The sequence below is a fragment of the Perna viridis genome, chromosome 8, assembly GCF_037379345.1.
Source record: "Perna viridis isolate PV_CMFRI_1.1 ecotype Kerala chromosome 8, ASM3737934v1, whole genome shotgun sequence".
NCBI lineage: Eukaryota > Metazoa > Mollusca > Bivalvia > Mytilida > Mytilidae > Perna > Perna viridis.
Window position 1 is genome coordinate 2,552,262 of NC_142452.1, and position 552,019 is coordinate 3,104,280.

The 552,019-nt window shown below is 32.9% G+C and overlaps 24 protein-coding genes and 4 long non-coding RNA genes across 72 annotated transcripts in view; 14 read left to right on the forward strand and 14 right to left on the reverse strand.

Moving 5' to 3' along the window:
• The window catches only part of LOC148608931 (cholecystokinin receptor type A-like), an 8,044-nt gene extending 6,421 nt beyond the window's left edge, over positions 1–1,623 (reverse strand). The window contains exon 1 of one of the 3 annotated variants that reach the window (XM_088541306.1): positions 1,529–1,623. The gene's annotated coding sequence lies outside the window, so the exon portion shown is untranslated. Of the gene's footprint in view, positions 64–867; positions 1,136–1,528 lie in introns of those variants that run through there. The other 2 variants (XM_088541308.1, XM_088541309.1) reach the window with 2 other exon arrangements.
• A 25,710-nt stretch (positions 1,624–27,333) lies between these two features.
• On the forward strand, positions 27,334–48,888 carry LOC148608932 (gamma-aminobutyric acid type B receptor subunit 2-like). Of its 2 annotated transcripts, none has more exons than XM_088541335.1 (21): positions 27,334–28,244; positions 30,453–30,590; positions 30,984–31,166; positions 34,704–34,805; positions 35,026–35,091; positions 35,520–35,711; positions 36,239–36,451; positions 36,649–36,709; positions 38,336–38,413; positions 39,597–39,747; positions 40,462–40,588; positions 41,132–41,239; positions 42,360–42,482; positions 44,498–44,599; positions 45,207–45,431; positions 45,922–46,080; positions 46,752–46,896; positions 47,102–47,267; positions 47,551–47,676; positions 48,166–48,275; positions 48,771–48,888. In XM_088541335.1, exons 1-21 carry the CDS (start codon positions 28,011–28,013, stop codon positions 48,791–48,793), a joined length of 2,832 nt encoding a protein of 943 aa, XP_088397461.1. In that variant the 5' UTR covers positions 27,334–28,010; the 3' UTR covers positions 48,794–48,888. The 2 variants fall into 2 exon arrangements, with proteins under 2 accessions (XP_088397461.1, XP_088397462.1); XM_088541336.1 differs by having other exon boundaries at positions 27,336–28,244; positions 46,755–46,896.
• A 9,363-nt stretch (positions 48,889–58,251) lies between these two features.
• Positions 58,252–67,499, reverse strand: LOC148608933 (uncharacterized). The gene is made up of 7 exons (XM_088540595.1): positions 67,251–67,499; positions 66,396–66,648; positions 65,819–65,968; positions 63,903–64,292; positions 63,282–63,551; positions 62,084–62,209; positions 58,252–60,009 (listed from the first exon to the last, which is right to left on the reverse strand). The coding sequence occupies exons 1-7, from the start codon at positions 67,329–67,331 to the stop codon at positions 59,846–59,848; spliced, it is 1,434 nt and encodes a 477-aa protein (XP_088396721.1). The 5' UTR covers positions 67,332–67,499; the 3' UTR covers positions 58,252–59,845.
• Positions 67,500–72,271: 4,772 nt separating this feature from the next.
• LOC148608934 (thymocyte nuclear protein 1-like) lies at positions 72,272–86,924 on the reverse strand. Its single transcript, XM_088540773.1, has 7 exons — positions 86,821–86,924; positions 80,789–80,928; positions 79,818–79,886; positions 79,454–79,549; positions 78,252–78,313; positions 77,682–77,866; positions 72,272–76,573 (listed from the first exon to the last, which is right to left on the reverse strand). The coding sequence occupies exons 1-7, from the start codon at positions 86,846–86,848 to the stop codon at positions 76,530–76,532; spliced, it is 624 nt and encodes a 207-aa protein (XP_088396899.1). The 5' UTR covers positions 86,849–86,924; the 3' UTR covers positions 72,272–76,529.
• A 1,419-nt stretch (positions 86,925–88,343) lies between these two features.
• LOC148608935 (uncharacterized) lies at positions 88,344–112,201 on the forward strand. Its single transcript, XM_088596477.1, has 13 exons — positions 88,344–88,469; positions 92,631–92,718; positions 94,880–95,042; positions 95,532–95,680; positions 96,214–96,393; positions 98,966–99,080; positions 100,979–101,168; positions 101,490–101,675; positions 103,454–103,593; positions 104,448–104,551; positions 106,645–106,793; positions 107,920–108,232; positions 108,670–112,201. The coding sequence occupies exons 2-13, from the start codon at positions 92,687–92,689 to the stop codon at positions 108,872–108,874; spliced, it is 1,926 nt and encodes a 641-aa protein (XP_088452603.1). The 5' UTR covers positions 88,344–88,469; positions 92,631–92,686; the 3' UTR covers positions 108,875–112,201.
• A 657-nt stretch (positions 112,202–112,858) lies between these two features.
• LOC148608936 (uncharacterized) lies at positions 112,859–123,824 on the reverse strand. The gene is made up of 10 exons (XM_088596476.1): positions 123,536–123,824; positions 122,663–122,830; positions 119,795–119,959; positions 119,420–119,565; positions 117,823–118,004; positions 117,312–117,465; positions 116,105–116,161; positions 114,275–115,820; positions 113,671–113,762; positions 112,859–113,199 (listed from the first exon to the last, which is right to left on the reverse strand). The coding sequence occupies exons 1-10, from the start codon at positions 123,733–123,735 to the stop codon at positions 113,087–113,089; spliced, it is 2,823 nt and encodes a 940-aa protein (XP_088452602.1). The 5' UTR covers positions 123,736–123,824; the 3' UTR covers positions 112,859–113,086.
• A 3,857-nt stretch (positions 123,825–127,681) lies between these two features.
• On the reverse strand, positions 127,682–145,832 carry LOC148608937 (uncharacterized). Its single transcript, XM_088541845.1, has 10 exons — positions 145,597–145,832; positions 139,039–139,206; positions 137,859–138,023; positions 134,536–134,672; positions 134,111–134,292; positions 133,538–133,691; positions 132,783–132,839; positions 130,298–131,849; positions 129,428–129,519; positions 127,682–128,395 (listed from the first exon to the last, which is right to left on the reverse strand). The coding sequence occupies exons 1-10, from the start codon at positions 145,761–145,763 to the stop codon at positions 128,262–128,264; spliced, it is 2,808 nt and encodes a 935-aa protein (XP_088397971.1). The 5' UTR covers positions 145,764–145,832; the 3' UTR covers positions 127,682–128,261.
• An 11,583-nt stretch (positions 145,833–157,415) lies between these two features.
• LOC148608938 (uncharacterized) lies at positions 157,416–161,833 on the reverse strand. Of its 5 annotated transcripts, none has more exons than XR_015914672.1 (4): positions 160,944–161,833; positions 160,037–160,160; positions 159,411–159,486; positions 157,416–157,625 (listed from the first exon to the last, which is right to left on the reverse strand). It is a non-coding gene; the product is annotated as an uncharacterized LOC148608938 (long non-coding RNA). The 5 variants fall into 5 exon arrangements; XR_015914673.1 differs by having other exon boundaries at positions 157,416–157,630; XR_015914674.1 differs by having other exon boundaries at positions 159,952–160,160.
• Positions 161,834–168,962: 7,129 nt separating this feature from the next.
• LOC148608939 (ras-related and estrogen-regulated growth inhibitor-like) lies at positions 168,963–177,663 on the forward strand. Its single transcript, XM_088541054.1, has 4 exons — positions 168,963–169,261; positions 174,364–174,420; positions 176,224–176,297; positions 176,868–177,663. The coding sequence occupies exons 1-4, from the start codon at positions 169,153–169,155 to the stop codon at positions 177,285–177,287; spliced, it is 660 nt and encodes a 219-aa protein (XP_088397180.1). The 5' UTR covers positions 168,963–169,152; the 3' UTR covers positions 177,288–177,663.
• Positions 170,117–171,740, reverse strand: LOC148608940 (uncharacterized). The gene is made up of 3 exons (XR_015914525.1): positions 171,686–171,740; positions 170,655–170,689; positions 170,117–170,242 (listed from the first exon to the last, which is right to left on the reverse strand). It is a non-coding gene; the product is annotated as an uncharacterized LOC148608940 (long non-coding RNA).
• A 9,938-nt stretch (positions 177,664–187,601) lies between the features above and the next one.
• LOC148608941 (uncharacterized) lies at positions 187,602–189,739 on the reverse strand. Its single transcript, XM_088541450.1, has one exon. The coding sequence runs from the start codon at positions 189,649–189,651 to the stop codon at positions 188,017–188,019; it is 1,635 nt and encodes a 544-aa protein (XP_088397576.1). The 5' UTR covers positions 189,652–189,739; the 3' UTR covers positions 187,602–188,016.
• Positions 189,740–195,723: 5,984 nt separating this feature from the next.
• Positions 195,724–200,734, forward strand: LOC148608942 (uncharacterized). Its single transcript, XM_088540878.1, has one exon. It carries the CDS (start codon positions 196,245–196,247, stop codon positions 197,508–197,510), a length of 1,266 nt encoding a protein of 421 aa, XP_088397004.1. The 5' UTR covers positions 195,724–196,244; the 3' UTR covers positions 197,511–200,734.
• A 1,655-nt stretch (positions 200,735–202,389) lies between these two features.
• Positions 202,390–205,557, reverse strand: LOC148608943 (uncharacterized). Its single transcript, XR_015914502.1, has 2 exons — positions 205,078–205,557; positions 202,390–203,474 (listed from the first exon to the last, which is right to left on the reverse strand). It is a non-coding gene; the product is annotated as an uncharacterized LOC148608943 (long non-coding RNA).
• Positions 205,558–206,812: 1,255 nt separating this feature from the next.
• Positions 206,813–304,878, forward strand: LOC148608944 (twitchin-like). Its single transcript, XM_088596119.1, has 86 exons — positions 206,813–206,909; positions 215,252–215,577; positions 216,924–216,939; positions 219,323–219,471; positions 220,050–220,205; positions 223,969–224,280; positions 225,477–225,492; positions 225,811–226,024; positions 232,321–232,411; positions 232,999–233,061; positions 234,647–234,912; positions 235,490–235,587; positions 236,088–236,304; positions 236,923–237,010; positions 237,522–237,592; positions 237,788–238,031; positions 239,943–240,016; positions 240,486–240,573; positions 242,785–242,862; positions 243,818–243,835; positions 244,852–244,923; positions 245,879–246,010; positions 247,280–247,522; positions 252,075–252,120; positions 252,930–252,988; positions 253,493–253,519; positions 254,893–254,963; positions 257,917–257,931; positions 259,003–259,188; positions 260,132–260,399; positions 260,558–260,697; positions 268,067–268,205; positions 268,463–268,584; positions 273,053–273,197; positions 273,856–273,997; positions 274,435–274,565; positions 275,014–275,301; positions 275,493–275,792; positions 276,752–276,903; positions 277,403–277,553; positions 277,732–277,859; positions 279,289–279,569; positions 279,934–280,130; positions 280,384–280,556; positions 280,790–280,919; positions 281,309–281,457; positions 282,261–282,396; positions 282,777–282,884; positions 283,405–283,599; positions 283,889–283,993; positions 284,179–284,373; positions 284,769–285,068; positions 285,395–285,552; positions 286,571–286,694; positions 286,979–287,281; positions 287,827–287,977; positions 288,362–288,513; positions 288,789–288,907; positions 289,399–289,564; positions 289,846–289,928; positions 290,222–290,441; positions 290,701–290,889; positions 291,784–291,897; positions 292,200–292,304; positions 293,422–293,619; positions 293,848–293,962; positions 294,489–294,661; positions 295,346–295,534; positions 295,895–295,984; positions 296,407–296,579; positions 296,828–296,957; positions 297,205–297,507; positions 297,639–297,923; positions 298,254–298,538; positions 298,755–298,920; positions 299,163–299,320; positions 299,689–299,748; positions 300,335–300,428; positions 301,002–301,205; positions 301,565–301,706; positions 302,059–302,258; positions 302,782–302,934; positions 303,459–303,504; positions 304,015–304,092; positions 304,406–304,508; positions 304,757–304,878. The coding sequence occupies exons 2-86, from the start codon at positions 215,265–215,267 to the stop codon at positions 304,876–304,878; spliced, it is 12,849 nt and encodes a 4,282-aa protein (XP_088452245.1). The 5' UTR covers positions 206,813–206,909; positions 215,252–215,264.
• Positions 256,315–268,157, reverse strand: LOC148608945 (polyubiquitin-like). 9 transcript variants are annotated; one of them, XM_088596120.1, is made up of 9 exons: positions 268,049–268,157; positions 267,079–267,190; positions 266,493–266,548; positions 265,188–265,808; positions 264,651–264,786; positions 261,805–264,189; positions 257,841–257,964; positions 257,086–257,305; positions 256,315–256,558 (listed from the first exon to the last, which is right to left on the reverse strand). In XM_088596120.1, the coding sequence occupies exons 5-7, from the start codon at positions 264,714–264,716 to the stop codon at positions 257,941–257,943; spliced, it is 2,475 nt and encodes an 824-aa protein (XP_088452246.1). In that variant the 5' UTR covers positions 264,717–264,786; positions 265,188–265,808; positions 266,493–266,548; positions 267,079–267,190; positions 268,049–268,157; the 3' UTR covers positions 256,315–256,558; positions 257,086–257,305; positions 257,841–257,940. The 9 variants fall into 9 exon arrangements, with proteins under 9 accessions (XP_088452246.1, XP_088452248.1, XP_088452251.1 ...); XM_088596122.1 differs by lacking the exons at positions 267,079–267,190; positions 268,049–268,157 and having other exon boundaries at positions 266,493–266,565; XM_088596125.1 differs by lacking the exons at positions 266,493–266,548; positions 267,079–267,190; positions 268,049–268,157 and having other exon boundaries at positions 264,651–264,735; positions 265,283–266,175.
• A 573-nt stretch (positions 304,879–305,451) lies between the features above and the next one.
• LOC148608946 (twitchin-like) lies at positions 305,452–316,793 on the forward strand. Its single transcript, XM_088596130.1, has 13 exons — positions 305,452–305,468; positions 305,822–305,994; positions 306,186–306,240; positions 306,800–306,947; positions 308,940–309,120; positions 309,659–309,883; positions 310,123–310,268; positions 310,659–310,815; positions 311,543–311,644; positions 312,434–312,625; positions 313,047–313,157; positions 313,407–313,642; positions 315,269–316,793. The coding sequence occupies exons 2-13, from the start codon at positions 305,862–305,864 to the stop codon at positions 315,269–315,271; spliced, it is 1,689 nt and encodes a 562-aa protein (XP_088452256.1). The 5' UTR covers positions 305,452–305,468; positions 305,822–305,861; the 3' UTR covers positions 315,272–316,793.
• LOC148608947 (protein FAM199X-like) lies at positions 316,408–337,356 on the reverse strand. The gene is made up of 7 exons (XM_088596131.1): positions 337,191–337,356; positions 336,384–336,500; positions 335,907–336,088; positions 331,281–331,569; positions 325,670–325,821; positions 321,711–321,829; positions 316,408–321,283 (listed from the first exon to the last, which is right to left on the reverse strand). The coding sequence occupies exons 1-7, from the start codon at positions 337,220–337,222 to the stop codon at positions 321,107–321,109; spliced, it is 1,068 nt and encodes a 355-aa protein (XP_088452257.1). The 5' UTR covers positions 337,223–337,356; the 3' UTR covers positions 316,408–321,106.
• Positions 337,357–337,854: 498 nt separating this feature from the next.
• LOC148608948 (protein Hikeshi-like) lies at positions 337,855–346,799 on the forward strand. Its single transcript, XM_088596319.1, has 4 exons — positions 337,855–338,003; positions 343,176–343,305; positions 343,617–343,721; positions 344,681–346,799. Exons 1-4 carry the CDS (start codon positions 337,974–337,976, stop codon positions 344,998–345,000), a joined length of 585 nt encoding a protein of 194 aa, XP_088452445.1. The 5' UTR covers positions 337,855–337,973; the 3' UTR covers positions 345,001–346,799.
• A 1,194-nt stretch (positions 346,800–347,993) lies between these two features.
• LOC148608949 (tetraspanin-18-like) lies at positions 347,994–369,926 on the forward strand. The gene is made up of 9 exons (XM_088596318.1): positions 347,994–349,236; positions 357,533–357,613; positions 358,205–358,423; positions 360,944–361,018; positions 362,441–362,533; positions 365,090–365,164; positions 366,087–366,221; positions 367,567–367,650; positions 368,022–369,926. Exons 2-9 carry the CDS (start codon positions 357,548–357,550, stop codon positions 368,085–368,087), a joined length of 813 nt encoding a protein of 270 aa, XP_088452444.1. The 5' UTR covers positions 347,994–349,236; positions 357,533–357,547; the 3' UTR covers positions 368,088–369,926.
• A 1,032-nt stretch (positions 369,927–370,958) lies between these two features.
• On the forward strand, positions 370,959–372,213 carry LOC148608950 (C-type mannose receptor 2-like). Its single transcript, XM_088541172.1, has one exon. The coding sequence runs from the start codon at positions 370,959–370,961 to the stop codon at positions 372,207–372,209; it is 1,251 nt and encodes a 416-aa protein (XP_088397298.1). The 3' UTR covers positions 372,210–372,213.
• A 2,603-nt stretch (positions 372,214–374,816) lies between these two features.
• LOC148608951 (uncharacterized) lies at positions 374,817–377,197 on the forward strand. Its single transcript, XM_088540592.1, has 4 exons — positions 374,817–374,934; positions 375,724–375,906; positions 376,471–376,550; positions 376,963–377,197. The coding sequence occupies exons 1-4, from the start codon at positions 374,865–374,867 to the stop codon at positions 376,999–377,001; spliced, it is 372 nt and encodes a 123-aa protein (XP_088396718.1). The 5' UTR covers positions 374,817–374,864; the 3' UTR covers positions 377,002–377,197.
• A 1,851-nt stretch (positions 377,198–379,048) lies between these two features.
• On the forward strand, positions 379,049–380,500 carry LOC148608952 (C-type mannose receptor 2-like). Its single transcript, XM_088540591.1, has one exon. It carries the CDS (start codon positions 379,114–379,116, stop codon positions 380,305–380,307), a length of 1,194 nt encoding a protein of 397 aa, XP_088396717.1. The 5' UTR covers positions 379,049–379,113; the 3' UTR covers positions 380,308–380,500.
• Positions 380,446–400,224, reverse strand: LOC148608953 (aldehyde dehydrogenase family 3 member B1-like). Its single transcript, XM_088540590.1, has 14 exons — positions 400,080–400,224; positions 398,519–398,662; positions 397,465–397,560; positions 397,052–397,187; positions 392,351–392,436; positions 391,784–391,947; positions 391,125–391,251; positions 390,841–390,944; positions 387,909–388,041; positions 386,978–387,048; positions 385,339–385,454; positions 384,397–384,526; positions 382,247–382,382; positions 380,446–381,943 (listed from the first exon to the last, which is right to left on the reverse strand). The coding sequence occupies exons 1-14, from the start codon at positions 400,095–400,097 to the stop codon at positions 381,926–381,928; spliced, it is 1,479 nt and encodes a 492-aa protein (XP_088396716.1). The 5' UTR covers positions 400,098–400,224; the 3' UTR covers positions 380,446–381,925.
• Positions 400,225–404,019: 3,795 nt separating this feature from the next.
• On the reverse strand, positions 404,020–429,417 carry LOC148608954 (aldehyde dehydrogenase family 3 member B1-like). 7 transcript variants are annotated; one of them, XM_088541801.1, is made up of 14 exons: positions 429,253–429,417; positions 428,390–428,533; positions 424,686–424,781; positions 423,366–423,501; positions 421,245–421,330; positions 419,516–419,679; positions 416,261–416,387; positions 415,775–415,878; positions 415,193–415,325; positions 413,976–414,046; positions 410,760–410,875; positions 407,807–407,936; positions 406,670–406,775; positions 404,020–405,576 (listed from the first exon to the last, which is right to left on the reverse strand). In XM_088541801.1, exons 1-13 carry the CDS (start codon positions 429,268–429,270, stop codon positions 406,673–406,675), a joined length of 1,428 nt encoding a protein of 475 aa, XP_088397927.1. In that variant the 5' UTR covers positions 429,271–429,417; the 3' UTR covers positions 404,020–405,576; positions 406,670–406,672. The 7 variants fall into 7 exon arrangements, with proteins under 7 accessions (XP_088397927.1, XP_088397925.1, XP_088397926.1 ...); XM_088541799.1 differs by lacking the exon at positions 406,670–406,775 and adding an exon at positions 406,508–406,643 and having other exon boundaries at positions 429,253–429,411; XM_088541800.1 differs by lacking the exons at positions 406,670–406,775; positions 410,760–410,875 and adding exons at positions 406,508–406,643; positions 413,178–413,293 and having other exon boundaries at positions 429,253–429,411.
• Positions 429,418–429,445: 28 nt separating this feature from the next.
• On the forward strand, positions 429,446–435,149 carry LOC148608955 (uncharacterized). Its single transcript, XR_015914671.1, has 3 exons — positions 429,446–429,521; positions 431,805–431,846; positions 434,685–435,149. It is a non-coding gene; the product is annotated as an uncharacterized LOC148608955 (long non-coding RNA).
• Positions 435,150–435,568: 419 nt separating this feature from the next.
• Positions 435,569–448,539, reverse strand: LOC148608956 (uncharacterized). The gene is made up of 6 exons (XM_088541798.1): positions 448,420–448,539; positions 443,359–443,501; positions 441,830–442,887; positions 440,993–441,282; positions 439,251–439,403; positions 435,569–438,552 (listed from the first exon to the last, which is right to left on the reverse strand). The coding sequence occupies exons 2-6, from the start codon at positions 443,485–443,487 to the stop codon at positions 437,657–437,659; spliced, it is 2,526 nt and encodes an 841-aa protein (XP_088397924.1). The 5' UTR covers positions 443,488–443,501; positions 448,420–448,539; the 3' UTR covers positions 435,569–437,656.
• Positions 448,540–451,545: 3,006 nt separating this feature from the next.
• On the forward strand, positions 451,546–460,890 carry LOC148608957 (protein ILRUN-like). The gene is made up of 5 exons (XM_088540444.1): positions 451,546–451,816; positions 453,976–454,139; positions 454,912–455,109; positions 456,828–457,102; positions 458,270–460,890. The coding sequence occupies exons 1-5, from the start codon at positions 451,659–451,661 to the stop codon at positions 458,318–458,320; spliced, it is 846 nt and encodes a 281-aa protein (XP_088396570.1). The 5' UTR covers positions 451,546–451,658; the 3' UTR covers positions 458,321–460,890.
• Positions 460,891–475,208: 14,318 nt separating this feature from the next.
• On the forward strand, positions 475,209–544,351 carry LOC148608958 (uncharacterized). 24 transcript variants are annotated; one of them, XM_088541862.1, is made up of 7 exons: positions 475,209–475,326; positions 477,040–477,181; positions 478,329–479,569; positions 480,332–480,630; positions 513,792–513,835; positions 514,147–514,369; positions 514,768–515,147. In XM_088541862.1, the coding sequence occupies exons 2-7, from the start codon at positions 477,056–477,058 to the stop codon at positions 514,887–514,889; spliced, it is 2,055 nt and encodes a 684-aa protein (XP_088397988.1). In that variant the 5' UTR covers positions 475,209–475,326; positions 477,040–477,055; the 3' UTR covers positions 514,890–515,147. The 24 variants fall into 24 exon arrangements, with proteins under 24 accessions (XP_088397988.1, XP_088397991.1, XP_088397987.1 ...); XM_088541865.1 differs by lacking the exons at positions 513,792–513,835; positions 514,147–514,369; positions 514,768–515,147 and adding exons at positions 541,344–541,739; positions 543,527–544,351; XM_088541861.1 differs by lacking the exons at positions 513,792–513,835; positions 514,147–514,369; positions 514,768–515,147 and adding exons at positions 508,274–508,393; positions 508,826–509,251.
• Positions 544,352–552,019: the final 7,668 nt, after the last annotated feature.

The window sequence follows — 552,019 nt, forward strand, 5'->3', positions numbered from 1 at the left end:
CCATTGAGCATTTGTATCATTGTTGATTCGTAAAGATGGTTAAATTAACTAATTGCCAAAGGTGAGATATTAAAACAACTGACCAAGTTTAAATGTCGTATATTTATCTCGAACCCTTCAGCTACGATATATGTGAAGTTCTACGCATTCGTTTTAAATCAAATCATACATGTAAATGGATACATGTAGTTATCAAGGCCATCTTAATTTACTTCTTTGTTTAGTCTGAATAGATGACATTTTACATTTAGGAACAACTTTTTACTACTAATTTATGATCTACACGAAGTAAAACGTAATTATTATTAAGTACTAAGATATGTTATATATTGATAAGTATGCCGCCAGACGAAATCAAATTGAAATATTTCAAACTTGCACTTTTCGTATTATTTTCAAAATTGCCTCCGGCAGTACAAGGTGGAGTCAAGGGGCCCTGGTTAACCCTGACCCTCAAATGAAATTGAATTTAGTTCTAAAAAGGGTGACAACAAAATTACCGAACACTGTTCCGATCCAAAATCAAGTAAAGTCCAAAATAAATCTGGTAAAATAGATATTACACCACCGGAGCAGCTGGTTATATTATATAAATATTATATTCTTTATGTAAAAAAATGAAAAGTACTCAGAAAGCAATATAGTTCATAATATTATCAAGCAAACTTGTTATTTAACATTGTATTATTTACACAAGTTGTTATGTATTTAAAATGCTTATTTTTCAATTTTCTGAACTAGAACTATGAGGCTCCGGGTTGGCCTCCTCCAACCATTGTAAATATCTGGATCCGTTACTAGTTGGTTTTTTTTTTTGAATAGATCAGCTTGTAGGGAAACTAGAAAAACTGTAATATCGCCACTTACCATTCAATTTCATAGGTAATTACATTCACATGTCCTTGTAACCCTAATTCAAATCCATTGCATTTCACACTTATCCATTGTAATGTGTCGATTTAACAACATCAATACAATTTATATCTCATCTTATCATACAGGACTAAATATACATGATTATAACGTTTCGATTTATACTATATATTGTAATATCCGAATCCTTTACTTTTCGGAAATCTTCCGGACAGTAGCAATATAACGCACACAACCATCGACATAATACTTCGGAAAATTAATGACTAGTACTTCCAATTTCTTGAACCTTAACTTACTGTGATAACTTAATAGAATCTACCAAACGAAAGTGCTAAATTAACAGGAATGTACATTATTAATGTGATAATAGTAGAACCCCATGTGTTTACAGATCTTTATACATTGTTCATATTAATAAGGCTTCATTGATAATTATACAAAGCGAAAGTATTTGTTTAAATGACATTTCCGTATTTGTGTTGTACTATTTGAAAACAAAATCGTGAAGAAGTGTGACCAAGTACTTATTTTTATTGTAAAAATGTTCTCAAAACAACTAACAAATATTTCAAATCACATGCCCTAGTGAGTTGTCTACGTATAAATAAAACGAAAAAAATCCATTTCAAATATAAATCAGTGTCAAACTTACCGACTACTCTGACGTTATTTCTTTCCTTCCTATATGTACAAACAACAATATATGAATAATCAAAGTAACCGCTTTAACTGTTAAATGTCCTTGATAGGAAATGACCCATTATAATTAACATAGCTATTCCTACTACAAGTTACCCTGACACATGGCTGTGAAATGTATTTTTTAACCTTAAGATACGTGTAGAATGTGGCAAAAAACATATCACCGATTATTCTGTACATTATACATAAGAAAGGCTATAACTGTACAATGGTATTATTGTACTACATATAATGTAGTAGTAAAACCGTTGAATGAATGAACTGTTGGAACAAATACTAAAAACGACAACGGTGATCCAAAAATTATACAAAGAATCTCGAAATACGCTTGTAATACGTTTAATTTGTAATTAAAAATTCAGATGTCTCTGACAAAGAAGCGCTTCATTTGTAAAATGTGGGACCGGTCAACGCTTTTACACGTCCTTGAAAAATCAAAAAGGGAAATTCAAATCTTATTATTACAATTCATATGTCTGCCTTATTTTATTTCTATAATATTTAGGTTGTACATAGTAAAAAGGCGATACACAGTGATCAATAAAATGAGTCCACTTAATTGTAAGCGTGGCCTATACATAGATAGTTCGAAGATGTATTTCATCGACTCATAGACCATCACTTATATAGCAGATTTTCGTACTTAAATGATATGTACAGTAAATGTAATTATGAAGGAATGATTTTAGTCACGTTCCATTATTCTGTAATGAGATATATTACAGGTTTTTTTTTCAATTAAAATGCACTATGAGTCATGAAGGTATATTTTTCTTTGCATATTTAGGAAGAGCATGTTGAAATTGACTTCGATCACCACGAATTTTCAGAAAAAAAAATCAATTGTTAATTTTGTCTGTATCGTATCCCCTATAATTCTCCATCTAAGAATCAAGCAAAGTGTGTATAACATGGGGCCTACGAAGAACAAAAACGCAGAGATGTTATTGCATTATCATTCATAGCTCACAACCTACAGAAAATACTATCAAAGTGTTTGTAAGGTTTGTCTTTTTTTAAGAAAGCGACAAAACGCAGGTCAACTTTAAATGTTTTTTTTCTCATGATTATAGTTTCACTTGGCGGGTGATTCTAGAAAATTATAGGACGCTTACCCTACCAGTGCACTTGGTCCCTGCTCCTAAATGTTAGTAAAGTCCGGGATGCTGGTTTACTTATGTTTCTTTGTATATGTTATTTTGGTTATTTCACGTTCTTTGTTGTGTGTGTCTATTTTCCAGTCTTTATCCATGAATTATATTCTTTTGATTACTGTTAAAATCCTGGTTTCTATAATTTACCTTTCAAACCAACGTTACAAACACCCACAACTATTTCTTCCTGTATTTTATGTGTGTTTATCTGTGGAATTAAGAGTAGTTAAAGAAGTTAAGATTTATTAACAGTAAAGCAAATCTTTATTGTTAAGGTATAATGCCTCTTGAAACTGTAAACATATGTTACAAAGTGTACATCTGAAACATCTTAAATTGAAAATAATTGATAGGAAAAATTGCTGATAATTTAAAAAAAAAAAAAGTTCTTGAAGTGAAATATTTCCTCTTGGTAATTAGTGTCAATTATTATTAAAACGTGTTTCTCAATTGTAAATGTAGATAATTTTGTTGGTTTTAGTTTTTTCTGGTATTATTACAGATGGCAATATTTAACAGATGAATAGATTGATTATTTTTATCACGTTTTTTTTTATATAAGGGGTATATATTGTAAGTTAACAAAGCAATATTTTGCTTTTACACAGAAAGAAAATAGGCAAAGACAAATGGAACTTAAATAGTAAGCCAGTTAATTTCAGTAGACTGTAAACTTTTTACAGCTTTGTCCACTTCGATGAAGTCATTCTCGCATCTTTGTGACCTTGCACAAGTTCTGGTATGCTAATGCCTGCGGGCAGTTTCATTTAAGGCATTATAAATCGTTGTGCGTAGCGTTTCAAAACAGACCAATGGGTGGCCTTGAGCTGACATTTTTCATCCCGATGTGTTTGATATCTTTTTTGACATACGCATAATATCCATTCTCCTTATATTTGAACAAGATTCAGTATAGCTAGAAATTGATTATGTAAAATAAAAGAAAAGGATGGTTTTGTGACTTTCACAAATCATAGCAAGTGAGCCAAATAGAACAATTCTACTTCAGCATCATTTAAAATTTAGGTCTTCATCAATAACTAGGTAGAATTATTGTTACTTCAGTATAACTGTCCCAATTTTATCTTCTTTATCTGAAATCACAGGTTCCTCCTTATAATTGATTTTAACTGTTCATTATTATAAATTTTTGTTATTTTATCAACTTGCCCCATTTGTTGTGATATGATACTTTAGTCATGAAACTGATGAGAAGGCAGATAAGTTTGAAATAAATTGTATGCTGATGAAGGAAGTACGACTTGGAACTATCTCAGAATCAGACGTCAGTTAGATATTATCACAAGGAAAGAAATTATATCGAAGACAGCTTACTTGACTGAAACATGACGCTGATACGGCAGATCATCGGAGCTTTTGTGTGCAAGCTAATGACAGGTGATCGCCAAACAAATATGTAGTATTAAAGGTTTTACACCAACATTTCAGGTTGGTGAGACAGAAAAAAATAGCATTTAACCTTAAAAAAAAACAGAGATATTGTTAAACGAGCCTGCAAGTAAATAGACAACCAGTTATCCGTCATTTATTGGTTGAAAACCAGAGGATTAGAAAGCGCACTGACTTGTAAACATAGGAAATGATAAAACCAGAGGATTAGAAAGCGCACTGACTTATAAACATAGGAAATGATAAAACCAGAGGATTAGAAAGCGCGCTGACTTATAAACGTAGGATATATAAAAAAAACCATTTTTTTTAAAGAGTCTTTAACATTGTTTAACTAAAACTTGCAAACGGGTTTTTATAGATAATCTATTTAAGAATAATCCACAATCAGAAAATAAAACAGTCGGATTGGACCTTTTCTTAACATCACTCTTTAAAAAAAGAGCTCCATACAGCGTCACTTAGATATACCGCTTCATATATTTTTTAAGATAGCTGCAAAAAGGCAAATAATCTTCATTTTCGATCCTTCAAAAGTAATAACTTTACACTCCTTCACAAAAGTTTTGGACCACAAATCTTAAGTAGGAGTTTTCAAAACATTTTAGAACCTAGTATTCTATCCCTGAACACATCGGATAAACTTCGAGTTTTACAAAATTTCCTCAAATCCTATACATTCCATGTGTTTGAACTGACCGAGGTTGTAATTATTAAACCCTATCCAGCACCACTCATCAAAATTGTATATATATGATACATTGACGATGCTCATTACGATCCACTTATGTATATGAAGCATCACTTATAATAACACTTGAAAAAAAAATTAAAATATTGTACAAATTTCATTATTGATGCTGTAATGTATGTCAATGACACTTTATGTATTGTTATGTCATGTGCATACTCCCACGTTCTTATCATTTTATTAATCATCTATGTATCATAAACGAATATGTAAATTAGATGCTGTACATCTATAGTTAGACCGTTCAAGCCTTTATTCGTGAGGACAAGAAACTCTTACTTTTCTTTTTCAATACTGACACGTTGATACTTTTTTAATAAAACACAATTTCAACAAGTTTTAGTTAATGAATATAATTTGAATCAACTTTGGGTTTTATCTTCGTATTCTTTGTAGCATTCTTTACTGAACTCAGTTTATAATCCTAAAAAGAGAGGTGAAAAGGTACCTTACCAAATGTATTTTTCATAATTTGGTTAAATGTAGCTGTAACCAATTTTAGTTGGTGATGCACACAAAAACTTTAACCGAACCACAAAATAAAACAATTGAAGCGACCAATGAAAATTATACTGAAAATCTTCTAAAACATTCCAATAAAAATAATGATATAATGAAAAATATCACTTTATTGCAGAGCGTTACAACGACTTGCCACAAATCTCTCTGTAATGTATATGTTATTTGATTAAATATTCATTGACTATCAAGCTGCAGTTTTCATAGGAACAGATATGGTGAAACACAAATTAAGACACGTCCACATTAGTCCATTACATATTCTGACATGAACCATATATTACGAATTGTCCTGTATAGCTCGATATCATTCAGAACTACAATTCAAATTAACGAATATAAAATACAGGTACAGAATTATTTTAGTATTTATCATGATGTTTTACAAGATATATCAACGGAACCAAGATTTGAACAGTAATGAAATCATATAAACCAATGTTAAACACTAGACTGGGAAAATAGACATACACAACAAAGAACATATTCGAAACTAGATCGGTTGTCATGGTACAGGCAGAAACGGCATAACGATCCAAAGTACTTTTGTAGTGATGACTTCAATGTTGTAACTACATGACACACGAATCAAAAAGTCCGCGTAGTTTTGCAGTAACGGATCCAGGAGGCCCAGGGTGCCCTGGAAAATTGCAATTTTTAAAAATTGTTAAAAATTGTTTGAGATGCATTGTACCCTCAGAATGCAGGATTTCAGGTTTAATATTTCAAAATTTTCTTGGGGAACATGCCCCTAAACCCCTAGCAAATTCGGATCCTCGTGATTCGTGATCCCCACTGGTAATCCTGTCAAGAAATGTTTTTGGGCCATTACCTAAAACTCTGGATTCACCACTGTTTTTGGCAAGCTCTGGCAAAAAGTTGTGAAATGATAACATCAAACGCAGATCCTGATGGAATGTTGCCACAGATGAAAGGTAAAGAAACGATACGGAATAAAAAGTAATCGCGATTGTCGTAAAATAGGAGTGACGACTGTCTGTTTACCAACACACCTGCCTCATGGGACAAATGTGTAGTCGATCATAATTCCAGCATTTTAATATTATTTTTTTCAGTGTAATTAGAAGATGATTTGGAATCGTTTTTTAAACAAAGTATTGAGAATCACTATCAAGTACTACGTATTTGTATATAGGTGTTTCTTCTTTTCTAGAGTAACAACGGTGTATAACACTTTTGAAACGTGATTTTAATTGAGCATTGGGAATAGTATTATAAAGATTTGAAAAATTGTAGGTTTTGAAGCTATTACATTAAGAAAAAATCTAGTATTGAGGGGTCCAAGACGATTTTTCGAATTTTGTGTTGAAAAACATCGTTGGAAAATTAAACATTGACAAAAAATACACCGAAGCGTCAGAATAGACAGACAATCCAGAGACTTCAAGTGCATTGCTACAACATGAAAACAGAAAACAGAGACGATCTACATATTTGATATAGCAAACAGAATTTAACAGAATTTCATTTAAAAAAAACTGACGAAAGGCGAAAAAAGTCAGGAAACAAAACACCACAGTACTTACAATATAAACTTTTAGAAAAGAAAACATCACACATAAATACACAACTGTTTTTAAGAGGACATAAACTCCGGTCTTGTTTCTAAAAGAACTTAGTAGATTTTCGATGAAGAAGTAGTTTCTCCCTACCATAATACGTATAAACGATCAACAACTCTTTTTATGAAGCTTTCTTGTGTGTAAAAATAAACAGAGGTCATGTGATTAAATACCGGTTCTCTATACTCTTCTGTCAGCAAAGTCAAACGTAAAACAGCAGTTGAACTGTCGTTTTTGGTTCGCAGTCGAACAGATCGTGATGAAATAAATGATAAAATGGTCGAAAGCAATGCCCGAGCTTAACCAGAGCACCGTGGAACACAGTGACTATCATTCCTTATGATCTATACAGCTATTATTGATAATTTTAATCAAAAACCCCTTACTTACTTCGAATTTACAATGAACGGCCAAATTTCAATTTAACCATAACGTTAACGTCCATGTTTACTTTAAAGCTGAATCATCCTAAAGTTCTGTTCTAAAGTTATAATAAATCATTAAATTCTTCAAAAATCAGTCTAGGGTGGCATCAATTGGAATCGTTTTAAGGTAGAATCGTAAACATTTGTTTTGGGTAAGAATACTCAGGAATTGCTCTGTAGTTCAATGAATCAGTAGTTTGTGACATAGATATCCATTCTATATTTGTTTAACGAACTACATTTGTAGGGGGTGTCACTACTTACCACAATAAAATTATATTTTATTCTCTCAATGTAAATATTAAACGTCAAGGAGTTTTCTGAAATTTTCAAAATGTCAGCTACAAATATAATTTTCATTAATCATTATATTATCCCACTTCTCACTTGTTAGAATAGTCATCACTAGAGGGAAAAAAAGCATTAATATTTCCTTTTTATTGTTAACTTGTATTGATTTTAAACCTGATGCACAACTTAAAGGAAGGAAACATTATTTTTATACATATGCATTGTAAGACTTTTAAACCGAAAACAATACAAGAGTAATAACAAAACCTTTATTAAGAACAATACATAAATGATTTCCCCATCTTTATCAACTAGCTCAAAACTACTTTACATTACATGTTTGAAAGAGTAATCATGGGAACTAAGATTCTAGCGAAAAACAAAAGAATGTAATCAAGGAAAAAAGACCAGACATGGAAAACAAACACACAACAAAGACCAAAACAAAACCAAAATAATACATACAAAGTAACATAAAAGTAAATGAGCAACTCAGTCTCCACTTAAAATTGGAACTGTACCAGATTCACCGGTTGGGTAAGCGTCCTCTGCTTTTCTAGAAACAACCGCTAAACTTCCATTTTGACTTCTCAAAATCTCACAACAAGTTTGAATTACTCCGCTTTATACCACAATAGTAAACATTTTTGTGTTAGGAAAAAAACACGGGAAAGGGTTTGTTTTTTTTTTCACATAACGAGCAGTTATGTATATGTTTTTTTTTCGTTTTGTTTCATTAGCATTTAGTCCATGGACTGGGAGGGTCCACCATGCACCCCTACTCATCAACTTCATGGTGATTTTCAGGTACCTTTATACCTTCCATTACCGAATCAATTTGTCACCAGAGAATATTCTTGGATTCTTTTTCAGTATAAGCCTTTATTTGTTCCCCCTCTGGGTAAAAAAGCCAAGATTTGTGACTCAATTGTTTGAGCGTATAAGCCTCTATGGGACGGCATGTGTGAACAAACTAAACTTATTTAGAAATCATTATATACCCCAATTACACTGCTTTACAATGTCACCGGGAAAGTTGCGGTAACACTTAGACTTTTAGGGTAAAATGAATAATATTAACCCCTACCCCACAGAAAAATCGTTTAAATTGACATTTTTTACATACCAAAAACCCCTAGAGTATTTATACTTCAGTATAAGTGGCTTATTTGGCATTTTCTGTTAAGTATTATCACAATTAATACTTCTGGGGTTCTTTTGATGGATTTTGGCGATTTTCGTAGTCAGAATTTATCCCCTCAAAAAAAATGATAGAAACGGGTGATATAGAAGAAATTCCCATTTTTTCGATTTTATATTATTTGTCAGAAGGAAAATCTTGGAACCTGAATTGATCAGATATGTTGGTTACATCATTATCTTAATTATGAATGGATAAAATATGAGTTTTACGGTGTCGGTGTGCATTGGATGAGGATTTTGTTTGATACTGAGACCAGTTTTCTAGGGGTAGGAGTAGTATTTTAAATATTTTTTGAAAATTCTTTCTTGAAAATGAGTTTTTCGTTGGTTTATTTATGTGGAAAATTGAATTATCTATCGAATTAGACGTTTTAGTTGAACAATAAATTGTAGAGTTGAATTTATGTGACTTTTTACGGAAAAATCGAAAATCCAATGTTTTGCTTTTTAAGAAAAATTCTGAGTACACAAATTGCCAAAATTTATCAAAAGAACTCCAGAAGTATAAATTGTGATCATACTTAACAGAAAATACCAAATAAGCCATTTTTACTGAAACATAAATATCTTCTGATATGGTACAGACATCTTGAAAAGAAATAAAAATACCACTAAATCTCTCTCTCAGCACTTGTCACTGCAAAAATCAGTGATTTAGAACTTTGTTTTTATGTTCTTTTATGTGTATGGATTTTATATTAATTTATTACATTAAAAACAAATGTTTTGGTAAGTGAATATATGCAGCAGCTGTTGCTTATCTACAAGTGTTTAAATGGCAATGAAACAACCTTTGCCCACAATTCGATATATAATCCAATAAAAAAATAAGTAAAACACTTACTCTTACAATTTTTCATACAGCCACTACCATAATCGACACATATGGAATAAAACAGCTCACCACAACATATCTGTACCGAAACCTTGTATTATAATCTATTTCAATTTCAGTAATTGTTTATAATTTCTTCCAATTTAATTCTATTAGAAGTAATTTGACGAGTTTTACCTTGTGGTAACTATCATAACTTTTTTTAATAATATATATCTATTTATAGAAAATCTCCTGTAACATACAGTATTGCTATCGATTTCAGAATAAATTATTTACGAACTTGACATCACTCACTTAGTAGCTAGACGTATCTGCTCATTAGACAGAAATTAGGTGACAAGAAAAATAATGAGTTGTCAAGAAAACAATATATTGTTCTTGGAAATTACTTTTACGACGATCAGAATATATTAGCATGGTACTGGTGTTACATAGAAATTTCTGTGATAAATAGGTAAATGAAAATACAAAATTTATTTTCTAATCTGAAAAAAAACTTTAAACTATGAAGGCTCTAAATAAAATCGTACACGTGTTTAGCTGGACCACGAGTAGAAAATATATAGTAAGTGCAACTCCTCTGCCGCTTTTATCATTATTTTTGTTACTTTTATTTTCAATATTATCAGTACGTACAGTAGAAATATAGCTTAGTTTGTTTGATATGTATTAAGCTCTTTCAACCTGATGGATAAGTTTGAGTCGTAGTATTGTGGACATTTATGTATTTCAATTTGTTTATTTGGTTCTGGTAATACTAACTCAATTATCACTTTAAAATTTTACAGCAAGTATCTAGAATTGCTCCTTGTATTTAATGCTTATTTGTTATATAATGTAACCTTCAAATCAGTGAAGGCGCCTTTGTTATACGACTATCAGTTCTACGTACCACTGTCTCACAAGATTTCGTCAGCTTAAACTTTGTCACTCTTGATAGTGATGGTTTTACATTCCTTTCAAATTCAAGATACTCAAGACTTGTGTGCATCTTCAACGTGATACCAGTAAATTGTATCATGTCCAAGGCTTTGCGTCTATATTGTTTCCAAGTGCATCGGGTGGTGGGTTATCCGTGTCCTGTGGACAAACTTATCTAAGAGTAATCAAGGGAACCAAGGTATATGTTCTATTTATTTTTTAGTATTGCACATGGTTTAAATGGGACACCTTAAATCCCCATTATAAAATGCATATCATAGATTTGTTTTGTTTTTATATTTTATCAATAATATTGTATACGCATTGTTAGGGAAAAAATATATTCTTCATCGGTAATGACATAAAACATTAACATATTTCCTATGTTAAAAACGGAGTTAACTGAACTGTAAGGAAAATATTGCATAAACTTTCTGCTTTGGGCAATAACGTATTTGGAAGCTGGGAAAAATTTGTTATATTATATTATGTTCGTTGCTCTACTATAACACAATCCTGAAAATAATGGCTTCTCTTAAATCTGATTTCCATGTTGTGGCATTTGAAGTATGATGCAAAATTGATTCAATAAATGTTTCAAGGAAGAAGCAGAAAATACGATTAAGTTCTAATCCATGCATTGGCATTCATTCTTTGTAATGTACAATAATTGTGTTAAATTCTATTTTGTAAGGACCAATGATGATGTTGTGAGGTAAACATGTAGTACGATTTGTAGAAAATCGACCTATATATGATCATTTCAAGTTTCAGGTGTTAATATAATAATTCTATTTTCCTATGGACAAAGAAACAATACCCCTATTCAAATTATCATATATTTATATCGATATCATTAAGTGAATCATAATGAAGTTCACAGCAAGATCTTTAACCAGTTCTAACGAAAGGTGAAATTGATTATTTTCGTCTACCTGTACCCTTCCATGCTTTCACTATATGATAAACTATTTATTTTTGTTCTAGATAATGAACTGATAATATTGGAATGTTTGTTGTACATCAACCTGGAAGTTTTTACAGCCCCTACCACCACCACCACCTTTTATTGGCACTCTGCATCAATGAAACACAATTAACATTTTTCCTTTCATACAAAAACCCCTTGGACTTCGAACTAAACTCTATTCTATACACCCCCTTTACAAAGCAAGTCTTGACACTCCTGTTTCTGAACCTACCATCATTATACAGACTTGTTGCCATCATTTTGGATACTGGTTTCCACAGACTCTTTAAACTAGTTTGTGTAAAAGGTCAAGATGAAGAAAAACGATGATTTCTTCCACAACCTTTATCAAAAAAGGTATAGATGCAATTAATTTGGCTAACATCCTCCATTACAAAAACGAACCCAACAAATTCCCCTATATTTAAAGGACAAATCAATACCGATTATTTCATATTCCTATACTTCACCTATTGCATCCAAAATTTTCAATTATAAAAGGCTATTGCAGAACCTCGAGATTTAGGACTTCAAGGCTAAACCACCTAAATGTTCTTGCAAAAAATCTTCATTCAAATATAATCCGTCCGGTCACGTCATTACGGGAGATTTATTATTAGCATTATCGCAAACGAATCTCTGCTTAAGGTTCTTTCTAAAGGCCCCTTGTACTGTCAACAACGCTCCATGAATTGAAATTTTAACTAAGAAATTTTTATTGATTCCGTGGAGGACTACGCCAGAAAATTGGATAAAACGAGAATTTGAAGACATTGATTCTTTGTCAAAGTGGGTAAAAACATTGAGGTCTTCAATTTTGAAACGTATGAAAGAAGGTCAATGAGTGTCAATGCTGCATCAGTTTTCAAAGACCCCGATGTAGAATAAACATTGTCTACTATACCTGACATGACATTTTCAAAGTGCTAGAATTTTTTTACCGTGTTGGGAAAGATGCCACGTTCCTCGCACGTTAAAGAACCCTGCTGTGGTATTCGATAGGAGTAGGAACCTTTGCGCTCCGCCACAGGAGGCTAAATTGCCCGATCTTACCCATCCCCCCTTTTTCCAGTGGCAATCAAAATTTGTCGACCCTATTATCCCTGTGACCCATCCTTTTTTTTTTCATTTCATGTTCATTATATCCATTTCATGTTCATTGTCTGAATATAGCTGAAATATTGCTGCTCGGACGTTAAACCCCAACAAACAAACAAACAAACAAACAAACAAACAATCGACAACATATTTGTACAGTGTGGTGTACGCGTTTTTCAACAAACAGTCGGCATTCCATTGGGGACAAATTGTGCTCCTCTACTTACTGATCTGATCCGAAAAAAAGAATATCGTTTAGCTAGATCCTTTAATCTCAGTTTCCGCTATATAGATAATGTATTATCGTTAAACAATCCTGGTTTAGGGGATTTGATACATCGCATCTACTCCAATGAACTTGAGATAAAGAATACTACAGACACTGTGAAGTAAGCCTCATACCTTAGAGATCGATGGTAAAGGAAAACTATGGAACAAAATTTACGACAAACTAGGTGACTTTCATTCATCCCTTTAGCGCCTGGAGTGTTCATATCACAACTCATACGTTATGATAGAGCATGCCATACCTACGCAGACTTTATGTATCCGATAGGCTTCTTACAATTAGGCTTCTGGAACAGGGTTATGTTGCTACACTATTGAAGTCATCACTACAGAAGTTTTATGGTCGTCACCATGAACTCGTGGATCGTTACGGTATGTCCATCTGCACCATGTCAACGTATTTGTTCAACGTGTCATAGCATTCCTTTCCTCTTTTGTCTACCCCGGACTTGACTTTTATGAACAACTCGGCGGGTGTTTCTAGAAAAGCAGAGGATACTTACCCTACCGGTGCACCTGGTCCATGTTCCCAGGTTTTAGTGGAGTCGTTTGTATTACTTTTTATGTATTATTTTAGTTATTTTGTGTTCCTTGCCGTGTTTGTGTGTTTCCCATGTCTGGTCTGTGTCTATGGATTACATTCTGTTGATTTCCGCTAGATTTTGGTTTTCTTGATTACTCTTGGGACACACATCGCATGAGATTTTTTTGTGGTTGTGTCATCTATCTTAAATGTGATAAAATGGGTTAACTGACAAACCTTTTCTGGACACATTTGTGTCAGTCATATTAATTATGGCTTAACTAATGAATGAAAAGATATTTTTTTTCAAAAATTGCGTTTTATCCTTTTTACAGCACACAAACAATGCATATATTCCTTGCATAAAATTTAATTTTGCACGAAATGGTAAATAATTGACAGAATTTAATCTGTTTTTGAATCATTTATTATAATTTTCCACTGTCCATTTCTGTTGAAATATAACGGAAATAATAAACCGTAATGAAAGGAGGTTTAAGCGCGCTCTAAATCCTGGTATAACCCTCCTTTCATTTCAAAAATGCCTGTACCTTGGTAGGCTTTACCAGTGGTTCCGATTTTTACAAACAAACAAACAACGTTTCATAGCTGGATCTGCAAAATGTACCACCTTTCAAAACTTTTATCTTCTATACTCACAACTGTCAAAGAGGGTCTACAGTTCTACCACAACACTTGTTACTCCCGTAGTGGTATTAATTCAATGTGGATCCTGAAAAATTCGAAATATCTTTTTGAAACAATCAGTTCAAGACTATTATCTGAATATAATAGCATTGAAACCTATGATTTTTCAACACTGTATACTTCTATTCCCCATACTCAGTTAAAATCCCGACTTAAAAACATTATACATCGTTGTTTGTTCCAAAAAAGATGGTACATCTAGATACAAATATATAGTTCTTGGTAGAGATTCCTAATACTTTGTAAGAAATAATTCCAAATCATCTTCCAAATATACAGAGGAAGATGTTTACAAAATGCTGGAATTTTTAATCGATAACATATTTGTCCAGTGTGTTAGACGTGTTTTTCAACAAACGGTCGGCATTCCAATGGGAACAAATTGTGCTCCTTTACTTGCTGACCTATTCTTTCACTCTTATGAGGCTGACTTTATAGCTGATCTGATCAGAAAGAAAGACTATCGTTTGGCTAGATCCTTCAATCTCAGTTTCCGCTATATAGATGACGTATTATCTTTAAACAATTATAATTTGGGGGATTTGATACATCGCATCTACCCAAAAGAACTTGAGATAAAGGATATTACAGACACTGTGAAGTAAGCCTCATATCTAGACCTACGCTTAGAAATCGATGGTAAAGGAAAACTATTGACCAAACTTTACGACAAACGTGATGACTTACCATTCAGAATTGTCAAATTTCCTTTCATCTGTGGCAACATCCCTTCGGCTCCTGCATATGAACCGTTCATATCACAACTCATACGTTATGCCAGAGCTTGCCGAAACTACGCAGACTTTTTGTATCGCGCTAGAACTCTAACAAATAGGCTTCTGGAACAGGGTTATGTTGCTACAAGATTGAAGTCATCACTACAGAAGTTTTATGGTCGTCATCTAGAATTCGTGGATCGTTATGGTGTATCCATCTGCACCATGAAAACTGATGTATTCAACGGGTCATGGTTTTCCTTTCCTCGTTTGTCTACCTCGGACTTGACTTTTTATGAGCAACTCGGCGGGTGTTTCTAGAGAAGCAGAGGACGCTTACCCTACCAGTGCATCTGGTCCATGCTCCCAGTTTTTAGTGGAGTCCGAGTTGCTCATTTGCTTTTGTTACTTTGTATGTATGATTTTAGTTACTTTATGTTCTTTGTTGTGTATGTCTGTTTTCCATGTCTGGTCTTTGTCCCCGGATTACATTCTTTTGATTACCGCTATAACCTTGGTTCCCTTGATTTACAATGATATTGCCTTTTGTCAATTCCTTTTGACTTTCCCTTTTGACTGTTGCATAGATTTTATCAATTCGTTATTTAAATTATTACCTTTCATTTGTAAGTTACAAGCAGTTATACTTTTATAATGTTTCGTCTAAAGCTAGTCTCGCACTGATATAAATGCGTTGTCGCTAAGATGATTTTTTTTTTTATTTTTTAAATTTACTACTATATATTATTTATTTTGTGAGCATACAACCAAAGGTATCACATAGTTTAAGGTACGTGTTATGTTGATTGTTATTCAGGGATAAACACTTCAGTATTTGATGCTGAAAAACGTCGGCTGAATGTAATAAACATAATGGGCAGTTCCCGGTTCTCTTGGGTAAAGTCCATAATTTAGAAATTCTTTTTGCAATGCGTAGGTCTCTTGCCGAGGGTAGTCCATATTTCCATACATTCGCTGGTCTTTCAATTTCTATAAGTCCATTGAATCTGCTGAAGTCCGGAATCACCTTGCATTCTTGAAATTTTGTCGGAGTTTTCGGTGTTGTCTACACTTTGTGATACAATGTTTTTCCAACTAAACCTTCATGGGGAATCACTAGAATATACATATATAAATGATCAAGGAACGTTGTAGTCCATATCTGTTTAAGATTTTGACAATATCAGGAATAAAGCCGAATTGCATCCTTTGAGGATTGTAGAGGTATTGGAGAAGTATGTGAATGAGCACTTGTTTAGTTAGAATATAAGGGATTGAATTGACAAAGGTTCTGTAAGGACATAAGTTTACGTTTATCAGCGGCAGAAAGAAGAAGTTACAAGTTTAGCATGCTTTCGCGTATTTCAGATCGCGTTCTTTTTGAGAATTCTTGTATGTGTTTCACAACGTAGTGTCGGAAAATGTTTAGTCTACATATGCCCTTCTGAGTTTAATCATTCCATTACTCGCTGCCATAAAGAACTTTTGGTATAACTATTTTATTATTTAGACTGCAAACTATTAGTGAATTTATCAGTTGAGACACAATCCCAACAATACAAAAGTATGAGTTGCCAGCTTTTCTACTGGATATGTTAATATCGTTTGCACAACTTAAGTCAGTAGATCTTGTTATGCCTAAATGTTTCACAGAATTACTTGGTTTGATTTCATAATCGCCTAGTCTGAATTCAAACTTTAGATGTTCTTGCCCTTTCTGGAATAAAAACTAGATCTGTGGACTTACTAGGGTTGGAACTGAATCTCCATTTTCGGGAATATTTTAAGGTAGTGTTTAATATTTTCTGAAGTCCAGTAGGAGTCATGTTAATACAACATATGTCATCTGCTAGAGATGGGGTGCAGCTTTTCAGATTTCCTATTTTTGCAATTTGCAACTGTATTCGCTGTTTTTCCGGTTTATTAATCAGATCATTAACGTAAACCAAGTATAGCAAGCCAAAAAGCACACCGCCTTGACCAACGCCTTGTTTGATTTCGAATTTGTCGGAGTAAAACCCATTAATTTGGACCGAACTTGTAATATTGTTGTGACAATCATGAACTATTTACTTAACTGAGGAATTTGTATGCTAATCAGTTGTGTCATACAGTGTCGAAAGTCCGTGAACTGTCCAAAAACACATCGTAAAATTTACTGTTTAATTCAAGGTGATAGTAAATGTTTTTTGTCAGTTAAATGATTCAGTAATACTGCTCATGCTAGACTGGAATCCTTGTTGTTGAGTGTTTTGGAAACGCGCAGTGCTTGGATCTACACTGTTCTTTCCACCTTTATAGATGGGCACAAGAATTCCATGTCTCCAACAAGAATGATTCTTTACCAAAACGTAGACAATGACTGAACAGTTAAGAATTTCAAGTTTAAACTTGTTCACACAGTGACTATCACTAACTTTACTATTATATGACACGTTTTTTCGAGGTTTGCGTTGTGAAATTAGTCTCCAAAAAAAATTAAAAAATACGCACGTTACATTCCACTGCATTGTCGATTTTCTAAGGTTTTGTCATGTTATTTTCACATGCTAAGCGCTGGCATGTTAGATTTTTTTTTGCGAGGTTTATATTCAACATAAGTTGGGAAATCTTTACCTCGAGGTTTACCCTCTAGTGTCCACTTTTCACGATGTGCACATTCTAATTTGTTGGCCTGTATTACATCGTCATTCCAATACGGCTTAGTCATGCGGTTGGAGCGTCTGCATGGTATACTATTTTCTGCAGCAGACAATAATGATGAGGTGATTAATTCGGCATATGTGTCAAGATCGCGATCGCCTGGTGCTTTGATCGGAGTCAATGAGGTGATTGCCGGTATATGATATATATATTGATTTATATTTGTCTCGATCTTCCATGACAGCGACTGAATGTCAGGTGTAGGTTTATTCACTTGGGTTACAGGAATATCTAGTTTCATTATAATAGGTAAGTGAACTGATGTAAGAGAAAGCGTTACCTTTTGTTTATGTTCTTACAGTGCCAAACGAAGGGATGTTAACTTTCAACGACTAGTATGTAATCCAAAAGAGTTCTACAAGGAATGCACATAAACTCCAAACCAATACAGGATTTGTCTGTATTTACAGTAACCAAGCTGTTCTTTGAGATCAAATTGGAGAAATCGACAGACTTATAGACATTAGTTCGTTGTAAGTCTTTCTCTATTACACTAGTATTGAAGTCACCACCGATTACTATATAGCCATATCTTGAATAGAAAATAATATAGTCATTTAGGATATCGATTTCGTACTTATATCCATGTTGTTATTGGCTGACAAATACACTTGTTAGATAAACTTGTTTGTGTTTGTTTTGAGCTCTATACCAATTATTTTCTCTGAATGGTAGCAGTCAGGTTGATCACAATGAAATTTCAAGTTGTTGCGGTAAATGATGGCGACACCTCCCTTGTCACATCTACATGTTTCTAATTTTATCGATGTGTCGGCGGAAGCAAATGGTGTATAATTGCAGTCAATAATATTGAGTGATTGTTGAAACAGTTTATGTTCACAAATTTCAGCTATGTCACAGTGGCTGTTGCGTTCTGATAAACATGCAACAGACGATATAATTCTCCTTGTATTCCATACAACGACTGATAACATGGAATAAATTGTGAGTATTCTAGACAATAAGACCATGATGATTGACTGATAATGTGTGTATTCTTGACACTAAGACCATGATGGTGATCGTATGCTTTGCTCCCTTAGCCAGTCATTCCATTGAGGATTATTGTATCACAGTTTGCATATAATTTCTGGGGGCCAAAATCCTTTAGTTTGAACAATCTCTCGTAATTCTGAACTTTAAATCGAGCTGACGGTGTACCTTTCTTTGGACGAAAGAAAATGATGTTCGACGCTGGAACCCCTTTGCGCAAAAGAAAATCAGACATAGTTTGCTTCGTGGACTTCTTGCCAATATTCGTTACATAAAATCTTGAAGTTCGATTCCGAGCTACGGCTATGAATTATCAGCGTAAGCGGTTGTCGGATCATCTATGAATCGGTTCATGCAAACGGGTATTTTATATGACATCTTATTTGTCGGCACGCCCGGTCTCTGAAAAAGAGTGCTGTTGAGAAGCGGAGAGCAATCCACGATTTTACGCTCAAAAAAGTCTATTGGAGGTTGCTTCATTGTTTGTGCAAGGGTCAGTATTGACTTGAGAAATGATTTTGTCGAGTAACATATTGTGTACAGTGGTTTCCGCACTAACGTGTAACAGGCGACCACTGTTATGGATACGGATCAAATGATTCGGCGGATTGCTTCACGGTTGATTGCTGGACGGGTGATCTGACTTTTGAATAGACGAAATACAGTTACTGTTTTCATTTACTTAAGTTATTGAAATAAAAGTCCCCTATACTGTCGAGAGCAGAATGAAATGTTTTCATTGTTGCCTCTCATTTTCTAAGCTTCCAAAGATCCACATCCCATGAAATGAATCAAGACAAAATTGAAAAAAAGCTAAGGAATGTACGTTTAAATATTGTGTAAGTAGAGAAATGAAAACGTAAAAAAAAGAAACATGAGACGAATATAAGTTAGTGGAAACTTTTAATATTAATAACATAGATTCATCGTGTAACGGGAGTTGTTTGTATGTGCAGTTTTCTCAGTGAAAAGTTGCCAATAAACATTTTGAAACCAGATTCAAAACAACAATACCAATCCGGTTATATAAATAGTTTGTTATCCTGTCAATAAATGGTGTAAGTGTTTAAACATTCGATAATGTATTTGCTTTTCTCGATTTTACATGTCAAAACCAACTACCTATCACCAAACCTCATACAGTACACCCCGCATGGATTGTTCGTGCTCTGGGCTCTGTCATTAAAAACTGTACATAAGAATTACATGTGGAAACACACAGTTTATTTAACCAAGTACAAAGTCACATGACGCTTATAAAGGCATAACGCCTAATATTAAATAAAACCGGTCTAAAGTACTTAAAGCGTAATCAAGGGAACCAAGATTCTAGAAGAAATCAAAAGAATGTAATCCAGGGACAAAGACCAGACATGGAAAACAGACAAACACAACAAAGAACATAAAGGAACTAAAATAATACATACAAAGTAACATATGTAAATGAGCAACTCGGACTCCAATAAAAATGAGAGCATAGATTAGGTGCACCGGTTGTGTAAGCGTCCTCTGCTTTTCTAGAAACACCCGCCGAGTTCTTCATAAAAAGTCAAGTTAGGGGTAGATGAAAGAGGAAAGGAAAACTATGATACGTTGAACAAATCAGTTCTCATGGTGCAGATGGATACACCATAACGATCCACGAATTCATGCTGACGACCATAAAACTTCTGTAGTGATGACTTCAATCTTGTAGCAACATAACCCTGTTCAAGAAGCCTAACTGTAAGAAAGAGTAATCAAGGGATCCAAGGTTATAGCGGTAATCGAAATCCAGGGACAAAGACTAGACATGGAAAACAGACATACACAACAAAGAACATAAAGTAACTAAAATCATACATACAAAGTAACAAAAGCAAATGAGCAACTCGGACTCAAATAAAAACCGGGTGCATGGATCAGGTGCACCGGTATGGTAAACGTCCTCTGCTTTTCTAGAAACACCCGCCGAGTTGCTCATAAACAGTCAAGTCCGGGGTAGACAAACGAGGAAAAGAAAAACTATTACCCGTTGAATAAATCAGTTTTCATGGTGCAGATGGATACACCATAAAGATCCACGAGTTCAAGATCACGACCATAAAATTTCTGTAGTGATGACGTCGATCTTGTAGCAACATAACCCTGTCCCAGAAGCCTATTTGTTAGAGTTCTAGCGCCATACAAAAGGTCTGCGTAGTTTCGACAAGCTCTGGCATAACGAATGAGTTGTGAAATGAACACTCCATACCCATGTGTAGAAGGGATGTTGCCACAGATGAAAGGAAAGTTGACAATTCTGAATGAAAAGTCACCACGTTTGTCGTAAAATGTGGTCAATAGTTTTCCTTTACCATCGATTTCTAAGTGTAGGTCAAGATATGAAGCTGAACTGACAGTGTCTGTAGTATCCTTTCTCTCAAGTCCTTTGGGGTAGATGCGATGTATCAAGTCATTGTTCACAGAGAAGCGCGGGATTTTATATCCTAAGTGTTGACCAACTTTAACTATTAATTTACAGTTCAACACGGCCCGACGGTCGACATAAAATCAATAACTATAAAAAATTTAGTTTATAAAGTAGCCTTAATATCCAAAATCATTCTCTAAACCAGTTAGCTAAAATTTCCACAAGTACTCTCCGGAATGCTACATTCCTTTGAGAAGAACGGCACAACCGTAGATAGGGTTAGAAGGAAAGAACGTACAGACTGTAACTGTCTTAAAGTATACAATCAGTGCACTACACACCTGAACTGGCTGTCTGTGAAGCAATACGCCGTGTCGCGCACTCGCTTAAATACTGAGTTCAGAACGAATCAACCAATCGGACCAAGGATATCAAATCAAATATTATGAACTCAAATTAGGAAAAAATCGTTTTAAAATTAACTGAAATTATGTAAAATAAGGAGACTCGAACATTTAAGTACAAGTCCACATAAAATTCAGACACTGCCAATGGTAAAGTGATTCATGGTTTAAAAAAAACACACGGAACAAATGATGCTTTTTCAGTCTTCATATGCTATACTTTCACATAACAACAATCTTTTCGCATTCAGATCTGCACTGTTTAGAAAATCATACATTAATTTCCGACTAAAATCAACCAATGAAGCTAAATCAAGAAGATAACACTTCCAAAGTGCAAATTTCATGTACAATCTATATAATTTTTTATCTCAAAAGCGCAACAACCAAATGAAAAAGTAAGACTTGTTATGTGATCAGTAACTAATTCAGAACTAGAAATGAAATTGAATTTGTTGGGTTTTTGACATGCATGAATCACCTTCAGTCTGATTTTTAGAAAGACTGCTACTTAATGTAAAACACGGAGGCAATCGCAAAATGAACGTTACAACTGTTTACATCGGTAACATGACCAAAGCCAAATCACGTGAACTCTTAGATAAGTAAAAAGTACTATTAAAATATCAACTAGCTACAGTCACCTTCGTTACACTCTTAACAAACGTGGAAATAATTATTTAAACGTTATCTTACAAAAGTTATAAAAGACTTGGGCATTTGCTCTCATATAAAGTTGGCCAGTCGAAAGAGTAGAAGAAGGTTGAACTAGATGGTATGATGCAACCTGTGTACGCGAACAGGACAAACTCATTACACACAAAAATAAATTTACATAATCAATACATAGATACGTTTGTAGTAATGACTGACCAGTTTAGGTAATAAAGTAAAAGCTAGTCAATCAGGTGGAAACACCCAGATAAAAGAAAAGTTATTGCTTTCAGCAGTAAGGATAGTTACGGAAAGACTGATATTTTTGTTCTATTAAGAAATAGCCTCAATCACGTATTGCACACTCAACAACGTATTTCACGGCAGGTTATTTTCAAGTGTCCACCAGGGCCATTGAGGTTATTTCAAATAGACGAAAAAGTATAACAGTCATTCCTTATAATTTGATTTTAGTATTTTATCCAAACAGAAGGCAAATTACTTCTGAAATTAAATTATTATGTGCTGTAACCAAATTGTTTTCTTTTTTTTTTAAATTGGCAACCCCCACTTATTGTTTCAGACCAGACGGGAGATAATTCAACTCAAATATGAAACCTTTATCCGAGATATTGTAATTTTACTGTATGGGTCTACACACTTATATAAGGCTCTTACAATTATGTTTCAAGGTTATTATTGCTCGCGTTATAATGCAATATTAAACTTATGTATGCAATTTAAAATGGCAAATTGCATTGCGACTATTGGTATACAAGCATAGACCAACTTGAAATTAAAATGCCAAAATAATCCCAGTTTTTCAGAAGTGTTCCAAACAAAGGTCTTCAGCACGACTGTTGCTGTTGATTAAAAATTTTAACGAATTAATCAGTGATCTAGCACCCTGCTATTTATTGAAAAACTCAATCTTGCTATTTGGAATTGCATTTCGATACAGGAATCAGTAAAATTAATTTCGTCTGTAAAGAAACAGATTACGCTTGATGGATTCAATTGTCGACAGAAGCAAAGCTTAATTTATTTCCACTCGGGAAGGCTGACCCATTCAATAACGAGAAACGAACGAGTAATTGCTAAAATTGATCAGATCCTACAATGACAGAAAGTGATGACTCGTAAAGCATTGACATCGATTCTAAGTACCTTTTCTCTGACATCCAGGACACCTGCGTTGTTCATTAAATGGGAAAAAGTGATGTCTTGTTGAAAAAAATGTTTTTAAATACGACGTAATTGTTAATTTTTAAACATTGGAATAGATGTACATACAACTTTTTTACAATTTTCTAAGACTTTGAAAATTAACCTTACATTAAAAGAAAAAAAATTCCCTCTAGGGATTCAAAATAAAGCTGAGAGCTATTGATGGATAATTTGATCGAGACAATAATTTCATATGATAAAACGAAACGTGAGCAATACAGAAAAAGTGTAAGCGAAATATATGTCAAAATGATAGTTTCTATGAAATAATACCTTCCGAAAACACAACAAGTATTGGCAACAAATACTAAATCTAAATCAACTTCGTATGAAGCTCTGACCAAAAACTCGTAAGACATTTTCGTCATCTCCTATTTAAGAACTAATTTCAGTAGCATTATTTAAACCGATGAGAACAGATCGATCTTTAAATGTTTACATGAGGTCTGGGATCAACAGGGCTTTATCGTTACACAGAAATCGTGTTAAGATTGCTCTTAATGTCAGTGTTTTGATTCAAGCTAATTGTGAAATCAAATCAGCTCAACAGATCCGAACAGATTCCTTTGAAATGCATTTCCAAGAGTGTTGGGTTAATTAGTTGAGAAATTGATTTTCCCATTTCAAACCAAAGTTTTTTTTCTCTACAAGCAACCAAAGTTTATCCGTTTGGTAAAACAGAATTCTAATACTCAAGCATTGGGGATTTACAGTTTATGCAACATTAACTTTAGCTTGTATAACCTACTACATACTAGTATTTATACAGATGGGCTTTGCTTCATGCATCTACGTATTGTACTCAAACTAAAAGGAATCCAGAGTTGACATTACGGTTAATATTATTCGGGGTTCGACACAAGGATAAATATGATTAATAAATTAAATAAATTACAACCTAGATTTTTCACCCCGTCATACTGCTATAATTGTGACAAATCGCTAAGACTGTCAAAAATCACAGCTTGATCGTGAAGGAGGATGTTAAGGATCGCATGAACAACATTTTTGGGACCAAGAACATGGTTAACGGAAGTGGTGTAGATACTTAACCAAGGGAACAAAGGTTCTAGCGGATATCAACAGAATGTGACCACTAATGGAAAACAGACAAACACAACAAGAAAATAAAATGATTAAAATAATACATAAAAAGTGATAAAAGCAAATGAGCAATTCGGACTCAACTAAAAACTGGGAGCATGGACCAGGTGCACCGGTAGGGCAAGCGTTCTCTGCTTTTCTAGAAATACCAGCCGAATTGTTCATAAAAAGTCAAGTCAAGTCCGGGGTAGACAACGAGGAAAGAAAAACACGTTGAATAAATCAGTTTTCATGGTGCAGATGGATACACCATAACTTTTTTGTTGCAGCGTCATCACAAGATGTATTACAAATTGGTTCCCCAGTTTTCAAAATAATAACAGTTCAGAGAATGAGACCTATTTACATTATCAATTACGGTGAGTGTGACATGTAAAGTTGTTAATTTTTTTTCAATTAAAAACATTTGTATTGATCGTAAACGTGCTTGTTGTAGAATTATTGAATGTGTTAGAAGTTCTTTAGTTTCCATGTTACTATTGTGATAAGTACAGACAAATCATTAGTGCTGGCAACTTTGATAATTCTTGTATTTGAAATAATATACATTACCCCAAGAAAACAAGTTATATGAACCAGAGCAATTTGTAAAGATGTAAAATGAGCTGATGTCCCAGTGGCGTTGTTGTGCCTTTGCCAATTTCACCATGTCCATTTTCATTAAATAAGAGGTATTTATTTCACCATTATGTTGTGCAATATATGTTAATTTAACGAACAAATCTCCTTAGAAAATAATGACATGACAGTGGAAGAGAAATCAAAGGAATCTGCTTTAATGATGACCTTATTTTTTTAGTAATATTACCCTGTTCAAGAAGCCTTATTGTAAGTAAGAAGTCTAGCACGTTATAAAAAATTACCATGGTTTCGATAGTTCCGGCAAGCACTGGCATAATGTTTGAGTCGTGAAATGAAAACTCCAAATGCAGGTGCTAAAACGGTGTAACCACAGATGAAATGAAAGTTGAAGATACTGAGCGACAAGTCATTGTGTTTTTCGTGTTCTAATTTGGCCAAAGGGAGTGTCAAGATATGAGGCTGAACACATGGTGTCTGTAGTGTCTTTATCTCAAGTTCTTTTGGGTAGATGCGCTATATGAAATCCCCGAAATTAAAATTGAATAAGGAAACTGAGATAAAAGAGTGTTGCGAACGAAAATAGTGTTTGTGATCTATGAAGCGTTGTTTCAATTGATTCTTGTGAATTTTGGATCCAATACATGGACATAAGATCACAATCATCGTCTGTTAACGATTTTTCTTTCTTTAACGATAAGATAAGCCATAAATCTTACGGTTAAAGGAAAAGGTCAATGAGTAGCGATACAGGATTTGATCAAAGACCTCTCAACGTCCACCTACACTCACAGCAATTCAGTGTCTACTTGTTCTCGTTTTATTCATTTTCTGGCATAGTCCTTCACATCAGCTATTAGGAGACTAAGACAAGAACAACTAACATTTTATAACAACTGACTTCATGAAAACAAAATGAAACTTATTTGCGTTTGCTGTTTATAGGTAGACTGTCATCGTTCAAAGCAGGATTAAATAAAACTGAAGCACTGCCATTATTCTCAATATTGTGCATTAATTAAGATGAAAACGTTTTACATGTAAAATACATATCCTTCCGAAAATCATCAACATCCCCTATGAAGACATATATGTATCTGAAAATGCATGAATCGTACGGTTTATTTCGTCACAAACATATCACCTCGACTTAAAAATGTGCATTAATACCATAAATTGTTCATGAAAATATTCTATGAAGTGTCTTTTCAAGCATAGAGTATTGTCAATAATACCAATAAGACATTTACCGTTGATTTTTTGTTCAAGATTACATTATTAGATCTAACATCATACTATATATTAGTATGTGATGTGGGACTCTGTCGAGTAGAAATGATACATTTTGTACAGAACAATGTACACATCTAAGGTAAACGAACAGGACAATAGTTGCATGATTTAAGTATGCGAGTGTGCCCATTACAGTAAGAAACTAAAATGGAGTCAGTGTTTATACCCTTTTCCGTATAGGAGTCATTGAACCATGTACAGTACAGTGTACTGCACCATATACCTTGCTCTTAAAATGTTAATACCATTACAATCAGAAGAGTGTCTTAATAACAAAACAAATTTCCTGAAAAGAAACAATTACTTCAGAGGCGGCCGAGTTATATTTTTATTCACAGATTAGTTTCACTATTGGATAAAATGTTCCCTATTTATACGTTACGTTGATGGCTTGTGATATATTGTCAGAACGTTAATCAGGTTTGCTGTATCGTTCTATTGATGTATATTCAGGGAGATGATTGCCCTGTCGTACGACAGAAGCCTAGCGTCAACTTGGATCATAACATAAAGGAGTTTTTTGCTTTTCGTGTAAGTTATTTCATAACAAAAAGTTAATACAAAAATATAAATTATGAAACACTTCTGCAACACATTTTCGTCGTTTGCTGTTATGGCTATTTTGTAGTTTTATTGTCTCTACCCTCAGAGTACGATATCATTATGGTTGAGTTTAAGGATCGATGTTTGCTACATGTTTATAGTATTCATAGTGTTTCTAGTAATTCTAGGATACAGAGACGATTTTTTTTTTTTAGTATTGTGCTTTAAATTTCCTTGTGCCCTTTTTGAACAGCTAGAGCTAACAATGGTAACTTATCATCAGTAACATACAAACATTTCTACAACCCCACTGTTCCTTATTTTCTCTATTATGAAATCTACAAACGATATCCGGAAATAGTTACATGAGAAACATTTACACTGCACATATGGCATTTGTTGATTTAGTAAATCAATTATTTGTTCCCAAAGTAATTTTCGATATACTGGCTCAAAGTGCCATTCCATGGAAAGACATTCCATTGCTTATTGCAAATTATTTTCTAGAGTAGTCGGTTACAATATTTATCAAGTGATTATCATGGTATCACGACAGATTACAAAGACATCATTTTCTCTATGCCAGACGTCTGGATCATTTTTATTGCTTTTTACTATCAATAACCTCAAATGTTCAGATTTGTATGAGGAGTTAATCCGATCTGATAGGAAGCACTACATGAGTTTATAATTGAGAGTCTCTGGGAAATATGTTTCTGTCACTATGATCATGTATCAGATTTATTGAATATTCCGTGGAGAGTTATCGTTTTTATATCCACGACTAATTCTTAAATGAAATACATTACGTGTTTTGTGAATTTTTTACTCTCATTAGTGTCCGATTCGATTTTCGTTAAGAAACTTGATTCCATTTGTAACTTTATTAAGACAGATTATTCTGAGAACAATAAAGTTGGATCATGGAAAGCAGACATGTCTCTGCCACGAACTCAGCTGTCTCAACTATGAACAAAAGAACCAATCGAAGGAATGATTAACAACAGCAAATGCCAAATAATGTCAACCGGGATATCACATTTGTGAAGAACTTAAATGATTGTCTTACAGTAAATAGTTATTTCAATTGTGTGACTTTTTCAGGAATTGTACAAGGTAACAGAAATTAAAATAAATAAGTGATGCGGAATTCAACTCACTTTGTTTTTTGGAAAATTGTGTGCCTTTATTTCGGTTGGATTAACGCTGAAACTGAAATAGTCATAGCTGGATTGTTTCCATCGTCTCACGATATCGATGCAGGTAAAATCGGCAGAGGAGTCCGGCCGGCTGTCCAACTCTCCATTGACATGGTAAATAACGATACAGCGCTTCTGCCCGGATACAAGTTACGAATGAAGTGGAACGATTCGCAGGTAAGAGAATAACGTCAAAACAAAGGTATCGGCTTTTTGTATAAAAAATAAAATAAAGGTATTGATCATATGCTAAAAATAAATTTAAATTAAGAAAAGCCCTGAATAGTATTCCTCATTCAAAAATGATATTCTTACTCGGGATGTCAGGATAGTATTCTCACTACAGAAGTTTTAAAATCGTCTCCACATTTAAATTCACCGATATGAAGTGTCTCAATGATGAGACATAATTTGTTAGATTTAAAGTCTCACCAGGTTGACAACCAACTGATCTTGATACTTAATAGATACAGTGGTGAAGCGCCTTTTCCATACCTGTCGGGGAGCAAATGACTATGATGTATGACTTACAACGGGCAAATATATTTTATGTTGCAATATTTTCCATCATTCAACCACCGGGGATGTTAAAGTTAGATAAAGATACATTTCATTCCTTTTAAAAGAATAACTTCTTAATATCTGATAATAAAGTTTAACAAAAACCACTCAATTGTCGATGGTAAAGCAGTATTTAATATAAAGATGATTATCATGGGCGGATACAGGAAATTAGGAACAAGAGGGCACGTTAACTGACCAAAGAGGGGCCGCACACCATCACACTTTATTGATTTTCTTTCATTTCAACCATTTCTATCTCCGTCAGGCTATTAACCGCCTTTGAACTTTGATCTGTCACATTTAGTATTTTGGATTTATGCTCCACCTTTTCTATATTACGTACATCATGAAAGAGTAATCAAGGGAACCAAGGTTATAGCGGTAATCAAAAGAATGTAATCCAGGGACAAAGACCAGAGATGGAAAACAGACATACACAACAAAGAACATAAAGTAACTAAAATCATACATACAAAGTAACAAAAGTAAATGAGCAACATGGACTCCACTAAAAACTGGGAGCATGGACCAGGTGCATAAAATATCGTTTCATTAAATGAAATTGTCCAGTTACTTATGGAGTTGCTCAATTGTTATTATAGGACCTCTTTGTAACTCCGTCTTGTTGTCGGAGAGCTACATTATCGTTATTACACTCTTACCGCATTTTTCACACTTGCAACATGACGGTTGCCGCGAGGGGAGAGAAATATGCTTCATCTTCCAACTTTTGTGGCAGTTCATATTTTAGTGCTTTAATTCTCTTTTATTTTGCTGTCTTGATTTCCTTATCTTAAGTATTTTTATATTTTATATTCAATTATATACTAGTGTGTTTGCTATATTGTGTATGTAGATCCTCTCTGTTTTCTGTTTTCATGTTAATCCATATAATTGAATTTTGATATATTGACGCATTGGTATTTTTTTTGGTTTTTTTTTGCCGACATCAGTTAAATTTTTCATCAGTTTTTAATGGACAGTTAAAGGTGCAGTACCCGTTGTACTGTCACAACTCTCTTTATTAACGTATAAGAAATGAAAACAAATGTTGAAACGAACTACAAAACAGTGTTAAATTTTGGAATTTTGACATTTCCATATCTGTTTGACGTGTCTGCAGTTAAAATTCATATGGCATTTGAGGCCTTTTATAAAAGTTCCACATGGAAACTATCAACTACGTTTTAATTCGCTTAAAAGTCTCAGTCGCGTGCCTACGCGAAGATCAGAAACGGATTATTCGTAGAAGGAAACCATAATTGGAATTGACGAGGAGAATTTTATGCAATCAACATGTCTTAAAAACACGACAGGTGTGAATTAAAATTGATTTTTAGTATTACTTGCGGTAATTTGGTAAATTATACATGCAGTTCGTTTAGGAATCTAATATATCTTCAAGACTTTTTAGAAAGTTTGTTATACATTTTGCTCATGAAAATAATTGACATAGTTCATTAAATCATTGACATAGTTCATTAAATAAATTTGTTTGTGTTGCTTATTAAGGTTTCAGTACAAAAGGATATATTGACACAAAAAATATGCATAATAATTGTTTCATCATTTTGTATACCGTCCACATTACGTAATAGATAGGTTAGAACCAACGCCAAATCCCCGAACGGATTTTTCTAATATGCTTACTGTTGACTGACTGCTTTCTGTTTTTAAAACAACAGATTTTCCTTCAAAGCAGACACTTAATAAAAAAAACTATACTGTTGTTATACTTCCATTACATAATAAGAAAATCATATGCATATTGTTATACTGTATACAATATAAAAACTGTATCATGATCTATGTTTGTTACAGTGTGACATGGCAAAAGCAACGAAGATATTCTTCGACATGATGCATGAAAACACGACAACAGTCATGTTGTTTGGCGATGTTTGTCCAAATGTTACTGGTCCACTGGCGCAGATATCTAAATGGTGGAATATGTCACAGGTAAAATACTTATGTGTAAAAAATGTTTGAAGGGTTGTTTAAGTAAATGGAATATTTAAACGACACCTATTTACATATTCTAGATTGTGTGATATGAAAAAAAAAACGGAATATCAATAACAAATAGCAAACATAACCACATGCAATAGAACAAACCAGAATTTACTGAAAAATATTATCACAAGAAATCTTAATATCGCCAATAATGATCAGGGTTGTTTTGAAAGCCTCTTTATACGTTACAGAAAAATTTATTTGCATTACTTTGATTTAAGAGAAAACAACTATGCATTAGAATAATGACTTACACATGAAATGATATCAGGATATTTTGGGTTTTTTTTAAAATAAACGAGTTAAAAATGTTCACTGGACATATTATTTCCATTGCAGTTGTCCTATGCTGACACTCATCCAAAGCTTTCTGACAAATCAACATACTCTAACTTCTACCGTACAGTGCCCAGTGACAAAGACTTCAACCCAGCAAAGGTTGCCTTTCTAAAACAGTACAATTGGACTCGGGTAGCCACGCTGTTTCAAGATGCTTCTATTGGATCTGACCGCTATGGAATGGTAAGTTTAAATGTACCCTATCCAATTCAGCAAAGTTTGCATTCATAATACATTAAAATAGGACTCTGGTAGCAACATTGTTCCAAGACGCCTCTTTTGGATCTGACCGCTATGGAGTGGTAAGTGTGAAAATGTATCCTATCCAATTAAGCAGATTTTGCCTTCATAAAACAGTATGATTGGACTCGGGTAGCCATGTTGTTCCAAAATACTTCTATTGGATTTGACTGTAAGTGTATGGTATATCCTATTCAATTTCAGTTTTCAAAAATTCAGATAACTTATCAAATATACAATAACAATCACATTATTGCACAAAAGGGTGAAAGTCTTTTAAGAAAAAATACTCATTACCGTATAAATTACCAAAATACCCGTTGTCAAGAAATACCTTGTTAGTGCCCTGTATTGTCTTTGTTTCTTGCTTTAGTTGTGTAGTTGATTTATGGTGTTTCCATTTTACCTAAGAATTGGCTATGATAAAAATTGTGTCCATTGAAAAATAACAAATTTTCCATGTGCGTATTATTTATTGCGCGAAGTGCAATAAACAAAATATGCACATGGAAAATTTATGCTATTTTTCAACAGACAATTTTTTTTTTCATAGCCAAGTCTTATAAATTAATTTTAAAATATATAATTTATCATTAAACATGAAAAAAGTTGCCCTGAATTTAACTGAATAGGGGCGTGTCAGTATTTTTTTATTCATTGAGATATAACAAAATTATTTTAACCAATCAGATTACAGTATTTATCACAAATTAATTTTTTTCTTTTGATTCCCATAGTTTTGCTCAAGTGTGTTTGATCACATTCAGACAAAATGGATCATAATGCAATCACAAGTAAAATATTCAATTACAGCTCCATGATCTACAAATAAGTAAGGAGTAAACTGTTTAGTGTGTTTTTCTCTTCATAATTAAATTAATTAATTTCAGTTGACATTGTACTCTTACCGTTTAGAAGTTCAAATTTATAACGGTGTATATCTCAACGTATCTCATTTGATGCTAACCAATTCTAAATTGCTCTACAAACCTGTTCTCACTTTTGTACTGCAATATGTACCTTAAGTCATATGCAGTTAATATGCCGGAAAACTAATTAAGAATCTCGATGAACTTTACTTGTTTGTTTTATACAATTCTCTCCTAACTTAAAGTGATCTTATTTGTTTTCCAAATATCAGTTGTAAAAAACAAAAAAAAACTATCAGGTATATTATTGTCACCGTGACGGCAAATATATTTAAACAGGAGATTACCACTGTAATACAAAATCGGCATAATAGACTCCTTGTGCCGGAATCATGCCAGATGGGATTAGTTGATAGATCGGAAAATCACATGGAGAGGCCTCCTCATTGTTATTTGTGCAGTATCTGTCATTAATTATTCTACTGAATAATATACTATTAGGAAAATGTCTCCGAATTCTCTTTGGGATTACTTTCATTACAGGATCTGATTACGTAATTCCATTAATTGCATTCCTTTGAATTTATAATGGAGTCAATCAATCACGGAACCTTTATAAAATGAACGGAATGTAGAAAAAAACTAAACGTGTACAATATTTTACACACTGAATCAGGTCTTATTATACAAAAGTCTTAATATGCACAAAATGCGCTTGTTGATTTAGTAGATTAGTTCTCTACCAACAAGAAATATCAAGGAGCTAACCTACGATTGGAGCACAAGCATTTAATTGGTGCAAGAGTATGATAGACGTTTGGACACTGACCAGGTACATCAGCTGGATGCGCATATGGGCATTGACAAGTGTTGTGTAACTTACAATAATCAAATAAGTCCACAGTCAAGTTCAATCATTTAATATACAAGATATAGTTAACGGCGACGTCACTGGCGTTAGCGTCGCCAACAGTTTCATGTTCTTCGATATCTTCTATTTCCGAATTACAGCATGATGATGTAATTTTCTTGAATTCCATTATTTTTCTCGAATTGGTAACCATGCCGGTCTTGTGAACCTCAGTTTATTTTGCATAAACTCTTTAGCCAATATACCCCAAGTTTGTAAGTCTGCAGGATTATCGGTGGTTGGGCAATATCTTATTCATCTAGATTTGTGTGTTGATCCCGTCGATTCTCTTTTTAACGTTTTTTTGTTTTTGTTTTTGTTTTTTTTTTTTTATTTATTTATCTGTTATGTTTAGCCACTGCAAAACGATATGGCTATCACTCCAATATGTAATCCGTTTCAACAAAACGTGCTCCAATCTACGCTGTCATCAGCTCTAATTGAGGTAAAGTCTCAGGTGTTTTCTCAGGTACTACACAATTCTTTTGCCTTACCAATATTTGACTCCTTCTCGTTGCATATGAAGCTTACTGCTCCGTATGCTGTCATGCTAGCATCTACAAATTCATGTACTTCATAGTCATTCTTTTCATTTGTTGAATCGGAAATGTAATATCTCTCAAATTCCATTGTATTGGCTGTATTCAAGTAATTCTCTAATTTTGTCCATAACAAAAGTAATTTCGGTTGGAGTAGGTTCATTCCAATCTAGTTTATTCTCCATAGTTTCTGGATAAGTTCTCACTGTAACTAGTCCAAGAGGGTCGTAGATTCAGGAAAGAGTAATCAAGGGAACCAAGATTATAACGGTAATCAAAAGAATGTAATCCAGGGACAAAGACCAGACATGTAAAACAGACATACACAACAGAGAACATAAAGTAACTAAAATCATACATACAAAATAACAAAGGCAAATGAGCAACTCGGACTCTACTAAAAACTGGGAGCATGGACCAGGTGCACCGGTGGGGGTACGCGTCCTCTGCTTTTCTAGAAACACCACCGAGTTGCTCATAAAAAGTCAAGTCCGTGGTAGACAAACGAGGAAAGGAAAAGTGACACGCTGAATAAATCAGTTTTCGTGGCGCAAATTGATACACCATAACGATCTACGATTTCATGATGACGATCATAAAACTTCTGTAGTGATGAATTCAATCTTGTAGCAGCATAACCCTGTTCCAGGAGCCTATTTGTTAGAATTCTAACGCGATACAAAAAGTCTGCATAGTTTCGACAAGCTCTACCATAACGTATGGGTTGTAATATGAACACTCTGTACGCAGTTGCTGAAGGGATATTGCAACAGAAGAAGGGAAAGTCGACAATTCAGAATGAAACGTCATCACATTTGTCGTAAAATTTGGTCAATAGTTTTCCTTTACCATCGATTTCTAAGTGTAGGTCAAGATATGAGGCTGACTTTAGTGTCTGTAGTATCCTTTATCTCAAGTTCATTTTGGGTAGATACGATGTACCAAAGACCGAAATTGTTTAAAGATAATACGTCATCTATATAGCGGAAACTGAGATTAAAGGATCTAGCCAAACAATATTCTTTCTTTCGGATCAAATCAGCTATAAAGTCAACCTCATAAGAGTGAAGGAATAGGTCAGCAAGTAAAGGAGCACAATTTGTTCCCAATTACACAATTAATGCACAAAGTACTTCTAAATATATACATTTACATATTTCAGGCTCATAACAATTTCATACACTTACTGGACCATGCTAACATAGAGGTTTCTAAAGTGGAAAGTTTCCTGGATGACCCAAGTGTAGCCGTTAATAATCTAAAGGTAATAATAGACAATTCAGTCTTTATAAACTTGCGGAAGAAAAGTTTACAAAATGTTCAATGAAAAAGAAAATATTAAAACATATCTTGTCATTAAGAATACTTACCCATAACCTATCGTCAATGTATATTTAAAATAATAACTTTGCCTTAGTATCGTGTTCGGCATTTAAGTAAATTACTTTGTTATTATGTACTTTACCTGTATTTATTTAAAACAGGAAATAGACGCAAGGATTATTGTTGGTTTTTTCAATGAAACAATGGCCAGAAAAATATTTTGCAGCGTAAGTAAACATACCAATTGCACTTTATCCATTTCTACATAAAATGTTACAGGTAGTACTAAAACAAATGTTTTCCTTGTCCAAAACATTTTTTCTAAGGTGCCGATGCTCAACAACCAGTTTTTGATAATTAAGATATATTCAGTATGTATAATTGTTATATGGACTTTCCTTTTGAATTATTTATTTTGACAACTGCTTAGATTTGATTAGTTCGGTAATCTTGTTATTACCCTTCATATTCTTAACATGCATGTTTTTTTCTCATTGGTGTGAAACTCTATTAGATTTAGTTTGGTGAAAGTATTGGTTCATTTAAAACGTTCTTTCAACGTATTGGAACACAATTGGAAGTAAATACTTTATTCCACTCTATTCTAAGTTGATTAATAATCTGATTGGAAGTATACTTTGAACATCTCTAATAGGCTTACCATCGTGGTATGTACGGCAAGAAGTTCCAGTGGATACTGACTGGTTACTACTCCAAAGGATGGTTTATGGTGGATGATAATTCTATCAAGTGTACTAGACATGAAGTGTCAATTGCTGCTAATGGATATGTGTCTATGGAGGCTCTTAGTCTTACTAATAACAACAAGAAAACCGTCTCAGGTTTGGTATGTTATGCCCCAGTTTGTCTATCTAGATACTGGATTGTAATATAATCTCAAGTATTAAAGATACTACTACCACGTACATTGTGAGGTGTCTGGTTACCTAGACAATAATCCATTTATCATTTAGGACAGCTTTACTAATTGCTTTAACAAAGACTCCTAAAGCAGTTATAAATTATTGCTACGCTATAACCTTCTTGTAGTTTTGTTTTCGTACATTACGGAATCTTAAGGATTATTTTTGTGTTTAGTTAAATCATTTTGTACCTTGAACAACACCGGAATAAATCAGTTACGAGGTTTATTAAGCAGAAGGTATTTTCGTTTTAAATAATATACACAAATAGTACCCACGAACAATAATAATGTATAGTAAGTAAATAAGGAATGTACAAGTGGGTTTGTTACCTTAAATATATTTTGTATGATTGTCTTGTCTAAACTTTTCATGTTTTCTTAGTCCCCAGAATTTTAAGGAACTGTTTACTCTTTTAAAACATTTTTACACAAAGTAAAAATTTTTGTAGAGACCAAATGAATACAAGAACCTATACGATAGAGTCCGAGGTGGTAACTTTAGTATGTTCCATGGATATGCCTTTGATGGTATATGGGTTATTGCAAGAGCCATACACACTATACTTAAGAAAAAGGGATACCCAACGACATTAGATGATAATTTATTTAGAGGAGATGAAATGACTTCGGCGCTAAATGAAACTGATTTCATTGGTGTCACTGTAAGTATATAATTCTATGTAAATATACAATTAGCTCTAGAGTATTGAAAATCAAATTCGTTTTTTATGAGTCGGAATGTTTCCTCATTGTTTATCCCAAAGGTACGATTTATATCATACGAACTGAGTACCTCCACACCTCACTTTCATGGGTATGATTTCGATAACCCCTCTGTATATTATTTATTCAATTTCAGGGTCGCGTACGGTTTGATGGACCAGACAGGATTGGTTTGGTATCTGTAAAACAACTACAGGGTGAGTACACTATACAAACATAATGTATATTTTATTTCTCATACTTTGTAAGAAATAATTCCAAATCATCTTCCAAATATACAGAGGAAGATGTTTACAAAATGTTGGATTTTTAATCGACAACATCTTTGTCCAGTGTGTTGGACGTGTTTTTCAACAAACGGTCGGCATTCCAATAGGAACAAATTGTGCTCCTTTACTTGCTGACCTATTCCTTCACTCTTATGAGGTTGACTTTATAACAGATCTAATCCGAAAGAAAGAATATTGCTTGGCTAGATCCTTTGATCTCAGTCTCCGCTATAAAGATTACGTATTATCTTTAAACAATCCTAATTTCGGGGATTTGATACATCGCATCTACCCCAAAGACCTTGAGAAAAAGGATACTACAGACACTGTTAAGTCGGCCTCATATCTTGACCTACACTTAGAATCGATGGTAAAGGAAAACTATTGACCAAACTTTACGACAAACGTGATGACTTTTCATTCAGAATTTTCCGTTCATCTGTGGCAACATCCCTTCAGCACCTGCGTATGAAGTGTTCATATTACAACTCAAACGTTATGCCAGAGCTTGCCGAAACTACGCAGACTTTTTATAACGCGCTAGAACTCTAACAAATAGGCTTCTGGAACAGGGTTATATTGCTACAAAATTGAAGTCATCACTACAGTAATTTTTATAGTCGTCATCATGAATTCCTGGATCGTTATAGTGTATCCATCTGCACAATGAAAACCGATTTATTCAACGGGTCATAGTTTTCCTTTCCTCGTTTGTCTACCCCGGACTTGACTTTTAATGAGCAACTTGGCGGGTGTTTCTAGAAAAGCAGGTCCATGCTCCCAGTTTTTAGTGGAGTCCGAGTTGCTCATTTGTTTTTGTTACTTTGTATGTATGAATTTCGTCACTTTATGTTCTTTGTTGTGTATGTCCTTTTTCTATGTCTGGTCTTTGTACCTGGATTACATTCTTTTGATTACCGCTATAACCTTGGTTCCCTTGATTACTCTTTCAAATAGTTTATTTTTTTTCAAATGATTTGTTTTTAAAGATATGGAATAATTTCGTGCAAATGTTTGTGATTATTTTGAAACAATGGGAAACTAGGTATATTTATTTCCAAGAAATAGAATGATATCAAAGGAATGTTGGATAAAGGACACTACTGATTGTAGACAAATCAGTAATTCATTTACGTTATCAGCAATAAATGGACCTTTCACAGACATTAATCTTGAATTGTCCAATAATGCTAAATGCATTTGGCAGTAACTTAATGACTCGTAGGAATTCTCTAATCATCGGAATGGGAACAGTTTCCGCTTTAACACGATCTCAAATCAGGCAAAGGCTAAGTGGTCTGAAAATAAGGTGTGTGTAATTGTCATGACATTAACCCAGCAATATAATGGCACATTAGAATCTAAGCAATAAAATCGGATATTCCATACTAATGAGTTATGTCAAGGGGTTTTATTCGGTCTCCATTATAAGATTGATTAGATGATATTGTTTCCTTTATTTTTCAATAAACTGCCTGAGTATTTTGTTCAACACGTTTGAAACCATTTGAAAGTTATATTTACATAGTAATAATAGATCATGCCAATATTTAGATCGGAAGCTGGAACAAGTTGGTATATTCAATGGTGCCTCAGATAAATTATCAAAGACCGACAGACTTCATTGGCCAGGTAAATATATATTTTTCATGAAACCAAGATCTTGTTGCGAAAACCAATGACACTAATGACATGTTTTGAGAAGTAAATTGTGTTATAAAGAATGAAAAAAATAATTTGCGTTTCATTCATATATATGTTTCCGGGTGATACTTTTGAGGTATGAGGATGGTGCAATAAGAGTTTAATGACGATGAGAAAGAAGATAGAGCTATAATACATGTAACAAATAGCAAAACACAACTGATATATACAAAACAAAAGATAATATTAACATCCTTTAAAATAGTACTATACACCACGCATGTATCCACCCGTTTTGATGGTTTCGTTATGTGTTTGACCGAGTCACACCAAAGACAATAAAATGGGTACTAACTGCTTCTCTGGTAAATAGAGTGACGACAGATTGGCCACAATAAAATGGGTACTAACTGTTTCTCTGGTTAATATAGTGACGACAGGTTGGCCGCAATAAAATGGGTACTAACTGTTTCTCTGGTAAATATAGTGATGACATGTTGGCCGCAATAAAATGGGTACTAACTGCTTTTCAGGTAAATAGAGTGACGACAGGTTGGCCACAATAAAATGGGTACTAACTGTTTCTCTGGTAAATAGAGTGACGACAAGTTGGCCATAATACAGCTTAACACAAATCTTAATGTGTTCGATTGACCAAAGATAAGAACGGAAACAAAAAAAAATATGATATAAGGATAAAAACCTGACAGGAAAAACAGATATACACAAAAAACATGAAATAACCAAAATAACACGTGAAAAAAAGAAAGCAGCTCCGACTACACAATTAAATGAAGCATTGACTATGTGCATCGTTAGGTAGGATAAGTGTCCTCTTCTTTTCTAAAGACACCCGCCGAGTTGCTCATAAAAAGTCCGGGTTAGACGAAACAAGAAAAGGCGTTATCGACATGAAATGCATGAAATATCAATGTCATTGGACGTAAATTAACAATCAGTCAATCTAATATAATAAAATATCATGACATTACGTTCAACAATATGAAAGGGAACAAATATCATTTACATTTATTGAGACGAGGTTAGATATTGAGAAATATTTGTTTCTTATAATGCTGCATTTATCAAATTCATGTTAAAAAAATGATACTCGCGTTTTGCCTTCAACAAAATAAAGTTCTATCATGGATGTTAAATATTTATGCTATAGGTGATGGACCCCCGATGGACCGAAACCTTATACGTACAGAGTTACTAAGAGTATCAGCAGTTATATACTCAGGGATCAGTGTTTTAGCTAGCATGGGGATAATCATGGCTGTAGTATTTTTGGTGATAAACATTATTTTTCGTCACCACAGGTATGTGTAGCTATTATTTATTATATCCCGAAAACAAAGTTTGGGGGTATATAGGAATCACCCTTTCTGTCCCTCTGTCCGTCCGTCTGTTCTCAATTCTTGTAAGCGCAGCTTCTCATAATTGTAGTTCTCATAGTTGTGTCTGTAGATACTGCTTTTTATCAATTTTTCTTGGTACTAATAGACAATATTGAAATGATCGTCCTGTAAAACTTTACTATATGCTAAGGAATCGTTTTCTTTAAATACAGTTAAGCTGAAATATATATACTTAATGAATACAACCGAGCATGAATTATATCAAAGGGTAATAAAAAAACCGAACTGACATAATCTAGTCAGTAGTCAATAGGAATAGCCTAAAAGGAAAGTCCGTGGAACAAATGGCAATATCAGGGTAAAACTCGCACAGTTGATCAAGTATTGTATCTGTATTGATACTTTATGAGACTTTTAACTCCAAATATTAAAGCAACAATACATTATTTTTGGACAGTTACATGTATTTAATTGTGACTGAAGGTCAAGAAGATTTATATAACCAATTTTGATATACTTATTAAATCATGTGTACCGATTACCCATATTTGCTTTTTAGACCCAAACACTATTCATCTTGATGGAATAAAGTAAGAGGAGTTGCTACCTGTCCAATTTGAACATTTATAATGAAAAGACGTTTTTTAATCTTTGAAATTCCCAATTTTATGACAGGTATATCAAAATGTCAAGTCCTAATATGAACAACATAATAATAGTAGGATGTATGGTGTCATATGGCAGTGTCTATCTTCTTGGTTCTGAGGGAGGTCAACAACCTCTGTCCTCTTCTATTTGTGTTGTAAGTGTTGCCAGTTAGATACATTAAGCTTATTTAGTCTATTTTGAAAGAATCGCAAGGATTTAAAAAATATATATATAATTTTAATATATACATTAGACACTTTACGGCTAAATTCATTGCACGAATTCTAAATAATTATTTTTAACATTTGGATACCAAGAAAAAGACCAGATACGGTGAAACACAACAAATACACCAGCGTATATCCTAAATCCAAAAAAAAGTTGTTATTTTCAGAGATCACCAAAAGATCTTCAAACTTGTGAGAAAACTCTGAAAGGCCCGATAACAAATCATGTGCGATAAATTTCAAGATTAGCATTATTTAATTTCTCAGAAAATTGGATGCGTAAAAGATATGATGATTTCTGTTTTTCTGTTAATGCATTCAATATTCAAAAAATGGCTGTTCCTTTCAATATTTTCGTGTGTTTTTGTTTTTCAGAAAAGATACAAAGAGATATGATGTATTCTGAAAAAAGATTTTGCTATATTTATGCACTTTAATTGTCTGAAAAAGAACAGATTTTTCTCTTTTAGATCCGGTCTTGGTTTCTTGCAGTTGGATTTTCGTTGTCGTTTGGTGCAATGTTTACAAAAACTTGGCGTGTTCATGCCATTTTTACTAATATTAAACTAAACAAAAAGGTATATTTAATTTGTTCATTATATTTGTTAGATATGTATTGTAACTGTTACACTAGTATACAGTATACACAACTTGTAACAAAACTGCGTTATTTCGTCCTTTGTTATTTAAAGTATTCTGAGTAGAGCGTACATTGAACAAAATTTAAAAAAAGGACAAGCAAATGAAAGCTATTTTGATATTTCGTGAATTGTCACCTGCCTTTGTTGTAAACGGTGAAAATATTTACGGCGGTGTATTTTCTCTATATTTCCGTTAAGAGCTGTAGCGAGGAAATAAAACTGTAGTGAATATTTTCGAAGAACATTATACTATAGTTCGGGGGAAAATCGAGAAATCGAGTTGCTCATTTGCTTTTGTTACTTTCTATGTATGATTTTAGTTACTTTAAATTCTTTGTTCCCCATGTCTGGTCTGTGTCCCTGGATTACATTCTTTTGATTGCCGCTATAACCTTGGTTTCCTTGATTGCTCTTAAAACTGCGTAAAAGTAGATTGTTCACAGAAATCGCCAAAAACACGACTGAGAATTTCCTGGTTTACAGTATTTCTGTCTAAATTCCTTTCGTAAAGCACAAGCTAAAATAAACGCCATTTTTTGATATTTCGTTAATTGTCATTTTCCTTCAATGGTATTTCTTTTAAATTATTTTTCATGTGACATCTATGGCAACACCGTCTGCACTATCACTGCACTTAACTTAGTACACGATGTATGGTAGTACGGGACAGTTCATCTAGGCGTTATTATGTAGGATAGAGGATCAAATTAATGATGCGTGTCACAACACCTAGATGACCTGTCCCGTACTACCATACATCGTGTACTAAGTTAAGAGCCCTAGATTAATCCTACGAGGAAGAATGACCCGGCCAGCGAAAACTATATTTTTATATAGCCTAGCTGGTCGAGTGGTCTAGGGCGCAGGACTTAGTGCAGGCGTTGTTTCCATAGATGTCACAGCGGTACGAGTTCAAGTCCCGCGGAGAGAACTACCTATGTCATTTCTTTTTTTTTTTTTTTACTCAAGCTTTAACTCATATGCTGTGTGATATTTTGTAGATCATACATATATGTTTGTTGTTACTCATTTTTCCACATTGTGTGATATTTTGTAGATCATACACGACTATAAATTGTTCTTTATGGTGTTTACATTAGTGTTACTAGATGCCATTATACTCAGTACGTGGCAGATTATTGATCCGTTGTATAAAGATAATCGGAATCTTAGCTCATATGTAAGTACGTAAAGTAAAGTTAGTAATGATTTCAAATAACCATGAATGTGTCTAAATGCAAAAATACAAATTAAATAGACAGCGCTACCAGAGTATGCGATGGAGCTACCTCATTGCAGCCCGATGTTTAATACAACGAATGAAGTCTCAGGTAATAAATATGAAGAAGAAAGTGTGTTATATAACAATTACTTGAGCAAAAAATGATTACCTGCTCATTCAGGCGACTAAGTGCGCGATTACTTGAATGATGTATTTCCTTTATAACATGAATGATGTGTCAATACTAGCATTCAACACGAACAGAGAGATAATTATTAAAAGCCCTTTTACCTGTATCATACTTGCAATATTCATGAAATATATGTAATAGCTGACGTTTGTTTTTGCTGAAAGATACAAAGTTACATTCCGTCCTCATACTGTGTGCAACCAAGTTCACTTCCGGTTTTCAGTAAGGTTCTTTCTTTTGTTTTCTGTGTATTTTTAGTTCTTTTTTGTTATTTTATTTTTTCTTCGTCGTAAAATTTCCCAGTCGTGTCGTAGTCCCGTCAAAGGGTGTCCCTCTCGTTTGTGCATCTGGTATTGCCTCGTCCAATGATTTCCCCTCTTTTGTTCCTCCGGTATTGTCTCTTCCAATGATTGCTCTCTCGGTTGTTACTCCTATATTGTTTCGTCCAGGGATTTCCCCTCGTTTGTACCTCCAGTATTGTTTCGTCCAAGGATTTCAACCTCGTTTGTTCCTCCGGTATTGTCTCGTCCAAGAATTTCCTCCTCGTTTGTATCTCCGGTACTGTTTCATCCAAGGATTTCAAACTCGTTTGTTCTTCCGGCATTGTTTCGTCAAAGACTTTGCCCCTCGTTTGTCCTTGTGGTATTCCAGGCTTGGTCTCGTACAAGAATTTCCCTCCCGTTTGTCCTTTTGGTGTTCTTGTCTTTGTCTGGTCCACGGATGTCCCTCTTGTTTAAACCTCCAATATTGTTTCGTCCAATGATTTCTTCCTCGTTTGGCCAGGTGCAGGTTCTGGTGTTAAAAGAATAGGCCTGCAGTAGCGCAAAGCTTGTCGTAAAAGGCGACTAAATAGTGCTCAGAACCTTAGCCGGGTGTTAGGGCGCTCTGCCAACAGAGCAACTGGAATGTGTGCCTTTGGTGGTTGAATGGGGCATCCCTGGGGTGTTACATGCTGGGGTTGTCAGGCTATAATACGGAAAACCTGACCGCAAACCATAGTGGTGCACCGTGTTGGGAAAGATGCCACGTTCCTCGCACGTTAAACAACCCTACTGTGGTATTCTCCCGGAGTAGGAACCATAGGGCTCCGCCACAGAAGGCTAAATTGCCCGGCCCTACCCACCTCAAAATTTGTCGACCCCATTGTCCTTGTGTCCCATCCCTTTTTCATTTCATCATTCCATGTTCATTTTATCATCCATTTAATGTTCATCGGCTGAATATAGCTGAAATATTGCTGCTCGGGCGTTAAATCCCAACAAACAAACAAACAAATCTTTCTCGTTTGTACCTCCGTTACTGTTTCGACCAAGGATTTTATCCGTGTTTGTTCCTCCGGTATTGTCTCGTCCAAGAATTTCCCACCTCGTTTCCTTTTTGGTATCCCTGGCTTTGTCTCATTCAAATATGTTCCTCTCGATTATTCCTCCAGTATTGTCTCGTCCAACGATTTCCCCTAGTTTGTACCTCCGGTATTGTCTCGTGCAAGGACGTCCCTCTGGTTTGCAAATCCGATATTGGTTTTTTGAACTAAGAAATAAAAAATCCTGTTTAGTGTTTACATATTTGGCATAGATTTGCATATGTAGTTTTCTGTTTACAAACTGCAATAATTGATTAAATACTTCATTTCAATGAAATATCTACTTCATGAATGATTTTTTCCCGCTTAAGGTTTATATTAATAATGTATTATGTCAGAGACAAAAACTATTATATATATATTTTCCGTTTATAATTTACACTTTTTTCATTTTTTATCCTTTGCTTAATACATATACAGATCATGGGTGATTTTGAGGTTATTCCAGTTATAGAGTACTGCACCAGCAGCTACATACCAATATGGATGGGAATTATATACGCTTATAAAGGCATTCTGTTGGTAAGATATAAAATGATAGCTATAATAGATGTAACAAGGAATACAATTGCTTGTTATGTTTAATATTATTGTAATTAACGATGCTCTCAAGGAATACTCGTGACATAAATAACAAGTTATCGTATAATAAAAATACTTGCAATATTTCTAAATGATAAAAGAAACGTGATACAAACAGTATGGAAATAAATTTGCTGAAGGTTATGCAAATGTTTGGTTTGTAGAAACAGCTCAAGTCATACCTACTTCTACAATAACTAAAAATATAGGACTTTTAGCATAAATGAAATATCAGAAAATGGTAACTTTTTAATTACAAGATGATATAAATCTTGATATTAAGGTGTGCTTTATATATAATGAAGGGGAAATCAAGGGACCCAGGATTCAAACGTTAATAAAGAACTTAATCCAGGTATAACCACTATACAAAGAAAATAGACAACACAAAGAACAAACAAAGAAACACACTCATAGAAAAAAATCAATGTGCAACATGGACACCACTTAAAAGCTGGGAGGAGCATAGATTCTTCTGCTTTACTAGAGATACCAACAGATGTAAATCTGTCGTGCTGTTATATAAAATAAACATTTTTCTATCCAGGTATTTGGATGCTTTTTAGCTTGGGATACACGACACGTGACAATTTCAGCTCTGAATGATTCTAAATACATCGGAATGAGTGTATACAACGTAGTCATAATGTGTTTATCGGGAGCTGCTATCTCATTTGTGGTTAACGACAAACCTAATCCAGAATTCATTATCATCAGTTTGTTGATTATCTTCTGTACAACAATAACTCTTTGTTTGGTATTCGTTCCTAAGGTAGGGGGTCATGATAGACCTATGAAGTGTCTGACAACAATAATTGTTTTTTGGTATTCGTTCCTAAGGTAAATAGACATATGAAGTGTCTGATAACAACAACTCTTTGTTTGTTATTCGTTCCTAAGGTAGGGGTCATAATAGACCTATGAAGTGTCTGATAAATATACGGATGAAATGATCATTGCGTCAAGTGAACGAGTATTTGCTTCTGTTGAGAAAAAAAATCACATTACCAGTCAGATTTCTGTGTACAAATTCATATTCTTTGTTGAATAGAAAGATGGTTTCCTATCAGTGAATTAACATAAAAAACGAACTTATTATCTCTACCAAATGAATAAATATCTTCGTAGACTTTTACATGTCAGGCAGGGCAAGATACAACTTGAGCTATGTAACATCTAGGGAACATGCTCCTAATACCAATTTAACACTTAAAAACCCAGTCTTATCGTTTGTAATGTCTATTGCACTCTCTTTTCATTAGATAGTTGAACTTAAAGTTGATCCAAAGGGTGAAGATAGACGAATGAGAGCGACGTTAAAAAGGAAAGGAAAGAAAAAAGATGAAAATGGTCCACTTAACAAACAAGAAATGAAAGATGTGGAACAATTAAACAAACAATACAAAGAAATGATAAAACAGGTTTTCCCTATTTCAAAAACATTTTGATACATGTAAAAAAATATCCGAAGATATATGTGTGTTACTGCATTTAAATATATGTCTGTCTCCCTGTTTCGTAAGATTAAGGTAAACGAACGTTATTAAAAGTGACTTTTGGTATAATTTAAAAAAGTAGTAACAAAACATGTTGTTATATACACATTTAAATTATTTTTTCTTGTGTATTTGAAGAAATGTTTTATTTACACACGCGCGCGCGGGCATGTAAACACATATTACATTTTGATCATTAATAATGTGAAAATTGAAAATAATGGTCAAATTATACCTAAACGATGATTAAGATAATGCTTGTCTTTACAGTAATTCCCATGTGAATAGCGTATTTCACCGAGTACAGTTATTTTAATGACGATGTACATGCACATAACGGTTCCAAATAAGTTTTAAAAAACGGAGGTCATTGCATATAATTTGATTTGCTTTCCGGGAAGCATCATATGAATAGATCATAAGTAATCGATTTTTTTCTCGAAACAAATACACAATGGATCAGCCTCATAAGTTGCAAATATTTTAGCCATACGATCGATTAACACTGAAATAATGTTTTGATTGACATATTATTTCAACCTGTCGTTTTATTGTTTTATGTATAAGACGTATGATTTAGATTTTGTATCTTTAAGAAGCAAGAGGAACTTAGAAATTTACTCATTCAACTTGGAGAAGATCCAGATGCTTACAGCTTTCTGGGGAAAAAGAGTCTAGAAAATAGTCCAAAGAAACGCTTTACTGGTCTGAGAACAGATTCACCGACAAGAGTATCTAGAAGTATGATTTAAAAGCAATTATAATACAAAATTCAAATCATTATTCATCCTTATATGTTCTTCATTTTTGTTTCCTGATAATACAAATATGATTATAATATTTTCGTATTTAGCTCATTTAGCTGAGTACGATATGTAGACTCTGTCACATAGCAGAAAAAATGACTGTTGTGAAAACATGCAATTGTCTTCATTATCTTTTCCAGTATCATCAACTTATGATGGAGAAGATCTGTCAACGTGTTCAGAATATACAAACACGTGGTCTGTTGATACGTCACAAGTACGTAGAAGATTGTTACTGATGTCACCAAAGTCAGTGACCAGCTCTGATACAAACTGTACAGATAGCATCGAATTGACTGACCTTAGGTTTGCAGCAATAGAAATTTTACATGTCGGCTTTCAAAATATTAATATTTTTAAAGGGAGCAGGTTATCTTGCAATAACATTATGACATAAATAATCATAGCTTCATTTAATTGAAAATGGATTATTGATGAGTGATATTCCAATTGGGTTGGGTGTTAATACCAGCGTTTGTAAATTATTGGTTTCAAAAATATGAACAAAAACTACCAAGAAAACCTTTCAGCAGTAAACATGGATTTTCTTTTCATTTCAATAAAAACTTCATCTAATTTATTTAAACAGAAAAGGCCAGAACTCACGAGTCTCTCATATACGTCAGTCCTCTTATGATGAACAAGAGTTCGGAGGCGTCTACGTTGGACCCCCTGATAATGCTTACGTGTCAAAGCCAACACATAATTTAGAAAGGTAATATTCAATTTTTTTCAATGTTTCATTGAATGAATTTGATTATACGCCTATTTTGATTGCAGTATTTAATAAAATATATTAAGATTTTAATGTTAAGAGCTTTTGCATGCATTGTCGCCATAGTGTGTGAATTAAATATAACACCTATGATGTATACGATAGGCAAAGTTAATAAATCATTACTTGCAAACCCAAATTCAAAGTTTTAGGAAAAGTGGACAACAAATTTAAACAACGTGTAGTACTTTTTTGACCGAAACATTGAAACAAAGAAAATAAATTATACACATTATCAGATAGAGTTTAAATGTTTCGGGCAAACCACGTATTAAAAATTTCCATGAACATTAAAACCATCATATGAAAGTACCCTCACAGTATAAACAACATTCTTTATTTGTTTTGTTTTAAAGGGAAATGTATATCTTATATTCGGAACAATGACAAAAAACATTCCAACGAATAACATCTATAAGTCAATTTTAGAAACCATGTGGTGCAAAACAAACAAACAGAAGATGCCAAGCTAAATAATCGGGGTTTAACTGTCAAATACAACGCTATTTCAGATGTCGACAGTTTGTCTAGTATTCCAGGTATAGTATTAAACAAATAAAATCTATTTATGATGGTTATCTGTTTTTCAAGAATTTAATCACTATGCAAAGTGTAATGTTAAGTATTTGACGCTAATCAGATTATCATATATTTACTTTCTAATGGTTTTTACATAACTTAACTCTGTTCGTAATGCAATATATCAGGTTTGAGCTTATTACCAAAAGACAATTAGAATTAAGTTCTGATTTATACAGTAGAAATTATGATTCCAATTCATATTTCAGTAGTATTATACACATTTAATATAAAACCTTTAAAAGAAAAATTACATGTCATCATCCTTTTTCAATAATATAATTCGCACTAAACCTGTCTGTCTTGTAATAGTTAAATCTCTCCTGTATCCGTAATTATCACCGGGGATGATTTAAAATTAATTTGGGCTGTTATTACTGGATCATAAATAATAAATATCCAAAACATGTCTAGTCTATTTTAAATACAACATATATATATTCATTATATTTCAGACGAAGAACTAACATACTTGTGAAGACAGTTTACACTAAAATTTACCTTTTGGTTGGTTTGTTTTGTTCTTGTTGTTTCGTTATATACGATTTCATCAATAAAACATTTTTTCTGTTATTGACGTCCATTAAATATGTAAACTTCCCATCGTATATCTATAGAAAATATCTTTCTTATAATATTTTAAAGTATAAATTAACAGAACAAACTGTAAAATGGTTAGGATATATATAGCTGTATATAGCCTCTCTTACAAGTTAAGTCTATAAACGAACCGTTCAACTGAAAGGGACTTGTAAGTACATAACAAAAAAGCAGCACAAATACAAATAAAACCTAGAGGTAAACACAGATGGTCCGAAAGGATGAGCAAATCCTGCTTCTAGGGAGATTCTCACATGTAGTAAAACATTAGCAAAAAAAAGAGGCTTCATATTTTTTGGAATGGGCATCAGCAGTACAATTTACTAAGATGTCTGGAATATTGCAGTACGCAATAACGGTCATTTGAATAGTAATACATAAGCATAAAGAGATAAAGACATACTAAGAGTAACCAACGGAACCAAGGCTATAGCGATAATTAAAAGAATGCAATCCAGGGACAAAGACCAGACATGGAAAACAGACACACACAACAAAGTACACAAAGCAACTAAAATCATACACACAAAGCAACAAAAGCAAATGAGCAACCGGGACTCCACTACAATAGGGAGCATGAACCAGGTGCACTGGTAGGGTAAGCGTCCTCTGCTTTTCTACAAACACCCGCCGAGTTGCTCACAAAAAGTCAAGTCCGGGGTAGACGAAAGAGGAAAGAAAAACTATGACACATTGAACAAATCAGTTTTCATAGTGTTGACGGACATACGCCATTTTACTGACGTAAATAAGTGCACATTTCAATATCATTACTAGAAATGTAACCAATAAGCATCTATCTGTCTGCCAAGTTTTGTTTTGGAAGCTTAGCTCATTTGATATTTATTTTAATTAACAGCAGTGGTATTTAATTCATTTGCATCAAAGGTAACTAGTGGTTGAAGTTACTAATGTAGGTATATGAATATATACTTAATTATTTGATCATCGACAAAAAATTGCAATGAGAGACATTCACTACTATGTCAACAGCTAAATAATGATATGAACTTTAATTCATCTGTATGCACTATACTTTAATTTTCACTCTTGGAAAGAATTGTTTAATTTGACAAATATTATTTGAAATCATTTTCAGAACCTTAGGAATCTCTATAGCAAATCTACTCAGTAGATTTTATTGGTTTCAACTAACCTATCTTAATTGATTGGCTTTTGTAAAGAGTAAACCACTGCAAGAAAGCCTTTGAGATTCTAACCCGTGTGACAATTTCCTGAAAGCATTTCAATAAAACTATACTTTAAATAGAATAAATGTTACCGCTACTGTTCGCTAAATAGAACTATGCAATTTAACTTTTAAATTTTAAATTGATAACGGTGGTTCGTCTTTTCAGTATAGCGTAATTGAATGTCACCCTTAATTAAGACCCATTAGACTAATATACATGCTTCTAAACTTTCATCTTTAATTTGGCCATTTGATTGATTGCTAAGAAATCCTTTTAGAGACAGAGAGCGAACCTTACAGTTTAATTTTGTCTAACTGGGATTGATGGATGATCCATTAGGTATCTTTTCTGGAATCAATTGTCGCTTTATGTAACGGTTTTACCAAGAAAGGTCTCAGAACTTTTACTGCCTGTCGATTTCATTAGAAAAGATGAAGGAGGGATCTATTCTATCTTTAGTTTCTCTATTTACTCTTTTGGGACATTTTTCCTAAATCTGTAATTGTTTTGAGTACTGTATTGATATAAAAGATATAGTTAATCACTGGATTATGAGATATAAACTTTTCCAGTGAATTCTTTTCAATTTTGTATGTCATTGTATTTTATTCTGTTCTGTATATTTATAAAGTTCGTCAAAGCCCTGCACATGGATTTCGCTTCGGTAGTTTGTGCCGATATTAAATCGCGTGTATTACTACAGTATTAGTCGACCATCGATATTTTTTTACAATACTTATTTCAAAATAAGAAAGTATCACCAAAAGCGGCTAACAACTGAAACAGCATCACATTTAATAAAGAGTGTATTCGAGTAACACACCATTCTATTCTCCGCTATACGTCGTACAATTAAGATCTTAAATAATTGTTATGTTATAGCTTTTATGGTTCTATGCTTGCAATCCTGTATTTGTTACAAAATGGTGTGTACATCTGACGAATAAAAAGAACAATATACTAAGGTCGTTGCTTCCTGAATTTGATCGGTGCTGACGAAATTATTCCATTCCTTCAATGAAGAGATATTTTGTCCTATACATGAACTGTATCCAAGCTACCGATGATATTTATTTGTTTCATTATTTTGTCTGCTTGACCTGTTATTTTTAGCATATTTCTTGTTTTCAATTTATTTTTGGAAATTGAAAGAAGGATAACGTATAACAATTGTCTTATGATGTTATTTGAAATTTTTTGATATCTTCATGTAAGTGAAAAATATTTATCACACCAAAAATGTACTAAAAATACTTCGGACATTCCTGGAAAAATAAAATTTTTCACAATATTTATGATATACCAGAAGGTTAATGAAATAGCGTTCATGCTTAGAACATGATAAAAAAAATCTCAAATGTTTCTGAAAGTAATACCAATTTTGTGATGTAGGAATCAAGCAGTATAATGCAGCTGTTCTGTTCCAGATATGGATGTCATCAAAAGGCAATCAGTCTTTGTCAAGCTGCTGGGATATCGATATTCCTATAATAGTCGTCAGTAGGAAGTCCTTCAAATGAGGAATGATATGGAAACTTGGGGCTTCTTTAAATAATGATTACTAAATTCTAGTGTTTTGACATACTAAAGATGAGTTTTCAAATCAACACAAGTAATAAATGTTTTATTATTGGAAATTGTTGGTGTTTAAATCGAAACCAATGAATAACAATTGAACTTTGTTTAAATAAGAAGTACCAAAAGATATGAAGGACGAAGTTCCTCGTGGTAAGGTTCGCATAGGAAACACAGCATACCATAACCACATTATGGCAGTTCTGAATAAGAATACGATTATTTCAAATGATTGTGTATAATTGTTCATGTTTTACGCATAACTATTAACCGATCAACACAGTTTTTCCTAGATGTTTGATCTCATCCATAACGCCATAGCCGACTTTAAAGTAAGTAAACAAAAGGAATTTGAAGGTTAAGTTTCGGAGTCGGGACCTTGTTATCAAGTAGGCAATGTTTTTATTTTTCAAAATCTGTCGATTTTTGGTTCCGAGTGGACAACCTTTCTTTGCTTTTCTGTTCCCGGTTCCATCTTTTACACTGAACTCATCATGATATTTTATTAACGTTAAAAACAAGGTATCTGTCCTTTCCTCTTTTGATATCAGAACTTTTCCTTCTCCAGCCCTTGATCTTTCAGCTGACGAAAGTAAGCAAATACAATTCTAATTATCCCTTCAAGACGACAAAAAATATCTTCTTTTTTAAAAACGAATTTCTAGAAAAAATGGATTACTCGGCTTTATCTACAGTTTTCTGAACAATTGTTTTTTTTAACATTAGTATTGCCTCTCTTCTGTAAGCGTCCCACTATTCTTAAGACATGAAGCGTTCTCTAAGAAATATGAAAGGTGCTTATCATATATAAGTGTCCTTGTGCTTCAAGGGTTTTTTTTTTTTTTTTTGATAGATGTGGTGCTTATCTCTTAATTGATGTATAAATATAGACGTTCCTTAATGCTTGACGTAAGTTAAACTTTTCATATTATAACGAGAATAGGTATGGTGAATATGTCAAAGAGACAACAACCCCACCGGGATGAAAATATCAGCCTAAGGCCATCCATTGGTCTTCAATGGACGACGAGGAAAGACTCAGACAACAGGGCAGGCTGCAGATGGCCCCAAAATAACATTATACATAGGTACAGAGAAATAGTGGCCAAACATAAAATAAATTAAAGGTGAAAACGAAACAAGACATACAGAGGCCAGAAATTCCGGATTTGGGACAGGCGCAAAAGATACTTTGGCGTCATCACAACTCTCTCCCATTAAAATATGGCCAACGTGGAAAACTATTACATACTTAAAAATCAGTTCAAAAAGGTCTTAGTCCTTGTTACAGTGGAAATAAAGAAACTGAATATAAATTATACAAATGTACAAACTAAGGACAACTAGCAGTTCACTGACATGCCAGTTCAAGACCCGTTAAAACCTACAAAAATCCCCGTCATATTTAAAATGCATCCCAATTCTTCCCATGCGGGATTGAGAACCACGGTACATCATAAGTTATACATTAAAGACACAACCCATGTCATGCCAAAAACTGCTCTTAAATATAGTGTTTTAATTTCTATGTAAAGACCCTATGAGCGAATCAATGTTAATACAAATAAATTCTATTCTTAACGATTTGACAACAAAATCATAACTATATCATTTACGAATGAGCCTATTCAACGCTTTAGTTAACTTAATGCTAATGAGTTTCGATCTTTCCGAATTTAATGTAGAGTATTACCTTAAAACAAAGGGCAAGAGAAACCCGTATGTATTAATCCTTTTCAAGTACATCTGTATTTGCGAATGAGTTTCTTGTATCGGTTGAAAATTTTGTGAATGTAATTACGAGCGTGTGATATCGAAAACCTTGATGTAGTAATTTCTCGATTGTATAACGATTTATTTGGTTAAAAGCCGAAACACTGTTACAAATACGAGCAAATCAAACCAATTGTGACATGTAAACACCATATGATAGTGACTAGGGGACGTCACCATCTAAAAACGGATAGTTGACAATAGGGAATGAAAAACCATCCCTTTTATGGTAAATTTTAGTATTAAGTTCACCATTATAGATATGAATACTAATATCAAGAAACGGGCATTCTTTATTATCAATATTAGCGTTTTTGACAGACAGTTCTACAAGATACATTTCGTGAGTATAAATATTGAAGTCGTCGTTTTCTACAGCCAAAATTTCTACTAAAGGTGTTATTATTTTTTCTACCAAATGTTGTTTGGAAGGGTATTTATCCTATCCATAAATTGTGATTCGTAACAGTACAGAAAGAGGTCCGCAATAAGAGATACACAATTTGTCCCCATGAGAATTCCAATTACTTGACGATAAACTATATCGCCTAAACGTACGAAAATATTGACAGAAATCCCAGTGCTGTAAGCATATCGAATTTTTTAAGTTTTCCTCACGATTTATTAAATGACCATTTGATAAGATATTTTGTTTATTTTATGAGATTATTTGGAAGTGTATTGTAAGTAGTTGAAAAAGCAAAACTTTGATCAGATTCGAAAGATCCCACATAGGGAATTAGATTTTTATGTTTTAGTAAGTAAAATAGAAAGTCTAGTTATAGAGCAATGAATTGAAGAGGAAATAAATCTATATTTATAAGGTGGTTTGTGAAGTATATAGTAGGAACTTCCATGCTACTAGTACTTATTTTACTTAAATTCACTTTGTCCCGACTAAGCCCGATCTATTTTGTGCTACTCTAATCCAAAATGTAAGGAAGTGTTTTCAAGACAAATAAATTATTCCAAATATAAATGCCAATAAATATGTCGATCAATGTATTCTGACTACCTCTAACTGCATTTAAATCGAGTCAAGTAAGCTGCTACGTGATTAAAAAAGCGGAATCGGATTTCTTAACTGAAATGTAATTACAAACGACCTTTTCAGATCTTCTGGGATTGAAACATGTGGCACTTGAAAGGTCCCACTGAGACAATATCAGGCAGATTATATCAAATTAACGAAAAAGAAAGGCGGATGCGTTCTTATACTCAGATATTTGTTGAACAAAAGAGTAATCAAAGGAACCAAGATTGGAGCGGAAACCAAAATCCAAAGACAAAAACCAGACAGAAAAAAAATACACATAACAAAAAACATGAAACAACCAAAATCACATGTATAAAGAAATTAAAGTAAATGAGCAACTCGGATTCCACTAAAAACTGGGAGAAATAAGGTTAGGACTGCTGTTTATCTAGTAACGCCCACCGAGTTGCTCATGAAAAGTCGAAAAAGGCGAAATAGGAAAAATCTTGACACGGTGAACAAATTGGTTCTCATGGTGCACACATGGATATACTGTAACGACCCACGAGTTCATGATGACGTCCATAAAACTTCTGTAGTGCTGACTTATATATAGTAACAATATACCCTTGTTCCAGAAGTCCAGCACGGTACAGAAAAGTTCCAACAATCTCTGGTACATGTATAAAGTATGAATTGTGATATGAAAACTTTATACGCAGGTGCTGAAGGGATATTGCCACAGATGAAAGGAAAATTGACAATACGGAATGAGAAGTTATCGCGCTTTCCGTTTAGTTTTGTCAACAGTTTTCCTTTACTATAAATCTCTGGTTAAGTCAAGATATAAGGTTGATTTCATAGTGTCTGTAGTCTCCTATAACTCAAATTCTTCGGGGTAGATGCGATGTATAAAATCACCGAAACTAAAATTGTTTAAATATAATACGTCATCTTTATATTGTATCTTGGTAGTCTATATAGCGGAAACTGAGATCAAAGGATCTTGCTGTAAAAAATCCAAAGCATCAAAACAAGAGACATCAACATCTACGTACTTGGACAAATCAGAGACGGTCCACGTAAACAATGTAAACAACAGAAAAAATGTGGTATCATCAAAAACTTTAACCACTTGTAATATAAAGAAGCCAATCATTTCCTTGTCATTTCACGGCTGCTATTTACAAACACAAAGTTGCATATCCAAATAAGGTTTTGACAAAAAAAATGAAAATAAATTTCTACATTTCTACATCTAGTTTATATTGCTATAATTACTAAAACATAAACCAATCTAATCATTTAGATTAATTTTGCATACAAAATTAAAAGTTATCAACAGCAATAAAGTTGTACAACAGATGAAAAGTGTACACTGGTGTATTTTATTATAAAAAAATATATATTCAAGAGTAATCAAGGGAACAAAGACTAAAGGGAAAAGAACGCAATCCAGGGACAAAACCAGACAGAAATCAAAACAGATACACACAACAAAGAACATAAAACAACCAAAATAAAACGTACAAAGAAACAAAAGTAAATGAGCACTTCGGACTCCACTCAAGATATAATAAGAAAATGAAACATGAATTTTCATCAAGAACAAAGGAATTTGGTAATGAACTCCTAGATAAACTTGAAGTAAAATCAAATGCTCCTGAATAGTAAGAATGTCCTGCTCTACTAGCAGCACCAGAAAAAAGACTTGATTCTATTAATTATTGGCAATATCCTATTCCATATCCAAGAATCAAGAATAAATCGATCTCTCCTAGTTTTTCTTCCTTTATTTCTTCTATTGCATCATAAACGTTAACCATAAACGCGTATTCTCGATCTTAACATTGATGGGTACCATTCCAAACCTCTTGAATGCTCCTGTCACAATTGTTCGCTTCAATGGTCACGTTATACCGGATCATTTGACTATCGTCAAAAATACTGGTCTGATAACCATTTAATTGAAATTTTGATTATTTAAATTCTAATGGATGAAAAAGGATGAAAAATGATACTACGCAACAAAATAGACCAACCAAGAAAATGAGCAACTCGACTTTCTTTTGGAGTTGCAAAAAGGAGTCTAATCCATGATTGCAAAATGAAACACACTCCATCATAAATGAAAAAAAAAATATTATGTTTCCTTTGCAGATAAGGCACCAAGTTAAATAGACTTCATACTGTAAGTCGTTACATAAATAGTAAGAGGACCTACAAGGAAATCCAATTTAAATATCTGCGGCTACTATCCGTCCGAAATCATTAGTATCTTTTAACGGAAAACGCAGTTGTGTTGTCCTTAAGTTTCTTTGATTAGGACACTTTATTAGTGTCTAAATAAAGAGCACTAGTCAGTCAAGTAAGGGTAAAACTAAATAAAGAGCACTAGTCAGCCAAGTAAGGGTAAAACTAAATAAAGAGCACTAGTCAGCCAAGTAAGGTTAAAACTAAATAAAGAGCACTAGTCAACCAAGTAAGGGTAAAACTAAATAAAGAGCACTAGTCAGCCAAGTAAGGGTAAAATACTTAGTAGCTGCTCTCAGGTTACTTCCATTTTAACAACCGTAAAAGTGAAATTTATTGTGATACTTCGATCAACACCATGACAGCTACACGTGATAATATTTAAGCAGGCTCCAGTATATGCCTCACAACTTTACACTTTACTAGATATTACTACTGGTTTTCTTTATAAGGCTCAGCAGCTTACGGAAAAGCTGCCAGACCAAGGATTTGTTTCATAAGGATGTAGGCGGCGGTCACACAAAAAAGTTAACACGTGGTCATTACTATGAACTGGTTGAATTTCATGTAGGTTCTGTTTCCTTCTATCATACGTGTTCTTCCTCTTTCACTGGGCTTTTAACCAGCAGCACTTTTAACAGTCCGACGACGTCTTTGAATAGAGTTTCCGTTTTGCTTGTATCCAAGTATTGCTACTTTACTTTATCAGTCGTCAGGGATAATGTTCATTCTTTAATGTGTTAAAATTGTTTTATTTTCTCCGTCTTACGTACTTCCATGACTTGAAATCGATAGAATTTTTTTGTTTTTCTATTTATATCTGCTTATTAGCTTATTTCATATTATGTTTGTAAACAAAAGATGAAAATTATAACAGCTGACAAAAAGATATCCACTTGTTACAGATCCCGAGAAAAAAATAATAGCCGGCATATTCATGATGGCGGTGTAGAAGTTCGGAATTTAAGATACTGAAATGAAAAAAAGATCAGACCCAATAAAATCATGAGTGTAAAACTTTCAGCTGGTTACAAATACGGGTAATTTCCATACATTCGATACACGAAAACGAAAAAAAATATCCCCTAGATAAATGGTATGGTGTGACAGGTTTCTGACAGACATCGATACAAAGAAGAAAGGCGAATCAAACATACCGAAGTACTAATGAATATTGGGGAAATATAAAAGGACAAACACGGTCGAGAAAATATAAATTTACAAAGACGTGGAGACATGGAAAATGAAAATAAATACAGAGACAAGCAGCGCAAACTCCACAAAACAGAAATGGGAGATAGACGCCAAACCACAAAACTGGGATTAAAAGAGTGGACTAACCAAATAAATATTTAGGCTCCATCTTATAAGGTATCTTTTTGATTTTGATTTTTATTGATTACTATGTTTTAGTCACAAAATGAAATATAAACTTCACTACTTTTTATCGATATCGTAATTGTTGGTTGGTTCCACATTTTGATGTCTTGCCATTCATAACGAAGGTGGCTCGACTACTGACTTTTCAGTTAACATACGCATATATCCTTACTATCAAACCCCACTCCCATCCAGGAAGTTAGACTACTGTCCCGACTTTTTACCATATTTTTATTATCGAATGCCACCAATGTCCGGGTGGCTAGACTACTGTCTTAGCATTTTACCATATTCACATAACCGAATGCAACAAAAGTTCAGATGGTTAGATTACAATTCTGACATTTTACCATATTCTTATTACCGAATGCTATCCACGTCCAGGTGACTAGATTACCATCCTGACACTTTAAGTAACAGTCCATACAAAATTCAGACACTGCTTATGGTGATGATTCATGGTGTAGAAAAACCCATGAAAAAATGATGAACCTTTGGTCTACATATGCTATATTTTTATGTGACAGTAGTCCTTCCTGTATTAAGATTTGTACGTTTGATGAAAACCAAACTTTAACCTCCCGCAATTAAAATCAACTGAATCTAAACAATAAGGGTACCAACATGAGGTATGTTACTGATTCTAAATAAGGAATAAAAGTAAATTTAGTGGGTTTTTGACATGCATGAATCACCTCCTCTCTGATTTTTTTAAAGACTGCTACTTAATAACATAGTTGATGCGAACGAATTGGACGTTAAACTATAGACTTTCAATGTTATTGTCCACTCTTTCTATTAGATGGTTCAATAACTGTTACCACTATTACTAAGCAGTTTTCTCTTGTACTATGACTTTTCAAATCTTCCTATTACGTTTTTGTTCTGTCTTTGTGTTATACATCTGACGTTCCCCTTAGGTAGCATAACTTATACAACAGTCTAATTGTGTCTCCAAAAACCTGTTACTCGACTATCTTGACCAAAATTTAAGTATCTGTCTTTGTAAGAATCATGCAAAATCTGAAAAATGTGATACATCCCCAAAAAGGCTACATATTTTTATTTTTGTAATTAAGTTGTTTTATGGATCTATACTATGAAATGTGTAATTATTCATTCAAATCTGCCTGCTCATAGGAGATAATCGACAATGAAATTACAGTAGATTCTATTGTATTTGAGCGCCATTTACAGAGTTATCTCCCTTAATTTTGAACTCTATAGTGCATTCTATATAATTTTTATCTCCTAAGAGCATGGGTTATATGAAAACCACATGTTTATTTCTGTTTACTATGACATATCAAACAAAATATCAAAAATAAAAATATGTAGGCTTTCTACCCATGAATCACATTTTGCATGATCCTTAGCTGGAGTGCTACGTAATCTTTGTACGTGTATGTTGTTTAACACAATCTTTAATTGTCGATACCTAACATTGGACATTCAGAATTTAAAAAAGCGACAAAAAAAGATAATATAAATTATAACATATTTAACGAAAAACGAATAAATTCCAGTATGAAACATCAGCCTATTTTTACCTTATAAGCGTTTCAAATCTTATATTTAAGTGAAGTTTCAGTTTATTTTGCAATACTTATTATTTATTAAAGATAATATAGATAACCGGTTTTTAATTCCTAATGAGTGCAAAACCTTTTATTAACTACTCATTCGTGTAAAAAATAAACGTTTTTTTTTATCTTAGTTTGCTTTTTTTTTTCTTTTGAAGAAACAATAATCCTGACTTCCTTTTCTGACAGATTGGCATCTAAACTTCCCCTCTGGGTCGACGAAGTTCAGGGTCTTTGAACGACACTATAAAACATCTAATACAAACACCAAACAGTCCGGATACCATTATTAAAGCTCCACCAAGTATAAATACGGCTTTGAATTTTTCGGTTGGATCTACCACAAAATTTTCAGCGCTTTCTGTAAAAGAAAGAAAAGACTGTAGAACATTGTAAGAAAGATAACTGTAAATTAATGGTGCGTTCGTAAAGACTGTAGAACATTGTAAGAAAGATAACTGTAAATTAATGGTGCGTTCGTAAAGACTGTAGAACATTGTAAGAAAGATAACTGTAAATTAATGGTGCGTTCGTAAAGACTGTAGAACATTGTAAGAAAGATAACTGTAAATTAATGGTGCGTTCGTAAAGACTGTAGAATATTGTAAGAAAGATAACTGTAAATTAATGGTGCGTTCGTAAAGACTGTAGAACATTGTAAGAAAGATAACTGTAAATTAATGGTGCGTTCGTAAAGACTGTAGAACATTGTAAGAAAGATAACTGTAAATTAATGGTGCGTTCGTAAAGACTGTAGAACATTGTAAGAAAGATAACTGTAAATTAATGGTGCGTTCGTAGCCAAATAGAAGTATCAGTAATACATTTCAAAATTTAGTCAAAACGCGCTTGAATATTTCATTAGGACATAGATTTTCCAAAATTTCCAGATTGCTGTATTCAAAATACTAATTCTATTAGTATCCTATTGAGTAAAAAACTTTGATTTTATAATTTATAACATAAAAGAGACAAGTAGATTTATTCCATTCCTATAATTGTCTTAATTCCAAGAAAGCCCTACTTTGAGGTAATTGCACTTTAAAAGAGATTGTCGTTATCTGATTAATGTAAGAATTAAACATAGCACAGTAAATAATAAAATATAAATAAACTTTACATCTAGTATAGATTTAAAAAACTTCGTAAACTCTTGCAATGCCATTTAGGCTGAACCAACTTCAAAGACTCTCGCAATAAGTTTTACCTCCAACATAGGCTGAACTAACATCGAAGACTCTCACGATGAGCTTTACCTCCAACATAGGCTGAACCAACCACATAGACTCCCGGGATGAGCTTTACCTCCAACATAGGCTGAACTAACATCATAGACTCTCGCAATGAGCTTTACCTCTAACATAGGCTGAACCAACCACATAGACTCTCGGGATGAGCTTTACCTCCAACATAGGCTGAACTAACATCAAAGACTATCACGATGTGCTTTACCTCCAACATAGGCTGAACTAACATCAAAGACTCTCACGATGAGCTTTACCTCAAAAATAGGCTGAACTAACATCATAGACTCTCGCAATGAGCTTTACCTCTAACATAGGCTGAACCAACCTCAAAGACTCTCGGGATGAGCTTTACCTCCAAATAGGCTGAAGTAACCTCAAAGATTTTCGCGATGAACCTAACCCATAGCATAGGCTGATCTAACCTCAAATCTCCAGCAATGAACTTTATTATTAACATATTAGGTTGAGCAAACCTCAAATACACTAGCAATGAACTTATTTCTAACACAGGCTAAGCCAAGTACTCATACTCTAGCAATAAAGTTTACTTGAAGTATAGGCAGACCCAATCTTAAATACTCTATCAATGAACTTTACTTTTAGCATACGCTGAGCCAACCTCAAATACTTTAACAATGAATTTACCTCCAGTTTAGGCTACAATACATAAGCTGAGCCAACACAGAGTTACGAACTATAAATATTTCCTTTTAGGACTGGCTGAGTCAACACACACGGGTGCCAGCTATTAACCTTGCCAGAAAGATATGCTGAGCCGGTCGATTTTACATGCTTAAAGATTTATTTGAAATTCTGACAAAGACTGAGCAAACAACATCACAGGTGCCAACAATAAATGATGCCTCTAACCTAGGTTTGGCCAATTTCTTAGGCGCTAGCAAACAAACTTGCCTCTCTCCTGGACTTGTTCAACTTTACAATCTCCAACATTTAATCTTTCTTTTTGCATAGGCTGAGCTAGCTTTACATGCTTAGACAATCATCCTACATCAAGCAAAAATTGTGCCAAATTTATAAGTGCTAGCAATATAAAGCTTCCTTGAGAACAGGACGAGCCAAATTCAAATGCGTTAATTGTAAACCTCGCATCTAGTAAAGACTTAGTCAAGTTCACATGTGCCAACAATATAAACATCGCTTCTACAATTTACAGGCAATAAACCTTACCTCTAGCATAAGCTGAGCCAACTTCACATGCTCCGGCAATAAAACACACAATACCAAGACATATTCTTGTGTTGTTTCTACCAAACTCATCAGGTATCACATCCAATAACATCCACAAAATACAATCTAAACAAGTCAATTTGACACATTAATAAGAATTATCATCCGGCTTATAAACTTTATATCAGTTTATCCTAGTTCATCATCAGAGATATAAGGTATTTGTTACATAGTGTTTTCGTGTCTGTGATCTGTTCATGTAGTTCATGTAGGTAAGGTGTAATGTTATATTTTACTTAATCGAAAGATTCATTTAATTGAATCCTAAAACTAAAGTATGAAACAGTATCTTCTCCATGGGACAAGAAATGTCATTACTCTAAATAGTTAAAGAAATATGAAACGTCAAAACATTTTGCGGTTTGCAATTTATCGAATTGTTCAAAATATATATGGGGTAACACTGATTCATTAGTGATTCTGATAATTGATTGTTAAGGTAAAAACTCAACCTCCGTCAGTGCAACATCGCCGAAAGTTAGTTTTTACTCTAAACACGATAAAAACGTAGTGAATGTGCTCTAATAAAACATTTCTACTTCTTGTAGTTACTAGACTGTTTCAATTTATTTAAATGAGATTTTATTTTTCTTTGCCTCCGGATGTGAAACGAAAGTCACATTAAGAGCGTTTAATATATGTGTAACTTTCTTCCTCGGCCGATCTTTAGTCGTATGAGTTTTGAATTCGAACACAGTTACCCTTAATAAAATCAGTATCAAAATGAATTTCATTTTTTTTTCTTTCTAAATAAAAAAAATCTATACTGTATGTATGATTGTACCTATAAAAATAATTCAGAATGTAACATTTTGTAAACGGGCAAGATTTTACGATGTCTCCATGTTTGTCATTTTGCTTTTCGATTAGATTTCCTCTTAAAACAATTTATAAATGTCAAGAAATGCATTTCTTTGAAGTAATTTAAAAATATAAAAGATAACACACATTATAAAAAATACCAATAGCTTTACATTTTAGAGTTTTGATTTAAAATAATGAGCACATCAAATAAACTTAGAAAGGCATTATCAAGTTTCAGCCTTACAGTATCTAAATATAATACAATTCTAATGGCATGATGTGAAGTCCTTATTTAAAATCAAAACAAAGCAGATGGTATCAAACAAGTACTTACATTTAGCTAATGTGAAAATAATGCCATAAAATATTATAAGGTCAAAGTCTGTATAGGGGAGAATCACACAAGTAGCTAATCCTGCTATAAAATTGATAGGTCCAAGAACAGCTAGAATGTTAGCAAATGTCTGTGACTTCCATAGGCACATAAGGAGACAGGAGCAGGCGAGTCCCATATAAGGCACGAACTTAGCTGATAAAAGCTCATCAGAACTAAAGGCCCATTTTTGGCTATCTGTTATCTGTTTTATTTCGGGAATGTGTTCACCTTAAAAAAGGAAAATGTTAACAAGAATTATTATTGTCAGCGATGTATTATTAATGTCGTTTATTTTACTTTTGTATCATTGCAATTCTGAAATACGAGCATGAACTAAATACAATGAAGCCAAAATTACGTTTTTGCTCAGGACAGAACACAGGAAAAGGAATACACCTCACTCATGCTGACAGTTTTCTGTAAAGGTAAAAGCTATAGGAAAATTATTTTTATTTAATGTCGGAGATTGTGCATGCGTGTACAAATTAAAAATTAACATAAGCTTTGTAGATCCTTTTTAAATATTACTGCGTTATACAAGGCATTTTTACCAAGTGTCAAATTTAATTGTCTACTTACCAAAATCATATAAAAGGAAGAGTATAGCATATAAATAAAATGTTAGATCTTTCGTGAGTCCATTCCAATCACGTGGTGAAAAGTCTGAGTAATGCATGTGATGGTGCCTGTAAACTTTCTTCACTTCCGGTTCTGGCTCTAGATCGAGTGTACGTATAAAACCGCTTGCAATGACTGCACCAGCCATTCCAATAGCTTGGTATCGAAAGGTCAAACTCCATGGCAACACAACTTGAGGAAAATATGCCTTAACCTCAAGTAGGATGGTAAAGATGACATTTGCCACGGCCGCCGCTATATTAATGATTATTAGGACTTTTACTCTCTTTGTGGAGAAGTATTCTAATGAAACTATCAATATGGCGTACTCCATGAAACCACAACCAATACCTGTCAATGTTAAGCACACTTTGGTTCTTTTATTTTTTTCAGATTAAAAACACCCCTTATTACTTCATTCTATACAAGATGTGAACATTTACATATAAAATAAATACCACAATGATATATAAAATAAATGAACGTTGATAGAAATTTAACAAAACTAAAAACAAACAAAAAATTATTGTACACAATATTTCTTAGGGACGAGCACATCTTTTGCTGTGTGTGTGTGTTTTTTTTTCTTTCTTTCGTTTTTTTGTTTTTGTTTTTTGTTTTTGTTTGTTAGTCCGTATTGGATGTATTTCATGTGCCTTATATTTCATGTATATACTATTAAATAGGTTGGAGGTGGGATGGGAGGTTGACACAGAATATTTTGCTTCCCCTCCCATGTCATTTCCCATATAAACTTGCGTGACATATAGAACAATTCCAATATGGAAGAAACACGCGACATCGTACATAATTATTCATATGCTATGAATGATCAGTTTTTTTACTAAGGATCATTAACTTTATTATATCGGCGGGATTCCTGAATAATAATTTCTTCCGGTTTAGTGGAAATACATGAAGGAAATATGGGCAAATTAAGGTTTAATGAAGTACTGTGCTAGCTCACTTCAATTTTCAGGAGATTCGATTTGAAATTTAAACAATTGAAAGAGAAAAATATTGTTACATTTAACATAATCATAACCTGCAGGATCGGAATTAATTTGCTTTCTTATTATTCGTTTGTTTGTTGATTTTATTTTTAATTAACGGGATGAGTTAATCGTTGTTATAAGTAGAAAAAATGGAATCCCAAAACCCTATTGTCTATTGAGCCACCTTTCTGAGAAACTGTAACATATTAAAGACATTTGTCTGAGTTGACTAATACATACATGTATGTTATTGACTGATGACATAATAGTGAAACAATTACATAGGAAAATGGACTGTTTTTTATATTTTCTCTTTTAAACGATTTTGACTTCGGAATTATTTTCGTATGCATAGAAATGGTTTCCATCGCCTTAAACTATCGAAGCTGTACCATTAAGATAATCACGTATGCTTATTTCCGTCTAACTTTGAATCACAAACATGCAGGAAATATTAACTAAGATGTGAAGGAATTACGTGGGCTAATTCATATAGTCCCTGCAGTTTTTACTGAATACAAAACATCTGCAATGGTCTGGACAGAACACAATAAAAAAAATGTATTTTATATGCTGATGTATCCATATGTAAGAATGACATCAGCCATCTTCAAAGTTGGCTGTTTTTCATATGATATCTCGTCATTAATTGTCAAAAAAATATAGTTATGAAAAAGCACAGTAGTTAATGTTCATTTCTTTTTATATGACAGATAAAAAGGTTTGATTTTCTATCACTTCAATTCATGCCATATTTGAGATGTTAAAACTCAATTTATGTCATACCTTGAACATTATGAATTGTGCATTAAAATCTGCAACTACATGCTGTTATCTTGAAAACCATGATTAAAAGTAAATATGATATTCTATCAAAATTACCAGATATGCAACTAACGACGATTGCTATTAAATCTTTGAGTGATGGCGTCATGAGCGATGCCATCAACAATCCAGAGGCCGCCATTACACTTCCCACAATTCCTACTAAGCCATACCCGTATTTCAATGTTACCAATGCAGCAAACACACCTTAAAACACAAACAGGCAATATATACTACCAGTGTTTGTTTGTTTATTGCTTGTTTTCTTGTTTTTGTTTTTGTTTTTGTTTTTTTGATTTTTTTTTTTTTTTTTTTTTTGGGGGGGGGGGGGGGGGGTATCAAATTTTTTTTTGTAAATACTCCTGGATCTTATGGTATTCCGTATTGTTCAATTGTCTTCATCTTTGTATTTTGTATTTCAAACTTCCGAGTAGGTATTTTACCTCAGCCGTTTTTTTTTTATAATTTTATATTTTTTTATTTTTTTTTATTTTGCATTTTTTTTATTGTTTCTTGTAAATCGACTTCATTTACTAATATGATACATGGAATATGATCATATTGGCCCGACTTTGATCGGAAAAATATTTTTTTGTATCAAAAGCGAAATGTAATACGTGCAAAGGAAACAAACCTCCAAACTTTGAAAATCCATTGAACAAAATACAGATATTCTTAGCGAGTTCTTTTCCTATGTCATCATCTAAACCGTCTGAATATTCGACAAGATTCCGTAACATCTCCTTGCAAAAAGTCAATGTAAAACAAATGCCAACCATTTTCCATGCAAATTTACCGCCATCTGGTGGATGTAATACGGTATTCTTTTTCGGTTTACCTTTAGGTTTTTCAGGTGTTTCCGATCTCGAGCCAATAGTCTGTACTTCCTATAGAAATATACAAATCGTTTCAAGTCAGCGTTTTATTGTGCAATTCAAAGTACAGACGAACAGACCAAACATCCGTACATGTATTCCAAAACTTGGATGTATTCTTTTTCGGTGTACCTTTAGGTTTTTCAGGTGTTTCCGATCTCGAGCCAATAGTCTGTATTTCCTATAGAAATATACAAATCCTTTCAAGGCAGCGTTTTATTGTGCAATTCAAAGTACAGACGAACAGACCAAACACCCGTACATGTATTCCAAAACTTATATTAGCGCATAAAATCACTATTTACTCAAAGTCGAAGAATTTATGAAACAGAAGCATTTAAAAATGAAGGTCAAAGGGTCATGTGTATCTTTTCACTATTGTGATGCAACCAGAATGGGAAGGATTCCAAAAAAGAAGGCAAGTGTATGATATAATGAGATGTGTTTTAATTCACCATCTATCTATGAGCAAAAATAAACACATATACCTATCATTTGCAATGTTGAAGAGATTTGTAGATCACTGATTTCGAATAGAATGGCTTTTTGTGAAACATGTTACCAAACTTTATTTAATTTCCCGCCATTTTTTCTTGGAAGAAAGTTCATCTTACCTCATCGTTGTGTATATCAGAACCAGAGTTTCCAAAATTTGAGGTATTTCCAATACTAGAAACAAGTTTTAATGGATCCATTCGCTTCACTAGACACAATGATATGGAATATTGGGAATATTATAACAACAATGATACATCAATAAAAACTTGTCTCATCTCATGATGATGCATACCTCGAATTTACTAATGGACAAATGTCACTAAAAACTCACAACCATTGAATTATTAATAAATTTCATTGTATTGATAGGTGTTTGTAAAGTGCAAAGAAAATGTCACGTGAATTTTAGCATTCAATATTGAAATCGGACTTTAGGTTGACACTATTGAAATACAATGTCAATTGTTGTCTAATATAGCAATGGTTCGTATTATAAGAACAATTTATGACATGAGATGCATGTGTATAATTCATTACGTTTATTAATATCATTACATAGAAAGTTTTTCTGTTTCTCTGTGGAATTTTGTCATTATGTTCTCTGTCACCAATGATATCAAATCAATACTGTGTCAATTCATTTTCTGATAATCGTATCAAGTTCATATCAACCAACATAGGCAACAGGCATTTGATGTAGATTTAGACATCAATTAAACTAACAGTGTTATTATGGGAATGCAGTATGGTACAGGGTATACGATCCTTATTTACTACACTATAAACACACAGCCTCTCTTAGCCTTCTTGGTTATGAAATGTTTTATTTAAAAAAAAAAGGATTTATTTATCCCCGGAGTAATCTCATAATAGCATTTGACAAACAAAAAGGCACTTTAATATTTACTTTATTTCACAGTCACTACAGTAATGACCATTAAAATATTTACTTTATTTCACAGTCACTACAGTAATGACCATTAAAATATTTATTTTACTGTGACGACATATATATATTTTTTTTTTTCAGACAGCACAATTTGATTTTTTTTTTCATTTTGTTACATCATAGAAATATTTTAAATAAAAGACAACCATATTATATAGTATACTACGATGATATACAGGTTTTCTTTTTCAGCTTATGAACATAATTTACTCGATGTTGTACCTTTTTTATTTTCTTGGTTTTTTGTAAAACTGAATGCAGTGTTATGCAAGCTTTCCCACACTTTGGACGAAATCTAGACGTCGTTACATAATCTTGGGATACATATAACATATTGGTTTGTCGGTGTTGAGTTGTTGACTGTAGGTTTTATGTTAATTAAGGGAGACATCATGGTTTCTGACGTAATTGTCGGACCTCCAATTCATTATAGTTAACACGAATTACAAGTGACAGTAGAAAGGTCACGACAGTAAGTAGTATATAGGGTGACCAAGACCTAGGGCACAACAATTATGATGTTCATGAATGTTCCTCAGTTGTGAGTTTTCCAGTGAAAACACCTTTGTGAGCTCAATCACATACAGATGAGATTAGTTCTGACTTCTCAGTCAAATTGACATGAACCGGCTCTATGACAGTTCTATAAATGTCCTAGAACAGTTAATTTTAGAGCCAGTTCTCCTGAGGGTTCTAGCAGAGTCGACTCTAATTCTATCGCGCTCTGCTGGATTTGTCAGAAGAGCCGGCTCTGCTGAACTGTAAAAAGATTGATCGGGTCTCGTAAATCTATACACTTAAATTTGCTTATTTACTTGATTTTAAAATTATATTAAAAAATTTTCGATTTTCTCGGAACCTTTCCCAATAGTTAGCTATTTGCACATTGTCTTGGTTGTACACACATAGTTGATATTGTACGACCGTACACGTACTTTATCATGTTTGTTTTGAATGTTTTCTTTGTTAAACAACTCGCTACCGACAACTTTAGTTCTTCAATAACAACTATTCAACCTAAAATAATTAAATGAAACACTGACATGTACTATAAACTTAAACATGCATGTCCATTGCAGTTTAGCCTATAAATCTTAAGATATGAAATCCACAAAGAAAAGGAAAAAGCATTTCTTGTGTTACTATACCAATAAGTTGTCTTCGAAAACATCAAAATCGGATAAAATGAGTGCGAGCATTTGAGTTTCCTGCGAAAACCTCATAATTGGATGAAAAGCTATAAGAGAATGCTTTTAGACCTATTTTTTTAACTTTTTGCTAGGCAGATAACTAACAGCATTTGAAAACCTCAAATATGGGAACAAAAAGTTAACATTCACATTTTAATGTTTGTGTATCAGTTTGTTAGCAATCTTTTGACATGAAAAGTTAAGGGCTTAATATATGCTACTAGAAAAAGACAATTATCACTGGTTTTCTTTTGTTTTATTGTATGTGTATCAGTTTGTTAGCATACCTTTGACCTATAAAGGAATAATAAGTGCTAAAAACTGTGAAACATCTTTAAATTTTGCTAGTAGAAGATTTAGATATTCAGAAACAAAACATCAAATGTTTTTTTAAAAGAAAACATATAGCAGAAAATGGAATTATAGCAATTGTGAATATCATTGATGATTGCCAGCATTTAACTTTTCTGAGAAATAAAAGCATTTAGACCCATTTTGTTACTATTTGCTGGTGCTAAAATTTTTACCTTGTTTGAAAACCTCACATTTTTGTGTATCAGTTTGTTAGAATACTTTTAACATATAAAGGAATATTAAGTGCTGGAAACTGCAAGATCTTGAAATATCTTGTTAGATTTAAATTTTTAAAATAACCCATAAAATGTTCAAAAACTATCAGATACAGAGAAAGAGTAATAAAGGAAACCAAGATTCCAGCGGAAATCGAAATAAAGTATTTCAGGGACAAAGACCAGACATGGAAAAGAAGATACTCACAACAAAGAACATAAAATAAACAAATTATAATACATACAAAGTAACAAAACCAAATGAGTAACTCGGACTGTTGAAACTAGAAGCATGGACCAGGCGCACCGGTAGGATAAGCGTCCTCTGCTTTTCTAGAAACACTCACCGAGTTGCTCATAAAAAGTCAAGTCCAGGGTAGAAAAAAGAAGAAACGAAAATTATGATACGTTGAACAAATCAGTTCTTATATTTTGCAAATGCATACACCGTAACGATCCACAAGTTCATGATGACAACCATGAAACTTTTGTAGTGATGACATCAATCTTGTAGCAACATAACCCTTTTCCTAAAGCCTAATTGTAAGAAGTCAAACGCGATACAAGTCTGTGTAGATATGGCAAGCTCTGGCATAACGCATGAGTTGTGATTTGAAAACTTCATACGCAGGTGCTGGAGGGATGCTGCCACAGGTGAAAGGAAAATTGAAAATACGGAATGAAAAGTCATCGCGTTTGTCGTATAGTTTGGTCAACAGTTTTCTTTTACCATCAATATTTGTTTACGTCGAGATACAAATTTTGGATCAGATCAGCTATAAAGCCAGTCCATACGAGTTAATAAATAGGTCAGCAAGTTGAGGAGCACAATTTGTTCCCATTGGAATGCCGACCATTTGTTGAAAAAAACCGCTTCTACCCCACAAATATTTTGCCGAAAAAAAATTCCAGCATTTTGACACATCTACTTCGGTATATTTGGAAGATGATTTGGAATTATATTTTAGAAAGAGGAATATCTACCAAGAACTACGTATTTGCATCTAGGTGTACTGTTACTTTTGGATTAACAACGATAATGTTTTGGAGTCTGGATTTTAACTGAGTATGGGGAACAGAAGTATAAAAAGTTAAAAATCACAGGTTTTAATGATGTTGTATTCTGATAATAATCTTGAATTGAGAGTTTCCAGATCTTTCGAATTTCTCAGGATCCACATTGAATTAATACCACTACGGTCGTGCTAGGACTGGAGACCCACTCTTTGACAGCTGTTATTGTACAAGTTTAAAGTTTTGAAAGAGGTTTGGTTGTACATTTTGCAGATCTAGCTATATAGCGTTGCTTGTATGGATTCTTGGGGACTTTAGGAACAGTAAATCACAATCATAGTCTTTGGCAAAAGAGGATAGCACAGATTTATGGTTTAAATTATCTCTTCTTTGGAGAGTGTGGTAGTAGTATATGTTTCATTACTACTATTATTTTCTAAGTCAACCTCTGATATTGAACTTTGCAATTCTTACTGGGAGAACTGTGAAACCCTCAAAATCGGATGAAATGCTCTAGATTAAATGCATTTTTTTGTACTACTTTCTAGTGTGATGCATTACTTGTTATTTGAAAACCTCAAATATTAGAATAAAAAGGAAATATCTACTGTTTTTTCGTTCGTTTGTGTATCAGTTTGTTGAAATATTTTCTTACATGAAAAGCCAAAATAAGTCCTACAAAAACTGTGACACATCTTTATAATTTTTTCAAAAACAGAAGACATGAATATGTATATGTTAAGTATAAAATACGCTCAGATTAAATTTGAATAATTATATTCCACTTTCTAAAAAGAATTTGAGATTGATACATAGTTGGTTAGGAAGAGTAATCAAGAGGACCAAAATTCTAGCGGAAATCAAAAGAATGTAATCAAGGGACAAAGACCAGACATGGAAAACAGACAAACACTAGAAAACGCTAAGTATTGGAGGTATTTCCGAATGAAGTCTGTATTTCTCTTATTATTATTATTTTCATTCAGAAAGCCTTGTGCAGAAAACTGATCATTTCAATCACTCAGGGCAAAATAAATGTACTGAATAATTCTTAATTTTGCTGGTATCATCACGATCAAATTAAAACTAAATTGTTAAAACCCAGCACCCTTAATATAATATTTAATGTAATGATATCATTTCAGCTACATATTTAAAGATGATTTAAAGTTAAGAAAATACTGATTAATACAGTAACTCCAACAATTAGAAGCTTGTCTCCCTAGACTTGGGTTACATCTATAGAAATACCATGCAATACCACATGATTTCCTGATGCACACACACACACGATCCAAACATACCACACACAGTGAACACAATACCAGGTATTGATAATTACAGTCATGCTTGACTATCTACTAAACAACATGGTAACAAATATAGTCATTTTGATTATGAAACAGAAACAAATGCTGTTTTAATAAAGTTTATTCAATCAAAGTGCTGTTAGCACTTGAGATTTTTTTATTCTAGTGAAAATAGTACAACACAATCGATCTCAAAGATAATATGATGTAAAAAAAAATAATCATAAGTTTGCATTTTCCATATTATTTACTACCTTTTTTGGTTTGCTCCCATTTCGCCTTAGCTGTCAAATTCGGTACATAAAATTATTCCCATTTCGCCTTAGTAAAATGGAAATGGAACCTGTGTAAACATGTAATTTTAAGTGCAAGTTTTGTTTTTATAGCATTGAAACCTAATAAACACATTTATATATAAAATCATATCTCATTTTCGAACTTAATTTTTTTTTAATAGTCCCTGAATTGTATGTGTACTAAAATACGAAACAAATTACATATATTTCATTGGTATCTTTTTTAAATGAATTTTTATCAAGACCAATCATGACAATCCATTTGAAAAAGTATTCAGATACTTTGAATTAGTGGCTTAAAAAGAAAAAATCCTATAAAAATTGATTTCATAATTATTTTGCTTTAATCATTGTAACAACACCACGTTAGTTTAGTGTTTTGTTTTTAAAACATAAAAAAAAAATCCCATTTCGCCTTAGTACTTTTTTACCTATTTTTACCTGTAATTCACAGCTAAGGCGAAATGAGAACACACCCCTTTTTTAATGCTTAAACTGAATGTTAATCTTTAAAACTTATTTCAGATGTATGCAAACCTGTAAACCTTTCGAACAGTTCATGTGGGAAATTTTTACGTTTATGTAAAATTTAATAATCTCATATTTATTACAGAAAATATAGTAAAAACCAACCGTAAATCTTTTTTTCTTTTAATTTTTTTTTTTTCAAATGTCTAACAGACATATTACAATTACAATCAATATACAAATGGTACATATAAATCACTATCGCATAATTGTAAATACATTGCAGTTGGGTTTTTAATACAATTATATAGAATAAATTTGCAGAAAGAGAGGAAAATAAGGTGAATAAAAAATTGAAAAAATTGAAAAGAAATAAAAAAATATCAAATCATGGTTTTATTATTTACACTTTTAAATCCTGCTAAAATAAATAATTATATATTCAAGTGAATAACAATTCAGCTGTATACACAATTCCTTATTGTATTTATATAAACTATGATCACGTCAGTAATGTTTTATATGGATTCCATATCAAATATTTATTGTTGTTTTTATCTAACAACAGTGACCCTTTCAAGGTCATACCACAATTTCTCAATAAAATCTATAGCGGTCTTCAGAAAAACATCTGCTGTTGTAAATATATTGTTTTATATGAAGAAAAATCAAATTAACTAGATCTCTCTTTTGAAGTTTAGAGACATCTCTAAAAATTAAAGTACATTTACTTAAAGGCAAACTTAAACACCAGGCAAAATCCAGTTGCCACTCTCTTGTAACAAGTTTTGAGTATGTACACAACTTCATAATATAGTGTATGTTCTATTGTTTCATCTTTTTCTTCTTTATACAATAACACACAAACAGCTATCAACAATCTTGGTTTTATATAAAAATATGTTTGTTGCTAAAATATGATGGTTTATTCTATATTGTAACCATTGCAACTTAGTATTTCTAGTAACTACAAAGGGTAGCCTATAGACATTATCCCATGAACTATCTTCTAAATTTAAGAGTTCACACAACTTATTTTGTCCTGTAGGACACAAATCTTAATTTTGATGGGAGTTTCCCCCTAATATAGAAGGATTGGCAGTTATGGGTATGATCTGTAGATTAATAGTTTAACAGTATACATTTACAAATTTTGTTTCAATTTCACCTTTTGCACAATTTTTTGTATCACGCTAATAATTAGGCTTCTGTTGCTACAAGATTGAAGTCATCACTACAGAAGTTTTATGGTCGTCATCATGAACTCGTGGATTGTTATGGTGTATCCATCTGTGCCATGAAAACTGATTTGTTCAACATGTCCTAGTTTTCCTTTCCTATTTCAACTAACCCGGACTTGACTTTTTATGAGCAACTCAATGGGTGTTTCTAGAAAAGCACAGCACTATTATCCTACCGGTGCATCTGGTCCATGCTCCCAGTTTTTAGTGGAGTCCGAGTTGCTCATTTGCTTTTGTTACTTTGTATGTATGATTTTAGTTACTTTATATTCTTTGTCGTGTATGTCTGTTTTCCATGTCTGGTCTTTGTCCCTGGATTACATTCTTTTGATTACTGCTAGAACCATGGTTCCCTTGATTACTCTTTTAAACCTGTCCAAAAGTTTATTCGCAATTACATGAAAAATTCTGCAAAGAAAACAAGTGGCTCAAACAATTTTGACTTCAGGAAAACTTTGGTAGGACTGTTATAAGGATCATTTCATCAATTGAAAATTTCATTCTATCTATTTTTAGTTTTCAAGGTATTGACTGAAAACTGCTAAAAACGTATTTTTTTGCCTTTCAAGGGCAATAACTCTAACATGGAGACTTTTGCAGGCCTTGAGGATCATTTCCGCAATTGAAAGATATTGGTTAAACCTAACATGTTTTGGAGATACATGTATATGCAAAAAACTACTGTCTGACCCATACATTCTATTTTTAGTAACGGCGGCCATGTTTTTTAAACCAATCATAAATCCAAATGGTCATTTTATGAAGGATACTCTAAAAAACAAAAATACCAACTTCCATTGAATTCTGTGAAGTGGTTTCTGAGGAGAAAATTTTTGAAAGTAATAACATCAAAAACAGCAAAAAAAAAACATCCAAAAAAGGCAATAACTCCAACATGGATTAACAGATTTTCACCAAATTTTGGCCACAGATAAATCTCATCATGCTGAATACTTTTATCAATGTCAGAACTTGGTTAAACCTAACAGTTTTGGAGATATATGCAAAAATCTGCTGTCTGCCCCCATGTTCTCTTTTTAGTAATGGCGTCCATGTTTTATAACCAATTGAAAATCCAAAATGTCGTATTGTGCAGGATACCCTAAAAAACAATTATACCAACTTTCATTGAATTCTGTACGGTAATATCTGAGGAGAAGATTTTTGAAAGTAATTACACTGTACATCAAAAACCGTCCAAGAAGGGCAACAACTCCAACATCGGTCAACAGATTTTCACCAAAATTTGACCATAGATAGGTCTTATAATGCTGAATACTTTTAAACACATCAGAATTCGGTTAAATCTAACAGTTTTTGAGTTATTTGCAAAAATCTGCTGTCAGACCTTTATGTTCTATTTTGGTAATGACTGCCATGTTTTTACCGATCAAAAATCCAGACAGTCATTCTGTGCAGGATACTCTAAGGAACAATCATCTTAAGTTTAATCCAAATCCATTCATTAGTTTCAGAGGAGAAAATGTTTTAAGAAATTGTTAACGAGGATGACGGACACCAAGTGAAGGCAAAAAAGCTCACATGGCCTACGGGCAGGTGAGCTTATAATGCCTAGATGTACGTAAGATGTTTTTTCTATCAATTAGAATTTTCCTGCCAATTTTACTCAGTCAAAATTAAAGCTCTTCACTTCCTGTTTATCAATTATAAAATATAAATGAAAAAATGAAGATTTTGACTGATACATGTAAATGTGTTAAAATGAACATGCTGATCACATTTAATGCTTCTTTACACAGTATGCAAAAATTAAATTTCCTCACAGCAAATTTATTAATGACCCTTAAATCTTCCTTTGATTAAAAGTCTATACCTTCATATTATATTTTTAGCAATGATAGAATATTATCAAGCTGAATAATTGCCTGAAACATATTTACTGATTTTGAAAATAATTTTATTTGATGTAAAAGGAATTATATATAGACTATATTTCTGTGTATTGTTCATAAACAATTTGGAAGTTCCTGATATTAATTGGTGACATAAGGTATTTCAATTCAAGAATAAACCCCTCAAAAATAATGACAAAAATATATCCAAAACTCCTTCATGTCCTCACTTTATGCAATTTACATAATAACACAAATGTAATTGATCTGTACATAATTTTCAGATGCACCTAACCAATTTACAATGTATGCTGAACAGGACTGCTGCAAGTTCCAGGAGACTTCATTTTTACTTTTAAATTATTCGTCTGTAATATTCAACAAGACACTTATCAATGATATAGTGAGAAACAATTGTAATCAATGTTCAGTTCACCATACTGACACCATCTCTTCATCTGACACAGTATATATATCATAATGGTCTTCTCCTTCTCTAGTTATCTCAGGTCTTTTCAGTCTCCAAACTCAAAATGAAGTCCCACTCTTCTGTAAAACAAAAATTACCATTGAATAGGTTAAACTGTCCTTACAACAATAAGCTGAAGAAGACACAACCAGCTGAATGTGTCATACTTGATTTGTATTAATTGTCATGTGACTTTTTTTATGTTTATTGACTGAACAGCTGTTAGTTGTAGCTCTATTAATTTTTTAAATTTTCTCTGTTTAGTATTAAATAAAAGTGTTATAACTTTTTTTGCAATTCTTGTGTTTCTCGTATAATAAATATTATAATATTATTATGAAAGCATTTACAATAATTATCCTTATATGTTATGATGATGCAAGTTTTGAATACAATTAGGAAAATTCTTCTGTATTTTCATTAAAATGTAAATGTTTACAAACATTCATAAATAAATCTTATATAAATATTGGCTCTAAAATCTATAACTAGATATTGAATCCATCTCTGTGGGCCAATGGAAAAAAATTATGTACATCTGCTATGCACATTAATCAAGTAAAACTCATTAAAGCCAAGACATAATACACTTATGCAAAAATTAGTAATTTGACACATTGTCTTAATCTCATGCAAAATATCAAAAGCCTACATTAAAGACAAACAAAGTTACAGCCCAGACATAATTTGTACGCAAAAATCCTTAATTAAATCTTGAGGTCTCCAGCCATGGTATGCGACACATCATCTTAAGCTGATCTACCCTCCTGTCAAATATCAAAAGCCTATACTTGCACTAAAAGACAAAAAAGTTACAACCTTAATATTTTGTGATTCAGATGGATGGACAGACTGAAAGAGTAATCAAGGGAACCAAGGTTCTAGCGGAAATCAAGAGAATGCAATCCAGGGACAAAGACAAAACATGGAAAACAGACATACACGACAAAGAACATTAAGTAAAATAATACATACAAAGCACAAAAGCAAATGAGCAACTTGGACTCCACTAAAAACTGGGAGCATGGACCAGGTGCACCAGTAGGGTAAGCGTCCTCTGCTTTCCTAGAAACACCCACTGAGTCATAAAAAGTCAAGTCCAGGGTAGGCGAAAGAGGAAAGGAAAATGATGACACGATGAACAAATCAGTTTTCATGATGATAATTGATTATTGAAATAACAAGTACCTGTTGCAACTGGTTGTACAGAGAGCCTCGCTCGGGTGAACAGAGCCATATTTTTCAGAGGACCACCATTTGCTTTGTGTTTTAGATGTAACGACTTGAGTTCAGATAATGGAATGAATCTCTTCAGCATCCTAATAAATTTGACATCTACCATAAACCATTTTGGACTCTCTTTTTTGGCACTTCTATACATTAACAAAATAGGACACTGTACAAGATCTAAATTGGTATAGATCAGTATTAACATTAAACACAGAGTTTTAATACCCAGAAACTTATTCTGAAAAAGGTTGTTTCTGGTAAAATTAATAATACATGGTTATCATTTTTCAAATATTAACAGTTAAAAATTAAATGTGCATTTTACTAGAACATCACATGAGTTGACAACTTAAGTGCTAAGCAGACATGATTTCACAAGGTCTACAAAGCAGAAATTGGCAAAATTGGAAGTAAATATACAGTAAAAAAAGAATCATAACGGTAAAATGCAGATTTGAAATAGTGGAATTCTGCTAAAAAGTGGAAAAAATATCATGTCTGGTTAAGCTGATTACTTAATCTACCTACGCATCATAATGTGGATCTTTACGGTCAAACTGGGTGTGGTCTGGGTAACTCTCCTTCACTATCTAAAAGCAAACAGTACAATAATAAAGCTTCTATTATTCTTTTTATTATTATTACTGTAAAGTGTGATTTTTTAGTGGTAAGACTGGTATAACAAAAACTGAACTGTCTAGAATATTTACCTTTGAAGAACATTATAATTTAACTTGAGGAACAAATGCCAATTAGAAACTTCAGAAAGGTAGATTGATTGTAGAAACCACAAGAAACAGAAGGAGCAGCTATGGATTGAATTTTTTTCCTTGACAGATCTCTCATAATATGAAGCAGGTTTAACCTTTTAGAGGACAATTTTAAGCAAGAGGAGCCTTATAAATGACGACCCAAGTTCTAGATGACTTTAGATGAGTACTCTGAGAGTTGTTCCATTATTCAGATATGAAGCTAGCTTACTCTACATTCCGTTTGTTTTACTCCTTTGGAACTATTTAGTCAGATTGCCTGCACTAAATCTATTCAGTCAGTTTGCCTGCAATAAATCTATTCAGTCACTTTGCCTGCACTAAATCTATTCAGTCAGTTTGCCTGCACTAAATCTATTCAGTTTGCCTGCACTAAATCTATTCAGTCAGATTGCCTGCACTAAATCTATTCAGTCAGTTTGCTTGCAATAAATCTATTCAGTCACTTTGCCTGCACTAAATCTATTCAGTCAGTTTGCCTGCACTAAATCTATTCAGTTTGCCTGCACTAAATCTATTCAGTCACTTTGCCTGCACTAAATCTATTCAGTCAGATTGCCTGCACTAAATCCATAAAATCCCAAAAGTTCTGCTGAATGTAACTTCCTGTAATCAGTCTTTCAGTGCTTCTAGTGATATATTCTGAAGGGTTAACAGGCTATTTTCACTTTTACAAATTTTCTGCCCTGTTATCAAGTTACAAATTTTGGTCTTTAAAATGTATTTTAGGCAAAAAAACTCGTAGATTATGAAGTCTGATGCAAGTTTTAAGAATGGTCATAAAAAATCTTATCCTTCAAAAAATGACTTACCCATAGAAATAATATGAAAATCATGACATTAAGTGTTTTGATATGAAGTGCAGAACAAATAATAAAAACTATAAGATAATATGAACAAATGTTTATTTCAAGAAATTTCCTCAGTAAAAAAGTGTAATTTCATCAAATTTGTCCATACCTTACAGATACCAGCAATTCCTGGTTCTTTACAGTTGCTGTGGTAGAAAAACATTTCATGGTCAACTTTCATCTGGTCTCTCATAAAGTTTCTTGCCTGACAATAAAAAATACTGATCAATATTCACTGTAACGATTTCATTTTTTAACACTGTAAGTTGGAACAATACAAATGACAAAAAAAATAAAAGAATGATATGATAAACTATATCAGGAGAACGTACAATGTATCCATCTATTACTACATCATTTACCAGTCAATACAAATAAATAGTAAAACAAATATAAAGTCCAATTGGTTGATTTCGTGCTAAAATCTACAAAGTAAATGTCATAGAGATGATGGAGATGTATGCGGTACGAACCTGATAATTCCTGACACCATCCCAGCAAGCTGTCTGATTCTCACATTCTTTCAGGTCTTCAATACCAAACTGAACAAAATACAAACAGCATGTTAAAGTTACTAGGTCTGTATGATACATATACATGTATGTAGGCACATCATATACATGTAGATTTTGGTCTTAGTTGTTTTTTTTATTATATAATACTTGTATTTTGTGAAATATAACAGTACATGTAGAACTACATGTATCTAGAAATTTACCTTCTTCCATAAAACATAATTTCTTAGAATAATTTAAGCCTTTCTCAATTACATAATTGCAGTCAATGGCAAAATCATTTTTAGCTACTAGACCAAATTATAACTTTCAACAAAATTATTTTGAGTGTAAGTAAATTTCCACTGGATTTCTACCAGTCCTCAGGTATTTTACAAGATTTAGAAACAAGGTTAGTAGCTAAAGGAACAGACTGTCTATTGTGATTTAAATGTAAATGGCACTATCATTATCAGTACATAATTATTTGAAAATTATCATGTAAATGTGCATAAAATGATTTTTCAAATTTGTTAACAAGTTCACCAGAGTTTATATCAACAAAAAAAAATTACCAAAGTTTAATAAAAATTGCCAAATCATATTCGAGGAGTTGTGTTAAGTTAAATGTGAACCACAGACAGACAGCAGTATACCATGTGCTGTCTATAAAGATGGGTGTTTAAAAATTTGTGGTATGATAATCATATAACTATCATATGTTAAATATCATATGATTTTCATATGGTTACTATATGATTATCATATGTTTCAGTATACATATGATTATCGCATGGTTGTCATATGATAATCATATGTTTTCACACACATATGATTATCATGTTTTTAAGCCAAAATTACCATATGTTCAATATCATATGATTGTCATATGATTATCATATGAATCGAGCACCATATGATTATCATATGTGGCACATTTGGCCGTGTACCTTAACATCAACACCATTTTCAAATCTACTCTCAGGTTCTGACTTCATTAACCAGTGACAGTAAGAGACAATTCCTTCCTTATCTGTATCATCACTGAAATCTTCTCTTTTCCTCTTCTGCCCTGAGGTCACTTTAAAATCTACATGTACCAAAAAAATGTAAAAGCATTTCAATGTAATCCTATTCAATTTATCAGGGTATACTACATGTACAACATATGTACACTTTTGAAGGACTTAACATGTAATGGACACAACGTTTATTTTTCTTAGGCCAAACAAAAATAATGTGTTTCCGATCACCCCTAAAAAAATTGGTAGGGTCAGTAGGTAGGGGTTTACTTTTATTTTACTTTTTTTAAAATTTTGAAATGAAATACTTATGTAAGTGCAACACCAAACTCAGAATACAATAAAAACCAAATCTGCAAAGATTGAACATGTAACAGACTTAGTCCATGGCCAAGAGCAAACTCATATGTGAGTTTACAATTGATTCTTATATAAAAAACCAACATTTCAAACTCTTTGTATTCCCATCTAGGATACAAAAACATTATATGTAGCTTTGTTTTCATCTTCTTTTCTTTAAGACTGTCGGCAGGCTTTTTAATTTTTTTTTAAATCCAACATAAAAACTTTTTGGATGGGAGGTGGGGTTCTGCAGGAAGGTCGGCAAGGTGACCACAAAAATAATTTTGTTTAGCCTTAACAGAAAGAAAACTTTTTCAAATAAATATAGTTGTTAAGTTTTATTGTTACATGTACATTGTAAACTCTGCAATCATACAGCTACAAAATTGTACATGTACAATCTATGTCATGAAAATGTAGCAAAAAAGCACATATAATATTTGTTCATAATTTTATTTTTACATATACATTTAGTTTTGATTTCAAATGGAACTGGGGGAGAAGTTGTTAAAAACAGATTCAATCAGATTAAATCAATAGTCTGTAATCACAAAGATAGTTTCACATGGTCTCTGTTATTCAAAATATGAGAGTGACTGTAGGAGCATAAGTAAAGTACAAGAAACATAGAAATGTAATGTAGTAATGCTAAAGCAACCAATTTATTATATATACCACTAAAATCATTGACTAAACATAAGTTGACCAAATCAGAAAAAAATTTAAAAAAATGTCAGTGATAATAGATTGAGGCTGTTGGGCATATACATGTACATGTACATTAAACAGATAAGAAACTGATGAAGTGGTGCTAATGAAAAGGGATACTAAATTTGACTGACCTACATGTACATGTACTTTGTAGAAATAGTTGAGCATGTTAATCTACATTTGTGATCAAATTGGAAAACTGAACAATGAAATATAAACAAGAAGTTTCAGAGTCGATAGCATGCATGAAATAGAATGGTGATGAAGTGATTATAATGCAACTGTTTACCAAATATTATTGATCTAGCACAAGTAGTTCATATTAAACTGATGTTATCCCAGGCAAAACAAAAAACTTCTTGAAAATACTGATTTTTAGAATATTATGCAAACGGCTACTTTCATTTGTTATTACACTATACACAGCTGTTTTATGATATTTCATGAATGACAAAACCTGAATGGACCATTTCAATAATTTTCATGATAACTACAGTATATAAAGGCACATACTTTCATCAAACGTTTTCTTTGAATATCAATGGATTGAGTACTAAACAATCATATGCTGATATACAAAATGAATGCCAATACAATAAGCAGTGACAATTCTATGCTAAATTTAAACTCCAAGTCTGTTAATTTAGAACAACATATCGTTACATGTATTTTCTACTGGGTGGATACCGCTGCTGGTAGACCTGTGGTCCCCGAGGGTATTCACCAACCCAGTAGGCAGACTTGTCTGACCCCGATGATATCATATTTTATCTATCCTATTCAAGATATTTTGCAGTATTCCAAATTTGAAAATAAGTAAAACATTGAGGCTTCATTCCTTGTATTACATATGGTAGAACCTCTCGGTGATGGATTTGGCTTCCTCTTTCAACAGTTTTGGTTATGAGTACTTCTTGTATACAACTAATATTTTGATTATCATCTTCCTACATATTTGATTTTAATGCTGCCGATGAGAGGTTACTCCTTGGAACACGTGTACAGCATAGTTCGAAATTTACAATATATGAAACTGGTATATTTTGTATCTAAACAAAACTGGACACTTGACAAAATGTGGATAGAGAAAAAAGAATCTGTCATTATAAAAAAAGGTATTGAATTTTACATGTATAAAAGGAATGACATTTGGACTATATTTTGTAAAGTGTTCAGAAATAGAAGGGAAGTTCCTGATATGTGACTGGTGACATAAAATATTTTGATCCTGAAAGATCAAAACCTAAAAATCTGAAAAAAAATATATATATATACAGTATGTACAAGTAAGTGTATTGTTGCTCCAGGCTGAAGGACTGCATAGTCATGTGCTTCTGGAAATGGAACTTAAATCTACATCTTCAGATCATTCCTATTGTGTAAATATTATTTTGCCAATTTCTTCATCATTGCATATTTTGTAGCTGAAATGTTGTACACTTGTACAAAATGACATACATATTGCCATTTTTTTTCATTATTACAACATTCAATATTTTCAATATTTTTATTTGTTCTAACACATCTACAGTAAATGCTCATAACACAAATAATAGAAACAAAGTATGTAATTTCTGACAACAACAAAGAAAAAAGAGAGATATAAAGTTTGATTAATGTAGGAACTTGCGCGGTGGTGACTCAACTGTGCAAAAAGAAAAGAAGAAAAAAAAGCGTAATAAGAATATGCAAGAGATGAAAAAATAAAGTGCAAATAGACATCATAGAAAGAGCGGTTGTAAATAATTACAGTATAATTTGGGAATATCAATTATTTTGAAAACTGAGTGTCTTAACATCTCATTATCTCTACAATTTAACATTAGTGGTCTTGATATTTACTGATGTATTCAATGAAAGCCTTGAGGACTATTATTGAGCTACTATTCAATGAAAGCCTTGAGGACTATTATTGAGCTGCTATTCAAAACAAATTGTATTTTTTCTTGTTAATGAGTTAAAGTTTTCATTATTACTTTTAAGCTTAGTAATTAGTTCTTTTCTATATGAATTGTAGGCTGGGCAATGAATAAAGAAGTGCAATTCATCTTCTATTTGCCCAGTGGTACATTTTGTACAAATTCTGTTATTTTGAAGGATACTTTTATAGCGACCTTTCTCTATTGCTAGAGAGTGGGCACTTGTTCTATATTTACAAATCGTTGACCTATCAGACTTGCATCTATAGACATCAACATAGGAAGGCCTTTTGTTTGGTCTATAGATAGTTTAATAGAAAGATAATTTATTGCTTTTGCCTATACTACTATTTTGGTTTTGTAAGGTTTGATCATGGAGTCTTTGTTTGATATTAGACAAGACATTTTTGATATTGCTATTATTATCAATTAAGCAGCCAAAACCCAGTTTCTTTATCCATGATGTAATTGTTTTTATCCATTTATTTGAATCCGGGATATTTGTATCTATTTTGTTTGCCAGTGTATTCGCTGAATTGGAGATATGTTCCCAAAATTTTATTGCTAGTATTTTTACTTTGTCTTGTAAAGGGTATCTATTAAGCTCAGTTAAGCATGCAACATTTGTTGCTTTACTACGTATCCCTAAAATTTCTTTAATAAATTTGATATGCAAGTGATCAAATGGGTCAGTATTACATGATATTTAAAGGATTAGTGACAATTGTTTTCACCTTTTAAATTGATCTTCTGTTACTTGATAATTAAATGACAATGGGCCCCAAGGGCAAGATGGCACTCCAGTTACTGTGCATTCAACGCTTCACCCGTACACAGGTGAAGAAGTTATAATTAGGATGGCATGTTTCGAAGGAAAAATAAGAAGCTGCATGCAGTCACGGTTTTTCCTACAAACTATGAAATGAAAGATAAAGTCTTTAATGGATAAAACAACTATTAAATAGCAGTAAAACTTTATTCATTTATTTCACATAAAACTGTTCTCAAAAATACAAAATGGTTCAATGTTGTCTTCTGTTGACGACTTTGATTCTGATTTCTGAAAATTATGACTCCAGAGAAAAATCTAGAAATTCATTGTTTTGGTGTATACAAAACTGAAGATTTTTCACCTGAAAAAAAGTTAATCCTGTCAAAATTTTGGATTTACCTCGAAGTTAATTTCAAAATATCTATACACCAAAGTGTAGCAAAAAATATAACCTTAACAAATATGATAAATATTTTTAAGACATTAATAAAACTTTCAGATGTTTTATGTTTTGTTACCATACCCCCATAAAAAACTGCACAAATCATGTAACAGAAAGAGTCGGTCCTTTCAAGATTTTGAATTTATTTCTGGACATATTTCAAAAACATGCATGTTTTGTATACATGTACATATCAAATATAGCAAAAAGTTTAAGCTTTCAGAATATGTTTAGGATTTTATACAGACATGAAGTAATTTTCAAGTATTTGGTATTTTGTTACGTTACCCACATAAAAAACAACATAAATCACATAACATAACAAGTCTGTCTTGTCAAGATTTTTCCATTTAACTGACTCAAAATGATATAATTTTTAGATAAAAATGTGCCTATAGTATAAGCTTTAATAAGTGCATTTGATAGACGTGACACATTTTATCAATAATGAACTTTATTCATCAACATGTCCCCCTTTTAACCTTTTAATCGCCAATTTCTTGTCAGAAAAAGTTTGTCCTGTCAAGATTTTTGCTTAATTTTTTGACATTTTCCAAAAAAAACCATTTATCAATTACAACCACTTTCAGTCTTCTTCAGAAATCATATTAATTTTTTTTTAATTCCATTCAGTAAAACTAAATTTATAGCCAAAAATGTATTGGAAAACACCTGTTCTGTTTATTCTCATCCTGTTAAAAAACCAACCCATTTTTGGGAAAGAAATAATAAGACTCGACTTCAACCGGGCACCATACATTTCTTTTATTGACATAGCCATGCCCATACCTGACTGCACATGACCGCTGAATATATGACCTACACCTTTCAGTAAAACTTTTTTTACATTCAAAATGGATATTGGGAGAGGTTGGCACTTCAAGTGAACTTTTTGGAGGTTCAAGAGAAAGGTAAAAGAAATAGGTACTTAATTTTATTGATTATCAACTTGGTTCTGTATACTTATGGCAAGAAAAAGCATATCAAATTTGTACCTGCATTTTCAATATTACCCATAATTCTTGGGTCATAAAAATTGCGAAACAGAAATGAAACATAACAAAACGAAGATAATCGATAAAAGAAAAAATCGAAACGGAACAATTGGATAAAATGAATCAAATCATAATAAAAACATAATTAAACGATATTAATCAAAACAGAATGAAGCGAAATTAAATTGAATAAAAGAAATCTTTAAAGATCTTTAACAAATTATAAGAACCATAATGTAAATCAGTGCCAGACAATTCGACCCCAAGACATTTCGGACCATGACAACAAATTACTCCTTATGAATGCCACACATTTCGGCCAATTGACACATCAGACCAAGACAATTAGTATAAAGCTTTAGGACATACATGTATATTATTAGAAAATTTACCTTATTTGAAGGTTAAACGTATAATGTATCAAATCAGAGCTGACAAAAAATATCAAAGTAGTTTTTAATTAATACTTCTTCGGACAAGTTTCACCTTCATCATAGTATTATTCACAACTTTAATGGCTTCATACGCAAAATGCTCGAAAGGAGCGAGGTAGTGTTCAGTAGGAAAATTCCTTGTGAAAAGACGACACGTGCGATTTTGCATTTTGATGTCAAATTGCCTATGGTTATGCGCATCGCTATCGAGAACTCGTTACATGAAAGTTATCAAGAACAGATGAAGGCACGATATAGATGAAGAATTAGGGTCATCTGCATACATTAAACAAAGAATAGGATTATCATTTATGTAAACTTGATCATTTCAAAATATTAATATACCTGGTCTTTGTTTGCGCTTGGGAGGCATTTTGTTCTGTAACACATGAGTTTGTTTACAAACGTCAGATTTTTTCCCGCGGTTTTAGAAACTCATTTCCGGAAAGGAACTCGACTTGTTGTGGTCTAAAATGTGTAACCAATACCTGTACTTATGCCAACTTTTCAACGTACCCAAATAATGTTTTGTTAAAATATTCATTAGTACGGTGTGGTAAGAACTGAAATTTTCATGAGATATGATAATTCCGTTTCAATTATCAGTTTCAATTTTTCTATTTTTTTCTTGTTTGATCGGTTTTCTGAATTCTTGAGTTCTAAAATGAATAACCGGAAGTTACCGTACAACTATTTATTGACTATTTCTCACTTTCCTGCCCGAATTTTACGGGTTTTTTAATCATTAAGAGGTCAAAAATCCATCTAAGACTTTGAATAAAGTTTTGAAAGATTTGATATTGTTTTAAGAAAGAAGTGATTGAGTTTTAAATCCGTACCTAGCGTCGATACCCGTACCAGCAAAGAATGGATACGATTTTTCCAGAATGAAAAGGAAAGTCTCACAAACGGAGTCCTGTGTGATTTTGATATATCTTCAATGAAAATTTATATAATATTACGATATTCTAATGTCAAACAAGGATCTTTATAGTAGACCATATTTAACTTCTTGTGTCAAATATACATTAAATGTTTATAGATAACGAAAAATACCGGACTTTGATTTTTGGGTATGGGTTACATAATTTATATCTTTTGAAAAGAGAAAATCGAATAGAACCTTTTTTTTTCGAGAAAACAAATTTAAAAATCATTAATTCTAGCCTATTCATTGTGTAATGTAAATGTGTACCAACTATCAACTGGAAATATTAAGTAATAATGAAGAAATTGTCAAGATAGTATTTGGGTACGGGTGAAACTTGGTATTTCATCTATGGGAACATCCCTTCAGCACTCGTGTATGAAGTTTTCATATCACAACTCTTATATGTTATGCCAGAGCTTGCCGTAAAGTTCTACGCAGATTTTTTGTGTCGCGCTAGACTTCTTACAATCAGGCTTCTGAAATAGAGTTATGTTGCTACAATATTGAAATCAACACTACAGAAGTTTTATGGTGGTCATCATGAACTCTTGGATCGATATGGTGTATTCATCTGCACCATGTAAACTTAACGTGCCATAGTATTCTTTTCCTCTTTCGTCTACCCTGAACTTAACTTTTTATGAGCAATTCGGTGGATGTTTCTAGAAAAACAGAAGACGCTTACTCTACCGGTGTACCTGGTCCATGCTCCCAGTTTTTAGTGGATTACGAGTTACTCAATTGCTTTTGTTGCTTTGTATGTATTATTTTAGTCACTTAATGTTCATTGTTGTGTATGTCCGTTGTCCACGTTTGGTCTTTGTCCCTGGATTACTTTCTTTTGATTTCCGTCAGAACGTTGGGTCCTTAATTACTTCTGGTACGAGTTCGAGTACGGGCTATACATTTTATACCATCCCTTCGACTTTGCGCATGCCTAGTTCACAAATTCCAAAATGGAGGATTCGCGTCCGTTGCGACGGAATACTATCCACTAAACTTCACATTATTTACAGACAAAAAAACCTTTTAAAGCAGTTAAATTAAGGAAGACAATTATGATGTATGTAAAAACGTGTTACATATGATCAAGGGCGTCAATGTTCGCTTTATGTTCGTATTGTTGAGGTCACGTTGTTATGCTAAAATGTTTTTTTTTTTTTTTTTTTGCATTACCATGTACCGTTTTATCCAATCAGTATTTCAACTAACGTTCTTTGTTTTATGTCAGCATCCATGATTACAGCATTTTGTTTCAAGAATTCTAACATCACACTTTTTATGCCATGAGATCGACCATCTCGGTACTGTAGTCTGTAGTCCAAACAAAAAAAAACTAGCATTCATTAACATTGTACTTACTGTCTTATGCGTCAAATCATGACACCTGAATAGACCATCTTTGTTGTACTCAGTTGAGAACTCTGCTGGGTAAATGTAACACCTTCCCAAAAAACTAGAGTGGTATCTTTCTGTCTGAATGAACTGAAAAAGTTCTTGCGTCCCATCACTCAAGTAATCAACCAAATTTATGGGATTGTGTTGCATGTACATGTACCTCTTGGAAGTGCCAACTGAACCTGCAGAGAAAATTAGCTTAGAGATGCAATCTAGGCCAATTTTAAACATTTTCTTTTGAGTTTTGAAGCAATGTTCTAGCTGCTATTTAATGGTGCATGTTTTCTTGGGTCAATGAGTATACTGCTTTAACCTCTTTCTGGTGCATAACTAGTGTATTATTAAAATCCCTTTTTGAATGGAACTGATTGCACATGCTATAGTCAGAGGTTTTTGATGCTGAAACCTGCTTGTTTATTCAAAACAATAACAAAAGTTAAATTGCTGGCATTCCAGGTAATTTTCAAGTTTTAAGCTCAACATAGAATATTTCCAGTTATTCCAAAACCTCTGTATGCAATATTGTTTAATCCCTATCTGAAATGTTAAAAATACACATGGAACCAATCAATTTATATCGATTTGTTGTCTGCCATTTGCAAAGCTTCCCAAACAACAATCACATGACCAAAATACATGTACAGTATGTCATCTGTCAATGGAAAAAAACTATGGAAAGCCTGATCAACAAAAAATGAACATTTTCTGAGGATTTTACAAGTTAAATATTATACATTTCTATCCTCATCTTAAAAATATTTTACTTAGGAAAAATCAATGGAAATGAATAAATGATATGCAATATTTAATGATAGGAAAATTCATAATGGACCAAATTAAGCTAATTTGGGATATTTTTTATTTCCGTAATGAAGAAAAAAAATGTGACCCTGATGCTTTGAAATCTGCCTTCATGCATTATTTTAATAATATTTGCATTTTCTGACAAAAATTCCAAAAACTGAAAATTTTAATTATTTTTTTTGTGTGACAGTCTTTTTGTGAAATTTATTTAAGCTGTTCAAATGTGTAAATGATTTAATTTTCAAAGTTAGAATCGATTCAATTGAATAATTAGTTGCACAAAAGAATGGGTTGTAAAAATTTTTTTAAATATTTGGAAATTAATAGATTAGCAAGTTTTAATAATCTAATGATAGACTTCATCCTGCAGTATATCAATTTCAGTCAAGTAATTATTTTAGTAGAAATTGAAATAAGATAAACATCATTTTGAAAAAAATTGCCTTTAAAAACAAAGTGTTTAAATTCCCACGTATAAATATTTATCTTTTAAAAAAAAGAAGATTATATATAGTCATTTTTGCCCAATACCATATTTTCATCAATAAATCAAATACTAGCATATTATTATTTAAATAGTGTAATTGTATTGTATCCCATATGGCTCCTCATACTATTTTAATATCTGCATCGGAAGTAGGGTTCGACGACAATAATAATGGCGTATAGTTGACATCTGATTTTCATTCATTAGTTGAATAATTAAACAAAGACAAGAATATGACATAATATACAGGTGTCGCGCTTGGCTTCACCAATGTCGCAATTTGCGATTTTTTATTTTATCTGGCGACAAAAATAACCAATTGGCGATTTTCTTGGCGCCTAAGTTTTGTATAACAAAATTGACAGGAAGACCATGACCAATTTACGACTAAAGGCAATTAACGGTAATTAGACCAGACGACCGTGACTGACAACATCCTCATGGGAGGTGTCAATCAAATGTAAATATATTATTGAGCCAATCAAAACTCTCATCTGGTTAAAGGTAAACACATATGGTTATGTGGACATGGCTACGTACAAGCTTCAAAACCCTGTCTAACCATGGGATACATTCAGAAAAAGACTAAAAACAGAATAAATTAAATCCAATTAACAACGATTATCCCATCAGGAAGTATCTAAATACTTAGAAATTAAAGAACTGATGAAAGAAAATAGATGACATTTGTTTACACTTTGGCCATGTGACTTTTTGGCTGGAAAATAGGTAAACAAATGGAATGGGGATTCCCGAAATCTAATTAAGGAAATACTATTCTGATACCAAGATAATTAAACAGGGACACAATTAATGATCCATGGTACAAAATGTAGTTTGTTAGAATTTTATCACGAAAAAAAAAAAAAAGAATCCAGTTTGTTAAATTACAAAAAAAAATCAAATTATATTGTAAGATAAATTAAACCATGAAGGACAAAGGTGAAAATGCTTTGAAATCAGGGACTATGTGAGAAAAGTAATAAAGTCCTTGATTGAAATAAAATACCTGTTTCTGGAGTAGTCCTTCATTATTTTATGCATATGAAAGTGACAGACTAGAGCTAAAAACCTGCTTCATTCATGCATCAAGAGTGAATTTTGTGTACATGTATGTGATGAATGGAGAGGTTATTTTGATGAATTGACAAAGATAATTCATCAGTGGTCTTAATAAGTATAATTTTTTTTTGCCCCCCCTGGCTCTAATTTCTGAAAATTGGCGACGTAAAATGGTAGCTTGCGATTTTTTTGGCGACAGAATTTTGGAAGCCAGAGCAGCCCCTGAATATACAGAATTGGAAAGTAAAATTTTCGATTTTTTTTATATAAATAACATTAGCATTTTCTGGCCATATCAGTAACTGGATCAGACGATTAACATTTTAACCACTGTAATTGGGATAGCCCAGTATTGTTCTCGCTGGCAAGTAATTCTTGCTTGCAGATTTTACATCCTCTCATTTGAAACAAGTTTAAAATTTAAGGAAAAATGTCTGACAGAGTGCTGATATTTCACTCTCTAAAATGAGCTATCATTCAACAATTTTCATTGTCATTTTAATGTAACTATGACTAAAGATAGTTTAAAACACAATGCACAAGACAAGTCCAGATGTTTTTTAAATTAATTATACTAGTACTCAAAATGTATGAAGTCATGCCATGAATTTGAAAATCAGATCTGTAACCGGAACAGAAGCATGAATTTAGACTTTTTAAAAGAAACTGGTTTTCCAGTTGTGCTGACTTACAAACATTGTAGAAGTGATTCAGTAAGCAACCAGTCTAATCAAAACAACAAAAGCATGTCACTATTCAGTGCATGTGAGTGGCTTCCAAATTATGTAATTTCCCATAATGATTTGCAGCATTTCATGTTTCTGACACTACATATACATGCATATTCATGTAGGATCTTACTAATGCTTGGTCTCTGTAATGAAAACTGGACATCTTCAAGAATGAACTGATTCAGAAACTGTATTGCATTCTGGGATTGCTATTGTTCGTGACTATCCTCATTGGTCAAAATCTACTTTAAAGAGTTAGCTGTGATGGCGCAACGTTGTTCACTAGGATAGCAGTTGAATTCCTGAATTGGTCCATTACACCATTTTTACTCACCAATATTGATGTTTAAATGTTTTTTTTTTTACAAAAAATATTACTGCATATCATTGTCCGTTAGTTTGTCACATGACTTGTAACTTCTGATATCTCAAAATCCGCTGATTAAAGCCAAAACTGCTTCATCATTAAGTGTTTCCACTGCATGTGATAGTTTTGTGATTATTTTTGACACAATTTCTTCCATTAAAAACATCAATTTTTTACATCTGAATAAGTGAAATGCTATCAATGTTTTTCTTTTTTTTTTTTTTTTTATATAACCCTGTGGTATGCTCATCACTAAAGATATGTTGATTAATTCCCATATTGCCTTTTATACTGTTGCATGTCTTACTGCCTGAATATTGCATGTGCCCATTGGTGGTTATTTTAAAAAGAAAAAAAATAATTTTACTTTTTTAGGTAGTAGAGTATGTAAGGTGCAAGTCGCTTAGAGGAAAAATCATCATCATTTTTCAATGGCTGTTGCTCAAGACTCACTTTACTATAGGTAATACTTAATGTATTTAATTAGATATACTGGGTACTTGCATATATTAACCAAATTTCATTTAAATTAGATAAAAAATGGGGTTGAAGCCACTGGTAAATGGTTCCCTTCCTGAGAAATACTTTACGTTCGAGAAAGTGGGAAACTTTAAGAGGAATGGGATAAAAAGTTAATTTCTTTTCATGAAAATTAGTCAATTCTGGTGATTTTTGGCTCACCTGGACTGAACATAAAATGAAAAATGACCATGACCAATATCATTAACATGTATTAACATATCAAATTACAAACTTGAAATATCAAAACTGATAAATTACTATGGCTGTGGTTTAAAGACCTTTGAAGCATGTCAGATAGGAATTTTCATTTTACCACAAGTTTGATAGTAAATGTTACTTCGATAAACATATAACCGACATCATAGATGTATGACAGTTATTCTTTATCCAGTTTACTGAAGTCACAAGAGAATTTGCACCATAACAGTCGCCATTTTTATAAACATCTGTTTATAAATATAAATCACATGGTGCACACTAAATTTCAAATGTGCACCACACACATTGAGGTTATTTCAAATAGACCAAAAATATGATAGTCATTCCTTATAATTTAGTGGTAGTACTTGTATCAAAATTTGAATGTAGATCATTAAAAAAGGTTGATGATGTCACAGTCCCATTGCAAAATTTGGTCTTTGAGATGATGGACACAATTTCATATCCAATCAGAAAGCATTTTACTTCTGAAATAAGTTACTTTGAATTTATTCTCATAGATTTTGTGTTTGCTGAATTGATATAAAGGCCCACTTTTTGCAGTTGTTTCAAGGCTGGATGTAATTTTGGTCTTGTGAATCTTGAAGATGATGTGAAAGCTGGCAAATATGGTTGTCAAAATAAAGATCTTCCATTAATGATGGCTGTAACCTAGAGTAAATGACAAATTACCATGACATATATCATTAACAATCAAACCTGTGGTAAAATGACAAATCACCATGGCCTAGATCATTTACTATCAAACCTGTGGTGAAATGGCAAATCACCATGGCCAAGATCATTTACTATCAAACCTGTGGTGAAATGGCAAATTACCATGAACATCATTATATACAATCAAACCAGTGGTAAATGACAAATCACCATGGCCAACATCATTTACTATCAAACCTGTGGTAAAATGGCAAATTACATTGTACCATGACCATCATTATTTACAATCAAACCAGTGGTAAATGACAAATCGCTGTGGCAAAAATCATTTACTATCAAAGCTGTGGGAAAAAGACAAATCACCATGGCCATCATCATTTACTATCAAGCTTGTGGTAAAATAACAAATCACAATGGCCAACATCATTTACAATCAAACCTGTTGTAAAATGTCAAATCACCATGGCCATCATCATTTACTATCAAACCTGTGGTAAAATGACAAATCATCATGACCAACATCATTTACTATCAAAGCTGTGGTAAAATGACAAATCGTCATGACCAACATCATTTACTATCAAAGCTGTGGTAAAATGATAAATCACCATGGCCATCATCATTTACTATCAATGCTGTGGTAAAATGACAAATTACCATGACCATCATTATTTACAATCAAACCAGTGGTAAATGACAAATCACCATAGCCAACATCATTTACTATCAAGGTGATGATAAACATACATACTCATAGATAACTTTTTTTACATGTGTAGATGCTTCAGATGTTTGTTTCATTGTTTCTATCATGTTGAATATCAGATACATATGGAATTATATGTTCAAGACCAGTATGGTTAAAAGATGTTTTTGTGCTTTTGAAAATACATGAAATCATACGAAAACTCATTTTTATATATGAAGTCCTACTAAAAACATAAAAATACCATATGCTGTTTATTTAACAGTTTTTCATGAATAAATTTGTCAGTCAAAAAATACTTTTTTTCAGAAATATACCTGTATATAAACATATGAAGAATATTTATTGCAATTTTGCCTGTGTAGTAATGTTGTTAAAGCACAGAATGTTTTGGCATGTTGTTTTGTTTTTTTACCCTAGACTTGTATTATTATATTTTTATATGACTAATAGTCATTAAATACTTAGCTGATAATAACATACAAAGAGCTCTTTTGCTAAGTATTCTTTCATGTTGAAGGTTACAGAGCATGAGTTCCAGTCTACAAGGACGCCCTGAAAGTGCCCTTGGGGCACGAGGGGTGCAAATTACAGAATTCAAAGAATCAAAGATAAACCCGGAGCCCATTGTTTTAGAAGATAGTGAAATTTTGATGGAACAATATTTATCTCCTGGTAAATTGGTATGTATAACTTTTCATTACTTTACCCAATTGGCATGAAATACATTTACTTATAACTTTGGGGACCTTACCTCTAGTGTACAAATTATATATTCAGTGTGTCAGACTAGTACAAAGTATGACTTGGGAGACCTGACCTCTAGTTGTATACAAATTATCTACTCAGACTAGTACAAAAACGGCTCCATTAAATTGAACATTTTCACCCTGAAATGCATGAATTATCTGCTAAAGTACATTTAACTGTTAAAGTCAAATATACCTTTTACCTAAAATCTGCCTGTACTGAACACAAAAGGGGTTGGTCAGACAGATTTCTCTATACCAAAAAGATAATCTTTTTATTAGTACTTTTTCTATAGTCTAAAAAAAGCTTAGATTTTCTGAATTTTAAATTTACCATGTTTTTTTTTCATTTTTTAAGCCAGATTCATAAGTGATCTAGTATTTTTAACATCTCAGCAACATTTTTTTTTCTTATGATTCCAGAAAGCTTTAACAGGAATACAGAACCTTGAAGATGTTAGGAGTTTGGAATTGAAAGTTGACACCACAGATACAAGTTTAGGGAACTTTGGATCATTGTTACCATGTTTATCACAACTTAAATTATCTAATAGTTGTATACCTTACATCAGGTGGGTAATTAAGAAATAAATCATGAGATATCCATTTTATCATTGTTGTACCATGAGCTGGCCATTTATATTGCATTCTTTTACCCTGGGTGATAGCTGAAGGTTAAGTAATGACAAAAATGGCCTGCCCAATACTCAGGAAACAGCAAAAATGCCGGTCATTGACCCACAAATTTTGCAAGTGACGGATGACCATTTTCCAATATCAAACATAAAAATTGTCAACCCTAATAAGTTTCAGTCTGCATGGTTTAATTAGTGTATAAACATCACACGACCACACAACAATCCATTACAATGGCAAATTATTTATATCACACAGTCCCATGATTTCTAGTGGTCCAAAAAGTAGATTAAAAGACCAAATAAAAGAGAATAAAAGATAATAGTTATGATAAAGCCATGAAATATTCAACCCTTAATAATTATCTTATTTAATATTTGTGTTTCTAGGACCCTTCAGACTTATGGGACAGAAGTAATGTTCAAATTACTGTAGGATATATTTTAACAGTCTATTATAATTTAAATAGGGATTTAGGATCATCATTACGGACAGTGCAGATATTATGGATGTCACGATGTGGCCTGTTAGAGTTAGATGGAATTTCTTCAATGATCAGTCTAACAGAAGTTTATTTATCTTACAATGAAATCAGTGATATGAGTCCTGTCAGTATGCTGGAGAACCTACAGATATTAGATATGGAAGGGTAAGGAGAGCTTTGTCATTCCATTGTCATGCTGGTATACCAATGTTTATATTATGAAATTAGCAATATGAGTCCTGTCAGTATGCTGGAGAACCTGCAGGTATTAGATATGGAAGGGTAAGGAGAGGTTTGTCATTCCATTATCATGGTGGTATACCAATGTTTATCTTAAGGACAAGTTCTCAGATACATTTACAAGAACATAATAATAATTTTGGGTAGGATGTTAGTCATAATTGATGGAAACTTTCTTCCTTTTTTTTTTACCTGTGTCACCAACAATGAAGCAGGTCAAGTAGTTGCCTAATTCTGTTTGCTGTCTGTAAAAATGCTGAATCATTATTATTTTGAAGACATGTGTCTCCTATAATGACCAGATTTGACCAGTTTTCTACATTTACACGATGTTTTATATCAAATTTTTGTCTCTAGCAACATAGGGAAGGGGCATAGATATGCAGGTGTTTGTGTGCATGTGTATCTGTGTATCCATCTATCACACTCGACTTTGTGGATGAAACTCGCCAGAAACTGCTCAATGGATTTTGTTCAAACTTTGTAGGATTGTTATTCATTATTTGTAGTTTTTGCACCACCATTTTAACAGGAATTATGGAACAGTTGTTCATGTTTCACTATAGGTACACTTTGTGGACACACTGCTCTGATACTGCTGTACAGATTTTGTTCAAATTTTGTAAGATTGTTAGTCACCATATGTACTAGATCATATCCTGTTGTCATTTTGTTGGAGTTAAGGGGCTTAACTGTATCTTTTTTTTCCATTATGCACTATCCAACAAAAATGTAGGAACAGTTTTTGGACGCAACTACCGTATTTTGGTGTGTATTATGTGCACATTTTTACGTAGATATCATTTCCAGAACATGGGGGTGCGTATTATTCATCAATACATAAGAATTGGCCATGAAATTAAAGATTTCAGTACGTGAAAAGACATTGCGTAATGTAACAAACAAACCGGAAGTGAACTGTTACTGACAGAAATTTTATTTAATCATCAAATACAACTTTAAGTATTAAATTTTTAGTGATATTTTCTTCAAATCATGTTCAGATGACTTAATAACATGTTTTAAACAAAGGTTGTACAATATTTCCTTCTTATAAAGAGTAATCAAGGGAACCAAGGTTATGTAATGTAATCCAGGGACAAAGACCAGACATGGAAAACAGACATACACAACAAAGAACATAAAATAACTAAAATCATACATACAAAGTAACAAAAGCAAATGAGCAACTCGGACTCCACTAAAAACTGGGAGCATGGACCAGGTGCACCTGTAGGGTAAGCGTCTTCTGCTTTTATAGAAACACCTGCCGAGTTGCTCATAAAAAGTCAAGTCCTGGGTAGACAAACGAGGAAAGGAAAACTATGACCCATTGAATAAATCGGTTTTCATGGTGCAGATAGATACACCATAACGATCCAGGAGTTCATGATGATGACCATAAAACTTCAGTAATGATGACTTCAATCTTGTAGCAACATAACCCTGTTCCAGAAGCCTATTTGTTCGAGTTCTAGCGCAATACAAAAAGTCTGTGTAGTTTCGGCAAGCTCTGGCGTAATGTATGAGTTGTGATATGAACACTCCATACACAGGTGCCGAAGGGATGTTGCCACAGATGACAGGAAAAATGACAATTCTGAATGAAAAGTCATCACATTTGTCATAAAGTTTGGTCAATAGTTTTCCTTTACCATCGATTTCTAAGTGTAGGTCAAAATATGAGGATGACTTCACACTGTCTGTAGTATCCTTTATTTCAAGTTCTTTTGGGTAGATGCAATGTATCAAATCCCCAAAATTAGGATTGTTTAAAGATAATACGTCATCTATATAGCGGAAACTGAGATTGAAGGATCTTGCCAAACGTTATTCTTTTTTTCTGATCAGATCAGCTATAAAGTGAGCCTCATAAGAGTGAAGGAATAGGTCAGCATATAAAAGCATGGTTAGAAATTAATATGAAACAACTAAAAACCAAAAAGTAACTATTCCTTTTTTTCAAACCCTCCTTATCAAATGCTTTTACAGCTGAAAATGATTATTCTGATACTTATTTTGATTGTTTCTTACAATTTTTTTCTTAAAAGTATGTTTTTAAATGAAAAATTGTGAAATTTGAGTTACAACCAAAACCTGAAATGTCTGATTTTCCCGCCTTTCGATTTTGTTTTATAAGCCTCACATTTTCATAGGAAATTCCGCATTAAGGTAAATAAATTGACCGATCAAGTGCAAAATATCAATTTTTGTGTCTTACACAATTTTACTGCAACCTAAGTCTAAAAAACTTTTTTTCACACGTTTAGACCTTCAGAATTGCACAGTGCACTATACACACCAAAATATTGTACTCGGAAACTCCTCAACAGATTTGGTTCCAATTTGTTGGTATTGTTAGTCTCATGTGCTGTACCATACATTGTAGCTGTGTTAACACATCATGAAATAAGTTTGTCTAAGTCTAGTATGCTATTCTATTGTTTTAATATAAATTGTTCATTGAATTACCAATTTTTTAATGATATCTTTATAGTAACAATGTGGAAGATATTGGACAAGTTCAGTTCTTAGCTATGTGTACACAGTTAAACAAACTGACATTAGAAAGTAATCCTATCTGTGTGCGACCTACTCCTGATAGTGAACAGGTAGGTACTACTATTTGGTAATCATTTTTATTAACCTTTTGTTAATACAGATATCTGATGTTTTGCAATCATTACAAATATCCCATACAACCTATGAATTTTTAAAGCATATATATATCACTACAGAAAACCAAGATATGTTTTGGTTCCAAATGGTATAAAATGTCATTTTACATGTGAAAATGTGAAATTCTTTACATAAGGAATATTATGTAAATCACTGTTATCTATGTATAATATTGAATCATAATTTTATCTCCTTTGAGCCCTTTTTTAAGATCATCTTCATTATTGGTTATTGCATGAATATTGGGTAATATTGTTCTGATTTTATTTTGTACAAGTTGCAAATGCAGCAATATATTTACTTTGTACTAAATGGATAAATAATAATCACTATTTTTCATGCAATAAACTTTTTATTGAATAGTACAGTATAAAATTCTTTCTTTTTTATACACCTTTCTGTACATATAATGGTAAACCGGTGTCCATCTGTATTCACACTTACACAATAATTGAAAAATGCTGCCGCCAGTTTACGTGAATTGTTTCTGTTTATTGATTTGGGCACTCTGTTGATTTTTATTAATTTCTGCTTTTTTTTTATTTTGAGTGATGGGTATTTCCACAAAAATGGGGTGATTTTATGTTTTTGGATTATAAACTTGAAAATCCTTGCAGCAAGGTCAATGAAACTTTGGTGAACTGTTTATTTATCTTCAGGTAAGGTCTCTTTCAATTTTTGTTTTCTTTTTATTTTATAATCTAGAGTAATTGGACTTTGTTCATTAAAAAGGGGGGGGTTTACAGTTTTCTTACAGTTAATTTGATGGTACCTTAGTGTGGGTATCTACCTGCGCTCCTTGGAGCATTTTATTTTATTGTCTTACACTCATGACATTGACTGGAAGATATATTTGCACTTAAGTAATATTTATCAATTAAGTGCATTTTATAACATATTGACAGAGTAAAATATCCTTAATTGTTTAATTACATATTTATATTTATATTAAACTATTCTTAGTATTATGGCTTGAATACATGTAAAAATAGAAACACTAAGTCTGATTTGTCTCTATAAAAAAAGTACATGAAGTATTCTGATATTCACTTGACTGGTTGAGCCCATAAAAATGAAGATAGAACATTTCGTATGTAATGTTGGTCTTTATTAGTAATTTGAGCAAAATTCCTTTGATTTATATTTGCTGATAATTATCGGGTCACCAATTATCCCTGCAGAGATGCCCTTTCTGGGAAGGTAAATGAAATTATTACAAAGATAGCAGTGTTTTATTGAATGTTCCCAGTGTAATAAATTTCAATAATTCACACTGTGAAATTAATTTGGTAATTTCACTCTCGCGCTTTCTCCCACCATAACGTCACAACTTTGATATCAATCTGCCAATCGCATAATTCAAAATTCAGTTTGAAAATATGGGTCAATTATGAAGAAAATCTATATAATAAATAGGATAATTAATTGCTTATTGTGAATTACCAAAATATCATCACTCATGCTAAGAATGCTTGAGGATTTAACTCAAGTTCCACACACTCGTTAAATCTAGACGTTCTTCGGCACTCATAATAATATTTTGGTTATTCACTCTTGCCAATTAATAATAATACTATTTTTACGTTTTTCTATAACGTTGCAACGACCAGAAAATTTGTATTGCAACCATTACAGTAAACAATATTTCGTAAACATATATAAAAGAAAATTTGGTACATGTACAATAATATCACAAATCTCTTTAACATATGTCCTGAAATGGTGTAATTAATCAATATGGTATACTTTTCTCAATCCACAATGGAGATTTGCAGCATTCATTCATGTACATGTAAATTGTCTGAGAATTCTACCATTAACTGTATTTCAGGAAGACTATGATTACAGACAAGCAGTGAAGAGAGTTATACCACAACTAAGATACCTTGACGATGAATTATTAACAGAATCAGCTTCACCAACTAAGAAATCAAACGTATTTGATGATGACTGGGCCTACCTGGAGGAATTACAGAATGATCTCAATCTAAAGGAAGAATCTGATGATAATGATTCTAATAGTAAGGATCAATTGTTAGAAGGTTTTATCTAAAATGTCAAATATAGGTATTCAACAAAGCACATTGTTAACAGGGGAGTAAAGAAAAAACCACACAGAACTTAAGAGAGAAAAAATCACAAGCAACATTCACCCTTGTTGGTCTTCCAATAGAGACACTTTTATTTTCAAAATGTTCAATAAAAGGAACAAGAGATTGCCACTTAGTTAATCCAAAGAAATTGTTCTTTGATTATTACAGTCAACTCCTTTCAAATTTCTACACAAGCATTACCACCACCTGCTTAATTGATTTACTGAAGTTCTTTTCATATATTCCTAGGCATTCCAAGTAGACCAGGAAGTGCTACACTGAGACCAACAACTGGTTACCGTCCTGGTACAGTGTTGAGACCAGGAACAGGATTCAGGCCATCGACTGGTTCCAGAAGACCTGCTACAACTATTGGAGGTGCCAGACCATCCACAGCAAGACCTGCTTCTTCAGGGAATAGACAGACCACAGATGGTAGTAAAAGAGTTAAAACTCGTGTTACATCATTTTGAATCTTAATGTGAAAAATTATTTACGCATTTGTTTGTTTGTATAACAGAGTTTGCGAAAATCGCTGGTCCTGCCAGTCCTGACAGGGGGTAGGACCAGAATTTGAACCTCTTGTGCTGGTCCCATGACTGACAGCGGTTAAAAAGATTTTGTGAAGTCTAATTGCATGGGACTAGCAAATTTTCAGTGGGACTGACAAAACATTTGCCTTTGTCAGTCCTGTCTCCAACAACAGAAAAAAAGTTTTCACGAAATCTGGTATAAGTTGAGACTTACCGTATTTCATAATTTTGGTGTGTATTTATGTACGCATTGCAATTTTAAAGGTCAAAACATATGAAAACAAAATGAGGAGGAAAAGAAGTAATATTCACACTGAAATATCATGATACAATCATTAGCTACATAAATTAAATAAATTTTATTTGGAAGCAAGATAAAATTGCCACAGGTTTGTGAAATAGCTTTTAATACAAAATCAAAAGTAGGAAAAATTGAACATTTCCAGTTTTAGTTGTATCTGAAATTTTGGGATTTTTCATTTTAAACATACCTATAAAAAAAAAAATTGTTAGAAATGAAGAAAATGGTTTCAAAATACTCATTTCCAGCTGCAGAAGCATTAAATAAGGAGGGTTTGACAAAAAAAGGATTTGTTACTTTTTGGTTTTTAGTTGATTTATTTTAATCTCTGACTATGTTTTATAAGCAACCTTTGTCTGAAACATGTTATTTAGACATTTAAACATGATTTGAAGAAAATTTCATTTAAGCTTCATACTTAATGGTGTACGTGATGATTAGAAAAACTTTCTTTCAGTAACATTTCACTTCTGGATTGTTTGTTTACATTACACAATCACTTTTCTTGTATAAAAATTCTTTTTGTGGCTAATTCTTATATATTTATGCATTATGCACATCACCATGCATTTTATTTTATTGTCTCACACTCATGACATTGATTTGAAGCTAAATTTAAACTAAAGTAATATTTATCAATTAAGTGCTTTTTATGACATATTGACAGAGTAAAATCCTTAATTGTTTAATTACATATTTATAGTATCTTGACTTGAATACATGTAAAAATAGAAACAGGAAGTCTGATTTGTCTCTATAAAAAAAATATATGAAATATTCTGATATTCACTTGATTGGTTGAGCCAATAAAAATGAAGATACAACATACCATGCCCTACGAATCATTTCTATATAAAAAATGTGTGCATTATATGCAGTAAAATACAGCAGTTCTGTTTAATATGATTTTAGGCTGAGGACCAGAGCTTTTTATACTCAAATTACATTTAACTTTATTGATAAGCACTATTATCTTCTTATATGGCTGATGTCTTGACCAATGGGAACGTGCAAAAGTTCATATAACATATCATGTATATCTGTATTGAAAGGTCAAACAGTCACATTCTTAGTGCATATATCACTTCTGACAGAAAACCATTCATGTTTTGACAAAGGGATGTTGCTTAGGCTCAGTCCTTATCACAAAGTCGTACTACATGTATTTTTAAAATTTGATAAACAAAAATAACATAAAAAAGATCACTGTTTTGTTTGTTGAATCAAGCTGCTTGTATTTATGGCTGAAAATTTGACACCCAGATTAACTAATCTTTATAAGTAGAAATATATTAAGTGAATTGAAATGACACCTAGAAAGAATTACTAGTTGTGTAGGCCTATTGTAGATTTATTGCTCCTGACCTTTTTTAATGTAGGTTCATCTAATCAGACTGATGATTCTGTGAGTGACTTAACCTTGGGTAAAGTAGTCTGTGGCAATCCTTCCAAAGCTCTAATGTCCAGAAGAAAGTATAACCAACCAACTGAAGCTACTCAAGTCAAGTTATTCCCTCAGGTTTGTACTGAAGCTACATGAGTCAAGTTATTCCCTCAGGTTTGTACTGAAGCTACACAAGTCAAGTTATTCCCTCAGGTTTGTACTGAAGCTACACGAGTCAAGTTATTCCCTCAAGTTTGTACAGAAGCTACACAAGTCAAGTTATTCCCTCAGGTTTGTGCTGAAGCTACACGAGTCAAGTTTTTCCCCCAGGTAGGGAAGTTACATGTCATTATTTAAAATTAAAGTTCATAATTTCAACAGAAATCTTATATTTTGTTGAGAATTTTTATTTGGGGTTTTACTAGAAAACCACAAACAGTTATACCCAAAGAACAATATTTTATCTACAGTAGATTAAAGGGCAGTACTGACAGATATTGTGCAAAATTTTGTGGGGTGTTATGTTCAATATTTGTTAAGTCGTACTTTTCACATGTGTAAACATCACAATCAGACATCTTGATATTTTACACTGTATAACAGGGAAAATTTCAAAGACAGTTTGTCAACACATATGTAGCAACAATAGCCTAACATCATGGGAAAATTTCTACATTCTGTATGTCTATGAGAAAACAAACTATCAGAAGCCTTTATAAACATGAATAGTGTAAAAATAAACCCATTTCTGCTTAGTCTATCAGCATGCTCAATATTCACTTTTGCGAGGTAGGGCTTAGGTACAACAAAATAATTTTTATCACAGAAGTATATATTAAGCATGTTCCATTCATACTTATCAAGTAGCCCACAGTTACCTCGAAAGAGTCTATCTATCACTGATGAACATCTTAAATATTTCTTTCACTTCAGAATTCAAAATTGCAGTTTTTGCATAAAAATTCTAATGTTACAATGTTTGTTTCTAGTTTCAGCATAAAGTAGAGCACAGTTTTGACCCACCCCCTGATGATGAGAGAGATAGAGAGGATATTACTAATGAGTTAATGGAATGGAAGAAATTGCATGAAAAGTAAGATATTGGATATGTTTTTATTTTCTTTATTCACATATTTACCACTTATTAAATATGATCTATTATAAATTGAATGATGCATCTGTCACATACACTAATGAATCATGTACTCATTATACAGCATTATTTGTTTTTTATCCTACAGTGAGGTTATTTATCCTGCAATGAGGTTATTTGTTAAACGAATAAAGGTATACGGTTATTTTTTTGCTATATCCGTACATTAGCAGGTTATCGACTTTCTGGCTCCTCCCACTCACATGATCGGCAGAACTACTTTTTTCTGGTATGCGTAAATTAATCATGGCCGCCACCATAGATACGATATAAACAAATTGCGATTGCCTATCCGGTTAATCTTTTTTTTTACTGTTTTGTTTCGTTTTCACCTGAATGAAATAAAAGATTTTATGTAAACCAAATAATGATTTTGTTTGTATTTTTTTCACCGTCATATATATGGCAAATCCCAAATCTCGTTCAGATTTGATTCATTATCAGTTTGCAGACGACTTCCCCTGTCATTTCAGTCATGTCGACCTCGCAGCCAGATGTCCGTTACAATTTAACATAAACTGGTCCCCACTTAAAGAAATTGTTTGTTTGTTTGTTTGTTGGGGTTTAACATCCAAGCAGCAATATTTCAACTATATTCAGACGATGAACATGAAATTGATGATAAAATGAACATGAAATGATGATGAAATGAAAAAGGGATGGGACACAAGGACAGTGGGGTCGACAAACCCTGATTGCCACTGGAAAAAGGGAGAGGTGGGTAGGGTCAGGCAATTTAGCCTCCTGTGGTGGAGCTGTATGGTTTCTACTCCAGGAGAATACCACAGTAGGGTTCTTTAACGTGCGAGCAACGTGACATCTTTCCCAACACGGTGCACCACTATGGTTTGCGGTCAGGTTTTCTGTATTATAGCCTGACAATCCCAGCATGTAACACGCCAGGGGTACCCCATTCCAACACCTGGGGCACACATCCCAGTTGCTCTGTGGACAGAGCGCCCTAGCCCCCGGCTAGGGTACTGAGCACTATTTAGTCGCCTTTTACAACAAGCTTAGCGCTGCTGCAGGCCTATTCTTTTAACAACCTGACCTGCACGGGGCCTTAAAGAAATTGATGCATTACAATATGATAAAACTCTTCAGGAGACAAATGACCAGGAACCTGTTATGGTCTTGGATTCATTACTGCCTAAACCCCAAGATAATGAATCAGAGGAACACTACATTATAGATCTGCCCATACAACTGCCTCCTCTTCTTTAAAAATCTCAAACAAATATTTCAAATCCCAAAGAAACTAGTGCACAAATTTCACCCCTGAACTCTACTGCCATATACCAAACAGAAACAAGTCAGCTTCCACCTTCCTCACGAAATTCAAAACTTTAATGTTCTTAAAATCGACTTAACAAGATTCAAAATATTTGTATATTTGTATTTATTGTTCATTTTACTTATTTGTCTCTTGGAATTAAATAAATTTTGATACATTGCTTATTTTCTTCAAACAGCTTTGACGGATTATATGGTGCAGATTGAATTTCAATGTTTACTGAGTCATGCGCCATGCATATTAATTTTTTTCTTCGGGTATAACGATCGCGGCTCCTCAGGGGATATGCATTTTAAAATTTTATTTTAAAAATGTACAAACGCACAAAACTATTACTATAACAGGATAAAAACAATATAGGTACATTGTCGAAAATTATTGAAGATATGTGTATTCGGCTTGGAACAGGGGAAATAGCTCGGCAGAGCCTCGCATTTCCTATCTGTTCCGTCGCCTCATCACATATCTTCAATAATTGTCGACAATGTACCTATATTGTATATATACTCTTCTTCATGAGTTCCTTTATTGGTGTCTCTCAAAATACAATGACAGGTCTGGGTTTTATTTGTTTTAAAGAATTAGTATACTTATTGGTAAAGTAGGAAAACTTGACCTTTTCACAGATTTAGTGTATATATAGTACTGAATAGTAGTGATGTGCAGTGGTCATTAGAAGGGGAGACAACTCATGATTAAGTAATTTTAGATTCCATTCGTGAAATTTATGACTTTACAGAAGAATGGAGGTCATTCAAGCTGCTAGAGCTCCACAAGTCCTTGTAATAAACCATGATGACCATGATGATGCTATCAGTCTGTCAGGAGATGAAGATGAAGTTACAACAGATGAGGATGATGACTTCATGGAGGGTATCACTAGAATTGGTGAGCAAGGCTTTAGATATACATAGATTTAAATTTTATTGCATGGTCTGGTACTTCGAAGTTCATGAAAAAATATGAATATTCAGTTTAATGTTGAATCAGATAGCTGGTGATTTAACTTTGGAACATTGTTGAACTTTTCTTGTTAAAATGTGTTCAACACCCCAACAGAACTATTGACACAAATGAAATTACGGAGATTGTGTGAAGAAGCAATAGTATTTGACTGGTTATGTAGGAAGTAAAAATGGAATAAATTTACAGTAACCAAATTTTAAGTAATTAAACTTGTTTGTCCATGGTAGATTAATATATGGTATTGAGGTTTGTAACCTAGTACAGCAAAAAAAAAAGGTCTTCAATGACCTGTGAATAATTATTGGATAAAGACTCTATACACTTAGAAGTGTTTATGATCCCCTTTTAGTCTGATGTTTTTGTATTATGGCATTGCCATGTGTGACATTTCTGAATTTCTTTATCTCACGTGGCTAAAAGGGCCATGTGAGTTTTAGCCATCACTTGGCGTCCGTCATTGTCATTCACAAGTTTTCGAAACTCTTCTCCTCTGACACTACTGAACAAATTAGATTAAACTTGGTATGAATGATCCTTAAGAGTATTCTGCCTAGAACTGGTGTGGGGATTTTTTTCTGATGTCAAATATGGCGGCTGTTACTTGTGATAGACCATAAGGGTCAGACATAAATTTTTCATCAAAGAGATCTACATCTTTAAAAGTATAAGGTGTAGACAAATTCTGACGCAATAAAAGTATTCATTAAGATAAAATACAACTACATTACGAAAATGTTTTGAAATTCTGTTTTCAAAGCAATTTGGGTGCTGTCAGTTATCAACTTCCTGTTTTATGAGACTTTCACTATGTGGAATGATATAGAGAAATTTTTCATAAAAAAATGTGTGGCTCCCATTGGATGGATTTATTTCAAATTTAGTGTGTGGCTTCATATAGATGGCGCATACATTATAATTGATTTCAGTTGCTGTAGGATATCACTTCTTATAGGAGTGTTGTATGCCTAGCATAACAATGTGTGCAACTTCATGTTGTTACCTTTATAACACTGTCAGATTAAATTTAAATTATGGTTTATGTCTACAGATAGAGGAAATTCAGCAACACCACCACAGAAACCAGGCAGTGCTGGTGAAAGGAAACCAATATCTCCTCAGCTTCTCTCTGAGGAGAACTTAGAAGTAGATAGACAATATTCTGACCCTGCTATAAATCCACTTGGGCCTAGCCCTTCAATCCCTCCAATAAAAGTAGCCCCTATAAAGAGAGCCACTAGTCCATCTGTGTTGGCTCCTATACCTCCAAAGGATGAAAAGCCAGTGTCACCAGTTTTGGAAGGAAGGCCTTATCAGAAAGTCAAGACTACAAATTTATCATCATTAGTAGGCAGTTCCCTAAGGTAACATTAGTTCTTTGTTGGATGAGTTACAGCAAGTAGAACCAGTTCTACTTAAACATATAATTAGTTATCACATTATACCTAGTAAAACAATGATATTAAGAATTATGTTAGAGTTATGTTAAACATGATAATACAACATATTTTGGTAGAATATTGTTAAGAAGCAGTATTGAAAAAAGAATGTTATAATGATCTACATCTCTCTAACTCTGCATGACTACAAGAGATATGCACAGAAAATAATTTACAAATATCCGGTTTCTATATATGTGTCACAAAAGTCAATTGTGATTTCTCAGTGATAAGAATGCAATTTGCAACCTACTTTATGTTACCAACCAGGTGATAAACAAGGAATAATATACTGCTTATTTCTTGTAATCTGTAAAATATATAATCTTAAAGCAATGGGATTTGTTTGCATCTCTTTTCAGCCCTGCATTTGAGAACAGAAAACCTATAGGTGCTATAGAATCTAGTACTAAACCAGTAATACAGACACAATCACCACCAGTTATCCCCCTTCAGAGACCAGGAACAGCTAATGCCATCTTACAGCCTTCACAAATACAGCCCAGAATACGTAGACAATTACCCAAAGTTCCAGGTTTACCATCCAAACCACCTCTTCCTAGATAAACGTGTTACAGCAGATATATGGTATTTTTCTAGTCTTTCAGAGAAAAAAAACATGAATCATGGTTGAAAATCCAAACATCAAAGCTTTGTCAAGTGACATTGGCTTTTATAACATATATTCTGAGAGTACAAGCTGACATTGAAGCAGGGTGTTCCTAACTGTGATAATAAAAGACAGAGCTGACCACTACAGTACCACTGGTATTATCTATGTATTTATTCATTGAAATGAAATTGTGTGCTGCTGATGCTTTTGTGTTCACCAGAAATCATGATATGGTAGATATGTGAGATTGATAAGCTTTTGAGGTACTAGTGCAAGATGAATGCGAGTTGGAAGTGAGTAGGGACTTGATACTCCTCATTAATTACAAATACATAATGTGCTTATATGAATTGTCTTTGTTAATATCCTCACAAAATAGCTTCAAATATCTGTGATAAGATTTCTTTTTTAAGCTGTGCAGGATATAAGAATCTGAAATTTGATTTATCCTCTGTCATGTTAACCTGTACTGCCCTGTTTTTTTTTTAGGAAAAAAAAGTCATCAAGGTTTTTCTAAGATCTGATTGTAGAAAAATTAAGGTGATGAAGGGTTTGAAAAAAAAAAATACTTGAGATTTCTATGAAATTCAGCTTGGCTTTAAATCTTTCTTTGTGTCTATAAGTCTATCCTACTGTTTATAGAAATAATGCAAAAATGTACAAGTTAACTTCATAGTCTCATACATTAAAATAGTTTGATCCAATATTTCAAGTAATCATATATACTACTGGAGACATGCACAGTCTTTAGATGCTGCTGGCATGTACAAAATTTTTAGTCGTAATGAATAATGAATAAAGATAAAGCATTTTATATACTACATCAGTATTATTATAACAATTTATTTGTAGGTTTTTTTTTCTTTTTTGTTTGTTTTTATTTTACATGTTATTTAGAATCTATACAATTCAATAGTGAAATTCTTTTCTTCATTAGAGAGAATATATCTTTTAAATCCTGAAAACATATTTTCATACCTTAATAACAGGGTGGTAAATTTTATAGTAGTTATAGGGTATTATACCGAACACATTTGTCAAATTGTCTTTGTTAAGGTACCATAATGTTATGAAATAACTAAATATTGTTATTGGTACAAGGGAGTTGTTTTAAAAGAAAAAATTGTAGACCATTTAAAATGTGGACAGTATATTCATCATGACTTGTTACCATTTACCATGCTACTTTTTTATCTAAAGTCATGAACTTTGAAATACAAGTTGACACACAGGTCTTACAATGGAATGAGCAGTGTTCTTCACTATATTCTCATTATATCTTGTAGTAAAAATATGGATACCCCATTCAGTATTATTTATCACCATTATCTTAACATGCATAAGTTTAGTCATTTTATTTCTATTCAGAACTCTGTTTGATCTCACACTTTTGTAGAATTTTCATAATTTCTCAATAATAAAATAGTACATTACTACAAGTACAAGTTTCCAAGAAGCTTTTTAGTGAATTTTGAATTATTGGGAAAATTCGTTCAACTACTTGTAAATTATTTCAATATATGATCTTCAAGGTTGATGTGTTCGTCCAGTAATATGTGTTGAATACATTATTTTTGTTTTTTATTCTAAACAGCATATAGTGCTTAAACATTATATTAAAACTGTGATACCTTTAAAACAATAAACTTTGTATACAATTATTAATTATTCCTCTGAAATCATGTTCAAATATCCATTTGAAAATTAACTTTTTTTCTGATAGGAAACTTTTGCAGCTTTCAGAAGTTAATACCATTTTCTGTAGCAGAATAAGATTTGGTGTGTAAGCAGTTTGTGTAAGTTGTTGTTTTATTGTTTGAGTATTTGAAGCTTTGTCTGTCAGTGGTATATTAGAAAATGTAGTATGCAATGAACTGCTGATTTTTTTTTGTTTTTTGTTGTGTTTTTGTTATCAACCATTAGTGGAGTTTTTTTTATTAAGATTGCCATCTGTATTTAATATATTAATTTTCTATGCAGTAACATACTGACATTCATTATGTTAAACTGCCTGTTTTCTTGTATGTTGTTAGAAACAACCATGTTATTTTTGTCCAGTCAAATATTTTTGAAAATACTTTAAAAGTAGAAAACACAGAATCTGTTCTTGATTGATAGTTGATTGGGTCTGTTTTTTTTTTATTAACGGTTATAAATAGCCCATTTTTGGATAAAAATGTAGGAGTTTGTTGTACCCAACTTGAAGTAAATGTAGGTTCATCTAACTTTTGATATGACTTAATTGATTGCATTTTGGTTTCTTAAACATTCCCATTAATTAACTATGAATGATAACGGATGAATTCATGGTGGCTTTGGAATGCATTATGTAAAAGTATATGCTATAAAGAAAAATAAATGTTGAAATAAGGTAACCACAAAAACATTAAACCCAAAATCATTCATATGCCATGTATTACCATTTCCACACCAAAAATTTATCAAGTTAAAAGTGTTGACTTTTGTTAATAATAAAACAAAATATGTTCCAATACTCTAATGACTGCAGTCATACAAATTAATGGGCATTTTGTTATGTTAAAACCAGCACTTATAGGATTACTGTATAAGTGAAAATTTTCGTATAGGGGTTATTTTCGCTACATTCATGCTGAGATAATATCCACAACTCTCACGCGAATAGTTTGATTTTTGATATTAAAATTATGAGAGGTAGCTGAAGATGTGAAAATTTCCCCCATGCAAAATGTTCAACCTTCTAAAATGCAAAATATCACCCCCTGAAGATTTTCATGTTTACAGTATATTTCGTTAGACTTGTGTATTTATTTTTAAGGCAGAAAAACTATACAATTAATTCTCTAAAAGTTCGTAATTTGTTTTTGAGTTCCTGTGCCATTATATGTATTGACTTGATGAACCTTCTTGGGAAATCTGAACATTTCTTAAAGTTCTGAATTTTTATTGATTTTCAAAAGGAGAAGGAAAAACAGACACAATTATTTTTAATTAGAAAAGACATTTTCAAGTAAAATATCAATGTGGTATGATTTTAAAATTTGATTTGAATTTGTTACTTGTAACATTAACACAATGAATAATATATTTTGTTTCCATTTTCAAATTTCATGAATATATTTATTTTATCATTTCAGTTTATTGTAAATGATATTCTATACCTCTCTTACAGCCGTCCACAAACATTCCATCCTTGTAACTTAACAATTTACTTATGTGTGCAGTCACATTTTATCTTTGCATTTCTTTACTTATATTTTTATATTAAGTGAAGATGTAATCCAAATAAAATTTGAAACAAATATTGTTCTTGTCTGTTTTAAAATCATAAGCATTTATGGATTAATTGAACTCTAGGATTGATTTGAATTCATATACCAACCTGTTATTTGTAAATACTAACAGGTGCTAATAGGAACAATAACAATGATTTATTGTAACCTGTAAACTGGGCGGCCAAAATCTCAGAAAAATCTTGTTCATAATATTTTTAAAATCCCACAACTATCATTTAAATACAGAAGTGGTTTTTAACTTTTGTAGCTGCCAGACTGTACTGAAATTACTTTAAATAAGAGAACCTTATCTTGATTGTTTCATTATAATCAGATTATATCAACAAGGTATGTTAAGTACCAGTTTGTAGTTATGTAAGAATTGTTAATGCTGAGGATATCACTCCATCAATCTTGTGGGCGTGCATGTTAATAATGGAGCATTTACTTTATATCATGTAGGGCATTTCCACCCTTTGATATTCATTTAAGCATCTTATAAGATTTTTTGTCTGTATCTTATCATGTTACTAAGTATCTCGTTTATTAGAAGTCTTTTAAGTTTTATTAACGATCAAGCACCTGCAACATCGAATTAGATAACTTAATTTTTGTATAAAGGTATTTCCGTTTTGTTTGTTATTTTTCGGTATGTATTAAACAATTCTAAGTAAAAACAGGTCACTCCTTTACATATTTAATGCTAAAAGTATTTCTTTAAATGATGTAAAAAGTTATCAATGAAAATAACTTCAAAAACAATTAGAATCATTCGGTAAACTGTTTAGTTATATCTTTTCATATAAATGCAAAATGCTCCTACAATAACAATTCAGTTTCCCCTCAAGTAAACAAAACGGAGTCTGTCTTTAATTTGTTATGCTGTTTAAATCGTCAAGTAAATTCTTATGTCTATGTATCTCCTAGTAGTTTGTGAGCTGATATATGGAATACAACGTCTAGCAGTTCAAACAATGTGATGGCACTTGCTCCAATGAACAGACCCATGGAGCCTCCAATATCACCTACAATATTCCGATTAATCTCAATTAAGACTTTAAGACTGAATACAGCGAAATCATTACCAAACTACAAGGTCTAATATTATTACGTTCTTATTTTTTCCAGAAGGAACAATTTGTTCATAGGTAAGTGTGGATCTGTGTGTCCGTGTGTTATTTTTCATTCATGACATATTATTTGCTGAAATTTTGTAAGTTTTTTTTTTCACAGAAATTCTTTGATAAAAATAACGCCTCCTGAAAAATTTCAAAAAGGACAAAATTTTTATACAGAGCAAAATCAGAAATCAAATTAGAAGAGACTGAATAATTTCCAAGAAAATGTGTAGAAAACGGCTGGAAAGAAATTACCTGTATAACGACTACAGAAATTGACGGGGTACTTTTAACAGTCACCGCTTGATGATTTTGTTCTTCATTCGACATAAATTAACAAATAACCACAATATATGGAACATGAGGTAAAATACTCACATAATAAGGCAAATATATCATAGGCTTCATGTTGAGTTATTTCCATGTAACTCAATTCTCTGTAGAAAACATCTATTGACAAGTAGTTTTCCCTGAATTAAAATAAAATACTTTTCAATTATTTACGTTATAATGCAATGGTATGATTTGTATCATTAAAATCCGGCACAATCTTGTAACGAACAGAAGACCATATTTTATATAGCAATACATATTTGTACTAAGTACATTTGTGTATACCTTAAATATTCAGGCGTGCTGAATGGAGCACATAAGAGAAAATGGATGTGATTAGATATTATCCAGGCATACTGAATAGAGCACATAAGAGAAAATGGATGTCGTCAGATCCTAACATGCTGAATGGAGCACATAAGATAACCCGATGTGTGTTTTAGACAGCTTTCTGACTTCCCAAATGGGAAATATATCGAGACATTGGCGGGTGTCTTAGGAAATATCATGAAATGGAACGCATACGAGAAACTGATGTGTATTTATGCCAATAGATATTCTAAACGAAAATCTACCAAACAATGGGACATAAAGAGAAAAAACAGTCACGAAAGTTCGATTCAAGTTTGTATTCTCTGAAGAAACTTACTTATCGAAGTGCTCGTCAATTTTCGCCTCCTGATAAAAAAGGAGCAAATCATTAAACAGTTCTTCAAAACTTTCTTCTAAAGCACTGGCGTTGTGGCTAATTAAAGTGTCCGGGGACCAAGTTAAGATGCTTTCATCAATTAAAACTTGCCGCCCATTAATATAAAACTCTGTATAGTTTTGAAGAAATTCACTTTCATTTGCAAGTCTATAGTACTCAATTATATCTTTATCATTCAGAATCATACTCCAAATTACTCCTGATGATTCTTTTACCTTGAGTGCATTATCATATATGCTCTTTCCTCTTAACTTAAACCCTTCCATGAACACTACGATCTCTGCAATGCTCTTCTTCTCGGCGACCGAACGTAAATACACACTTTCTTTAGTTATGTTTCCAAACTCAATATACTCTCTACATAGCGAAAGGAACTCCCGTATACTGTTCATTTCGTTTTGCTGAATATCTTTAAATCTAATTTTCAGTGATTTAAGGTCATCTACAATAGTCACAAGCGCTTCTATATGATTATCCGCAGCAGTTTCCAACTTTTCAGACGCTTCGTTTAAAAAACTTAATGGCTTATCAACACACTCTTTGTAAAAACGAGTTTTGCTTTTTACAAAATTACTGCAACTGGATACAAATCTATTGCTTTTGTCATTCATGTCTGCTTTGTCTACCCTACCACTTTTATGTACTTGTTCTAGAAGCAAAACATAATCTGTAAGGCTTCGTGATACATCCTTGATATTTTTGTCAACGAAATCTGAATTGTCAATTACGTCTTTGTATTGATTAAGAATCCTTCTGAAGTATGAAGATGGTAAAACTTTCTGGTTATCTTCTTCGCTATAAGATTTGTAAGTATAATTCAGTATAGGTCTACCATATAACAAAGCGTTATAAAGAGTTGTGTAATTGTCCAGTGCACTATCAACATTACTAAGTTTAATATCAATGGCCAGCTTCGTTGAGTAGAATACCAAGTGAGTCGGGTCATCCCCCTTCTTATAATCTGTAAGATAGCCTATTGTTTGCTCTACTGCTTTTCGAAGTTCAAGAAATCCCCGGCATAGCGACGAAAATGTCTGCTCCTCCATAATATTTCGGGCAGTGATGAAATTTTTCTCATAGTTAAAAATCTGATAGTAGAATAGTTTTTTTCTTTTAGCTAACACTTTCGTATCATACTTGATCCATCTGTTGATTCGGGCTATCCATCTGTCTATCAAAGAATGTACTTCTAATTCAAGGTTATTTTTAAGTTCAATTCGAGCCAGTCGTAGGTTGTTACGTAGTTCGTCAAATTTCTGATATCTTACTACATTTTTCCTGTGTTTAGTTTCTATGGCCTTTTTAATTTTTCCCTCCAACTTACGTTGTTGTGGGTGAATCTGTATACCGCGGCCGTTTGGTTTCGCCCGCACTGTATTGATAGCGTTTTCTGCAGTTGATGCATATGACATTACAGGATCGTAAACGCCATAGACACAGGCAGTAGGACAATCACAGTACTTCCTGTTGTTATTGAACATCGTATCTGAGAATAAACGATAAAACTCAATGAAATGAAATGAAATGGATGTACAAACTAGTAACAACGCTGCAATATTTTTTTAAATCTACTTAGGGGACGAACATTTAATTTTGAAGGAGGATCATAAGAATTTTATAAACAGATATATTAGCTCAAACCTTTTTGGAAAAAATAATGGGTTTTTTTAAAGATGGGAGAAAAACATATAATCCTTATAAATCACTTTGATTCGAGCATAACGCTTTTATAATGATCAATTCGACCACACTTCTCGATGAATTACTTACCGAAGTTTTTCTTGTAGCACTGTAAGTATTGTCTAATAGTACATTCCTTTAGTTTACCTGCAATTGAGAAAGGGATATAAAAGGACATACCATTGAGAAAACCTATGCTCATTTCATTAAATTGATATCCTTGATAAACTATTTCATATTTCACTATACTCATCCAATCAAGAGATAATGTAAGTTTTTGGCGTGTGTCTTGCTTCACATTGTTTCGTATACTACTTCTTGTATGATAGTTAATGTCCTAATACCAGGTACAGTTTTAATGAGTTAAAGGAACATTTTAATTGTTCTATTCGGCCAATTCGAAGTTGTGTAACAAGTCCGTGGTAGAAAGAAGTAGCAAAACCGGATGTACAAACGATGGGGAAATCTATGGACAAAAACAACACCGGAAACATCAAATGGATAACATTCGATGATTAATTCTAACAACATAAAATAAATAAAAAGAGGCACATGAAACGGACAACAGGAATCCCAAAACTAAACCCAGGCGCACCGGAAGATGAATAGGATCTTCTTCTTGCCAGACACATGCCGTGATACTTATTAAGGGGATGAAGATCTATGACAGATGAAGATCATAGGTTATATTTGATATGAACCTTCCATACCAGTCAACCAGGTGATAGGGAGGACATTTGAACTTTTGAAACGACGAGTTAAATCCTCGATGAGCAACATATCCTTATACCCTAGCTTTTAGCGTATTTAGCCGTGTCCTATCTTGATAATCGATGTAATTGCCGTAATTTCTACAAAAAACTCCACGAGCTACATCGCGTAAACCAATTCTTCGCGTTTGTCAAAGAGTTCAGTTCAAAATTTCTTTATTTATGAATTTTGGGTCGGATATCAAAATAAGAGGCCGATTCACGGTAACTGTAGGTTTTATTTTCAAATTTTAATTAGATGAAATGAATATAGTTTACCAACACTGGAATTGTTGATTCATAAAACATTAGCTCTTTAGAGGAAGCAATTCGCATATTTGTGACGAGGTCTGCCTTATAGTGGTGTTATCCAAACATAGAAGTGCACCAGAGGTGCCAATCGATATGCCTACTCTCCAGCAAGGTACACATACATGAATTTCCCGTTATTTGTAAAAAAAAAATCAACATCGAAAAAAACTGCAACAAGCTAAGACGCAGTTTGTATTGAATTTTAGGGCGTGTAGAGAGGAATTTATTTTTGAAACCTGATCTCTGTGGTACCAAATAACTCCTACAACCACAGACAGATTCAATTCTTCTGTTAAGACATTCAAACAAACAGTCATCTTTTGAGTACTCTCTGCTGAAAAGCAGATCCTTCTTTGCACATTTTCCTACAGGTTTTGGCAAATTTTCAATCTGGAATGTGAACAAGATTGAAAATGAGGTAAATACCAGCAGTTTATTAAGAATTTTTATAAATAACTAACCTAAGTGTTCAAAAAGTAGCGTTAATTCGATCATAGATATTCATATAGTGTACTTATTTTTAAATTTTGTAATTTTTAAATACAGTTATTGCTTGCCAAATGATTGTACGACCAATCCATTCATTATTATAATTTTATCATATTTTTGCTATGTTCATTTGTATCATAGACTTGATAATTGTTCTAATCAAGGAGTTCAATATAAATGCTATATACAAATTCTTGCTCTAATTTAAAATGATTTGCATTCTGATTACTTTTGAATAAAATGAAATTTAATACTTACCACAGTGAGCTCGAGTCCTATCAGAGCATATGCATCTACGGGAACAGATATTCCAAGTTCCTTCACTCTAGGGACATCAGTATCATGATGGGCCAAAAGTTTGATACCAGATGCATGACTTGGACCTTTCATTGACTCGTATTGCTCAATGTTCAAAATTAGTTTCAATCCATGATCGGAACCTTCAAAGTATAACCAGTCAATAGATAATCTATAGAAACAATAAATGAGTTCTGCAAAATAGCTAAGACAATAATGTGTGATAAATCAAGTTCTTTCTTAAACATTTTTTCTTAACTGGATTCGATAATATCAAAAGAAACCGGTATTTAGAACCCATTGAAAATTTGGTGCCAAAAATAAGAAATAATTTGGACGAAATAAACAAGTAGCAATATGATAACAGCACAAAAACAGAATCAACAGTTACAAGAAGCAACTGAAACAATGCAAAGCGATAGAAATATAAGTACAGTGTAGCGACCGAAACGAGACACAGGGAAGCTTTAATGAAATGAACTTTGAGGACTGTACAAACCAAATACCAGACAGAGTGGCTAGAAAGGACAGATCATTATTCCTTAAAACTGAACTGAAATAATTAACAGTGGCATTAAGAAAATTAAACTATGCAAACCAAAAAAATATACACGCCCGCTAGATTGAAATACCACATTATATGATTAAATTGTTGGTTGTTTGTAGTTGCTATGGCAGGCTTTCCAAGCATTTCAGGATGATAACGAATGACAGTTCGAACAGATATAAGAATAAGAAATGTGATGTGATTGCAAATGAAGAGTAATAACAAAATGACCGAACTAATAAAATCTAGGCAGTAGTTAAAAAAAAGTCTAAAAACAAAGTCCGTATAATAAATGGTAATATCAGGAGAAAAATCGGACAGTTGGGAAACCACCGAAAAAATCCTGACTCGGTAAAAGCATTTTAAAATGAAAGGTGGGTTAAACCAGGTTTAAAAGCGCATAGACTCCTGCTTATATTACGGTTAATTATTTCCGGTATAATTCAACACAAATGGACAGCATCAAATTGCCACTAGTATTCAAAACAGAGAAGAATATATGAACAATAAATAAGTGGACACAAAAAGAACTAAATGCAATTTACATGATGTAAATCTAAGCCACGGGTTTCAAAAGTCTTGAACTTTGTGTGGAAGGTGCGTCAAGTTCAAGATTAAATATTAATAATATACAATAAAAAAAAACAGAGAAAATTAATTTGTAGACATTATGAAAATCAATCATCAATAATCTGTTTGTCAGAAACAGAACATTTTTTAAATAAGACATGGATATCGGAAATAAAACTTTTCAATGCAGCCTATGAGACTTATTTTCTATAACCCTGGTCCAAAATCCAAAGGCGAATTACCGACTTTCAAATTCGAGACGACTGCGCTACTTTCAGACCATCAAAGTCATAACGATCATTTCTTCAATATGGCGACCGTAAAACAACACTCTGCTATACAAAAGCGTATTTCGCAGGAGCATAGCTCGAAATAGAATGTTCCATAAATAAATATGCTAATACAATAACATTTATGATACGGTTATTATCTAATATTTACCCGTTTGTGTCGTAAGAACCTCTTTTGTGTCGCCGTACTGACTTAAAATTGACTTTTTCTTCGGTTTAAATGTGTAACAGAGACCATAGTCCGTTAATTTTTCTTCAAAGTCTTTTGCATCACATTTAATGTTGTTAAAGGAACATCTGGCATAGACAAAACAGGTATTTATTATGAATACTTAAACAATGCCAAGAAGACTAGAATTTTTATATCAGTAAGTGTGTCAAATGATAAAAAAATAAATGAATTCTTCATGTATGTATGTATGTATGGTTTGGTTTGAAAAGCTATTAGCGGTTGTTTAACAACATTTTTCTTATTTAGAAAGAAGGAAACCTTATGTCTCTTTAAGTTGGAAATGTTTTACAGTACCTATAGATCATATCCTCCTTGGTATGACCTGCTTTCAAAAACAAGTCACTGAACGTTAGTGTTGACGCATTTAATTTATTCCAGTCAATCTCTCTAGTGGACACAGTAGAATCATATAGCTGTTGAATTAATTCATACCAATTGTACTCGTCAGCTGCTGATATCCTTTGAAATATAACGATAAATCAATACAACAGTAATGTCAAATGTAAATGGAGTTTTCTAAAATGTCAGTTTGTATGCTAATAATGAAGTAAATGTGAATTGATGTATATTTGATGTCAGATATATTTGTACCACTTTCTACATAGCTGTTGGTGATTTGATTCATATTAAGGATTATCCTTAAAATGGACAAGATTACACAAACAATATACCACGGGTTTTATCATTTTATCATAACTTTTAGTGTGTACAATGTACCATGGGTTTTATCATAACTGTTAGTGTGCACCGTATCAGAGGCTGAATTCCGATATGTGGCTTTTCTCAAATAAAAAAAGAACAAAATTACGTTTCATGGAGACATCAAGTAACAATTTTTTCTTAAAGTCCATGGGTTACATAGGGAAACACTGATCCCTTAACCCCCTACCCCCGCCCCTCTCCACCACGACAAATTTATAGGACTATCATTTTTAGAGAGAAAAACATGTCTACTTCCATAATGCAGGTGTTTGGCATTTGGCAATTGTTGCAAAGTATAACATTTTCAACAAATAAAGAGGGTCAAGTTTTTCAATATTAACATTAAGTTTTAATAAGGGGTAAACTTTCATTCTGTCAGTTACATATCAAAACGTGAGACATTTTGATTTGGTATTGGACTATTTATTGCTAACATCAAAATTTTCTAAAAAATATTACGTAGTTTGAATTGTTTTTATTAATTTCAAAGAATATTACTCCCCTTTCCTAATAAAAATGAGCAAAAGTTTGAAAAATAACATTTGCAGTTGCAGCTGTGATCCTAATGAATATTTTTGTAGTAGAAAGCTTACAAACAATGTATATTTTCATTTTATCACCATTATAAACAGCGATTTCTGAAAGAGAAGGGAAAATAAGCAGTATCATTTTTTTTCTCGATTTTTCCTCTTTTAATGTTTATGTATGTTTTGTTCAATTAAGGATTGTATTGTAAATGTATGTAAAAACAGTTAAAAACCCAATAAATAATTTACGGCTCATAAGGAAGCACGATTCGAACTGTATGGAATACTTATTTTAGCTTATGCAACAATAGTTATCTATATAATTGCACATCATTATTTTCTAGGTTAAAACGCTATTTATTGTATTTTTATAGTCACAAAATATAAAAATACCAATTACATAGATTTTGCAAGTTTCGATATATTGTACTCTTTTTGAAGGAGTAACGTTTTATCGGCAGCACAAAAACCACATACGAAGGGAATTCATTATTCAAAATTAAGTACTTTTATGTAGCAGTCTTTATAAAAACCAGACAGAAGGTGATTCATGCATGAACCTACCAGATTCAGTTTTATTTCTGGTTCAGAAACTGGTCTTAGTTTTTCATTTTTGGATTGCGCCTTTGAGATAAAATTTATATAGATTGTACATGAAATTAGCACTTTGCAAATGTTGTGGTTCTTGATTTGGTTTGATTTATGTGGGAGGTTGAGTTGCAGTTTTCTCAACAATACAGATCTAAATATATAAAAGACTATTGTCACATAAAAATGAAGCATATGTAGACCAAAAAAGCATCGTCTGATCCATGGGATTTTCTACACCATGAATCACTTTACCTTAGGAAGTATCTGAATTTTATATGGACGGGTTCTTAAAACGTAAGACTTTTGTCCCCCATGTTTACTATAATGAATGAAGCATCATTGTTTAAGGGATTTCGATTTTTTTTCAGAATATGATATATCATATATATTAGTTTAGAATAATAAAAAAAAATGAGGTTTCATGGTGTCTTTTTATTTAAGTAAAGATCATCTTTCCTCAAAAGTATTAGCTTGATCTCATACATTATATGACAACTTATGATAAAATTATTATGGAATTACAAGTAAAGAATCGTTTCCAAGATTGAAGTCATCACTACAGAAGTTTTATGGTTATACAAGATTGAAGTCACCACTACAGAAGTTTTATGTGGTCATCATGAACTCGTGGATCGTTACGGTGTATCCATCTGCACCATGAAAACTGATTTGTTCAACGTGTCATAGTTTTCCTTTCCTCTTTCGTCTACCCCTGACTTGACTTTTTATGAACAACTTGGTGGATGTTTCTCGGAAAGCAGAGGACGCTTACACTACGGGTGCACCTGGTCCATGCTCCCAGTTTTTTAGCGGAGTCCGAGTTGCTCATTTACTTTTGTTACTTTGCATGTATTATTTTCGTTACTTCATGTTTCTTTGTTGGGTATGTCTGTTTTCCATGTCTGGTCTTTGTCCTTGGATTTTATTCTGTTGATTTCCGCTAGAACATTGGTTTCTTTGATTACTCTTCCATAATAGCAGGCCACTTATTTTCCTTAACGTATATCTATCCTTTAAAGATATTCATTTCATTGTATTATTCTAGTATTTAGTTACCGATATTTTTTCTATTTGTTTAATGAAATCATTAAATTACGAGTTTTACTTTTTAAAATGCGTTAGTAATAACCACTCAAATGTTAAGGTCTACAAACTAGAGTGTAAAGAGTTGTGATCTTTATATAAAGAGGTCAGACATTATTTTGGATTAAAATAAATTGCCCGTAGGTTAATTTGGCTAGCCTTTTATGTTTAGAATACTAAGTTTTAAAATTACTACTAGTTTTTTTTCTTAGTTTTCGTTTTCAGAAAAAAGCATAAACATCTAATATATCTATCAAACCTGAACGCGTTCTGGTTACATATTGTGACAAATGGAAATTTGAGCGAATCGTTGTGGTTGATCTTGATATTGACGCTTATTGGTGATTGGCTGAAGTAAATTGCTCTGTCAGCAATCTGGATGGTCATTATAGCAAAACAGAGGCACATCAACAACACCCAAAGCAACCTACAAATTGGAAAGGAATAAACTTTTAGTCACAACCATTTTATAAGAAAGCAGTAAAGAAAATGGTGAATAGAGTGAGTCATTTTAGGACAAGTACATGTTGACGTACCAGTAATTGATTTTCGATTTCAAAAAAATCTGTCCACAACTTAACGGTTGACATTTGACTGTGCAGAAACTGTTTTATTCCTTTAACTTCTTTTATTTTAATTTATTGACAGTCAAATGATTGTCAATTTTGTACTTTGTTTATACTGGGATCGGTCAAATTTTCATGTTGAGATATTATTAGGAAGACAATGCCCCGAATTAAGTTTATGTTTAGTCTGCACTGAAAAATATTTTTGTCGGTGTAATTTGTATCAGTCATCCATCTGTATAAGTCTCTTACATATAGAAAGATGTAAACTAATATACAGTTTTCCAAAAACTTAATACCAGTAAATCTACTGCGTATTTATTTATTTAGAAATTAACATTATTATGTGTCTGTTAAAATGTGATATGTACATCAAATACTAGTATATATATTTGAGAATTGAAAATTGAAATTGCGTTTTGTATAATACATTTCAACAAGCTAGTAAGTATTCTGCAAACAGTGTAAAAAATATTGGTGGATAATTTTAGGATGTAAACATTGTACTTATATATATATATATGCATTATGAAGAATGGCTTTGAAAAAAAAATAGATTTTGTTACCTTCGTATAATTCCCGCCTCTCTCAATGCAACATAACGCAGGCCATGTAAAGTTGTGTTTTGAGTAAAGTCATAAAACTGATCTTTCCAACTCGGATAGTCTTTATCACTGCCACTTTGACCACTGACTGTTTCAAACTCCTGATTTTGCGGAACAACATTTTGTTGCCCTTTTTCGTTATCCATTTTGTCAAACATCATCTATTTAGAGTTCACAGACTGAACTACAATATTATTCACAAAATGGACAATTATATATGGTAGTTAATACTATGAAATATTAATGGCAATCAATTTGTCTTATATGCTCCTTATTTATATTCATATTATTGTATTATGTAGATGAAAACACATTATCCATTTGAAACTCGAATATTACAAAGCAAGTAAATTGAAAGGGGATGATGACATAATTAAAACAGTACCAGGTCGTTTTATCAATTAATTGTGCAATCCTCTGGGCTCTGTTTCGTGTTACAAAATACCATACTTATCCCTAACATTTAACAACCAAATACTTTGAGCATGTTTATGCATATCCTAGTATGTTCGTACTAACCATAATTTGTCTAGTGAAATAAATCTTGATAATACCTTTTATACGGAGCATTCTTTATATCATCTCTCAAAATTATACGGGCATTTATATTTTCAATTAACTAATAGCGTTTAAATGGTGTAAAATTAATCTGTTCAAATCATTTAAAATGAAATTAAACAAAAAATGTAAGGTAAAATAACAAACATTAATTGTAACAAAAACTTTTTAAAGGGGAGATACTTGGCGGGAAAATGTTTTAGTTGATAGAAAATGATAGAAGTTTTAGTGTTTCTAAGAAATTTTATATACCATTTTTTTAATAGTCCGCGAAATCTTGACAATTCCCTAAAGAATCCATTTAAAATTGCCTCTATTAAGGTTCAATTAAAGTCGGTGACCTGTTTTTCCAACGCAGTCGGTATAGTTTTACTTTTTACCCTTTGACTTTAAAGTCGCTCTTCCATGGAAACAAAAGTTACCTGATCGCATTTCTGTTTCCCGATAGGCCAAAATGTATCAAAAATTTAAAGTGCATGCAATGTGTTATTTCCTGAATGAAATGTAGAAAATTATAAGTAAAAAGAAACTTTACTGCATCAACTATATTTTTAAAGATAGTATTGTTTACATTAAAATTCTGAAGTATGTTCATTCAAAATAATCTTTTGGGAAAAATATGAAAATCTGTCTACTAGAAATATTAGGTGTGCTCTATTGACAAGATACGCATTTCCACCTCTAAATAAACTACAACTATTGCTATCTAAAGTCCATTGGTCGTGTCAATGTACAATAAATGATACCAATAATTAATAAACCACCTGATTTAGACTAAAAATTTGGATTTGAAAAAAATGACTCTGAATTAAAAATAATGGGGAAAATAACGTTGCGAACAAACGACCAAACCATAAGTCTGTAACTAAGTTGGAAAACACAGTCTGTGGAATTCTTAGAGATTAACTTTAGTCATTATTTTGTCTATCAAATTTATTATGTATATTAAGTGGTGACAATATATAGATACAAATGTGATTATCTAAATTTTGCCTATTGTTTATTTTATTTTATTTTATTATTTTTTTCTTCTCTTCAACTAATTTCATGAACACACAGGTTGATGACTGTTACTAAAATGTCATGTACACTTGCATTAATCCAGTTCAAATCAATCCAAACACATCAGATCTTCTTTTAACTTTGTGGATTTGCTGGGTTTTCATGGTAATTTAAACCACAACAAGTTTTATCACATGAAATATAGAAATTTAAATGACATACGAAGTTAAAGGCATAAGGAGGAAGGCCATTTCGTTGTAACCCAAAAATCCTTACTGGTGCGAAGATATGTACCCATACATTATGGAAACATGTAAAGTTATGTGTATTAGTAATTTATAAGTATATAAATGCCTTAGAAAATTTAAGGACCGAAAATTAGTTTATGAAGACGAATGTGGAAAAAGTATTGACACACAAGTTTTCTTTTGTGTTCCATATATTTACCTTTCAAAAGCGTTTCTCTCCCCCTTTCTTATCAACTTTAAATGACTAATTCCTTCATTATTATTTTTCAAAAACTTATATTTCTGTATGCGCATGCTCATAAAATTATTGTATATTTCTTTAATGGGAAAATACTTCATATGTAAGAGTATTCAAGGAAAGGAAAACTGACACGTTGAACAAATCAGTTTTCATGGCGCAGATGGATACACCATAACATACCACGAGTTCGTGATGATGGCCATAAAATTTTTATGGTAATGACTTCAATCTTGTAGCTACATAACCCTGCTCCAGAAACCTATTTCTTAGAATTCTATTGCGATACAAAACATCTGCGTAGTCTCGGTAAGCTCCGGCATAACGTATGAGTTGTGATATGAACACTCCATACGCAGGTGCTGAAGGGATTTTGCCACAGATGAAAGGAAAGTTGATAATTTTGAATGAAAAGTCATCACGTTTGTCGTAAAGTTTAGTCAATAGTCCTCCTTTACCATCGAATTCTAAGTTTAGGTCACGATATGAGGCTGACTTTACAGTGTCTGTAATATCCTTTATCTTAAGTTCTTTGGGGTAGATACGATGTATCAAATCCCCGAAATTAGGATTGTTTAAAGATAACACGTCATCCATATAGCGGAAACTGAGATTAAAAGATCAAGCTAAACGATATTCGTTCTTTCGGAATAGATCAGCCTCATAAGAGTGACGGAATAAGTCAGAAATTAGAGGAGCACAAATTGTTCCTATTGGAATGCCGACCGTTTGTTGAAAAGCGCGTCCACCACACTGGACAAATATGTTGTCGATTAAAAAATCCAGCATTTTGTAAACATCTTCTTCTGTATATTTGAAAGATGATTTGTAATTATTTCTCACAAAGAATGTGGAATCTCTACCAAAAACTATATATTTATATCTAGGTGTACCATCTTTTTTGGAAAAACGACGTATAATGTTTTAAGTCGGGATTTTAACTGAATATGTGGAATAGAAGTATACATTGTTGAGTAACAAGTGTTGTGGTAGGACTGCAAACCCTCTTTGACAGCTGTAGGTATAGAAGTTAAAAGTTTTGAAAGAGGTTTGGTGGTACATTTTGCAGATCCAGCTATGAGTTTAGGAATCCAGTACATAGACGGTAAATCGCAGTCATCGTCCTTGGTAGAGAGACCAAAAGAGGATAGCACATATTTATGGTTTTTCACAATTTCTTCTTTGGAGAGTGTGGAAACAGTATAAGTCTTATCACTGCTATTATTTTCTACGTCTATCTCTGATAATAAACATTGGATGTAAAACGTTTTGCAGACAAAAACAATGTTGTTTGCTGGTACGACAACATATTTGTCATGTATAGTAGAAAATGTTTTTGCTACATCAGGGTCCTAGAAAACTGATGTAGCATTGGCACTCATTGACTACTTAAAATTTTATTTCGTTTCAAAATTAAGGACCTCACGGCCTTTATCACTCTGACAGAGAATCCATGTCTTCTTGTTATCGTTTTATCCATTTTCTTGCGTAGTCCTCAACAGCATCCATAAGGACTTTAAAGCTATAATTCCAATTTATGGAGCGTAGTTCACGGTACTTGGGACCTTTAGAAAGGATATTACGCAGAGATTCGAACGACGTGAGCGGAAGGACCATATTTGAATGGAGAGTTTTTGCAAGAACAGTCAGGTGGTTTAGCCAATCCCTTTTGTACTTATTCTACAAATGAAATATGTTTAGATTAAACTAACTATTTGACTTTTTTCCAACCAAATTACGGATTAAAATGGTTCTATTTAAACGGTACCAATTTAGTCAGTAAATATTTTATGAACTCTATGCCTCAAAGTCGCTGATAAAATTTTGCAGATGAAAAGGCCTTCAAAAAGTAAATATGATACGACTTGTGGTGTGCACAGCAGTCAATCAATTTGTACTTTCTGGAATGTAAAATTTGATATGGAAATCTTCTTAAAATGATAATATTTTATTTTAGCGAGTTGTTGATTCCGTATTGTTAGAATTATCCCCAAAGCTAGCACGGTTGTTCTTATCTATATGTCATCAAAATTCAAAATTAGTCCAAAATGAAACTTCTACCAACTTATTCATTTATTTCATAATCATTTTTTATTTTCACAGAAGAGAAGCATGAGTAAAACAGAATAACATACAAACATTGTGTAAGAGACTAACTAGACATTCTATAATAACAGTTTCGTACTAACCCAACTGTATCATAATAAATGAAATGAACTACTAAAATTGTTGTATGTTTACAATGGATCTATTATATTCGTCTATAAAACATACTTTCATTTCAACACTAAGTTAATATGCTACTCTTACTAAGTGGAAAATGATGTGTTTTGCTTCACATCAGAAATTAAATAATTTTGCCTTATATTTCACATTTATATAGAAAATCATTTGTCATTATGTAAAAAATTGTGATAAACTGAAAGTCCAGTGGACTACTTTAAGGCATGGTCAAAAGGTAGAAAAAAGTAAACACAAAGCAACCTGAAGCGAGCTTTTTCACACAGTACTTACAAAATGTCTTGTTGAACATGTCTCTATATCTTCTACAAATGTATTTATATTCAAGCGCAAACTTTACAGAATGTACAGATATAACATGGATTCTTAGAGTCTTATGTATTTAAACATTATTTATTTCTTATGTGTTTTCTCCAGTTGGTATTTTAGTTCTTCGTACTTTATTAATTGAAATGTTGAGTAAAACGTCCAATAACTCAAACAGAGTGATAGCACTTGCCCCAATGAAGAGGCCCATGGAACCTCCTATGTCGCCTGAAATATGATACGTCATAATTGTTATTATTTTTGAAAGACAAGAAAACAACAGACAAAAGATGCCCAACCTTAAATATATAAAGGGGAATTATAAATAAGTGACAATGGTTAACACTTTATATCACAAACAAATCAAGGTTATGGGAAAAAACTTTATTTAAACTTAATACGTTCTCACATCTAAGACAAACAGAAATATTGAAACAATATCTATAATGGTGAATGGTAAATACGCACTGCTGAAAAGACACTTCTTGACCTCATTACCCAAAGATAATACTCAAGTATTCAAAATGGCGTTAAAACGCTGAGCTACCCAGTATTAAAACATGTTATGGTATTGAAAAAATATTTTGATATACTTAATAAAAGAGGAATGTAAATTTCGACTCATAAATCATGAACTTTCTATTGAATAACATATCTAGAGATAACAGAATCTGCCCTTTTTGTGGAGATGGCAATAAACGTGATGGATATCATTATATACTACAATGCAAATATTTCATGCTAGAAAGCAAATTATAAATAGATAAGAAGTTTATAGTGAATTACAACGTGTTAAAGTTTAATTAACTTATGAATACCACATAAAATCTAAACTCCGCAATTTATGTTAATTTCTCAAAATTGTCAATAAGAAAATGAATTCTCATTTAGCTATATACTCATCGCCCTGATTTTATCCACCACATGTTAACCCATATCTACATCTGTATAAATTTAGCAGAATAAAGTATTTATATATAAATTACAGATATACATAACCACTAAAGTAGATTATAAACAATGTTTCCAATTAACGGGGGATGTACATGGCAAATTAGAAATAATTAAACCCAGTAAAATAAGCTACAACATATAAAAAATAACAATTTGTTTGCGAACAAAGAAGTTGTACGCATTTAAGACCTGTTAAACAGAAATTATGTCTTTTGGACACTTTGAATTGAAGTGACAGCGCTCAATATGTTCGTTGTATTCTACTATGTGATAAGATTAAGTTTGAATTCAAATTTTAAAACTTACATAATAAGGCAAAAATATCATATCCTTCATACTGAGTTATCTCCACGTAACTAAGGTCTCTGTAGAAAATATCTACTGACAAGTAGTTTTCCCTGAAAATATATCAATTTAACAGGTAACTACTATCACGTATTTGCTTTACAATTAGGGTGAAAATGGAAGATGAGGCATATATTTACCATTAAGCTTTTCAATATAATATGAGAAAAGATTGATATTTATCTTTTACATCATTGTATATTTGTTTTACATGCAAAATGTCAATTTGAGAACAAACAAAATAATTAAAGGGTCGGGAACTGGTAAAAAAAGAAATGGTTAATATATAGTGATCTTTAATGTTAAAAAAATGAGTGAACTTCACTTCTTTGTTTTGACTATTATCAGTACTTTCCCTACATAAAAATTCAAAATTGTGACCATCTTCATCTAGAAGGTGCAACATATTTTTCACATATTACTTTTTCTCTTTTTTTATTTATTTGCATAATGATACTCACTTGCAATATGAAGGTTGCTGTTGCCGGAGCAGGACACACTTATCCCCGAAGATGATGTCACTCGCGTTTTTTTTTTTTTTTTTTTTTTAATATATTTTTCTGTGTGTATGTTTTTGGGATGTCATAGTGCTAGTGCTTCATTTGTGTGTGTGTGTGTGTGTGTGTTATATTTTGTTATCCTTATCTTCAGATTTGGTGTGTTGTCTTTTCAATGGGTTCGCTTCAATGTGTTCATAGATCGTCTGTGTTTCATGTTTTCAAATTAAGAGCATGTACTTGAGTTTTGAAGTATTTGAATTGTCGAATTGATAATGTTTCGGTATCTTTTTGCAAATATTTGGAAGTGAATATTATAAAAAGATTAGCATACCGATCGAAATTTTCGTCAATTATTGTCTCTTTTTTAAAACTAAGCAAATCATTATACAGCTCCACAAATTTTTCATCCAAATCAGTTGCGTTGTAATCGTTCCACTTATCAGGAGACCAGGTTGAGATACTGTCTATAATCATAGCCCGTCTACCGTTAGTATAAAACTGTGTAAAATCCAGTAAAAAATGGCTTTCATTTTTATATTCATAGTAAGGAATCATATTTTCATCTTCTAGAACCATTTTCCAAATCGTTTCTGATGTGTCTTTCAACTTCATGACATTCTCATGTATGTTATGTCCGCTTATTTTTAATCCGCCCATGAAACTCACTATTTTAGCAATACTGTCTTTTTCGACAACAGCAAGTCCGTGAAGTTCCAATTTAGTTATATTGCCAAGTTGTACATAATCTCTACAAATTTGAAGGAATTCCTGAATACTTCTCATTTCCTGATGTTGAACGTCTTGAAATGTCGTTTTTATTGATTTCAGATTATCAATAATAGTCTCAAGAGAAAAGATATAATCAGCAGCGGCCGTTCCAAACTTTGCCGACTCTTCTTTTAAAATTTCTAATGGTCTGTCTATACAATTTTTGTAAAAACTACGTTTGCTTTTCAAAATCGCAGTACAACCTGATACAAATCTACTAGTTTTGTCTTCTATTTCTGTCCTGTTAAATTTTCTACCTTGATGAGCTTTGTCTAAGAGCACTACATAATCGTTGAGGCTTCGCGATATATCTTTTATACTTTCCTTAAACTCAAACAGTCCAGACTTTTTGACTTTGTCTTTATAATCAGTGAGTGATTTCTTAAAAAGAGCCTTTGGTACAATCTGCAGATTGTCTTCTATATCGTAAAGCTTAAAAGTTTCGTTATATAGAGGCAAACCTTTCAAATATGCATTATAAAGTGATTTATAATCATTAAGTGCACGTTCAATAATGGCAGATTTTATGTTAATGTCACGTTTAGTTGAATAAAAAACTACGTTAGTTTCACTATCACTTTCCTTACCTCTTGTTAGAGCATCAATGGTGTACTTGACAGCTTCCGTAAGTCCCAGATACCCTTGGCATATGGATGTAAATGTCTTCTCTTCCATGATGTCCCTAGCGGTAATGAAATTTTTCTCTATATTATATATTTGATATTTGAAAAGTTTTTTTCTCTTCTCTATTATATTCTTATCAAATTCTATCCAAGATTTAAACTCAACAATCCATTTGTTGATCATAGATTGAAGGTCCTTATCAAGAGTGTGTTTTAGGTCTATGCGAGCCTGTCGTAAATCGTTCCTTAACTGGTTGAATTTCTGAAGTTTAATTGCGTCTTTTCTGTGGTGAATTTCCATCGCTTGTTTTAATTTTCTCTTAAATTTTCTTTGTGACGGTATAATTAGCGTTCCATATCCTAATGGATTCTCTCGTACGGTATTAACTGCATTTTCTTTTGTTGAAGAGTATGACATAACAGGATTGTAAACACTATACACGCATGCAGTTGGACAATCACAGTATTTGGTGCTCTTAGTGGAAATTTTTTCTGAAACGAATCATTTATTGATTGATTGAAAGGTAACCATACGACTTTTATAACGAAACCCAACCTACCTAAATAATACAATACAAAAATATAAACAACAATACAAAAAAGTTACAAAAAATAAAGCAACAAGAACTCTCAAATATAATTTGAAAGCATGGGAAAGTTGCTGTAGGGCCCCCTATCTTCTTTTTGGCACGTTTTATTTATGTTTCAGTTGAAATAAGTAACATTTTTACCTTTTAAATAAATATTCTTCAACGTATTCATTATTCATGTGGAGAGTTGAATAAACCGACTTCTTACTAATACCATTATTTTTCAGCACATGCGTACGTTCATATCACAACTCGTACGTTATGCCAGAGCTTGCCGAAACTACGCAGACTTTTTGTATTGCGCTAGAACTCTAATAAATAGGCTTTTGGAACAGGGTTATGTTGCTACAAGATTGAAGTCATTACTACAGTAGTTTTATGGTCATCATCATAAACTCGTGGATCGTTATGGTGTATCCATCTGCACCATGAAAACTGATTTATTCAACGGGTCATAGTTTTCCTTTCCTCGTTTGTCTACCCAGGACTTGACTTTTTATGAGCAACTCGGCGAGTGTTTCTAGAAAAGCAGAGGACGCTTATCCTGCCGGTGTACCTCGTCCATGCTCCCAGTTTTTGGTGGAGTCCGAGTTGCTCATTTGCTTTTGTTACTTTGTATGTATGATTTTAGTTACTTTATGTTCTTTGTTGTGTATGTCTGTTTTCCATGTCTGGTCTTTGTCCCTAGATTAAATTCTTTTGATTACCGCTATAACCTTGGTTCCCTTGATTACTCTTAGCATATAGTAAAATATTTTTAAAATATTTTCTTTTTTTAAATGCATTTGAATATGTCATTTTTTTTATTTAGGTCACTACAATGTATGTATTTTACCAAATTGTTTCTTGTAACATTGAAAATACTTTTTGACTGTACATTCTTCCAGGTCATCTGTAAAGAAAAAATTGTAATTGTTTTCATGATGTTAGCTATTTTATACCCTGCTTTGTATTTAAGTATGTGCTGCCCATTCAGAACTTCACCATGACTTGAGGTATGTAATTCACAGTATCTTTAACGCAAGACATAGATATATAAATAGACATGACGGCCATGTGTGTCGCTTGCTCAGTATTACAGATGATGGCAAAATTTTGCATTTACCTGATCAGTGACGTCAGATTTATGAAAAGTTTACAACGACAAACACCTGGCGTCAACGACGAACGAAAAGTGATGACAGTAGCCCACACATACCCCAAGTGAGATAAAAAAAAAAAAAAAACAATCTGGCAATTAATGTAATATTTGTATCGAGGTAATATTCAAAGACTAAAAGAAGAGTTGAAGCTAAGATGATATTCTACATTTTACATGATTTTCTTTTAAAGTCACTTATACAATTCTTCAATCAAAATCAAAATTTAAAAAATAAGTTTAAGCATTGTCTTGTAATTCCTTTAAGAATGACTGCACATATTTTTCCTAAAAAAAAAGGTAAATGATCTTTAAGCAAGCCAACGATTTCAATTTAATAGCAATATGGTATGTTACACGTCTTCTAAATGTATGTATTTAGTTTGCCAAAATATTCTCGTAAACCACCACTAGTACTACTTTTTTCAAAACTGATTTGATCGATAGCAAACCCGTTGTATTCGGAACAAGATAGCTTCGACAGCCACACAATGATTCAACTCTTTTGGTCACACATTCAAATATGCAGTCATCTTTGAAGTACTCTCTGCTGTACAACAGTTCTTTATTTCCACACTGTCCGAGAGGCTTAGGCAAATTTCTAATCTGAAATTTAAGCCATTGGTGTGATTTATTGTCATATAATATTAAATAAAGGTTTCTAAGCCTAACTAATATCAGAAAATATCCTATATAGGTTCTTGTCAACGCTGAATTTGTCAGGTTTTTTTAATTACTTACACAAGCAGATAATAGTGCAATATAAATTTCAGTATTGTTTTTTTTTTTCATTAACTGATATTGTTTTATTTTTTTTGACCTAATCGTGTTTCCGTTCCTGGTACATGGCAGCATACTTTGTGACGCAAGACTCACGTCCGGTTTAGTTTTAATTTCAATGAGAGTTATTAGTCATACACGAATTTTAATAGGTTACTAAAAGTAAAATTGAAAACAAAAATAGTAATCTATAAACAAGTAACTAGACAGGACTATAATGATGAAGAGTGAACGAATTGACTTACTACGGTGAGATCAAGTCCAATCAGAGCATAGGAGTTCACAGGAACAGATAATCCAAGTTCCATCACTCTGGGTACACTAGTATCATGGTGGGCTAATATTTGTATTCCTGAAGCAAGACTTGGGCCGTTCATGAATTCATATTGCTCAATGTTTATTATTAGTTTTAGTCCATTATCGGAACCTAAAAAGGTGTAAATTGTATTAAATGTTACTAGTTACTTGGAATATCGACATAACAAAAGGGAATAAATTGCATTGGATTGAATTTATAATAACGAAGGAACGAATTGTATCAATGTATCTAAACAATGACAACAAAACCACAGCGCAATAGAAGATTGTAATTTCATTTCGTTTTCATTGATAATGGTTTGGTAAACAAACAAAAAACTACAAACAGTTAATTGAGTTTGATAAAACTTACCAGTTTTTGTTGCTAGAACTTCACCATTATCACTGACAATTGACTTTTTCTTAGGTTTGAATGTGTAACAGCGACCGTAGTAGGTCAATTTAACTTCAAAGTCTTTCGCATCACATTTTTGTCTGTTGTAAAAACAACTGAAACAAATTGAAGATTTAAAATAACACTGCTACTTGCTAACCTATTCCTTCACACGTTTATGAGGCTGACTTTATAATTGATCTTCTCCAAAAGAAGAAACATCAGTGCAAGATCCTTTGATCTAATTTTCCGCTATTAAAATGACGGTTTGTCTTTAAACAACCTTAGATGCGTATTTATGCATCGCAATACGAGTTATGGACATAAAGACACAATGAAGTCAATTCTTAGAGATCGATGAAAAGGAAAACCTCATGACCAAAGCCTATGGCAAACGCGACTTCTCCTTCCGTATCTTTAACTTTTCTTTAATATTTGGCAACATCCCTTCCGCACTGCGTATGGATTTTTCAGATAAAACTCCTTGCGTTATGTCAAACCTTGCCGAAAACATGCATTCATTGTACCGTCCTAGACTTCTTACAATTTAGCTTCTGGAACAGAGTTATGTTGCTACAAGACTGAAGTCATCCCTACACAAGTTTGATGGTTTTCATCATAAATTCCTGGATCTTTATGTTGTATCCATCTACACCATTAGTAACTTTTTGTTCATTTGTTCCCTTCCTTTTTCGTATAACCCGGTATAATTTTTTTATGAAGTAATTGGTTGATTTTACTAGAAAAGCTGAGGACCCCTTCCCTGCCGGTGCACATGTTCCATACTCCCAGTTTGAAGTGGAGTCCTGGTTGCTAATTTATTTTTGTTTCTGTGTGAGTGATATTTTAGTTATTTCACGTTTTTTTGTGAATATTTTTCCTGTCGGGTTATCCTTGGATTGTATTCTTTTGATTATCGTTCTAATCCTAGTTGTCTGGATTCCACTCCCAGTTAATTATTCTTTCATTATTGACGGATTCCTTTTTTTTTACGGAGCCACAATTAATCCGCCTTGATTTACGTTGGATACGAATATATAACTTTGGTATAGGAACCTTCCTCTTTTTTTTTCAGATTTGTACTAAAATTTTACTTGATGAAGTTTTGCTTGCACTTGGTAGAATGCAAAAAATATCGATATGCTGTACACGTGTAACCTCTCATCAGCAGCATTAAAATCAAATATGTAGGAAGATTGTAATCAAAATATTAGTTGAAGGAGTACTCAAAACCAAATCTATCGAAAGAGGAAGCCAAGTCCATCACCGAGAGGTTCTACCATATGCAATGCAAGGAATGAAGCCTCGGTGTTTTACGTGTTTTTAAATTCGGAATACTGCAAAATTTCATAAAAATGGTAGATGATATGTGATATTATTCGGGGTCAGACAAGTCTGACTACTGGGTTGGTGAATACCCTCGGGTATCTCAGGTCCACCAGCAGTGGTATCGACCCAGTGGTTCTTAAATGCAAAAAATACCTGTTTTATATATTGTAAATTTCGATATGCTGTACACGTGTTTCAAGGAGTAACCTCTCATCAGCAGCATTAAAATCAAATATATAGGAAGATCATAATAAAAATATTAGTTGTATACAAGAAGTACTTATAACCAAATCTATCGAAATAAGAAGCAAAATCCATCACCGAGAGAAAATAGGTCAAAATTACTTGGGATTTTTTTTTTATTAAACACTTCTGACTACAAGTTGTACTTGGTTCAGTGGAAGAAAGTTAAAATTTAAGACTTTTAACTCTGTTCATTTGTTATGTTTACCCTATCTCCGGGTCATGTCAATTGATTTCAGAAAATTACGGTAAATTTTTTTAAGATTTATATATAAAATCCAGCTTGTAGATATGTTTAGGCCAGAGAAGTTTTATTCAGTTTGCGCCAATGGAATTTTTTTAATCTGCTCAAATGTGTATATTGAAATGCACTTAAAATTAATTGTGGTCTCGTGCCTTCAATTAGAAACGAACATTGCGTTTTTTTCGCTATTTTGCACATGTTTGAAGATGTTTTTGTCGTACATACAAGTGCAAACTAAACAAAAACACATATAAAAATTTGAGAGGCGCACAAAGACTCAGCAAAACTAAAATTCAATATGAACTTCCACAAAAACATGGAATAGATATCAGGTAACCCAGCACAGAAGCGTTCCCTGACACGCATGCGGACGATGTCGGATTGTATTGAATAATTTCTGGTAAAGATAAACTTCGGTGAGTTGTAAATCCGGCAAGACATAAAACTAATTGAAGATATTTGACTTATCGTCATATCGGTCAACTTAGAAAAGGGAAGTTTACAATAGGAAAGGCAAAACATAGCATTTGTCATAAAATTTCGAACTCCTTTATCATTCATGTAAAGGCGAAGTTCATGTCATGAAACCGACTTAGGTGTATCAGTTTTCTGCTTAGTTTCAAATGTGTTTTGGTAGCCAAAATTAAAGTACTCATTGAGTCTAAAAAGTACATTCCTTTTAAACAAAATCCGATGGTTTTATCGACTGCCCTTAAAAATTAATCGATGAAGGATACGATTTGCAAATCATTGTCTATTCTTTGAACCTTGCTTTAAGATATAATAATAATAATCTCTAACAATAGAGATATATATTCGACCCATAATTGCATCCCTGCGTAAAAACGAAGTCATTTTTAAGTATTGCTCTACATGGAATCTTACCTATTTAGTACTCTAGAATTGTAGTGAATTTCTAATGGTGGTAGTTTTTTTATGGTATTGCCATTCTTTTATATGTTCTGAGCTATCTGTGAGCCTTCTTAAAATTTGTCTTATTTGTCTATATGGTTTATGTTGAGGTTTTCCATTGAGAGAATTTGATATTTTATTGAACGAATTTCATGTTTTGCTTGTTTGTTATTTTTTTCAGTTCATTTTTGACCTAATATTAAAGGGCATGGTTAGGCCTTATAAGACTAACTTAATCCCATCACAGACATGTACCTGTCCACAATCAGGAGAGGTTGGTCATTAATTTGTCTTTGTGTCGTTACATTACTTTTGAGTTTGATTTTGAAGAATTGTTATCATTCAGTTTCCCTGCATTTGATTACTTTTTTGTCGGGACCTCTAAGAGCATACTAAAAGGTGTGTTTACACTTATTGAAGACCTTTTTGTGACTTCTGAATGTATTTACGATTTTATATTTAGATACGCTGGTGCCTTTGTTACGTTTCACCATATCTGTTCTTTTTCTATTTAAGTTTACAATATTTGAAGAAATCCATCATATGTAACAGAAACTGATATAGATATAGATACCTATAAATCATATCTTCTTTTAAATGACCAGCTTTCAAAAACATTTCACTGAACTTCACTTTTCTTAAATTCAATTCATCCCAATTTATTTCTCCCGTGGATATATCTTTATTAAAAAGTTGCTCAATCAAATCATACCAGTTGTTCTTGTCAGCTGCAGATATCCTTAAACGGAAAAAGAGGGTGATAAAAAGAAAATAATCGCAAAGATCTTGAATTTATTTGAATGCACGACTGCAGTAAAAACAATGTTAGGGAACAGGATACACTCAACATGTTAATAAATCAAAAGTTATTTCGATCGTTGTTCAATGATTCTCTTTAAGCACGATATAATAACTTCTTGTAATATTTCTGAATCTCCATAAATATTACTGAGCTCCTAAATGTACGGTAAGACCGAAATGTGGATGTCAAGAAATGATTGAGAATTTAGAGGTCGTTCATTATTCTAAACAATTTCTTATTTCCGTTTTGAAGTAGAAATAAAGAATGATAAAGAACACAAATGAACAAATGTGTTGCTATGCTATAAAATGAGTTTAATCGTTATGATAACTAATTATAACCTTGCAACTGTTAACTGTGGTTCTTGAACAAGTTAACTTAACGTTTCTAATATTTTCGTTTTCGGTTACATATAACGAAAAAATCTCGATGCTTTACGGTGTATCCATCTGCACTATGTGTACTAGTTTGTTCAACGTATCATAGTTTTCCTTTTCTCTTTCGTCTACCCCGGACTTGACTTTAAGGGGCAGCTCGGTGGATGTTTCAAAAAAGCAGAGGACGCTTACTCTACTGGTGCACCTGGTCCATGCCCCCAGTTTTTAGTGCAGTCCGAGTTGCTCATTTACTTTTGTTGCTTTGTAGGTATTATTTTGGTTATTTTATGTACTTTGTTTTGTGTGTCTGTTTTCCATGTCTGCACTTTGTCCCCGAATTACATTCCTTGAATTTCCACTAGAATCGGGTTCCCATGATTACTTTTTAATCTTTGTTATGACGATGATAGGTTTTGAACATCATTCCGCAATTGTTTTGGTTGTCGGTGAAGTAAAACTTAATTTGTCATAACTTTGTTCTTGAAATATATGGTATTTCTTTTATTTTGTGTTTACCTAACATAAAAATATACGGCGAATGAAAATGATTAAATTATATCAAATAAAATACAAACCTAAACGAATTCTGGTTACATATTGTGACAAATGGAAACTTTAGTGAATCGTTAAGGTTATTCTTGATATTGACATTGATTGGTGATTTACTGTAATAAATAACTCTGTCGCCGATCTGATAGCCCATAATAGCGAAGCTTGCACACACCAGCAATACCCAAAGAAATCTGCAAAAAAGAACATTCATATTAAATATATCGAAAAATTATCATGTTCTTTGTTGAATGCAAGTTATTTTGATCAACCGTGACGTGACACTTTGTATAAGGAACCATGGCGATTATTCCACTTGTTACAATATTGTTAAAATACAATAAATTCTACAATTTTATTCCTTGATTGATGCTGATGAAAGGTTACTCCTTGAAACACATGTACATCATATCGAAATTTACAATATACATGATTGGTATTTTTTTGTATTTTATTACCACTGGGTCGATTCCACTGCTTGTTAACCTATGGTCTCCGATGGTATTCACCGACCCATTAGTCTAACCCCGAATATACAATATTTTCAAAAACAAAACATTATACATCGTTCTTACTCCAAAAAAGTCGGTAAATCTAAATACAGATATGTAATACTTGGTAGAGGCTCTTCATACTTCGTAAAAAAACGGTGCCAAATCATCTCCCAAATACACCGAGGAATATTTATCCAATGTGGTGGACGCGTTTTGTTTTTTGTTTTTTTTTTTCAACAAACGGCGGCATTCCAATAGTAATAAATTGTGCTTCTCTACTCGATGACCTATTCCTTTATTCTTATAACGGTGATTTTATTGCCGATCTTATTTAAAGGAACGTCGTTTTGCCAAATCCTTTTCTCTCAGTTTTCGCTATATAGATGAAGTATTACCGTTAAACAACAACAACGATGACTTTTCATTCCGTATTGTCAACTTTCGTTTCATCTGTGGCAACATTCCATTAGCACCTGTGCAGAAGACGCTTACCTAACCGGTGCACCTGGTCCATGTTCCAGTTTTTAGTGGAGTCCGAGTTGCTCATTTGCTTTTGTTTCTTTGCATGTATGATTTTAGTTACTTTATATTCTTTGTTGTGTATGTCTGTTTTCCATGTCTGGTCTTTGTCCCTGGATTACATTCTTTTGATTACCGCTATAATCTTGTTTCCCTTGATTACTCTTTCATACGTTATGCCACAGCCTGCCGTAACTACGTAGTTGTTTTGTGCTGCGACAGTCTTCTTACAGTTAGGCTTCTATTACAGTGTTATGTTGGTACAAGATTGAAGTCATAACTATGGCCGACATCAGGAATTCATCCATCTGCATCATTAGAACCAATTTGTTCAAAGTGTCAAGGTTTTCCCTTCCTCTTCCTCTTTGGTTTAACCCAAACTTGACTTTTTTATTAGCAATTCGGCGAGTCTTTTTCGCCAAACAGAGGTTGCTTATTCTACCGGTGCACCTGGTCAATGCTCCCTGTTTTAGTGGAGTCCGAGTTGCTCATTTACTTTTGTTGCTTTGTAGGTATTGTTTTGCTTATTTTATGTACTGTGTTGTGTGTGTCTGTTTTTCATGCCTGATCCTTTCCCTGGATTGCATTCTTTTGATTTCCGCTAGAATTTTGTTTCCCATGAATACACTGAGGATTCATATCTTGTATTGCACATTGCCTCCTATTTCGATAATGTGGGTTTTGAGTACTTTTTGTATGCAATATTTTTTTATTGATATATTCCTTTGTATTTGATTTTAATGCTGCTGATGAGAGGTTACCCCTTTTAAGCACGTGTACAGGATATCGAAATTTGCAATGTATATGATTTGTATTTTTAAATAGTATTGATAGCTGTCCTTATTTAAATAGGCCTAATTACACGCGAACGGTGAGCGATAACCTGCATTCAAACATTAAAAATTCATTTCTACTTGACTTTGTTAACAAAAGCTGTTGCAATTTTTCAATATACATTTGACTGTCTTATTCGGGAACACGAAAAGGATTTAAGAGAATCTGAAAATCATGCGAATTCATCATGGTTTTGTGGCCAATGGTGAATTATTTCTATTTTTCAAAATACATTTTTTTTTCTAAAATACAAGGAAAAAACATTGATATAATTCCATGACAAGAAAATTGTCAAACACAAAAATATGTTTACCTTTATAAAGTATTGTATGCTAAACATATAACACCTATAAAGGCATTTCATAATTTGATTTCAATTAACATATATACTACATCATCTATAGGAAATGGTTAACTCAAATTAAGGGCAAAATTGCCCATTTATAAGAAAATGAGTTCGGTGACCCCCTATTTTCTTTTTTGAAAAAAGGGTAATAAAAATGTACAACATATGTCAAAATAAGGAAAATTTGGGTTTCTTAAATGATCGAGAACAGGTATCAGGTAACTAATAATAATAAGGCGTTATTAACGTTGGAACAAATTATGCTTACATATATTGCTTTTGAAGTAAAGGTAAAGTATATACTTTGATAAAGTATTTAGTCCATTGATAAAGAATAGACAGGGAAAACAGACACACGGAACAAAGAACATGAAATGACCAAATTAACTAAGAACATGAACCAGGTACACCAATTGGGTAAACGTCCTCTGCTTTTCTAGACACACCCGCCATGTTTCTCATACGATGTAGTTCGGTGTTGATGAAAGAGAAAGGGAAAACTATGACACGGTGAACAAATCTGTTGTCATGGTGCAGACGAATACACCGTAACGATCCACGGGTTTATGGTGAGACATAACTTTGTGTAGTGATTTCTTGAATCTTGTACCAACAAAGCCTTGTTCCATAAGTCTAATTGTAAGAAGCTAGCACGGTAATAAAAAGGTCTGCGTAGTTACGGCGAGCTCTGGCATAACGTAAGGCAGTAATCAAGGGAACCGAGATGCCAACGGCACACACACGACACAAAACATAAAATAGCCAAAATAATACGTACAAGGTAAAACAAGTAAATGAGCAACTCGGACTCCACTAAAATCTGGAGCTTGGACCAGTTGCACCAGTAGGGTAAGCGTTCTCAGCTTATGAGTTGTGATGTGAAAACTCCATATACAAATGCTGATGAGATATTGCCTTAGATGAATAGAAAGGTGATAATACTGAATGAGAAGTCGTTTGTTGTATAGTTCAATAGTAACAAACATACAAATATGTATATATATAATCACGTTTTAACACTTAAGATTATTTATTATACAAGATGTACTCTACAATATAAAAAAATGTACAATTATAGCTACAACAAAATAATTTCATTTTTATTACGTATTTCTTGGCGTGTATAGATTATCGCATTAATGATTTCAGATATGTTTTTACTACATTATACACGTATTTGTATCGCCGCCAAGTTAAAGGGATTTCACAGGAATACTTCATAGTAAAATTATATTTGGAGTAGCTTTGTTTCAAGCTCATTCATTAATCAAGTAATACGCTTTATGTTTTAGCTTCAGTCATTGCCCATAAAAATATCTTGAACAATATGGCTATTTAAATGAGTAATAGAAGCAGTTTATATGTTTTACGAGTAGAACTAGTAGAGTTTGAATGTTATGAGACCCCTTTATGATTCGTGTCTGGACCTGCATTGCTGCCAGACCATTACCAGATTATAGTCACTAGCAATATGACGGGTGTAACTGGAGAAGCGATTACTCTTCTGGAGCACAGTTTGTCTCTCCCAGTTGTTTTATAGGTTTTGTTTTCCTTGTCGTCAGTTTTTATATGTAATTTTTTTTATTAGGTTTGCTTTCATTGTGAATGTAGATGTCTTTTATTCCTGCGTTCATGTTTAGACCACAAACTTGGATTTGGATGTATCTGAATTTTCCCATTATTAATACTTGAGTATTTATCCCGATCTTTATCAGTCGTCAACCTGCAACACCACAGATTTATAAAATAGAAAATACAATAACACAGATTTTGTAGAATAGATTTGAAAGTATTAAAACGAGTCTTAGCATTTCCAAATGGCTCTCAAGCAAACCGTAAATTTCTCTGTTAAATTTGTCAAAGTTTTCATGAAATGCAAACTTAGATATTTTCATACGCATTTATTCATAAAACACTCTAAAATCAGTAGAATTCAATTTCGTGGATTTTGTGACCAAAGTTATTTCAAAAATGCCTGCATTATTAAATATGAAATACCTCATTCGTATTTTACATTATTCTCTGTGTTTAAATATGTTTTCTAAACAAAATCAAGTTTATTCATTCTTTAATCGACTTTTTTAGTAACCGAATGAAAACTTAGACGCTTAATTGTATCAGCAGTCGAAAATCATTCAAATAATGAACAGGACATCCAATGGAAAACTACTTTTATTAAATTCATCTGTACTTCACCTTCCCCACCCCTCTCAATGTTATATACCGCAGACCACTAAATGTGCTATTCTAACTAAATTTTTATTTCCAACTCGGATAGTCTTTGTCACTGGTGTTATTCAAACTGAAAACTGCCCAAATCTTTGTTTTGCGAGATACCAATATCACGATGCCTTTTATTCTCCATTTTGTCACGTATCTCAATGTAAGAACAAAACAAGATCTCATAAAAAATATATAAAAAATGCTCTTTATATATATAACTTTGTGAGGCGGTGTTGCCATAGATGTCACAGCGGTACGAGTTCGAGTCCCGCGGAGGGAATGACCAAACATTTGCATCGCAATTTAACAGTTCTAACATCGTTGGGAATTTTTCAGACCTTTCTACTAATTTTCGCAATATTCTATGTTTACTAGTTTTTTTTTTTTTTTTTTTTTTTTTTTTTTTTTAATCTAAAGAAATATTTACCATAAAATGAAAATGTTTTTAGCTGGAAGCTTCTTCACTATATCCATACGATTTTGTTTATTTTACTTTCGAGAGATTAAAAAGAGCAAAAGACGTTGCCCTCTACATTTTTTCATACGATTTAATAAACTTTTTTATTTTATTTTAAAATGTACTGTATTTAAGAGATTTTGGCTCTAGATTAATAATGGAAGTTATTCATCTTCAACTTCATGCCAATGTGCATTCAATTCGGAATCCTTTTACTTTTCTCCTTTCGTCTGTCGAGAAAGTGTCCTAATTTTTGTATGCCCATTTACTGCTTTTTTTACAAAACAGAATCTATAGCTGGTGCGATGAACTTCTATTCATAAGTCTTTCTTACTTTTCGTCTTAAATGCATTTTAGTATTCAGTATGATTTGCAATATAAGTCGTTTTTTTTTTTTTTTTTTTTTTTTTTTTTTTTTTTTGTTTGTTTGTTTGTTTGTTTGTTTTTTGTTTTGTTTTGTTTTGTTTTGTTTTTTTTTTTTTGTTCTTTGGATTTCGTTGTTGTTGTTTGTTTGTTTGTTTTCTTTTGATGGATAAAACGATGTTGAACAAAATTGTAATGAAAAGCCGCCGTTTACTATTTGAAATGGCGATGAGGTGTAACAATACAACGATGTGTAAAATGAAGACATATATCAATCTTCATTATTTAAAGAAAGAGTCAAGAAACTTTTTGCTGTGATTGTCTTTTTAATCTACGTAATGATTTTAAATAAGTGATTTTACTTAGCGATGACTTATAGGACAGCTATATCATCTGCCATACTAAAAAAAGTATTGGTTTGCAAACAATCTTTTGACTATTTTAATACCATATTATTAGATTATCAATAACAAATTGTCTGTTGTTAAGTCTCATATATTAACATACTTAATTGAAGGGCGACGTTTCCTGCCGAAATTCCCAGCATTTCTCAAATGTTATGCTCCAAATTCAAACATCCGTCAACCATATTTTTTCTAAATATTGATATTATAATTCTCCAGTGTTTAAGGAGCATTTCGAAATAAAAATGGCTAATATGTATTTAGTTGTGTTTTTTTTTTCTAAAGAAAACAAAATATAAATAATGCCCTCCGCTTTGAAATCATTTGATTAATTGGTTAAAGGTTTGCTAATGCACAATCTCAACGACGATGAATAAAAGATACTTCAGTTATTTTCGGATAAAGCAATATAAACACGCTATCAAGAGGCTTGACTGTATTGGCTATTCGACAATCATGAAAGTTGTTCTTTAAAATAAAAGATGCTTACTTCTTCTGCGAACATAGAATGTTTACCAGTAATGGACAGCGACGTCTTATAAAACTATCTTAAACACGAACGGTTCACAATCGTTTTGTAGAAAGTGACGTATTTCGGGAAAGACGTTTGCAGTTTGGAAGTAATTTTTAACGGATTATCAACTAAGTCAAAAGTTAATTGAATACAAATGGATCCGTCCGTCCTTTATAGGTAAATCATAAGATCATATTGATGTGTAAAGTATGAAGTGGAAACATATAAATTTGTTGAAAATGTCTTATGTTTATCTTAATATTGTCGTATATATACTTGGGCGTTATACCATTATTCAAATGACATTGTATCAGATAAAAAAAAAGCTTTTATTTCAAAAAATTAAAAAAAACGATATCCAACACCGAAACTAACTTTATAAAAAAAACTATAAAATACTTTGTTTAGATAATATAAACACGGACTTTACCTCCGTAAATTTCCAATTTCTCTCATTGCCACATACCGCAAACCATGTAAAGTGGTATTTTGAGTAAAGTCATAAAACTTATCTTTCCAATTCGGGTTGTCTTCGTTATCACTTTGGCCAGCGGTATTATCAAATTCCTGCCTCTGAATTGCTTTATGCTTCGACATTTCACTTTCAAATGTTTCCAAAATGCTCACATGAAAAGGACTAAGTATAATATCATATCTTCAATTTAAATTCTACTTCGCATTTACCAGCAACAAAAAAACTAAGTAACTAAATAGTTAATGGAATATTATCTAACCTGATATGAAATGTTATCTAACTTGATTTCCCATAAGGCTATTCCGTCAACTATTACAGATGAATGGCCACGATGAAATGTATTGAAAATGAATATTAAATGAATTCTGTTAAAATATGTCATTTTGATATTTTGGTAAATAACAACACACTGAATGAATAGTCCATCGACTGGTAAATTTCATCGGGCACTCCCCCCCCCACCCATTTTTATCAACTTCATTATAATTTTCAAGTTCGTTAATGCCGCGTATTTACTTATCATTTTGTTGCTTTGGAATTAAGGACTTTTTCTTAATTCAAGCATATATATGTTCCCCACTGGTCGGTCCTGAGTTTTCATTTGTGATTCATCTTTTTTTGTTTTTGTTAGTTCTAGTTTTATGTTTTTGATATATTTTAATAGACAACCTGGAGAATAAGTAAGAAAATGCACAAAAGGTATGCATTATTGCATGGTACTTACATGTAATAAATGTACCCACAACACAAAGATTATGCGCTTCAATTAAGCTGATATTGTGGTGAACATTGTAGAGGATTACGTTGTTGTAACAACGGTCGATGTCTATTTTCGTGACGTCGTCATAAGATACAATATGGAAAGCGTCAACCTTTACATTTGTTATTAAAATAAGTGGTGCTGAGACTGTAAACATCGAAGCAATTATTAGCGCATATTTAACATTAAATAACTATTGACTTTGGAGGTTCAATCGGAATACAAAAAGTGACACATTAAAAGAATAAAAAAAGGTTGTTTTAAAATTTCTATATAAATGACCACTTTATAAAATAGTTCAAACAATCTACAAAATATATTTATTACCATCTGTAAGGTGTATAGTCTATTGCCTTTAAAGATAAAGTATCTTATATAATAACTTATTGCTTTTTTGTTATGTTGCTTCAAGATTGAAGTCATCACTACAGAAGTTTTATGGTCGTCATCATGAACTCGTGGATTGTTATGGTGTATCTATCTGCATGAAAACTGATTTATTCGACGGATCATAGTTTTCCTTTCCTCGTTTGTCTACCTCGGACTTGACTTTTTATGAGCAACTCGGCGGGTGTTTCTAGAAAAGCAGGGACGCTTACACTACCGGTGCACCTGGTCCGTGCTCCCAGTTTTTACTGGAGTCCGAGTTGCTCATTTGCTTTTGTTTCTTTGTATGTATGATTTTAGTTACATTATGTTCTTTGTTGAACGTGTCTGTTTTTCTATGTCTGGTCTTTGTCCCTGGATTACATTCTTTTGATTACTGCTATAACCTTGATTACTCTATATCAAAATTTGTCCAGGATATTAGATAAAACAGGAGAAGTCGCCTTTCATAAAATATTTGCGACCAGTAATTAATATTGAACAATTATTCTGCACTGAAAAGTCTAGCAGGAGTAATAAATTAAACAATCTAAATATATGATAATAAAAACAGATCCAATTCCCCATTATAATAATACTATATTTCAACTGGATTAAAAGTCCTCCTTCGATTACTGTTTATTATATATTGTTAATTAACATGCACACGGTCACGTGTGGATCTTCTATTTACCTGATGTATGACTGAAGGAATAAAAAACGACGACTCAGAGTAGGATGACTCCATAGACAAAAGGACGATAGGAATGGAGCAACTCATACAATACAGAAGGACGATAGGAATGGAGCAACTCACACAATACAGAATGACGGTAGTTATGGAACAACTAACAAATACAGAAGGACGATAGGTATTGAACAACTCAGATAATTCAGAAGGCCGAATAGGAATGAATCAACTTGAAATAGCTTGCAAGATATTAGCTGAAAAATTCAAAAAATCATTTTTACGGTAAAAACACTAATTGAGTGTCGTTGTGTAACATCGCCCAAATGGATAATCATTTAAACCATTTCATTTATTAAAGTTCCTTCCTATTTCATGTTTTTTCAACTTAAGAGCTAAAAACGTCAAAGCTAATCGATAGCAATCAACTAATATGAAGTTTATGCATACAAATTCCTTTCATAATATTCAATGATATGATATTTCATGTTATAAATGTTTTAAACGGTATGGTTTTTGTAAGTCATCAAGGGAGCCCAAATTTGAGCGCAAATTGTTAGAATGTATTACAAGGATAAAGACTAGACAGGGAAAACAGACACACACAACAAAGAACATGATATAACCAAGTAACACGCAAAGAAATAAAAGTAAATGGGCAATGCTCCTAGTTATTAGTGGATTCCGACTAATAACTAGGAGCATGGTCCAGGTGTACCTGTAGGGTAAGCACTCTCTGCTTTCTAGGAACACCCGCCGATTTCATGTCCGGGGTAGAAGCAAGAGGAAGGGCAAACTATGACATGGTGAACTTCAATCTTGTAGAATATAACACATTTCCAGATACCAGGTTCTAGCACGGTACAAACAGTCCGCGTAGTTCTTGTTCTCGTTTTATCCATTTTATTGCATAAATCTCAAAAGTATCCCGGCCGACAGGTGTCGACAAAGTATCCCTTTTTGACGTTTGAAAAAAAGTCCAGAAGAAAAAAATAGTTTTCATTTCGTAGAGTAAATTACATCATGAATGATTAAAAATACCTTTAAGTCATCCAATTACCGGTATATGAATATTTACTGACGTGAGCTATACTACCATGCAAGCCTTAACACATAGTCAGTGTGGCTTTCGGACAGATACTTCAATATTTATTATATCCGAATTCGATATAATACGACTAGAAACGATGGTGTGTTATATGGCTTTTTTAATCATTTTGTTAAAAAGTGCATGAGATGATTAAAACATTATTTGTGAAATGGGTTTTGACGTAGAAAGGGTTATTAACTTTAGAATATAATTCATCCTTTATTCGCTAAACAAAAACTATATGCAAAACTATCTAAAACAGCAATATTTCACATAATAAAATACTGGTACTTATGTTAATAATGGAGTCTAAAATCTTTAATTATTATATGAGTTGTTGTTGGACATTCATATTATCCGATCAGAAGCTAGACAAAAAACTTCTACATTATAACTTTGCAATGGTATTTATGGCATATGTTTCAAGTATGTTCTTATCATTTTAGCTCACCATTATAGGATAAATTACTGAAAATAATCAGCCAAACAGTTGAACTAATAGACAAGAAGGTAAATAATCTACCAGTAATTAAATTGAAGCTGAAAAAAAGGTGAGTATCACTTTTCGGATGTAATGAACATATGAACAACTATTATTCACATAAGAGAAAAATAAACATTTGTTACTGGTTAAAAAAATAAGTTATGTGGTGCGTTAAAATGTAAAAAAGGGAGTTATTATTTTTTTTATTTTATTTTATTATTATTTTTTTTTTTTTTTTTTTTTTTTTTTTTTGATAATTTCCTGGTCATTTTCTCACATTAATGCACCCTTCAGATTCTTCAAAGAAATAAGCACATAGCTTATGTGGAGGGCAGTATCGAAAATCTGACTGTCCTTGGGAAGTGACGGCCTGCGAGTCTGGGCATTACCATCGTTTCAGGCGATATGAATGTTCCGTGGTGGGCAGTTGTATCATGATAATGCCCTCTTTAAAACAATTATTGTATATTTATTGTGTATATTGTTCTTTGTCAGGTTATCAGAAGTTCTAATATGACGTCTTCATATCGTCATATATGTCGGTACAACCCTACCTTTAACACCCGTGCACTGTCTCTTTTCTTTCGCTGTCGCTTCGAGACAAAACACTCATTAAAAACCGTTTACGCGATGATTTAATGGCTGAGAGATTATCTAATTGAAATCAATGATATAAATACACACATTTAACACATACAATGACAAATATACAAATTTAATCCAACTACCATACGGCGGGAGGTTAAACGGAACAGCCGTTATTTTGGCTACGCCTAGGGAAATTTGTGTCTCAAAAATTATCGTATTTGTCATATTAGAAAAGAAATAATTCGTGGAGGGGTAGATTTATGGGTCGCTCGGTGTTAAATAATCGAATACAAATGCAAAACACATGTTAAAATGAGTACAAATCTACCCCCTCCACGAATTGTTTCTTAAGTTTGATATCTAAAGCCTTTCAGGCAAAATTATATATTATTTTCCAGCATTTACTCAAGTACTAAAGAATACGGTGGCACTTGCTATTTCATCTGTTAAGATATTGTTTAATCATTTCTCCGTCTACGCTTGGATATCTTGTATGATCTTTATCTGTTATGATATTGTTTTCATCATTTTTCCGTCAATGTTTGGATATCTTGTATTATTATACTCGGCGTCATATAAATAAAATACTGTTAAAATTTGAATAAAAATATTTTCTACGACTTTATTGACACCTACCGTCGTTTAAAATGTCTTAAATGACTTGCTCATTCGTTTAGCCAAACGGCTTCTCCCTAAACATTGAATCGTTTAATTCCGGTCAGATTTTAATTCTCGGTGCCAATATTTACATTGTAAAAAGTCGGCCATGTTTACAGTGATCGGGTTGCTAGGAGATGTTGTTTACGTTTAAATGGTTTTTCCAAAAACCGAAGAACCAAGAATGCATTTCGGCGTTATTTCGGATATCTCGGATTTATTTTACGCGAACAACGTACAATACCGAGAAGTTGATCAAGCAGACGATTATCACCGGAGTTCGACGGGAACTTACGAACTTCGTTCGTAAACAAATCGTCCCGTAGAAACCAACATGGCGGATATTAGTATGGGATTTTCCCGTAAGGATTTGTTACGCATGATTTAAGCTAATAAGCGACTCGTTGGTACTAACACGTCATGCTTATATGCAAACTATCTTCATATTAAATAAAAGAGAGACAACTCTAGCGATAAGTCCCGACGGTTTAAAAAGTAGAGCTTCAATTCGAAAATGTGTTGTATGTGACGTCGAGTATAGTGACCCCTTAAATGCAAATGAAAGAATTTTTCTTTCACTGAAGACACATGGTTTGTATGTTAGGTTATATTAAAGGCAAAAGTTTAAGCTTAGCAGAACCAGGTAAACCCAAATTGATGCCTTTTTAGGGTTTATCTTTAATGCCTATGTCCAATTTTATTCCTTTTGTCAATTAAGCAACGACAGTGGCTGAAATTGACCTAGGCATCAAATTAAATCTTCACTGTAAAGCAATATCATATTTTACAGTAGCACTCACACGCATCCGCGATCAAGTTTTTAGGCACAAACCACAATCTATGGGAAAGAGTGAAACGTGAAATGGATACGATTTGAAATAAACATAAAATACATAGTTTATCAAAACCAGCATTCAAATTTCGCATCTTTCATATCCTTTAGAAGTCCGTATAATAAAATTCGCACTATTTGATTAATAGTACTTGTTTCATCAGACTGTCACGTGGTGATAGTTTTACATGTACAGTCGCCAGCCATCCCATGAGTATTAATTTCTCATGTAACATGAAAGTTAGAATTAATGAAAATGAAAAATAAGTTACACAAAAAACTTGTATAAGAATATTTGAATATTTATCAATGAAAAATTAGCAAGTTTCAATAATCTAACTATTGAAATCACCCAGTATATCAATTTTAAGCGATCTAAAAATTCTAAATGATTTCAATTCTTAATCAATTTCAATCAAATGATTATTTAAATAGAAATTGAAATAAGATAAACATATTTTGAAATAATTTGCCTTAAAAACGAAGTGTTTAAATTCCCACATATAAATATTTCTCTTTAAATAGACTAAAACATAGATTCTATAAAGTTACTTTTGTCCAGTAGTATATTTTGTCAATAAATCCGATACTAGCATATTTCTATTTATTTAGTGGAAATGTATTGTATCCCATATAGCTCCCGATACATGTTTAATCTCTACTAACACCGGAAATGCACGGGATTGGTATATGACAAAAATAATGACGGATGGTTCACATTGGATTTTCAGTCACTAGCGTAATAATTAAAGACATGCACATGACATAACTTACAGAAGTGGAAAGTAGAATGTCCGAATTTTATTTTTATAAATTACATTAGCGTCGTCTGGTCAGATCGGTAACTCGATCGGAAGAATATCATTTTGACCAACGGAATTTCGGGTACCCCAGTATATATATGAATACCAAATTACCACTCGTATGAATATTGCAAATACCGATATCCTGTTCACTTGCTTTAAGGAGTAACCTCTCATCGGCAGCATTAGAACCAACAGGTCTAAATCTAAAACAATAATTTTATCAAAGAAGTCCTCAAAACCGAAATTCGCGAAATAGAAACCGGACTCAATGATCTTTCCAAGCACTTTACTGGTACACTACCGCTGTACTTCACATTTTAAAATACTTAATTTAACTGTTCAACTACTTCTACAACAAAGAAATCGAGCTATTAGGTGATCAAAAACAACAAAATATTAAATCATATATGAATAATTGAATTATCATATAATACTAAATTTTTGCCTATATTCTAAGTGCAATTATCGCCGATATTTTACCCCGTTCTTCGCTCTTTTTCATATATTCCAGGAACAATGCGGAAACGTTACGAATGTCGATTTTCATTTTGTCATATTGCTTGCTTGTCGATTTGTAAACATAATTAAATGTCAGAACAGGCCGTGACATCGCCTATTTTTTTTAGCAGAGCAGAGTAAATCTAACCCCTAAAAAAGAATGAAAATCGTAGTAAATTAAATAGTAAAAAAAAGCAAAGTAAAGAATTTAGAAATCAGCAGAAAAAGTAAACAACCGTAAACTTAAACCGACTTATTCCAGCAAGGAACCGTATTGAATAACTAAATTTTACTTAAATTTTCTATGTTCTATCAATGTCCCAGCCGTGTAGCGATTAATATCAACAGAGAAAATATGAGAACATTTTGCCATCTGATAGTTTACACGACGAAATGAAAATCAAAATTTGTTGATCATGTTTCAGTTGGAAGAATAAAACGAAATAATTTTAAAAAATTCGGTCATATTGTAAATTCGCTATATTGTGCAATATTAGAACTGTGTGTTAAAATCACAACTCAGCTAAAAACAATACTCGAAATTATATAATTGTATAATAAAAAGGTATTTGCATGAATATTGATGAAAATTCTTGCGATAACCCTATATTGTAAGAATGTTTGTTTCATGTACAATGTATGGGTTTCTATTTTATTATGTCATAATTGATTCAAAGAGGAACAATCCAATGTTTTATATAAGAGAATAATGAAATAGTGAAGTTAATGTCATATGAAAACTCATATTGCAGGTGTTTAAGGGATTTTACAACAGATGAACGGAAAGTTGACGATCAGGATTTAGAAATCATGGTGTTCGTGATATTACACCAGCAATTTATTGATTGTAATAAGGGGATAATATGACAGTGTGATGTATTATGTTCTTTGTTTATTGTCAAGTTTTCCATTGGATTATTTTCATTCCTATGTTAAAATTACACAGCGTGGGCTTTCATTTGAATGACTTCTTGCAGTTCAATACGAAATTTGATTAATAATTCTGTTTTTATTGTTATGAGGATAAACTACAAACGATCAAATGATTTTAGATTAATTATTGTATTAACTTTTTGTTTAATTAGACGCACGCACGTGACAAAACTAAAAGCTAGTGTGTTAAATGCTGGAAGATTTCATTTATATCTTATCGTTATCATAGAAAAAGGAAAACCCATTACAAAAAATACTTCAATTTTAGCTGATTGAACTGCAATTCGCGTCCTTCAAAGCAACCGTAAAATTTTCTTTTCATATCATTTTAATAAAAATTAATAAAACATTTGTACCCAGCGAATGATGTTTTAGATAATTTGAAAGTACTGAATAATTGAATGATTTAATTTCTTTCTTTTCACTTGAACAGTTCCAAAAACGAGTAACAAAAATAACTGGAAACATTCAAGAAAGGATCAACTAAATACAATCACTCAATTGTTCAATACTCAATACATCTTTAAAAAGTAGTGTTGTAGATTCTCAATAAATGTTTCCAATATTTCTATATATATTGTCTATGACAGGTCAGTATTATCCTATCGACACAATATTCCTGATATAAAACGTTCAATATTTGATTATGATATTTGTTTGATTCTATGTTGTTTAATACGATAACATACGTACACTGAACTGATCCTATGAAGAATTTTATTCGGTTATCCTACTTTTGTCAATCAACGTCTGAAGACATTTATACGTATATTTTTTTTATTTAAATACCTGCAAGTTTTACTATTTAAGATTTTAGGTATATAAAAAGAAAGCTTCAAACCATGGGAAATAATTGGATATAACAAAATAACAATAATTAAATGCCGCAGAAAATACGAAATCCATTAAATTTAAAATCGGAGTGAACTCAGGTGCTCTGGAAGGGTGAACTGCTCGACCTCGCAAGACACTCGCCGAGCTACTTGTTGAAAGATATGCACGGTTCTTAAACTTAGAGAGAAATACTTGTTTATAAGTTGTGTATTTCAGTATTTCTATGATTTTCTTTCATAAAAGTATAAATTCCTCTTACTTGTTTTAATTATGGTCTCTTCGATATTGGTAAACAACTAAATGCAGAGTAGAGGATCTATTTACTTCTTAAAAGTACGGATGTTATAAAGTGCACGAAATTTTAAACGTAGGTAGAAAATATATTTTCGGCTAAGTAAACTCAGAACAAATATGATATTTTACTACAAATAGAGATATATGACCTTACCCATAGTCCTACAAATAAAGGGTTTAATTATCCACAAATGCATCTTTGTTGTCGTTTAGGTTTACATCCATTCAAGAAGATTACGTTCAAATTCGGTGTTGGAAAGTCTTTGGTTTCTAGAATGATTAGACAATATTTTGTATGCATCTTTAATTTGAAAAAAAACGACAGAAAAATGGAGTTTTTATGTCAATAGCTTTATTTTGTGGGCATCAACAGTTTTCTTCCAGAGTCAATTAAGTAGCTACATTTCAAATATCTGATAAATGAACTCATCAGGAGAAGCTGGACAACTGATACAAATGTAAATGAACTCGCCCGGAGAAGCTGCACAAACTATATAGGCCTACTCTAATCATGTAGTAGTTTTAAACCTTATTGGTTTACCTTACGTATCTTCTTAAAGGTATGACGATAACTTTTTGGTTGTTTTCAGGAAGATGGTGTTGTTGTCCTATGCTGGTTTTTTTGTTGTTGTCGGTGTTATTATCTTTTTGTGTTTTTTTTTTGTTTTTTGTTTTTTTGTTTTTTTTTTTTTTGTTTGTTCAATTGAACTTGGTTTGTTTGATTTAAAGATTAACCGGGGGCATGTAATGTACGCTGTTCATTACTTTTGGTTGAAATTAACTGGTAGTTCAGTACTAACAAGTATTAATATGTTCATTGCTATCATGATATCGTAGCATCTCATAGATATCTGCTAAAGCTATAGATTTACCTCAAAGCTAAAGTGATAGTTCTATCGTGATTAAACCTGCAACATTCATTGATGTAAAACCTATTTTTGCACGAATTCTTTTTTTTTTCAGATATTTACATATACTATCTTAACCAAGTACAAAAATAAGTTTAATCAAAATTAACTACAGGAGTACCTTGACATTATTTCAAATTAAGATCATATATATATTGTGTATAAGAATGAAGTTAATCTCTTTTTATTTAAAGACAAAATGAAATATATTTGGCGAAGCAATTGACCGCAAAAACATGCTCAGAACCGAATCTTGTACTTTGATTAAATAATTACCCGAAATAAAAGAAATAGTGACCTATTGTTTGATTTCCGCAATAGCAAGATATTATTCTCCGATATTGTATCTTTTAAAAATACTTTTTTTATATAAAGTGCAGATGTAATATTTGAACAATACAAGTATTGTCAGTGTGAACTGAGTTCGAAGTTAACTGTACTCGTAGTGAAAACACACTTTTTTAAGGATACTCGAATGTATAATAAGAGAATTAAAAGTCATTGTTTTCCTCTTTTTCCCTTTTGTTAAAACTCCATTAAGTCTGTTGAAGAGTTCTTGTGTTAAAATTTTGAACTAATTGTAACGTTTGTAAAGCGAAACAATTGAAAGATTTCCTTTAGTTTTATTTATATTGCTGCCCTTTTACCCATCAAAAAGAGTATATACGATGATAAAGAGTAATCGAGCGGAAATAAACAAAACATAATTTAAGGATAATAACAAACAGGGAAAGCACGTGCAAAAAAAAAACAAAAGTCAATGGGCAACTCGGATCCATAAAAACTGGGAGAACCGGTAGTGTAAATGTAGTCTGTTTTTCTCATTCACCGAGTTGCTCGAATAATGTCAAGTCCGGGTTAAAAAAAAATGAATGGCATACTATGACTAGGACAAGGTGAACAAATCGATTTAGTGGTGCAGATGGATACACCGTAACAATCCACGGGTTCATGATGGCGACCATATACTAGTAAGTCCTAGACTGATAACTTCAACCTTGTAGCAACGTAACCTTGATCCAGAAGCCTCATTATAAGTAGCTAAGCACGGTATAAAAAGTCCGCGTAGTTACGGCAAGGTCTGGCGTAATGCATGAGTTGTGATACGAAAACTCATAATGCAGGTGTTTAAGGGATTTTGCAACAGATGAACGGAAAGTAGACAATACGGATTAAGAAATCATCGTGTTTGTCGTATAGTTTTGTCATCGATCTCTTCTTTGTTGAAAAGCGCGTCCATCACACTGGACAAATGTTGTCGATCAGAAATTCCAGCATTTTGTTAACATTTTCCATGATATATTTGGAAGATGATTTCGAATCGTTTTTCACAAAGTATGAGGAACCTCTACCAATAATCTACAATAATCTAGGCACTGTCAAGATCCCATAAAAACAATGGAGCGATTCACACTTGGCTTAGGCGATATCATTTCATTTCACAAAGTTTCATAATCATAATGTAAATCAAGTAAATAAAATGGAAATGTTGAGAAATAATTATAAATAGCCTTCAATAATGGTAGTGTGGATTAAAAAAAATTCAATGAGAAAAATATCGTTGCGAGTCATAGGACTTTACTCTTGAATATGTAAATATGAACATACTATGTAGACCATGTGCTGACTTGTAAAAGTTTAATTTTCATTGCCTGGCATTTTGCGGATGACTATCTCATTAGTAATCATACCACATTTCCTCTTTGCATATCTCTTGTAGCTCCCCCTACAAAGTATGTCAAATTAGCAATACAACTGGTGTTGTTAAATTCAAGAATTGTAATTGCCCAGTATGATATGATGTAAACACTGCATAGAAACTGAATTCAGAGTACTATTGGACTGAAACCGTATCCAGAGTGCAATTTAAGAAAATATTTTAAGTAAAAATAGACCATGGTAGTTTAGAACTGATTGTAATGACAATTACAAGTCAATGAAGTAAGTTTCAAAACTTCAACAATAAAATAAAATAAGGAATAAACAGTAAACAGTTTTATATGCTTTAGCTGTTTTCATTTTACTTAATAGTAAAAGCAACAATTTAACAAGTTATTTTATTAACAAAATGATGAATAGAAGAAGATTTTTACAAAATTGATAATAATAATAATTATAGGCGCACAGATTCCATGGTGTTTTTTCCCGATATATAACAGCGACAGTCGTTAAAATGCAGTGGTTGCTGAATTTCATCACATTGTAGTAATTAGTGTCAGTTCTTTATCCAGGTACGCAGCTAAGACCTGTACTAGACAAGAATTAGATTAAATAACACTGTATTACCAATCAACATGAAGTAAATACTTAGTTGTAACCATTAGTCTTGGTAAATAAATATTTTCTATGTTTTAATTAAATAAATTATCTTTTTAATATCTGCTTTCGAAAAAAAAAGTTATTACGAATGGTACATGTTGTAAACATACTGATACGTAATGTTAAATACAATGCACGCACCTGCTGAAGAGGATGATATGGATGTAGTTTAATTAATTGCAATAAAACGTACGAAGATAGAAAACAATATCACGTCAACACAATAATAACATACCAACTGTACTTAACAACCCCTTTTTTCTTGATATAACGAATTATAAGCGATTATGTAAGATTACTGGAAAATCGCCATACTATAGGAAATTGGTTTTTGAAAAAAAAACATGTATGTATTAAATTGATTTTGACATTGCTGACTTTTCAATTAATTACATATAATTCGATTTACCATTACACTACTTTGGCTTTGGTTATGTATCATCTGACTTCTATCGTATCTTTGTGTGGTACATAAGCATACTGGAATGCACCACACAAAGATACAATAGAAAGGTATTCTCATTAAAGGATTTCAAATTAATTAGTGTATTAAGAAAGTGGTAAATGAGGTGGTCTGATTTACTATGGTAGATTTTGGAATTTCGTGGATTGCAGCTTGCACTTCTCTTTCTTTGCAGCAATATACCAACATCTCCAGCCTATGGAGTATTTTACGAGTGGTACATCTTCAGTTAAATTCCACGGCTTTGCGGATTAACAACCCACTGACACTTACTAGCTGCATTGGTGTAGCTCCTTTGACATACTCTATCGGAGCAGGTCATTGGAGCTTGGACATATTTTCTCAACTTCAATATTTTATCACACAACCATCATGTGAGAGTGTTGAAATTACACAGAGATACATTCCATTGCCTTTCAAATCTTCGGCGAATTGACACATTATCAGTTTCCGCATGATTTGTTGCTATATTAAGTTCAAGATGAAATGTTCTGGCATTTTTTTCATAAATAGTTTTAATGTCACATGTTTTATGACGATCTTAGATTATCTTAGTTAAATTGAATCGTTTTTGATGTGCCCCTTTGTGATTCGTGTCGGAGAGCTGCATTATTCTAACCTTGCCTAAATATTACCGGAATGTGACTATTGCCACTGGCGGAGAAGAAAAACTGAATTACCCTTCCGGGAGTTCATATTTTTCCTAAGTGGCTTAGTTTTTTTAGTTATGTCATGTTTTTCTCATTTTCAGTTTTTAAATGTAACATACTGTATTCAGTTTGCCCAATAGCGTATGTAGGTCGTCTTCGTTTCCTTTTTTGAAATGAATAATTTTATTATGCCGCTTTTTTGCAGATATCTTGTTTTAATTTCGCTTTATATTTGTTATCAAGCTATTTCTGTATGTATTATATCTGTTTTGCTTTTGCAACATGGATCTCCTTTTTTAAATGCTGTTTCTGTATATTTTACTTACATGGTTTTCTAGAGTGAAAATGATACAATGGAGATTACTCTCAGTCTCTTCTTCCCACTTTGTATTGTGTGATATGTCAATATTTGTGTTTATATGTTTGTAATCAAAAGGACTTTATATAGATTTCTAACTTCTGTCGCTCCGGTTCCTCCTAGAAAGCTTCCAGAAACAAAGTATTATTCTATTAATCTACTTAGAATCAATACTACTAACAAAATTGATGTTCAAGCTTTGATATTACAACTTGATATTTATATCATGTACATATCTTACCCAAAACATAGAATCTCTGTTCGTTTGTTGACTAATACATGACAGAAGCTTAGCCGACTTCTTTATCTCCTGTTATCTACAATGAAATGTTTACTTTAGTTTTCGACTTAAGTAAGATTTGTTTAAATTTTCATGCAGAGTCATTTGTACACTTGCATTAATATGTAAATAACAGATATTAGGTTAAAAGGAATGCTACTTTGACTTAAGTAACACAAAACATACAAAAATGTGTCCTATTCTTTCATAAATAAGGTTAACAACAAAATAACCGGACACTAATCCGAATCATAATCAAGTCAAGTCTAAAATAAATCTGGCAAAATAGATACTACACCACCGAAGCAGCTGGTACCGAAATAGTCCTGACTAGGTACAAGTATTTCAGTGGTGATTAAAGAGCATTTGCGTGCTATTGCGTCATATGAGAGAATATCTAAATGTTTAGATATGAATGTAATAACTAACTATCTTTTAATATGTACTGCGTTTATCATTAGAATACTATGTATGACTTGTTTTGTTTTTACTTTCCGTTTACTTTATGTTGCTGAAGCATATAGAGGCAACTATTTCGCTGTATCTGTGGAAGCCAGCTGCAGACTGCCCGATGGTGTGAGGGTTACCTCATTGTTCATTGAAGACCCATGGGCGGCCTTGAGCTGACATTGTTCATCCCTTGGGGGTTGTTGTCTCTTTGACATATTCACCATATCCATCCTCCTTTTATTAACTATATTGTTTCGAAATCTACAGAACAGGAGTTAAGAGTAAGGTACAAATATTTAGTTAAACAAGATTATAGCGGAAATCAAAAGAATGTAATCCATGGATAAAGACTAAACAGGGAAAACAGGCACAAGGAATAATCGAATAACATGTACAAAGGAACAAAACGTAAATGAGCAACTTGGACTCCACGTAAAATATGGAGCATGGACCAGGACCGCCGTTAGAGTATAGGACTAAATATACATATTATTTTAAATTCAATTTCAAAAATACTCAGTTAGACCATAAAGTAATGAATGATAAACCATACAATTGAAGAAAAATTCCGATTTTTTGGTTGGTGATCTACGGAACAACACTGTCTTCGTCGGTAATCTATAGAAACAACACTGTCTTGGTCGTAATCGATAGAAACAACACTGTCTTGGCCAGTGACCTATAGACAACACTGTCTTGGTCAGTGATCTATGAAACAACACTGTTGGTCAGTGATCTATGAAACAACCGTGTTTTCTTGGCCAATAATCTTTAGTACAACACTGTATTGGTTAGTGATTTACGGAATACGACTTTATTGGTCAGTGACATATGAATATAAACAACAAAATTACTGAACTGATAAAATCTAGGCAGTAGTCAAAGGGAATTGTTATAAGGCCATTAATAAGTCATTGTAACAAATGTCAATATCAGGGTAAAAAAACAGAGTTGGAATCCACCGCAATAGTCCAGACTTGGATCAGGCATTTCAAAAACAAAAAGCGTGCTAAACATCCCGCTTCAATTATAGTTCATTGTTACCGATATATTTCAGCAAAGATGGCCAACATAAAATTGACACCAGTCAATTACACAACATTGCCTTGGTCTGTGATCTCTGCAACAACACTCTCTTGATCAATAATCTATGGCGCAGCTCCGTTTAGTAAGTGATCTATGGAACAAAACTGTCTGGGTCAATGTTCTGTTGATCAACACTGTCTTGACCAGTGATCTATGGAACAACACTGTCCCGGTCAGTGATCTACGGAACAACATTGTCCTGGTCAATGATCTATGGCACATCACTTTCCTGGTCAGTGATCTATGGAATAATACTGTCCTGGTCAGTGATCTATAGAATACCACTGTCCTGGTCAATGATCCATGGAATATCACTGTCCTGGTCAATGATCTATGGAATAATATTGTCATGGTCAGTGACCTATGAAATAACACTGTCCTGGTCAGTGATCCATGGAATAACACTTTCCTGGTCAGTGATCTATGGAATAACACTGTCCGGGACAGTGATCTATTGAATAAAACTGTCCTGGTCATTGATCTATGGAATAACATTGTATTGGTAAGTGGTCATTGTAACAACACTGTCCTGGCCAATGATCTATGGAACAACTCTATCTTGAGCAGTGATATATGGAAACACATTGTCCTGGTCAGCGATCCAAGGAACAACACTGTCTTTCGTAGTGATCTATTGAACAATACTGTCTTGGCCAGTTATCTATGGAAAAACACTGTTATGGTCATTGATCCATGGAAAAACACTGTCTTGCCCAGTGATTTATGGAACAACACTGCCTTAGCAACATTGTCTGGTTAGTTATCTACAGAACGCTGTTTTGGCCAGTGATCTACATTACAATTACAAAGTGATCTATGGAGCAATATTTTTTTCATTTATATCACACATTTTGTCATCAAATTATTATCAAAGCAAACATATCATCTATCTAATCAACATGTGTTGATACATCACGCACCATGGGCTTGGTTTTGGGGAAAACCATTATTATATTTTATGAGTCGTCCATGGAATTAACTAATTAGTTGTTTTATTACAGATAGAAGTTGTATAGTCATGAACATTATATCGCCTTGGCTATTGACGACATTGTAACTAGAAAATTAACCATGGTAGTAAAACTGTTGTCATGAAAATTAAGAATACAAAACGAATTTATTCCTAATAGTCTAATGTTGGAATATCTTATGAATAATATATGAAAAATCTTTGGTGTATTTATCTTGTTACCTGGCATGAGCGATACTTTGTAGTCAGGACCAGTCAACTCTATACTAATATAATTCGAACATACACGTAGAAAATAAACAACATCGAATTGTAAACGTGAGTACAATGGTTGGATAGAAGTAAAATGAAAAAAAAACAAACCTATAGGCACACATTTATCTAAATCTAATTGATAGGAAAATTACGGTCTTGATCTGTCATAGTTATTCTTCCCTTTTTCAAAGACCTTTAACTTGCAGCATGACGGGTGCATTCTTGAACAAATGGGTTAACCCCCGTTTTTAATTTGGTTCTTATGCTGCTATTTTTTTCTATATATGATCTTTTGTGTTTTTTGTCACTTATTTGTAAGTGCAGTTAGCTACTTCTTACATAACTAGGTTGAAAAGAAGAACTTTTATTATGCTTCTTAACAACGACTAAACGTTTGCACTCGACCGTCAACTTATGTATATTTTTAATTTCCCTTTATTAGGGCAAAAGTCTTATAATGACTCCCGGGGTACATACATTAGTCTAAGGTTTGGACGACTTTAGACTCTTGTGTGTTCTTCTTCTACTATAAATCCTTTTTTCTAATATCTAATATTCTAAGTATGAATATTTTTTATTTACTCAGTGAAATATTGTAAACTCTGCCAAATTTTGAATACCGTCAATTATCCAAATCTGAATTAATTTTAATAAATTTAATTTTATTTGATACAGCGTATTTCCATATGAGAATTACTTTCTTTCAAATCATGCAATATTCATTTGCTTTAATGGGTTACATTTTGAATATCTCAGTGGGGATACACAGATCAATGCTAAAACATTCATCTTTCTGTTTCTTTTTTATCTATAAATAAAGAATTGACCTTGGTTTTACCTGATCGAAAATATTGATCCACGGAGCAAAAATTATACAAATAAACCTCAGGTTAAAAAAAATCTGTAGCAATGTAATTGAGACAAACCCCTTTATAACGATATGTTATAGGATGTAGTAACACACTTAATCGAATACAGGATACAGACAATATTTGCCCAATTTAACAAGGCAATATAAAAGCTGAATTGAATTTTAGCTTGTTTTAATTTACAGATAGGTCTTATTGGATCACTGAAACATAGATACTGTTAATAATTCAAAAGAAAGATCACAAAATGGTACGTTCTGTTATTATGGACCAGCTTTTGAACGGAGTAAAACTTGGGAGATAAAAAGGATGTGTTTGAACATAATAGATATTAAAGATAAGTCTCACTGAAACTTCCAAAAAGAAAGTGATAAAATGGTTACACATCAGCAAAACAATATCTTAAGTTTACTCAGGAGGCCTGGTTCAGACTAAAATTTGCAATTAAAGAAAAGTTAAACTCACATGGCGTGAAATTGTAAGATAAAAATATATGGGGACGAAGTAAGATAATGGTACACATATAATAATATAAACAAATTCCATTTTTTTTATCATTTGTTATTTGGTATCAGTTTTAATTTGGTTCATTATGGTATCAAATTCAGGAAACTTATCTCTAGAAATGTATCAATTTTACTACTATATCCTCAAATGAAAAGGAGAATAATGATCGAAGTAAAGAGGACAGAAAAAAATAAGACATAACATTTAGCTCTCTCAATAGCACACTCAAAGCAAGACACAGCACCTAACTCTGTAAATGTAAAATGTGATACTTATCACACTCAAAGTAAGACATAACACCAAGTACCCTCGAAGCAAGACATAACATCTAGCACTCTCAAAGCAGGATATTACACCTAACTCTCTCAATGTAAGATGTTATATCTAGCACACTCCAGGCAAGACTTAACACCTAGCTCTCTCAATGTGAGATACTATACCTAGCGAACTCAAAACAAGAAGTAACACTTAGCATCCCTTAGAGGAAAACAACGGAAAACAACACTAAGCATCCTTAAAATAAGACATAACACCAAGCACCCTCGAAGCAAGACATAACATCTAGCACACTCAAAGCAAGACATTACACCTAACTCTCTTAATGCAAGATGCTATACCTAGCACACTCCAGGTAAGACTTAACATCAAGCTCTCGCAATGTAAGATATGATGCCTAGCGCACTCAAAGTAAGACATAACACCTAGCTCTCTCAATGTAAGATAATATACCTAGCACACTCAAAGTAAGACATCACAACTAGCTCTCTCAATGTAAGATATGATGCCTGGTGCACTCAAAGTATGACATAACACCTAGCTCTCTCAATGTAAGATATGATACCTGTCTCGTTCAAAGCATAACCTACATTAACACTTAGTATCATTTAGAGGAAAACAACACTAAGCACCCTCAAAAAAACTTTTTTAAACCTTTTTGACAACAATGGGCATTTAAAAGCGTCTTTCATTTGATGTAAGAAATAAACATTTAAATGTATCTTTACAAAGGCTTTTAAACCCCACTATAATGCCAACTTCAAAAGATGCTAAATGAAGCAGTATCAGTATCTGATATTATAAAAGAGAGAACTAGTTGTAAGATAAATTAAAATGAGCAAACTTTCTACAGCGAAGTATGAATTATTGTAAGGAGTATTATGTTTGATAACCCCTGTATTACTATGAATTATTGTAAGGAGTATTATGTTTGATAACCCCTGTATTACTATGAATTATTGTAAGGAGTATTATGTTTGATAACCCCTGTATTACTATGAATTATTGTAAGGAGTATTATGTTTGATAACCCCTGTATTACTATGAATTATTGTAAGGAGTATTATGTTTGATAACCCCTGTATTACTATGAATTATTGTAAGGAGTATTATGTTTGATAACCCCTGTATTACTATGAATTATTGTAAGGAGTATTATGTTTGATAACCCCTGTATTACTATGAATTATTGTAAGGAGTATTATGTTTGATAACCCCTGTATTACTATGAATTATTGTAAGGAGTATTATGTTTGATAACCCCTGTATTACTATGAATTATTGTAAGGAGTATTATGTTTGATAACCCCTGTATTACTATGAATTATTGTAAGGAGTATTATGTTTGATAACCCCTGTATTACTATGAATTATTGTAAGGAGTATTATGTTTGATAACCCCTGTATTACTATGAATTATTGTAAGGAGTATTATGTTTGATAACCCCTGTATTACTATGAATTATTGTAAGGAGTATTATGTTTGATAACCCCTGTATTACTATGAATTATTGTAAGGAGTATTATGTTTGATAACCCCTGTATTACTATGAATTATTGTAAGGAGTATTATGTTTGATAACCCCTGTATTACTATGAATTATTGTAAGGAGTATTATGTTTGATAACCCCTGTATTACTATGAATTATTGTAAGGAGTATTATGTTTGATAACCCCTGTATTACTATGAATTATTGTAAGGAGTATTATGTTTGATAACCCCTGTATTACTATGAATTATTGTAAGGAGTATTATGTTTGATAACCCCTGTATTACTTTGAATTATTGTAAGGAGTATTATGTTTGATAACCCCTGTATTACTATGAATTATTGTAAGGAGTATTATGTTTGATAACCCCTGTATTACTCATGATGCTATTTTATGTTGATATGCATGCAGCAGAGATCAATGTGTTTTATTACTTTAATAAAGATATCAAAGCATATTTTTCTTTCAGCTAACTGTTATAGTACAGATTAGTGAATATTGTTTATTCTGAGATCATTTCATTTAAGTTTCGGAAATAGACAAACAAAGAGTGGTGAGAAAAAAATAAATTCTAATTTAAGTTAAATCAGATTATATCATTCAAAACACCATTTTACTATGAAAATTGATCTCTAAAAAATACTTTATATAGAGCGGTAAAAAAAAGAGTAATGAACGTCAGATTGGGATAAATTAGAGCATACATTGTAGGAATGAGGGAGTCAGAGGTACACCCAAACTGATCCTAAATAGTACTAAAATGTCATATGCCAAGTTTTATTTTCGTTGTTTTTAAACAAAACATTGCAATAATGAACCCTGGAATGTGTTAACCACTTTTTCACAGCTGGTTCAGAGAATATGTTAAATCCTACCACGAGAGTCAATCTCGCACACATCATGTCAAAACATCGCATGACACGGTAACGTCAAATTAGATATAGATAGTGACGAAAAATGGTATAAATACTTCGTTTCTTTATAATCAATACAAAAAGATGTAATTGCGACCTATATAAAAGAACTTTTTAATCGAAAGCCAGTTTTGTATGAATACGTTTACTTCACAAACTCGAGAGTGATGCATAAATTGACCGAAGTATTTTGCCGTAAATAACTGTAGAAAATGAGCTGATATAGATACATGCACATCAATGAACAAAATGTTGCAAATTTAATACTAATTTCATGAGAACTTTAAGAAGGTTATCCTATCGGGTTAAAGATATTCGAATGCAGTCCAAGCGTTAAAATATTTCTGTTTGTTAAATATAAACTTATCTTCTTTAATTATAACATTTTAGTTTTTCAGATGTTACAAAAATGCGTAAAAACCACAATATTAGGGAAATGTGGAGTGCAAACCTATAAATCCTTCAGTGATCAATGTTTTCTGTAATTAACCTTGGGCGACCGAATTATGTTTTTTTTTTTTTTTTTGTCTGACCCCACTATTGACCTCCATTGTCTTATCATCGGTGCAGAATGAATCAGCGAAACCTGTACAGATGTTATTACTACTTACATCGTAAACAAACGGTTAGATTATATTTTTGATTATGTATTGCGATGTGTAATTTTCAAGAAAATTTTTCGTTCAAACAAAGATTTCCGATAAAGCATTTGACAGAAAAAAATAGCAATGAAGTTATATAATGTATCAAGATCTCATATTATAGCAATAACTTTCTTACAAGACAGATTTTCAATTAAATGGATTTTTATCATGAAATATCACAGGTGAAATGAACTGAAAGAAATGGTTGAATGTTTAAGTTTCTAATTTTCTATTTATTACTGTAATTCTAAGCACTTGGTATTTTATTTTGCATTTCATTTTTGTTTGCCTATCTTGGGCGTAACGAAGTGGTTGCTAATAATTTTTGACAAGTTCAAACGTCTTTATTAATAACATGTGATCTTGCGATAGCCTAAAAGTGCGATATGAATTAAATGCACTTGCTTCATGTTTAATGGCAAAAAATCCACATCTGATAATTCATTCAAAAGAGAGAAAAACAGAGTTTTAAAACTGAGTTTTCATGGCAATAGAAGCAAAGATAACTGTAATGATATGCAAAAAAAAAACAAATGAAGTAAATTGAATAAGTCATAATATTCATATTGACAACATTTTAAAAAGTGCAAATAAAGAAATAGCAATACTTCGTAAATTCGAATATCTTCCTAATAGAGTCAATCTAGCAACAATCTATACCTCGACTAGAATATGCATATGTATGAAGTATGGGACGGGTGTAGATTTTACAGTGATCAAATAGAACATATTCAACATTAAGCTGTGAGCATTGTGACCGGTCTATTGCTAATATCGACTCGTTATATTTTGAAAACTGGATGGAAACCTCTTCAGTCAAGAAGAAAACTCAATATACAACATCCAACGTGAAAATTTTCCTGATTTTCTACAGGACTGCGCTATATCCGCAATGATAATAATTTGACAGTTCCATTTACTATATTAGAACTATTTTCGAATCATTTTTCCCATCTATGATACGATTATGGAACAATCCCGATAAAATCTTCCGCTAGTTTCGATATTCAATCGTTTTAAAAAAAATCACTTATTGGAGAGAACTCCCTGAACCTCCGGCATACTATTCAGTTGGTAATCGAGAGTTGAACATATTATATACTTACAGATGTTGTAAGCTAAACGCGGATCTACTCCTTGTTAATTTTACAAATGCTACATGTAGTTGTATATGTGGGTTACCTTGAGAAGATTCGCTTCACTATTTTTATAGAATGTAAATTATATATTAAATTAAATGGCCACAAAATTACCTGAAAATACAGATATTTAATTTTTGCTAATGAATGTGTTGTCTGATGAGATTATATCATAATAGAATGTTTCTTGCCGTCCAGAGCTACATCAATGATACCCAAATTGACCACATGACAATCCTTTCTCGATTTTTTTTCTACCTAGCTTTCGCCGTTATTATCTCCGCTCCGCGTCATTAATTTATTTGTTTATGTATTTTCTTGTGAATATGATGCATATTAATTATATTTTGTATTGTATGGAGAGGACATTAAAAAGTTGTAAAAACTTTGAGTCCAATCTTTTTTTTTATTTTCTAGACAATAAAAATATTTATTGAATTCTAAGTAAGAATATAATTCTAACAGTTTGATTTAAGTGTGTGAGGAAAGTGCAATCAGCAAACATCACTAACAGACTTGCAACGTACGATTCAATGCTTTGTGCATCAAATTCTTGATGTTCTAAATATAAGTAAATGCCAAAAAAAACACATTGGAGGATTAAAAGTAGGTACTTCATATATGTAATGGCTACACTGAACCGCCCGTTAAATTGTTTTATCAGGCGATTAGAAATAACTGATCCTTTCTTCATATAATGTGCGAGTATAAATAAGTAGCATTTCTGCACCACACACTGCACTTGTTGTATGTCCAGGTGATTAAACAATGTTTTCGCGGGTAATGTTATTGAACTGCTCGACCTCGCTTTTTTAAAACCAACAATCTGTAATAGGTGCAGTGGAGGCGTGTTAGTTTATTATCATCATTATCCCAATATAATAACATAGTATATCGCCATCGACTGTCATTTTTATGATAAGGCTGATAAATGCAAATATTCTTTCTCCAGGTTGTTACTTTTATCACGTGACTTCCGTACAAAATTTATCGTCTGCAAAGGTAAATTTCAAAATGACATGTGAATGCTCAGCTAAAAGGATGTTTTTCACAATTTAAGAAAAAAAATTAGGATATTTTTACCTGTGAGTTGAAATATTAATGAAAAACCAAGAATTCAAATTAATAGGAATGACCTCGAATGGTAAGGGAAAATCTAGTGTTGACAGTCGGATTATGGTTTTAGGGAGAAGTGCAGTTGGGAAGTCAGGTTAGTTATAATCAATAACACATGCACATATATGAACTTAAACTACATAATGTAAACATTGGAATTCTTTTTCTTCTGTCCTGCTGGATTTACATATTAAGGCTTTACTCATTTGAATGAATTTTTCTACATAACCTGAAAACATGGTTGTAGCGATCTTTATTAACGACTGTCATCTTCGTTGTTTAGAAACGGACTTCAGTCGCATACTTCTTTTAATATTCAATTACTTATATTATACAGAACAGAAATTTTCGAAGAAAATTATAGGTTTGCAAGGATGTTGCATTTATGAACAACACGATAGGTTGTTTGTCAAATTGATTGGCGATACTTGACAGAATGAGACCACATCAAATACAACAATGTACACTTTCAGTCAGACATAACAAATATCACTTCCTGTGCTAACCACCGATAGAATTTTTTACTTCCGACAGATAAAACAGTGGTCATTCAAAATTATCCTTTTTTTCACAATACAAAAGACATTATATTGAAAAAGATTAGTTTTTGTTATTTGTTAAATAACACAAGCAAAATATTGAGAATGGGGGAACACGTACTCATAAAGGAATGTTTATGCATCAACTAATTTTTGGAAAGTATTAGAGTTCACGTAGAAAAAAACATTCTTTCAAGTTTGTCATCCTATTTTCAACTAAATATGATCACTCAATGATCTATGTATGGTCAGAAAAAAAAAGAATTGTACTAAGATGGAGAGACTTGTGAACTCCGTCGTGGAGGGTGTTAAACCACTTAAGCACTGTAACTATAAAATAAACATTTCAGCCACGTAAAACAGATAAAATGTCTGATCAAACAAGACTGATACTGATAATTCTTACACACCTCTGTTATGCAATGCCCACCAGGATACAATAAGGGGTTTTGTAAATTCAATGCGTTTGTACTTGTACACATGGTTGTTCTGTATCATGATCAGAACCTGTCTGGTAATCCTCTTTACCTTTTGATCTATGAAATAGATGTTTAACATGACCGAAGTCTAAAAGTTATCTTTTGACTAAAATTAAACTAAAAAGCTGCTCTTTTTTTCTTAAGTATCATCTAATCAATTGGGAATGCCTTAGATCATATTTCATTTACTCCCAATGATTCAAGTGCGCCTCAATAGTGTGAGTTACTCCCAATGATTCAAGTGCGCCTTAGGATAGTTGCAGATCATTCGAACAATTTCAATTCACATAACTCTTCTGATTATTTTCTCCAACTGGTATTCCTAGTACTGCCAAGAATGTAATTGAATGTAGAGGAACTTGTTTAAAACGTTATAATTGAAAACGACTTGACAGGATATTAAGATGTTATTGAAATGAAAAACTTGAGAAGCTTTGTAATTTAGCAGTCATTTGTTTCATATGCTTACCTCTTATTCTCAACAGTCTTTGACCCACACGTGACCTTGTAAAAGTAAAAGTATTTACGCAAAACAACAAATAGAGATTATTGATACTCTGAGTTTTAATTCAGGAATGCTCTCATCGAAATGCTCGTCCAAATGGCTATAGAATATATAGAATATATAGAAAGCAACATACTACAGAGCAATGATATTAACTGTAAAGATACTGTACTAACCGCGAAGGAGTATCGATATAAAAAACAAGAAAACCATTACTGAAATTTGGGAGAAAAAAATCGTTCCAATCGAAGGTTGGGTTTGGTATTAAATAGTTCAATCTTCTTCTGTTTTATTTCTGTAAATTCGGACTTCCAGTTAGATGCAAAAAATGATGCCATCCTTTTTTTATGTATGGTTGTAATGTGATTTGATTGCGTTCTGTAAGTTGTTTTATAGACTGTTACTATGCAATAGACTTTACATGAAACTGACACAGTTTACAGTGAATGTTAAATTAAAATGTTACTCTTAAAGTTCGAAAGTAATTTTGAATATAATTCCACGATTCAATCTTATTCAATATGGAACCGTACTGTAAATATATTTTCAGACTTAGTTTTTATTTGGTACGTGAATGAAGCTTTGTAGTGTATTGTCAAATGTTTTGTCTCAACTGAGATCCGAAATAACAGTTGTTATAAGTATAAATTCTTTATTAGCAGGTCAATGCTGCTACAATGTGTAGTAAACCTATATGGTATGGCTTGGTTTTCATTTAATTGAAAACATTTTATATTACTGGTTTAATCTCACAGAAGTATATTAACATAGATAATTAAGTCACTTAGAATGAGTGGATTTAGTCCAACTTAGTTCTGTTCTGAGTAGGAAATCTCTAACCAAATAACGTTTGTGATAAAATTGTAAAGACCGAGAAACGAAAGAATTAATTCTACATATGACTTGGAGATTTTGGCAGGTTACAATTTCCCTTTCCAATTTACTCTGATAAAAATGGAAAATTTAATTTATAAAATTAATATATTTACACTTACTGATTTGCATATTTAATCCAATGCCAGTGGAATTCAATTTCTTTGTTCCGCAAACCCTATGTGAGCATAAAAAATTATTGTTATTTAATCGATGAACGAATACTTATTGGAAAAAAATAATGATCATAGCCTTTTATGCAAACAGCAAATTATACTTCATAATATACTTCAAAATGAATTTTTTACCCACAAAAATGTAATTGATTTCTTGAGGTCAAAGTACATCTCCATTTTAGATAAGGTCGTGACCTCAAAATACTACATTGTCATTTCGCGAGTCATTCTAAGTGCAGCATGAGAAAGCAAAATAAGTCAGATCGTTATGTTGCACATTCCATGTGAAAAACATCTTACTTGGTTAAGAAATACAAACAAGCGTTCAGTGCTTGTTTTGAATGTATAACTAAGTTAACAAGGACAAACGTTTCTTTACTCAACTTGCGTTTTAGCCTAATTATTACTGTTTTAACACCTTTCACTGTCACCCAGTTTCCCAAATAGTGCCCCGTACACAAACCAATTCATTTATACTAGTATACAGATGGGTTTATAATTTAATCACTATACCATGCAATGTAATTTCAGAACTTTTAGTTAAGGTAATTCGTGTACAAGCCACCTTCTGACTTTACGATAATTATTCCCCTGCATATCTAAATACAATTGAACATGTAATTTATGTAAATAATCGCCTTACAGAACACCTTACTTGTGTAACAGATCCATGTGTACAATGAAATCTACGGTAGTAAATTATGACTGACATTTCAATAGCATTGTGTTATATGTGTACAAAATACGACAAATTGTTGCAATTTTAAGACACAATGGTTAATCCTTGAGTATCTGGGTCGTGAACGCTGAAGTGTCTTCTAATCACCTGATATGATAATATAAATCAAGGGAAATAATTGAAAATGGTTCTTTACTGGGGAAATAATATTATCCATAAAAGGGGCAACTCTTTGACTTATTGGTCAAACCTTTTATTGTGATTTTTACTAAATTGATGATCAGACCAATAATGCTAATTCTGCCATTCCCCAGTTAACATCATATACATAAGCTAGATTTAATAGAAAAAACAATGCAATCACAACTATAAAATATATGTTATTCTATCTTACTACTTGCACACGTAATGAAATCGGCAAGTATACTGAAGCATTAAAAAACAAAAACAAATCAAGAGATATTGGAATCTCCAAATATTACGAATTTTTCGCAAAAATAAATTATTATAAGTCGAAATGTAAGTATTTTTATAGAGTAAAGTGAATGTCATTTTAGTTCATAGAAGTTTCGCTTATGAATTTGGATACTTTAGCTTTGTAACGTTAGTATGGAAATATGGATTTACAATTCCGTTTCTACATTTACCTTGACTTGAATTAAAGGTGGTGGTTAAGGCCTTATATAACTTGCCGTTAACTTATAAAACTCCACCGCAGACATGTGCCTGTCTACAGACAGAAGATTTTGGTCATTAATGTGTCTTATATAGTGTCGTTATTTAGCTTTTTAAGTTCATTTTGAAGAAATGTCATCGTCTGTTACCGTGGATTGTATTTCTTTTATTGTCGGGACCTTACAGAACTTACTGAAAGGTGTGTTTACACTTATTGAAGACCATTGGTGATCTCTTTAAGTATTTACTATTTTAATAAAGGTTATACTATGGTGCATTTGTTGGGTTTCACCATATCTTTTCCTTCCTAATAAGTTACCATTGCATTTGGATAGAAAATTAATACATGATGACTGCTGTACTGAAAAGCGAATGTTTCCGTTGACTTGGTGGCCATCTTCGACTTTATCATTGATGGATCGGTTACAAGTTTGTTGATTGAGTACAAAAATGTAATTTTACGTTGGGGGCTCCCGGCTGAGTAATCAAAGGGGATGTGTAAACTTAACATCAATAAAAAGTAATGATCTATAAAAAATTATAACGGTGGTCTAAAAAGATCACTATATTGCTAATAAATGACAGTTGCAGGAATTTAATATTCGGTATAACGTTTACGGTAGAGTCGTCATGGTTCATAGCATATCAATATTTATAAAGGAAGTATACATGTAGAATACAGGGACTGGTTATATATTGCATAAGAGTTAATTGGCTTATAAGCACATATCTATTCAACTGGCTTACAAAGTCAACACAAAGCAGCACTATTTCTGCTTTCATAAACCTAATAGTTAGTTCGATGTTTTTAGCAACGAAAGAGGCTCATTAATGGATAATAATACCTTGACGTCCTTGCTTAAGAAATGGCGTGATTTTGTCTTGCAAACTTCAAATATCTTTAAATGAACATTTACGTTACCCGACTACGTAAAACTCAGTGTCAGTATTTGAACGGAAGTTGTTGCTCTATAAAACTGCTTTGATAATGTATTTTTATTTTCAGCAAGGTATATAAATGTCTAGTTTTAAATAATTATGTCAAGTCTTAAATACATTTTGTAATTATAAGTAAATTAGAAGTTTAGATCTGACTATAATGTCTAAACTTTCAAAATTCACTTAATGCTGGCATTTGAAAGTATTAAAACCACATTCAAAAACCAGAACTCCCTCATTTACAACCATTCGGAATATATGCCTATTGGGTGGAACCGTGGATCAATGTTAATTTGTTTTTTTTTTTTTAATTTCTTTTTTTGTTTTTCAGCATTAGTTGTGAGATATCTGACGCGGAGGTTCATCTGGGAGTATGACCCGACACTTGGTAAGACACAACCTTATATATTATACCACAAAATGTATTTCTATGTTAAACTCCTTGCTTTAGATGAAACTTTTTTGTGGTCAAAAGCTCGTCACAGTTTGTAAATGTATGTTTTCATTGTATTATAGATGCTTCTTATGAAATTTAGGCGAAAAATATACCAAACATCTAAATAGACTCGTAGACAATACAAACAGATCTAAATACGAGTACATGGCCAAAAACATAAAAAAAAATAAAACGTAGGCGATCTGCGTACACAACGCAACTAACAAAAAATACAATTAAATATGAAAAAAACTTAAGATAATGAAGACAAAACAACACAAAGTAAATTAAAACACTTGCAAAATAAACTCCAACTATAAACAAGAGTCTCCCAGGAGACTGAATTGCCCACCTGGTTAAAGTTTGTCTTTCAACGGCAATGAACTTAACATGTCTTACAATTTTGACTCAAGAAAACATTGGTAGGACTGATCATTTCAGCAATTGAAAGTTTCCATTTATTATAGTTTTCAAGACATTGACTGAAAACTGTAAAAAAAAAAGGCATTTTTCATCTTTCAAGGGCAATGACTCTTACAAGCAGTAGTCTGACAACTTTGATCCTGGAGACGTTTGTAGGCCTTATAATAAGGATCATTTCAGCAATTGAAAAAATTTGGCTAAAACTTACGGTTTTGGAGATATATGGGAAAAACTAATGTCTGACCCCTATGTTCTATTTTTAGTAACGGTGGCCATGTTTTTTTTTTGACTGATAAAAAATCTAAACATTTTTTCCAAAATTTATTGGTTATTTCAACTTAAATTTTAAATATTGTGAAAGAGTTGATATTCGTGTTGTGACGTTTTGGTGGGAGAAATTACCGATTTATTTCACAATGTGTATAATCGAAATTTGTACATAAGGGACATTCGATAAATCTCTGCTATCAATGAAATTTTTGAAAAATCACTAAGAATACTTTATATATTTGGTAATGTGAATTTAACCCTAGAGTGCTGAACTTTTGATCTTGAACTTAATAAAGTTAAATAAATAATCGGAAGTTCACTGACCCAACACTATGAAATTATTTAGATTTTTAAAGTAAATTAGATGTATCTCTGCCTTATTAAAACCCCCTTACACGATGGTTGTGTGATTAAAAACTCGCATACAGATAATATTTTTCCACCGTCTCCAAACAGTTTACTGTATATGTCAAACATTTGCACTTCGGTATACTTTGATGACAACTACAGTCTGTTCTGTTGTGTGAGAGTTTCCTCGTCGTTCATTTAAGACCAATAGATGGACAATGGGGTTGTTGTCTTTTTGGCATACTCAACATATCCGTTCTCTATATTTTGTACAGATGATCTACGTTTTAGAAGAAAGCAAACTATAATATATACTGTTTAAGAGACTGACTGCAATAACCTACTTCCTGTTGCAAATAAATACTTTAAGTAGGACAAAGAACATAGCATAAAGTGTTTGCGCTCCTCTTGAAAAAGAAATGAATTAATAGACCCGTTAAAGATTTACTAGTAATATTGCAGTGGCATTTTGAAGGAAATAGGGGAACTATATTCTTTAATAACCGGGGTTAAAAGAAGGTTTTACGATTTACAAATTCCCCTCTATTAAATCCGCCCATGAACCCTTTCAATGAACTCGCCGATTTTTTTTTAAAATCTTATTCTTGAACTCGTGTTATAATCCAGTTTTCCTAGCAGTTTGTAACATTAATGTGAAGTGTTTACGTCGGACAAAAATATATATGATAAACTGATCTACCCATTTTTTTATAGAATGTACGTACAAACATCAAAGTGTAGTAGATGACGAACCAGTCACGATGGAAATCCTGGACACTGCTGGTCAGGTGGGTGATTAAATATTAGCTATACTTTCACATAAGGATAATTATTTCTGTATTCAGGTCTGCACTTTTAAGAAAATCATACATGTATCTCCCACAAAAATCAACCAAATCAAAACAAAGTCAGGAACGATAACTCTTGCAAAGTGCCAATTTCATCTACAATCAATATAATTTTTTATCTTAAAAACGCAACAACCAAATGAAAAACTAGGACTTGTTATGTGATCAGTAAATGTTTGTGGACAAGAAATAAAATTCAATTCGGTGGGTTTTTGATATGCATGAATCACTTCCTGTCTGATTTTTTTATAAAGACTGTTACTTCAATATATTAATACTTATACGACACTGCAAGGCCGATGAATGTGTAAAAACGATACATATGATGAGAATTATTGTGTTGAATGACATGATACTTCAAATAAAAAAAATATCACAAAACTTACCAAGTATAAAAAGCACGCTGACGCACGCCTGTACTGAAAATATAAAACAATACTTGGTGGGAAGGGAATGTTTCATTTTCTTAAACTCGAAATTACTGTTTAATTCGTTTCCATATTTTTGCAGGATGAAACGATTAATCGTGAGGGTAGTGTACGGTGGGCAGACGGATTCGTCTTACTGTATGCTATAAATGATCGCCAGAGTTTTGAAGACATTACAATCCTAAAACAATACATCGATGAAACGAAAAAGACTAATGTGCAGTGTGTTTTGGTCGGCACAAAATGTGACCTTCACCACGAACGAGTTGTTACGACATCTGAAGGTCAAAAATTAGCAACAGATATGGCATGCGCGTTCTTTGAGACGTCGGCTAGTGAAGGTGGTCCTGAAATTCCAGAACTTTTCCAAGAACTTCACCGTGAAATAAAACGACGAAAACTAATAGAAAATAAACCTAGACGGAGAAGTTCGGCCCAGCAAGTTAAACAAGTTCTCAGTAAAATGTTTATCAAACAAAATTCTAAGAACGGCCCCTCCTGATCGCTACGGTTCCTTTGGATATGCCTTCCAAGACTGAAATATAATTGTTATATATATCAGTTTTGCATAGAAAAATGGATTTCAGAGATCAAAAAGTGACACAAACAAATTATCCAAATGAAGTTTCCAGAAGTCATGAATTATCATCAAATCAACACCAGATGGTTTATTTATTGTCAACATATGTCAGACGTCTACTTCTTTTGAACTTATTGTTAACGTTATGTAATTTATTTGATGTCACTGTTCTGCTTTCTTATTTTATGAAATGCACGATAAAACTCTTTGGAATGAGTATTACAGGCTTGTTCCTCAAAATGTTCATGATATGTGATTTATATCTGTTACATGTTGAAAATAAATTATTGTTATATAATATTATTTTACACCAAAGATCAATGTTATCAGTTACAGACATCAAACAGAATAATGGCACGTGTCATAGAAAATTTTTTTAAAAAACGCAATCTTTAATAGAGCGCTATCTTCTTTGGTAACGATTTTCATTTGAAAAGGTAAACCATAATTCACAGTAGGAATGGTACCCGGGGCCTCAGATACTGTAAACGGATGCTCATCTTATGATCTTAAACTGACCTATAACGAGTCCGGAATATCATAACTTACGATATTCTGCTGTTGAATAGTGCCTGTCATACCTCTGCGTTTTATTGCATAACATTTTTTCACAGTAATTTTTTTGTTAATAAACAACAAACCATAATGATGTTTTTAAGGTGTGACTAATTACACAATAAGAACATAATGTAGCATTATTCGGTTTTGAAATCTACGAACCACGCATGACCGTAATTATATCATTTACTTTCAGATGTACAGGGTATGTATAGTTCAGAGGTGCATTTAAAGTCATAGATCATATTAGAAACACGTGAGATGTGTAGCTTAAACACCTTTCATATCTCCTGACAGGTGCCCGTTTGTATCACTGCTGATTGATATTGACTCGATAATTGCTCTTTAAACGTTCCGTGATCACATCAACTGCATGAATGAAAATTTACACAGAAAAGAATGATAATTCAGTTTTTTTATAAGATAAACAGTCTGCTATTATTATACTTGATACTGTTGGACAGAAAATAATTAATCACGTAGTCCGTTAATTATAGTTTTGACAGAAAATTCATTGATCCAACTATTTCTGTCTTGCAGACCCTTTATAGTAATATACATAATTCAATGCACATTATAGACTTGTCTGTCAAATATTCAGTCGAATAATCAAGTGTTCGGTTTGATTTATTCATATCGTAACATCAAAACATGACTTTATTAATTTTGGTTACAAAACCTACTACATTTGATTTTTTCTCACTAAGAGTCTAATGTAACCCACTTTTGTTAATGACACAATGATCAATATCTTTTGTGATCAATTTAATACCTTGTTTTTACTTTAAATGGCTATTACTCCCACAAGTTTCTCTGATAAGTCAGGTGTATATGAATTATGAGTTCATTGTTGTGTTTGTCATTACATGATGTATTCTTTGTTGGTTAAGCGCTGTCTTTGAAAGTGAAAGTAGCATACAAACGAATGATGTCAATACTGATCTGTACTTATAAACACTCTTTGATTAACACCAAACACATTTCGAGAAAATCTAACTTCCATAGTCCGTATACCGATATTTAGTAAGTGTCACGAACTTTCTCTTCCAGATCCTACCTTATTGGTTTACTTTTTTCTATGGTTTACTATCTGTCTCCATTTTCCTTACTTAAGGATTCCATGACAAATAATGGCTGTTAATGGCAAAAACTAACATGGCCTTGACTAGATGAGATATTGCCATCACTTGACGTCTGTCGTTTGAGAATTGTGTTGATTATATAGATCAAGCGTAAAAAACTGGCCGCCGTTGCCATCAAATTTTGAAAACGTATTTACAATAAACAATTATTGACTTTTCATTTCATATTGTCAACTTTCCTTTCATCTGTGGCAACATCCCTTCTGCACTTGGGTATGGAGTTTTCATATCGCAACTCATACGTTATGGCAGAGCTTGCCTCACCTACGCAGACTTTTTGTATCGCGCTAGAATTCTTACAATTAGAACAGAGTTATGTTGCTACAAGATTGAAGTCATCACTACAGAAGTTTTGTGGTCGTCATCATGAACTCGTGGATCGTTATGGTGTATCCATCAGCACCACGAAAACTGATTTATTCAACGGGTCATAGTTAGCTTTCCTCTTTCGTCTACCCTGGTCTAGACTATTTATGAGCAACTTGACGGGTGTTTTTAGAAAAAGCAGAAGACCCTTACCCTACCGGTGCACCTGGTCCATGCTTCCAGTTTTTAGTGGAATCCGAGCTGCTCATTTACTTTTATTACTTTGTATGTATTACATATTTTGGTTATTTTATGTTCTTTGTTGTGTTTGTTTGCTGTCTATGTTTGTTCTTTGTGCCTGGATTACATTCTTTGTTTCTCTTTATTACTCTTGTGTTTTTTGCTTGAATCTTGGTTCCCTTGATTACTCTTTTACAGATAACTTGTTTTTATTAAATTTGGGTTAAAGTTGAAGGATGACTCCGAAGTTATTACCATTGAAAAGCGAAACATGATGTTTTTGCTGGTTTTAGCCATTATCTTGAAGACCATTATAAATGTAAAAAAACTTTTTAAATGATGATGAGGATTACAAAATCTACATTTGGTCGAAGTTGAAGAATGGCTCCTTGTGAGAGTCATTGACCTTGAAAGACAAAAAAATTTTTTTGCAGTTTCCAGCCTATATTTAGAAATCATGATGGATAAAAACAAAACCTTTCAATTAATGAAATGATTTTCACAATAAGGTCTACAAAGTCGTTTTAGGACGACTCTTTGTTCGAGTTATTACTCTCGAAAGGCTAAAAATGACATTTTTGTTTGTTTGTTGGTTTGATTGTTTTTTGTTTTGTGTTTTTGTTTTTGTTTTTGTTTTTTTTTTGTTTTTTTGGTTTTTTTTTGCAGCCAATAAATTGAAAAGTATAATAGGTAAAAACAATCGTCCCAATTTATGAAATGGTTCATACGATATAGCCGTAAAGAAGTTTCCATGGTTTGATGTCGTAGGATGACTCCTTGATATAGTTTTTGCACTTGACAGGTGAAATATGAACCAGGTGAGTTTTGCAGGACCATAGGAGCCTTTAGTTTATGGGGACCCTCGTCTTTTTATAATGTTTTGATTCGCACAAGCAGTGGAAATAAGGAGTCAAGTACCCATTATAATCGTTGGTTGAAGGTGTGATGAAAGCTTAAACTTATTTTTGTTTGTCTGCCCTATCTTAAATGTTTGAGACATATTCCATTGTTTAAAGGGAATTTATTTTTAGATATAGTATTTGTAACGAAAACTAGTTTGATTTATTTTTGTTTTACTCCATGGGATCAAATTGATACAGGGAAGATATGTAAACGTATAGAAGGTCTGAAAAATTCCCAACGATGTTAGAACTGTCAAATTTGCGATGCAAAGTTTTGGTCGTTCCCTCCGCGGTACTCGAACTCGTACCGCTGTGACATCTATGACAACACCGCCTGCACAAAGTGCAGCGCCCTAGACCACTCGGACAGCTAGGCTATATATATAGCAGTTTGAAAAAAATATACATATCGGTTCAGCTGCCGTTGATTTCCGTTTTGTTTTCACTTCAGTGCCTTCTGGTAATATACTGTTTGGCACTCATGATTTATAAAATGATATTTAAATTCTTTCAGCATTTGCTTCTCTATGCTGAACAGGTTTTGTTTGAATTAATCGTAATCTTAATCAGAAGTAAATTGACTCAACCTACCATTTAATTCATCTGCAGTTTTCTTTTATATTTTTGTAATGCCACAGGTTGCCCAAGGAGAGGATTACAGATTTCAATTACTTTGGAAGCCCAATGATACAATTGTCCCCTTTGTAGTATTTTGTACTATTGTAGTGATGTATAACGTTCACATACAGCAAAACACGGTACATTCAAACGATAGTCTCTATGACCAGATATAGCCATGGGACAAAAACTTTCAAATTTTGATCATCGTGTTTCAAAAATTAATCACGGGAACCACGATTCTAGTGGAAATCAAAAGAATGCAGTCCAGGGACAAAGACCCGACATGGGAAACAGACAAACACAACAAAGAACATAAAATAACCAAAATAACAATTACAAGGTAAAGAAAATAAACGAGCAACTCGGACTCCACTAAAAACTGAGAGCATGGACCAGGTGCACCAGTAGGGTAAACGTCCCCTGCTTTTCTAGAAACATTCGCCGAGTTGCTCATCAATAGTCAAGTCCGGGGTAGACGAAAGAGGAAATGAAAACTATGACACGTTGGACAAGTCAGTTTTCATGGCGCAGAAGGATACACCGTAACGATCCACGAGTTCATGATGACGACCATAAAACTGTGATGACTTAACCATTTTTAAGAAGCCTAATTGTAAAAAGTCGAGGGGGTAAAACTCCATAAGCGGGTGCTGAAGGGATGTTTTCACAGATGAAAAGAAAGTTGACAATACGGAATGAAAAGTCATTACGTTTGTCGTATAGTTTGGTCAATGATTTTCCTTCACCATCGATCTCTAAGTAAAGGTCAAAATGTGAGGCTGTAGTGCACTTTATCTATTCTTTGGGGGAAGATGCGATGTATAAAATCCCCGAAAGTAGGATTGTTTAATAATAATTCGTCATTTATATAGTAAACATAACTTTAAAGGCTCTAGCTAAACGATGTTCCATCTTTTGGATCAGACCAGTTATAAAGCCAGCCTCATAAGAGTGAAGGAATAGGTCAGCAAGTAGAGGAGCACAATTTGTACCCACTGGAATGCCGACCGTTTGTTGAAAAACGCGTCCAATACACACACCACACACTTCGTTTATATCATCTCGTTGTTTATTCCTACATCTCGTAAACGAATGAAATAAAGAAGTGTTCGACAGTGAAAAGGATTTGATTACTTGATTAGATTGAAATAGGATTTGAGTGTTCAAAATGTTTTACAAGCCACTTCTAAGGCTCAAATGGTTTATTATTTCAGTTGAGTAGAAACTTATGTACATAACTTTGTATCCGAATCTTAGACTGTTAAGTAATTTGTAAACATGTCATGAATGTTAATTTTTTACTTGACCTCTACTTGTTTTCTACTATTAAATGTCATCAATAGAGGTGCTCTGTCACTTCACCTTACCAAAGATACTAACTAGTCTAAACAAGAAAGTCGGTTTCTGATTAGATTTGGAGAGACAGAATAACTTACCTTTTTTATAGTCCTCTATCAGAAGTAAACAAACGTAGAAAAAGTCGAAACATTCCGTACATTAAAAATAAAACAATAAATCATGGCATAATACAAAATAGATATAACACCAACCGAGCAACTGGTATCGCAATGGTACAGGCATGGTGGGTTAAATCTAGGTTTTATAGATCGAGAATCTCCCTCTTCAATTGCGGTATGAATACACCGGTGATGATTAAATAGCATTTGCATGCTATTGTGTCATAACGGTCACATCAGCACATAAACAATTTACTCAACAATCATTACCCACAACTTTAGCAGAATCAGAGTATTTTTTCAACCAAAGACCGATTTTTACAAAAGAATTTGGTAAGAGACCTTTTGAGACGCATTTCGTTATACCCCTGATGCAGGAGCCTGTAACGCAGATTTTTATGGTGTTCAAGGAAATCAGAGTTGATAGTACTTTCTCTACCGTAGAGAATTAATTGTGAAATATAAACACCGTATGCTGGAGTTGAAGGTATATTGCTGTACAGGTAAGGAAAATTCATAATGTTAAAATGAAAGTTGTCACTTTTATCAAGGGTCGTTAAAGGACAATACATCAAGATATCTCTAAGTAAAGGATTTTGTATCTTTTGTATTTTTATTCCTTACGAGATTCTATAGACATTCTTGGAATGCCAACTTGTTATTGAAAAATAGCTCCTCCAAATTCGACAAATCTGTTATCAGTGAGGAAATCAAGCATGCTGCAAACCTGCCTTCCTGTGTAGCACACTTTACCCTTATGCGAAATTTTCGATTCAGCAAAATACTTATGAATAAGTCCTTAATTGTTTAGAGAGAACTAATTTCCGCAAAAGCTGCGGGATTTTAGGTTTGGAAGTAAATCTTTAGAATTTTTAAGTATCCACATATGATTAATGCCACTTTGAGAGAAGGTCGTATTGCAACTAGTATGCTGTCTATCCTTCACTGTGGACAGTAATTTTGTAAGGTGAATTGACATCTTCTTGGTAGACCAATATAAAATCCAGCTATACACCTTTCTTTGTATTGATTCTTATGAACTTTGGGAATCCAATGCAAGTAAGGTAAGTCCTTACATTTTGTTTCGATGTTGAAGATTAAGTTTCAAGTAGATATTACTAAATCATAGTTTTTACTGTATAATGACAATGTATTATCATCATCATAATTGTAGACTGTATAATTTTCAAGAAAGAAAATATATCGTTTATAAAAACAGTAGATAATAGAGCCTTGAGTACAACCTAATGAATATCAGTGCTACTGAGGATATTATTTATCAAGATTTTTTTTTGCTTGAGATCAGAAGAGTACGATTTCAGGAGAGAAATAGAATGAGACGAGACGCCATATGACAGTTTATCTGGGAGAAAAGAAGAGACAGTCAGAAAATCCATAAGAACGGCGGCTACATAGTAATCTTTGCGCAAAGCTTCACGCCAATCTTCAAGTAGTGTTGTTTGACCACCATGCTATCTTCTAATGCACATAAATATGGAAGAAATATCTTGTCAAAAAAGTTACCATGTTGGACTTGACAGATTTTTTCAAATAATTTAGAAACAAAATAGACAGTACACAAACACAGGACTGTAATTTGTAACTATATCTTGTTTGATTCCAACAGTAATGACACAACTTCGTCTCCTTTTTCGTCTACAAAAAACTCTTGGACTTCATCACATTAGGACAAAACTCTATTCTATACCTCTCACTATACAACACTCCCTTTACAAAACAAGTCTTGACACTCCTGTTTCTGACCCTACCTCATCATTATACAAACTTGTTGCCATCATTTTAGGTATTGGTTTCCACAGACTCTTTAAACCAGTTTGAAAAGTCAAGATGAAGAAAAACGATCATTTCTTCTAACACCGTTTGTCGACAAAGGTATAGATGCAATTAATTTGGCTAATATCCTCCCTCACAAAAACATAACCAACGAAATTCCCCCATATTTCAAAGACAAATCCATACCAATTATTTCATATTCCTTTACTTCACCCATTGAATCCAAAATTTTCATTTCTGAAAGGCTAGATTGAGTCCTTCAATTCTAAACCACCTGACTGTTCTTGCAAAGACTCTCTATTCAAATATGGTCCTTCCGGTCACGTCGTTACAGGAGATTTTTCCATCATCGAAAACGAATCCCTGCGTAATATCCTTTCTAAAGATCCCAATTACCGGGAACCTCGCTCCATAAACTGGAATTATAACTTTAAAGTTCTTATGGATGCCGTGGAGGACTACGCTAGAAAATAGATGAAATGAGAACAAGAAGACATTGATTCTCTATCAGAGTGGTTAAAGGCCGTGAGGTCTTTAATTTTGAAACGAATGAAAGTTTAAAGTGGGTCAATGAGTGCCAATGCTACATCAGTCTTCAAAGATCCCGATGTAGGAAAAACATTGTCTACTATACATGACAAATATGTTGTCGTACCAGCAGACAAAGCCCAAAACAGCATTGTTATGTCTGCAAAACGTTTTACATCCAATAATTATTATCAGAGGTAGACGTACAAAATAATGATAAGACCTATACTGCTACCACACTCTCCAAAAAAGAGATTGTGGAAATCCATAAATCTGTGCTATCCTCTTTTGGTCTCCCTACCAAGGAACATGCCTATGATTTACCGTCTATGTACTGGATTCCTTAACTCCACAAGAATCAATACAAGCAACGTTACATAGCTGGATCTGCAAAATTTACCATCAAACCTCTTTCAAAACTTTTAACTTCTATACTCACAGCTGTCAAAGAGGGTCTGCAGTCCTATCACAACACTTGTTACTCCAGTAGTGGTATTAATTCAATGTGGATCCTGAAAAATTCGAAAGATCTTTTGGAGACAATTAGTTCAAGACTATTAGAATAGAATTCAGAAAATAATAGCATATAATAAAGTAATACTTCTATTCCTCATACTCAGTTAAAATCCCGACTTAAACATTACACATCGTTGTTATTTGCGGGTGTTTCTAGAAAAGTAGAGGACGCTTAACCTACCGGTGCACCTGGTCCATGCTCCCAGTTTTTAGTGGAGTTCGAGTTGCTCATTTACTTTTGTTGCTTTGTGTGTGTGATTTTAGTTGCTTTATGTTCTTTGTTGTGTGTGTCTGTTTTCCATGTCTGGTCTTTGTCCCTGGATTGCATTCTTTTGATTACCGCTGTGGCCTTGGTTCCCTTGATTACTCTTCCAAGAAAGATACACCTAGATACAAATATATAGTTCTTGGTAGAGATTCCTCATACTTTGTTGTAAGACATTAATTTCAAATCATGTTCCAAATATGCAGAAGAATATGTTTACAAAATGCTGGAATTTTTAATCAACAACATATTTGTCCAGTGTGGTGGTCGGCATTCCAATGGGAATAAATTGTATTCCTCTACTTGCTGACCTATTCCTTCACTCTAATGAGGCTGACTTTATAGCTGATCTGATCCGAAAGAAACAATATCGTTTAGTTAGATCCTTTAATCTCAGCTTCCACTATATAGATGACGTATTATCGTTAAGCAATCCTAATTTTGGGGATTTCATACATGGCATCTACCCAAAAGAACTTGAGATAAAGGATACCACAGACACTGTGAAGTCAGCCTCATATCTTGACCTATACTTAGAAATCGATGGTAAAGGAAAATTATTGACCAAACGTTGTGACAACTTTTCATTCAGAATAGTCAACTTTCCTTTCATCTGTGGCAACATCCCTTCAGCACCTGCGTATGGAGTGTTCATATCACAACTCATACATTATGCCAGAGCTTGCCGAAACCTCGCAGACTTTTTGTATCGCGCTAGAACTCTAACAAATAGGCTTCTGGAGCAGGGTTATGTTGCTACAAGACTGAAGTCATTACTACAGAAGCTTTATGGTCGTCACCGTGGATCGTTACGGTATATCCATCAGCACCATGAAAACTGATTTATTCAACGGGTCATAGTTTTCCTTTCCTCGTTTGTCTACCCCGGACTTGACTTTTTATGAGCAACTCGCCGGGTGTTTCTAGAAAAGCAGAGGACGCTTATCCTACCAGTGCACCTGGTCCATGTTCCCAGTTTTTAGTGGAGTCCGAGTTGCTCATTTGCTTTTGTTACTTTGTATGTATGATTTTAGTTACTTTATGTTCTTTGTTGTATATGTCTATTTTCCATGTCTGGTCTTTGTTCCTGGATTACATTCTTTTGATTACCGCTATAACCTTGGTTCCCTTGATTACTCTTTCTATAGTCTTATTTATCAGAGATGTTATTATGGCACAATGACTGAGTTATAGTTGTTAAATGCCTTAGCTAGTATTCCACCTATTCTATTTGTCTTCTTAATATTCATCGTATTAATAATTATCTTCGACAAAATTGAAATTTTACATCGTAGATGACATGATGGTTTTACAACTGACCAAATATATTCGTGTTTTTTACCATTAACTGTACAGCATTCAAAATTAGTGTTTCATGGATATCTTTTTGAGTTTAGTGAAATAGTTTCGTTGTTTCTGATACTTAGTGAATTGTCTGTACAGCATGTATTTTACAGACAACATTTCGTAATTCATACATGTCAATGTTTTTACTTTTTTTATGTTTTAATAGGGGAATGTTGAACCAGTATGTTTATAAAGTTGTTTTCATATTCAGTATATATGTAAAAAAATGTGTTTAGCAGAGAAGTCATTGTTGTTGTCAGATGTTTAAATTTATTATATATCAGACAGACTGAAAATCATTTATATTAAATTCATTGTAGCTTCTGTGAGTCGTAGAATATCTATCACATCATTAGATGTAATAACATCATTCTAAGCCAGGGTTTGGACTGCGATTTCGTTCGAGAGAGCGAAATCGAACTCGAAAACCATACTTTGGAGAATTCATTTATAATTATGTCTTTTTGATTTTTTTATCATTGAGTATTCTTGGTATTGTTTATTTTATTTCTTACTGATATTAGTCTTTTGTCCAATAGCATCGATATAAGTAACTTAACTGAAAATAAAACTTCTATGTTATATGTTAAGTGTAAGAAAGACAACCATATCTTTACAAATAAATCATCAAAAACATATCTAAACATGTTATGATACGTTATCAATAAACTTCTAGTTATAATAATGTTATATTTCTTTAAATAAAATAAAACTAAAGTATTTTAATGAACTATACTTCATGTTCAGTAATGCTTAATAATTTCATTTTTTTCAACCAATATACTACAAGATAAACTATGTTCTAAAAATATCTATACTGAATCGGTGACACTTCATCTTCCAAGATCCATATTGGTACGCACATAACCAACGATAGAAAAACATATTTAGAAAACAAAAACCAACATAGTTTGATTCGCCGTTTAAAGGTAACAAGGTTTGAACTTTTACCAGGATAAACTATTATGGAGAATGCTATTTTTCTCTTTTACAAATTCGGACAAGTTCTTTTAATCTAGCCACAGCCCCTTTCATTTCTTGCGTTAATTTATTTTTTGCTGCATCTTGATAACAATCTTTAGAAAGTGCCATTGCATTCTCAATCTCTCCCTTTCTGTACAGTAAATCCGCTTTCAGCAATAAAAATGATGTTCGTTCGACTGCGGGCAATACGCCCATACGCTCTATATCACGTACACTTTCTTCGGCTTCCTGTAAATCGCGCATAGGCAAATGTCTTGTCTCAAAGTTTACACCGCATAATAAATTCATTCTTGCTATCATCGCCAGAGCAAAGTATTTTCCGTGGCTTGCTTTTCCTCTATGTTCTTCGTCGTTTTGAAAATACTCTAAGGATGTCTTAGCCATCTCCAAAGCCTTATCATATTTATGCTTGGCATTAAAAAATCTTGCATAATCAAAGTAATGATATCCGATGGACTTCAGTGGACATGAATTGCATTCTTTCATTTTCAATAGATACGTGACCCCGTCCTCTAACAGTTTTTGCATTTCATTTAATTTATCCAGCTCTAGTAATAACCATGTTGAATAGGTAATAAGCTTGCACAGAAGTCGGTTACGACATGAAGTCTTCGGCAAAATTCTAACTGCTTCCTTCAAGTGGATCTGAGATAACTGTATTTTTCCAGAGTACATGTAATCACAACCTCTCATGCATTCCAGAAAACAGTTTTCATCATCTGTCCCACGTTGTATTTTATGTATATTTTCATTTCTAGCATTAACATGTTTGCTGAGTTGTTCTTCAAATGAGTTTTCTAACCGGGTAATGTTCGGACAGAATTGATTGTTAAAGCAGTCAATCAAAAGCATCACGTGATTAAACAAATCAAAGTCCGTTTTTGCAACATTTTCTGGTGACTTAACCCATATCACAAAACCTGGTTTAATGTTCAATTCAAGATATTTTTGTTCGCTTAATTCAAAACTGGGTATAATGAACGACTTCTGATATATATCACTCAGGATCTTCATCCCATGCTTAAATTCAAGGAACATGTTGTATTTTTTATTTTCAAATTCGAATTTCCCACCTAAGACAAACCCTACGATACATACGTTCTCACCTTTTTCCATTAAAAGGGCATTTCCACTATCCCCCTCAACGACTTCCTCCGATGAAAAGAGGAACACATTTTCGGATTCTCTAAAAACACTTTCATATTTATATCTCGGAAGAATTTTTCCAAAAATGCATTTCATACTTCTAGTTTCGTTGTTTGTTGAATATTTCCTCCACATAAAAACGTCTGCTCCAGTTGATAAATCTGCACTACATTCGTTAAACTGGCAACGCTGTCCGAATTTGTTCATTGGAAAAAAATCACAGACACTGCGCTTTTCAAAGTCTACTTCAAAAACATCGATATCTTTGTATATGTCGAATTCATCATGTCTTTCCAAAGCTTTCCCAAATGACGAGAAACCAATAGTTCCATTTGAGATATAAATGACACCATCAGAAGCAGACAGAGTCACATGACGACATGTTACTCCGTAAAAAGATCCATTTTCATCTTGAAGAAAGCAACCTAACGTTCCATAATGCCAATTAGATCTGGTATCCACTGAGCGTATTTCCGACATTTATACTTACTCCAAATTATCAGTATTGTTTATCCTATTATGTAATATATAAATATGTAATGTACTTCCGGATAACATTACATTTAGTGTTATCATTTACGGAAAGTCCCTTGCCCTAAATTATTTATAGAAAATATTCTGCACTAAAACTGGGATCAAATACCCTTTTATTTAAAAGCTATCAAAAGATAATATCATTAAGGGCTTTCGCTACCAGGGAAAGACATTATTGTTTTTCAATTTTTTTTTATTCTTCCGTTATTTGCAAAATTTTCTTTGACATGCTCTCTACTATTCATCTTTCAAGATATCATTACCAAATTTGGACCATCGATAGAGCTCATTAAGGACTTTTACCAGATGAGCCTGTGAAGAATTCCATTATCCATTGTAGAAATCATCTCCCTTTTATTGGCGTTTTGTTTTTCAACGTGGTCCCCCGAACTCATTTTTCAGGATATCATGACCATATTTGGTGAACATGTAGATGTCATTAGGTTCAATTAGGAAATGACCCTGCCAAGAATTTCATTACCATCTTTAAGAGTTATGTCCATTTAAAACAGTTTCTTTTAATCGCTCATATCTTAAAAACCATAAGAGATAGAATAATTGTGGAAACGGTTTCATGCACATAAGCAGACCTAATTAATAAACAAAGACGTGGGGCCTTTGTCAATGATCTTTGGTACATGTGACCTTTCATTTGCACTCAAGGTCAAAGGTCACAGAGTGGTAGTTTTTTTTCCCTTTCAATATTTTCTTTGGCGCGGCCCTGTTGCGTCATCATTCAATATATCATTACAAAATTTGGACCATCGATAGACCTTTCATAGCACTTTTACAGGATAATCCCATGAAGAATTTTATTATCCATTGTAGACGTTATCTCCCGTTTATTAGCGTCTTATCAATATGATTAATAGGTCCCCCGAACTCATTTTTCAGGATATCATTATCATACTTGGTGAACATGTAGATGACAGCATGTTCTATTAGCAAATGAACCTGCTAAGGATTTCATTATCATCTTGAAGAATTATGTCCCCTTAAAACAATTTATTTCAATCTCTCATATCTTGAAAACCATAATAGATGAAATCAATCTAAAAACTATTTCATATACACAAGATAATGAACACCACTAATGAATAAACATAAACATGTATTTTATTATCAAACCATACAGGAGTTATATCCCTTGAAATATCATACTTAAGTTTTTTTCAAATTTATATTTCGAGAACCTGAATTTGTAGAAACATGGGACCTTCATCAATGATCTTTGGTCCATGTGACGTTTCATTTGCATCCAAGGTCAAAATTCATAGAGTGCTAGAAAGCCTTCTCATTGCAAACTACAGGCCTTGATATTGAGAAAACAATAAGAGATAAGTGCATACATATGCGTATGAAATGCCCCTCTCGATAAGCCCTACATTTTGAAACAACATTTACAACTGTCAGACCGTCTGTTCAAAAGTTATGACAATTTAAATGTTTTGCAGAATCCGGTTTGTTACCTTGACATAAACGTATGACCTTGACCTTGTATGTTTTTTTAAGGTCATGTAATTCTAAGATGTATGGTGGCAGTTTCATGTCTCTTCAATTTCCGGTTCTGGAGGTTGTTATTGCATCATATTTTAATAATCATTGGGCTCAAAATGAGCTCCAAAATTGCCCACATTATTTTGTAATTTTGTTATATATGTTCTGCAAATTATCACACAGTTTTCAGATTTGACATATCTTGTCTAGTTTTGGATCTATTGAAATTTTAAGTTTTATGAGGGGGGTATATATTTTAAAATCCACAGCAGATACACAAATGGTCATTCCACAGAATGAAAGATCTGCACAAGTACAACTGTTTTACAAAATACCAAGAACCAATATGAAAAACCAATGATACTACAACAATTTAAAATTTTCATATTTTCCAATGGTTTGATATATTTCATCAATACCTATTCATAGATTTGATATTGCATCATTTTTTTCAACTTTGTCGAAGGGGGTCATGTGATATATCATTTTGAAGGTCTAAATGAGCACATTTCAAAAATCAGAAGTTTCATCCATGATAAGTAATACATGTTCAAATAGTAGGGTCATTAAGTGCACAAATTTAAAGTTCTTGGAGGGTAAGGTTCTTGCATATCAAATGAAAGGCCTAAAAGCGAACATCCGAAATATCTATGTTTTGTCTCGAAATAAATGACTTGGGTGAGGTCAATGAGTGCAAAACTTAAGTTGTTTATATAATTAGATTGTCGCATATCGAATTAAAGGTACATCTCAAATTTCAATTTATTTATAAAGAAAAAGAACCCAGTTGGGGTTTATAAGTGCAAAATTCTAAAGTTCACTAAAAGTAGGGTTGTTGTAAATCTAACGAAAGGTCGTCGAATTGACATTACAAAAATCATGATGGGGACATCGACAATTGCATTTGACAAGGTCACCAAGTGCAAAAAGTCAAACTGTTGTAGATGTTTTAATGTGTATATTACAAAGCGAAAGTTTTCAAGGGAAAGACCTTTCAATTGTTTAACAAACAATTGACATACTAGTATTTTTTAAAAGCCTGTGTTAACTTTTTGTTTGATATGCTTATGTTAACATATATATGATGTTCGTAGCCACGATTTATCTTGTGACACAATCTTATTAAATGGAATTCTTTGTTTTTATTTCAATAATTCAGTATAGTTGGGTTGATTCCCATGTTTAAACCTTTTTGATCTATAAATAGGACATTATTAATAGGTTTAACATTAATACTATTGAATCTCTACATAAGGTAATTTAACCTGGGGACTTTTAACTGGTTGTTCAGTCTTATAAAATGTTTAACACGGTATATAGTTTATTTTCCGAAATAATACATTCTTTAAACTATTATTAATATTAAAGTAAGTTGAACAGAGGCCCCCTTGTAGAAGTTTTGCACCTTAACAGGTAATGGATGAATCCTGGTGAAAAAAACAACAGGTATTTCCATGAAATCTTATTCAAAATGATATTTGAAGAAATAGCAGTCATTTTTTCAGTCTATTCGTGTTTAACAGACCATTAAATGCCCACGTTGTCAAATTCGTATGGTTTTTTTTTAGCATGACTCATTTTTTTTGTTGTTGCAATTTTGCCCGATTCTTACAGATTCCAGTAGGAAGTAAATATACTATCTAGCAACGTCAACATTTGAAGAAATAACGTTAACCGGGAATGTGATCAGTGTTACTTTGTCTGTAATATTTTTGCATACAATGTCATTTATTCAATTTTGGGAATCTGCTACATCGCATCTACCCCAAAGAACTTCCCGTGTTGGGAAAGATGCTTCGTTCCTCGCATGTTAAAGAACCCTACTGTGGTATTCTCCCGGAGTAGGAACCATAGGGCTCCGCCACAGGAGGCTAAATTGCCCGACCCTACCCACCTCTCCCTATTTCCAGTGGCAATCAAAATTTGTCGACCCCATTGTCCTTGTGTCCCATCCCTCTTTCATTTCATCATCATTTCATGTTCATTTATCAATTTCATGTTCATCGTCTGAATATAGCTGAAATATTGCTGCTCGGACGTTAAACCCCAACAAACAAACAAACAAACAAACCCCAAAGAACTTGAGATAAGGGATACTACAGACACTGTGAAATCGACGGCAAAGGAAAACTACTGACAAAACTTTACGACAAACGCAATGACTTTTTATTTAGAATTGCACCGAAGTAAGCGTCCTCTGTTTTTCTAGAAACACTCACTGAGTTGCTCATAAAAAGTCCGGGGTAGACAAACGAGGAAAGGGAAACTATGCCCCTTTGAATAAATCAGTTTTCATGGTGCACTTGGATACACCATGACGATCCACGAGTTCATGATGACGACCATAAAACTTTTGTAGTGGTGACTTCAATTTTGTAGCAACATAACCCTGTTCCAGAAGCCTATTTATTAGAGTTCTAGCGCGATACAAAACGTCTGCATAGTTTCGACATAACGTATGATTTGTGATATGAACACTCCATACGCAGGTGTAGAAGGATGTTGCCACAGATGAAAGGAAATTTGACAATTCTGAATGAAAAGTCATCACGTTTGTCGTAAAGTTTGGTCAATAGTTTTCCTTTGCCATCGATTTCTAAAAGATATGAGACGGACTTCACAGTGCCTGTAGTATCCTTTATCTCAAGTTCTTTTGTGGTAGATGCGATGTATCAAATCCCCGAAATTAGAAGTGTTTAATATGTACTCTATATAGCAGAAACTGAGATTAAAGGACCTAGCTAAAAGATATTCTTTCTTTCGGATCAGATCAGCTATAAAGTCAGCCTCATAAGAGTGAAGGAAAGTGTCAGTAAGTAAAGGAGCACAATTTGTTCCCATCGGAATGCCGACCGTTTGCTGAAAAACACCTCCACCACACTGGACAAATATGTTGTCGATTAAAAATTCCAGCATTTTGTAAACATCTTCCTCTGTATATTTGGAAGATGATTTGGAATTATTTCTTACAAAGTATGAGGAATCTCTACCAAGAACTATATATTTGTATCTAGGTGTACCATCTTTTTTGGATGTTTTTAAGTCAGGAGTTTAACTGAGTATGGGGAATAGAAATATACAGTGTTCAAAAATCATAAGTTTTAATGCTATTATATTCAGAAAATAGTCTTGAACTGATTGTCTCCAAAAGATCTTTCGAATTTTTCTGAAACCACATTGAATTAATACTACTACGGGAGTAACAAGTATTGTGGTAGAACTGTAGACCCTCTTTGACAGTTGTGAGTATAGAAGTTAAAAGTTTTGGTGGTACATTTTGCAGATCCAGCTATGAAACGTTGCTTGTATTGATACTTGTGGTTTGCAGAGTAGCCTTGGATTGATCGCCTTGTTAGGCACATATGGATGTGGTCGGCTTTGGCGTTTGTGTTTTGTTTTGCTTTTTATTTGTATTCCAACAATCTTGGATGGACAAAGTGGACACATTTAAGCTACGTTCAGTGTTTCTATCATCATTCAAAATCTCTGGTGAATCGTTAAAGACTGCGATATTAGTCTCATACTCAGATGAAATACCATCGCTAAAAGGTAAATAAATCTCTTTGTACCGGAAAATACATATCATACAGGCTTTTTTTACACACGGTATGTCGGCGGATTATTCATTACTTGAACACTACTGTGAAATCAGCCTCATATCTTGACCTACACTTAGAAATCGATGGTAAAGGAAAAATATTGACTAAAATTTACGACAAACGTGATGACCTCTCATCTGTGGCAACATCCCTTCTACACCTGCGTATGGAGTTTTCATATCACAACTCATACGTTATGCCGAAACTACGCAGACTTTTTTTATCGCGCTAGACTCAAACAAATAGGCTTCTGGAACAGGGTTAAGTTGCTACAAGATTGAAGTCACCACTAAAAAAGTTTTATGGTCGTCATCATGAACTCGTGGATCGTCATGGTGTATCCATCTGCACCATGAAAACTGATTTATTCAACGGGTCATAGTTTTCCTTTCCTCGTTTACCTACCCCGGACTTGACTTTTTATGAGCAACTCAGTGAGTGTTTCTGGAAAAGCAGAGGAAGGACGCTTACCCGGTGCACATGGTCCATGCTCCCAGTTTTTAGTGGAGTACGAGTTGCTCATTTGCTTTTGTTACTTTGTATGTATGATTTTGGTTACTTTATATTCTTTGTTGTGTATGTCTGTTTTCCATGTCTGGTCTTTGTCCCTGATTGCATTCTTTTGATTACCGCTATAACCTTGGTTCCCTTGATTTCTATGACAACTTTCCGCAAAAACGAAACTACCAGTACATGTGATCTAAGATCTACCTTCGTCATCTACTTCCGGCATTAAAAAATCGATAACTCAGCCGCATAATGGAAATAAAATATAGCATTGAATATTTGTCAAAGCAAATGCAATTTTAACAATAGTATAAGGTATTTAAATAATCTATAAAAAAGCTTGCACAATGACAAAAATAATGGTTTATACGTGTATCAAATATCTTCTCTGTATTAAAATCCAATATCGGAATGAAATAACAATTATGTCGTTATTAGTCTGGGTTTGGTTATGTAATTGCAAATGTTCATATATTTATTGTCTTAGAGTCAAATCAGTTAGTTATAAATATTGAATTATGCTTATAATTCCAATATATAATTATGGCAGAGATACTTTGGTTTAGTTCCAATAATAAATTTCGGCGTGGAGCACTGGGTGGATACGTACAGGATGAAAGTGGAGCTATTTATGGTCTAACATGTCGACATGTAACTCAGACGGCCTCAGACGGAATCATATATTGCTTGTGTCGAGAAAGGAAGTTTACAAACTTTGGTGAGACACTAAAACGAGATGATGGTTTCGATATATACAACGACATTGATGTATTCAAAGTAAATCCCGACATGCGAAACCATTGTGATATGCTTCACTTTGATTACAATAGACAACAGTGTCAGACATATCAACTCAACCACAATGTCGAAGAATATATATATGGAAAAGACGTGTTTATGTGGCGAATTCAATAAGACAAGTATGGCAGGAAAATTATGATTAGGATAGATGGGTGTATTGCTTCGAGTAAAATTTGTAAGACACTCGGAGAAAAGTCTGATCATATTATTCTTTTCACATCAAGTAAAACAGAAGAAGGCGATAGTGGACGTGCTTTATTAATGGAAATTAGTGGCAAGCTTTATGTCATTGGTCTGGTTATTGGAGGGACACAACTCATTAATCAAATGTCATACTTCATGTGTTTAAAAATGACCCATGGAATCACGTTATTGAACAAAATATACAACAAATCGTTTCAATTTCCAATGTTTGAAATTGTTTCCATAAATTCAAAAGTTCAAACATTGTTTCTAGGATTTTCCATATTTGTTAAATGCCCGGAGGACGTTGCAAAGACGGACTTTGATCTTCCTAAATATCTTATAATGCTTATTGACTGTCTCGAAGACAGCCAGGAAACCACTGACAAAAAGATGATTGCTTTTGAGGATAAACTTAGCCTGGAAGTAAGCGAACGAAAATCTACATATATGAAAAGAAGTTGTGGTTCAGCCGAAGAAGAATGCATTTTTAATTGTATGTTGGGTTGTGATAGCTTGTACTCAGAACACAACGAACTGTCCTTAAATTACCTTAAAGATGCAGCTCGAGTAATAAGACGTACTTGCTGCAAACATCGCCTTCTTTGTAAACTGTTTACATACACGACTTGGCTATTACTAAAAACTGGTAACTTTGATGATTTACAAAAATTATTAAATGAAGGAGAAGAGTATTTGTTAAAAATGAAAGGGCACAAAATATGTTCTTCAAAATACATTGGCTACTACTATTTCGATTATGCCCGTTCGTATAATTCTAAGGGGCAATTTGCTGAAGCTTTGAATATGGCTAAGGAGTCATTAATATGGTTTTGTCGTGATGAAAATGAAAAAGGTAAAACTACGAGTAGTAAGTGTTTTGCATTGGCAATGATAGCAAAAATGAATCTTCTTTGTGGCGACAATTTTGAAAGAAATCATGTTCCTATGCGTGATCTAAATGAAGCGGCGGATAGCATAAAAGATATAGAACAAATGGGAGTGCTTCCTGCCGTGGAAAATACTACTTACATGTTAGTAAAATCTGATCTCCATTATAGGCGTGGGGAAATGAATATTGCTTTAGACACTGCACGAATCGGTCTGCAACTTGCTAAGGAAAATAATTTGGTACAAGAATTACGCGAGGCTGAAGAAAGGGTTCAAGTTCTTACCCTAAAATGGAATGCCAGAATTGTAAGTGGTTTCAATAAATGACAGTATGTGGCGACAATTTTTAAATAAGACCTTGACAAAAACAAGATTTAAAGACAACTGACTGCTGCGTAAAGGTATAAAATAACTGTCCTTTCAATGAAAAAAAATGTAAGGGTATTCTGATCTTTATTATAGAAATTGGAATATCGGCAAAAAATATATCGAAGCGTCAGCAGTGGGGTACAAGTACTAAGTACGGCAAAAGCCCAAATTCATGGCCTGAGCGTGGACACAGGAAACAGGGACGATCTACATACACAATATAGCGAACCGAATAAAAAAAAGTACATATAAAAATGAATAGAAATAAACAAGACGTCACACAAAACACTAAATCACTAGAAATATGAACTCGCACAAAAAAACCGGAAGTAACATCAGGTGCTCTGAAAACATGCCCTGCTCCGCCAACAGCACTCGTCATATTGCATTTGAGTATAATCCGGTATTACTCTGGCAACAATAATACAGATACCCGACACGAGTCAGAATGAGTTGACTTCAAATACCATTTACAATATATGGCGAAATCATTCATTTCAACAAAGTATCAAAATAGCAAACATTGTAAATAATGTGGAAATTGTGGAAAATTACCCGAAATATGCAAAACTGCATTAAGATAATAAAAATTATCATAAAAGAGTAATCAAGGGAAGATTCTAGCGGAAATCAAAAGAATGTAATCCAGGGACAAAGATCTGTCATGGAAAACAAACACACAGAACAAAGAACATAAAATAGCCAAAGTAATACATATAAAGTAATAAAAGTAAATGAGCAACTCGGATCTTCACTAAAAACTGGGAGCATGGACCATGTGCACCGGTAGGGTAAGCGTCCTCTGCTTTTCTATAAACACTAAAATCCAGAATAGACGAAAGAGGGAAGGAAAACTATGACACGTTGAACAAATCCGTTTTCGTGGTAAAGAAAGATACACTGTGACGATCAACGAATTCATGATGAACACCATAAAACGTCTGTAGTGATGACTTTTTTTGTAACCCTGTTCCAGAATCCTAACTACAAGAAGTTTAGCGAGATAAAAAAAATGACGTATATGTAGTTACAGCAAGCTCTGGCATAACGCATGAGTTGTGATTTTTAAACTCCATACACAGATCAAAGGAAAGTTGACAATAGGGAATGAAAAGTCATTGCATTTGTCGTATAGTTTATGGTCAGTGGTTTTCCTTTACTTTCAACCTCTACGTGTAGGTCAAGATATGAGGGTGGCAGTGTCTGTAGTATTTTTTATTTCAAGTTCTAAGTGGTAGATGCGATGTATAAAATCCCCGAAACTGTGATTGTTTAACGATAATACGTCATCTATATATCGGAAACTGAGATTAAATGAGCTAGCTGAATGATGTTCCTTTCTCTCGCATCAGATCAGTTATGAAGTAAGCATAATAAGAGTGAAGGAATAGGCCAGCAAGTAGAGTAGCACAATATATTTCCATTGGAATGCCGACCGTTTGTTTAAAAAACGCGTCCACCACACTGGACAAATATGTTATCCGCTTATACATTCATGGTTAAACTAATTGCATGATGATAATAGTAATGAAGTTAAAACAGGCTCCCCAGGCTTATCTTTGAGAAATGTAGTAGGTAAAATGAAGTCAACCGTCATATTCCTAGCCTTGAAATATTCTTATCCTCAGTGTGCTCGTCTTGGTGACATGCCCCCTTTTTAACAAGCCATCTTTAAACTTCAGTATTAAATTTCGTCAACAAAATTACTTTCTGCTGAAATATTTTTTTGATGAAGTGTTGAATTTTGTGAATTCATGTTATTGTCATCTCCATATAATTACATTTATTGTGCATATCATTAAAATACGCCAATCAAACTGGATAATTGGCTTCATCCGTGATGTTCAATGGGTCGATGAAACACATCTTCGAACAATAGACAACGCCAACAATTACGTGAACTATTTTTATTGATCACTGTGTATAGCCTATTTTCTATGTACATGTATATCTGAAATATTATAGAAATAAAAAAAAACAGGGAACCATATGAAACGTAATAATTATATTGAATAAATAATGTGTCATGAGCTTGTAATAGCGTCAACCGGTCGCACATCCTACGGTCAACACTAGTACCCGCCGATGAAACATAAAAGAAACATTTAATTCTTAAGTATATTCCCATCTTGTTTATTATTATATAATAATGTGCCTAATGCTAAATTAAACATAAATATCATTAAATCAAGTGAATGCATAGTTAGAGTCTTTTTATTTCATTTGAAATACAAATATAATGACAAATTCTTAAAAATCAAGTATTTCCGGTAGAAAAAAACTCGTTCTCAGTTCAAAACGGGTAACACTGGTAATGTCCTCAGGGTGGTGTCAAAACTGTGTCGATGCGTAACATATAAACATGACATCTATATACAAATAAGTTTTTCATTGTTTATCTTCATTCGCCCTACTTACAGTAGATAGAAACAAAATGACTTCGTCAGAATATTTTCTATAAATGTGCTCTGCATTGACATTTGTTGCATTAAAACTTAGTGAAAATTTAAATACAGTATTTATTTGTTTTTACAATGTCAGTCATAGTCCGCGCGTATTCGATGCGTTTTACATTAATTTATCATAATTTCAGGCTTTGGTGCCACCAATACATGAACGATTACTCAAGTCTAAGAAAGTTCTCGTATGTTTGTGAGGTTTCGAAATCCAAAAAGGTGCCATGAATTATTTTTAATATGCCTGATCACTTAATTTAAAATATACTGGTCAATATGATAGAAATCATATAGCATTTCATATTTGATCTTTTACTGTTTCCCTTTTGATTTGTAAATTGACTTAGTTAGAAAGCTTGGATAGTTGCTGTCAAATACACTTCTTAGTCGAGGGTGTGTTTAGCCTTTGTTGATATGATCTCTACAGCCGGTTAGCTGTCGTCATTGTAATTTTAATGATCGATATGAAGTTTCTATCTCACAAATGAGACATGATGTCTTCAGTTAGATTTCACGTTTTATAGGACTGAATCTGCAAAAAAAGATATCCATACAAATGTGTTGTTTAAGATTAAAATTCCACTTGTTTTACGACTACAAAACAAAAAGACAAAAGCTGATATATCAATAGCAGGTGAACAAATGCTAGATTACCCCTTGACAACATATTTGTTATTTTTGGAGGGACACTATTTTAGCAAATTCCCGGCACTCCAATGGACACTACTGGTATTTGTGAACCCCTCCTAGTCGACCTATTTCTATATTCATATAAAGCGAATTACATTGTATATTAAAAATCTTGTGAAAGACAAAACGGTTAAAGAAGATAAATCCTTTAATTTCACATATCGATATACTGACGACGTTCTCTTCATTAAAAATTCTAAATTTGGAGAACAGCTTCCGTTCATTTATCCACTATGCTAGAAAACACAGAGTCACTGAAACGGCTTCATCGCGCTATTTATAGACATTCACATCGAATTCGACGACAGTGGTCATCACAGTACAAAGTATATGACAAACGAGACGATTTGATTTTAAAAATATATATTACCCTTTCATATGTATTAATATACCAGGTTCTTTACCATATAGTGTTTATATTTCTCTGTTGTTAAAGAATGCTGACTTTTTGAAATGCGCTGTCGATGTCTGAGAGACAGACTTTTGAACCACGGTTATAACAAAAAAATATGTATCATACGCTGCCTGAAATCCAGATCTTATTGAAAAATGGGCTGTTTATGACAGAATATTATAGACGATGGATTTTCAAAACATCATCAATTTTTTGTTTAATTGATTAACTGTTGTTTTGTTTTGCTTGTTTTTGTTTTGTTTGTTGTTGTTTTTTATTTTGTTTTTTGTTTTGTTTTGATTTGTTATTTTGTTTTGGAATTCATATTCAAATGTATCAGTTTTTAGAAGGCACACCAGTCACAATTTCCCATGCAAATATACCCGAAAAGAACATTCCATTCTGCAAAATACATGTACCAATTCAGTCATTGTCGATACATCTGAGGACATTGTTTGAAATAAATTGCCGTCATGATCTAGAAGGAAGTATTAGGGCATAAAAAAGTGGAAGATTCATTGGCGAATATTTCAAAAATTCTTTGATGAAACACTGACAAATTTGGTAAATGTATTTCAAAGACAAAATATTTTAATAAGAATTCAACAGAAGTGATCGTATCCTAGAATTCAGGGGAAATCAGTACTGCAAGAATATTTAAAAACAATGACTGTATAAAAAGTTGGTCAAGACGTCAAAATGGAAGTGAAAACAATGAACTCTTTGTCTTAGATTTCTTCGAAAATATGGTTTTCAAGAACGAATGCAATATCGAGTTCCGTAAACTAAAAATGTTTATGATTTTTCGATGAAATTTTGTTTGACATACCAAAGCAGACTTATTTCAGACTGTCATTCAATTTTGAAAGCACTTACGTGTCTGCGTTGTTGGTAGAGAATGTATTGAATTATCTGACTTACTACAGGTGTATTAATTCACGTTGTTAACTATGTCGTACCGCAGGTGGATAGTGAGCAAAAGTACGTTTTTCTCTGTACTTTTTTTAATTCTTTATATTATTTCTATCAAGTACAGAGAAAAACATAGTGCTAGATAGTATGATTAGAATAGGTGTTGATTTGTTGATTTTGAATTATCTCCCTTATATCAAATAAACGCTTTTTGTTACAGTGATTTTATTCAATATGATTTTGGATTTTTTAAATAAGTGTGAAGAATCTCAGCCAAGTACTACGTATTTGTATCTAGGTGTTTCATTTTTTCTAAGAGTAATTACGATGAGTAATGCTTTTGGCTTTGGATTTCAAATGAGCATAGGAATAAAAGAAAAGAGAGTTGAGAAATCATAGTTTTTATGGCATATATTCTGATAATAATCTAGCATTCAGGGTTTCCAGGAGCTCTTTATATTTTTTTCAGGATTCACATTTTAGAAAGCTATCAAGCGTTTTTGTGTCTGTTTTATTTGGAGTTTTGGAATCCAATTCATGGACGGAAGTCGGAAGATCACAGTCATCTTCTGACATTCATATGAACACTTTTTATGACAAGTAGGAAATGTAATATACACTGTATATTCATCGTGGCGGAAAATCTTTTATGAACTAATCAACATCGCGTCGGAAAACATTGTCTAACTTTCCCCAGTCATACAACCTGCTCTCTTAGTTTATATCGTTATTTTCATTTCATGTTCAGTTATGTGGTAATATTTATATATAAGAAGTGTCACAATATCAAAAGTAGTATAACACAGACAAGCTCTCTTACAGCGTATAAAGTGATATACAAAAATCAATAAGCATAAGAAGAAATATGTCTATTGATGAATAAAAAACGACGTTACGGAATTTACAAACATCATATTTAAAATTTAGTCAAGCTGCAACGTTTTAGCTTTCGTTGGAGTATTCGGGGACAGAAATGTTATATAAACTAGCAGTAACCGATAGAAAAAAATCAAAGACTGAAGTCTTCAAAGTCGCTAATCATCAAATATTCTCTGTCATTGATTTTGGCTTTGAAACAGATTTTAATTGATATAACTAACATAAACTGGTGACATAGGGTATTTTGGTTCTGAAGAATCAATTAAACCCAAAAAATCACTATTCACTTCATATTGTGATTAAAGGATGTCAAAAAATTATTTAATTAGTTGACAGTTGGAAACAATGTCCCGCTATTATTTCCTTTCTCAGATGTGGTTTTACAGAGTCAACCAAAAAAGCAGAAATTGTAGGAACCGGAAGTAAACATATATGGAAAAATTGAAGTATTCAAAGTGGCTAATCATCGAGTATTCTATGTCACTGATTTTGGCTTACTTTCAACATCCGAAATGGCACAAAAGCAATATGCTCTAAAATCGGTTGAATTCCACTAAACTCTTGGATCCCTTGTACTAGTATAAAGGTACTCTGAAAATAATGTAATAACCATAATAAAAGGGATACAGACAAATATGATCCAATAATTATTATTTATAAATGTCATATATGGATAAAATATAACCTACCTGACAATATGAATTACATACTGAGTAGCAAATCAGAGTATTAATGCAATTGACTACGATTATGTGACTTTGATAATGTCTACAGCCCTACCACAACACTTGTTACTCCCGTACTAGTATTAATTCAATGTGTATCATGAAAAATTCGAAAGATCTTCTGGAGACAATCAGTTCAAGACTATTATCAGAATATAATAGCATTAAAACCTATGATTTTTCAACACTGTATACATCGTTGTTTTTCCAAAAAAGATGGTACACCTAGATACATATACATAGTTCTTGGTAGAGATTCCTCATACTTTGTAAGAAATAATTCCAAATCATCTTCCAAATAAACAGAGGAAGATGTTAACAAAATGCTGGAATTTTTAATCGACAACATATTTGTCCAGTGTGGTGAGCGCGTTTTTCCAATGGGAACAAATTGTGCTCCTCTACTTGCTGATCTATTCTGTCACTCTTATGAGGCTGACTTTATAGTTGATCTGATCCGAAAGAAAGAATATCGTTTGGCTAGATCCTTTAATCTCAGTTTCCGCTATATAAATGACGTATTATCATTAAACAATCCTAATTTTGGGGATTCGATACATCGCATCAACCCCAAAGAACTTGAGATAAAGGATATAACAGACATTGTGAAGTCAGCCTCATATCTTGACACTACACTTAGAAATCGATGGCAAAGGAAAACTATTGACCAAACTTTACGACAAACGTGATGACTTTTCATTCAGAATTGTCAACTTTCTTTTCATCTGTGGCAACATCCCTTCAGCACCTGCGTATGGGGTGTTCATATCACAACTATTACGTTATGCCAGAGCTTGCCGAAACTACGCTTACTTTTTTGTATAGCCCTAGAATTCTAACAAATAGGCTTCTGGAACAGGGTTATGTTGCTACAAGATTGAAGTCATCATTACAGAGGTTCTTTGGTCGTCATCATGTACTCTTGGATCGTTATGGTGTATTCATCTGCGCCATGAAAACCGATTTATTCAACGTATATTTTTTTCTTTCCTCGTTTATCTCCCCCGGACTTGACTTTTTATGAGCAACTCAGTTGGTGTTTCTAGAGAAGCAGAGGACGCTTACCCTACCGGTGCACCTGGTCAATGCTCCCAGCTTTAGTGGAGTCCGAGTTGCTCATTTGCTTTTGTTACTTTGTATGTAAGATTTTTGTTACTTTATGTTCTTTGGTGTGTATGTCTGTTTTCCATTTTTGGTCTTTGTACCTGGATTACATTCTTTTGATTACCGCTATATTCTTGGTTACCTCGATTATTCTTTAACATATTTAGACCCATAACTGTAAAGATCAAGGTCACTACCACTCTAAAACCTATCATTCTACACACAAACTACAGATGTATACTATCATTATCCACAGAACCAAAAAACTACCTCTCTCCTAACGTAACATACAGGCCAAAGGACATACTCACCTATAGAAAGAAAGCAATAGCATTCACACACCTCAAATAAAGTAGAATACCAACCAGGTTAAGAAACAGTTCCAGTTCCAAAAGTGCACTATGCTCTAAAACTTCTCTGTGCTAAGTAACTAACAAATTCTATTACAACATATGATAATTTTATGTTAGTCTGAGTTTTACAAATGTCCAAACTAGTCACTATTAATTATTTCAAATCTCCGCTAAAATGAGAACTGACAAACAAAAACATCATAGAAAAATTACCCAGGCGTGACACCTATCTAAAATTACAGAACTGGACTTGTAGTAAAACTACAACCCCGACGAATTAAGCATCAACTGACAAAACCAAATGAAATGCTGAGCACAATGAATATGATAAAGAATATGTACTGTCCTTTCTATCTATCTCCGTTATTATACTGACTATTACGTGCCGCGATAATACGCAATAAAATAATAAAAACATAAAACATATCAACAATATACCCTGTCACAGTCCAATTATAACCGATTATTTAATCTTTTAATGTAAACTTTCCGTTCTCATACAAGCAAAAAAAAAACAAACACACACACTCATTATGATATGATATAGGGGATAGGTTGATGGGTATTGTAATGACGTGCACGTCATGAAGTGAATAAATTGTTATGCATGTCTGTTGGTACAATGCCTGATTTATTCTCGGATAACTGACAGTTTGATCGGTGTAAGCACAAGTATAACTATCGCATATGTGATACATGTACATAAATACATTAATGAATGGTATATGTCATTCTTGGGTACGTAGAGTGCGTATAGAAAGTCAAGTTTTGTAGATTTCTATATTGGGATACCGTCAATCCTGTTGTTATTTCAACAATATTTGCACATGTATAATAATTGCCCAAATACTGGGTGGGCAAAGGTAACTACAATATCAATGTACTAATTATAGCGGATGGTGATGTAATTTAGTTATTTCTTTCACTATGGTAGTTTTCCCTAATGTTTTATATGAGCAATTGAAGATATAAAACCCGCGTCATAATGACTCACTGCTTTCCTGGAAAATTGTTTCCAGTATTGTAAATGTATTAGTGTTCGCGGGGTACTTAAATTCGAAATTTTCGCGGTTGACAGAAGAGCGCAAAAATTGATTCTTAACACTAAAAGGAGTTAAGCATTTTTTTAAACCGCAAAATTAGCAACCGCAAAAATCCATACGTTTACTGTTATATCTTACTGTTTTATCTTATTTTCTATTGTTATATTTTTTTTCAATTCAATGCATTCTGGGGTGAATTTATATAACATTCTAAAATGATTAGTAGGTGATAATATACATGTCTTTATGGAGATCGGTTTTGTGGCACTATTGTTTTTTTTTTTTTTTTTTTTTTTTTTTTGGACAACATCCCAAGTTTATCCTGTCATTCCTTGATAATTTTTAATTAGATTCGTCCTTGTACAGTAAAAGATAAGTTCGAACTAATATGTTTCCCAGTGATAATTTTCTGTCAAATTCCATGCAGTATGATGTATGAACAATATATAATTATGTTTTATCTCTCTAGCAGACGATCGCTACAGCACCAGCAAGCGAACAGTCGAGAGAGGAGCAACTCATTACTGCTTCAATCATATAAACGCCTGTTCCTCATTTGGACGATATCATTCAGGTAGTGGCGCATCTATCGTGAGCCTCATCTTGAGAGACGGCTGTTACAAATATGGCAAGCTCAACCGAGATATTAGGTTTCTACCTTACTGCTTAGATGTTTTGCATATTTGCGATTGCTCCTATTCTTTAGGCTTATGGCCGACAGTCGTTGAAAACCTCTCACTGACTTCGTTAAACAAAACCAGGTTCCTTTCAGTGCATGGGATTATCGAACAGTTAAAATTGGTAAGTAAGTTTGAAAAGTAATTGTTATTGAATTTAATTTGACTCCTGTGGGGATCACAATCCCCTAATGAAACGGTTGCTACGGGTTTTAATTCAAACAGGAAATGCCGGTATCGTCTGCTACCGTTAGATAAGGTGTTTCGGGTGATGGAAAAACATTCAGCGTGTTAGTTTCGTTCACAGACTCGGTAAATCTACGATATTAACTGTAACATTACTTTATTAGTTTATATCATATCTCATTTGAAACATCAAAACTGAAGAAACGTGTAACATACTTTCACTTTCATTTTCATTAATTAAAGTGTCATTCAAATGATCGACTGCGTTGTGCAACATGTAAATCAAAAAAATTTCAGGCTTGGGTTTTATAAAACTTATATATGGCAGCAAAACTTCTTTGTAGTTTTATGTGTCATCTGGTTCGTTTAACATGACACCTGTGAACTTCCGGTGCATGACACCCATTTATGGTAGCAAACTATTGTATTAGAATGATAAACCAACCAGATCTAGTTTACGTAAAAACTTCCTGACTATATCGTTTAAATAAGAACATGTTTCTTTTTACGATTTCAAATAAGTAGATGCTAAGACTTCGAAATCAGAGTAATTCAGGATAAACGTAGGAGTAAGACCACGTATCAATAGACTTTATTATCTAAATAAAAGTGTCCTTTACTATTGCATATATAATGCACACTTTCTATGAATGTATATCATCGTTTTATTCTCATAAGTCAAATCTAAGTCCTTAAACTTATAAGTTGAATTGACTTTCTTACTGTAAGTTACGTTTGTACAAGTGAGCTGTTTTACAGAGTTTCAATAACAGCAATACACAGGGAACATAACACTTCCAAATATATTCAAGATAATGATCATGCAAATGTAATGTGGAGGCTGGTTACCTAACGTTTTATAAGAGTATATAAATGTTAATACTACACTGTTCCGTCATCTGCTGCTACATAGATACAAATGATATGATATATGTTAGAATCAATAACTGCTTCTTAGTATCAAAACTGCTGAATAAATACTAAATAAGCAAATACATAAGACTTGAACAGTGATCAACATGTATTACAAGGTTAATGAATGAGATATATCAAACGCTGACCTTGGCTAAGAAAACGCATAATGTTTATAGTTTGACAATTTTGCATTTGTATTCAGCTTTGGGCTTATCCCTCGAGTGGGAGATCTTAGAGGCAAACTCAATCTCAGTTCTTTTTGTTTTTTTTTTTTCATCCTAAGTCATGTCATTACCAATAATTAAGACATTTTAGATAACACTGAACCTTGTCATTGACATGACCGTCAGTCAATCTACAAAGACGGTATGGAAACTTTTTTTAAAGAATCTTTCTTTTAAATCACTTTTAATTAATATATTAATAAGTTATAACTATCTCATAACACATGATTTTGTGTTCTTCCTGAATTCTGCTAGTATGCAGTAATCTCGTTGATTACATTGTTTTGATCTACGGTAAGCAATAACGCCCATTAATTCGTTTATGCAATCTGTCTTGTCCTGTAAAAAGCTTAATTTGTTTACTCTGGTTTGCGTATACGTTTACAGATCTGGTATTAAGCAATTTGTTTCCAATCAGTGAAGGGCGTAAGACGTTTACAGTAGAATAAGATTTATTCTGATTAAAAAAAGATCGATCAATCAACTGAGCCTGCTCCTAATTTACGTTTTCAGAAATCATACTGATAAATCTTTAAAACTTCCTGAAGCCTTGGTAGAAAAACTTTTAAAGGATACAAAACTGTCAAACATCGCAATGTGAAGCCGTTCTATCGCCAATTAACATCAAGGAATGTAACTGATTTATTAGTTTGCCCTTTTACCCCTCAACAAAAATTCGGTTTAATACGTTCAAAAAGTAGCTAGTCAGTTTATAGATACCGATTTAGACAGACCTGTAACATATTCCCAATCATTAACCAATATTTTGAGACCCCAAGTATGTTATCTCAGTATATCGAGACTTGGTCATATTTAGGTCCATACTGTACATTGTACATGTAGAAGTTACTGGACAATACATTGTACATGTAGTAGTTGCCGGACTGTACAATGTACATTTAGTAGTTACGGGACATTACATTGTACATGTAAGTAGTTACTGGACTGTACATTGTACATGTAGTAGTTACCGGACTGTATATTGTACATGTAGTTACTGTAGTTACGGGACAATACATTGTACATGTAGTAGTTACGGGACAGTAAATTGTACATGTAGTAGTTACTGGACTGTACATTGTACATGTAGTAGTTACCGGACTGTACACTGTACATGTAGTTACTGTAGTTACAGGTCAGTACATTGCACATGTAGTAGTTACCGGACTGTACATTGTACATGTAGTAGTTACTGGACTGTACATTGTACATGTAAGTAGTTACTGGACTGTACAGTGTGCATGTAGTAGTTACGGGACAGTACATTGTACATGTAAGTAGTTACTGGACTGTACATTGTACATGTAGTAGTTACGGGACAGTACATTGTACATGTAGTAGTTACTGGACTGTACATTGTGCATGTAGTAGTTACGGGACATTACATTGTACATGTAGTAGTTCCTGGCCTGTCAAGTCGTATACTCTCTGCACCTCTATTTATGACACAAATACCTTTTAGCATCAAGTTTAAATCAAGATTTAGTGTACATTCGTAGATATCAATTAAAACTGCAATGAATTTCTTATCATAATAGCAGTGTTTTTCTATTCATAAACCTTGCATTAATTCTTTAACGGACAACGCGAAGGAAATGGTTACATTCATTTGATTAGTAAGTACGTGTATTTGATTGGTGCATACATATTACAAGTTCGCCAATTAATGAAATAAAAACTCCAATACATCATTATTATGTTGAAATATGACTATCTAGTTGCTTTGTTATTTAGTCTGTTCTGTTTTGGTGACAGTACACTTAACCTTAAATGATCTGGCTTGGGTTTCACTAAAAAATCTCAATTCCTCAAATCATTGAGTTTTTCTCAAGTCTTTAATTTCAAGTGATTTGATTGCATGGTCGAATTTTGAGTCAGTGAGGAAGGATTTGAGAAATTTTCATTTTGAGACTATTTATGAAACTGAGCCCTATTCTTATTTTGTTCTCCTCCGTTCCATACTGTATGTGTTTTAGAATCATACATGTGTGCTGGTTTTTCATACATTCCACTGCCATATCACAGAATTAAGATATCAGATCTTGTTTTTACTCCTGCAAATCTCGCAGTCATCTAAACGTCGAATATTTACATGGTAAAGACAGTGTTTACACGGAAGTGTATGCATCAATGTGTATTTACCAGAGATTTATATCATCAAAGGATGAAAGTAAACACAGGCAAATCCAGCATCTAAAATCCAGAATCTAAAGATGATCTTTGTGATAGTATTTATCATATAAAACAGTAAGCATGGGTGGATGACGGCTTTTTGTCTATTAACTTAATCTTAGATCTAAGTTTGAAAAAAGACTTTAGCAATAACGTTTTTGTTTTTGTTTTTGTTTTTTTTTTCTTGTTGTCATGGAATATTTCCTTCGTAATCAAAAGGATACGGGAGACCAATTTAAGTTGAATCTATCGACAAGATTTTTCCCACTGGTACATTGTAAATTATATACGACTGTTTAAAAAATGACGTTGGTAAGTTCTGATCCTAATATCAGACTGTTCATCAGTAAGAAATGTGCCAAATCGATCCTAAAAACCTTTTTATTTAGATTGTGAAGAAGTCCCATAGTTCTGTTACCGTGGATTTTATTACATGTACTTTTGCTGTCGGGGCCTTTCGTAGCTTATTTAAAATGTGTATTTACACTTGTTGAAGACCTTTTAGCGTTACATTTTTGTATTTAGGTTAAACGCTGGTGCATTTGTTGCGTTTCACCGTATTCGTACATTTTTCTACCAAAGAATATGTTTGACATGGTCTGTGAATTGTTTCAATAAATAGTAATTTTTTTTCGGTCCAATCGCGAAAGATTAAGCAATTCTGAATTTCTAAGTTTTATACAGTTGTATACATTTGAATGAAAGGTAACACTAGTAATAAATATCTGATGTATTTTTATGTGTTATTGAATAATGGTTCCCATTGTACTACTGTTTACTAGAGATGATAGATTTCACGACAGAATGTTCAAGTAAAACACTCCATCAGTAAAGGACCTATCAGATTATTTTGTCAAATGCATGGCCATACATTTTAAAGACCTATTGTAGGTGGATTATAAACAGGAAACTTCTAAATAGAAATTATATCAAATTTTGAGTTTGACAGTTCAAACTTTTTTATGATAAATAAAGGTCGTTAAATAATCAATATTCAATAACAAAATATACACTGTCAAATGATATGGGCAGTATCCCATGATATTCGACGTTAAAAGAAATGAGGAGATTGTACCAATGGTCCTATACCACAATAGCCAGGCTGGGCATGATTTTTTTTTTTTTTTTTTTTGGGGTGGGGGTGGGGGTTGGGGGGTATAACCTTGATCTTTTACCGAAAAGGGATAAAAGCTGTCATCATTTCGGTTTCTAGACAAAACTTGAGTAAATGGTAATGGTACCAAGATTTATTTTACCAAAAACCTGAATAAATGTACATGGATTTCTATGAATTTTGTTCAACAATGTATTGTATCATAAAAGGAAGATATTAATAAAAAAAAAACTTAGATTTATTGTAACTGTATAAAGAACAATTTGAAAAAAAAAGAAAAATAAATCAAATAGTGTATAAAAGTATAAAGATTCAGTCAAGAATATTATCCAATGTCAAACGTTTAATCACAATTCAAATTCAGAGCTACACCATGTTTTAATGTGCTCTGTACTCATGTCAAACTACCCTGCGAAACAATTCATTTAAAATGTGTTTAGTTTAGAGCATAGCCGTACAAGTATCGAAATCAAACAGATCCATCAATTCCATATAGTTCTGACCACTGAAAAGATCGTTTTGTGCATGTTATTACTATGTCATTTGGCATCACCGTAGCTCTGCACTAGTTTTTACTTATTTTTACATATGATTTTGCTTGAATTCAAATACAAAATGATTTTTTCTGTTTCACATTATTTGAGCTAGTAAACGATTGATGCAATTGTACAAATAATAAATTGGTCTTATGCTTGTATCAGTCTTCATGTAATTAAGTGTGCTTCCTTACATAGACTCCTCGCTAAATTCCATAAGTATCGAGAGTTAAAGGGAAATAGCGTTCTCTGACTTCTTCGTCCCTACCTTATGAGTTGTTTTTTCTTGATTCAATCAATAGTGGTTTCCTTTATGTGTACATTGGGTGCAAGTTCTATTTGATAATTTATTTAAAAAAATGAAGTCATTTGATTAAAATGAATTAACTGATAAAGTTGTATATTTTTGAATATTTAAATTAATATAGCATCTTAAGGGTTCGTGAAAAATGCCCTCTTACCATAAGAATGAACGGGGGTTCAGGAACTATCATACTGTCACTCGGGAGATAAATACAGTCCCGAGTCAAGCTGTAAATCATTGCTTGATTGTTAATCTCATAGCTGACTCGTACATGCATTTACAGTTAGTCATAACATTTACAGTTACATGGAATACATTATTTTTTTTATATTTTGGCTGCAGGTCAAGTTGTCTGACTTGATATTCAGAGTCAGCATTCTACAAAATTCTCATTTATTTTGCTGTCAAATAGTCAAAGAAAAGAAACGTTTCTCATAAGACAGTAGCTATTATTCATTTAATATCAGAAGCAATAAAAAGGCACATCTTCTTATGCAGACATATCTTGACAAAACCATAGTTTTACTTGTGCATTGTTGTTGCTGATATAACGATATCAGACGAGAAAGTTGAAGTTGTTGCCATTTATTGGTGAGATGGTTGTAACACTATTAAAATTAAGATTCAAATTGGTACCTGGTGGTATACAAGCTAACTATCAAACATGTTCCTCTTTATTCTCAAAAACTGTCTGAACATTATGTTCCAGACTTGGACTACTGGTTGAAAAGTAGAGATTTATTTCCAGTAATATGAAAAAAATGGTAGAAAGGTTCCCTTCTTTCTTTTTTTTTTTGGGGGGGGGGCGAACTTGCCGATGGTCACATACATGTACATATGAACATGACAAAAAATGTAGCATTAACAGGAAAATGTTAGATCGTTCATTTATATATAACTCCCTATTAAAATTAGGGAATTTTTTCAGTACGTCCAAACTATAATTCGAAATAAAACAGCAAATGTAAACCTCAGTGCAGAACAAAATACAATTGTCATTGTGATATCAGATAAGTCAGTCAGTAATACGGTCGCTTCTGGTCCGGGGGCTAAGCGGTAGAGATAAAACAGTATTTATGGAACATCTGTGACAAAAAAAATGTTATGAAATGTTGGTAGGAAATTACATCACCACATTATATATGGAATACTGATAATCAAACAAATCAATAGATACATAATTAATTGGCTAATTATCATGTGCATGTGTTATTTATTATCACAATTAACAATTAGGATATCAACTACATCACGCGCGCACGTCGATCAAGACACACGCACACAATCAGCCTTGGTGAAGAGCAGGAAGTTTTCGACAGGTCAGAATTACTTTTTCACAGAATTATACATTTTGTTTAATACTATAATAACAGATACTTTATTATATATTGTAATTGTGCCTTCATTGACTATATATATATGATGACGGACCAACATTCCTGGACTAAACTTTATACAGTATCGACTTAAAATGTACATTTTTGTTTTAAAAGTTTTTTTTCTTCTTTTTGGTATTAGATTGAAGTTTTTTTTTAAATTAATGTTGGTCTTTAATGAAGGGAACTTAAATGGACTTCACGACTCTGTCTCAAACAACGTCTTCTTCTTTCAAGTCCCGTGTTGATACTGTACTTTTCCATTCTTTGATTATTAAATATCCGGAAAATGCCATACCTGTCAGCGGTCTCAAAAAATATATATTTAACCCAGGCCATCCAGTTTGGACCGTAGTTATATTCACAGATGAAACATGCATTGGTACATTTTATATTAGTAGTGACGGATTTCGAAACTTTAATATCTCTGAGACACTCTAAGTTTGCTTCTATTTCCAGTAAAGCTTATGAGATCGTTTTCTATTTTTTTAATCAGTCGTAAATGAAACTCATCAATTTAAACGAAAGGAAAAGAAAAGTTCAACTTTTCTAACCTCTTCATTTAGCACACAACTTAACAAGTGTCCTAGCAACTACATGTACCAGCATTCATACGTGTACAGTACATGCATGTAATTAGATTAATAACTGACAGAAAAGCAAATTTACTTAGCAATATGTTTCCATGGCAATGTGAAAAGCGAAGGCGAAAAATGCTGATGTTTTCAGTAGGTGTCGATTTCTCTTCAGATAATTATTATAATGTTTAGCTCTTCCAGAAAGTCATTGTAAACAGGGATCGTCGTGCCAAAATCCTTTTCAATCAAGTTGGAACATAAAGAAAAAGTACCATAAATATTAAAAAGGGATATGTGTCCCGAAAATACTGGCTCTGTCTTTTCATGGTAGTATGTCTTTTACTGGGCATTATGCTAACTGTATGTCGTAAACGAAAAATTACCTTCGGTTATTTATTATGTTAAACCATCAATAAAAAATTTAAAACATCGAAAATTGCTACTGAATTTGAATTTTAATAAGCTCAATGAAATTAAGAGGTCCCGATGCATGATTAATTTATATTTGATTTACTAAAAACTGCGATTACTTGTGTATTTATCAAGCAGTCAAAGCCTTAATTCTCGTGAATATGCAGTGAATTTTGAGTAAGTTCCCTCTCTTGAGTAGACCCATTCTATTCAGTTCTAATCATGTATTAACCAAACGATTCCGTAGTTTGTAAATCGTATTAAACAAAGTAAGTGCATACATCCCCTGCAGTGTCTGGAACCCATGTCATTCATCTTTTTTCTAAAACTTTAGGCTAAATGTGTATTTTTTGGCAACACATACAACATTTTGAAGGTAATGTTCTCTGTAAATAGACTCAGAAGAGGATATTGACATTTGTTAGAACATTAGTTTGTACGCAATCATTTTTGCTTAGGGATTCAATACCTTCTTCTAAAATTGAGAGTACAGTTTTATTCTATAACTGGACTTAATTGGCCGGAGCAGTTCATCATCGAATCTTTCTTGCGACAGAGATTCTTTAAAGGCCGTTTAATATTGAATGGTGTTACCACAAAAAGTAAACCATAACTCTGCCTTTTTTCAATATACTGATTGTGTTTTGTAGGTAGAGGTTAACCATGGGGGCAGGTGATGACATCGCACCTCGCTTCACACAAAAGCCAGTTCTAAAACAAGAGGACAATGGGAAATTACTTGTATTCCAGTGTACATTGGAGGCTTCTCCGAAGCCGGACATTAGTTGGTTCCAGGGAAGTACCCCTTTATCTCAGTCAGATAGGATTAAAATGCGTGTTGAACCCGCTGGCGGGAACAATTACAATGTTATGATGGATATCAAGGGAGTAACACAAGCTGATGCTGGCACTTACAAAGTTGTTGCTAAAAATAAGCTCGGAGAAGTTTCTGCTTCCATTAACTTAAATTTTAGTGGTGAGTTTATAAATATTATATTATGTTTATGTACGTACACTGAAAGCGACAATATCATATGAAGCCGTATATGACTCAGTACTATAGGTTTTGTTAGGTATTTATTTGTGAATAAAGGTCAGGGGAGTACTGAAGGATATTCAGCAATTTGTTGTTCTCACAACAGTTTTAAATTTTGCTAAACTAGACATGGTTATCAGAAAAGACCAATGACTGGACATTCCAAGTTAAGATCATGCCAATTTCAGCATGGAACCTCGTACTATAATGAATCAAAAAGCTGATTTATGGTTTTATAAACAAACGAAAGTGACATTCCACTCACAGTAACAAACTGAGTTTCCACTAATGAAAACAGTAGATAACATCATGAAATACTGTTTTCCTTGGATATTTCTTTTCTGTTGCTAAGTGATATTTTGGCTTTTTGACCGTTTCTCTTTCGTCTGGGAGTAACTTTACAGAAGTATCGAAAAACTGCTGAGATGACAGAAAACGAAAGCAATTACCCCTCTCTATATAATGGAGATGGCCTTGACGTCAACATGGTACTGAGAAATCTGACAATTAGCAACATACTAATGTTAGGGGATTAATACTGTTGATAGATGCAGCTGGATAGATATTATGTATGTTGCTATGGAAATGCATATCGCTAGTTATAAAGAATGTTCTGGTGTTAAGAGTGCAAATTTGTTGCATAAGTTGTGAAGTCAAGTGTCATTGCAAATCATATGAACAATGTAATCAAATAACATCAAGAACCACCGGATGTTGTTTTTAATTTTGATTCCCGAACTTTCGAGAAAACGATTTTTTTATAGAAATCATCTGACTTCCGATTACATTGATAAATAAACTAACAAATTTTATCTGATGGAAAGTAATATGTACTACATATTTTTGAGTTAGATCAAAACTTAAGACCAAAATGTCGAGATTAAAGGATGCCAGACATAAATGAATAGTATTCGTTACAGAAGTGACAAAAAAACAATACAGGGGAGGAGGGGAACATGCCCTCTGCAAAATGGGAAAACGTATATTTTTTTGCATAAAATCTTTCTTTACATTTGCACAAATTTACTCATAAAAAATCCTAACATTGAAAAAATGTGTAGTTTTTGCTTGAAATCGTGATTTCCCAGAACTCAAAATAAACTTTAAGACTGGCTATTAGATATATTTACGCCCCCTCCCCAATCTGAGTTTTGAATCCGCCTTGGATATAATACTTGAAAAATGAAGCGTCATTTAAAAAAAAACAACCAAACAAAAAACATCTGGTTAAAGTCGGCATATTTTATTAAACTCGTTTATTTACTTTCTTGTTTTTCTACTTTCAGCACCTGGACAGAAACAGTAAGTTTGTTTAATTAATCTGATACGGAATGTCGATTCAGTTGAATTAGAAGTCCCTGCGTTCATAAATATATTTGTGAACTTGGAACATAAGGCGTTTCACTCCCCGGTACTTAATTTTCCCCAGAAGCAGCAGTCGAAAAGAAAAAAAAAACGTGAAAATGTGGTCACTTTTATATCTCTGTCGTGAATTCATGGTAGAAAAATGTAAGATCGAAAACCATTAAGTTACTGATGCTTGATATATTTAAGTGATATGGTATCATACAGACTGCACTTAAGTATTTCGACGTATTTCCCATTGGGTTTGTTAATTGTAATTTGGTCCTCTCAATTTGTTAGTTTTTTAGGTGGATAATGACCATTCCCAATTCCATAAATTGAACTTGGTGCCCTTGGATTGCTTCATTACATCAGGACAGAGCATCTTACATAATTGTCAGTGTATGTGACTAACAGCCAAATACCTTTACAGATCTCATATAGATCACTTATTGCCAGTGTTCTCCCTAAGATCCTGGTAACCTCAGTATTTCAATATAGCATCTTGCATCTAAAATATTATAGCATTACATTTGTATTGGACCCTATGGGAAGTTCTATTTCGATGGCATCTGGGCAATGTGATACTATATGGCCCTTAGGAGATCACTGATTGCTCCCCTCATAAAAAACAAAAACTTGTGCACAGACCTTATATAAGAACATTGAATGACATTTAATTTTGTTGGAAAGAAATAGCAATATTACTAAAAAACAGAAATTTAAATTGAAATACTACTAAAATCCTTGATTGAATATCTTTATTTTGTAGTTCACATTTTTAACTTTTAATGTCACAATTTATGGTGGTTATCATGTATGCTTGTAGTTTATTCATTATCAAGTTAGCATTTTAGTTAATGATCTTAAGAAAAATTAAGAGAGTATGAGAATTCCAAGTTAGAAGACACATCTCACCTCTCACTTTCTATGCATTTTACTTGAGATAAGAGCACTCCTTACACTTAAATCTAGAATATAAACATGTACATCATAATTTGTAAGTGGATGTAAACTTTGAAGCCTAATTTAATGGACCACACATAAAATCCAGGTGTTCACAATGCTAAGGGCCAAGTTCATTTAAACATGAGTGCAAAATATTCAGATCTTTTTTTGGTCAAGGACTTAATGTACCAATAAGTTTCTCCTGAGTAAAGGTTTTAAACACCTGTTGATACAAATGTATAACTTTAGAGTGGGAATGCAGACACATACCTGAGGATATCCTTCTAGGTGTTCAGAAATAACTTCATGATCTTACTGCATGTTTCACCATGAAATGCCATCTGTTACAATAATACACCTACACAGTTCTAAAAGCTACTGATTTCAGTGCTATTTACATTAGATGTCTCATTTAACCAGACATTGATATGGTCTGTCACTTGCTGTATCTAGAGCATAGACTAATTCCAGCTAAAACAAACCAAAATATTGACCATCTCCCTTTTATCTTTGAAATGAATTAGATGAGTACAAGTGTACAATACGGGATTTAAAAAATACCTTGCTTTTTACAATGAAATTAACTCTGTGTAGGACCAAGCAATTTGGTTTTCATGGATTGTCCTTCTGTTTTCTAAATGGTTAATTATACTTTTATGACTTAAAATGCATTAATCTTAATATTTTGTAAATAAAACATGAAGAGGAATATTTGTACTTTTATTAAGTGTGACCAAGAATGTTAAGAACTTGCCTGCATAGAAAGTTATCACCTGTTGAAATGATTTTGGTATTTCTCATTATTTCACAAATATCTTGATAAGATAATTAATTCTCATCACTGAAGTTAATGATATTTTTATCTTTTCCACTGGCATTTCTTTGGTTTAGTTCAAGATAGAGCCCACCAAGTCGTAACTTTCCTTTTTACTTTCTATGTTGACTTTTTCGCAATGATGTTTCCTTCATATATGCCTGGTTATTTTGAAGTTAAAGACTTTAAGTATGGTGCTGAAAAAAATTTGCTTGGTCATGATTTTAGTTAATTGATTGACCTTTAGGATCAGACTACCTTTAAATCCCAAATTGTTGCTGCATTCTCTCTCACAGCTGCAGTGGTGATTACTTCTATCCTCTCATGTTAAGGTGACAATCCAAGAGTTGTCCTGACAATTTTAAAACGATTTATGTACTTCGGTGTCAGGGCCTAAAATGGTTCTAGACAATTTAGTTCAGAAAAATTCCTGACAGTTGTATGTCAGAACAATTAATGACAATTTTAGGACAAAACAAGTAAATTTCTAACCAGGATATTTTTAGAATTGTCAGGCTTCTAGAATAGTAGAGAGATAAGAGCTGATATTAAGACTAACCAATAAACTTGATTTTTTAGACAAGATGGCATAGCCCCCAATTTTACACAGAAACCATCAACAAGACAAGCAGACAATGGAAAGAAACTGTTATTTGAATGTCAGCTGACTGCTGATCCTGCTCCACAGATCTCTTGGTTCAGAGATGACACTCAGTTGAAAGATGGTGGTAAGGATTCTGTTAACTTTACTAGGTTATTGTTGATTATTAAGATAGAGGTGATAAATCCATGTCTTCTCAGTTTAGTTCATAGGAATGCCTATATTTATGGTTTACCAGAAATCTTGGCAGTGGTAGATCTTGAAAGGGAGTTGGGCTGGTTCAAGGAGTTGGAACTCCCAACATTTGTTAGGAAGTATATTTAGTTTTGTGAATTATTTGGACCAAAAAGTGCTCAATTATTGCCTGGAATAATCTTTTTGCTTACCAGGCCCAAAGGGCCATGGATTCTTTTGCCATCACTGGGCATCTGTCGTCGTCATTAACAATTTTTGGAAACTTTTCTCTTCTGACACTACTTAACCAATTAGAACCAAACTTGGTATGTATGTTTCTTAGGATATTTTCATCCAAGAAAAGAATATTGCTGCTTTCACAAAAAATAGAATGTTGCTTATCAGGCCAGGTTTGCGGTTCAGGCTCTTTAGGGCATCTAGTTTCTAGAACTCAGCTTTTTAAAAAAAATTTCTGGACCTACACCTGCTTGGTATCACATGGTTTACATGCCAGTATTAATTACATTACAGGAAGACTCAAAATCAAAACAGACTCAAAGGGAAACAACAATTACTTTATAGTGTTAGAAATTAATGGTGTAACTGCTCAAGATGCTGGAAACTACAAAGTTACAGCAAAGAATGCTCTTGGAGAAAGCAATGCTACCATCAGACTTAATTTTGACAGTGAGTATAATCCTGTCCATATATTGTGCAAATTTAAAAATTTGTTAACTTTACTTTGACGAGTACATTATTTTAGTTTAAGTTAACAAGTTAATGCGACCTTGTCCCTCCACACACTCCTTCACATATGGTTGTCTTTAATGAAGAAAAATGGCATTAACAAAATTTGGATACATTTAGTTATAATTTACATGTACATGTAATTCTTCAAGTTACTCTCCCTTCCTACATGCTTCTTTCGTTTTTTTTTAATCATAATCAATATATATTACCAGTTACATGTACACATGTTATGCATCTTACTTCATTCCTTCATTGGATGTGGACTTATTTTATCATATAACAGGTGTTTGTTATTTCTTATCAATAACTTTTGTCTTTCAGCCAAGGGTAAGCAGTTTCATGGTCAAATTTTAAACTTTAGTTAAGTAATTTTGAATAATAATTGGTTTAATTTTTTTTCTCAGAAAAATCAGTGTTTTTTTTTGTTTATTTTTTTAAAGAATAACATCCATTGTTTCTGTTGCACATACACAGATTATATCTTAATTTAATGAGGTGGACATGGCTAGAGTAAAACTTGTTTCTGATTTAATAATTTGTCCATCGGAGAACTGATTGTGTGGCTTAATTATACATCCTGACTGACACTGATTTTTCTGTTGGCTTAAAAGTTATAATTAGTCAGCATATAATATTTTAATTGGTGCCTCACGAAGTCATGAGTTTCATAATTTCATTAACTTTGCTTCACATATCTTGCATTTTCACTTGCTTTATACTAATACAAGTTATTTTACTGATAAAACCGATTTCTTAGACACTATAATCAGGAGGGGATGGCCTGTTCTAATCCATTTTGTTCATCTCATTAATAGAAAAGTTTTCAATATGTTACATTGAAATTGACTGTTTCCTGTATAAAAATTGGTTTGATAGAAAATAAAGTGGTTATAAAACAGTTCATATACTTATAGTTACTGCCAGGAATTTCTGGTGTTTATTGTTCTAAGGTTTCTGTTTAAATAATACATGTACATTTTAAAACTTTAAACAGCAAAATATGTCTGTTGAAGTGAATCTCATAAATCTTCTCCAGCTAAATGTACATTGCCAGACTGCCACATTTTAGACAGTTAATTAAATAGTAGGTCTCATCCTGGTGTTTTATAACAGTGTTAAGGTAACTGAACTTCTCTAACAGTCAAAACAAGCAAATTTGTAGTAAACACTGCCATAAAAATAAACTCGTTATTTTTAAACTTGCTCTATCAGAAAGCATGGCATTATAGATAGCACTGTATAACAAATTTCTCTTCTTATCTGTTTTGCATTAGTCCTACTGTTGACAAACAAAGACGAAGTTTTACCAACATATTCATGACAGTTTGAACACATTGTTTACTTTAGTTGCCCACTTTGTTTATTTCATTTGCCCATTATGTTTATTTTGATTTCTTTGAAGGTGAAGAACCTTCAAAAACAATATTTCATGTCAGAAGCTTCAAGATTCATATATTCTTAATCTCATACAAACTAATGTTTTATCTATATACCAGTAGACAGTATGACATTTTCTTCTTTGTATTCATTCTGTTACTTGGTCAGTAAGTTGGTTGGAGCAAACAGTTCCACATTTCTTAACAAAGTAGTATATGGCAACCAGTGTATGAGTGTTTATTCAATCTGTTGTAATTTGTTTATAGGTTTGAAAGTCACATTAATTTACATAAAATCTGTTATCTTTACTATAAATAAAGAATGTCTAGTTTGGTAGTTCACTGCCCTGGTGGAATGTTCAGAAATAAAAGAATGTATAGTTTGGTAGTTCACTGCTCTGGTGGAATGTTCAGAAAAATGTCTGATGTCAGACCTGATGTAAGAAGTCTGTGATTGAAGGTGTTTGAACTCTATAGCTACACCTGACCAGCGTCATTGACTATTGTACCTTCAAAATGGGTATTGTTGTCTGGTCTCTTTATAACAAGGGGTGTGTCAGAGCAGTAGTTCTCTTGTCAGACAGAATCATTGTTAGTTACTTTTTTACAGTACAATACTTAGACATTACAGGAGTAAGTGATGTTTGAATCATGTACATCATATAATATGTCTCCCCTGAATCTCGTGTATCATTACACTGGCATCAGTTATTATGATCTGGAAGGTCAGAGCAGGATATCTATATGTTTTCTTTGCTTTGTATATCTTCACTATATCTACAAATATACAGATGTTCTTGGTAGTTTTACATGAGTATATCCCATGCCAATCTTTTACATGATTTTGTCAGTGATTGACCCCACAAGTAGCACTGTTTTTCTATGAGGCGAGTTGTGATATAGGCCAGATTTCGTCCCGTAGGAGCTAACATTTAGCTTAGTAATTTCTAATCAGTGCTTTTCTTTTTTCTTGATTTATGATGGAGCAAGTTGTATGGGCAAGATAATGACCCCTAAGGGCATACACCATGATATGTGAAACTATTTTTGTATGGATTTTGCTGGCATAGTAATAAGGAGAAGAAGTCTTGTAAAATGAACCTTAAATGGATCTTTCCACTGATACGTATTATTATGAGAAAGCCCTAAAATGAGTACCCAGCAATATTTCTACAAAAGGAACTCTTTAAGTTAACGGAAAACTTGATGGCTTTGTGGTATATGTACTACTTACATTAACAAATGCTGTTAATGATTTTTTTTCTAAGATTGAATCCACTCAACTTTGCTAATCAATTTATAATTCTCCAACTTAGCTCTGCCATACTCACTTGTTACTCACAGCTTTCACCTACCCCCTTTTGATCTGTATCTGGAGTAATCATTAGCCTATTTAAGCTTTAAGTTGTCCAGGACCCTTGTTTGTGATAGACACTTTAAGGAATTTATTTATCTATTATTTCAGGATCAAATTCTTACTTCAAACCATGTCATATTATCATACCATTGCAGTATTATGAAATGCTGATGTTAGGAACTTCATGAAAGTACTGACATACCAAAGTCATCATTCCACAAGAAGTGTTCTTAACTTCAGAATCTCATTTATTTCTGTATGAAATGCATTTTTTCTCATTGACCCCTTGTGATTTTAAATGTAAATAAACACACAGGTCTGACTTATTTGAAACAGTTACAACATGTTTACTTACATCTAAGATTGCCTAAGAATTTTACTGATAGTTGAGGGTAAATAATCCTTTAGTATTTTGGCATCATTGCAAATAAATTGTGTTTGATTAGAAATTCAGACAGAAAATATATTATTGTTGGGTGCACATGATATTCCTTCAGCCAAAAATCTTGGGTCTTTGATAGGCAAATTTTAAAAATTTAGAGATTATAAATAGATAGCTGTTGAACTAATTCTTATGTAGGCCGTCCTTATTGTACTTATTGGTTTTCATTGTTTATTGCCAAAGATAATACTTACTCATCCATTTAGTATAACTCACTCTTTAAATAATAATCAGTCTGAAGAATAACTCTAGCCTATGATGACATGCATAGTTATGATTTAGGTGTCTGTTGTAGTAGGATTTAGTTATGAATTGGTGGAGAGTAGAGATATAGTTTACATATTAAAAAATGAAAAAAAATATTTCAGTGCAATTATTTATAAAGAGGTTGAAAGCCATTTTATGATATTTGCACATTGTCAACATTTTTGCTACACTGTACAGGAATGTAATTCAGTAGAATTGACCAGTTTGTCATAAATTCTTTTTCATTTGAACTGTCCATTTTAACTCTGTATTTGTCAGCTGACGACAAAGGTAAACAACAAGGTATTCGTCCAACCTTCACCACTAAACCAGCCATTAAACAGGTTGGAGAGAAGATTGTTTTTGACTGTAAACTTACTGCCGACCCTAAGCCCACAATCACATGGTTGAAAGGAACACAGCAACTTAAAGATGGTGACCGCTACAAAATGATCTTGACAGGCGACAAAAACAACTACAATGTTTCCATGGAAATTGATAAGGCTGGAAAAGATGATGGCGGAGAATATAAATGTGTCGCTAAAAATAGCTTGGGAGACAGCACTGCAACCATCACTCTCAATTTTGAAGGTACTTAGCCATTTGTTTTTTTTGTTGTTTTTTTTTCAGTACAGCCTGAAAACAGTTAGGTATGAAGGCAAACAAAAATAAATTTTGTATCTGTATCAGCGAAATGCCAACTTGATTGTCATTAAATGAAGTTGATTTGTTTCTTATTTTACTTAAATAAATGGTTGAAGTAAAATGAACCTACACAATTGAAAGTTAATTTTCCCAATGAACAAAGATTGCCTCCACAAGGAATATTTCACTTTCAATCCAGATTGTTGCATATCGATTCTTCTTCAGTCTCGAGGGGATTACAAGATTTCTCCACTGGTGATAGTTAAATTTTAGATTTCGACCCACAAGGATCTGTTTCTCAATGAAATCTCAGAAATGTAAAATGGCGGGAAAACCACAAAAATTTAATCACTGCTTAGTGCTTAAAATATCATGTGATTTTTAATCACCAGCTTAGAATGGGAGAAATGTATGTTTGACCTCGCCATGTAGTCATTTTATTTTTCATCCATTGGCATCCTTTATATACATGTACTTTGAATCCTTTATTTTACAGCTAAGGGTAAGATTATTGCTTTCATGTACTGTCACTATGTCAGCAGATAAATTCTAATTTGATGGTTCTATATGATTTCATTAACTTGCTTTATGGGCCATCCAAACACCTTCACAGTATGTGATCAGCAAGAATAACCTGTCTTATTAATAGAAACTAATACATTAAAGTAAATAAATATAAAATTAATCAGATTTATGAATTATTAACCCCTAAACACATAACACTTCTGTATTTTTTTCTGATCATTTTTTTCTTGGTACCAAATTAATTTTGCCTATACCTTCAAGTAATAATTTGTTCTAAAAATAACATGTCCCTAGGTTCTATGCCAGTCCTAACCAAATGAATGCTTTAATCAATCCATGCTTTTTTGTACCTGTAATACTGTTACCACAACCAATTTTAAGCCTTATTTCCTTTTTGGTTATATATATTTCAGTTTAACATAGATAGTCTATAGCTACCTTCTTTATCATTATTTCTATTTTATTATATGCACATTCTTCTCATCAACATAATGTCTTCAATTCTTAGTAGATGTTTTATTAATTTCTGGAACCCTTGTTATTTTTGTGCATTTGTTTTGTGTTTTTATTGGGACAAAATTAAATGACTGACATGTTGATTCTTGTCTCTTTTTTAGGTGCCAAGAAACCACCGTAAGTATAATAATCTTGTTTGTGTAAAACTACAGAAACCACCATATAGCAGATACATTTTTTGGCAATTTCCACAGGGTGCTGATTTTGTCGTATTTTAGCAATCTATCAAAAAAACACCAAAATAAATTCTGTGAAATATTTACTCTGAGTTCATTGTGCTCCACTTATCACTACTTATCATCCTAAAAAAAGTTCTTTCACATTAGTTATTGATGTGAAATTGTTTTAAGTTCAGTCTCTAAGTAGTCATATCAAGCTGTTTTCTTCAAAGCATTTTATTCTTAAGAATACTGATCTGTATTTTCTTTATTTTAGAGCTGAAGGTAAAGCTCCACAGTTTTTAGCCAAGCCAGTAATTAAGCAGGAGAAGGCCAATCTTGTAATGACCTGTAATCTAGAAGCTAAACCACAACCTAACATCAAATGGTTTCAGGGCTCTACTGAACTGAAGGATGGGGGAAGATACGAACTTAAACTGGTCCCTTCACCAGGAAAAGCTGATAGTTATACTGCTACACTCAATATCAAGGTAGGGCTTAAATTCATGTTTTAATTATTTTTTTTCTCTAAAGGAGGTTGATTTAAAATATACTTGCAGCTTTGAACATCTGTATTCCTAGTTTTAATTAGAAGTTCATATAAACTTGACTCATGAAGATAACACTTTCCACAGGTATTTTTCTGATAGTTCTTCTGGTGTATTTTGATGCCAGATAATGCCATATATCTATAAATAATAATTATGAATCTTAATACTACATAATCCTTCACTCCCCCACATGATGCATAGATAGTACATTGGCACTGATATCTAGTTACATGGTGTACAGTGGTATTAGAATTATATTTGGTAGAGGTGTAGAACATCTGTCAAGTGCCAAGAGTACATTTTATGTTTAGAGGCTTTAAATCAAAGATTAAAAACACATTCTGATATAATCTAAGAGTGGAATAATGTTTGGAATCTTATACCTTTTGAACTATTCACAAAGAAGAATTTTATATAAGTTAGGATGAAAACTGTTTTTACATTGATGAGCAGACAGAGTAAATGTCATCTCAAATTATTTTTCTCCATCAAACCATTGGTTGTGATCAGTTTAAGTGGAAGGATGCACTGAAAAGTCTCTTTGGTTAATTCCATGTGATCTACACCTATTGGAGTACAGACAAGGTTCTCCAGTTGAGTGTGAACTTGTAAATTACCATCTTTCATGTGAGATGAACTAAGTCATAGTTAGGATCAAGTTTGAATTATAGATGACCACAAAAATGTAAACTAAGTACCTTAACACTTGATTTTTGAATAAATTCTGGTATCTGATGTACACCATCATCCTTAATCATGTTCTGATACTTTTATAAGATTCCAATGAGATTTGGTTATCAGACATATCAACGAAAACTCCTCTATAAATCATGAAATTGGAGCCAATCTTTACATCAAACAAGATAGGTGCATGTACATATTGTTATAAGTGCATTCTACCAATTTCATGGTTCCTGCAAGAGTCTTTCATCTTCATGAATTCACATTGTTTATGTTTTTAGAAACAGTTGAGCTTAAGTTCTGTCAATCAATTATTTGTAAAAGCAGTCTTTGTGTACTTTACATATATTATTTGTTTTCATCTTTCAAAGAATTCTGTTCATATATAAGATCTTGCCATGAATTGTTAGCCCATTTTGATTTTGAATGAATATTGCTGTATGTTTCATGAGTAGCATAGGTAAAAATATTTAAAGATAGATAGTTAAACCAAAATGAGAGAACCAACTGAGTGATATTAATATATATGAAATATATAAAATATATTTTATTATTTTATTCTTGAGCTAAAAGGTTAATTTTTTAAAAAAAATTGGAGTGAACAAATTTCTATAATTTAAAGGTTTGATAACTTTTCACAAAATGCCATTTCATTAAGATACACAATATTTGAAAAGTTACTGAAATAATACTAGTATCTAGAAGTGAGGAGCTGTACACTGAGACGTAATTTTGATGCTTTATAGTAATATGGAAGAAGGAGTTTTGGCTTTTAAACCATTATATTTTTATTACTTTTCAAAACTTGGCATAAAAAGATGCATTCCAAGTTTGACACTTTCAATTCTCTGCCTTTCACAATATAACCAAACCAATTGAACTTGCTAAAACATGTATACAGATTGTGAATTAATTGGTAAACAATTCAATTTGATTTTGGACGTAAGAGAAGGCAGGTGCACTGTTTGTGCATGTGGTAAAGTAGTCGTTTAAAACAGGTGCAGTAAAGATTCATATACTCTGACACTCAAAGGAACTTATGATGTTTTATGTTATATTAAAATATTTCAATGACGTCAGTTGTTAAAACCAGTCTACATTTTTGTCATTTATTTTTATTTAAGAATTTTTATGTTTAATCTAATTTATTTCTGCTGATTAAATTGATGACTATGCAGATAAAAAGATGTTTTAAGTCAAGTTTCTTCACTGTGGTGATGAAAGAATGCAACTTTTCTTGTTTAATCTTCAAATGTTTACTAATAGATTCAAGTACATTTTGTATTGATATATCCTAAAATATTTTGTATGTCATTATTTAAGTCACAACCCACTTAAAAAATAAACGTTATCATATCCACTTATTCTCTGCTGAAAGACAGAGACTGTTTTCTATTTTTTGTATAAATCCTTGAATATAAAAATAGGAGATGTGGAATGATTGCCAATGGGACAGTCATCCACCAAAACCCAAGCAACAAACAATTATATTTCTTGAAGACATGTTCTCAAAAAATTCAATGTTATGATATAAATCTGACTCCTCCTTCCTTATTAAGTTAATAACATTTGAAGTTATTTGATTCTTCTTAAACAAATGCTTACCTTGACCTTGACCATGACCTTGACCCTAACAACCTCCTGGTAAGATAAGTAATCCTCCTACACCAGTATCATATATCAAACAAATGCATTAGTTACAGAGATCTTGTATTTCATGGCTTGTTTTCTACAGATAATTTTCTCTTTGTTTTTTTTTTTTTGTTTGTTTTCCTTCTTGGTTTATTTTCCAGTATTTTTGTACCTATTTTTTCCCATCAAAGAAATTCATTCAGTCTGTATTTACACTATGAGTTAGGGAAAAGGCTGGTAACTACTAGTAAGAATCAAACTAGTGTTGAGAGGATTTGAAAATACTATATATCTATATTTTTTTAAAAAGAAGTTAATTTGTTTTATGGTTTTGTTAGATGTCTGTGATTAGCTGCTTTACTCACTGTCAGCTGCAATCTGTTGCAATAACAAGGATGTATTGAAATTAATTTGAAGTTTTTAAAGTAGGGAAAGAAACCTCACATCTCTTGAAAGTACCTCAATCATGGTTAGTGTGACTTGAAATGTCTTTGGTGGCAAAATTCAAATTTAAAGCATTAATAGTGGATAAAAATTCTGCTGTTAGTTCATAATTTACCCTAAAATTTTGATAATTTCATAAATATTTATAAGCAGCATAGTTTTGCTGGATCTAACCGAGCTTGCTATGATGCAGAGATAGTCTAAGTATAATAAAGGCAGACTATCTATATATCATATACACTGATAACAGTAGTTATTTCTTCTCAAATCTAGCAATTCATAAAAAAATGAATAATAGTGCATGGTTATGTAATTGCTAAGAATAGATATGGTATGGACATATGGTTAATTCATTAGATAATATTTCTATATAATTAGCATGAAGTTTCTCTCTTCTCCTTATCTATCTGATGGTTTATAATGCATCAGTGAGTTTTGTAGCTAAGAGATGAATTCCAGTGGTTGATATGTTTTTCATGTTTATATTGCCTTAAAATATTAAACAAATTTTATGCATTTCTGAAAGTATAGGTCCTATGGTTTTGGTTGAAGTCCTTTCTACATGTCATTGAAACAAGTGTAATGATTTCTACTGTTGGTAGGAAAAATTGATAAGGTTTTCTGGTATCATTGCATTTATGGCAAATATGAAAGTTGCAAACTATTATTCTGTGAGCATCATTGAATTGATATTGGAGTGAAAGATAAGTTTTCCTCTGAAAGAAGTATAATGCTCTAAGTAATATCTGCATATTGTAATCAATATGATATGAGCAGGTAACTTGCCAGTATAACTAATGTCTTCCATACCATGTGTGAAATTTGTAAAACAGTAATTGCTGATGTTTTAAATACCAAAAAATATCTGTCAAAAGCCTGTAATAACTACTTCCTGCCAATCCTTGATGCTATTAACAGCTTCTCATAAACAGTGTAAACTCAAACTCTTGGATGATGTGGAAAAATTACTACACTTTTGTACATTGTGATTGATATGATGTTCATGTTGGTTGAGAGAAAGTGGAGGTTTATACAGACAGCACAGTGATAATGAATCTAACTTTAAACCAATGTTTGTGTATGGTCTCTTCAGACATATAATTATTAATCTACATGCAAAGATTTTTTTCTTACTCTTTTGATTTTTTTTTATTCTGAAGGAGAGATGTACTGTTTTACCCTTGTCCTTGTGTCTGTATGTAATATATTTTTTTCTGTCACAGTTTTCTCAGCAATTTCTCATCACAGTGGCTTGAAATGTCAACATATTCTTCTATATGTATGCCATATGATGGGATATATATTAGGAAAAAATTGACAACTTCCTATTTACTGAGTACTTTGTTTACTTTCCTTATATGATGTGTTTGATGGATATTTCTATTGAACAATCATTCATAGATTTCTTGTTTTTAGAATAATACAGGTCAGGTTAGTTTGTCTTCATATTTGTTTATATACTTAATGCTAACATTTTTGGGTTGTTTTTCAATAATTTATCTTTGTGTTCTGTTTTGTTTGCTGGAAGATATTTGTTGCATCAGTGGATCAATGACTCATTGTACTCCACTGGACAATGAAACACTGAATCATTATACAGTATCAACATCATTATCAGTATTTTTTTCCTCAAGTAAGCATTCTTGAAAGTTTCTTGTTTCAATCTTTTCTTTGTGTTGTCCTGATATTTTAGTAATAAGCATACCATTGCATAATTCTGAACACTTCTACAGGATAAGCAGATTGTAAATTTCTAGTAAGTATTCTGATATGTACATTAAATCCTATCAAATCGGTAAGTTAATGGAGAAAGCAAGGAGGGGGCATGAAGGTTACACAAGCAAGACACAATTTTTATGGATTTTTTGTGTAATTTATGGATGATGTTGCAAATTAGCTGCAATATCTATGTTATTAAATGACTTGCAGGAATCCAATTTGTGTTCATGTGGTTGTAAATTTAATATAACTGCTTAGAAACAATGTCATTGGTGCCAGGATTTGAAGATGAAAAATCTTGTCTTTTATTTACAAAGATAACTGTTATAGAAAGTATGGTAGATAGATTGATTGGTTCATGGTTTTATCTCATATTCATCTTGATATCACTCATAACACAACCAACACCCCAGGACTTAGGAATTTATTGTGTTTTGATAAATGTTAAGTTTAGTGAGTTTATTTAAACAAAACAAAAACAAAAAAAATAAGTTGGATAATGTTTGGTTTATTTAGATTTCATGGTGAAAGACATCAAATTATCTGGTCTTAATAAATATGTTTGAATAGAATTATAAGTGTCTTTAAACTTGAAAATGTCAGTTTTATCTTTCCTCCCCCTCTCTCTTACTTGGTGCTCAGGTCTATGTGATAAGGACAATTAACCTATGAAAGTTGACAACTGATTCAAGTCACCTGCATGCCAGTAATTTTAGGTCAACGGTCAACATGAATATTTTAATGTATTCTATATCATATACTCTATTTTCCTGTTGATAAATATTTCATACAAAAATACTTTGACTTTATTTATTGGCTACAGTTTTGTCATTATAATTGTTCTGAATTCCAGCCTTGGTTTATTGAGAACAGTTTACCAGACTGAAGAATAATAGCACTCACAAGACACGACAATGGAGAAGTTATTTCCGATTGCTTTTGCTGGAATTTAAATCAAATTAGTGTCTATGTCAAAATGCTAATAAGCCTTGAAATGTATTTTATATCTTTGGCGGAAATTAGATTGCTTAACTTCAACAAAAACAACATCAATGAAATTTACAATCCTTACTTAAATTAGATTTTAAAAGTTATTTTTGTAATGCTATTTCAGTTCTTGATTATTTTCCAGGTTTCAACATAAATTTTGACATTTTATATCAAACAGCAGAATTTTAAGAAATGAACTAGTTTACAATCAAAAGAAATAAGATATATATTTGTTGATTTTATGGAATATAAGTTGGATACAAAGCAGTCAATGCCATTAAAATGAGCACCAGATATTTCAGAATATGATAACACCACCCTCTTCACATCAATGATAAGATACTATTTGTGTTTACCAAATTGCCACATTAAAACTTGGTAAATTTACATGTTGATTAAAAGCTAGGTGAAATTAGAAAGATACATGATCAGTCCTTGACAATAGATGTAACCTATGCCATCATTTAGATTTCTAGGATTTATTTAAATGTTTCTCTCTTGTGGAAAGTAAATATATAACAACTGTTGACTTTTCCGTGGATCCACCCAAACAGATTAAAAATCTCTAAGCCACGAAAACCCAGTGTGGCATCAATCGTTTATTGCTGTCACTATTATTTCTCTCTATTCAAACATTCAGGTCTGGTACAATACCCTTGATAGTAAGAGCAGAGTGGTTCTTTTAGATAATGCCATGGCCATGAACTAATACCTCTTTATAACTGCTAACATTATTCCATAGAACTGTACATTTCTTTATTGCATTACAGGATCCTAAACCAACTGATGGTGGATCATTTAAATGTACTGCCAGTAATGATTTTGGGGAATCAAATGCCAACATTACCCTGAACTTTCAAGGTCAGTTTATCTTACTTACATGTATCATTTTTATTAACTGCTTTTTTGATCATTCAGTTATTTACTCAAGTTTGGGCGTTGCTCGTTTGTCAAGTAGGGAAAATTAACTAATTGAAACTACAGTGAAAAAGTATTTGTAGTTCTGAAAGCGGCATGGAAGTTAGAAGAAAATGGTAAATTAGACCTGGTTACATCATAGTATTGTAAAGTAAGGCACTTAGGCTATTACAGAATAACAGTCTAGTATAATATAGGAGATGAAAGAAGATAAAACTAGCATAGTATCTTTGAAGAAGAGAGATTATATAATAAGTAGCATTTAGTTGGAATTTAGAAGACGTTTACTGCAATATTATCTTAGTATTCAGATTTTTTGTAAATAAATATTATTTATTAGCAATTTTATCAATTTTTTTGAAAGCATGATTTTAGTTCTTTTCAAACTTTCAACATCACTAATAGATAATAACAGATATCAGAGAAATTTAAAGAATTGCATGAAATTAATTAGTGTGATTTAATGGGATGCTTTAATAAGCTGATTATATTCTGTTAACTATTGTTTTGATGAACTCTCTTATTTGCAGTGGTTAAGAAAATTTTCGTAATAACTTTATTTCGCTACGAAAATTTTCCAACTGGTGAAAATGGTGAGAAATTTTGTTGTGACTAACTACTATCCAGAATGTATCAGTCATTCTGGACTGTCACTCATTGCTTTTTTCCTTATTTCCATGAAAACTGTTCCATACTATGTATTAATAATGTTAGTGGGCTATTATCTCAGCCATGGGTTTTAACTTGAATGAAGTTCTAAAGATAGTGGAGCTTTAATAATTTTTTATGTTCTATGAAATACATTTCATCTTTCTCAGTAAAAGTATAAATTATATGGGCCAGTTTTCATTCCATCATTTTGTCATTTTTTTCCTTTTTGTTTCAGTTTGCTCTTTCCATTGTTATAGAGTAGATCATTTCTGTTGAATTTTTTTCCTATTCTCTCCGGAAACAAGATATCTAAACACGTCCCAAACACAAGATACATATTTATTGTCCTTGTGAGAGTTTTCAGCCTTTCCTGTTATAACATATCATGCATTTCAACAACATCAACATTTACAATTCCTGATTTATCCATAATTTTGAACCTAATTGTTTATTACTCAATGGGCTTGTATATGTACAAATAATTTCATAGCTTAGGCTAAGTAGTTCATTGATCTCATAGCTTTCTAAGTGAAGAGATAACTGACTTTTTTACCTCAGTCACTTATGCTCATGCAACACAGTCTAAAAGATATCTCTAACATATCTATGTACATGTTGTAGGTTTATTTTGTAATGCTGCACTATTTTGATACAACATTTTACTTTGAAGTTGTACTTCTTGTCTCAGCTGTAAGAAGATGCTTAAATCTTAACTGCTGTTTAAAGTGTTAGTTAACACAATCATTCCTGTTCTGTTAACAAAGAGTTAAATTTACCCAACATTCCTGCAACTTGATTTTAGGCTTTAGATGATAATGTTGTGCTATATTTTATCACAATGTGATGGACATGGAGCTGAAAAAATAATACAAGGCATTCCTCTACAGTATTGAATGGCCAACCCAGACATTTATAATACACGGCCATTCTATACAGTATTGAATGGCCAACCCAGACATTTATAATACATGGCCATTCTCTACAGTATTGAATGGCCAACCCAGACATTTGTAGTACACGGCCATTCACTACAGTATTGAATGGCCAACCCAGACATCTAATGCACTTTAGTATATGAACATTAATTTCTGTAATAATTATTTCCTGTGTGAAAGTTTCTTCAGACATCATCTCATCTATCACAATGTTTACTTTAAACATTTGCCAAGATTTCATTGTTTTAGAAATAACTAGCACTTCATATATTACCACCTCATTCTTAAGTTATTAAATCATTCCAATGGCTGTAACTTCAGCCAAACTATTTCAAGTGCCTTTTAGGACTGCTATATACTGTTTATTGAAAGCATACCTCATTTTTGTAGTAGAATGGAGGTTATTGTGAATTGAACTATCAATTACTTATCAAGGAGACTATTTTAGGGAATTGAAGATAGTTGCATTCCTAGGTTTAAGCTTGAACACATTTAGCTTTGTTATATTTGGTATGCTGTCAATAACTCTTCTCCAAACTTAACACACTTAAAATGAAAGTTTATATATAGTTTATATTTTTCCCTATTATAGGAGCTCAGCAACAAGAAAAACCAGCTGAAGAAAAGGAAAAACCAGCTCCTCCAAAACAGGAGAAGAAAGGCACACCACCAACATTTATTGGCCAACCAGAAATCAAACAAGATGGCAAGAACTTGATAGTACATTGTAAATGTAAGGGTCAACCAAAACCCACATTTACATGGTCTAAAAATAAACTTCCATTGAAAGAGACGTTCAGGATAAAAACCAGAGTAGATGGAAAGGGAGAGGACTATGATATCTTCCTGGATCTTATTGTAAGTTAGTTATTGAAAGTTGATATTGTCATTTCATGTTTAGAGAACTAATTGGCCAAATATTGATAAAATTATGGGGTTGCCTAAAAGCAAAATTATTAGGATTGCAGTAGAAAACTGCAGAATTATTTTTATAATTTTTTTTTTACAACAGTACTACTTAATTCCCCACTCTGTTATCCCCCACAAAGTTATATGGGGGTGCTATATAAGAATCATTCTCTCTCTTTGTCCAGTTGCCTACATTTCTTGTGATTGCAACTCCTCTTCATCTGTTTGATGGATTTTATAGGAAAGTTTGACATCATATAAAGACGAAGGAAGAAGATTAATTTCCAGAGCCGGCATGGGAGATAGTCCTATTTAAGGGTTAAATATGATTAAAGTCCAGTTGAAGTTTGGGTTATTCTCTTTGTGAGCTTGCTGTCAATATTTCTATCTTTATTGTATCATAGTTTCATTATACATATTATTCCTATATTTTCTAGTTTTTACATGTATTTTATCTATTGGAGAAACTAGATATATTTCCATTGTAATGATAGTGTATATATTGTATATATTTTTGACTCTATAGAATGTAACCAAAACAGATGCTGGTGAATATAAAGTAGTAGCTAAGAATGAGTTTGGAGAAGGAAATGCTACTATCACAGTCAACTTGGATGAACCTAAGTATGTATCATCAAAAACTATATTTGTTACTGAGTAACATGACATTTGTCAAATACTTTGTAAAGAGTTAATATTGCAATACATCGAAAAACTTCCTTCTACATGTACTGAGTTTTATTATTTTTCTGATGGACAAAAATACCAGGTATGCATTACAGTTTCTGTCTCTATGAGTTGGAAATTGGAAACTGAAAAACATATGATTGAAATTTCTTTTTCTTCGCATAATCTTAAAAAACTATAATAAACATATGCTATTAACATATGAAAGCAAATGGAACACATGTATTTGCATATGATTTTATGCACATGTTTTTTTTTATAATTTTTTTTTGTCCTTAACATATTTTTTATGTGTTCTGCATGTTGGTTGTAAATATATTGTTTTTTTTTTCCATTTTTTTCGAACATAATATTAGGATAATTCTGAATTATTTATTACAACAGGTTCCTTTTGATTATTTTTTATTGAATAAAAAACAACATTAATACATTATCAGAGCAAAAGAGCCCCCACCAGAGTTCCTTGGGACCCCGACAGTTGCCCTGGAAGAAGGAGGAAAGAGACTTGTTATTGAACAGAAAGTTAAATGTAAAAGTAAACCTACTTCCATGTGGTACTTCATGAATAAACCAATCAAACATGGAGGGAAATATTACCTCGATGTATCACATGACCGCGGTGATGTCTATGTTGTAGGCTGTGAAGTTCTTAATGTAAGTTTGGAAACATATCTTGTTTTGAAATTTTTTTACATGAATTTCATAAGATGTAAAGAAATGAAAATTATAATGAATATTCAGTATAGATGTCAATGAGTTTTACATAAATGTTCGAGACTTGCAGTGAGTGAGATAGGCCTTTTTACTTTGGCATGACGTCCTTGGATAGCTAAGTCTACTATTACCAAAAAAAACTGTTGATCCATGAAACTGCACATTCATGTAACAAAAACTGATGTAAAGAGAGCATGTAACCAAGCTAGTGTTGGAGTATCTACATGTATGTAGCCAAGCAGTTGTTGGAGTATATACATGCATGTAGCCAAGCCGGTGATAGAGTATCTACATGTATGTAGCCAAGCAGTTGTTGGAGTATATACATGCATGTAGCCAAGCCGGTGATAGAGTATCTACATGTATGTAGCCAAGCCGGTGATGGAGTATCTACATGTATGTAGCCAAGCCAGTATCTACATATATTCCTGGTACATTGTATTATGTTTGTGCTTAATATAGATTGATCATTTGTGTCCATACATAGGACAGACCTCAAATAGGTGAACATGGTATTTACATATATGTATTATAAACAATAACTCTTTTATATTACAGCCCAAGGAACTTGATTCTGGGGAGTATAAGTTTAACATTAAAACACCAGGAGGAGAGGGTACAGGAACAGCTAGAGTGGATCTTAAAGGTATCTTCTAAAACTATAATTTATCAACATTATCTCAATCATAGTTTAAAGTCACAATCATTATCAGTAACATTATTTACTAATTTAATTTCAGAAGTAACATAGACTTTTTTAATGATTTACCTGTTCAAATTTGATACTTAAATAAGATTATAAGGAATAATTGTTGTATTTTTTGGATTATTTGAAATAACTTCAACACTTGTGGTGCACACTTGTAAATAACCTGCCATGCAGGTTATTCAGAGTGTACCACATGATTGAGGTTATTTCTTCATAGACCGAAAAAATATAAAAGTCATTCCTTAAACATTGCATAGCATGTATTCTTACTTCAGTGGTTAGAATTCATTTTTTATTTTTATTTTAGTATTATTTGGCTCCATTGAATCATCCTGCACAATTTTTTTCCAGGAGAAACCTGAAAAAAATATTGACATAGAAAATACAGTATACTTTAATATAGATGAAAGTTACATGCTTTAAATCTTTTTTATTTCATATTTTTCAGCCCTTCAAGCTCCTAAACCCAAAGTGCCGAAGGGTAACCCACCCACATTTTCACAGAAACTTTTACCAAAGGTATGTTAAGGAACCAATGTTAAATACCTAATGATGTTTCATAAAATCTTGATCATTATATGCTTTTGTTAATATTTCCTTAAAAATCAACTTTCACTTTCTCTGAGATAATTTAATGACCGTCAGCCTTAACTTTATATGTACTGGTATTGATCAAAACAGCTAGCTTTTCTGAATTTATCTTCCATGTTTTAGGAAGTTCTTGATGGTGATGCATGTGACCTGATTGCTAAAGTTGCTGGTACAGAACCCATTGATATTGTTTGGTCAAAGGATGGAGAGACACTAAAGAGCACTAAGGATTGTAACATCACTTTTGATAAAGGCACATGTCGTCTCTACATCCCTGAGGTCTACCCCGACGATGCTGGCATGTATCAGATTGATTTAGAAAATGAGTTTGGAAAAGCCATGTCACAAGCTCAACTCTCAGTTACAGGTAAATTTATGAAAAAAAACTAATTCATTGTTTTAGAAAGCTTTCAAAATTTTTAACCTATAGTCCCAATCAAATGTGCAAAACAGAAAATGATTTGTGTGGTGGTGATGACTAAAGATCTGAACTGGCACCTGCACCACGAAACTTGAAATAATGATTTGTGTGGTGGTGATGACTAAAGATCTGAACTGGCACCTGCACCACGAAACTTGAAATAATGATTTGTGTGGTGGTGATGACTAAAGATCTGAACTGGCACCTGCACCACGAAACTTGAAATAATGATTTGTGTGGTGGTGATGACTAAAGATCTGAACTGGCACCTGCACCACGAAACTTGAAATAATGATTTGTGTGGTGGTGATGACTAAAGATCTGAACTGGCACCTGCACCACGAAACTTGAAATAATGATTTGTGTGGTGGTGATGACTAAAGATCTGAACTGGCACCTGCACCACGAAACTTGAAATAATGATTTGTGTGGTGGTGATGACTAAAGATCTGAACTGGCACCTGCACCACGAAACTTGAAATAATGATTTGTGTGGTGGTGATGACTAAAGATCTGAACTGGCACCTGCACCACGAAACTTGAAATAATGATTTGTGTGGTGGTGATGACTAAAGATCTGAACTGGCACCTGCACCACGAAACTTGAAATAATGATTTGTGTGGTGGTGATGACTAAAGATCTGAACTGGCACCTGCACCACGAAACTTGAAATAATGATTTGTGTGGTGGTGATGACTAAAGATCTGAACTGGCACCTGCACCACGAAACTTGAAATAATGATTTGTGTGGTGGTGATGACTAAAGATCTGAACTGGCACCTGCACCACGAAACTTGAAATAATGATTTGTGTGGTGGTGATGACTAAAGATCTGAACTGGCACCTGCACCACGAAACTTGAAATAATGATTTGTGTGGTGGTGATGACTAAAGATCTGAACTGGCACCTGCACCACGAAACTTGAAATAATGATTTGTGTGGTGGTGATGACTAAAGATCTGAACTGGCACCTGCACCACGAAACTTGAAATAATGATTTGTGTGGTGGTGATGACTAAAGATCTGAACTGGCACCTGCACCACGAAACTTGAAATAATGATTTGTGTGGTGGTGATGACTAAAGATCTGAACTGGCACCTGCACCACGAAACTTGAAATAATGATTTGTGTGGTGGTGATGACTAAAGATCTGAACTGGCACCTGCACCACGAAACTTGAAATAATGATGTGTGTGGTGACAATGACTAAAGATCTGAACTGGCACCTGCACCACGAAACTTGAAATAATGATGTATGTGGTGACAATGACTAAAGATCTGAACTGGCACCTGCACCACGAAACTTGAAATAATGATGTGTGTGGTGACAATGACTAAAGATCTGAACTGGCACCTGCACCACGAAACTTGAAATAATGATGTGTGTGGTGACAATGACTAAATATCTGAACTGGTACTTGCACCACAAAACTTGAAATAATGATGTGTGTGGTGATGATAACTAAAGGTCTGAACTGACACCACAAAACTTGAAATAATTACTTTGGTCTTTGTGTTTTCTGAACTGTTTGTGAGATCAGAAAGTCCCAAGACTTTGATTGGAGTTACCATGGAAATTAAGAATAATCTCAGACATAAGTAGTCTTGAAGTTTTGTGGAACTGAGTCAGTAAAGGTATACAAATCTTTTAGTTTCTGTATAAAATTGACTCTACATACATTTTTCATATGAAATTTTTAAGAAATGAAATTTTTTTTCCGAATGATTTCACTTACTAATCATTATTTTGCCCACTTTTGTTTGAGTCTATAGAATCTTTTCATGTAATGAAGAATAATACAATGTTATACATCAATATCTATCAATAGTAATGATTATGTAAATTGCTTGCAGAGAATCCAGAACTGGAGATGCCAGTGATTACACCCATGTTAGGAGATGATCCAGAAGGAAAAGTCATTGAACAGGTTAAATTTATATGTTGAAATAGAGGAAAAATTAACATGCACATAAGGCTTACTTAAATGTTAGTCATAGAAATTTTTAACAGCAAATATTCATGAAGGAAATCAACGACTGTCCTCCTACACTTTAGTCAGCAGTCACTGTTGTAATTATAGTTCCATCAAATAAGGACAGCATCTACTCCCAAACTAACATCAAATAAGGACAGCATCTACTCCCAAACTAACATCAAATAAGGACAGCATCTACTCCTAAACTTACACTTTGAATTATAGAATAAATACTGTTAGTACAAAATTAAAATCATGTTCAGCTATGAATGTCAGAAAAAGTCCAGTGTAATTGTCCTGTAGAAACAGCCACACTGTCTAAAGCTATGGTTAACTCATCAGTATTAGATTCTGTAACTTTACATGCCAAAGATCCAATGTAGATTTCATTTATTACTGATTTAACATTATATATAAGCAGAAGATACCAGATGAACCACAAGAGATAAAGCCACCACAGAAAAAGCAGCCAGAGATTAAAGTACCTGAAGAGAAACCAGGAAAGAAAGGTACAGTGTGGATTATTTCCCCTGTGTCACAAACACACATCAATATTAACATGAATCTATAATTCATTTATTGATTAAACCATGTACACCTATGGGAAGCTGTATACTTAGATTGAAAAAAATATATTATTTTAAATACAAATTGAAGAATTGTAGCTATCCATTGTTACAAAATTTCAATTTCCTTGTAATGCTGTATGCATAAAAAATTAATATCAATATTACTAGTATTTCTTCTCTTCTCTTTTGGCTTTTAAATGTAGGCTTTATAATAACAACTGTAAGAATTGAGATTCATGTTACGCCTTATGTTAGCAGAATTAGTGACTGTTAGTTTTAAATATCTCAATCAAATATAGGATAGCGTGGAATGTTAGCCAGATTTGACTTGGTGTGTCTCTGATTTTGATATTTATACAACAGTAGATAACTTATTTGAGAATAAATCATGTTCTGCTGACATAAGTTCTGAGACCAGTACACACTGCCGTTTTTATTTTTAGCACATGATTTTATCTTTATTTTACATTCAGTCTATACCCTTTTTAAGTTCTCTTGAGTTGACATATCAAGATATACAAAAAAAGGGGGAGGGGCCAAGATTATTTTTTATTTAATTTCTTTTCATATGTTTAGCTCTGATATGTCTATTCACTGATATCTTTATACCACATTGTCTCTGTTTATTATAAATTTAATTATTATTATGTTTTTGCTATATTTAAATTAAGTTTTACCCACTCTTGATGTTGTAATCACAAAAGTAATATTCCCTAATATAACTAAGCCACTTCCATATAACATTGGGAAAGACTAGGATGAACTTCAGAAAGGTAGTTTCATGACAATCTAGGAGGAGTGGTAGACACTTAGTTGTGATTTGGATGGTTTTGCCATGGAGACATTGCATGGAGTATAGAGATTTCAGCTACATGTATATAGCAATCTGGGTTTCTACTTTGTCTTATTCTCCACCTTACATAGAAACTTTCTATGTTTTCTTATTTATACATGCACCTTCTTTTGTTAATCGAAAATTAAACTGAGAAGCCTCATGAGTTTCTCTCTGAAAATCGAAAAGAATGGAATCTACTGAATTTTTATACTGAAAACTTATGAAACATAATATAACCTACCAATATTGGACATTTAGTTTTTTTTTTGGTAAAAAACTGAACAAAGATTGGCAAATCTTCACATTCTCATTTTATCTTTCTAAAACATTACTGATTGTTATAGTATTGTTAGTATCTTCTCAGTTTAATTTGATCTAGATTTCACACTAGGTTATATCTATTCTTTTCTGTTTTAACACATGGCTACATGAAAACAAGTAATAAAATGTCAAGATTGCTAACATCTTTAAGCGTTTTGGTTTATAAATTTATAATCATTATCCGAATTGGAGAAAAATAAATCATTTTTAATTCAAATGTTAATAATTCCTATTGTTATATAAAGTATCTATATTTAGACCACATCATGTTAGCCATGTGTAGTGTTATGATTTTGTTTTTACAGTAGTATATTTAGTTTCTTTTGTCCTTTAATTTTGCTCCTATGATGAACCACAACAGATGAACCAAAGAAACCACTGATTCCTCCTCCTTCTATTGTCATCGCTGATGAAGATGAAGGTAGGGTCAAAGTTCACAAGGGAAGAATATTCCCATCCTTTTGTGCTGGGGAGGTAATCCTGATGTTTAGGATATTGCTGTTGTTACTATGAAAAATAGCTTTGACGTATGAGCCAAATGGAAAGTGTTTTTTTTTTTTTTGGGGGGGGGAGGGGAATTTGTCCTGATTTTGAATTGAAATAATTACAGGGTGTTTTAATTCATCACTATGTATCCCTGGTTTACTTTAGAAATGAAGTAAAGTGTTTGAAATTCCAATTAGTTACTTGCTTCTGTAGAAGTCAGAACTCTTTCCACTTTGCTCTTTAGAATCTACAGGAAAACTTTGACCCATTTTTTCAGGAACATTCACCAGATATTGACTTTTATACTCATATTTATTTCTATTTAATTCTTTTGCCTTCTTGCCTGCAATAACTGCATGGAGAATGACTCAGCTTACATACAATACACAATGCTCATTTATATCTTAATTTGTATCATTAGATTTAAAATCATGATGGATATATCATAAAAATGGTAGGTATGAATTATTTAAAAATTAGTTCTGTTCAACATTTGATGCTTTTAACAGATAATGTATTTATTCGTACACCCCCTCGGAAACAAAAGATGTACATAAAACAACCCACAACTATATTTGAAGAGGCAGGTATGTATTATCTATATTGAATACCAAAATAGTCCACAGCCAGTCAACTAAAAAATTCAGTCATCTATATTTAAGATGCATATTTTTTTTTCTAAATGATACATTTCACAAATATATGCTTGCCCTGTGTATTTTAGAAAGTATGTTCAGATTAAAAGTAAATTAAAAGAAAATTAGATTATATATATTTGGTTGATATATGCTGTTGACTATTGGCATGTCTCGCTGGGCCTTTGCTGTACAAATGTCTTGCATGATATATGTCCCTAACATTCATTATATGTTGTCAAGATTATCATTCAAACATTTCATTCCACCTGAAGTATGATTTTTAGTCAATCTTACTACCTTTTGAAATACTAAAAAAAAACATCCATTTTTAAGTAGCAATGCAAAATTGGGTTCTGTGTGTTTAAAATGTCATATTTTTCTTTAAACCCCAGTTGGTAAGGTTTTCTTGATTTGTTAATTTGGTGAAAATATTTGATTACTTAAAAGAAATGTCTATTTTTTTATCTTGCAGTATATTAACTTTATATCTAGTGTAACTTCAATTTCACATTTTTCATCAACATTTTGGCATTGTCATGTTTGTTGGGACATGTGTCATGTGACTGTTGTCATAGCAATAACTCACAATTATCACCCTTGCTGTGGTTCAAGTTAATAGAAATTTGTTTTATAATAGAAGAAATTTTATTTTTAGAGGAACTTTTAGGGTTTCTGTTGTTTCAATAAAACCCATAGTTTTAGATGCTTTTTCAACATTGATTCAGCTGACCGAATTTTCATCAAGAAAAAAAATTTAATTCAAAGATATAATAATTAAGTGAAGTAAAAATTAATACACACAAATTTAACCTTTAAATAAACTTCTCCTCTGTACCAAGTCAATTACTTGTGATTTTTGTGTCGTACTTGCTCATTTACTTGAAAATTTCTACATTTAACATAGACAATAGAACTGAAAACGGTGACTATGTTTAAAAAATAGCTTGCAAATATAAAGTAAATAGCTTCATGATCTAATATATAGCTTAATGCATCAGATATAAAATATACATGTATATATCATATATATTTTTAGAATTGCTTTATATAATTAAGCAAAAAACAATTAGCTTAAATATATGTAGATAATTTGTTTGATAAAGACATATGTATAAAATATATCTTGGTGCATTTATCATATAAGGTATTGTGATGACCAAAGATTGGATTGTTTATATATATTTACACTGCAGAGCTTAATACAAAGTCTTGTTGAGCAATTAAAGGTTTGAATTCTTCATGTGTTGGCACAACTATTAGTTATATTAAATAAGTCTTTTAGCTAATCATTCAACTTGTCATTACCCCAAGGTATAAATACAAAATTAAACAAACCCATTCAAAACATATATAATATTGGTTTCTGTTAATGACCTTCTTAGGTTAGTCAGATTTTGATGAAAATTTGAATGCTGATTCATTTGTTAAAGCTCATAACTCATTTAACTGCTCAGCTTCATTGTTTTTTTTGGTAGATTATAATACACTAAAGGTAAACAAACATGCTGCAACAATAGAATAGATACAAAGTTCAAAGTTAACACCAGTAGTTTTAACAGCCCGAAAAAATAAGAATGGGAATGCCAAATCAATCTTCATGTATAAAAAAGAATAACCAATGCACCAACCACTTAGGTGTTGTAAACCTCAGTGTCTTGTAAGTGACATATGGCACTGTAACATTTTAACTGTTTAAGGGTTTATCATAATTTATGATTCTAGACATTATATTATAGAAAACATATTTTTGAAATAGTCTTTGCCTTCAGCTTCTTTTGACTTTGAATAACTCTTAATCACTTTTAAAAGCAGTCTCCTTTTTTTTTTTTTAAATTTCTGATGCAATGAATAGCAGTAAAATTAATATAGGAATTTTTAGAGTTAATTAAGATAAACACACAAGGGTGATAACTGTATTTTTACTGATGATTTCTGAAGATGACCCAATTGATGGACATGAGGAGGATTACAATGGCAGACCATCCATACCTCTAATTATCACAAACCATGGTAAGTTAAGTCAGGGTAGAACATCTTTACCTCTAATCATCATAAACGGTGGTAAGTTAGAAGCAGGCAGTTTTCTCCCTTCTTAACTGAAGAGGTCTTATGATAATTAATCTCATTTAGTGGCTACTTCATGATTTTCAAAATAGGCCAAATTATGGTTGCCCTCATAAAAGTTTTAGAGGAAATCTGCTAATTTTTATATGAGAAAACTAGAAGGAATTTAAAATAGAATCCTGGCGTAGCTAAGGATTATATTTTATTAAATGATTTGAAGAGTTACCAGTATTCCAACATTCTTGGAATATGGTCTGTCAGTAAGACACTTTTAACTTTATTAATTGTGTCTGTAAGTCTGTATCAGAATACCATGTTAGGGATTTTCTGAGTGGAATGATTATAGTTCGAAATGCACTGTTAAAAAGGGGAACAATCCTGTGTTCTCTGTTGCCATGGATTTTTTCTTAAATGCACCTGTAGAATACAGTTGCTCCTTTCACATAGTGCTTGTATGGAATACAGAGGATATATTTTTTTTTAAATTCATGTAATGTACCATATAGATCACATTATTTATGAAAGAACAAAATACTGCTGTTACACAATATGGTAAGTTGAATGATTTAGCTGTTTCCTGCTGTGAGTCACTCATTTGTTCTGATACACCATCATTAAACACATGGCTGCAGCTTAAATCTTCATAACACAACATGCCCTAAGGTTACTTCTAAGGTCAATTCTTATGAGATCTTCATTTTTTTTCAATTTATTTTGATCACATTTGATTAATTTTAAATTATTTTAACTGAGGACATTGTTCTTAGGTTGTTAAACTTTGGCATTGTAACAATTTCTCGTTTAATGTTTTTGCTGAGGAAAAAACTGAAAAAGATACTTATAAATGAAGAATATTTGTTCATTAAAGTAATAAATCTATATGACATTGATGTTTCTATAGATGTGGAGTATGAAGAAGCAGGTCCTAGGAAGATCTCAGTCAGCAAGAAGAAGGATACACCTGCAGAGAAGAAAATAGAAGGTCCGACCCATGGACTGGCCAAGAAACCAGAGAATGTTACTATTGTTGAAGGTACTGATTAAAAACAAAGTTAAAAATCATTACTTAATTTCAATAAGTACATTTTAGTAGATTTGTCCATAAGTTTGTTTTTTTTCTTAGACTCTATTCAGCAAAGTATTCTAAAGGATCTTATAGTTACAGCTATCACATACAAGGTCCCTATTGTATCTCAGTATTACTAGATGAGATATAGAAATGTCTTGGCAGGAGGCAGACAGCTATCACATACAAGGTCCCTATTATATCTCAGTATCACTAGATGAGATATAGAAATGTCTTGGCCTGACTTGCAGGAGGCAGACAGCTATCACATACAAGGTCCCTATTGTATCTCAGTATCACTAGATGAGATATAGAAATGTCTTGGCCTGACTTGCAGGAGGCAGACAGCTATCACATACAAGGTCCCTATTGTATCTCAGTATCACTAGATGAGATATAGAAATGTCTTGGCCTGACTTGCAGGAGGCAGACAGCTATCACATACAAGGTCCCTATTGTATCTCAGTATCACTAGATGAGATATAGAAATGTCTTGGCCTGACTTGCAGGAGGCAGACAGCTATCACATACAAGGTCCCTATTGTATCTCAGTATCACTAGATGAGATATAGAAATGTCTTGGCCTGACTTGCAGGAGGCAGACAGCTATCACATACAAGGTCCCTATTGTATCTCAGTATCACTAGATGAGATATAGAAATGTCTTGGCCTGACTTGCAGGAGGCAGACAGCTATCACATACAAGGTCCCTATTGTATCTCAGTATCACTAGATGAGATATAGAAATGTCTTGGCCTGACTTGCAGGAGGCAGACTAGTTCTGTTGTTTTAGATTTTAAAAGTATGATTCATTTTCCTTCATTAATTGTGTGTAAATTTGCAAGACTGAGAACTTACAGCTGGAAGATTTACTAGCAGTTAAAGTAAGCACATAAAATTATGCACATACTTTTGAAAAAAAATAAGTGACTGTGATAACTATATTTTCAGTTTCTTAAAAGTGAGTTTTTGACAAACCCTTACAGATGTAATTAAGATGGTGTCCATGCAAAAACCAGGCAGTTAGTGACACATACAAATTTTGTTTTCAGAAAATTTTCATCTAAATTTTATCTGAAATGCATCCATCCTCACAGCTGAATGATGGTTTTTTGATGATTGTTTATGTTATATGATACTAAGATGTGAGTCCAGTTTACAGGTCTATCAGTATAATTTAATTTGAGTTGAAAATGTACATTAAACATGATTGAACATCCCTATAACACAATACAGGGGAAGATCTTAGAGTAAGCTGTGCACTAGACATCAAAGAAGGCATACCACCACCAAATGTCAAGTTCTTCCGTGGAAAGCGTGAATTAAAGGATGACACTAGAACTCGTATCATTCACAAAGACAAGGCATCATCGCTTAACATAAATAAAGCCAGATTTGCTGATGAGTCAAAATATACTGTGATTGTAGAACAGGATGGTGTCAATGTTGACCAAGCAACGTTCAGCGTCTTTGTTAAAGGTTTGTTTCAGCTATTAGAGATTCACAAGAAGCGCAGCAAGGGGAATTAATCAGCGGCAGGGTACTGCTTTTGAAACCTAAGAGACAACTGCTTTTCATGTGCTAATTACTATTTTTATCACTATTTAGGCCCCCTTGCGCCTGGTAAGTGTCAAAAGAAAAATCATTATGGAGATTGTAATATTTGTCTTGAAAGCTGTTCCTTTGCAGGACAAATATTTAAAAATACCATATGATTTGAATGCCTAATTATTTGCTTAGATAAAGGATCTTGCGTAAGAAGGTCTGCGGTATGCTGCTTTAGTTGTAAGGTTGATTAGCACTTATAGTATTAAGCGTTTGCATGCTATATGTAGGCCAAACAAAACTATTTGTTATTTTCTCAAAATAAAACTTTAGGGCCTTTATTTTATATTTTATGGTAGAATTTACTTTTATGCTTTTTTTGATGATCTTTAGTCCTTATTTTGTTTCACTCTGATCAATCAATTTTTTGTATGCAGTTTTTTGTTTGGCCATACAATAACAATATTGGCTTAAATTTGAAACAGTTGGTTTATTTGTTAAATGGCTTCATTGTTATCAATTGTTTATAGTAACAAAATTTGATCTAGTTTTTGTTTGGTCTTTTGTCATAACACTATCTGTTTCGTCCTTCATATTTGTCTGTTTCTAAGCATGTGACTAGCTAAATGTAGATCAGATCAATACGCATGAAACAGAATTGCTCTTACAGCTGAACTTCAATTACTGTACTTAAACTGTTCACAGCAAACTTTAAATTATTTCCATTTCTCTGCTTTCTATGTAATTATACCCCTACCCTCTCTGTGTTATTACAAACTATCATGTGAAATTTCAAAATTCCACACATAACAAAGCCAAATTTGTCAGTTTCCTTGACAATTTGTTTTAACCTTTTTTAACTGCCCCTCATTTATGCAGTACCTATGCACCTATATGTCCTCCTCCCCTGCACCAGCCACAGCAAAGCACAGCTCAGCAGCTATCGGGGCAGCAGCAGCCATCGCAAGCAACTTGGGGAAAGATCAGAGCCGCTAGCTCATTAAAGGCAAGTATAGGGAGATTGGATTCAATGCAAAGTCCAACCTGTAAAATAAAGGTCACCTGTCTGTATAAGCTTGGTTTAAAGTGTTCATATTGATGTAAGACTCAAACATGTAAAAATGAGTTTAAATTGTTCATATTGATGTAAGGCTCAAACCTGTAGAAGTTGACTTTAAAGTGTTCATTTTGATGTAAGACTCAAACCTGTAGAAGTGTGTTTAAAGTGTTCATATTGATGTAAGACTCAAACCTGTAGAAGTATGTTTAAAATGTTCAAATTGATGTAAGGCTCAAACCTGTAGAAGTTTGGTTTAGTGTTCATATTGATGTAAGGCTCAAACCTGTAGAAGTGTGTTTAAAGTGTTCATATTGATGTAAGACTCAAACCTGTAGAAGTATGTTTAAAATGTTCAAATTGATGTAAGACTCAAACCTGTAGAAGTGAGTTTAAAATGTTCAAATTGATGTAAGGCTCAAACCTGTAGAAGTTTGGTTTAAAGTGTTCATACTGATGTAAGGCTCAAACCTGTAGAAGTTTGGTTTAAAGTGTTCATATTGATGTAAGGCTCAAACCTGTAGAAGTTCATCCTGATGTAAGACTCAAACCTGTAGAAGTGTGTTTAAAGTGTTCATATTGATGTAAGACTCAAACCTGTAGAAGTGTGTTTAAAGTGTTCATATTGATGTAAGGCTCAAACCTGTAGAAGTATGTTTAAAATGTTCAAATTAATGTAAGGCTCAAACCTGTAGAACTTTGGTTTAGTGTTCATATTGATGTAAGGCTCAAACCTGTAGAAGTTGAGTTAAAGTGTTCATCTTGATGTAAGACTCAAACCTGTAGAAGTTTGGTTTAAAGTGTTCATATTGATGTAAGCTCAAACCTGTAGAAGTGAGTTTTAAAGTGGTCATATTGATGTAAGATTCAAACCTGTAGAAGTGAGTTTTAAAGTGGTCATATTGATGTAAGCTCAATACTGTAGAAGTGAGTTTTAAAGTGGTCATATTGATGTAAGGCTCAAACCTGTAGAAGTGGGTTTAAAGTGTTCATATTGATGTAAGACTTAAACCTGTAGAAGTGGGTTTAAAGTGTTCATATTGATGTAAGGCTCAAACCTGTAGAAGTGGGTTTAAAGTGGTCATATTGATGTAAGGCTCAAACCTGTGTTAAGTTTTGGTTTTGTTGTATGGTGTCAGCTCAAGGCCACCTTTGGAAGACCTGTGAGCTGCCATTTTTCATTCCAGTGGGGTTGTTGTCTCATTGACATATTCACCATATCCATTCTCCTTCTATTTAAAGTGTTTGTAATGACATAATGCTCAAACCTGAGATAAATTATGATGAGAAAGGGACCTTTACTACAGGTTGGGCTAATTTTTTCTCACTTTAGAAACATGTTTTGAATTCATTTTCGAAAAGTTCCAGATATTGAGTTAAAGGGACACATTTATAATTACTTCTATGAGATGATTTATAATCCTTGGAAAACAAATACCTACCTAAAATCATCTCTTTGTAATTAAACTAATAATAAAGGTAAAATATTTTTATTAGTAACTTTATTGTTGTCTTTAATTGAACAGATTGTGATTGTTGGACATTTTTACTGATATTAACTTACTTCAGATTTTAAATACTTCATCACTTGCTATAAAAGTGTCATTTTTTGTGGTACTCCTGGTCTGTCAAACCACAAAATTTGGTTCTTAGCAAAAAGGAAATTTTCAAATGATTATGAAGACCATTTTTTGAAGAATATTCAAATTAACATTCCTTCTCTTAACCACAAAAATTTGTTCACACAAAAGAGGGCACTTTCACAGAATTTCTAAAATTATAAAAGTGTTGTAAACAATGCTTGGAAATATTAACATACTAAATACCATAATGATGGTTATATTTGACATCTTTAAAGGCATCAAAAGAAAACATATCTCGAAATATACTACCAGACATTTAGAGAGATAGCTGTAAGAAACTGGGTGAATTTTTTTTTTTGAAAAGATGGTGAGAAATTATGTGAAACATTAGTGAGAAGTTATGTGAAACATAAGTGTGAGTAAAATATTAGTGAGAAGCTATGTTTAACATTTGTGAGAAATTATATATAACATTAGTAAGAAGTTATGTGAATCATTTGTGAGAAGTTATGTGAAACATTAGTTAGAAGTTATGTGAAACATGAGTGAAAAGTTATGTGAAACATAAGTGAGAAGTTAGGTATACATGAGTGAGAATTTATGTGAAATATTAGTGAGAAGTTATGTTAAACATTTGTGTGAAATTATGTATAACATATGTAAGAAGTTATGTGAACCATTTGTGAGCAGTTATGTTAAACATTAATGAGAAGTTGTGTGAAACATTTTGAGAAGTTATGTGAGCATTGGTAAGAAGTTATGTGAAACATTGGTGAGAAGTTATTTGAAACATTGGTGAGAAGTTATGAATACATTGGTGAGAAGTTATGTGAAACATGAGTGAGAAGTTATGTATACATTTGTGAGATGTTATATACACATTAGTGAGAAGTTATGTTAAACATTAATTAGAAGTTGTGTGAAACATTTTGAGAAGTTGTGTGAAACTTTTTGAGAAGTTATGTGAAACAGTGGTGAGAAGTTATGTAAAACATTGGTGAGAAGTTATGTGAAACATTGGTGAGAAGTTATGTGATTTATAAGGGAGAAGTTACGTGAAATATTAGTGAGATGTTATGAGAAGTTATGTGAAATATTAGTTAGAAGTTATATGAAATAGGGGTGATAAGCTATGTGAATAATAAGGGAGAAGTTATGTGAAACATTGGTGAGAAGTTATGTATACATTGGTGAGAAGTTATGTGAAACATTAATTAGAAGTTGTGTGAAACATTTTGAGAAGTTATGTATACATTGGTGAGAAGTTATGTGAAACATTTTGAGAAGTTATTTGAAACATTGGTGAGAAGTTATGAATACATTGGTGAGAAGTTATGTAAAACATTGGTGAGAAGTTATGTGAAACATTGGTGAGAAGTTATGTGATTTATAAGGGAGAAGTTACGTGAAATATTAGTGAGATGTTATGAGAAGTTATGTGAAATATTAGTTAGAAGTTATATGAAATAGGGGTGATAAGCTATGTGAATAATAAGGGAGAAGTTATGTGAAACATGAGTGAGAACTTTGGTGAATATTAAGGGTGAAGTTATTTGAATCATTTATGAGAAGTTTGGTGAATATTAAGGGAGAAGTTATAAGAAAAATAAGTGAGAATTAATGTGAAACATTAATAAAAAATAAAGTGAAACATTACTGAGAGGTTATGTGAACCATTAACAAAGGAAGTGATCAGCTTGTGTTGTCATATGATGGTCTGAAAAAAAAACTACATATAATCCATTACTAAGGTTCCTCTATATGGGGTTTAACAATATTTCCATTGTAATCACTTATGACTTATTTTTTCTGTTGTTTGCAAGGTAATTTTTATCTCTGTTTACAGATCCAAAGGACTCAGCTATGGACTTCAGATCTCTTCTAAAACACAGGTATGTAACCTTTGCATGAAATGTATTCTTTTGTTAAAATAAAATTAATTTACCAAAACTAGAATAATTTGAGATGATGAGGAAATAGATTTGTTATGTTGGTGCCTGAACCATTGAAGAGAGACAGTTTAGTTTGTACAATGAATATAAAAATAGAAGATATAGAAACCTGTTTAAATCGAACCCTTAATAATCTGAAAACCTGTCTAAACTCTCAACTCTGAATAATCTGAACACCTGTCGAAACAGAACTCTGAATAATCTGAAAACCTGTCTAAACCAGACCCTGAATAATCTGAAAACCTGTCTAAACCAAACTGAAAAAATCTGAAAACCTGTCTAAACCGAAATGAATAATCTGAAAACCTGTCTAAACCGAAATCTTAATAATCTAAAAACGTGTCTAAACCAAACTGAATAATCTGAAAGCCTGTCTAAACCAAACCCCAAATAATCTGAAAACCTGTCTAAACCAAACTCTGAATAATCAGAAAAAACAGTCTAAAACAGATTTTGTTTAAACTTCCATCAACATTTGTACAAGATTTTGTAACTTTCCTTGATTTTAGTATACTTATAATGATATTTAATTTAATGTCATCATCCTTTGTTGAAATAATAAAAATTGCGTGTGACTTTGTAAATGACTTAGTAATGTGTTATCATTCTCAGTGTAAACCTAATGTGTTACTATTCTTAGGGGTATATGATGTATGATGGCTTTGAAATACTTTTTTCGAGAGATGACATTTGTTAATACGGTTGAAAGTCTCAGGAGAAAACAAATAACTTTAAGTCATTTGTTTCAGGGAACATAAAAAGAAGGCAGATGATGAAGATGACATTGATTGGGGCTCATTAAAACCAGGTTTGTTGTCCGCCAGTCTGTTTCCCAATATCCTAAATATACATTATCTGCGGCTATTGAAGTCAAAATAGTTCTGTTCTTATAAGTCACCATTTCTATATAATGAACTGTTTATTAAATACATACAATTTATCATTTTCCTATGAAACAATACTTTTCTAGAACTGTCTAAGAAAACTGTTGGAATGGAATAGATAATTTAATACATTGGCAGGATTTTATTTTGCAATGACATTTTATTGTAGATTATTAATGTTCGAAATCAAAGTTTGTAATTTTTGTTAATATTTTTTGTCAACATATTATTATCATTTAAGATGCCATTTATACTAAAACTTTGAAAAAATAACAAATAATCCACTAATTACGAGACTTTTGAAGAACGATGGTGATTTGAGGGAAGTTTCCACTGTCCTTGTATAAAGCTTTCTATGTTGTCTTTAAGATCAGACATTTGAAGCTTTTGATAGGTTTTATTCAGAGTTATGTGTACTCTTATTTCAGTGGATACTCCACCTGGACCGCCTCAGAGTATGTGTAGTCGAGGATTCCCCCTTAAGCTAGAGCAATTCTGCAGGGCGCTGTTATCTGCTGTGTCGAACCAACTGCAACTTATATTTTGCTATTCAGTAAATTGAAAAATTGGTTCCAATTGAAAGAGTGAAAATTTTTTTTCCAAATTTCTAATATCTTGATGATAAACAAATCATAGGATATTTTTTTTTCAATAACAGACTATCTCCGCCCGTATCTAAAGGTACTAGCTTCAGATGATGGAAATCACATAATTAAGGGTTTGCTAAAATATCTGCTTTTATTTAACTACTTTAATGATATCTGTAGTATACTAGGTAAAATTATTGTGACTATGGTCTTTGAATGACTAATTTCCTCCTTATTTTTGAGGTATGTTTTATATTTGTTAAATTGCACATTTATTATTCTAACACAAATATTTTGTTTTCAATCAGTTTTGTAAAGAAAGAGATATTTGAGTAATAAGTTACAGTTGGTTGGTTTTGCAAGCGCATTGATATCCAGATTTGTGACTGTCTTTATTGCTTTGTAGATTTAGTTTTGTTTTTATAGATAGAGGTTGTTTTACATCAGTAGGGTCACAAGTTCATAATTAGACATAAAGTGATTTGTGCTTATTGAAGAACAAAATAGTTCAAAAGTCACCAAATTTGTAGTATTAAAATGATTCTGGCATGCCTAAATAGTTAGATTTAAGAGTGACACCTGATTTCTTTAAATGTTGTTGGGTTTCTGTTAAATTTAAATTTGGAGAAGTGTGCTCTATAGTTTAGATAATGACATTTACAGTTTTAACTGAATTGATTTTTTTCTCCTTTTTAAAGGCAGGCATAAAATTGTCAAGATCTGTTGAAGAATTGACTTGAATATAAAACATTTTGGGTTTTTTTAGCAGTTTATGCTTAGCTGTTGAAATTCCGTTTATCTATATGTATTTATTTTAAGTGCCTTGTGTTTATATCGAAGTTTGAATTATTCGTTCATATATACATATACTTTTTTTTATTTTATGTATGCTTGTATATTTGTGCTGTGCCTTAGTGTTTAACAGGCACAAAATGCATTCTTCATTTTCTGTAGCAATTTAATTTAAAAATCCTGTTGAAATTCACACGTAAGAAAAGCGCACTGCTCTTCAATAACTATTGCTGCTTTGATCACGACATTTAAATGCTTTGTATTTAACTACTGCGCATATTTTTTTGCAGATTTCAACAAAAATATTAAAAATATATTTTGCTTTTTCACGACTTATATGTACTATTCAACTTTCCTCTAAAACCTAAAAGAATCTAACTAATATTGACCAATCAAAATCATGGATGAATATTTAATATTGTATAACCTTATATATGTTTGTATCATAGTTAAGAAAGAAAGACGTGCATCCATTATTGACACGATGAAGGAACAGATAGCAGAGGATACTCATAGCAAGGTATGTTATACTATGACAGAGTTACCTCTCTTTGAATACTGTAAATTTGAAATGTTTGCATCAGTACCTTTTTTATTAAACATTTCAGAATAAGAGACTTTTTTCATTTGATTTTTTTTAATTATTTGAGGTGATTGCATGATAATAATGCATAATTGAACAAATAGAAAACTAAAACTTTTGGCTAATACTGTATTGCTTTTGATGCTATTATTTCTGAATTTTCAGTATTCAGTTTGATATTTTGACATTTTAATAAATGATCTATATTATTTGACACACTGTTTATGACTTCAGCTGTACAGTTTATTTTAGCATCATTATTTAGAACAAATTATTAGTATTAAATTGTTACTTGTGTATAAATCTATAATGTATATCCTAATATAAATCTCTTTGGAAGTACCATACTAAATATACATGTATGATTGAAGCCAAACAGTGCTAGTTCCTCCAGGAGAGGGTCAACTATTTTTGAAACAGAACCTAAATTATTAAGAAGAGGGACACCAATTTTTGATATGGACCCCAAATTTAGAAGAGGGTCATTGATGTTAGATGCTGAGCAAAAGTTCTCAAGACAAGGCTCTACCATTTTCGACACTGAGCCAAGAATTCAACCGTTTAGAAGAGACAGTTGGATGCGAAAGTTGTCCACCTCTTCCACTGGCTCAGAAGCAGATTTTTTTCATGTGCAATTACGCCATCGAGACACTTCAAAAGACAAGGCAGTATTTCTTGCTTTGATGTGTCTTTTGTAGATCCGCTAGGTTTTTTGTGTGTCTATTTTTAGATTTGCTAGTCAATTCTATACATATATGATATATTTAGTTAGATACATTGTTGATGACTCTGTTTACTACTCTTATAATGTTATCAATTACGGTCAGTTATAATTGAGAATTTTATAGGTTTGAATTTTAAATAAACAATTTTGAAAGAACACAAAAGGTGTATTCCTTTTGGACATAGACATAACTATTGACTATTAGTTTAATTTTGTTCACGGTGCATGAGGGGCTTAATGGTAATAGGTTAAAGTGATATATGAAATCAAAATATGTTCGCTTTACTCCATTTTCTTACCGATTTGAGCTGATTATAATTTACACTATATATTTCACTTACATGAATCCTGTAGGTAACTATATATCAGTCAGTTTTATACAAAATTCTTGCTGGGAAATACTTAAAATGATTATTACATGTATGTAATCTATATTTGGTATTATGTAAATATGGCTCTCATATTACTTTACTAATATTTTATGTCATTAAATGTTGTTTTTTTTAGTTTTCAGTTTTTGCTAGGTTATTAGTAGAATAATTAACAAGTTGTTTTTAACTTTATTTTGCATCTGTAGCCAGAAATAGATTTGAAAAACCGCAGACTCTCATTGAAACATAATGTACATGTAAGTGTAGGTTGAAGTCCTTCTGCACATATCACATCATGCCTTTCTCTATACACATTATTCTCCTTGGTAGCAATTCTCTGTTGTCTTATTCCAGAACATATCTATTGTTATTATGGAAACTCAGCATTACCATTACCATTCAGATTATCATCCTTCATTGATGTATACTACTTTTGGCTGAAATAATACAGTAAAATTAAATCAGACTTCTCCATTTGTTCACCACTGTTATCTCATGGTGCTATCCACACTGTTGATAAGAGACCTGGGAAGAGAGTATCAAATTGATTCCCTTTTTTTTAAAGAAAAAATATGAAAAAGTTTTAAAAAGTTTAAAGAGATTTGGAATTCCATAAGTTTATTAATATTAAAATGAGCTTTGTATGTTAATGTTGAGCTTTCGTATTATAAGAGCTTCATACTGGACATATATTACACATCCTCTTCAGTCATTTACTTCATCCATACAGCACTTACAATCATATAATACATGTTGTTTAGTAATCTGTTTCATAAAATATTATAAAAATTTGAATATCCTCATATCTTCAAGATTTGTTAAAATAATCTATTCCTATTTGTTTCATTATGGTTTAGGTGTAAAAGGAATGAGGAAATATTCTGTGGAGATTATTTTATGAAACAGAACCCATTTACTGCACATTCAGTAGTTATAGATTTTCTAGTGCTTCCTATATACATACTGGTAGTTGATGCAGAATTTCAACCATTTTCTGCTGTATGCAATTCTGAAATGGTTCCTTTATATCCCATGATTCCTGTTTCCTCTATATATTCAAGCACAAATGTTACCCTTCCACTTTTTAGCTTTAGAACTTACAGATATGTTACCAATCATTGTAGTCTATATAGTATGCATACAGCTACATACATTAATTTAGTAGGTGTCTTTCTATTCATTTTCTTAAAAAAAAACAGTAATGATAAATTTGTTGTAATCTGGAAGGAATATTGTACATTTGTTACTGAAGACTGTTTTTTGTATTGAGATTTTTATTGTTCTACTGGTTTTTCTATTTTTGAAACTTTTATAGGGAGGTGTTTTCTATGAATTGGGACAGTGTGACGAAGTCACTAGGATACATACTTTCTCTGTTTAGATTTTTATCCACTCAATAGCTCTATAGTTCTGGTCTTTTCTCATCATATACATTCTGTATCATATTTAAGTTTTTTCATGATGCCTTGTTTCCTTTGAGGTGTTTCATTGTTTCAAGTAATGAGTAGAAGTTTTTTTCTCTCTTTGGTATTCTATTGGTCATGAAGTAATATACCATTGTTGATTTTTTTAAATTTTATTTTTGATAAGCATGAGTTCTTGGTTTCAATGAGTTTGTGTGCATTTTCTATAATTTCTACCAGAGTTGATTTTCTTTTTTATTTGATTGTCTTGTCATAGTTAAGGAACATTTTATCTTATTGCCAAATATTTCCATACCATGTCTTATTTATCCACATTATGGTGTGTTTCACTCCCCTGTTTCCTCTAACCCTATACCATCTTTATTTTTTAGCCTCAATCACAGAAGGTAAAACCCCTAGTTTTGATGTTGTAACTCTGTCTGTAAGAATAATGTAATCACAGTTATTAATTTTGGGAAATTATTAATATAAATAATACTTAACAAATTAATACAAAATCAAAATATTAATATAATTAATATATAAAACTATTACTACAGGGGTGACACGAAAGGATATTTTCCTAATTTTTAGGTATATTTGAATTTTTTCATACAATTCTTTTCTGCTTTCTATACATTTTTTGACAATTATTTATATTATTTTCATCTGTATTAGCAAATTCCATTTGTGAAATGAAAACCATTCTCCAATTGTCCTATATGGTGTCACTCCTCTCTCACTAATACAGATTACTTCAAAGATGTATTATTTACTTTTGATATGGAGAGAAAAAGGTATACATAGAGAGCCATTTGTCTGAGGTCACATAAGAAATTAAACTGTTAAGAAATATATCAGCTCAAATACTTAAATGAATAATAGAATCTATTTAAAGTTTATTATACAGATTTCAGTATTTTCCAGTATTCATAATTATATAAGAAATTGGAAAGATTGATTACTGATTGTAGGATGCTTTACACTTTTATTAGTTTTATTTGTTTCTTTTGATCCTCTATCTGTATTGAAATTATTAAAATGTGGACATTTGTTAAGCCCAGTCCCAAGAGAGAGTATACATTGCTTCAAAGCATTTCCATATTTATTTGTAGGAGTGTTTATTACCCAGGAATCAGTCTTTTCACTTTCTTCAGTTATTATACCAATGCCTACTGTATTGATCAGTATCTCTAAGTCCTTGTCTTATAAAGACTACTTTCCACATCGTATACAGTGTAATTGTAGAGTACAGATTACCCCAGTAGTTTATTTATATTTTGCAGTATTATTAATGGTCAGATGATTTCATTCAATCATATTTCCATTTCTTTTAATTATAATATAGTTTCAAATCTGTCAATAATTTTCAATGTATACAGTAGTTCATTTGGTATAATAGTTGAATAGTTGTATGTTAAGTTAAGAAATTCCAATAAAGTATCAATATTATTGCTTGACCTTATTGCACTAAACAGAGAGACTCAGCTTTTGCCCAAAGAAAACTATCTCGAGAAAACTTGGAGGTAGAGAGAGCAACAGTAGATAAACTTGAGGCCTTGGAACAACAACGTAGATCCTCTATGCAACAATTCCGTAGGCCCTCCCTTGTTGATGTTATACCTGATTGGCCAACACTACAACATAGGGAGGTTAAAAGAGAGGTAGATGAGAAATCGTTGTCACTAACACTAACATTGCAGCATCCTTATGCTTCTCCGTTTTATTTTCAAAATTTAATTTGAGTTATCTCCCTTACCTCATATTTTAATTTTAAGCATGCTCTCAGTTCATTGCTTTGATAATTGTTCTTCTACTCATGTGCTTTATTTATAAACACTTATGAAGTGAAATTATAAATTTGGTAAATTAATTCTGGTATGTTATACTCATTTTTTATCTAAAATATCCAAAAATCTTAAACCACTGGTAAAAAAATATTTAATATTCTATTCTAATAAATTTATATATGCTTTGACATCAGATAATATTTGGATAGCAGTAACATACTGAGAAACTAGTTTTCACATTATGGAGACAATAGGGGATGGTATTGTACTAATTGGTTAAAGTTTTTCTGTTGTGCAAGCATGATATTTCAATATAAGGAGTGCAGTGGTTATATAGGGGGTAGACAAACAGCTGAATAGTAGGATTAGTTGTGTCTTATTCAAGTTCTATTTTGGCTTTAATGTAGGGATAGATTTTTTGGATGGCTTTGCATTTACTATATTTATTGCTTTTTTTCAAATTCAGCTTTATATGGTTTTTTGTGTATGTGTTTGGCAAGAAATTGTATTGATTTATTATGTTTTTTATACCAGACTTGTAAGGTTGCTATAGTTTCCTCTCATCCACTGTTAGCAGTGTTAATGTTTAAGTCTTTATTTATCACTTTTCTTATTAAGTTATTTCATCTTTTCATTTCTTACAAGTTTATTTTTCTTTTATTCTGAATTCTTTTTTCTCCATGGCTAAACTAATCTTTTCTAACTTTTACCTGTCTTCTCATGGTGTAGTATGAGACATCTATAGACAGAATGACCTTTGACCTTCATTTAGGCATGAAAATGTTTAATATACAGTTGTTCATTTGTGTTTCCATAGAAACCAGACAAGTTCATGATAGAACTGGATGATGTCAAGGCTGTTGAAGGAGACAAAAAAGCTGCTTTTGAAAGTGAATTTTGTAAACCTAATGCCAAGGTCAAATGGTTTAAAAATAAACTGGAAATCTTTGCTGGACATAAATACCACTTTGAGAATGAGGACAAAAAATACAGACTTGTTATTAACAATGTCAAACTTGAGGATGGAGGGAAGTACACACTGGAATGTAACGGTGTTAAAACAGGAGCTTGGTTATATGTTGAAGGTATGTAGAATTAATCATTTCTAACCAATGCAGAAATAGAAAAAATATGTAGAATCAGAGAATCTGTTCAAACATGATTACTTAAAAGTTCCAAATTTCAATGTTACAACTGTAATAATTGTTACATTTGTAATACAATTGTTGATATCTTGTTTTAGCCAAAACGCCTGAGTATGGATTTACACAGAAACTCCCAGAGAAATATGAACAAACCAAGAGGAAGGAAGCTAACTTAGAGTGCTTTGTCAATGATACAAGAGCTCGAGTTAAATGGTTCAAAAATGGCCAACCAATCGAGGTATAGTAACAGTGTGTGTATAGATATTTTGTAGTTATTAGGTTTTGTTAAAGTTTGACTTGATTGGTTAGGCTATGAGATACTGAAAACCAACTTATTTTGGGGATGGTCTATTTTTGCTCATTTATTACAGGAATAAGAAAAAAAATTGAATAATTTATGTATAATTATTCAGTATTGTGTAAAAATGCAACAAAAGCCTCTACATAAATAAGTTGGTTGCAAATAGATTCATAATTCAAGGTCTCAGATTTTCAAAAGAAAGAAAAATTTGGGCAGTGATGTATTTTTCATAATTGTAAATTATTTAGAACAAGCTCTGCTTTATAATATGAAAAACTTGATACCAGTCTTGTTAAAGAGATTGCAGCAGGTCCCTAAAATCTGGTTTGATTTTTTAATTTCTCAAACACCTACCGATGCTATTATTATATTCTTACAACCTGAATTTTGCATATCAACTTGAAAAGTTTTGATAAGTAAAATTTAAATTCCATTAAAACATGTATCTTTGCAAATTCTTTTCATTAAACATTTTTCATTTTCTGTTAAACAGCATTTAACAGTCTGCATGATATTTATAAAGATTGGTACCAGAAGTCAATTATACAAAACTTTGTTAAAATTATGTCTTATTTCAAATTTTACTGTCATACTAAATTACAAAGAAATTTTACATTGACTGCTTTTTTTGGGTTAGTTGCTGGGACTTTGGAGAGTAGATATTGAATGGTTATGATTTGTCTTGTTTGAAATAAAAGCAATTATTTGGTACATTGTATAAGAATTACTGTTTGTTTTGTAATAGTGATTTGGTCTGTTGGGAGATGACACAATAGAATCTCATTTAATCATATTATTAGTGTTTGTAAATATGTAAAGTCATGCAAAGTTTAATCTTTATCTTGTAAGTAATCCAGCAAAGTTTAACCATAATCAAGGATCCTTTAATAAATTAATGAAATTGAGAATTAATAATTTGATGTTAACTTATTTTAAGTAGGTGTTCCAATCATATTTCTTTGATTTTTGTCCAGTTCATTATCAAAGGACACTTATCACAATTCAGGACTTCAAAAGAAAATTCTAAGTGATCAAATATCATACTTTTGGAAGAAAGTGTTGTGGAAGCATGGAATCTGATTGGTCTTCATATCCGTCTTCACTTGCAATGTAATCAAAAATTTGAAAATCGTATCGAAATCTCTTTGGTATTACAGAGTTAGGTTTAGTCCTTGGTTTGTACATTTTATGGGAATGATTTGGTTTAAGTGGATTAGCCTCTGGTGGCTTACTTTTTATTTTTTTCCTGATCTTTGATGGATGAAACCCAACCATGCCATGAGGTCCTTCTTCCACAGGTGCTAATGTCAGTCTGTTAGCCTGTGATCTAGTCTGAATATTTTTCATCCATGGTGGAACTGTAGATCTTGGTGAATCATATATTTGTGGATGTCCAGTCCCTCCAGACTCTAATTTTATATTTGGATCTATAAATTGTGTTGACTCGAACTTTGGTAAGTTGTTGCTTTTGATATGATGGTGAACTTTGGGGGGTTTGTTTGGCTTATGTCCACTCCATGGGATGGGTGAAGAATATGCTGCCCTTAACTTATGCTTAGCCAAGATGTCCTTTTCCAAATATTGAAGTTTGCCCTGATTTTTCAGGTCATAAAGTGTTTCTCTTGCTACTGGCATTCGTTTCTTGATCTTTGTTTTTATGTATGGTCGACTAGATTCTGCAATCCTTGGCATAAAGTACCAATATAGTATTGTTAGAATAGAATTCAAACTTTGTTCAGATACCTTTCTAGTATTCCAAACTGCTGCTTTTACATCTGATGCTGTTGCATTGTGGGAAATTCTTATTTTTTCTAGCCATCTATTTCCCAAAATGTTGAAAGTTTCTATGTCTTGAGGAGGAAGGAAGAAAATTGAATTTCGACAACTGATTCCTGATTCAAAGAGAACACTTTCATGATTTTCTCGGATTTCATTTCCTGCCACTAGAAGTCTGCTATATCTCAAGGGATATCCAGTTTTTAACTCAATTTTATGCTTAAAACTAGATATTGTTTGGTTGACTCTCAGATAAGTCTTGTAGATAACTCCATCTGGTGTATGGGCAAATACAGGAAAGGTTTCTTGTTTCAGAACTAGGGGAATTTCAAGGTCAAATACTGCATCCATTATTTTGCTGCTATTTGGAAGTTTCTGATTTCCAATAGTTAATTCATAAAGCGTTGCATTTGGTACTCCCATTTTTTCTAGTTTCTTTTTCAAATGTTTCACTGTTTTATTAGCAGATATTCTTAGATTTTCTATAATGCCATGTCCTATGCTTATTTTTAATGGAACTCCAAATACTATATCTCTATCAATTTGAGTCATGACAACATTCATGATAACTAAGTTATCATACTCCAGATGTCCCATGGGGGAGGAAAAATCAACTCTTTTACTGTTCTTATAAAGTCGTATAAGGTCAACAGGAATGTTTGTTAGCCCATGGAGCATGAATGCAAGAATAGACCAGCGATCATATGGTGACACGGTCACAGAGTATCTCTCACCAGTTTCTGTCACTACATTAACAGTGGAAAGTCTCATGTTACTATGGTGAACTACGGTTGACAGGAGAAGTTTTTCTCCTGTGCGAATACCTAAGTATGCTATACAGAAATCCCAGTTTACTATTTTGTTTTTGTATTGAAGCACAAGAACATGGATTGGCACATATAATTCATGAAGTCCTGCATCCTCTGGCCCATTTGAGCTGAAAGCCCTATTGAAAACTGCATATATTATATCCATTCCAGTGCTACATGGGTCTAAGTAAAAGCGGTAGTTCTTGCCCCAGAATGTTTCAACATTAATTAGCAAGTCAAAATGTGCTTGTATCATCACATACAATTTTGAATCATTTTTTATTCTATATTCAAACAGTCTCCTATTATTTTCCAGGGCATTGTTTGAATACAAAATTTCTTGTCTCTCTACAGGTATTCCTTTCCTTCGTCGAATCAATGTTTTGATTTTTCGCACAGTCCAAGATAAGTCTACAGGAAGGTTAAATTTTGTTTTCAGTTGACTTATTTCAATATTTACACTGGCATTTTCCTCTGGCATCACCATGACAACAGACCCAGGTCTAACACTGTAAACTGTCTTCAGATTAACAGGTGATAGTTGGCCTGGACTGAGAATCCGAAGTTTATGCTGAAATCTTTGGAAACCTAAATGTTTCTCAGCATACTCAATAATGTTATTAACCAGATATCTGTCAGGTTCAAAGATAGCAATGCTATCATATTTAGCAAAGGACCAAAGTGCTACATTTTGACCTGCCAAGGGATGGAGGTGCATGAATTCAGTATTTTCATCAGTTTCAAAATGTTCAAAATCTGAGTTGTCATCATCTTCTGAGTCTGACATCCTCTCCTGCATATTCCGTAGATGTTGTCTTTGTAGCTGTCCATCATGACCAGGTCTCTAGAAACACAAAAAATAGTCAGAAATAACAAAATTTTCCTGAGGTTTGTTTTGATTTTTTGATGATTGAAACATGGTTTGGCTTGAGGAATATTTAATAGTTGTGATTTATAAAAACTGGATCCTTGACTGACTAAGAAAGCTTGTTTCATGTTCTAAAAAGCTTCTTTCCTCTACTGTTAAAATTAGTTTTCTTCATTTCATTTGGAGATAGGATCTTGAATTAGTTGTTTCCTTTTTTATGCATACGTGTTTGTCAATAAAATATATTTATTTTAGTATCCAAATTTATTTTTTATGTTAATGATGAAAACTGTAAGATTAATGCCCATAAACAATGTAACAGGTAAAAATTGTTTTATTAGGCACCAGAAACATTGAGAAAAAACATTTAGACTTTTAAATAAGCAATTTTATATCATGAATAAATATAGAATAAGTATATCTTGTCTAAAACTTACTTGGTAATGAACTGGTAACACCATATCTGTCTCTCTGAATGGTCCATTCATAAAGTCGGCATTCATCGTACTAGATTTCTATGTCCTACCCAAAACATTCATAAAGTCAACGTTCATCTTACATGATTTCTATGTCCTGCCCAAAACATTCATATTGACATTATGTATGTGAACACTATTACATATTTTGATTTCCTATATCAATGTTCCATATAAATTGTTTTCTCAGTCCACTAAATTCCATTTAAAACTCGTATGGTAAATAAATAAACTTAGCTATTCAATTTAACCTGTTTGGGCAATTTAAGTGGATTGCTTATGTTTTTTAAAAAACCAATTTACCTTTTTAAAGCATTTAAAAATGATATGTTCCATTAGTAACTTCAAAATGATATTCAATAATTAATACATTTTATAAAAATGTATGATTATTTTGTACTTGGAAAACAAATAAAGATTACTAAGGAGATAAACTTTATTTGTACTTTAGCTTCTGTTGTGTTGAATTAGAAATGTAAAAGTATATCAAATTCTAACCTTTGACATGAAGAATTTATCCATGGACATGTCTCTTATTAACTACACTGAAACAAGTAATGTATGAATGGTGGTACACTGAGTTATTGATGTACCTTGCCAAATTTGAAGCTTATATCCAGTTAAGCTTCTGGTATCACAGGTACAAAATCCCTGTCGTGTCAGAGAACTTTACAAATCTGTTCAAATCACCTTCATAAATCAATTATTATTGGATACCAACACTGTAATCCCTCCTCTCGGTTCTTCTTAACATCCAGTCCAATACTTTTGATTGAATCGGCTGTTTGTCATTTTCTCTTCAATAAATGCATTTTAAAGTCCTGATTAAATGCATTGTCAGGTTTTAGGTTATAAATTGACAAAAAAATGCTCTGCAACATACAGAGCACTTCTCCACATATTGAAAACCATGCACTAGAAATATTGAAAACATTTTAAAATTACTGCATTAGATTTGAACACCTATTCAACAATAGAATGTTTATACTTCATCATAACCTTTTGTTGTGTGATTCAGTAATAAAAGTTCTCCTTCAAGTCGACAGTTGTCAGTTAAATTTAGATTGTGCAGTACATTAACTGTTGCCCCGTGGTTGCTATTTAGTTGTCCACGAACTCCTATTAAATATAAATTAATTGACAATTCAATAGCTTGTTTGGCTTGTTGAAATTTATCCTAAAATGCCTTTGATTTGTTATCCAGTAAACCCAGTTAAGTGTATAGTTACCTCCATCAGTAGTAAAGTATGTTCTATTTATATTACTAAATTAAACAAAGTTTTTATAATCCTTCTCTTTGCCAAATACAGTGTACATGCTTCTAGAATTATGTCATGATATTATTCCTCTTACAATCTGATGCATTTATAATGTCCACTTCAACAAAATCTGATGACTAAAGCCTTAATGTCTTGTATAAATTAAATTTTGGTGTTAGATTGTTAAGATCCTAATTTGAATTGAAGTTACTTGTCAAATCAATTGATGATCAGTTCTCAAAACATTCTTTTATGGAATAGTTAATTTGATAAAAATCCAAGAGAGGGGAATGTTTCACAACTTATGTAGAACATTCTTTGAATTTTTCCTGATGATTTTTTTTATGGTTTTAAGAAAAGTGTAAGGTAACATTTTCATAATTTTTTTTTTAAATTTGGTGTACTGTTTAATATTTTATATGGTAATTAACAAAAAAATATATGCGTTCCTTCATTAACCCCATTTTAAATTAAATTTTTAATTGAATGTAAACAGAACAAAGGCCAGTTTAAATGATATTTAACATTATATGGAATAAGATACCTGATAAGTACTGGTTCGTTAGGTCTGTTCACCATGTTACACTTTAACACAAACATCTGTGGAAATATAAAGTGTGTTTAAATTAACTCTATTTGGTAACAACTGATTAAAGACTAGTAGACTAGCCATACATAACAATCCATTACCATTATATTGTTATTAGTATCAGTTCTAGTATGGAGATGCATGTTGTCTAAGTAACCTTGCATTTAAAAAGGAATCTTTTTAAATAAAAAAGATAAGTATGACCCATTGAAACTCTAGGTTATTGAAAATTAAATGATGGGTTTTGTAAGGTAAGTATGACCCATTGAAGCTGTAGGTTATTGAAAAGTAAATGATTGGTTTTGTAAGAAGAATTATTGCTTGTTTTGTATAGCTTAGTTTATAGATCTTTGCATGTTTTGTGATTTTAAAAATCTTGTTTTTTTTTCGATTTCAGGATTTTTCAGCTAAAATCATAGTAATATTATTGTTTGTCCATTCTTGTAGCTTCCAAAGCGAGGTACTCCTGAGGTATAGAAATAAAAACTACATGTATAATCCCACTAAAGCCATCTTGTCTTAAAGAATCATTTATACCTACTTTTCAGATCACTTTTTTTTTTCATCTCCTCAACTTTTATTTCTGTCTTTTAAGTATAATTTTGATCACACTGCTGTTGTTTTTATTCATCACCTTTCTCTTAAGTTTCAACCTTGTAATTCAAACAAAGTTTTTAGTTTTCAGTTACAATCATGTTGGTTGTACAGATATTTTTGTCACGTGTGAAAGAGTTGTCTCCCCTCATCACTTCCTTTTCATGGCACTATAAACACACTAGTGAACTGTATCTGTATAATATTACAGCTTAGAAAATAGCAAACTAAGAATATTTATAAATGTAATTATAACTCCATGTTTTATTTAATCATCTGCTTATGCTTTCATTGTCCTTTGTTGCTTGTACATTTAGTACAAAGCTTGTTCCTTATGTCATCAAAAAATTGAGTGAAACATTTCATATAATACCAGTAATATTATTCTTACTTATTTGTTTTTACTTTTGATATTATAATGATAAGTTTGGTCTTACTGAGTTGATAAGATATATTAGAAATAGTACATTTTCTGTGTAAACATGAGTTGAACTGTAGAAAAATAAATGTTTTCTGTCAGTAACTAATCATGCTGACTTTTATCATCAGTAGTTGCTAATTTTGTTGTAAAGCCTGCCAATTCTACTTGTGTCCATTATCAAGCTTGATCTTGTATTGTTTAACATATAAATACAAGGTTTGGGCTGAATTTCTTTGGCTTAGATGTCAAATGTTTTCTGTAGAATGTTTTAGGTTCATCACATTAATTTTAAAGTTTAAAGTGATTTTGTTCATGAATGCAAATGATTTCTATAACTTATTTTTGTAACAAATAACATATTAAGACTAGATACTTTAATATCTATTCTGCTTCTTAGATATAAATCTTTATTGTGCTGATTCAATAGTGTATGTTCTGAATGTAACATTCAGTGAAGAAGTTCTCTATATTCTGGGAATAGTTCATTTAACATTACTTGTATTATTGCCTTCAGTACCAAGCTGGCAAGATGGAGATCCAACGTCGTGAGAATCGCTGTATCCTTAGAATCAAAGACTGTCAGCCTGAGGATGAAGGAGAATACACATGTACCTGTGGTGATGCCACAACTTCCTGTCAATTCAAAGTCACTGGTAAGAGGATGTTAATGACTTAAGTCATTGGAAAATGAGAACTGACAATGCAAAATATTTATTTTGTATGTGATGCAGGTTCAAACATTAGATTTTATTGTTTCTAATTTCTTAAGTACTAATATAATATGATTGTTTTATGAATGAATTTTAATATCAAATCTACTATTCACTATACCATGAGTTCATCCTTGTATCAAAGCTTTCACTTAAATAAAAATGTCTAGGGTCTATTCTAAGTTGACATCTATTTATAGATCCTGAATGGGACTTTATGAAGTTATTGGATGATGTTGAAGGAGTGGAAAGAGACAGAGCTGTATTTGAATGTGATGTCAATGATCCTGAGGCAGAGGTCAAATGGTTCAGAGGTGACAAGGTAAGGTCAGGGGTCAAACAATAAAAACATCTTCATTTTAATTTCAGTAACTTTATTTTTTTCTGGTCCACATTACATTATTCATCAATACGCTCTTGTTATATTATGTATGTAATCTGCAGAGAAGGTTTAGTTGCTTTTGAGAGATATCATATGAGAATATTATTTTGAGCATGTCCCATCATCCTAAACTGCAGTATCTGATGTTATGCTACAATCCAATGTTTACATTATACCAGCCAGTACACATCTATAATACAAACTGCTATCACTAGAGTCCTCCGTCACACATGTTATACACCAGTATGTTATATATATACAAGTACATGACTATAACCTCAGTGACACATGATATACACCAGTATGTTGTATATATACCAGTACATGATTATAACCTCAGTGACACATGTTATACACCAGTATGTTGTATATATACCAGTACTTGACTACAACCTCAGTGACACATGATATACACCAGTATGTTGTATATATACCAGTACTTGACTTTTACCTCCGTCACACATGTTATACACCAGTATGTTATATATATACCAGTACTTGACTACAACCTCAGTGACACATGATATACACCAGTATGCTGTATATATACCAGTACTTGACTATTACCTCAGTCACACATGTTATACACCAGTATGTTGTATATATACCAGTACTTGACTATTACCTCAGTGACACATGATATACACCAGTATGTTGTATATATACCAGTACATGACTACAACCTCAGTGACACATGATATACACCAGTATGTTGTATATATACCAGTACTTGACTATTACCTCCGTCACACATGTTATACACCAGTATGTTATATATATACCAGTACATGACTATAACCTCAGTGACACATGATATACACCAGTATGTTGTATATATACCAGTCCTTGACTATTACCTCCGTCACACATGTTATACACCAGTATGTTATATATATACCAGTACATGACTATAACCTCAGTGACACATGATATACACCAGTATGTTGTATATATACCAGTACATGATTACAACCTCAGTAACACATGATATACACCAGTATGTTGTATAAATACCAGTACTTGACTATTACCTCAGTGACACATGATATACACCAGTATGTTGTATATATACCAGTACATGACTACAACCTCAGTGACACATGATATACACCAGTATGTTGTATATATACCAGTACTTGACTATTACCTCCGTCACACATGTTATACACCAGTATGTTATATATATATACCAGTACACGACTATAACCTCAGTGACACATGATATACACCATTATGTTATATATATACCAGTACTTGACTATTACCTCCGTCACACGTTATACACCAGTATGTTGTATATATACCAGTACTTGACTATTACCTCCGTCACACATGATATACACCAGTATGTTGTATATATACCAGTACATGACTATAACCTTCGTCACACATGTTATACACCAGTATGTTGTATATATACCAGTACATGACTACAACCTCAGTGACACATGATATACACCAGTATGTTGTATATATACCAGTACATGACTATAACCTTCGTCACACATGTTATACACCAGTATGTTGTATATATACCAGTACTTGACTATTACCTCAGTGACACATGATATACACCAGTATGTTGTATATATACCAGTACATGACTACAACCTCAGTGACACCTGATATACACCAGTATGTTGTATATATACCAGTACTTGACTATTACCTCCGTCACACATGTTATACACCAGTATGTTGTATATATACCAGTACATGACTATAACCTCAGTGACATGTTATACACCAGTATGTTGTATATATACCAGTACATGGCTATAACCTCAGTGACACATGTTACCTCAGTCCTTCACACAGTTATTGATCCTATTGTTTGTTTATTTTCATCATAGATAGAGGTCATTGTCAACTCTTTGTTCTTTATGACTGTCATTAAATCATTCAAATTTATAGTTACATATGTTTTTCATCTTTTTGTTAACTATGCTGAATTTTTTTTTATAGCCAATATCCCTTGGAAAAACAACTAGAAATAAACAAAAATATTTAATAGAGCCTTTTATTAAGAATGAATGAAGAGAAAAAAAAACAAGGAGTTGTCAATGTCTATGTGTGTTTCTCCTTATACATTCCATGTGCCAATTTTCTAGGGTAAAGTGAAGGTAAGACCCCTTGTTGTACCTCTGTTATGTAGCCAATAGAAATCTAGATTTCCTTTCTTCTCCTAAAAAAAAGAATTAGAGGCTTATTTTTAGGGGTACATTAAAACAGCTATTTGGATTTTGGGAACTGATGTCGATTAAGGGCAAGGATAATATTTCATAACTTGGTTTCAGACAGGAACATTTTATTTTATTTTTTTATTTTATTTATAGTTAGGTGTTCTCAGCTTTTTAAGTATGTGATGAATTTCATTGAATTTTGTCTTACTTGAGCTTAATTGTCTTTTTGTCAATTTAAAAATAGCTGTAAAAATAAGCCTCTATTTCATATGAAAACGGAATTCTTTTCAAAATAGCTCATCTTCCTGCAAATTTGGAAATATAATCCTTTCATATTTGTATGTATACACTTGTTCATATAGAAAGAACAATAGAACACAGACTTGACATAAAACCAATGTACAGATGAGGCTTAAAACCAAAGGGAAAGATTAAGATGAGGCTTAGAACCAAGGGAAAGTTAAGATGAGGCTTAAAACCAAGGGAAAGTTAAGATGAATCTTAGAACCAAGGGAAAGTTAAGATGAGGCTTAAAACCAGGGGATAGTTAAGATAAGACTTAAAACCAGGGGAAAGTTAAGGTAAGGCTAAAAGCCAGGCGAAAGTTAAGATGAGGCTTAGAAACAGGGGAAAGTTAAGGCTTAAAACCAGGGGATAGTTAAGATTAGGCTTAGAACCAGGGGATAGTTAAGGTGAGGCTTAGAACCAGGGAAAAGTTAAGGTGGGGCTTAGAATCAGGGAAAGTTAAGGTGAGGCTTAAAACCAGGGGGAAGTTGAACCAGTGTAAAGTTCAGATAAGATTTAGAACCAGGAGATAGTTAAGGTGAGGCTTAGAGCCAGGGGATAATTAAGGTGAGGCTTAGAACCAGGGGATAGTTCAGTTGAGGCTTAGAACCAGAGGATAGTTAAGGTGAAGCTTAGAGCCGTGGGAGAGTTAAGGTGAGGCTTAAAACCAGGGGATACATGTAGTTAAAGTGAAGCTTAGAACCAGGGGTTAGTTTAGGTGAGGCTTAGAACCAAAAAGAAAGTTAAGATGAGGCATAGAACCAGAGGAAAGTTAAGGTGAGGCTTAGAACCAGGCGATAGTTAAGGTGAGGCTTAGAACCAGGGGGAAGTTGAACCAGGGAAAAGTTCAGATGAGATTTGGAAACAGAGGAACTTAAAGCTGTATTAAGCAGCTGTTTTAGCCTAATTTGTATCTTAATGTTTTTTGTCAAGTCAGTACATTGTAATTGTCTTTATACTGCAACATAAATTTTAATATAATGTTTCAAGTCAGAAAAATAGTGCTATTGATTAGGTCAATATCCTGGCAACTCCAGAACAATGTATCATTTGTGATGTCACAACTAAAAGATTCAGTATATATCTCTTATAAATATACATTGTATTTTGGCTACTTAAATTGAGCAATTACAGTATAGAATTATTTTTGCATTAAAATATTTCGGTATTTTGATATGTGAGGTAAATACAATTAAATTATTCCTTACAAAGAAAACAAGGAGCTTAACAACCCCTTCTGACATTCTTACCTTACAGTGCTGTGAATTTATGTCTGAATCCACTCCTCAATCCTCTCTCACCCATTAAATCAAAGGGCAATAAGCCAGTGAGATATAATTTACATATTTAATCACTAAATAACTTCATGAAATCAATCCCATGAGTTTGTACCTTCTTCTGCATTGGCTTGTTTGGGGTGTATTTAATTTTTTTTCACAGGATGAACAGATTTTCTGCTGGAGTGCTGTCATAAAAACTATCCTACAATATTAACCTGTGTCGTGGATTTTTAGATATCACATGATAACACCATACAATGTAGTTCTTTAAAACAACATATAACAAACATATATATACATAATGTCTATTTTACATAATGTAATATTTTCCAGGACTTTTTTTCAAAGTAGAAAATGTTAATGTATTATTTTTGACATCATATAGAGGAGGCAAATAAGATAAAATAAGAAAAAAATTTGTTTATCACCCATTATTTACTAGATTGACTTGTTTCAGTAAACACAATCAAAATATGGGGTTTTGTTAATTAGAAGATACATGTAGTATGCACCTTTTCAATGATTAGAATACTCTGATTTAGATCATAAACAGATTACTTGTTAAGTAATAATCTTAGAAGCTGCATGTCGATCAAGTCTTAAAGCAGTTGATTAAGTTAACTTCCATATTTTAATGCATTGTTTTTATGTCTTTTACAGGAACTGAACTCTGGAGGGAAATATGAGATACAGGCTGATGGATTTAAGAGACGTCTCATTGTTAAGAATTGCCACATGAAGGATGATGGTCCATACACCTGTAAAGTACTTGACAAAGAAACAACAGCTAATCTGTTTGTAGAACGTAAGTTTATAGCAGTTATGGAAATATATAAAAGTCATGTTGTCAAGGATACATTGTCAAGATCTGTTATATTGAATTAAGGTACAAAATATATATTTTTTAAAATTCATTAAATTTATCCTTTTGGACAGTTTTATTGAAATGCAACCTGTGATACAGTTAAAACAACCACAGATTGTTTTGTTTTTGTGTGTGTGTTTTTTTTTGGTTTTTTTTTGTGGTATCATGATGTTGTTAGCATCTGGCATCCGAAGAAAATTTGATTTCCAGAAAATAACTTGGGTATGAGTGTTTGGTGTTCATGAAACTTTACCACAAGGTGCCATGCCAAAAATGGAAGGCTGGAATTGATTTTGGGGTTATCACTTATATTGTTATGGAATTATGACTAAAAGGGGGCCAGAAACTGGCATTTTGGTGGTATCTGGATAGTAAATTTAATTTTTGGGGGTTATTACTTGAACAGTTAAGGAATTAAGGTCTTTAACAGGACCAGAAACAAACATTTCCAGTATGTCTTAACTTGATTATTGAAAATTGTACCATAAGGTTTGTTTGTTGGGGTTTAACGTCCGAGCAGCAATATTTCAGCTATATTCAGACAAATAAGTGCCACACCCCAAAAGTTATGACTTAAAACAACATTTTTAATTTTCAGCTGATGTCAAATTCTTCAAGAAACTTGAGAACAAGAGAGAAAGAGAAAAGGGAACTCTGATATTGGAATGTAAAGCTTCTAATCCACATAATCAGCCTGTTAAATGGCTGAAAAATGGAAAACCCATCGATAAAGATGATCCGTAAGTACTTTCAGTAAAAATGGAAAACCCATCGATAAAGATGATCCGTAAGTACTTTCAGTAAAAATGGAAAACCCATCGATAAAGATGATCCGTAAGTACTTTCAGTAAAAATGGAAAACCCATCGATAAAGATGATCCGTAAGTACTTTCAGTAATTATCTTTTCTTATGTTTTCTAATATTTTAAAACTTTAAATCATCTTAGTTAGAGTGCAAAAAAATATGACTGTTAGATTTTTAGAAGTTAACTGTATTAGAAGCCATTAAACGCAAAATACAAAAAGTTTCACTAGTCTTATAATTCAATGTGCAATATAGTAGTGCTTTGGTAAGGTTAATCTTAATAAAAAAAATCTTTTTTTCTTTGTGACATTAAATGATGAAGTATTATATTTAGTTGAAGTCATGTGATTGATCCTTTTTTATATTTAACAGTCGTTTGGAGGTTACAAGGAAGGGAGAATTGTATAAGATTGTCCTGAAGAACTTGAAACGTGAGGATGCTGGTGAATACTGTTGCCAAGTAGGAGAAAGACCTTCTAAATGTGAAGTCATTGTCGATGAATGTAAGTTTGAGAATTAACCCTAAAACAAATTGCAAAGAAAAGATATTTAACTAAATATATCTAAGAAATAGAAGTCAATGTTGATAATAAATTTTTACAGATTCAATCAAATATTCAAATAAACAGAGTTAATTGATTAAAGAAATTGTTTGTCACCCTTTTTTTCTTTTGTTATTTCTACATTGAAAATTGCTAAATTTAGTGACCTAGAATATTTATAAAAAACAGGATTCATTACTAAAATAGATATGCGTTTTGTTATGGGTAACCCATTTATTTATTGATTGTACCTATATTAAAAGTACATGGGCGAATGATAACATGGAGTTTATTTACACACAAATGATTAATTTACAAATTACATGTGAGACACTTTTATAGAATACTGAATATAACAAGTAGGTAAATAGAGAGGATTACATTAACAGATTATTTTCTTTTGAAACAGTGCCCAAACCACCAAAGATAGACCCCAAAGATATTCCAGAGGAGGTCATTGTGAAGAAGGGAGAGGTCATTGAGATAGGTATTCCATTTATTGGTGTACCTCAGCCTGAAGGTCATTGGAAGAAGGATGGTAACCCTCTCAGTGAGGCTAACACTGATATTAGAATGAGTGAAAACTTAGCTCAAATCATAATCCCTGATGCACAGAGAGGTGATGCTGGAAATTATGAACTGACCTTAACTAATGAGGTTGGTTCAGAGGTCATTCCTGTACCTGTTAGGGTCTTAGGTAAGAATAGAATGTTGATTTATCACTGGATCACTCTGAAACTTTTCTAATAATACACTATCTTAAATGAGTCGTGTAAATGGTACTTCAGTTAGTAGAAATTAAAATACTAGATATGAACTTTGTGTGTCCCCTTTTTCAGTTTTACATGTCTATGTATCTTTGCAGTACGAATATGATTTATTTTACAGATGTACCAGGCCGTCCAGGAGAACCCCTTGATGTTGTTGATGTCTATGCTGATCGATGCTCATTGCTCTGGGACAGACCTAAAGATGATGGAGGCAGCCCAATTAAGAATTATGTCGTAGAAATGAAAGACTCAGAGAAAGATGACTTTGAGGGTGTATGTACAACTGAAGACTTGGAAGTTGATGTAACTGGACTGAAGGAGGGACATCGTTATCAGTTCCGTGTTAAGGCTGTTAACGACCAGGGAGTCAGTGAGCCTCTAGTTGCTGATGGTGAAATCATTGCCAAGGATCCATGGGGTTAGTCCGACTATTAATAGCATCATTTCATGTGTTAACTTCATTTCTTTGTTAACAATGTCATAATTGTTTTATATCTCACCATTTGATAAGTTCTTGTTTTGTTTATTTACTTGTTTGTATTTTTCATTTTTGAATTGGGTTTCATTATAAAATGTTTTTAGGCTTACATTGAACACTTTGAAAGTTTCTGTGGACTTTGTATATTTTGTTTCAACTGAAAGAAATCCTCTGTAACAAACATGTATACTCGGCGTCACATAAATAACATACTGTTAAAATTTGAATAAAAATATTTTCGACGACTTTATTGACACCAACCGTCGTTTAAATTGTCTTAAATGACTTGCTCATTCGTTTAGCCAAACAGCTTCTCAAAAACAAGTCGCTTATTAGCTTAAATCATGCGTAACAAATCCTTACGGGAAAATCCCATACTAAATCCGCCATGTTGGTTTTTACGGGACGATTTGTTTACAAACGAAGTTCGTAAGTTCCCGTCGAACTCCGGTGACAATCGTCTGCTTGATCAACTTCTCGGTATTGTACGTTGTTCGCGTAAAATAAATCCGAGATATCCGAAATAACGCCGAAGTGCATTCTGGGTTCTTCGGTTTTTGGACAAACCATTTAAACGTAAACAACATCTCCTAGCAACCCGATCACTGTAAACATGGCCGACTTTTTACAATGTAAATATTGGCACCTAGAATTAAAATCTGACCGGAATTTAACGATTCAATGTTTAGGGAGAAGCTGTTTGGCTAAACGAATGAGCAAGTCATTTAAGACAATTTAAACGACGGTAGGTGTCAATAAAGTCGTAGAAAATATTTTTATTCAAATTTTAACAGTATGTTATTTATGTGACGCCGACTATAGTTAAAGTTCTTCTCTTTCTTTCATTATAGCAGATATTGAAAGTTCTTTGTTTATACTGTTTATGTATCTCTGTACAGATCCGTCTGACCCACCTCAGGACCCAGTGGTAGAGGACTATGACAAGGACTACGTAGAATTAGGATGGAAGCCACCAGCAAATGATGGTGGTGCTCCTATACAGAAATATGTCATAGAGAAGTGTGAGAAGGGGATACCAAAATGGGAACATGTAAGGTTTGCTCGTTTATATCAGATAAATTTGAAGAAAAATGAAGACAAAAACACGAAAAAAGATGTTAGCTCTCGTTATGCATAAGGAGAAGTGAAATATCAAAGAAGAGTTTATAACTATTGATAATACAAACTCTAGTCTGCCAAAAAGTGCCACACATAAGAATTATTTTAATTGTAACGTATGATTATCATATGAATCTAGCATGATATGATGGTTTACATTTGCATATGATCATGGTATGATTATCAGTTTATAATTATTCATTTTTCACAAACAAATGATAATCATATTTTGGATATAAGAATCATATTATAACTTTATGACTATTAAATGTAAATTATCATGTGATTTCTATATAATTAATTTATGATATGAGCTTCATATGATTATATGTGTATTTTTGGCTGTGTACATCCAAAATGATTTTTGCCTAATTATTACACAATCCTTGGCTTGTTTCACATTTATGATTAAAGTGAACTATGTATTACAGGGTACTGAAGTACCAGGGGATAAAAATGTTGGTACAGTCAGTGGACTGAAGGAGAATAAAGACTACATCTTCCGTGTTGCTGCTGTCAACAAAGCTGGTAGATCTGAACCCAGCGAAGCAACACCACCTGTATTTACGAAGTCTAGAAGAGGTTAGTTAATAGTTCTACCATCACGATATTACAGCTTTATTGCCTTTATAAATAGATTTATTCTGTTATTCCGCTAATTCTGTTAAGTCCAATAGTTTTTTTATGATTTTAGTTTTAATCAAAAATTGTGAAACTCAAAACTAATTATTGATTTGAACATAATAATATTGTTTTCCAGTCAAGCCAAGGATTATGAACAAGAATGACTTGATTCCATTAAGAGTGAAAGTCGGCACAAAGTTTACCATTCCTGTAGAATACATTGGTGAACCTACTCCTAAAATTGAATGGAAGAGAAAAGGATTGGTATGTAGATTTACTTGATTTCATATTTAATTCATTTTTCCAAGGAATTTCGGATAAGAACTTTCCATAAAATCTTTACATAAAATCAGAAAAGATAGCGCACAACTTTTTATTCAGCTTGGTTATTAGAGTAATGAAATTTAGATGTGTATTTATCAAATAAAAAAGATCTTGCAAAAAAAAAACTAGACCGACCAAAATTTTGTGCTGTATCTGTCTGGACCTTCATCATATAAAGAGTATATTTGACCAACATTCACAAGAAAACCATGTAACATTTGTGAAGTTACCGTCTCTCTGATTCTCTTCAATTTGTGTCAGTTTTCCTCATTAGTACAACTGTACCAGCACCAATTGATGCAAACCTAAAAAAAAAAAAAACTAGTCAGAAATCAAACTTTAGGCCTCATGCACAGTTTATTATCCACTGGATCATATAACACAGCAGACATACCACCAACAATAATTATAAATTATTCAACCTTTTATTCCATCATGCATGATATTTACCAGCATTGTCCTTTTCTACCACTTTAGGACTTATCAAAAGTAAGTATTCCACATCCTCAACCTCTTTACCACTGTATAAATGCTTGAACAAACACATTACTTATATATTATAGAAGATTTCCAATCAATGTTGTATACCACTCTATGTCATTGTAATTTTATGTCAAATTTATTAGGTATTTTATTTAGGTATTGTCTCTATGATTTAGATTGTGCATGTTGATAGCAAACTTTTAAATGACAGTGTATAGGTGCTGTAGTTTTTTGTTATAGATTGTTAACTAAGTCTGTATTTTAGATCTGAAAATCTTTTAGTTTTTGCTTAATATGGTCTTTATCTCTATCCCTACTTTTACTTTATTTAGAAGCTTTTTTTCTATTTAGCTTATACATGTACATGTGTATTTAATTTTTAATGTTGTATTTTTAGCTTAATTTTACCAATCAAACTCTTTTACACTACTTTTCTGAAACATCTCAGTCAGTACCTACATTAGGTACATACTAAACTTTCCCATGAAAATTTTTATGGTAAAGCTTCCATAAGTACTGGTTGAGCCTGCTTAGAAAGAAAATACTGTAGTGCAAAAGAGTATCTTCAACCAGAAACAAAACTACATTAATGCATTGATAGCTTTAAACAAGCTTAGATAACTGCTATATCATTATATTTCAGCTTTAATCAGTTAACTTGTATAAAGCAAATATCATGCTAACTTATGTGTTAACAAAATACTCATTATAAAACAATACAAACTTGCTACTTTATCGGAGTAATAAAGTGCATATTTCAGAAAGTCACTCATGAGATAATGACTCCAGCCATCAAACTCAGAACAAAACATAATAAAGGTACTGGTACATCAAAGTCTATATCTGTGTGATGTATTTTAATTCAATTTTAAATTATCTAATACAGGACAACAAGGTGGAAGATGTACAGCCTTCAGATCACATGAAGATTGACAACAGTACACCAAAGAAGACTGTCCTTAACTGTACTGACCCACAGAGGAAGGATACAGCTGTATATACCATCAATGTTACTAACAAACATGGCTCCGACTCAGCTGATATTGAGGTTGTCTGTCTTGGACCACCTACCAAGCCTAAAGGTCCTATCAAGATCTCAAATATTACTGCTGAGAGTGCTACCCTGGAATGGGAGGCACCTGAGGACCTTGGAGGTTCTCCTCTTGAGTAAGTTAAAATTAGAGGCAAAATCATTTCAAATAATCTCACTAACAAAAGTTATATTAAAACTTTGAGAAAATATCATGAATATTTATTTTTGTCATGATTTAGATATTCATATATGATGCTTTTTTTTAAAGTCTTCTTTGATAGTTTATAGTTAAAAATTATAATGATTTGCCTTGATGTAAAATATTGTGCTCGGATAAAATTTGCACCAAAATAAATTAACACAGAAACATATTGATTTGTTACTAAAAATGCCTTGGACAAGTTCATATCAGTAATAAAACCAGAAGGCACTTTTGCCATTCTACATCAGTAGAGTTTGATCTCCATCACTGATAGCTCATATTAATTTCATTTCTAGTGGATATAAGGTTGAGAAGATGGACACGAAGAAAGGAAGCTGGGAACCAGTTAGAGAGGGTGTTAAGGGCACTAAGGTCACTGTACCTAAGTTGAAGGAAGGTAACGAGTACAAGTTCCGTGTGTCTGCCATCAGTCCTAACGGTGCTAGTGAACCACTAGAGACAGAGAAGCCTATTGTTGCCAAGAAACCATATGGTAAGGTTTGGTGAAAATTTAGTAACAGGATACCACACTGTTCATTTTCTATGTCTATTGCTTTAAACAATTGTACATGTAAATTGCTAAAATATGTAAAAGTGCTTAAGTGTAAATTTCAAGTTTTGACAAAGTTACTTTTGTTATAAATACAGCCATATTCTAAATATGATTAGCCTAACTGTCTTTTGCTTGGGGTAAATTGAGTAATATAACAAGAATAACAGTTAATGGTATAAAATTTTGTTGATAGATGAGCCATTCCCACCAGGACAACCAAAATGTGTTGCTAGAGATCGTGATCATATCAAGATTGCCTGGGAACCCCCACAAAAAGATGGAGGTAACCCAGTCAAGGCATATGATGTGGAAAGGAAGGAACCTAAGACAAACAGATGGGTCAAGGTCAACAAGGAGCCAGTCACTGTAAGATATTTTAAACAGAACTATACAACGAGTGTCAAAAGATTTGGTAAAGACATATGCTAGACACATTACGTAACTTAAAGTATGTGGAAAATACAGGAAAAATTTACTTGAAATTAAGATGATTTTTAGTTCTTCAGAAGGTTATTAGTGATTTTGTGGTCATTTCTTTTTTTGTAAATTTACTCAAAAAGGATACATACATGTATGCTTACTTTTTTATACACTTTTAGGGTTGTGAATATGATGACAAGAAGGTAACTAAAGAAAAGGAGTATGAATACAGAGTCATCGCTATCAATGATGCCGGACCTTCAGAACCTAGCGTAGCTTCTAAACCCATCCAAGCCAAACCAGAGAAAGGTTAGTATATAATTATCATAGTGGTTGAGATGGTGAATAAGTGGTTAGGGTCTTGCTGGGTTTAAAAATGCTAACTTTTTTCAATATAGCTTTTAATGATTAAAATAATTATACTGACCTATCTGAAAGCATGGAAACTTGTAGATAATGTATACATGTATACCCAGTACTTCTTAATATTGTTATTTCTTGCTTAGCCCTATATATATGCAAAAATAATGTTATAACCTCAACATAAATTGTGGAATGTGTGGAGTCTTGAAGTGCATTTCACATTGGTTTACAAATAATTGGAATATCAGTTCAATGTTTTATCAAAATACCACTTGTATGTAGTAACATTAAAAAGTCTTTGTCAATAATCACTATTAAATTTTTTACATTTCCAGAGGCACCAAAGATCAACCTTGATGCCCTGTTCGGTGTCAATGAGATTAAGGTGAAGGCTGGTGAACCACTGGACATTGCTCTTGGAATCAGTGGAACACCTACTCCTACTGCATCTTGGGAGAAAAATGGCCGACCTGTCGACAGGAGGGTATGATGGCACTATTTTTTTCCTAGGCAAAATTGAAAATAAAATTACTTCATTTGGAAAATTGTTAAAATGTCAAGTAATGGCTAAATGAAGAGATATTCACATTGTTGTTTTCTGTCAAGTAATGAATTGATCCTCAACTTTTTGGATATTTATTGATGTTACATAGAAAGGACTACATAATTACTTTTACCCCACCTCTGATAATTATCAGTTGAAGTCAACTAATCAGTGCTCTGTATTTTGATCACGTGAAGACGGTGTATTTCTGATACACAGTCACTATTTTAGCAATACCCGGTCAGTTATCGTTTTTTAGTTTACTACAACAAAACTGGCAACCAAAGGTTTTGCGTCGCTTACAGCAGACAATATACAAAACAATAGTACCGTAGAAGCAACACAAGGGTAAAAATTGAAACACACATCAGGAACATAAAAGAAAATTATTGCTATCTAAATATTGGGTATTAACTTTTTTTCTCTTAAAAAACAAAAAAACAAAAACAAAAACAAAATAATCGATGGGGTAAATTCCTTATATAGTGATTGAGTGGCTGTGTACGGAATTTACCCTGGTCAATAGATTCCATACTTGGCTAGGCTGCTCCTTGCTTGGTATGAAATATACTGACCAGGGTAAATTCCGTACACTGCCACTAAATCATTATGTAACTAATAATTCTTCTGACAACTGTTCAGCTTTTCAATAGATAGCTTTGGTAATAAAACACCCAACAACAAAAACTTAGAAATGTTTCAAATTAATTTTGATGATAAAACTTCTTTGACATTTTTATTAGGCACAGTGCACAAGCTCTGAGGATGATGCTAAGCTCCATATAGATCAAGCAGAGAGAGGAGACACAGGGAAATATACCATTACTGTCTCTAATGAGAGTGGATCTCAATCAGCTGATGTTAATGTTATTGTATTAGGTAAGTTGTCAGGGGTCCATCTGGGATGTTCTCAGGGGACTAACTTGGAAGTTGTCAAGGGACTTACTGGGAAGTTGTCAGGGGACAAACTGGGATGTTTTCAGGGGACTAAATGGGAAGTTGCCAAGGGTCCATCTGGGATGTTTTCAGGGGACCAACTGGGAAGTTGTCAGGGGACCTACTGGGAAATTGTTAGGGGTCCATCTAGGATGTTTTCAGGGGACTAAATGGAAATTGTTGACTTACTTTCTGTATGATCTTCTAAAATCTCATTGTTCTGACATTACTTTTTCACTACTACTCATAGATAAGTTCCATGTTATCTATACTATTTCTATTCTATATCAATGGCTGAGATAATCCATCATGTTATGTTACAGATAAACCTGGAGCACCAGAAGGTCCTCTTGCTGTCAGTGATGTCTTTGCTGATAATTGCAAGTTGTCATGGAAACCACCAGCAGACAATGGTGGAGCTGATGTCACAGGTATTACTATCTAATCTCCCTTGTTATACTCTCTCAAAGTTCAGGGGTATACAAGAATCATCCTGTCTGTCTGCTTGTCTGTCCACATTTCTAATTCTAAAGGATTTTTATAGAATTATATAGGAAGATTAGGCATCACTTGTAGATGTACATGAAGGAATATGACTACTGTCAGAGAAAACCAAAGGGAAATAATCAAACTTGAGGTTTTTTTTTAACATTTTGCATTTATCCCCATTGGAAGTGGGGGTATTATCTTTGTAAATTTGCACTCAGCATTTGTAGTAAGATTTAATTTGTGAAGAGCATTTTGAAGTTACCTTTTATCTCTGCAGAGCTATGTTTTTGAAAATGGAAATAAATTATATTAAAATTGGATTTTAGTTTAAATTTGAATAAAATGTCTGAGTATTTCTCACAAAATTTTTAATGTTATCAAATTGGATTTATAATTTTTGAAAACATGAATAAAATCCATCTGTGACTTGTAATCTACTCCTAATAATCCTATTGTTAACAGGTTATATTGTTGAGAAGTGTGAGGATGGGAAAGAATTCTGGGAGAAAGTTCCTGGAATTGTCAATGGTACATCTCATAATGTCAAAGGTCTGAAGGAAGGAAAAAAATATAAGTTCCGTGTCAAGGCAGAGAATATCTATGGTGCTGGGCAACCACTGGAAACAGAGAAACCAGTACTTGCTAAAAATCCATTTGGTAATGTTTGGCTTTATATATTTTATATTGAGGTAATGACATTCATTGAAATTTAGCAAATAATGCAGTATTACAATAGGTTTATTTTTGTCACTTGGTTTTTATGAAAGAATTTTTTTATGAGCTGTTCAAAGATTTATAGAAGATTCTCAACAAACGACGTATTTTCAGAGGCAATATCACTCATTGTTAAGCAATATTAATTGCTTGAAATATTGTCATTGTAATGACGATGTTGTTACCATGACAACATCAAATTGATGAAGCATACTATTTTTATTTATTACAGATGCTCCTGATGCTCCTAAAGATCTGGAAATAGACAAATTTGACAAAGGATCTGTAGATTTGGTTTGGAAGAAACCAGACAATGATGGTGGAGATCCTATTCAAGGTTTGTGAAATGCCAATAAAACAATACTATATCTTATCTAGATATTAACTGGTACTTATGCCATACCACTACCATAATTAAAACTTTACAGCACTTAATTGTAATGCATATGTATGTTTTATGTAAATTTCTTATTGATCTCTCCTTCCTAATGCCATTGTTTCACTTTACTGTTACCATTTAAGGTTACATTGTGGAAAAGAAACCCAAAGGAGGAGACTGGGTACCAATAAATAACTACCCAGTAAAGGAGCCAAAATATTCTGTACTTGGACTAAAGGAAGGACAGGTGCTGGAGTTCCGTGTGTGTGCTGTTAACCAGGGCGGTCAGGGCAAACCAAGCAGACCTACCAAACAACACACAGTTAAAGACCCAGTCTGTAAGTCATGTTTAATTACCATTTATTCAATGTTTAATTTCATTTATGTGAAAATTACAAGTGGGTTTTATATTTAATTTATAATGTTAGTTTAAAACTAATGCTTGATGCTCTCAAAAAATTGTTTAAAACTAATGCTTGATGCTCTCAAAAAACTTTTTCTTTGTTTGATGCTTAGGAAAAGAACCTCCACTTCCAGAAAAAAAAAACTTTTTGAAGTTTCTAATTTTAATCACAGAGTTACAAGATCAGAACAAAAGAAATCTATTGTCTACTGCTTTAGAAACCGCACCAGAATAGGCCAATCTTTATAAATTATTGGATATACCAGTAAGCTAGACCAGTCAAAATATATAGGGACAGTTGCTTGAATATAGAATATGTGTTTATTTCAGATGCTGCTGGAGCACCAGGACAACCTAATATTGATAAGATGACACCAACATCTGCTGAGCTGTCCTGGACCAAACCATCCAAAGATGGCGGTGGTAAAATCCTTGGCTATGTCATTGAGAAGAAGAAGAAGGGAGGTGACTGGGAAACAGCTACTGAAGTTCCTGCCAACTCTACCCATGGCAAGGTCAATGATCTGACAGAGGGTGAGGAGTACCAGTTTAGAGTAAGAGCAATCAATGATGCAGGACCAGGAGAACCCAGTAAACCAACACAGCCAGTCATTGCTGAATATCAACCTGGTATGTTGGTTTGTATGAGTCTGTCATAACAGGTATCTATTGTAATAAAAACTGAGCATTTATTATTTATATAAAGGTTGCAGTATTTCCAATGTTTATCTAATGTTTTATCTACTTGTACCTAATCAAAGTGATTACATGTATTTACATCAGAATATGAAAAAAGTATATTATACAGGTATCTATTGTAAGAAAAACTGAGCATTTATTATTTATATGAAGCGTGCAGTATTTCCAATATTATCTAATGTTACATCTACCTAAAAGTGATTACATGTATTTAAATCAGAATATGAAAAAAAAATTACTGTCTTGTTTATTTTTAGAAAAGCCCCAGCTAGATATGTCTGGAGTTAAGGACATTACAGTAAAACAAGGCCAGAAGTACCAGATCAGAGTACCATACAAAGCTTGGCCCAAACCTTCAGCACTCTGGACTATCAATGAGGAGGAAATGCCTTCTGTTGCCAGGATGGACTCTAAGGTACAGTAATTGTACAAGTTTCTCTCTAAGCTAAAATCTGACTATTGGCATTCATTTAAAGATAAACAGGGTTTCTCTTGTAAATGCACATAGTTAAAAGTGATAGATAATCTTTAATTGATATTCCCGACTTGCGGACCAACGTTTTGTCAACATTTACCTCCCTTTGGAGCAGGTGTCTATTCGGAACATGTAACGTTTTCCATCCGATATCGACAATACTTTAGAAAATTTTGAAAGTCAAAAAGGAACTTCTCGTTCTACTGACCCTGCCATAATTTTTCTTTACCCGGGATACAAATGAAAATCATCCTTATGTAACCTACCAACAAAATGAAACACCCTGTAAATTTTAGAAACACCGTTGTGTTTGTCTGCTGGGGATTCCATTTTCATTCGAGTTACCTCTTTTTTCTGCACCCGAATCCGAACATCAATTAAAGAGACTTCGAAATTACACCTGCTCTTACGGGAGGTAACTCTGCAAAAACAGGATAAAATATGGCTGCATTCCGAGCTCCGCAAATAGGGAATATACCTGGAAAAATGAAGGAAGTTATATGGCTGCATTCCGAGCTCTGCAAGTAGGGAATATACATTGTACCTGGAAAAATGAAGGAAGTTGTATGGCTGCATTCCGAGCTCCGCAAGTAGGGAAAATACCTGGAAAAATGAAGGAAGTTAATGTGAAAACTTACTTAGATATCACATAATACCTCACCACTTGGTTATAATACCTCACCACTTGTTATAATACATCACCACTTGGTTATAATACCTCACCACTTGTTATAATACCTCACCCCTTGTTATAATACCTCACCACTTGTTATAATCTGTTTTTGCTTTGAAAAAAAAAAAAACTACTAACATAAAACTCAAAAAAATTTTTTTCATTGTCTGAAGAACCTATTAGGTTTATGATTATAAATTAGATTTACCTTAATTAATTTTTTATTGCTCTGAACATTTCTCCATTCATTAATTGTGGTAAGAAATCATGTGGTTATCCTTTCAGGTTGAGGGTGATCATGTCTTGCTGACAAATGACAAGGCTCAAAGAGTTGATGCTGGAAAATACAAACTGACCTTGAAAAATCCTTCAGGTCAAGACTCGGCATCATTTACTGTCAATGTACTTTGTAAGTAATTTTCATTAATCTCCATTAATGTTCAGTAATCTGTTGTTTTTTGTTTTTACATTTTTGTTAAAAAAATTGTGTGTTATTAAATGTATATTTGAATGCATATCATTGACAGAACAATCTATGAATACCAAAGCACCAGTACAATATAAAGGTACAACTTAGCTTTAACATTGCTCAATTTCTAAGTTAATCAACTTGCACAAACATACATAGTAGATGATAAATAGAATGATTTATGATTTATATACATATGCTCCATCAATGTATTTTCATTTCAGCTCCACCTGCCAAACCAGAGGGGCCAATCACAGCCTCTGATATCATTGGTGATGAAGTGACATTGTCATGGAATGCCCCCAAAGATAATGGTGGTGAACCAGTCACTAACTATGTTGTTGAGAAGAGAAAGAAAGGATCAGGAAAATGGGGCAAGGTTACCGGTACAGCTAAAGAACCAACATGCCAGGTCCGTAACCTGGAACCAGGAACGGAGTATGAATTCCGTATCATGGCTGAGAACCCACAGGGAGTTAGTGAACCATTAGAGACAGAGAAACCAATCCTAGCTAAACTGCCTTATGGTAAGCACATTGAGTTTTTGTTTTAAGAGGAACAACTTTAGGGGTAATAACTACTATCTGTCTATTGTTTCTAGTAATTTACAGTTAAGGGGAGGTAAATCAGTAAAAATTGGATAGAACAGTACCATTATTAGGTAGATTGGGTCAGCCCCTTTGATCTTTTTTAATCATTGATGGGCTTTACTGTATTGATTTGAGACAGTAATGCCCACTTCCATGATGTATGTAATGTCAGAAATGATTACATAAAATTTAAAACATTCAGTTCTACTGATCTGCTCATAAAAAGTGATATAGAATGAACCTCAGGCTATATACTGATAGAGTCTTGGTGATTAAGGCTACCTGTACAGCTAAGTGTTGCTAGTCCATGTAGCATTATTTCCTTCTAGGATTTTCATCTTTAGATTTTTTTCTAGGAATTACATGCAGTATCTATTACAGTATTTTTTATGTTTATTTTTCACCATATGTACAACTAACAAAGATAAAATCTGGTTATCTTTGTGACGTTGTTATCAGTAATTGTGACTATCTGTTTATAGACAAACCAGGGGCTCCAGGTACACCTAAATGTCTTGAATACACTGAAGATTCTATCACACTAACATGGACTCCACCAAAGGATGATGGTGGTAACCCTATCAAAGGATATGTTGTTGAGAAGAGGGAGAAAGGCAAAAAAGATTGGCAGAAGTAAGTTTATGAATGTTGTTTTGTTCTCAGTAAGGAGGTTCTCTGTAAGGAGGTTCTCAGTAAGGAGGTTCTCTGCTATAAATTTGTCATATGGTTTTGTTGATAATCTTCAACACAAAAATATGCATTGTTCTGTGATCTACACATTATGGATTCTGCAGGGACTTTTCATTACAATTGCTTTGTCTAATACATTTGCTAAAATCCATGGAAACTAGTTAGTAATACATGTTACCCTAAACCAGGTGTTCTGATTGGGAAGAAATTTTCCTTCATGGATTTCTTTTTTAAGTAACTGTTTTGAGAATTTCTGATTTTTCAACATTTATTCAGCTTAGTAAACCAAGTTTGTGTAACACTAATCAACATTGTTGTCTATTATAGAGCTAATATTGCTGACGTGCTGACTGATGAGTTCCAAGTTAAAGGTCTACAGGAAGGCAAGGAGTATGAGTTCCGTGTCGCTGCTAAAAACAATGCTGGTCTTGGCGACTGGGCTGAAACATCTGAGGCCATAAAAGCTAGGTCTCCACCAGGTATAACTTTACCATAAAAGCTAGGTCTCCACCAGATATAACTACACCATAAAAGCTAGGTTTCCACCAAGCATAATACTAAAATATTGTACTACCTATTTTATTTTTCCTGATTGATTTCTAACAAGTTTAGATGATTTTTATCCACAGAGTCAGTCCAAAATGCCTAGAAATGAAGAGTAAATACTAATCATTTAAATCTTCTTTTTTTATATTTTTAAAGTAAGTTGTCCTTTCTTATATCAAATTTATTTATTTTTATTTTATTTTTGCAGTTGCACCAAAGGTAGACAAGAACTTTACACCAAGAGATGTTGTAGCTAAGGCTGGAGAGCCTTTCAAGATAGTCATTCCATACACAGGCAATCCCATTCCATCTGTTAACTGGGCAAATGTAAGTCTTACACAAGCAATACAATTCCATCTGTTGATTAGGCAAATATAAGTCTTATGCAGATAATGCTAGGCAAATATAAGTCTTACACAGATAATGCCATTCCATCTTTTAACTGGGCAAATTTAAGTCTTACACAGGCAATTTCATTCCATCTGTTAATAGGGCAAATGTAAGTTGTCTTATTTCTCTTTTTTTTAGTTCACTAAGTTGTGGGGCATGTAAGTTTTCTGGATGTACTTACACATTGTCTTTTTTTCATCAAATGATTCAGGTTTATGTTCACACTGAGTTCACACAGGTTCATTTTTATCTTATGCATTCAGCAAAATCAGGAAATGTTTTAAACTGTAGAACTTTATTTTTAAGTTAGTAAATATTTATCTCAGTGAGACTAATGCCAGTGACACTAATAAAGTTCCTAAAGTGATTTATCTTTAAAAAAAAAACCGGTTGGGAGTCTAGAAATGTTTACACTGTTCTGTTTTAAGGGTACAAAAGATATATTTGAAGGAGACAGGATTACATTTGAGAACACTCCAAATGAACTGAAGTTGCTCAACAAGAAGGCAAACAAGGATGATGCAGGCAGATATACATTGACTATGAAGAATGAGAAAGGACAAGATACTATCTCTCTGAATGTCGTCGTTGTTGGTCAGTTGTAGTTTATAAAGTAAAATAATTAAGATACATGTACTAGATCTTCTAGTGCTTTCAAAAGATGGACTTTGAATGACTTTCTAATTTCCTGATTGTATGATGTATCCTTATAACAGTCATACTAAAACCAAAGCTAAATGTTTTGACTACATTAAAGATGCGATGTCTGTGTGTATGGTTACTTATATCTTTTTGCCTAATTATAAAAACAACTATAAATGAGATTTTGATATGGTATGCTGTAAAGGACTAAAGATGTTGTTTTTAAATTACAGATAAGCCTAATAAACCAGAAGGACCATTGGAGGTCAAGGACATTACACCAGATTCCTGTGTTCTCACATGGAACAAACCTAAGGTTGGTACTTTAACTGTGTTAGGGTGTGACCTGACAGTTTTTCAACCATCTGTATTAGAGTGTGACCTGACAGTTTGTCTACCAGAGAGAAGGAAGGTTACCTTAGGACCCCAAAATTACCTAACTTGGAAAAGGAGAGTCACGTACACCAACAATAGCTGTAGGTGGTGTATTTATTGTATTTCTTGCAACAGATTTGTTCATTACATTCACACAATACAATACTATTATAACAAAATAAGACAGCACATTGAGCTGACTATACTATAAATAGACAATTTTTCATTTGACAGGATGATGGAGGAAGTCCAGTCTCTAACTATGTTGTAGAGAAATGTGATACCAGAACAGGAAAGTGGGAACCAGTCAGTAAATTTGTCCGAGGAACGAAGTACGAGGTGATGGGATTAGACGAAGGTCATGAATACAAGTTTAGAGTGTCGGCTGAGAATGAGAATGGAGTCAGTGAACCATTAGAAGTTTTGTCCCCTGTTGTTGCTCAACATCCTTACAGTAAGAACTTATCTATATATTGACTTAATCACTGATATCATTCCGTTTTATCTTAAAGGTTTCAGTTCCTTTCCTAAGATTGAATTTTGTCTGTTTAAAAAAAAGAGTGAAATCACTACACATGTCTCTGTTTATAGGCCTGTTATAAATATATATATGTATATAATTATTTTCAACTATGATTAGTCTTACAACAAAACTAGTATCTCAATACTTCAATGTAGAAAGTTATTTAAATGTTTTGTGATCTTGTCAACAGCCGCCCCTGGTGCACCTGGAAATGTCCATGTCCTTGATGTTGACGAAGACAATGTTACATTGGCATGGCAACCACCAAGAAGTGATGGAGGCAAGAAGATCCAGGGATATTGTGTTGAGTACAAAGATCCCACTTCTGGAAGATGGAAAATGTACAATGATATACCTAACCCTGACACAAAAATGACAGGTATTTTATACCCTTGTATATAAAAATCAGTCTTTTAACTTAAAACGAAAATCATATGACAAAAAGTTGGCATTTACCTAGTTTTCATCCCCTCTAGGTCAGTAGAGAATTGTTCTACCAGTCTCTCTCATTTTGCCTGGCCCTCTGTTCATGTGTATAAGTTTATTTTGCATAACTTGAGTCATTTTGAATGGACTTTAATGAATAAAGTTCACAAATGGAAGCATCAATAAATTTGAAATCATTAGGTCTAAGAAAAGTCTTTCAGAATTTTATAGTTAATTTTACGGCAATGTCTCATCACCCAATAACTATTTAAAATGGAAGGTTTATATTGTATGTGTTTTGTTTGTTGGGGTTTAACGTCCGAGCAGCAATATTTCAGCTATATTCAGACAATGAACATGAAATGGATGACAAAATGAACATGAAATGATAAAAAAAAAAGTATGGGTCACAAGGACAACAGGGTCGACAAATTTTGATTGCCACTAGAAAAAGGGGGGATGGGTAAGGTCGGGCAATTTAGCCTCCTGTGGCGGAGCGCAAAGGTTCCTACTCCTATCGAATACCACAGCAGGGTTCTTTAACGTGCGAGGAACGTGGCATCTTTCCCAACACGGTGCACCACTATGGTTTGCGGTCAGGTTTTACGTATTATAGCCTGACAACCCCAGCATGTAATATGCCAGGGGTACCCCATTCCACCACCTGGGGCACACATCCCAGTTGCTCTGTGGGCAGAGCGCCTAGCCCCCGGCTAGGTTTCTGAGCACTATTTAGTCGCCTTATACGACAAGCTTAGCGCTGCTGCAGGCCTATTCTTTTGACACCCGGACCTGCACGGGGTTATTGTATGTGACTGATACATAATATTATTGTCTATGATTACAGTTGATGGACTGAAGAAGGATAAAGAATACGAGTTCCGAGTTCGAGCCAAGAATGTCGCTGGATTAGGTGAACCAAGCAGTTGTACCTCTCCAGTGACAACCAAACCTAAATTCAGTATGTAGATCTTAATTGATGTTTATGTACCGTGTTTATTGCCAGTGGTGAAGTCAAAATCCAAAATGTTGTTTTCGAGTGAGACCATTTTGAACATTTTGCAGTCCCCAATTTTTCACCATTATTTGTTTAGGTATCGATGAATGTACTATTAATGCCTTATTTATGAAATAAGTTTTAATGTTTACAACTTTTTTTTGTAGTTTATAGATAAGTATTATGAGTGCATTTTCTACTGGTAGTCCAAACTTGATATGAATTATTATTTTGAGAGATATTTCCATGTAAACATCTATTTACAGCTGCCCCAGGATCTCCTGGAGTACCAACAGTAGCTAACATTGGTAAAACATTTGTCGAGCTGAAATGGGACAAACCCAGGAATGATGGTGGAGACAAAATCAAAGGTAGATAACTCAGTCAGTTTATATCCATATTTGTACACGGAAGTCTGTAACTCCTTCGTATTTGTGAGTCAGATTATGATAAAAAGAATAGATTCACTACCACTATTTATGGTGTTTTATTTAGTGAAAACTGACTTTCTTTAATATCATATTGGCAAATTTTGAAGTTGAAAATATATCCAATTTTTAGCCTACAAATATTACATGTTTTTTTCGTTATTGTTGAGTCATAATGACATCACCGAATACTGGTTTTATATACTAGTCAAAGAATATGTTTGAAAATGAGAGATCCAAAAATAAAGTGTGTAAGCTTCAAACAACAAAATATTTTACCAGTTGTAATGATACAGAAGACTGTTTTTGTATGAATATTTAAGAGTTAAACACTTGCATTCTATGTTTTCTATGTAAAAAAGTCTAGTGAAATATAATGATTTTTTTTCTCCATAATTTGTCTGATTTTTTTTGTCTTCAGTTTTAGTGAAGCACATACATGAGTAGAAATAAAACTTTATAATAAAACTTAATTTTCAAAAATGACATATTAACAGGTAATTTTCACAGACGACATATTAACAGGTAATTTTCAAAAACAACATATTAACAGGTAATTTTCAAAAACAACATATTAACAGGTAATTTTCACAAACGACATATTAACAGATTTCAAATCTATTCAGAACACTTGGATTTTTGGGGCAAATTTTGATATTTTTTTTAACATGCCCCCTTTTTTAAACAGATATGTTGTAACATGTGACAGGACTTTCATGTGTTTTGTTATATTTTAGTGGTAGAGATTTGTTACTTGGATTGAGTTTATTTGTAACTTTATGTACATCACACCTGTAAACAACTCGTGTTGGAGATTCTCATCATTGTCATTGTCTAATGTGGGAAACTTTTACATAAAAGCAAATTTTTTTTTCGTTAAATTATTTTGTGTTTTTCACAGAAAATGTAATAATTTTAACCAAAAACCTCCGACAAATCTGACATTTTTATGTGGGAGATTCTAAATTTTTTCATAGACGTTGTTATAGTCTCTCCTCTTATCATGGGAACGTTAATAGGTATGTTACATAGTTTTGAAAATATGCACAATATTTTCTAGGATATGTTGTTGAGAAGAAACCCAAGGGTAGTGATACCTGGGTTAAGGCCACAGACTTTCCTGTCACTGACTGTGGTTACACAGTATCTGGTCTACCAGAGGGGTCAGAGTTTGAGTTCAGAGTTCGTGCTGTGAACCGTGGTGGTGAAGGTGAACCCAGTGCTAGCACTGGACCAATCAGAGTGAAGGAAAAAGTGGGTATGTATCTGTTCATGGTGTAATCTGTGGCTTTCATATAACTAGTAGTTAGTAATGAAAAAAATTTTTATGTCAAATATTTTACCTTTACATAAAGTCATGTTTGAAAAGATTTTATTCATTTGGTTATATCATAAAGATCAGCATACTTTTCAACATTGTAACTAAGTCTGAAATGAAAGCATCTTGCTTATCATAAGGTAATTCTAAATATTTGCTTCTTTAAAGTTGGCATTGCCCCAGAATTCATCAAGAAACTCCACCCAACAGAGATGGGTCCACTTGGTGGAGAACAAATATTCACTGTCCAAGTACATGGCAAACCAATGCCCGATGTTACATGGTAAGTCACATGGCAAATGAATGCATGATGTTATATGGTAAGTCACATGGCAAATCAATGGCCGATGTTACATAGTCACATGGCAAACCAATACCCAATGTTACATGGTAAGTCTCGTGGCAAACAAATGCCTGATGTTACATGGTAAGTCACATGGCAAATCAATGCCCTATATTACATGGTAAGTCACATGGCAAACCAATGCCCAATGTTACATGGTAAGTCAAATCATGTGAGACCAATGCCTGATGTTACATGGTAAACCAGATCACGAGAGACCAATGCCCAATGTTACATGGTAAGACAGATAAGGAGAGGAAGAAAATGACGAACATCATCTTCATTTTTGATAATTCCCTTTACTTTTTACATATATTTATACCTATTGTTAGATACCATGTGGTTACTCTGCAACTTCTTACAGCTGCTTGATATATGTTTTTTGACAAAAGCTTTTTATGGATTTACCAAATTTTGGAATTGATTATTACCTATAGGATTTAACCTTCTGACCTTTGTTCCACAGGTATAAGAATGGTGTACCATTAGGTAGTACCAGTAGAACTAGACTACAACAGAATGATGATATATTCACCTTGACTATCAATGAAATCTATGCCAACGATGCTGGAGATATCAAATGTGATATATCTAACCCACTGGGCAGAGATTTCTGTTCTTGTAAATTCAGTGTACAATGTAAGTATTATTGTTTAAGAAAAACCAATGTAAACTATTCATTGTACTCATTAAAAACTAAGAACTCTTACTTATTCTAACTAAAATTCTTTTCCATTATAGATCCACCTAGATTCTCTTCTCTCTTTAAAAAACTCTCGTTTATACATTTCACTTCATCATATTCTCTCTTTCATTCATTACAGCTATACCAAAACTCTCTTTAGTCAATTACAACTCCACTAAAAGTTGTTTTAATCACTTTTAGCTCACAAATATTCTCCTATATCCATTACAGCTCTACTGAAATTTTCTTTAATTCATTACAGCTCCACCCAAAATCTATCAATTCCATTTAAGCTCTACCTAATTTCCCTTCAATCCACTACAACTCCACCTAAAATCTCTTTATTCTATTTAAGCGCCACCTTAAATGTCTTTATACCATTTTAGCACTACTTAAAATCTCTTTAGTCTATTACAGCTCATCATAAAATCTCTTTAATCCATTACAGCTCATCATAAAATCTCTTTAATCCATTACAGCTCATCATAAAATCTCTTTATTCCATTTAAGCTCCACGTAAAATCTCTTTAATCCCTTACAGCTACACCTAGAATCTAATTCTCTATTCAATTCAAGTACCGCTTAGATTCTCTTCAATCCATTACAGCTTCACCTATTATCTCTTAATTCCATTTTAGCTCCTCCTAAGTTCTCCAAGGATATACCACAACAACAAGTAGAACTTGGTAATCAGTTCAAGATTAAGATTCCCTTTACTGGTACTGGACCATTTGATGTCAAGGTCAGGAAAGATGGACGTGACCTTGTAGAAAATGGACGTATCAAGATTATGCCATTTGATGACTATGTCACCCTTACTATTAATGGTGAGTACAGTGAGACAATAATGGTGAGTTATATGTACAGTGAGACAATAATGGTGTTATAAGTACAGTGAGACAAAAATGGTGAGTTATAAGTACAGTGAGACAATAATGGTGAGCTATATGTTCAGTGAGACAATAATTGTGAGCTATATGTACAGTGAGACAATAACCCTCAATTAAAAAAAAAATGTTAAGTTTAAATACTTTCACTTAGGCATTAACTTTTTGCAGAAACAGACAATATTTTTTATATTTATGTACATAACATGACTTAAATGCAACCTATGATAACTCTTAGATAATTTACACCAATATTTATCATAACCAAGGTTCACTGTTTGATTTGATGTATGATTACAGATACAAACCCAGATGATGCTGGCATGTATAAGATAGAAGTTGGTAATGCTGGAGGTAGTGCTGAACTTGGCTTCCCTCTCAGAGTTGTTGGTAAGTTCACAACTTAAACTCTTCTCATCTTGTGGTGTACTGAACCCAGATTTATGTACCATATAAACAGGAAGTAGAATTAGTAAACGTCTGTTTACATTTAATCAAAGAATTATTTAAGATATGGAATGAGTGAAGTGAGATAAAATACTGTAAATTATTTAAAATCAATGAGAATAATCATACCAGAAACATGTGTGATGATTTATTTTTATTGAATAAGACAAATTTCACCCAAATTTATGTGTGAGTTTAAGGCTCAAGAAGATGCACATTGTCAGGAAGTTCTTTACTTTGATATTTATTTTTAATTTATACTGTTATCTTAGAGATATATATTTCTCATATATGACTTTTTGTTGATAATTACATTTAAGAATTAAGGGACCACATTTGAGTTAAACATATCATTGAATATTTAGGTCCACCCGCCTCACCTACTGGACCTCTAGGAGTATCAGACATTACCAAGAATACATGCAGGTTGTCATGGAAACCACCAAGATCTGATGGTGGTGGCAAAATCACTGGCTATGTTGTTGAAAGACAGGAAGTAGGAAAACCATACTGGGTTACAGTCTCCTCAAGATGCAAGGTTGGAACCAGTTTATCTCTTCTCTCTTTTACTGTTGTAATTGCTTTTGACAGTTTTATTTCTTTGAAATTTTCATCATCATACACTACTTAACCTCCAATTTGTGACACTTCGAATATATATGAACTGAATAGAAACCTAACAAAACATTAGAAAGCCTTATATATCAGTACATGTTCTATCTGTTTTCTGTGTATTAATTTAATATACTTTTTATGTAAATAACTAATCTATACCATGTATAATAGGACTGTAACCAAGATGTACAAGGACTCTATGAGAACCAACAATATCTTTTCCGTGTGTCAGCTATCAATGAATTTGGCCAATCAGAACCACTTCAGGCAGAGTCATCAATTGTAGCCAAGATGCCATTTGGTAAGATTTTAACTATTATCAAAACATGATTACAATGCTTTGTTCAAATCAAGCATAGAAAGCTTTAAAGAAGAAAATAATGGATTTTGAAAGCCTGCTTAGAAATTATTTTGAGGTATAATGTAAAACTAATCATTTTAACACTTGATACCTTGTTTTACATTTTAACAAGTGATAACAAAAATAACTTTAATTGGTAGGAAAGTGTTGCAAGGAAATTAATGATAATATTTTTTCTCCCTTGCAGATAAACCAGATGCTCCAGGAGTACCAGAAATTGAAGAGGTTGGAAATGACTTCGTCAGTCTGACCTGGGGGAAACCACAATCTGATGGTGGTGGTCGTATCAAAGGGTACTGGATTGACAAACGTTTACATGGCCAAGATAACTGGACAAGAGTTAATATGCAGCCGTGTATTACAAACATTCTTAATATTCCTAATCTTATTGAAGACAAACGTTATGAATTCAGAGTATTTGCTGAGAATGAAGCGGGTATGAGCAAACCATCCATGAACTCACAGGCAGTCAAGATTAAAGATCCTAAAGGTAAAATCCTTTGTATGTTTAAACAAGATAATTAATGGTACGGAGATTCCCTTATTTAATTTATGATTGAAGCTACATTGTACCTGGTATAATTTGATTTTATCATACAATACTATATGTATCTCTTACAGCTGCCACTATTCCTGAATTTGTATCTGGACTAAAAAAATGTCATGCACAGCAAGGAAAATCTGCTAAATTTGAATGTGAAGTCAGTGGCTCTCCCACTCCAGATATTCAATGGTTCAAGGGAACCAGAGAACTTTATGATGGAGGCAAATATGAGATTTACAATGAAGGAGACAAGCAGATCCTTGTTGTCCATGATGTATTTGGAGAAGATCAGGATGAGTACTCCTGTAAAGCATCCAACCCTGGTGGAAACCGAGTCTCCAGAGCTAATCTGGAAATTAGCTGTAAGATATTTAAAATATTAAATTTAAGAAAATCAATTAAAAATCCATTATTAAGAAATGTCCTCTCCTGCCTATGTTGACAAAAGATTGGCTAGCACCCATCTGCATCAAATTATTAATTTAGTAGATCATAATTACATGTATTATGTTAATTTTCCCTATATTTTACCATAAATATTATTCATGTCATAAGTCAGAAAAAGTTTGTATTATTAGTGGCTTTATGCACACTTTTTTCTGGTTATAAATGAGTAAAACATATTTTATTGTGTAATTTGTTAATGTCAGTAATTTCTTGGCTAGATTCTGATTATTGTCCTGTTTTAATAGCACCACCCAAGATCAATGTACCAAAGAGATTCCAAGATGTTGCTATTTTCGAGAAAGGAGAAAATGTTGTATTGAAAATTCCATTTACTGGTAGCCCCAAACCTACCATCACATGGTTGCATGATGGAGAAGAGGTCAAAGGTCGGGGTTACAATAGCGAAGTCACTGAGAGGCATGCCATCTTGACTATTAAAGATGCTGGAAAGGACCAAGATGGACCATATAGAATTACAGCTGAAAATTCACTTGGGTCAGATTCAGCAGTAATAAAGATACAAATCAATGGTAAGTTCTTGTTTCATCTCTGCTTCCTCAGAAAAATGTGTTGATTTAAAATAATCTATACCTGTATCAGATTTAAAGAGAAATGCCAATAAGGTATTCATCAGCAAAAATGGCATTTGTCAAGGAAATGTTAATGTATTACACCCAACATAATATAAAAAGATTCGTTTTACATCCTTTATTACTGGTAAACTTGAATTTTATTTCCCATTTCAGACCGTCCAGATCCACCACGTTTCCCAACTTGTGAAAACATTCGTGATGATTCTGTTCTATTGACATGGAAACCACCATTGAATGATGGTGGTAGCTTTATCACACAGTATGTCATTGAGAAATGTGAGCCTCCCAACAAAAACTGGATCAGAGTGGCAACCAGCAGGTAAAGTATCATTATTAATAGAAAAGGATTTTTTTTGCATAAACAAGCTCTTGAATAGTCTTATTTAAGTACTTGTTGTTCTGTAAGAATTGGTAACAGGAGATTGTTAAGTAAATTGAGCTCTAAATGTATTTTGCAGAATGATTTACAAAACCTTCTTCCTTAAATTTCCATGATAAAATAACTAAGTTGATAATTTTAATCTACTTGAACTGTCACTAACCAATCAATTTTATCTACAGAATGTGTTTCTTCAACATCACCAGTCTAACACCAGAACATGAGTATCAGTTCCGTGTGATTGCCGAGAATTTCTATGGATCCAGCGACCCATGTGAACCCACTCCTGTCATCAAAACAGACATACCTGATGCTATCAAGAAGAAAAGAGCTATGGAAGGTTTGGAAACAGGGATTTAACTTTTTTAAAAGCACACCGTCTGCCGATCACTTACTGTGAACAGTGATTTTTTGGCATCTTTCTGTTTTTTTAGCAGCTTCTGTAATACTTTTGTTCAGTTATGGGTCTGGATTGTTCCTTCAATCTGTTTGATATTTTCTTTGAAGAAGATATTATCGACAGTTGAATTTTTGTTTTATGGTACAAACATTTCACAGTTTACAGTATTTATCTAATATCAACTATAAGGAATCAAACTGAAACTATAAAAAAAACTTACAATAATCACATGATATCTTAATCACAATAATCACATGATATCTTATAATAATCACGTGATATCTTAAATACATTTAATTGAATTGCAGATGAATTTGGTAGAAAAGTAAGAGGTACTGGACCAAAGGTAGACAACTATGACAAATACTGTAAGTTCTACTCTGTAACTTTAGGATAGGAAGAAATGGCTTTATTACTTTGTAAAGTTTACTCTACCTTAGGGAGGTCCATTTTATAACACAACTATTAGTCTGCTCAGGAGAAAATATTGTCATTACATTTAAATAACTTATTAACCAGGAAAAACCCTTCTTCTGAATACTTCATTAACCAGGGAGAGTCTTCCTTTTCAATGTTTTTTTGACCAGAAAGAACCATCCTTCCCGATGCTTCATTGACCAAGAAAAACCCTCCTTCTCAATATTTCATTGATTAGGAAGAACCGTCCTTCTGGATACTTTTTACTGGGGAAATCCCTCCTTCTACATACTTCACCCTCCTTCTCCATATTTCATTGACCAGGGAGAACCTTCCTTCTAAAAAGTAAATGAAATAGAAACAACAAAAAATACTCTCATGCCACTCAATGTTTGTTGACATGTGATTGAACTGATCTTTTTATCAGCTGTTTTGTAGTTACTTCCCAGAAATTGTAAACAAAACAATAGTATTTGTTTGTCTGAATGTAGTGTAGTTGTTTTTTATTTCTGAAACTATCTGTATTATGATTTACAGACCATGACTTATGGAAAAAGTATGTACCCCAGCCTGTATCTGTCAAAACAGGAAATGTCTCCGATTACTATGACATACTGGAAGAACTTGGGAGGTAAGAAATATGCTGGTACAGGAAATTGTCTCAGATTTTGGTATTCTTAAAGAACTAAGAAGGTAAGATCTTTACTGAGACAGGAAATTGTCTCAGATTACCGGTACTATGACATTCTTAAAAAACTTAGAAGGTAAGATCTTTACTGAGACAGGAAATTGTCTCAGATTACCAGTACTATGACATTCTGGAAGAACTTTGAAGGTAAGAAATATACAAGGTTACTAGTAAATACTTCAAAACATTGCCAAAAGGTCTTCATCAAGTGTAAACACACCTTTAAGTAAGCTTTGAAAGGTTAACTTAATTTCTGAAAGAATCCAGTCCAAATCATAGCCAAAATTTGATTTTGTTTGTAATTCAATTGCACATTGTGGACCAAATCAACATAAATGATGTCACAGTATCAAACCAGATTACACAAAATATCCTGATTTGGTCTTAGAGAACTAACCAACCAAAACTCATTTTACAAATCAAATTAATTTATTTACTGATAAACTGTTAATCAGATCTGGTAGCAGTTTTTCCAGGTATAATAAATATAAATGTTAGTTTGTTCCTTTTTTACAGTGGAGCTTTCGGAGTTGTTCACAGATGTGTTGAGAAATCTACAGGGCGTGTATTTGTAGCCAAGTTCATCAATACTCCTTATCCATTAGATAAATATGCTGTAAAGAATGAAATCAACGTAATGAACCAATGTCATCACCCTAAACTCCTCCAGTTAAAGGATGCATTCGAGGATAAATATGAAATGTGTCTTATCCTGGAGTTGTAAGTTTTACTACAATGTATATTATCAATAAAAACATATGCAAACATGGGCAAAACACACTAAAAAATATCTTGAACTGAACCTTAGGAAGGAAGTAGGATAATTTGTGATTTTATGTTTAGTTCTACAAATATCCAAAATATCTACATGAGTGTTTAGATACTTGTAATTACAATGGACTATGTATTCACAAAAACAGAATGTTACATCGCCTGATAAAAAAGATGAATTTTTAATTATTAAGAGTGAAAACATAATTAACAAGTGTTCAATTTATGACTTTTAAGTAGTGAAAGTTTGGTATGTTTGATACAGTTAGAAGAATTACTTAATAATTGAGAATATCATCCTGTTTCAGTTTGGCAGGTGGAGAATTGTTTGACAGAATAGCAGCAGAAGATTACAAGATGACAGAATGTGAAGTTATTAACTACATGAGACAAGTCTGTGATGGACTTAAACACATGCATGAGAACAGTATTGTACATTTAGATGTTAAAGTAAGTTAATCATATTCATCCTCATTATATGAAATACCATGTTCTGGGACTATACTCCAATCAACTAATTATCAATCTGTAGAAAACACACATTTTGTGTCAATTCTTCTAAGAATTTTTGTTTTTAAATTACTGCACAAAGATTATTTTGACAAGGTTAAGGTATATACTTAAAAGTATTAGTCGAGTCAGTAGTAGAATAATATACTTTTTATCAGAGAATAAATTTCAAATTGTCATTTATCAAAATAAAATAAAAGTTCATGAGTGTACCATTTTGAATGAATTAAGTTTCTTTTGTAAGTAGTATCTATTTCTAAATGTTAATAAAACAAACATATGTAATCGACAGCCAGAAAATGTGATGTGTACTACCAAGAATTCCAATGAAGTCAAAATGATTGACTTTGGACTTGCTACAAAATTGAATCCTGATGAAGTTGTCAAAGTAACAACAGCTACAGCAGAGTTTGCTGCCCCTGAAATAGTTGACAGGGAACCAGTAGGATTTTATACTGATATGTGGGCTGTTGGTGTCCTTGCCTATGTCCTGTAAGTAATCTTCATATTGGAATCATTTTTCCTGTTCGTCATTCTGTCCGAGTTTTGTCACAAAAATCTTGACTTTCAACGATTAGATTGGTTTCAAATTTAGTGTGGCATTATAGATGGGGCATATGTTGTAAGCAATTTTGAGTACTGTCCAATATCAACTTTATGCTTTATGGGACTTTCATTAAATTATAGTTTTTGTCACAAAAATTTCTGCTCTAAATGGATGGATTAATTTCAAATTTTGTGTGTTACTTAATATAGATGTGGCATACCTTGTAGGTGGTCAGATATCTACTTCCTGTAGGAGTGAAGTAATGTCTAGCATTACAATGTCTGCAACTTCATGGTTGATTTATTTTTCACTATTTTTCTTAGAATGAAAGAAACAGAATAATAACATCCCTTCTCATATGTTGTATTCTTTTTTATGAATATGGTGAGGATATTGAAACATTCATCAAAGTCCTACAGATCTAGCAACTTTGAAATCACCTTTTAAACCTTTTAAACAATTTTACAGATTAAGTGGATTATCTCCCTTTGCCGGTGAGGATGACTTAGAAACTTTAGCCAATGTTCAGAGATGTGACTGGGAGTTTGCTGATGATGCCTTCTCTAATATATCACCAGAGGCTAAGGACTTCATCAGACAGCTCCTAATCAGACAACCTCAGTAAGTCATGCAATTAACTCCTATTAATTCCTCTTGATTTAAGCCTATAGTACAATCAAAACAATCAATAAAAACTCAACAAAATAATTTTACATGTTTTATATTTATACATTTTATACAAGTACTTAAGTAACAGTGTTTGTAAGCATCATGCAAATTATGTAATACACCCCAAAAAAATGGCTACACATTTGTATTTTTGTTATTAAGTTGCATTATGGGTCTAAATTATGAAATACATTATTATTCATTCCAATCTGTCTGTTCTTAGGAAATAGTTCATGTCAAAAATCCAATAGTTTCTATTGTATATCAGTGTCATTTACGGAGTTTTCTCCCTTAATTTTGAATTTTACGATGCATTCTATATGATTTTTATCTCCTAAGACCAAGGGATATATGAAAAGCCACATGATACTTTCTGTCTACTATAACATTTTAAACAATATATAAAAATAAAAATGTATAGGTTTTCCTACTATGAATCACATTTTGCCTGATTCTTATCTGAATTTGTTTTTTAGGAGAAGAATGACAGTACACGAATGTCTTGATCATCCTTGGTTAAAGGTAGGTGTACACATTAAGGGGGAGACTCCCATAAAATCAGGTGTTCACCCTCTCACATTAAGGGGGAGACTCCCATGAAATCAATGAAAAGTTTAAAATCTTCCACATAAAAATGAAAGATTTGTGTATTTGGTTAAAATTACTATATTTTATACGTAATTAAATTTTTTTCCTTGAAATCTTTGCTGTTATGAAAAAGTTCTTCCACATGAGACAGTGTCAGTGGATAAGAATCTCCGACATGAACTGTTCCAAAGGTTAACAGGTATGAAAGTGTTCACCTTGGTTGAGTCAATTATTTTACATATTAATTTTAGTTGAGTTGAACATGTCATAGAGTCAAGTTTTATTAATTCACCAACTTTATGTCAGTTATGGGCGTTGACTTATAAATGATGACTCACAATTTTGTAAGGCTTTAGTTATATTATCACTTCTTCTAAAAGAAGATAGCATCCATATTATGTTTATATTAAATTTAGAACTTATTAACAATGTCTTGATTTTCAGGGTGATTTGAGTAGTAGAACAACCAGAATACCATCCAGTCGCTATGACAACATTAGGAAGAAATTAAAGGCTAAATATGTAAGTTTTGTCTGTGAAAGCTATTACAGGTTTTTGCATCTTTACAAAAAAGATATGAAATTTATTAATTTAGGATGATGTATTTTTGGGGAGATATTTATTATCATTTTAAATGTTGCTGTCTCTTTGTATACATTTCATTTATAGAAGTCCGTATATAAAGCTACTTGACTGAAAGAGTCAGCACGTGTTATTTGAAGTAACATGACTGATTAAAATAACATCCTGTTTTTTTATAAATATATATTTACATTTAGATGACTGGAAAAGTATTCTGTTAACAAATTTCAAAACCTATTTGTTTTGCTTTTAGGCTGACTGGCCAGCACCTAATCCAGCTATTGGTCGTATTGCCAACTTTGGTGCTCTCAGGAAAAACAGACCAAAGGAATTCTCAATCTTTGATGCCTGGTTTGGTATGGGTTCTTTATTTATACTGGTTCTATATACAATGAGATAGTAGGTTTAGTTAATTGTATTTAGAAACATTTTCTCCGTAATTCAATTTTTTCATTAACCCAAGTACAAAAAAAATGTATAGTGTTCTCTCTCAATGGTGTATTTTTCAATTGACCAAGTTGTAGAGATTTTCTTTTTAAATTTTTCTTGTGTTGAAATGTGAGGAAAGGAAAACTATATATTTACAAACAAAATTTATTTATAGACCGCAAGGAAGCAGCACCAAGATTTATCAGAAAACCAAGGACTGTTATTACTGCTGAAGGTCAGACAGCCAAGTTTGACTGTAAAATCATTGGAGCTTCTCCACCCATTGTCACTTGGTAAGATTAGTTTTACTTCTCCACCCATTGTCTCCTGGTAAGATTAGTTTTACTTCTCCACCCATTGTCTCCTGGTAAGATTAGTTTTACTTCTCCACCCATTGTCACTTAGTAAGATTAGTTTTACTTCTGCACTTATTGTCTCTTGGTAAGATTAGTTTTACTTCTCCACCCATTGTCACCTGGTAAGATTAGTTTTACTTCTGCACTTATTTTCTCCTGGTAAGATTAGTTTCACTTCTCCACCATTGTCACTTGGTCAGATTAGTTTTACTTCTTCGCCTATTATCACTTGGTCAGATTAGTTTTACTTCTCCACCCATTGTCTCCTGGTAAGATTAGTTTTACTTCTCCACCCTTTGTCACTTGGTAAGATTAGTTTTACTTCTGCACTTATTGTCTCCTGGTAAGATTAGTTTTACTTCTCCTCCACCCATTGTCTCCTGGTAAGATTAGTTTTACTTCTCCACTCATTGTCTTTAGGTAAGATTAATTTTACTTCTAAACCCATTGTCTCCTGATAAGATTAGTTTTACTTCTCCACCCATTGTCACTTAGTAAGATTAGTTTTACTTCTGCACCCATTGTTACTTGGTAAGATTAGTTTTACTCTCCACCCATAGTCTCCTGGTAAGATTAGTTTTACTTCTGCACTTATTGTCTCCTGGTAAGATTAGTTTTACATCTCCCCCCATTGTTTCTTGTAAAGATTAGTTTTATAACATTGTATCAGTAATATCTGTTCTAAAGTTACTTATCAAAGAGAAAGAAACTGTTACATGTTTGTAGTAATTGTTAATTATGTACATGTGTAGTTCTCAAAATGTGATGAATTGCACTAACATTTGAATGTGATTACCCAAGTCATCTCACTGAAAGACATAGATTTTATAACTGAGAATTTTTCCTCCATAAAAATGTCAATTGTCTACATATATCTTCCATAGGTCATTCGACAACTCTGTTTTGTCTCAGAGTGTCAAATATATGCAGAAATACCGTGGAAATGAGTATGAACTGAAGATCAGTCGTATCAAGATGTCGGATAAGGGTGTATATACTGTAATTGCTGAGAACTCTTTTGGAAAGAAAGAAGAACATGGAACACTTAAAGTGGAAGGTAAAATACACTGAAACTTCTTTATAAAAAAATGTATTTTTTCCTTCTCATAATGTCAAGTAGCATTTCCAACACTTTTTTACAAATTATTACGAATAAACTTATGAAGACATTAAGAAATTCTATATATGACAATGTTCTAAACAATCCATTATGTTGATAGTAATCTATTCTCATTGGTTTATTATTAGCCAATCCTGATCTACCAAAGATACCCAGCAGCAGAGACACAACTCCCCTTAGAAGGTAAGAATTAAGTTTGTTACATAAAAATCATTTTTATTTTATTCTCTAAAACTGGTCAAATCATTCTGCATTCTTCTAAGCTGGTAATTTGTTTGTACGGAAAATGCTCAAATTCTTTAAGGGAAGGACTTATTGACTTATATCTACCATAAACTGATTTATTATGGTTTTTTACATGACACACAATATTTTCCAACAAGGTGTTACTCGATACATTTACATGACACAAAATATTGTTCAACAAGGTGTTGCATTTACATAAAGTGTATGTTCAGTGGTGTACATTTTCTATGTGACTTCTGACACAATAATGCCTTTTTATATTTAAATATGTAAATGTACCATATAGGGGTCTGCAATATGATAAACTTATGCTTTTTATCCATTAAAAATTAAAACAATTCATGCAGTCATAAATGTGTACTTAATTAATCATTGGCTTAACATTACATTTATAAATGGTATCCCTCCCTGGCACTTAAAATTAAATTTGAATATAAAGCTATCATCATTCCAAGAGACTGCATCATTAGATTATTAATTTATTTCTGCATTATAGATCCAGAAGACCATCAATGTCACCAGCTCCAGAAGTTAAACCAATCGAGGAAGCTCCAAGAATTAGTTTTGGTTTACGTCCCCGCCTCATCCAAGCTGGCACAGAATTTAAACTGCTCACCTGCGTACAGTCTACACCAACTCCAAAGGTATTGTGGCATGGTTATTTACGTCTACTTACATAAATGTTGTCCAGTATCACGTATGCTTAAAACAGTAATTGTGGCAAAACTAGAAATTGTAAACTTGAATTGTCAAATGAAAGACACTCTCCATATAATTAAATTCAATCATTTTCCCCGTAGGAATAATGCATTTGTATTTTTTTCATAAAGAGAAAACTTTGCCATTATCTTTTATAGCAAGAATATTTTAAAAAATATTTTGGGATACTGAAATCTCTTTAGATTCACTTTTATGGCTAGCCAAAGTGGACAAAAATCAATATTTTGTAATATTAGGCAATGAATTTTTAATATTACAAAATCATTTTTAGCTTGCCTGGCCAAAGGCAATGTGAGCTATTGCCATCGCTTGATGTCCGTTGTCGTTGTCTGTTTTCGTTAACAATTATACAAAACTCTTCTATTCTGAAACTACTTGACTAATTAGAACCAAACTTGGTATAAGTGTTCCTTGGGATATCCTGCATAGAACTGATGTGGGGATTTTTGATTCGTAGAAAAGCATGGCCGCCGTTACTAAAAATAAAACATAGGGGTCAGACAGTAGTTTTTCACATATATCTCCTAAACCGTTAGGTTTAGCTAAATTCTGACATCAGCTAAAAGTGTTCAGCATGATGAGATCTATCTCTGGTCAAATTATGGTTTTAACCTGTTAAGCCATGTTGGAGTTATTGCCCTTTTTCAACAATTTTTGCTATTTTTAATGTTATTTCTTTCAAAAATCTTCTCCTATGACATTATTGATCAATTGGAACCAAACTTGGTACAAATGTTCCTTGGTGTATCCTGCATAGAGCTATGGTGGGGATTATTGATCCATCAAAAAACATGGTAGCCGTTACTAAAAATAGAACATGGGGGGGGGAAAAATGACTTTTTTAACAATTTGCAGTGTATATTTTGAAATCTATGATAGATTAAAAGAAACTTTGAATTGTTGAAAAGATCTTATGATAAGTCCTACCAAAGACTTCTTGAGTCAAAGTTGTTGGACAACTTCTTGTTAAATTTATTGCCTTTGAAAGGCAAAATTCAACCAGGTGAGCAATTCAGGCTCATGGGAGCCTCTTGTTTTAATATTAGAAATTCATTTTGTAATATTAAAAATTCATTTTCTAATATTACAAATTTCTGATTTAGTATTATTATAAAACATCACACATTTTGTAATATTAGAAAATGACTTGGCTATATTGCAAAATAAGTCACATTTTTTAATACTGCAAAATGATTTTCTAATATTAAAAAATCATTATTGAATACGACAAATCCATTTTCTTATATTAGAAAATCAATTTGTAGTATTAAAATGTTGTATTTCAGTATTAGAAATCCAGTTGACTTTTAAATATTGAAAATGTGTTTTGTCTAATTTGTAATATTAGAAAATGAATTTGTAATATTGAAAAATCATTATTTAATATTAGAAAACACTTATTTTATAACGTTAGAAAACACATTTTTTTAATATTACAAAATCATTCTTTAATATCAGAAAATATTTTTTAATATTATAAATTTATTTTGTAATGTTATAAATTCATTTTAGTGATTTAGTAATATTTTAAAACATCACACATATCGTAATACATGTATTATAAATTTAATTTGAAACATTAGAAAATGAATTAGTAATACATTGTATTAGAAAATGAATTTGTAATATTGCAAAATCAGTCACATTTTTAATATTACAAAATGATTTTCTAATATTAAAAAATCATAATTGAATACAACAAATCGTTTTTCAATATTAGAAATTCAATTGATTTTTTATTTAAAAAAAATGTTTTTTGATATAAGAAATTCAATTTGTAATATTAGAAAATGAATTTGTAATATTAAAAAATGATTTTTTAATATAAGAACATACTCATTTTTGTCCACTTTGGCTTGCCATACACTTTAGTTCTTCTCGTATACTTAAACCATATTATTTCAATCATATAACAGGTAACATGGTCAAAAGATGGGAAAGATATCTCTAAAGATCCCCATTACATGTGCAGTTATTCTGGTGGTGTAGCCACAATTGAGGTACAAGGTGCTAGAATGGCTGATACTGGTGTCTACACTATCCATGCTGTCAATGAGCTGGGTGAACATGAAACCTCCTCTAAAGTTGTCGTTGAAGGTAAGTTTTGGTCTGACCTATATGAAATCTCTTCTCAAGTTGTTGTTGAAGATAATTTTGTTTCTGAATCCTATGAAATCTCTTCTCTAGTTATTTGAAGGTAATTTTGTTTCTGACTCCTATGAAGCCTTTTCTCTAGTCATTGTTGAAGGTAATTTTGTTTCTGACTCCTATTGAACCTCCTCCTAGGTTGTTGTTAACATTGTGATTGACTCATATTACTCAATGCTATGTTTATAATTTTGGATTATTAATGGTACAACTTGCCATGGTTTGAATCCAATGAAGAAACTTTTTCTGAACTAAACTTAGAGGAATCAGTGAACAACATCGTTATCTAGTAGAGAATATTCTTAATATTGGAAAAATATCCAATTGAGCAATAAATATGTTTAAACTAAACTCATTTCTTTGTTCGTATCTTTAAACATTTTTGGTTCCCTAGAACTGTAATTAAAGTCTCTAGATTTATTGTTGAAGTTTGATTTTTCTGTTTTGTTTCAATGATAGATAATGAATGCGATTTGTTTTATTATAGACCGTGCTCATGACTTTGACAAAGCTGACATTTTCAAAAGTCACAAACAGTCAAGGTCAGCCAGGAGAACAAAATCAGGATTTAATTTTGAGGATTCCAGTAGCAGTTACACAGAGACATCAACATCATCTTCTTCAACAAAAACATCAAGATCGTCACGACGATTTGAATCTTCAACAGAGGAATCTTATTCTTCATCTTCTAGCAGACGTAGTAATAGGAGAAGTAAGTAAATTTAAGTGTCCTCTGTTATGATAAAGAGTTTTCTTAATTTACAGCTTTTATCTACTGAAATAGTAATAATCTTGTCATAAGATATTCCTGGATTATATGTATATTTGTTGACCACTTACTTTTTGGAATTGAATCGATCGAAAACAAGACATAAAAATAGATAAAGTTATGATGCAATTTTTATTTCCATACTTCATGCCATAATGCAAATATCATTTCTTTAATTTTAGAAGAGATAGAAGAGCCATCATATGAAGCTCCAGAATTTACCACACAGTTATCTCCCCTTATCTTAGATGAGGGAGACAGACTGAAACTAACCTGCACTGTCAAGGGTCGTCCTGATCCTGAGGTGGAGTGGTTTTATAATGGTCAGGTAGGTCTAATTTCTATAATCTCCAAACATCTTGGAGAAGAGGGATAACTTTAATTTACCAGCACTATTGAGGGATGACCTCATCCTGAGGGAAATTGTTTCATTGTGGTCAGGTTGATCTTCAAAATATTATTAGTTACAATTCACTAAAATTATTTCAATATTTGTTATTGTAAACTTGAAACTAGTTGGTAGTTTGTTAAGACCTTGTTTACAAATACAATTTTCTTAACAAAAGATGTATGTAGTTTTTTTTGGAAGTTCTAAATAGTTAAATATTTATGGTTAAAATAATATAAAATGACTGAAAATCACCACCAATTAAGTATTACAATAGAAATTAATATGTAAAACAAGATGTTAGATTATCAATATTATCTTTCTTTCCAGCTAATGCAGAGTGATGATGCCATAAAAATAACTGCTATAGGAGGAGTACACACCTTAGTTATAAATAGTTGTATTTTAGATGACGATGGCTCTTATGTTTGCAAGGCCAAAAACCCTGGTGGCCAAGCCTCTACACGAACAACAGTACAAGTTAATGGTAAGATTTGTCTCACACACTGGAGTTATTGAAATTAAATTAATTTTCATTTTTAGCTCACCTTGCCAAAAGGGATATGAGAGTTATTGTCATCACTTGGCTTCCGTTATCGTCATTAGTTGTCAATCATTTTGCATAAACTTTACTTAAACATCTTCTTTAGAACTACTTGACAGGTTTCAATTATAATAGGCATGAATGCTCTTTAGGGTATCGTGCACAAAAATGGCATTTGGAGTTTTGATCTGTTAAAAAAAACATGGCAACCATGTCATTATGGCAACGAAGATGATCCAACAATAAACTAAATTTGTATGACATTGATAGCCTTTGTGACGATAAGTGGTGGAGAACTAATAATAGAGCATAGCAGAATACAGTAAACAGACAAAATAATTTGGCGTCCATTTCTTAACAAGGGTTAACTTCTATAAATATATATATGGATTTAGGCTACTTGTTTTATGTAGAGAATGAAATGAGATGAATCTTCTCCATACAAATAATGTATTTAGAATAGAAAACAAAACATCACATGGAAGCCAGCTGCAACTGAACTTATAAAAATAAAATTATTTCACCTTAAATAATTAGGTTCAGAAGAAGAAACAAAAAAAATGCTTAAAACTTCAAATTGTCCTTATTTTTACTTGCCTGTCCTTGATCACAAGTTTTCACAGAGGTTTTGAAGTTTAAATAATGTATTTCTCATTTTTGCGTTTTACAGAAAAGAAATCTTTATCGTCATCTAAACCAGACTTTATAGAACATCCTGCTGGTGTTAGTTTAGAAGATGGTGATCAAGCCACTATTGCAGCCAAAATTTCAGGTACAACTCTCTTAATGTCAATATAATGGGATTGGAATATATAATTACTGATATTCAGATATAGTTATCTGAATCAGATTTTATTATTATTATTGTTCTCACTAGTAAATGGTTTGATGACATCTTGTCATATTAAGGAACTGTTTCTACAGAGTACTTTATCTCATTTAGATTCTTTTTTTATAAATATTTCTCTTTCATTTTTAATTTCTGTAAGTATATATTAATAAATGTGTTCTGTGAGATTATTTTGTATAGCAATTTTTATTGACGTTTTTCTACAAACTTTGATGGTTTTGAAATGCCAGATTGTAATTTACTTTGATGTGCATGTATTGGTGGTGATTGCTGTGTGATTTTGGAAACCAATCCTTGGTGTGATATTTCCTATTTACCTGTTTTCCTTTCAAAATTTCTTGATATACCTCTGCCCCAAAGGAGAGAGTATACTGTTTCTGTCTGTCCATCAATTTTTGGTTTTTCATAACAGTATTCCATGCAACTACTTGTTACAGTTGCTTTTTATTTCAACACAAGCATTATTTACTACTAGGTTTGCCTTCAGTGGTATGGGATTTTGAGCTTAAAGGACAGCGTCTTCCAGTTTGACATTTAGTTCATAACATATACTTAGATTGGGGTGCAGAGTATCACTAGATTGAATTGGATCACATATTTTTTATGTTGTACCATCATTTAGCAGGATAGTTATAATCTTTAGAAATTTTTTTGAAAGGTAATGACAAAGGTCAAGAGGTCAAGTTTGAATTTAATTTTGTCATGATTTAGGAAACCCAGAAGTGCTATGGTATAGAGGAAAAGAACTCATAAAAGATTCAGCCGATTTCCAATATAAACAAGATGGCAATGTTTTTAAGTTAATAATAGCTGAAGTTTTTCCTGATGATACTGGAGTTTATAAATGTATAGCAAGTAATACTGCAGGTTCTGTTACAAGTTCATTTTATATCAAAGTTGAAGGTAAGGATCAAATCATTGATACAAACTTAAAATTCATATTAAGTTTGTGCCTTAGGAATATCTGAACTTAGAAATTTACTTAGAAATATGTATAAAATCCCAGGTAAAATCTTTTTTGTTGCATGAATTTTGAATTGCTGTTTGCAAGTTCACTGTTGCTGACTTTGACCCAAAATGATTTTTTTTCCCTTTCACCTTTAATCATCTTGTTTTGAAAAATTGACATGAAGGAAATAAATGGCTTCTTATCCTTGCCTTTTATGACTATTGAATGCTGATGTGACTTTGAGCATGTTAGTGTTTTCTCTTGTTCTTGGACGTTTTTTTCATTATTACAATTCATATATGTTATGCATGGTTTGAATGATTTTTCAATGTAGCCCATACATATAAATTTTCATTAAAACATTAATTGTTGTAGAACCTGACATAGCACCATCAGGTCCTGTCTTTGTGTCCCATCCTAAATCTCAGAGTTTAGAGGAAGGAACAGCCTTTGTAGCCTCATGTACATTGGACAAGGCTGACTCTGGTAAGTATAAACCATTTTATTGTAGATAGGGGATTGATGTTGATTACTGAGTTTAGGATGAGTACAAATTAAGACTACCAGAATTCAGAACTTGATAGCTGTTTATACATACTTCATAATAGGTAATCGAGTAGTGTGTATTTAAGTGGAATAAATGATAACTGTCTCTTACAGTGAGAAAACTTATTTAAAGAAAGGAAATTTATTTGATGTTTTTTAATAAGGACTGATTATTTATATTTTTTAAAGTTCAATGGAGTAAGGATGGTAAGGATGTTGAATCATCAGAAAGATTCAAATTCTCACAAGATGGAAACACATTCACATTTGAAATCCCTGCAGCTTTAGCTACTGATTCTGGTGAATACACTGTGACAGCTAAAAATAGCACAGGCTCCTCCCAATGGACTTTCACCCTCAGCGTAGCTGTAAGTCAATCACCTGTTGCTGATGTTGATGTAGTTAAACTTATTGCAGATATGCAGGTGAGAATGGCAGTCTGGCATAAAACTAATTCTACAGTCATTATGGGGTAATTCTGGTTTTACAGCAGACTCAGGTGTGGAATTTAAGAGGTTCTTATTATGCTCAATAAAGCAAATCACCTCTTCAAGTGTAGTTTAAGGTTCCTGCTTTGTGCAATCAACAGTTGGAAATAACATATAAGAAATTAAACATATCTATTTGTTTAGTTTAGGAATATAGACATTGTACATGTGGTTGGTTAAAATTTGAAGAAAAAAAATGCTTTCTGATGGTAAAAAGGTAATCTTATAAATATCTCATTTGTGATTATTAATTGATCTTGAAATTTCTATAAATGTGAAGTAGTTATTACTGTATGGATACACGTGGGAAATTTATGATTTAGTAAAAACTGTTTCAAGGCTTTTATCAACACACCATAATTACATCAATTATGTAAAAGATGTTCAAAATCCAAATGATGACTGTAGAATAGTTGGTATACAATATTATCTAGATATAGTCATAGCTAGATTCATGCTTGCTGTTTGTTCTAGTCTGTGCCTTGTAAAATATAGATATATTCATCTAAATGTTATGTCATTTAGAAGTTTTGTTTTTATAGACAGTTTTTTGTTTTGGAATACTAGTACTAGTATGTGAATTTTCTATCAAATAACTTTATATAATTAAGATGTCAGATGTAAATGTATCTTTAAAGATACACAGCAAGTCATGTATATAGAGTATTGTATACTTAGTGTAGTATTGCCTGACCTGTCTTCTCACTAGCTTTGTGTGTGTTTGTATTCATGTATATGATATATGTTAGCACAATTCCATTTAAATAAAGACTACCTTCTGGAAAACAAATATAATGCTTTACAAGGTTAAGGTCAATAGGCTATTTGGTAGGTTAAAGGTTAAGGTCAATAGGCCATTTTGTATGTTAAAGGTTAAGGTCGATAGGCTATTTGGTATGTTAAAGGTAGTTTTTGATAAATGGTAATGTCTATAACAGAACAGGACTAGAAGTTATGTTATAGAATTCATTCTTAGAACAGTGGAAATGGATTTAATTATTCTAATACATGTAAACATGATTTATGGAAACTGGTATAAAATCTGCTACAGCTAGTTTAATGGATTACAAAAGGAAGATGACCTTGACATTACTATAGTAAAATACCCATGAAATAAACCAAAACTTACCTGAAGCCCAAAATCATAGAAGACATATTTTGAGTTAACATATCAAATGCAAAGGAAAACTGATGTTAAGAAGCAAACACTTGATTTTGATGAAGTTTTATAGCTATGTTTATTAGGCAACATATGTACAGGTGCATGAAGGAAGATACTTGCAAATGGAGGTAAATCACCGGCTTTTATATGTTGAAACCTTGTAATTCCTCCTTAACTGATCCACACCATTGAACAAGGTTTGTGTACCTGTATACACCATTGAGCAAGGTTTGTGTACCTGTATACACCATTGAGCAAGGTTTGTGTACCAGTATACACCATTCAACAAGGTTTGTGTAACTGTATACACCATTGAGCAAGGTTTGTGTATCTGTATACACCACTGAACAAGGTTTGTGTACCTGTATATGATGTATAAATAATTTTCCTTTTTTTTTCAGTAAATGAATGACAGGCTATGTTCTCTACATATCATTACACATGAAACTATGGGATTGTGGCCCTACGCTCACCAGAGTGCCAGATTGTGTGACAGTCATTGTATTTGACTTGGCTTATTTGTTAAATGGATGCAATTTTGAAGAACCTAAAGTCTTGTATACAAGAGACTACGTCGTCATGTAGACATTGTTTCATGTTGAGAATTCTCAGTTGTTGTGTCTTGCTTTAGATTCATCATGCTTTGAATTCTGATTATTTTGTTATGTGACTTTTCTTAGGTATAGTAATTTCCTTACAAATTTCTAGTAAAATATAGCTACAAACTGTGAAAAAAAGTGTAAAAGTTTTTAGAATAGTTTAGACAGAATAGGAGTAGTATGATATTTCGCTTAGCAGTAAGGATTCTACTGTGATACAGAAGAGTCAGGCAAAATAATCTGCAGCAGTATTCTGTATATAACTATTTGTTTTGGTTGAAAGAATAATCTTATATCTCAAGCCCAAGGCCTAATGTTACTTTTCAATTTTTCGCTCCACTGTATCTTATTTTTTGTAACCTAACGAAAGCTATTTTGCACAGATATTCTACTGTCAAATTTAAAGTTGATTCATTGCTAAACTGAATTTATCAATATGTTTTATGCCTAAATGTTGAAAAGTAATATTACTGACCAAGGGCTAAATTGAAGGATTGTTAGGACTACAGATTAGATATAATATATTTTTATCTGAATCTTTTAATTTATTTAACGTGAAGACTAATTTAAATAACTTATTGCTGTTATTTTTTAATTTATTTTTATAATTGGTGCTATATGCCATCAATGTGTTGTTGATTCTGAAAATGTTTAAAACCATGATAAAAGTGTTGGATGACTATAGAAATTGACATTAACTGTTAAAATAAAACGTAAAATGACACAAGTCTGAAATTGTGTTGAGATAAGCTGGTTCTTAAGCAACACTGTTTCCTTAATAGAGTATTTCATCAGTCCCTGAGAACATGTAAAACCCTACATTCACAATCTTATCTCAATAATTTTACCATGTTTTTAAACAAGTCATTATTTATTTATTGGTGTGATTTCCAAGGGGAGGAACTCTTTCTATAAAGCCTGTGTTTCGTGAAACTTTTATAAAGGCAATAATTTTTAACCTGTGATATAATTTATTTGTCTAAACCTATTGGTACCAAGTTTGATTGACAGTCAGTCTGTAGAATATGTTTTCCCCATAACAATCATGTGTGAAAGATCTCATGGGAATAGAATAGGAATCAATTTCAATGAGAAGCTTGAAACAAAATTAGTTTATAGTGCATAAATGTGACTCAGGGAAGCTTATCTAATTAAGGAAGATAACTCTGAGAAAAGTCATCAAATGTAACGATCAGACTTGGCATCAAATAGGATAGAAATCCTTTATCCCACTAAAGCTATTTTGCTGTGATTAATGTATGTATCACTAACCCTTGCTTTACCTCTTTTATGAAAATGTTATCTAATAAAATGCTGTTCTCAAGAATATTGGTCATTTTTGTCCATACTGAACCATTAAATAGTTATTTAAACCTGTCATGGATCAGCAAATAGTCATGACCACTGTCACAGATCAACAAACAGTCATGACCACTGCCACAGATCAACATACAGTCATGACCCCTGTCACAGATCAACAGTCATGACCACTGCAACAAAGAACTGTGGAATATTTTGTTACATTTGAGGTTTATTTTTATCACAAATAGAATACAGTGCAAAGATATGCCTTTTTAAAATACAGTTCTATATTTTGCAGACATCTGCATTGTACTTATCTTAAGCAAAACTTGAATCACATAACAGGAAAAAGAGACCATGTCAATAATAAACAGTACAGTGTATAGCTTGAAGTGAATAACATAAGACTGTAGGGTGAAAACTACCTTTTATTGACACTTTAGAACAAAAATCAAAATATTTTCTGCATATAGAAAGACAGGAAGATTAATAGGATAATAAATTAGAAAGAGTGAATAAGCAAAATGTGATCAGAAGTGTCAAAGAGTATGAGATAAATCTTCAAGTGTTCTTTGCATGAGTAATTATATTTTGATTATTCACAATATCCAATTGATTGTCCTATTTATTATAGATCTTCTCCATAATTTATTGCTACCGGTATTTATAATATAAATTTTAAATTTTGTGAACGGTACAGATTGATACTCTTGTTTAGGCAGGATTAAGTCTGGGAGTAAATTGACAGAATTTGTATCAGTATGAATTATCTATATTTTTACACAGAGAACATTCAATAATTTATCTACAATGTATATAATAATTTTAATAAGCTTTCTCAAAGGGATGAATTCAAACAGTTTTCAGCCCTTCTTACAGGGTGCAGCTTCATACCACCAGTGAAGTTGAATCCTGAACAGATTGAACAAAAATGTGAACACAACATTCAAATTTGATACTGCTCTGAATACATATTGTGGTTGAAAAGAAGTAAAACGAGGCTCTAAAGGGCCATAATCGCTCCACTGTCTAGAAAATAAAAATTCTACTTTTGTATAAGGGCCCATGTTTTTTCTTGGATAAAAATTCCTAAGCTCATACCTAAGAAGCAATCATATAACAAGAATAGGTATGGTGTAAATGACAAAGAGACAACCCCAAGGAATGAAAATGTCAGCCCAAGGCCACCCATTGGTCTTCAATGAACGACGAGGAGATCCTCATACCATAAGGCAGGCTGCAGCTGACCCAAAACATCATTATACACAGATGCAGCAAAGACTTTTCATTAAATTCTGTCCAGTAGTTTCTGAGGAGTAGTTTCTAAAGTAAATATATTTAAAATAGCAAAAACATGTTGAAAAACAGGGATAACTCAACATGGCTAAACAGATTTACATGCAAATTTTACTACAGATAGATCTTATCAGGCTTCACTGTCAGAATTTGGCTTAACCCAACAGTTTTGGAGATATATGCAAAAAAAACTTCTGTGTTACTCCTATATGTATATTCAGTAACGGTGGCCATGTTTTTCAACAGATCAAAAAATCCCAACACCAGTTCTATGCAGAACCTCCTAAGAAACATTCTAACCAGGTGTGGTCATAATTGGTCAGGTATTGTCTGAGGAGAAGAGTTTTAAAAAATTGTTAATGACAGGTGATGACGGACACCAAGTAATGGCAATAGCTCATGTGGCCCATTTGGCCAGGTGAGCTAACAATTAGTAATCTTACTTTTTCATAAATTTGCAACATGATGATCCTTATCTAGAGTGTCTCCTGTCAAATTTCTTCTATGAAATGATGATTACATTCAACATAAACTAGAGATATAAACAGCATTCTGTTATTTGCACACTGATTTCCCCATGACACAAGTTTCTTCCATCACACTCTGGTGGCCTCCAAATATAAAAATTCATCTACTGCATTTTAACTGCATGCATGAATGAGTCTATTCAAATGACCAGAGTTTAAGCTCCAATTGATAAGTTTACTTAGCAAAGTGGTATTTACCTTGGGCAATTCCAGCTCAACAAGGTCAGAGGTTAGTCAACTCAATTAAAGTTGGGGAAGAAATGAATACTATAGATAAACTTGTCGAATATAATGCTGTCCCCTTGTTGGTATTAATTCCTAAAATAAAAGGATAGTCCTTCATAACATATATTCTATGGTATAAACCTATAAGCACAATTTAAGAGACTTGCCCAGAAACCAAAAATCCTCATAGATAGGTCAACACCTTCAATATCAATTTTTTTTTTTTGTATTAAACCTTATGATACAATTTCAGAGATCCATACTTGTATATGTTTTAAAGTATAGTTCTGAATTACTTGCCTTTATCCCCCTTTAAACAGCTTTTCATAACCAGTGGCTAATTACCCTAAAGCTCCATCTTTCTTTGGTGGTATTGTAGTCCAATTAGTCCAAGTTTAATTTTATATCTTGTTATTTTGTTCATTTCACACTGTATCTGTTTTCTCTGTCTAGTCTTTATCCTTGGTACATTGTATTTGTTTTCTCTGTCTAGTCTTTATCCTTGGTACATTGTATCTGTTTTCTCTGTCGTCTTTATCCTTGGTTCACTGTATCTGTTTTCTATGTCTAGTCTTTATCCTTGGTTCACACTGTATCTGTTTTCTCTGTCTAGTCTTGTCTTTATCCTTGGTACATTGTATCTGTTTTCTCTGTCTGGTCTTTATCCTTGGTACACTGTATCTGTTTTCTGTCTAGTCTTTATCCTTGGTACATTTTATTTCTGCTGGAATCTTGGTTCCCTGAATACTATTTCTCAAAGATCCTTACAGTGTTGTTCATGCTATAACTCTTGTTTTTGTCCCATTTTCAAAAACCCAAAAATGAATCCCAGTCCGACAGCATTTTGTAATAGAGATCCATATGCCTTTTTTTCAACATTATGCAAGTTGAATTCTATGAAATACTGAACTATGGCCTTTAATTAAGGAATGGAGGTGGCAATAGCCCCCAAAATCAATACTAACCTCACTTTTGTAGTAAGGAAACCAGTCAAATTTTATTAGTATGTTATGGCATATAGAAAACCAACACTCTACAGATGACTATCCATTTATACAGCACCATTATACAACCCCTGAGGTATAAAAATCTAATGAAGATCACTGTTTTATAAATTGCTGAGCTTAGGTAGCTAAATACAAAGCTTCAACAATGAAGGAGCCTACAAGATTCAAGCTTGATATTTCTGTTGTGGTTTAATTATGATTAAATTTTTGAGAGCAATAAATTTGATAAACAGAATGAACATGGTCATAGAATTTGGCATTGAAATATGATTTTTACCCAACATGGCCTAAAATTAAAAATGTATATCCAGAGATTAAAGTTTTGATGAAATTTAAAAAATTCATATTTTAAGACCCATTGAGCTATGATGCTGACTAATTTAAAACTAGACATTGCCCTAAACAGGACTAGTATCCCCACAATCTGTTGAACCCTGTACATTTAACCTTACTTTGCTGAAAATGCTCATGTTCCAATGGTCCTCAATTCTACAATTTTTGTTCAAACATAAATTACAGACCATATGTACTTCCCATTGAGTCACATAACAATTTTCAAGACATTGAGAAGTTGCAGACATCACATGAGACCAAGATTTGCTGAAATCCAACATCCATCATTTCTACAATTTTGGTCCTAACATAAATCCCAGACAATGTGCATATCTCCATATGATTATCTATCCCTCCCTTAAGTTTCATTACAATTTTGCAAATCGTTGAGAATTTGTGGACCACACATGAGACCAAGTTTTGCTGAAAAACGAGGTTCAACAGCCATCATTTTTACAATTATTGTCCGAACATAAATTTATGACAGTATGCTCATCTTCAAGTGGTTATACTACATCCAACAAAGTTTCATAACAATGCTGCAAGCTACTTAAGATAGACAGACATACAGGGTGAAATCTATATACCTAGTAAACAAAGGGTATTAAGAGGATCCAAAAATGCTTATTTTTTTTCCTTCTAATTCCTAAATAGTCAGAGCCATTACCCTTATAATCAATCTTAATCTTCCTAGTGTGATAGGTTAACTATTCTGTTCAAGGTTCATAAACATCCTTTGAGTAATACACTAGTAATTGCACAAAAAAACACAACCAGTCCGCACACATTGAAACTGTGGAATAAAAATATATTCCAAATGGAAACACTTCTAGTGAAATATCTGAATAACACGGAAACATGAGTTAAACAAGAAGAAATTATTTCACCTTTTATTTATCAAATATAATGTATATGACACCACCACGACCAAATGATATTGAAAGGTACTGCTATCCTATAATGTCTATGTCTTCTTCCTCAGGAGGTGGTGTTAACCTTGACATAGACAAAACCTCCTCCTTCACAAACAATCCACTCCGTCTTTCTTTTAGTATTTGTCTGTATTCTTTCCTCTGTCTCTGTCTATCATGCCGATGTCGGTTTTTCCTTTCCGTTGACATCTGCCTCTATAAAAAAACAATGTTCAAAATTAGAAACTAGTTTAGTACAAACAAACAGTAAAAGGAAAAATAATTTTTCTGTGCTTTTTAACCAATTCTTACTTTCTGTTCTTAACATTACTTTTTTGTGTGAATATCACAATTATGAATGACAGTACTAAAATAGGTACTTGCAAAAGTTGACTGAGTTCTGCCTTTCTTAAGTGGAACACAGCAGAGTGAGTAAAAAGCATTCTGGTTCTTTTAATTCTGAACAAGTTTAATTATCTTCTTTTAAAATATTTCATATAATGTCATGTATAAGCCAGTTATAATTTGGAACAATCAAAAGCTCAAACACAATTCATTTATTCCAGATTTGAAAATCAAGGAGATTGTTGCATTGTATGTCACTGTTGAAAAAAACAAAACAGTTTCTATGTATGTTGCATACCTTTTTACTTTTTCTGGGTGAACTATGTAGACTGTCATCTGATTGACATTCTAAACAACAATGCGTTTTAATATAGTCTTGTATCTTCTCAATCTTTTCCTCTGTCATGTTTGTAATGTCTGAAAACAAATTAAACCTAATTCAGCTCTGTATAATGTATTATATAAGCTCAATGAGGGGTATATTATTGATATCTCTGTGACACACTCAAAGCTCAGTATAGCGTATATTAGAACAGACATCATTGTTTCCTGTTTAATTTTTCTCCTCATAGCCTTGAGTGTTCACATTTATTATAATACTCTCTGATTTTAGAAAGAATGGTTGCAAAGAAGTTTTATGAATTTAAACAAGAATTAAATCACCATATATGGAAAATAATCAAAGTCCTTGGTAAACTGAAACTGTATTTTTTCTGAAAGTCAATCCCAACATATAGCATACCTACAGGAAGAATGTGTTTAAATTTCAGGCCGCTGTAAAGAGTAGTTGCTGAGAAATTTGACTTTCAAACATAAAAAGTCAAAAATAAACAAAGTCCTCGGTAAACTAAAAGTTGTTTTCACATTTCTCTGAAAATGAATCCAACTATATGGCATTCCTATGGGAAGAATGATTAAAATTTCAAGCACCTGAAACGAGTCCATGCTAAGAAAAATGCGACAGGCAACATGGTAAAACTGTACACCCCTTTTTCTTTGAAGCAGAGGTATAAAAATCCAATCCATCTGCACCTGATAATTGATTTTGGAGCAGAGGTATAAAAATCCAATCCATCTGCACCTGATAACTGATTTTGGAGCAGAGGTATAAAAATCCAATCCATCTGCACCTGATAACCGATTTCAGAGCAGAGGTATAAAAATCCAATCCATCTGCACCTGATAACTGATTTCAGAGCAGAGGTATAAAAATCCAATCCATCTGAACCGGATAACTGATTTCAGAGCAGAGGTATAAAAATCCAATCCATCTGAACCTGATAACTGATTTTAGAGCAGATGTATAAAAATCCAATCCATCTGCACCTGATAACTGATTTTGGAGCAGGGGTATAAAAATCCAATCCACAATGACTACCAGGTAACTAATTTCGGAGCAGGGGTATAATCATCCAATCCATCTGGACCTGATAACTGATTTTGGAACAGGGGTATAAAAATCCAATCCAACTGATTGAATCTATACAAGATCATGTGACCTTTACTATGAACTTTATATAGGATCAAAATTTAATTTTAAAGCTTTAATTTTTTATTCTTTTTTAACAAGTGACAGAACATTATCCATTTTCTCAAAGTATGGAGCAATGAAGTGTGCTTTATTAAGATTATAATACAGATTTATTGATATGATGATGTCATTATGTAACACAGAAGGTCAGTATAGCGTATATTGTTTTACTTCCTGTTTCTCCTACTTCGTGTTTTACAGTACAAACAGATCTCTATTTTAAGTTAGTTTAAATAAGGTTGGCTATGCATCCATTTTTTTAATAATGACTTTTTTTTCAAATAAAGACATCAACGAATTTAAGACTTGTGTCAAAATTGGAAGATTTAAAACATCTCATTGAAATTCTATTTTATCATTGTTTTACCAAGAGCTGGCAATTTATGAAGCAATTACCCCAAGAAATATTAACCTGCCATTAATAACTTTTGGGTACAAATAGAATTTTTTTTGTATGTATCAGTTAGCTACATCATAATTAAGCATGTTTAATGAAACAAAAAATGACACCTATTGTAAATTCTTGATATAGAAACAAAATTTTTAGAGGCTCAGTATAGCGTATATTATTGCAGACAGTTTCATTTCCTGTTCAATATTGTTTCCTCATTGCCTCATTTCTATTTATATCAATTTAATTTTTTACTAATTTATTAAGTAATTACTAATTTTTAGAAATAAATCACCTCAATTGTATGACAAATTTTTCTTCATTTCTTGACCTGTATTAGTCTGACAGATTGATCAAATCTCTAAAATAATTAAAATTTCAACAACACAATCAGACTTTTTCGTAAAAATCTATGAAGGTAATATCTTTTATTTGAATAATATCCCCTTCCCAAATTTTTTTTAAAATTCTTTACTGGAAAGCTCAAATTAGTATATTTTTATTTTTTTCTAAAAAAATTTTTTTTTTCTTTGTGTTTATTTATATATTATTCCCATCCTGGGCCACCATTTTTTGGCCTGGAACATTAAACCATAAACCAAGACTAGTCTTCCTAATAACCTACTAATCAGAAGCCAGAGGCTGGTAAAAATACTGGTTGGTGTGTGTGAACATTCCACTTTCATGCCAGAAATATATAAAAAATAAAAATTCTCCAAAATAGAGTTTGGGAAAATGAATCAAAAGTTTTCCATGAGGATCAGGACTTGATGGCTGACATAAACTCGACTGGTTTTAGTAAATTACTTCACTTACATTATGTTTTTCAAATTAAATATTGATGTCATCCTGTATTAAATCCAACAGATTATAGAGAACTGGTGGCAGTTATCCAGGATCATCTATATTGCACTTAAACGAACTCTTGTCACTAATGATCAGTTACAACAGCAAACCTCAAGTGCAAATACAGTGGATTCCGCTTAATTGCATAGCCTATTTGCCAGTAAAAATTATGCAAAAAAACAGGCTATTCTTATAACCGAAGTAACGATTTTACCGGAAATGTGAGTTCAGGTAAGACGACAATACTGTGGATCAACCAGGGATATCACTGTTCAACATTTCTGATCTGGTATTTAATTGTTTTATCAATAAATAATATATATCGTGTTTGTCTTGTTTATTGACCTTCTTTACCTTGTGTGTCTTTATAAGTAAAACCACATGTTTCTCATCTATAAATAGTCAAGTAATTTCCTGACCTTTCTATGAAAGAAAATCCCATATTTCATATTTCAGCCAGGATTCAGTGTAATATTCATCAATGTTTGCAGTTTGTGGGCTTTTGAAATGGTCTGTGTGTTTTTATTCCTCTGTTCAATCACCACTGTACACTTATAGTTGTGTATTACACGTGTCATTGACCTCGATATATTCCTATGAAGTGTGGATAGTATGGGGCACCTTAGGGTAGTTGAATTTCATTAGCATTGTACTGAATGAATGACGACTTTTAATTTTCTGTTGATATTTATGCCTAGTAACCCAAGCTCACTAAAAACTGTTCAGCTCATTAAAGAAAATTAAATTTACATTGATAATCATTTGTAGTCGGAAGAATATAAATAGGGACAAAAAATACCCCAAGCCGAACCCCAAGCGGCATAATAAGGTGATGTTTGGCATGTCGTCAGAAGTCATTGTTCACCTAGGTGCTTGTTTATATTAATGTAATTAGAAATCATTTAAATTGTCTTTTATGTCCATTATGTTTTTAATCCAATATTAACACCTCCTGATTGATGATAATATAGTTTTTACAACAATGAATACGATTGACATATTTATGAACCGAAGGCTTAAAATAGAATTTGGGAATATCTGTCTTTACCTGGATGCGGCAAAATTCTCTACGCAATAAACCGAAATGCACCTGCAAGGCCTATGCAAATAAGCAATTTTTCCCTAACAGGATAATAGGAAATGGTTTTGTGCAGGAGAAAATTATGCTAATAACCGAAATATGCAATAAAGCGATATGCGATTAAGTGGAGTCGACTGTATCTGGATACCATTTTGGAAATGCAAAAGAAAAGTATGAAAAAAACTTTCACTCCTCTCTCTACCATGTACTAGTCTGTCAAGTTTGTTTTGGTGTTTAATCGTGTTGCTCATTTACTCTACATTATTTGTTACTTTTTCATGTGCAAAATTGACAAAAAATGTAAAATAATGTCCTAGCATCCCTTCCCTTTTTTCTGAGGAACCCTGGCTGACATCCCTTCTTTTCAGAGTGTCTGGATCTGCCCCTGATATAAGACAGTCAAATTACCTATGAGAAACTGTTCATCTGTAGGAGATGCATGTGACTTAGGATCAATCATTCTGATAACTTCTAACTGTTCTCTAAGACCTAAATCTTGACTAATTCGCTGACTTAGCTGATCTACAACGGTTACTTTCTCTGCTTCATTCAGGTCGTTCCTGCAATATAAAAATCACAGAATCAAGTCAGGAATATAAGGTTGCAAATGGGTTTAAGGAAAATCAAATTCATTAAAATATATCAATAAATTATGTAGTGTTTGTCACCCTGTATTAAATCCATCAGACTACAGAGAACTGTTGGCAGTTATCCAGGATTGTTAATGTTGCACTGTACACACATCTTGTGACCATACAAAGTGATGGAAACAAGAAACCTATAAGTGCTTTCAACAAAAGATAACATCAAAGCATTATGTCTGACATATTTTCCAGAAAAAAATTCTATCAAAATCATGGATGATTTTACAAGGTCGTCAAACTAAGCGGAAATTGGTAAAATCAGACAGAAATTAACAGTAAAACAAAATAATCGTAACAGTACAATTTGAATTTTAATTAGAGGAATTCCACTATAAAGTGGGAAAAAAAATTATTCCTGCAAAATTTAACGACAGTTACAGACAAGCCACTGGCGACAACGATGACAAAAGCTAACATGGTCTTTTAGGCCAGACGAGCTAAAAAATACATGCCAACAAATCAAACAATAAAACCTATGTAAATAAAGTGTCAGCACAGGGAAAATCAACGACCAAAATCACAGAACCAAACTTAATCTGTATAATTTTAATATCTGGAAACATTAAGATTAAAGCCTTAAAAATGTGACAACAAATTATAGCCTCTTTAATGTTGGTAGGAGACTAAAAATAACAAATTGAGCAATCTTTCAAAAAAGGTTTAACATTAAAATCTACAATTATCTTAAGTCTTGACTTAAGTTTAAGAAGGACATAACAACTAATTACAGTCTTCCAGTAACTTTACGGACATTCTGTTTTTATACTATAAAGTAACAATAAGAGTCTAAGTGTTTTTTCATGGGTTCTGTTTTGTTTTGGGCATTTTTTGTTTGTTTGTTGTTGCGTATCAGACATATTCTTGTACACAAAGATTGTCATAACATGTCACCCTGTATTAAATCCATCAGACTACAGAGAACTGTTGGTAGTTATCCAGGATTGTTAATGTTGCACTGTACACACATCTTGTGACCATATAAAGTGATGAAAACAAGAAACCTATAAGTGCCTTTAAAGATTTAGAATATTGCTCCACTAAGGGCAATAACTCCAACATGGCTAAGGTCTCACTAACCACTTCCGGGTCAAATGGCCACCCCCCTATGTAGTACCAAAAACACACTGAACCTAGACATATGCATTGTAAGTGCATTATTTGTGTGTATTACGATTAAAAGTAGTCAAAATAAAGCTGAGAATATGTACTTTAAAATTATATAGCTTTATATGTAATTAACTACAAAAGTGTATGAATATTGTTTACATGTGTGAGTAATTTGCCTCCATGCTGTCAATTAGCAAAACAAGTAAAAATGTGGATTTTCAGTATTATTTATTCAAGTAAATTTTGTGAAAAATTTCTAGTCATCGTACCATTAGCATAATGATTTTGGAAGCCTTACTTCCAAGCTTCGCAACCGTATGCAACTTTAAGATATCATTTGTCCTGGAAATTCACAGTGAGACTTTGAAAATTACTTTTTTAACATGTAAAGAAATGGTAACGTAAGATTTGACCAGAGATAGATCTCATCATGCTGAACACTTTTACCAAGTCAGAATTCAGCTAAACCTAACGCTTTAGGAGATATATGCAGTTTCAGAGAAAAAGAGTTTTGTGTAATTGTTAATGACGACGATGACAGACCCCAAGTGATGGCAATAGCTCACAAGCTAAAAAAGACAAAATTTTCAAGAAAAGGTATCTGTTATTACTTATAAAGCAAAAAAATATGATGGCAGCCATGAAAACTTGTCCAAGAGTTATGGTTTATACTGTTATCCTGCATAAAAACCACCAGACTAAAAAGTCAGGTGATTGCTATCCAGAATAATTGCTGTAGCACTTCACGAACCACCTGTAGCCATACAATCAATGACAACAAGAAACCTATAAGTGCCTTTAAAGATTTAGAATATTGCTCCACTATTTACTTGAAATTTCTTTTTTCAAAGTAAGTTAAACAGCCATTTTGATCGTACCTATTTTTTTCCCTTTTAAACTTTAAAAAAAAAAAGCCAAACACTACTATCAGCAAGACCTTGTGGAGTCAAAAAGTAGTTATATGATTGATCAACTTCTATACTTAAGAAACCATAACTAAAATACAACAGATTAATTTTTACAGAAATCAATCACTAATTGATAAGATGAAGAAAATAAACTTTCAAGCAAAATAGATATTTTGAAAACCCATTACTTTTCATATTTCAAGCATTAAACCTGAAGATTTTAGAGCAGAAAGAGCCCACTCTTTCAATTAAGTTGAACTGTGATAACCAAAGAAATCAAACATATTTCAGAGTGCTAGTTAGTTTAAAGTTGGCTCAATTTTTTTTAATAAATTAAAAAAAGACACAATTTTCAAGAAAAGGTATCTGTTACTATTTATACAGCAAAAAATATGATGGCAGCCATGAAAACTTGTCCAAGAATTATGGTTTATACTGTTATCCTGCATAAAAGCCACCAGACTACAGTCAGGTGATTGTTATCCAGAATCACTACTGTAGCACTTCACGAACCTCCTGTAGCCATACAATCAATGACAACCAACCTCCTGTAGTCATACAATCAATGACAACCAACCTCCTGTAGCCATACAATCAATGACAACCAACGTCCTGTAGTTATACAATCAATGACCATGAACCTCCTGTAGTCATACAATCAATGACAACCAACCTCCTGTAGCCATACAATCAATACAACCAACCTCCTGTAGTCATACAATCAATGACAACGAACCTCCTGTAGTCATACAATCAATGACAACCAACCTCCTGTAGCCATACAATCAATGACAACCAACCTCCTGTAGTCATACAATCAATGACAACGAACCTCCTGTAGCCATACAATCAATGACCACGAACCTCCTGTAGCCATACAATCAATGACAACCAACCTCCTGTAGTCATACAATCAATGACAACGAACCTCCTGTAGCCATACAATCAATGACAACCAACCTCCTGTAGCCATACAATCAATGACAACCAACCTCCTGTAGGCCATACAATTTAATGACAACCAACCTCCTGTAGTCATACAATCAATGACAACGAACGTCCGGTAGGCCATACAATCAATGACGACCAACCTCCTGTAGTCATACAATCAATGACAACCAACCTCCTGTAGCCATACAATCAATGACCACGAACCTCCTGTAGCCATACAATCAATGACAACCAACCTCCAGTAGCCATACAATCAATGACAACCAACCTCCTGTAGTCATACAATCAATGACAACCAACCTCCTGTAGCCATACAATCAATGACCACAAATCTCCTGTAGCCATACAGTCAATGACAACAAGAAACCTATAAGTGCTTCCTACTTTCATTTACTGCAACAAGGGTTATGTTATAGGTGGTAGTTTTTCTTAGAAAAGAAAGTGAAAACAAGGAGTATGTGAATCCTACCAACATGAAAAAAAAAACTGACTAAGATACTGTGTGGACCTTCAAAGAATGGTCAGAACTTTCCCCAAGCTAGAGCCTGCCTTCAAGAAGGTTTAATATGGGTTTTTGAGTGTATCAATCCTAATTGGACATTTGGTCAGAGAATTTGAAGACTAAACCAAAAGTTTTGATCTCATAAAACAAGTAATTATGCTGATGTGGAAATAAAGTCACAGTCCCAGTCTGGGTTACCTATTTTTTTAATTCTCGCAATGCCCAAATGTTCTGACATCATTAGTAATTTAGTTTGATTTTTTCAAGTTTATCACTCCAAGCTAAGATTATCTTTTCCTCAATTCTACCTAGGCTTGTAGATTACAGTTCCACAAAAGGAAAATGTAAAAAATTTAATTTGAAATTGGAACAATTTTGTACAGTGGATTCCGCTTAATTGCATAGCCTATTTGCCAGTAAAAATTATGCAAATAACCGGGCTATTCTTATAACCGAAATTATGATTTTACCGTTAGTGTGAGTTCAGGTAAGACGACGATACTGTGGATCAACCAGGGATATCACTGTTCAACATTTCTGATCTGGTATTTAATTGTTATAGACCTTCTCATTGTATTGTTCTTTTATCAATAAATAATAATATATATTGTGTTTGTCTTGTTTATTGACCTTCTTTACGTTGTGTGTATTTATAAGTAAAACCACGTGTTTCTCATCTATAATTAGTCAAGTAATTTCCTGACCTTTCTACGAAAGCAAATCCCATATTTCATATTTCAGCCAGGATTCAGTGTAATATTCATCAATGTTTGCAGTTTGTGGGCTTTTGAAATGGTCTGTGTGTTTTTATTCCTCTGTTCATTGTACACTGATAGTCGTGTATTATACGCGTCATTGACCTCGATATATTCCTATGAAGTGTGGATAGTATGGGGCACCTTAGGGTAGTTGAATTTCATTAGACATTGTATTGAATGAATGACTTTTAATTTTCGTATAATATTTATGCCTAGTAACCCAAGCTCACTCAGAACTGTTCAGCTCATTAAAGAAAATTAAATTTACATTGATAATCATTTGTATTCGGAAGAATTTAAATAGGGACAAAAAATACCCCAAGCCGAACCTCAAGCCGCATCATAAGGTGATGTTCGGCATGTTGTCAGAAGTCATTGTTCACCTAGGTGCTTGTTTATTTTAATGTAATTAGAAATCATTTATATTGTCGTTTATGTCCTTGATTTTTTAATCCAATATTAACACCTCCTGATTGATGATAATCTAGTTTTTACAACAATAAATATGATTGACATATTTATGACCCGAAGGCTTAAAATAGAATTTGGGAAAACCTGTCTTTACCTGGACGAGGCAAAATTCTCTATGCAATAAACCGAAATGCACCTCCAAGGCCTATGCAAATAAGCGATTTTTCCCCTAACAGAATAATAGGAAATGGTTTTGTGCAGGAGAAAATTATGCTAATAACCGAAATATGCAATAAAGCGATATGCGATTAAGTGGAGTCAACTGTATCAGACACAATATAAATTTTATTTGTTCTTATAACAGGTTTTTACACCAAGAGTTTCGAATTTCCAGATTGTACACCAGAAGGAAAGGGGGCTCTATTTGAGTTTTGAGGGAACTAGGCAGTTGTACAAGTGACTGATCAATACTTATGTCTCATTTGTAATTTTTGAACTTTTAAACTTGTATTTTACATATATTGCAGGTTTGTTACATATATTTTTGTATTGCTTCTATAAAGTGTGCTGCCTAAGTAAATAAATATCTGTAATTCTGCCAAGATGTCCGAAGAGTTTTTTTTTTCATTTTCGAACTTCACTTCTAAAATCAATCACTTGAATGTACACTTTGATGGGCAACTCCATGAACCAATATAAAAATTTGATAATTGCTGTAGGGCTTCTAAAATATCTTACCACTTTTTGTTTTTTCTATGTCTACTTCTCCTTGATGAACAGCCAGTACATGATACATCAATGCAGGATTCTTCTTCCTCACCACATGAAACATCTGTAATGACGGACAATGCTGAATTTTTCAATGATAGTCTGTCACATTTATCACAGGGAAGGGAGAAAGCAGGATCCAACCTTGTGTCACAGTTATCACATGGAAGGGAGACAGCAGGATCTGATCTCGTGTCACAGTTATCACAGAGGGTAGAAACAACAGAATGTGTTGTGTCTGGAAAAAGTCCTATTTCTTCTACAAAGAGAGGATATATGCTCAAATAGAGAAAATAAATGTAAATTAAACAATGCCAATACAAACCATTGAAAACAATTCATGCTAAAATAAGTACCATATAGCGGGTTATTTTCGAGGTGGTTTTATTTTCGCTTATTTTCGCGGTGTGACGGAAATCGCGAAAATAAATCCCGCGAAAATATCCATCTATCGGAATACATATTTTCAACTAAATAGCAAGGGGACTTTCCATATTTCCTAACGGTAGACGGATCAATATGTATTTAAATTGTGAATACTTTTTAAGATCGATCAACCCCGACATTCTAGTCCGACGTCATGAATGAATCTCACTACATTTCACACAAAATAGTATTACGACAGGAATGCTAAGTAAAAGTTGAAAATGAGCATCTTAAATTTTTTCAAGCCGAGAACCTTTGTGCCTTCCGAAAAATCAGAATTGGCTGATGTAGTGGGTCCAAGTGCTTTGAAAGAAGCAAATGAGCGTGTGATTGAAATCATAACGGAAAAAGTGGATTCCGAGAAACCGGAATTAGTGTTGTCTTGGGTGACCTTCTCGAGGACGAACTCGAGGACGAACTACCACTTGCTAGGATGTCACGCTCAAAATGATTTGATTTTATTTTAATACATTATCTGTATATGTTTTATTCTGACTTTGTCTTTCTTGTCATTCAATAAAATATTTTATCTTTTAGTGTTTCGTACTTAAAACAATTTCCTTTTAGTACTGAACATTTCCGTTTTTGCAATGATGCATCTTTTTTTTATTTCCTACAAAAATGCAACAAAAAATATATGTACACAACACACTTACCGCGAAAATATTTTGTTGCAAATTCACAAACCGCGAAAATAAAACCCGCAAAAATTTTTTACACACTTTTTGATACAGAAACCGCGAAAATTTACCCCCGCGAAAATAACCCGCTATACGGTATTTGATTGTCTAGATCATCAGGATATTAAGAATTTAGTGAAACAAATCTATCATGATAATACAGAAGGACAGAATATACCAACTGAGCTATATAATAAATCACTAAGAAACTATCAACCTTAATTTTACATACCTTTCAAGAGTTTTGTAATTGTTAGTTTATGCTCTATTGACCAGAAGATACCAATAATCACAAATCATTTTTGAGAAACAGGACGACATGTGAAAAAAGAACACCTCCTATTTTAGTTACAAATCCTGTTATTCAAAAAGTTTTAATCGAATTTCATCAAAAAGTGTACAAACTGTTTGACCATCATAAAAAACAACTACAATATTTTCCAGACTATAAGTTGATGTGGAGTATAAGTTGAATTGGCCTAATTTAGACCACAATCCATGAAATAAACATAGATAAGTCAAATTGCCAGATAAGTAGAGGGTCAGATGTGTGCATTTATATTGTAGCTGAGATCAGAGTTGAGCAGTTTGTTTTTCCAAAAATGTTACTTAATTTGTACAGTATTTCTGAAATAAATTAATATTAGTATTTTTGCTATAGTGTACTTTGTCTGCAAGTTCAATTATTTTTATTAAATTGCATGTCAATTGCTCTGAAGCCTTAGATCATCAGGTGTACGAAATCGTAAACATGTCAAACATAGGCACCCATGTGTGAAATTTGCTGAAAATGAATAGGTCATAATTATGAGCGGTAATTAATAAACAATATAACCTGGTATTTTGAAATACAATAAAAAAAATTGTTACCTGTAAATTTGGTTGCAATTAGCCACTTAGTCTAACACCTTAACTGATTATAATTTGAGCCACATGCAGATGTGTTGTGACATACCGTAAATGGGTATAAATTTGCACATTAAAGGACCGATAACCCTGGAACACTCAATAATGTTTTTCCAGTTATAAATGAGTTTTGTAAACCTATCTTCTAGAGCTTGTTTATATATTTTAATGGTTTCAAAGTTTTTTTATTAACACTGTCATATTCATTCATTTATCAATTTAATTTCATAAATAATCTTCTGAGTTTGATCGCCGGTTTGACTGTTTGAATTAATTTCAGTTTACCAAAAATTTTGAATGAAAGCAATCAAAAGTGCACTGAACAAATCTAACAAAATGAATTGTAGATGACATTTTTTTCTTGAAAAATCCTCATATAAGTGGAAGTGGAAAATAAGCCGAGGCTGACACTTTGCTGAAAAAAGTATCAACTCATAGTCCAGAAAATATGGTATATTAAGTTTTAAGATAATTGGATAAGGACATGATTACAACAGACAGACAGATGCCAGACATTTGTATACCATAATACATCCCATCAAGATTGATGGGTGTATAAAAACTGGCCTTATAAAATTTTAAATACTCAGTTTACAAACCCAGAGACACAAAGCACAATCAATTCTGAAGAACAGAACCACTTCAGGCCTAAAAAAAAAATATGTGTTTCCGGTAACCCGATCAACCCTAGTCTGTGCCCCCCGACCCTAACTTTTTTATGGCGTCATAAAAAAAAATCCGAAATTACGGTGTTTTCCATCGTCGATTTGCATTTTATTGTATTTATATTGCTCTCCCGTGTGGAGACCCATTATCACAGTAACAACGTTATGGCGAACACCAGTGTGGAGACCCATTATCACAGTAACAATGTTATGGCGAACACCAGTGTGGAGACCCATTATCACAGTAACAACGTTATGGCGAACACCAGTGTGGAGACCCATTATCACAGAAATAACGTTATGGCAAACACCAGTGTGGAGACCCATTATCACAGTAATAAAAGTTATGGCGAACACCAGTGCGAGTTCAGTATTTGCAATCAAAATTGTAAAATGTCAGCACTTGGAGGCTAAAAACCTACTGAAATGTTTGGAACATTGAAAAAAAAAAAAACCTACCTACCGACCCTAATTTTGAAAAGGGTGTTACCGGAAACATAATTTTGTTTTTAGGCCTTAGTTATAAGTGTAACCATATGTTTAAACCATGATTCAATAGCATGTTCCATGTAATTCAACATATGGACAGTGCTATGGCACATTTCACACATACACACTACCATGGTAACGATTAAGGTGAAAACCCAAATGTGCAATGTTCAAGATAGAACTTAATTTCAATACACAAAGCCAACAGATTCGGCCTTACCTCTAAAGAGAGGCAATAAATTTGACAAGAAGTTGTCCATCAATTTTGACTCAAAAAGACTTTGGTAGGACTTATCATAAGGATTATTTCAGCAACTGAAAGTTTCTTTTTATCTATTGTAGTTTCAAGATATTGGCTGAAAACTGTAAAAAAAAACATGTCAAACTTTCATATTTCAAAGGCAACAACTCTTACAAGGACTCATCTGACAACTTTTATCCCTGAAGACTTTTGAAGGCCTTATAACAAGCAACATTTCAGCAACTGAAAGTGTTTGGCTTAACCTAAAGGTTTTGGAGATATATGTGAAAAAATACTGTCTGACCCCTATGTTCTATTTTTATTAACGGCGGCCATGTTTTTCAACAGATCAAAAATTCCCACATCAGTTCTATGCAGGATATCCCAAGGAACATTCATACGAAGTTTGGCTCCAATTGGTCAAGTAGTGTCAGAGAAAAATTTTGAAATAAATAACATTAAATATAGCAAAAAACCACTGAAAAAGATAAATAACTCCAACATGGCTGAACGTATTTAAACGAAAATTTGACCACAGAAAGATCTCATCAAGCTGAATACTTTTACCTGAAACAGAATTTAGCTTAACCTGGTTTTGGAGATATATGCGAAAAAATAATGACTGACCTCTTTGTTCTATTTTTAGTAATCCCCACATCACTTCTATGCAGAATACCCTAAAGGACATTCATACCAAGTTTGGTTCCGATTGGTCAAGTCGTGTCAGAGAAGAGTTTTGAAAAATTGTTAAGGACTACAACAAACGACAACATTGGATGCCAAGTGAAGACAATAGCTATGATGGCCTTCGGAATATTTGAAAAGAGAAATGAAATTTTTCAGTAAGCTTTGAGTAGCTATTGAGCAATGTTTCACATTTAAATTTTAAAATATCATCTTTGTTCAGTCGAGTCAAAAAGTTCCTGTTCTGTTGTCAATGTCACCCTGTGAAAACACAATCAAACTACAGTTTTTTTATCGCTGCACATCCATTTGCACAGAGAAAATGAAAGCTGATTGCCAATCACTTCTCCATTAAATCTTGTGGTAGAGACCTTGTTAAATGTTAAATCAATTCTGCAACAAGTGCTTGAGCATGAGACTTGTTTATCTGTTTTGTTTTTATAGCATTTTCAGACACTGTAATAGATCTTAATGGCAATAATAAAACAAACTGTATTCTGGTTACCTGTTCCAGTCTCTTGTATATCTTGAATTATATTTAATACTGATGAAGCCAGGTCACCAAAGAGGTCAACCTCTGTATCACCATCAAGGTCAAGGTAGAGGTCATCACCACATTCTGAGCTGGCTATACTGGTGCCTGTTGATGTGTGAGTAAACCCACAATAGTCATGGAACTGTTTAATTCTATAAATAAATCATAAATTCATACATACTTTTTAACACAATGCAAATACTCTAGAACTCAGTAGATTGGTACTACTACTGTTATCAAATTACCTAAAGCTTATCTGATACATTTACATGTATTTAACTCATTCTTATAGGCTAAAAATACAGAAATATTTTTTTTCTTCAGCGAACTACATTTCTTACATAGTAGAAGAGATTAATAGCATTTATCTGAAATTTTGAATGATTTTGTCAGTTAAAACCCTATATTGAAACTAATTACCTTTTTTCAAAACAATGAAATACTCACCTGTCAACTGCTGCATTTTCTACAGAGTAGAAATCTGAATCACCATTTCTTTCTGGAGAACACTTCCAAGTATCAGGAGAAACATCTTTCAGCAAAATATTGTCCAGACACCAGGCACTTTAATTATTAAAAGACTGTCATGAGAATCAGATGACATCTCTGCATCAATGTCAAGGTAGGTTTTAAAATATGATAAAGAAAATACATGTATCAAATTACATGTACCAGAAGTAAAAATGAAATTAAATAAAATGCATCCAACAAACAAAATTTCCAATGAGAATGGATTTGACCTGAAGGGTAGAACAGACATGATCATTTTCTCTGACCCCTAAGCCTCCTCTTTTATACCAGGTTTTGGGTCAACCAGAAAGTATTCAAATAAACTGTAAGAGGGTTGCAAGTCACATGAAATTCAGACCAAGGTAGACAGTGTCACTGGCGAGCGCTAGCTAAATCACTGAGAGTGAGCAGGATGAGGCCCCTAAAACAAGATATTAACATTTTGACCAGAGATTGACAGTATGCTGACTTGTGCTGTTCTACAACTACCATCAAACTACGCACTGGTGAATTTCAATTCTGATTTTTTTTCCAAGAAATGTAAGAAACATTCCGTTGACACTTACAGATATTGAACTGTAAAAGTTTAGAACATGTTCTGCATCTATTTTGCACTGATACAAACTAATTGTACAATGTTATGTTCAACAAGTCTACTTTCAGTGCTTGATAATAAAAAAGCACATGTTACACATGTTCAGAAATCAAGTCCGCTACCATGCAGTATAACAAAATTATACAAACCTATGTAAGGTTAAAACGTTGTCAGTGAACATCTTTTTACCAGACTTGAACAGGCTTTAATACTTCTTCATGTTAATTCACTTGCGGCATACAATACTCAGCTAGCGGTAGACCAGTTAAGTGTTCACAACCGGCATGTGTCACCACGTGTACCACCTACTGCCAATTGGAGACAGTAACAAGTTATTTGATTGGTTCGTTATACTCATGTAATTTGCATAAATGTTAACGGATTTTTTTAAAAATCAATGCCTAGAAATGTGCCAGCATGATGTCAAATAGCGATACACAAACATCGCGCTTTCAATGCACTCAAATAAATAAAATGAGACAAAATGTTCTAATAAATAAATATTTAATAGTCCTAGTTTCACTTTCGCGGATTTTTTTCTTAGCCAATCAAATTGGAGTTGACAAAGTAAATTGTAAGAGGCTGCAATTGGGTTGGTTCACTTATGTTCATACTTTCCATGGTTTAATACTACATTAAATCTTGTGCTTAAGTCATATCGGTGTATATACGTACATCTATACACAATATAATTGCACAATGGCATTCAGATGATTTGAATTGTGGTATTCATGTATTCTTTCTTTTGCATAAATACGGAAATGTCCCAGAACGATTTTGATACTACAAATTTCCCTTTGTGTCAGTAGAAAGTTTTGATCAAAGGCTCACTTATTGCATTTTCATGGAACAATAAAACATCGACATCAAAATTGAAGTTAACAATACCCCAGGAGGTTTTTGACGAATATTTATCTAAAACAACTACTGAGATGTTTGGACTGCTTATACCAGGACGTCTGGTAAAAACATAAAGGGGTTTTGCAAAGCCAAAGATAAGAACAGAGACTTTTACAAATTAAAATTCTTTATGAACACAATATTGGCAATGGCATAATGTTATATGGGACAATGGCAACAATAACGACACTGATTGAAGATCGATTGAAATGTAAATAGAGGGAGGATCAATTAACTTGTCTGCCAACAATCCTTGTGTAAAAATTGTGTATAAGAATTGTTGAATTTTTCAAAATAATGCTACAAATATACCAACTAAGAGAGTATTTCATAATATTATTTTAGCATTGTAACGTATGATTTTTTTATGACTTTTGTTACTCTTTATGGTGAAAATTGAAGTTTTTGTGTTATAAAGAGTCAACTTTTTGTGTGATTTGTTGGCTTGGATGTCGGCTTGTGTATTGAACAAACAAGTGTTGAAAATACCTGAAAGGATTGTTGTTTTAAAGGATTATTGGTCTTGCAGATCATATTTTTATGTCAATATAGATTGTTTTTTTTAATGCCAATTATTACATATATATATGTATATATATATATATATATATATATATATATATATATATATATATATATATATATATATATATATATATATATATATATATATATATATATATAAAATATTAAAAAAAAATTATATAATTTAATATTTATTTTTCAGATATATATATATATATGGAAAATTACAATAACACTGACAAAAAGCAAAACAGTAACATAACAATTTAAGCACATTAAAGTTTTCATAGATAATTAAAATCATCTTTATCTGCTGCTGTGTCTGGAATGTCTTCTGTATAGTAGCTGTGTTGTCAGGTCTGGTGGTCATTGTAATCATTCTTTTTCTGTATGTGTATTGGGTCTGAGTAGAAGTCCTTTTTCTGTTCTGTGGATGGTTTCTGTGTAGCCTGTCTGGGTTGTAGTCTTTTGAATGTTGTCTCCAAAGTGTAACAGCAAGTGTCTTGGCTTTGGTAATTGACGCTATGGTGGAGTTGTTGATGTCTTGGGTAAAGTCTGCCACCTAGGCTGGTGCTTCATGTATCTGTCCGCATCTGTAATCTCTGTAAGTCTTTCATATCGTAGTTTTTCATCTTTATTAATATGCTGTTTGTAGACGTCTTCTGTCACTAAGGTTGTTGGTCTAGTTGTGGTCTAGTTGTGGTCAATGTTCTCTTCATCTAGTCTTTCTGTTGTCCAGTTTTTGAAATAGTTGTTGGTATGTCTTATGATGATAATGTTGACTTTCTCTTTTAGTGTTAGGGTAGATAGTAATGCATTTGAGTACAGCAGTAGTCAATACAACAGCCCTTTTAAGGGCTACCAAAATAGTTTAAAAAGATTCTTAAATTGTTATTATCAGTATATTTTTTTTAATTAAGGCCAATATGCCATGTATGTTAAGATTAAGAATTACAAAGTTCAAAGAGATTAATTAAGTTTTTATCAAAACACACACCAAGCTTGGACTAATTTCATAATTTGGATAAAAATGTTCCATATTATAAAAAATATTTTCTCTCAAAATTGTTCAATATTTGAATAAGTCATATTTATAAAAAAAAATTGTAACAATCCTTATAAATTATGTTTTACATAATAATACATATAACAGTCCTTTTACAATCCTTATATACAATCCTTTTACTAAATTTTTATACAAGGATTGTTAATAATCCTTGTGTACAAGGATTGTTGGCAGACAAGTTAATTGATCTGAGAGGGACTGGTCACTCAGGACAAAGTCTGTATGATGTATAAAAAAGAACTCTGCCTCCTTGTTCTTTATACTGGTTAAAATTAAAGCCTATAAAATTTACATTTGACCATACTATAATGCATCCTGAGGGAAAGAGAAATTATTAAGGAATTTAGTTCTATAAGTTTTAAAATTGACAAATGATAATGACAAAGTTATCATGAAAACACTGAAGAATGGTGTGCTCCCCAAACACTAAATATTTAAAAAAATATCAAAAGTTACCTGTAAAATTCAATAATTACTTACATGTGCATGTATTATTTAGCAGTAATTGCCCAAGGGAAAATTAATGATTTTTTTCAACTTCTAACTGTAAATTAAGTATTTCAAACACATTATTATGTAATTGGTACTAAATACTTACGTTTAAACAACCAAAAAGACACAATGATTAACAGTTTGCTGGGGCATAGTTTATGAAAATGAAAATTTTGATATTTCTTTCTCACAACTCAGGTATATTCATTTAGTGATCATTATATTGTTATTCAAAGCACATTTATTAAATAAGTCATTGCCATTCAGCAGATTTTTCTCTTTCCGAACCAAAATTGTTTGACTGGTAAAGAAATTTTAAAAAATTGGAATATATTTTCCCCTGAGAGATACAAATACAAATATAAATACTTCATTGGCATAAACTCATAAAGGAAATATGGTTATATTCCACAGATGAAAACATCCCAAATTTAACAAAATGACATGAATGTACTTTATTTAAGAAGGAACCTACTGCTTTGCTCAAGTTTAAGACTAATGCCTTCCTCATATTATTAGGAAGGTGAAACCTCAAAGAAACAAAAACCTTTAATAGTTTTTGTCAGCCCTGTTATTATTAACTTCCAAAATGGTAAAATTTGTTATGATATACTGTTTTTAATGTCCTAATGCATTCTCCTAATTGTCATGATCTAAAATATGTATGTGCAGTAATGTTTAACATTCATGAAGAACTATGGGTTGTCATGGTTCCAAATGTCTATCAGTCAAATTATCTAGTATTGATTTAAAGCTGATTAAATCATTTTCATAAACATTCTGGTGCCATGATTTGACCATCATTTAGAATCTTGGAAAAAGGTAAGATTCAGTTTGTATTTAATCATTGAAGCTAATGAATGTTTTATGGGACTGATGTGGTTCTCATTTGCAATTATAAAGTATACAAGAATGAAGCTGTCATAATGCTTTTTTTAAGCTCCTGATTTTACATGCACAAACTGGATGGTTTTTCTTGCCTTAAGTATGTACTGAACATCATTATCGCTCCCTTCTGGAGTATATAATCATAAAACCACTGATTTAGTATAACACTGACTACTTCAATTACTCATTAGGGCCCCACCTTAGGTGTGTCGCCCTATAGTGATCAGTCTGTCCATCCGTCCATAACAAATTCGTGGCTGCTCTATATCTAGAGAACGTTATATGATTTCAGAGTTTATACTTGACATGTATATTAACCAACACCAGAGGGTGTGTCATAATGTAAGTGCAACTTCCTAGGTCAAAGGTCAAGGTAAAAAACTTTGGTTTCAGTTGACAACCTCATGTCCTGTGGTAAAGGTCTTCTGCTGGCTGACCCCAGTTGACCTCAATATAAAAGATGAACTTTTCTGGAACTGAAATGAATGTGAAAGTCATCCATATTTTAGAGTGTTGCTTGAAATTCCATACAGGGATGGACGCTGGGTACAGTACAGATTTCAAACTCTGACATTTCTTTTTTAAAACCTGTTAAATTTTTCAAAATTTGGCATAAATTCTTAAGTGGAGTTGTTACAGAAACATAAATTTGGTAAGGAAAGTAAAAAAAAAAAGAAAATTACACATTTTGTAATTTTGAGAAAAGAAAGCCTGTGAAACAAGAAATCTAAGAAAAATATCCATGATATTCATGACTTGGAAGGAATTCAAACAGCTTTTTGAATATGTTTTCAGAAGATAGGAATTAAACATTATGAATTTAGTTCTACAAAAAAAGTACAATGTCAGTCTTCCATATAACTGTGCACTTTAATTAATGTCAAAGTTTTGTATTACTTCGTATACTGCCCCTAAGCCATTGACTGGAATTTGTCCTTATTCACATTTTGAAATAAACTCCTACTAATTTCTATCAGAGATGGACTTCTCAAAGGTTTTATTGTATTAAATCACTGGTTTAAAAAAATTTGAAAAAAAACATTATATTTATAAAAGACGGCCCAATTAGTTTCACCTTTGATGCCCTGTATTATATGTATGCCTTGATTGATTTGTATGGTTTTGTTTTCATTGAGGTTCTCTGATAGTTTCTGATGGATTTTAGTAAGAGATCATTTTAATAAGGAAACAAAGTGGTGATAATAATTTTTGAAAAGTCACTTTGCTCAGGAGATTGATCTCTCACCTGCTCAAGTTTATCAAAAACATTTGACAATGAGAAATTCAAATGGCATAAAAATGTGCTCACTAAAATAATCATATTCCTTGTTATAACTGGTACCCTAACAACTAACATTTGGGTGTATATTGTTTAACCCTCATTCATCTGTCCCCCACATTTCCACACAAAAACTTTTATTGATAAAAAAGGGAGATATTTTCAAGTTTTGTACATTAACTCAAAAACACTTCCAAAAAAATAAAATGAACACATGGGAAAGTGTATATACAAATGTATCTATAGTCAGAATTTTCTTGATGGTATTTGATCCTATTTTCAGCTCAGCTGGCCAAAGGCCAAGTGAGCTATTGCCATCACTTGACGTGCGTCTTTAACAATTTTTCAAAATCTTCTCCCCTGACACTACTTGACCAATTGGAACCAAAGTTAGTATGGGTATCCTGCATAGAACTGAAGTAGGGAATTTTCATCTGTCGAAAAAAACATTGCCACCATTACTAAAAATAGAATGTAAGGTACAGACAGTAGTTTTTCGCTTATATCTCCAAAACTGTTAGGTTTAGCCAAATTTTTTCAGTTGTTGAAATGATCCATATTATACATTGTAAGGCCTACAAAAGTCTCCATAGGATCAAAGTTGTCAGACGACTCCTTGTAAGAGTTGTTGCCTTTGAAAGAAGAAAAATGACAGTTTTTATTAACAGTTTTCAGCCAATATCTTGAAAATTATAATAGATAGAAAGAAACTCTCAATTGCTGAAATGGTCCTTATAATAAGTCCTACCTAAGTTTGCCTGAGTCAAATTTTTTGGACAACTCGTTCAATTTATTGCCCTTGAAAGACAAAATTTAACCAGGTGAGCGATTCAGGCTCATGGGAGCCTCTTGTTTTAAAAGTCGCTATTTCAATATTGCCCCATTTATTCTATACAAAAAAAAATCTTGAGTTTTTACAGAGAGATAATCATAGAAAAATATACAATTCAGTTTATTAATGATGTAAATAATTATATGTTAAAGGTACAAGCTGATGTTCAACAAATAAATGAGACTCACTTTGTGTTCAATATAGAAGATGCTGACAACATAAACCATATAGCAGTGTTCCTAACAGGACAGACACCTTTCCCAGATGGATATGGTGGTGCAGGTACACTCTATTTAATTTACCATATTCATTGAATACATTTGTACATTATTAGACTGACTTACCCCAGCAATCATTTAAGCATTAAATTTCAGTTTCATAAGTTATCTACAGACAAACATAAGCTTGTAAAGTAAATCTGTTGGTATGTTCATGTTTGAAAATGCATTTTAGCAAGCACTGTTTCTTTTAAACTCATATTGAGTTGTACTATTTTCCAGAAGCCAGGGGAGATAACTGTATTAATTATACATAAATGTAATCTATTTTTCAATAAAATTTATTATTTTTATATATTGTTTTGTATTTTTCAGTTTATTTTTCCTTTCCTAACCCTACAGGACAACAATGGATTATGTTGGGAGTAATAGCTAACCAAAAACCTAGTGCTATATTTAAAGTTTCTGGATTGAAGTCAGGTAGTTTAAGGTTTCTGATTTAGTAGGACGAAGTTATTTTGTTCTTATATGAAATTTTAATATGATGACATCATTATGAAAACTTGCAGAATAAAATATGAATGTGTTATTTAATTCTACTCAGATTATCATATTTTTACAATTGAGATCTGTACATCAGTCTATCTATGCAGAATTTTGATGAATCTTGGTAGGTAGTAAAGACATCATATTAAATAGTGCATATTACTAAATAATTTGGATCCCATAAGTTTTGTGGATGATATGCCCCTTTCAATTCACGAGATAGTTCTGAAACAACTTTTCCACACAACTCTCAACTACACCACAGAGTTTGATTAAACTTGGTAAATTGTAGATAGTAAAGACACCACTGCTTGAAACATTGAATGGATGTTTTGACCATCTATTGACTAAATTTTGTAGGGATTTTTTTTTCTGTTATTCCCCTATTAAATTGTAAATTTCACAAAATAGTTATAACTGAAGCAGGCAGAATTTGATTAAACTTGGTAAACATATAAGTATTTTATTAAATAAAGAAAGTTTGTTTTTATACATTGATGCTTTACTTTATGTGTCACCTAAAAACTTGTTTACATTAAGCTACTGTTTGGGGATAGGCTTAGAGGAGTACCAACAATTTTGCAAGCAAAAGCTTACTTCAATGTCACGATGTGGAAGACTCAATTTATACAACCTGTTTTAAAATCAGTATTTTTATTGCCATTTGGCTTCAATGATATAAACTTATGAATGTTTTTTTTTTCCTGACGTAACTTCAGACCATAACCTTTTGTTATCATTGAGTGGGTGACAATTTTAATTTGATACAGGCAGATTGTGTTACAAATTATGTTAAAAATAATCCAAACTATATAACATTAGATTGGAGACTTATTTTAAAGGCTGTTGACCAGCCAGCCTAAAAACTATGAATTTTGTTCAACTTTTTTCAGGAAATAATGACAACAATCCATTCGGGCAGTGCATACCTCATGTGTCCCATATGGCACAAATTGGTATCTCCATAGAAACAATAGACCAACTCTCCCAGCAAACTCCTTCCTCTCAAGCTGTAGTATCAACAGCTGAAACCTTTGTTGAATTCTCACGCAAAATGATAGAAAACTTTTTCAACTTTGCCACATCATTTACACAAACACAGGCACAGATGTCACCAAATCCTTCAGAAAGTTATGTGCCATTAAGTACTGTTCAAACTTGGTATGAAAATTTTCTGAGAAGGCTGCAGCAGAATCCGTATTTCTGGAGATGATAAAACAAAGTTTGTATGGCTGAGTTTAATTATTATTGAATCAGCCTGTATGTTTAATGTCGGTGTTCCATTGTCATGTAATATATTGGTATGTTAATTCTCTTGTTAATTACTCATCTGAGTTTATAATTTGTGTTAGTTGTTAGATATGTATTGGTCTTGGATGTTATTAAATGAATGTTTTCGAAATACGGAACTGAATACATGTACAAGTAAGACATTGAGAAGATCATAAACTGTACAATGGTCTGAGTTCATGAATAGAAATGTTTGTATGGTCCAGGTTTCTATTTGTTTACATTCGATACATTGTATGTGGATTGTAAGACCCTTCAGCAGTCACATGGTAATTGGAAAGGGATGGAACTAATTGATTATGGATAATAACACTTACAGTTTCTAATCTGGAGACTAATTAATATGGATTGGTTATTTGTATTGAAAGCCATCTCCCTTTTTTTTAGCGTATTTTTCATGATATCCATCTGTCTGTCACTAAGTCTCTAGTCTCTATATTTCCAAATTTTAGTCTTTAAATTAAGTTCATATTTTGGTTTCAAAGCTAAAGGACATTTTCTGTTTAGTTCTTTTTTGTTTGGTTTTTTTATTTTTTTTAATGTTTTATGTTGTGTTTTCTGATGAACTGTCATACTTACTCAAGTTTTTCTGTAGTAGAATGGTTTAACTATTTGTATTTTGAAGTATATCAATGCAATAAAATGGCTTTTGTTTCATTGTAATGAAAATGAATGTAGAAACTGTATTACTTGTGGAAATCCACTTGTGTGTGAATGCAGCATCTACCTTCAAATGATTTATAATCACCATGCTTTTATATGTTCATGAATGTTATATTACCAGTAGTTTATTAATACAATTTTTTACAATACCTGTATTGTCAAGTTTGCTAATTTTTTTTTGTCAATGTAAAACTTGAATGTAAGATCCACATTATTATGACAATTTAAGTTATTGTTCTTTTTGTACATGTATTACAATTTGTTTCAAGGTCTGTATGAATTTTGTGAAAATATTTTTTTCTTTTTGGAGGAATTGACTTTTTCATGATTTTTATAGGATTTTTTTTCACGTGTCACACTATAATTTAAAAACCCCTTGTGCATTAAACTTTATACCCTACTTCAAATAATTGTTTGGTATAGAAGTCTAACAGTCTGTATACTTTTTGGAGAAAATTCAGTCTTTCAGAGTATTTAAATGAGACCTTTTATCATGATTTCATAGGGTTTTATCACATACAAAAATAGGAGATGTGGTATGATTGCCAATGAGATGGTCATCCACCAAAAGCCAAGCAACCTACAATTAAACTTCTACAAGTCCCGCACAGTCTTCAATGATGGGCAAAACCCATACCATAAAGGAAACTATACAAGGCACACTTGTCACGCAGTAACTTGAGAACCCTCTTTCAATTAAATATTAACTTGACACATTTTTTTATTATGATCTGAAAGCCTGTATACTTTTAGGAAAAATTTGTTCCTTAGTTTCAGAGATATGGGACTTTTTCATATTTTATATTAGATATTATCACATGTCACACTTCAACCTTTAACTTGAGAACATTTACCCCTGTATTGCTAATTAAACATCTCATTTACAAGAAGTCAAAATGATACATAAATCCCTATATCTAAGCTAAACTTCAGCATAACATATGATATGTCATATAAAAACTTCATTTCCTGTCATCATGGAGGTTGGCATATCATGTCCTCATGGTGCAGCTGTTTATTTAAAAAGTTATTAGGCCAATAAAGAACAAAACTATGGAAGTTTTAAGTGAAAAGCAACAAAGCAATCGATCACCAATTAAGATACTGCTTACATTAAGACCAAGAAATTGATACACTTTTTGTTTAGAGTTATTTCCCTTACGTTAATCCACTGCTGAATTACAATATAGTTCCAGGATTCTGTTTCTGCATGTTCATTTGAAAGTTCTCTTTCATAATCGAATTTTCTAAAATACCAAACAATACACACTAGGGTGAAGACGTGCTGGATGGGAAGGAAACACATGTGCTCTGGATGGGGAGGAAAATATATATATGCTTAGGATACGCAGGGAAAACACATGCTCTGGTTGGGGAGCATGACCTCCTTGCAAAGTAAGCGGTTAGAAATTTTTACACAATATTAGTTTTACTTGCTTAATATGGAATTATCTATTGAATGATATCAAATTTGAGAGGTTTTTGCCGTGCAATTACTTGTAGAAATGAATTTGACTTTCATAGAAAAATCGTCAACTCCTATTTTAGCATTTTCCGACGCAGTTGGTATAGTTTCGCTTTTTACCCTTTGACCTAAAAGACGCTCTTCCAGGAAAAAATTGCACAAAAAATTATTAGTGAAAAGAACAAATTTTACTGCGTCGGCTATCTTTCTTTAAAGATAGTACTTGTTTTTTTTTAAATAGCCACAAGTCATCAAAAGGACGCCATAATTGTCAATTTTAATGCTTCCATACAAAAAATATCCAAATAAGCCCTTTTTATTGAAGTATAAGTACGCTCCGGTTTTTACACGTACAGTTGCAATTGACTACCATAAAAATTTCTGAATCAGGGGTGTGACATGATAAGTATGTCAGTTTAAGCGATTTGTCTCGTAAATGCAGCCCATGGACTAATTCTTCTCTTTACAGAAATGCTTACAAACGCGTGTAATTAATCGAGTTTGAATTGCGTGTAAAAAAAGTAACGTAAATTACCGCAAAATTGTATATTTCAATGAGTACTTTAATTAATATTTCTAACAAAAATGATTTTGCTATAAAGTACACTGTGTATCTTATATTGAGAATCCGCGACGGCCTTGGGGTTTACATACTTATTTCATTACATGGACATATTTATGGGCGTACATCATCTATGACATATGCACCAATTAAGGTGTTTTCATGTAAAAACAAAGTTGAACCATGAAGGACTAATTCCCTGTTTATTTTCCAAGAAAAGGTAAATATTAATCTACGTTTATTTGTTTTACATTTTAAAATTAATAATTTAACATTGTTAATTTCATATTTGTAATATAACATTCGCAAAATCTTTTATCGTCCTAGAAAATTAATGTGCATTAACTGAATGACGATACGAGATAATAGCCTTAGTTGTGACTAATATTCGAAACACAGTGTTATTTGCCAAATACATATTTATTACACTTTTTTACTACATTTTTTTTGTAAGTCTTTTCTTTTAATCGTTGATTAAAGTATCGGACGGTTGGAAACGAAAACTGAAGAAATAGAATATTAGAAGATAGCCAGCAAAACGACATTGTCTTCCAAATGAAAGCTAAATAAGTGCATTATCTTGACAAGATCTGGTCATTGAGAGATTGGCGACACTTTTTTTGGCACTCTTCAGCGAACAGAACGTTGAATGTGGTTATAGTACACATTTCTTTGGAGTATTACAGCAACAGCTAACTTTTCCTTACTGGTGTCATTAATGGTTATGTTTATTCCAAGGTTTTTATAGTAAATATAAGTTGGTCCATTCAAAGTGTTCGGATTTCATATGAAGCCATTCGGTTATTGATGGACGATAACAATGTTAAGTAGACAGTGTTGTATCATAACAGAATCATAAGTCAATATCTATACCCTGATAATAGCACTTTTCCTTATTGTAATATTTGTATACATCCTCTGCCTCAGAGTAATGATAAGCCTCCTTAATGATCCTCGAGACGTTTATTGCTAGATTAAATATCACTGAATGAGTAATAATTAGAGTAATAATTCTCGTAGAGGCACCAAGTGGGGAGTAATCAACAATGTATGATGCCAAGAAAACCATCAAAATTATTCACATTATACATTTTGAATTGAAAAGTCCGTTTGTGAAATAACTACATGCGTTCTACCTTCTCCGTCACTTTTAGAAAAAAAAACACTTTTGAAAATTTTTCTTCCAATAGTTCAATTACAAATAGTACATTTCCACGGTTTTTTTTTAATTATTATTATTATTATACATCACTGTACACTTTAGCGTTTGTAAATCGCTCAGGCTGTTCTTGTCTTCCCTTACCAATGTAAGAAACCCCTGAGCATGTAGCCTCACATTGAATCTGTGTGTTGTAACATACAACAGTTGTTAGTGATAGACGTAGTTTCTGCTCTTATATCGTCGTCTTTACTTTAGATCATTGGAATACACTTAAATGAGTTGAGAAAGTAGTTTCCTATGCCTGAAGGTAAGCCTTTTTTTTTTTTTTTTTTGCTTTTATATATTCGTGAAAGTGATCATCGTGATTATCAACTAAGAACGATGGGAGCAGAGTTTTTCTTGATAAGAAATAAAAACAGAGATCATTTCACGTGCAATTTATATCAAGATCCATAGTGATATACTACCTTCAGAGTAATTTATGAGTTGTTTCTGTTTTCTATTAAGTGTATTTCACTTGTAAATGAATTTTGAATGTCAATAAATAAATACTACGTTTTTAAAAGTGTCGGATTCGTCTGTGGATTTTGTTGCATTATGTAATTTTACCCAGTCTGACAATTCCGATGTGAAACAGATGATTCCAGATCTTTATAACATGAATGTTTTATTATTTCCGCTTGTGTGTGCCTGGGAAAGTATTTCTATATAGACTTATCATGTGCCTTCTGTCTACTGGTTGTTTGTGGTCAGTTACGCCCAAATAATGATATTAAACACGAATACGGTACTTCACTGTGGTCGGAACAAATAGGAATGTGAAATTGTAAGTAAGTGCACTGATTATTGAGAATAACACCAGAATCGTGTACGTGTTGCTACATTAATACGACGATTTTACGCTCTCTGGATTTCCTATCTTAATACAAAAGGTGAAAGGCGACTCAGCTACTTTAATAATGGTCTAGTCAAGTTATAGAAAGACAACATTAGGTCGGTGATGGTACATTATTTATAGCCAGGGACTGTCTATAAATAAATGTCTAATTAATACTTATGTGTAAAGTAAATAGATAGGACATTTATCTACTTGTGTGAACGTCAGACGAATTGTGTGATTGATTAACATGCGTGTCTTTTTCTAGGCACAGAAAAAAAACGGAAAAAGTACAAAACAACCTATTTTTCTTGTCAACATTTAATTGACAATTGTCGAAAGATCCACTGGTACTTCACGATCACAAGGAATGTTTTGTAAAACACCAAGTCAGACCAATCCCGTATCATAGATAGATCAATGGGTTGGGACAGGAACATCCCCCTTATGCTCGAAAAGTTTGGTTGATTATGTAGGTAAATCTGGAAATCAGTGGAACGTCCATCTTTTCTGAATTTCTTGATCTGCCAATGCGTATACCCAAAATCACTCCATTAATTTGATCAAAAGTAATTAATATTAGTTCCGTTACAAATTGTACTGTCATGGTTCTTTAAACCGCCGAGTACTACAATTTGTTTTTCTAACAAATGATCGAAGAAACCATGCAACAGTTCAACTTTTGACGAGTCATCTGATCGAAAACTACAACACCATATAATATCAGATAAAAAGAATGACGCTGAATAAGTGAGCTTATGCCATCACTTGGCGTCCGTCGTTGTCGTAGACAAATTTTCAAAAATCATCTACTCTGAAACTACAAATGTACTAGACCGACAGGATGTAAACTTGGCATGATTGTCCCTTAGAGTAGTGTGTACAAAACGACCGTTGGGATTTTTGATCCGTGAAAAAACATGGCTGCGTTACTAAAAATAGTACATAGGGGTCAGAAGGCAGTTTTTGCAAATTACTCAAAAAACCATTGCCTTCAGCAAATTTTTTTGCGGGGTAATATTGTTCTGCATCATGAGACCAACCAATACCGAAATTTTCAAAACGATTCGTGTACTAATGTATGAGTTACGACTCCTGAAACAATTCTTAAACAATTTTTTCCCACATGTACAACTTTGAAAATCTTCTTTAAAACCATTTAAGATCATTTAATAAAAATAAGCATATTGGTTCTTTAGTGTATTATGCTCGAAATGACTTGTGATTTTTAATTTTAATATGGCTGCCTATACTAAGAACGGAACATAGGGGCCAGAAGACAGTTTTTGGCAAAATTCTGGTTCAGGTCATAAAATACTATTAAAGGCATTTCCTGCATTTGACCATTCAGTTAATTTTAACTTAGCCTGTCTCATTCCTCAAGTTTTTACAAATAAGCAAATGGCTAAGCAGGAGAGCGACTCAGGCCCTCTTGAAAGTTGTTGGTTTTGCATTAAAATGATATAAATGGAAACTGCATAAGTGTGTGGCCCCTACAAGAAATATAAGACTACATGACAACACTATCAACGTTTTACCCCTACTTGCAAAGTGGTTTTACTTCTTGTCGTCCCCTGTGGCTTCTGCATTCAATAGAACTGCATGGCACCATCTTAGTTGTCGTTGCCTTCTGTGGTTTTCTTCATTAAGGTAAACATGATAACAGTGACATGGCACTATCTTAGTTGTCGTCGCCTTCTATGGTTTTAATAATTAAGGTAAACAAGATAACAGTGTCAAGGCACCATCTTAGCTGTCGATCGTCGTCTTCAGTGGTTTTGTTCATTAAGGTAAAGAGAATAACAGTGTCACGACACCATCTTAACTTTCGTCGCCTTCTGTGGTTTTCTTCATTAAGGTAAACAGGATAACAATGTCAATGTTCTGAATCAATATTGGGAGTACACGATAACAGTGTCTATGTTCAATCTTTGTTGTTGCTATAACCAACTTTACACCTGGACCATGTGGACTGTTAATCGGTTCCTTGATTTAGAACACATCAAAGCTGACTATCATTGGCAATTAACGAATGTCAGATGTGTATTGTTTTTCTTCCATTAATTCTGTATATCATAGTAAATCAATGAGTACACAAAATGAACATTAATAATGCCTTGGTATTATTCCCTCAGGTGCTTCATGTACTTGTATTGATGATTATGTACAAGGATATTAGAAGATCCAGGAAATGGCCGTCTCAATAACAGCGACTTTAATCGATAAAAACAACTTTTCCTTGCATTTTAAAGGAAAATCTCTATATGACCGTAAAATACGTTAAAAAATGAAACACAGTTAAATTTTTTTGAAAAAGAGGAAATGAGATTGATATTACATACGATTAGGGCATTACTTTTTGTAGGTTTAAACTGGTCTGGTGCTGGCATGTCGGTTTACTACTATTAGTCCGTTGTTTATGCATTTGTGTAATGTATAATCAGTTTCTTTATTATCGTTTAAACAAGCGACTCAGAACTTTTTGAAGTCCTAAGTCAGGAATTTCTGGCCTCTGTATGTAGTGTTTGTTTTCACTTTCGGTTTTTTATGTTGCTGGAGTATATAGAGGCAAATATTTCGCTGTACCAATGTATAATGTTGTTTTGGCGCCAGCTGCAGCCTTGCGTGCGAGGGTTTCCTCATTCATTAAAGACCAATGAGTGGCCTTGAGCTGACGTTTTTCATCCCGGTGGGGTTTTTGCCTCTTTGACATATTCACCATATCCATTCTCGTTTATTTTCTTTTCAAAAAATGCTTTTGTTATTACGCCACTTTTCATTTATAAAAATTCATATGCAAAGGAGAGACACATTGCTTGCTTTGAACTGTCATTTGTCATTTGTTCTAATAGTATTGTCACCAATTGTGCGAGAAGTAATTATCACGTCAGAAACTTCCACGAGAGATCAGGCGAGCTGTAGGCAGTACCTTCTTGCTGCTAGGATATTAATCCTGAACGTGTTGTAAACATTTACATTTGGGAAGTAGACTATAGCATATATAATAGAATTGATTTCATTAGATTGAAGTCACTAATGAAGCAGAATCTTTTATGTCTTCATCTTTTGGTCAATCCCGAATGTGTGGATTGATTGAGAGTTTTGCCAAATTTAGGATGGAGTGTTTTTTGTTTACGATGTTTTGTCTTTTCTGTTAAACACGAACATAATTTCGATGTTATACCTAACCACATGGACGTTATTTGTGAGTTTAAGCCAAATTCTGGATTTAACACTCACTTTGCTAGAGAAATCATTAAACTCGTCTACCAAGTATTTGAGAGGCTACAAAAATATGGAATTCTGTAGATAAGGATATATTCAATATGTCGAATGAATTTTTTGGATAATGCTCTGATTTTGATTCGTTGATGTTTTCACTCCAGAAGTATAGAGTAAAAGAGCTAGCTATATAGAGATGTTTTCGGCAATGCCAACAAAAACAGAGCTAATTATAACACTGCAGGAAGAACAAACTTCCCTTTCAATCTTGTAGATAGTGATTAGATCGAGGAATTGCACTCTCATCGTTAATCATGTAAATATTGAGATACAGACACATTAAAATCTAATCAGTCTATATAAACCAAGTAATTATTGAGGATGTGAATTGCAATATCTCTTTTATTGCTCTTGAAATGAATGGATGGCTTTGAATTATTCGGAAAATAAGATGTTTCGGTGTGGTGCTTCTGTTCTCTAATTGCAGTCTTGATTGGATTAAAAGTAACACAGAAATTGTAAATCCTTCAAACTACTTAAAATTGTTAAGTATGGGTTAAGAGTTAATCGTACGCTCGTGTATTTTGTTGAAAAGTACACTGTTTAATTTCTGTACTGTATGAAATGTTTCCATGGTAATCTTGGTACACTTTTTAATTTCTGTACTACATGAAATGTTTCCATGGTCTTGTTGGTACACTGTTCGTAGCGGCACTTAAATGTCTCAGATTTTTACCATATAATATCCCAAGACGGTAAAAATATGAAGTCAATATAATGCACAATTACTGTGGTTCATAATTAGTTTATTTTTAGCCACTGCGCGTGCAGCGTGTGATTTCTGCAGAATTTTCTGGTTTTCGCATTTTGTGTAATAACATGATTCTCTTGATATACGTAAACTCGTGGTTGACTACTTTTCTAACAACTAATGAGTATAAAATTAGCTTCCTGCTGAAAACGTTCAAAGTCAGAAATTATAGTTCTGACCACCTACTAGATAATGTAATTACCAACTTATCTTAGCTTTGATATAAACTTCCAATTTATTGTCCGTTTTTAGAAGGTTCATAGTTATGAATTAAACAGTTACATGCAATAGATATAAAATATTCTTTTATCACTATTCTGAACTTATCTCCAAAGAGGATGTAAATTTGATAAACTTCATTTTACAAAGACTGCTTACCCTACCAGTGCAGTGGTACTTTCTTTCTGTTCTTTGAATGAGCCAGAAATGTTATATTGCTATTATTTTTCTGTGATTTTTCTTTGTCAGTCCATTTTTGTTATTTTCTGTTCACGTCTATATTTGTTTTTCTTCGTTCAATGATCGTCAACGTATCTCTTTCAAGGTTTTCAGTTATAGCGTTTTACGTTTGTGAAGAATATAATTATATAATATTAATTGAGGTTGTGTAATATAATATTCATGTTTGGGTATATTTTTTTCATGCCATATTTTCGCGAAGATAGCTGCATTGAGTAAAATGACTTTCAGATAGCTCTATCATTTTTTACCTCAATCTCCATAACGATAGTTGCAAGAAACAGATTTGCAAAACACAACATTCCTCTGCTCTTAAAAAAAACTATAAACAAAACACTCTTTAAAGAGCATGTTAATCTGGCATGTTACACTCGTGGTCAGAAAATATTTGGTTTGTACTGTGTTGTAGGTTAACTTTATAATTAAGAGATGGCGGAGGGACACTGTGCCAAATGTTCCAGATACCTATTGATCGTCTTCAACTTTCTAGTTTGTACTGTGTTGTAGGTTTATAATTAAGAGATGGCGGAGGGACACTGTGCCAAATGTTCCAGATACCTATTGATCGTCTTCAACTTTCTAGTTTGTACTGTGTTGTAGGTTTATAATTAAGAGATGGCGGAGGGACACTGTGCCAAATGTTCCAGATACCTATTGATCGTCTTCAACTTTCTAGTTTGTACTGTGTTGTAGGTTTATAATTAAGAGATGGCGGAGGGACACTGTGCCAAATGTTCCAGATACCTATTGATCGTCTTCAACTTTCTAGTTTGTACTGTGTTGTAGGTTAACTTTATAATTAAGAGATGGCGGAGGGACACTGTGCCAAATGTTCCAGATACCTATTGATCGTCTTTAACTTTCTATTTTGTACTGTGTTGTAGGTTTATAATAAAGAGATGGCGGAGGGACACTGTGCCAAATGTTCCAGATACCTATTGATCGTCTTCAACTTTCTAGTTTGTACTGTGTTGTAGGTTTATAATTAAGAGATGGCGGAGGGACACTGTGCCAAATGTTCCAGATACCTATTGATCGTCTTCAACTTTCTAGTTTGTACTGTGTTGTAGGTTAACTTTATAATTAAGAGATGGCGGAGGGACACTGTGCCAAATGTTCCAGATACCTATTGATCGTCTTTAACTTTCTATTTTGTACTGTGTTGTAGGTTTATAATTAAGAGATGGCGGAGGGACACTGTGCCAAATGTTCCAGATACCTATTGATCGTCTTCAACTTTCTAGTTTGTACTGTGTTGTAGGTTAACTTTATAATTAAGAGATGGCGGAGGGACACTGTGCCAAATGTTCCAGATACCTATTGATCGTCTTTAACTTTCTATTTTGTACTGTGTTGTAGGTTTATAATTAAGAGATGGCGGAGGGACACTGTGCCAAATGTTCCAGATACCTATTGATCGTCTTCAACTTTCTAGTTTGTACTGTGTTGTAGGTTAACTTTATAATTAAGAGATGGCGGAGGGACACTGTGCCAAATGTTCCAGATACCTATTGATCGTCTTTAACTTTCTATTTTGTACTGTGTTGTAGGTTTATAATTAAGAGATGGCGGAGGGACACTGTGCCAAATGTTCCAGATACCTATTGATCGTCTTCAATTTTCTAGTTTGTACTGTGTTGTAGGTTAACTTTATAATTAAGAGATGGCGGAGGGACACTGTGCCAAATGTTCCAGATACCTATTGATCGTCTTTAACTTTCTATTTTGTACTGTGTTGTAGGTTTATAATTAAGAGATGGCGGAGGGACACTGTGCCAAATGTTCCAGATACCTATTGATCGTCTTTAACTTTCTATTTTGTACTGTGTTGTAGGTTTATAATAAAGAGATGGCGGAGGGACACTGTGCCAAATGTTCCAGATACCTATTGATCGTCTTTAACTTTCTGTTTTGTACTGTGTTGTAGGTTAACTTTATAATTAAGAGATGGCGGAGGGACACTGTGCCAAATGTTCCAGATACCTATTGATCGTCTTTAACTTTCTATTTTGTACTGTGTTGTAGGTTTATAATTAAGAGATGGCGGAGGGACACTGTGCCAAATGTTCCAGATACCTATTGATCGTCTTTAACTTTCTATTTTGTACTGTGTTGTAGGTTTATAATAAAGAGATGGCGGAGGGACACTGTGCCAAATGTTCCAGATACCTATTGATCGTCTTTAACTTTCTATTTTGTACTGTGTTGTAGGTTTATAATTAAGAGATGGCGGAGGGACACTGTGCCAAATGTTCCAGATACCTATTGATCGTCTTTAACTTTCTATTTTGTACTGTGTTGTAGGTTTATAATTAAGAGATGGCGGAGGGACACTGTGCCAAATGTTCCAGATACCTATTGATCGTCTTTAACTTTCTATTTTGTACTGTGTTGTAGGTTTATAATTAAGAGATGGCGGAGGGACACTGTGCCAAATGTTCCAGATACCTATTGATCGTCTTTAACTTTCTATTTTGTACTGTGTTGTAGGTTTATAATTAAGAGATGGCGGAGGGACACTGTGCCAAATGTTCCAGATACCTATTGATCGTCTTTAACTTTCTATTTTGTACTGTGTTGTAGGTTTATAATTAAGAGATGGCGGAGGGACACTGTGCCAAATGTTCCAGATACCTATTGATCGTCTTTAACTTTCTATTTTGTACTGTGTTGTAGGTTTATAATTAAGAGATGGCGGAGGGACACTGTGCCAAATGTTCCAGATACCTATTGATCGTCTTTAACTTTCTATTTTGTACTGTGTTGTAGGTTTATAATTAAGAGATGGCGGAGGGACACTGTGCCAAATGTTCCAGATACCTATTGATCGTCTTTAACTTTCTATTTTGTACTGTGTTGTAGGTTTATAATTAAGAGATGGCGGAGGGACACTGTGCCAAATGTTCCAGATACCTATTGATCGTCTTTAACTTTCTATTTTGTACTGTGTTGTAGGTTTATAATTAAGAGATGGCGGAGGGACACTGTGCCAAATGTTCCAGATACCTATTGATCGTCTTTAACTTTCTATTTTGTACTGTGTTGTAGGTTTATAATTAAGAGATGGCGGAGGGACACTGTGCCAAATGTTCCAGATACCTATTGATCGTCTTTAACTTTCTATTTTGTACTGTGTTGTAGGTTTATAATTAAGAGATGGCGGAGGGACACTGTGCCAAATGTTCCAGATACCTATTGATCGTCTTTAACTTTCTATTTTGTACTGTGTTGTAGGTTTATAATTAAGAGATGGCGGAGGGACACTGTGCCAAATGTTCCAGATACCTATTGATCGTCTTTAACTTTCTATTTTGGGTAAGTATTCGCTATAGAAAATACAAGTTTACTTAAACATAGTTAACTTATAATTGGTTTAAAACTCAAATGAAAGCTATAGGCGGATTTAACCCAAAAAATGTAATGGGTGGGATAAGTTTTGTTTTAATTACAAGACTTTCAAATAAAAATGCTCGCTTTATTTCCGTGTGTTCAGAAACTGTGATTTAAGATTCAATCAATTATAATCATTCAAATTAGATTCATTTAAGCTTATTTGAAGGTGTGCTTACACTTACTGAAGACCTTTAGGTGAGCTCTGAAAGTATTTACTATTTTGTATTTGGGTTATACTATGGTGCATTGCTACGATACACCATATCTGTTTTTTTTTTTATTTAATCGAGGAAATACATGCAAATATAAATGCATATTCAGAAAAAAAACTGGTTATATACCTATAAATAAAATCTTTTTACAGTCAACTTTAGTTTTAAGTTTCAAACAGTTATAAAATGGACTGAATTTGTATAATCAAACAAAAGTCCATAATGCAATGGCCGTATTTGTTAATGAACTATGGTATGCAGTTAAGAGTGAAGGAAAACATCCTATTACGATATATTCCAGGTTTGTGGAGGAGGCTTATTAGGGATAGGTATTTGGTTACGATTCGATACTGACATTATCGATTTCCTGAAAGACACAGTGAAACTAGAGTTATCTTTACCGGTGGATATTATTCATACAGCAGCCTATGTGTTGATAGCAGCTGGAGGATTTATATTTGTCATAGGCTTCTGTGGATGTTGTGGTGCCATAAGGGAAAGCTTCTGTATGCTAGGAGTGGTGAGTACTTATTTCTATGATTTTGTTGTTGTGGTGCCATCAGAAAAAAGCTTCTGTATGTTAGAATGGTGAGTACTTACTTTTTATGACTCTGTAGATGTTGTGCCATCAGAGAAAGCTTCTGTATGCTTAGAATGGTGGGTACTTATTTTATGATTCAGTAGATGTTATAGTGCCATCTGAGAAAGCTTTTTGTATGTTAAGAATGGTTAGTACTTAATTCGATGGTATAATGTATGTTTGTGTTGTGGAGACAACAAAGAGAGCTGTTGTATGCTGGGAGTGGTGAGTATTCTTTTCTTCCATACTGTGAATGTTTTTTGACCTTTCTATACGTTTATATATCTTCCCTGTATCAATTTGATCCGATGGAGCAGTGTAGCGAATAGAGTCGTCACATTCTGAGACGTTTATATCTATCTATCTATCTATCTATCTATCTATCTATATATATATATATATATAGTGTGTGTGTGTGAACCCAGACTAAACGCCTCTTTTTTAATTCAAGTATCATCGTCCATGTTGAATCAACGATAAAACATTAATAATGCTAAATTTGTCCATACAGAAACAAAACATTAATTTAAGTGTTGTTTCAGCGTGAAAACACTGGCTACTCAAATACAGTTGCTATTCTGTGGTTGTATTTTATGGGAAGAGTATTACAGAAATCGATTTGATTAGGTTAACCAAAATCATTATCTGGGTGGAAACAATCACCAACATAACCCCATGATTGTAGAAGGCGTTATCCATAGAGTACATTGGACAACATTACAGTAATAAGTACATTCTTGGTCAAATCAACTATAGCGATGACTTAAATGGACCCCAAATTATCCATGGGAACTTATATACTAGAAGACATATGGAACGTTTTGTTGGAAATGTGTCACTGGAACAGCTGGGTTAAATAATAATGAATTTCAATCCCATAACCAGTCCTTACTTTTACATATTGGTTAGAACTAATAGCTTCAATGATTTCTTTATATTATTCGATAAAAGGATATTACTTTTTGAATATATTACAAGTTATGAACCACAATATCGTATTCGTATCCTTACTTCCATCCTTATCTCGTCAAACCTGAATTTATTGTTCTATGATAAAAGATGCATTCTATAATATAAAACATTACAACTGCTTAGTTATATGCGTCACGTCTGTAGACACTTGTGATTAACTTTTTTATTGATGTCCTAACCATTTAGGAATTAGTGCTAAAAAGGTACAGAAACTAATGTTCCAATAAATTGTATGATTATGTCTGTTTCATTGGGTTTGTGTTTGGTTTAATTGTTTGTTTGTTTGTTTTTGTTTTATTAGTGGTTTCATTTTGTTGTTTTGTTTTGTTTTGTTTTTTTTTTTTTTTTGTCTTATTGAAACTTATTTTTTTTACCACATTCATTCTATTCAAAGAACTTATACAATGTTAAACACTTACTTTCAATCCAAATTTAGAACTGTACCAATGTCCAATGTTGTGATTACAATAATATTGTCCTGATTTGTGATCGCGCCGTGCTGCTTGATTCTAAGTATTTTATTTCAAATGTGAGAAATTGAAGAAAAATGCAATATAAAATAAACTACGTTAAATAATGACTGGGGACTTAATTAGTTATAACCTTGTTCTGTAAAACAATGGAAAAAATATTGGTTTATTATCTATTTTCTTTTGAAGTATTTGGTATAATCTGTAAGCACCAATCTATTTAAAGGAAACATCAAATTTTATCTATTTGACTTTCATTCTCAGTATGTTATCTGTATAACTTGAAGAATGATTTTAACATTCAATTTTATTTGAAATTGTCTATCTGACTGTTTTTAGATAATGGGGTGTCTGATCTCAAGCTGAATCATTTAGCATCTCCGATTTACGTCATTTGCCAAAGAATATCATCTGTTGAAAGTCGTTCACACCTTCTACGTGATCAGGTCCTTATCTTATAACTTGAATAGGTTAATTGTAAAAAATCAGCTGATCTGTAAACTATATAATATTATGACGCGGTCGTCTGCGACGCGATCATGGGACATTTGGTTATTGTGAGATGAAATCGAATTTTACTTTTCTTTGAAGTATGATTCGATTTTAGGAGTTATGGCTCTAACTGTTCATGAAATTCGCGCAAAAAGCAAAACAAGCACTTCATAAAACTGTATTTCAATGGTATTAATTTTGTTTTTGATACGATACATTTAACCGCAAATTTAGATTTTTTATGAGACTACAAACAGTTTCAAATCAAGTATAAGCATGTTGAACCTTACTAAATAGGTCCCTGTTTCTTAATCACAAATGATACCGTATTGTCAACTGCACTTAAATTGATATATTGAAAGTGTTTCCATGACGTTTCCATAGCGTTTTGCAACACAAATAACATAAGAGGCTTAAAAACTGTTTCGATAAAATGGCAAAAATATAGTGGAAATGTTCAATGTAGGTTAGTATTTATAACGTTTGTTTTGTTTTATGTTAATCTCTCTTTTCTTATTGTTTCCAGTATATAACATGTTTAGTTATCATTATACTGGCCGAGTTGGCAGCTGGAATCTACTTAGCCGTACAGAGAGCAAACGTAAGTTTGTATGCAGTGCAGGAAAATATAAATTGACATAATAATGTGCAAATACCTTCAATTTCATTATGTTTTTGTGATCACGTGGTTTAGTTCTGTTTATGATTTCAACCCGAATTGTATTGAGATCATGGAATTTGAGAACGAGGCTTGATAGTATTTTGTTACAATACCGATGCTGTATTACATTTTCTCCTTTATCGTCTCTCCAGTTTTGGATATCACAATCACATGTTATGTTTAAAATATTGTTAGTAGGACAATATACTTTAATTACACGTCAATGGTAAGACTTGCCGAACAGTTTTCAAATATTATTAAACACACACTATGAATGTATACAAACATGTACACATAACAGACAGCCAATAAGTTATACCGCTATAACTCAGGGAGACCTAATAATCTATACTCCCATAACACTGGGAGACCAAATAATCTTTACTATAACACTGGGAGAACCAACAATCTATACTCCCTCCTGTAACACTGGGAGAGCATACAACCTTCACTCCTATAACATTGGAAGACCAAACTACCTTCACTCCTAGCCCCGTGCAGGTCCGGGTGTTAAAAGAATAGGCCTGCAGCAGCGCTAAGCTTGTCGTAAAAGGCGAGTAAATTATGCTCAGAACCCTAGGCGGGGGCTAGGGCGCTCTGCCCACAGAGCAACTGGGATGTGTGCCCCAGGTGGTGAAATGGGGTACCCCTGGCGTGTTACATGCTGGGGTTGTCAGGCTATAATACGGAAAACCTGACCACAAACCATAGTGGTGCACCGTGTTGGGAAAGATGCCACGTTCCTCGCACGTTAAAGAACCCCACTGTGGTATTCTCCCGGATTAGGAACCATAGGGCTCCGCCACAGGAGGCTAAATTGCCCGACCCTACCCACCTCTCCCTTTTTCCAGTGGCAATCAAAGTTTTTCTACCCCATTGTCCCTATGTCCCATCCCTTTTTCATTTCATGTTCATTTTATCATCAATTTCATGTTCATCGTCTGAATATAGCTGAAATATTGCTGCTCGGACGTTAAACCCCAACAAACAAACCTTCACTCCTATAACACTTGACTAAACACACAGAAAAGAAACACCTTTTACTTGTGAAATAAACATCTAAACGTAGATATTTAAGTAATTTTTAATATAAAACTGAAACTACTGGTTACATTGGAATGTATCCAGCCTATATACACCTACCTACCACTTGTGTGGTGACTTAATATTTCTTTATAACATATTTAACTTCTCTAATTGATAACCTATCCACAGTAACTTTTCTATTTAATATAAATGGAGCAAATTAAATTACGTATTAACTTTATTCAAGCATCATGCATTCTGCAGTCTTCTATTTAATTAGGGAAGCAAAACATATTATATTTGTTTGTTTTTAATGAATATCTTTATCTATTGCAGCTGGAACAAATGTTTGATGATCATTTATTAACAGAAGTTAGAAATTACACAATTGAAGGAAATTCCACATCGATGGATTATGTACAGAAACAGGTATTGTATACATTTTAATGGCTCGACTTAGCATCATAGAAAAAAAACCTTCCATACAAATAAGTGTAGCCTCACAGAACAGCGGTTTTCCATTCTTGTCGAATTGACACTCGGTTATTGTCTTTGTAGAAGTGCTTGTTTTTAAAACATTTCATTAAGCGTACATCCTATGTGATTACCTGGTGATAAGATATAGGTTTAGAACCAAGTTTTAGGATAATTTTATGAAAATATAACACTATTATTTTAAATAATTATGTCAAAACGATACATCTTTAAAAATGAAAATGTAGAATTTTCTTAGAATAAGTCTGTGCTGAAACCGTTGCTTTATACTAAACATGAAATATCAATATTGACCACGTGGTTCCTTAGACTTGAACCATCTTTAATGAATGTTTCAAGTTATTACACAGGTTATACGAAATAACCAGGTTTGTGGTAGTTAGCACGGTAAACGGAAAAAGGTCAGAGAAAAAAGGTCACAATATTTGTTTGGAAAAAGTCACCAAAATATAATGATTTGTTACAATACTTGAAATTAAACATAATCCACAAAAATATCCTACATCCTTTATATGGTTTCATGCACATGTCAATTGTAGCCATGTTGTCTTATAATTATTTTCATTGCAGTGTGTAATGATAATTCATTAGCTGTAAAACAAAGAAAGTTCGTTATCCAGAACAGGCCCTGGGTTTTCACCTTTCTTCTAGCTTCCCTGCCAATTGAAAAAAAAAACTGCTTTCAAGTTTCATTTTTAATGGTTATTTTATTTAAAATTATCTTTTTAATGAAAACTAAATTATTAAATATACAAATATAATATAAAGTTATTTAATTTCAGTATTAAATGATGAAAAGTGAATGATACAATACAAATACTTATCATTCACAATTCATGTTTTCCGTATACACTCCCTTTATGTATAAATAAGGGTAACAAGGTAACAAAAAAAATACCGAACACTTAATCCGATCCATAATCAAACCAAGTCCAAAATAAATCTGACAAAATACATATTACATTATCGGAGTAGCTTTTATCGCAATGGTCCTGACTTGGTACAAACATTTAGAAACGAAATGGTGGGTTAATTCTAGGTTTTACATCGCGCCAAACCTCCTCTTTCCATTGCGATGTGAATATACTGATGATGATTAAATACCATTTGCATGCTATAGTGTCATAATCGGTTAACCAGTCGTCATGTCAACAGAGAGAATAATTTACAAAAAAAAGAATCATTACTCATTGTTTTAGAAACTGAGTTATTTTCAACTAGCGACTGATTTGGTAAGATACCTTTTGAGACAGATTTCCTCATACCCCTGATTCAATAGTCTGATATTTATGGGTTCAATGAAATCAGAGTAGTTAGTACTTGCAACAGCGTAGTTAATCAATTGTGAAATATAAACACCACATGCAGGACATGAAGGTATATTGCTGCACAGGTAAGGGAAAGTTATAGTTTTAAAACTAAAGTCGTCTCTTATTATAAATCTTTGTACTGAGATGACCACTGTTGTAGGTCCAAAAAGATGCTGAACAAACTTTTTCTGTAGTCTCCTTTATCCCAAGCTCTGGTAGATATATTGAAAGTTTCCATTTACAAATGGAAGGATTGTTTAAAGACAATACATCATTGATATATCTGTATGCGAAATGAAAAGATTTGGCATCTGTTATATTTTTATTCTTTAGAGATCCTGAAGAAATTCACTTTTATGAATACAAAAACTTGTCGGCTAGGAGAGGCGCACAATTAGTACCCATTGGAATGCCAACTTATAACTGAAAAATACGCCCTCCAAATGTGACAGATATGTTATCAATGAGGAAATCAAGCATGCTTCAAATAACTTCATTTTCCTGTGACATTTTTTTCAGCGAATAAAGATGTGAATTTTTTTCCTGTATTCGTTAATACTAAGCGGTTTATAAAGAGTGTAAATTGACACGCACCGGATTATTTCGTACAACCTGTTCTTAAAACAATTTTTTTATAAGGCAACGTGCAAATTCACAATACAGAATGCAGTTTGGAATTCAAACTGTCAGTACACATCAAGACGCCGTTACTTTGAAAAAAATAAAAACATTCCTGTATAAGTCATTCAGTTTCGAATGGATTCCAATACAAGTATTAATAATTGATTCGTTATCAAAACGTTACTTTTGGTATGAATTATTTAAATCACCGAGTGTGGACAAATTGACGTTTATAATATCAAAGTACCAATCCAGGTTATACAAAATAATTTGGTTCACTTAAAGAGAACCAACCAGCCAGTAAGCTTGTTACAAATCAAATTAAATTATTGATTTGTATACAGTCTTCTTGAATGTTTATTTGAAACACTGTGTAAATCATATTGAAATTTGCAATATATATATAATAGGTATTTTTGTTATTAGACAAAAAAAATTATGAATAATGACTATGTGATTCACTAAACTGTAACCATGGTAACTTTACATAGAATAATTGATGATGAACGTGTGGTTCTCCAAACTGTGAACGTGGCTCTTGATTTTTTTATCATTTCAGTTTCAGTGTTGTGGTTCAAAGAATTATTCTGAGTACCTAGAAAGTGAAGAATATAAATCCCGCTCGCCCGCTCAGGTATGATTGCTATAGGTTACCCCTAGGCCTTTCGATGGCAATTCTAAATATTCATAGAGGGCGGACCCGGCGCATGACCTTCTGAAATTCGGGAATTTTGATTTTTCCCTAATTCTTCTCTACCCACCCAACCCCTTTTCCCCCGGAAAAAAATTCTGCCTTCGCTATACTTTTAATTCTGTTTTAGATGGATTTGAACCTCCATTTGCTTAGCTCTAAATATATACAAATCCTGCACAAAAACTTTCGGCAGCTAAATAAACTTTGACAAAATACATGTTTTCTTATAGCAGACTGTTTCGTCATAAATCTACAGAGTAAATGATAGCTTGCAACAGGCTTGCCATGTACAATTATTTGGCTTACATAATAGAAGAAGTTAAATGCATCCAAAAATAACCAGAGTCATTAACTGACGTTATAGCTATTTGCACAAGAAAAGCGTCAGTTTTTGTCGTTAGCTGTCTTTTGTTTACTTCAGTAAGGAGAATGATATTCCCAAAGTAGTTTCTGTTAACATTAATGGGTCTGTTGAATGGTATACGTTGTTTTGATAACTTATTTTTATTAATCATATTACCGTTGATTATTTCTTAGTACAAAGTCATTATATACTTGTGATATCTAAATTTTGACAATGTTTTGAACGAGCTGACACACTAACATGTTTTTGTCTTTGATAAATATATAACTAGCTACTGCGATTTCCGTCCTGAAAAATTGTATTGTTTGTTGTAAACATTGCTTAATTCGTCGGGTCCGTAGGCATCAAGATTTTTTAATTCCAAAAAAATTTCAAACTCGATATTAAATTTATTCTATTTCGTTACTAAGGCGTGCTTCTTATGGTTTGTAGCTGCTGATGTGGGTAAAAACTGTCCGCATAGTTTTTAAATCCTATCGATAATACTTTTAATTGTAGGAATTATGGGTAGTACCGAACAGTTGCTGTCGTGGTTATAAACCAAAATCACAGTTTTCTAACCCTAGTGATATGAGAGATTGTCAAGTAGAAGCTAGAGATCGAGTGCCAAACCCAATACAGTTAAATAGTCAGGTAAAACTTCCATAGTGAAAGACGTTCATTTCCTCTCTCTCTATCCGCTGCAGATAAAATTAACGTCGAATACGCATTTGAAATTTTGCCTTTTGGTGAACCTGGATCAGTTTTTAGGATTTTTCCTTTGTAAAAAATGCAAAGTGTTCCTAGTCAGACATATGTAAGATAAATGTATGTACCAGAAAGTGTAAAATGCTGGCGAAATTCAAATGTTGAATCAACGAAACATTTAAAACGAGTGCCATTGATTCGCAATTTCTTAATATAAGTTCAATTAAATGACGTGATGGAACGTCACCCATCTTAACTTTACTTTTATTCCACTTACACCTGAGATAACTATCCCGGGTTCACCTAGCACCTGAGATAACTATCTAACATTAACTAACTCGGTAATTTAAACCCAAGGCCGCTTAGTATCCCCCTACTCTGTCAGCAAACCCTGCAGTAAGGGTGTACATACTTTGTGTTGCTCAACCAGTATTATTTAAACGGGATGAAATTGATATTTTGGCATGTTGAACTTGGTCATTTTTTGCCACTTTATTTATTTTATTGTACATGCTTTGTGTAATACTATCCAAAATTTACAATATGTGCACCTCTTAATATATAGTAATTCGACAATTGGTTTCATACATTTTTTCCGACTTGTTGAACTTTTTTGTGTTGTCAAGGATGTAATTGCAAGTTACAATATTTTATATGTAAGTTATAACTCAACAAGTATTGAACACATATTTAATAGAAATTTTGTAATTATACACCGCGGCGAAGGATGGGGTATTCTGTTTTACCTTTTTCCGTGCTGTGTTTCTATGGGTCCATTTCGTCACAGTTTTCTTTGCAACTACTCACCACAACTGCTTGATATTTTAACATATTCTTTCTGTAACAGTAGGTATGTCATATGTTGAGATTCATTTTCTTAAAAAAATCGACAACCAAGTCCTGTTTATCGAGAACATTGTTTATTTTGACATATTTTCGGCCTATTTTTCCCTGCAAGTTTTATTACATTCTTCCTGTAGGTATGCGATATGGTTGGATTTTTTTCTCGGATAAAATCGATTTCCTGTTTACCCAGGAATATCGTGATTGAAAATAGAACTGTCACTAGTTAGCCATCGTTAAGTAAAACTGTCACTAGTTAGCCATCGTTAAGTAGAACTGTCACTAGTTAGCCATCGTTCACAAAGTTTCTGTTATGTTCTGTTTATTTTCAGTTAACATCATTTGGTTGTTTAAGTTACAATCTGACTTCGAATTGTTTTTATTTAATTGTCTTTTATTATATTTTTGTCGACAATATGTGCAATAATTTACAACATTGTTATTACAGGGATGTCACACAGTAATATTGGACTGGTTTATAACAAATAGTGCTGTATTAATAGGTGTAGCTGGAGGAATAGCTTGTTTTGGGGTAAGTTATTGTAAGAGTATTTGTCTCTGTAACCGTTGTTGAATTTTCATTCAGTTTAAAATCACATCATATAAGCATTTTTATTTCATCTTAATTGTTAGACACTTGTCCTTTGATTTATCGTAAAAACTCAACATAAAAGTTATGTGATATATACATTCAGCACATAAATATATACACTATCACTGAAACATCGCTGTCAAAATGCAAACTGCCATAACAAGGAATTTATTTGAACACGCCATATATTCACATTGAACAATATATAGGAATGTTAAATAGTCGTCAAGAACATGGTTCGTTAACAAGAAGTTACCAACGCGTCAACTTTATATGAATTCAGAATTAAGAATAGCTTGTTTTTTTTTCAGATTTTGGGAATAATATTTGCCTCGATATTATGTCGGAATCGGACTGAGTATTATGACTGGGAATAACAGTGTGTCAGTAGAACTGTATTTTGTGTGTTTTCATGTCTTCTTGAGTGGATAATACAGTGAAATCATTCAACAAATAACTATTATATTGAATAATTGATTGGAAATTTCTCTTGTTACTAAAATGTTACGATGTCGTCAAGTAGAATCGTTCGAAAATTAGGGGGGGGGAAATGTTCAAATTATGTAGTATACGTAAACCTTAGCGATTTTTATTTGTTTGTTGAAGAACGCCTTTCTCGTCTTTGAAAAATCCTAAAACTCAGATAAGATTAATAGTGCTCTATAAAACTAATTGTTATATCTCTATGATATGTAATACTTCGCCTTCCCCTTCAGTTTTTATGATAAGAATTAGAACATGTAGCGTCTTTATATTATTTTTTAGCTTTAAATGTGGTGTACTAAAATTAGAAAGTTTATTTGAGAAATTGCAAAAACTGGTATGTAAAAGAACTACCTTAAACAGCATATATTTAGTCATTCGTTGTTTTATGATGTACCAGTCCATATAAAACAGCGCCAATAGTAGAGGTCATTCATGTTACAGAAATACCAACGGAACAAACGATGTAGTTTTTTGTTTTGTTTCTTTTTGTTCTTGTTTTTTTTTTTTTTTTTTGTTTTTTGTCTACATAAACCATATCTTTACATATCTATAGTCCTTTCTCTATACAGATCTGGAGAAAACTTACATTCATCTGCCACACAAATCAACCAAATCAAGAACGATAACTATATAATTTCAAAAGTGCAATAACCGAATGACAAACTAGGATTGGTTATGTGGAAATAAAAGTGATTTCTGAGGATTCTGACATTCATGAATCCCCTCCTGTCAGATTATAAAGCCAACTACTGAGACATTTTTTTTTAAATTGCATATGTTGTATTATATTACACTTTTTGCAGCTTTACGACTTGTTACTGACAGTTGAAATATTGTTGTTTTAGCTTTACCAAGATTAGCAGTCTTTTAAATAATGTTATATAAATTTGCCAATTCCCTCTTCTCTTGAATTCTACTTTGGATATAATAAGTTTTGTTACACAGAAAAAGGTAATGACCGTTGTATGTATATAAAGAATTGATGCTGTAAGCTGTAAATTCGCATTAAAATAGAAAAAATCATGGGCCTTCTGAGCATGCTGAGATGTCAGGTTTCATTTTGCTGATTTTTCTATAGTAACTTAGAACATGATAATGATTGTACACAGCGAAAATGGCAAAATATGTTTATATTTCTTAAATCATATGGAAACGTGTAAAACCGATATGGAAATATATGTATTATGCCTATAAAACATGAAATATGCCCCAAATTAATAAAAAAAAAACCATACCATTTTCATATATGAAGGCCTATCTGTTATTTAATTTCATGATATAATATTTATCATAGTGGTCCTAAACGTATGAAACTAACATAAGTTACATTGTGTTTAAGGTGCTTTCAAAAAAATTGAATAAAAACGTGCTGCATTTTTTCTTTGTGTGTACAATTGTTTAAATGGAGATTAATTAGCCATAATTTTGTGCCTGCCTTTACATTTTGTACATGTCGAAGACCTTTCCTCCTAAATATCTAACAATTATATTTATCTTATGATAATGTTTTAATCTGTGAGTTCATAGAGAAAAGTCGATGTTATGAATCGTTTTTATAACAGTGTTTTTTACATATTGTCTAATCCTTTACAAAATGTAGTACGTGTGATCCTTTAAGGTTGTCATATTAACTCTATGATACTAAATCATTGTTTTCATTATGCAGTGAATTTCGAATGTTTTATATGTTACTACTGAGAGCTATTGCAATAAAAATATTTTTCTTATAATCACATTTAATAAAATCTCAAAGGCAGAACATTGCCTACAAATCTTTTAAAAAAATCCAAAGTAGTGTCAAGAACAAACCTGTAACAATTCAGTGTCGGACCCGTACCAAGTAAGAACCATTACTAGGGGTTTCCAACTTTCCGGTTTTTGCCTGGATATTACCATTTGTAATACGGACTGTTTTAGCCTTTTCCTGTTGACTACTGCCTAGATTTATTCAGTTGGGTAATTTTGTTATTTCCCTTCATACACAACAAAAAGATACTGCCTATGGTAGAGGTGATTCGGGGAGTATAAAAAAACACACTGAACAAACAAGGCTTTTTCCGGCTATATGTTTTATTTGTATGTAATGATAGTCCTTTCTGTACTTTTGTCTCCCACTTAAATCAACCATTCCAAACGCATTCAGGAACGATAACTCTAGGAAACTGCCAATTTCATATACAATTGATATAATTTTTATCTAAAAATGACATTAAGACTTATTATGTGGTCAGTAATTGCTGCTGAAATAGATGGTGGGTTTTTCACATGCATAAATCACTTCCTGTTTGATTTTTATTAAGACTGCTACTAAATTATAGCTTATTATAATTAATATAATTATAAATTATAACCCTGAGAGACTCTGTAGTGAAAAGGAACATTGAACATAAGAAGACACGAAGTGTAATACACTTTTCACATTTAAAGTTCAAATTATTAAAAATATAATACTTCGACCATGATAAAAAAAAAAGCTTGTTGTCCAGTCCACCACATAATTACTTTCAGGTTAACGAACTATTTGACAGAGACGGATATACACAATAACCTATAAGGAAAACAATTGAGTGCTGTAATCCCTCATACAAAATGTGTTATAGAAGGATATCCTCAGTATCAAAAGATTAAATTATAAATATATCAAATTATCAACAATTTAATAATATGAAACATGAAATAGAATTACATTTCTTCTTATGAATATGTTTAACAAGATGATAAACTTTTGATTGAGAACATGATGAAGAATTAAAACGGAAGACATGAACAAACGACTACCATCTGATGATGTATACCTACAACCAAGCAATGAGAACATATATACAGACTTAGAAACGAACGAAACCAGAACGTTAGAAAAATATGAATCAATCTCAATCTGTGATGCACGTTCTGATCCAAATCCCGCGTATTTGACCCCGGTAGAGACAGTCGAATATTCTGAACTCGGACAGGCAAAACAACAGAGAGGATCTGGAAATAACGATGACAAACAAAAAACCTTCTGCAATCTGCAACAAAAACGTTTCTGGATTGTATCTGGAATTATCATAATCATATGTATATGTAGCTTGACTGCTGGCGTAACATATGCTGCATCTCGACAGTCTGCAAGTAGAAACACGTGTAATCAGGACAACTGTGGAGCCGGAGAGTGTCGACTGAACGACAATGGTCAATCGGTTTGTGTAATTTCCGGCAATATAAACAGTAATGAAAACTTCCGAGTGTCCGTTGTTACTGGAGAATGTCCCTCGTCCTGGTTGATTCATGATAACCGCTGTTACAAGGAGTTCTTACAAATGAGAACTTGGTTTCAATCAAGAGATTACTGTCGTAGCATCGGTGCAGATTTGGTAACAATTCAACAACAAAGTAAGATGGACTTCATCGACAGCCAGTATCCAAATGTACTGCACTGGGTAGGACTAAGACGACTGAATTCCACTTTTATATGGGTAGATGGAACCAATATAGATTTTACATACTGGGCGGCAAATGAACCAAATAATCACAACAACGTTGAAAATTGCGTTCACACAAACAGAGAATCACCTCGTGGTTGGCATGATAGTAATTGTTATTTATCACAAAGATTTATATGTGAAATGTCGTCCGAACCTGCATGTGGGAATGGAGATTGGCATTACTATAACGGTTCCTGTTATCTTTTCGAGAGAGATTTGCGACTGGATTGGATAGGGTCATCAGAATATTGTTACAGTCTTGATCCTGGAGCTGACCTTCTAACAATAAATTCATTAGATGAGCACAACTTCATTGTAAGTGAGGCATCAAAGTCTACAAACCCGCCTTTGTGGATAGGGCTAAGTACTATGTACTCTGATAATCTTGATTGGCCAGATTTCAGTGGACTTAGTATATCTATGTGGGCTGAAGGTGAACCGACAGTTGGCAGTGATGATTGTGTTAGAATTTATACATACGGGTTCTGGTTTGTAGTTAACTGTAATAACGCTAGTGGATTTATATGTGAGAAGAAAATTTTCTAGCAGTACAAACACAAAACGACTGTAACTACAATGTTATTTCTGTTATTTATTAGTTAACTAACAAATAATACCATAAAAATTTCGTAGGCAATTTATTTCAGTTGAAATCATTTAGATAGCTCTCGATGTGAAATGAGACATACAATTAATACCTCATTTGTTGGTTTGAAATAGAAGGTGCATTTTTGAAAATCTGAAAGTATATTTGTTTTCATTGTGTTTGCTTTTATGTATTTTCTAGCCTATCTTTTATCATATTGATTTTCTACTGCAATGAATATCAATGGTCAAACAAGCCCATTTTCATTTTTGTCATGTATGTTGCTCTTGATTCTAGTAACTGGATGTTTTAGCTACAAATTGAAAATTGAGTGTATAAGTAATCTTTTTTTATTTTGCTTTGGTGTTTTTACGGCAAATTGAATGCTCGTAATTTGTAGAAATTCACTAAGAGTTGCCTTTTGTTTAGCACATAACCTACCACCGGTTTTGACCGTACTAATTTGTATTTCACCTTTTCTAAAATTTGAATAATTTTGTGTCAATTCAAACTTTTTTAAAATCAGTTCAACCACCGAACTTCTTCATTTTCTGTTTTATCGTCCCTTTGTTCGCTTTTTAGTGTCTTCAAAATTGTGATTTGTTGATGTCTCTATCAACAGCAGAGGATGATACGCAAACATTATAGTAGTGTTTCATGCGGTGTTATAGGATTTAAAAATGCAGAATTTAATGTAAACTAAAAAAAAAACTAAACAAAGAAATCACTGTTTTGATCAAGAATAGAAATGATTTTAATGACATATAAATGCATAACAAAGTAGAATGATAGGTGGAAATGAGGATAGGCTTAGCGATTCTACCAAATGGTATTTAACCTGTAAAAAAGGCAACGGCAATGACGATGTGATATTTCTGTCTTCAACTGGCCCTAGGAAAGACAAATATATTAGTTCGGCAAAATTGGCATCACATTTACCCTAAACATAAAAATAGCAAAAGTTAAAAATACACTGTTGAGTAAAAACTAGCATAAAGATGTTTCATAAGATCATAAAATTCAAATCAAAAGAGGTCCGAGTCAAATACAAATATATGGAACAGTACTAACCGAACATAAAAGCAAATTGGAAATAAACGACTACTAGAAGCCACTGACTGAGTGATTATCCTTTTGTTCACAGAAAATGGTAAGAGTTGTTCACTATTTTGTAATGCCATATAGACTACAAAAAATATAAATACAATAAACAGACAAACACAAAAACACCAAATGTAGCTTGAATTGATTTTAGAAGACAGAAAAAAATAAGTCTCTCGTTTTTAGCTCGCTCGGCCAAAGGCCACGTGAGCTATTGCCATCACTTGGCGTCCGTCGTCGTCGCTAACAATTTTTTCTCCTCTGACACTACTTGACCAATTGGGTGTTCCTTGTGGTATCCTGCACTAAAATTTTTAATGGATTTTTTATCTGTCGAAAAACATGGCCGCCGTTACTAAAATAGAGCACAGGGTGTCAGACGGTAGTATTTCGCATGTATCTTCAAAACCGTTAAGTTTAGCCAAATTCTGAGATGTGTAAAAGTATTCAGCATAATGACATCTATCTGTGGTCAAATTTTGAGTAAAATCTGTTAAGCTAGATTGGAGTTATTGCCCTTTTCAACGGCTATTTGTGCTATTTTAATATTATTTCTTTCAAAAATTTTCATTTCTGATACTACCTCACAAACTGAAATATAATACTGATGTGGGGATTTTTGATTCGTCGGTTTTTGATGTGGCCGGCATCACAGAAAATTGTACATAGGGGTCCGGGTTTTTTTTTTTTTTTTTTTTTTTTTTTTTTTGCATTTACATGTATCTGATGTATTCTGAGATGGATAAAAGTATTCAGCATAATGAGATCTATATGTGGTCAAATTTTCATCTTAATCAGTTGAGCAATGTTGTTGTTATTGTCCTTTTTTACGTTTTTTGCTATTTTTAATGTTCTTTTTTCAAAAATCTTCACCTCTGACACTATTAGACCAATTGGAACTAAACTTGGTATGAATGTTCCTTGGGGTATCTCGCACAGAACATATGTGGGGAAATTTGATCCCCCAAAAACATGGTTACTAAAATAGAACATAGGGGTCAGACAGTAGTTTTTCGCATATTATATCTCCAAACGGTTAGGTTTAGCCAAATTCTTTCAATTGCCGAAATGATCCTTATTATAAGGCCTACATTAGTCTCCAGAAATCAAAGTTGTCAGACGACTCCTTGTAACAGTTATTGCCCGTGAAAGATGAAAAATGACGTTTTTTACCGTGTTCAGCCGATATCTTGAAAACTATAATAGATAGAAAGAAACTTTCAATTACTCAAATGATCCTTATGATAAGTCCTACCAACCTCCTCTGAGTCAAAATTGTGGGACAACTCCTTGTTCGATTTATTGCCCTTGAAAGACTAAATTTAACCATATGATCGATTCAGGCTCCTGGGAGCCTCTTGTTAATCGTTTCTTTAAGCACTGACTTCTATAAAGTCCGATTTCAATAATTCTAAAGACGAATGTTTATCACACTAACAGATTAACAAACTGACAGAATTCCTAGTGACGTATGTATACCTTACATAATGTAAAATGTCACTGACTAAAATAGAATGCACAGTGTACCCATACTACATACCAACATGAACGTCATTGGAAATTTACTTGCTCTGCTCTTTGTAGGTAAGACATATTATCTGGTTTTAGTTGAAAAAAAACATCATCATATTTTGTATTACGTTTGATATTGACTTATTACTCGACCTTTTGTGTGTCGTTAAAAGTTAACATACCGTTTTGGAATAACTGAAAGATACCTCAAATCTTTCATTTTTGTCTTTCTTTCTTTTCTCAAACTTTGAAGTTCCAGAATAATTTAGTCTTATGGTAACGGGGTTGTAAAATATGAAAATCTAATCCTGAAATTCTATATCTCCCTGTAAATTATTTTAAAGCTAGCATAAGGCATATTAATTACACGAATAATTTCTGCATACGTCTCAAAATTTCTATTTCAGTCCAGTATAATGTTGAATTTTTAATTTGTTTATTGCATATTCTACAACAGAGTTATAGTAAATGTCCCAAACAGACGAACTAATGATATCCGTCAGTTACTGACCATTATTTATCATCGCTTAAATTATGTTACACATATAATGTAACGTAAATAATTGCAACCACTAAAATAATCGGAAATGCAACGAAAAACTTGAAGAATAAGAATTATTTGCAGAGCAAAGAAGACAGCACGGGTAACTGGGAATATGGACCATGTGAACCAGCAGAATAAGCATGGTTTCCTGTTCTAAAAAAATCCGATGTGTTGCTTATCTCTTGTCCGTCCGTTAATTCAACGGATAAAGAAAACTGATAAAGAGAATTCATAGCTGTGCTGGAGTTGGTCAAGTGATATTGGTGTGCTTGAAGTATTTTTGTATAGATTAATTTCATGTCATTTTATTTTTCTAGTTTATTCAGTGTCATGTTTCATAAGGATAGAGAACTACAAAGATTCTGTGTATATACAGAAAGGTACAAACAATACTTTTGGTCCTGCGGATGATACCACATTTGTTGACAGAAATTCTTATGCCATGTTCACTGTATCTAAAGATTTAAGTGTGGATGTTGGAAATACTGGTTCAAAGAGTGGTAAGAATCCCCGCATGTCAATATACCCCATCAGCATGAGAGTAAACTAAGTTCCCTTTATTCTTACCGTGCCTCTGGGCATTTTGGCAATGGCTATAGCGAACAAAGTTGTAATCAATGTTTTAAATTACACGATGATTAATAAAAGTTTTTCCGATGCAGTCGGTATAGTTTCGCTCAAATTCACCCTTTGACCTTATAGACGCTCTTCCATGGAAGTTACCTGATCGCAATTCTGTTTCCCGATTGGCCACATACTGATAATTTAGTGGCATTCGAAAAAAAATATCGAAAATGAAATTGTTGCAAAGTGTTATTTCCAGAATGAAATGAAGAAAATAAAAAAGAACAAATTTACTGCGTCGGCTATCTTATTTTAAAGATAGTACTTATTTTTTCTAGCCTCATTCGATGGTGTGGAATTATGTCTTACGTAAAACAGTATGCTACATTAAATGACACAACTATCTCCGTAAAAGTAGTCAACGCTCACCACATCGGAACATCCGGTCAATGTTTTCTTCTCTTCTCGTTGTGCTCTTAAATTATGTTGTTATTTTCTAGGTCACGTGGTTACTTTCTACAAACACGATAGCAATCTCAACCCAGTTGGAGCAGTAGCTTTTCTGTTCACAGACAAAAGTGTAAGTTTGAACAATGATCTTTCAATAATAAAAACGAAATAAAATTAAAGGGGTTAATTGCACAATACATCATCCTTATCCTCGGGTAAATAATACACAAAGTCATTTGATTTTCCCATTTTTCGAGAGAAAAAAATTCATGTTGTGATATATGCCAAATAGAATTTAGAAGAAAAAAAATGAATATGTTGGTTCATAATTTTATTGTAAAACAACACACACTGGTGCAAAATAATCAACGATATTCAACTACATTTGTCGGATCAAAACTTTTTGAAATCATTTAAAAGGTTTGTTGGTGAAGAGTTTTTTTTCCTGACATCGGACCTAACCGAGGATATTTTTTTGTAATTTTAACAAAAACTCATACATTATGTCACTGTACTTGTATTGTTTAAATATTTGTTTTCAGTATTTTGATGTGATAAGAAGGACCTTGATGCAAGTATAAACATGAACCCTGTAGTAAACAACAGTTATGAATTAAGATGTAACACGGCTACGAAAAAAAACAACAAATTTACCCCTTAATCGAATGCAACCGTTGCATGTACAATAAAGATGGTTGGAGTGAAAAAATCCCTTATATAAAAAAATGTATTTCCTATGGATTTTGTTGTATTTGTTTTAATAAATATATTATTTTATGTCGAGTAGTTATAATTATTAAACGTTCCCATCGTCATTCAAAGATTCATTCTGTAACGTAATTTTGATGTGATGCTCTCTTCTTTGTTATTTAGATGTTTCTGGTAAAGCAGGGTCGATAACCTAGCCAATGAATCTGATTCATGGTAAAGCAGGGTCGATAACCCAGCCAATGAATCTGATTCATGGTAAAGCAGGGTCGCTAACCCAGGCAATGAATCTGATTCAGGTAAAGCAGGGTCGCTAACCCAGGCAATGAATCTGATTCTGGTAAAGCAGGGTTGCTAACCCAGCCAATGAATCTGATTCATTCCCCTTTAATGGTACATAAATTTAATTTTTCTATAGTTTTTGTGTTTCCATTTTTTCTTTTTTTTTACATCATATTGGTTGTTTGAAATATCGGCAAAAATATACCGAAACATCAAAATAGAATGAAAATATAGAGACATCAAAACCCAAGTACGTGCCCAAAACGTGAAAACAGGAAAGATAGACGACCTACATAATATAACAAACTGAATAAAATACAATTTTGTATCAAAACAGAAGATAAGGAAAATAAAAAATACACCACACACAAAAACTTGCAATAGGAAGTCTCACAAATAAGAGGAGCTACATCAGGTACCCCGGAAAGAGTGAGCATGTCCTGCTCTACAAGCGGTCACAGTGTAAGTGAACAAAATCCAGAAAGAGTCTATTCCTACAATTTAAACGTTTGGAATTCGTTCCTCCATACCCCAACCTCTTACTTCCGAGCACTTTATTGCAAACCGCTCGTTCTGACGTTCTTTGAAATCGTCAAAATTATTGTAAAATATTTACCATTTAAAACATTTTATACAGTTTCTTTAGCATAACACGGGGGAAGGTGACTAAACTGAAGAAAAACTAATGACCTACCTGATGAGCAATATAGCAATTCTGGAAATCCTTTTAGGGGCAGTTTAAAGAACTTTACGTATGGTTTCCAGCAATTTGAAGGATACATTCGGTTAATAAAATTGTGGATTTTAATTTGCGAAACGAAAATATTAAATTAACCAATGAATTGCCATTACCAACTTAAAGTTTGTTTTGTCAAAAATATATTGTATTCCTTACAATGAGAGAATTCACATTGATCACTGTCTTTATTACAAATGTTTTCTAAGTATTTAACAAAAAATTATGACTTTTATCACTTGATTTCCGGTGGCTTAAACTTATGTAAATAAAAGACTTAAAATATACACGTTTAGCTTATTCACATTTGTGGTGGTTTTCGACATGTTAGATGCTAGAGGTTAGGATGGCACCAAGTCAGAAAATAGCTTGCCGGACAACCTCTAGCACTGCTGGGGTAGGAAGAGTCTAGCCACAATAATATAGCTCCTCTTACACAGCTTGTAAATGCAGGGTTACCAAAAAAGTTCTCACCGAAAGCAATAAAACAACCTAAAAATTGGACGATATCAGTTGATGTAACAATGTTTCATGATAAGAATAGTTTTGAAATGGAGGAATATCATTTAAAATAGACATAAATGTTGAAGATGATTTGGTCAACAAATACATATGATATATTTAATTTTTGATTGTCGAACTTTTGATCTGTACCTTGATAATTGCATATCAATAAATTACGCAAAAACTAACTGATGCAACATTTAGAACTTTTTTTCCGGAGATTTAAAGTAAAAGAAACACATCTGTGTCGTATTCAAACACTCGTACATGATGATTGTGTGAAAATGTTATACGTCATTTTGTTCAATAATCCTCCCCTAATAAGAGCATTAGTATTCTCTCCACGTTTATTTGTTGAATAATGCAGACAAAGTCGTGACATCCTGGTCAAAATAACCTATTATCAGTTTATATAACATGAAGTATGACTATTTAATAATGTACATGAAAACTTGAAAAAAAAATGTTAGAAGAGGGGTCATCGGTGTACATGGAACCGACAAAAAACAATGCATACGAAGACCTTCAAGCTAAGGATGTCTACGACTTATGTTCAGCTTCTCCAACATATACAGAGTTAACGACAACGACCAGTGAAAAATACAGTAAAAACGTGAGGACTAAATTCATTCCCTTTTACGGTACTTTTATCAAAAGAAAAAAAATAGCAGTTTTAATTGTGATACTGTTCTTCACTAATGCGATTTCTGTTGGAATAACTTGTATTATATTTTCTTCAAATCACCCAAGCAATGGTGAAACGTGTGATGCTGTCTCGTGTGAAGGCGGGCATTGTGTTGTTAATTTTGATGGATCTACTGCATGTTCAAGTTCAAACCCAATTTTCAACTTGAGTCGAAGCATTCACCCGGAAATAAGAACAAGCTGCTTGAATGGTTGGCATAATTTCGGTCGGTTTTGTTACCGTGAATTTCGATATATTACTACGTGGTTTCAGGCAATGAGTTTATGTCGATCTATCAGTGCTAATTTGGTTAGTGTACACAATGAAAATGAAACATACTTCATTAACGCAACTTTTTCTCGATACCCATTTTGGATTGGTCTAAATAATTTGCTGGATGAACATCAGTATGTTTGGAGTGATGGCTCTGAGGTCAACTATTTAAACTGGAATATCAAAGAGCCGAACAATTACAATAATAACGAAAGATGTGTTTCCTTAATTAAGGAACCTTTTATAAAATGGAACGACACTAACTGTTTCGTGTCTTTCAGATCTGTTCTTTGCAAAATGTCTCTTGAACCTGACTGTGGAACTGACGGCACATGGTTTCTGTTCGATAACGCGTGTTATCAATTCAGGTTCGGCTCTGTAAACTGGCAGAAAGCACATATAGGTTGCCAAAACAGAAATTCTTATCTACTTTACATTTCATCTCAAGACGAAAATGACTTTGTAGTTGCCAAGGCAACCAAAATACGCAACCCACCAGATTTTTGGATTGGTTTGTATGGTAATAACACAAATGGCTACCAATGGGTGGACGGCCCTAAGGCTACTTATTTTTCCTGGAGCAAAGGGACTTTTGTAAATGAGGGAAACAACTGTGTTGCTTTATTAGACAATGGTTATTGGTACACTGAAGATTGTAACGAAACCCATGGTTACATTTGCAAGAAAGAACTGGGATGAAAAAACTCATGAACATAACGTTTTAACAAGATTAACTTTTACTTCATGGAATTCCACCCTTAATGAATTATACATGTATAACAAATAAGGAACTGTTTCGTTCATGGTCCAATCACTATAACAATATATAAACTGAAATAAATTGGATCAATTTTATTGCATCATTTGTTCAAAAAATCATTGACAACTTTAATTGTAAACATATCGTGTAGATTAAACAATTAGCGCATTAGTTCATAATTGTTGCCACTTATTGTGTAGTACCAAGACAAGAAAAAAAAAATATACAAATAGTAAAACAGAAAAAAAATAACACCCGAACTGGTTCAATATAATACATTCGAATAATAATTCACTAAATATTAGTCTAGCAATTCTGCTATAAGATTTCTTATTGTCCTTAGATATATTTGATGGTATTATTTAGAGTTTCCAAACTGCATTAAAACGGTTAGTTCTTATATATAAGCATAAAACGTGTTCAAATTAATCAAGAATCAATTCTTTTTCTTCAAATAGACACACATAAAAGTATATCCTTGTTCAAACAAGTCGTATAAGTTACACAATAGTGGTTGTTCTATTTTTATTTTAAGACCAATATATTTTATAAAAAGCAAAATGCGGGTTATGCTTATCTTAAATATTTATAATACTGGTACAATAGAGTAATAAGGGAACCAAGATTCTTGCATTAGTTAATCTCGTGTAATTTTGAAGAATTTGAATTTAATGGTAGTCTGTGCAAAGAACAAAATATGTAAGGCCTATGTTTGGCACCATAAATATTTGGTTAAGCATATTCAACCACATTTATAAACATACCATCTTCAATGATTGAAAATATGATATCCCAAATTTTAGAAATCTATCCAATATGCCGAAATTAGGCACATTTTGGATTATATTTTTTTCTAAATTTGTCAAATTCCAACATGAAAAGTGAAAAAAGCCCTAGGTCATGTTGGCGGAGACCTATGAAAAAAACATTTTAAGTAGCATTAAAGATTGGTATTTTTTCCAATTTTATTTTTTGTTTTTGTTTTTGTTTTTGTTTTTTTATTTTGGTGGACTTCTATAAAAGTGACAATTTTGATGTAATTGTGAAAGTTTAAAACCATTTTAAAACAACTTAATTGTCCATTGAACAGTGCATATAACATTTGTGTCACTTACTTCAAATTTATTTTTTTTCTAAAACTATGGGGGTATATGGCCGTTATCGCATCTTATCCTTTCGCTGAACTGTTAATTGTTTAAAAGGCAGATTCCAGCTGTGGAAAAGTGAAAACCAATAGACTGCCTTCGACAGATGCAATATAATGCATAGAAAGGGCAAATATTTGCAATTAACTATTAAATATAACGATTAAATATTAGTTTAGCAAATCTAATATCCGACTGTTTATTACCCGCAAATGTATTTACATTTTTTATTCAGTTTTCTTTTAAAATTTCGTAAAAGAATAACCCACTGTCAGTTTGTACATGTAAATACAATAGAAATGTGTTTTTATAGTGAAGACATAACTTTAAGAAAATTAATAAACTGAACGCTGTTTTTTTTAACATTTACCCTCCATTAGACACATGTTAAGTAGATCCTTGTTCAAATCATTTAAGTCATGCACCGTCTCTGTTTAAAAGAAAAATAAACGCTTAATAAAAAACAAGACCCACACGTAATGCTTTTCTTATATACAGTAATAAATGAAATCATTTTGATTGTTAGATTGCATGGTAGAATTGTTGTGTCTTTTACACATTCCCTGTTTCAATTTAAGAATTCTTAAAATTGTAAGTATTACCATTAAAATACAAGTGTAAGCATTACCATTAAAATACAAATGTAAAGTATTACCATTAAAATATAAGTGTAATTATTACCATTAAAATATAAGTGTACGTATTACCATTAAAATACAAGTGTAAGTATTACCATTGTTATGAATGCAGCAATTGTTCCAATAACAAAACAAAACACAAATGACAAGAGATATTTCCCATCCGGGTTCTTCGTAGACAACCAAATGATAGTTCCCAATTTTCTTTGAGTGTATGGAGGATATCTTATTCTACAATTCAATGCAAATCAAATATTATCAAATAAGACTGCAATTTTTTTTTTGGAAAACTAAGGATATGTATGTATGTGTGTGTGTTCTTTTTTAATTGTTTTGTTCTGTTTTGCTGTTGTTATTTTTTCGATGAAGGGAGAGAACTTAGGTAGTTTTATTCTAGAAAAAAACACGATCAATACGATACCTGATTTGGTGATGTTAACGTAATCAATATCTCATATAGGGAAAAAAGGATAAATATAATCAATATAACACCTCATTTAACAAAGTTAAAGGACAATATAAATATAATAGTAATCAAGAGAACCAAGGTTATAGCGGTAATAAAAAATAATGTAATACAGGGACAAAGACCAAACATGGAAAACAGACATACACAACGAAGAACATAAAGTTAGTAAAATCCTACATACAAAGTAAAAAAGCAAATGAGCAACTCGTACTCCACTAAAAACTGGGAACATGGACCAGGTGCACCGGTAGGATAAGCGTCCTCTGCTTTTCTAGAAACACCCGCTGAGTTGCTCATAAAAAGTCAAGTCCGGGGTAGACAAACGAGGAAAGGAAAACTATGACCCGTTGAATAAATCAGTTTTGCAGATGGATACACCGTAATGATCCACGAGTTTATGATGACGACCATAAAACTTCTGTAGTGACGACTTCAATCTTGTAGCAACATAACCCTGTTCCAGAAGCCTATTTGTTAGATTTCTAGCGCGATACAAAAAGTCTGCGTAGTTTTGGCAAGCTCTGGCATAGCGTATGAGTTGTGATATGAACACTCCATACGCAGGTGCTGAAGTAATGTTGCCACAGATGAAAGGAAAGTTGACAATTTTGATTGAAAAGTCATCACGTTTGTCGTAAAGTTTGGTCAATAGTTTTCCTTTACCATCGATTTCTAAGTGTAGGTCAAGATATGAGGCTGACTTCACAGTGTCTGTAGTATCCGTTATCTCAAGTTCTTTGGGGTAGATGCGATGTATCAAATCCCCGAAATTAGGATTATTTAAAGATAATACGTCATCTATATAGCGGAAACTGAGATTAAAGGATCTAGCAAAACGATATTCTTTCTTTCGGATCAGATCAGGTATTAAGTCAGCTTCATAAGAGTGAAGGAATAGGTCGGCAAGTAAAGGAGCACAATTTGTTCCCATTGGAATGTCGACCGTTTGTTCAAAGACACGTCCACCACACTGGACAAATATGTTGTCCAGCATTTTGTAAACGTCTTCCTCTGTATATTTGGAAGATGATTTTGAATTATTTCTTACTAAGTATGAGGAAGCTCTACCAAGAACTATATATTTGTATCTAGGTGTATCATCTTTTTGGAAAAACAACGATGTATAATGTTTTTAAGTCGGGATTTTAACTGAGTATGGGGAATAGAAGTATACAGTGTTGAAAAATTATAGGTTTTAATGCTATTATATTCAGATAACAGTCTTGAACTGATTGTCTCCAAAAGATCTTTGTAATTTTTCAGGATCCACATTGAATTAATACACTACGGGAGTAACAAGTGTTGTGGTAGGACTGCAGACCCTCTTTGACAGCTGTGAGTATAGAAGTTAAAAGTTTTGAAAGGCGTTTGGTGACCTCATTATAAGACCTAATTTAGCAAAAACAAAGGGTAAACATGATCACCATAATACCTCATTTACTGAAATAAAGGATGAACATGATCAAAATAACACTTCATTTACTGAAACAATGGATGAAGATGGCCAATGTAACACCTCATTTAGTGAATAAAGGATGAACATGGCCAATGTAAGACCTCATTTAGTGAAATAAAGGATGAAGATGACCAATGTAACACCTCATTCTGTGAAATAAGGATAAACATGACAACAAGAACAGTTAAGGCCTTATTTTATAAAGATCTTCTGATCTGTATGAAATACATTTTTGTATAGGTATCTGATTAATTCCCTTTCTTATTTTACACTGATTTTTTTGGTAGAAACAAAATCAACTACTATATCAAGTGTAATACCTCTGTAAGTTCTCGATGTGAAGTGTCCTCTCCAGACATGCTCTTTTGTGACTGAATGTATCAAAGGTCAACTTTCCATGGTAAGCTCCCATGCCACTATTACCTACCCCTCCAAATGGTAAGGTCATTACTGTAAAAAAATAGTAGTCTATATAATTTAGGACTTATAGTGTCCAGGTTTTGAAAACTCTAGCAAACGCATGAACTAAAACAAATTGTATAAATTCCTACAGTCCAGCATTGGTAAATATGACAGGAATTTTATCAAAGTCATTTAGCTTTTTTATTGCTTTCGATATTTTTAATGTTTTTTAAGCTTCTGCAATAAAACCTTTGTTTTGTAATTTGTTAGTTTTTTACCGTTTTGATTTCCGTTTTTTTTTTATTTTAAAACTTAACAAGCCTATCATAAAAGATGGATAAATGAATAACAGCGTCAATCAAGGGTTTTTTTATGTAGACATTGCATGACTTCAGCTGTTTCTGCCAACTGCTTATCCGTACCTGTATAATGCATTAGTGTACAATTTGCCAACATGCTAACTACCTGCAGCATGCAGCTGGAAGGAAACAATTTACCATCATGCCACCCACCAGAAGTATGCAGCTGGCAACAATTTACCACCATGCTAACTACCTGAAGCATGCAGCTGGGAACAATTTACCGATATGCCACTTTCCTGAAGCATGCACCTGGAACAGTTTACCACCATGCTACCTATCTGCAGCATGTATCACGAAATCATTCTGCATAATGCCACCTACCCTGCAGCATTCGCCAGGAAACAATTTCCCACCATGCCATCTACCTTCAGCATGTATGTGTCAGGGTATCATTTACAACCATGCCATCTACCTGCAACATTCGCCAGGGAACAATTTATCCTCATGCCACCTACCTGCAGGATTCGCCAGGAAAAAATTTACGATCGTGCCACCTACCTGCGGCATGCATCAAGGTATCATTTACAACCATACCACCACTTGTTGTTATTTCCTTAAATTTCATTTTTACAACATTATCGCAGGAGAATACATATATTGCTAATGGTTTTTCTCTGAAAATGATTAAAGTTATAATATAAAAAATTAGTGGCTTCTAAATGGAAGAGTAATCAAGGTTCTAGCGGAAATCAAACCAAAGCAATCCAGGGACAAACACTAAACATGGAAAACAGACATACGCAAGAAAGAACATTCAGTAAATAAAATAATACATACCAAGTAACAAAAGCAAATGAGCACCTTGAACTCCACTAAAAAGTGGGAGCATGAACCAAGTGCATCGGTAGGGTAAGCGTCCTCTGCTTTTCTAGAAACACCCGAGTTGCTCATAAAAAGTCAAGTCCGGGGTAGACAAAAGAGAAGTTTGGTCAATAGTTTTCCTTTACTATCGATCTCTAAGTGTAGGTCAAGATATGAGGCTGACTTCACAGCGTCTGTATTATCCTTTATCTCGAGTTATTTGGGGTAGATGCGATGTATCAAGTCTCCGAAAGAGTAATCAAGGGAACCAAGGTTATAGCGGTAATCAAAAGAATGTAATCTAGGGACAAAGACCAGACATGGAAAACAGACATACACAACAAAGAACATCAAGGAACTAAAATCATACATACAAAGTAACAAAAGTAAATGAGCAACTCGGACTCCACTAAAAACTGGGAGCATGGACCAGGTGCACAGGTAGGGTAAGCGTCCTCTGCTTTTCTAGAAACACCCGCTGAATTGCTCATAAAAAGTAAAGTCCGGGGTAGACAAACGAGGAAAGGAAAACTATGACCCGTTGAATAAATCAGTTTCCATGGTGCTGATGGATACACCATAACGATCCACGAGTTCATGATGACGACCATAAAACTTCTGTAGTGATGACTTCAATCTTGTAGCAACATAACCCTGTTCCAGAAGCCTATTTGTTAGAGTTCTAGCACGATACAAAAAGTCTGCGTAGTTTCGGCAAGCTCTGGCATAACGTATGAGTTGTGATATGAACACTCGCAGGAGTCTAGGATTGTTTAACGATAGTACGTCGTCTATATAGCGGAAACTGAGATTAACGGATCCAGCTACACGATGTCATTTCTTTCGGATCAAATCAGCTATAAAGTCAGCCTCATAAGAGTGTAGGAATAGGTCAGCAAGTAGAGGAGCACATTTTGAAAATATCTCTGCTGTATTTTTGGAAGATTGATTTGGAATTATTTTTACAAAGTATGGGGAATCTCTACCAAGAACTATATAATTATATCTAGGTGTACCATCTTTTTTGGAGATGTATGTTTTTGAGTCGGGATTTTTAACTGAGTATGAGGAATAGAAGTATACAGTGTTGAAAAAACATAGGTTTTAATAGAAAACATGTACAGTCACTCTCCTGTGTAGATCATATCTAACGAAGTGCATACTTTAGTAACGGTAACTGTGCACTGAATCAGTTCTCGAGAATCGTTTTAAGTAATCAAATTGATCTAGTATGAAATTCTCGTTCTGTGTTCTGTGTGATACTATATCCTAAAAACAATTCTAGTTTTTTTTTTCTGGTCAATATATGACATTGTAAACTTTAAAAAAAAGTCACCCAGCTAATATGTTCTCTATTGCTTCATCTTCATTCTTCACAAGGACTATAGGTAATACTGGCCCGAATATCTGTAAAACAATTAACCCATGGTTTACAAAACATTAAACATAAAAACACATAGAAATGTACTATACTATTATACTAACAGAAGAGAGGTAAATTTAATATTTTAAACACAATACTGATAACAAGATATTATAAAGCTTTTTAAATACTTCATAACATTGTATTATTGGTTGTCATGGTCCGAAATATCTTTGGATCGAATTGTCCGGCCCAGGAAACATTACGATTCTTATAATTTGCGAAACGTCTTTAAAAAAAGATTTCTTATATTCAATTTCTCTTTATTGTCTTTCGATTTGTATCGTTTAATTATGTTTTTATTACGACTTGATTCATTTTATCGAATTGTTTCGTTTCGGTTCTTTCTTTTAACGATCATTTTCGTTTCGTTTTGTTTCGTTTTCGTTTCGCAATTTTTATGACCCGAGAATTATGGATAATATTGATTAAGTAATTTTCGTAAACATCTGTGCGCCATACTGCAGACTATTATGGCCAACCCTATCATGGAAAGGCTGTGATTCGATTTGAATAAATTATCTAAACTAGCGAATATTTGCAAGACTGGTTTGGCTTTCAATCGGATATATACAAGTATACGCAAATGAAGCTGCCATTAGGCTGGCTGTTTTTTTTTTTTTTTTGCTCCTGAAAGGAAGATACAAACCAGATATTGATGCTTTTTCTTGACATAAGTATAGCTATACAGAACGAAGTTGATAATACAACCATAAACGCTTCCTTTGGGAGTGTCATATATACGTTATTTCTATAAAAATACAAAGACGCAACGTTTTTAAGTCATGAATGATATCGTATGTGTTCAAGTAAATGAGGTTAGTGCATAAGATGTATACTGAACCTCCTGTTGCATAGAAGAACCAGTAAATTTGACATTCCTCAATATGGTAGGAGAGATGTAATTCACTTCCTCGTCATAATCTCCACCTATAGCTATGTTGTCCTGGCTAGCGTCTATTATCTTCTTTACTCTCCTGCAAAAACGATTATGATAACTCATGTTGTGTGTGGATATGAAAAAGAATATTAATGGTAACCTAACTATAAGGTTTGTTATAAAAAGTTAATACAGGAGAATAATCTTTTTCAAAACATTCCAAACTTCTACAAACTTTTCAGCTAAATGCTTCTTTCCAGACAGGTCCAGACCAAATACACCTAAACGTTTTGTTCAAGTTGCAGATATAATCGATACTCCACTTTGCATGGCATTCAACTTAATTTTCAGCAGCGGTGTCGTGCAACAACAATGGAAAATTGGTCCGATAGCTTTGTTTAAAAAGGGAGAAAAAATTCATTGCGTCCAATTCTCGACCAGCGTTAGATGTAAAATTATACAAAATAATAGCTGACCACATGAACACTCAAAATCTCTTCAGTAACAAACAGTTTGGATTTATCGGTGGCAGATCGACTATACTACAACTACTGAAGGTTTTGACAGATAGACGCAAATCCTAGATAAAGGCGGAATAATACACTCCATCTACATGGAGTTTATGAAGGCGTTTGATAAAGTACCCCACAAACGCCTTCCACTGAAGCTATAACGGTATAGTATTATACTCGGCGTCACATAAATAACATACTGTTAAAATTTGAATAAAAATATTTTCTACGACTTTATTGACACCAACCGTCGTTTAAATTGTCTTAAATGACTTGCTCATTCGTTTAGCCAAACAGCTTCTCAAAAACAAGTCGCTTATTAGCTTAAATCATGCGTAACAAATCCTTACGGGAAAATCCCATACTAATATCCGCCATGTTGGTTTTTACGGGACGATTTGTTTACAAACGAAGTGCGTAAGTTCCCGTCGAACTCCGGTGACAATCGTCTGCTTGATCAACTTCTCGGTATTATACGTTGTTCGCGTAAAATAAATCCGAGATATCCGAAATAACGCCGAATTGCATTCTGGGTTCTTCGGTTTTTGGACAAACCATTTAAACGTAAACAACATCTCCTAGCAACCCGATCACTGTAAACATGGCCGACTTTTTACAATGTAAATATTGCCACCTAGAATTAAAATCTGACCGGAATTTAACGATTCAATGTTTAGGGAGAAGCCGTTTGGCTAAACGAATGAGCAAGTCATTTAAGACAATTTAAACGACGGTAGGTGTCAATAAAGTCGTAGAAAATATTTTTATTCAAATTTTAACAGTATGTTATTTATGTGACGCCGACTATAGTGAAACCTGTTGTTAGGTCAGAACTTCCCCAGGGATAGAGAGCAACGTGTCCATATACAAATTTATTCCTCGAAATGGCATGAAGTCACAAGCGGCATTCTTCTATGATCAGTTCTTGGAACTATACTTTTTATCGTTTTTATGAACGATTTACCTGAATGCGTATTATTTAGAGACATCAAAACTGAAGATGACGTTGAACTTTTACAAAATGTTCTCGACAACCTCTTCAACTGGAGCGTTGAATGGATGTTACGTTTTCACTCAGACAAGTGCAAAGTACTTAAAACACACAAGAAGTGGAAAGAATAAGATGAATACACATTAACAATGAAGAAATATGATGGTAACATAACAACTCTTGAGGTAGTTGACATAGAGAAGGACACTAGGGGGAAATTGATAGCAATTTATTATTCGACAGGCATATTCAAATTCAAGTCAACAAGGCAAATCAAATAGTCATAGTATTATTCATCGGACAATCTGCTCCTTAAATGACACATCGTTTCGGTTAGTTAGTCATTCAATGTATTAGTACGACCACATTAAGTATACGCAAAAGTGGTTGGAACCCTTACAAAATTAAAGATATTGACTCAGTGGAAAATGTACAACGAAGAGCAACCAAGATGCTAGCACACAGAGAAAAGTTATCAAGAAAAATAAGAAATACTGAAACTGTCAACACTAAAATTCCGACGCTTATGAGGAGATACGATTAAAATACTAACCGGAATTAATGATGAAAAACGACAGATCGATTGTATACACTGAATAGCAATACCACCAGAGACCACAGTATGAAAGTTGTGATAGATATGTAACCTGGATGCCCGAAAATATTTCTTCACAACCGTGTAGCCGACACATTAGACAGCCTACCTGATCATATATAAACTATCGAAGTTAAACCGTTCGAAAACAGACTTGAAATCCACTGAAATACATTTACACAGTAGCGTGTGGACCATGAATAGGTTGATTGATTGGTTAACGCCCGAGCAGCAACATTTCAGATATATTCAGACGATGAACATGATATGGATGATAAAATGAACGTGAAATGATGATGATGAATTGAAAAATGGGATGGGACACAAGGATAATAGGGTCGACAAATTTTGATTGCCACTAGAAATAGGGAGGATGGGTAGGGTCGGACAATTTAGCCTCCTGTGGCGGAGCGCAAAGGTTCCTACTCCTATCGAATACTGCAAAGAACGTGGCATCTTTCCCAACACGTTGCACCACTATGGTTTGCGGTCAGGTTTTCCAGATTATAGCCTGACGGCCCCATCATGTAACATGTCAGGAATACCCCATTCCATAAACAGAGGACCCTAGTTCCCGACCAGGGTTTTGAGCAATTTTTAGTCGCCTTTTACGACAAGCTTAGCGCTGCTGCGAGCCTATTCTTTTGGCACACGGACCGGCACGGCGCAGGTCAGTGACAAAGTTATTACACTGAGACAACAGAGATGAACGTAGAGGAGCAGGAGCTCATAATGAGCGTAGGTAAACGTAGGTAAATCCCCTAAAAGGTACAAACAGTGAAGGCATAAACAACTTACTGAAAATGTCTGTCGTTGACAATTCTACCATAGCTTTCTGATTTGGACGGATCGTCGGGATAGAATTCATCCAGAGATGACTCCAGACTTTTAACAAGATCTTCCTACAAAATATAAAAAGCAAAATAAGTTTGAAAAGAAGATTTGATGTTATCTACTATCATAACCAACGTATCTAAGAATGCAAGCACACTTAAGAATGATCATACCTCTAACTTATTTAGACATTTGTAAGTTAAAAAATAATTTTATATAATGGACCGTGCCAGCCTACACGGACTAACCTGAACATCTTTAGTACACATGACATAATCTGGGGCAATACATGTCTGCCCAGCATTACATGTCTTCCCCCACAACAGTCTGTTTGCCACTGTTTTCATGTCACAGTTCTTGTCTACATATACAGGACTGAAATTAAATACAACACAATAGTTACGTCATTGAAATGGAAAACAGCAAACGAGCTAGGCAAGACAATGACTAAGATTTAAACTTAACCAAAAATGATTCGTATGATTTTGGGAGAATCAAAGTGTATGGAAGAACGATTATTAAGAACTCTAAGATTATCGGTACATTCTCAAATAAATTCTGAATTTCTTAGCATCGAAATAAGACAGAACCGTAGCTATTCTGTGGCGATGTAGGTCAACTTTAAAGTTATTCGACGGACACGCATAGAGACAACAAACAACTGTTTTTTTTTTTTAATTTATGTATTTAAGTGGGATTTGTGTGCTGTATTATTATCTTGTTTTTACATAAACATAATATACTTAAACGACAATAAAGATTTGAACTAAATTTAATTCTCATTTTTAGATTGGCACGGTAACCGTTGTAAGAAGGTTCTAACTTTACTGGTCAGTCAGATAAAAGATTCTGACATTACTATTTAGTAAATATAAATACAAAGATAAAAATAGAAGTTGGAATGTGCCTTTTTCCACCAAGTTCTAGTGTAACAGGAGTCAAGTGTTCACTAGCAGCTCTCATTACAATCTTCCCAATAATAGGATTCCCTGTATAGAAAATGTAATCAAATCTTTCTTTCAGTAAGGCTGTTGTTTCTGGTGTACCACCAATAACTACTGCTACACAATCCTGAAAAATATATACTTGTTTAGAGAAACAATACACATTTTGTTTCACTTTAATTTATTATTATCATTTTTTTTTGCTTTTATAGACCATCACCAAAGAAGTAGTTTCGTCTTATGATATAGTGTTTTTTTCTCCCTGATTTGATAACGCCTAATACGACAAATGAACATTATGAGAGTGCCGTTCTTCCAAAAACGGAGTTTTATCGTTATGTCCTTTTTGCTCATATCAATAATCCATTCACGAAAATAAGCATTGAGATATTTTTAGAATTAAATATGATATATAAAATACAAAAAAAAAGAATTACTTATTGTATATATTACAAATTTCGATATGTTGTACACGTGTTTCAATTAGTAATCTTTCATGAGAGCATTAAAATCAAATATATACGACTTACGTTGTCTAAATACTTCGGAATCAACTCGTGCAGAAGCTGTGCAGTATTTAACGTGACTATAGATGGCTTCAACAAAATACAGTTTCCTGGATTAAAAGGATTTATTAGAAAGAGTAATCAAGGGAACCAAGGTTATATCGGTAATCAAAAGAATGTAATCCAGGGACAAAGACCAGACATGGAAAACAAAGAACATAAAGGAACTAAAATCATACATACAAAGTAACAAAAGCAAATGAACAACTCGGACTCCACTAAAAACTGGGAGCATGGACCAGGTGCACCGGTAGGGTAAATGTCCTCTGCTTTTCTAGAAACACCCGCTGAGTTGCTCATAAAAAGTCAAGTGCTGGGTAGACAAACGAGGAAAGGAAAACCATGACATGTTGAATAAATCAGTTTTCATGGTGCTGATGGATACACCATAACGACGATAAAACTTCTGTAGTGATGACTTCAATCTTGTAGCAACATAACCCTGTTCCAGAAGCCTATTTGTTAGAGTTCTAGCGCGATACAAAAAGTCTGCGTAGTTTTGGCAAGCTCTGGCATAACGTATGAGTTGTGATATGAACACTCCATACGCAGGAGCCGAAGGGATGTTGCCACAGATGAAAGAAAAGTTGACAATTTTGAATGAAAAGTCATCACGTTTGTCGAAAAGTTTGGTCAATAGTTTTCCTTTACTAAGTATACAAATAATAGTTAATATTTAGGCCCGATAACAATTTAATAACTAGACAGGGAAATCAAGGGAACAAGGATTCAGACAAATATTACAACCCAAAGATAGCAAATAGACATACACAACAAATAACATGGAATAATCACAACACCTGTAATTCATACAGAGAAACAGAAGTGAGAACGCAACCCGGACTGTGCATGGATCGGTAGGGTAATCATTTTATGATTTCTTAGAGACACCCGCCTAGTTGCTAATAAAATGTCACGTTCCAGATAGACGAAAGAGGAAAGTCAAGCTGATACGGTGAACAAATCGGTTATAGTGGTGCAGATGGGTACACCATAACAATCCACGAGTTTATGATGATGAACATAAACCTTTTATAGTGATGTCTTAAATTTTGTAGCAGCAAACCAGTTCTCGAAGCTAAATTGTAAGAAATCTAGTTAAATAACACTATACAATAAAGTTGAAAATGATAGCACTTTCCGTTTATCCGTTACACCCTTCATTTCGTACATTATAAAGAAATTGTTGCTTTGAGCAGATAATTCGATTGTCTTTGTGGAAATAAACCACTAAAATCCCAATAAAATCTTTCGTAGCATAGTGTTAGCCAGTCATTTGCACAATATGAGTGATGCCGACCATCAGCTGACTGTTCCTATACTTGGTTTAATTTTCGTTTTCGTGATAACATATATACTCGATACTGTTAGACCCGATTTGCACTCATATGTGGTATTTGTAATACATGACAGGCAGAGGGGTTTCTTAACGCCCTTGGCTGTCATTTGGGGTCTCTCACACACGGTGTAAAGCATTAAAACGTTTACACAGTCCCCGGACATAGTCAAACCGTGAATGTGGGTCATGGTGCATTCAGGGAAATTAGTTGTCATGTGACCACGTTTATTCATTAAATGCATTATCGCGTAGATTAATGTCGATCCGTGACCTAGTGATCTAATTTGTAATCTGTAATATATACTGTACAGCCTCTAGCAAAGTCGGATCACTTCGCGTTTCTCGCCGGTTATCCTTTCAAGAAACTTTTGGGGGCCCCACTTACCTAAAACTCTGGATCCGCCACTGATAAGTCATATTGACACCAAATTTAGAATACAATGAACCAAATATGCAAAAACTAATAGACTTTGTCTGCAGCCTAATCCCTTTGGGATTCGGCGCTTGAGATATTTTTTTTGTTGACGGTGGTGGTCAAAAGATCAAATATTTAATTCAAGTACCGAATCCCAAAAGATATTATCCACGCCCAAGAGCACACTCACGGCAAGTGTGCTTACAATCGAATCTTAATATAAACAACCAATATTTTTCTTCGTTTTTCCATCTAGGATAGAAAAATAATATCTATGGCTTTATTTATTACTTATTTTTCTGAAAGACAACCGGCAGACTTTATCTTTTTTTTCAAAATAACAAATACAAACTTTTTGAAAGGGGGTCTGAAGGGCGTCGGTAGGTTGACTGGAAACATAACATATTTTTAGGACTAATAGGATGGTCTATTTATTACTCCAGCAGTGCTAGAGGTTGTCGGGCAAGATATTTTGTTGCAAAACACATGGCATTGAGGAATCTGTTGAGTTGGGGTAGTCAAATTAGTTGCCCATTACTGTAACATGAAGTTCCGGGGATTCTACATTATACATATAGACATTATGTACACGTAAAAGTACAGTTTACATATAAGGACATTCCCGAGGAGCTCCATTTCGATATGATTTTATTAACTACTAAAGGAATGCTCCTATTTAATTTGGAGTTTATGACCCCTACCGTTTTCAAATTAAGGCCATCCATGTAACTGACAGATACCACACTTTCTGTTAATCTAAAAAATAACTGACAGTCCAGAATTTTACCAAGCTATCGTACATAAAGTGAAATGGTTAATCCTTAACATGACATATCAAGTTCAACACATCCACGAAAGTACACTTTCAAGAAAGAAGCATTGTTATATGAATAAGAATTGTATTATGGTTATGGCAAGCCATTGTGGAATTTGTTCCCATTTAGATGTTTAGTAACATATGTTAATGGATATTTATCAACATACGCATAATTCAATTATTGATATCAATAAATGGAGGAGTTTTATAGACAATGCAAACACATTCAAGACAAAACGTATGTATGTTTCGGGCAATACCAGTCTGCGTCCATACTTGCCCCTCGGGCAATACCAGTATGTGTCCACACTTTTTTGGTAAAAAAAAACCCTTAAAAATCTACGTATGAATAACGTATGAATTGTGATATGAAAGAGTAATCAAGGGAAAGGGTAATCAAGGGAACCAAGGTTCTAGCGATAATCAAAAGAATGCAATCCAGGGACAAAGACCAGACATGGAAAACAGACATATAGAGTCCTATCGCATGTGGAAATTAAGGAATGTTCCCACAGACGATAATGAATGAAAATTAAATTGGTCGCGTTAATTGTATAAAGTGGTTTTGATTTTTTTCCCCATTTCATCGATATCTCAGACTATAGGTCAAGATATGATGCTGACTTCGTTGCGTATGCAGTGTCCTTTATCGCAAATTATTTGGGGAAGATGCGATGTATAAAATTTCCAATCTAGGATTTTAAAAGACAAAACGTCATCTATATAGCGGAAACTGAGATCAAAGGATGTTCCTTCTTTCGGGTAAGAACTGTCGTGAATTCAGTCTTATAAGAGTAAAGGAATTAGGAATTAGTCAGTGAGTAGGGGAACACAATTTGTTCTCATTTGAATGCCGACTGTAAGTTGAAAAACAAGTCCGCCACAATTGACAAATATAATGTCGTCCAGTATTTTGATAGCATCTTCTTCGGTATATTTGAAAGATGATTTGAAATCGGAATTGCATTTTTTTTACAAAGAATGGATAATCTCTACCCAGTACTTTGTAATTTGTATCTAGGTTTTCCATCTTTCTTTAGAATGAAAACGATGCATAATGCTTTTGAGTCAGGGTTTTAATTGACCCTGGGGAAAAGCAGTAGAAAGAGTTTTTTTTTATTAAAATCTTAGGTCTGGATGATTTTACATTCCGATAATATTCAAGCATTGAGGGTGTCCAGAGGATCTTATTCAATTTTCCAGGATCCACATTGAATTTATACCACTCTGGGAGTAACAAGTGTCGTGGAAAGACTGAAAACCCTCTGACAGCTGAATATATGGAGATTTATTGTATGGAAAAAGACTTGATAGTACATTTTGCAAATCCAGTTAAGAAGCGTTATTTGTATGAATTTTCGTAGAGTTTTTTTACTCTAATACATGGACGGGCTATCACAATCATCGTCTTTTGTGGAGAAACCGAAAGAGAATAAAATGGATGTATAGTTTTCAAAAAGCCCTTCTTTAGAGTGTGTGGTAGCAGTATAGGTCTTATTACTGCTAGTATTTTCTACACCCACCTCCAATAATTAACATTGGCTGTAATGCGTCTTGCAGGCAAAAACAATGTCGATTTTGGCTTTGTTTGCTGGTACAACAACATACTTGTCATATACAGTAGACAATGTTATGGCTACATCGGGATCTATTAAAATTGAATATAGTTCCGACACCCGTTGGCCTACTTAGACCTCTCATATCCTTCAAAATTAAAGACCTTTAACGTCGTGGTATTTTTTTCTTATAGTAGAAGACTACTTAAATAGGAAGCAAAATGTTTATATTTGAAGGTTCAAGTTCCCAGATATATGTTTTGATAGGGAATTAATCCAGTAAATAATAACACAAGTGAGTACGGTAATTTTCCTCTCCTTTTACCTTGAGCATGTAGTTTCTTTTTTTTCAGTAGAAATTCGATGAATTTAATTTGTGAATTTGATCAGACAAAATAACTCCATTGGTTATGTTCACGCGTTGATTACGTCGTTATCGCTGTAAAACTAAAGCAAAAAAATCAAAGATTGTAAAAACATCTGAGAAATTTACCTCCGCAATATAACAGTCCTTATATAAGCACTGTGTTATAACTACCTGCCGCAAGGGCCCCTAGCATAGGCAACAGACACAACTGTAACGGGTAATTCCATGACCCTATTATCAAACAAACTCCATACGGCTGTCTCTGTATGTAAGCTTTATCCATTATGTACATCAGGTCTGTCTTTACCTACAAATAATTGTTTGGATATTATCGTAAAATTAGGTAGGTCGTTTGTGTTTGTGTATTTGTTCCATGCAAATATGTACTAATGAATTATCGTTCTAAGTTCAATTTGCAAGTAAGAGAGAGATCATGTTTAAAGTTTAATGCTAGTTTTTTTGTTTTTTTTTTGATTAACGCTGTTACCATTTGGTCTCGGTAATTTTACAGCTGAAATTACATTTCGTTGAGGTTTTCGACTTTTTTTGATACTGATACAAACATAATCGGATATGAACCTTACCTTCTCTGGTTTCATCCAGTCTTTAAGGTTATTCATAGTAACTATCAGGTCATTTTTACAGGTTTCTATTTCAAATAAAACAGCTTCAAACTTCGGCTGTGAGAAAATAAAACAGCTTCAAACTTCGGCTGTGAGAAAATAAAACAGCTTCAAACTTAGGCTGTGAGAAAATAAAACAGCTTCAAACTTCGGCTGTGAGAAAATAAAACTAGCAATCAAATTAGATTGAGCCTTGATATCCCCACTCCCCATTTGATCACATACACCTTTTTACTTCCATACTGATTTGGAGCAAAATCTAAAATATGAAAATAGGATAAGAGATATTGGATCTTCTCTGTGTAACGGAAAGAAGGAAGGAAGGATGGACACCCCTATCACTATATCCTTCCACTTTACTACTAAGGGGGTTTTTAACGTCCTTGACTACCCTGTTGGGTCTCGCACGGACCGCTCTCCCACTTTGCAAGTGAATTTGGTTTTATAGCACGATGCAAAAATGTCAATGTGCCAACATAATACGCAGGGTTGTGTAATTAATGGAAAATATGCAATCGGAAAAAGAAAGAATTTTGTTTGTAGTCTTGTCTTCCGATTTCTAAATATTATAAATATAATGTGTAACAGAATATGTTGCCCTCTTCAGCGTGTTTAAGAAACATTCTAGGTGTCATTATTTGTTCAGTATCAGTTCTCCATCTAAGTATTTCCCAGTGACTGTAAATGAATAAGCATAAAACCATGCATTTTATGTTTACCTTTCATGTTTGCGTCGTTAATGTAAAAATCCATTAATACACAATAAAGAAACAGAACTACCAGTGACTGTATATTTACGATTTGAGGTGTTGACTATATTATTTTTGAAGAATTTTTTCATTAATCTGGTGGTGTAATGGGTTTGGTCATGTGACGCACTGCACAGTAAGATAACTTTTCAGTTGTTTAATTATACCATCATTTAGGAGATGGGCATACCATATCAAAAAGTTCTGAGAAATGATGGTAGAACTTGAACAGATTGTTTTTGTAATGTGAACGACGGTGATGCTACCTTATGAAGATCTTTAAATAAAACTTGTATTAATTCCTCCTCATTTTCTAGCAATAACTGTGTTAGCCCTTTAAGCTGTTGACGTCTCCAGTCATAGGATTTAGTTTTTCCGGTCAAGAAAGCAGTCCTCAATTTCTTTACTGGCTGAAATCAATATAGAGAAATCAGTTCTACTCTTGATCAATGCCCATTGTCAAATAATTATTAGGCAGTTTTTTTTTCTTTCTAAAATTGCACGATAAATCAAGTTTTTTTTGCTATTCTATCTAGGAACAGTAATACCATCAAAATATTGTCAGACAGTATACTGATATTTAAGTTGTTTTCTACCCGCAGAAATTCAACAGAGTATATAAGATGATATATATATACTGGTGGCAATTATATCAGTCACGTTCATATTTTAATATATAATTCCTAGTTAAAAGAAACCCATTTCATTCAGCTATCATAACATTATGATAAAGATAATTTATATAAGTTTGAACAAAATCTTTTAATATAAAAATTCAAATCATCATATTTGAAACCCATGAATATATGAAGCAAATGAAGAAAATTTGATGAGCAAATTGGTTTACATAAAAACTGTTGTACACCTACTCACCTAATGATGAATGTCATTTTTTCATTACTTGATTATCTGATGATAATTGATTTCAGAATATTTTGCCACTTTTTGCGTGGGGTAGACAAAAGATTCCTGCGTGATGAGAGTCTAACTCTGTGTAGTGGGTTACAAGACTTTTTTTCATTTAGACTATGGGACTAATGAAGAGTTGTCAGTTTAGTTTTAAGATATTTTATTGCAATATTAAGAAATGGATCAGACAAAAGTTTTATCAACTAACATTGTCTTCTCCATTTTCAACATAACAAATATAGCATACATACGATCAACAAAAATATGCACATATAGAATTAAATATATACACATCATTTAAAGAATTCAGTATTTTATACTAAAATCACTTGAAAATAAATGGTCAAGTACTCTGCTTGAAAGAGTAAAAATACACTGGTTGTGTTGTCTCATTGATATTCTTGATTTAAACCATATCGGTCATGTTTATGAAGCTACATATACCGGCTACATTGAATTACCTATGGAAAAGTCCGGTCGTTGATATGTTTAAAACAGATTGTGTTGACACATATCTATATTGTAACTACTAAGTATGTTTCAGATTTCTTTTTAGTTAAGGGGGCATTCCTGTGAATTTCATTGATTTCTACATAATCAACCAAATTTGTCAATATTAAGGAGAGTTGACTTTCCCTAGCCTTTGGATCCACCAACAGAAGTTTTATATCATTTGACAAAATGTCTTTTCTCATTATTATTGTACAAGCAGTATCAAAATTTATGATGAGCGCTGCTAATTCGACAAAATCACAAAAAATACGAAAAATAGAAAGAGGACACTGTAATCGAAGGGACTATGTTCGTTAGTAAATGCTTCTTCTACGTTATTATTACAATGTATAAGAACTTCTATAGTAAAATATTAGCGATTGTATTTCATTCTTCTTTTTTTTTTGCAAAATCAAAATGTCTTACCTCTGCAAAATTAGACATAATTTCTCAACAAAAAACCGCCGAATCAATGAACGGTTTTCAAATAAACTGCAACATAACTGCATTCGATTTTTTTCCATCCTTTATATAATGTGGGTGAGATAGGCGCCACCATCCATGTCTGTTCTGAGTGACGTTAGATTATTATTTCGATACTTGTAAATATTGTTCATGTTGCGATTTATTACCAGAATCAAATTGATCATAGTACAAGTTAATCAATTCGACAAAAAACTTGATAATTGGGAAATGAACTTTTTAAAAATACATATTCGAGATATAAGTAAATGAAGACTTATATTGCTAAATCATGTCATCGTCAATACTATCCAACCAACGGACTGTATATTAGCATGAAAAAATTATATTTAAACATCAACAAGAAGAAACCCATTCTAAAAGATTAAACATGGTACAACCCAACTCCTCCCAATGAAGTGTAGCGGAGATTTTGTGCTACGGAAATACAAAACTTTAGCATGTTCGCTGCTCTGTTTAAAAATAACAAAGATTTCAAATGGTTTTAAAATATGTAAAAAGTTTTCATTCTAGAACAATATGAATGGAAAAAATTATGGGTCAGTGTACTAATTTTTGAGATATAAGCAGTCGAAATTTTGGCAGAAAAAGGATTTCTCTGGATTTTCCATAGGCTTGGTCTTAGTAAGTTTAATCTATTAAAAACCCCGAAGAAATAACAAGAATTTTATTAAAACTTCTCAAATTACATTTTAGGTATGTATAATGAAATAATGGAAAGAAAAGTGGTGTCACTTTGCTAAAAATATCTATGCTATGAAAAAGATAAAACCAGAGAAGCCCGAATATCTGAAAAATGGCTGAACATGAGCAGCGAAAATCCTTATTACACAAGGTATATAAAATTGGAGCTTCGTCGTTTTCATTAATGGTTGCTGTGATTTATGAGATAAAAATTTACAGGCGTACGAAAATGTAGACTGCCGTAAAAACACAATACACAAGATGCCTAAAAACCAAATGATTATATTTCATGGCCTAGTGTTGATAAATTGTGACATTATCAAAGATTAACAACCATGATGCTGTAAAACAATCATCACATATGTCAGATAAAACGTTTATGATAAGTGGAAGAAAGATCAAGGGAACCAAAGTTATAGCGGTAATCAAAAGAACGCAATCTAGGGACAAAGACCAGACATGGAAAACAGAAATACACAACAAAGAACATACAGTAACTAAAATCATACATACAAAGTAACAAAAGTAAATGAGCAACTCGGACTCCACTAAAAACTGGGAACATGGACCAGGTGCACCTGTAGGATAAGCGTCCTCTGCTTTTCTAGAAACACCCGCTGAGTTGCTCATAAAAAGTCGTCCTGGGTAGACAAACGAGGAAAGGAAAACTATGACCCGTTGAATAAATCAGTTTCCATGGTGCAGATGGATACACCATAACGATTCACGAGTTCATGATGACGACCATAAAACTTCTGTAGTGATGACTTCAATCTTGTAGCAACATAACCCAGTTCCAGAAGCCTATTTGTTAGAGTTCTAGCGCGATACAAAAAGTCTGCGTAGTTTTGGCAAGCTCTGGCATAACGTATGAGTTGTGATATGAACACTCCATACGCAGGAGCCGAAGGGATGTTGCCACAGATGAAAGGAAAGTTGACAATTCTGAATGAAAAGTCATCACGTTTGCTGTAAAGTTTGGTCAACAGTTTCCCTTTACCATCGATTTCTAAGTGTAGGTCAAGATATGAGGCTGACCTTACAGTGTCTGTAGTATCCTTTATCTCAAGTTCTTTGGGGTAGATGCGATGTATCAAATCCCCGAAATTAGGATTGTTTAAAGATAATACGTCATCTATATAGCGGAAACTGAGATTAAAGGATCTAGCCAAATGATATTCTTTCTTTCGGATCAAATCAGCTATAAAGTCAGCCTCATAAGAGTGAAGAAATGGGTCAGTAAGTAAAAGAGCACAATTTGTTCCCATTGGAATGCCGACCGTTTGTTGAAAAACACGTCCACCACACTGGGCAAATATGTCAATTAAAAATTCCAGCATTTTGTAAACATCTTCCTCTGTATATTTGGAAGATGATTTTGGAATTATTTCTTACAAAGTACGAGGAATCTCTACCAAGAACTATATATTTGTATCTAGGTGTACCATCCCTTTTGGAAATACAACGATGTATAATGGTTTTAAGTCGGGATTTTAACTGAGCATGGGAAATAGGAGTATAGAGTGTTGAAAAACCATAGGTTTTAATGCTATTATATTCAGATAATAGTCTTGAACTGATTGTCTCCAAAAGATCGTCCTTGGTAGAGAGACCAAAAGAGGATAACACAGATTTATGGTTTTCCACAATCTCTTCTTTGGAGAGTGTGATAGCAGTAACCTTTTTTTAACCTGTCTATGTAAAATACATTGCTAACATTGTGTTGTTCTCTACGCGGATTTTTATATTTATATTTCCTTGTTCTCTACTATGAACAATTTTTGTATTGTATTTTCAATTTCCGTTGTAGTTTCTATGTGTTTAAGTTAAGATTTGCAATTGCTTATTTGAGCTTATTATTTTCTTAAAAAACGGAGGCATAGATGCTAGACCCCAATCGGAGCTCCGCAGCCTTTCTTGTTACAATATTTTAAGAGTAGCGGAAATGGCCGAGTAGTTCGAGTAGTTGTCTAGACCGAAGTGTCGGTGATTGCTTTATAGATATTTTCTACACAGCTTTGATTTAAAGACACCACGGGCGTTTCCAGAAAGAAACAAGACTTTTCCTTTAACGATGAACAGCGGGTCGGATATACTTATTTCAGAACTAATTATGATGTACGGAGTGGTTCAAAAGTATTATTTAGTGGTTAGGCGATGTATATAGACCGATTGATCAACAAAAAGTGTCTTTTAATCAACAAAATTTCCGGTTATGCGATAAAATAAATCGATTAATCAATAATAAATATCGATTATGCGATATTTACATTTTTTAACCGATTAATTTCATTTATCGTGGTTCGGTTGAATATTATTCACAATGTCCTCGTCGGTTCAAAAGTAATAATATCGCATAATCGCTATGCTATAATTTAAATTGACAGTAATATGTCTGAAATGTGATGATGTTGATTGGTTGCTTTAACTGAATTGGGGTCGGGCTACTTACACGATTAGCAAGTTCTTGTAGTTCTTCCATTGGACAAATTGAATGTTACTTCATTTTGTAATATGATACTACGCCATTACAAGTCAATACATTCCATCGAATAGGTTTGCTAACTGTACAAGACAAAAGTGTCGTGTATGTCATTAAAGGGCTGCCTGTGGAAACGTAGTATTCTGTATGGGATGATACTAGGACTCAATTATTAATATTTAGACTGCCATTCATGAGAGATAAAATGATAAGGAATGTCTCTAATATTTTAACAGGTTAATAATCTAGTTTGTGCCAGTTTTCACTTTTATAAATCTTTTCGCGATGTATAGGTGTTAACTACCCAAATCAAGTTATTTCTTATAACTTGTTCAAAAATATAGACATTCTTTAATTACATACTAATGAAAGTCGTAAAATATATTAAACTAAAACGTGTCATGCTTTGTATCCCTGACAAGTCATTCTCGCAGATTGTTACATGTCCCTGCCTCCTATTATCGGTTAATCGGTAAAAATACTTTTGAACCACATGGACGAAAGCAGAAAAAATATTTTTCACTAATCAACCAAATTTCACAAAACAATTGCATATGCGATATTAATTGTCGATTATTCGGTTTTAATATCGAGCAAGCGGTATCAAATATTGGATATGCTACATTATTTGTGTAAAGAAAAATGTGTTACTTTTTGTAAGATCATAACAAATGGCTATGTTTAAGTTGATTTGGGTCTGAAAACAAAAACAATTAATCAAATGTATAGTAATTTTAATAAATTCTAGATTCAACATCATGACTAGTCAATATATTACACATGAAAAGATTTGATAATGCAGCAATTATCAATAAAAAAAAACTGGTCTTATTTGGTAAAGAACAACTGATCATCTCTAATTACACAATAACAAGACTTGTCTATCCAGTTGAATATAACTGTCATTGTTTGTCTTAATGTTATACACATGTTCAAATGGCTGTAAGATTACTACATATCTTATATACCTAGTTATTATTTACATTGGAATGAACTATGTCATATTAAATTGTACAAAAACATCGCTCATTCCATAAAAATATTTCAAAGTATTCTGTGATTTAATTTTATTTGTTAAAATTGTGAATGCATTGAATATGGTTATAAAATAGTTGTTTGTGTTGTGATGTTTTCTTGTACACATGTGTGTCTGAGGTCTATTGCCTATTGATGAGATCAATATTGACCAGAGAACATTTACAAATTTCTGCATTGACCAAATTTAAAAGTTTAACTACTTCCCTGATTTTGGAAATTTTGAATTTTCACAACTATTGAAAGTGATGGATAAATTTGTAACAAAATCTAAAAAGTTTCAACAATTTAAATATAAGACAGAATTATTATTGAATTATTGCTTTGCTATAATTTCAAAATTAAATGGTAACATGCATACTAGTGTTTGGTACATGTAAATAGCCAAATGGGTTTTTTTCTGCTGTATTTTTCATAATAGGTCAATACAAAATGTTAATTCAAAAAACTGATTACTGTTTTTCTGTGATTTAAACAAAATACAAAACAAACCCTAAAAAACCTAAATATAAACTAGTAATACTGTGAGCAATCTCAAAGAGAATATCCATACTGCTTCAAATGGACTTCAATGTAAATTGCTTGTTGGATTATCTCCCTTTAGAGTCATCCAACAGTAATTATAATCCATTATGCACATCTACATATGATACCCAACCTTCCTATAAAATTACATCAAAATCCCTTGAGCGGTTTTGGAGTTGTGCTTACGAGTTTTGAACATGTAAAATCCATAATTTGGATTATCTCCCTTCAGAGTCCTTCAACAGTAATTATATTTCTTCATGCACATCTACATATAATTGTCCAACCTTGCTATAAAATTTCATCAAAATCCCTGGAGTGTTTATGGAGGAGTTGGACTTACAAGAAATAAGGACAGACGGTGTGATTCCCACCCAAACTCTGCCTTAACTTGGTTTAGGGGAGGTATGAAAAAATATGTGACCCCAATTTAACCAATCACAGAACTTAAAAAAATATAAGAAAATAATAAAACTATTTACAGAACAGTGACTGAATTAGACATTATTTTGATTCATTATTACAATAAATCTACAGCACATATTGAATTTTGTTTAAATATCACTATTCTTTAATATAAAATATTTAAATGTATCATGTTTAATTGTATGAAGAAATAATAACATTGTCATGATTTTACAACTTTAAGACACAGTAATTGTTAATATGACATTAGTCTTCTAAGAATGGCAACCTATTGAGTAAACCAAAAACCTGTAATGGAAAAAAACAACCTATTGTGTAAACCAAAAACCTGTAATGGAAAAAAACTATTAATATATGGAATGAATTCATTTACAATCAAAACTAGTGATGAAACTTTGGCTGAAAATTGAACTTAACTTGTATTTTATAGTATTAAACAACTGTGCAAAATTTTAAATTCATTGATGAGTTTTGGAAACAATTCAGACAGAAAGACAGAGGATAGACATGTAGCTTTTCGGGGAGAATCAGTGGCTATCTTTTTGAAGTCATGTAACTAGAATTAAACCCAATACCACCAGGCTAAAGAAATCCAAAATTTCTTTCCTTACATCATTTAAGTATAAGTGTTGGTAAGAATCAGGCAAAATGGGAAAAAAATCAGATACATGCATGTCAAAAAACCACCAAACTGACAATGTTATATCACTTAAAGATACTTTTTGTACTTAAAAAGACCATCATTTGATCTCTACAACACTGGCTTTGCTAAAAAAAAATTCAATAGAATATTAGAAAAATTAGGTTTTTGACAGAGTAATCTGCCCTTGAAATGTTCATTTACAGTGCATTTCAATGCAATTATAACTCAATTTGCCAAAATGATATGGAAAATATAGTTTTTTTCCTTGATTCTGATGGTGCAAATAGTCAAATTAAACTATCAAAATAATGGGGCTTTTCATACCATGTTTCACCCACAGCCTGATTCTTGCAGAGACTGACACCTAATGATTAAATACTTGCATGCAAAATGATCTAGATCATACAGTAATAAATCTTGAATTATTGGGTAAGGTTTAATTGGAACTATAATTATAAAACCAACACTCACAAAAAATTTACATACTAAAAGATTCTGTAAACAATAAGTAAAGCAAGCAAGCCAGTAGGGTTGACTATATCTCTTTCACATTTCAAAAACTTCTAAAACATTTACCTTTATAACATAGGCAGCAATTGTTCCAATTACAAAGAAAGGTAAAAATGACATCAGAGATTTTCTTTTCAGCTTCTTCCCAGATAACCATGATATGGTCCCCATTTTCTTTTGTGTGTAGGGAGGATACCTAATGCTGTATCAAAATATAAAGATATTTACCTATTATGAGAAGCCGAGGAAAGAAAACCATCCCTTCTTCGGACTTTTCCTTGACAGCCAATTGATGAAATTTAAATTTTTTTCTGTGTATGGTGGATATCTAATGCTGAAAATCAAATAATTGATAGCTTGGCCAGAAGTTTAGTTTTGATGGAATGAAGAATTATTGATTGACTGATTGTAGTTTAACATGCAATGACAGATAATTGATTTCAGGCAAAAAACTTTCAATAAACATACTCTGCTTTGTCTGAGCCAGATGCCTAGCCAGATGTAACGTATACTAGCTCAAATTAAAAGCTCACAGACATGACACATCACCAATTGTTACTCTGTCTTTCTAGATATGACAGGTGTTCGCGGAAAAAGCAGTGACTACCAATTTTAAATCTTTGTTATGAATTGGCTGTTGATCCAACCATTGAAGAAGTATTAAGAATGGAATGCCATTGTCAGCTAATGTGATAAGGGTGAATTTTAAATACAAATTAAACCACACTCCTTCCTAGCTTCTAGTTCAATACTGACTTGGTAGAAATGTATGTATTTTCTGTATTTAGTAAATTTCATAATTCAAAAGTAATTTTTTATTTTAAATTCCCATTTTTGTCATATTTATTTTCCAAAGGACAGTCCTTATTTCATATTACAACACCTATTGTCCAGGTGTTGTTACATATCAAACTAACTTGATGCATTTAATACACTCTTAATAGCATTTTTCAAAGAACAAAATAATAGGTAAGTTGGCCCAAATTCTTAAAAAAATCATGGAAATTAAGAAATTTAAGTACTTTAAAGTTTACTGGCACCAAGTAAACATAAACTGGCCTGGAGCTGGCATGTCAGTTAACTGCTAGTAGGCCTTAGTTTGTACATTTGTGTAATTTATATTCAATTTCTTTATAACAAAGGATTCAGACCTGTCTGAAAAAACGGATTTGTAGGTGTGTTTAATTGTGTAATATTTTTTCCACAGTGGCCAGATTTTAAAGGTAAAGAGTTGTGATCAAAGTACTGTAACCGACTGCATTTTTTGTGCCAGTCCCAAGTCAGGAATTTCTGGCCTCTGTAAGTCTTGTTTCATTTTCACCTTTAATTCATTTTTACCTCAAAAAAAAAGAAAAATGTTAATACCTTTGAACACTTTCCATTTTTAGTTCCCTCTCTAAGCATGCCCTGCTGTGACTGAATGTGTCAAAGGTCAACTTTCCATGGTAAGCTCCAATACCACTGTTACCTACCCCACCAAAGGGCAAGGACATCACTAAAAAGGTACACATAAAAGAGTTAAAGTTTAATTTTTAAAACATGTTTAAAAAATATAGGAATAAAATTCAAATTCATCAGTTTTGACCTTTCAAGGGCAATAACTCTTTAATGATTTAAATGCTGATGCCATCTTTTAATCCAATCCAGGATCTAGAAATGATGCTGGATGTAAATTCAGGTTAAAAGAAAACATTTTATCAGAAAACCTGAGTCAAAATTTATATCATATGCAATTAAAACACTGTAAACTGTTTTAGTTTCTTGAGAGATTTATTTTGCACTAATTTGGCAAGCAAAAAATCTATATTGAAATAAAACAAGTCACTGTGAATAATTCCCTTTATTGTGGAAAACATGTTACAGAGAGTGTTAGTTGCAAGATTGAATAACTGAAAAAGTGAATATAAGTATCTGCGAAAATAACTTGATTTACAGTATCATCACCAACTATAGGAGCCATGGGAAAGGGGGCTGTATTCTCTAGTATGAGTGTCAATCTTTGTTATGAACTAGCGGCTCTATAGAGCCTGAATTGCTCACCTGACTGGATAAGCAACAGAAGCAGCAATGTTTTTTCTTCGATAAAAATTCCTAAAGCAATATGTAGATCTCCTAATGTTGAACACTTCAACCATGTAAAATTCTGATAAACCCAACAGTTTTGGAAATTTATGTGAAAAACTTCTGTCTGAACCCTTATGTTCTATTTTTAGTAATGGGGGCCATTTTTTTCCACAGATCCAAAATCCCCATGCCAGTTCTATGGAGAACATCTTAAGGAATATTCATACCAAGTTTGGTTCTAATTAGTCTGATTGTGTCAGGGGAGAAGATTTTTTAAAGAAATAACATTAAAAATAGCAAAAAAAAAACATTGAACAAGAGGTTCCCAGGAGCCTGAATCGCTCACCTGGTTGAATTTTGCCTTTCAAGGGCAATAAATTAAGCAAGAAGTTGTCCAACAATTTTGACTCAAGAAAACTTTGATAGGACTTATCATAAGGATCATTTCAGTAAGTGAAAGTTTAAATCTATCATAGTTTTCAAGACATTGGTTGTAAAACTGTAAAAAAAAAACTTGTCATTTTCCTCTGTCAACGGCAATAACTCTTATAAGAAGGCATCTGACAACTTTTATGCCTGAAGACTTTTGTAGTCCAAAAAATAAGGATCATTTCAGCTATTGAAAGAATTTGGCTAAACCTTTTTGGAGATATATGTGTAAAACTACTGTCTGACCCCTATGTTTTATTTTTAGTAACAGTGGCCATGTTTTTCAACAGATCAAAAAAAAACATTTCAGTTCTATGCAGGATACCCCAAGGAACACTCATATCGAGTTTTGTTTCAATTGGTAAAATAGTGTCAGAGGAGAAGATTTTTGAAAGAAACAACATTAAAAATAGCAAAAAAAAACGTTGAAAAAGGGCAATAACTCCAACATGGCTTGATAGATTAAAATGAAAATTTGACCGCAGATAGATCTCATCATGCTGAACACTTTTACCCACCTCAGAATTTGTCTAAACCTAACGGTTTTGGAGATATATGTGAAAAACTACTGTCTGACCCCTTTGTTCTATTTTTAGTAATGGCAGCCATGTTTTTTGATGGATTAAAATTCCCTACATCAGTTCTATGCATGATACCCCAAGGAAAATTCAAACGAAAATTGGTTCCAATTGGTCAAGTGGTGTCAGAGAAGAAGATTTTTGAAAGAAATAACATTAAAATAGCAACAAAAAAAAAAAACGTTGAAAAAGGGCAATAACTCCAATATAACTTAATAGATTAAAATGAAAATTTGACCACAGATAGATCTCATCATGCTTAACACTTTTACCCTGTCAGAATTTGGCTAAACCTAATGTTTTGGAGATAAATGCTAAAAACTACCATCTGACACCTATGTTCTATCTTTAGTAATGGCAGCCATGTTTTTCAATGGATCAAAAATCCCCACAACAGTTCCATGCAGGATACCCCAAGGAACATTCATACCAAGTTTAATTCCAATTGGTCAAGTAGTTTCAGAGGAGAAGATTTTTGAAAAATTGTTAACGATGACAACAGACGACGACGGATGCTAAGTGATGGCAATAGTTCATATGGCCTTTGGTCAGGTGAGCTAAAATGGGCAATAATTCCAACATGGCTTAACAGATTAATATGAAAATTTGACCACAGATATATCTCATCATGCTGAACATTTTTTACCCAGTCAGAATTTTGTTTTGGAGATATATACAAAAACTTCGGTCAGACCCCTATGTTCTTTTTTCAGTAACAGTTGCCATGTTTTTCAAAGGATAAAAAATTCCCACATCAATTTTCTATGAAGAATACTTTAAGAAACATTCATGCTAAGTTTGATTCTAATTTGTCAAGTAGTTTTAGAGAAGATTTTTTAAGGTAATAATGCTATAAAAGCAAAAAAGGTCGAAAAAGGGCAATAACTTCTACATGGCTTAACAGATTTACATGAAAATTTGACCACAGATATATCTCATCAAGCTGAACACTTTTACTTCAATGTCAGAATTTTGCCAAGCATAACAAGTTTGGATCTAATTGGTCAAGTAGTTTCAGAGGAGAAGAGTTTTGAAAAATTGTTAATGATGACTACAAAGGAAGCAACAACGACTGACGTTAAGTGATCCCAATAAGGCCAGGTGAACTAAAAAGGAGGATGTTTGAAGACAAGTGGAATTCATGAATACAAGCAAAAGCAAGAAATTACTTTCATAAGTAAAACTATTCAATAAAACAAAGAAAAAATGTCAAAACTATTTGTTACTATTAATAATGTTATTCTTACCTCCAGCATGCATCAAAGTATCATTAATTACTAGACCACCACTCGTTGTACAACTTTTAAACTTGTCTTTCACTGACTTATCATTGGAAAATATGTACATAGCTAATGGCTTTTCTCTAAAAATCATCATAATTAAAGTATACAAAATTACTAAATAAACAAAGCAATCGGTGGAACAGACAGACAGGCAGACTTGACAAAGCCAATATTTCAGCATAACTTGCTTGTGGAATTACAAGGAACAAGTCAATATCTTTACTGACAATTTTTCTTTCAATGAATAACTTAGTTTGATACTACAAAGATCTACCAATGACCTTATACAGTAAAATTATTACAGAGGCTACCAACCTTTGTGGATTTTGTCAAGTTCAACATAACATTTACTTTACATCCTACAAATTAAAGCTGGCAAAATTATGAAATATAAAGACATTAACAATAAGTAAACATTAACTTTTTATGATGTGATGATGTTTGATATCATTAGTTTTATTAACAAGAATCGCTCACCTGGCAAACCATACCCTATTAATAAGTAAGTAAAGGTGTCATGCTTTGTTACCATGTTTGACAAACAAAAAGAGCTGAAAAATAGATATGCTGATGAACGCTGCAAGTTCAACTGAGTACCTAAGGCACTGTTAAAGGTTGGAAATGCTTCAGTGTTTTTAGAATCTCTGGAAAAAATTTGTGCAGGGGTTCCTCAAATGCCCCATTATTCCATAGGGATTGAGGGAGCATAAGTCCATTTTAATGCTACCAGTCAACCCAGAATATCATATTTATCTTATGAGTAGTTTTTGATCTTCATTATTCTATAGCCAAAAAAAGCATTTTGACCCCTATTTTGTATTTTTAGTAAGACTGCCATATTTTGCAACCAATGAAAAATTTTAAACAATAAGTTTGTGCAGGATACCCTAAGAAACAACTATGCTAACTTTCATTGAATTTTGTAGCATAGTTTCAGAAAAGATTTTCAAATGTGTACACATGAAAAATGACAAAAAAAATATCTGTTTTAGGGGCCAAGACTCCTACATCAGGCGACAAATAACTTTGAAAATTTCAGCAAAGGTATGTCTTCTGATGGTGAATAAAATTAACTCCATCAGAATTTTTCCAATTTCAACAGTTTATGAGTTATTTGCAAAAACTGTATCTTGATCCCTATATTCTATTTTTAGTACCAGCAGTTTGTTTGTTTGTTTGTTGGGGTTTAACGTCCGAGCAGCAATATTTCAGCTATACTCAGATAATGAACATGAAATTGATGATCAAATGAACATGAAATGATGATGAAAAAGGGATGGGATACAAGGACAATGGGGTCGACAAATTTTGATTGCCACTGAAAATAGGGAGAGGTGGGTAGGGTCGGGCAATTTAGCCTCCTGTGGCGGAGCACTATGGTTCCTACTCCGGGAGAATACCACAGTAGGGTTCTTTAACATGCGAGGAACGTGGCATCTTTCCCAACACGGTACACCACTATGGTTTGCGGTCAGGTTTTCCGTATTATAGCCTGACAACCCCAGCATGTTACACGCCAGGGGTACCCCATTCCACCACCTGGGGCACACATCCCAGTTGCTCTGTGGACAGAGCACCCTAACCCCCAACTAGGGTTCTGAGCACTATTTAGTCGCCTTTTACGACAAGCTTAGCGCTGCTGCAGGCCTATTCTTTTAACACCCGGACCTGCACGGGGCTGTACCAGCAGTCATGCTGTTCAAAAACTCAAAATATTTTAAATGATCAATTTGTGCAGAATACCCTAAGGAACATTGTAACCATATTTCATTTGATTCTGAACAGTAGTTTTAGAGAAGATTTTTTTTGAAATAATAACATAAAAAATAGCAAAAAAGGGCAGTAACTCCAATATGTCAACAGGTTTTCACCATATTTGACTACAGATAGATCTCATCATTGCTAACACTTTTACCCATTCAGAAAATGGTTTAACCTAACGGCTTTAGAGATATATGTGAAAAACTGTTGTCTGACCCTTATTTTCTATTTTAGTAAAGCTGGCTATGTTTTTGACATGCATCAAAAGCAACAGAAGCATAAAGTTTGTGCAGGACACCCTAATAATCAATCATGCTAAGTTTCATCCAAATTCATTTGGTGGTTTCAGAGGAGATGTTTGAAAAATTGTTCACAACAACGACAGACACCAAGAAACGGCATACGGCCAATTGAGCTAATAAAAAATTATTGATTGACCTTAACTTGATAAAAAAACAGTATCACAATGCCAAATAATAGATCCATATATGTTTCAATGTGAAACACATTCAAAGAAAAATTGCCAGAAAAGATTCAGTGACTGACAATGAGAAATTCTAACAGGGTAAAATGAAGGGAAAAATTTGATAATTTTGGTTGAGAATTCTGTTCAGGACTAACCTGCAGCATGCATCATAATATCATTAATGACCAAACCACCACTAGATGTTGTTCTTCTAAACTTCTCTTTTACAGAGTTATCATTGGAAAATATGTACATAGCCAGAGGTTTCTCTCTAAAACAGGAACAGTTTTAGTTATACCAACAATAATTAAATTGGTTTAAACCCATTTAAAAAAAGAACTTACTAATCAAGTTTGTTACCAACATCAAATCTATGTTCAATGTCTACCTATCAAGTATGTGTTCAATGTCTACCTATCAAGTATGTGTTCAATGTCTACCTATCAGGTATGTGTTTAGTGTCTCAAACTTCCCAACAAATATGTGCTCAATGTCTACCTGTCAGGTATGTGTTCAATGCCTACCTGTCAAGTATGTGCATACACATCAAATCTGTGTTCAATGCCTAACTGTCAAGTATGTGCTTACATATCAAATCTGTGTTCAATGCCTACCTGTCAAGTATGTGCTTACACATCAATTCTGTGTTCAATGCCTACCTGTCAAATATGTGCTTACATATCAAATCTGTGTTCAATGCCTAACTGTCAAGAATGTGCTAAGTATCACAAACTTAACCATTAAGTATGTGGCCAATGAATCAAATTTACCCATCAGGTATGTGTTCAATGCCTTAAACATTTGTTCAACGACTCTGATTTATTGTCATATCTGTGTTCATGACTAAAATATATCCATCAAGTATGTGTTCAATGTCTATCCTACAAATCAGATATGTGTTCAATGACCACAAACTTACCTGTCAAGTATGTGTTCAATGACCACGAACTTACCTGTCAAGTATGTGTTCAATAGCTTCATCTTCATTCTCTACAGGGACAATAGGTAAAACTGGTCCAAATATCTGTAAAAAAAATAAACAATGAGAGAATATAACCGTCAACACAATTAAGAACTAGAGGCTCTAAAGAATCGTTCACATGATTCAATAAGCAACATTCTATTTTTGTAATAGTGGCCATGTTTTTTCTTGGATATAAACTCCTAACGCTCATACCTAAGGAACAATCCTATCAATTATTATTAAAGTCTGTCCAGTAGTTTCTGAGGAGAAATTTGAAAGTAATAAAATTAAAAATAGAGAAAAAGGACAATAACTTCAACATGGCTTAACCCTATTATTAATATGAAAATTTGACCACAGATAGATCGCAACATGCTGAACACCTTTATTACAGAATTTGGCTAAATCTAAACGTTTGGGAGATATATGCAAAATATTTCTGTCTTACTTCCTTTGTTCTGTTTTCAGTAATGGTGGCTATGTTTTTGGACAAACCAATTATCCCCACAATAATTCAGTAGAGGACGCCATAAGGAGAAGACATTTGAAAAAGTTTACAATGGATGACAATGGTGACAATAGATCACATGGCCTAATAATAAGTAATTAATCTTTTTTATTCAAATCATACATCTTCCCTCTCTCTTACTAAGATTATGCTTTCACACAAAGATACTTGAAACATCAAAATTTGAAAAGACATTACATCATCATTTTCAATTTACTGAAGAGAAACAATATTCTATGGACCTGCTCTAAATTTACTGAACAGAAACAATATTCTATGAACCAGCTCTCAATTTACTGAACAGAAACAATAATTATGGACCTGCTCTAAATTTACTAAACAGAAACAACAGAAACAATGTTTTACAGATCTGCTCTCAATTTACTGAACAGGAACAATATTCTACAAACCCAGCTCTCAATTTACCAGTTAAAAACAATATTCTACAGATGTGCAGATCAGTTCTAAATTTATTGAAAACAATATATTTTTAGACTGACACAACAGATATAAGCTCTGCATAACAAAATTAATGTAATTCATGCCAGCTCTAAGCATGGTTGATTCTTAAGACACCATCTTCTCGAACATTCAGTGACCATTCTACAAATAACTTCCTTGCAATGACAGCCCTTTCAGATTTTAAAGATAATTGACAAGTAAACCCTTCAAACATCATCTCAGTGTATTCATCTAACCTCATCCTGCATAGAAGAATCAGTAAATTTGACATTTCTTAGTATGGTAGGAGAGATGTAATTCTCTTTCTCGTCACAATCGCCACCTATAGCTATGTTGTCCTGGCTAGCATCTATTACCTTCTTCACTCTCCTATTTAAAATATGATTGGAAACCATTTATCATTTTTTTTCCTTTTTTTCTCAGGAAAAGAGGAGAAACAATAATGAGCTTTTCATATTTCTGTAAATTTAACAAAAAAAATAAATATATCAACACAAGGTATACAAGTACATGTAATGACCTTAATTTTTTAGTGTTAAAAATTATATTGATGATAATTGTGTATAATTCACAGCATCAAAACACTTTCAATGTTGTAACAAGAAGTTCTTATAATATACAATATAAGACATACATTATTTTAAACAATGAATCACCACTTGTCATGAACATTGGCATAAAATATCACCATACCAAACTACTATAGGGTAAATTATTTGAAGTTAGGTCAAAAGGTCTTTTAACTGATCTTAAAAATTTAAACTGAAATCCGTGAAAAATTCTACATTGTATAACCATCTTCTATATAATAAACATACTCAAAATGTCTGTCATTGACAATTCTACTATAGCTCTCTGACTTTGATGGATCATCAGGATAGAATTCCCCCAGAGATGATTTCAAACTTTTGATTAACTCCTCCTACAAACAAAATTCAATTAATGTTTTGAAGATTCAACTTTTTAAATAATACAAAAATGTATGTAAAAAAAATGGTTCATATTCAAATCTTATTTCTAATCAATTTAATGCATTTATGTATTATCAAAACTTGGCAAAGTTTCTGTTTTGTGTTCCATTTAAAAGGAAATATACAAACACTCCGATCCCATTTAAAAATCAAATTCCTTTTTTTTCTTGTTGTGTTATCATTTCACAATTTTAATTAATTCAAGTAGTAATCTACAAATGTATTATTCCAAGAATTAGTAAAGTTTCTACCATTCTACTTTCATAGTATACTATTCTATTATATAAAAACATTCATTGATTGACAAAATCAATTCAGTTCATCTGCCATCACCTGAACGTCTTTAGTACACATGACATAATCTGGAGCAATACAAGTCTGTCCAGCATTACATGTCTTCCCCCACAGCAGTCTGTTAGCCACTGTTTTCATATCACAGTTCTTGTCTACATAAACAGGACTGAAATTGAATGAAAATATGTAAAACAAATGGATAGTATGTTTCATGATATTTGTGTGCCAGTATTTCTTGCATTTGTTTTACTTTATATTTCATTTTGTCATGTGAACTTTACATTGGTATTTATAAACATTTCATTTGGAAAATAAATATAAGAATAATATGTCATTATTCTTAGGACAGGTGAATTGTAACATTCAATAGTATACTGCAGGAAATACTTTCCATCAGAAAAAAAATAATATCAAATTTAATCTGGGATATTTTATAATAGTTAGATGTTTCCATGGCTATTTAATTGTTTCCATATACACATTCTTATCCTGATTAAACATTCAACTGTCTGGAATGGCTTCCTTTAGTGAGTATTGGTTTTTGTGGGGTAAAAAAAGAGTTCCCAATGTAAGCTGTTCATGATTCAAATAGTTTTTGATGTGACATGATATTCAGAATGTTTTAAGATATTTATAAGTATCAAGGATGATTTTAAATATTAAGATGCATTCTGCGTAAGAATAAGGCAATGGGGGGCACATCATTTCTCCCAATTTAGTCAATTTTTGCCTGAAATATATTCAGTGCATCAATAAAATAACCAAAAAGCTATTTAAATTTATCCTGAGATTATTTTTTACTGCTTGTACATGTATTAGGATAAAGTGCTAGGAAGTTTTCCCACTATTTTTTTAAATAATGCATTTCATCTCAAACAGAAGAATCAATTTCTTAAATGGCAAACTTTACACTTTTACTGTTATTTCTGGGAACTATGAGGTAAAAATACTTGAATAATGCAATAAAATCTCTGTGTTTCCTTTCCAAACCATATACACCTTTCGTGAGATTCTTATACAGAGAAGTACTTAATTAGCATCAAGAATATCATTCAGTGGGATGTTTTATGCTTAGTTTATTATCCAGGATATTATTTAATGGTTACTGGGTAAATATCATCATGGAAAATATTTACTTACATGTTCATGTTTAATTTTTTTAAAAGGGTTGATGATTCCAAGGATACTATTTAACAATAAAATTTTATCAAGGTTAAATTTCAATGACAAAACATTAAACTAATCATATTACTAAAATATTTATCCATATAACGAGAATAGGTATGGTGTATATGTCAAAGAGACAACAACCCCATCGGGATGAATTGTCAGCCCAAGGCCACCCATTGGTCTTCAATGAACAATGACGTAAGAGAAAACACTGTATGGATGAAATCTTATCCTGTGGATATTATTTCACGTTATTTTTTTCCAGAGGATATTTTTTTTCAATGAAATATAATGATCCATGTTTGTTTTATTTGAATCAATTTGTTCACACAAAAAAATACACAAAAGTACCCATAAATACTGCTATTTTTAATTTTCTTAATATGATTTGTTTATCATGTAAGAATTCTGGAATTCTGTTCTGATACCATATAAGAACTATTCTGGATTTTATTTCATAGTATCAAGTAATGTCCTAAGTACAATTAGGAATGCCTTCAGCTGACACAAACCTGTTTCCTGATAATTTATTGTAACATTATCAATCAAGCATTGGAAACAATTTAATACGAATGGAAAAATTTTTTAATAAAAAAATATCCTCCAGATAAAAAATAATGTGAAATAGCATTTGAAGGATAAAATTTCATCTGTTTATTGATTTTTTTACTTGATCTTTTGGTTATGATCTGCTGATCTATTATACTGCAGTAGTGGATAGGTAATTTTGGAAGTGCTCAGATGTGGCAGTTGAATTGTAGATAAGTTATTGGCGGCATGTTTAATTTTGGAGTTCTGACTGTTTAAAAGCCCTTTTCTATTGTTACTGTCCCGGAGTTTTTCGCTCTATTTCTTAATTCAGTTGAGTCAAGACATATTGTATATTCTACAAGTATTAGAATATTTACTTGGTGAATTCTGAATTCACATTGAGGACACTATATTTTTAGTATTAGTTTTGATGTATAGATAGGCAACCTGGTCCCATAGACAGGTAATTGAGTGCTTTGTGTCTGGTATTTTTGTGTATTTTGAGAGTTGAGGTATTTAGCTCCCTAATTCCCATATTTGATATTTGGTATACTGAGAGTTCATATTAGAGTTACTCATTATATTTGGTATGAAACATCCTTTTACTAGAATGGCTAAGCTCTATGTTTGATTATTGTAATGCAGGGACTTTTATATTTTCCATGTGTGACATGTCTATTTGTCTATGTGTATTGTCTGATGTGATATAAAATATATATTACATGTATTATGTACTTGCAGGGTTGAACCTTTAGACATCTAATAAAGTATATATTACACCTAACCTTAGTATCTACAACCCCTATTACATTTGCATGTGTTTACACCCATTTTAGAAAGATATTTATTGTACATTAAGAGATTTGCTTAAAAGAAATATAAAATAACCTTTGAGAGCACACTCCCATAACCCATAATCCTTCAAAATGGACACAGTCCCAAAACTGAGCCCCTTGCTTCCCATTAGAGAGCACACTCCCATAACCCCCAATCCTTCAAAATGGACACTTAGTCCCAAAACTGAGCCCCTTGCTTCCCATTAGATAGCACACTCCCATAACCCCCAATCCTTCAAAATGGACACTTAGTCCCAAAACTGAGCCCCTTGCTTCTCATTAGAGAGCACACTCCCATAACCCCCAATCCTTCAAAATGGACACTTAGTCCCAAAACTGAGCCCCTTACTTCCCATAATATTTCTGTAAAAATTAAAGCCAAAATTGCAGCTTGTTACCAACACTTCATCAAAGTTTGAAGGCAAAAAATTAAGGTGCTACCAGAGTATATGACTAAAAAAGTGTTCTGCAAAACAGGAGCCTGTGTATCCCCATCCCACTTGTTATGGTTTACCAACACTTCAAGCAAGTTTGTTTAACAAGAGTCTTGCAAAAATAAAGGCATAATCTTGGTGACAACACAGTCTTGACATACTGAAAAGTCAAAAAACATTATAACTTCCCCAAAAATACATTGTTGCTTAATAATTATCTGATTATGTGGGAATAATAACTAGCAATCATAATTTACAATCCTGAGTATTATACACAACACAGTGCCAAGATTAAAACACTAATAGTATGAGTAACACTGTACCTTTTGCCACCTAACTCAAGTGTAACAGGGGTCAGGTATTCACTTGCAGCTTTCATCACAATCTTGCCAACAAATGCATTCCCAGTATAGAATATATAGTCAAATCTCTCCTTCAGTAAGGCAGTAGTCTCTGGTACACCTCCATTTACAACCTTTACACACTCCTAAAAGTACACATTATATAATCATTTCAGTCCACAATGAGGATTTTGTTGGTTTTGTTTGTTTGACTTTGAAAGTTAATGTATCAGACAATAATGATCTTCCTTTAAGTACATCTACATATGATGCTTATTCTTTCTATAAAATTTCATAGAAGTCCATTGATCAATATAAGAGGAGTTGTGCTCATGTAAAATCTTCAAAGTAGATTATCTCTCTTTGCACGCATTATTCATCTTCATAATGCACATCTACATATGACACTTAAGTTTCCAATAGAGGAATAGAAATACTCAGTGGTAAGTAACTGCCCAATCTGAAGGTTTTAAATGGTAATAATTCCAAATCATCTTCAAAATATACAGAGGAAGATGTTTACAAAATGCTGGAATTTTTAATTGACAACATATTTGTCCAGTGTGGTGGACATGTTTTTCAACAAACGGTCAGCATTCCAATGGGAACAAATTGTGCTCCTTTACTCGCTGACCTATTTCTTCACTCTTATGAGGCTGACTTTATAGCTGATTTGATCCGAAAGAAAGAATATCGTTTGGCTAGATCCTTTAATTTCAGTTTCCGCTATATAGATGACATATTATCTTTAAACAATCCTAATTTCGGGGATTTGTTACATCGCATCTACCCAAAAGAACTTGAGATAAAGGATACTACAGACACTGAGAAGTCAGCCTCATATCTTGACCTACAATTAGAAATCGATGGTAAAGGATACTATTGACCAAACTTTACAGCAAACGTGATGACTTTTCATTCAAAATTGTCAACTTTCTTTTCATCTGTGGCAACATCCCTTCGGCTCCTGCATATGGAGTGTTCATATCACAACTCATACGTTATGCCAGAGCTTGCCGAAACTACGCAGACTTTTTGTATCCCGCTAGAACTCTAACAAATAGGCTTCTGGAACAGGGTTATGTTGCTACAAGATTGAAGTCATCACTACAGAAGTTTTATGGTCGTCATCATGAACTCGTGGATCATTATGATGTATTCATCAGCACCATGAAAACTGATTTATTCAACGGGTCATAGTTTACCTTTCCTCATTTGTCTACCCTGGACTTGACTTTTTATGAGCAACTCCGCGGGTGTTTCTAGAAAAGCAGAGGACGCTTACCCTACCTGTGCACCTGGTCCATGCTCCCAGTTTTTAGTGGAGTCCAAGTTGCTCATTTACTTTTGTTACTTTGTATGTATGATTTTAGTTACTTTATGTTCTTTGTTGTGTATGTCTGTTTTCCATGTCTGGCCTTTGTCCCTGGATTACATTCTTTTGATTACCGCTATAACCTTGGTTCCTTTGATTACTCTTTCGAACCAAACCTCAGGGCTAGACGGTAACTTTTAAAAATTTGTCCATTTTAAAACAATTTTGCTTTAGGAAATCCTATACATTCAGAAATTAATGTATGCATCAAATATTAAGATTTTGTTGTTTTAGTTTGTGATCATTAAGAGTTTAAGTCAGTTACATTTTTCACAATTATTTTACAGTAGCTCGTACAGTAACAGGATAAAGTCTATGTTATACACAACCACTAACATTGTCCAAGTACTGAGGTACAAGTTTCTCCAACAGACTGGCAGTATTCAATGATACTTCTGATGGCTTCAATAAAACACAATTTCCTACAGATAAAGACCACATTAGATAAACTATGCATAAAGCCATATATAAGTTTAGTACAATTTGAAATGAGGTGATTATATTTAACACCATTATGAATACTAAGTTTTTGGTTGTTAAGGCTGTTGCTCTATTTTTTATTCCTCATTATTACCAAAACATCTTAATTCAAGTTGCATTCCAAATTTTATAAATAATTAAAATGAGTATTTATTTTCTTATTTTCCATAAAAATATGCGAACACTACAATATAAGTACAGTTTCAATGTTAGTGAATCTAGAAGAAAACAATTAGTAATCTGACAGACTTTGTCATCTCTAGCCAAGCCATTTATTGAAGAGATAAGATACTACATATAAGCACACTAACTACCTAAGCCAACATTTAAATAAATAAAAATCATATGTTTAATGTTTCAAATTAAAGATTGTCAGATAATGTTATTCCATATTAATCAAAATATTTATTTTCACCACATTAATGGTTAATTTTTGTTTTGTTTCTAAAAAATATTAAATCAAATTATTTATTTTCATCATGTAAAGGATAAAGTTAAGATCAAATTTAATCAAAATATTTTTACTCCTATCTTCAAAATCAAAATATTTTTTTTTTTTTCAAAAAAAAGTTCAGACAAAATATTTATTTTAAAATTCTTCATAATCCCCCCTAAAAATCAAATGGTCCTCCCTTAATCATTTGACTTTATGATAAACAAATCAAACTGACATTTTCTTTTATCTCTAAATATTGTTATAGAAAAGATCATTATATTTTATTGAATGAATCGTGAATTTTCCAGTGACGATACTGTGAAATTAAAATATACAAACTTGGCTAAATATGAGAAATGCATGCCACAAAAATAACAGTATTCTAATAGATATATCAAATAAGTTTGGCATGAATTCTACAAGTTACATGAAGAGTTTGTTAGATAATACTACATGAAGATTAAGGATGAGATCAGTTTCAAAAAAAAGGTAACAGATAGTTTTAACTACATTCATTACAATTGAGCTTAAGAACCTAATAAAATCAAAGTATTATAGCAGCTTTTTTAGTTTAACATTAAGAATTGTCACTGTTCTCTTAACAAGGATTTCTAGCTACTCCCATTTTGCAAGTAAGGTATATATAGTGAAAAGGGTGTCCTTCCTTCCAAGAGGGTGACACATCTCTTATCCATTACTTCTACTACATAAATGAATGGAATTAAATGAAAATTTCACAGAATGTTTATTACAATTTCCCATTGTACACCTCTTATTTTAGCTTTTGGTCCAAATTAATTTGAAGGTTTCACATAGTCCTTTATTAATATGGGGACTGGGGAACAATCTCTTACCCATTGATCCAAATCAATTTGGGGGTTTCACATAGCAAAACATGGACTTTGTCCTTTATGAATACAAGCCCATGAGGGACCCATCTCAAATCCAATACTCTTCCAACACCACTGGATAGAATTAAATGAAACTTTCTCATAACCTTTATTACATATTCCTAATTCGTACCTTGATCCAAATCAATATGAAGGTCATAAGTTGTAAATGTTATCAAACGAGGGTATCATATTACTTTTGTTGTTGGACCTTTCATAGCTTGCTTAAAAGTGTGTTTCACAATTGTAGACCTTTTGATAATTTCTGAAAGTATCTACCATTTTGGATTTAGGTTATCCCCTGGTCCATGTCTTGTGTTTCACAATATTAGTTCATTCTTTTTTTCATTTTGTAGCCACCCAGTATTCCTCTAACAATTATTACATAAATATTTTTTTCATTTCTATTATAAAAATCATTGGTTAATTTTTCCAAGATGATATGTATATACATGAATCTCATACTTTTCAACAAGCAGGAGTAATGTTAGTGGAAAATCTAATATCAAGAGCTTACTAAGATCAATGATACTGTTAGATAGTATTTAACATGCACACATCACCACATCTATGAATGACACATGATATTGTTAAATTGTATTTAACATGCACACATCAACACATCTATGACAGAAACAACACCATGGGTACCTGCAGCAAGAGCTCCAAACAATGGCATTATTGTCAGTTGAATGGGATAGTTCCATGCTCCTAAAATCAAACTAACTCCATATGGCTCTCTCTGAATGTAGGCTCTATCCATCAAATTTAATAGTCCCTTTTTAACCTGAAAACATTCATATTAATAATTACATTTTCAATTTATAATTATAAGTTTCCAAAGCCCTTCAAAAAAAATATGCCAAAATGTCTACTTTCCTTCAACTGGTCATCCTTTGAATCATTACATAAAGGCATATTTTACAAGTAAGCGTTATCCTGTAAAGTCAGAAATTGTTACATGTTTTAATTAACACAAGAATTGCAATCTTAAAAATTTTGACTTTTTTTCCATTGCTTTAGTTGGATTTTCTAGATATACAGCAAGTCTAAAATCACATCAAGATCTTAACTACCAAAATTATAATAACTAATACATGCAATAACTTCTGAATTTACAATGATTTTACACCACAATTAATGTACCTGCTGCCCATTGGCATAATAGTTAATTGGGTAGTTCTAAGCACCCATAATGAGTGCTACACCAAATGGTTCTTTCTGTATATATGCATTGTCCATCATGTTGGCTAAACTCTTTTTTACCTGAAAGTTACTGGTAGAATGGAGACAGTGCACACCTACTGGGGTACTCTCAATGAATAACATTTCAGTGGTCAATTACTCATGACACTAAATTTCAAGCAAGTAGCATTCAGTATAAATACTTTAAAGAAAAGAAAACTTCGTATCGAAAACAAATATTAACTGACAAGGGAGAGAAAAAAAATTAAAATCTCCCACATAAACTGTAAGACTTGTGGTAGGTTTTTGGTTAAAATTCCTGTATCTTCTGTGAAAAATACTTAAAAATAAAATTTTTGCATAAAAAAATTGCTTTTACATAAAAATGTTTTAAATGAAATAGTATCAATGAGAGAATCTCCCACATGAATGGTTGCAAAGGTTAACAGGTATGACCTTAATACAGGACATATATTTACATGTATTAACCAGAGTGATCTATAAATGAACTCATCATGTATAGTAACTCTTGTGAGGAACTGTTTTTATCGCTTTCTATGCTAGGTCAAACTACAAATTTATAATTCTAATAAAACTGTCAGAATTTCCAATTCAACAAATAAAGATCAAGTGAAATTCTGAATTTCAAAACATAGAGAGTTGCTGAACATATTTAATTTTCATAAACCTCATAAACTGTAACTCACAAAAATAGTACTTTCACAGTACAAACTTATAAGCATTGACAATTCTAGGCTAAAGACAATCTATCAATAAGAGTCGTACCTTCTCTGGTTTCATCCAATCTTTTAGGTTGTTCATTGTTTCAATCAAGTCATTTCTACAGAAATCTATTTCAAATACAACAGCTTCAAACTTTGGCTGCACAAATAAAGTGTGAAAAATAATTAGAAACACAAGAAATCCTTGGTTTAACAGTTGATAAAAAATGTCATAGCAACAGTGACAAGCTTACAGCAATAACCTACAACAATTTGACAATTCTAGAACAATCATATAAGAACTGTCTAAATAGGTAAAGAATCAGCTGTGAACTGAAGAACTATGATTCAATAAGTTGTTTGTCAAATATAATGTAGATTAATCAGAATTGTTTTTAGAGTCTCTAAATTGAAAAGTATAGCTATAAGTAAAAAACAAAACTCTAAATTAATAATTGCTTTAAAAATACAATATAAATCACTTAAGAAATTTTCTGTACTAAAACAAGTCATGCATCTGACTGTCCACAGAGAGCATGCTTTCATCAAAACAACAAAATGCATCAATCTAAAAACACGAGATCTGCTATAATGGACCAAGTATTTCTACATTATAACAGAATCACAAACCCTTAATGCAGACTGTGATATCTGAATTAACTTCTTGACAATAAAATGATTCAGAGAGCATAGATTGATACAATCATAGAGGTTGGACCTGGAACAGTTAGGGCAAGTATGGATATACTTGGCTAATTTTGGGCTGATTACTCAAGAATGTAATTGATTACATCATGATTACATGCCGTAAAAAATGTTATCTGATTACATCATGATTACTCATAATTTCAAATATAATTGATTATATATGATTACTTTTGTCAAAGTAATCATGATTATTTTAAGATTGCATATAATTACTTCAGATATTTCCACCCATGAATGGAAGAAAACAAATTTACTTCCTTAGCATAGGTAATAAAATAACAGATTCAGCAAAATAATTTATATAATTTTTAAAGCAGAAGAAATAATTAGTGCATCATATACATATGAAAATCGAACGCTGACATTGAAATGTTTTATTTGACTTTTATTAGTGTCTGTTTAAGCGAAGTGACCAAAAAAAATGCCAAACAATTACACATGTGTAACTTGATTTCTTTATATACATTGGATCAAGCCACAATAAAATCATTTACAAATAAAGACAAAATGCTGTAAATTCACCAACAGTTTCACAATTTTTTATGTCAACATTATGCCATAGAGGATTTTGCAATAAATTATCAAAAAACTATTTGAAAAAAAACCTTTTTAATTGTATATGCTCTATTTGTTGTGGTAAATTAGTGTCAGGAAACAATACAAAAAGGAATAGAAATTTAATTGAAGTGGTACACCCCTATTATCTATTCAATAAATGTATAAAAATGTATACATGTAATAGTCAATCTCAATTTTCAATTGCTAAAATCAATTAAAATATTAAGTCTGATAAACAGCGTAAAAAGGGAAAATACTGATTCTTTATAATCTATTTTTTACATAATTTTTTGGGGGTAATGTAATCAAAATCTAATCAAAAAGTAATCATGATCACACCACTTTTTTTTCTTTCTTTTTTTACATGTAATCGATTACATTTGTTTACTTATGAAAACATAATTGATTCAGCTGATTATGATTATGATTACAATTACTCCATCCCTATCCTTAGGGAAAAGGCACCTTGTGGTACAATTTATGAGAGTTCCATATAATAATAGTCAAGTTATCATTTTGACAATAGGTAAATGATAGTTACTGCCCCTTTTTTGGTCCCTAATTCTTGATCTGCAGAAGTCACAATTACAAAATTTTTCCTAGTTTTCCTTTTGGGGTAAGGCAACTTGTAGTAATTTTTAAAAGAGATCCATTCACTTATCCTCAAGTTTTTGTCCAGACATGAGTAAAATGGTTGTTTCTAGTCCCCTTTGACCCATCATACCTGAACGGTTCAAGTCTTAACTCCCAAAATCAATCCCAGTCTGAAATTTGTGGAATATAATATTGTGGAACACGATTATAGATATCTACAAGTTTTACTGGAGATATATAAATTCTATGAAATGCTCATTTTTGGCCCCTTTTGGTCCCTAACTTTATAAAAATTTGGGCAATATCCCTCAAAATTAATCTCTTTTTTTTGTGGTTTGGAACCTTGTTATGAAATTGTATAAAGATCAATCAACTAATACTAAAATCATCACAGGAAACAACATTGGAAAAGAATCTGCCAAATAGTTATCAACTTATTGCAAGTCAATGTTTGGCAGCTGCTTGCTAACTGCCCAAAAACTAATATCCAATTAAAAATAGAAATTTATAAAAAAAAAAAAAAAAAAATGCAAGGCAGCTTACATCAATAGAAACTTACACTTAAAATGTTTTATTGAAAATTAATCTACAACTTGCCTACTTAGAAACCACCACCACATACCTGCTTATTGATGGGTCATAAGCTGGAGGGTCTACATGTATGTTTGTGTGTGTTTACTTTAGCTTTCACATATTTGATTGTTCTGTACTAAATACCAAGTATCATAACCAAGTGCCAAATGGATGCAAAATGTTGACTTACACTATTCAAGACTCAATTACAAAACCCAATTAAGCCTTAGTTATAATCAAAAGAGACAGTTTTGGGAAATGATCCACAGTTAATTTACAAAATATTACATAATAAAGAATATCAAATTTCATTGTGTAATACACAAACAAATCAAATTTCAAGACTACGGTATTCCAAGGACTTTATTGAAATTGATAAATGTGTTTTTGGGTTATTGTTCACAAACATAAAATCCCCATTATTGTATAAATAAGTCCCATAACTCAAAAACTAAAAAGCAAAAAATTATAAAAATGTAAAAGGAGTTTACAGTCACATCAATCGAAAGAATGGGAGAGCATGACTCAACTTACAAAATTATACCTCCACCACTGAGGATTGAATCCTAGACTGCTCGGTGACATACAAGCGACAAACTGATTTGACTAAAGAATTAATCGATTTAGCCAAGTCAGTTAACTGGCTACTTAAATTTCACTATATACATGTACCTACTACGACACAGGTAGGCTGTCCTGCCACATTTTCCTCACTTCCTGAGTTTTTGCACCACGAATGACTCTCAACAACAAGCACTAGCTACACAAACCCAGTGGGTTTTAGTTGGGCAAAGAATGTAATGGGAGAGCTTACAAAATTATACCTTTGCCACAGAGTATCAAGCCCTGGACTCTTCAGTGACAAGTCAACAAAAATTCGATACTGCTGAAGCATTCATCCTTTAGCCAAGTCAATAAACTGGCTATTTAAATCTCACTAAATACCTACTACAATGCAGGCACATTGTAGGTTGTCCTGTCACAGAAAGAAACAATTCACCAAAGTTTCACCAAAATTGGTGGCAGCGTTTTTTAGTTATTGCGCTAAATATGAACAATGGACAGACCGACCTCTGCTAATATACCATAATGCATCCTGTCTAGACAGACAGACCTATAAAAATAGGAAAATTCACACTATTTTAAAAGAATAATGTCCAGTAACTTATGAAAATCTAGGGGGAGCTTACATCACTAGAAATAACCAATTCACTACATTTTCAAGAGAATTCGTTTTTGATGTTTTTTTGCATATAAATACTAATTTCAAAAAAGTTCCCTTAAGATTTTTTGAATAGTTATACAATGATACAATGTGCATCATTCTCATCAAACCTTATGAAGATCTTTATTCAAGGCCAGTGAAATTGCTTCACGGTTTTCGTCCAAGAGTTTTAAAACTCCTTCTAACTGCTTATATCTCCATTCATATGACCTTGTTGTTCCAGTCCTGTAAGCTAACTTCAATTCATTTATTAGCTGAAAAAAGATAAAATGTTTATATGTACATGTATTTCTACCCAAGAGAAAAAAATTAATTGCTTATTGAAATTATCAATCTGTAATAAAAAGTTAAATTGAAAGAATTTATACAAACAGGAAGTAAAAGTATTTTAGTAGGACTACCTTTGCTGAAGAAAGAACTGTCATATTAATACATGTTTATACATCGCATCCACCCCAAAAATCTTGAGAAAAAGGATACTACAGATACTGTAGAGTCAGCCTCACGTTTTGACCTACACTTTGAGATCGATGGTAAAGGAAAACTACTGACAAAACTATACGACAAACACAATGACTTTTTATTCTGTATTGTCAAATTACCTTTCACCCATGGCAACATCTATTCAGCACCTGTGTATGGAGTTTTCAGATCAAAACTAATAAATCATGCCAGAACTTGCTGTAGCTATGCATACTTTTTGTACTGCACTAGATTTCTTACAATTTGGTTTCTGGAACATGGTTATGTTGCTACAAAATTGAAGTCATCTCTACAGAAGTTTTATGGTCGTGATCATGAACTCAACATTGGATTTAACAGTGTATCCATTTGTTCAACTTGTCACTGTTTCCCTTCCTTCTTCCCTGGACTTGACTTTCTATGAGTAACTCGGCTGGTGTTTCTACAAAAGCAGTACCTATAATATCTAAATTATACGACACTGACAGTAACAATAACTAAACATGCATACCTCTGTGTAGTTAGCCATATTTTACTTTGTATATTTCTGAAGGTGCGTCTAATTTTTATTCGTGTAAGCTAGACTTCTTTCGTGTCCTATTACGTAAATCAAACTATGATCGTTCTACTTTTGCATTCTACTTTTCAACCTTTGAACTGAGATTTGATACTGCAGGGGTACGAAACAATTATTTATATGAAAAGATCATCTGTAGGTACAAGGACCCGCTAAAACACGGAATGGTTGAAATCGCGGAAGGGTTTTTAACACTTTCAAAGGTCATACCTTGAAGATTGCTATACCTAGATTACAAATCTAATGAACTCTGATAGATATTGATTGTATCTATCTACTCATTCAAAATTATTAGAAAATTATATTATGAATTATATTATGATATTCTAAACATAGAAAAGAGTTCACCACTATGTGATATTTTTTATCTTACAAACCTTATTAAAGAACCTACATGTTTTTGTAAAGGGACAACCCCAAGTTTGGTAGATGTTATTCTTACAAATAGACCTATACATTGTAGTAATACATGTAATTTAGGAACAGGCATTGGTGATGTCCACAATCTAATTGCCTTTCAATTCAAAGTAGAAATTCCACCTAAAGTGAAAACTAGTCAATTTTATAGAAGTTTCAAAACTGTTGATAGTGAGCATTTTTTAAGAGACCTAGAGCAGTCAGATGTAGGCAATTTAGATTATACAAATGTAAATGATGCATATGAGGTTTTTAATAACAATTTCATGGATGTATATAACAAGCATGTACCATTGAAAAGGAGAAATATTGTAAGAGCACCAGCTCCTTTCATGAACCGCAAATTGCGGCAAGCTGTATTTAAGAAAAGAATGCTTCATAATGTATTTAAAAGCAAAAGAGACTCTAAGTCGTGGGAAAATTATAGAGTACAAAGAAATTTGGTAAATAAGATCAAGCGTGAATCTGTGAAAAAGTATTTTATAGAACGATGTGTAGGTGGTCCCAAAAGCAAAGACTTTTGGCCCACCATAAAACCTTTTTTGACTAACAAAGGTGGCCATTTCGAATCAGATATTGTAATTAGAGAAAATGATCACCTGTTAACAAATCAGAAAGATGTTAGCTGTGTATTTAATTATTTTTTTTTATAAATGTAGCCAAAGACATAGGAAATGGTGCAATTCAAATAGATAACAACCACCCCAGCATTACTAAAATAGATAACAACCACCCCAGCATTACTAAAATAGACAACAACCACCCCAGCATTACTAACATCAAAGAAACATCAATCAAAGAAAATGCCAATGAACTACACTTCAAACCTATCACAGAAGCTTTCACACAAAAAACAGTTTAACAAAATAATGTAAAAAAGGCTACTGGTTTTGATGAAATCTCACCTAAAATTCTGAAAATAGCTGTACCAGTAGTAAAACACCCAATTACCAACCTGATCAACATGACCTTGGAAACTTCAGTTTTTCCAGACAAATTAAAAATAGCACAGGTAGTACCAATTCACAAGAAAAACAGCACACTAGAAAAAGGAAACTACAGACCAGTCAGTGTACTACCAACCATTTCAAAACTTTATGAAAGAGCTATTGAATCTCAGATATGTGAATTTTTTTGAAACCAGATTTAACATTTTCTTGTCTGCTTTTAGACCTGGCAATAGTTGTCAAGATACTTTGATCAAAATTATTGAAGACTGGCGTAAATCTTTAGATAAAAATAAGTTCACTGCTGCTATACTGACGGATCTGTCAAAAGCGTTTGATTGTTCACCTCATGATCTGCTCCTGCTGAAATTGAAAAGTTATAGTGTGTCTGAAAATGCCCTATCTTTATTAAATAGCTATCTTAAAAACAGGAAGCAGTGTGTTAAAATTGGTTCCATACGCAGTCCTTTTTTTGGACATCTATAAAGGGGTTTCACAGGGGTCAATCTTGGGACCAGTCCTTTTTAATATCTTTATTAACGATATATTTTCGTAAAGTGACTTATATAACTATGCTGATGACAATACTTTATCATATAGCAGCAATGATCTACAAGATATTGTAAATACTCTGGAACAGGGGAGTAGTTTTTTAATCAAATGGTTCTCAGATAATCATATGAAAGCCAATCCTGACAAGTTTCAGGCTATTGCAATTGGCACTAAGACGCAAAAAGAGAACATTATTTTTAATTTAGATGGTAATGATATCCTCTGTGAGGATAAAGTAAATCTACTTGGTATAACATTTGATTTTAAATTGAATTTTAATAGCCATATCTCTTATATGTAAAAAGGCATCACAACAATTAAATGTATTAAAAAGAATCGGAAATCATCTAAGTAAATTTGGTAAACTTACAATATATTATTCTTTTATACTGGCAAATTTCAACTATTGTCCATTAGTATGACATTTTTGTAATGAAAGCTGTACAAAAAAGTTAGAAAAGATTCAAGAAAGGGCTTTACGCTCTATATGTATATAAAATAATAAACAAACTTACTCCTGTATACTTACTTGGATATGATAACTGTTAAAGAAAGTTCTTACTCTTTTAGGTATACAAACTTAGTGAACATACCAACAGTAAACACTACCAGGTATGGCCTGCACTCTATCAGCTATGGGGCAGCTAAACTGTGGAACCAACTTCCAAATGAATTAAGAGGGAGGGGAAGGGATATTCTTGTTCCTTTTGCCAATAGTTTGGCTTACCCAACTGACAGATGCAACATCATCTACTTAAAATCTTTCAATTCATTATTTTAATCTTGCTGGAATGATAATTTTAATGCTTTTAGCTGCTAGTAAAATCTGCTTTTAATTTTAGTCTGCATTGCTTTTATTACAATGTGCATGATTACTTGCATGTTATTTATAATTTGTATGTTGATTTCAGTTAATATGTATGTCTTGTGTTTTTATTTATGTCGATTTTAAAAGTTTTACAGAGCTTATGTTTCTGGTTTGATATATATCGACTTTAAATAAAGTTAACTTGACTACTTGACTAGACTTGAAGGTACAAAAAGTGAGAGGAATGGTTTAAATTTCGCTCGAGTGGCGAACAAATTTACAGCTTTGACCTCAAATTTACAAAAATTTATCAGCTTCGGTCAATAACCATTTTTATGTTCTGAAAGACAATTTTAGATGATTTAAATTTTATATGACAGAATAATTATAGTGAAAACTACAATCTTGACACGAAGGATGTCTTGTCAGAGTATGACGTAGGCGAAATTTTGAGTTTGGTCTCCATTTTCACAATGTAGCGGTCAATAATCATATATATATTTTTTCCTATTAGAAAAAGAATGACTTTTGTTACACCATAATTGGTGGAAACACAACCTTGATGGTATATCTGTTTTTCGTGTTTGGTCTTTGTCCCTGGATTGCTTTCTTTTGATTTCCGCTAGAACCTTGGTTCCCTTTAGGTTACAGACCACCAATTCAACCAATGAGCATTTGGAACGTACGCAAAAATAGTCCTACGCAGAAATTACCCCTGTTCCTCATAGTGCTGTGAAAAAAGTTCTCATCTTATTTAAAAAATTGAAACAGTTTCTGAAAGGAAAAACATTTCTGTACATTTTATAGGTGCATTTTGCTTCTTGTGATGTGAAGCCTAATCTCCATAACGATTTTTAAATATACCCCTATCTTGTGAAAACACTGGGATTTCCCATGCTATTTATAGACCCTTCACTTCCGGTGACCAGTACTGCACTGCAAGTCTGCTAACCCCACATGCCATTCTGAGGATTGTGAGCTGACATATGTAGAATCATGCTGATATATAGTCCTCTGCAGGTTAAAGTTAAGGTAAAGTCCAGAGAAGCCATTGAATATTGTGAAATTAGCATAGAAGCCTATGGAAAGTGGAATTAGTGGTTTTTAGCCTTGATTACTCTTTGATTCCAATTTTTACAAATTTCAAAAAGCCACGGTTAGTGTATATATTCTGTAAGACATTTAAAGCTGCTTTAGCTTTCGTAATTTTTTGTTTCTGTTGAAATATGCCTTACCTTTGAATTATTTCTACTAAATTGTACTTTTCCTTTGATACCCACAAATACAATGCATTAAAGTGCAAGTTTGCGATTTTTTCCCCCTTTTTAAACTTACAAACGTCAAAACGTACGATGATACGGTAGTGCCAAAAAAAATTTAAATTATGATTGATAACGATTGTTTTAAAGAATAGATGGAAAAGTACACACAAAATTACCACCAGACTTCTTTCAAAGTACTCCTACAACGTAGGGGGTGAAGCTTTCATCAGTGATCTTCACAGACTAAGTTGACTCTTGTATACGTATGTTGAAGCAGTGACTATGGCAAGCCAAAGTGGACAAAAATAAGTGTTTTCTAATATTAAAAATGATTTTTTAATTTTACAAATTCATTTTTTAATAGAACAAACTTGATTATATTAACTAATATTACAAAACCCTTTCTTAATATTAAAAAATCCTTTTTTGATATTAAAAATTCAATTGAATTTCTAATATTAAAAAATGGTTTTTTTAAATTACAAATTGATTTTCTAATATTACAAAATGGATTTGTTGTATTCAATTACGATTTATTTTTAACATTAGAAATATTATTATGTAATAATAAAAAATGTGATTTTGCAATATTGCAAAGTGATTTTTTAATATTACAAAATCATTTTCTAATATTACAAATTCAATTTGTAATATTACTAAATGTGTGATATTCTGTAATATTACTAAATCAGAAATTTGTAATATTAAAAAAATGAATTTTTAATATTACTAAATGAATTTCTAATATCAAACAAGTATGTTTTCTAATATTACAAATAAGTGTTTTCTAATATTAAAAAATGATTTTTTTAATATTACAAATTTATTTTCAAATATTACAAATTCATTTTCTAATATTACAAATTGGATTTCTAATGTCACAAAACCCTTTTTTAATATTGAAAATTCAATTGAATTTCTAATGTTAAAAAATGATTTTTTAAATTAATTTTCTAATATTACAAAATAGATTTGTTGTATTCAATGACGATTTTTTAATATTAGAAAATCATTTTGTAATATCAAAAAATGTGACTGATTTTGCAATAGTGCAAAGTAATTTTTTAATATTACAAATTCGTTTTCTAATATTACAAATTCAATTTGTTATATTAGTAAATGTGTGATATTTTGTAATGTTACTAAATCAGGAATTTGTAATATTAGAAAATGAATTTCTATTATTAAAAAATATTTTCTAATATTAAAAAAATGATTTTGTAATAATTTAAAAAAATATTTTCTAATATTACAAAACATTGATTTTTGTCCATAAGTAGGGCAAGCCAAAGGGGACAAAACCAAGTGATTTCTAAAATTAAAAAAATGATTTTTTTAATATTACAAATTCATTTTATAATATAACAAATTTGATTTCAGTGACAGGGAAATTTATGTGTACCAACCACTGCTCACACAATGAGCCAGGGATGATAAAAAGACTTTTTCCAGAGTCGCACAAAGTAAAACAACTGTCTACCTTGCACAGCATATTGTAATTGCCTTAATCAGTGTATATTCTGTCACTTTGATTTTTGGCCTAGCGATTATTAGACATATCGATGACAATGCCCACAATCATTATACCGCCACCTGTGACCAATCACGTGACCTTCGTAGTGAAAGATCCTCATTTTTCGATTCAAATTTTAGGCTTATTATAAATATTTGAGAGTTAGAGTTGTTTTTATTGGACAGTATACTGTTCCAAATGCATATGCAGAATTTGAAAAAAAGTCATGGACTTACACTTCAATAGTTAAACAGCATCAAACTTCACATGCATTTACAAATTTTGTTTCATTTCACCTTTTTCATAATAGTAAATCTGCCCAAATAATTAGTTTGTAATTACATGATCATGAAAATAATTTTCTAGGTGTACATAATAGACACTTTTTATTAATTTGAATGTTCCTTCTAATTTCACTTCGCTAAAATTACTGCTCTTCACTTACTGTTTATGGAATATAAGAAGATTTTTACTGATTAGTGTATTGAATAGAACAATCTTGACACATTTTGAAATAAACCAAATTTAATATTACCGGTAGACACAAAGCAAAAAAAAACACAAATCAGACTTGATCTTAATTTCATTTGCAGCAAAAATAGAATATTATTGAGCTGAATAATTGCCTGAAACATATACATTGATGAATTGATATAAAAGGAATAATACATGGACTATATTCTATGTATCGTTCAGAAACAGTTGGGAAGTTCCTGATATGAACTGGTGACATAAGATAAAAAATTACTAATTAGGCAAACAGAATAGTTTATTATAGCGTTTCATACCAACATCAAACATAAAAATACAGATCAATTGAAACATCTTATAACAGTCATGCATTTTCAGAATTAATGTATTTGTTCTCAGTCAAGTTTTGTAGAACTGGGGAAACAATATATAAAGCTTTATTATTTTAGAGGTCGTGTAAGCTGGTGTACTTACATGAGTACTGATAATTTAAGCAAGTAAATTACTAATGAGTCTGAGGTGTAGCTTGGCCTGTTTTAGTTGTATGCAAAATTACGGAAAGGGGTCTTGGGGGGTGGGGGGGGGGGGCACTCAAGGCTCCCAGTGAGTCCGGCAAGGCAAAGCCCTGAGGGAAACTTCTGAATTTTAACGATTTTGGAGCCTATTTTTCAGAGCCTATACTACGTTCATGGTATGCATATGTGATAAATAAACTTTATTTCATCTTTAAAATGTGTGTTTTTATTTTTGTTACTTTTTCCGAAAGTACCCAACTGCGTATCTGCGTATAGGCAGCTACGCCCCTGTGAGTGATAATGCTCTAAGTACACATGAAAAATTGCAACATATTTTATATGTTTTAAAACACATGCAAACATATGTTAAGGGCCAGTATGGTAAAAATGTGTTTTTGTGCTTAAAATACATGAATTCATATATATAGAAAATCATATGAAAACCATATCATTTTCTGATATGAAAGCTTATGGAAAACATATAAATACCAAATTATTTTTATTTAATTGGTTTTCATGAATTAATTTGTTAGTCAGAAACATGTTTTTCATGGTGGTCAAAAACATACGATAAACAATATATTTTCTTTTCAGGTGTTTTCAAAACATATGAAGAACATGCAATAAACAATATATTTTCTTTTCAGGTGTTTTCAAAACATACGAAAAACATACGATAAAAAATATATTTTCTTTTCAGGTGTTTTCAAAACATATGAAAAACATATGTTGCAATTTTTCCTACATAAAACAGAAACTGAGTATAAGACACTTTAATACATAATGAAATCTTTTTGTATTAGTTAAAGTAGAATATTCACAGGTCAAAGTATTTTCTTCAAATAAACATTGAATTTATACCATATAAAAATTCAAGGACCTTGGATCTGATTTTCATTTGTTTTCCTATATCACAGCTGTTACTTTCATCCAACTTCTGTGCATCTTTCAAAACAACACATTTGTAGGACTTAAGTTTACTTTAGTAAAACCAATCCTACATAATACGTTCACAATACATAGAGATGCAATGTCAAACTATGTTTGTGCATAAAGCACTTTAATCAAATTTAGTATAACAATTAATACTTTTGGCTTTAAAAACCTGAATATTTTTCATTGTACATGTATTATGATTACTAATTAGCAAAAATTAAAAAAAAAATAATGTCTGTTACAATCCAACCATAGAGGGTGAATGAAATAAAACTGAAAAGGCCTTTGATAAAACATTTTGAATAAGGATTTTTATTTAGACATTTTTTTTCATTGACCAAATTATTTTTCTTTTTGTTTCTATTGAAAACAGCATAACAAAAATTATGTCTGTTCACATTGTGAAGTTTGGAGAAGCAGATTATACAACCAAAATTAATGTTCAACAAACAGCATAAGAAAACCACAACAGACATCCCTAATAAAAAGTAATTCTTTACAAATTTGAGTCTGTATATTCAATCAATATTTATCAATATTTATACATTAGTCCTGGCAGTTTCCCTGAAAGATATTTTTATTAAAAAATAAATGTAAATATACAGGCCAATCAAAAAGGAGAATTTGTTGTAAATTAAATCAATAACAAAAAAAAACTTTAAAAAAAAAACAGCCACCACATAAATTCCTGAACTTAGACATGTGTAAAAAATAATGCTCTGAGGAGAGCAGTGATATATAATCACAAAGTTTATCCAAGTCTATATATTCCTATGGAAAGTTTAAATGATATTAGTTCTATACAGCTGAAATTACATATCATTAAATTTACCACTTTGAATTAAGTCAGGAGGCTACCTGGCTACATTCAAGAGCACAAACCTTATAATCCTTTCCTCTAATTTTGTACATTGTGCTCATGAACACATAACTGTATAACTTTTAACAGAGAGATTGTATATGCCTTGGCTGGCTGTTGCCTTTAAATTTTGAGTCCTGTAAGTTTTACTGCAGTTAGAGTTTCTACAAATTTCTGACATAAAACTAGCAAGTGCATTATTCTTCACCGGTTGATTTGTGTACCACACAGACTTAATACTAAAATTCTCTACTGATGATCTGTCCACTTTGTTAAATAGGGCCGTTGCTGAAGCATCTGTCTTCAGTATGAGTAACTTCAGTGACCGAACTGGACAGTTTCTTAAATCTTGAGAGGCATACATTTTAACATCAGCTAGATTCTCATAATTACGTAGTCGATTTGCTGGTTTCTGATGATGCAAACAGGTTTCTGGAGATAGGGACACATACTCTTTGCCATTTACATCAATTAAAAATAAAAAATCTTGTGGTTTCAGTTGTTTGTTAATTTCCAACCCTGCATTGGCAAAATGTGAAAAAATATGATACCAGACTCTATATCGTAGAATGGTAGGGTTATCTTTCGAAGTAAGATATTCAGTTATCTTAAGTATATCTGCTGGGGGGATTACTTGCTTCGTAGTTTTTGATAAACCAAGCATTGCTTCACGCTTTAACTTGGAGTATAAAATATTATTGGCTCTACTAAAACTTTTATCACGAGCAATGTCTATATTTCTATCAATATCACGAAGGTGTCTATTTATAGAGGCTCTTATGCTTTTCATTGTATTTTTGTTATAAATTCTTCCATTATCTGTCTCATCGTCCTCATCTCTCCTGTTTGGTTTAGGAGCAGCTTCTGCATAAAACTTACACAACAGTGAACCTAGATCTTCTGCAGATATTGTTGAAAAATCAATATCTTTCCCAAATTGTTCTCTACTCCATTCTGCAATAAAAAACAAAGAAAACAAATAAAGTATTCATTCACCACATGCACAACAAACTTCCATGCTAAGGTTAATGCAATTATCACTGTTTACTTCAGGTTAACAACAGCTCTTTTTTTTTCAATTCATTTTCAATATGCATTTTCAAAAGCTTGAAATAAATGAAATAACAGAACGATATATACATAGATTTACTGATCTACATTCTTTACTAAATGAAATAACAGAACGATATATACATAGATTTACTGATCTACATTCTTTACTAACTATATATATAGCTAGAAGTTCACAAAAGGATTCATGTTCCCTCAACTTAAAACTCAAAATATTTTCAGATATTCAGGTTTATATTCCATTTTAATCAAAAGACACAGTTACCCTTCTTAATGCACATCTACATACAATGCCTTACTTCCTTTTTAAGTTTTATAAAAACTTCCTAAATAATTAAGGAGGAGCTTAATATTACTTTTTAAGCTACATGTATATATGTAGGGAGCAACCATTTGATTTTTATAGGGCTAGGATAAAATTTGATATAAAAAGGCAGGATGATGATATATGTCAATTGGGTAAATCCAGGACAGGCTAGAGTAAACAATTAAAAGTTAAGTCAAAAATAATGCTAAAAAAAATCCAGGAAATAGAACCAGATCCTAGTCCCTCCATAAAAATCAAATGATTGCTCCTTTACCTTGAATACATTTAACCCCCCATTTTGTGGCATTCTTAGTAGAGTTTGCCTGAGGTATGTCTTCTAAAGCCCTGATTTCCTCTTCAGTGGCAGTTTTAAATCTTGGTCTTATAGGTTTGATTTTCTTAGGAAACTGCGTTGATGTGGAAGCATCTGAAAAATAAAGTTATCTTCAAAGTGCTTGATGACAGCTAACAATACAACAGGATCAATAATAAAGATACTCCTAATCAAAAAGCATGTAAAACACTTAAATTGGATTATCTCTATATACAATTTATATCCATCCAACAGTATACACATCTACATCTGATGTTTGACATTTCTGATGAACTTCATTAACATACCTGTTAACCTTTGAAACATTTCATGTCAGAGATTCTCCCCTAATGACACTGTCTCATGTGGAAGATTTTATACGAAACAGCATTCTTCATGTTAAAAACTCCCAAAAATCTTACATTTTTATGTAGATTCTAAAGTTTTTCAATGGTTTTATGAAACTCTCCTCCTTTATGTGGGAGGGTCAACAGATGTGCATTAATATCTTTGAACAGTTTAAGAGGTAGCAACCTGTTAAATCCCCATGTTAGATTATCTCCACTTGAGTCCTCTAACTATAATTATCATCTCTCAAACACATCTACATAAGATGCCTAACATTACTGTACACTTTCTCAAACTCTTTTTGGCAGTTTAGGAGTAATTTTGTTATATAAAACCAAGATTATTTTTCTTCATATACAATGAAATATTAATGATACACATAGCAAATATTTATATATATTATTGTCAAGCAAACATTGATGTTAAAATATAATAAACATAATTAGTGGAGATGATGGAGTTTCTAACAATCTACTCATACATGTATAATTAAAATTTGTTTTTGTCTGCAAAAACATATGTCTCTCACTGTCAGGCAAACTGTCCTGAGCATTTTCAGTTTAATAGTTTCAGAGTTGCGCTGACAAGACAAGGTAATTTATGAGATTTTTGGTAAATTTCTAAGTTCAAAGGGGCATAACTCCTACAAAAATTAGGAGATCAAAATTTCCTGGTAATATGCACAACTACATATGATGCTCTTGCAACAGACCACATTTCGCAAAATTCGGTTTGAGTTTGAGAGGAGTTGCACTGACAAACTTTGTGACAGACACATGGTCAGACGGACAAGCCAAAAACAATAATTAATATGTCTCCCAGCCAGAGTGGGGGAAGACATAATAATAATCACCTTAAATAGAAAAAAAAACTGCTAATTTTAACCTTAAGAAAAAAAACATCCCAAGCATCAAGTCTTTTCAGAAAATTGGTAGACCAGCATCATTTATATCTAATAATAGGGAATCAGGCAAAATAAAAATTTAACTTCATGGTCCAAATTTCAATAGCTAAAAATATTTTCTGGCTCTAACCTTATCTAAGCTCTATCAGCCCAATAAAACTTCCTGGTCTGACTCTGACCTGAAACTGGCCCAATATTTCTCCATGTTACAACTCATACCTGATACCAGCCCAATATTACTCCATGCCATATTACTCCATGTTCTGACTCATAACTGATATTGTCCTAATATTACTCCATGTTCTGACTCATACTTGATAATGGCCCAATATTACTCTATGTTCTGACACATATCTGATACCAGCCCAATATTACTCCATGCTCGGACTCATGCCTGATACTGGCCCAATATTACTCAATGTTCTGACTCATACCTGATACTGGCTCTCACCTGATATTGGCTCAATATTCATATTTCCATCATCCTCTGTTTGATCAAATGACTGTGCTGTACTATCAGCCATATCATCTTCATCCTGGGACATGTCATCATCACTATCCTCATAATCCATGTCAACATCGTCATCGTGGTAACCTAACTGTTGCCCATAACCTTGCTCATTATCAACTTGTAGTGTCAGACCACCTGTACTGACATCCAAATCTTTTTCAATTTTCACTTTTGAAAGGTCATATGTCTCATTAGTTTTGTCATGATTGCTGTCAGTGTCTTCTTGCAAGCTTAAAATTTCAAAGAAGAGAATAGCAATAAATTAATCTAAATTAAAGTAAAACTATCAAAGCCATGGTACCTTTGAGGGATTTTCTCCCTACTTTTTACTGACTTAGTAGTTAATAAGACAAAAAAATGACTAACATTTGATTTGTATGAGGAGGTTGGGTAACTCTTTCATTCTGCATTATCATTTTTATTTTGTCTTTACTTCACCTTTTTTATCATGACCAATTAATTCCCTATCCTGAATTATTTGTCATCATAAATTCAGATCTTGTCTTTTATTTCAATTTTGGTCTAAAACGTAGATCCAAATTAAAGTACAAATCTAATAATGCTCCATAACAATTTGTCAAGAAAAAATGTATTTCTTGTTTAACAGTTTTTTTTTTATTGAGTATGAGTTGCTCATATACATTTTTTGCGTGTTTTTGATCAATTTATCATGGTGTTTTTTGTGCTTCTACGATCTTTGAGTTCTATCTTGGTCCTTCAAAATATTTAATGAACCCCTCAGAGTTTCCAATGCCCCGAAAAATAAATTAAGTATACCTTTCTGACTCTTTTTTTATTATAATACCAAGCTCATCCAAACTTGGCTGTACTGTCCGATGTTGTTCTTTCTGGATCAATGAACTTTCAGAATGTAATGGTACTTCAGTCTGGCTGATACTTCCAACAGATGGATGCTGAGTGCTTTGTTGTATACCATTGGGCTGAGGGCCATTCAAAACAGATATTCCTTGCGATTGCCCTGCTGCTATAGGAGCTATCACTTGCGGAAATGCTCCTGTATTTTGTATCATCCCCTGTTGTGGAGACAGTACCACTGGACTACTGGAGAGTGGAGCAATATTCAAGATGCCCGTCTGCAGGGATGACTGAAATCTTATTGGAACTAATGGGAAACTTTTGACTAAGTTTTGTGTAGTTGTGTGTGTATTGTTAGAGACAGGAATTGGAACATTAAGATGTATTTGTAAATGTGAAGGTTTGTTTTGACTGGTAGCACCTGACAGGTTGACAGGATTAGACAGCTTTGTCTTAGCTTTCTCCTTTTCACCAATTTGAACAACACAGACATCCTTGCCTTTGGTATCAATTGCACATGACTTCAATATTAATTCTTTGTCCGGTTGTGTAACATAAGCTTGGTTTCCACCTTGACTTTGTACAATGTTTGTCATTGTTTTACTAATATCAGTGGCACTTCTTTTAACAACAGAATTAGATGGCTGGTGATGTTCTGATCCAATCAATGAACATTCCTTTATGTCAATAGACCTAACATGACAGTTGTCATTCCATTTATGTTTATCTTTTTCCGGTTTATTGGAAAAATTGATTGATTTCCCCAAGCTTTCCAGAAATTCCAAGCAGCACCTGTAGGCACTGTTGACTTGCAGTAAGGAAGCCACTTTGATGACACATTTGACATTATCTTCCGTGAGTAACATAGAACCTTCATACAAATACTGTAGTATAACATTTACAGCCTCAGTAGTAATATCAGGATTGACAAAATGTACCTCTAGCATAGTACCTATAGACTCACAAACTTTGCTGGTCTGTAGTGCAGGACAACAAGCCAACAGGACTACACGATGAACCTAAACACAACAATAACAGTTACCCAATACTCAACAGCGGCTTTTGGTGAGATATCTAACAAAAGACTTGTGGAAAGTTTTTTTTTTATAAATGAGAACACATTATGATTGCCATTATTTTTTTTAATTGAATTTTTCAAAGTGATTATTTGCATTATCAAATCAAATTAAAACTTGTTCACAGTATGGCAGATTGTTTTCTTTTTGATACATTCCTGTTTTTCAGAAGATTGATCAACTTTCACTTTCACTTTTATTTTGGCAATTTACTTGTACTAATGCAATGGCAGCATCATTCTATAAATATTACTACCTTCATTAAAACTTGCCCTATAAGAAATACTTAAATGATGAAGAAATATGAGATAACTATGTGTCTGAATTTGTATTGTATCAAAGGTTTTTAACCCGTATCTTTTCAACTTGGCATAATACTAGAACTTCAATCAGACTCAGCAAAAAGCAATTTACCTGAGAGACTATATTATTTTCCGTAGTAATAATAGCATCACAAAGTTCTTGTTTCCTCCACATGTGAGCAAGCTGAGAAAGCAAGAAACTTGAGTGGACATGGTTTACATAAACTTTCTGGTGTCTCATGGCTTTGATTTCACCTGAAATAGAAAGAATACCATGACATTCAGAAAATACTGCATTCAATACAATTGCATTACTTTTCTTATTGCTTTTGTCTGTTCTTACATTTACCAGTGAAAAAAAAGACATGCTCTACATCTAAATGTAAACTTCAACACTTAAATTTTTTTGTTACTTTTTTTTGCCAAGACCAGAGAAATAACCATTTTTAGGACAGTGAACACTCCATGACAAGCACTGGGGTTTATGAACAAGCAAAAGTTGTCCCCAAGTCGATTATGCAGGCATATTTGGTTAAAATTAAAAACAATCCTTAAATTTTAATTACTTATCAATTCTAGTACAATAAAGATTGATCCCTAATCAAAACATTATCTAAATGCAGACTGCAAACTTATCAACATTAACAATATCACAGTACCAAATTATAGTTTATACAAAGCAATCAATGTTGCCCAACCAATTAGAAAGTGACTCAAAGTGTTTTACAAACCAAACTAGATTAGTTTAGGATAGCTTTCAATTTTTGACCCAGTAGTTTTGATCAAAGCTGGTGTTAAAAAGGTACCTACTATGTGGTGTGATACATGTAATTCAAACACGAGTACTCACTGATGTTGTAAGACCATTGAACAATCAATTAAGAGTAAAATCAAAATGTAATTATGTTAAACAGTTATATAACGACTACACTGATTATTCCATACTGTCATATGCTTGTCCAAAGGATAACCAGTTGGACTCGTACAATTAGTCTGCATTGCTTTCTTCATGGTAGGTTCCCACTATCGTGCCATTAGCTACGATTGCCACAACTGTCAAATTGAAACTGACCATGAAATTTTTTATAAAATTACACATTTGGGAACGATGTGTTGCTATTTGATGCATTTAGTTACAAGAAGATACAATCTAATGCGACAAGATCACAATTTCCAAATTATGAGTACTACGGCCTTTTACAACACACGTTTTGTTATGACCAAATAAGTTCATATGTGATTGTCCCGATTGAGATCATGATTTGATAATCTGATATGATCGATGTTTAAGATTGGACGCAATCTGGAATGATATGATATGTTTATTTACATTACTAAGGGTTAGGTACATTATATTGTATTATGATATGATTAAAGTTGGTCAATCTTTCAAGAAAAGATGAAAAACTATCATGATTCACCACGATTCAATCCTGATTGATGTCTATATGTAAAAAGCCTAGCTATGCCCATGTATATTTCATTACTGTACATGTCTGTGCTGAGTGCACATCATAGACAATGAAATGCCCAGACTTCAAAGCTTATGACAATGTATTATTTGCCATTTTAATGTATGCATATATAAAGATATTGGAAAAGATACACAACAGTGCAAACAGATACAACCCTAAGTCCAAAGAGCAAGAAGAGCGGCAAGAAGGCGAACCATCCATACATAGGAGAGGCAACAGCAATTTGGACAGTTTTTAGCCCACAAGACACACATTTAAGGTATGATGACCCACTGGCAGTCCAAAACTACAAAAGGATAAACGCCACAGCTTTTTGATGAAGTGATCACTGGGTTTTCTACTACCACAGAATCAGATCACTGAGTTTTCTACTACTACAGAATCAGATTACTGGGTTTACTATTACCACTGAATCATACCACTGGGTTAAATACTACCACAGAATCAGATTACTGGGTTTTCTACAACAACAGAATCATATCGCTGGGTTAACTACTACCACTGAATCAGATCACTGGGTTTACTACCACAGAATCATATCACTGGGTTTACTACTACCACAGATTCAGATTACTGGGTTTTCTACTACCACAGAATCATATCACTGGGTTAACTACTACCACTGAATCAGATCACTGGGTTTACTACCACAGAATCATATCACTGGGTTAACTACTACCACAAGATCTGTCCAATCAAATCACTGGGTTTACTACTACCACAAAATCAGATCACTGGGTTTACTACTGCCACAGAATCAGATTACTGGGTTTATTACTACCACAGAATCAGATCATTGGATTTACTACTACAACAGAATCAGATTACTGGATTTACTACTGCCACAGAATCAGATTACTGGGTTTACTACTACCACAGAATCAGATCACTGAGTTTTCTACTACTACAGAATCAGATTATTGGGTTTACTATTACCACTGAATCATATCACTGGGTTAACTACTACCACAGAATCAGATTACTGGGTTTTCTACAACCACAGAATCATATCACTGGGTTAACTACAACCACTGAATCAGTCAGATCACTGGGTTTACTACCACAGAATCATATCACTGGCTTTACTACTACCACAGATTCAGATTACTGGGTTTTCTACTACCACAGATCATATCACTGGGTTAACTACTACCACTGAATCAGATCACTGGGTTTACTACCACAGAATCATATCACTGGGTTAACTACTACCACAAAATATGTCCAATCAGATCACTAGGTTTACTACTACCACAAAATCAGATCACTGGGTTTACTACTGCCACAGAATCAGATTATTGGATTTATTACTACCACAGAATCAGATCACTGGACTTACTACTACAACAGAATCAGATTACTGGGTTTACTACTACCACAGAATCAGATCACTGAGTTTTCTACTACTACAGAATCAGATTACTGGATTTACTACAGCCACAGAATCAGATTACTGGGTTTACTACTACCACAGAATCAGATCACTGGATTTACTAGTGCAACAGAATCAGATCACTGGGTTTACTAGTAGTGTCTGACAGTCTCATTGTGACTGCAAATAGGCTGCAGTATCTGCATGGAGATCTCGGAGCAGCAAGGGCCACAGAGATGCAGTGTGTAGGCCGACCATCCTAGTACGCATTATCCTTGCCCAAGCTAAGAGTTAAATAGCACCACTGCCTTGTGGGTGGCTTTGGAAAGTCAAAGACTATGGAAGTAAATCCAGACAGAAAATTTGAGTAGATGGATCCCGTTAACATGTGCAATTGTCTTCAGGATGGAAAACCCCTACAGAAAATTCTGTTCCTCCATGCAGGAGGTTTTGCTTATGGCTAACAACCCTAACATGTAAAAGAAAGGTGCGTTACAGAACAAGTAACTATCTACTTCATAGCCAATGATAGCTTATGTGAAAAATATTACCGCCTTCAAAGGAGAACAGACATTGTTCCGTAAACGTACTAATTATGAAACTAAAAAAAGGATATTTCTGGAGCTGCTCATGGGGGTAAAATAAAATTTCAAGTATAGTAGAAACTCTCTGTGCTCGCTTTTGTAGGCAATGCCTACTCCATATTAGCTCACACCTCAAAGTTTAACAAAGTTATGAGGAAAAATAAATCCTAGTTAACCCTTACTATGCCAAAGAGCCTATAAATAGGCTTTTCATACTCCTGTATTTTGCCAAGAGCCTATATATAGGCTTAGCAACCGGGTAGACTGTACAAATTAAAACAACGCCAAAAAATTCCTTGCAAATTTTGTTCTTATTTCTACTCGTCGTTATCTATTGATCAAATAATCACATTTTATTTACTTCTCATTGTCTTTACCTTTGAAAACACCTTATTGTAATTTTCCTTCTTCCTTGTTGTAATTCCTTAAAAATTTTATTCCTGTTGAATTATTTTCATCTCATATTTTCAATTATCATTTTGACCATACCGCCTTCACTGTTTTTGTGCAGCCGATTACGTGTAAATATTCGTCTGCGCTCCCATACGTGTGCAAAGGAATTTGTGTGCATTGAAGCATAAACATACACATAGTATGTAAATATAACCGACTGAGGCTCTCAGAAGGTAACTTTGACTGTTGGATAGAATTATAAGGATTGAACAGCTATTTTTGGTCGTTCATGCATGTATGAACGGATCTCTGCACTCCCAAACATTACATGAACAGCCTTTGGCCGTTCATTGAGCCTAATTATATTCTTTTTATGTTTTTCTACCTTCTTTTTCTTTCCTATTTTTGGGTACATTTTTATGTACATGTTTTGTTTGTTTGTTGGGGTTTAACGTCCGAGCAGCAATATTTCAGCTATATTCAGACGATGAACATGAAATTGATGATAAAATGAACATGAAATGATGATGAAATGAAAAAGGGATGGGACACAAGGACAATGGAGTCGACAAATTTTGATTGCCACTCGAAATATGGAGAGGTGGGTAGGGTTGGGCAATTTAGCCTCCTGTTGCGGAGCCCTATGGTTCCTACTCCTCCGGGAGAATACCAAAGTAGGGTTCTTTAACATCTGAGGAACGTAGCATCTTTCCCAACACGGTGCACCACTATGGTTTGCGGTCAGGTTTTCTGTATTATAGCCTGACAACCCCAGCATGTAACACACCAGGGGTACCCCATTCCACCACCTGGGGCACACATCCCAGCCCCCGGCTACGGTTCTGGGCACTATTTAGTCACCTTTTACGACAAGCTTTGCGCTGCTGCAGGCCTACTCTTTTAACACCCGGACCTGCACGGGGCCATTTTTATGTACATAAGTACGTCAATGTATATATGTACAAAGTTGACAAAATGACTGTATAAAATATATTCGAAAACATCAAAAATGAATATTTTATGTTTATTTCTTTCTGTGTTCGATTACCCAGAAATCGTTGTGCCCTTTCTTGTGACGTTTATTGTCAACATCATAAGCAGGACAATTGAATTAGAATCTTCTAATTCTTCCTTGGCAAAATAAAGGACAAGCATTGGCACTCAAGGGGTTAATGTAAAACTTTAGGAAGCATAATTATTCTTAACAAATGTCAATACGCCACTGTGTATACTCTTTCTTTCAAGTTACATCAGCATCATATTATTATGTGATTATTTGATTCATTTATTCCTTAAACAGATTCCATTTTTACTACAGATTCAGTTATATCAGAAATACACATTATTACCTGAACAAATGTTGATATTCGTATTGAAAAAATCAATGTTATAAAGCTTGTATGGTAAACATAATAAAATCAAAACAATCACAAAGAAAATTTTAGATGGGTGAAACAAATGAAAGGGAATGCGACTTCGAAAAAAGGTGAACATTAAAATTTGGTCAAATCGTCCCTTACGACATTGTAATTGCTTTAACCAACTCGTCCCATTTTCAATATCCATCATTTAGAATAAATGCTTATACGACCGTCGTTTTATTTATTTCACTTGTTGGAGACTTTTTAGTAATCTCATAAATATTTACTATTTTGGATTACACTGTGGTGCATTTGTTGCGTTTCACCATGACTGTTTGTCTATACAATTGAAGACTCTGGTTGGTAAGACGATAGGTCGACTTATTTTCTTCCAACATATTAAATTTCATACTTCATGCTTTATAAATTAAATAATTAAATTCGTCGGTAACGTCGGTAAAATGCTAGTTTTTTTTTGTTTTTTGTTTTGGTTTTATTGCCTTGCTCGAATTTCGAAGAACAGTGCTTCTTCTGAAGTTACGCATACCATTTACTTCCACATTTTGAGTTAAATCCTAACCAGGCAGTTAATTTTGCCAATTTGTATCGCAGTCATTATTTACTAAAAATTCAAGTTCAAATTAAAATTCTTCATTTGCAAAAATTTTAAATGGCTTGACCTTATGATGAGACAATTGCAATGATATTACAGAGTAATCAAAGAGCCAAGATTCTAGCAGAAATCAAAAGAATGTCACCCAGGGACAAACGCCAGACATGGAAAACAGACAAACACAACAAAGAAACATAAAGTAACTAAAATAGTATATACAAAGTAAAAAAAGTAAATGAGCAACTCGGACTCCACTAAAAATTGGGAGCATGGACCAGGTGCACCTAGCTGTAGGGTAAGCGTCCTCTGCTTTTCTAGAAACACCAGCCGAGTTGCTCATAAAGAGTCAAGTCCGGGTAGACGAAAGAGGAAAGGAAAACTATGACACGTTGAACAAATCAGTTTTCATGGTTCTAATGGATACACCGCTACGATCCACGAGTTCATGATGATGACCATAAAACTTCTGTAGTGATAACTTCAATCTTGTGAAAACATAACCCTGTTCCAGAAGCCTAATTGTAAGAAGTCTAGCGCGGTACAACTAGTCTGGTCTTTGTCCCTGGATTATATTCGTTAGAAAGGTTGTTGACACCATTTAACATTTCGATGTGGAGCAATCCTAAATCAGTAGCAGTTTTATAGCCAATTAACGGTCTACCATCTCCGTTAATTATGTGAAATTCTACATCATGCTTGTTATCATTGATAGTCATGCTCAATTTAATCTTGCCAAACATTTCTAAAGGTGTTTTGCTACCGTACGGAAATACATTGACTGTACATTTCTGAACTCGAGATTTTGATACCTTAAACTTCTCAGATGTTTTTGTCTATTACGTTGATAGAAGCCCCTGAATCGAATGAGAAAATCGACAACTTTACCTCCAATAGAAAACGGAACAACAGCATTGTTTTTTTTTTTTTCATACAATGTGAATATTTCCAATTCTTCGTCCTCAATCGCGTGAACATTTTTGTTGATTTTGTCTTGCACATTTTTGCAAAATGTCCGATTTTTTCACATTTACGACATGTAATATTTCGAGATATTCTGCAATTTCTTCCGTAATGTCCCGTATTTCCACATCTGTAATATTGAGCAGTTGTGTGTGACAATCTTCTCCAGTTGTTTTCCGGATATTATTTCGGAGCACCTCGAGGTTTGAATTGCTTGGGCTTTAGTCTGATTTTGTTTATTTCTGCATTTTTTATACACGGCTCGGGTTTGTTGCTATTTTCCATCTTCTTGGAGTGTGTTACAGCTAATTCAAATGTTCTACCAAGTCTCTGAACTTTTTCTAACATTAGATCTTGCGCTGCTAATAGCTTCCTTCTTAATTCGGTTGATTTACACCTATCAACAATTTGGTCTCGAATCATATCTTCACGTTGGTCTGGCCTAAAATCACAAGCGATACAGTTTTGAAATTCTCACAATAAAATCATCTATTGTTTCTCCGTCGTGTTGCTTAGCTTTCCTGAACATATGTCTCTCAAACTGTATATGTTTCTTTGGTTCAAAATAATTGTACAGTGCTGTACAGGTTGGTCATATTTAGTTCCCGGTCGGTAAATGTTTCGAAACTGTCTTGTACTTCATGTCCAGCTATATGTAGTAGCATAGTTCTTTTTTATTCATCTTTAGACACTCCGGTTGCTTTTACGTAATACTCGAACCGTTTTAAATATTGTTCCCAGGATTTCGCAAGATTTGTTTCACCAAGAACTTTGAACGGTTCTGGTGCATGCAAGTCCAAATGTCCAGCCATTGTTTCAATGTGAAGTCGGAATTTTATCCTATCACGTATATATCAGAATTTAATTTTCACTAAAAGTTATATCGGAATTTAATCCTCATTCTCTATTTGTTTTTTATAGAGAAAATCACCATCCTTGTCGCCAATTTAATATCGTATTGGTGTTATTTTATGGCCTAGGAACTAAACGCATTGTTTTGGCTATCAAATCTAATCTATAACTAAAGATACATAATACAGACTTAAACATAAATGCACGTGTAGCATGCAAAACAAACTCAGCCCATCTCTCACACTTTTTTTAAATACATTACACCATTTTTTTTCTCTTTTTTAGAAACAACGATGTATAATGTTTTTGAGTCTGGATTTTAACTGAGTGTGGGGAATAGAAATATAAATTGAAAAATCATTGGTTTTAATGCTATTATATTCTGATCATAATCTGTAATTTAAAATATATATAACAAGGACTTGTAATATAAAGTACCTGTACATAATAAAGATGATAAAGACAGCAACAACAACAAAAACAATAATAATAATAATAATAATGTCAATTCTATTAAAATTTAATTGACGAAAAAGTGTTTAATTTCAATTGTGATAGGCCGTCTTTCGGTTTTAAGTAAATTATACCGTAAATCAAATTCTACTGCTAGGGTCGAGTAATAATAGGGACGATCATCAAAAGCACATGGCTAATTTGCATTTGAGAACTTCCGGTACACATGATATTGTGACGTCAGCAAAATAAAAAAAAGAAGCACGCCACAAATATTGAACTTCTTAGAAAAAGTTGTTGCGTAGATCCTATTTATGAAAAATCCTGATGTGAATTTTCACATATAACAATGGATATCGATAATGAACTAGAAGGAACGCTTTTAAGACAGTTCAGTTCACTCGGGACAACTGATAAAGAAGTGTTGATATCTGAATTTCAAAAACTTCTCGGTCCAAATCAACTTTCCCCAGAAGGATGTGGTTTTTTTCTCGATATGAACAATTGGTAGGTTGCATCAAACCCACCTTCCAAATAATGATTGGGTCGAGATCAATCCTGCTTAACAGATGACGTAAACAAAATCAGATTTATAAAACCAAATGTAAACAAGCAGGGTCTGAGTGATCATTGAGGCTTTTTATAATCCTTTTTGGGGATTTATCTATCTTCACTTTTCATCATTATACTGACTATTACGTGCCTAGTGATATTTACGACAAGGTGGACACTGCTGTTGGTTCAAGCCCCATATGTGTCAAACAACCTATTCAGAAATTCAAACTTTCATCCTCTTGATTCTTTGAACAGCTTTTGCGCTTGTCGCAGTGTACTCATAAATTATGTCTTGACCAATCACTGAATCAGGGACATCATGAAAGAGTTGCCAAGGGAACCAAATTCTAGATCAATAGAGAATTCCATTCAGGTTCTAAATTGGTCCATTGTGGTAAGGCTCTTACAATTGCCCAGATTTCATTAATTTTCCTTCTCCAGACATCTATCTTGATTTCATGATTGTATCTCACTGGTTTAGAACTTCATAACAATATCGTATTCAAACTTGTTGGTTTCGTAATGTATTTTTATACATAGCTTATAATCAATTACATGTAGTGATATAATCGACATTTGGACGGTGGAAATGATCATTATGAATGCATTATATTTGATCATCACATGTTACTTCCCTATAGATGACTTTCACATTCACCATTTACATCGAATCTGATGTAAACTGGTTTACCATTTTATACTAGACAAAGAAAAGATTTCTGATTTGAAGGCTGCAAGAACAGTAATAGTTATGAGGAAGTACATGTCAAAACGAAAAAAATATCTGAAATGCTTCTATTATTATGTATGTATCAATCAAAATCCTTATTGCAATGTTTCCCAATCTTACTACACCTGTTGACCATAGTTGACTTCTATATAATTGAAGAATTTTTCTGAAAGTGAATGTTAAACTGAAAGTCTGTCAATAGAGAGTAAAAGTGCCATGTTAAAAATACATGTAAATTTTTCCTTCATTTCTTGATTTATATTTTAATTTTTTTTATGCATTTACATTTTTTTATTTGATGTATTTCATTTCTGCTTTTGATTTCTTATTTACATATTTCGTTTCCTCACTAGATTTTGTTTTCATTGTTTTTTTTTCTCAGTTTACTGATACACTTACCCCTCAGAATAACCAATTTGAATATATTTAAGTAACAATATAATCATACATGTTACCCCTCTCGTATTCTGTGGAAGACTCAGAAAAGACCATTAATTTTCTCCCATGCCGGAGAGGCAAATATCTGGCGTCTGAAGTTTTCTGCTGCAAGACCTCTCACAGTATTTTGCCATTTTTCAAGGACCATTTTTGTTGTTTTGTACACACATTTCAAAAGTCTTGTACAGTTGTATGTGCTTGGTTTTATACTTTGAACCATGAGGTGTCTGATCACCAGATTAACATGTCCTAGCAGAAAAGCATTTTAGCAATCAAAATCCTGCAGAAGCCAACTTGCTCAGTATGTATTTTAAGCAACTTGTAATTACTGGTAGTAAAATTAGTTTCTCTCTAGTGATAACTCTATTAATTTTTGGCTTTGCAGGGTATGATGTTAAAGGTTGTTCTGTTGCCCAGGACAAGTGAAACTACCATTTGGACAAGCAAAAGTTGAATTTATGTACTTGCCCAGAGGACAATAATTTTTTATTCATTTTGCAACATTCATTTACTAAAGGAAAACCTAGATTTCAATTTTGGCAAGTAAAACTTTCATTCAACAAGGTTCATAAAATGTTGATGTCATACTCTGCTTTGAGCATGTCCAATCTGACTTGTAGCTAAAAGTTTTTGGCACTGATAACATGCGAATATTTTCATTGGAATAGGGGGTGGGTATTTGGCAGGATAGAAGTCCAAATTACATGACGATGATGTACCAGTATATTAAAATATTATTTAGTTTTTGACTTTTTGACTAGTCCTAACTGTTATTTAGATAACATTAAGGACCTCTGAAATGTTCATGTACTTGTTGATAATAGTTAACCAGGATATCTTGTATAAAAATGAAGGAAACAGTTGCATGTGCTTGTAAAGTTAGATTACCATTAATTTACGAGTTTTTTTTTTATTTGAAATCTTACATAAATTCATTTTGCAGGAATTTGCAGGCTGCTGTATGTTCGTATTATGACTATGATCAACCAAACCTAACTAACATCCGACTGCCTGTGATGAGTTTTGTTAGAGATGTAACCATTGGAGAGGGTGAAGCAGTGCCACCAAACACTAAATTTATTAAAGCATGGAGGATTAAAAATATTGGTACACTATACACATTTACTTGTTATTAATTTTGTTTACCTGTATAAGTAAGTTTTATGAACCAATTTTCTCTAATTCTACTTCCAATTCACCTGGTTCATCGTCCAAGAGGAGCCATTAATGAAACATGAATCTGTTCAGTTGGAATTGTATAATGGTATGCACACATTGTTTTGTAGTGGCATACATTTTGTATGTCAGTCCAAGGTCTAAGATAAGGCATTTAATCCTGATTTAAGCAATTAACATTCATTTTAAATGCATTTAAATGTAAATTTATTTATGTAAGGGCTATTCAGAAAAATGTATAAGGGGGTTGGACAGCATCTTTTAAAAAATTATATGGATGGGGGTATTTATAGGCATACATAGTAATACTTAATTATAAACATTTGGCTATAATTCTATGGGTTGTGGGGTATGAACAAAAATGTGCTGTCCAACCCTACCATACACTTTTTAGTGGAACAGCCCTAAACTGTATCAGTGATTGGGATAGGAATTTTGAGAATGGACCATTTTTAATGGTCTTCAGAATTTCAGTGGTCCATTCTATAGCATTCTTTTTAAAAACATTTGATTTTTAATGGGACATTTTCAGCTGGAATGTGATAAGTGGCACATGGCCCCATGTAATCCCAATCACTGCTGTATTTTCAGTTTTTTTTGTTTTTTGTTTTGTTAATTCTTTTAAATGGACATAATTACAGATATCAATATTTTCTTATTTTAGTATGTTATTATGTGGATAAAACTGTTATTATTATTTCAGGAGATGAAGCTTGGCCTCCAGGGTGTAATTTACGATACTGCTGTGGAGATAACTTGAGTAACACAGATCGTGCTATAGTCAGTATTTTAGAACCTGGTCAAGAAGCTGATGTCAGTGTAGAAATGGCCAGTCCTGCCACAACAGGGGTTTACCAAAGTCAATGGAGGATGTCAACACCCACTGGCTTGTTTTTTGGAGGTGAATATCTGATAATCATTAAGAATGAATTTTTGTTTTCTGGAGTGTTATAGCTGACCTACAAATGTACTACTTGCTAGCAATTCAGTTTGAGAAAACGATATGTCTTGTAACCAACCCTCTTTCTGACATGAAAAAATAATGAACTATTGTTCATGCTTAACATGGTAGATTTATACACAGTAAATATAGTTTTTAGCTGCTACTGATTTTTTTTCTGATATTATTATGCTTTAAGTGTACACATAATTTTAAGCTTTCATAACTTCGTTTAATCTTTGGGGATACAAAAAAAGTTTATTTATGATGAATTATTTTTAAATACCAAGATATGATGATTTTTCTTTAATTCTAACACATGTTGCACTCTTTCAACAGAGTTCAATGTTATGTAATCCAGGCATAGAAATGACGGGAAACTGGTCAGTTGGATATCTTTTTCCTTTGGCATTTTTACTTAATTTCTAGCCTGATCAAATTCAATTTCCCAAAGAACAATAAAATTATTATTTATGTAGTCTGCATCAAATCCCTTGAATTTCTTTACTTTCTTATTCCCCAAAATATAATTGGATAAAGTTTGCATCATCATTGTCTACCATTTTGATTCACTTTTGATTTTTCCCTTTTCATGTAAAATTTTCCCTAAAAAGTACCTACACTTTAAAGGTGACATACATTTATGTTTTACAATATCAGATACAACCTGAAGGTTTCTTGATTGATTTGAACCCAATTAGGGACTAAAGTGAAGTGATAACTTTATCATCAACATTGGTGATAATGGGTATGAATGATCACCATTAATTTATTATACCCCATGCAACCAAGTTGCGAAGGGTATAATGTTTTTGACCTGTCCGTCCGTCAGTCCATCATCAGTTTTCCGGACTTTTTTTTCTAAACGCTTGCAGATATTGACATGATTTTTGGTATATAAGTTCACCATCATAAGTTACAGGTCAAGTTTACGTTTCGTTCCGATCTTATGATTTGTACTGAAATTACAGGCTTTTGAACTTAGCAAAATTCACAAAAATTACAGTTTCAGGACTTTTTTCTAAACACTTGCAGATGTTGACATGATTTTTGGTGTATAAGTTCACCATGATATGTTACAGATCAAGTTTACGTTTAGTTTCGATCTGATGATTTGTACTGAAATTACGGCCCTTGAACTTAGCTAAATTCACAGAAATAACAGTTTTCTTGACTTTTTTTCAGACTTTTTTTTTTTGCAGATATTGACATAATTTTTAGTACAGAAATTCAACATGATAAATTACAGGACAAGTTTGTAGTCGGTTCCGCTTTGATATTTTCATGAAAAGTACGGGCCTTGAACTTAGTTAAATTCACAGAAATAACTGTTTTTCGGACTTTTTTTATAAACACTTGCAGATTATGACGTGATTTTTGGTATACAAGTTCACCATGATAAGTTACAGGTCAAGTGTATGTTTTGTTCTGCTACAATGATATTTACTTTTGATTAACTAAAACTGAAAGAAATCACAGTCTGGAGTTTGAACCTACCATTCTGAGTAACAGAATGTAGTTTGAAGATAAAGGTCAAAAGCCTAAAAAACACTCTTATTCCTTTTTTATCAGGGTCCTTCTACATGTATTTCCCTGACAAACAAATTTACTTGGGTATCCAACATGGGTTACCCGTGGGGTATATGAGTACGCTCATTAAGGTTCTTTAATTATTTCAGAGGTAATATGGGTGATAATTACAGTAGATGAAGGAGGACTTTTGGGTGTAACTCAACAGTTATCAAGTTTTGGAAAAACAGACTTTGTACATAATAACATTCCACAAAATATATCTAATCCGTTTGCTTCACCAGTGAAGATTGATTTGGCAACTTCATCACCATTAATATCACCCAACTCATCTATAGTTGCTCAACATGGAAGTCCATTGCCATCACAGCCTAGTCCTTCAGCTCCTACATCATCTCCTGTAGCTGTCAGATCACTTTTTAATGTAAGTTTGTCCACTTACGTAAACATTTTCTAAATTCTTAAAAGTTTTCCAGCACATTGAAAATCATTGAACTTGACTAATATTGCTATGTAATTGTAGTCTTGTTAGCTCTAAAGGTCCAAGTGAGCTTATGCATTAACTTTCTTTCCATGAACTATAAAATTTTTGCATTTTGCTCAACTTTATGGAAACTCTTTGACCACTTTTAACCAAACTTTTTAGGAATGATGTTTGGAGGAGTTTCTTCAAAGGAGGGGTTTAAATGAGTGAACTAGTACGATTGAAGTTTCATTTACCTGGATCCTTTTTGCTAGCCCCAAGTTTTTAGCTAGTGGCTAAAGGCAACCACTGCAATAACTTGAGTATAAGTGTGTAGATCTATACATCACTACATGTATTATGTCAAGAGGTGCCATACCACAAAAGGAAGCATAGGATTAATTATGGGGTTTATGACATGAATTGTTTAGGCATTGGGGATCAAATAGGGGCCAGTAACATGAAAAATGTGAATTGATCTCTTTGAATTTGTACCACAAATTGTTATACCACAAAAATAAGGCTTGGATTGATTTTGGGGTTTGTGACTGGCCTAATAATAAATAAGGGACCTGAAAGGGACAAGAAACAAGTATTTTTACAGATAAAGGACAGATATTTGATTACAAGTGAATGTGTCCCTTTAAAATTGTACCGCAAGATGCCATACCTCAAAAGGATGGCTGGATTGATTTTGATTATTTTGTTAACCATTCATAAATAAGGGGCCAGAAACAAGCATTTTTTTTAATTTTGAGACAGAAATTTGACTATATTACAAGTGAATGTATCTCTTCAAAATTGCACTACACAAGGTGATATACCTGACAAGGAAGGCAGGGATTGATTTTAGGAGTTATTACTGGAACCATTTATGAAGAAATAGCTACTTTGAATCCTGCCAAATTCTAGTCCTGTGTCAAATACTTAATCAGAATAAAATTTCAGAGCTATATCAAGCTCATATGATGTGTCCATACTTGCCCAAACTGATCTGGGTTCAACCTCTACTGTCAAATCAAGCTGTGTCCTGCAAAGCATTCTGTAGGGTAATTCTTTTTACACAGTATGACATTGTGAAGTCTGTTTCTACAATCAATACATATGGATATGATTATTTCTTTTCAGGTTGAAGGAGAGAGAACTAAGGAGGACAATACAGATTATGATATGACTTAGTACTATAGTATGTAAATAGTTTATATGTACATGTGAAAGCTGAGTATTTGAGAACTGGGTGATGTGAGGACCTACTGGTATTAAGTCATTTATAATATATTGGCTCATCATGGAGGTTATACTTTCATTAAATGAAATGTCAAATCATCAAGATTTGGGTTTTACTCATCAATTGTTGCTGCTGCATTTTTTTAATCTAAAGAGCTAATGCATTTATAAAATATTGATGGGCTGTTCTACATTTTATGAAAATAGATGTACATCTTATAAAAGTTAAATAATTTAATACTTGATTGAGTTTGTTGAAAACTTTTGAGTTATTTATTAATATACTCCTGAATAATCTGTATTGATTGTCTTGGGTTTGGTGTGAACTAGATTTTTTTTACCCCCAGCAAACAGAATTTTGGAGTATAAGAATCCTGACTGCCTGTCCCTGTTTTCATCCTTTCTTCTGACAACATATCTTGTGTTAAAGGGAAACTTTCCTGAAACAATTCCCATTTAGTAAGTTAGGCATCACCCACGAAGGGAGATGTCCTTACCCACTCATGACATAAGGGTTATTCCTCCTAAACCACTCAATTATGTTTATGAAATTTTTTAGGAATGTGATGCATTATATGTAGATCATTAGTGGCTTACACCTGAAAAGGGAAATAATCCAAGGTAAAGGTTTACATGTTGTAATATAAGCAATGATTTATAGGAAGGAAGGTAGGCATCATGTTCAGAAAAAGATAATTAAGGTCAGGTTAAAGGAAGATAATCAATTTTTCTTGAGGGTTTAACATGATAAGGCTCTTTGTGAGCATGCTCACAGTATTTCTAGTTTTAATTATCCTTTCTAGAAAAATTTGCTTTATTTTCTTATTAAATAGATTTCCAACAGTATACCAGAAATAAAACAGTGGCACCAATATTTTATCAAATCTTCTTTGAATACTTCTTTTTATTTAGAGATGGTTCTATATTTTTAATGTGAAGATAGACAGACATCTAAATCTTATTCACAAGTACTCTTATTACTAATTGTACTATACCATGAACTGACAATGATAACAGTACTAATAATACATTTTATCAGTATTTATATGTAATTATTGCTAAGTCTCTCTATAAAATCATGTTCTATTACTACTATAAATGTATGTTTAGAATTCCTTATGTACCGATTCTAATCATCATTTATAAGTCTTGAAATTGAAAGGAATCTGCTGTTGATCCATGGACATGACAATGTTGTAGCTTATTATGGGTTTCAATCATTCACACAGATAAATCTTGTTCATCATTTAAAGTATTCTATTTCCTCTGTCTGGGCGTTGATTGTGTAATACTTGTTCACATGATTTCCCTTTTTACTTTCTTAACAGTTTCTTATACTTTCTCCCTATTTTTTTTCAGTTACTTCTGAAAGATATGTATTAAGGTTACAAGTATTACTGTAGAAGATTTTATTATTATCTTTAAAAAAAACCACATGTAAATGAATAGCTTATCACTGTGATGTAACAAAGTTTAGTATTTTTAAATTAATCAGCAGGTTAGTGTATACATATAACCAGTATCATGGCCAAGCTGCCTTGTAACCAGATGGTGTGTATCATGGCAAGACCAGGGGGGTCCAGGATTTTATGAAGGAGAGGCCTAATTACTAGAATCAGTATAAAAGGATACCAACTTATGACATGTTTGATGAATGAAAATGATAAATTGCTATATTCAATACAATATTTAGTAGTTTACAATATTTTTTGGTTTTTTTTTTCTTTTAAAAGGGGGGATGCACCCGTTATTCCCTCACCTGGACCGCCCTTCAGGCTGCTGTGTAAACAGGTGGTGTGTTATCATGATCGGGCTGCTACATTAAGCAGTTATTATCTCCATGTTGATTTCTAATAGTATTGTGTTTTTGACAGAAAGTTTAAAGTAAATGAGATTAGAAATGAGTAATTGTTGAAGAAAGTTAATATATGAGTGAGTGGAAGAAGTTGTAAATGAGAGGTAAGAAGATTAATATAGTGAAAATTGTGACTGGTGGTAACTACACTTTTGTGTTGTTTAAGAAAAAACTATGATTGTGTAATACTAGTACATAAAATAACCCACTTCAATAGAGATTGTTAAGCTTTAAAAATATCTGGTGTCTGCTTTTATATTTGTGATATACTTTTGGCTTATAATTTGACAGTTTATTGTATTTATCTTGATAATCTCATATATAAACAGTGTGATTTAATTGTGGAATCATCATGTTAAGAAAAAAATATACACATATTACACTTCCAATACTATTTATCTTATTTAATTTCTATAGTTGATGGTGAAAGATATTGGGTGTTTATCTGTTGAGCAGAAAAAAGACTCATTTTTATAACTATTAACCAATGGCTGGTTACAGTACGGTGTAACATGATAGTATGGGTTTATAAAAGATTTGATAGAGACTTGAAGTAACTGTTTCTTTCAATGGATTTGTATTAATTATATGTATGGATTGTATTAGTTTTGTTATGGGCTATTGAAGATTATTTTTGATAGAAACTAATTAAATGATCTCATTTGAATTATTTTGGTTTTTATACCCTGCCACACTTAGCGATGAGGTTTTATGTGATGCCCTCTAAAGAGTTGGGTGTCTATCCATCTGTCCAACCCCAACAGTTACAAGATGATAACTTTAAAAATATTTAAGGATCTGTTTCAGACTTTGTACGGTTATTGAGTATCATAGAATACATATCAAGGGCAAAGTTCAGGTTGAACAGATATGTATGGTTATTGAGTATCACAGAATACATATCAAGGGCAAAGTTCTGGTTGAACGGATATGTATGGTTATTGAGTATCATAGAATACATATCAAGTGCAAAGTTCAGTTTGAACCGATATTTTACATAAATGTTGTTTTTACCCCCACCAAATATGTTGCAAGGTGGCGGGGTGTCATTTAATGTCCCATTAGATGTCCTTTTTTAGCTCACCTAGCCAAAGGACAGGTGAGCTATTGCCATCACTTGGCGTCTGTCGTCGTCGTCGTTAACAATTTTTCAAAACTCTTCTCCTCTGAAACTAGTTGACCTATTGGAACCAAACTTGTTCCTTTGGGTATCCAGCATAAAACTGATGCGGGGATTTTTGATCGGTCGAAAAACATGGCCGCCGTTACTAAAAATAGGACATAGGGGTCAGACAATAGTTTTTCGCATATATCTCTAAAACGGTTAGGTTTAGCCAAATTCTGAAAGGGGTAAAAGTGTTCAGCATGTTGAAATCTATCAGTGGTCAAATTTTCATTTAATCTATTAAGCCATGTCGGAGTTATTTCCCGTTTTCAAAGTTTTTTGCTATTTTTAATGTTATTTCTGTCAAAAATCCTCTGACACTATTTTACCAATTGAAACAAAAACTCGATATAAGTGTTCCTTGGGGTATCCTGAACAGAATTGAAGTGGGGTTTTTTGATCCGTCGAAAAACATGGCCAATGTTACTAAAAATAGAACATAGGAGTCAGACAGTAGTTTTTCGCATATATCTCCAAAACCGTTCGGTTTAGCCAAATTCTTTCAATAGCTGAAATGATCCTTATTTTTAGGACTACAAAAGTCTTAAGGCATGAAATTTGTCAGACCTTTCTTATAAGAGTTATTGCCTTTGACAGGGGAAAATGACAGGGTTTTTTTTTTTTTATTTTTTTTTTTTTTTTTTTACAGTTTACAGCCAATGTCCTGAAAACTATGATAGATTTAGACTTTCATTTACTGAAATGATCCTTATGATAAGTCCTATCAAAGTTTTCTTGAGTCAAAATTGTTGGACAACTTCTTGTTTATTTTTTTGCCCTTGAAAGGCAAAATTCAACCAGGTGAGTGATTCAGGCTCCTGGGAGCCATCGCTTGGCGTCCGTCGTTGTCTTTGTTATCGTTAATTTTTCAAAACTCTCCTCCGACACTACGGGACCAATTGGAACCAAACTTGGTATAAATGTTCCAGACGATTCCTTGTAAGAGGTGTTGCCCTTGAAAAGAGAAAAATGACAGTTTTTTTTTTTCAGTTTAGATAAAAAATAGATAGAATAGATAGAAATTCTTCTTAAATTTACTGCCCTTGAAAGACAAAATTTAACCAGGTGAGCAATTCAGGCTCCTGGGAGCCTCTTGTTTCACTTATTTACTCCTTTGATCTATTAGTCTTATAGGTCTTTTAAGCACTAGCCCCTTATGTTCCTGAAGAAACAGTGTCGACTTCAGATGCAGGAAGATGAGACGCTCCCCATTAAATCGTATGATTTTTGCGTGAAATCTTGATTTTACTCGAAGTTTTCCCAAAAAAAAATCTTAACTAGAGAAAAGAGAGCAGATATGGTTAAACACAACAAATGCACCGTTGTATAACCTTTGTAAGAAAACGTAAATAGCGCTCACTAGAATGTCTTCAACAAGTGTACACAAGTAAACTCAAAATTAATAAAATCCACGGTAACAGAACGATGACACTTCTTCAGAATAGACTAAAATGTCAAATAGCGACACGAAGACACATTTATGACCAACATATTTTGTTTGGACAGGCGCAATTTTTAAGGCCTTAACCATCCCGTTGTAATGCAAGGTCAAAATGAAAAACTTTTGCTGAAAATAGTTATTTCTCATAATCCGCTCGGTAATTACTTATACCGGTATATACCTTCCTCCTAATCTGAAATCTTTAATCTACTCGTGAAAAAAAGTAGTTGTGATATAATAAAGATACAGTATGTGATATAATAAAGATACATCCGACAGTGCTAGAGGTTGTCTGGTAAGCTATTTTCTGACTTTGTGCCATCCTAACGTTGGGGTATGGAGGAACGGAATTCCAACCGCTTACATTGCAGAAGTAGCACACATATATATTTCTCTGGAAACTACCCGTTTACACAAGGGCAAACTTCATCGGGGCAATGACGATTGCGTCCATAAAGTACATTTAAAATACAAGATAATACAGGTTAAATTAATTCAAAGTGACAAGTTTATAATGACAATATGTATTTGTACAATGCAACTGAATGGTAAAATGAGTTGATAATAGCCACTATAGAAAGAGTGTTCATAAATACTACACATAAAATAATAACTTGATATTCAATAAAAGTTCATATTACCCGTTGGTGACCGATAAAAGAGATGATCGTTTGTTAAAAACATATTTCAATAAGTCAGTCCCCAACGAATCAAAATAAGACCCGGTAGCATCACTAATAAAATAGCAATGCTCACCAACAAGAAAACGAACTTAAACAGCATGAGGTAAATCAATAAAATTCACATTCTAATGTTCATTAGCAACACTTGATAAAATACAATTTCTGACACCTGCGAGGGCCGGATATTCTAAATGGAAATGTCGCAAATCCGTTCGATGGCCAGAACAGAGTTTGCAATCAACAGAATCCTTCAGACGAAACCGATTTAAGTTGCTATTTAAACATAATGCATTAGTACGGCACAAAAACTTCAATCTTAAATCTCCGAAAACCGAACTCGCTGTTATCCTTTAGTCTTTAAAATTGTACATGTATTCGGACAAGGTAGACTTTGCAGATACATCTTGCAGCAGCTCAGATTACGGATACTGGCACACAAAAGCACTGAAGTTACCTATATTTTAGTCTTCCCCGCCGGAACAAAAAAGTCAAGTCCAACGTTCTCAAAAACAGATTTGGTGTAGGGAAAGTAAGGCCATTCGACGGAGGAAGTACGATATAGCTCATTAAACACTACTTCACAGTCTCCCCTCCGGAGCATTGAATTAAGGGCTAGAAACCCCTAATTCAGTTTCCCATTGTTCCCTATGTTAAATTGACCATTTTCAAAGGCTTCTCAAATATTTACCTGAACTTTAACCTGCTCATAATCACATAATCATGTATCACCCGAAACCTACATGTATCAGGGTATCTCAGTCAAGAGGAAACAAGGGGTAAGCAAACTTGCAGTGAAGTACTGTCATTCGGGACTCACCTACCCCTAGAAATAGTAACTGGAATTCTCAAATTCCTTTATTTAGCCACTTTTTGTTTACATCTCCAAAAAATAACTTATATCTATCAAAAGTAAGCAAGTTTGGGCTCAAAATGATTAAAATGAATTTATCTTTCAGCAGAAGTTCCATTCATGTAAAAATGATTCCTAGATTTTGTATAATAGCACGACAAAGGGACTATTTTTTTGTTCGCGTAGGACTTTTTTCGCGTACGTTCCAAAGTTGGTGATGTAATTGGTGTTCTGTAACCTAAATACCGATAGTACGATACGCGTTGTCTATCTAGGGAGTCGTTCATAGGATCCCAGCCTAATTCTAGGAGATCGGAGACGATTTAGCCATATTCGCTTTAGTTTTTAAAAGAGTCTTTGCCGTTTGGTATTGCATGCTACTCAAGACCTCTTGGCTTGCTTGGGAGAAAGAAATCCATGTGCCGGTCTAAACATATTACTCCAAAGTGCGTTGCCAAATTCAACACGGTTGAACTTTCCATGTTCGTCAAGTATACGTGTCATATAATTAAGCTTTTTTCCACACTGTCTATAAGTGTTGATACAATAGTACGGAAACAACGATCGGGAAACGTAAACGCCGAGATATTTGTATTCATTTGTCTCAGTGATGAAGTATAACCTACATTTATCTTTATCGATTCGACGCGCCTATAATCATATACACATGTATATATCCCCCAAAATCCTTACAAGAGAAAAAGGAACAGATCTGGTGAAATGCAACAAATCACCATTGTATAACCTCTATACTAATATAGTACACTAACACATGTTTATAATGGTATGATAGTCGTCTGTAGAAACTTGGTTTTCGTGTGATAGCATGAATATTGGTTTATCTTTATGAAATTTTATTGCATGATAGTCTGAAATTGATTTTGGGGGACCACAAGCATTTTCATGATATCCAGACAAGAACTTGACTTTAAGTAATCTAATGTGTTTATTTAGAATTAAGGTGTAAAAAGGCCACTTCGATTCTTGTCAAATTCTTTTCCCGTGTTAAATATTTAATTGCAATCAAAATTCAGAGCTGTATCAAGCGTGAATGGTATGTCCATACTTTCCCCAACTTTTCAAGGTCCGGTCTCTGTTGTTATATTCAGCGCCGCCCCGGAAAGTATTTTATTAAATTGTACCACAACGTGCCATACCACAAAAAAAGAGAAGGCTTAGGTGAATTCTGGCGGCTATCTTGAACAAATCAGGAATTAGAAAATACATGTAGGAGCAAGTGTTTTCCTAATGTCCAGACAAGTACTTGAAAAAAAGGAATGGATCTTTTGTTTTTTCAAGTATTACTACAAGATGCCATACCTCAAAAGGAGACTGGGAGTGATTTTTTGGGTTGTAACCAATTAAAATCGGGGAACAAATAGGAGACATAAAAATTTTTCTCATTTGTGGATGATAACATGAGTAAAATGAAATAGATTTCTTTGAAATTCTACCATGAAGTACCATACCCCCAAAAGAAGGTTGTGACTGGAACCATACATTTGAGAATTAAGGGACAAAAGGTTAGTCTCTTATCCTGTGTCAAACGTATATACATTGAGCATTAAAACGTCGATTTTAGGGGTCATATTAACAACGGCATATTTTGAGTAAGGAAATTGAAATTTTCACATTTTTCAGTACATCTTTCTCAAATTTATATCTAACAAATCCAAAAACTAGTATAGTGTAGAGTTAGAACATACCTTATGGAGCATCACGAACTTCAACGCCTAACCCATATAAAAATGAAGAGCCCGACGTCCGATTTGTTGACGGCGTCATTTCATTGTGCATAACATCGTCAAAAACTTTATCAAACGTCTAAAGCAATGCTAAAAAACGAGTAATTCATGAACGACGTATCTAGTTTGATGGACAACCATAGAAAAATAGCTAGCTAGCAAACGAAATTATGTTTTTTTTTAGACACGGACGAAAGTAAGGGAAAAAAATCTGACCAATAAAAAAAAACAATTTAAAATTTTGTGTCTGTCGGACGCGGGCAGTTCTAGTAAATTTTTTTCTCTTTGAGGTACTACTACCAACGTATTGGAATTAATCAGCGAGAAATGTTTTAATATCATGTAATCTTTTAGAACCAATTTTAGTAAAAAAATATAGGAGCATGGTGCAAATGTATAAAAAGGCATAATAATTTACTGTAAAAAAAGGTGTTGAAACACTGACCTCTCGTTTTGATCAATAAATATCGGTATACAAGTAACATGACAAATCCCTCGCGATCGGAACGCAAATCATTGAACGACTTTAGAATTTCTAATTTATTGCAGAATACACAGTCCTGGTGACTTTTCCGTTTGTTGATCTCGCTAAAGGTAGATTTTAAGACCCTTGATAGCAAATTCCAAATCAGTGACGGTCAAACCGCTTCCAGCAGTCTTTTCGCTCATGAACTTTGTGATAGCCACCTTTCTGGTCAAGTTTGTTTTTAGGATAGCAGTGGCGGATCCAGGGGGCGGGCCCCCTTAGAAAATTGCAATTTTTAAATTTGTTGAAAAATTGTTCGAGATACCCTCAGAAGGCAGGATTTAAGGTTTAATATTTCCAAATTTTCTTGGGGGGCATGCCCCCAAACCAACTAGCAAAATCGGATCACTTCGTAATCCTCCCCGGTGATCCTGTCAAGAAATTCCCCCCCCACCTAAAACTCTGCACCCGCCACTGGATAACATAGATAGTTTGGGAAAGATATTTCATACTCAATGCTGAAACTACTTCTAAAAAAAGACGTTTGATTTTATCAGACTTGGTAAGGAGTTGCACAACAACAGCACATGCATCCTCCAATGCGGTATGTGCATCGTAACTTACGCATAATGATTGTTTTTGTCCCTGGTAAATTTCTTTGAATACTGGCAAGGAGTCTGAAACCCCAGAAAATTTACTGACTTGATTTCTTGTATAATATGTCATTCAAATGTTTTGCAGTTGTGTGCCACAAGTAATGAATAATTTTTACGGTAACCAATCAATAAAGCTTTTTAAGCATACATATTTGGTTTCTGTTCTCAGAAGCTCTCCTTTGTAGTACATCCGTGCTATATAAGGCTTGTCACTTCTTGGGCTTTCGGATTTATCGATTTGGAAGAATATATCCATGAAAGCCTCTTGTTTGCTGTCTTAAGCCGCGATTTGGACGATTTTGACGGATTCTTTAAAATAAAAGTATAGATGTTTATGTAAGACGGCCAACAAATCAAATTTAATTTCAGAGGAGGGGTTCTTTGTTTTATTTTCCAAATGAATTTGTTGAAGAAAAAATTCATTCGGCCAGTAAAGTTAGTAAAGAAAAAACAAGCATCCTGTATGACATGCCCAGTGTCAAATGCCGTGATTGCATAATGACATTAAAACCCTAATATTTGTCCCCGAATTGCATTCTTTTGATTTCCACTATAATATTGTTCCCTTGATTACTATTCTATTTCACAAGGTAAACTCAAAAACTAAAATTTACAACAAGAAGGACGATATTTCTCGTTTCAAATTATTATTTTTCTCATCCTTGACGGGACGTTCTTTTGGCCTCTCCAATACGGTATTTATATTTCTCAACTTGTTCGATATCCCTGTGTTTGTAGCGATGTTCTAATGAACGAAATCTCTGTATTACCGGTATATTTTCGTTACCATTAATTAGTTTTAAATTAGTTTTAAATAAAACTTTTACTAGATTATTTCATCAAATGTTAAGTCTGGTCACTTAGTTGACATATTCAATCTTCGTTCAATAATTAAGTCGCCGACCACGAAGTGGCGGTGACGTATTGTTTTTACTGTGTTTCTTATCATTATTCTACTCTTCGAAGGATGCAGAACTTCAAAAAAAAATTCCAGCTATCGCCATTTTTGAAAATGGCCGCCAGACTGAAGATACCCATTTTTTATTAAACAGAAATTGGAACATCAAATATCTCAAAAACTGCTGATCAGAATTTGACCAAATTTGGTATATATATTAAGCTCAATGTTCAAAACAAAATCTCGAGAAAAAAAATCGTGTGCGTCTCTGCCGCCATTTTCAAAATGGCCGCCAACGCAGTCAAAAATTCAAATTTGTCCGATTTTAATGAAAATTGATATCTAGGTTCTTTGAGCCGCCCCGATTAATAATCTGTCTCAATTGTCAATTTTAGCTACGTGTCGGTCACCATTTTCAAAATGGTCGCTATTGCGTTCGAAAATTAAAAGTTGTCCGATTTTGATGAAAATTGATATCTAGGTTTTTTAAGACATTCCGATTAAAAATCTGCGGCTCAATTGATAATTTGAACTACAAATCGACCGCCATTTTCAAAATGGCCGCCACTGCGATAAAAAAAAAGTCGTTCGATTTCTACCAAATTTGTTATCCACGTTCTTTACGCTGCCTCGATGAATTATAAGCAGTTCTATTGACAATATGTTTCTCAAAAGACTGATCAGGAAACTTGAGGCGACTTCTACACGTTTCGTGGAAATTTAAATTTTAATTACCATTATTTTCGTTAAAAAAAAAAAGAAAATCAAGGTGATTAGATATATTTCTATATGCGGTGATAAATTAGATAATTTTTAAAATCATCAGCTATTATATTTGGCATTTTGACCCTTTTTCAAAAGAAATAAAAAAAAATGATATGTAAGAATTTCTCCTAACATCTTATATCTGTAAAAAGTATTATTCAACATTCATGAGTAGTTAAAGTTAATAAACACATGAAACAGGCAGAAAACGCATATATTGGAGATACAGCCAAACAGCATGGTTTACAGGCAGCAAACATATATATATTGGAGACACATCCAAACAGCATGGTTTACAGGCAGCAAACACATATATATTGGAGACACAGCCATACAGCATGTTTTACAGGCAGCAAACATATATATATATATATATTGGAGACACATCCGAACAGCATGGTTTACAAGCAGCAAACATATATGTATTTGAGACACTGACAAACTGCATGTTTTACAGACAGCAACATATATATTGTGGAGACACTGCCATACAGCATGTTTTACAGGCAATAAACATATAAATTGGAGACACAGACAAACGACGTGTTTTATTGGCAACATATATTGTGGACACACAGCTGAACAGCATGTTTTACAGGGAGCAACATATATTGTAGAGACACAGCAATACAGCATGTTTTACGGGCAGCCACATATGCTGTCGAGACACAGTCAACCAGCATATTTTATTTCAGTCATTTGTAATAACAAAGTAAAAACTTTATATCATGTTCCACTTTATTTTACAAATAAAATGTTCAATTGGTCGAAAATGTCAAACTTAAAAGAATATGTGATCCAGAAAAACGATGATGATATTAACTTTTTACATGATGAGCAAAATGGATTCAGAAGAGGACGCAACACAACATATGTAAGTACCTAAACACAAGGAAATTAAAAAAAAACAATTTCTCCCCTTGCAGCGTTTATTGATTTTTAAAAAAGCGTATGATTGGATAAATAGATATTTTTTATTTTGTAAATTGCAATCACTTCATATGAGCTCGTAAATGTAACAAGCGATTAGGGCTTTACATAATAACTTCAGTCGTTTGTTAAACTTAATGGGCATTGTACATATTGGTTTGATGTCAACAGTGGTTTGAATCAAGGGTGTATATAGTCTCCCTTACTTTTTCATATGTTAATCAATGATCTCGTTGACGACTTTAAGCAGCTGAATATTGGAATTGATATTAATAATGAAAAAATGTATTTTATTACATGTTGTATTTTTAGCTGAAAATGAACAAGATTTACAAGAAGTGTTGGATGTACTTAATTCGTGGTGTTTGAAAAATGACTTAATTGTTAATTGTGATAAATCAAAGGTTATTCACATCAAAACACAGTGGATGTCAAGAACTTCTTATCAGTTTATGCTTAAATATAAAATGGTCGCCACTGTTTCTGATTATAACTATCTTGGTCTACTGCTAACCGAATTTTTAAGCTATGATTGTATGGCTCAATCTGTTTCAAAAATCAGCTTGTAGATTATTAGGGTTATTAATATGTAAATGTAAAGCTAATGGTGGATTTCAATACTCTGTATTCACAAAACTTTTTGATTCTCTTGTATTGTCTGTAATTGAGTATGGTGCTGCAATATGGTTCACAAAGGAGTATTCGCGTATGAACAGTTTAAAAAAAAACAGAGCAATGCGTGTTTTTTTTTTCCATGGGTGTTGGTAAATACTCGCCAAATTAGGCTCTGTATGGTGATATGGGCTGGATGCCATGTAATGTAAACCAATAGACTTGTGTCTTAAGAAATTGGTCCAAAGTTACCAAAGATGGGTAATGAGAGAGTTAACAATAAGGTGTTTCATGGAGTAATTCCCAAGGAAATAGGAACGGAAAAAACTGGCAATATAAGGTTAATACAAATTTTAAGAGTATTAATATTGATTATCTGTGTGATACAAACTATATTAAGTCAAAATCTATTATAAAAGATGGTAAGAATAATTCTTTGGAAACCTTCAAACAAAAATGGTATTATAAACTTACATGATACAAGCAAACTTCGTACATACAGAAAATTTAAAAATACTTATGGTAAAGAGAATTACTTGATGAGAAACATGCCTGGTAATTATAGAAATTCTTTCTCTAAGTTTCGGTGTTGTATGATAGGACAGTACTTAGACATTATTGATTAAATTGTTATTGTTGAGGAAGGCAGGAATGTATAATGACTTTAAGAATTAATATTGTCTATGTTAACTATAAATTGAATTATATGCATGTACGGGTAAACATGTACGGGTGGACTGGACACATGGAGTGTTTATGTCCAGATTCACATTGATTAATGGATGTGTCTTATATAATTGAATGGTATATATATATGATCATGTTGTATATTCGGGGAGCGTGACAGGTGGTGGGCGAGTCAAAAGAAATGCAATTATACCTAGAGGTCAAAAAAATACTTGTACACAAATAATAATATTCCAGAGCGTAACAGGTGGTGAGCGAGTCAGGAGAAATGCAATTGTACCTAGAGGTCAAGAGAATGCTTGTACACAGGTGGTGGATCGGCGGGTGAACTGGACACGTGGGGTGTTAATGTCCAGATTCACATTGATTGATGGATGTGTCTTATATAATTGAATAGTATATATATTTGAACATGTTGTATGTTCAGAGAGCTCGCTTTTACTCTTGTAATAAACTTTACAATCAGTTTTACACGTCTGGAATTATAGTCCGTACCAGGCTCTACCACATATTTTTAAAGCCAATCCCTGCCTAAAATAATATTCCTATTTACGTTTTTAAACACATAAAATTGATGTGTCCAAATTTCCTTGCCAATTTTAAACTGAAGTTCACAAACTCCTTGAATATGTATGTAAAGAAGAAAGAGCATGTTTTAATTGTTGTTTTAGTGTTGAAGATGAAAAGCATGTGTTATTGAAATGTCCTTTCATGCAGATATAGGGCGCTGGACTTTGTACAGGCGGTGTTGCCATAGATGTCACCGCGGTACGAGTTCGAGTACCGCGGAGAAAGCCGCTAAAAATGTGCATCGCGTCTTTGACAGTTCCGGTGACCATGACCACGTTCATCAGTAACATACGGTTGTATCGTGCATCTATTGTTTCCTGAAAACCTCTATTTTAATTTTAGATTGGTCATCAAATTGATAAATACATGTAGTGCAATTTTTTTTCATTCCCGTGCAGGTCCGGGTATTAAAGGAATATGCCTGCAGCAGCTCTAAGCTTGTCGTAAAAGGCGATTAAATAGTGCACAGAAACCTAGCCGGAGGCTAGGCGCTCTGCCCACAGAGCAACTGGGATGTGTGCCCCAGGTGGTGGAATGGCGTGTTACATGCTGGGGTTGTCAGGCTATAATACGGAAAACCCGACTGCAAACCATAGTGGTGCACCGTGTTTGGAAAGATGCCACGTTCCTTGCACGTTAAAGAACCCTGCTGTGGTATTCGATAGGAGCAGGAACCTTTGCGCTCCGCCACAGGAGGCTAAATTGCCCGACCTTACCCATCCCTCCCTTTTTCTAGCGACAATCAAAATTAGTCGACCCTATTATCCTTGTGTTCCATCCCTATTTTTCATTTCATCTTCATTTCATGCTCATTTCATCATCCATTTCATGTTCATCGTCTGAATATAGCTGAAATATTGCTGCTCGGACGTTAAACCCCAACAATCAATCAATCATTATTCAAGTTCAAAAGTCGCCACCCCAAAAGTGCATTTTTCTTGTCGAAGTTCATTTTGTTACTAGGAATCAAATTATATATTTAAAAAAAAATATTTAACGTTATTTTCTCATTATTCTGTTCGTTTCTAATGTACCTACATTCTTATATTGTAATATTAGTGTCTTAATTAAATTTTATTACATCATAAATGTGTGTAGTGTTTTAATGAAGTTTTTCACTACGCAGACTTTTTGTATCGCGCTAGAATTCTAACAAATAGGCTCCTGGAGCAGGGTTATGTTGCTACAAGATTGAAGTCATCACTACAAACGTTTTATGGCCGTCACCATGAACTCGTGGATCGTTACGGTGTATCCATCTGCGCCATGAAAACTAATTTGTGTCATAGTTTTCCTTTCCTCTTTCGTCTACCAAGGACTTGACTTTATATGAGCATCTCGGCGGGTGTTTCTAGAAATGCAGAGGACGCTTACCCTACCGGTGCACCTGGTCCATTCTTTTGATTACCGGTTCCCTTTATTACTCTTTCAAACAAAAACTTCATTCCTTTTGCACACAGATTGCGATGCGCAGTTAAATCATATATAATGAGATGTAATTTTCGAAAGAAGTTGTCAATGTGGTTAAGAAATGAGCTCTGAATGCATGCACACCCTTTCTTGAAAACCTGTAGGATTTCGACAAAAGTGCTACTTTTTGTGATTAAAAGGGGGCAATACATATAAATGCAATATTTCATTGCAACATAAACTGAATTTAAAGAAGTAAATTCAGTCTTGCATTAATATTTACAATGATTTGTACAGAAGAATATTTATTTCAAAACTACTTTTCTTATTTTAGAGCAATTTTGGTAATCAGATGTAATCAGATTAAACGAAAAGTAAGCATCTTAATAGTATCAAGTTTTTCTTAACACTGTGAGTAGCAAACTTATGGAAAAAAATCGATCACTGTGTATAACTTGTATATTCAAAATGTAGAGTTATTTTGATCACTGCAAACACTTTCCTTAGTCAGACACCGTAAAAAGAAGAAATGACGAGGAACTGTTTGTCTATTATCCTTTCCATACAATATGTGTCAGTTTTAGAATGCAAAAAAACGGGAGTTCGAAAAAGGTATTAAGCTTTGTTTCAAGCAAAATATTATCTTTTCATCTTCAAAACGCAATGACTATAGCCTTGAATATGTATATTATGCTGTGTACAATGATTGGAAGTAAATTCAATGTTCGTAAGAATTTTTGAAAAATAGATAAATCCACTACACGTACACAGCCCATATTACAATAAGGATACAAAATCCAATTGAAGCTATATAATTATGTTTTGTTTTTCATCAAAATTGAAAATTATTCTATAACAATAACTCTGATAATCAGACCTGAAACTGTTCGTTTGCAATACTTCGGTGCTGAGTGGAGATTAGCAGTTGACGTACTATTAGGATCTATACTAAAAACGCATTCTAATTAAAATAAGTAAATTCAATTGAATTTTTAATATTAAAAAAGGGTTTTATGATATTAGAAATCCAATTTGTAATATAAGAAAATAGATTTGTGAATGTGATATTTAAAAAAAATCATTTCAAGTCGCTAAAATATTAGCGACTTTTTGCATTCATAATTTCTGTATGTAATATTCGCTTATGATTTGCATTAATGTGCACATTATACGCCACATAATCCAGCAGATCTTTTTCGCCGTGCTTACCTCCACATTGTCATAGTTCGAGGTTCAAACAAGATAAAAATGTACCTCTTAAGTATCATACAAGTGTGTTCTACGTGTGTTTCTTGCATATATGGGAACGGGAAGTTCACATGAAATAATCAATTAGCTTTAAACATTACCTGGTTTCCGATTCAGGCACTGAGGCTAGTTACAAGACTATATAGGTCATATACATTTACCCGCCCGATATGTATGAATATTCATTGCCAACTGCTAAATCTGGTTCATAAACTGGTTCCATGTCAATATCATAAGCGACTCAAAGACCGCCACAACGTACCTTTTTTAAAACATATCATGCATATATAAATATCTATGAGTGTTTTTTGCTTGTATTAGGGGCCGGTAAAAAATTATCGCCACATAGGAACAGTGCAAATAGCAGTAGGACAGATACTTTTTTTGATGTAATGCTTTTGTTGGGACACCACCTTTTTTACTGATAATTTCCATAGGACACGTTTTTTTTATTTGCGAACAAATACTTTCAACTAAATTTTTTATTAACTTAAAAAAAAAAAAAAAACTATGATAACAAAAATAGTCTACAACATATAAATGTTGCATTTGTATGAATTTGTAATATTGGAAAATGGAATTTGTAATATTACTAAATCAGGAATTTGTAATATTACAAAATGAATTTCTAATTTTAAAAAATATTTTCTAATATTATAAAAGTAATTTTGTAATATTAAAAAAGTATTTTCTAATCATACAAAATATTGATTTTTGTCCACTTAGGCTTGCCATAGTATATTTTTGTATTGTCATGACCTATTGAATGCGTGGACGAGCATGCAAACTGAATATTGAAAGTTCGCGCTTTTTAAGCTTGTTAAATGCCGTTATAATCTCGTTTTGGGATTTACTCCGCGGAAAGGTTAAAAATAAATTTTGGGCACTCCATTGTTTCAGATGAAAGTCGATTGTAGAAGTCTGTAGTTGCATTTGAACGTATTGTCAGAGAAAAACTACTGTACAAAGGGATTAAGGTTGGTTATGTGCATTATTGGAAGCAGTGAACTCTTGACCAAATTATTATGTCCATGCAATAAACGACAATTTATAATGCGACTTCCCCCCGGCCAACATCCGACGCCATCTTGTTGCCGCGCATCTTGCTGTTTAAATTAGAAGCACTGAACCCCACGTTTTTTAAGCAGTTTTATACACAGCGGCCAAAAGTTCACGCTCGAAAAACTGAAACCTTCGAACTCCAAGGGACGCTGAAACAAGAATATTGTAAAATTTTAATTAATAATAAATGCCACAACGGCCCAAGGGAAAATCGCCACACCCCCCAAAAAAATAAACTTTAAAAAAAATCCGTTCCTTTATTTGTAAAATGATTCTGTGGATAAAATTGAATTTGTAGTGGGAGTCGTCTGTATGTGCAAGTTTCTCAGTGAAAATGGCCAGTTGACACTTTGAAATGTGCAATAGGCAGTGTACGGTGTTCATTGTGTGCTAGCGTAATGATCAATGAATACTCTGTATTACATGTATACAGCTGTGTTTGCTTTTCCACATTGATGTGTCAATATCAACTATCTATATTCTGACTTAGTAACCTGCGTTGTAGTAGGTAGTGAGATGTAAATAGCCAGTTGATTGACTTGGCTAAAGAATTAATCCTTTGGCCAAATCGATTTGTCACTGGCTTGTCATCGAGCGGAGTATAATTTTGTGAGTCAAATCATGCTCTCCTGTTAAAATTTATAACTGTTACCATGCATGTTGAGCAAATAAAAAACTGTTGGTATCATTAGGTTGCAATTTGAGATATTCCTTGAAGCTGTGAGAAAAGGTACATGTACATATTGGTATCTGTTGATTTTGTTTTCTTTTCTGTGTATGAAAAAAAAGAGAATGTCATATTCCATGTAGAAGTGATTCATCATACTCAATGAGCCCTGAGTCTCTTAAAAATCATCGCCATGCAGTCTAAATTACATTTTTAAAGCGACTCATCAACAACGATTTTTGTTGACAATGTGGACCAAGTTAGAATTTCCTTAATTTAGGTGTAAATTTTCACCTTGCTGGATGCTTTCTCTATGAAATGAATTTAAACAATAAACCAACCTCATTTCATGGTGTATTCCATACTGAATATTCGATTGTTTTGAATGAAGAAGAAATGTTGAGAGAACATCGGAAGGATGTTGTGAATTTAAGTACAAGTGGCATGTTGTGACTAGTGGCTGTTATGGCACTTTCAGTTAGTTTTTGAAAAGAAGCATGTTACGACTAGCAATAGCTTAAATTAGCTTTAAATTGACAGATGCTGTGAAAAATAATTAGAGCCCCTTTTCTCTCAATAAGTCCACTCTAATTTGGTGACCCCGTTTTACTGTCAAGGGGCCACTGGCCACTGCCCCCCTTTTGCAATTTTCTGAAATGGTCACTGCAAATACTTTGAAATACTTGGTCTTCGCTGCACTCAGAAGATAGAGTGACACCTAGTTGGAAATACTTGCAAGTATTGCTGAGTTAAAAAGTTGTTATTGCTCGTAGTGCGGAGAATTTGTCGACTTGCATTAGGGTCCTTTGTGTATATAAAGCATCCTTTTTGAGAACTTGTGTAAATGTATGACATTGCACATGTATGTACTTGTAAATCTACATGTATCATGATGTGTGACACTAAATAAATTATGTTATATACTAATAGCTACATATATAATATATGGTCTTAATTTTAGGAATAAAACAAGAGAGATGAATTACCAGAAAGTGTACATGAATCATATCCATTCGAGCTCTTTGCTCTGTCAGCTTGCCCAGATGTGGAGAAGTCAGCTTCTATGTGATGCATTGATCTGTACTGGAAATGTTGTCACCAAGGTATTTGATTTTGAAAAGAAAAAAAATAAATCTGATTGGGCCAGTTGTTGAATTTACATGTAACAGTGTCTTAAATTTCAAGATCGAAAAGTTGAAAAATTGAATAGTTTGATTTCAGCTACAAGACATTCTTCGGGGTTATTTTATATGCTAAATCAAACAATATATTCAGATTTTCTGTTTGTCCTATTTTAGTTCTATGAATACACACTTCCTGCTGTAGTAACATACTGTGTCAAAAAATTTTATCACTATAAAAATGAAGCATGTTTTAATTAGGAGTGCTAAAGCATACCATACCAGGATATATAATGTTAGCTAGCACCATTACAGTGACTGTCAGTGAGGCAGCTGACAATGCTAATGATATTAATTTTTTTTTCAGAATGTACAAACATGTATCATTTATTCAAACAGTAATACATGTACATTGTTAAATATTGAATTTAAAAAAATAAAATTGTGGTTTTTTTATGCTTTGGGCTAAACTCATGTTCTGTGTGTTATTTATTTTTATTCATTTAAATGGCCTTAATCTAAACAAGTACTATTTTAAAAAGAAGATAGCTGACACAGTAGAATTTTGTTCTGTTTTGTTTCTACATTTCTTTCAAGAAAATAATATAAGATAATAATGGCATGCAATTTCAAATTTTATATTGTTTTTTCGAACGCAATTTCAGAATTTTGATACTGTTTTTTCGAACACCATTAAGTTAGCCGTATTTGACCAATCGGGAAACTTAATTGCGATCAGGTGATTTGCGTTTCCATAGAAGAGCGTTTTTAAGGTCAGAGGGTAAAAAGCAAAACTATACTGACTGCATCTGAAAAAATAGAAACTACTGGAACTAGAGCCACCACCATCTTGTCATTTGTCCACAAAATTGCAATAGGTATTGTTAATGGTTCAGATATATTTTTGCAGCCCTAGTTTAAATCTTGAATTTAGTTTTCATAGATGTACTTGTCCTAAAATGATAATAATGATTTGACCTCATAGCTAATCTTTATGTTCTGGAGCATTTTATTGGTCAGTAATGCTGATTTTAATATCGTAAGCTTATTTATGTTTTGATAAGAGCATATTAAAAGAAAATATATCAAATGCAAATTGACTTTCATATGAATTATTGTCTACTTTCAGGCACATCGTGTTGTATTGTTGGCAGCCTGTCCTATGTTGCAGTCTATGGAAAATGCATCCATTGGAACAGAGTTGGAGGTTCGTCTTGCTGCTGATATTAAACAGGAAGCTGTCAACACATTCCTACAGTATTTATATGAAGGATTTATGTTGCTGACAGAAGACAATGTTAAACATGTAGAAAAAGTTGCTAGACTGTTACAAGTAGACAGTGTGATCAAATGTTGCTCAGACTTCTTCAAATGTCTTGAAAAATCTACAGGAAAAATGCATAATGCCAACTACAAATTTGACAAATATGACTTGCTTGAGTTCCGTCATGTCAGAACCTCAGGACTACAGAAAACTTACCAGGATAGGCTTATGAAAAGGATGTCTGAATCACCTCGTCCAACTAGTCCCACAGGAGGGAAAAGACCAAAGATGCACAGACCACCAACTCCTCAGGCAGATTTTTCTTCACAGAGGGCAGATGATGCCATATCTATGACTCAGAGTTATATGGGTGGAATAGGGTCAAGTGGTGCAGGAAGTGTTCGTTCAGGCACATCTAGTCAATCAAGCCGGTCAGGCTCACCATCTGTTGTAGAAATCATTGAGGACAGTTTGGAGTTGATACAGAGGGAAAAAGCTGGTCCTGGTCAGCCAGAAACTTCTCGATTAACCCAACAAAAAACCTCAATATCAGTGGCATCCCATGTATCTAATGCCAAAGACACTCGTGTAGTTAGCATTGCAGATGATGGTGGAGGTGGAAAAACGAGTGATTCCTCCACTGCTCATAGTATTCCCAGTGCAAGGGAAGCACCGCAATCATCTCCAAAGATTTCCTTCAGAGACTCACAACCTTCACAAAACATTCAGCATCCTTCATCTTCATCATATATACCTAGAATGCCGCCAAATCAAACCAGTTTCTCATCACAGCCACCACCACCACCGTTACATCAAATGTCACAAGCATTCTCTCATGGACCTTCACAGGAACAGTCAACTGGTCAGTCCCGTCCACAACCTACAGAAACTTTTAGTGATAAATTTCCCTTTATTACTAGTACGCCTCAAAGATCATATCCTCCAGCAGGTGCTAAGGCTCCATTTGCTGCAGGAAGTGCTACACAGGCTGGACTTCCTCCACCAAGTTCGTCATTCCCAGGTCAATCTACTAGTCAGTCACCATCTCAACAGCAAAAAGATACACCAGGAATGACGGATAGACCTGAAAAGAGGGAGGGTGAAAGGTATACTTTATACTACATGTATAAACAATTTTTAATAAAATTCTTTAAAAAGTTGGTTTTGTGCCATATATCATACATTCAATACATCTTAGTTTATTAATATTAAGTTCAAGGCCATACTATACTCGAATTCACCTTAGCCTGTTTGCAGTTTTTTTAGATTAATTTTTTTATTACTCAAAAGTTCCTTTAAAGAACTTGCAATTTTATTTATGTCGTTCTGTACTACAATTCTCATACAATTATTTCTTGTTCTTACCTCTGAGATTGAAAAAAATCAAAATTTATTTTTCTACGAGAATTTTGCACTGAACGTATTGTTTATCCACCATCTTGTTTCTATGAATATTTTGAGATGTTCCCTATTACCTCACAATTGAAGAGCTGAAATACCATGATTTCCTGCCATATTTCTGGTTCCCTGCTAATTCAATACTTTATGTGGTAAGTCTCATATTAGTACCAGTTGTAGCATTTTCATTTGGAACTTCTGTTTTTTTCTTTTACTAAAGGTAAAGAGCAGAAATATGGCGGGAATTCATGGTATTTCAGCTCTTATTCCTCTAGGCTGAGGTGAATTCGAGTATAAGTATTACTATTTAAAGCAAAGAAAAAAAGATAAAAGGCGGAAAGAAATCTTGGTGTTTGCTGATTAGACCATTAGTCTAAATATCAACAGAAAACAATTGGAACAGCATCTTAAAATGAAAATTTTCACTCTCTTAAGTTTTCTTGATAAATTGATGTCAAGATTGTTTTCAGTTCAAGGCCACAAGAAGGTCATGACCCAGGTCCATCAGAGGCTACAGGAGAAATAGCGGACCTGGCAATAGTAAAAATAGAAAAAGTTGGAGAGGATGAAGTTGGTGGGCTAATGATGCAGGTTGATCAGGGACATGGTGATGGACAACGGTTAGGACAGTTTGCTGGGGATGATGAACAAGAGTATGATGAAAGTGATTTAACTGGAGATTGGTCACAAGAAGATTTATCTAATGAAGGCAGCATGCTTCAGGGTGACCAGGCAGCAGGTGGTGCTATGTATATGGGGCCAACATCAGGTAAGGATCCTTTATTGATTGCATTGTAGTTAGATTGAAAAAATACTCAGTTATCACAATCTTCATAGCAACTTTAACTATCATAAAAAAAATATGCCCTGGAATTAAAAATACTAGAAACATGTTCAGTGTTTTTGATATGTTTTCTGATGATATGCTTTAGTTATGGTTGATATGAAGAAGTACAGACTCGTCCATCTTTCATTTTATATGTAATTGTTAGTGAATATACAAGTCAGATCATATATAGATAAAGGTACATGTACCACATTTGGCCACATCAATTTTAAATTCAAAGGATTTAATTATTTTCTAAGCTATGCAGGTTATTGTAATGATGACCATTATGAATGAATAAAAGTAATATTAGAGTAAATTTATGGAATACTAACAATTATTAATTATACTGCTTTTCTTTCTACTTCTTACTATCAATATACTTCAGAAGCTATTTTAAAAAGAACCAACAAATCTTTAACATCATGTATTTTTACATTGTATACCTGTTTGACATAAATCATTTCAAGTTTATAAGAAGATGACTTTGTCAGAGTATTGTTATGACATTGACTTGTATGTTTACTTGACATTGTAATGAGATTTCAGCTGTATATTACAAGGTAAGTGGTCTGGGCCATACTCTTCTGGCATTATAAAATCTTATTGGCATCATTGGGAATTAAGAACCTTTTATTGGAAGAAAAATAAATTTAATCAGCAAAATTTCAATTAACCTTTTTTTAATTTTAGATGCTGGATAGATTTAATCTTGAACAAAAAGTAATATGAAATGATGCCAGGAAAGACATTTCTATTAATTTACATGAATTGTCTCTTCAAGTGATTTTTTTAGATTCTCATCAATTTTTCTAAGTATTGTTAGTATAAATATCATTGTTTTTAAAATCATTAGGAGTTTTATTCCTTTAAACTGCAAGTCAGCTATAATGGCGCTAGTCCTAGCCTGGTCTTGCAAACCTGTAATTAATGTGAAGTCCTTTAGGACAAAAACCAAGTTGAGAATCTAAAGATTGACTTGAATTAATCTAGTTTACATATAGCTTGGGATGAAAGTTATCATCATGCAACAAATTTTAATTCATAAGATATATTTTGAATGAGTTATATTTTCTATGATAAACTCGCTTTCTCTGTTGCAAAAAAGTCATAGTTAAATACTGGTTTTGATTTTGTGTAATACTGAAAATTTATTAATATGCATGTACAGTCTCATCCCTGCATTTATACCTGTGTCAGTAATATTGAAGCAGGTCTAATACACCCTTGACGCTGTCTGTCCATCTGTCATGATTTAGATTGAACCTACTTTGTGTAAACTTTCTAGGAAAGCAGAAGATGCTTACCCTACCAGTGCACCTGGTCCATGCTCCCAGATTTTAGTGGAGTCTGAGTTGCTCATTTACTTTTGATACTTTGTATGTATGATTTTAGTTACTTTATGTTCTTGTTTGTGTGTGTCCGTTTTGTATTTCTGGTCCTTGTTCCTGGATTGCATTCTTTTTATTTCTGCGAGAATCTTGGTTCCTTTGATTACTCTGTATCTCAAAAAGTATTGGATCAATATTATTCATACCTTGCACAATGTTATTATACTTATTGAAGATCTGTAGGTCCTACTATGGAGTTTAAACTGTAAGTCTGCTGTAATGGAGCTATGTTGTGGATAGTTCCTACTTTGTGTAATCTGTAACTTCAAAAGATATGGACCAATATTATTTAAACTTTGTACAGAATGTACATACTTTAGCTTGTTAAAACCTGGCCATTTTTTGCCTCGTAATATTGTGATGTGCCTCTTCGTGTGAGCTGTAACTGGATACTTATCAAAGATTAATCAAGGGAACCAAGATTTTAGCAGAAATCAAAAGAATGTAATCCAGGGACAAAAACCAAACATGGAAAACAGACACACAAAACAAAGAACACAAATTTAACTCTAAATTTTGTATGTTTATATACCTATTGTAGATGTGCACCTATTATTATCAACAAATTAGGCAAATATTTTTATGAATTTTCCTGTAGGTCCTCGCCATTTTCAACAGTAAATGCGACCATCAGTATATTCTATAGGTAATTAGTAGCCGCCTTTAGGTTATTTATATAGAAAGGTCTAAAACATGTTAGAACTGTCAAATTTATGAGGTTGATGGTTCAGACGTGTAATAGGTCATTTCTTTAGAGCTACATGTACATTCAAGTTTTTGATAAGGAGATAATGTTTTATTATCATTAATTGATGAAGTATTAGAACATATTGAAGCTTTGATGCTGAGACAATTGAAAGATACATGTAAGAAATCGCATTGACTGAAAAGTGAGATTGATTTATAAAAATGGCAATAAGAAGGAAAGTTTTATCAACACATCAAGCTAACTGCATAAATGTAAGATATGATATAACATTGGTAGAGGAAACAATAGCTTGAACAGGTTTGATGATATTATTTTAAAAAAACTTGATTAAAATGCTTATATATATAACACTGATGAAGACTACGTGAATGTTTAAAAATTCAACACTTGGCTGGCTATTTTTGGTTCCATTTAAAATTTTGGTCGTTTTATGCTGGTAACTTGTATATTACAATCTTCTCTATTGACATATTGTTTCTGATGTTCAGGTTTTGGTGAAATAAGATTTGTGTACTAGAAACAAATTTAGATGGATAAATTATACCAAAAAAGATGTAGAAGGTCTGTCTGTCTGTCAGTCCTGTTTTTTGTCATTGCCACTCTTAAACTAGTGAACATTTCTGTTAACCGTTGAAGCAGTCCATGTGATTGATTGATTGATTGTTGGGGTTTAATGTCCGAGCAGCAATATTTCAGCCATATTCAGACGACGCACATGAAATGGTTGATAAAATAAACAGGAAATGAAAAAAGGGATGGGACATCAGGATAATAGGGTTGACAAATTTTGATTGCCACTAGAAAAAGGGAGGGATGGGTAAGGTTGGGTAATTTAGCCTCCTGTGGCGGAGTGCAAAGGTTCCTACTCCTATTGAATACCACAGCAGGGTTCCTTAACGTGCGAGGAACGTGGCATCTTTCCCAACACGGTGCACCACTATGGTTTGCGGTCAGGTTTTCCATGTTGTAGCCTGACAACCTCAGCATATAACACCCCAGGGGTACCCATTCCACCACCTGGGGCACACATCCCAGACGGTCTGTGGACAGGGCGCCTAGCCCCGGCTAGGTTTCTGAGCACTATTTAGTCGCCTTTTATGACAAGCTTAGCGCTGCAGCAGGCCTATTCTTCTGACACCCCCAGTTGACACTATCTCATGTGGGAGGTCCCCCCATTGACACCATCTCATGTGGGAGATCCCTCCCCCATTAACACTATATGTATCTCATGTGGGAGTTTTTTACAGAAAAACAAATTTTTTATGTAAAAATTCAATTATTTAGTATTGTCCACAGAAATTATATTAATTTTAAGCAAAAACCTCCCACATATCATACATTTTGATATGAGAGGTTCTAAATTATTCACTGATTTAGTGGGAGTCTCCTACTTGATGTGATAGGTTTAACAGGTATGAGTGAGCATAATTTCATAAAACTTTGCATTTGATAAGGATACAATAGGTAGTTGTGCATATTACCATGAAATTTTCATCCCTGACATTTTGAAGAATTTAAGTTTCCTGAAATGTATTACTGAAATATCGTATAACTTGTCCGTTCACTACCTTATCATTAAGTTGAATTTATTTTCATTATCAATTTGTGAAAATCCCTAGCCTTATGTGTGTGTTAGTGAGGGGGATAGGATAATTGAATGTGCTCACCAAGTACTATTGTTATATTCTTCATTGAAATACATTTGTGTATAAAAAACATGTAATCAGTTATATTTGTCAATGAAGTACAAAATTTAATCAAATTAAGGTAAATTAGAGTTTGATATGCTGAATATTTTGTGTTAGTATACATTATCATGTAGTCTTGGTTTGTGTTAGTTGTCTATATGTCAGCATTTATCTTTGTTATAATAATGTACCAAATTTGTTCTCTGCCTTTCTATAAAGTTTAAGACTAACCCCTTAGTTAGTAGGGGATGTTTTTACTTCCTTGTATCAAGTTCTTTAAGTGTGCTGTAAATTCTTCATATTTAAATTGATGAATAAAAAGAACAAATTTGTTATATTACATTGTTGTAAGAGATCTTACTTTTAATGGACATAAATGTTGCTAAACGTAAGGTTTCTATTCCCTGTCCATATCATTGCCCAAGAAGATCAAGACTCGGCAGAGGTAGCAGAATAAAAGGACAGATTTTATAGAGCTTTCTCATTGGACATAAGAGTAACTAACGAGCAATCGTGTTGCTAAGTAACAAATATGATCATTAATCAACTTGAAATTTTTTTTTAATGAAGAAAAAAAAAAATTTGTATACATCCTAAGTAATGCAAAATAATTTTTATAAGTTTTATTTGAAATTATTATTACAAATTTTTTTGCAGTCTTTTGTCTTTTTAATGTTCATATAATTATGATAAGCCCAAATGAAAAAATATGTGTTTCTGGTTTCCCTACCTACCCTAGCATTATCCTTGTCATTTTGGCTTGAGCACTATTAAACTTGAGATTCTGGGCCCATTAACTCCAGGTAAAAAAAAATAGTAATGGAAAAAAAAAAAAAAATAGAAGTCACTTCTTACCTACCCTATTTTTTTTAACATGAAACCAGAAACTCGCATGATTTTTTTCTTTGTCTAAGTCATTATGAATTTAAATCTTTTCCAAGATATACATAGTACTGTACAGTTAGAAAGCTCTGTAGGTAAGTATTTATAACCATCATGTCATTTGATAAATAGTCTGTACTTGTGATAACTGGGTATTTTTCATTGAATTCGTTTTACAATGGCTCAGTTTATTTTTTCAATATGAAACCAGTCAGTTTTTATTTTTTGGTAAATTCCTGAAATACTATTTAATAACGTAAAGCTTACATAAGGATTTCCTTTTATCATGACACGTCAGAAACATATTTATTTTTATGAAAGTAAATAAGATGAATGACAAAATATCACATTTGCTATTCAATGTTCAGAAACTGGTTTCATTTGAAATATATGAAGGGACATTTTGTAAAGTGAATATATTACATTACTGTACAATAGATGAAGAATATTTCATGTTCTTGGCCCTATACTGATCTGGTCATTACCGAATAATTCATTATTTAGGAATGAGTGTTATATTTTTTCAGTTTATGAAGAAATAACCTCAATCTTTTGGTGCACAGTAAATAACCTGTGTAGCAGCTTATTTTGAAGTGTGCACCACAGGCATTGATGTTTATTTCAAATAGACCGAAAAAATATAACATTCATTCCATATAATTTAATTTAAGTACCAAAATTCAACAAGTAAATCATTAAAGAAGTTTGATGACGTCACAATCATTACGAAATTTGGATAAACACAATTTTTTATCCAGTCAGAACCTGTGTTGCTTCTGATGTTAATTTTTTAAACAATAAACTGAACTATTAGGAGGTAACAAAAACTGATATTTTGTACCAGCTGATGCAAGATAACAAATTAAAAATTTGTCAAATCTCTTCTAAGTTTTAAGAATATTTTTAAGCATGAATTACCCATTTTCAAATTACTGACATTTCAGATTCTTTTGTTCTTCCATTTAAAGTAATGACAATCCAGAAAGTACATGGATATTGAATTAAATAGGTAAAGTGTCAAAAAGTAATTAGTTGTACATTTAATCCCATGGATACTGGTGCTGGTGTCTTAATATGTCTTAATATATATATAAAAATTTTCATGAAACAGTTATAAATGCAAACAAAATAAACCAACACCAATTGAAAGAAGACTTGATAAAAATATAATTGAAAACATAAAAAATTATTTTTGAATCTTTGCCATATAAAATAGTTTTCTAATGATATTTTGTTTATGATATCAAACATTCCAAATTCAAATTATAATTGTTCAGCAAAAATGGTCTTATTCATTACGGAAACAGTAAGTGAAAAAGTGATGTTTAAAGTAGCACTCGTCAGAGGTCTTGGACCCTAAGTTTCTGATGCAGGACCATTGAAATTCATTCACTTTGACCCTGAATCTACCATACTTAACATTTGCTCTTTTTGAGGACCTTTTACTTTCTACTGGTGGACCTTTCACAGAGAATGCAAAATAGTCCAGGACCTTTCACTCTGGAAAGTAAATAGGACTTAAAAACACAGAAAGAAAATACAATGGTACCTAGATTCTCTTTCAACATTTTAACAAAAAAAAGATACAAATAAAATGATCAGACAACACATCACCAAAATCTGGATAGGCTGATAATTTAATGATCCACCAACACCTCTCCAAGCACTGAAAACACCGATCATCAAATGATCAACCAACATCTCACCAAAAAATGGATACACAGATAATCCTCACCAGAAAATACATACAAGTATGATTAAAGGAAGCATCAACCAAATGCTGGATGCGCAAATAATTACGATCATGGAACCTATTTCCTTGTGGCCTATGTTTTCATGAAACGTCACATTTGCCTTGTAATGAAAGTAGAATTAGGCTTATTCAAAGCTAAGGGAAAATCAACTGGTGAAGATGTTAGTTGATAAAAGGTGATTGTAAAAATACTCAAAATACATTGATCTTTAATTTTAAAAAAGTAAACAGTTGACTTAATTCTATTACTCATGCCTATACATAATTTATTGGAGCATGAACAGAATCATGGAATATTTCTCAAGTTGACAAAATAAGGGCATTGTTTAGTAAACAATAAAAACAAACTATTATTGCTGTTTCATAGATTTATGGAACTATACACACAAAGTCCTATATCACAACTTTGATTTATGGAACTATACACACAAAGTCCTATATCACAACTTTGATTTATGGAACTATACACACAAAGTCCTATATCACAACTTTGATTTATGGAACTATACACACAAAGTCCTATATCACAACTTTGATTTATGGAACTATACACACAAAGTCCTATATCACAACTTTGATTTATGGAACTATACACACAAAGTCCTATATCACAACTTTGATTTATGGAACTATACACACAAAGTCCTATATCACAACTTTGATTTATGGAACTATACACACAAAGTCCTATATCACAACTTTGATTTGGCATTTTAAATATAAAATCCATGAACTGTTACACTATTGTATTTAGCGTGACACCCTGTCAAGCTCTGTAAGTGATAAATCAACCACTCACCAAAAAATAGAAACACAGATAATAAAATGATCTACCAACATGTCACTGAAAAATAGATACAAGTATGTAATGAAGCGCCAACACCTCACCAAACAATGGAAGCATGAACACCTCACTAATTATATTGAAACACGAATGATTTTCAACCAGCACCAATCAACACAAACACTTCACTGAAAAAAAATATAAGTTATCCTCTTGTTCATTGTCGCTTTTAAAAGTTGGTTAAAATGATGAATTAAATCTTCTTATATCCAGGGCCAAAGGTGACACCATGGTAACCCAACAAGTAGCAAAATGCCGTAGAATATTTGACCTGTGGTATTATTATTTGATTAACATTCAATCTCTTGATAAAAATCAAGTCTTCTTTCAATGAAAAAAGAAAAATATGCTTTTGCAAAATTGTCTATATATATACAGAAAAATAAACTTCCGAAACAAATCTTGTTCTGTAGAAAATTTAAATTTAATGAATATGTTTTTAGACTATTTTGCAAGAGCATATTTATAACAAACTACATTGTCTCAAAAACAAAATGTATTTCTGGTTGTATTAGGTGTAGGAACTCTTACAAAACTGAAAATATTGCAGAGATTTGACCGTAACTTCTGAATATTCTATCACGAGTCATAAATTCAATCTGCTAAATCTATTTATAAACGAATGTTTGTATTTATATATTAAAATTTATTGTGTATATTCACCAATACCAGATATCACTTACAATCGAAACTATCAGAGCATGAAATAGTCTTCATTTTGTTGATAACAACTAAAGGGAGATAATCTAATAATGATTGAGACACATGAATTGGTATGAGCAGCAAATTTAGAATATGAAAGTAGGAATTGAATGTATATAGCTACATGATGAAAATGTAAAAAAAAACCAAAAAAACTTGGTGCAATAAAGAGGATGAAAGACATGATATGCATGAAAAATATTCAAATGCATTTCAAGTATAAAGCGTGCATTGAAACTTTTTCTAGTTAATGATTTGAAGAGAGGGGGGGTGGTTTGACTGTGAAGGAATAATTTTGATTAACAAGTTGTTTATCTGTACACCTCATTGCTACACTTCACATTATTTGTAAAAATTTTACTTGTTTCATTGAAATAAATGCCATTAGGCAAGACTGCAGTTATTGTTATACATATAAATAGGTGCCTTCAGTTGTGTTTTCATTCTGTGATATATTTCTTACTTGATTAAGACCTGTTTAACAGGGCCTAGTCATTGATGACATGGTGAAGTTTTAGTAAATTCTGTTTGAAAAAATAACAATATTGACATATTTGTCTATATAATCTATTACAAAAACTTCTCCCTATCAAAGACAGATGGGAGAAGTGAACATTATCAAGAAGTTTTGCTCATTTTCCTTTAGACCCTACAGACATAACTGAATGGAGTTATCTTCTATTGTTACAGAAACATAAAATTAACTGCATGGTCTCATTTTTGCAAAAAAAAAAAAAAAAAAATCACAAGCTGTACTATTAGCAAAAGAATGAACATACATAAATCAGTACATTTGTATCATTGTTTTAGGTAATAGTATCGTTCCAATCCAATTGCCAAATATTTTTGGATAGCTAGTGAGCAGTATTGCTCATAACCCTAAGATATGTATTTCTGCGAACCTGTGTATAACCGTTCAATGGCTAGTGAGCGACTCACCTGTAACCCTAAAGTGTGATTAGTCTACACAGGAAAAGTTGCAACGTATGTTTTTTGTGTACTTTTCACATGTTTAGGACCACCATGAAAAACATATATTTTTTATTAAAATTTAAATATATGTTAAACTTTCATTGAAAAATTTATAAGGAATTATGTCAATCGTTTAAGGCGTATGCTTTCACTTGGATTGGGTCAAAATATACAGTTCATGAGTTATAATGTTCAGAAATAGATTCATGTCTATAGTGGTTGAAAACACATGTTGCAATTTTTCAATCCCCCCCCCAAAGTCACTTTGAATTTTTACGAATAGAATGACTTATGGCTTATAAACGGCGGTGTTAATCGACATATTTTGACAGTAACTAGGTACAGCACGAGAGGATAAAAATGATTCAAGAGAAGATGTGTAATTGGTGTTTGTATCGTTTCAATATGATCATTTTATTGAGTCAATGAAGCCTTGTCTGCCTAGCAAACATTGCTGTATGTCACTGAAAGTTGAGACAGTAATTAATAGAAAAGCCTGAGAAGGGGGGGAGGGGGGTAATTTGATATCAGTTATTCGCTCACCTGGCCAAAGGCCATGTGAGCTGTTGCCATCACTTGGTGTCTGTTGTCATCGTTAACAATTATACAAAACTCTTCTCCTCTGAAAATAGGGGTAAAAGTGTTCAGCATGATAAGATCTATCTCTGGTCAAATTTTGGTTTTAATCTGTTTAAGCCATGATGGAGTTATTGCCCTTTTTCAACAATTTTTGCTATTTTTGATGTTATTTCTTTCAAAAATCTTCTCCTCTGTCACTACTTGACCAATTGAAACCAAACGTGGTATGAATATTCCTTGGGGTATATTGCATAGAATTGATGTGGGGATTTTTGAATCATCGAAAAACATGGCCGCCATTACTGAAAATAGTTTTCACATGCGTCTCCCAAACCATTAGGTTCAGCTGAATTCTGACATGGGTAAAAGTGTTCAGCATGATGAGATCTATCTATGGTCAAATTTTGGTTTTAAACTGTTGAGCTATGTTGGAGTTATTGCCCTTTTTCAACGATTTTTACTATTTTTAGCTCACCTCGCCAAAGGCCAAGTGAGCTATTGCCATCACTTGGTCCCCATCGTCGTTGTCATTAACAAATTTTTCAAAACTCTTCTCTGACACCACTTGACCAATTGGAACCAGACTTGGTATGAATGTTCCTTGGGGTATTGTGCATAGAATTGATGTGGGGATTTTTGATCCGTCGAAAAACATAGCCGCCGTTTCTAAAAATAGAACATAGGGGTTAGAAAGTAGTTTTTTGCATGTATGTCTAAAACTATTAGGTTTAGCCAATTTATGACATGGGGGAAGGGGGGGGGGTAAAAGTGTACAGCATGATGGCATCTATCTGTGGTCAAATTTTGATATGTTAAGCCATGTTGGAGTTATTGCCCTTTTTTGACATTTTCTTGCTATTTTGAATGTTATTTCTTTCAAAAATCTTCTCCTCTGACACCACCTGACCAGTTGGAACCAAACTTGGTATGAATGTTCCTTGGAGTATCATGCATAGAACTGTTGTTTTTTTTTGTTTTTTTTTGATCCATCAAAAAACATGGCTGCTGCTACTAAAAATAGAACAAAGGTAATAGTATCATTCCAATCCAATTGTTTTAACAAGTATTTCCAAAACCATTAGGTTGAGCAAAATTATTTCTATAGCTAAATGACCCTTATTATAAGGCTGTCAAAAATCATCAGGGATCAAAGTTGTCAGGTGACTCCTTGAAAGATGAAAAATGACAGTTTTTTTTTAGTTTTTTTTTTAGAGTTTCCAGCCAATATCTTTGAAACTAAAAGAAAGAAACTTTCTATCGCTGAAATGATCCTAATGATAGTCCTACCAAAGTCGTTTTGAGTCGAAATTGTTGGACAAATCCTTGTCAAAATTTGCCCTTGAAAGACAAACTTTAATCAGGTCAGCGATTCAGGCTCCTGGGATCCTCTTGTTTTGAAATAGATCAGTAGAAAAGCTTTTTAATTGGTTGGTTCTCTTTCTGTAGTAACATGGTTTGGTATTGTGACATCATTAATACTAATCTGTCTACGAACTAAATAGAATTGTGATTAAGAATCTATTCTGAATATGGACTTCCGTTTTAACCATTCTAATTTTATAAGCTGTTCTTGAAATGGAAACATATATACAATTAGTCTTTGGAACTTGCCATTATTTTAGTCTTGGATAGAAACAATGGTAAATGTTAAAAGAAAAAAATCACTGTTGGTATTATTTATCCATTCATTATTTTCCCAAGCATTCAAACATTCTTTTACCAAAACTGAAGTTTATCAATTTGATTTCTATAAGATGATCTTGTATTCTGGCTTCAAAAAATATCATAATGCTATCTTGTTTAAGGAAGGGATTGCTGTCGCTTATGATAGTGGTTTTGTCTTTTGGTTGAAGTTTTGTTTCAGTTTTGAGTGGGTATTGACTTGGACAAGCATACATCAGTTTTACTGTCTTCTTCCTTGTCTTGTATCCAATTTTGTATGTAAGACTTGTCTTTCTCTCTCGACTTACTCCTACAAGGATGGTGTCTTTATATTTTATCATCCAATCTATTGAAAGATGGTTTAGCCTAAAAATGGTAGACATCAAATTAAAACTGAAATATTACTAATCCTAAAATATATTATTCAGTGCACATTTATCTGAGTTTTACATTCATAGTATTAAATGGTATTCCAGGAAGTGGGCTTTTGGAAACCTTGTTTATTTTTTAGCAAAATTAAGGGATGTGAATTAGAAATGTCTAAATTTTGAAATCTTATGCAGACTACTTTATACAATGTTATAGAAATTATATCTTATTATGATGTTGGATGTAACAGAAATGTCTGTGGAAAGAGATGAATTCTGTATAAACAGTTCATCTGTTGTTTCAGATGTATTTCAAAAAGTGGAACGAAGGAAAAGAGCTTCTTATGATATTGCAACCTTGATGAATGCTGTGAAAGATGTAGTGGAGGGGAAAATGAATTCTTACAGAGCTGCAGACAAGTACGGAATACCTAGATCTACAATTCGTGACTGGGCCAAAAGGGCAAAGATGGCAAATTTCTAAAAAAAAAAAATATATATATATACTCCTTGCTGTAACTTCTTAAAGTTGGATGTTTGGAACAATGAAATAGACAATGAAACAGTGATTTAAAAAGAATTACTTTTTATAACAGAAAATTTTTTTTTTGCCTTTCTCTTAACAGTTAGAATTTTTATATATGTTACAGTCATTCTATAGAAATGACGGAGTTAGCTGTTAGTAAACAATTTATCTTCAGTTTATTGAACACAGAAATATGGAAGAGAAAATAATGACATATTTAGGTGATGCCAAATAGTAACATGAAGAAAAAGACATGTATTCATGAAGCAGATGCTTCTAAGCTTGCTGAGGCTGAGATATATGAAATATCTTATTAAATGCTTAAAATGGTAAATTGTTATGTAGGTGGTATATTACAATTACCTTGTCATTCCATTTATCATTCCATCCAAATTTCAACACATTGATCATCAGCTACCAATAGATGGATTAACATCAATGTTGATGTATGGATTTATATACATGGGGAATATGTCATGAGTGATTTCTAATGCTGTCCAGTATCAACTTACTGTTTCGTAGGACTTAGGAATTTCCCTTTTTCAGACCTGTCCAAATCATTTTTTTAACCTGTTGGACATTTGGTCCAGCAACCTAACAAAATCTGCTGGACCAAAAAAAAAAAGAAAGAAAGAAATTTGCCTGGATTCAGATGCCATCTTTAAACCGGAAGTTCCGGTTGAGGCATGTCTAATAAAAAACGTACCGGATAGCTGGTCCAGAAATCACAAAAATTTTACCGGACCGACAGCTAATAGTACCGGTCATGTTCGACAAATTTCGCCATGACTGCTTTTTACCTTTTGACCTTAGGGACGCTGTTCTATGGAAATGCAAGTCACCAGATGGCAGTTCTGTTTCCTGTTTGGCCAAATACTGACAACTAAGTGGCATTCGAAAAAACTGTATAGAAAATTTGAAATGACATGCCATATGTGTTATTTTCTTGAAACAAATGAAAAAGCTTTGAAGTTATTAATTTTTTAAAGATAGTACTTGTTTACTATATGGAATGATAAAGATAAATTTCTTCACAAATTTCTCAACTACCAATGGATGGATTGATTAAAAATTATGTGTGTGACTTTATATACATGGAGCAAGTATTGTTACTGATGTTGGGTGCTGTCTAATATCAACTTCCCATCCACACTAATTAAGAATTGGTTACTTCTTGTTCAGTAATATCTTCATTGATTTGTTACTGTCACTGTACAAAAAAAAACACACTTTTGTCTATACCATATCATTGAAGAAACCAGTTCCTCTGAAAAATGTTCTTTTTATGCTGCGGTCAATTCTATATGCTAATTGTGGTCAGAAATATGGATTACTTAGTTGTACAACAAGTAAATATGCATAACTTGGGTTCAGATGGTTTGAAATATGGATAACTGTGGGGTACAAATAAGTCTAAATATGGTTTACTTAGATAGTGGTTCAAATGGTTTGAAATGTAGATAATATTTGGGTTCAAATTGTTACAAATATGTATAACTTAATGGTTCAAGTCTTGAACAATGAGACGATATTAATGAAAAAAAACTGGGAAAGAGTTGTTCTCTGAATTGCTGGAGATTGATTAGCCAATCACTGACTTTAATTGCCTGTTGGAACTGGATAATTTTTAATCATCCATCCATGAATATGCCATACTTTACAAGACACCTTATAGCCTAGTGCTTACACTGTAACAACTTCCCTATTTATGTGAATGTTTATTTCAGGTCTATATCAAAGTATTGCCAAAGCTTGTAAAGGGAGGAAAGATTATGATGCTGCTACATTGATAAAGGCTGTGCAAGTTGTTTGCAATGGAGAAATAAATTCCCGTAAAGCTGCTCAATTGTATGGGATTCCTCGATCAACCATTTATAACTGGGTGTATAAGGCTAGATATGGTCAATCCCCATTCCAGAAATACTTCTTTAAAAATCAGTAATGCTGACAAGTATATGGAAAAAATATGGAATCCTATAAATGGATATAACAAAATTTAGATGGAACAATATAATATCTTAGACAGGAGGATATACAGGAGATGTACTGTTCTGTTTGAATAATAATTACTAAGGAGAAGGAGATACTCATGTTCTGTTCTAATAATAATTACTAAGGAGAAGGAGACAGTCTTGTTTTGTTTGAATAGTATTTATTTCTTAGTTGTTATATCTGCATTTTTGATATTCTTTAAATTCAAATGGACATAAAATGTTGATTGATCTGTGTAGTCTTCACCGAAACAAATTTAGATGATTTTTGTTCTTGGCCTTTTTCTTCTTCCTTGTATTTCTCTTAATGCTTCACTTTCTTTAGTAATTAAAGGTAATGTAGGATTGTAGAGGTCTTAATGAATGGAGTTTTTGTAAGGAACCTACCTGTTTTAGGGAAAATACATACCAAATAACAAATTAACCCCCATTTAATTTCAAGGAACAATCAGTATTTTTAGTAGACAAAATCTGCAATGCATCATTTGATTTGAGATGAAATTGACCTGGTAAAACTTAGAACCTTTTTTTCTATGAGAAACAAAGCAATATTTCAGTTAGTTACTGATTATTTATTAAAGTAGATGAAGAAGTTGAAAAGATGTAGAGAGTGGGCTACCTTATTGATCATTCCAGACAGTTATATGTTCTGTATTCTAGAAGTTATAGTTGATAAAATCTGGAGATGTAGAGAATTGCTATAATATTCACTTTGATGCAGTTACAAAAATTGCATTACGAAGTTTAATGTGTAACTGCAGTTTTTCATGAGAACCTGAAATTTAATAAGGCAATTACTTGTTTCAGACTGTCTTAATTGCCGACCTCGGAATCCTATAAAACAATATGACAAGACCCAGATGGAACAAGCTATTGAAGTTGTGAGACAGGGCATGATGTCAGCATCTAAAGCTGCCAAACTGTATGGTGTTCCAAAGACTACATTGTGTTTTCAGATAAGAAAACTGGATGGAAAAAACAGATGATAATAACAAACATGGATATGTAGAAAGGCCTATAATGCTGTAAAAAAACAATGTCGCTGACACCAAACAACCATGAAACAATGTTTGAGTATTTTATGAGACTTGATTAAATGTTCCTTTTATGTGTAAAATTCACCTTTTGGAATGAGAGATCTCCTTTCCTTTTTACTTATCGATATATTTGGATGGTAGGAGATACTGACCAATCTACACAACCATAATAACATACAATGCATGACAATTGATTTTTATCGATGGTGATGTTTATTTTTCTCCTCTTCTTTGTCATTCAAATACATGTACATTACTGTCCTGACTTTCCTTATGTCAAAATCAACGCGTTCATTATATCTCAAAAGTTAGATTGACTGCACTGTTTTTTTTTTTTTTCTTCATCTCCAAAGGATGAAGATTATTGCAAAACTATGCTAATAGTATGTGTATCTTTTAAGAATCATAATATACACTTACATGTAGATTCTTGTGGGAAAAAATTGTGTTAGTTGTCTTTAAAAAGGGGAGATAACACCATTCATTTCAGAAATCAACATTTTGAATGCTATCGTAAACTTTTTAAACAAATTGACCATTAAAGAAATTATTTAACTATTTTGAATTTAGTAAGTGTGTTTGTTTGTAGACAAAAATTCTACAAATAAGAGCTTACATGTGAATTTTGATTTTGAGTAACAAAGGCTGATACAAAACTAAAGTAATTAACAGGTGTTGGAAAACACATATTTATTGGGATTCTATCTTATGCATTGGAGAAAAGTGTAAGTAAGCATGAGTCTTATGTACATGTTTTTGGGTTAACAGCAATGAAGTTATCTGGGAACTAACAGTTGAGTTGGATAACATTGACTGCCTTTTTAGCTCACCTTGCCGAAGGCCAAGTGAGCTTATGCCATCACTTGGCGTCCGTCGTCGTCATGGACAAATTTTCAAAAATCTTCTCCTGAAACTACCAGACTGACAGGTTTTAAACTTGGTATGATTGTTCCTTAGGGTGTTCTGCATAAAATGACCTTTGGGATTTTTGATTGGTGAAAAACATGGCCACCGTTACTAAAAATAGAACATAGGAGTCAGATGGCAGTTTTTTTTTTTTTTTTTTTTTTTGCAAATAACTCGAAGACCATTGCCTTTAGCGAATTTCTGGCTGGGTATTATTGTTCCGCATCATGAGACAGACTTGTGCCGAAATTTTCAAAACGATTGACTGATGTAGGAGTTTTTTTTCGTATTTTTTTCGCATGTGCAACTTTGAAAATCTTTCTCTCAAAATCCATTGCGCAGAATTCAATGAAAGTTGGCGTATGTTTTCCTTAGGGTATCCCATACAAAATGACCGTTGGGATTTTTGATCCATGAAATAACATGGCCGCCATTACTTAAAATAGAACATAGGAGTCAGAAGGCAGTTTTGTTGCAAATAACTCAAAAACCATTGCCTTTAACAAATTTCGGGCAGAGGGTAAAATTGTTAAGCCTTATGAGAAGGACCTATGCCGAAATTTTCAAAACCATTCATTGACTTCTGTAGAAGTTGCAGCCCCGGAAACAATTTTGTTGTTGTTTTTTTTTTTTTTTTTTTTTACATGTACAACTTTGAAAATCTCTAAAACCATTTAAGATCATTGAATGAAAATCAGCATAATAGTTCTTTAGTGTATTGTGCTCAAATTTAATCCGTGACTGCCTATACTAAAAATGGCTCTTAGGGGTTGGAAGACAGGTTTTTGAAAATAATTAAAAAATTGTTGCCTTTAGCAAAATTCTGGTTCAGGTCATGAAATTGCTTTTAAAAGCATTTCCTGTATTTGACAATTTAGTTGATTTTAACTTAGTAGGTCTCATTTCTCTAGTTTTTCAAATAAACAGATGGTTAACCAGTTGAGCAATTCAGGCTCTCTTGAGCCTCTAGTTTTTAATTTATGCATTTTTTATCAATTACATGGTATAGATGAAACCCCAAACTAATGTTTGAAGATTGAAAATTTGAACAATAATCCAAGAACCAAATATAGGTACTGCTGTACTTTTAGCTATTGATACTTGTATGGAAATGTCTGGTTTATATTTTTGAAGTAAAAATCATACAAACTGTACATAGTTTACTATGATGGATATATAATAGATAGAGAGATCTTTGTATGTAGATCAGACTATGATGGATATAGTATTGATAGGGATATCTTTCTTGTAGATCAGACTATGATGGATATAGGATTGATAGGGATATCTTGTAGATCAGACTATGATGGCTATAGGATTGATAGGGATATCTTTCTTGTAGATCAGACTATGATGGCTATAGGATTGATAGGGATATCTTTCGTATAGATCAGACTATTTTGGCTATAGGATTGATAGGGATATCTTTCTTGTAGATCAGACTATGATGGATATAGGATTGATAGGGATATCTTTCATGAAGATCAGACTATGATGGCTATAGTATTGATAGGGATATCTTTCTTGTAGATCAGACTATGATGGCTATAGGATTGATAGGGATATCTTTCTTGTAGATCAGACTATGATGGATATAGGATTGTTAGGGATATCTTTCATGAAGATCAGACTGATGGATGTAGTATTGATAGGGATATCTTTCTTGTAGATCAGACTATGATGGATATAGGATTGATAGGGATATCTTTCATGAAGATCAGACTATGATGGATATAGGATTGATAGGGATATCTTTCATGAAGATCAGACTATGATGGATATAGGATAGATAGGGATATCTTTCTTGTAGATCAGACTATGATGGCTATAGGATAGATAGAGATATCTTTCTATCCTACTTCGATGGGTTCCACTTCTCCAGTAATCTATTGTATCTTATTATAAGATGTGAATAAATGTAGAATTAACCATCTTAACTTAAATATTTCAATAAATTGTCCTTTTTGGAAGTCTTGTACATTTATCATCACTTGTTGGATTTGAAAAGAAAACACAGAATTTAATGTATACTGGTATCAATGAAGTATTATACAAAACTTTACTCCTCATACACAAATATGGGAAGATGAATAGCATATCTTTGAATGAAACTACTGTATGGCAATTAGAAACTCTATCTGTATCTGAAGCCATTATTCAATTGACATCCTATCCAATATTTATGAGGATTGGATAGACCCAAGAAACCTGTTGACATTGCAAAGCAATTATCAGTTGAATTTGATGATAATAGTTGTTGATATATGCATGGATTCTGGAAGTGCTTGGAAAATTTTTTGCTGTATCTCTCATTTTGACAACTGACTTCAGAACATCCATATTTAACACTTGTATTCTATCCTTTCAGACTTTGATTTTATGATGACAAAACTGAGGTCATGTTTCCCAGCAAAATCCAGACGTCAGAATCCATACAGTGATGAAGATTTGGAAAACGCTATTATGGCAGTGTTACGTGGCACACTTAATCCAACTAGGGCTTCAAAAATGTATCGTATCCCACGACAGACTATTATTCTAATTCTATCTCGATGGAAAGAGCTCTATACTGAAGCTTTACAAGGACATGACTAGTACTTAAATGAATTCAGTTGTCACTGCCTTCTTATTTTAACTGTATGGATACTAGCTTTCAATGAAATAGTTAGTGAAAGGGAGCAGGCACTCAGGATGTTTTTTTTTTAATTATGCAGTTTGGATTGAATATGCTGAGAAAAGAAACATGTATATAACAGAATAATTGAGATAGGCTATGGTCTTCATGGAGGTCTTAACTTTTAATAATCTGACTATGGACAGGATATTAAAGTATTGACAGCGATCTTAGATCTCTTGAAAGATCCTTTTGTCTTTTCAGAAGTAATGAATGAAGTAGTTGACAGTGTAGGCTCTTCAAGCATTACAGATTTAATGATATAATATATATACAGTGTGATTAGTCTTTAGATTGTATAATAGTCAACTTTACTTTACTTTTTAGCTGTTATGACTGTAAACTTCTGCTTTAATGCTGTTTATTGCAATTTCATTGAATGATCGCCCATTATTTTGAGTTGTTGAAGAGAAAATCTCAACCTAAATTAGAAACCAGAAATACTTCATTTTCTGTGTATTATTTGTTTAAATATGTAACATTGTTGTACACAATAATAAAAGTGCCAAGCACCTTGTGGATTCTTGTTATCATTAAATGGAGGCTTTTTCTTTTTATTAACAAGACACTTCTTACTGATTTGGACCAAAGGTGGCTATATAACTTACTAGAATTTTGTATCCCAGCTCATTGGGCCTATAAAATACAAGACTTCTGGTTAGTAACAGATGAGGAGGCCTTGATGTTTAGTACAATCAATTTTCTTGTGTATGATGAACTTTATGTTGAAAAGATTGCCTTGACATGCCTGAATTCAGTTTCGATATGTACATGTAGTATAGCACATTGTATCATTTCAGGTCAAGGTATGACCAATTTACAACGGAAATAACGAGAATGTTTTCCTTCGCGAAGGCAAATGCCTTTCGCTGACCAGGACTTAGAAAATGCTCTCATAGGAGTTCTCTTCTGCCATTATTCAGTGACTAATGTAGCTATGATATATAATATACCAAGACAAACTGTTGTTCGCATGGTTAAAAGATTGAGGGAGTTGAATGGAAAATAAATTGATCAATACTGATACAGGTTATTAGAATTCATCTGTTACATTTCTTAGTACTTATTGGAGATATTTACAGTGCTTTATTTATAATTGCTTAGATGTACAATACAGAACTACAATTGGACATCATAATTACAGCAGGTGTGTTACCTTGACAACTAAGTTGTGATTTTGGTGTTGAAATGATCATTGTTTTTATTCCCTTGTCAGGATCAGGAATCAGGATTGTAGTGGTAGTGAATTGGAATGTTTCTCCAGTATCTTGACCTTTCATGTCCTTGATTAACTGTGAATATGGCATGATAATATTTATTATGGTTTGAAATGTTCCTCATGTTTTTTTGGTGTTCGTGGCAAATGTGAATTTAAAGTGTTTGCACATTAAAATGTATCGCATATTCTTGAAAACTGTGATTTTGGTGTCTTGGTAATCGAAATGCTGTTTTTAATTATGTAGTCATAAACTTAATTTGTTAGTGACTTAGATTTTGACAGAGTTATGTACATGTCAGTAAGCCATATTGTTAGTTGATATTAGGTTGTTTCTTGTTATTTCAATTGTATCATTGGATGAGGAGAGTGGATTGTCAATATACTGTAAGTCAGCTATAATATTTGGATCTGTTCTGGATTTTAGAAATTTTTTAGATGCAAGTTGAATTTGTTTAAAAATAAAACTGCTAAGTCACTAACAGTTACTGTATTTTAGAATTAAATAACCAGCCTTGATATAAATCTCCCTGTAAATAATTAGTAGGCAATGAGCATGTCTGCATGATAAATTCATGCATGGTACTATATAGTGAAGACAAGTTTTACAACCAATACTGGTTTCATCTTTGTTTCAGTACAAATCTTTCTGCAGAGGAGAAGAGATCTTAAAAGACATGGGGGTTATAATGCTGATGATCTAGACTTGGCAGTGGCTGCTGTAAAGTCTGGTCTGATAAAGCCTTACCAAGCAGCTCAGTATTATCATGTGCTTCGTAGTACAGTAGCCTCTTGATACTACAATTGTGAATAAGATGTGGCATCAGGAATACTTTACCAAGTTGTTGTAATGCCAGATGTTAATGCTCTCATGCTGGAACCAAATAATCAGTACTTCCTGATATTTGTTTTGATGTTGTTGCCTCCTTGTAATGGATGTGGTCTATATTGAGAGAATTAATTTTTCAAATATATTTGTCATGTTCAGTTGAATATGTCTATAAGTCATGAATCACTCAAAGATAAAACAACTTTTGACTGAACGTTTTTTCCCTTGTTCACATGTTTGGCACAAACTTGTTCAAATCCTGTATTATTAAATATCCTTCTGATATTGTTTAAGAGTGAATTCATAAATGTTTGACTCATTGAAAGTCAAAATGTGACTCACTGGACACACTCAAAAATGATATGAATATTTAATGACAGTTAATTGATGTTAGAAGGTTGAAGAAAAACTACAACATTTCTAGGATATTTTGGGGTAAGAAGAAGTGTTATATGATTATCATTACACTTTGTTACTACAAATTATTTTCTGTACATTACTGTTTTGTTTCTCATAAAACTTTTCTTTGAAATGTCAATGACTCTTGATATTTACAGAAATAAAATACTATTTAGGGCTATAACGGAGTATTAGCTCACTTGGACCAAGGATTTACATGTGATGTAATTACTTGTTGTCAGGCATCTATCACTGGTCATTAACAATTTCTTAAAGATCGACTCCTGAAAAAATCTTTTTGTAGATTTTATTTAAACTTGGTTGAAATGATGACTGTATGGTCTTCTACAAAGATTTACTTCTTGTTCCAGTTGATGGAACAAAATAGCTGCCAGAGGCTATTTTATGCTTTTAAAAATTAACTTCTCTGAAACTACTGGAGCTAATGTTTAGAGTTGATCTGAATACCTTTTACGAACTGTTCACATTTTGAGCAGCTCAGGGAGAAGTTGTGACCACTCAAAGTTTCCATAGTGATACCAATACATTGAACTTTCTGTAATATAGCTGAGAAATGCCTAGTCTTTGATTCAGAGGTTGCCAGTTGTTTTGATTGAGAAACATGTGTTGTTGTCAATGTAGAAACATGTTACTATTGCCTGTATCTTTGCTGATATTGGGCCAATGATAACCCAAACTTGACAGAAATGATGAATGGAAGGACTTCTGCACATCCACCCTTTTATTTAGATGTATATAAAATTTTAAAAATTGAATTATGAAGGTTTCTTAGTCTTTGTTTATTCTTCATAAACAATTACATCAGTCCAATATCTAGATGGCAGGTTGAAGTTTACTAGAGCCTCTTGTATTTTTAGTTATATTATATATGTTTGCATGTTTAAACTGGAGAGATTTGGAAGGTTTATCAGGTCACTGGAAGGAATTCCATGTGTTAAGTTGTCTGTGTGCTTGATATTATTACCCAGGCTTAAGGTTGCTGCATGTTTCTCCTTAGGAGATCCTGACACTTTACTGATCTGTTTTTCAGTCACACCAAACCTACCAAGAAAAAAGAGGGACTATTCTGTTAAAAGAAAGTACAATCCTGAGGACTTAGAGAAAGCAGTTGATGCTGTCCGATCTGGTCTAATGAACTCTTGTCAAGCTGCCCGGTACTATGGTGTTCCTCGGGGGACAGTTGCTCATAGATATTATTATCAAAAATAGATAAACAGAACACAGATTTGATATGCAGACAAGATTTACTGGTTGTTGGATTTGTAATGGAAAAATAACAATAAAAAAATTCTGTCTAGGATAATTGGATGAATTAAAAGTCAGAAATATATATATGTTTTTTTTTCAAAATAATGAAAATATTCAAAACAGTGAAATATGCATCATAAAACTTTTATGTTAAGTGCCAATCTTACATGTTGATGGTACGTTCAGTGCTGATCTTTCTTTGTAACATATTTGAATAAAGGCTGTGTGATCTGTTTTGGGAGTACATATGGACTCGTGTGGCCACACACCATAGTTTGATCTGAATAGTTCTTGGTGTCTGTTGACCTGCTTTCTTGCAGGATATTGGTTCTAATAGCTAGCTTGTTGAAGAATCAGCTGTCGAAAGATGGATCTAATGTTACTGTTCCTAGATAAGTGCAAAGTGATTCTAGAAAACATTCTATAAGTATGGTCTATAGGTATATATAACATTGTGACTCAACTTTCTTGATTTTGCAGCCGTCACAGTAAATTTTGATTTTTATAATCAGATTTTTTGTAGATGGCTTATAAGTGGTAAGCGATTTTTGTTGCTGTCTGATATCAACTTCAGGATTCATAAACTATAATACAAGTCACTGGAGAAAAAAATAAATAATTTGCTGTTGAAGAAATTCATTCACTAGTGCATTAAATCTTAGAGTTGGGGAAATTAGAAGATTAAAAAAAAAACCTTAGATATGACCCAAACATTATTTTATTGAGGCATTTATTGACATTTGAACTTGAAATGTCTGTTCTACAACTTTAAACACATTGGAAATGTTTGAAATATATGATACATATGGTAAACAACAACATAAAGGATGGTGGACTTGGTATAGGGAGACAGGGAGAGAAGGGGAAGGAGAAAAGTACCCCCAGTCAGCACCCTCACACATTGATATTCATTTTTTTTTTACCTTGAATGCAGACAATATCTTTGACGTTACCTGATAACATACATCAAACAGAGCTGTCTTTGAAAATTTAATGTTTTGTAAAAGGAACAACAATTGGTATGACAGTCACAGGTTTATGAACCAATTCATTATCTAAGCTTAATGTCACTTACTTTTCTTGCTAGGTAGCCCACAGGTTTTTTTGATAGATAAATTAGGTAGTCCTCAATATTATTCAGTCCTGTCTTTAGGACTAATAAAATATTAAGAATCAATGTAGGTAGCCTAAAGGACTACCGATTTCAATTTCAAGGTAGTCCTACCTGAGGTTAGGAAGGCACAGGACTACTGAACTACAGTTAGTGTCAAAACCTGTAAGATATTGGACTTAAACTATGGGTTTTCTATATTAGGAATGTATTCTAGCTTATTGAAATAGAGTGAAGGGGAATTGTTCAGCAGTTAGCCTATTAGCTGTTTTCTTTGTTTCAGTAAGAAAGTGGTCTAGAAAAGGAGAGAAACAGAGAAGTTATGATCCATTGTGTCTGGAGCAGGCAGTTGATGCCGTAATGTCTGGTCGTATGAATCCTTCTGAGGCCTCTGCTTTCTATAAAGTACCACGAGCTACCATCTATCATAGAGTGCAGAAACGAACTAAATTTGAAAGTTTAGCTGCCAGAACTCATTTTACATGAAGTTTTTCCTGAGGATTTCTTGGAAAAATGTGTCAAGATTGGTGTAACAATTAGGTTTTTTATTCAACAATGTGTCAAAATTAATGAAAAAATAGTATTTCTATAGACCATGTTGGTTTTTGTATTTTGAGTTTGAAAATTTTAAATAGAAGGGATATTTCTCGCATGTTTTTTTTTTTTTTTTTTTTTTTTGTGTGTGTGTGTGTGTATTATTTCATACTTATTAAGTTTTAAAAAAATCATTTTCTTCTACTCAATATATTCTTCTACTTGAAATAGAAATTTCATTAAAAAGTTGTCATGTAACATGTATGATTGTTTAGTAGTCATTGCAATGTTTAAAAATAAATTGTATCTTTTATATTCCCAGCAATATTTAGCTGTTATTAGAATTAGTTATGTATCCTTTCACACTACTCTATGGTCATATTACATTCCTTTAACTAAAATGAAACACAACAAAAGAACAGGATATTTTTGGGCTGACATTTTTTGTCCCTGTGGGGATGTTGTCTCTTTGACATATTCACCATACCTATTCTCATTGCATTTTTAGAGAGATTCTGCATCTTAACGATTATGGCTGTCTGTCATCTTTAAATAGGAATATTGAAAGTGTTGGACTAATCATCACAAATATATCTTGTGTTACTACAGTTTGATTGTGCATGAATTATCGTCCACTACAGATCCTTTTGTATGTCTGTCTGTCTGTCTGTCTCATCTTTTAAAGGGACTACCTATATTTGCAGGTACTTGGGGAGTTACAGAGTTCAAGAAAGGTGTGAGGAACTATAATCAAGCTAGTATGGACCTAGCTATTCAAGCTGTGTTGACTAATCAAATGAAGGGAGAGGCTGCAGCTAAACAATTTGGTGTCCCAAGATCCACACTCTATAGGCTTGTCAAAAAGACAAAGGATTCTTATATAAACATGTTCTTTGAAAAAAATCAAGAAAATATGTGAAAAAGGCTGGATAAATCTGAAGTGTATAAACACTGTCGGAATTGTCAATTCACTCATTCTTGAAGGTTACCAGAGAGTTGTGTTGTTATAGTTGCATGTTGATCTTGTTTTTGTTGACTCATTTAAATAAAAGTTGAGTATGCTTTTGAAATGTTTATAGTTAGTTCCATGGACAATGACTAAAAAAATATGGTACTTAGAGCAAAACTATGGCAAGTTTCAGAGAAGAAATGTGGTTATATATTTTACTTTTAAACAGTTAAATATGTGGATTTAACATACTCATCTTTTGTGCTGCAGTAGTTATGATTAAGTGTCACTGATACATGGATCAGAAATGTTTCTGTTCACATTGTAGTAGTACAAGGTGTTATATTAACCTCGATCTATCCATTAAAGCATCCCTAAGTGTGGTAGATTGTGACTTTAATAGGAAATGGCTGCCTCTGAAATGTGTAGTGGTTGACAAATTTGTAATTATCCTGTTGGATAGAATGTATGAGATTATAATGGATGGTGTATTTGTGAGTTTCTGCTCAGCGTTAGACAAAATTAGTCACACACTTGCATTCTTAATACATACATAATTTGTAACATGTATTGATGAAAAGACTTGCTGTTTAGGACCGAGATGTAGCTACAAACTGGTCCTTATGGTAGAAATCTAGTTTGATCTGCACTAATTGGAAAGTAGATATAATTGGTCTGTATATCTCTTAGAATATGATTCTTTGAATGGCTGTACTCTGCTTTTTGGCATGAACTTTCTTTTAAATTAAGACAATGATATAGCATTATGACACTATTTTCTTCTGGCCCTTTGTGAGTTGAGACTACTCGTGTAAGACAAGGTCATGCTTGCCTTGTTCTCCTAACCAATGAAATATCTTAAAAGTGGCAGCATCATAGACATATTCAAAACCAAGGCAAGAGAAAATTTGACTTCACTATATACTATATTTCAAGAAATTGCAGAGCTCTCTAGGAGAAGCGAATACAACATATGTTTTTAGGGAAGAAACGGGTACTTATACTGGTTGCAGATCAAAGATTAGGTTATCTTTCACTTGTTTGCCACTGTGCTGCACTCATGAAAAAGACTTGAGTATTTCAAACTCTTGACCGATAACCAGACCTTCACTCATGTAAGAACCTATTAGTCTTTATTAGAGATTTTCTTTGGGTCAGAAATTCTGTAATGGTTGTCAGTTTACTTAACTTCTAAACTGCATTGTTGAAGCAATCAGTTTCATTAATGACTTTTTCCCCCATTTCAGACTTCATGTATCCAAGGAGAATCACCCAAGCCTATCCTCCTGAACATTTAGAAATGGCTGTGTCTGCTGTAACCTCGGGAAAGATGACAGCTAGCATGGCTTCTAGAGCTTACAATGTACCCAGGAGAACTGTGGCTGATAGAGTGTCAAAACTAAAGAAATCCTTGGCAAAAATTGTTTATATGTCTGAAAAATATTAGATAATGATGTAAATGTGAATGATGTCAACATCAGAAAAATTGACAGATATTTTGGCCAATTACCAGGATATACAGATTTGGTGTATATATCTCTTGTATCATGAAATCTTTTAATTGATAGTTTTGTGACTTGAACTAATACTTAAAACAGTCTGGTTTCCACTTCTGTGTTTTTGTTTTTACTTGCAACTGAAGATAGAATACTTATTGATCATGATATATAGTTCTCTTCATAAGTGTTCTTAACTCAAATTGCTTTGTTGTATGAACTTTAGGAAGCAAATTGCTTTGTTAGGTTTTTTTCTTTTTAATCTAATCAACTTTGCCATTCTCTTTATACAGTGTCTTGCTTGATTTTAATTTTTTTTTTTTTTTTTTTTTTTCTGTAGTTTGTACTTTTCTGATGCAGCATATTTCAGTGTTCTTGTTATATATTGTTGATTAAAGTTATAGGAAGTTGTACATTTTATTCCTTTCACAAGAAATCCACCATTAGAATGTTGTCTTCGAACATCATGAATTTTTGCATTGAGAGACTGATTAAATTTATCATGTCTTCAGGGGTCCAAGTAAGCATTTTTCCATTGACCAATGCCAAGAAAATTTCTGGCAGACAAGTCCAGGTCATACAGAGTTTGCCTGTTGGGCAACTTAATTTTGGATGGTTTTTTTTTCTGTTTGAAACATCGCAATGGCAAGTTAAATTCAATCCAGGCCAGTTCAGTTTTGGCAAAACTTGCCCGCTTGACCAGTTGAATATATTTTCTTATTTCTACCCCTGTGTCTTGGTTAACATAATTTAAAAAACAATTATGTGGTAGTTGATTTGGACCTAGTAGCCATGACCTTGAGCTGACATTGTTCATTCCAGTTGGGTTGTTCTTCTCTTTGACATATTCCCCATATCTAGTTTTATTGTAAACAGAGAAGACTATTTAATACTTGATCAAAAGACACAAATATACTACAGAAATGAACCAAGATGTTTGGGAGCAACATATCAAAGTGGTTATAACTTGTATAAACAACAAATAGATTTAAACTGAACTATAGCAGGAATATCATACATGGAAATGCAAAGAAATTTGTGAAACCTTTACTTTTGTTAAGGTTCTATTCCTTATTAACTGAATTTGAATGCTTTGCAGTATTCAGACAGAGAGGGAGACCCATGGATAAAGTATGGAAGAAAAGAGGCCTGTTTCTACTTGACAAACCTATGCAGTCTCTGAAGCAGTTTGATAGTCAAGTTATTCAATATGGCTTTGGTAAATACTATGTATAGAAATTCTGTGATTGTTTCTCTTCATTTAGATGAGTTCAATGCATATTTTTTAATTGATGTTACCAAAGAAAATAGATGACCTTACACTTAAACAATACAAAAAATCTTCATATTTCTACACATTTCAATAAATTATTACTGTCAGGTTCTGGAAATAAAAAAATAGCTTAATAACAATATAGTATTAGAATTCAGAAGAATGTAGAAAATTTGTAATGATATATATATAATATTCACAATTAAGGGGGTTAGTCATCATGGCTTAGGACTCGAATAAGTTCAATAAATAAAAGCAAGACTCAAGAAGTAGTCACTTACGTCAATTATTGTTAGCTCATATTTTAAAATGCAGATTCTAATCCAAATTTGAATGATATATATTAAAAAACCTAATTTTATTTCTATATGTATTTAGGTCCACCAAAGATTGATGTAGCCATAGAACGACAATGGAACCTTGAGGAACTAAATGACTATGTTATGAGGTGCTATCCACATCTACCGTTAAAACAAGTAGGATTCAACTATGCCAAGTGTTCAAAAGGACATCATTTTGAAATTGTTTATCCAACATCAGTTATGCATCTTGCATCTATGGTGAAGTGGGGGAAAATTTACATCATTCCAAAAACTGATATGTGTACAATAAACTTGAAATGGAAGGACTTGGGCTATGATAATGAATAAAATAGTCAGTGATAGAGATGCAGCTGTATTGATGTACTTTATGTGAATATTATTTGTGTTAGTTAGATATTACAGAACCATCTTGTCTCAAGTGTAATGTAGGTAGTGAGTAGTTTGATTGTTGTAAAAAAAGAATAAATTGTATAATCTCAAATATCTTGTTAGATCTAGCAGAATTTAAATCAATAATGTCTGTTAAATAAAAATCTTACTTAAAAAATGTTTCAGCCAAAGACATTTTTTCAGTTTTATTGATGAACTTTCTGCTTCTTGATATATTGTTTATGTATAAATGTTTCAATAGTTTTACATAGCATCACATCACATTTGAAAATAAGGTTCTGATTGAACAAACAATATTTCATTGTACTGGACTGTAACTCCTGGTTTTAGGTGTACCCACCCACCTGTTCTGTACTACGAGTCCAAGTTTTAGGTGTATCAACCCACCTGTCCTTAGTCACAAACTTGCTATGTGGTCTCTCACCTTTTTTATATTATAAAAAATTACATATTATATTTTATTTTCATGCAATAGTTTTTGTACAAGTTATTCATTTACATAGTGATCACTTAGAGCTTACAGTTAAGGAGAGTTCGCCAATCTCATTAGTGATGTCATATTCACTTATTTGCAAATCATTAAGTGTCAGATAGGTTGGAAAAGAAATAACTAACTAAACAATTAACAATTTCATGATTAGAATCCCAATTTTCAAAGCTTTATAGCTTGGTTATTTTACATCCAATTTTGGTTCTGTGAAATGTTTCATTTACATAAAAGAATTCGTATTTTATATGTGAATTTATAACTGTTTTACTAGAAGAATAAAATTGAAACAATATTTATATGTAAACCTCTATTTTCATATAAAATTGTTTTTAAAATTTTATTCTCATATAGTCTAATTACTTAATTTTTATTTAAAAATTCCATGGATAGAAAGAGTTTTATTGGCAGTTTAGGGAACCAAAAGAATTTTTCAATTATCTTAAAAAAGGACAAAGTTATGATGATTTAAAGTTGATGCCCCATGCTCAATGGATTTTTTTGCCAACCAAAACCAAATCACAGGTAAGTGATGACATCGCGAAGAACTCTCCTATAGTGTGTTGAAGGTGCAATGGTGTTCTGATTTGTTTATGACTGTTTTGGTGCTTGTCTTATTAATATTGTACAAACGAAGAAATTCTATTGTTGACTTGTATTGGACTCAGATGTTGATGAAATTGTCCAAGTAGTTTTATAATCTTTGATTGGTGTTGGTTCAGACTGGACTTTGAATTTCATGTTTTTCATCTAGCTTCTGGCTTTGGATTAAATTGTATGGTATATCAAACCATTGGATTGAATTGGTTTGTAGATAATAAGGTTGGATTAAATTGTTGTTTGGAAGATCTAGCTTCTGAATTTTGACGAGATTGATAATATAGTCGTGTAGTGTAACAACATTTTGTATAGTGTACTATTTATCTTGGTGTATGATAGATTTTGGTAAAGAAAGACATAATGGGCTTCACTGTGTGTAAAATATTTGTATTGACCGTAAAAAGATGATTTTAAAGATAAACATGTGTATTAACTGGTATTTTGGGGTTTTACAGGTTGGCTACAAATGTCAAAAGGAAATAGGCCTACAGATTATAAGACTTATGAACCAGTTCAGCTTGAAAGAGCATTAGAGGCAGTGTCCACAGGTCAAATGACACAAAAACAGGCAGCTAGACATTTTGGTGTGCCACAAAGCACCATTTCTAGACGAATGGCTAAATTTAGATGAGAAACATGAAGCACATTCTTTGTTGTGATAAGAGATTGTGTTGTGTTGTCTGTATCGGTTTCTCTATTAAGACGTCTGTGGTATATTGTCTGTAACTTTAAATGTGTATCTATGTGGAAATAAAGTTCTTTGGAAATTATAGTTCTTCTTTTGTTTTATTCTTTTTTTGTTCCTTGATAATTAACATAAGTAAGGTTGTTGTCTTCAATTGATTTTTTTACATGAAAATGGTGCATTGCCAGATTTATGTTTAGATAAATTAAGATACTGTTTTTCTGGAGTTAGTGTTACTCCTATAAAGAGTCTGTACAAAGTAAAAACTTTGTGAGTAAAGCTGAAGTGGATCAATTTTTATTGGCTGTGCATTCAAATGGCTTCAAATTAATTAGTATAAGCAAAAAGTGAAGGTTGCTTTTTCCTTGTACAAAGGAGTTTCATTTAATTGTTACTAGAAGAAATGACTATGGTAATGGATACTAACTGCTTATCTTTCTTGATATTGTAAGTCTGTAATGGGTACCAATAAATCTTTTCATCTTCAGTTAAGTTTAGTGCTGATAATGTAATGTATATTTCAGGATTAAATCCTCTACTTTTTTCATGGAAAAAGAAGAAACAACGAGACTATAGCCCTGAGAAGATGGAGGAAGCTGTCCAGGCAGTCTTGGAAGGGCGAATGTCTCAGTGTAAAGCTGCTCAGCATTACGGTGTACCTCAGTCAACTATATCAACCAGAATATCAAAGATGGCAAGCACATCTAAGTCACTCATGTTACCTCCCTTGTTTAGGAAGTAGCATGTTACCTCCCTTGTTTAGGAAGAAACATATCAGGATATGATGCCAGAGACTTTGTAAAACTTCTACATCTTAGCTGAGGAAAAAGTTTAGTGTACTAAGTGAAGAAAGACTTTCCTAATTACATCAAATACAATAAATAAAATAATTTTTGTTTGACTGCATCATTAACAATGCTAGACATTGTATAGAATACATTTTAGTTATTTTATTAATGGTTAATTTTTTTTATATAAAAATTACTTCTTTTTTGTCAGAGAATTGATTTCATATTTCCCTACAACAATCAAAACTACTCTGCCATTTCTACTGGACTTAAAAATAACTTCCAATTCAAAAAGTAGAATTTCTTCTTACACTATGAACTTATATTGAACTTTCCATGGAAATATTTAGTAAGATATCACTACCAAACAAAAACAGTGGAAAAAAAGATTTTTTTATACCCTACTAGAATTTCTTATTGTGTTGTGTATTTCCTGTTTTGTATTTTTATTATATCTGTGATGCAGGTACATTTAACATGAGGCTTTTCCTCTAAAGTTGTCCATTCCAAAATTTCCTTATCAAGTACATAGATAATGTAGAATTGGGGAAAACATTTTATATTTGTACAGAAATAACATCATTAAATTTTAATATCATTATTTTTTCTTCAATATTGTTATATTGTGCTACTCAGATGTATGTTTTACCAATAAAGAAAATTTTCTTTTATGTTGATCTTATAAGTTAATAAATGCTATAGAGGTCATGGTACCTCTTAAATTAGTAAATGGTCTGTATGTTATAGAGGATATAGTACATCAATTTAGTAAATGGTCTGTATGTTATAGGGGACATGGTACATCTAAGTTACTAAATGGTCTGTATGTTATAGGGGACATGGTACATCTAAGTTAGTAAATGGGCTGTTTGTTATAGAGGACATGGTACCACAAAATTAGTAAATGGTCTGTATGTTATAGAGGATATGGTACATCTAAGTTAGTAAATGGGCTGTTTGTTATAGAGGACATGGTACCTCTAAATTAGTAAATGGTCTGTTTGTTATAGAGGATATGGTACATCTAAATTAGTAAATGGTCTGTTTGTTATAGAGGATATGGTACATCTATGTTAGTAAATGAGCTGTTTGTTATAGAGAACATGGTGCATCTAAATTAGTAAATGCTATGTATGTTAAAGAGGATATAGTACATCTATGTTAGTAAATGGGCTGTTTGTTATAGAGAACATGGTACATCTAAATTAATAAATGGTATGTATGTTAAAGAGGATTTGGTACATCTAAGTTAGTAAATGGCCTGTATGTAATAAAGGATTTTGTACATCTAATTTAGTAAGTTTTCTGTATCTTATAGAGGACAGGGTACCTCAAAGTTAGTAAATGTTCTGTATGTGGTAGGGGACATGGTACATCTAAGTTAGTAAATGGTCTGTATGTTAAAGAGGACGTGGTACCTCTAAATTATTTAAGGGTCTGTTTGAGAGGATATGGTAACTCTAAATTAGTAAATGGTCTGTATATTATAGAGGATATGGTACATCTAAGTTAGTAAATTGTCTGTATTTTATAGAGAATGTGGTACATCTAGTTTGTAAATGGTCTGTATGTTATAGAGGACGTGGTAAATCTAGTTTGTAAATGGTCTGTATGTTATAGAGGATGTGGTATATCTAGTTTGTAAATGGTCTGTATGTTATAGAGAATGTGGTACATCTAGTTTGTAAATGGTCTGTATGTTATAGAGGACGTGGTAAATCTAGTTTGTAAATGGTCTGTATGTTATAGAGGACGTGGTAAATCTAGTTTGTAAATGGTCTGTATGTTATAGAGGACGTGATAAATCTAGTTTGTAAATGGTCTGTATGTTATAGAGGACGTGGTAAATCTAGTTTGTAAATGGTCTGTATGTTATAGAGGATGTGGTATATCTAAGATCTAGACTTTGCTTTTGCATCATAACTGAAAACTCACCATAAACTTTCAGTCAGTATGTGTGTTCTTTACAAAGCAGGTTCAAGTTTGTATTTGTTTATCTTTGTTGATAGATGTTGAAGTAGTGCCTCAGTGAAATCCTAAATTAAAAGCACCATTTAACATTTTATTTCAGCAAGGATGGGAAGACTTGGAGGTAGGAAAACAGAAAATAATCAAGTAAGAAATTAAATGATTATGTTAATTTTTGAAATCTATTCCTTTGAAAGTTCAATGAGGTCTGGAATATAATAAAATTTTGCATTGCTCAGCTTCAGTGTTAAAGGAAAGATCTAAGCATGTTCTAGTTTAATGTACATTCATATATTTTAAGAAGACTTGTAATAGATGAAGAAAAAAAGAATTTCCTAACTTATTCCAATTTGACCTTTCTTCTGGGAAAGTTTAATCACTGCAATAGATAACATAATTTTTGAGATTCTAAATGTTTTACAGGTTTTGACATATATTTGTGGTGATATTAATTTCAGGTAGAACTGTACCCCAGTTCTGGAGTGTACTGCAATGCTGATAGACTGAACAGGATCTGTACCATGAGTAAAATGGAGCCCAAAAAGTTGATCAGATTTCTATTGGAAATGTTCTTTGATGAGCAGTATCTTGGTGACCACTGTGCTAAGGGTAGAGCTGTGTTTGGTTCTGGTGAAGACTCCAGACCAGCTATAGATCCTGTTATATTAGAAGCTATCAAAGGTTAGAACATTATATTGCTTAAGTAAGTACATAACATTGTTAATCTGTGATGATGAGATGTAGAACATGACAGTAAATAAAGTTGAATTTAACTGAATCTCCATTCCTTGTGATTTGAACTACTATTATTCTTTAGTATAACCCTGCCTTGTATTGACTTCTATAGACTTTTTTTACTTAATACTGTATAATGATTAGTAACAACTCTCATTATTCTATTGCAGTAATTATTAGTAAAAGTCTTGGTAAGATTCAGGCAAAAATCTGAAATCTGCACATTTAAAACCCATTAAATTGTTAAATGTGGTGGGTTATTTCATATTTCACTCAACCCACTGCCTGATTCTTACACAGACTGTAATTGTAAAAATAATTATTTTTGTATTTATTTTCCCCAGGTTATGTCTTGCGACAGTTTCCCAAGTTTACAGATACCACATTTACTCATGTAGTCAACTCCAAGTGTAGTGACAGTCGCAGGGCCTTAAAAACCAAACAACAAAGGCTAAAAAAAACTTGAACAAATATCCAGAGTTGTTCATAAGGCATCAGAAATCAATGACACTTTAATAGAATGGGAGGAGGATTGAACAGACAGAAAAAAAATTAATTCCCAGTAAATATGATGATTCATATTGTTTATGTATTTATTTGAATATTTTAGTACTTGTGTTGTAGATTTTAGAGAATCAGTTTGATGCTTTTATGAAACACAATCTTGTATAACTTGTTACTGTTAGGTTTACAGTGTCATCTTCATTAAACATTTTGACTCAAACAGTTGTTGTTTTTTTTAATGCTTTTTTTTTGTTAAAGGTCAGTCAGAAATAGGTTAAATTTGATGTGTATGGAAGACCTTTAATCATGTTAAGTTTAAGGTATGGAGGTCTATTTTGTCTGAATGCCTGTATGTATACAGTGTGGTGTCACAAATCAATCAACTTTTTACATTTTTTTTTTCACATTAAAAAAAAAACTATTACCAAGCCCCAAATCACCATGTTGTTTTTTTTACCAGAAGAAAGAAGAATTGGGATTGTAATTTTCTTAAAAGTTTTGAAATATCATAACTTAAAAAAAAATTCTAGGGATCTCTATAGAATTGTTTCACAATGTGCCATACCACTAAATACTGCCTTGGCTGTCTCATGGTAGTGTGTTCACCTTGAGAGTGGGAGGTCCCCAGCCAAATCTTACAAAATCCTTCATAACTGGTAGACAAGGCATATAAGAAAATAAGTAAACTGATTGGATGTAAGTCTGAACACTGTGTTTGAGTGGAATGACATGTCTATCCTTTAAAAAGTGTGTATCTCAGTGTGTCAGACTAGTACAAAGTCGGGTGACATGCCTGTCTATAGAAGCTTGCATATCAAAAATCTTTCTGAGTGTGTCAGACTTTTACAAAGATGGGTGACATGCCTGTCTTTTGGAAGCTTGCATATCAAAAATCTTTCTCAGTGTGTCAGACTTGTACAAAGCTTGATCTGTTCGATTCAGAAACTCATAAGGTGGAAAAACATCAGTCAAACAATCCATGCTACAGAGGAAAGTCTAGGATTAATTGTGTATAGATATCTTCAAATATTGTACCCATGTTCAATACCTGAAAATGGATGTTGGAATGGTGGTCCTTACAATTAAGGAATAAAGCAAAACAGACATTTGCTTAAAATTATTTTGTTTTACCGATTTCATTGGTGTTTAATTTGAAACATTTAATTTTGCTTTTAATTTGTGGACATGTTCCATGTATTTTTGGACCCTGTTTTTTACATTGGTCCACAAGGAGACTGATAGGGTCTCAAGTTTTCAGGTTGTCCATGTATTTTTGGACCCTGTTTTTTACATTGGTCCACAAGGAGACTGATAGGGTCTTACGTTTTCAGGTTGTTCGGTAGAGTATAGAATTACATTTCGAATATTGGACTATAGGTAATGGTCTGTAGAGTTAAGAATTGGACTATATGTGATAGTCTGTAGAATTAAGAATTGGACTATATGTGATAGTCTGTAGAGTTAAGAATTATATTTCAAATATTGGACTACTGTATACACTGTAGGTGATGTCGAACTTCACAAATTTTGCTAACGTACACAAGAAAAATTGCACCACGTGTTTTCATGTTTTAAAACATGAAAACCACAGTTTTCGTGAATTATGTGAAAACTTTTTAATACATAAGTCATATGGAAGACATGTAATTATATGATTTTTATTGACTTGTTTTTCTTGAATTAATTGGTTAGTCCTAAACATGTTTTTCGTGGCAGTCCTAAACAGATGAAAGACATGTATTTTGAAGTGTTTTCATGAAAAACATATGTTGCATTTTTTTCCTGTGTATACAGTGTCAAACGATTAGTCAAATTTAAACATTTGATGGAAGCTTGAATGCTGTGTTGTTGATTGTTTAATTTCTGCTGTCATTTTAATAAAAGTATTGATATAAAAACTACAAGAACTTTCACATCCATTCATAATGTTGCAGAGAGTAAACTCACATACTAGTATTGGATTCTCCTGAGTTTTAGTAATGGTTGATTTATATATTTTTTTATTGCGGTATTCAACTGTCTTTTAAGAAATTATTAGAAAAATATGTAGAGTATAATTCTCGTACACTGGCGTGGCTAACTATAGTAGTTTGGTCTTGGAGCACTCATTGGAAGCATCACATAGTGTGGTTGTCTCTCATAGTAGTCTAGTCTTGGGGCATTCATTGGGAGCATCACTCAGTGGGATGGTCTCTCACAGTAGTCTGGTCCTGGGGCATTGTAAGCATTAATCAGTGAGATGGTCTCTCACAGTATTCTGGTCTTGGGGCATTCACTGGAATCATTAATCAATGGGATGGTCTCACAGTAGTCTGGTCTTTGGGCATCCATTGGAAGCATCAGTCAATGGGATAGTCTCTCGCAATAGTCTGGTCTTTGGGCATTCTCTGGAATCTCCACACAGTGTGGTGGTTTCTCACAGTAGTCTGGTCTTTGGGCATCCATTGGAAGCATCAGTCAATGGGATAGTCTCTCACAGTAGTCTGGTCTTCGGGCATTCATTGGAATCACCACTCAGTGTGGTGGTTTCTCACAGTAGTCTAGTCTCGGAGCATTTATTTGAAACATCAATCAGTAGGTTAGTATCTCACAGTAGTCTGGTCTTGGGGCATTCATTGGTAGCATCACTCAGTTTAGTTTAAACATATTTTGTTTGCGTAATTATGCAAAAGGGATTAGACACAAGTTAGACAAACTTATTAAGTCTTCTCCCATATACAGTGTGTAACAATACACATTGAAAGCATGCAAAAACAATACAATATATAAACATAATATTGACATAATATAACTAGCAAATATTGTGATGATGTGATGATGTATGTGGTTATAAATATACTTACAGTATCAATGATACTGATTATACAATAAGAACCTCTTAGATCCTTTTATATAATTACATACATGACTAAAATTATTGTATTTTGCTCATCGGTAAGAGCCGGATGACCACACGTTAAGGTACTTAAATTTACTGGACAATTTTCCGGTAACCAATTTAGATTAATAAGGAGTCTGTTTCTGATATCTGAATAGTGAGGACATTCAAAGAAAAAATTACTTGAATCTTCAATGCTAGCACCACGTCGGCAGGATGGATCAGTTAAAATGTTAACTCTCGAGAGATCATTATTTAAAAAGGAGACCGAACATCGTATTTGTGTTAAAATAATGTTTAATTTACGATTTCCAAACTCGAAATATTTAGGAATTCTGTTTGCTGGATTTGAATTACTCCTCTTTAATTCATTTTTAAATTTACCTATAGATTCAATGTTACGAGTAGACAAATTGAGTTTATTTCCATAACCGTATAGTTGATGGTAAAAACGAGTCTTGTGTCAAAGACAGTCGACAAAAAGGATGTATCAAGTCATTTCCATTACGTAAGGGGTAAACTGTTGTACTCTGCATTGTTGGTGGGATCAAATTGTATAAATATTCTGGAGCATTATTATGTTGAATACTATAGAACAACTGTAGTTTTCTTTCACGTCTTTCTGCTAGAGTTTCACATCCGATTTCACTATAAATGATTCTTTCACTAGTAAAGATTGGAAGTCCAGTTACTATTCGAGCAGCCTCTAACTGCAATTGTTCAAGTTTATTGCAATAACCCACGCCCATATTGTCCCAAACTTCACATGCATATTCAAATAACGGTCGAATAAAAGTAAGATATATTGATCGAAGATTCTTTCTTCCTAAACTATACTTAAGTTTCCGTAATACATTTAAATGTTTCGATACACTTTTGATTATACATTCAACATGATTATTCCATTTTGCATCGTTACTAAATGTTACACCTAAATGTGTATGCATATCTGTGACTGGTATATTTTTATCATTAAATACAAAGTTTATTTCGGGAGTTTCAATATCAGAAAACAACATAATTTCCGTTTTGTCAGGATTAAAAGACACGAGCCATTTTTTGGACCAATCATTTAACTCTCTGAGGTCATGACCAATCACTGTCTCTATGTGTGGTAAGTCACGATCAAAGTAGCTCAGAGACGTGTCGTCTGCAAATAGTCTACATAAGGACAAAAGATTTTCAGCAATATTATTGATATATATTATAAATAACAGAGTACCTAAAACTGAGCCTTGATGCACACCAGCTGTAACGTTGCAAGGTTGCGAAGACGATTGTTTGATTCCTACCCTTTGTTTTCTGTTTTCTAAATAACTTTGAAACCAATTTAATAAATTTCCACATATACCATATGACTTCATTTTGTATAATAACCCATGATGCCATACTTTATCAAAAGCTTTTGAAAAATCGTAAAACACAAAACAACTTACCTCCTTATTTTCTAAAGAATTTAAATTTATAAATTGTAAATTTCTATTAGTTGATGAACTATTGAACATTGTGGAAGAAAACCAGACTGATATTCATAAATGAGCTTATTTTTTTGTAAATGGTCAAACACGTTTACAAGCAATGCGTTCCATCACTTTTCCAACACAACTTACCAGGGATATTGGCCTATAATTAGATGGAAGAGAATTGTCTCCTTTTTTAAAGATCGCAATTACATTTGCAATTTTCCAGCTGGTGGGAAACTTACATTGTTCTAGGGATTTCTTAAATATAATTCTTAAAGGAATTGCTATTTTTTCGGGGCATATTTTCATCATTCTATGACTTATCATGTCAGGACCAGATATGGATCTAATGTTTTTATTATGTCTACGATTTCAGATTCATTTATTTCAAGTTCTGTTAAGAAAATATTTATCTTTTCTTCCAAATCAGGAAGAAGAACATTCTCGTCCTCCAGAGAGGAAATTAGACTGAAGTATTTATTAAGCAAGTTACATTTATCGTCGTCTCCGTATGTGGTATCACCAATATTTTCGTCATTAATAATATTTTTAAGTGGAGGTATTTCACCAGAACCCTTATGTGATTTTATAAGCATCTTCATTATTTTCCAATAAGTTTTTGTGTTAGCAGCATTATTGAGTATAATATTATCCTAACTTTTTTCGAATTTTTCTTTTAAATGTTTTTTAAGATTATTTACTTTGTTTCTTTGCTTTTTGTATTATGTCAGTTTCTTTTCTAGTTTTTAGGGCCTTTTTACGAAATCGGTCCCTTTTTCGAATTTCCTTTCTGAGCTGACTATCAAACCACGGTTTATCATTTTTGCGTATCTGAACTAATTTTGTTGGGATACTCTCCCTTGCAATACCAATAAACCTTTTGGAAAAGGTTTTACACATATCATCGACATCCTCGGTGTTAGACAGAAGTTCGTCCCAATCAACATTATCAAGTTGTGACGAAAAATGTTCTAAATTAATGTTATCATATTGCCAAATTTCTCTTTTGAATGATTTTTGTACATATCTTGGACATTTTAGAAATATTATTTGGGGCATCATGATCACTTATTTCTGATGGTATTTTAAGTACATCTGTTAATGAATATTGAATTGTATCATTTATTAATATTGGGTCTAGCAGTGTGCTACTGTGATCAGTCACCCTTGTCGGTTTATCAATTACATTTTTTAAATTGAAGAGATTCATTTTGTCATATAATCTATTATTGTGGAGCCTAAATAAATTCGAGTTCAGATCACCAGTTATCACAATATTTTCGTTAAATTGGTAACTGAGCTCTATTGAGTTGTTTGGCCTGTCCTAAAGTCAGCGTCCGTCCATTCTGGTCGATAAATACAACAAAGTAGAAAACATTGACCTTTACCTTTTATCTCTACCCATACTATTTCGTCAATGGGGTTTTCGAGTTCATTTTTTCGTATCATTGATATACCATGCTTTACAAAGATCAGTATACCGCCGCCAGTATTGTTACGATCCCTACGGATAATATTAAGAAAAAGAATGGAGCTGCAAGTCATCATTATTGACACTTGGATCTAAGTGAATTTCAGTAACGGTTACTATATCAAATTCATCTGTGAAATTTTATAGAAAATTGACCTTATTTCTCAGACTACGGATATTGATATCACTCAGTGGGATGGACTCTCACATTAGTCTGGTCTTTGGGCATTCATTGGAGGCATCACTCAGTGGGGTGATTTCTCACAGTAGTCTGGTCTTGGGGCATTCATTGGAGGCGTCACTCAGTGTGATGGACTCCCACAGTAGTCTGGTCTTGAGGCATTCATTGGAAGCATCTCTCAGTGTGATGGACTCTCACAGCTCTTGTATGTTGGGCTCATTGATATTTAGATCTTTATTTCAAGCTGTAAAATTATCTCATGATATGTGCTAGTATTTTTTTAAGTGATGAAGGAAAGCATTTCAGATAATTATCTCAGACGAATATTGACATAGCAATAGTTGATGAAACAACATTTAACCGAATCTTTGAGTTAAATAATAAAAAAAAAAGTCAAGAATATGGAGACGAAAAGGCTTGTAAATAACAATTAGAAACTAACTGATGCCTAATTAATATAAATCTTTGTCTGAACCTTATTTGATTGAACAATGTAGGGATAAAAATGACGGCTGAAGATCAATTGATGTATTTTCTTTTCTGTTTTAGTGTTTGGACAATTTAATCAAGTGAAGAAAAAGAGAAGTGAGAAATGTTCGGAGTGTAATCGTGACTTCACCTCTAAATCTGGCCTGTACAAACATTGGAAGTTGTGCCACAGTAATGCTCAGCTATTTGTCTGTCAAATCTGTGGGAAAAAGTTCGGATTTCTTAGTTATCTGGAAAGACATATGTATACACACAATAAGTAAAAATAGTTTGCATTGGGAAAGACGTGTATACTCAAAGATAGAAATGGTTTACACGGGGAGAGACATATGTATACACAAAAGATAGAAATGGCTTACATCTGGAAAAACATGTATACCCATAATAAATATATACATGCATGGTTAGTTGACAATGGAACAACTGGAAGGATTGTCAGAATACTTGTTAGTTATGAGGTGGCTGGAGAAGCATTAGACTACTTTTTTTTATTTTTGCCATAGAGTTTAAATTTGTTTATTTGAAATAAGTGCTGTTTATTTTAAATACAGATGTTTTATTTGAATGTAATGTATAATTTTTATATTGTATTATATGTATTTTTTCCCTTTTTTATAACTTGAATGGCTAAATACCTTAATGAAAATCTTTTTGATGGCGAATTTTGTTCCTAATATTGCGTAGTTTGTAAAAAAGATCGAATATCTGGAATAAAAAAAACTTCTTAACCACGTACTTTTTGAATCTTTTGTAATGGAATTTAATGGGGCTTGGGGTTTACTGGTAGTTGAATGGGGCTACTTACTCAGACAAAACTGATAAATGCTGATGTTGTACATTGCATGTGACTTTTCTGGATCTTTGAAAAAGATAATTTGCTGTGACCAGCCTGTTGGCAATAAAAGGTCATGATGATTGAGATACTAGTGTTGACTGATTAGTCCTTTATATGCGTTTACTTGTAATTATATAGATATACATACTACATAACACATATACTAAATTCTACGTTTTTTTTTCTTTTATACATTAAGTGAGAATTGCTTAATTCATAATCACTACTATTTTCTTTTATGTTCGCTTGCTATAATCATAGACCTGTAATTAATTGCTTTCTTTCTGATAGTTACTAATCATATTTTGTTAAGAAAGATTTGTTCTTAATTGAAGTAAAGAAAATTTGTTTTCACATACAATTTGATGAATTGTTTGCTTATCATTTAATGTGTAATTTTTTTTATGAAACTCGAAGTTTTAACTTTTGACTTAGTTAAGTAAATACTTGTTCCAATAAAATTTCTATTTTGTTGGGCTTGTTTATCAGAAGTAGGTTTGACATGAGAAAAATATACTTATGTTTGAAATGTAAAGCTACATGTACATAACTTTTGTCTGCCAATTATGGGTGATTTCAGTTGGAACAGGACTGTTTACATTGGCATGGTTACTGTGGCTGATATCAGTTGGAACATGACTATTTACATTGGCAAGGTTATTTTTCTGATATCAGTTGGAACAGTACTGTTTAGATTGGCAAGGTTATTTTTCTGATATCAGTTGTAACAGAACTGTTTACATTGGCATGGTTACTGTGGCTGATATCAGTTGGAACATGACTGTTTACATTGGCAAGGACATTTTACTGATATCAGTTGGAACATGACTGTTTACATTGGCAAAGTTTTTGTGGCTGATATCAGTTGGAACATGACTGTCTGCATTGGCAAGGTTATTTTGCTGATATCAGTTGGAACAGGACTGTTTACATTGGCATGGTTACTGTGGCTGATATCAGTTGGAACATGACTGTTTACATTGGCATGGTTATTGTGGCTGATACCAGTTGGAACATGACTGTTTACATTGGCATGGTTATTGTGGCTGATACCAGTTGGAACATGACTGTTTACATTGGCAGAGGGTTATTGTGGCTGATATCAGTTGGAACAGGACTGTTTACATTGGCAGAGGGTTATTGTGGCTGATATCAGTTGGAACAGGATTATTGAAAGTTGTGGTAGGTGTTCCTTTTGGTTTTGTTCGTTGTTATTTTTTGTTTGATTATTCGTTGTCGAATTGTTTGGTTTTTTTTCACGGAATGTGGTATAGCTCTTAAAGTTGCTGTGTTATTTTAAGTAGAATATGGTTTCCTATTAACCTTTTATACAGACACATTATGGTGCACTGCTGTCCGTCTGTCTGTCTGTGCATCATACGACAACTCGATGCTTAGACGAGTTTCTTGATTGAGCGTTTCGTTCTTTAGTATATCATTGTTTTGCCGTTATGTTGCTTTAAACACGGAAAGGGAGGGTCATATCATGTGCCTAAATTTTTTATGGTGACCTGTATTATCAGGATTAAAATGCCAACGTGACTATAATTACAGTAGAAGTTGTTACAAGAAACACATTACTGAACACTAAATGTACATCACATTACAGTGTGTGTGATTTTCCCAGATTATTTACTTTAAATAAAGACGGAGTTGTTTAATTACATCAGGCTGTCACATGTGATAGCCATTGCTGCTAATACATACCACATTGTTTTATCTCCAATTGTTAAAGAAAGAAGTTCCCAATAAAAAGCCATGGCCTTATGCATGCCACAGTTTTATTTTGTTTCCACTTCTCTCATACCCGTTATGAATTGATATCTTTTCAGAGGCTACCAGTGGCATTGGTATCAATATAAGTAACGTGCGATCACTGGACACAGAAAATATTTTAAACTATAATATGTATAGTATGCGACCAAAACAGCAAAATCTTGAAGATGCAGTATCCGCGGTGGTCTCTGGTAAACTGAACCAATCTCAGGCAGCCATCAGATTCGGCGTTCACCAAACTACGATTTCTAAACGACTTACTAAAATGGGAATAGCGAAGAAAAAAGAAAGAAGAAAAAGAGACAAACTGCTATAAGGATTACTATCTATAATACACGCTAGATGATGATTTATTCATTTATTCTCAACATTGAGTTTTAACACTTCATATTGACAAGCGTAGATAATTGTAAATATGTTGACTTGCTTTTCGGCAAATTCTATTTTGCAATAAACCTTTGTGCGATGTCTGCCATGCCTAAAACTACAGAATAATTTCCTGGTAATACCAGTATCTACCAGGAAGCTTTTAATGCCAAATTGTAAAAAAATGTCCAAAAATTTCATAAAAATGTTGGCCTAATATAACATTATCTGTTTTAAGACTGAATGACTCCGTCAACACCAAAAAGTTATTAACCTTGACATAATTCATATTTCATATAATTATTATTATTTTAATTGTTATTTCCTTTCCTTTCACTTTGAAGTCATTCAATAAATATTTACTTCAATTTGATTTTTTGTGGCCTTTAAAAATACCCTGTGCTATATGGTTTCTTGTCCATCTGTGCTGTGGAGTAGTTGGAAAAAGTATTGTTATGTAAATCACAGACTTGTCGAGGGTTGTTCAGTGTATAATGTCACGTCTGTTTAATTTTACTGGTACGTGGTTTTTGTTATGTCTTATTGGACGTACTTGGGTAGGGTTTGGTGGGGTTTTGTCTTGTTGGACGTACACAGGTAGGGGTTGGTGGGGTTTTGTCTTGTTGAACGTACTTGGGTAGTATTTGGTGGGGTTTTGTCTTATTGGACGTACATAGGTAGGGTTTGGTGGGGTTTTGTCTTGTTGGACGTACATATGTAGGGTTAGGTGGGGTTTTGTCTTGTTGAACGTACTTGGGTAGGGTTTGGTGGGGTTTTATCTTGTTGGACGTACATATGTAGGGTTAGGTGGGGTTTTGTCTTGTTGAACGTACACAGGTAGGGTTTGGTGGGGTTTTGTCTTATTGGACGTACACAGGTAGGGTTTGGTGGGGTTTGTCTTATTGGACGTACATAGGTAGGGTTTGGTGGGGTTTGTCTTATTGGACGTACTTGGGTAGGGTTTGGTTGGGTTTTGTCTTGTTGGACGTACATAGGTAGAGTTTGGTGGGGTTTTGTCTTATTGGACGTACACAGGTAGGGTTTGATGGGGTTTTGTCTTATTGGACGTACTTGGGTAGGGTTTGGTGGGGTTTTGTCTTGTTGGACAAACATAGGTAGGGTTTGGTTGGGTTTTGTCTTGTTGGACGTACATAGGTAGAGTTTGGTGGGGTTTTGTCTTATTGGACGTACACAGGTAGGGTATGATGGGGTTTTGTCTTATTGGACGTACTTGGGTAGGGTTTGGTGGGGTTTTGTCTTGTTGGACAAACATAGGTAGGGTTTGGTTGGGTTTTGTCTTGTTGGACGTACATAGGTAGAGTTTGGTGGGGTTTTGTCTTATTGGACGTACACAGGTAGGGTTTGATGGGGTTTTGTCTTATTGGACATACTTGGGTAGGGTTTGGTGGGGTTTTGTCTTGTTGGACGAACATAGGTAGGGTTTGGTGGGGTTTTGTCTTACTGGACGTACACAGGTAGGGTTTGATGGGGTTTGACTTATTGGACGTACATAGGTAGGGTTTGGTGGGGTTTTGTCTTATTGGACGTACACAGGTAGGGTTTGGTTGGGTTTTGGCTTTGAATCGTTTTTCCTCATTAATCCTCATTAATACAAAACGATTATACATCACGTTTGATAGTAATGGAGAGTTTTTAAGTGGTGTGGAAAGTAAATTCTTGAATTTATAGTCTGAGTGTCTCTTAGTTGTCTACTCTCTTTACTGAAATTTTTGTTTTAAGCAGATTATAAGGTTTGACGTTACATAAAAATCTGTTTTTACTGTTTCACTCCTCTGGAAGGAATGTGGAGATATGACTTCTTGAATCCTATAAATGATATATTTTTAAGAATCGTATCTTCTTGTTGTATTTGTTGCTGCTTTAGATACTCACTGGACAATTGGTATTTGTAGCTGTAGTATTAACTGTTATAGCGATAGATGGTAATGATGTATATGCATGCTTCATTTTTTCTTGTAGACTAAGATGATCGGTACAGTACTCTTTTTATCTTTTTCAGTTCTCGGGAGATACAAGTGCAGCTACTGTGGGAAAAGATACGGGTCAAAACAGGGACTTAAGACGCATGAACGGGAACATTCCGGAATATATCCTTTCACTTGCAAAATATGTAGTAAGGGTTTCTCAGTCAGATCGAGGCTGTTGGAGCATGAAATGAGACACGAGGATAAGCCAGTTGGAATCTGTTTTATTTGTGGCTTTGAAGCCAAATCATTTGCTGGTCTGAGAACACACAAAAATATCCATTTAGAAAATAGTTATGATTGCACTGAATGCGACAAGAAGTTCTACAGTAAGCAGGGATTAGCACGGCATGTGATTCTACATAAGGGTGGCCATGTTTGTGACACATGTTCCAAGATTTTTCCATCAGAGGAAAAGCTTCAGAAACATTTAGACAGTGATTCTCATAAGGAGAAAGAACAAATAAACGAAATATTTCTAAAGTTGTGAAAATAGGGTTGTTATTTGTAGGAACGACTTAAGTAGATACAACATAGGAGAAAGCTTTCTTTAAAAACACGTTTGTTTTAGATGTTTTTGGAAAATACTGCTTTAAAAACGCGTCGGAGAGAAACGCATTTTCTTGGGAACAACTATTGAATTACAGAAAGTGTAGATATCATTTTAATGACAATAGAAGCTAGCAATAAACTTAACCTATATATCGTGCACCCCACCGGATCTGCTGACTATCTTATGCTAGATTTACCAGCATTACTAAGTCAAAACTTGTTGTAACATATATCAATCGTAGTTTATAGAATACATGTATTATTTGTAGTAAACATATTTGGAACTTTTAAGTATTATTTGTTTGTTTGAAGTAGTTTATTGCCAAAACATACAGAAAAAACAAATAGGATCTGATCTATTGTCTTGTATGGCGTATCAACTTAGGCTGTCCTCTCTGTGTCGGTCCTTATTTATTAAGGAACAGAAATTTTATAGTGGCGATGCGGTGGTCAATATGCTAGCTGCTGCTAGAAAGATAAAAACATCCCCAAAATGACCACCAAAGAGATGGCAAAAATAGCGGACCCAATACTAACGTCGCTTTTTTCCATTCAGTTATCTCCTAGAAAATCACGTGACTGTAGCTTCCATTGGAATTGGATTGACATTTTGCTTTGGTTGATTGTCTTCGATTATTTAAGGCTTCTTTATCGTCTTCAAATGAAATCCATTATTGACTGCTGTGATGTAATTTCGTTATTTTTTTACCACGATACGATTTCAAACATAAAAGCATACATCTTTCCGTGATAAGCAGTACAGTTAAACACTTCGGTGTCTGCTGAGGGGGCTTTTCCTGAAATTTCTGTTTCCGTTATACACTAATTTCTTTGGATTGCTTGTTGTATTCTTAGTTTTTTTCTTTCGATGCTCTCGGATTTCAACATAGTTAACATAGATGAGACGGTGTCCACATAGTAAATAACGACCCGTCTTCAAAACGGTCCCATCGACGATGAGTTCGTGATTATTGTGAAAACGGCTTAACAAATTAAATTAAACAAAGCTACAGGTCAGTGTCTTTGGTCACGTGTTCAAAGAAATATCTTCCTCTCTCTATACAATATTTGAAGAAATATCATGTCTACTTTTAAAAGCGCATAATAAAAGATGAGGTGAGGTCAGGTTCTCCTTCACCGTTAAAGTAATTGGCTTTGTCTTGCTGCTCATGTTCAACACTTAAATTCTCCTACGAATACCAAATTCTGTCGCTGAGTTGATTGTAATTCGACCAATTAATAATAGTCAAGGTCATCATTGTCATTGCTATGAGAAAATTTGGTTTTGTAGGTTCGAGTTTACTTTATGGTAAAAACCCTGTTTTAACAAATATTTACTTTTAACTTACTTGTGTTTTATTTCGTTGGTATTGATGTATTAGCATTTTAACAGTAGGCGCCGAATTAAGGGGTTTTTACAATGAATTTTTCCGCTTTTACCAAACGAAATTGTTCAAACAATAACACATTTTAAGGACAACTTTTTGTCCAATATTGTTTAATTGGTTCACCTTTGTTTGAATTAATGTGTCAAAATGTGGAAAAAAAATAACTACGAAACTATTCAATGACTATCTTGTCGTATTAAGATATGTAACTGTGAAACCTTTTTCAATTCTGAAATTGGTCTTGATGGAAAGAAAACATAATCAATAAATATTTAAAAGACTTACTATATTCTAAAAATGAACTTTTTAGAACACTACTCTTTGTTCGTGTGTATCTTTGTTTCCAGTGAGTTATCCATAGATTTACCTGTTCTCCTTGCATTTTTATGTTTATTGTTATGTTCGGTTTGATTTTAAAGAAATGTCCATAATTTTTCCATTATTGTGGAATTTCATGAGTTAAATGTATCGTATGATAAATCTGCTTTTCTTTTTCTTTTTTTTTTGCTGTAGAATCCATACCTGGTTCCAATCAACACGGCGACATGAATAGAATACTGCAGGAAAAAGTACTGGTATCAGAAGTGTATTCAATGATTTCCAAAGCTCGGTATAGTCCCCCAAAACCTTTGATATGTCAAGTTTGTAGTACGGAATATCCGGACTTTAAACATCTTGACGACCATCTCCGGCTAATGCACCAGCTGTCTGCTTGTAACGTCTGCGGCAAGACGTTCCATTCTTCCAGCGCTGTCATGACTCACAGAATCGAAATGCATAACGAGGCTTCGGAAGCAAACTGTCCTCGTTTTACATGTGGTGTTTGTGGAAGGGTCTTCAGTAGAGAAAGTCGTCTTCAAAGTCATATAAGGAGACATTCAAATGTCCGTCCGTTCGTCTGTGACATTTGTCAGAAAAGTTATAAACATAAGTACAATTTAGTCAACCATAAACTTTCTGATCACGGAGTCAAACATTAGTGAACTATTGCACGTGTCATTTTAGAAATTATTTGGGATGTAAATATGAATGGCTCACGTGATCTTGCAGGAAGAAAGCGTGATTCACGTACAATTTACTGGTGGACAGTCTTGACTAAATGAATAATGTATTTTTTACTGGAAGAAAGCAATGAATAAATCTATCACTTTCATCTTACTGGAAAATCGTCTTGGGCGAACGATTCACGTACACCTTGCTAAAAGAAATCATTCAATAAATGATTCACGTGCATATTACTCCGATAAACTTTTATAGTTACTTGTAATTATTAGGCAATTTTGCGGTGTTTAACCAAATATCCACATATAGTTGAGATCTTAAAAAGGTCGATTTTTTATAAACCATACCTACCTTGTTTTACCTGCGTCACCAACAATTAAAATCCTTCTTCGTCCGTCACACTATAACTCTATAATATTTAACCAATTTGCCCACTGTTTATTAATTGGAGAAACTTTATTATTATTTTTTATTTTTTAGCATTTTTAACATTTTTGTAACTTTGAAAAGTAACAAATCAATATTATTCAGACTTCGCACTGTGTTTATATACATACTGAAAATGTGTAAATCGTATTATGGAATAATTAGGTATTTTATCTGCATTTTTTTGACATATTAAACTTAGCCCTTTTCACTAGTACATCACTACTTAAGGTAATTTGTAACCCACTCTGTAGTTTTTTTTTAACTTGCTTTAGTGTTTATATACATTTTGAATAAGCCTATGAGCTGACATAAATATGTCGGCGACGCAGGTCCAGATATAGATTGAACTTATTGTTTGCTGTTTAAATGTTCTAGGAGTTCATGTAGACTGTAAATAACTTGAGAGCTTTAAGTAATAAAGAGGGTTTACTCACGGTATAAAGTTGTATGTATTCTATTCAACACTGCTATAGTTTGTTGCTGAATATGTGTTTGTATCTCCCTGACTAGTTGTTCGAGAGAAAAAAAATGAAGTATCATCAGAGCCGGATCCAGACACTTAGAAAAGGAGGGGTGTCAGCCGAGGTTCCTCAGAAGAAGGGATGCTTGGACATTATTTGCCATTTTTTTGGGTCAATTTTATGTATGAAAAATGATAAATATTGCAATAAAAATAGGGTTCCAACTACCTGCACCCCCCTTCTGTATCCGCCACTGCATTTGATGTATTGTCGTGTGGTTATGTTTAACGGAGGCGCATGTTACTATAGTGATTAAGTTCTAAGACAGCTACCGTCAACTTATTATCAACTGTGGTGTATATAGGTTTATTTTATTAAGGTCTTTCCCTGTTCATATTTTAATTGATGTTTTACACAGCTGGACGTATCAGTTACGAAGTCAAAAAGAATGAATACTTGGTTCAGAGAAAATGTTTTTTTTATATTATTATTATTCTATTTTGTTTTATATTTCACTCTAAAGTTGGATACTTCTTTCTCTGAAAAAAGACAGGGGTTTAGGAATATTCATGGGAAAGACCTTAGCAATTGTTTTGTAACAATTGTCCTTAAATTTGTCATTGTTGTTTTTATCCATATTGTATTGGATTTATTTTAATTGGGGGCTAATTCAGAGCTTTTGTTTTTCATTTTGCTGGTGTATGTTCGTTGCTTATGTGAGATACTGTCATCACTTTGCGTCCGTCGTCGTTAACGTTTCTTTAGAACTTTTTTTTTTACTGAAATCACTTCAACTTGATGGTTACAAGCATTATTTTTCCACAATGGCCAGATTTTAAATGGAGAGGGTTGTGATCACGCCAAAGTACATTAACCCGCCGCATTTTTGCACCTGTCCCAGTCAGGAATTTCTGGCCTCTGTATGTCTTGTTCCGTTTTCACCTTTAGTTTAATGTTACTTGAGTATATAGGGGCAACTCTTTCGCAGTACCTGTGTAAAATGATGTTTTGGGGCCAGGTGCAGCCTGTCCTGTGGTATGAAGATTTCATCGTCGTTCATTGAAGACCAATGGGTAGCCTTGGGCTGACATTTTCATACCGTAGGGATTGTTTTCTTTCTGACATATACATCATACCTATTCTCGTTATAATCTTGGACTGCAAGAATTATGTCGGTTATTATGACCAAGTCCATTTTATTTAGAATAGATATAGAACTTTATTTTTGAACGTCCTTCTTCGGCGTTTGGGAGTTCTACGGTAGACCCCCGTATGGTCGAAGTTGGACGACAAATTCCAATAGCAGCTATTACCTTTTAATGGTCTTCAGAAGTCGCAATATTGTTGAAGTTTTGGTTATAACCTTATTGGGGTAATTTCCTAGACCAAGTTTCGTGTTTTTTTATTTTTATCTTAAGGTCTGTATGTGTTTTTTAGCCGAATAGGAATGTATTAGGTTGAACTAAGAACACTTGTTTCCGGGTGAAAGATGTGGCTACTGGTTCCCTTAGCTTAGGCTGTAGATATTTAGATTTCGTTTGCACTTCTCGCATTCCAAAGAAGGGGAACTCAGTGATTCATAAAAAAGATATATTATAAAAATGTATGTTATGTGGCTTGGCAATGATTTTATAGAACTAAGGGTGTGTATGACGCATGTAAGTTGTCTTATTTGTACTACGTTGCATGATACATTTACATATACAATTAATTATTATATACATCTTCACACACATACACAGGGTATTAATGAAGACATCTAATAATTTAGCAGCTCTAACATTTGTATTGACAATTACTTTTTACTTCAAAATTTCAAATAACATTCATCTCAGATGCTTCTAATACTTCGACTCAACATGCACAATACTGATAGCTTTATCTACTTATGAATTATGTTACAGGTAGAGAAGAAGAGTGTAAAGAGGTCAACCCAACATCAAAGCACGACATAAAACTGTCCTGTTATTTCTGTTCCGCCATTTTCTCAGACGGAAAGATTCTAGAAGAACATCTTAAAGAGACACATCATTACTTCTACTGCAATGTCTGTGACAAAAAATTCTATACATTAAATGGATATAATACACACAAGATAGAGGTTCACAAGGAGATGGTAGAGACACCAACTGGTCAAGGACGTCTGTACATCTGTACAACGTGTGGGAAGGTTTTACAAAGTCTTAGTCGTTTACAAGTGCACGAAAGGGCACATACGGACGCCAGACCGTACTCCTGTCATCTGTGTGAAAAGGCTTATAAATATAAAAATAAATATGTTCATCACATGACTGTTGCTCATGGCATTGTCTCGTCAAAAAGCGCATTTTTAAAGGACAGCGGGTAAAACTAGTGATTTACATGTGATCGTTTATAGCTATAAAATAAAGTATACTTTGATGAAACCGTATTAATCTTCATATATTAATACTACAGAAGTGTGTGCTGCCTGCTTTGTTCACTACATCGCTTAAGACCAGAGATCCATACCAGTTTGGTATCTGGCGTCAGTTTTTTTTTTAAAATTTTCAGTTACAGAAATTATTTGTAAAAGAGTCAATGAACCTTCCCAGGATCTAAGGTTCTGATTGGCCAACTGTCAAAGTTTAACCTTATGTTTTTATGCTGTATTAGGGTTCGTTTATATACTGTTGTAACTTGGTCTTTAGTCGTTTTGATCACATACCTGTTGTTTTATTTATATAGTACAACTCATCTGTCACTTATATATTCTTTTTTTTCTGTAAAAAGTATTGATGACCGCTTGGCATTGAAAGCCATGTTAAAAGCATTGTCCAGAGGAGACCCTGACATTGGTAATCCGTAATCTGAAAATATTCAGACTAATGAACTACTGTAGGGTGATGAAATACTACCATTAGATTAACAATAAAGCTTATCAGCTTAAAATTATTACAAAATTCACATTTTCCGTTGTTTGTTGATTTACATTGTTTTCGTATAATGGTACGGTGCTGTCGCCGTGGTCGCCCGTAGACATTTTGTTTCTGGACATTAACTTGGATATAGATTTCTGTGAAATGGTACCACAAGGTGCCATACCACAACAGGAAGGTAGTCATTGATTTTTTGACTTAGTGTACTTTCCTTGTTTCGGGGATGTATAGGTTTGAACTCCGACTGTCTGACGGACATATTTTCTAAGCAGCTTGCAGTGCATTGATATGAAAATTTGTAGGATGTAATATAACCACAATTTATGTTTGGTAAAATTGTAGAAGTGACTGATGTTTGAACTGCGTCTCGTGCGTTGTCCACAACTGCTCCTTAACGACTTGCAGGATTATGACGAAACTTAATTTGGTGTTATGTTACCACATTGGGATGTGCTTATTGTCAGGAATTTATGGTTAGGTAAAAATTGTAGAAGTGACGGCTGTTTGAATTTAGGCATTTTTTAGCAGAACTGACGCTTTGTCCTTAACTCCTCCCTAACAACTTGCCGGATTGTAATGAAACTCAATGGTGTGTTACCATGTTGGCATGTGCAAATTATCAGGAATTTATTTCAAAGTAAAAGTGCAGAAAAAAATAGTACTTATGGCAATTTGAAGTTGAGTGTTTTAGAAATGGCAGCAAGATTATGTGCTTAAAGTGCTTAGTTTATCCCCATAAAAATTATGTCCAATATAAATCGTGTGCCCACATTGGTTTTCAAATGTACATAGTTCAACAGGCTGCGAGGGTATTAGTCCCGTTAAGGGCAATGTCTATTTTGATTCGTTGTAATTGTTTTTATCCATATTGTATTAGATTTAAAGTTAACATTTGTATGTACACAATAAGCCATTTATATGTTATATGTTACTGGAGTTTTTTTTTCGGCGCAGTCGGTATAGTTTCGCTTTTTACCCTTTGATCTTAAGGAAACATAAGTCGCCTGATCACACTTCTGTTTCCCGATTGGCCAAATACTGATCGAAAAAAATGTATCGAAACTTTGTAATTGCGTGCCATGTGTTATTTTCTTGAAAGAAATGTAGAAGCTTAGAAATAAAAAGAAGAAAATTTTACTGCGTCGGCCATCTTTTTTACAGATAGTACTTGTTTATTATGTAAATAGCTCTTACTACATTGACATATTTCGTATAATAAAAAACATACGGGTATTTTCGCTTGTACAATATAAAACATACCGGTGTTCTCGCTCGCACAATATAAAACATACCGGTATTCTCGCTGGTACAATATAAAACATACCGATATTCTCTTCTTGTACATACATTTAACTCGATTAAGACTGTGGTATGTTAATTATATCTACATGTAATGGTTTCAGTTTGCTATTTTGATTTTTATCTCATTGAGTAACGGTAAGCTTATTGTTAAGCGTTAGTATGCAATTACAACCATTGGTTAAGTTTTCATTGGCATCTAATACCTAATATTTTCTTTCCAGTGGAGTTCATTGACCGTCCCCGCTGTATTCAAGCGACAGCATACTATTGCAGATTTTGTGGTCTTTCTGTGTTCAGTTGTGCGAAAGAGTGGAGGGAGCACACACTTACACATCATAAGAGTGAAGTCGTCGAGTTGTGTGAACCATGTGGCAAAACATTCAAGACTCTTAATGGTTTCAAGAACCACCAACTACGGTACCATTCTGATATGGACAAGTACATTTGTCAAACGTGTGGCAAAGCTTTTATTTCTGAGCAGAGACTAGCTGTCCACCAGAGTGTCCATTCTGCGGATAAACCATTTGTTTGTGGGATATGTGGCAATGCTTACAAGTACAAATGTGACCTCCGTCAACACGAATCCATGAAACACAATGTCTTATAATGTAAATGTAACACAATGATTGACGGACACTGAATGATACATACAGTGACTATGTAAAAATGACGGACTATGAATGTAGTCGTTGACTGATGTTATGAATTAAGCTGACTAATTGTAGAAGAGATATTATTGTTGGAAAAACTTGATCTCACAAATCCAGGTTTTGCAATACGTAATTTTTTTTTTAAATTGTTGCTACAATAATTTCTGGAGAGATATAAAATTGTTTCCTTGTGTTTTTTCTTTATGTTGAATATAAAGGAGACCACCAAGGGATTGTCGTGTTTTATATTGACTTATTTTATTACACAAATGTATCTAAGATTTTATAGTAGAATATAAAAACCCGTGAATGTATGTAGTGCTATGTACGTATTTAATCAATATCCTTAATAATGTATATTGTTCCTTTGGGTTGCTAATGTTTGTTTGTTTGTTTGTTTGTTTGTTTGTTTTTGTTTTGTTTTGTTTTTTGGTTTTTTTTTTTAATTCAATAAAGAATAATTTAACTAGTAAAATAGCATCTTTCTAAGTTACAGAAAAAAAAAATTAGGGAAATGAAAATGGGGAATCTTGCAAAACCGCCAACAGCAATCCATGGGCCTCTAATGAACGGTGAAATAATTACCACGCGCTGTTTTTGCCTGCGAGTGGTCCATTATAACGACAAATATACCGGTTCAGGGAAACAGGTATCACATAACACCTTTAGCTACTAAAAAATTCACAGTCATTGTCTACAAAGGCTAGAGGTACGCAGGATACCCACGAAAGGTGCGGCGGGGTTGAACTGCTTTGACAGGACCAAACCCTTCTCTTACTTCTAGCCAGTCAACACAAAGTACGCAAAAACACTGGATAAAACTCAAATAAAAAGAATAGACTGAACAGTTAAATCTGGAATACTAGTGCCAGAAAAACAATTTCATTAGCAATATGTGTCTACTCAATCTATGTGAGAAGTTGTTCAGTGGTGGGTGAGAATTGTGTATATAGATAATTACTAGTTATTTCGATAGATTAACGAGCCTCCGGTGGGCTGATACTAGATAAAGAGTGCTAAAGTTGATATCAATTGATATAAATTTAGACGAGTTGTGAAATGTAGAATCTAGTATTAAACGGTGTTTCTCCGATGATATAGTTTTCATGAACTTGTCAGCTTCCACAGATGAATGATGCATGGCCATCAGACAATATCACTAGCCGATGCCATCACATGTTCTGTATGATAAAAATATATGGTCATTTTTTTTCTCCGTATCTACACTAGAAAATATCCGTAATGCTCAGATCCGTTCGGGAACTACTAGTATGTACTGCCAGTTCAATAATAAAGAATCGTTTATTTCAGTTCATAAAGATTTAATACGAGAATATTTGATTTTGTATGTATGTATGTTATATACGAAGGGAAATAACTCAAACTCGAATTGTTATACATTTTTGTGTCTGATTAATTTGTTGGTATAGATAATTGGTCTTCTTTACTTCAGAAAATCGCTAGTTATGTATTAAAACTTTACTGATAGCAAGTCCCTGTATAATATTAATAAAAATGTCTTCACTAATATTTACCCTTCCGAAAACTATTTGAACCTGAGATTAATTATATCAGAATATTTTAATATTATTACCATTTTTTTTTTCATTTTCATTGCAGTATTAATTGGAAAATTAAATCTAGCTGCATGAAACTATCAGCTTTTACAAACCTCATATTAACATAACATTATCTATGAATACTTATCTATTTATTTTATTGTTATATTTGAGATATTTATTATTGATAGCGCTTTATAAGTCTCTGAAGGCTGGTTGATGTGTGTATAAGTTTGAAATTTAAAGAATGGTTATCTAATCACTGCTATGTATCATCATGTCATATATGTTTTAAATATATATGTAACAGGCTGCACTATAAAATAAAATTTTATTTTATTCCTACGGACAGAAGGGCGGAAGGCCTTGTAGTTTTTGGGAGTTTTTGTTCCACCTTTTTTCAAATAAAGGGCTGAAAATGGGGTAATAGGTGTTATCATTAGAAAAGTATATTGCTGATTCAGATGTCAATCTGTTCCTTTTTAAAGTTTATTTATTTTTTTACAGGATGGGCTTATCTTTAACCGTTTCGGAGTCAAAGGGTTACAAATTTGGACACGCCCAAATAACTTCTTTTTATTTGTGGTCAGATTTTGAAAACGTTTTTATTGGATTCCTTATGAAATTCCTGCCTGTATATATCATTCAGATTTCAGATATTTCTAGTAATAAGGGATCCAAGGAGCCATACCCTAATAAATGGATTATTTTTGGTTCAATGGCCGTGGTCGTATCATGCTGTGCTCCTGTGTTATTTTATAAAGGTTAACGTGATGACTGTATGATTTCCAATATGAATTTGTACTCGATTAATGATGTAGTTTTAGAGGTAGATAAGATTCAGTTTGTCTGTTTGTCCGTCATAACACAACTCATTAGATAACTGGAACTTTTATACAACTAGTTTTCGGTATGCATGTTGTCGGGAATTTTTTGGGGGGAAAAGTGTATAAGATTTGTTAATTGATAATTTTGAAATTTTAACCACTCATTGAAAAATTATAAAACATTGGATTTTATTTCTTATTTATTTCTGTGATAGCATCTCAACTCATAATAAGGATTAAAAAGTGATTTGAATTCTGCAATGAACAATTTCCATTTATATCTTAAGTTTTTGGTTACAATCATCTCTCAGGCCTCAGTAACCTTTTTTTTCTAATACAAGTTTTTGAATTGTTCCTTAAATTTAGAATTTTTTTGGTTATCTTTTTCACATCTAATATCCTTATAAAAATCACAACTCAATCATCTTGCTGTTAAGTTTAAAGAACTGTGTTTGTAGAAGTATGTTTGTAAACGATTTAGAAGCAGTATTAATTAGTTTATATTTGAAATTCATGCAGCAGCATATCATTAATTGTAAACATTCAAATATTTAGTTTGTCCTTTTTTTCAGCTCCATCTAATGACATGACTGGCCAGACTCAGCTGTTATATTTAAGTTGTAAGTTCTGCAAATCGTTATTCAGTAGCAAGACAGACTGGAAGGAGCACACTTTATCCCATCACAAACCAGAAATCTTCGATATCTGTGCCGTTTGTTGCAAATCTTTCAAGACTCCAATTGGGTTACAACAACATAACCAAAATTATCACTCCACTGGTACTAAATTCCGCTGTAATCTTTGTGACAAAGCTTTTATCAGCGGAAGGAGACTTAATGTCCACCTTAGAGGTCACTCATCTGAAAAACCTTTTATTTGTAAGATTTGTGGGACGTCGTATAAACACAAGAAAAATCTGGATGAACATATTAATATCAAGCATAGTGGTGGCCATTGACTGGTGAGAGGCATATTATACAGAAAGGAGAAAAATCTTGCTGAATATTTAAAACATTGTGATGGACATTGACTTAAATGTGCAATGTTTATTCAGAAAATATATTATTGAAATTACTTATATGTTTCTTTTTGGCGTACGTTTTGAGTTTAAGTGTAAAATACTCGAGAGAAATGCTGCAGTTATGGATGTATTTTGAAAATATTATTTAAAATTCTTTTTTCTTTTGTCCCCTTTCATCGGTATTTCGGTTTTTTGGTTTTTTTGTTTTTTAGCTGAGTTATGACCTATTGACTAAGGACTCAGTTGTCTGAACTTTTTGTGTCATGTTTGTAGATTTTTATTTTTGCTTTGCTTTTTCAGCTGAGTTATGACCCATTGACTAAGGACTCAGTTGTCTGAACTTTTTGTGTCATTCTTGTAGATTTTTATTTTTGTTTTGTTTTGTTTTTTTTTAGCTGAGTTATGTCCCATTGACTAATGACTCAGTTGTCTGTTTGCGTCATGCTTGTAAATTTTTATTTTTGTTGTTTTTTTTTTTTGTTTTTTTGTTTTTTTTTTTTTTGTTTAGCTGAGTTATGACCCATTGACTAAGGACTCAGTTGTCTGTTTGTGTCATGCTTGTAAATTTTTATTTTTGTTTTGTTTTTTTCTTTTAGCTGAGTTATGACCCATTGACTAATGACTCAGTTGTCTGTTTGCGTCATGCTTGTAAATTTTTATTTTTGTTGTTGTTTTTTTTTTTTTTTTTTGTTTAGCTGAGTTATGACCCATTGACTGAGGACTCAGTTGTCTGTTTGTGTCATGCTTGTAAATTTTTGTTTTTTGTTTTTTGGTTTTTTTTTGTTTAGCTGAGTTATGACCCATTGACTAAGGACTCAGTTGTCTGTTTGTGTCATGCTTGTGAATTTTTATTTTTGTTGTTTTTTGGTTTTTTTTTGTTTAGCTGAGTTATGTCCCAATGACTAAGGACTCAGTTGCTTTGCTACGACAAGTTACAGATGAAGTTTGAATTTTGTTCTGGTCTTGTTTTTAAGTTTCCATATAAAGTTTGTATTCCTTCCATTGATTTACAACCATTGGAGGACTATGTACTACCATACAATACTCTCATAAATGTTTTAGTTCGGTAGATAAACTTTTATCGTCCGTAATTCGGTGGGTGAAACCACGAGCTTGGATTGTTTATCTTTGTTAGCGATTTATAGGACTTTACATCCAAATATTCGGGACTATACACCCAAGTATTCGTGTCTATACATTCAAGTATTCGGGACTATACATTCAAGTATTTGGGAGTATACATCCATGAATTCGGGACTATACATCCAAGAATTCAGTTATTACTTATGCAGAACGTCTTGGTGGTGGTTTTGGCTTCCTATTTATATGACTGTAAATCTGCACTAGCCATATACTTTTGAGGCCTTGAAGCACATGCAGCTCTATTATCATAACACGTGGCCGAATAGCCAAACAAAAAGCAATATCACTAGACTGACACCATTCCTAAGAAATTTGCATTATATCGAAATTCCTATGCCATTGTTTAAGCAAGGTTTAATTTTTATTTGTCATCTCCGGGCTTCCGATGTCACGAGGCGGTATATAATAGAACTAAAAATATGTTAAGACTATGATCAAGATTAGTTCACAATTTGTTTTTCAACTTAGCTGCAAGTTTTTGGTTTGTTTTAAAGAGTAATCAAGGGAACCAAGGTTATAGCGGTAATCAAAAGAATGTAATCCAAAGACAAAGACCAGACATTGAAAACAGACATACACAACAAAGAACATAAAGTAACTAAAGTCATACAAACAAAGTAACAAAAGTAAATGAGCACTCGAACTCCACTAAAAACTTGGAGCATGGACCAGGTGCACCGGTAGGGTAAGCGTCCTCTGCTTTTCTAGAAATACCCGCCGAGTTGTTACGGTGTCTTGTTTTCGTTCAGAGAGATACAAGATAAAGGTGTCTTCTATGACCATGAACAATAGAACATTCCCTTTCGGCATGTCGGTCTAATACAAAGATTTATAATACATTTATAAATGCACGATGCAGACGGAAATACATCAACATACTCTTTTGTTTAAAATTCTGCCAAAAAATGAGTGGCAAATAATAACCTCGAATCACCATTGTTTATATAAATTTCACGATCAGAACCACTACCCCCTTTCTATAATTATTTAGATCCACCGGCCCTGCATGAAATATTCTAAAGACAGCTCTTCCAATTCCTCTTTATATTTCCTTTCTGGGATTGATGATTATCAATATCTATTTTATGTAAATGTATAAGTAAGGTGCCTACAAAGCTTAAGCACTTTTAAATGACAGAGATGTCATTAACTTGATTTATATAGCTTGTCAACTGAAAAATGTAGCTAGTTAGAGGTACATGTGTCTGAGGACTGAATTTATTTCAACAATAGTGGCTTAAGATTTAGTGATTTGACAGACAGTTTCGACATTGATGTCGATAAATTGAATTTCGACTTTTAAATTTAGAAACTAGGAAAGACTAACTCGCAGTTTGTAGTTCAATTACGCAATATGTCGGAGAGTTTTGTGTTCATTCGTCTAGGTGATCCATGTAAACCGACATCGAACTTGAATATTACGCAAACTAGCACACTGCTGCGGTGTGATTATTCAAGATGAATTTGAATGCCCCCCGTAATCTGAATGGTGAATTTATATCAAGCAGTTCAAAGATATCCATTTACAACAATGAGCTTGTGTTTAGATATGTTTGAAGTTGATCCCCGTTCTTTTCTTTAAGCTTATCCCTATATTTACAATTTGACGATTATTTGAGAGGTAAAAATTCAACGATCGATATAAATTGATTCAGTACTTGAATACTTTGATATTTAAATTAAGGTTGAATCTCGCATATGTATTTTGTTAAATAAATGTTCTTTCTTTTTTTAACTTCAGGTCAAGTTGAATGTATGCCCTGCTGTAGATTCTGCAATTTTATGTTCACCAGCAAGGATACATGGAAGCAGCATATTGTAGCAAAACATTCGAGTGAAGTTGTCAAAATCTGTGAGCCTTGTTGTAAAGTGTTCAGAAGCCAGGCGGGTTACAATGAGCATAACCTCTTTTATCATTCCTCAACGAACTTGTTCAGATGTAAAACCTGTAGAAAAAACTTTCTAAACGAGAGACGACTCGCCATTCACCAGACCGTTCATTCATCGCTCAAACCATTTGTCTGTGACATATGTGGACACTCCTACAAGTATAAAAAGGACCTGAGAAAGCATGAAATAAAGCACCACGATAAAAACTGACAAGACTTGTATAAGTGTTACTACCACCAGCGTCGCTGTAATTATTGTTTCTTGGTTATATAATTGTTGAGAAATATATGCACTTTTTAGCTCACCTGGCCGAAGGTGTGATATTGCCACATCACTTGGCGTCCGTCGTCGTTGCCCATTAACAGTGTTTTTTTTCAAAAATCTTCTCTTCTGACACTACTGAGCAGAATTATACTGTATTATATTTGCACAGATGTTCCTTAGGATATCTTGCACACAAGCTGTATTTTGATTTTTGATCTGTCCAAAAACATGACCGCCGTTACTAAATAGAAATCTGACAATAGTTTTTCGCATATATCTCCAAAAACGTTAAGTTTAGCCAAACTCTGACAAAGGTTAGTGTTCAGCATGATGATATATCTGTGGTCAAATCTACGCTTTAATCTTTTAAGCCATGTTGGAGTTATTGCCCCTTTTCGACTTTTTTTGGCTATTTTTAATATTTCTTTTAAAAAAAATCTTCTTTTCTGACAATACTTGACCAATAAGAATCAGACTTGGTATGAATGTTCCTTGGAGTATACTGCATAGAACTATGTTGGGGATTGTTGATCCTTTGAAAAACATGACCACCGTTACTAAATATAGAACAAAGGGGTCAGACAGTTGTTTTTCGTATATATCTCCAAAACCGTCAGGTTTAGCCATAATTAGGACGCAATCAAAGTGTTCACTATGTTGAGATCTACCTGTGGTCAAATTTTCGTTTTAATCTGTCAAGCCATGTTGGAATGATTGCCCTTTTTCGACGTTTTTTTTTCCTTTTTTAATGTTATTTCTTTCAAATATCTTCTCCTCTGACACCACTTGACCAATTGGAACCAGACCTGGTAAGAATGTTTCTTGGGGTATCCTGCATAGAACTTATGTGGGGATTTTTTTATCCGTCGAAAAATGGCTGCTGCTACAAAAAAATAGATCATAGGGGTTAGACAGTAGTTTTTTTTTTGCATATATATCCAAAGCTGTTAGGTTTAGCCAAATTCTTTCAATTGCCGAAATGATCACTATTAAAGTATCCAGGGGATCGAAGTTGTCAAACGACTCTTTGTAACAGTTAATACCATTGAAAGGTGAAAAATGACTTTTTTTTAGTTTTCAGCCAATATCTTGAAAACTATGATAGATAGAAATTTTCAATTGAAGAAATGATCCTTAAAATAAATCCTACTAAAGTCTTATTGAGTCAAAATTGTTGGACAACTCCTTGTTAAATTTATTTGCCTTATAAAGGCAAAATTTAACCAGTTGAGCGATTCAGGCTCCTGGGAGCCTGTGAGCTTCTCCTTTGAATCATAAAAATTATTCATTTGATAATGAATTTGGAATAATTATACATGTTTGAAATGTTACTTTAACATTAATAAATGTTGGTATCCATATTTGTTTGACAAATTTTTGGATAGAAAAACAAGTTTTCTACTTTTTTTTTCTTTTTGCCATTTTCGGAATAAAGACGAAAAAAGATTCCCTTGAGAACCCTAAAAAAAATTGCTGAACTTAGCCTAGTATGAAGTGTCATTCCCTGTAATTTGATCTCCTTGTGACCCACGATTCTATAAAAAAAAAGAATCAGAAAAAATGAATTCGTGCCATTAGGGGTCATGTAACGACATAAATGAGATGTTTATAATGGGTTATATGTCCTTATTAGCGTAAAGATTTACAGAATTATTATTAAAGAGATGTAAATGTAGCTTATGAGTGTCATAAAACGTAGCGAAATTAGAAAATATTGAAAAGTGTTTAGATATAGCATCTATATAATAGCTGTTCTGTCTCTTTGAATAGGAATAAAGAAAGAGAAACATGAGAGGAAAATAGCTGATGGCATCGAAGAATTAAGCAAACAATACTCACAGACAGAAAGAACAAAACGTGGAACTGACCAACGAGATATTGTAAAAAACATAGAAGGAATGTTTGGCAAATATTTACACTGAGAGTTTCCCTACGCTACATTGGGATGTGCTTGTGTTATGAGTTAATGAGAATGTTGAAAAAAGCAGGGCAAAACGAATAGTTTTTGTGAGAATGCCGAGGGAAATGAAATCAAATTTTAATGATTGCAATATTAGATATAAAACATGCTTTTTATCTAAATTCTCTTTAATCGTCTGGAAGAAAAAATGTAAATCGACGTAAAATTACTAAAATTGTGAATGACATCATTGGAAATGTCCAAGATTTTGACTTCAGTGGAACTTTAAGTGAAATCATGCCTGGTTTATGCGTAGGTAAATGTAGGATTTGATAAAGAGGTACAATTTTTGTGACTTTTCTACACTGGGTGCAAGTCGTGGCGCTCAGGAAACTTTGAAGGTTTATTAATTTAAGTGTTTTGATGTTCCAAGTAAAATAAACCTTCGACTCACGCCCCACTGTACCACAAGAAAGTATATGATAATGTATCAAATTGATACCGAACTCACATATGTTTGATAGATACACCAAACAATCAGTACAAATGACGGTTTATATTTATCAAATTAAGAAAGATAACTCTTGGAAGTGCCAGTTTCTTATACAACTGGTTAAATGAATTTTTAATGTGCATTCATCACCTCTTGTATATATAAAGAGACAGCTATTAGTATTGATTACATTCATACTACCTATTTCGTTATTATTTGCATGTATTTTCATTCTAAATTACTATGTGTTAAAAAGTTTTGAAACGGTTATGACAAATTGTATTTTTTGTCTTTAGATACAGTATAATGTAGACGATCTTTTGTCATGTGACTATTGATGTGATTGTTTTTATCGTGTCAATTGTACCGTCAATGACCAAACTTGGCAGAAATTATAAAAGGACAACTTTAACGTGCGATAAAATGTTGGTTCTGCTTGATAAACAAGGTGGCCGCCAGAGGTTATTTTCAACTCATCTGAAATCACAGGTGCCAATGTTTTGAAACTTGAAAGGCTGCGATCACTTAAAGTTGCCGTTGTTCAAAACGCTAAGGGGAAACACATTGTGGTCTATATACTTTTAGTCAGCCAGTGGTGACCAATTATGGCTGAAATAACAAAAGGGTATCTATACACATTATACAGTTTTGGGTTCTGTTAATAGGATGGCCACCAGAGGTTATTTTAGCTTGATTATCCTATTTTAAAAGATCAACTCCTCAGAATTCTTATGTGTCAATGTTATGAAATATGTCTAATGGCGTTAACTACCTCGACGAAAGTCTGTTTTTTTGTTTTTTTTGTTTTTTTTTTTTTTTGTTTGGCTAGGGTGGCTCGGGAGTTGGTTATGGCCACTCAAAAGTAACCATTGAAACCCTATGTGGAAGCACATTTTGACATATATCTGACACATGGTTTCATAGATGGCAGAAATAATTTAAGTATAGGGAACTCTCTAAACCTTTTATTTAAGTGATCAATTGATATGACCATATGCTTTCAAATTCTTCAGTTGAGCGCTTCAGACTCTTTAGATCCTCTGTTTCTTGAACATTTTTTTAAATGGTGTCAACAGGCAGGAAAGGATAATGACAGAAAGTTCAGAAACGTTACGTCTTACCTGCCACTTCTGGGTTAAATGACCGACCCTTAATGAAGTACCAAAACACACTAAACCTAGATCGATGCAGTGTAAGTGCATGATCTGTGTGCACGCATGTTGATCAAAAGTAGTCAAAGTAAAGCTGAGAATGTGTACTTAAAATCATACTTGTAATTTACTTCCAAAGTGTATGAATACTGTACATGTCTAGTATTTCGCCTCCATCCTATCAGTTAGCAGAAAAAGGTAAAAATGTGGATTTTTAATATTATTTATTCAAGAAAATTTTGTGAAAAACTTTTACGATCATCGTACCACTAGTATAATGATTTTGAAGCCTTATTTTGATATGCAACTTTATACTTGTTTTAACATGTTAAGTAATGGAAAGGTTTGAAGTGGTTAATGAGACATATATTCGCTCGGTTTGGATAAGGGTGCACTATACAGTTACATTAAGGCGTACTGTTTCGCACACCAAGTTACCCCGGTCAAATTTTGTAAAACTTATGAGTTAAAACGTTCAAATTTGGTGGATACATTGTTTAAATGTAGTTAAGCATTTATACACAGACAGATGTAGTATATGTAATGGTAAACAGGTGTAATTTAAAGGAAGAATGGTATCCGGAACGTTTCAGTCCCCTGCCGTAATAGGTTCTCTCCTCAGCATTAGATGGTTGATTTTCAAAATACCTTATTTCGCACGAACTTTAGAAACTAAAATTGTGAGAGAATGAATCGAAAAGGGTCTTATTATTTTTACCCTTTTTTCCACCTACTCCATGCATGCTTTCATCCTGTGGTAGTGTCTAAGTGCCTGATATTTTATAAAACATAGTAATTGGCTGTTAGTTTTGGAAAGACACCCCTGATTTGTACTAAAACTCAGTAATATTTTTTTCAGTATTTACCATGGCTACTGGATTTTATAACAATAATCACTAAATTACTTATAAATGACTTGAACCTCCACACACCAAGGATTTCAAAAATATGCACTTTTTTTATGACAAAACACTAGAAATTTATGTGCAGACTGCCTCAAAACAGCTTTATTTCAACAAAATGAGACCAAATTCTCAGAAATTTGTCGACCCTACTGTCCTTGTGTCCCATCCTTTTTTTTTTTCATTTCATGTTCATTTTATCATCCATTTCATGTTCATCGTCTGAATATAGCTGAAATATTGCTGCTCGGACGTTAAACCCCAACAAACAAACAAACAGAAATGACCTAACTGTATTGTACTACCTAATTATCCATTTATCGGTAGTACTATGACTTAGTGTACGGTGTTGGTGTCATTTTTGGTAACGTCGAAATCGGCAAAATTTGACGTCTTTTTGTATTGCGACGTACATCGTTCTATAATTGTTACATGTAAAAAGAAGTGTGTTTATTTATTTTTTTTACATAACATAAAACACACGACATGTATTATTTAATTATCCGATTCGATATTAATTTTGTTAGGAATTATGAAAACAAATTTCGTGATGCGCTAAAAAAAAAAAGTAAAACATCCTCACTAATACAGAAATCCAACAAACCTACGAGCAAAAAAGTCAGTAGCACACCCCCGGGAAATCATATTGTGAAAGCGTATAAAGTGAATCTTTCCTATTTGGTTTTATATCTCTAATGTAGATGTATGTTGATATTTCCGAATACATGTACTGTTTCGGAATTTTTTAAGGTGCTTAACATAAAACATTGCTAAACATTTCCAGAAAACAAAACCTTGGCAAATCTCCCTCTTTGAGAAAATTTGAGTGCAAAATCTCCCGTTTTTTATTATACGACGAAAAAAACTTGCGATCGTATAATGTTATGGCGCAGTCGTCGTCGTCGTCGTGGTCTGGGGACACTTCGTTTCCGTGCGATAACTTAAGTTGTGGTTGACAAATTGTTCTGAAATGTTGATGTGATTTTACCAACAACTAAGAAGATTCCTGTTTAATTTGGACTTTGTTGCCCCTGCCGCTTTAGAAAAAGGGGCCAAAAAGGGTAAAAATAAGTATTTCATTTTTTTTTTTGTTTTTTTGTTTTTGTTTTGTTTTTGTTCGATTTTAATTATTCTACTTTTAATGTGTTCTTTATTTAATTCGGCTAAACAAATGTACAGCAGATTTTGTGTTTTGGATCGTTTTCAAGTTATAGGGGGTCAAAGTTGGGCAACGCCTAAAAACATTTTTTTTTGTTTTTTTTTTTTTTGTTTCGATTTCGAAATTTTATATTTGGATTCTTTATTGGATTCCTCATTAATAATCCTGCCTGCATTTTTCAATCAGATTTTGGATATCTCTTAACGTTTTCGAGTTATAAGGGGTACAATAGGCCACACCAGAATGAATCTTTTTTTTTTTTTTGGTTTTTGGTCCAGTTTGAAAAAAATATATATTTTTGAAATATTTGCACAGGTATTATATCTTATAGCTAAAATAACTGTCAAGAGGTAATAAGACGATCATGAAATACGTTGATTTACAATATTTCACTAGCAAATAGGCAGGCACGCTGATCCCGATTTCACTGGGACATCATTGCATATAAACAGACAGGAGTGTGCGCAAGGGGGGGGGGTCTTTCTTTTTCCTGTTTTCTTTTCAACATTTCTTTCATTATTTTATCAGATTCGCTAAAATCGTAATTTTTTTTTATTCAGTACGTCCACAGTCGTAATAATTTAATCTAGTATCGTAACTCAATACTTTTTATTGTTTTTAAAATTGATGTTAAAAGAGTTTTACGTCGCAAAACAGAACGTTACTTTGGAAACGTCAAAAATGCGCTTTGTGACATTTCTGTTAGACACGGTTTTACACATATATATAACCCATTTGTTAAGTCAAAGAAAAAAATGAAATGATAAAACCATAGAGGAGGATGAATACATTTTTAAGTATACAAAGAAATCGACTCAACACCATTTGCCCTTTTGAACAATTCGTTCGAATTTCGCACGGTGTACGCGTGAATAAATAAGATATACAAATTTTGTGACATTTTGGTTAGACACAGACAAAATGCTGCACTTAGATACTTGTTCAACCAAATACCATTATTTTTAGAATATACTATCTGCAGCATATATGTATGTAAAATTCAAAATTATTTCATAGTTATTAGTTCACTCAAAGCTAACGAAAATGGCTTTTGATAAAGACTGGGTAGCACGCAACTTGTAGAAAACGTCGGGAAAAAGAAAACGTGACATCACAACATACATGCGTATTTATCTACAATAAGACAATAAATCTCATTATTTTTTTTAGAATAAACATGATATTCTGAATATTTATACAGTCCTTTAAGCGTGAATATACTTCTGTAAAAATACTATTCGTTTTACAACCGTAAGCAAGAAAGTGGCCAATGTCCAACGTCGGAAAAATTAAGATTTGTGACATAATTGAAATACGGATAAAAAGACCAATTGAGGTTACAGACCACCAATTCAACCATTGAGCATTTGGAACGTAGGCAAAAATAGTCCTACGCAGAAATTACCCCTGTTCCTCATAGTGCTGTGAAAAAAGTTCTCATCTCATTTAAAAAATTTAAACAGTTTCTGAAAGGAAAAACATTTCTGTACATTTTATAGGTGCATTTTGCTTCTTGTGATGTGAAGCCTAATCTCCATAATGATTTCTAAATATACCCCTATCTTGTGAAAACACTGGGATTTCCCATGCTATTTATAGACACTTCACTTCTGGTGACCAGTACTGCACTGCAACCCCACATGCCATTCTGAGGATTGTGAGCTGACATATGTAGAATCATGCTGATATATAGTCCCCTGCAGGTTAAAGTTAAGGTAAAGTCCAGAGAAGCCATTGAATATTGTGAAATTAGCATAGAAGCCTATGGGAAGTGGAATTAGTGGTTTTTAGCCTTGAACATTTTATACATATTTTCTTTGGGGTTATGTAATAAATTGTCAATATAGTTAATAAGAGTCCTGATTAAAAAAAGCATAACTTTGAAAAAAATGTGTCTAACATTTTGTCTTCAAAACGATTTCTTTCCATTTTTACAATGTCCACGTCAATACGCTTTGATCTTATCACTACGTCATGAAAAATATGACACCGTCTGCAGCACAAACTGCTTTTTCCAAAAAAGTTTGTTGTATCAAAATACGCCAAGAAACAACTTGGATATATTGGTGAAATGGGAAGCAAGCATTTCTTAATGTTACCTGTCCACATATGAAAATGGACGTTCTTGTGATCGAATAATGCTTCCCTCCCACAATTAACGGCATCTTTCAAAGATTTATGATTGTAATCCTAAAACGGCAACTATTTTCGAACATATTAATATCTATATTGCCTTTGATAACTCCACTTTCTAGTACCAATATTTCGGTTTTCGTACCAAGCCCCGGTTCAATCACTCCACATTCTAATAGCAATATTTCGGTTTTCGTAACCAGCCCCGGTTCAATCGAATGTGACACCAACAACGTACGTAACGTCTATATACTTCTTGTGGTGTCTTCTCTGCACAAACTAGCTTGTTTGAGTTCCCAAAACTTCGTAAACTGATCTAATTATCTTAATGAAATATTTAAGGTCATTTGTATCGCTTGTTTTTTTTCTTTTTGATGTCCATATGTGTTGTTTTGCAATGGATATAATTTCTGAAGTATATTTCTTGTGCAATCACTTTCTAGGACTGGATGTTCAATATGATAGCATCTACACAATAGGGGCTTGAATACACACAATTAACTTTTAAATTTTACGTGTTTTAGTTGTGGGACTCTATTCTTACAGAATCTTGGCCCCTTGATTACTCTTACAAAAATATGTTGATTTCCCTTCTTTTTTGGGGGTTTTGTTTTTTATTGGTTTTTGTTATTATTTTATTTTTGTTTTTGTTTTGTTTTTGTTTTGTTTTGTTTTGTTTTTTTGGGTTTTTTTTTACAAGAAAACTCAAAAACGCTTCCTGGACTTGACTTTTTATGAGCAACTAGGCGGGTGTTTCTAGAAAACAGAGGACGTTTACCCTACCGATTAACCTAGTCCATGCTCCTAGTTTTTAATGGAGTCCGAGTTGCTCATTTACTTTTGTTACTTGTAATATTTTGTTAATTTTTGTTCTTATCATTGTGTGTGTCTGTTTCCCATGTTTGGTCTTTGTCCCTGGATTACATTCTTATCTTTTCCGCTAGAATATTGGTTCCCTTGATTACTTTTTCAAGAAAGTGGTTTACTTGTATTTCTATCGAAGTAAGTACCCTTTCGGTTTTTAAAAATTTTTGATTTGATGTTTTGAGTTATTTGACTTTTTTTTATTTGCGATCGAATAATGGTATGGCGCGATCGGTGTCTGTACGTCCTTGTCTGTAGACAGCATAAATTTGAGCTATAAATTGAATATTTATTATTTTAGCATTCTGATCACAAGTAGGACCAGTTTCAGTAATTGTTCAATTTTCCGAAATTTGCATTTGAATCTGTTGAAAAAAAAACACTTATTGGTTCCAAAAACTATCAATTTGTAATAAATTAGATAGAAGTGAAGTACAAAGGTTACCAACAAAAAAAGTTGAAAATGCAATTTCTGGTCTACATTGTACACTTTGAGTCTGGAACTGTGCGTAACCCAGCTGACCCGATAGTCGTATTATGCAGCCATTCTTCTTATATTCATCGTTAATGGAAAGCTGTATACAACACGGGAGATGGAAATGATGATAAATACAGTATAAAATATAAAACCGCAAAGTCCAAGACACAAACAGAGCTAGTGAAATATTTAGACCAATATACTTATTTAAAATGTCTGAACTTCAGTACAAAAAGACTGTGTATAACTTAATCAAACTTTCATATGTACCATATGAGTTTATTCTGAGACAAATCTAATTATGTTTTCACTACAGAAGTTTTATGGTCGTCATAATGAACTCGTGGATCGTTATGACGTATCCATCAGCACCATAAAAACTGATGTATTCAACGGGTCATAGTTTTCCTTTCATCGTTTGTCTACCCCGGACTTGACTTTTTATGAGCAACTCGGCGGGTGTTTCTAGAAAAGCAGAGGACGCTTACCCTACCAGTGCACTTGGTCCATGTTCCCAGTTTTTAGTGGAGTCCGAGTTGCTTATTTACTTTTGTTACTTTGTATGTATGATTTTAGTTACTTTGTGTTCATGTTGTGAATGTCTGTTTTCCATGTCTGGTCTTTGTCCCTGGATTACATTCTTTTGATTACCGCTATAACCTTGGTTCCCTTGATTACTCTTTCAATATATCGACATTTTAGTCAACAGTTAAAAAATCTCCACACCTCAAACTCAATAAAAATTAATTTACTTGCATAGAAATATTTATAATTCCTGATTACTGTGAAAGTTTCAGAACAAATAACCATTGTTTTATTTTTATCTTTTTAAGACATCAATGCTGCAAATGCCATGTTAAAATTACCAGAACTAAATGACCTAGATATTAACTTTGTTCCAGTTGACCAAATCACAATTTCAATGTAAAAATGCAGGATAAAATTTACATTTCTGTGACAAGAACCTAGCAAAACAGTTTATTGTAACAAGGAAAGTGAAGCACATCGTAGTCGTAACTAAACGGTAGCTCCACAGATTCAGATGGTGGGTTCCGGGCTTTCTTGGTCGTTTATTATTCCTAAATTACACAAAATTGACACAAGTGGGGTTCCAAACTACTGAAACTTCCTTGAATGCACCAATGCGGAATGCTGTTTGGTTGTAGCTTGTACATATGTAGAA

Bases quoted from the DNA above. Each gene is read 5' to 3' on its own strand.
- LOC148608935 (XM_088596477.1), top strand. From the start codon at position 92,687: ATGGCTGTTGCTCAAGACTCACTTTACTATAG. The intron at 99,081-100,978 runs GTAGGTACTACT...ACTGTATTTCAG, and splicing joins CTACTCCTGATAGTGAACAG to GAAGACTATGATTACAGACA. The intron at 101,169-101,489 runs GTAAGGATCAAT...ATATATTCCTAG, and splicing joins TGATGATAATGATTCTAATA to GCATTCCAAGTAGACCAGGA.
- LOC148608944 (XM_088596119.1), top strand. From the start codon at position 215,265: ATGGGGGCAGGTGATGACATCGCACCTCGCTTCACACAAAAGCCAGTT. The intron at 259,189-260,131 runs GTAGATGAGAAA...GTGTTTCCATAG, and splicing joins ATAGGGAGGTTAAAAGAGAG to AAACCAGACAAGTTCATGAT. The intron at 286,695-286,978 runs GTAAGTAATTTT...TTTTCATTTCAG, and splicing joins ATTTACTGTCAATGTACTTT to CTCCACCTGCCAAACCAGAG.
- LOC148608953 (XM_088540590.1), bottom strand. The intron at 397,561-398,518 runs GTAGCATCACCG...ATTTTCTCACAG, and splicing joins TATTTAAAGATCTTCATAAG to CCGAAGTTTGAAGCTGTTTT. The intron at 391,252-391,783 runs GCACATTCCAAC...ATTTAATTTCAG, and splicing joins CTAGAACTTGGTGGAAAAAG to TCCTGTATATGTAGACAAGA.
- LOC148608948 (XM_088596319.1), top strand. From the start codon at position 337,974: ATGTTTGGACTGCTTATACCAGGACGTCTG. The intron at 343,306-343,616 runs GTACACTCTATT...TGTATTTTTCAG, and splicing joins AGATGGATATGGTGGTGCAG to TTTATTTTTCCTTTCCTAAC. The intron at 343,722-344,680 runs GTAGTTTAAGGT...AACTTTTTTCAG, and splicing joins AGTTTCTGGATTGAAGTCAG to GAAATAATGACAACAATCCA.
- LOC148608945 (XM_088596120.1), bottom strand. From the start codon at position 264,716: ATGAATGCCGACTTTATGAATGGACCATTCAGAGAGACAGATATGGTG. The intron at 264,190-264,650 runs GTAAGTTTTAGA...TTGTGTTTCTAG, and splicing joins TGTTACCAGTTCATTACCAA to AGACCTGGTCATGATGGACA. The intron at 257,965-261,804 runs GTATGATATTTG...TTATTCTTACAG, and splicing joins CACAACACTTTCTTCCAAAA to ACAGAGTTACAACATCAAAA.
- LOC148608941 (XM_088541450.1), bottom strand. From the start codon at position 189,651: ATGTCGGAAATACGCTCAGTGGATACCAGATCTAATTGGCATTATGGA.
- LOC148608934 (XM_088540773.1), bottom strand. From the start codon at position 86,848: ATGCCTCCCAAGCGCAAACAAAGACCAG. The intron at 80,929-86,820 runs GTATATTAATAT...TGGTACATGTAG, and splicing joins CAAGCGCAAACAAAGACCAG to ATTTTAAAGTGACCTCAGGG. The intron at 78,314-79,453 runs GTATGGACAAAT...GTTTGCTTTTAG, and splicing joins GAATTGCTGGTATCTGTAAG to ATAGTGAAGGAGAGTTACCC.
- LOC148608956 (XM_088541798.1), bottom strand. From the start codon at position 443,487: ATGAGACACCAGAAAGTTTATGTAAACCATGTCCACTCAAGTTTCTTG. The intron at 442,888-443,358 runs GTAAATTGCTTT...TGTTGTGTTTAG, and splicing joins AAAATAATATAGTCTCTCAG to GTTCATCGTGTAGTCCTGTT. The intron at 441,283-441,829 runs GTATACTTAATT...TGAAATTTTAAG, and splicing joins ATAAAAAAAGAGTCAGAAAG to CTTGCAAGAAGACACTGACA.
- LOC148608946 (XM_088596130.1), top strand. From the start codon at position 305,862: ATGCAGAAATACCGTGGAAATGAGTATGAACTGAAGATCAGTCGTATC. The intron at 309,121-309,658 runs GTAAGTTTTGGT...GTTTTATTATAG, and splicing joins CTCTAAAGTTGTCGTTGAAG to ACCGTGCTCATGACTTTGAC. The intron at 309,884-310,122 runs GTAAGTAAATTT...CTTTAATTTTAG, and splicing joins CAGACGTAGTAATAGGAGAA to AAGAGATAGAAGAGCCATCA.
- LOC148608949 (XM_088596318.1), top strand. From the start codon at position 357,548: ATGGCGGAGGGACACTGTGCCAAATGTTCCAGATACCTATTGATCGTC. The intron at 357,614-358,204 runs GTAAGTATTCGC...GATATATTCCAG, and splicing joins TCTTTAACTTTCTATTTTGG to GTTTGTGGAGGAGGCTTATT. The intron at 358,424-360,943 runs GTGAGTACTTAT...TATTGTTTCCAG, and splicing joins GCTTCTGTATGCTAGGAGTG to TATATAACATGTTTAGTTAT.
- LOC148608952 (XM_088540591.1), top strand. From the start codon at position 379,114: ATGTTAGAAGAGGGGTCATCGGTGTACATGGAACCGACAAAAAACAAT.
- LOC148608958 (XM_088541858.1), top strand. From the start codon at position 477,056: ATGAATTACCAGAAAGTGTACATGAATCATATCCATTCGAGCTCTTTG. The intron at 477,182-478,328 runs GTATTTGATTTT...GTCTACTTTCAG, and splicing joins CTGGAAATGTTGTCACCAAG to GCACATCGTGTTGTATTGTT. The intron at 480,631-528,824 runs GTAAGGATCCTT...TTTTTGCTGTAG, and splicing joins GTATATGGGGCCAACATCAG to AATCCATACCTGGTTCCAAT.
- LOC148608950 (XM_088541172.1), top strand. From the start codon at position 370,959: ATGAACAAACGACTACCATCTGATGATGTATACCTACAACCAAGCAAT.
- LOC148608947 (XM_088596131.1), bottom strand. From the start codon at position 337,222: ATGTTCACTGACAACGTTTTAACCTTACATAG. The intron at 336,501-337,190 runs GTTTGTATAATT...TAATAATTAAAG, and splicing joins AACGTTTTAACCTTACATAG to TGCCTGGTGTCTGGACAATA. The intron at 321,284-321,710 runs GTATGCAACATA...GTTTTTTTATAG, and splicing joins CACCCAGAAAAAGTAAAAAG to AGGCAGATGTCAACGGAAAG.
- LOC148608933 (XM_088540595.1), bottom strand. From the start codon at position 67,331: ATGGATCCATTAAAACTTGTTTCTAGTATTGGAAATACCTCAAATTTT. The intron at 66,649-67,250 runs GTAAGATGAACT...ATATTTCTATAG, and splicing joins CTGATATACACAACGATGAG to GAAGTACAGACTATTGGCTC. The intron at 62,210-63,281 runs GTAAGTACTTGT...TGACTTGTTTAG, and splicing joins TATTTTCACATTAGCTAAAT to ATTGTATTTTGTGGATGTTA.
- LOC148608932 (XM_088541335.1), top strand. From the start codon at position 28,011: ATGCGGAATTCAACTCACTTTGTTTTTTGGAAAATTGTGTGCCTTTAT. The intron at 45,432-45,921 runs GTAGGGGGTCAT...TCTTTTCATTAG, and splicing joins GTTTGGTATTCGTTCCTAAG to ATAGTTGAACTTAAAGTTGA. The intron at 47,677-48,165 runs GTAATATTCAAT...AGTCAATTTTAG, and splicing joins CCAACACATAATTTAGAAAG to AAACCATGTGGTGCAAAACA.
- LOC148608954 (XM_088541799.1), bottom strand. The intron at 421,331-423,365 runs GTACCCATGGTG...CTTTATCTGTAG, and splicing joins GTTTGGAGCTCTTGCTGCAG to GAAATTGTGTTTTATTGAAG. The intron at 416,388-419,515 runs GTACAGTGTTAC...ATTCAATTTCAG, and splicing joins CTTGAGTTAGGTGGCAAAAG to TCCTGTTTATGTAGACAAGA.
- LOC148608937 (XM_088541845.1), bottom strand. From the start codon at position 145,763: ATGTCGAAGCATAAAGCAATTCAGAGGCAGGAATTTGATAATACCGCT. The intron at 139,207-145,596 runs GTAAAGTCCGTG...TCTTTTTTGCAG, and splicing joins GAAATTGGAAATTTACGGAG to ATTTCTTTGGGTATTGCTGG. The intron at 128,396-129,427 runs GTAAGTTTTAAA...ATCATATTTCAG, and splicing joins TGATATTTTTGCCTTATTAT to GCGACATAGGAGGTTCCATG.
- LOC148608939 (XM_088541054.1), top strand. From the start codon at position 169,153: ATGAAAAACCAAGAATTCAAATTAATAGGAATGACCTCGAATGGTAAG. The intron at 169,262-174,363 runs GTTAGTTATAAT...TTTGTTTTTCAG, and splicing joins AAGTGCAGTTGGGAAGTCAG to CATTAGTTGTGAGATATCTG. The intron at 174,421-176,223 runs GTAAGACACAAC...ATTTTTTTATAG, and splicing joins GGAGTATGACCCGACACTTG to AATGTACGTACAAACATCAA.
- LOC148608951 (XM_088540592.1), top strand. From the start codon at position 374,865: ATGCACAGTGTACCCATACTACATACCAACATGAACGTCATTGGAAAT. The intron at 375,907-376,470 runs GTAAGAATCCCC...GTTATTTTCTAG, and splicing joins AAATACTGGTTCAAAGAGTG to GTCACGTGGTTACTTTCTAC. The intron at 376,551-376,962 runs GTAAGTTTGAAC...ATTTGTTTTCAG, and splicing joins TTCTGTTCACAGACAAAAGT to TATTTTGATGTGATAAGAAG.
- LOC148608957 (XM_088540444.1), top strand. From the start codon at position 451,659: ATGGATATCGATAATGAACTAGAAGGAACGCTTTTAAGACAGTTCAGT. The intron at 454,140-454,911 runs GTACACTATACA...TTATTATTTCAG, and splicing joins ATGGAGGATTAAAAATATTG to GAGATGAAGCTTGGCCTCCA. The intron at 455,110-456,827 runs GTGAATATCTGA...TAATTATTTCAG, and splicing joins CACTGGCTTGTTTTTTGGAG to AGGTAATATGGGTGATAATT.
- LOC148608942 (XM_088540878.1), top strand. From the start codon at position 196,245: ATGATTAGGATAGATGGGTGTATTGCTTCGAGTAAAATTTGTAAGACA.
- LOC148608936 (XM_088596476.1), bottom strand. From the start codon at position 123,735: ATGATGTTTGACAAAATGGATAACGAAAAAGGGCAACAAAATGTTGTT. The intron at 119,566-119,794 runs GTACTGTAAAAC...TGTCTATGCCAG, and splicing joins AAGGAGGATATGATCTATAG to ATGTTCCTTTAACAACATTA. The intron at 118,005-119,419 runs GTAAATATTAGA...TATACTTTGAAG, and splicing joins GGTTCTTACGACACAAACGG to GTTCCGATCATGGATTGAAA.